Genomic DNA, 500765 nt, shown 5'->3' with positions numbered 1-500765 from the left:
AAAATTGTTCTTATTGGATTGTATACTGATTTTTCTTAATGATCTTTTAAATAAATAAAGTTTTTAAAAAATATATAACCAGCATTTTGGGCCTGAGCCCTTCTTCAACTGACTCATGGGTGGTGCATAAAAGAATCCACATAAGGCACAAATTATAGTCTGGAACATGTCTAAAGATCATGGACACTTCACTTCCAAGCAATTCATTCCAAGTCAGTTAATTTTGCACCATTATTGTTGAGGCATCGTATAAATAGATAGATTCTCTCCAATGATATGCATCAATTTTACATCAAAACTTGAAGAGAAAAATAAATCCCCATGAGAAATCAAGCGAAACATTGCTCAAATAACTTATTTTCAAACTAGAAATTTACAATTTTATAGTTAAATTATATAAAGGCATCTCTTCCTAACAATCTATATGAAAATCTGTCACAACCACAAAGATGGATGGTGAAAATTCAAAATAATGACCCACCACCCTCCCTCTGCCCCTCTCCATCGCCAGTCATGGATTCCTGAAATTATTTTCTCACAAATTACACTTGACAACTAATTTTTCAAAAGGTTTGCTTCCTGAAAACAAAATGAAGATTTTGATTGGCAACTTGGAAAAACATTAAATTAATTTTCATTGAATTTAGCACGTTTTCTCACCGAATGATGCTGACACATCACATTAGATCGACTGACCTAAAAATGTTTGCTGCTAATTTTCGTTTGTACTCAGCTTCGGATGCCTCCCGTGGTAGTGTCCAACAACAGTTGGCCAACATTGATGATTTCCAGTTGCCCTGATTTCCATAGTCACAATGTCCTGGTGAAACCTTTCACCATGTTCGTCACTGCCTGCACCAAGATCAGCAGGGAAGAAGTCCAAGTGTGAATGCAGAAAATGAATTTTCAATGATATGTTACACTTCATGGTTTTGTCTGCCTGAAGCACATTGTCAATCAGCTGGATGTAGTTTGGTGCTCTGTTTAAAAAAAAATTCTCAACAACATCTTTAAATGCCTTCCAAGCATGCCCGGGCCTCAAACAACATTTGATTATCACCTGCAGTGAGTGTATGCCCAGGCCTGCTTGGACTGACCAAAACAGCTTGCTTTGTGGGCAATATACTAGTAGGCAAAATATGACAGGAAATCACCAAAAAAGGTTATTTGATAGGGAAGTTTTAAGATGATTTTTGTGATCAGCAGCTCAAAATCCATAAAAATACACCCAAAAGTGTTCAGGAAGAAAAATCTTCATTGTCCCATGTACCGAGGGGAAATGGCATGCAATTAAGTTTGTGCAGCGATGTCAATGGTCTGATTATATTTTTTTCAATTTATCTGGATTAATTATAGTGTTTGACTTGCAGGGTGCAGGGCATGCTATTTATAATCTACTGTATTCTCTGCATACTGGCCTCTGTACAAATATGATGAAAGAAGTAATCCCACCTCGGTCCAAATGTAACAAAATCAGTAACCAAAGCTCTGGAACAGTCCAACATTCAGTCAGAGAAAGGCTCTTGAAAACTCAAGGATCTACTACATGCTGTTGCAGTTACACATAACACACGGTCATCACAGGTGTTCTTCACGACCTACTGCAGATGATGGGGTCAGAGGGAAGGCATCTACTTTTCACAGGATGGTGATGCCTCACTGACATTGAAATGCCTCAACCATTTCAAAGATTCCGTGATCTTAAAATTATGCAATTCATTCATAGAAAATATTGGCCCAAATGTATTGATAAAATAATAGCGAATGCTGGGACAAACTCTGCAAATTAACCACAATTACCACATTATTAATGATTTGGCGTAAATTACTGAGCAGTTTTCATTCGCAATAGACAGCACGTATTTCTACTCGCTGATGGAATGTTAACAAGAAGCACAAAATCACAGCCTGAACTATAATGACCAAAGGGAAATTAGAATTTATTCCAAACCAAGAGGATGGACAAAATAAACTTGATCAGTCGGGAAAGTGGGCCAAGAGTGGCAAATGGAATTTAACTCTGACAAGTGTGAGGTACTACATTTTAAGTCAATTCAGGGCAACTTGCACAGTAAGTGGCAGGGGCTTAAAGAGTGTTCTAGAACAAGAGACCTCAGCCTACAAATGCATAGTACTATGAAAATGAAGACTCAGATGGACAGGGCTGGGAGCAAGCTTTTCGAACCCTTGTATTCATTTGAGAGAGTATAGTGTACAAAGAATGAGACCTTGTTGTACACTGTGTTAGTGAAACCACACTTAAAGAGTACCATGTGTGGTTTTGGTCACCTAGCTGTAGGATGGAAATCAATAATTTGGAAGGGGTGCAAGGATTCACTAGAATGTTGCCAGGACTGGGGTGCATGAGTTACAGAGTGAAGCTGGATAGTCTAGGTCAAGGTTTTTAAACTGCCCCCCTAAACTCACATTCCACCTTAAGTATTCCCAAAGCCATAGGTGCTCTGTGATTAGTAAGGGATTGCTTAAGGTGGGATGTGGGTGGAAAGAAAATTTAAAAATCATCCCTAATTGACTCGTTATATGCACGGTTTCATAACTCCAAAGGAAATGGGCCAATGACAATTTTTCTCAAGCAAAATATTTCAGTAACATTTGGGTCGAGAGCAGTGACTCTCAACCTTCTCTTCCCAGTCACATACCACTTTAAACAATCCCTTACTAATCACAGAGCACTTATGGCATAGGGATTGCTTAAGGTGGAATGTGAGTTAAGATAAAAAATGAAACATGGGAAAAGTTATACTCTGGAACTATAAAGAATATAATAAAAAAGGTTACTCATGATACAGTATGATTGGTTACACAGGTTATATATCACGCCCCAAAAGTTTTTTAAAAATGGGATCCAACATTATCAGGTAGATGTTTTCGCTGTAAGAAGGAAACGGGAACAACAGTACATGCAATTTGGGCATGTGAGAAAGTGAAAAAGTTTTGGGAAGATCTAAATCAGGTATTAAATAAAATCACAAAAATCAACAGACCAAAAAATCCAGAGATCTTTCTTCTAAGTAATATAAGAAGAACTAGGCCTCAAACTGAATAAAGCACAAAAAAGATTTATTATGATAGCCTTAGCTGTAGCAAAAAAATGTATAATGTCAACTTGGAAATCAGAAGAGAGCTTGAGAGTACAACAATGGTATATAGAAATGAATAAATGTATTCCATTGGAAAATATAACATACAATTTAAAAAATAGTCACATTATTTGAACAAATTTAGGAGCTGTACATGGAACATAACAGAGAGGGCTTGCCTACGACCTCCACCCCCTAAAATGATAAGAAGACAAAACGACTTGATCCAGTGTGTAAAAGTAGATGACACATTTTTCTGGTATATTTTTAATTGTGTGATGACATTGTTTAATGGTTCTACTGTATTGTATATGTTGAATGTTTAATGGGTTGGGAGGGGGGTGGGAAGGGGGGGGGGGAAAGGGGAGAAAATACCACTGTGTATATTTAAGAGGGAAATGTTTGTATGTATTTTGATTGATATGGTTCACAGTGTGGGAAAAAAAAGGTGGAATGTGAATTTAGGGGGCAGTTTGAAAACCACTGCTCTCGGTCTTTATACCCTAGCTTCAAGGGTACTGAGTAATACGAAGGGCTATCAGTTTAGTACACACTTCTGAAATAACAAAGTTGCACGGTTTACCTTTAATTAGATATTATTATTAATGATTAATGATATTCATCTATGTGAAGACACTGATCACGTTAATGATTCCTCACAATAATTATTAACAATAATTTAATAAGGTAGGAAATGGATACGTTTCAACGTGTAACACTTTATTTCTATTAATCTCTGCAACTGTTTCATTTTCAAATGATCATTTTTGCAACATTTCATAGGAAATAATCATGTCCCATTTTTACTAGCCATGAACTCTAACGATTTTTAACAAATCATGAACTATGTACCATGTTTGTACAAGTTATCAATTATGTAAGATTTAACAAAAATAAACTCTTTCAGATTTTTAAATCAATCTTATCACATTGTGTACAAATCACCAAATCTGCCGCATTTTTAACAAAATCATCTGTCACACTTTACAAACACATTTGTCACAACTTTTCAATATTTGAATTTGTTGGAGTCAGTAAAAATAAATAATAAAAGATGGGTAATTTAATATAAAAACTTATCAACTCCAACAGAATTTAACTTTGCTATGGCACTACCATGTTGCCACTGACAACATCTGGTATCTGTTTATTTGTCTGTGAGTGGGAAGCCTGTCATTGCATGCTGCTCACTAGTGTACTGTAATCTGAGGTGTAACTTGACATTGCAACTCTGAGTGCACTTTGCAGATGTGCATCAGTGAGGCATGTTCTGTGTTTGTTTTTGATGAAGTTCATGTCAGAAAAGGCTGATTCACAGAGATAGGTTGAACCAAACAGGCTGGCAACCTTCATTGCTGCTGTTATATACCAAGTTTCCAGACATAGCCGAAATTCTTCTCACCATCGTACTTGCCCCCAGTTGGACATCGGAGAGAGTGGATGTGACATCGGCTCCATTCTTCTCTTCTTTAAACACAGAGTTTAAGATCATCATTATTGTTTCTTTGAAAACCTCCCTGTCTGAAAATGCCTTCTTCTTTATCAAAAAAATGTGTAGCTCTGAATGAGGCTTCGATTGTTTCTCGGGAGTTTTTCCACCAGCCTCGTGAAAAAAGACTGCTGTTTGCCCAAAGCTGCCTTTAAGCCGCGGGCTTTTTCTGCCCATAGTGCGCTGCCTGGTGGGTAGTTAGCAGGGTAGCTTTTGTGACACGTACTGAAGTGTCTCTCCAGATTGTGCTGCTTTGCCGTCGCCCCGCAAATGAGACACACAGTTTTCTTTCACAGTAGTAAAAAGGAACTCTTCCTCCCATTCACTGTGAAAATTATAAGTTTTCTTTCTTTTCTCTGCCATGTTTTCTGGGAGTAGAAACCACATTTAGCTCGTCATCTTCGCAGCGCCCGCTAACTTATTCAGCAAACGCTGAGGGTTGTCATGCGCACAATACTGACCTTTGAACCAGACAAGATCGGAGTTCATGTATATTAAACATTTTTTTTTTAATTTTTAATATACAGGTATTTTCATTTTCAAATCTACATCAATGCAAGTGTAATTCAAAAAGAATAGCAACACAATTAAATAAAATTTTAGGCAGAGCTCATTGGTGACTCCAGCTATTTTTAGAACAGGCCTGCGGACGACTCATGTGGTCCCTGCTGGCGATCAGGTGCTTGCGGGTACCGTGTTGGTGACCCCTGCTTTAGCTAGATTGTGTACATAATTCCTCTTTGGAAATTAATTTAATTGAGTGATTTGGACAGTTCAAAAATGTATCAAGAGTGGCTGATGTTATGCATCTTCTGCTGTGAAAGATGTAGCCTAACTCGAGGCACACCATGAACATAGAATGATAGCATGCCCAATAAGATGCTACATCCCATTTAATAAATGCACAAGATTAAGTCTCAGATCACAGAGCCCACAGACTTAATACTGGAAGCTCTGATGTAGATCAGGAATGAGGATATTAAATAAATCTAAAATCAAAATATGCCTCACCATCTGTCAACACGAGTGAAATGAATTTGACAAATCTCAGGTTTGTTGTTAACCTGGTTTAGGTTCATGATGTGAAATTGAATGTACCTCAGCACCAATGAACAAAGCATGAACACAAAAGCAGTTCTCTAAATTTCCTGAATAATGATTCTAAAGCTTAGTCCGATAAGCATCACGTGGATTAGGGTACAACATGAAAGTAGTATAGATTTACAAAACAAAATGCTTCCCTTTCTTGCTCTTCTTCTTTTTGAATTCCCTGTTTACATAAGCTCTAAACATCAGAGCTTCTCATATATTGCATCTTAAGTGCTCTTCGAACAAGTGAAAACAATGCTGGAGAATCTCAACTGGTCAAAGAGTACACTTTATATTAGCAAAGACAGAGATGCATCATCCATGTTTCAGACTTGACCAGCTGAGTTTCTCCAGCATTATGTTTTTGCTTCAACCATGGTGTCGGCAGACCATCATGCTTTACTTTTGCACTCTGAACAAACTGATTTAGGTTGAAGTTGAGTCAGTCATTCCAGTTAAGCATTGACTATGAAGCACATACACTGTGCCAGTAAAATTCCAAGAAGGCAGTGAGTGCCCTTCCTCAGATCCCACAGATTTTAGGCTTAGATAAGTACCCACTGAACCTGGAGCAGGTTAGACTTGTCAGAGGTCAGTCAGCTGTTGGTACAAATGGGAAGAAACAATTGATAGGAGATGGGAAAGTGGATCTTTTAAATTGGTTTAATCCAACTCGTTTAAATGTATTTAATTGTTTCAGGTGTGTTGTTTTTTTTTCAATGCTTTGCATATTAAAATAAAACCAGCACAAACTAGCGTCATTGGAAGAATGAATCAAGGCCAGGCTGCAAGCTCAAGTGGCTCATTGGTCATTGAAAGATTCAGCACGTCTTTTCTGCAATGGAGTATTCTTCTTCCAAGTGGTCTTCCATGTTTTTCTTTCCACTCATGTACCACCTTAAGTAATCCTTATGCCACAGGAGCTCTGCAATCTGTAAGGGATTGCTTAAGGTGGTATGTGAGTGGGGGAAAAAATGGTTGAGAACCAATTGTTACTGCAATATTTTGCTTGAGAAAAATGGCCTTTGGCCCATTTCCTTTGGCGCTATGAAACTGTGCACATAATGAGTCAATTAGGTACGATTAAAAGTGGGTTTCAAACCTTTTTCTTTCCACCCACATACCACCTCAAGTAATCCTTTACTAATAGGGAATACTTAAGGTGGTATGAGAGTGGAAAGAAAAAGTTTGAAAACCACTGTTCTATCAGGTATAATTTTGATGTTCAAATGATATTTGGATAGGAAGGGTTTTGAAGGATATGGACCAAATGCAGGCAAATGGGACATCCAGAATGCCAACTTGGTCAGCAAGGGCCTGCCCAATGATGTATGACTCTACGATGCATTGGAGAGTTAACTCAGGCATTGTGCTGTCATCTGCTTATGAGGTTCTCTCAAAAAAAATGATCTTCTTTATTCTATTTGGCATCAAGTGACAGAAGATTACACACTCTGAGACTTAAATCCACTCACCAATGTTACAGTCGGTGATCCAATTGGCCCAGGATTTTTCTTCCCGCAATAACATTCCTATTAGGAGTGAATCCAGAGATGCCTCAGAATTTCCAGATGAATTTTCAAATGATTTTAATGTAGATGTGCTGCAAATGAAACTTGTTGCAGCTTTCAAATACCTCTACCTCCACGGCAATTTATAAAATAGCTGCATTGCAAAACCATCTGAAGATTATCATCAGAGATCACACTAAGCAACATCTGGCTGAAATTGCTTAATGAAATTCAAAAATTGTTAATTTGAGCCATCAACTTCTAATCAACATTCAATTATGTGCAAGCAGTCCTTCTGCTAATCACATTTAAGAGATTTCCAGCCCAGTGCTGACTGAGTCACATTATAACAATTACTGCAGAGGCAAATCTCGACTATTTCTCGAAGATCAAATGCTTCTCATTCCCAGACGGGAGGACCAGCCCTTGAGCTATTTGAATTAGCCAAAGCAGTTCTATAACTTGTTTTCTCAACCAACAGTGAATAAAGAGTTCCCAAAATACTAAGAAAGGTGAACAACTAAAAGTAAACCAAAAGAAAGTTTGATCATATTTAATGATATCAGAAAAATTTTTTTAAAGTTTACATCCAATTAAATATTTTGAACTGTTTGGTATGACGTCAGAAATCCTAGAAAATTTCTAGAGATGTGTGGTGTAAAGTGTACTGACCAGCTGCATTACTGTTTGACATAGGAACTCCAATAGCCCTGAGCATAAAGGCCTGCAAAAGGTAGTGGGCCCAGCTCAGAACTTCACAGGCAAAATCCTCCCCACCGTCAAGAACATCTATAGGGAGTGCTATCATCGGAGAGCAATCAGTAAGGATCCACACCATCCAGCTCTGTTCTTGCTGCTGCCATCAGGAAAGAGGTATAGGGGCCACAAGACTCACACCACCGGGTTCAGGAACAGCTGCTCCCCCTCCACCATCGGACTCCTCAACAACAAACTCAATCAGGGACTCGTTTAAGGGCCCTTGCTTTTGCACTTTTAATTCTCTCTGTATTGCACAACTTGCTTTCATTTCTTCATCTGTTTATATTTCTTTATTTGTTTGCATGTGTACTTAAGTGGTAATTCTCCCTCGCCCACAGGAAAAAAAATGTCAGGGTTGTATGTGATGTCATGTATGTACTCTGACAATAAATCTGAAATCCAATGCAAGATAGAAACTGTAGGAATAATTAGCACACAGCAACCTCCCACATGCTGATGACATGGTAATTTATTTCAGTATTGTTAGTGGACAAATGTAGAACCATATAACCGTTTATAGCACGGCAACAGGCATAGATCATGGAACCATACAGCACAGGAACAGGTTCTTGGCCCATATATCTGTGCTGAGCATGATGTCCAAATCAAGCTAAAAACTGCTGCTTGCACCTGATAGATACCCCTTAATTTCCTTCATGTTCACATGTCTATCTAAAAGCCACTTAACTGCTACTATTGTATTGGCTTCCACCATTACTTCGGACAGCCTGTTCCAAGCACCTTTCCTTCTCTGTGTGAAATACTCACCCTGCGTAAACTTCCTCTCCCTCATCTAGAATGTGTGTCCTCTTGTTTGTGATGGTTTTTCCCTGAGGGATAAGATTGTAAATATCCACACTTTCAATACCTCCCATGATTTTATAAATCTCTATCAGATCTTCCCACAGCCTCCTGTACTCTAGAGAAATCAACCCAAGTTAGTCCAATCTTTTGCCATAGCTCATACCCTCTTATCTAGGCAACATCCTGGTAAACCACTTCTGTACCCTTGAGAAAAACTTTCAACATCATTCCTGTAATGCAGTGACCAGATTTCCACACAGTACAGATATACCCCACTTTACGAAACTAGAGTATTCCTATGAAGCCTCTCCTAAGCCGAAGGGGCATAAAGCGAAGACCCATTCACTACTATTGGAGGCTATTTTCATAAAAGCAAACACGATTTTCTTTGTAAAAGAAAATTTTCATAATTCAGGTATTCATAAACCAGGGTATACCTGTATTCCAAGTACAGCCTAAACAAAGTTTTGTGTAACTGCAAAGTAGCTTTTGTGCTCATTGCCTTGCTTAATGAAACCAAACATAACATACACCTTACCACCCTTTCAAATTTGATGGCCACTTCCCATGATCCACAGCTGGATCCACAGATCCCTCAATACTTTTAAGAGCTCTGTATGCTTTCCCCTTACATTTGATCTCCCAAAATGCAACACCTCACATTTATCTGGATTAAACTCCATTTAGCAATTCTCTGCCCATATCTTTAACTGACACTTATCCTATTGAAATCTTTGATAATCTTCTGTGACGCCATCAATCTTGGTATCATATGTAAACTTGCAAAATAACCCACTTACTTTTTCCAAAGTCATTTATGTACATCGCAAGCGGATGCCTGCGGAACACCACTAGTCACTACTCTCCAAACCAAAAACTAGCCTTCCACCCCTACCTCCATCTTCTATGAGCCAGCCAATTTTGTATCTAAACCATCAGCTCACTGTGGATCCCATACATTTGCATGTTCTAAATCAGCCAACTTGTCAAACGCCTCACTAAAGCTCAGGTAGATGTGTGTTGGCCACCAGGAAGAATTGCTTTTGTTTGGAGTATTGCTGTGGAAAGTTTCATACCATCTGAAAGAGCAGAAATCATTTAATATTGAGGCAGTGGTGGAACACTCCCACTAAACTGAACTGAGGGTCTAATATTTGAAGACTGAGAACAGGGGTGGGGGGGCGGGGGGAGGAATGAAATGACTGAAGAGTACACAGAGAAGAGAGCATAGTTTTTTTTTTAATTTAAAAAATTTAGACATACAGCCCAGCTACAGGCGATTTCAGCCCATGAGTCCGTGCTGCCTAATTTACACCCCTTTTTTTGAAACCAGAGCCCCCAGAGAAATCCCACACAGACACGGGAGGAATGTACAAACTCCTTACAGTGTGGGACTCAAACCGTGGGCCAGTCCTGTAAAGACGTTGCGCTAACCGCTACGCCAACTGCGCCACCCAAAGAGGACCCTGAATGAAATTAGTAGTATGAATGAAAATGAAGAACAAAGTTTTTGAGCAAGAATTCATTTAGTTCTTGTAACTGAACATTAACTAAGGGTGATTCCTGCTTAGATTAAAATCCATGTTTAGATTTCAAAATTCAGGAGGTTTTTGTGTGATTCCTAACTTCTCCACACATGGTGCATTTTTACAACATTTCCTGACATAATCTCTGGAATCAGCGATTGCCGGCAACTGAAACTATTTCTGCTGTTTAAAATATTCTGAATATTACATTCACAGTTGATAGTTTGGATACAAAAAAAAGCCAGTCACAATTAAAGCAAATAATGAACAACAAAAAAAAACTGCCCGGCCATGCAAACAAATAAAGAAATGTAAACAGATAAAGAAATGAAAGCAATACAGAGCACAACTACTTTAATCCTGAAAAAACTTATTTTGTGAATGATTTATCTTAGAAAATTATTTCAAAATTCTGTATCAAAACCATATTATATTATTCAATTATTAATATTGCATCAATTGTACTAATGTTGCATAATATACTTGTTACCATCAATCTTGTATATTTACATAAACCTTTGAATTTCAAATGGATGTGTAGTCCTTAAGTTACAAACTTTCAGTTATCGATTTCAAAAGAATTATAGCTGGAAATATGTCTGAATGATTTTTTGGCATCATGAAGGTGTAACCATGGTTATTTCTATAATGGTTCTTGGAATCCAAGTGCAGATACTATCACATAAGATGTCTTTTATATCAACATATTGCATAAAAAAGCATTCCCGAAGATTCAAAATATTTGTTTTACTATTATCTGGCTACAATTGCATTATAAAGAAGCATACATTTTCCAGTAGTTGACATCAAATAACAGTCCTGCCTAGATATGCTATGAACTGTTTGCAAACAAAGCCCCATTTTATCCTTGGGTAGATATTCAAGCTGAAAGAAAGATTTGATCACCCATTTTATGCCATCAACACAAGATCTGCGCCACCTTCAGACCAGGTTCCTGCTCCCAGGACTACAGGCAATTGTGTTTAGGGAATTGGGATTGGTTATTGGAGGGGTGAAGGATGGGTCATAATTAAAAATGACATCTGTAGATGAGGTAAAGGAAGTTAATTTGAGGCAATCACATGGGGGAGGGAGAAAGGACAGAAGACGTTGTCAGCAGTCAGCTGAAAAATCACTCAGCTCAGCCACAAAGAACATTGACATTTTGTTTAGGTCCATGAGAAACATTATTTTGTTAAAAGTCTGGCGTGTCCCGACCCTCAAACAGCTGTTCTTATGAAGGTCACCAGGCAGATATGCCGAATTTACTGGTTGTCAAAATTATAAAGGAATCTACATAAATAATCGGACTCTGTAACAAATCAAAGCACGAACCAGCGTGAAAGTGATTAGTCTGTGAAACGCCCAGCAGAATCACTGGAGTAACATATGAAAAACAGACCATCCTGATAAGGGAATGTCTGGTCTTCAAAACCTATTTCTACTAGAGAGTGGAAGTGAAAATTACTCTCATATCTTTATACTCAAATATTATGTGCATTATTAGGAACCCATCTCAGAATCTCCCACCAGGAACGTTACTTCCCACATTAATTGGAACTCGACCATCAGCAGTTTAATGCTGCTTGCATTAGGCTAAGAAAATCCAATTTCCTTATCATGTGGTATTTTTACAGTTGGGAGGGGTGGATGGTATTCAAAGCAAATCTTGTAGGTAAAAATCAGAACTTTTGATATTAAGCTATGTGTTTTAATATTTTAATTCAAGAGACAAGTCTATTGACAAGGGAATCCACAAATTCAGTGGAAGGTCAGTCAAGAAATTGTTTGTACACATCGATCAAGAATACAAATAATTTGTCAGGCAAAATCTGTTAAAATAATGACTTTTGTTTTCCTTTCATTCACTCCTGGGCAAATGGAATAAAAATAGGATTTATCATATGCATTTTGACACAATGAAAGCTGAGTATTGATCTACAGTCACTCCACAGGAGCATTGTCACTTGTTACTGTCATTGATGTTTCCTAATGCCCAAGACTTTGTTGCATCTATTGGCGCTCTGACACTTTCAGTGGCAATAATACAGCTGTAAAACACAAAATCTGCACACACCGTGGTTGAAGTAAAAACACAATGCTGGAGAAATTCAGAAGGTCAAACAGTGTACTCTGTAGAGCAAAGATAGCCAACATTTCGGGCTTGAGCCCTTCATCAACAAAAAGGGTAAGGGGGAGGGGTGGGGGAGGAGCACTGTCCCAAAGGCAGGAGATAATAGGTGGAGAAGAGAGGGAGAGCCACAGCAGCAAGCAAGGAGAGGAGGGATGGCTCGATGAACAGAGAGGGAAGGGGTGAAGAGCTGAGGGAAAGAAGACGGGGGAGGAGGGTGGGGGGGGGTGAAAGAATGAAGAATCGGTTAGCAGAAACCGGAGAAGTCAATGATAATGGCGTCTGGCTAGAGAGCGTCCAGATGGAAAATCAGGTGTTGCTCCTCGAATTTACGTGTAGTCTGGGTGGGATAATTGACGAGTCCATGGACAGACATGCAGGATGGGAGTGAGGTGCAGAATTGAAATGGCTGGCCACTGAGACAGAGTGAAGATGTTCAGCAAAACTATCTCCCAGTCTGCATCCAGTCTCTTCAATGTTGTGAAGGCCACAAAGGGAGCACGGGATATAATAGATTAATCCCACAGATGCACGTGAAGTGTTGCTTTACTTGAAAGGCCTGTTTGGGGCCCCGAACTGTGGCTCTGCACAAAGCTCTGGAACACCAGAACAGCAAAGATGCATACATCAGGATGCTCTTTATTGACTACAGTCAGCATTCAACTACAACGTCCCCTCAAAATTGTTCAGCAAGCTCCAAACTCCAAATACCCACTGTGCATTTGGCTCATGGATTTCCTCACCTCCAGATCACAATTAGTGAGGATTGTTAAGAACATCTTCTCCGCAATCTCCATCAATGCCAGAGAACCACAGGGATATGTTCTTGGCCCCTTGCTCTACTCACTTTACACCTATGACTGTGTGGCTCAGTACAACAACACCATCTACAAATTCAAGATGAAAACAAGGCAGGGGGTTATATTAAAAGGGTTATGAATCAGCATACAGGAGGGAGATTGAAAACATGGCTGGATGGTGCACCAACAACAAACTCAATGTCACTAAAACAAAAGAGCTGATTATTGACTTCAGGAATAGGAAAAACAGAGGTGCACAACCAGTGATCACTGGAGGATCAGAGATGGCAAGGGTGAGCTAAGTCATTGGAGTCACTATCTAAGAGGATTTTTCCTGTTCCCGACATACTATAGGCAACATGATATCGGAAGACCTAGAAAATTTCGACAGAGATGTGGGGAAAGTGTGTTGACTGGCTGCATCACAGTCAGGGAGGGGGGAATACCAATACCAATGAACATAAGCATCTGTAAAAGGTAGTGGACACAGCCCAGGTCATCACTGGCAAAATGTCCTCCACCACTGAGAACATCCAGAGAACGCTGCCATCAGAGAGCAGCAGCAATCATCAAAGATTCACAGCACTCAACACACGCTGTGTTCTCACTGCTACCATCAGGAAAGAGGTGTAGGTGCAACAAGACTCGCACCACCAAGTTCAGGAACAGATGTTCCCCCGCCACCATCAAACTCCTCAACAACAAATTCTATCAGGGACTCATTTAAGGACTCTTACTTATCCAGTTTATTGATTTTTTTTTCTCTCTGTATTGCACAGTTTGTTTACATTTCTTTAATTGTTTATATATGTATATTTTTTATTTGTTTACTTGTCCACGTTTATTTGCACTACCAGTAAGTGGTGATTCTGCCTCGCCCATAGGAAAAAGTATCTCAAGGTTATATGTGATGTCATGTATGTACTCTGACAATAAATCTGAAATTTTGGATCCTGATCATATTTACGTAGTTTAACTGGAAAATCATCACTCATTTAGGTCACTAGATACAGCTATTCTCACAGAATTCTCTACAACAAAGAAGGAGACCATCGTGCCCCCAAGTCTATGCTAATGCTCAATCCTACTTCCCCACATATTTCGCCATGACCTCTTCTCCTTCAGTTCCATCCCAATTCTCCCATTACCCTTCAATGCCCAAACTAACTTACAGTGGACAAGGGGTATGCCAATCAGCACATTTTTTTGGTATGGGTGGAAACCAGTCCACCTGGGGACAGGCTCACACAGAACAGTCAGAGAGAATGCACAGGAACATCACATTATCAGGAGATCAGGATGAAACCTAAATTACAAGAGTTACGAGGCACCAGCTCTTTCAGGTGCACCACGGTGCCACCTATTGTAGATTTATTCAGGAGTAGTAGAGCAAAACTTTGTGGCCTTCTCCATTTTGTAGAATTTTAATTTGGACTGTTTGAGTTGACACTGCATTGTTCACAGCATAGGATACTGCAAACTCTTGACAGCCAAACTGGTACTTTTGTGTCCAACCACTACTGTAAGTTAAGAAACATTGCGACTAAGCTGAGAACATCAAACCGCAATGACTGGATCATTTAGGTTAGAACTTGGTTACCAGAAAACTTCAAGAATTCTCCTGCTGCTCTGCAAATAGGGGCTTGGCACCTTTCGGCGAGAAATTAGATTTTACTGATGTTTGGTGTGTGATATTTGAAGTGTATTTTGCCCTACCACAATTGTGAGATCCGTTGGCAATCACTAAACTGGTGAAATTTATCTTTAAAATAAAATCCTAGGGTGCGCTAACCTGCCCAAGCTCCAATGCCATCTCTCTGCATTTGTCACAGCTGCTGTATCGTCACTGCCAAACAATCATAGGACACACGTCCACAATTTAGATATACTCTCCGTGGCTGCCAGAGCAATGTTGGAGGGAATAACATGGGGCATAAAGATTATGAATCTCCACTGTGTCTGGCCATACTTACTCCCCTCTGAATCCTGGCACACATTCATTTCAATTTCCTTAAATGATCCTCAGCGACGGTGAGGCTGCATCAAGCAAAGGTCACAGCAGAGATTACTGCAATGACAAACTGCACTAGAGACTAGGACGAAAAGTAAACAATCCCCTGTGCCTGCACTGCAGAGATCAGTACAGTAGGTACAGATAGCCAAGCATCCCATGTTCCAGCAGAACCATTTATACTCACATATAAATTGACTTAGTATGGAATTTGCTCCTTCTTTGAAACTGCAGGTCATAAGTTGCTCATTTTGCACCAGTTTCCAACATCAATAGCACGCATCGCACACTGGCATCATGTGAACGAATGTCACTCAGGAACTTACACCCATGCTAACATGAAATGTGCCCAGAAATGCTTGGCCCAACATCCAAGTGGAAGGGATCTCCACCAGAAAGGGACAGGAGATACTTAAATCTAATTTTATATGCATTTATGCACAAAATTTGCAAAAATTAATCCAATTTATTGGCATTTTACTTGCAATTAGAGAACAGATGGGACTCTGGTGAACAGCCCTTCCACATGAACGTTGACAATGCAGCAATCAATCAATGCTTCACAGACATGTCAATCTGAGGACTGTGGACCCGCTGCCAGCTATCACAAGATCAACATTCTCAAGTTAAAGTCTTCTGGACTGAGTGCTAGATGTTGAAAGGGTAACCCAGTGGTTCTCACCCGTTTTCTTTCCACTCACATACCACTAAGTATTCCCTCTGCCATCGGTGCTCTGTGATTAGTAAGGGATTCCTTAAAGTGGTACGTGGGTGGAAAGAAAAATTTTGAAAACCACTGTTTTAATCGTACCTAATTGATTCGTTATGTGCATGGTTTCGTAACTCCAAATGACAATTTTTCTCAAGCAAAATATTTCAGTAACAATTGGGTCTAGAGCAGTGATTCTCAACCTTCCCTTCCCACTCACATACCACCTTAAACAATCCCTTACCAGTCACAGAGCACTGATGGCGTAGGGATTACTTAAAGTGGCATGTGAATGGAAAGAAAAAGGTTGAGAATCACTGGGGTAACCTTCCTGTCTGATACAGGAATTTGGATTTCTCTCCCTCAAAAACTAAGTCCAGCTAATCGGCTGTCGTTTTAATCTGATGTAACCTTGATATAAATCCAATTTGTTTCAGCAACTAAACAAGCAAAAATGCTGGTGACCCTTGAACCTCACTGGGTAAAGAAATAATGAATTATATTATTTTCCTCCCCATCATAACAGACGGCTGGTCTTGAAGCCTGATAATAATCAGACATTGCATTTTTATCTGATAGAAGGCTGCATTTATTAGCATTTTAACATGCCTTCCCCATTATCAAAGAGAATTTTCTTTCCTATCCAATTCATAGCTCGCCTCGTACTCGCAACGGATGCAGTGCCACTCTATTTTGTGCTTAGTTGAAAAAATAAAACCATTTTCAACACAGACCCCATCTGGTTGAAATCATACAATTTTATTAGCTGACATTACTCTTACAGAATGGGTTAATAAAATTATGATAATATACATCTTAAAAAGGTATAGATGGTGGGGTTTTAGGTATTAGTTTAGGTACACTTCTGCAGTGAACTGGGATTCACTGGTAGTATGTTATGCCGATGGCTGGCTCCACCCCCATCTGCTCACATATAACTTTGGTTTCCCGCCTAAACCCAGAACCCTTCTGAAGACGACTGTGAAACCCTACCCATAGTTATAAGCTAATAAAATCATTTGTTTTCCCTCCAGTCATGAGAGCTTTTAGTCGCACTACAATTTTATTAGCTTATTTCCTAAACGATGGAAGCGCTATTCAAGCCAGGTAGGCTGCTGAGATACCCTCTGTCCCCTGACGCAGCTGAGGAATTCACTTTCTGGCTAGACTGCTTCCAGGCCTACCTGAATGTGATCAGGGATGTCTTACACACTAATGAACTCAGGAGGTCCGCACTCATTCTGAGGGTAGGAACGAAAGTGTATGCAGTCATCAGGGTCTGCTTTAGGTATGACGCTGCTATCAAGGCGTTGAAGACTTGGTGCATGAAGTCACAAAACGAGGTCCTTGCAAGGCACTGATTCGCTCTACTTTGCCAACGGCCAGGAGGGACTTGCTAGATCTGTGAATGCTTGCCAAGTGCAGGTATGAAGTGGCTACGGGCTGCATTCATGAGGAAGAATAGATCCAGGACACTCTAGTGCTGGGGGTCCACTCGAGGTACATGAGGCAGCGACTGCTCAGGTCAGGAAAGAAGGACCTGGCTAGATATGCTGAACTGGCCAAGTTGTTGGAACAGTCCAGACTAGTAATTGACTATAGCCAAACTATTAATAGGTACACACTCCTGGACTCATAACCCCTCCCTTGAATTTTGGAGATGGTAAATGATATTGCACAGTATTGGGTCTATTTGACCATTAACCTGAAAGCTGCTTATCACCAGCTGCCAATCCATTCTGAAGACCGTCCATATATGGCATTTGAGGCTAACGGTCATCTCTATCAATTTTGGTCCTTTTCGGTATCACTATCAGGGTTTCTATCTTCCAAGACAGATGGACAGAACGGTGGATGAGTATGGGTTGAAGGCTACCTTCCCCTACCTCAATAATGCCACCATCTGTGGCCACACCTTGGAAGACCATGATGCCATCCTCCAGACTTTTCTCCACACAGTAAAAGCCCTGAACCTCACTTATAACTCTAGCAAGTGCATGTTCAGGACTAAACATCTGGTTATCCTTAGCTACATGGTGGAGAATGACATAATTGGCCCTGATCCCAATAGGATGTCCCCCTGCAAAAGTTCCCCATTCCCAGGACCACAATGGCTTTGAGGAGATGCCTGAGGTTTTTCTCATATTAAGCCCATTAGATCCCTCAAAATGCTGATAAGATTTGCCCTCTCTTAAAAGTCACTAATTTCCCCCTCTTGGCTGAGGGTACCTCCAGAACCACACTGCGAAAGCCGCCATGCATGCAATGGACAAGAATGTGGAAAGCGATGCTTTAGACATAGCCCTAGCCATTACCCTCAACCAGACAGGCAGGCAGGTTGCATTTTTTTCCCACGGACATTACAAGGCCACAATATCCGGAACCCATTTGTGGAAAAGGAGGCTTAAGCCATTGTAGAAGCCATGAGGCACTGGAGACACTACCTGGCTGGTAGGAAATTTACATTCCTCACTGATCAGCACTTGGTCGCATTCATGTTTAATAATGTCAAGAGGGGGAAAATCAAGAATGACAAGATTGCTAGGTGGAGGATTGAGCTCTCCACCCACAATTATGACATTGCCTATCGGCCAGGAGCCCTTAATGACCCTCCAGATGCCTTATCCAGAGGAAGCTGTGCCTCTGCACACACTGGCCAACTGCAGTCTCTGCATAATGAGCTCTGCCATCCAGGGGTCACCCACATGGCTCATTTTGTCAAGGCACGCAATCTGCCCTACTCCATGGAAGATGTCACGGAAATAACCAGGTCTTGCCAGGTCTGCGTAGAATGCAAGCTGCACTTCTACCGCCCAGCAAAGGTGCATCTGATCAAGTCATCCAGGCCCTTCGAACGGCTCAGTGTCGATTTTAAGGGTTCTCTCCCCTCCACGAATGGGAACACCTTCTTCTTCTCCGTCATTGACGAGTACTCCCACTTCCCGTTCGCCATCCCATGTCCAAACACATCCACTTCATCAGTCATAAAGGACCTAGATTCCATTTTCACCCTGTTTAGGTATCCCAGGTATATTTATAGTGACTGGGGATCACCCTTTATGAGTGACGAGCTACGTCAGTACCTGCTGGCAAGAGGCATCGCGTCCATCAGGACTACTAGCTACAACCCCAGGGGGAACAGGCAGATTGAAAAGGAGAACACCACGGTCTGGAAGGCTGACTAACTGGCGCTGGTCAAAAGGCCTTCCAGACTCAAGCTGGCAGGAAATCCTCCCTACGATGCTCCATTCCATCAGATCGCTACTATGTACCGCAATCAACGCTACTCCTCACAAATTCAGCCTATTCTAAAACCCTGTAGTCAATTACAAGAAGATGTGGCTGGTTAATGTGCTTCTCTGAAAGAGGGGAAAAAGAAAACTTTTTCCTCCAGGTTACCACAAAGAGTTCATCTTTTGTAAAAATCAGGAGGGAGCAAGTTTATTTGGCAAGACACTGAAGTGGCTGGCTGAAGGAGATCAGTTTGTGTGTGTGTCCAACGAACAATGAATATATCTCTCTCTGAAACCAACAAGAACCTTCCTGAGTGGTAACAATTTAAGTTAAAGCACCAGAGCCTGGTGAAGATCACAAATGTTAAATTCTATGCACAGTATGAAAATTGCCTGATACCAGTGAATTTGGGGAAGTGAAAAATGAATGATTGGACAGTAAAACAAAGAACTTTCCTGAACACATACACATTACATACACGTGCACTTAGAATTAGAAGGCAGTTAAGTTAAATACTGAAGAAAATTAAAAACATTTTTGTTGAAGTAACCATTGTTTTGGCGAAGTTCTTTTCTTGCTGGTGTTTGGAGTCCTCTGGGCTTCCAACATTACAAATTTAGGTTTTCTCAGATGCATTTGCAAGTTCAGTGGCACCCTTTATCTTTATAAGATGCAAAGTTCAAAAATTGATCAGCTTAAAACAAAGTCTACATGAGGACACGACCAGATATACAACTTGAGGGATTTGGGCCAGGAGTGGCAGCTCAGAATCAAATGTCACAACATTCGATAGAAGAGTAGCTGTATGAAATTAAAAATAAATCCACAGGCAAGATCAGAAAGTATAATAGCTAGACCAGGTGAAAATACAGAAATGCTGAAGGAACTCAGCAGGTCTCACCGCGTTCATAGGAGGTAAAGATATATGACCGACGTTTCGGGCCCGAGTCCTTCCTCAAGGTATGAGCAAAAAGCAGACAGGCACCTGAATTAAAAGGCAGGGGAAGGAGCGCAAACCAACAGACAAAAGGTGATAATTGGACATGAGTAGGACAGGAGAGGAAAGGTGAGAAAGGGGAGGGGGTGCTCTCACCTTTCCTCTCCTGTCCTATCCCATCACAGCGTTTGCAGACTTTAGCATTCACCTCATTGCCACACCAGGATGCAGATAAACAACACCGCACAGCCAAAGTAATTGAGCAGCTACTAATTTTCTTAATCACGCTGCATTCTGAAATCCGGAAGTGAATTGATATTAATGCAGAAAATGGTTAAAAAAAAACATGGATGTTGGAATAAATATATCAGACTCAATAATGCGATTCATCAAAAAAATCCAATCAACTTGGAACAGTGAAGCAGTTAAGTAACCAACTAAAACCCACAGAGATTGCCTTAAGCACTACATTTTAGTGAATAAGTACTGCATTAATAAGTCCCTAATGACTGATGTTCAACAGTCACAAACATATTGCATTTAAAGATTGGTATCCATCTCCCCTTAAAAAGGATCAATTCTACCACCAAGGAATGGATAATCCTGTTCACATCCATCTACTTATCTTTTTTTTAAAAAAAGCAGGCTGAACAAATACTTGGTGAGGTGAGACTTGCTACAAATCAATGAGATCATTTATAAGAGAGGTCCAAGTAACATACAGAAACACAATTATGGTAGTGTTTTGGTAATGCAATCGAGGCGAGCTAATTTGTTTTGTAACAATACAAATTAAAAACAGATTGCCTTCATTTAAGCAATTGCTTCCTAATATGTCATCAAGTCACCTTTATTTATCATTCATACCATGCTTGCACGGTAAAGACGAGATAGGGTATCTCCAGGACCATGGAGCAGATTTAAATAAATTAGTTAGAAGTGAAACACATTCAAATATTAAGACTTCTACTATATAAGTCCATGGTAACCTTTACACAAATGTTCTGGGAGTTCAGGAGCCTGATGACTTGGGGGGAAAAAAATTGTTGCCCAATCTGGACGTAAGGGCCCGAGTGCTGCAGTACCTCCTACCAGATGGCAGAAGGGAGAACAGTTTACGTGAAGGATGTGTGGAGCCCTTCACAATGTTTATTGTCTTTCGCCTGCATCGGGTGTTGTAAACGTCCTCCAAGGTAAGAAGAGAGACCCCAATGAGCATTTCTGATCATTTTATTTATATTTTGATGGTCACCTACATTTGCAGAATTGCCAAATTATAGAATATTTCAGCACAGAGAAAGATCTTTCAGCCCAATTTGTCCATCATGTTGACCTCTGAACATTAGAAAAATGCAGAAACTATAAATCCTGGTTTCTTGAATGAACAGGGTCAAGAAGGTGACAACCCCATCATTTAATTAGTTAATACCAGGCACACATCTCTCCCCTGGTAGCTCACTACATATAACATCAAAGCCAAACAAACTTCATAGTTGCTTCAAAGTAAAATTAAACAGCTCTGTGTGATTGGAGAGTTACATTCCTCTAACAAAATGAAACTTAACTCAAATGAACCAAAATGTTCTTCATGGTATGGGGACAAAATGAGTTTTCTTGAACTGTTACTATTGACATTCTTTTGATATCGCATAATGCACGCGATGTTTTTTTTTGTTTTGTTTTTTTTTTTGCACCGTTCCCAGAGGCACTGCAATACTGGGTCGATGCGTGGAGTGGACGGAGCAAGCCCCTATTCCATCTCCCTGTTCCAAAAATCAATTTAATATATGGTCCCTAGATAAGGGACATATCAGATATTAAACTGATAAGAACAGATACTACACTTGATCTTAGCCAAAAGGCCGAGAAGTGATATGCACGCGATGTATTTCATGAATATATTTATTCCTGCCTCATTGGCTCACACACACCACCTCAATTTAAAGGGAGTGATAAATGATCTCTCTCAAGTCATTCTCCCTCCCCGTCATCTTAAGCCCACACATGTATGTGGGTTGTTTTAAATGAATATTCTATATGACCATGCACATAATCACATTTATTCATAATAGATTCCAGTACGCCAGCAATCTTGCGTTAACTTCAAATCTTTCTATTTGTAGCCTGTTTTTTAAAAAATTTTTGTAAATACCTCCTAACGCACATCTGAAAAATGCAACAAGTGCAGTCAGACCTCTCCGAATGGTGAATGAAAGGAACCTGGCATCAAACCTGTGACATCCCACTCGTGATAAGACTAACGGGAAGCAGTCCACTGGAACTGCTCGAGGTTTATCTTTCTCCTGCTGTTTTATTTTTCCATTTCACACTTTGTGGAACCTAATTTTCTCACCTTGTACAAAATGTTTTTGAAAACCCCCCCCCCCCCAAAAAAAAACCACTCTCTTGAACTCAGCTGGAATCTTACAGTGGAACATTATCCTGAACTCCAGGTTTGGAGCTGGGATGGAGAAAAAGGCAATTCTTTGTGCAGAAGAGGAAGGCAATACATTCATGACAGTTGAAAATTGGGATATTGAAGTCTGCCATGATCAGAATTCTACAATTCTTACATTCAGAATCATGAAATGGTTACAGCCATTTGCCTTGTAGAGTCCAGGCCATTACTATGTAAGAATTATCTATCTTATCCCAATTCCATGAACTGACCCTATTTTACTGAAAAATCTTTCCTTTTGTATATTTATCTTGGTCTCCTTTGCATGTTTTAATTTGATTTTCTAATTCTTGCAGGGCACACCAAACCCTAGGTCAATAGTTCTCAACCTTTTTCTTTCCACTCACATATCACTTTAAGTATTCCCTATATCAAAAGTGCTCTGTGATTGCTTAAGGTGGGTTGTGAGTGGGAAAGGAAGGTTGAGAATCACTGCTCAAGACCCAATTGTTACTGAAATATTTTGCTTGAGAAAAATTGTCATGGGCCCATTTCCTTTGAAGTTATGAAACCGTACACATAACGAGTCAATGAGGGACGATTAAAACAGTGGTTTTCAGTTTCTTTCCACCCACATACCACCTTAAGCAATCCCTTACTAATCATAGAGGACCTATGGCATAAGGATTACTTAGAGTGGTATGTGAGTGGAAAAAGGTTGAAAACCACTGCCGTAGGTACCTTGTTAAAATATTTTTCCTTTCTAATCATTCTCTGTCCCTTAACTGTCAATTTCTCTGCCAATCAAAATAGAACACACTTCTGTAATCCACTTGAATATGTGCCCTATTACTTGTTTGTTGACATAACAGTATAAAGATAGTGGAATAATTGTTCCTCTATCTACCTTTTACATCTAACTGCAACTTCGCTATCACTGCTACAATAGTTTGGGTCCAAGACGTCATGATATGCATACGCTTTCTCCAATTCTGTGATCAAATGTTTTTGAGATAAGAAGAGTGGAAGCAAGCCTACCTCAACAGCAGATATGACCCAGTGTTCATACTGGAACATAAAAGGCAACCGGTTTCTTTGGATAACAGTTCATAGGAAAGGTTTTGCTTTATACTTGATCTGACTAATTATCTACTGTTTTCAACCTCTGTAAATAGAGTTCACATTCAAATTTATTATCATCTGACTGTACTTGTATTTGTAAATGTTAAACACCCTGAGGCCAGCATGCTTTACAGTTCTTGTACCCGTAGACACAGGGTCAGCAGCCTGCCCAGCTGTGGCTGTGTTAAATCTGGTTTTAAAGACCTATTACAAGCTCACATTTCATTTAGTGGATTTATGCAAGCTGCAACTATTCACAGCTTGTAGCGAGATAGAATGGCACCATTAAGTATTGGCTATATAGAAAGTGATGCTCTGGAAGAAGAATCAAGAACAATGGTTGTTTATTCAGGAAAAACAAATGGTGAGAGATTTATGTGATTATGGGTCATGTGATTGGGGCACTTAAAGAAATAGGATTCAGTTTTGATCAGCCAGCCATCTGATAAACACAGAGGTGAAGTGACTCTGTGTGAAATGACTCTGTGTGAAATGGACAATTCTGCTGATTGTACTGGTCAGAGAAATTATTGAACCACTGTGAACATTATAATGGTCATTTTGATTGACCCATATCGGGACAAAGGAAGCAGGTGAATTACTTCATTGGATCGTGACTATTGTGATGGTCATTTCATCTGACCCATGTTTGAGTTTTGGAAAACTCGTGGAAGTCACACTCTTTGTTTCCCCTATACAAGGAAAAGGGGAGTTGTGACCAACATTCATATGAAAGGACATTTCTCTGGAAGCATCGCGACAAGGATTTGTGAATTTTTGGCTGTCAGATCATTCCCTCTCTCTCCTCCTTTGTGATTGCTTCTGGCATCAGTTTAAAAGTCGGTGTTTCTATAACTGAATTTTGGAATGACTTTCCAGAATTGTGCCTAAGCTGTAATGGTTTGGGTATTCCACACCCACCCACACACACCCACACCCACACCACTCATGTTTTATATTATTCGTAGTTATTAATAAATATATAGATTTTTTTAAATAACACTCTCTTGTTGAATTTCTATTGCTGCTGGTCTGCAACATTGTTGGATCATTAAAAACACTAGCTTCAAATTGAAGGTATTGTTGGGGCATGCCAAGCTACAGGGATTAGTCCCTGTCATGAAGCTTTCTTCAGTGGCCTTGCACACCAATTAGATAAATCCAACATAACCATCTGAGTAATAAAATCCATCAGACAACAATCTGTGATGACAATAGAAAAATGCTGAAGATTTACAGACAACATATGTAGAGATGTTTTCTGTGGTTACAACTTAAGATTTGCATACTTTCTCATTTTCCTGTGTTCTGTTGAAAAATCATATACCCGAAATGTTAACAGCTTTTCTTTCCACTGATGCTGTCTGACCCTTTAGAGTATTTTACACATTTTCGGTTTTTATTTCTGATTTACAGCATCTGAGGGTTTTCTCTGCTTTTAGAATAAAGCACAGGTGAATAACGGTATTTATGGAGATTTGTGAAAAGCAATGATTATTTTCTTAAAACTTAAATGTCTAACAGGAGATTTTATACAAACGTTCAAAGTTTTATAGGTCTTTTGACAGGATAAGTAAAGGGAAATTGAAAGACCAGCAACTAAAGGAATTGTTAATTGCAATAAGTTGTTAAGAGTTTGGAAAATATTGCCTGAAACATATTTCAATGGAAACTTTGAAATTGGATATATCCTTGAAAAGGAAGAATTTGTATGCGAGAGAGAAAGAGTAAGGAAATGGACAAATTAAATAACACTTCTAAAGAGCAAGTTTCAGTGCAACTCGCTAAAAAGACTCATTACAATAACATCATGACCTTAATTTGGTCAAAATGCATCAAGCACGTTGAAAGGGGCATCATCAAACTGGATCGGACACCAAGCCTCATAAGCAAATGAGAGGTCAAAGGAGCAAAAGCTTGGTTAAAGAAATAGCTTTTCATTAGTGCAAAGGAACAGAGTGAAGTAAGGGGACTCGTCAGCTAAAGGTGTGGGCAATAAATGCACAGAAAATAAAAAGGTCAGAATTGAAGGAAAGCCCATATCTCACAGGGATGGGTGGCAAAAGAAGATTGCAGAAAAGGGCAAGGGAAGTCATAGAAGCCTTTTAAAATACATTTTTTTAAAACTAAAGTCCGATAGAGGTAAGTCGATGCAGGGAAGGTGGGATAAAAGGTATTTAGTACAAGTTGGCATTGTGCCTGGAGAGCTCACATTTAATGAAGACAGGAAGACAATCAGGGGTGTGTTGGAATCTAGAGGAAACAAGTTATTGACGGATGATTTCAACAACAACAAAATGAGGGACTGTTATGAAGGTGAAAGCAGACCACCTGGCTCTGCTATAAGGCTCTATTCTCAGTTGAATACGTCACCTTGATTCAGCGTTCCGTTGAACTCTTCCTGAACACTGGCTCATTTACCCACGATAATAACCTTTTTTCAATAGCTTTAACATTTGCAGTATTGGTTCCCCACCAATAAAGGTTAGAAGACTCACCGATCTTTGGTATTGAAGGATTGTCCTTATTCTTGGTTCTGCATCTACTCTTAATGAGCTACTAGAAATAGTCATGCCATTTTTTTTTTTAAGACACACATTATATTGGATTCTGTTGCTTTCTTGACATTGATCTTTCAGTTAACACCATTTCTCTTGAGCTCAATACACAATCCATCTGTTTCACCATTGTCAAAATTAAAGTAAATATAAACAATCCATCCTTTTTATTCTTTCTATTTCAAACTCCACTCATCCAACAATGTTCCCTTTTATCCCCATCTGGCCAAGCAGACAGAAGGAATATGATTGTTGTTTAATGCACGTCTTGATCTCCGCTAACATGTTCAGGTGCCCAAACCTTCTTTCATAGCAATTTTCTAATATCAGTTTAACTCATACATAACTCTTCAATACCGTTTCAGCTTTGTTGTCAAATTAGATCCCCTTGCTGCCAAAAAATTTCTTGCACCATGTTTTTGTTAAGAAAAATATTCTGAAAAAGTAACCAAATGTGTTTTTTTAAGTATTTCGCTCCAGATTCCAGAATTTGTGGGTCTCTTTTTTAGGTATCGTTTATTTCATTGATTACATTGTGTGCACCCAGCCAACAAGGTGTTGAGCATATCTCTTCTCTTTCTTTTCTTTTTCAATCTTTTTATTATTATTATAATTTATAAACACATACAGTTCAAAGAGATATAAAAAATACATAGTAAGTAATGAATTAATACAGAGATATTAAACAATAATATTACAGTATAAAAATATATCATAAAAAAAATTTTTAGATCAGTTTAGGGTGTGAACTATCTCTAAAAAAAAGATATAATTAATAACAATATATGAAAAAAGAGAAAAAAAAACCCCAAAAAAGAAGAAAAAACAAATCTGAATTAAAAAAACTTTAAAAAAAACTTTAAAAAAACCTACAGATATAGCTAAACCACGCCGATCACTCCGATCTCATCTTACAGCCCAATTATCATACATAATCATAGAAAGAAAACAGAGCCAGATCAACTCACCACAAATGAAAATATTGAATAAATGGTCGCCAGGTTAACTCAAACTTAGAAGGGGATTCATAGACAGAGTTTCTAATTTTCTCTAAATTTAAACATAGTATAGTTTGGGTAAACCATTGGAAAACAGTGGGAGGATTAACCTCTTTCCAATTCAATAGTATAGATCTTCTAGCCATTAGTGTAAGAAAAGCAATCATACGATCCGCAGGAAGAGATAAATAAGTCAAATCTATCATAGGTAATCCAAAAATTGCAGTAATTGGATGTGGTTGTAAATCAATATTCAAAACAGTAGATATAATGGAAAAATTTTCCTTCCAATAATTCTGTAAAGAGGGACAGGACCAAAACATATGTGTAAGGGAAGCTATTTCCAATTGACATTTATCACATATAGGATCAATATGAGAATAAAAGCGATGGAGTTTATCTTTAGACATATGAGCTCTATGAACAACTTTAAACTGTATTAGTGAATGTTTTGCACATAGAGAAGAAGAGTTTACCAGTCGCAGAATTTTATTCCAATTTTCATTGGAAATATGAAGGTCGAGTTCTCTTTCCCAATCATTTTTAAACTTTACAAAAGTCCCAGAATTTATTTTTGTAATTATATTATATAATTTAGATATCACACCTTTTGGAGGGAATTTTGAATATAGTATATCCTCTAAAACAGTCGTAGTCTCCCGATTGGGAAAAGAGGGTAAAGTCGAAACTAAGAAACTCCTAATCTGCAAATATCGAAAGAAATGAGATCGAGGTAAATCATATTTCATGGATAATTGTTCAAATGACATGAAAGAGTTATCCAAGAATAAATCCGAAAAGCATGTTATACCTTTAACTTTCCAGAGTAAATAAGCTTGATCAATTAGAGAGGGATGAAAAAGGAAATTTAGTACAATAGGAGTTTCCAAGATAAAATGACTTAGGCCAAAAAATATCCGGAATTGAAACCATATACGTAGTGTATGTTTAGCCATTGGATTATCAATTTGTTTATATAATTTAGTAAGAGTAAAAGGGAGAGCAGCTCCCAAAATAGAGCTAATTGAAAAATTTTGTATCAGTTTAATTTCTAAATTTACCCAATGGGGATTTAGAGATAATTCTGAATAATTCAACCAACACCTTAAGTAACTAATATTAATTGCCCAATAATAAATTCTAAAGTTGGGTAATGCCAACCCTCCCTCTAGTTTAGATTTCTGTAAATATTTTTTCCCCAATCTAGGATTCTTGTTTTGCCAGATATACGAGGACAATTTAGAATCGACCTTATCAAAAAATTGCATTAGGAAAACTTTTATTAAATTGGATACTGGCATATTATCATCCCAAAAGATCCTCTAACTTGATACTGAAGTGATCCAACTCCAAAGAGTTACTTCATATTTGGATAACTTGTCAGTGGAGCTGCAGAACTCAGGCAAAACCTTTCCCAAAGACAAGAGTCACTTTATGGTGGATTAGAAATAATCATTAGTAAGATTCAAAGGTTCCTTCTTTTGAGGCCAAAGTTAAAAGTCCCCATCAATATTCCATTCGCTAACCATTGTTGTGATTTAACTGCACATTTGCACATCTTCATTCTTTTTCCCCTTAGGTTTGGATCCAGAGGAGTTGAAAGCAACCCTCTAGGTACAGAAACTCCAATGAACTCATTGCTGAAGCTTGTCAATTTGTGCTTGCAAGATATTGTAACTGCAATACCCTGTATAGTAAAATCCCTGCTATCTGGCACCTACAGGGATTGCGGATGCCAGATATGCAAATTTTCCAGTTGACTAAGACAAACTCTTGCAAAGAATAATTAATACACCTGCATTAAGAATAAACACTTTAAAAGAGAAAAGGCAGTGAAAAATATAATTTGGAAAAAAAGTATTGTAGTCCTTAATTATGTAAAGTTCACTTTAATCAGTTAATTCCCATAACATAAAATTTAAATTAAAACAGCTTTGCTCTCACCACTACGTAAACTGTGACACCATGATAATTAACCCCACCCCCAAGTTTACAAATAAAGCCTTATTAATATACTTAATATTAATAAGGATAAAGACTCTTACTAGGCAGGGATAGGGAGGCACTTTGAGAGCTGCTCCAGCGGCACTCTTCATCCTCGGCACTGCCATTTTATTCAAACGCAACTTTATGGAAACTTTATTCAAGCACCTGCCGAGGACGTGAGCACGTCGAGGACGCTCTGCTGGCTGAATGTTTACTCCCAAGGGGTTTTGTGCTGTTTCGGAGGTTATTGTTACAATTTTAAACTTATATTTAAATGTTTTTATTTTAATATATTTACTGATTTATTTCCTCAATTTTTTTTGCCATTTGGTTGGGTTGCTGGTTGCTTGAATCCCAGCTATGGGGGATTTTACTGAACAAGACACCTTCTAGTAATAAAAGTACTTTGAAAACCAGTAGTGGGAATCCTTTTTACATACTCACACGAGTTACCTCTAATCCTCTTTCCCTTTCCATTCCTTGGGGTGAGTTATTGACAGGTTTGAATCCCAGCATTACAAACCAGAACAGAATTTAATCCTCAGTAGTAAATTCCCAACAGCTCCTATGGGTTATAACGTATTAGTAGTGGAAGCTTATGTCTTGGAAAGCCTACAATTTTTTTTTTTTTTAAGTTTAACATCTTTTAATCGGTTGTCCCATATTGCAGCAGACACCAGCACCAAACCCTGCAATATTTTATAAATTTGCTCACAAACTTTGCAAAATTCACCTTATTCAGTGACTTTCTTGCTGAAACATACCGTCTGGACATTTCTTTTATTGGTTTTGCTGTTTCAGTTGAATTTTATATTGGCATATTTCTGATTGCACTCCAGTGCCAAACTTCCTTAAAAGGGTAGGAACCACAGCAGTTTCAATCTAGTGCAGGAATACAAAAGTACTTTCCAAACAAGTGCATTAACTCTTTACTAGCTGGGGGTATGGCTTCTTTTTTTAAATCTAGTTATTAATAAGCAGTGAAAAAATGTTTTGTATTGTTTCCATAATAGCAGGTAGTTGGATCAATCAGGTTTTAATGAAACAAACTCTGAGAATATTCCCACATCAAGAAAAGTGAAGAATAAAACTAATGCTGTTTCCAATTGTTTTAACTCATTTTATTTCTAAATCAAGAACTGTAAATAATTAGGTGAAGAGAGAATGTCATGAGCATGGTAAGAAGGGTTCCTATCTCATGGATCTGGGTAGATAAACAAGATGTTGGAGCACATGAAGGTGCAAAAGATAAATACACAAGGAGAAATAAAAGATTATGTTGAACGCTAGCTTGAGTCTCATTACAGTACAACTCCGATTATCCAAAATGGTCAGGTCCGGATACGGTTTTTTTTTGAGAACTGGCCTTTTTTTTAAAAAACAGTCCAGTAGCAACAGCAAATCACTTGTAACAGCGTTTAAACAACAACAAACAACAAGGGAAGGCTTTTTAACCATTAAAATAATGTTTAATTCTCACGGAAAAAAAATGTTGGCCACAGCCGATCACCGACACCTCCCCACTGAGGCCACGACAGTGCTGGGAGCCTGAGGGTCCGGCTCCTGCCCAGGAGCTTGAGGTTTCCGCTGCCGCCACCGGGGTTCAGCTCTGAAAATTTTCAGATAAATCAGGATTTCGGATATCCTGGTTTACCCAAATTTTTTTTAAATTTTCGGATTTCGGAGAATCCGATTTCGAATTATCAGAGTGTACCAAATTTGCTGTTTCTGTGCTTTGCAGTCGAGACTATTCTATGCCATTTATTAAAAAACCTGGATCCTGCTGCAATAAAAGTTAGCTCAAGACAACCATCTTTCAAGTTGGGCATCAATGTGTGCTGCTGTTTGTAGCTGCCTTATTCTGAATGGTATGTAGTGGAACGACATGATCAGCTGTGGGTGCTAAGATACCAAAAATCATTATATGTATTGTTGAAAGGGGTTCACTATATCTGGCATTAATGATACTCAAGGTTTCAGGTACTATCATTCACATTTTTTTTTAAATGCACCATTCCCTCCAATGAAAAACAAAGCCCTTGCAGCGTTTCCAGAAGTTTCTCAGTGGCATATCAGATGCAGTAACCTATGAGGTTAAGACCTTGTGGTTGCATATTGTTGTGTAAACACACGTGAGGATAAAATGAATGGTCACAAAATTGGCTCCAGAGATTGGCTTGGGTGATGAACCAATGTCTATTGACTGCAGTGCCCAAGAGTTGCCAATAGGTTTCAATAATTTTGATGTCCAATCAATGCTACACACATCCACAGAGCCAGTGGCATGAGTGGTGAGCTCGTGTCAAAGCTTATTCTCCCTCATACAGATGACACACATCATGGCTGCAAACAGTTGTGACAGTTGTTCTTGTGTGATATGACTTGAGAAGCATTGAACTTGAGAGAGAAACCATGAAAGAAAGCATGCCCTAAAATTCTCAAGCACTGTTAAATAATGAACAGTGACTTCACATTCATGTTAAAGATCAGTGAATGTGTCTTCAAATGCCCTAGCCCATCATTACAGACCCAATATACACCTCAATTGGCACATTTGTGTCACTCACTCACCTAGAATCACATCCAGTGTTCCTCTACTCCACTCTACCCTCAAACAATGCTGAAGATCTTGCAGCTTACACACAATAACCACACCAGCAACCGTATCAAACAGATTTCACAACACTCACTGACACAAAGACCTTTTTCTTACAGGCCAAATCACTACACAATGAACACAATATGAACGAAATGGAGGAGTAGGTGTACATGATGGCAGAGGCAATGACCAATGTGGACCTAAGTCCATCAAAGGTACCTCCTGCCACCCACTCCTGATTTCAGATAGCACAAACTGGCACCTCTGACCTAGCCATTCATTGTTTCATACAGGCATTTTTTTTTTAAATTTCAGACCAAGGGTCACAACCTGACCAGGAGGATTAAAAAATGTAGTCACTCCATTTTATACTTGCAAGTGCCAGCCGAGATACTGGCATTGTGTATACAGACCATGGCATAGATGTGGGATGTCTATATACAAGGCACCAGGACTGAATGGCTGGCATCAAGGGCCTCTCCTCTGCAGAGGGTGAACTCACACACAGGTTCTACCACAAAGGGCACATGAAGAGTCTTTGATAGGACGAAGTAGAAAAGAATGCTGATACTGAAACACAGGGAGATGTTAGATGCCTTGAAAATTTTGCAACTATGCTTTTCGATGTCTCAAAGCATGAAGGGAATCACAAACAGAATCAGGTTTATTGTCATGAGCATGTACTATCTCTTAAAGATGTCCTTAATGGAGGGAAAACTAATGCCCATGATGGTGCTTGCCAAGTTCACAGCCCTGGTTGCCTTTTCTTGTCCTGTGCGCCTCCATACCAGATAATCATGCAATCAGTTAGAATGCTCTCCATGGTACACCTATAGAAATTGTCAAGCCTTTGGTGACACATCAAATCTCCCGAAGCTCCGAACAAACTATAGAAGTAGGCGAGCCTTCTTCATGATTGCATCAACATGATGGCCCCAGGATAGTTCTTCAGAGATGCTGACATCTAGGAATTTACCCTCTCTACTCCTACCCCCTCGATAAGGAGTGGCTTGTGTTCTCCCAGTTTCCCCTTCCAAATTTCACAATAGGTTCCTTAGTTTTGTTAACATAGAATACAAGGTTATTGTTGTGCACCACTTAACTCGCTGATCTATCTCATTCCTGCATGCTTTCTCATTGCCATCTGTGACAACTGTGGTGTCATCAGAAAATTTGTAGATGGCATTTGAATTGTGCTGAGCTACACAGTGATGGGTGGAGAGAGAGTAGAGCAGTGGATTGTCAGTGAGGAGGAAATGTTGTCGATCATCCAATGAAGAAATCAAGGATCCATTTGCAAAGGAAGATGCAGGTTTTGAAGCTTGCACACCAGCACAGAGGATGATGGTGTTCAAACCGGAGCTGTAATGGATAAAAAGCAGCCCGACATACATGTTGCATTTGTCTGGTTGATCCAGGGCTGAGTTGCGAGCCAGGGAGGTTGCAGCGGTAGGTGAATTGCAGTGGGTCAAGGTCTTTTCTTAGATCCAACACAAACTCTGGTAAATTATACTGATCAGTATGGAGGTTCCAGAATTTTTTTTTTTATAAATTGAACTTCACCAGAGTGATTCCCATTTAGCACCTTAACTCTAAAGGTGAGTGGTTATCCTTGCATCCACCCTCTTCTAGTGATTCCACGTCCCATCTCCAAACTTAAAAATCTTGAACCATTGTTAATTATATTCAGTATTTATATTTGTTGGCTGGGGATCCTCTGTGTGGGTGTTAGCTGATGAGTAATTCTCAGCTTTCCTTGACATAATGTGAAATGCATGTCTTTATGTGTAAGACCCTAATGACTGGTCTCAGGTTTTCATCACCAATTACAGATTCATTAGATTTAATAGACTCTAAACAGTCCCTTCGGTCCAGCATTTTCATTCTGACTAAATTGTCCACTGAAATTAGTCCCAGTTGCTTGCCTGCGGCCCATATCCCTCGAACTTTTCCTACCCATACACCTGTCTAGATGCCTTTTAAATATTAGAATTGTACCCTCCTCTACCACTTCCCCAGGTTGCTCATTCCATATACCCGCCATGCTCTGTGTGAAAAAAGGTGTCCCTCAGGTCCCTTTTCAATCTATCCTATTTCACCTTATGCCTGTGCCCTCTCATTTTAGACCCCCTAAAATCTAACCTTAATGGTTATGCATGTTTAACATAGGAGCAGAGGATGGTCGCTAAACAGTGGATGGTGGAAACTGCAATCTGGTCTGTTCTTAGAACATAAAATTCAAAATCCCATTGGGGATGGAATAAAATGAAAGAAGCCAAGTTTAGATCATCAGGATACAATTTCTTTCCAATATCCTCAAAGTTGGAGGCAGTGAAGGAATTAATGTTACACGGAAGTGAAATACTGCCTTACCAAAGTGAAAACAAAATAAAGAACGCCTTGATCTGATTGCTTTTTGAAGGAAGTTAATTTAAAATTCAGCCCTTTAGGAGATCAAAGCATCATCTTGGATAATAATGATCTTGAGCTTCCAATATAATCCAAAAAAATATATGTCCAGCCACATGCCTCTGAAGCTGATGTGAATTTGAGAGATTTTAGATTGCAGTCATTCAATAAAATAAAATAGAATGGGCTTTCATAAAGGTCAAAAATGGGAACCCCTGGTGCAGTAGTATTGTGATCGAGTAGTGGTCCATCATCTGCTCCTGGTATGAAATGAGGTCCAGATTTCAAAAGAAATCAGTTAAATCAATGTCTGCTGTCTTAAAAGAAATCCTCAGGAAAATAAGCATTCAGCTTTCTTACAATAACACTGTTATGCAAAAAAAATAGGGGATCCTTTGGTCACCAGCTTTTGCAATGTTCAAAGAATTATGAGAGCTTATTGTCACAAATGAGCACAATGTACTGATGTACTGAAATTCTTACCTGCTCCATCCAAACAGATACACGAGATACACAAAGTACAGCATGGTTACCGGTCATTTCGGCCCAAGAGTCCGTGATGCCCAATTTACACCCAATTAACCTAGACCCCCAGTATGTTTCAAAGGGCGGGAGTAAACTGGAGCCCCTGGGGAAAATCCATGCAGACACAGGTAGAACGTACAAACTCCTTACAGACAGCTGGATTCGAACCCCAGTCTGGTCCCGACTATTGGCACTGTAAAGGAATTTTGCTAACCGCTACGCCAACCGTGTCACCCTAAACATTAAATTACCACAATATGCCAACACAGAAAAAGAGATTATAGTTATCAAAGGATAGATAGATAAATTTCACATTGCATTTAGTGTGAGGGGGAAAAAAAGGTGAAATTTCATTTGTGAAACAAATCATTTGGTGGTCTCGGACTAATTTATATTTCTGGTTAGAGGTATACAGTGAGGTTGAAGAGCCTGATAGCAGTTGGAGAAATTTAATTCACATGATTGGATATCTTATAAAAGTGGATCATTAAGAGATAAGGTAACAAGACATGATAGTACGATGGTACTTCCATAAATTTAACCGGTTCAATCCTCATGATTAATTATGATCAATTACACAACACCTACCACTGAGCAGTTAGCAGAAGTAAAAGATTTAGCTGAGAGCTCAGATATTTCTGTACTTCTTTTTCCTCAAAGTAATTCAGGGCCTAATGAGAAAGCACATTATAGCATATTTAAATCCATAGTTCACTTAGGCAAAATAAATGCACAGGCAACATCAGGTCCAGAAGGGACCATTGATGAAGCAAGGCATTGAGTTTGAGATGTGCAGAATTTTGAATGAATGTCTAGATTTTGGATTAGTAGCAATGCAGAATAGGCCAGAGTCCAAAGGTTGACAACAAGCTGCAAAATACAGGAAATCCTAAACCGAACACTTCACATCAGAAGATTGTCATTAAACTTAAGGAAGAAAGCCAGGGAATGAACGAGATTGATTTGGCTGTGACTCTTGTGGCACAAAGAAGATAAACAGGACAAAAGATGAAAAGGTCAAACAATGAAACAAAAAAATGTAAGAGAATTAAAAACACAAGGCCACAAAAATGGCTTTGTATTTCAAAATCCCTTTCAGATGAGATGTATTAAAGTTAAAGCAAGCATGGTGGCAATGGGTTTTCGCTGGACCACATTATAGCATATTTAAATCCATAGTTCACTTAGGCAAAATAAATGCACAGGCAACATCAGGTCCAGAATTACTTTGAGGAAAAAGAAGTACAGAAATATCTGAGCTCTCAGCTAAATCTTTTACTTCTGCTAACTGCTCAGTGGTAGGTGTTGTGTAATTGATCATAATTAATCATGAGGATTGAACCGGTTAAATTTATGGAAGTACCATCGTACTATCATGTCTTGTTACCTTATCTCTTAATGATAATCGGACAACCTATCCTGCACCCACCCACTTCTTAAGTGCCTACACCTCCTCAGGAGGTAAAGGAGGCCAAGATTAGAAGCCCCATCTTGATCACATTTTGCAGGAACACAATTGAGAGTGCCCTGTCTGGCTGCATCATTGCGAGGTCTGGCAGCTGCAAAGCATCAGGAGGTCAATACAGAGGATTGTTAAAAAGGCCGAAAGATCACTGAGGTCTCCATTTCCTCTATTGATTATTTACCAAGTGCATTGCTTTAACAGGGCCCAAAGAATTATTCAGGGCCTCTTCCATCAATCTCACAGTATATTGGACATACGACTATCAGGAAGAAAGTACAGGAGAATCAATCAGGCTGGGAAATCGCTTCTTCCCACAGACTGGGAGATTGATGAAGAGTATTCTGTAACCTTGCGTTAATTATAAATGAAATTAGTAAACATATATATTAAAAAATGTGCTGCCTATTATGTGCACTAGGTCTGGAGAAATTGTTTTGCCTGTATAAATGTAAAGTCAAGTGATAATAAACTTGAACTTGAAGATAAATTGGGAGAGTCAGATTTTAGAGTGTCCTCTCGCACTGTTGGTAATCGATTTGCCACTTTTGGCAAAATGTTCATTGGAGCATAGATCAACTGGCAGGACATTTTCACTTCTACCAGGAATACTTTGCCAAGAGTAAACTCATTGACGCTGCAGACACCAAAGCAAAATTAAACAAATTAAATAACTTTAATAGCTTGACCATGCGTTTCCTGAATGGGGTATTTCTTGATGAAAACCGTTTTGATAAAAATCGGATATTACAGAATCAGGCATGTTCATGATGCCTGTTCCTGCTGACTTTGGGGTTGGAATTGAAAAATTCATGAAATAGATTTGGAATTTGATGTTTTAGTTAACCTCTGTCCCCTTATGTATCAATGGTGCTGAGATGCAGATGATGGAGAAATTCATGGGAATACATATCAGCAATAACCTGTCTTGGTCCAACCACATCAACCTTTCAGCCAAGAAAGCTCACCAAAGAGTCCATTTCCTCCAAACCTTAAGGAAAGTTGACTTTGCCCCCGAAATCTCTTTCCAATTTTTACAGATGCAGTAGAGAAAATTGCATCCTGCCTAGATGTATGGCATAGGAACTGCTTTGCTCAAGACACCGAAAATCTGCAGGCGGTTTGTGAACACATCTCACACAAAACAACCTCCTACCCCCCACCGTCAACTCCGTCCGTACCCCCGCTGACGCAAGAAAGATGCCAATGTCACAACAGATCTATCTCACTCTAGCAACATTCTCTTCTCCTCCCCTTTTTCTGGGCATGAACCTCCAGATTCATGGAATTACTTTCCTGCTGTGATCATACTCTTAACTGGAACTCTAGAACTAAAGGATGACACACTTGCATTAACTATACTATACTCTCCACTTTTTGGTTTCTGTGAAGCAATATCCTGCATTGTTAACTTCCTGTGACACTACAATTTGCACCTTTATGTTGTTATTGCTCTACCCACTGTAGAGCTAGCACTGGCTAGCACACAAAACAAAGCTTTTCACTGTATCTCAGGAAACGTGACAATAAACCAACAAATATATTGCTTTAGATATGTAGCAAGTTGAATCCATTATAATTTTAAATTAATGATCACAGCCTACAAATGGTGACCTCCCCAGAAAAGTACTGTGGGAGAGGTGGGTTGAATGGGAAGGGCAGTTTCATAGGTGATTCCCAGCTTTGATTTTACACTACACATCCCAAAGCACTGTACACAGTGGAATATGTGACCAAACTCACACAATAACCTTCCCTCAGCCCGTTTCCTCATTTAAAAAAAATTCCTCCTCTACACTTCATTCATATGGTTGAAGCAAATATCTGTGCGGTGGTATCACATATGAAGCAGATTGTGGCTTAAAGTGCCCAATGTAAATACAGTCCATGCATCACAGGAGAGATCATATCCAGTGAATACAATGTTGAGGTACCCATGAACCCCTTGAGTTGAGAATCCTTTACATCCCACCATTTATAGTGTTGTTCAAATATCATCCTGGACATGGCACTCATCCAAACATCTGCACTGTAATTTCTTGTCCTTTGTGATTTCATGTCATCCCGGATCATGGGAGGGGCAGGGGGTCACCGTGGAAGCAAATTGAGCACAAATTTTGGGGAACAGGTGATTTAGTGGTTGTGGGAGGGTGTGACAAGGTATCGCAGGTCTGCAAGGGAGAGGGCAGGATTACTGATGAGAGAATAATGCAAGGGAAATAATAAGATATTGGGGCATGGGTGGTTTGGAGCCACATTTGGTGAGAGGTGAGTTGACTGAGCTTTGGAGATGATCAGAGAAAAATATGGATGAATGGAAGATGATCAGGATTGCGGGTGGACAGGATAGAGACCCCCCCAATGACACTGACAGCAAGATGGGTAATCAGATCTATGAAGATCATGGAAGAAGAGGAAAGCTGTAGCATTCCAGCAGTGACCTGGAGAAGCCCAGGCTCCTTTAAGTAACTCCACAGCAGGCATCAATATTCTAGTTAAGACCTGGTGTAGTGGTAAACTGCAGGTTAACTTTAAGGAACTCCACATCACTATCTGATTGGCCTTCTATCGAAGAAGATAAAGCCCAGCCAACATATTTGATGAGTGAGAGTTCTTATGTCCTGTTCCAAATGTATTCCTCAATTAGTAACTGATTGGCCAAACATCTCTTTATAATTCAACAACACGTTTTTTCTAAATTTAATTTAAAGATACAGCATGGTGACAGGCTTTTCCGACCCACAAGCCCATGCAGGCCAATACACCAATTAACCGACAAACCCAAACACCTTTGGAGGGTGGGAAGAAACCCACACAGACATGGGGAGAACATACAACTCCTTACAGATAGCATCAGATTTGAACCCAGGATGCTGGTGTTGTAATAATATTGTGCTAGCCATGTCACGCTGGGTTCTGATATTTATGTCATTTTTGTCAGTTGAATCCATTACAAGGATGGACACAGGAACAATCTAGTTCAGCCTGTAGAGATTTGAAGAAATCTCACATCAGCTCACACAAGGCTCCAAGTGGACCAGCCCCAGCCCATTAGTCACAAGAAATTAACTTGACAGAGGAAAAGAAAGGAACGTTTTTTTTCCATCCAACGAGAATTAAACAAAATGTATTGGGGATGAAGGTTGAAAATCTTCCAAGAATGCATTGAAGCCCCCAGAGATTAAGATGAATTGCCTGGACATGGCTGGAGGCAATCCAAGGTCACTCACATTTCCTTGGTTTTATTAGTTTTTTTTTACATATATATATATATATATATATATATGATGGAGGGGGAATGTTTGATTTAATTACAGTAGTGTTTTCCATTGCGGCTGGGTCTAATAACACCATCATGAATGGGGTGGTTCAGGGATGGAGTGGTTCGAGCAGAGCCTACTTCCGTGCCTACGTTCTGTGAATGTCCCTCACCTAGCCCATTTAGAGGTGGGCAATTGATACACGCTTTGCTAACATCTTCATTAGCCATTTTCAATGGGGTTTCTTTTGTGGCAATGACTTCTTAGGACTCTGCTCAAAGTTCATGGGGCCCTTTCCTGTGAAGGAGTCAAGTTTAATTAGTTTCTTCCATACTTCTCTCCTTCCGACTACATAAAAAACATGAAAAAAAATTATGATTTCAGTTTGTGCACCCTCCCCCCTTTAAATACACTGTGGCCCTGAGGGGAGTGGGGTGCATCCATTAAGTGACAGAAATCCACCTCAGGATGAAATTTAACAATAAGAGCCCTTTGGGAACTATTGAAGGGTGATGGTCAGCGCAGGATTTAAAGTTTATGTGAAAGCGAGGGAGGCAATCAGCTGGAAAAATGGGCTGCAAAATGGCAGATGGAATTTCACGCAGACAAGTGTGAGGTGCTGCACTCTGGAAGGACAAACTAAGGTCGGACATACACAGTAAATGGTAGGGCACTGAGGAGTGCAGCAGAACAGATGTATCTGGGAATACAGATACATAATTCCTCGAAAATAGCATCACAAGTAGGCAGGTTCATAAAGAAAGCTTTTGGCACATTGGCCTTCATAATTCTAAGTATTGAGTATAGTAGTTGGAATGTTATTGGTTAGGCCAAATTTGGGGGATTTGTCAAATTTTGGTCACCTAACTGCAGGAACTATACCAATAAGATTGAAAAAGTGCAGAGATTTATTACAATGTTGTCAGGACTTCAGGAACTGAGTTACAAGGAAATGTTGAACAGGTTAGGAGTGTAGAAGAATAAGTGGAGATTTGATAGAGGTATACAAAATTCTGAGTGGTATAGACGGAATAAATGCAAGTAGGCCTTTTCCACTGAGGGTAGGTGAGATACAAAGCAGAGGGCATGGGTTGAGGGTGAAAGGGAAGATGTTTAGGGGGAATTTCTTCACGCAGACAGTAGTGGGAATGTGGAACAAGCTGCCAGCTGAAGTGGTAAATGCAGGCTCAATTTTAATATTTAAGATTGTGAACGGTATATGGATGGAAGGGCTCTGGACTGGTACTAGATAGAACAATAGTCAAGTACAGAAAAGAAGGGCCTGTTTCTGTGCTGTAATGTTCTATGTCTTGTCTCTGCAACTGGCTGGAAGTTCCTATCTTCAGGGAGAGTGTGATGCTTGAACTCTCAACTGAGAGAAGACCACCAGAATGAAAATGAAGTGGGAAAATTCCAGGATTTATCAGAAAACCGAAGCCAATTCTGGCTCCTCATATGCAAGGTTTCCTGACTGGGGTGAGCCAGAGAGTGTAGCCCAATGACAGGAGCAAATCAGCTTCTGGATGCACAGATACCTGGAAAATATAGCAGTGGTTAAAGAGATGGAAATGGTTGTAGAGCACAGCCAGTCATGGGAAGAGTACGTGACTGGAGCTGGGCATCCTGTTGCTTCTGTTTCACAATAGCACCGTTCATTCATTGGTTAATACTCAAATTTTTTTTCAGACGGACTGTTCAATTGTTACCCTGTTAAATTTTCACATCAAATCAACAACAAAAAAGCCAATCTAAACCAGGCACCACTTCTAATAAATTTTCAATTTCAACTGTTAAGCATTTTACCCAGACAACAGTATCTCAACAGTGCAGACATTACCTAGGAACAGCTGTGCTGAACCTCCCAATCCTCTCCAAAGTGAATCTACTTATAAATCACTAGTCCATTTATTTCCCTTCAGTTTGTGTTTCTTGGACTCTGGAATGTTCTCAACGAAGGTTGCCCAGCGCAATGTCAATGTGGGGTTTTGATTCAAGAATTAGCTCACTCATGCTGAAGAAAAAGATGCCAATGAGGAAAACAAAACACTCGTTCACTTGCTTTCTTCTAGTGGATCCTAACACACCACAATAAATTACCCACTGTGAATCCTCACCAAATCCCTCACAGTGGATTCACACATGCTCAATCATTACTCTCTCACGACAGTGGATTTTCACTCTCAAACTAGATTATCTACTCATTTAAAGAAGATCCTTGTTTATGGATCAATCACTCAAACAGTGAATCTTCATACCTATTATGGATTATCTGATCTCTCACTTCAATGGAGCTACATAGTCACACTACATTAAATGCTCATTCCCACAGGAGACGGTCACACATATTGGATCCCCCCACCCCAATCTCTCACAGAGACTCCGCACCCTGGGTCCCCCCATCTTTCACAGTGACTCCGCACCCTGGGTCCCCCCCCCAATCTCTCACAGCAACTCCACACCCTGGGACCACCCCCAATCTTTCACAGCGATTCCGCATCCTGGGACTACCCGCAGTCTTTCACAGTGACTCCGCACCCTGGGTCCCCCCCCCATCCCTCACAGCGATTCCGCACCCTGGGACTACCCGCAATCTCTCACAGCGACTCCACACCATGGGTCCCCCCCAATCTCACACAGCGACTCCGCACCCTGGGACCACCCCCAATCTCTCACAGCGACTCGGCACCCTGGGTCCCCCCAATATCTCAAAGCGACTCCGCATCCTGGGTCCCCCCAATCTCTCACAGCGACTCCGCAGCCTGGGTACACCCAATCTCTCACAGCGACTCCGCAGCCTGGGTACACCCAATCTCTCACAGCGACTCCGCAGCCTGGGTCCCTCCAATCTCTCACAATGACTCCGCACCCTGGGACCACTCCTAATCTCTCACAGCAACTCCGCACCCTGGGTCCCCCCCCCCATTCTCTCACAGCAACTCCGCACCCTGGGTCCCCCCCCCACAATTCTCTCACAGCGACTCCGCACCCTGGGTCCACCCCTAATCTCTCACAGCGACTCTCCTCCCTGGGTCCCCCCCATTCTCTCACAGCGACTCTGCACCCTGGGTCCCCCCAATCTCTCACAGCGATTCCGCACCCTGGGTCCCCCCAATCTCTCACAGCGATTCCGCACCCTGGGTCCCCCCAATCTCTCACAGCGATTCCGCACCCTGGGTCCCCCCAATATCTCAAAGCGACTCCGCACCCTGGGTTCCCCCCCCCCATTCTCTCACAGCGATTCCGCACCCTGGGTCCCCCCAATATCTCAAAGTGACTCCGCACCCTGGGTCCCCCCCCCATTCTCTCACAGCAACTCCGCACCCTTGGACTCCCCCCAATCTCTCACAGCGATTCCGCACCCTGGGTCCCCCCAATCTCTCACAGCGATTCCGCACCCTGGGTCCCCCCCAATATCTCAAAGCGACTCCGCACCCTGGGTTCCCCCCCCCCCCATTCTCTCACAGCGATTCCGCACCCTGGGTCCCCCCAATATCTCAAAGTGACTCCGCACCCTGGGTACCCCCCCCCCCCCATTCTCTCACAGCAACTCCGCACCCTGGGTCCCCCCAATCTCTTACAGCGATTCCGCACCCTGGTTCCCCCCCCCCATTCTCTCACAGCAACTCCGCACCCTGGGTCCCCCCAATCTCTTACAGCGATTCCGCACCCTGGGTCCCCCCCCCATTCTCTCACAGCGACTCCGCACCCTTGGACTCCCCCCAATCTCTCAAAAGTGAATCTTCGCCTGCCTTACCCATCGCACTTTATTTCGAGTTCCACTCACTCGTTGCCCTTCCGCCCGCCCCCCACCCACTCTCGCTGAATCGTCCCCTTCACCTGTTCAGGAAATGTGCCCCCCGCCCCCGCCCTGGTCTGAGCCTCACACGGCGAGAGGTCCGTGCATGGCCCTCCAGCCTCCCCTGTCTCTTTCATCTTCCTATTTATTCCATTAAGGAGGTCCGGGGGCTCGAATCTGCCCGAACCCCGTGGACACCTGACCTCCAGCCGACTGAGAGGGACACTACCCCCCCCCCCCCCACCAGGGACGGGGCGTGGGGGCAGCAGACGCCCCAGAAAGCGGCAATGGGGGGCAGGCTTACTGTGGACTCTTCTGGTAGAAGGGGAGAGTAACGTGGCTGAGGTCCTGGAGGTCGAAGGCGGTGGGCTCGGCCGAGATGGCCTGCCGCTTCGTCCGGTACTGCTCTTGAAGACCGCCCGGCACTTGGTTCGGGGTCTGCCTGCCGGCGGGTTTGATGACCGACCGGTACTTGTCCAGCTCGGTCTGCAGCCGCTGGATGAGGTCGTCCTTCTGATCCAACTCCAGCTCCAGCTCGTCGATCAAGGCGTCCCGCTGCCTCAGCTCCTCGATCTTCTCCTGCAGGGCGTACTGGAGATCCCGCAGCGTCCCCATCCCAATCCGCCTGGCCAACTTTGCCAAGTCTCCCCTCCCCTCCCCGACTTCGGGCAAACTTTTGAGCCAATCCACCCCCAACTCCCGAGTCGTTGCTGCTTCTGGGCGCCGCGACCATTAAAAAAAAATGTTTAAAGGCCAAGCAAACTTTAGCGGGTGCTCCGGCTCCCTCCGGAAATCCTCCGACTGAAGCCCGTGAAGCCTCCGTGGTCGTTGTTTGCCGTCCAGGCGAAATGCACGAAGCCAAAGCCTGGCGCCTGCCGGTCCTCGCAGGACGTGCAAGCCGACTCTCGGCGCCTTCTGCTCCAGCCTCTCTCTCTCTCTCTCTCCGTTACCTGCCTCCACCTTCCACTTTATTAGAGCCGCTGTAATGCACTTTGGCGAGAAACACGCGCGCACAGAGAGAGAGAGGTGCCGGTGGCTTTCCACGCCGAGGGCAGGGACGCGTCCCGTGCGCTCTGCCGGGACGGTGGAAGGGGGGGGGGGAAGAGAAGGGGCGGGGGGGAAGAGAAGGGGGGGGAGAAAGAGAAGGGGGGGGAGAAAGAGAAGGGGGGGGAGAAGAGAAAGAGGAGGGGGGGAAGAGGAGGGGGGGGGGAAAGAGGAGGGGGGGGAAAGAGGAGGGGGGGGGAAAGAGGAGGGGGGGGGAAAGAGGAGGGGGGGGGAAAGAGGAGGGGGGGGGAAAGAGGAGGGGGGGGGAAAGAGGAGGGGGGGGGAAAGAGGAGGGGGGGGGAAAGAGGAGGGGGGGGAAGAGGAGGGGGGGAAAGAGGAGGGGGGCGGGGAAAGAGGAGGGGGGGGGAAAGAGGAGGGGGGGGGAAGAGGAGGGGGGGGGAAAGAGGAGGGGGGGGGGAAAGAGGAGGGGGGGGGAAGAGGAGGGGGGGGAAAGAGGAGGGGGGGGAAAGAGGAGGGGGGGGGAAGAGGAGGAGGGGAGAGAGGAGGGGGGGAGGCGGTCTACTTGGAGGGATCGCCCAACTCCCAACTCCCAACGGGACAACTTCTCTGGACTCTCGTTATCGGAGTCCGTTCCCATCTCTGCGCCCGGGGCGTTGAAGTTTCAATTGCGCTCTTCGGTTTTTTTTTAAGAGAAAGGACAATCATAACACAAACAAAACTGACCAGGTCTCGCCTCATCTTCGTTTTAAACCCGTTGTCACCGCGTAAAGTTGCAATTTTTTTAATAACGTATGGGAGCTATTTACATGTTAAAAATCGAATTGGGTCATTAAATCTCCTATCGCTGTGAGATTAAAGTTACAATGGATTAAAAATCGATTGCCCGTGATTGATTCCCTTTAAATTCCAAATTCTGCAAGTTGACCTACAAATCCTGCCTTTCGCAAGTTCATTGCGGATAAGGGATACTTTTCATTCCTCGTTTGATACGTGTTTCCATTTCAAAACTCCTCAGGTGGCTTTTGCAATTGTAACTCGGAGTGAGACATGTGCAGCGTCGCATTAAAGGCGCGGTCCCATTCCCGGGGAAGGAGAGACGGGAGTGACATGGTCCTGTTTGAAAATGATTTCACTCTTCGTGAAAGGAGTTCAGTCAGTCCCTGCGGAGCTCAGCCAGTTCCCAGCCAAGAGGCAATGCCGCCGACTCGTGGACAAGCGGTGGAGTGTCTTCAGTTCGAAACCAAGAATTGGCCAATTCTTTAAAGTTTCAGGGAGCTAGCTCCTCAAATTCGATCCTGGCTCTCACTGTCCACGATCTCATCCGAAATAATAACGATCCAATCCACTCTCACTCCAAGACATTAAAGCACACACACACACACACACACACAAAAGCTGCAGATGTTGGGTTCTTGAAAAGTCCAAAAAAATTGCTGGAGGAACTCAGCTGATCAAACAGCATTCATGGGTAGAAATGATCAGTCAATGGTCCGAGTTGAAGCCCTTTATCACAGCTAAGCTGCTTTCAGGTGGCCAGAATACCCCCAACGTAAAGCCGCCTAAACTTCCCGAATGCGGCCCCCACCCCTGAAAGCGGAGAACCCTGACCCGAGGAGCACTTCCCCAACCCTCCTCGGGTAGGTGTATTCTCTGCTTCCGAGCGCTCCCCCGAGGCACCTGAAAGCGGGCGGGACTGCGGCCACGGTCGACAGGAGCTGGCGCTTGCTCGGTGGCGGCTCTCCTCGCTGCGGTCCTTTCAGGTGCCAGGACAGCGCCTTCAGCGCGGCCACCTGAATGTGGCTTCTCGCGCGCACCCGCAGCCGGCTCCGGAGCCGCATTCTCCCGGCTATTCCACCTGAAAGCGGCTTAGGATAAAAAGGTAAAATTACATATTTTATAAATGAAGGGGAAAATAAGCTGGATGAGGGGACAGAGGTGGTAGAACAGAAAGTGTGAGAAGGAGAGAGACAGGTAGAGGGAGAACCCATTAGAAGAGAGTGAAATAAGAATAAAAGAATCAGGTAAGAGATGGAAACTGTGGAGGTAGGGGTTACTTAAAATTAGAAAACTCAATGTCCATGCCAGAGGTTAATGCCGTCCAGGAGGAACATGATGTGTTGTTCCTCAAGTGTATGTTTGGCCTCACCCTGACAATGGATGAGACTGAGGGCAGGCACGACACTTAGGAACTTTTGGGTAGTTGAAGTGGTTGGGGCAGGATGCTCAGCTTCAGATCTATAAATAAAGTGTAGGTGTTTGGTGAAGCAGTACAAGGCCTGATGTCAACTGACAACTCACAGAGTTGTACACCATAAAACAGGCCATTCAGCCCACTGTCAACGTTTACCATCATGCCTATCTCTTCTAATCCCACTTGTATTAATTTCACACCCTTTATGCCTTGCTCATTCAAGATACCACTTATGTGTTGTTATGGTTCCTCATCTTGCCAACCTTGCCCTCACTATTACAGGCATATGCTGGCCTTGAATTTCTTTCTATTCCACTTTGAGAGTTCTTATCTGATGCTACCAAAATTAGCTTTTCCCCAATTCAGCACTTCCATTTGAGGACCAGTCCTTTCTTCTTCCATAACTATCTTGAAACTCAAAGAATTCTAGTCACTGGTTCCAAAGTGCTCCCTCACTGAGACATCAACCATTTGCTCAGGTCATTGCCTGAGAAGAGATCGAGTCTAGCCTCTTATCTACATATTGCTTCGGAAAACACATTTAACCACTTCTATCTCATCTAATCCAATAGTGCTAAGGCAGTCTTGGTCAAAATTAGGCAAGTCAAAATCACCTACTATTACAACTATTTATTCGGACACCTAGCTTTGATTTCCCTACATTCTGTATACACTCCTTTCATCGACTATAGGGGGACTATAGAAAGGGATCATCCCTTTCTATTTCTATGACCTTGCTGAATGTTCCCCTCAGAATATCCTCTGTAAGTACTGCTGTGATGTTCTTCCTCATCAATGGTGCAATCTCTCCTTTTTTACTTCTAGCTCTGTCGTGCTTGAAGCATTGATATCTCAGAACATTGAGCTGCCAGTCTTGTCTATCCCTCACCCATGTTTCAGTAATAACTATAATATTGCAATCCCCTGTGCTAATCAATGCTCCAAATTCATCTGTCTTACCTGTGAGGCTTTTTCCATTAAAGTGAATGCAGTTCAGATGATCCCACCTCCCTGTCAAGCACGCTCATTGATATTTTCTTCAACTTCTTTTTAATTGAGAGATACAGCACAGTAAGTGACCCTTCCAGCCCACACCACTCAAATGAACAATTAATCTTCCAACTCCTTACATCTTTGAAACCCGGAGGAAACCCATGCAGACGTGGGAAGAACCTTACAGACTATGCCGGATTTGTACCGGGTGGCATCACATTAACTGCTACACTAACCATGCCTCGTGGCTAGTGTACCATCTGATACATTACTACTTTGCGTCGCATCCCCTGCCAAACCAGTTTAAACCTTCTTGCACAGCCCCAATACATCTCCCCAAAAGGAGAACGGTCTCCCTTCAGTTTAGATGCAACTTATTCCTCTTCTGCAGGTCTTCTTTGCCCCAGAAAAGATTGCAATAATCTAAGTCGCTAAATCTCCTCTACCTGTACCAGCTCTTCAGACAGGCATTCATTTTCCTTATCCTTCTATTCCTGCTCTCACTATTACATAGCACAAGGAGTATTCCTGAGATTACAACCCTAGAGGCCTTGCTTTTTAAACCTGCCTAACTCCCTCTGTTCACTCTGCAGGGCCTCGTCTCTCTCTCACTACCCATCTTGCTTATAACTCACTCTCTCCTTTCATAATATCCTGTGTCTGCTCAGAGCCATCTTTCATCCTGGCATCAGAAAGGCAACACATTGTCTTGGATTCTCACTTGCAGTCACAGAAATTCCTGTCTGTGCCTCTATCACCTATCATGCTAAGGGAAATTATTGTGAAAGAATGGAAAAATTAGGCCTGTTTTCCTTACAGTATAGGAGGTTGAGAGACGATCTTATTTAAGTCCATTAAAACATGAGGAACATGGTGAATCTTAGATCAAAAGGCATAACTATAAGGTGGGGGGGGGAGGGAAATTTAGTAGGACAAGAGGGGAAATTCTTCACTTCGAGTGGGCACATGGAATGAGTTGACAGACAAAGTGTTGGAGGTAGATAAATTAGCTTCCTTTAAGAAAAACTTGGATAACGACATCAATGAAAGAGAAATAGGCCCAATGAAGGTAAATGGGACTAAAGAGCTGGGCATATTGTTCAGCATGGCCAAACTAGGCTTGTGGCCTGTTTACACACTGTTAGACTATGACTCTATAAACAATTGGTGGAACAGTGAAAAGATTTGTCAAAGGATTCAGCAGGTAAAAAAGATCAGTTGGAAATATTGGCAGATGGTGTTTCTTCTGCAGAAGTGTGAGATGTTGCACTTCAGGAGGTCAAAAGTAAGGAACGTATCCAGTAACTGGCAGAACCCTTCAGAATATTAATGTACTGATGGATCTTGTGGTTCCTGTTCTTTGCTTCCTGAAAAGTGGCAACTTATTTGTATGATGGGTTTTTCTGCCTCTTTTTATCTCAGGCTGTGATTTTATCTATATCTGCGTGATAATTGTCCATCTTTGCTGCCATTGTACCATTGCTGATATAAATTGTCATATTTCCTATGTAATGTTTTGATAAGTATGCTAAACTTAGCAAATTTCAATTCAAAGTTTCTTTGGAGTGAAACACAAAAGTTTGTAGATGCTGCGATTGTAATAGAAGCACAGAAATGCTGGAGGAACCTCAGCAGGATCTATATGAGGTAAAGAGACATTACCGACATTTTGGACCTGAAACGTCAGCTATCCATCTTTACATCCTATTGGAGGTGGTGAGACCTGCTGAGTTTCTCCAGCAATACAGTGTTTCAACTGAATTTTCTTTGGCCATGTCTGAGTTATCCTGACCATCTTGGTTTCTTTCCAAAGTAAGGTTATTCCAAGTCTCTCAATTTTGGAAAGGAGATCTTATGCATTACTGCACTGACAGTTTAACTTGTTTTGAATCACATATCCAATTAATTTCGTTTAGCAAATTATCTTCACTGGTTTTGGCTCCAGCTATTCCTAGGTTTCAGTTACAAGATCTAAGTTTTTTTTTAATTACAATTCAGATTCGTTCACTTCAAGTAAATACCTCTCCACATTTTACCTGTTTAAAGAATTTGCAATTTAAATGCACTCTCCTGTTAAACGATATTTCTGTTGCAATTCAAATGAGCTCCACCTATTGGTGTAGCTATCTCCTGCCCATGAAATGATAACTGTGCAGTTTTATCTGGTTGTCTCTATGGCTTACATACAAAAAAGCAGACGAGCAGTGCCGAAAGATACCACATTGCAGGAAGTCCCATTCTTTGTTTGAGACATTTAAACAAGGTTTTGTCTGCTCTGTCAGGTGGACATAAACAATCTCGTGGTACTATTTCAAAGAAATGTTGGAGATCTGTCCCTGATCCCCCAACATACTCATCCTTCAATGAGTATTTCAGTCTGTGAGAGGTTATTGCGCACAAATTAGCTGCCACATTAATTTCATTTACTTTGGTGACTGGGCTTGAGAATATAGGTTGATGAAGTGCTTTGCGACCTCTCAAATAATATGTGGAAGATAGCAAATCAATTTTTATGCCCATTTGCAAGTCCAGAAAGTATTACCCTCAATAGTCTGTATTTCAATGGACATTGAGAAGTAGGATTAGATCAAGATGATAATGTTACCAAAAATGGAGTAAATCTGTTGATTTGAAGTATGGATAACAAAGAAAGTTATAAAGAGAGAAATAAAAGTTTATAAAGGAAAATAATGAGGGCAATAAAAAGTCTTGAAAGCTTTTCTCGATATGAATAAAGGAGAAATACATGAAATACGCGACCTGTCCTGGACCAACCACGTCAACACAATGGTAAAGAAGGCCCTCTACTTTCTCAGGAACCTGAGGGCATCCTTGGTGCCCCTCAACGACTTCTACAGATGCACCACCAAGTGTATCCTGTCAGGATGCATCACTGTGTAGTATGGGACCTTCTCTCCTCCACCCCCGCCAAAAAAAGAGAACAAGAAACTGCAGAGAATTGTAAACACGGCTTGGACCACACACAAACCTCCCTCCCCACCATCCTCTCCATCTGCATATCGTAATGCCTCAGTAGAGCAAAAACATTCTGAAGAACTCATCCCTCCTCGACCACAGTCTTTTGTGAAGAAGATTCGCAAGTGTCAAATTACGCACCACTAGATTCAAGGACAGTTTCTTTCTACGATCAGACCTCACACTCTTAAAATAAAGTTGCCCTTACTCTGATTGAATTGATCTCCCACTATAATTCGATTCTCTGTGTTGTGTTTTATCCTGATCTACTTGTGTATAGGTTGACTTGCTGGAAAGAACACAAAGAAAAGCCCATAAATGTAACAATGTAAAGAAAATGATGGACAAACATCCACAACATCGGAAATTATAATTATAAAATACTTTGTAGGCATATTGACACTTGGAAATCTCTCCAAGTAATATGGCACTAAGGATCTTGTGAGAATGAGAAAAATAAATGAATTATGAAAAGCAAACATTGATACATCCAAAGCAATACAACCAAGGATTTTTAATATGCACACAGAGACAGCAAATGTTTTTAATTTTCTAAAACCATGGTTCTCAACTTTTTCCTTACCACTTTAAACAATCCCTATGCCATAGGTGCTCTGTGATTAGTAAGTAAGGGATGGCTTAAGGTGGTCTGTGGATGGAAAGAAAAAGGTTGAGAACCACTGTTCTAAAATCTCCTAGATCTTCCACCAATCCTAAGATATTGAATGTTATGCACTCTAAAAAGTAGAGAGAGAGAAGAGAGAACCATGGATCACCTGGCCTGTCATCAGTAAAAGATAAAAATTCAAGATTCACTTCATAACAGGCCATGTTGCAGGTCATAATATAATTTGGTAAAGAACCTGGTTTCATGATAAAGATTTTGATTGATAAGTATTGGAGGTTGGAAGAAATGTGTTTACAGTGATTGTAATGTCTACCACTTCAGAAAGCATTCTGTAAAATATGTCATGCAAGGTTGTAATACAAAATTGGATCCCACAGGAATAGGGTGTGGATTAATTAGCAGACCAAGAATAGGAATACGTGGGTTATTTCTGGATTGGCAGAAACAAGTTCCTCGTCTACTTACAAATTATATTAATGATTTAAGAGAGTGAACAGTGTAATGTATCTAATCATGTAATGATTATTTGGAAACTATGATTTGAAAAGGATCTAAAAGAGTTGCATAATGGTGTGGACGGGTTTACTGAGTGGAAGAATATGATGGATGTGTTATAATCTGGAGGATCGAAAACAAGAAAGGCAGAATTTCCTTTGTAAGGTAACTGAGAAATGAACAATTGACAGGGGCCTGGGTGACCTTTCCAGCTCATCACAAAATGTTAAAATTCAGACACAACAGGAAAAGTGGGAAATAAATAGTATTTTCATCTTTATAATCAAAAAGGTTGGAATGAATGAATAAGCAAGTCTTACTCTGTTTACTTGGTTAGACTGGACCTGATGTATTTATTACAGATTTGATCTCTTTACTTAACAGAAAACATACTTATCTTGGAAATGATGCCACGAAGTTTGATTAGCCTGAGTTTTTCAAAGGGGGGATTGTTCTCTTTAGTATAATGCAATGCAAGGTAATCTTGTGGCAACCTATAACAATTGTTATGATCTTAACAGGGCAGATGGTTAGAGGACAATTACCCTGGGTGGGAAGTCTGGGCGGAGGTTGATGCACTCAGAGCATGCTCAGCCAGGTAGAAATTAAAGGAGTTTAACAATCTGCAGATGCTGGTTGATCGCACAAATGCCCAGAGAAATTCAGCACATCAGCTTTCATGATTTTTTGAAAGCATTTTGTTAATTACAAGATTAAATTCAGTGCATAGTTTTGGGAAACTTATTATTGAGTGAATACAAGTTATTGGGAACCTGCAGCATAATTTCGATGATAGCTATAAAAGATTGAAGTTGTTCATCATTGAAAGAGAGATTTTGGATGCGTTAGTTTACCCTACACCATAGAAAGCCGAGAAAACAGAACTTTAAGGTGAGGTAAATTTCTGTCGGAAGAAGCAAATTGGATTGAATCCATTGATCTGTAAATAAAATAAAGCACTTTTTTTTTAAAAATCACAAAATGAATCATTATCCTTTACGTACAGAGTTTTGAAAATTGTATTCTCAACCAACAAATAATCTTTAGAGAAGAATCCATAATGTAATTGTGAGAGATGGGAAAACTGATCTAAAATTATGAACATGAAGGAAACTAAAATTCATACATCAGTTAATGGCTGTAACCAGTACAAACAGGATGAGCTTGGGAATTAGGATGCAGGAAAGCAGAGTGAGCACGATTAACATAAGAATCTTCTAGTCTTTGTGACAAGATCAATGAGCCACCATAAGAATAAGATAAGGAGCGGTAAGGAACAATAGAATGTAGGAAGTTGAGGTAGTCTGGATAGACAGAAGTGCCAAGTTCTACATATCTAATTAGTTAACCTTACACAGATTTACAAAGTTATACATATTAAATTAGCCAACCCTAGACAGGATGAGCCAACTCTACATACCAAGAGACTGTAGCTCCGAGAATCAGGAAGGTGTGAATAAGGACAATAACATGAAAGGACACCGACAGGATACCCCCTGGTCCTCCAAGTATACTGATACTGCACGTAGGCAGGAAGGATTGCCTCTGCCAAACCCATCCAGGGGGCAGAAGAATGTAAGGGGGAGGGTATTCTGATACTGAAATTTACTGTATAAAAGTTGGGTGAGCCCCAGTGTATGTGTGTAAGGGGAAGCACCCAACTTTGCATTGTTGTTGTAATAAATGTTCTTTGTTCTCAATTTTTGTCTCAAGCAATTTCTTTAAAGGTAATTCTGTTTCTAACATAATTGTTCAAAGAAATTAAGAGCATAAAGAGTTAAAGAAATGGCAGCCCCTCTGGAGCTTATCGTGTGTTATTGCTGACAGCACAAAGGCCCAGTTTACACACTGAAAAACCTTAATCCTGATCTTTCTGCATATTTCTGCAAACTTATAGGATAGGTTGATAGGGTACTTAAGAAGCCTATTGGATGCTAGACTTCATTAATAGGGGGATTGAGTTTAGGAGTAGAGAAGTCATGATTATTCAGTTCTGGTCACCTCATTATAGAAAGGATGTGGAAGCTATGGAGAGTGTACAGAGATTTACCAGGATATTGCCTGGATTGGAAAGCAAGTCTTATGAGGCAAGGTTAGCAGAGCTGGGACTTTTCTCTTTGGAGCGTCGAAAGATGAGAGGAGACTTGATAAAAGAGCATGGATAGCAAACACCAGAGGACATATTTACAAAGTTAAAAGAGGGAAGTTTAGGAGAGACATCAGGGGTAGGTGTGTTTTTTTTTTACTTAGGGAGTTCATGGGTACCTGGAATGCCTGGGGGGTGGTGGAGGCTGAAATATTAGGGGCATTTAAGAGACTCAGGCACATGGATGAAAGAAAAAGAGGATTACAGGGTAGGGTGCGTTTCGTACTTTTGTTAAAGGAATATATGCGTCGGCACAACATAGAGGGCTGAAGGGCCTGTACTGTGCTATAGTGTTCTATGTTACATTCTATTTTCCCATTATCACATTGATTATTCTACAATAGCAAGCAATTAAGCCCTAATCTGACCTGGGGTTATACTTCCAGCCTATAGTGATATGGCATAATGAATGTGGTTACTTCTATCTATCTTCCTGTGCCATCTTAACCTTCCCTCTAACTACCACTGATGTTGATTGCACAAAAGCAATAATCCTGGGCCAAACTTACACTGAAAATAGCCAAAGGTTTTAATATTGTGGAGAAACACATTTGCACCTTTCAAACAAGTATCTTTGAATAGAATGGTGATATGGAAATTACAAAAGAGACAAAAAAATCACCTCATTGTGTTTTTTTTCCACACAGCTAATTCTACATTACCATTCAATCATGTGTTGGTTATGAAGTACTTTGAAACATTCAAAGAAAATGAAAAGGCATTATATAAATGTACTTTTTCTTTTTCAACTTCTTTCATACATTGTTCAGAAAATATCACTCTTCTGCAGAACAAAAGGCAATTCATAATGGGTTTTCTCACTACTGACAAGGTTATAATACACTCTCAGCCTCATGTAAATGCTCATAATTCAGCCTCATATCACAAAGGAAATTAATGGCAACTAATTAACAAACTGATGAGTTAGGTTTTAGTTACTTGTGTATTCTGGGCAGTCAGAAGACTGATATGGCAGGGCATCTGTCAGGCCATTGAGTACAGGAGTTTGGATGTCATGTTACTGGTGTCCAAGACATGGATGAGACCACACTTGAAGTATTGCATGTACGTAGTTCTGGTTGCCTGGCTATAGGAAAAATGTCACTGAGCTCACAAAGGTATAGAAAAAATTCATGAGGACGTCACTGCAACTAGAAGGCTTGAGATACGAGGAGAGACAGGACAGGCTCAGGCCTTCATCCCTGGAGCATAGGAGGCTGAGGGTGACCTTACAGGATTTTATAGAATCGCAGTCTTTCCCCCCCCCCCCCCCCCCCAGAGTAGGGGAGCCTAAAACTTAATGGCATAGGTAAAAGATGGACCTTGAGGGACCACTTTCTCAGACAGACAAGTTGCCTGAGGAAGGCAGATGCAATTATGAAATTTAGACAGGGACCTGGCTAGGAAAGGCTTGGAAGAATATGGACTAAACAATGCAATTGGGACCAGCTCAAGAGTAAAAAGGTGGACCTGGTTAAAGGTGGGCTAAAAGGCCTGTTTTCATGCCATATGACTTAATCTGTTCATTGATACATCACTGGAATGGACATTAGTTAAGGGTGGTAAGTCAGTGAAGAAGACTTGCAAAGTCCAATGCGGATTGTCAGCTCATTTTCCAACTGATAACAGTTTCATTTTAACTGAATTCAAAGGGAATTATTCTGTACTCCCTTACACTAAGAATCCAAGAGTCATTACTATGATGGTAAGGGAAGTATCATCATTTCTTTCCTTTGAAGCAATTTAAGAAAACATTTCCTTCATTGCTTCTTAGAGGATTCTCATAAATGCCCTTCTAATTGTCTCCTCTCCAGTGGTGTACTATTCTGTTTTGTTATGCAAGGGTTCTGAGGGGTGTGCAGCTAAGGCAAGTACTGTAAATAGAGCTGAGGTATCAACCAGCAAGATCTAATGAAGCAGTAGTTTTGAGGAAGAGATTGACATAGGACTGTGCAATGACCAAGTGCCAAGTTCTTCTATTTTCACATCCTAGTTCTCTCATGTCATACCAATATCAACACCAAACTAAACAGAAGCAGTCTTGCATCTCATGCCCAGAAACAGCTTAGGCATCAAAGTTAAAGTTCAGATTTATTGTCAGAGTACATATTCTTTCTTTGGCATGGCTTCGCGGGCAAAGATTTATGGAGGGGTAATGTCCACGTCAGCTGCAGGCACGTTTGTGGCTGACAAGTCCGATGCGGGACAGGCAGACGCGGTTGCAAGGGAAAATTGGTTGGTTGGGGTTGGGTGTTGGGTTTTTCCTCCTTTGTCTTTTGTCAGTGAGGTGGGCTCTGCGGTCTTCTTCAAAGGAGGTTGCTGCCCGCCGAACTGTGAGGCGCCAAGATGCACGGTTTGAGGCGATATCAGCCCACTGGCGGTGGTCAATGGGGCAGGCACCAAGAGATTTCTTTAGGCAGTCCTTGTACCTCTTCTTTGGTGCACCTCTATCACGGTGGCCAGTGGAGAGCTCGCCATATAACACGATCCTGGGAAGGCGATAGTCCTCCATTCTGGAGACGTGACCTACCCAGTGCAGTTGGATCTTCAGCAGCATGGATTCGATGCTGTCGGTCTCTGCCATCTCAAGTACTTCGATGTTGGTGATGAAGTCGCTCCAATGAATGTTGAGGATGGAGCGGAGACAACGCTGGTGGAAGCGTTCTAGGAGCCGTAGGTGATGCCGGTAGAGGACCCATGATTCGGAGCTGAACAGGAGTGTGGGTATGACAACAGCTCTGTTGTCTAATCTTTGTGAGGTTTTTCCAAACTCTTTTGTATAGTCTTCCAAAGTACATATATTACATTACATACAAGCCTAAATTTCTTTTTCCTGTGGGTGAGGCAGAATGACCGCTTATTGGTAGTGCAAACAAAAATGTACTCAATGTACATGCAAACAGATTATGAATGTAAACAAAATGACTGTACAATACAGAGAGAGGAAAAAAAAATCAATAAAGTGCAAAAGGATGAGTCCTGATTGAGTTTGTTATTGAGGAGTCTGATGGTGGACGGGGAGCAGCTGTTCCTGAACCTGGTAATGCGAGTCTTGTGGCACCTATACCCCTTTCCTGATGGTAGCAGCGAGAACAGAGCATGTGCTGGGTGGTGTGGATCCTTGACGATTGCTGCTGCTCTCTGACAGCAGCGTTCCTGGTAGATGTTCTTAATGGTGAGGAGGGCTTTGCCTGTAATGTCCTGGGCTGTGTCCACTACCTTTTGCAGAGCTTTCTGCTCAGGGATATTGGTGTCCCCATACCAGACCATGATGCACACTTTCCACCACGCATCTGTTGAAATTTGCCAGGGTTTTCAATGTCATGCTAAACCCCCACAAACTCCTGAGGAAGTAGATAGGCTAACGTGCTTTCTTTACAATAACGTTTGTGTGTTGGGTCCAGGAAAGATCCCCCAAGATAACGACTCCCAAGTCACAATTGGAGTTAATAGGCAAATTTACATCTGATTAAAAATTGAAAGATATAACTGAAGAACACATAAAATATGTCAAATAAAAATGCATTATGTTTAGAGTAAAATACTATCAATATTGTCAGTCTTGTTCATTGGGACTTTGGCTGAGATGATGTACTTCAGTTATGATTGAAACTTAACATGCTGGATTTGTTTTCCTTGGAATGGGAGAAGGGGTGTGTGTGGGGGAAAAACCTGATAATGGTCAAAACTGTTAGAGTAAACATAATTGAGGGGCCATGTAACCAGAAGAAAAGAGGTTTAAGGAAAGGAGTATGAGGTTTCGGTGAGGTAAAATTCAGATCTGTTTTCACCCAGGAGGGGTTTGGAATACACTACGAAAGAGGCGGAGACTTTTATAGCATTTAAGTATTTAGATGAGCATTTGAATAAGCAAAGGATAGAGGGCTATAGACCAAATGGGGTTTGCATAGATAGGTATGGTAGCATGGGACTCTGGTTCTTGAGTTTTGAAATACTGAAATTAATTAACCAATTAATTAAATTTTGTATCAAGGAAACACTGAATATTTAATTATTTTAGGGAAACTGCAAATAAAAAATAGAATTGTAAGCATATTTGTTCCAGTATATCATTGTATTGACAACAAGCATAAAAAGGAAGATATTGATTAGAGAACATTAATATTTTCCCAAGTATTTAGATGATCATCAGTTTCAAAGCCTGAATTAGTGTAGCTAAGTACAAGCCAATAAGGGAGTGCTCACTTGACAAAAACAAGTTGCTTTTCCCACCCCAAATCCTTTCCTTTGGGAGGGGCATGGGGGGGGGGAATAAGAGGTACTCTTGCATGCAAGGAACAGATTTTATAAAAGCTTTGATTAAAAAGATCCTGTTTTGCGAAAACAAAGCTTTTGATTTACCACAGTCAACAAAGGACCAAAGGAACTGCTCACACCATCAAAGACTCTCAATATTTATTTGTAGAGATGAAATGTTTGTCCTCCACGCTTTTCCAATATGCTTGTTTGTCTGTACGTGTTCTTTCTGTGTGTCTGCATGTTTTGCACCGAGGACCGCAGAACGCTGATTCTTCAGGTTGTACTTGTACAATCAGATGACAATAAACTTGACTTGACAACACAAGACTTTATTCCCTTGAAGTGATTGACATTTTTACTTCAGTTCCCTAAAATAGTTAATTGGCATAGCTATTGGCCGTGAATGTGAAGCCACAACTAAAGACGGATCTACGTCAATGAAGATTTGGTTACAGGGCGGGAAGTGACAAGTCACATTTTATTTATTGAAAATTTTATGTCTAACTGGGGAATTACCCTGTATTCAGAGATGGGCTAGGAGGTGTTTAATGAGGGGGAGTAAATAGATAGCTCGTTTCCACCATTTTCACCAGGGTTCTTGTATTTCTGATGCAAGGAATTGAGGTTTTTAGTTGAATTGTTTATTGTTATGTGTGCCAAGGTACAGTGAAAAACCAGGTAAGTCAACTTTAAATTTAGAGATACAGCACGGTAAGAGGACCTTCTAGTTTACGAGCCCACGCTGTCCAAATATACCCAAGTAATCAATGAACCTACTAAACATGTGCATCTTTGGAGCATGGGAGTAGACCTGAGCATTTGGAGGAATCCCACACAAACACAGAGAGAACAAACACCTTACATACTGTGCCAGATTTGAACCAATCACTGACGCTGTAATTGTGTTGTGCTACACTAACCGCCCTAACAGGTCATGCAAAATAAAGTACTAGTGCAGAGTAAAATGTTATGGAGAAAAGGTTCAACCAAAAACAGTGCAAGTGCAGCATTATTTATAAGTGAGAAGTCCATGTGTGATAGCAGGGAAGAAACTGAATGCTTCCTGAATGCTTTCTCTTCACGTTGAGTGGTCATGGGGCAGTAGTCCTCAGGAGTCAGTAGAAATGTGGCCCTCCTTCAAGGAGTTTTCAAGCGCAGCTTTGAAGCTTTTCCTCTTTCCATGACAGAGCTCAGAACAGACGTCTGCTTCAGGGTTGAAAGCATACATATTCTACTTGGTCATGAACTAAAGTGAAATCTTTTTGGAAACATTTAAGACTTTTATTAAACCAGATCATTGGGAAACAATAGCCATAAGGTCAAAAATTGTTTCTCCTAGGAAATATTGCGGACATAAGACCTAAAATGAGGCTGTCTAAGTACCAATTAGAGTTTCTTCAAGTTGCACTGGCAGTAGCCAGGAAATGTATTGCAGTTACATGGAAGGCTGATTCCCTTCTGAATGTAGCCCAATGGAATGTGGAAATGCATAATTGTTTTCCACTGGAGAAAATGACTTACAATTTAAGAAAGAATACACTTTTGCACGTTTGGAAGCCATATTTGCATAACATAGGGTTGAATATTTAAGGCACTTATTCTGTTCTCGAGTCTTTATGTCCCTGTTCTTTCCCATATTTGAGATCCAGGTAAGAAAAAGAGCTAGACTTTCTGGACTGGATTCCAGATCCTCTTTCTTCATAATTATTTTTTTTAAATTCTCTTCCTCTTTCTCTCTCTTCTATTTTCTATCTTCCTTCTTGGGGACTAATTGGGGGGGGGGGGAGGGGATGGCAATAGGAGAGATGGGGCTAGTTGGAAACATGCACAATCTATATCAACATTATTTTTGTTTGTTGCTTTATTCCATGTATCTGTAATGGTTAATTCTTGATACTTGTTTAACCACAAAAATTAAAATATTTTTTTAAAAAGCATACACATGATGTAGCTGGCTAACACAAGTGCATGGGTGAAAGTGGGTCCGAGTTGTCAGGGACTTTGGCCTGGAGAGGACACTGATGTTGATTCACTTACTTTTCCAGTGAATTTGGAAGACATTGCTGAGGCAGTCAGGCAGTTATATATGATCAAACAAAAGTTACAGGAAAGAAGCCCAAAGGACTATTACAAGTATTTATATTCAGTGAGAGCCTCTTATCTCTCTCACTTCATCTAACTCAATCAGCCAATGGACAGACAGATAAACATACATACGAATTAGAAATATGATGCTTAATCAGGAATAACAACAAGGCAGTAATAATTGAGGGAGTCCGATGAATTTGGATATTATATGAACAGAATTCAGGAGTTATTTATTGTGATTGAGAAACTGAATACTAAATTTTCCTTGCAATATATACTATTCACCTTCAGACCGTGTGCAAGCCTATCTCTCCAGCCCTTCATGTACACGCCCACCATCAAGCACGAATCCACTCTAGTAAAACACAAAAGTGGGCAGACACTGTGATGACTGAAGTAAAAACACAATACTGGACAAACTCAGCTGGTCAAACAGTGTACATTATGTAGCAAAGAAAAGATTCATAATCCTTGAAGGTTAAGGTCCAAGCCCAAAACATTGGTTATATATCTTTATCTTTACTACATAAAGTACACTGATCAGCTGAGTTTCTCCAGCATTGCGTTTTTACTAATGCACTCCAATTCCATTTTGCCTCACATGACAGCATCAACACCGGGGCCAGTTAATCTCCCAACCAGCATACCTTTGGCGTGTAGGTGAAGGAAAAGCTACACTGACATAGGGAGAAGATTCAAACTCTGCACATCAGCCCCCAAGATCAGGATCAAACCCAGATCGCAAGGCTACTGTGCCGTCCCTACAAATTTATCAAGGCAGCATTTAAAAAAAATTATATTTAGACATCCAGCATGGTAACAGGCCATTTCAGCCCACAAGTCCATGCTGCCTAATTTATGCCCCAGCACGTTTTTGAACACCAGTAGGAAACTGGAGAAAACCCATGAAGACACGGGAGAATGTAGAAACTCCTTAGTGACAGCATGGGATTTTAACCCAAATCCGGACCTGATTGTTGGCACTGTACCCGCTACGGCAACCATGTTAGTGGATAAAACTTGACAGGAAGTACTAGGTCAGGAGACAAATTAACTTGTGTTTCAAAAGAGAGAGGGAGATATAAGGAGAGAATTCCTGGGGATGAAGCTGCAGAGGAAAGGAGAATTTCAGGCTTGCTCGCATTAGAGAGAGGCATTATTTTTTTTAAATCCTTTCACCTGACTACCGCAAAGATCCCATCACAGAAGAAAGTAATTCCTTAGAATCTTATCAACTGTCTGATTTCTAGCAATCAAAATCATATCTAGGGAAGGAAAGAGTAAAATATTCTGTGAGAATGAAAACATTCTGTGAGAATTCCTGCAGGCAATCACATAACATAAATGTGGAGCTTTCTGTATACCATTAAGTAAGAAGTAAGATATCTTCACTCCAATTCCAATAATCCTAATTCAATAAATTATCTGAAATAACATCCAAGATTTGGTTGTAAATTGCTTGCCATCTGGTACTACCATAGTAAATAGCCTTGTAATCTCTTGAAAGATAAAATAGAGCAACAGGCCTTGTGGACAGATGTTTTCAACAAAGCACAATCACAAATCAATGCCAAATTTAATTTAATTTAAGACATTCATTGTTCAAACCTCCCCAATATTGGAATCAAATCCACATCTACATGTCAGATGTCACTCAAGCACTCACAAACATTTGATATGGCAGGTATAAACTGGCAGTCACGATACTTAATGGACTGCAGGAACAGAGAGACCTGGAGGATTTATGTGCAGAAATGATTGAAAATGGTAACCATATAACCATTTACGGAGTGAAAACAAGCCATGTTGGCCTTTCGAGTCCACACCAGTTCACTGATTTTGTGCGCCCTCTTCAGGCATTGGTTCCGGTAGATCTTCATTCAATAACGATGGACGAATTCAATACAGGTGGAATCAGTCGTAGAATAGGGTGGGTTGAGAAAGTAATTAAAAAGATATACGAGGTCCTTGAAATTTATGAATCGAGGCATGAAGTACTGGAACAAAGGAGTTATGGGTCATTAAAAAAACCCAATTTGGCTACATCTGGAATATTGCCTTGATCAGAGCTTCACACATTTGGGATGAAGTAAATGCCTTAGGAAGGTGGAAGGCAAGATTCACAAATGAATGCAAGGATGTGGAATATTAATTACAATGAAAGACTGAAGGAACTGAGGATTTTCCATTTGGAACAGATTAGCTTGAAAAGGAATCTGATGGAAGCGTTAAACACCTTGAACCGTCTACAGAAATTATCCTAGATGGTGAGGAAAGAACAAGGTGACTAAGAAAGAAGGTTGACCGAGAGTAACACCAGGGAAAAAAAATTGATTTTTTAAACTCTTGAAGTGTTCAGGATCTCAAATGCACTGTCAGTGGAGACAAATCCAATCATGGCATTCAAAAAGAGAACTGGATGAGTCATTGAAAGGGAAAATAAAAAATAGTTGCCTGGCTCTGAAAAGAGGACAGGGGAGTAGAATTAGGTGAATTGCTCTTTCAAGTGGCTCCATGTAAAGATGGCTACAATTCTTGGCCTTCACATTGCAAGGGATATAATCTAGACAGTCAGACCATGTTTTAGAAAGTCTTCAGGGAGTTCACACATCCTCAAAACATATTGAAACTGAGCAGCTGAGAGCAGAGTTTTGTGAACAAGCATGTGCAGTGTTCTCTTTGGCCATTACGGCCTACAGTGTACTTCATGTGGTATTATCATGGGTATCTGTCCCAGACTAATATGCACCCCTGACTTTATGTAGCAAAAGGCAGATTTCTCTCATTTTCTACAGTAATATATTATACCTCAAAGGACTAAATTAATGTTTCATGAGTTTCATGCCATCAAAAGAAAATAAATGCTCTCTTCCATTAGCTTTTCCAAGATCAATAGTAATATATCTAATCCGGTACTCAAACATATTGTGAAACTGGTTCTAATTTAGGAATTTTTTTAAATTGAAAATACTTTGTCTTATCTAGTGCTATCTCTCAATTATTTTTAATTGACCATCAATAATTGATCAATCTTTCTCCATATGGAAAATCAAAGGTATTGTTTCTTTCGCAAATTTATTTAGGAAGGTTGCTTAATGTCTTTTGAACAGCTGGCAAGTAAATATGACTTACCAAATTCTCATTTTATTAGATATTTAGAAATTTCTTAAGTACCACATTAATGGATTTTTCATTTATATATCCACCAGATTTAGCTGATAATATTTTTCAATTGAATATATGAGACAAGATTTTTAAACTGGTAAATACCTCTTCTATATGTGCCCAACATTCATCAATCCATTTCAAAGTGGTGCATCATGTTCACATGTCCAAAGATAAGATGGCTAGTATTTTTTTCTAATATTAACCGTATTTATGACAGATGCAAATCTGAAATTGCTGCATTGATATATATGTTTTGGTCTTGTTCATCCTTAGAAAACGATTGGAAAGATATTTTTTAATATCTTTTCAACTATACACCAGGTGGAGCGACGACCCCATCCAATAAAACTGCTCTTTTTTGGGGTTACTGAACCAGACATAGGGAGTTTTTCTGTACCTGTTTAATGGGTTGTGGTCTTCTCTACATTGTTGGCTAGAAGAGTTATCCTATTCAAATAGAAAGACTCTTGACCTCCAACAGTGTTTCAATGGTTCTCTTATATTATGTCCTGTTTAAATTGAGAAAAAATTAGATATCATGTATTTATCAGTGAAATTTGAAAGTACATAGTGACCTTTTATGTCTTATTTTCATTTGATGTAAATGTTTCTGATATGATTAGATGTATTTACTCTTCCAGATGATATATAGCCTTACCTTTGTTTTTTGATTTACAGTAGGAACCAAAAATTACAATATATGAAACCCACAAGATAAGCTGCTCAGCTGTTTTTTGTCAGTTTTTTTTAAAGAGTAGGTTAGGTGGGTTTTTTTTAAATACTGTTACTTTTTTCCCCATTTTCACCCATTGCAGTGGAGGGGGATCGAGTTTATATAGTTTGAAGCTTTATATTAATATATAACATATGTGATATTGTATTTTCAGTTTAGTTCCCTTTTCTTCATTTGTATTGTATTTCCTATAAAAACCAATAAAAAATTGGAAAAAAAAAACCAAGTGCAAATATCCTCTGATTCTTTTTAAAACAGTGTCACAACCAGAATAATGGCATCGGATCTGTAGCTAGTGATGGGAATGTCAAAAAATTAGCACAAAGTACAAAAAGAAAATAGTTAGAGAAAGAATCAAATGTATGAATGTCAGTCAGAGATAATCGTGCCCACGTTCTACTGAACAACAGATTTTTTCTGGATTTTTTTGCAGGATGTCAGAGCACTCCTCAAGGTAGCTGAAGGTCTTCTAAAATGAGATGATGCACAATAATATTCATGTCATTTCCTGGTGCCTCTATATTGATAACATTCATCATTGTCCCGTCTTATTCCCACCTGACATTGCCTTAAGCAGGTAAAAGTTATATTGGATCAAACAGTTACTTGCAGATGAGGGGATAGTCACAAGAAATCCCATCTTTATTTTCCATGTTTCATTATATAGAAACAAGTAATCTACCTGATTTTGATGAAAGGGGTAAGAAATAGAAAACATCGCAAAACTCCTTTGAAGGGGCTTTACAAATCAAACCATGGCTGGGCAACCAAAGCTCATGATCTTTCAGAAATTAGCAACTCCATTTAATTAAGGTAAACTAGATCGGTGCAAACATGCGATCATTTCTTAACTAGTTGCAATGAAGTAATTTGCTCAGCAAAGATAAATTGAATGGTTAAAAACTTAGCTACCTGCAGACTCTGACACACTTTGGGTTGCTTGCCAGGAATAGTTAGCAGCATGGAAAAGCTGGCAGTGCGACCCTTACTCGGCTCATTACCCGTATATCCTACACACATGTTGGGAAAGTGACAGCCATCAGATTCAAGGTTCCTTCAATTGGCACAAAATAATGCAGAAAAATGTAACATATGATATGTTATACTTCAACTCTTGTCCGCCATAAGGCAAAGTTTCGCCATGAGTATTACCTGGCACCCCTAACAATAAGAGAAAGAGAAGCAAAAGAGAGTCCCTTCAGAGACACTGAGGGTCTGTAGATTCGCCTCCAGCGCTCCCACAGCCTCTACTGCTGCACAGACCAATGGCAGTCCAAGCTCTACGTCCAAACAAGCAGGAAGCCTTCAGCGCTCGAGGCCCTTCGGGAGCCTTTCATGCCCTCAGCACCCTCTCAGTCGCTCATCGGTTTTACAACCCCACCCCCCCACCCCAAAATTTTACTCTTTCCTCAGGTGAGGACAAGGTAAAATGAGAAAAGGCATAGCACACAGCAGATGAAGCAAAAACTTAATTTCTGGTAGACAAATTGGATTACAAATTGGCACCAGGTATCTGTGCAAAAGGCACATACACTTTCTCTGGATCCGCTTCCAACTAGAAAAATAGTGGAAAGTCTGACACAGAAGGCTCCAATTTCTACTTGTTTATTCAATATAGTTTATTTGTTTGAGTTGTTCTGTGAATAATTCACATTTGGGACGTTAAATTATCTCAGGGTCTTATCCACAGGTAGTAGTAATCCTAGTGGGATATAAAGAGAATATAAAGAGAATAATTACTTACGCAGTTCTGTCATATTTTACTGAAATTTGTGATAGTAGGACATCATATGACTGACATTGGGTAATGTATTTTATTCCCTGCCAGTACAGATCTCAGAGTGACCACTTGAATTTAACCTGATCATTTCTAAATCGTTCAACTTCCCTTGCAAACATATTTCACTCTGTTACAGACATTTTCGTTTTGCTACTTTGTATGGCAGATTTGCAGTGCCCTCTCAAATTCGCAGCTGAACTTTTCATGCGGTGTTCCGCTGCCTCGCCAAACATCATTGGAAGTCAAGGAGTGCTTCCCACACAAGTTTGACGGAAGAAATCTCCTCCTCCCAGCCAGATTCCCAACAACCGCTTATTTTAACTGCCCCCCTGAGACAACCTGAAGCCTTAAACACGTTTCCTGCTCATCTACTGCCAGATCTAATCCAAATATTACAACCATTATGACTTTCTGTGACCATTTTTTTCTTTATTATTACAAGTTTCTACTTCAAGGCATGAGAAACCAGGAAATTACTTTATCCACTGCAATATCAGTCCTCATCCTCAGCTTTAGCACCACAATTTCTTTACGCTCATATCCTTTTTCCTTTTCAATATTCTTATTTAGATTTTTATAAAGGAATACGTACCAAATAAAATGAAGTAAAGCAAACTCACTAGAACACGAAAAAAATTTTCATTATGCAACAATATTAATTCAAAGTAGAAAAAAGGAAAAAAAATTGTATAATCCAAACATCAAACTATCCCAAAGTTGCATGGCTAATATAAAATAAAAATAAAAAGAAATGCAAATCTACGAGTATCAATTACCTTTAAAGGTTATGAAAATAATTTGAACAAGAGCCCCAAAGATTTGATACATTTAAATTTAAAACACTTGTTAAACATCTAGTTTACTCTAAAGTTAAATATGACCTCAAATCATGTAACCATGAGTGGCTGGGTGGCATCTTTCCATCTGATCAAAATAACAATAAGAAATAACAATATGATGTTGAGATGCAGACCTGATCAACCATCCCCAACAAGGCCATTAAAGGATCTGGTGTTAGATTTACATTAATAATTATTGATACGTGCAGGTTCAATGCCTCTGCCTCTTCTCGTTTCACCAGTTCCCCAGATTTCAGCTACTTCCCTGCTCCCCATTATCTATCGGAGTCTCATCTCCTTGATAAAACCCAGTGGCACACCCAGCCCTTCCAAAGTCAGTTCCAACCACATCACCTCCATCCTTGGGTCCTCCCACTGGTTACCAACCCTACTCTGAAACTTCATAGTCTATCCTGCCAATGTCCACACACTCCATTCCTTACCTAGCTCAATTAACAAACCTCCAAGCTACAAAAACTTTTTAAAACCCTTGCCTTCACACTGAAGAGACATTAAGAACCTTCTGTACAATTGGGAGGTCATATATAAGGGTAATGCATACAGATTCTGGCAGGGCTCTGAAGAGCTTTAAGGGATCTGGTGCTCCAGGACCATAGCTCATTGAAAGCAGATAGGGTGGTAAAGAAGGCCTATGGCATGCTTGGCTTCATTGGGTGGGGTATTAAGTACAAAAATAAGGAAGTCATGTTGCATCCACATAAAACTTTGGTCAGGTTGCATTTGGAATACTGTATGTGATTCTGGTCACCCCATTTCAGGAAGGATGTGGAGGCTTTGGAATGTTTAACAAGGTATTGCTGGTTCAGAGGATACAAGTTCTGGGAAGAGATTGGACAAATTTGGGTTGTTTCCTCTAGAGCAGAGTTGGCTCAGAGAAGACCTGATAGAGGTTTATAAAAACATGAAGGCATTGATAGGGTGGACAGTCTGAATCTTTTCCCCAGGGGAAAAGATTCACATACTAAAGGATATCTGTTTAAGGTGTGGTGGGGACATGTTTAAGGGATTTTTCTTTCTTTGGCTTGGCTTCGCGGACGAAGATTTATGGAGGGGGTAAAAAGTCCACGTCAGCTGCAGGCTCGTTTGTGGCTGACAAGTCCGATGCGGGACAGGCAGACATGATTGCAGCGGTTGCAGGGGAAAATTGGTTGGTTGGGGTTGGGTGTTGGGTTTTTCCTCCTTTGCCTTTTGTCAGTGAGGTGGGCTCTGCGGTCTTCTTCAAAGGAGGTTGCTGCCCGCCAAACTGTGAGGCGCCAAGATGCACGGTTTGAGGCGTTATCAGCCCACTGGCGGTGGTCAATGTGGCAGGCAGGCCACAGGGATATTTACAGTACAAATAGGTGCCTGGATGCAAATACAATTGTAGCATTTCAGAGGTTTTCAAATAGACCCAGGAATATGAAGGAGTGAAGGGAAATCCATCAGGTCCAAGCCGCAGAGTTTTTGTTTGATTTTGGCATCATGTTCAGCAGTCACGTGGGCTGAGAGGCCTGTTCCTGTTCTGTTCTAAGTACTCTCCTACTTCGACACTTCCCAGTCTTGACGCACCTTTTACCCTTCACTCTGCAACTTTAACTCATGGTCTATGCCCTCATACTCTGGCCCACTATGAAAATCTAAGCCTTCAACCATCAAGCAAAACGACTCCTCTCCATTTCAAAACCTGCGCGTCCTTTCGCATATTAGGGCTGGTGTAAACGCCTTTTTGTAGTAAATGCCTTTTTGTCATAGATGCGAGATAAATCCATGTATTTCTTTACATTAAGCCTGTCATGATAAGGCCCAAACACTACATTCCAGTGATGGAAACAAATAAGACCTGCTGTTTTAATCATATAATCATATAACCATTCACGGAGCGGAAACAGGCTATGTCGGCCTTTCGAGTCCGCACCGGTCCAATAGAACAATTCCACAAACTCAAACCTCCCGCTCTTTGCCAATAACCCTCCAACAACCCCCTCACCTCCATGTACACATCCAACCTTCTCTGAAATGACAGAAGGGACCGTGCTGCAACTATCTCATTCGGAAGATCATTCCATTCTGCCACCACTCATTGAGTGGAAAAAGCCACCTCTAATATTTCTCCTAAAGTGTTGCCCCTTTACACTTAACTCATGGCCTCTTGTTTCAACCTCCCCTGCCCTCAGGGGAAATGTCATCCTTTTAACTGGAAAATCTCAAATGATGACTATCAGCATATCATGCATTACCTATGGAAAAAGAAATTGCTAATATTTCAGGTCAAAACTCCTTTATACAAACCAGAAAAGTGAGAAAACAAGTTAATAAGAAGTGCGAAGAAAGAAATTTTTTTAAATTTCCACAAACCTCAAATAAAGACTAGAAATTAATTGTCCCAATGGAGACCAAACCACACTTTATTGGTGAGGAAGTGCATTTTATAGTTGTCTGTAAAATTATTGAAAGGTCATTACTAAACATTAACTTCAGCTGTTGTTCCACCAAGCCGTCTATCTGATTTAATGAAATTTAAATATGAAGACACTTCCAGGAACAATTGTATTCTGTTGTTTTTGTAGGAGATTGACACAAATAATATTATCATAATATTTATCCTCCTGTGTTCAGTGTCATCTGCTGGAGTATGTTCAGTTCTTTTAATAATTTATCTTTAAGCAGATGCAGATGAAAAAATTAAAAAAATAAGCTCTGGTAGATTTAAATTCTTGCAGCTGGTACTAGGATGGCCATTAATTTTCCAAGGGAGAGATCGATCCCTGGTGTCTCTTAAATATAAATTTCTTATCAGCACACATTTCAGATCTTTCAAACATTCGTCAACTATGGCATGGTCCATTTTGCACAAAAGCAAGCAGTAAAAATCAATGACTGCAATTTGCTCTTTCTTGGGTGCCAATTTTAAAATTCTCTCCTTTGATTCGAACATCATCAGGTGATCAAGCTTTTAAATAAGTTATTCCAATAAACATTCAAATTACAAGTGACAAAAATCGCCATGATTCATGTTTGTCTCAGAAGCTTCACTTAATCTTGAATTTCTTGAATAAATTCTTATTGAAATAACTTTAAAGTGCTCCAATTCATTTTTCAACTGAAGCAAAATAAGAAGCTTGCCAACATGCATACTTTCTTGAGATCTTGCAATTGATGTGAGTACTATTTCTAGCAATTGTCATTTCTATTCCCTTCTCCAGAATACCCACTCAGTAAAGACTTCTAAAGGTGCGTGGGTTGGCGCAAAATGGGGTGGAGGTGGGGAAGAAGGCCTTGGAGCTGAGGTGACACCTGATATAACATTTGGTGAGAGCCAGATTATTTTTGCAACACCAAAATAATGATTTTCAACAACTTCAATGTTCAGCTACCCTTCCCCTTCCAATTTTCCCCCTGGCTTTATTGCCACAACATAATAAAGTTATTTCTTGGAAATTAGAAACTAGAAACAAAAAGCTTTGGAACAATATCCTTGTTTTCTGCACTATTTTTGTGGCAAATTCATTAAAATTAACACTCTCTTTCTCTCTCTCTCTCTCCATCCCTAATTTCACATGATCCTTCATTAACTCTTTCCTTCTTTTGATTAACACCTAATGTCATTTTAGGGGAAAGGCTAACAACCAATATTAAACATCAGCCCACTGACTTCCAAAGCCTTCTTGACTCCACTTCCTTCAATCCCACTTCCCATAAAGGGTCCATTCTATCATCCAGGTTTCTCAGTTTTTGTCACACCAAGTCTGACAATGTCACTTTACACACTAGTGCTGCTGAGAAGTCTTCCTTTGTCCTTCAGCAGATATCCTGTCCACCCCTGTTGTTAGGGGAATTGTACACCAATGTTGGCAGGGAAATTGACTATGTCGTCCACTTTTCCCCTCATGCCTGCCCCACCACGAAAGATCATTGCTGATCTTCTTTCTTAGTGTCACTTTCCTGCATTACTTCCATATCCTTTGATTTTCGTAACATCTAAACACTTATCAACTTTTATAAATATATAGTGACAGCATCACCAGGACACTTTGGGGCAGTGAATTCCAGGATACACCATCATCTAAATCTAGAAATATTTTCTCATTTCTCTCCTAAATTTCATTTTGAGATGGTGACCCCTGTTCTAGACACTCCAGCCAAAGGATTCATCAACTCTAGATTTGCCCCATCAAAGCTCTTAAGAGTATGCTACAATGAAAAGATTAATTGAGTTTTTAGAAGATATGACCAAGGAGATTGGTGAAGGCATGGTGGTAGACTTTGCATACACAGAGTTTAGAAAGGTCCCGTATGAATAGGTTGGTCTTGTATGGGATCCAGGGAGAGCTGGCCGATTGGATATAGAACTGGTTTGATGGTAGGAGACAGAGGGTGATGGTGAATGGTTGTCACTCAGATTGAGTGGTGTGCTCCAGAGATTGGTATTGGCTCCACTGTTGTTTTCTATCAATATTATGGGTTGGCATGACTAATGAGCTTGTGAATGACACCAAAATTCATGCTACAATAAATATTGGAGAAGGTATTCTCGTATTACAAAAGGATCTCAATCAACTGGGAAAGAGGGCCAGGAATGGCAGATAGAATTTAACTCAGACAAGTGAGAGGTGTTGCAGTTTAGTAGGTTAACCTAGGGCAGATTTACACAGCAATTGGCATGGTAGAACAAAGAGACTTAGTGTTACAGATACATAGGTCCATAAAAGTGGTGTCGCAGGTAGGCAGAGTAATGAAGGAGGCATTTGGCATACTTACTTTCATTGACAAGCGCATTGAGCACAGGAGCAGAGATGTCATGTTACAAATTTATAGGATGTTGGTAAGACTACATTTGGTGTATTGTGTGCAGTTTTGGTCACATAGCCATAGGAAAGGTATTGTCAAACTTAAAAGGCTGAAGATTCATGAGACTAGTGGGAATGAACAAAAAGAGGTGGATAAGTTGGGACTTCTTCCTAGAGTGAAGGCCAAGGAGAGACTGGGGTGGGTGGAAACTATAGAGATTTATAAAGCCAGGAGGAGCACAGATAAGGTAAATATTCATAGGCTTTCCCCCACCCACACAAAATCCCTGCTCTTTTTAAGTGAAGATTAAACAGGCTGTCTGCTGAATCACTCCACATGTAACAAATCACCATTTTTTTTAAATCAATTCACTGAACTCCCTTTATCACACATGCATCCTTCTTTAGGGTGAGGTCTGTTAAACACAATTTTCAAAATGAAGTTACGCCAAAGTTCTATTGAATTGGAACAAAACTCTTTCCATTCTTTTGCTCAAATCCTCTTGCAAAAAAAGGGCAACCTTCCACTTGCATTCCCAGTTGCTTCTTGAACTTGCATAATAAATTTCAAAAATGCATGCGCAAGGACACAGCGAATTATATCAATTCCTCTTCCCACACGTGCTCTCTTCCTTGCTCTCCCCTGCCCCCCGCCCCCTACCCCCCCCCCATCCGGCTATGCATCTTCCTTATCCTCACCTCCTACCCCATCAGTCTTCATACATGATGCTCTGCATTTCTAATATACACTGTGTACTATGTGATGAAATACAGATACTCTCCTTTTCAGCCTTCTATGGAGATTGCTCTTTGCCTCTCTATCAGCCCTGTGCCCTCTGGTTCACTTCCACTTTCCAGGATCCCCATTCTATTTCATCCTTTCCAAGTAAAAGAGACTTATTTTTATTGCTTTAATTTTAGTGGTCTTTACTATTTTTTTTTGTGAAACCCAAAAAGCAGACAGTTGCAATGACTTTACGATACATACTGCGCCTGTCCAGTCTGTAAGGATGACGCTGAATTTCTGGTTATCTGTCACTTAAACTTCCTGTGCATTTCTCACTCTAAACTCTGCTCATAGCCTCTCGCTCTCCAGTGAAACATTAAATAAGAACTTTTCAAGTGACATTACAATTTTTCAGGTGTGACAGTGTGCTCAATTATTTCGGATAAGCATCCTACCCTTCCTAATAACACATCTTTTCCCCTTACTTGTCCAATTACTATCACCTTACAACATTCTATCACTTCTGCCATTGATCCTGCCATAGTGGTGAGACGGTTAGCTTAATAGTTAGAGTTGCGCCAGCAAGCCAGGTTTGAACCTGGCACAGTCTGTAAGGAGTTTGTACAGTCTCCCCGTGTCTGCGTGGGTTTCCTCCGGGTCGTCAAGTTTCCTCTCACCCTTCAAAAAAAACGAATGGGGGTTGTAGGTTAATTAGCTGTAATTGGGTGGCATGGGCTCATGGGCCGGAAAAGCCTGTGACTGTGCTTTAAATTTAAATCTTCCATTTTCTTTCATCCTCCTTCCCTATGCCATAAGACTTGTTTGTTTCTTTCTGACATAACATAGTTGGTCTGAAAGGCAAGTTGGTTTCCGTTCCCAAAGCAAATAAAGTATTTCCAGCGAAATTGTACACAGTGGAAAAACCAGAGGACACCGACAATAAGACAAGAAGGAAAAATGGACTTTTATGCAGCGAGTTACCATGAACTAAGAGATATGAAGTAAAAGAGTAGTGGAAGCATTTGCAATTGTATCAGATTGCAGAGAGGATAAAAGAATATTGGCAGGGCCCTTTGCACAGTGAAATACTGAGATGATGTTTTCCCTCAGAGGAGAGACCAAGACCAGAGGGAAAAGTCTCATAATAAGGAGACCATTGAAAAATGAAATGGAAAAGAACTTTAATTTTCAAAACATTGTAAGTCAATTGGAACTCACTGTACCAAAAAGCTCTACAGCTGGAAAATTTGAACTTGTACTAAGCTGAGATCTTCTTCTTCTTTGGTTTGGCTTCGCGGACGAAGATTTATGGAGGGGGTAAATGTCCACGTCAGCTGCAGGCTCGTTTGTGGCTGACAAGTCTGATGCGGGACAGGCAGACACAGTTGCAGCGGTTGCAGGAGAAAATTGGTTGGTTGGGGTTGGGTGTTGGGTTTTTCCTCCTTTGCCTTTTGTCAGTGAGGTGGGCTCTGCGGTCTTCTTCAAAGGAGGTTGCTGCCCGCCGAACTGTGAGGCGCCAAGATGCACGGTTTGAGGCGATATCAGCCCACTGGCGGTGGTCAATGTGGCAGGCACCAAGAGATTTCTTTAGGCAGTCCTTGTACCTTTTCTTTGGTGCACCTCTGTCACGGTGGCCAGTGGAGAGCTCGCCATATAACACGATCTCGGGAAGGCGATGATCCTCCATTCTGGAGACGTGACCCACCCAGCGCAGCTGGATCTTCAGCAGTGTGGACTCGATGCTGTCGACCTCTGCCATCTCAAGTACTTCGACGTTAGGGATGAAAGCGCTCCAATGAATGTTGAGGATGGAGCGGAGACAACGCTGGTGGAAGCGTTCTAGGAGCCGTAGGTTATGCCGGTAGAGGACCCATGATTCGGAGCCGAACAGGAGTGTGGGTATGACAACGGCTCTGTATACGCTAATCTTTGTGAGGTTTTTCAGTTGGTTGTTTTTCCAGACTCTTTTGTGTCATCTTCCAAAGGCGCTATTTGCCTTGGCGAGTCTGTTGTCTATCTCGTTGTCGATCCTTGCATCTGATGAAATGGTGCAGCCGAGATAGGTAAACTGGTTGACCATTTTGAGTTTTGTGTGCCCGATGGAGATGTGGGGGGGCTGGTAGATGTGGGGGGGGTTGATGGAGGACCTCCGTTTTCTTTAGGCTGACTTCCAGGCCAAACATTTTGGCAGTTTCCGCAAAACAGGACGTCAAGCGCTGAAGAGCTGGCTCTGAATGGGCAACTAAAGCGGCATCGTCTGCAAAGAGTAGTTCACGGACAAGTTTCTCTTGTGTCTTGGTGTGAGCTTGCAGGCGCCTCAGATTGAAGAGACTGCCATCCGTGCGGTACCGGATGTAAACAGCATCTTCATTGTTGAGGGCTTTCATGGCTGAGATAAAGGTACTGTAAAACCCTTGGGTGTCCAATACCAATGGGGATTGTTTGATGCCGTATAAGTGCATATTCCAGTTGCTTGAGACTTACTGCCTAACTAATACGTTTGCATTAAGAATAAACAATTTGAAAGACAATACTGTACTTACACTGAACAATATTCAATTGCATGAATATATAAACCTTAAAGCATTTTACTTTATTTTCAGTCACATTCTTTGAAAGCATTTAATTGTCGCAACACCTGCGGGTTCCTCCCCTCCGTGGAGCCACCCAAAAGATGAACAAAAACATTATAGATCATTAATCCCCTCTCATCCAAGTTTACAGATAAAGCCTTTAACTGGGGCGACTCTTACAAGCAGGGATAAGGAGACACTTTAATTAAATCACCCCAACAGCGAGCGGCATCAACCAGCTCTTCATCCTGCGCAATGCCATTGCTTTTTCCACACAACTTGATTTAAACATCCGCTATGAGCAAAGCACAACCAAGGCACTCACTGGCTGAATATTTGCTCCCATCTTCATCAAAAGTTTATGTGTTACTTCAGGGAACATTTACTTTTACAATTTTAAACTTACTTAATTTTTACTTTATTTTATTTTATTCTTATATATTTTACTTTTTGAAATATATTTTCCTTGATTTTTTTTTGTCGGTTGCTCGAGGCTGCTAGTTGCTTGAATTCCAGATACCAGGGGTTTTACTGAATTATTAATCGAAGAGTACTTGGGACAGGCAGGAAAGTATTCTTAAGGAACGTTGGATCAGCCATGTTTTTCTTGAGTGATGTAGCAGACACAAGGAATCAAACAACCTACCCTGTTCTTCTTTCTTATTCCTGCAGAGCAAAGGAAGCCATTCAAATCAATAAATTTATATGTGAGCTGAAAAAAAATGTTTTGATCTGGATTCCAGCAACTGAAGTCCATTGTGTCTCTTCAAAAGTATGAAAATTAACTTCATCATCAAAAAAAATTCCCAGGTTGTCAATTGCATAAGTTATTTTTTTTTAATTTAGACATGCAGCACAGTAACAGGCCATTTTGACCCACAAGTCCATGCCACCCCCAGTACGTTTTTGAATGGTGAGAGGAAACCGGAGCCCCTGGAGAAAACGCACACAAACATACAAACTCCTTTCAGACAGCGCACGATTCAAACCCTGGCCCGCATCCTATCACTGGCGCTGTAACGGTGTGGCACTAACTGTGCCACCCGTCAAGTTCCATCTATGTCCACAACCTCATTTATCATCACCGAAGCAACTGACTGTGCTTTGGTTAAGGCCGTTGCCTGGTATATGCTCATTTTAATTTATGTCAAGTCAGGGGAGCTTTAAAATTGCATACTCGTGCTTGTTGAAAACTGGCGTGAAAATATTTACTCACATTTGAATTAAGCTTAGGCAGGTTGAGAAAGCGCACAGTTAAAGCTCAAATAACTACGTACGTACAGAATCAGAATTTGTCATGAAAGTATCACAAAATTTGTTGTTTTGCGACAGCATTACATTGCTATAAATTACATTTTTAAAAATAAACCAATTCATGTATAAGGTAGTTTCTGGGCTTCATTGCCATGAAATTTGATGGCAGAAGCTTCTTATGCACTGTTGAGTGTTCAGGACCAATCCCAATTCCACATATCAAACTACAGAATTTTAATTCACCATTCCATTTTGATTTCATTCAGATATATCACTAAGTAGTATGCAGACCCAGCCTGACTACCAGATTAAAATTAAATTGGCCCTCTGGCACTTTAAAGGAATTGTACAGGAAAAAAATATAAAATGTTGTACCAAAGTCATTAATGGTCTTTCTAAAATGATGCAACATTAGGGGTGATAAAAAATATTACTGCATTACCACTCAAATGATTGCAACACAGATTCCTTTCAAAGGATATGCTTACTATCAAATTAATAATCCATTAGAGGAACTTCATGAAATACCATAGTAGGATAAATGGCTGCAATGATATTGCTGTGTATATAAAATCAGTGTACAGGCTGAATTTTTATTGCTTCATCATTTTTACTTGCCACTTTTGGTTTATAAGAAAAGAGCTTTGCAGAATTTGTAAACATAAGTGATCCTTCGGTCTTAACTTCCAGATAACATTTTGTTCATGTTCTACACTTCTGCCCTTGAAAGCTCCTCAAACTAAAGTGGTTTCAAATATCTCCCTTTAGTACTTCCTGACAAGCTCTTCCGATTGAAATCAATAAGCACATGAGTAGCTTAAATAATCTATTTTCTAATTGCTGACCAAGATTGAAAACTCATGTCTAATATGTTCTACCTGCAGTTGCTGTAGAGAAGTGTTAATTAAATGAGAGAGACATTTGAATATCCCTTTAATTGTAACGTTATTTTAAACCTAAAAATACACAAAGTCATAAATGTAATCTTATTTCACTTGATATTAATCAGTGTGCACTATTTTAGAGCAAAGTAGCTTGATGGCTGTGTAGGACAAGCAACAGAGAAGTCTGGACTGATGATCTAGACAGAGAAACAGAGGTAGCGGCAAAAATTTAAATACAATTAGTTAAACAAAAATGTAATGACAGCAAAAACTACCAGTTTGGCATTGCTAGCAGGACAGATTTAGTGAATGAATATCCTATGTGAAAGTAAACTGCTGTCTTAATTTGACCTGACCTTTTCTACATTCCAAAACCTCAACCGTGTCACAAACACATAATTAATGGCCTGGCAAGGCACTCAGTTCAAGGCCGATAAGGGATGGACACAACTGCAAATGATGGAAAAACAGAAATAAAGTTGTGGGTTTGATGCACATTATTTGGTTATTTTCAAGGGTCTGAGGTGTGACAAAATCATTTTGCATTTACCATTAAGTTATACAGGCCTAAATTATTTGCTCATTCAGTTTTGGGTCAATTCAGAGATAATTTTTCAATTTTTGTTCATGTTTAGCACAGTCAGGTATTTTAGGAAAAGTTAGCGCAATGCTGTTACTGTACCAGCAATTGGGACCGGGGTTCAAATCCCGCACTGTCAGTAAGGAGTTTGAATGTTCTCGTCGTGTTTGAATGAGTTATCCCCGGGGACTCTGGTTTCTTACCACCATTCAAAACGTACTGGGGGTTGTAGGTCATTTGGGTGCAAAGAAGCAGCACAGAGCTATGGGCTGAAAGGGCCAGTTGCCATGTTACATTTCTAAATAAAAATATGTATTTAAGAGATATGGCAACATTCAATTTCCATGGTCGCCACCAAATCAAAATCAGAAAACAATAACAAATGCAGACTAGTTACAGGCTTTACTTATTTTAAAATGTCTTCATTTTCTTTCGTATAATTGTAAATACTCTACCATTCAGTTTCTTGCCTCACTTCAAACTAAACAGAACATCCAACAGACAAATGGAATTTGCCAGTTGCCATATGCAGCATTCTTAAAACAAAATTAATAGAAATGTAAATTCTTTGGCCACAGACATAAAGGTGAGAAAAACAATCCAGGTTGGCTTTCTTTTTACTGTTTAGTTGAGCAAAATTGAATAATTCGATTCCTAATGTGCTCACCAAAATTTTGTTTACAGATGCATTGGAGAAGAATAGTAGAACAATTATTACCCTTTTTTTCTGTTTAGTAATTCAACACAAACACATTTTCTCCATTGGATCTGCTTCCTTTGCAGATCATCTGAGATATCCTCCTCTTTCAAAAAACATAGCTTCCCCCTGCCACCATTTGCTCGGCCCTCACATCACGTCCGTTTCCCACGCATCTGCCCTGGCCCTCTCCACCTTTTAATTCAGTGAGGATGGGGTTTCCCCTTGTCCTCGCCTGCTGCTCACTGCCCTCCGCATCCAACATACTATCCTCCCCAACACTTCACTTGTGCATCTGTGGGGGTCATCCACCGCATCTGGTGCTCCCATTGTGGCCTTCTCTATATTGGTGAGACTGGACACAGACCGGCGGATCATTTTGCTCTGTCTGCTGTAATAGAGGGTATCTCCCAGTGGCTAGCCGTTTAAATTCCATACGCCACTCCCGTGCCAGAAAGCCTGTCCATGGCCTCATGCTCTGCCAAGCTTGGCCGCTGGCAAATTAGAGGAGCAGCATGTAATGTTCTGTCTGAGCACTCTTCAAACAGATGGCGTAATCGTCGACTTCCCCCTTGTCTCCCTCTCTTCCCCATCCATCTGTCTCCTTTCCTCCAGCTCTTTACTCCCTTCCCTCTCCATTCAGAGAGCAATTTCCTTCCCCTATCACTTCTCAGCTTTTTTGCTCTTGTACCCATATACACCAATGACCTCTTGTCTGTGCTTCTACCCTGTCCTTCCCCCCCCCCCCCCCACCACCATTTTATTCAGGAGCCTGCCTGCTTTATGAAGGCTCAGGCCCAAAACATTGGTTATGTATCTTTATCTTTGCTATCTAAAGAAAGCTGCATGAATTGCTGAATTTCTCCAGCATTTTTTGTGTAAACTATATACATATTTACAGTGTTAAATGCAACACTACACTTAATACATTAACAGGTTGCTCTGTTCAAGATTGCTCAATTGCAACTCAAGAAGACTTTGACTGACACTTGCTATAGTGTCCTTAGGCTTGTTTGAGTTGCTGTTCACTGAGGCATGTAACCAGGAGAGACCGTGACCAAACAAATACAGTTCATTAAAGGTTATCCACACACAGTTAACAGCCGTGACTGATACAGCAATGCACCAGGCAGTTTTTAAAGGTACAATAATGCTCATAGTTACTACATTTGCTGATGGACTTCCGCTTCTGAGGACATTCGAGATTGCAATGTTTTGGATAGAAGACAACAGGTGATATGAAGCTCTCATGAAAAGATGCAAAATTAATGCCTTTCCTAAATGTCAGGCGTATTTTCATCAATAAATCAAAACAAAAGGCGAAAAAGTGTATGGGAAAGGTGGAAGGGGAACTTAGTATTCTTCTTACTCAAAGCATTGCCCATGAGATTCCATAAGATTACTTACATTGAATGTTTGCACAGTCCCTGAAGTCTGCTAAATGCACCTCAGTGCTGCTTGGTACTCAAAACAAGGTCTGTCCAAGAAGTGATCAGCAAGTGGGAGAAGCCAGTCGCTGATGACAATAATGAACGCAACTCTGTAATGCTACATTACCGTGAGAAGTTCTTGCTTTCCTACATTATACTTGTGCGTGCATGTTAGAGTTAACTTGCTGGACTGCTCACAAAATCAACCTTTCTCACTGGACCAGATAAGATGTGACAATAAACTGGAACTTGATGAATGTTCCTCAATGCAGCAAAACTTCTTAGTTCTGAGCAGATTCAAGACTACAATGTCATTAATTGAAGAACAAATAATACAACACTCTCCAATGTGAAATTAACCTGACCTAAGACTAACTCTTTTAAGTCCACTCTCATCTATTCAAAGCATCCATGTGAGAAGCTAGCTCAAGAATGCCGCTGACCTCCTAGAGCACTCCATCATCGAGATCACAATCCCCTTCCTACTGCCATCTTCAGACGCCTGAAGTCCAGCACCTCCAGGTTCAAGAATAGTTTTTATCCAATAGATATTAGGCTCTTGAACTTTCCTGTATTACTCAGATCTAAAAGATCTTGACTGCTTGACTGAAACTTAAGGGTGGGAGGATACTGGAGCACGTGGAGGACACAAGGAGAATGCACAAACGTCTTACAAACAACCCCAACTAGTTATTGCACTAACCGCAACAATAAATACCGTATCTTTAGATACCATAGTTACCAGGTCTTTTTCTCTCTTGCCTTTGTGGTAATTTAATGTTTTCCTTTTAGTGTTGGTGTACCTTGTGTACCTGTTTGGCTGCAGCACTTTAATGTATCTGTATATTGTACTTATGCATACCAGAGTAAACTCACATTGAACACTGCACATTGAATGCAATATTCTTCTGCAATTTACTTGTCTAACCCCATAATTTCAGTTGTGAAGGAGGACAACGACGGAGTGGAAATTAAAGTTAGAAACTCTGGTGGGTGTGCCGCACTGCTACCCACCATTGCCCTTTTAATTTAAGGGAATTGCTGTAATTCCCAACGCCATTTTGGATTCATTTTTCTTATTTATGGAATCCTTGTTTCCGATCATGCAATGGCCATCTCCAACAATAGTGAGTCTAATCATTTACCACTAGGTCCTTTCAAGCAAGGAAAATGCCCAACTATAAATGCGGAGGTTCTCCACCCTTATGCCTAGAGATTTATCTTTCTGAATGCGCCATGGCTGGTTCTGAGGCGCCAAATCCAACCCTTCTCAGGGAAGGACAATCAGCGAAGTGCGGTGCTCTGCTGCCCCACATGAATGTACGGCCACTGTAAGCAGTTGGTTAGGGGCGGACTGATGATGCCGTTGGCCTGCAACCACTCCCCCCCATTCACTCCTCTCCGTTCATGATTCCCTCAAGGCAGGGGTAGTTGGTGGGAGACGTCAGGGCAGTGGGGGTCAGTGGGAGCTGTCAGGGGGCAGCCGGTGCGGGCTGTGACAGCCTCACCGGGCTGCTTCGGCCCTCGGAGTTGCTCTCTACGGCTCAAAATACAGCAGAGCGATGGCTGTCTTCCCTATCCATAATTCCCCATGCAGCTGAAATTGTTCTGGGAAACAGAGCAGTTCTAGCTGCATGGGGGATTATGGGTAGGGAAGACGGCCATTGCTCTGCCACGTATTTATGATGGGTGACACTATGGCACCAGTCGTCCTGCCTCCAATGGATCAGGAGGGCTCTACAAACATGAATGTGGCACTGGAGCAGCCTTTTTGGGCTTCTCTATGAAAAATAAGTTTTACATTTTCCCTCCGCGCTTGTAGCCGGCCTCCAGGTGGAGGTCTGGCATGAAATGACCTCCTGACATTCAATGGCATCACTGAATCTCCCCTGTCATTAACATCATATAAACTCACATAAATGGCAAGATTACAAGAATTGATCAATTGCTGGGTATTGTATGTTGAGTGACATGACACCTCAATGCCTTTCCATCACATAAGAGGTATAGATCAGGAGCATGATAAAGTCTCATCTATTTGCCATGGATGAATGTAGCTCCAATGATTGTTACTGCATCCACTACCCTAAATATTTATTCCCTCTACTAACAGTGTATGGGAACATCAATGCCTTCAGATTCCCTTACAAATGACACAACATTCTAACTTGAAAAACATTGCTCTTTCATCAAGACCACGAGGTCTAAATCCTGGAACTCACTATTCCAAAGCATTGCAAGTATACTTTCTCCAGAAGTTCAAGAGAGGAGCTCAGCACCATCTTCTCAAATTAGTGATGGGCAATTCACGATGACTTTTTCCCAGCAATGCCAACAACCCAAAGAACATGAATGAAAAGGATTGAAACCTTGGAAAAGCGCATTAAAGCGCAAAGCACCTTGGTCTGTATTTGGATAATTCGGAAGTGTGACATTTAAAAAGATGGTGGGGTGGAACAGGGGATCAAAAATTAGTTGACAAAACAACTGATTCACTTCAAAGTGAAATTGTTATAGGGATGTGGAGGAGTAAAACTAATGATGCGATCTTTGTTGAGCATGGTATTTATATAACTAGGGCACGAGTTAATTTTGTGGAGCTGGCATAGGAGTGGTGGGTCACCTGGCATTTTATCCTGGATTGAAGATGTTAATCTCATTATTATTCAAAGGAACAACAAACAGTTCCTTGTTGGAAAGTTTTAATTTTTTTTAAAAACAATTTTGTCGCTAATGTTCTTTGCTTTTTTTTCCACTCCTATACTGCCAAAAAGCATGTTTACGATTGCTGGAGTTCACCCATATGTTTGCAAATGCATCAAATGGACCAGACTCGAGAGCTTCTCACAGACTGCTCTTTTTTCATGGCCCAACAAACCCATCCCAAACTTGGAAGCCCCCCTTGCAACTTGATAATTAAAACTGGTTGAGCCTATCAAAGGAGACATCAATTCCTGGACAATTCTGTGGGACAATGCCTTCATTTGTATTAACTGCAATTAGAGAATGGGAATACAGGTGGGATATTAGTCACTCCATGTTAAGACTTCCTTTTCATTAAGATAGGAGAGTGGTTAGAATTTTCGGCATCACCTGTATATTTTCACTCCTGAAGTGGTAATTCTTTGATATTAATTATTAGAAGGCTGACAATGCTGTTTTTAAAACTTGCAATACAGTATTAGGTTTAGAGATTCCACTTTTGTACTAAGACTAAGTTCAAGCTTTGCTCGAAGCCTATAATCTAGTATATCATGTACCTTGGCGTGCTGGAAGATCTTTGCAGGTCAGGCAGTGACCGTGGGTAGAAACGGTCAGACAAAATTTGGGGCCAGGGCTCTTTACTCGGACTAGTATCAGGGGTTGATATCAAGAATATGAAGGGGTGGGGTGAGAAGCTGAGAAGGGGCCAAGAGGTGATAGGGTATTGGACAAAAGAGGCAGAGAGACAGGTAGCGAGAGAAATCACTGGGTGAGTAAGACAGGAACAGTGGAACCAGATAAAGTGGGAATTACCTAAAATCAGGAAAAAAAATGTTCACATTATTAGGATTACGGCAGTCCAGGAGGAATATGATGTTACGTTCCTCACGTTTACAGTTGGCCTCACCCTGGCAATGGAGGAGGTGGAGGACAGACATGTCCATGTGGGAATACTCTGAGGAACTGAAATGAGACATCTGGAGATGCTAGAGAACTGGGGGACCAAATGCACAAAGAAAAGTGCTGGGGAAATTTACTGCAGATGGAAAGCAAAATGTCATCAACATTTTGGTCTGGAACCCCTCATCAGGAAGGATGAAGGGCCCAGGCCCCTAAACCCCAACACCCTAGTGCTTTACATGGATGTTGCATGACATGCAGAATTCTAGTAGCACTTTTGAAATGGTTGAGTTCTGTTAATCTAGTAAAGGAGACGGATTCTAAATCTGATCCTTTCAGGTCCAGCCCAGATTCCTGTAACCACAAAAACTGTTCACATTGTGGTTAGGGAACCTACTATGTGAAGATGGTATAGATTTAGCTCTGTTGTGTCTATGATAAAATAGCTTGGTTCAGTTTTTGGTGAGGATAGGGAGATTTTGGGTTCAAAAACCTATGCAGTAAGGGGAGATCAATTGGTGACTTTGTTTATTTGAAGATTGGAGGAAGTGCAGTAAAAAAAAGACATTTGGACTTGGGTGAGATTATTCTTTCACCTGACAATCAGGGTTATAGAACTTGAGTGTTTAGGAAGAAAGGTTTTGGAAGTTTGGATGTGTTGGACAGGAAGAGAGCGGCAAGCTGGCCACTAACTTTTGGAGTTGAGATAAGCTGAGATCTGAGTTCGAGGAACGGGATTGGGGCGATTGGGTATGCCACCTTCGGAAATGTTTAGAAAACTTGGAGAAGGTGATTGGAATACGTGGCTCGGTCAGGACCCAGCAGAAAACTCCGCTTGACCGCTGTCTGCAACCCTCTCTCTCTTTCCGGGAATGGCTATTAATTTCCAATTGTCGCATCAATTATTTAGCACCAGCTTTAACAACACCAGTCGTCTCCGGAAGCCTTGCAAATGTGGCTGAACTCCGACCCAGCCAGACTTAGCAGTTGCAAAGAGGTGCGTCTTCTTCCCTAGTTGTCACGTCGTCCTATCAGCTCTGTCAGGTTGAAGAGGCAACGATGGTCTGTCCTTCCCCCTCCTCCTCCCCGGAGACTGATGCCATTAGCCTGCCTCTCCCTGCTTGAGGCGCTGCATTCCCCCCCCCCCCCCCGGTGATCAGTCAATAATTGTCCTTAAATTGAAAGTGACTTTGTCTGACGCCCCCGCTCTTCTCACTAAAATCATCCCTGGGCTCCCGCTGAGACTTGGCCCGAGTTACAGACTCCCCAGCAACCCGATGATGGGACCACTGCCCCCCACCCCCCCTGTTATCAGTCCAAAGACATGGCTTCAGTTAAATTGAACCAAATGAGGATTTATCAGAAAGATCTCGCCTGACTTGCTCCGAACTGACTGCATATCCCATTCAGCGTCTCCATAGAATGGAAGTTTCAGGTGTCGGCCACACGCCCCTCCAATAACGCCCATTATGGACACAAGGGTCTGGGTAGTAAGAATAATAATAAACTGTTAATGGCATCGGACGGCCGACGAGTTTTGTGGGGCTCACGAATAAACTTGGCCAGAATCTCTGCCACCTCGACAACTGTTCCCCCCTGACAGATGGGGTCGGGGGTGGGGAACACTCAATGTGCCACCGCGGGGAGGGGACGCTCGTTCCTCCGCACACTTCCCGCACCAGCCAGCTTTGGTGCCCACTGACCCACCGTCCGAGCCACGCGATTGTCCTGTCGCGTCTCCGTCCGGGTCGAGGCACGGCGGAGCTCCGAGCCCAGGCATCTCGGCCACGACCGTCGTTCCCCTAAGACCCAGCTCTAAGGCATTCGCCATCGCTTCCCAAGCGGCTTTATTCGCCCGGTGGATGGACGTGGCTGGTCGCCGAGGAAGCTGGCCGGGGGGGGGGGGGGGGGAGCTCACCTTTCAGACTTGGCGTATCTCCTGAAGGATGGGCGTGTGAGGTCCTGAAAGGAGAGGCAGCTTTGCGGCTCGGCTGATATGCCCTGCGCCCTCCTCGTCCGGGGTGCCATCTGGGTGCTGGGCAGCACCGACTGGCATTTGTGCAACTTTCTTCTCAGCTCCTGGATCTCGGTGTCCTTCTCCGCCAGGCGCGACTCCAGCTCCCAAATCCGATCGTCCTTGAGGCTCAGAACCGCGGCGAAATCCTTCTTCAGGTCACTCATTTCTCCCCGTTCTCTGCGGATGGGGATCAATGGCCGGGCACTGCAGAGATTGATATCTATTTTTTTAAAACAAGCTTCAAAACAATTTGTTTTAAACAAACCCGGCCTCAACCTTTCTGAGAAGTTCTGTGTTCTTTGTTGCAGAAGTGATTGCCCCCCCCCCCCCACCCCCCAATGCACTTATGTCCGGGAGGAGCTTTCGTCGGCACCGCTGTGCATGCACTGTGTATCGGTGCTGAGTGCTCGCCCGGAGCTTCTCTTGGGAGCCGGAGATTATGTTTCTTTCAGAAACCAATTAGAGCGCTGTTCGGGCTCCCCCGAGACTCTGAAGCACTCAACACTGTTGTCAGTCATTCATTCGCTAGAGGCCAGAATCATTCTATCGGACTTTTGTATTTAGTCACACCAGTCAGTGAGAGACGTCTCATGTGATGGGCACAAAGTTGTTCCATCCAAGGTGCTTTGGCAGGCAGGAGACACACCCTCTCTCCCCTACCCTGGCCGACGGACAGGCAGCAGCTCCTCGTACCCCACGAAGCCAACGCAGAGACTGAAGTTCAGTCAAACAATGAGCAGTGCCCGGAATGTTGCTCTCTTTCCCTGTCCCTCCGTCTCCTTTCTTCCAGCTCCCCGCCCTAAACTTTGCCCTATCACAAACTCCGTTTTCTTTTCTCTTCTACCCTCCCACCTGTGTCTACCTCCGACGTCTTGCCCCTGTCCCATCCCCACCTCCTCCCAGCCCCCTATCCAGGCTCCTGCATGCTTTCTGCTCACATGGTGGATGCAATGACCGGCTGAGTTTCCCAGACACGTCTGTGGATTGCACTCAACCCCAGCATCTCCAGGAATATTCTACCCTGGTCGAAGCAAAGAGGGGGCGGTCGACCCCGGAGTCTGCCAGCTTTCCATCTGAAAGTAATGACTGGTCTCTCATTCGATCCTCAAACGGGACGTTTTGAAAACCCCGATCAGGTCCCATTTATGCAAGGTTTAGCCAGGAAGAATCCCTTTAATTAAAGCGGTCATCTTCCGATCTGAACACGATCCACGCAAATAATTATGAACTTTGCAAGGGGCTTTAGTGCGTTTTATTTTTATTACTGCCATCTTTCAGGTTACAGTGCTCTCACAAGACCCAGGTCACTCGGTTCCGGGAGATATCTGGTCGGACACTTGCTACTGCCCCTGGCGAGATGACAAACGTGCACCAAGGCACAAAATCCAAATGCCCTGGTCTCAGCCACTGACTGGGTGAAAACCGGTTTCACGGAACATCCCAGGCTCGGATTCGTGTGCCCTCCGCCGAAACCCCGTCGTAAAATCAAGCCCTAGGCGGACTACACGTTTCGTCGAGCAGTTTATAAGATTTCTACTCCCAAAATTCCTTGGAGGAGTCCTTGTACTATGGCTATGTTGTCTATTCCCATATTCCTCATTAAGAAGAGACTGTTGGGTGTATTTTATAAAAGTGCCAGATTTAAAATATGACTTGATTAAGAAAAAAAAATGAACATAGGAAGATTTGGGGGAAAAAGTTGCAATTCTGCATTTACAGATAAGTCAGCGTGAAATGCTCGCGTGGTGCACAAATCTTTGAACGATGCCTGGACCATCCCAGACCCAAGATGACTGTTCACGTGGTCCAGCGCCATCGCGTGGGATATTGCCGCTAGAGCCAAATGCTCCCCGTCCGAAATTCACCGGGAGAATGGTCTCTGCAGAGCTTTCCTGAAAACCATAAATCAGTCTTCCGAGCAAAATATGTAATAGGACAAACAAAAGTGAGCGTTTTCCTTGAACTGGGACACGTATAAAATTCTGGCTTGCTCTGCACAAGATTGGAAGAAGATAGTAAATGGAGCTCAGAACATCAGGCAGACTTCCCTCTCCTCCAAGGACTCCATCCACCTCCTGCTGCCTGGAAAAGGCAGCCATCACACCCTGGCTACCCAACAGAGAGAAAGTGTGAAATCGAGCTCAGAATGTTTCTTCCCTGGAGCCATCGGGCTCCTGGACGAACCCCAAAATGGGATTCTCTCGCTGCCTTGGTTTGTATTAACTGATCTTTTGTTTCATTCGAAGTGCACTCTTTAATTGTGCTTTTGTGTGTGCTATATGGTTTGATGGGGTCGAGTCAAGTCCCCTTTATTTATTGTTCATACCATACTCACAAGACCAAGATGAGATAGCATTTCTCCAGGACCATAGACCATAAGTTAAAATGGAAGTTAAATGTGTTAAAATGTATACAGTATCCACATATGTTCTGGGAATTCAGGAGCCTGATGGCTTGGGGAAAAAGCTGTTCCCCAATCTGAACTGATGGCAGAAGGGTGAACAGTTTACGTGAGGGGTGTGTGGAGACCTTTACAATGTTTATTGCCTTTCACCTGCATCGAGTGTAGATGTCCTTCATGGTAGGAAGAGAGCCCCCAATGATCTTTTCCGCTGACTTCACTATCTTCTGCAGGTCTTGTGGTCCAAGGTGGTGCATCTTCCAAAGCAGGTGGTGATGCCATTGCACAGGATGCTCTCAATACATCCACTATAAAATGTAGTGAGGATGGAGGGTGGAAGTTGAACTTTCCTCAGCCTTCACAGGAAGTACAGGTGCTGCTGGGCTTTCTTGGCTATGCATCTGGTGTTAAGGGACCAGGTGAGGTTGTCCACCAAGTGCACTCCAAGAAATTTGATACTCTTGATGACCTCAATGGTCGAGCCATCAATGATCAGTGGAGCATGGGCCCCCTGAAGTCTATTCCCATATTCCTCATTATGAAGAGACTAATTAGGATGGTGTCTAGGGAGGGGGAGCACATCTGGTGGGGGGGGGGGGTGGCTGCCATGCCCTTTTTGGGCAGCTTGTCCACCTTTGGTCCCCACTTGGTGCTCAGCTCTCATCTGTGGTTCCACGTAGCTGTAGCACGCGCAGCGGCCACACCCCGGTAAACTATCTCGGGAGATGGGCTAAACCAGGTGAGGGTAGCTGACGGGTCTACGACCCTCAGTGAGGTCTGTCCCAGTGTCTGAAGTCTGGCCCTGAAAGATTGAGCAGGAGATTGATTAATGGTCCAACAGTCAAGAAGGCAGGCCCAGCACGACAAGACACTTAGACGTCCTGGTCATCCAATGCAGCAAGTGAGGACTCAGCTTTAATTTGTGCCACTGGATCAAGGTCTCTTGCCGAGAGAGAGACCTTGTTCCACTTAAAACTCCATCATGCACAGGTTTTGCTATTATGAATTAAAGGACAACAATAATATGGCTTTATAAGTGCAAGAGTTGATCTGTTAAATTTCTCTCTAAAGTGATTGAGATGCTCACATTAAAATACGGGAAAATTACACAACCAAATACTAGAGGTTGATGGAATAATGATTTAAAGTTGTGCCTTTACATTGGAAAGGACAAACAGTTTGTCTCAGGTGATAATTTTATTCCAAACTTGTTGCTTGTTGTGGTAAAATGTCTCAATGAACAAATGCATCTTTCTTCCAATTAGTTTTCATGTTTCTCCATTGTAGCAAAAGTCAGCTCAGACACAATAAATTACTCAGCTCCTTTTTGAAAACTTCCACTCACGTTGCTACTTATCCAAACAAATCACAAGCTCCCAGTATACCAAACTAATGATTTAATTTATTTGTGAGCAGAAAGCTTTACTTCGAATGCTGGAGAGCGATGGTCATATTGTGTTGGAGGTCTGTTCAGAGTTTGCATTTCATTAATTCAGGGATTGGGGATGTCACAGCATCACTGACAACAGCATTGTATTTCTGTGGGAACATCGTAGACACAAAATTATTGTCATTTATGCATGGTATTTCCAAGAACGCCTGTGGACTCTTCTGAGACCAGCAGTGGAGTGTAATTGCAGCTGTGCCCTACTAGTTCATCTGAATAACTGACAGGAACTGTGTCTAAATTAATTTAAAGAGCTCTGTTTATTTTTTTTACATTAAAACACTTCTAATGTTTTTACTAGACTAAATATTTGATTTTCTAATGTTTTTGGATATTTCTCAATTTTGGAGACCTGCAGAAATATTTCTTGGTTTAGACAGTTTGGCAGCTGTGTCAGCCATTGGCTTAGTCAGCTGTTGTAAAGTTTTCAGTGCTTTTGTGGGTGAATCTTGTTCTCCCACCTCTAGTCTTTTTCTCCCCATCACAGTTTCCAAAGGTGAACCCCCATTACAACAGTCATTCACCAATGAGGATCAAATTTGTTTACAAAAGCAAATTAGTCTTCTGGCAATTAAACAAATACTTTGCATCTTGTCAGTGCCAGCTACAATAAATTATTTAAACTAATTTATATGATTATGAGAAAAGGAATAAACATAGTCATAGAGAAATATGGCACAGAGTCAGACCTTTGACCCATCAAGTCTATGCCAACCATCAACCACCTGCTTAAAGTAATCCAAATTTATTCCCATTATTTTATTGCCCACTCATTTTCATCAATTTTTTCCAAGTTCTACTGCTCACTTGCAGACTAGGGGCAATTTACATTGGCCAATTAACCTACCAGCCTGCACATTCTTGGGAGAAAGCTCCAGCCATCACAGAGAGAATTGTGTCATCTCCACAGTAAGGGAGATAGAGAATCAAAAGATTCACTGAGGGTCCATTGATTCGCCTCCAGTGCTTCCGCATCCTCTACAGCCGCACAGACCCCTGTCCTATCCATTGTCAACCCGAGCTCCAGATCCAGACCTCCAACGTGATCAGGAAGCCTTCAGCGCACGAGGCCCTTCAGGAACTTTTCTTGCCCTCGGCGTCCTCTCGAATCCTGGTTCTGATAGCTGGTTCCCATGAGCCAGTCTCCAGCAGCCCACAGCCTGTGTGGGCCCTTTATCTGCAAGTTGTCCACAGTTCAGTGTCTGTGGGGTGGGGTGGGGGGGGGGCGGACCTCAGCCATTGATCCCCTTGCAGGTCCCCTGCCATGGTCATCATCCTGTCATGATAACTTATGGCCATTTTACATCAGGGTCTATTCCACTGAGATTAACAGATGGTTTGAGCACAGCTTGACATTGGCAAATTGTGTGCAGGAATTGCCCATTTGCTAAAAGAGGAAATTCCAAGATAACAATTTGGTTTTGCTGCAGAAATATGCGGAGGCCAAATCCGGGGGAATCAGAGTAACTGGACCATCAGGTGACTGTACAAATGAACCTATCTATCACTTGGGGGCTACATCAACAACATGTAAAAAGCATTAGAATCTGAGAAATCTTTTGTCCCATTAGCTGATATTTTTGCTTGTTTTTTCTATTTTCACTCATCCCTCTACTGTTTTTAATCAAGTAGGAAGCAATTGATGACAAGACTCCCAGAATTATCCAATGTTCACATCACTAGAGAGGCTTTGCTAAATATATCCCAAATCTGCTCTCAAAGTAACATTTGCCTTTGGTCAGATTCAGCTACAGCTATAGTTCAATCTCTCCTACATCACATATTCACCATGCGTGGGTTCCTGCTACAGACCCATCTCATCAATACGAAACAAGCCTTATAGTCCACAATGTCCACCCCAAGCATCAAACTTCCAATCGGACTCCAATATCCCTTTTTCATTTTCATCAGATTCCAATCGACTTCACCCAGATTCACCCACACATGAAGGGGAATTTACGGAGAGCAGCTTAACTGCTGACCAACATGTAGGAGCACCTGGATGATCACGTGACCTGCACAGACAGGATTAATCCCAGATCACTGGGTTCATTGTGTGAGCCAACACATCTCCAGATTGTGCCAGGTAAGAATCCTGCTGTGGACCTCTCTCCATGGCACACACCTCTCGTAAGTTTGTTCTCATCCTAGCTTTGGAATAGAGCCTAAAAGAAATTCCCACAAAATTCTGCTGAGCTCTATCAATCAATCCAATGTTTACTTCTTCAGCATCACTCCCCCTCCAACTCCCACCCATCAATACTTCACCAGTTATAAACATGTGAACCATGTTGTATGTGCCACCTCCTTTATAATAGATTCTGGCACTTTCCCCACTAATGATGTTAGATAAATTGATCTGAAGTTCCCTGTCTTCTTTTTTGCAGCCGTAAAATGCAACACATTTCCTACTTTCCAAATTCTTCTTCTTCGACATGAAGAAGAAACTGGTGGAACTCAACAGGTCAGGCACCATCCATGGATAAATATGGTTAGTCAACATTTAGGGTCTGTACCCCATATCGAGGCCTTTAATTGGGTCTATACTAACCATTTCTACACATGGATGCTGCCTGACCTGCTGAGTTCCTCCAGCAATTCTTAGTTTGCTCAAGATTCAGGCATTCATAGTCTTCGTTTGTCTCTTAAGTGAAATGATGTTTGTTTGAAATAGAAGCATGTTTCATTATCCAACTTCAATCAATTTTATTTAATCCCAGAACATGAGAACAAAATGGTGAAGACATTTTTGGATTTGAGACTTACAACATGAGTGGAGATTGGATATGCAGAATTTGGTAATTAGCTATGAGTGGATATGTTGATGACTTTTATATGGTCCAATCTCTCTCCTGTCCCACAATCTCCCCAAGAGAGACACATACACTGGTGACACAGGAGACTGCAGATGATGGAATCTGGAGCTGGAGAGACTCAATAAGGACAGATAGCATCTGTGGAGGAAAGGCGTTAAGTCTGATGCATGGTCTGGAGCTAAAACATTGATAAATCCTTTCCACCCAATGAGTTCCTCGGATAGTTTGTTTTTTCACATACATGGGTGACTTCATTTACTGATCATATATTAAGTCCACCACAATAAATTCACAAGTTAGTGGGCACTTAGTCTATTTTGTCCATTGCACTTTGTATGTCAACTCACATCATACATACATACAGGCATGCAGCATGGTAACAGGCCCTTTTGGCCCATGAGCCCATGCCACCCAATTACCCCCAATTAACTTACAACCTTGGTAAGTTTTTGAAAGGTAGGAGAGAACCGGAGAACCCGGAGGAAATCCACCTAAACATGGGGAGAAGGTACAAACTCTTTTCTCGAGCCATGGTCACTGGTACTATAACAGCATTGCTCTAATCTCTATGCCACCCGTTTTCTCTCCCTTAACCTTGAAAAGGTGTGCCCTTTCAAATGGTTTCTGTTCATTGAGCTCTAGGAAAAAAATGTTGTTCATCTTGGAAATGATATTAAAATTGAAACTGATACTTTTACATAAATGCAGTGTCCCCTTTTTGTTGTGTATGGAAATCTGCACTATCTGGGGTCCAGGTTTGTACAGACAGCGGATGTTTATATTCTTCCTATTGGGTGTGTTCAATGAGGCTCGTAGTTTAAGATTAATGATGAGGACATTACAGTATGTTTACTGATCAGTAATCTGCAGCCTTGCAGGAAATGTAGTATCTGGCACTTGTAATATAAGGAGGGTTTGCAGAGAATGGTGCGTTGGCCTGGAGCCCAGGAATATTAGAAAGATTCTTATCTGGTGAAAGCAAAAGGAATTTAAAGAGAAACCAACGTATTTAGACCCCAGTTATAGCAGGTTTCCCATATTTTTGTGTTCCCACTTGTTTGTCTGGTTTGACACAATTGGCCCAGTGGAGTTGGAGCATTTTGTGGAGGCAATACTAATGGAATCCTTTGAGTACATTAAGGATTTTGATGCAGGTAGTCCAGATCTCAGAACCGTTTTTGAGGCCGGGATTGCAAGATACCCACAAATGCTTGGGAATCACTGGCCCCTGACAACACAAAATGAAGAAGGAGTATAAGCCCTTCGTGACCATGCACTAGGTGCACACAGAGAACCAATATAATTGCCGTAAAGAGAAAGGGCAGGCAATAGGATTTTTGTATAAGATTCAATGTCTTTTGAGTGCAGAAATTTCTTTGTACCTCTGTCCTATATTTGCCAGGGTTCTTGCATCTGTCAACCCATATAATAATTTTATAAGATTTGACGAGATCACCTTTCATTTTTCTAAGCTAAAAGTGTCCTGGATCTGTAAACTTGATTTCACCTTGTACGCCAATCCATCCCCAAAAAGAAGTTGATCTAGTAAGTTTTCTTTTCACTCCCCTTATCACGTTTATTTTTTTTAATGGCATGGAAATCAGGACTGTATACAATATTCTGCATGTGATCTAATCAAGACTGTCTTTTGTAGTTTTCAAATACTTTAGTAATTAGGGCCTTCATACTGTTTGTCTTTGGAAATACTTGTATCTGCAAATAATGCCAGTATGTGTACAAGGACATCCAGACCACCCTGAAAACTCCTCAAACCCTCAAATTAAGATATTCTCTCTTTCTACTTTTCCTACATTTTATTCCATTTGTCATTTCCTTGCCCATTCACTTATCCTATCCATATACTCCAAAGCATCTCCGCACCTCTTCACAACCCACACCGTTGCGAAACTTGAATATGTCGCACTGAGGGCCCTCATCCAAATAACATTGAGATTGTTGAGAGCTGGGTTGCCGGCATCATTATTTTTTCTTGTGGCAGAGTACCCAAATGAAAAAAATACTCTCTGTTTTCTGTCCAACAACAAATCCTCAAACTGTGTCTATGTATTGCCCCAATTACATGTGCTCTAATTTTGTTAATTGGCCTATCTAATGAAGACCTATTGAAGACCTTCTTAAAGTCCATTTGGCCCATAACCCTTGTTTTCCCCGTATGTATTCTGCTTGTAACAACTTCAAAACACTAACAGATTTGTCAAGCATGATTTCCCATTCAAGAATCCATATCGACTTCATCAGTTCTGTTGTTGTATATGCCACCTCCTTTATAATAGATTCTGGCATTTTCCCCACTAATGATGTTAGACAAATTGATCTGAAGTTCCCTGACTTCTTTTTTGCAGCCGTAAAATGCAACACATTTCCTACTTTCCAAATTCTTCTTCTTCGACATGAACTGGGTCATTATCTGCATCAACACCTTCTTCACAACCTAAATATGCTCACTCTTTCCCAAGGCTTTTTAATTACCTATTTCTCATTGCACTAGACTTGATCTAAATTTCTTTGTTCCCTCATGGATTCCTCAACATATAGACATTGATGACTATCTCATATACTCTATTAATTTATCATCCACACCTTTATTGTTAATTTGGATTCCCCATGATACAAATAGGTTAAAGATCTCCCGGATTATTATTGTCACCTTGCAATTTTTCCTTCTAATTTCTTGATTCATAGAACTATCATTAAGCCATTCGTTACCATCACAGCACAAGGCTCTATAAATAACTCCCACCAAAAGCTTTTTTCCCTATTTCTTAGCTTGTGGTTGGTGCAGAAACAGGCCCCTTCAGCCCATTGAATCTGTGCAGACCAGCAAACCATTTGCACTAATCGTACATTAATTGTTATTCTCATCAAAAACGCTCAGATTCTGACACTCACCTATGTACAAGGGACACTTTTGCTGTGGTTAATTAACCTAACGATCTACATGCTTCTGTAAAGCCAGAAGAAACCAGATCACCTGAAGGAAACCACGTGGTCACAGAGAGAACATGCCCTGCCCCTGACTGCAAGAAACTGCAGGCAAGCCATCATGCAAATGAACCTCCCCTTCATTGACTCCATTTATACCTCCCACTGTTTCAGGAAAGTTGCCAACATACTAAAAAATCTATATCCCTTCTCCCTCCTTCATGAGGTACACGAGCTTGAAAATAAGAAAATCAGAAAATAAGAAATAGATGCAGGAGTAGGTGATACGGCCCGTTGAGCCTGTTCCATCATTTAATTAAATCATGGCCGATCTGATGATAAGCTCATCTCCACTTACCTGCCTTTTCCCCATATTCCTTACTTCCCTTACTTACCGTCTTAAATATATTTACTGAGGTCGCCTCCACTGCTTTAATGAGCAGCAAATTCCACAGGTTCCCCAGCCTCTGGGAAAAGCAGTTCCATCTCATCTCTGCTCTAAATTTACCCTGAATCTTGAGGTTATGTCCCCGACTTCTGGTCTCCCCTACCAACCTACCTGCCTCAATCTTATCCATACCTTTCATAATTTTAATATGTTTCTATAAGATCTCCACTCATTCCTCTAAATTCCAGCAAGTACACTCCCAGATGACTCAATCTCTCTCCTCATAGGCAAAACTCTTCATCCCTGGAATCAACCTGGTGAACTTTCTCTGCAGCGCCTTCAAAGGCAGTACCTCCTCCCTCCAGATAAGGTCTCACCAATTGCAGGATAACCTCTTTACTCCTAAATTTAATCCCTCTAGGAATGAATGCCAACATGCCCTTTGCCTTCTTGATAGCCTGTTGCACCTGCAAACCAACCTTTTGTGATTCATGCTCAAACACTCCCAAGTCCTTCTGCACGGTTGCATGCTGCAATTGCTTGTCATTTAAATAATATTCTGATCTTCCATTCTTCCTTCCAAAGTGGGTCACCTCACATTTGCCAACATTGCACTTCATCTGCCAGACCCTTGCCCACTCGCTTAACCTATCTAAATCTCTCTGCAGACTCCCTGAATCCTCTGCACAATTTGCTTTGCCACTCAATTCAGCGTCATCAGCAAACTTAGATACACCTCACTCTATCCCCTCTTCCAGAACATTTCTTTATACTGTGAACAGTTGCAGGCCCAGCACTGATCCCTGTGGCACCCCTTTCACTAACGATTGCCTACCAGAAAAACACCCCTGCACTGTGACTCTCTGCTTTCTATTGGTTAACCAATCCTCTATCCATGCAAATACATCCCCAATTCCATACATACTTACCTTCAATATGTCATTTATCTGGCACGTTATTAAATGCCTTTTGAAAATCCAGGTAAACAACATCGACCTGCTCCCCTCTATCTATCATGCTCATTATATCCTCCTAGAACTTCAGTAAATTGGTCAAACAGGAACTCCCTTTGCTGAAACCACGTCCCTCTGCCTGGTGGATCCATTTCACTCCAGATGTCTCCCTATGTCTTCTTTAATATAGGTCCCAATGGACCTATATCCTTTATTGAATAGTGGCACGATGTTCACCATCTTCCAATCCACTGGGACCTGCCAAGAGTCCAGAGAATTTTGGTCAATTATCAGCAAAGCCTCGACTACAACTTCAGCTATTTCTTTCAGTACTCTGGGATTTATGTATCTTTAAAACCAAGTTTTTTGAGTATGAACTCTTTAGTGATAGCTGTTACATCCATATCCTCACCTCCCATCCCATCCATAGCATCTATCTTTGGTATGTTCAACATGTCCTTCACGTGAATACCGACACAAATAGTTATTCAAAGCCTCAGCCATTTCCTCATTATCCAATATCAATTCTTCCTTCTCATCTTCCAAGGGCCCAAACTTCACTTTAGCCACCCCTTTGTGCTTTATATAATTATAAAAATGTTTACTGTCCATTTTTATATTTTGTGCTAAAATTCCCTTTCTTTATTGCTTGCTTCATGGCTCTTTGTTGCTTCTTAAAGGTTTCCCAATCTACTGGTTTCCCACTGCTCTTGGTGACTTTTAATGTACAAACTTTTAGTTTAATGCCTTCCTTGATCTCCTTAGTTATCCAAGGCTGGCGGTCCCTATCCTTGGTGTCCTTGCTTTTAACTGGAATATATTTTTGTTGGGCACCATGAAAAATATATTTGAAAGCCTTCTACTGTTTGTTACAGAATTATGTTATAATAAATTATTAAGTTATAACATCTTTAGTAAAATATTTTTTGTGGATTTGGAAATGGGAAAAACACACAAAGGCACATCATACATTTGTGTTAATAGATAAGAAGAATCTTCCAGAGATCTAGTGTCTCTTAAATTCAAAGTCATTAGGTTAAAGTGAATTGTACTATTGAATGTCCAGAAACAATAGATGTTTGCTGTGTACACACAGTCATTCTGTTGATTGGTCTGAGCAGACAGCCAAGAAGCATCTTCTGAGAAGTTGAAATTTCAAACAGTCAGGAAAGACACTTAGTCAAACAAGCAGGCATTTGTTTGATGATTTGAATAAACAAGCAGGAAGGTATTTAAAATTTGAAACAAAAACCAGCAGTGATGTCATGTCATGTGATTCAGACACTCCAAAAAGCCATCTTTAACAGTGCATGCATTTCATCTGAAGTCAGAAATGCAGTAGCCTTCGGTGAGGAAGGTACTGTGGTTTTGTATTCTCCTTGTCATGGGAGGTACACAGAATCAGTCGTTTTGAAGTGAAAGAGCCACTTCACTGTCTCTATGTCAAAAGAGGGCAGTTCTCTCGTATCCATTTTTTAAGTGGTCACTTCATGTAACATTTGCCTGGGTTTGTTGAAATCAATGTGTAAAATAAGTTCAGGAACCACCATGCAAGAGAGAGGGACTTGTGAAAAATCATTTGTATGAAGAAACAATTCTCTGAAAACAATTCTACAAGAAGTCATGAGTTTTGAGAACAGTAAAGAATCTGAGTTTCAATATAGAAGATTTCTGAGATTGAACTTTAAAATCATCTCTTCAGAATTAAGCCTAAACTGTAATGGTTTTGGGATTTGCCACATATACACACACATACACAAGCTATTCATAAAAATTATTGTTTTGAAGATACCATCATCTTGGTGAATTTCTATTGCAGCTGGTCTAGGTTGTGACAATGTTGCTCAACTGTTCCTCTACATAGCCTACATTCCCAGTCTACCCTGGCCAACTCCTCCCTCATCCCCTTGTGATTTCCTTTGTTTAGAAACAACACACTTGCTTTAGACTGAACTATTGTACCCTCCATTTTTATGATAAACTCAATCATACTGTGATCACTCTTTCCAAGAAGATCCATAACTATAAGACTGCTCACTTTACTTGTCTTATTGTACCAGATCCAATATAGCATGTTCCCTTATAGGTTCAGCAACCTGCTATTCAAGAAAGTCATCCACTATGCATTCTAGGAAGTCCTCCTCAAGGTTGCCTCAACTAACCTGATTCACCCAATCTATGTGCATGTTAACAACAATCACTGCTGCTCCATCCTTACATGCCCCCGCTATTTCTTGGTTGATTGCTTTGTTTGTGTAATGTTATTATTGGCTGACCAATAGACAACATCCACCAGTGATTTTTTTTTCTTTTACTATTCCTAATCTCTACGCAAATGAACTCCACATTTTGCTCCTCCTCCAGGTCATGAATCAATACCCTCCAAGTTCAAGGGCAGATTCTTTCCTTCTGTAACCAGACTCTTAAATGGACCTCTCATTGATAAAGGTTGATGCCCTTGTACCCAGGCCCAGATTAACCTTTAAGCAAAATAAGCACATGCTTAGGGCCCCAAGAGAAGGGGGCACCAGAGTTTTTCTAGTGCCGGATTTACCATGGTGCAGCTGAAATAGGTCTCCACAAAAAGGACCCCACACAATAAATGAAAAACATACACACATACAGGTTATATTTAATATAGTTGTGGGGTCTGGCCTCGAAGAAAACTGAATTTTTAATCTATTATTTCACATTCAGCACTTATTGAGTCTTTATGTCTTGTCAGCTAGACAATGGAAGGATCAAGGAGGCATCGGTTGGCCTTCATTGAGCCCTGCTTGTACTTTCTTTGTACTTCCCCTTTACACTGCACTTTTTCTTTGTAAAACTTTTTAAAAATAAATTTTAGATGTACTGCATGGTCACAGGCCCTTTTGGCCCATGAGCCTGTGCCGCCCAAATACCTCAATTAACCTACAACTCCATATGTTTTTAAGGGTATGCGAAAACCGGGCATCACACAGGGAATGGGAGAACGTACAATCTCCTTCCAGACAGCGCCAGATTTGACCCCGGATCACTGGTGCTGTAATAGCATTGCACTAACCACAACTCTAAACATGCTACCGTGGCAACTGCATACACTGCACACTTTGACTTACTGTACTCATATACCACTTTGAGCAATCCCTATGCTCTGTGATCAGTAAGAGATTGCTTAAGATGTTATGTGGGTGGGACAAACAAATGCCTGCTTGTTTGACTAAGTGTCTTTCCTGACTGTTTGAAAACCCACTGTTTTAGTCGTCCCTCATTGACTCGTTATGTGGATGGTAATTTTTCTCAAGCAGAATATGTCAGTAACAATTGGGTCTAGAGCAGAGATTCTCAACCTTACTTTCCCACTCACCTACCACCTTAAGCAAACCCTTACTAATCACAGAGCACCAAGGGCCTAGGGGTTACTTAAAGTGGGATGTGAGTGGAAAAAGGTTGAGGACCCCTGGCCTAGATCATGTACTTTTATTCTATTATTGTACTATCTGCTGCACTTAAGTTGCACTTGTCTGGATAACACACAAAACAAAGCTTTTTTCTCTGTAACTAAGGACACATGACAATAAACAATTCAATTCAATTACATCCAAGGTCAATATTGAACCCAGGTCTCTCGCACTTTGAGGCAGCCAATTGCACAACTGACAGTTCTGTGTATTAAATTGAAAGCTGTGAATGCCAGGAAATTCAGGATAAGAATTTTAAAATAGAGACTTTATAGAGCTGAGGTCTGACGCAAGTCATGGAATTTAGAAAATGGAGAAGAGAACAGATATAGGGGGGAAAAAAAGGAAGAATAGATGACATGGTTCCTACATTGATCATACAGAGCTCAACAGATTTTTGGCAGGATGAATCAAGAGTGGAGCATGGATTTTTAGACTCTATATTTAGAGATGGATAATTTTGTCCTGGACAATGTAATGAAAGCTCGTTTGATGGATTCCTGGGAGAAGGCAATTGGCTGAGGAAAAATTGAACATAGTGTAGGTTTATTCTCAGGAGTTTGGGAGTTCTCAATGAAGCTTATAAAATTCCTAAGAGTCCAACAGAGAGATGATGGGATTTATCCCTTGGTGGGGGAGGTGGGGGAGGGAGAGAGCTTCAACTAAGATACCCAGTCTCAGGGTAATAGGTGAGTCATATATCATTGAGTTGTAGACCAATTTATTTACTTAGATGGGGTATGAATCTTTAAATTTAGATATGCAGCACGGTTACAGGCCCTTCAGCCCATGAGCATGTGCCACCCAATTACACGCAATTGGCCTACAACCCCACTACGTTTTGAACGTGGAAGGAAACCAGAGCACCTGGAAGAAAACCACAAAGGCATATGGAGAATGTACAAACTCCTTACGCTGGATTCAAACCCCGGTCACTAGTGCAGAAACAGCATTGCACTAACCACAACACTAATTGTGCCTCTCTAGAATTCTCTACTCCAGAGAATGAAGGTGCTCATGGTTAAGATTAATAGATTTTTGGCCATGAAATGGAGATGTGGCTAAAATTCAGGCCGACTGTTATGTTTTGCATGATGGACAAGGTCTGAGAGGATTAATGACCAATTCCTACAATTTCCTCTGTTCTTAAAGACAAAGTACCCTTGAATGGGTTTTGGGAATGGAGACCGTAACTTGCTATGGGGCTGTTTGCATGAAGAGTCTGGAAATGTAAACACAAGTGACTGACAAGATACTAAATACAATAGCATTAACATTATGGAACCTTCTTTTTCAAGGGTGTTTATATGATACTCAGTGGCTGCAAACCTTGATATATGGTCAGCTTGGGATTTCCTGCCAAGATCTACATAAATGTGACTTCTTCGTTTGTGCAAGGGAAAATTTATTGTTTGGGATAATTGAAGATATGCTCTGCCAGAAGCATTAAAGCCACCGGTCATGCATGAAGACATTTTAACTTTAGTGTATTCCTTGAACAAAACTGTAACTACAATTATTCAACTATTACAAACATGGTCTGTTTCTTATTGACAAATTGACAATTTACATCAATGGGTATGATTAAAAAAAGACCAATCAATTAACTAGTACTCAATATCTATGATTTCTCTCAAGAAAATAATTAAATCGAAAACAACCCTCAGCTGTGTAGACCTTTTGATGAGTACTTTATTAAGTTAGGAGCCCAAACTAAATTTATTTGCTCTCTATTATCCTTGTCAAATATTAACAATGGCAGCAAGGATGTAATTATTACCAATGGGTGGTTGTTCTGGGAAAATGGCCTTTTGTTTCAACCACAGAAAATTTTGTGAAAGTTTACTGCCACTAACGTGTTTGGTTGGGACAGTAATGTACTTCTAGATTAGGACTGTAAACAGCTTCAAACTGAAGATGCTCCTGGGATGTCATTGCTCTTGTGTCCACTGATGGAAGTAACAAATTTTGTTAAAGTTCATTGAGTTTCATAGATGCAAGTTGCAGATTAAGCATTCTGTATGCTCAGTTGGATGTACAGTGATCTCAGGCGTCTCAAATGCACTGTCCCTTTACACAGCATAAGCAGGTCACCATTTGTAATGTGAAACTGCATTTGATTATATCTACCCCTGAATAAATTTCAGATGGACAAACATAATGATGTTAAGAGTCTCTCACTAAGTCATCTAAGTGGTCCTGTAAAGGGATCAGCTATATATTGAAGATTGTTATGAGCAGGGACAAATAATGCCATTTGAACAATTAAAAAATAAATATGGAATTCTTAATAATACAATTTCCTGCTATTTTCAAATTAAGAGCATATTTAAGGGATAACAACAATGTTGTTACCAAATTGTAGTGATTTAGAGACACTGATTCAAAAGGGAAAAGCAAAGAAATTTACTTCAGCAATGTATCTCTTACTTCAAATGAGGACCCCCCGCCCCCAAAACAAGGAGTTCACAAGTCTAAGCAGAAATGGTAATCAGACTTAAATGTAAGAATCAATGAACAAATCAGGTCTGAACTATGTCGGGATAGTATGATTAATACTCCCAATAGAATTCTATAAAACATTTAAAGAGTTACTAATTCCTCCTCTCCTGGAAGTAATGAGCCAGATAGAAGAAACACAAAACATGCCAGATTCATGTAAAACAGCAATAATGACAGTAATACCAAAGACGGGGAAAGATCCACTAATACCAGCATCACATAGACCAATATCTCTTCTTAACTCAAATTATAAGATAATAGCAAAACTATTAGCAAACAGATTGGCCGACTGTGTACCAAAAATAGTAAAACTAAATCAAACTGGATTTATTAAGAAAAGACGAACAACGGACAATGTTTGTAAGTTAATTAACTTAATCCATTCAATACAAGGAAATAAGATGCCAACAGTGGCCATTGCTTGAGATGCAGAGAAAGCCTTTGAAAGGGTAGAACGGAATTATTTATTCAAAGTATTACAGAGGTTCAACCTATCAGAGAAATATATTAATTGGATTAAAGCATTATATAAGGGTCCAATGGTGAAGGTGACAGTAAATAGATATATATTGAACCAATTTAAATTAAGCAGATCAACTAGGCAGGGATGTCCACTATCTCCCTCACTGTTTGCTTTAGCAATAGAACCTTTGACAGAACTGATAAGAACAGAAAATAAAATAAAAGGGATAAAAATAAAAGAGAAGGAATATAAAATCAGTCTATTTACAAATGACATCATAGTATACTTAACAGAACCAGAATTATCAATAAAAGAATTACATAAGAAACTGAAGGAATATGGAGAAATATCGGGGTACAAGATCAACGTAAATAAATGGGAAGTGATGCCAAAGAATAATGCGGATTTCACAAAGTTTAAAAAAGAATCACCATTTAAATGGCAAACACAATCAATCTGCTACCTAGGTATTAGACTAGATAATAATCTAGGCCATCTATACAAATTAAATTATCAGCCATTAATGAAGAAATTACAAGATGACTTAGAACTTTGGAAAGATTAACCACTAACACTGATAGGAATGGTAAATTACATTAAAATAAATATCTTCCCAAGGATACAATACCTATTTCAATCGCTACCAATTCCCTTAACAGAGAAATTCTTCAATGAGCTAAAGAAAATAATAAGGAAATTCTTATGGAAAGGGGGGAAACCGAGGATAGCGCTAGATAAATTAACAGAATGGTACAAACAAGGTGGTTTGCAGCTACCAAACTTTAAGAATTATTATAGAGCAGCACAATTAAGATATCTATCAGATTTTTATCAAACAAGGGAAAAACCAGATTGGACCAGGATAGAGCTAGATAAAATAGGGGAGAAGGTACCAGAACTTATACTTTATAAGTGGGATGAAAACCTGATGCAATATAGAAGTTCACCAGTACTGCACTATCTGCTCAACATTTGGAAGAAGATTCATGTAGAAAGGAAAAAAACAAATTACCAACTACCAAAATTATTATTGACATGAAATCAACTAATCCCTTTCACAATAGATAACCTTTCCTTTAGAGAATGGGAGAGAAAAGGGATTAAAAGAATAGAAAATTGCTTTTTGGGAAATAATTTATTATCATTTGAACAAATGAAGTACAAATATGGAATAACGCACGGTACAATGTTTGCATACCACCAACTGAAAACCTACTTGAAGGACAAACTGGGAAGCAGACTGAAGTTACCAGAAGGAAGCAGCTTTGAATATGTGATTACAGACACAATGATAATTAAAAGATTTATAACAAACATGTACATCAAGCTGCAAGAGAAAGAAAATGATGAAATAAGCTATAAACCCAAACAAAAGTGGGAACAAGATCTAAACATAAAGATAAGAAATGAAATATGGGAAAAGTTATGCTCCAGAACTACGAGAAATATAATAAACACGAGGTTACGCATGATATAATATAATTGGTTACACAGGCTATATATCGCACCCCAAAAGTTAAATAAATGGGACCCAACATTATTAGATAGATATTTTCGCTATAAGAAGGAAATGAGAAAAACAGTACATGCAATTTGGGCACGTGAGAAAGTGAAAAAGTTTTGGGAAGATCTAAATCAGGTATTAAATAACATCACAAAAAAGCAACATACCAAAAAATCCAGAGATCTTTCTTCTATGTAATATAAGAAGTAAAGAATTAGGCCTCAAACTGGATGCAGCGCAAAGAAGATTTATTATGATAGCCTTAGCTGTAGCAAAAAAAAAGTATAATGTCAACTTGGAAATCAGAAGAGAGCTTGAGAGTACAGCAATGGTACATAGAAATGAATAAATGTATTCCATTGGAAAAAAAAACATATAATTTAAAAAATAAAGTTCACATTATTTGAACAAATTTGGGAACCGTACATGGAACACAACAGAGAGGGCCTACCGTGGTCCTCCACCCCCTAAAATGATAGAATGAGAAGAAAACAAAATGAACTGACCCAGTGTGTAAAAGCAGATGACACAATTTTCTTGTTTATTTTCATTGTGTGATGACATTGTTTAATGGGTTTAATGTATCATATATGTTGAACGTTTAATGGGTTTGGAGGGGGGGTGGGAAGGAGGGAGGGAAGGGAAGGGGAAAAGGGGAGAAAATGACACTGTGTATATTCAAGAGGGAAATGTTTTGTGCGTATTTTGGTTAATATGGTTCATAGAGTGAAAAATTTTTAAAAAATTAAAAATTACATTTCTCAGCCCAGAAATTAAGCAAATTAAATCCATATCTTTCAGATCAATGTTCTAGATGTGTTGAGGAGGTAGGAACATTTCTTATATTCAAATTTGTCATGTTCTAATGCAAGACCTTTTTAGGTAGATTTAAGAAAAAAAATTTTAGAGCAAATTATAGGAATTCAATTTCCACAAAATTCAGAATTATATTTACTAGGGAACATTACAGGGATAAGACCCAAATTGAAACCATCCAAATATCAAATAGAATTTGTTAAAATTGTCCTGGCAGTGGCCAAAAAACATGTAGCTGTTGCATGGAAGTTTGATTCACATCTAGGTATAGCACGTTGGGAGGCAGGAATACATAGTTGCATTCCCCTGGAGAAGATTGCCTACAACTTAAGAAATAAGTATGACATATTTTTACAAATTTGGCAACCATATTTACAAAGTTCAGGTGACAATCTTTAGAAAAATTCTTCTCAACCCTTGAGACCAAAGAAAATTAAATAGAATATGAATTTGTGATGCGTGGAGTGTGTCACTTTTCAGCAATCCAATCCATTTTCTTTTCCTATATCTTCTTACCTTTTTCTTGCTTTTCTATACTTTCATTCATTTTTCCTTTCTTTTTCTTTTGGGGGGTGCGGATTGGAGAGACTGGGTTAATACCAGCACGAAGTAAATACTTTTTAGGGTACTTTTGTACATGTATTTTTAACTTTGTAATTGACTCCATGTTTGGCTAAAAAAATTAAATGAAATATTTTTTTAAAAAGCAGGAAGCATTAGTAATTTTTATTAATTCCATATTGAACTAATCAAAGTGAACAAAGATCACTTTTTAATTTTCCCTCTGGCTGTAAATATACTAAGGGATGATCTGTGAAGATCTGAAACAACGAGAGGCAATTATATTTTATTGAAGGTTCAACTCTCCTTGCAAAATAATATGAACCTTTGGAAACAGATACAATTGGCTTCATCTCTTATGCTGTAATGGAGGATTTAGACCAGCTTATGCAAGAAGGGATGCAGTTGCATCAGAAAGCATAATCTAAATTCCACTATGGGGCCCAGGGATGCATATGAATCAGTAGACATTATCCAACTTCCACCATGAGGCCCAGAGATGCAGTTGTCTTTTGTTGGTCGCAGACCATCAGTAGACCTTGAAGATAATTAACTCATTTGTTCAAAGAGATAAGATCTGAAGTAAACAACTTTTGGGTAATATTTACCATGGTCCCACTGCTGAATTTGAGACTCTCCAAGAGGTGGCAACATCTCTCAGCAAGAAGACGAACTTCAAGATTCCAACCAACGTCCCGGTCCGGGGAGGTAGAGAAGCTGCTACCGGCGCCCAGACAACCTACTACAAGTGTGCATTCGTCGCCTCGCTTTGGCAGTTGGGACCAGTCCAGGAATTGATAAGTATAATTGGGAAGGGCTTGCATGTTGTAGTGTGAATTCAGCTTTAGATTTAGTAATAAAGACTTGTATAAACTGAACTGCTCTCGGTGTGTGTGTGTCTATTTTCTTTCGGTAGCTCAAACATTGTGACCAATCTAAAACGAACAAAATGAGAGGTATAAGTTTTTCCAAGACACATGCTATTATCAATTTATTTCTAAAACTCAGAAGAAGTACTTGTCATGGAACTTGCAAGATCAATATATAAGAGTTAATTTAAAATAACTTAAAACTATGGCTCATTATATGCACCTGCCACCTTTGAATGACCATTTCATCTTCTGTTGGCACATTGGCGTTCCACCTCTCACTCTACTCTGTTAAAACCAGTGGTGGGGGAGTTTGAGGAAGATTGGGTTTTTGCTTCAGGTTTTTAATGGTTTAACCTCCGAACTGAGTTACGATCTGGCCAAGTGGAGATGTGATATTTGGACTTCAGCAACTGCAGCGCCATGCTCCTAGTATGACTCTAACCCCATGCCACATTTTGCTCTGGTCTCTAATTATGTTGAGGTTTCTTGGTACACTATTGCAACAAATGTAGCCTTGCTTACATTTTTTTTTAAATTTAGACATAGTCCAGAGTAACAGGTCATTTTAGCCCACGAGTCCATGCTGCCCAATTTACATCCCATTAACCTACACTCCCGGTACATTTTGAATGGTGGGGGGGAAACCGGAACCCCTGGAGAAAATTCATGCAAACGCGGAGAGAACGTAAAAACTCCTTACAGACAGCGCGGGATTCGAACACTGGCCCTCTCCCGATCGCTGATGCTGTAAAGGCAGTCCACTAACCGCCACGCCAACCAGGCCACCCTGCACCTGGGAGTCTTGCTCGATTCAAAGGAACAGATGGAGTCCTTCAGCTCCCCAGGGTGACTGGCATCATGTCGTGCAGTTCAGCATAAAAAGATGTACAGATCCACTGTATGCCCATCTGCGAGGATGTGACTGAGCCGTCCTCTTCCTTAAGGCTTTGGATCACACATCTCCCTCTGTGAAACTTTTCGAAGAAGAATCGTGAGCACATCTCATCCTGCTCCACGGTGCGGACTCTGGATTGGAAGATGATCTTGGAGGACTCTGAGGCAATTAATATGGCTTCCCAGCACCTCTCGGAATTCCTCCCTCACATCCACCCTCTCAACTGCAGAAGGAGGAGTTGCTGTAGGTCAATCTGGATTTGGCTGAGCTCCATCTGCCTCTGTCTTGCTCTCTGAATACCCTTGATGATACAAGAACCTCTCAATATTCCCCTTGGTCGCTTCTCACCAGGTCACTGGGGAGCGAAATAAGGGTTTCCTGGTTCTCCAAGCATTCTTTAGTTCCTCTATGGTTCTATGGGGTTAAGTTCAGCTTTGACATTCCCCTGCCTGTTCTCTGGTCATCCTGTAGATGATAGGAGGCATGAAAGGAGGCAGTGGTCAGAGAAAAACACCAACATGATGTTGTGCCATTTTTACTCTGGGGGGAAAAAAATCTGACTTTCTTCCCTATCTATGCCTCTCATAATTTTATAAATCTATTAAGATTCTCTTTAGCCTCTGAATCTCCAGAGAAAACAATCCATTTTTCCAACCTTCTCTCATATACCATCTAATCTGGGCAGCATCCTTGTAAATCTTTTCTTTATTCTTTCCAAAGCCTCCACATCCTTCCTTGTGATACGGCAACCAGAAATCCACACAATACTCTAACCATAGTTTTACATTACCAAGTTCTGTATCGTTATCATAGCTACAGCACAGGGAAGATAGTACGTAGACAGTAAGAAACATTTCATCATGGCAGAGTTGGCTAAGAGAAATAGACTACAAAACGTGCAGGTTGAAACAAAGACTTAACATGACTGGCATGGTTCAACATTTAGCCATGCAATACAATAGAAGAATTTTGTATCCTGATATGGGAGGTCACATCGCAGTATGGAATAGAAAGATGAGATGGACCACAATTAAGCTCTCCTGCCATCCACTAGAACCATCACCATATGCATTACCTGGACTTGACCTCTTCAACCATGTATGCTGAACATCCATCTCCCAGTCCAAGTATCTGCCCTACAACAAATGAACATTCTAATCAGTACAAATGTTTCTTTTAAAATAGAGTACCCTTTGATCTTGCTCACAGTGATACCCTGCTAGAAAAGTGAAAGCATGTATTTCAGAGTTCAATGTAACACGTTAAACAGTTGCTGAACAGAATTTTCTATGAAGGTGATTTCCTTTCATCTTTGGTCGTTGAACAATGAAATTTTAATTTCATTACTTTTATTGTTATTCCTTTGAATTTACTCTCTACTTAGAAAATAATAATAACTATAAACATTTTTAAGGATAATTTCCTCAGAAAGTGAAACATTCTGACAGAGAAATGGCAAAAGGCACCATCCATATTTCAATGACTCATTTAGTCGAGTGGTTATAATCAAGTTGCCTAAATTGTACTGATAAATATTGCTGGATCGTTATCTCCATTATGTCAAAATTGATATTTCTTACAAGATCCTATTGCTCCCAAAACTAAACTTTGCAAAACACTTGTTTGTGAAAGTAATTACCACCTTTCAAGTGTATTTTGCTTAATTTATTTGGAGCCCTGCAATGCAGCCAACTGAGCAATGAAAAATGCATGACTTTTCATTTATGTTGGCATGACAGACTCATTTCAAACTTACTCAAATGTTAAGTTTGACCAGCTGAATGAAGCATCTCACATGCTCACATTTATCTTCTTGGCTTGTATCTAAATTATTGGTAAGAAATATTTTCAGATGCAATGTTCAATCTGGATGCACTAAATTCCATTTTTATGCTCCTTTGAGACACTTCATTGATTTTTTAAAATGCACCATGATAAAGCAAGCTTTTGCTGCTCCAATAGATATCCTCGAACCATGCAGCAGAGAGGACAAATACTTCAGTACTTGGAGCCGAGCCCTTGGTAATGCCACTTGCACGTTGCCTTTTGTTTTTAACCAGAAAATTGCACTGAATTTATAGACACAACTTTCTAACTTTAATATAAAACTGTGACCATTGAGCTCACAAAAGTTCCCTTTTGAATTCACTGCATTGTTTCCACCAGTACGTGCCAAGCCATTGATCTCATCTTACCTAATGATGACACCAAAATAATAACTGAATCTCATGTCACTGTGGGCAACGCAGTTGCCTGGTCCTCCTGAGAGGTGTCATATAATGATCAGAGCCACCCTCTACTTCCTCAGGAGTTTGCAGACATTTGGTATGATATTGGAAGCCCTGGCAGATGTGTGCCGACCAGCAGTATCGCAGTCTGGTATGGGGACACTAACACCCTGAATGTAAATTAGGCACAGGCCAGAACATTACAGGCAAAACCCTCCCCACTGACAAGAACATCCGCGGGGAACACTGCTGTTGGAGAGCAGCTAATTATCAAGGATCCACATCACCCAGCACACACTCTGTTCTTACTGCTACCATTAGGAAAGAGAGTGGTTGAAACAGAGGGGTGGACACAGGTTCAGGACCAGCTGCTGCCTCTCCACCATTACACCCCTCGACAACAAACTCAATAAGGAACTTATTTAAGGACTCTTACCTTTGCACTTTATTGACTTTTTTCCTCTCTATATTGCATAGTCAATTTATTTATGTGTGTACGATGAGAATAGTTTTGTTGCACTCCTAATAAACGGTAAGTCTGTCTTGCCCGCAGGAGAAAGTATCCCAGGGTTGTATGTAATATCATGTATGTACTCTGACAATAAATCTGAAATTTAAATATCTGTCTCATACATGGCTGATTGGGGCCATTGGTTCCCATTACTTGTGGTGCAATTTGAAGGATTCCACATGTTAACTAACTTACTTATTACAACATGGATGGAGCCATTGAACCCATCAGTTGCAGTCCACAGAATAATCATATTAATATCCTTCCCTCATTGTAGATCGGAACCTTAATCTTTCTTCAATGTGATTAAATTAATCTTCCTTTTCCTCTCTCTACTCTAAGGGATCATTTCCAGTTAGCCTACCCGCTTGTTTTTGGGCTATGGGTGGAAACCAGAGTGCGTGGCAAAAAATCCTTTTCTTGTTTTAGGGAGAACATGTAAATTCTTCACAAACAACACCTGAGGTCTAGGAATGAACCCAGATCCCTGGATTTAAAGGTGCAAGAATCCAGTTGGAGATTAAATCTTGCAGGAAAAATCCATCTCCTCACACTCATTATCCCTGGCTGCTAAGGATCAGAATCAGGTTGATTGTCATGAACACACGTGTCACAAAATTTGTTGTTTTGCAGCAGAATTATTGTACATAAAATACGTGCAAAAATTGCTCTAAATTACATTTCCGTGAATTCCCTACTGAAAAATAAATAATTAAAATAAAAGAAGAGGAAAAAAAAAGTGAGGTGGTGTTTGTTCGTTCAGAAATCTGATGACAAAAGGAAAGAAGCTGTTTTTGTGCTGCTGGGTGTTCGTCTTCAGGCTCCTGTATCTCCTTTCTGATGGTAGTAGTGAGAAGAGGGAGTGGCCTGGGTAGTGATGGTCTTTGATGGTAGAAGCTGCTTTCTTCAGGCATCACTTCTTAAATATTTCCTGTATAGAGCGGACTGGCTGAGTTTACAACCCTTATAGCCTTTTCCTGTCCTGTGCATTGGCACCTCCATATGCAACAGTGATGGTCTCCATGATGCACCTGTCGAAATTTGCAAGTCTTTGGTGATGTACCAAATCTCCTCAAACTCCTAACAAAATGTAGCCGCTAGCGAGCCTTCTCATGATGGCATCAACAGGACGATCCCAGAGATGTTGACACCCAGGAATTTGAAGTTCTTTATCCTCTCCACTGCTGACCCCTTGATGAGAACTGGTTTGTGTTCTCCTGGTTTTCCCTTCTTGGAATCCACAATCAGTTCCTTAGTTTTGCTACTGTTGAATGCGTTTATCTAATTTATCTCACTCCTGCACGCTTCCTCATTGCCATCCGTGATTCTGCCGACAACCGTGGTGTCATCGGCAAATCTGAATTTGTGCCAAGCCACGCAGTCATAGGTAGAGACAGAGCAGTGGGCTAAGCACCCATCCTTGAGGTGCACCTGTTGATGGTTGTCTTCCAACGAGGAAATCAAGGATTCAGTTGCAGAGGCCCAGGTTTTGAAGGTCACTGACCAGTACTTCAGGACTGCTGCTGTTTAAAGCCTGGAGCTGAGTAGAGACAACCAGTGAGGTTGCATCCGCTCTGGAACGATTGTGGTAGTAGATGAATGGCAGATGTCCAGATATTTACTCATGACATTAACCCACACACCAATGACATTCTCCATCCAAAGTCTTTACTCAGTCTGGTGCAGCTAGAGAGGAGCTCTGAAATTGGAAAGACCTGCCAGCTAGCATTACTTCAGGGGATTCTCAACTCAATTCATGGGCAACGTAGCAGTGTAGCTTTCAGAACCGCTGCCTTACAATCCCAACAACTCGGATTCGATCCTGACCTTGGATGCGAAGTGGAGTTTGTGGATTCCAACCCTCATCTTCTGGTCTATCCCAAGGCATCCACACATCTGTCAATATAGTTAAAACCTCCAATGCGCTTGGAAAACCCCACTGTCTTGCACCTATTAAGCTACAACCATTTGCTTAACAGATGTATCAAAATGTCTGGTGTCAACCAGAATGACAATGCTGTTGTTTGACTTGCTAAGGTGTCAATTATAAACCAGTTGATTTGGAGTTGATGGGCTCTTTCTTCTCAAGTTGGGACATCCTATTTCCATCCAATGAATTTATAGCCAGCAGCTCAACAGACAACCTTTTCGTGAGGGTGCAATGGACCAAACTCGGCCAGAATTGATGGAAGTAGTGTTCCTCTGATGTAATGTAAATACAAACTTACCTTTTACTGAGCCCCCACTGTCAACTCACTTCCTGCCTTGTACTCAATGGCAGGGCCAAACATGTTGATAGGGCTTTGTGCAGCAAGATGCTTTCATGTACAACAGCTGACAAGATACAGTAGATGTAAAAAAAATTGACATCTACCATGCCTCAGGCTTAGCTGGCTGTCAAAACTATCCAAACAAAAAAATAATTCCTTAATGTAATAAACATACAAAACAAATTAAAAAACAACTAAACTTATTTAAATGATTTTTAAAAATTTTAAAAACCCACAATATTAGAAACCTACAAACAAGCCACATTGATAAATATTTAACTAAACAAAGAATTTAGAAAATTGTAAATGATCTAAAACTTACTTTGCATCCATGTGGCTGCACATTTCCATTCAAATTAATGGAATCATCGATCCAATGGCAGGTCGAACAAGGATCAAGCTGCGTGGGTATATTCACTAGTCCAAATGGTAAAAGATAGGTCCAGATGAGTCAACATATTGGGGTGGGGGGTAGATTAAAAACTTGGCCAAGTTATGCACCTACAACAGCCGTTGCACTCATTTCACCCTTGTGAAATTATCATTAAATATATATGTTCCATTAGACATTCCTTATTCAAATTGGAATTTAAATATTTCATCAGCTAATGGAATAATGTACCCCCAGATCAGTACACATGAGAGTGGCTGATGCCCATTTAGGTTTGGAAATTGGTACAATGGAAAGGAGGAAGTGTGAAATGAAACAAGTTGATACGGTGATCTTATTCTTTCAGCTAGTGGAATTGCTCTATTGAACCGGTGCGGACTTGAATGGCCGACATGGCCTGTTTCCGCTCCGTGACTAGTTATATGGTTGTATATGATTCTGGAACTCATCATGCTGTTCTAAACAATTATTGAAATTTGGAAATTTTTAACATGCTATATTTTTAACATGCTATTTGGTGAGCTATTCAAATAAATGGAAGTATTAACAGCAAAATATTAAACATTGTTCTGTAATTATATATAAGTACATTTAAATAGATTAGAATGGGGTTCCTCCCGACGATGAGAATTTTGTCCTGCAACGTGTCACTGCGTTGGATTTGTTTCAAAACCATTAAGAGGATTTCAGCCAGGGAAAGGCAAAAGTGCCTATGTTATTTTGGGAAAACATCCATATTTATTAATTTAATGCACAGAGAGAAAAGAGAAAGGGAATAGAATAGGATAGAGAAAATGAAAGACTGAAGCCAAATAAAGAAGGGATGCAAGTAAAGAATGAGTGCACATCATAATAGTCCAAACATTTTAATTTATAAATCTTTATTTTATCTTGGACGAAAGAAAATAGATCTAAGTTACATACATATTGTGGAAAATGTAACTGGATCCAACTTCCCTTTTAAGGCCATTTATATTCTGCAAGATGAATGTCTTTGAGAGCTTTCTTAACTGTAGCATGTAATTATATTCTGAGAGTCCATTTACGGACTCTTTGTCAAAACATATTAGTTCATAGTGCTGACTGTACGATGTTACCCTTGTATTACCATAATATGCTTCAAACAAATGTTGCTACATAATATAAATAAGCAATGTAGTAAATGATCAAAACACACTGCACTGAATATTACATTCTGATGAGCAAAAATCAATTTACTTTCAATTTGAGTGTAAACCATGGCAAAAGAGATGGTTCATTCCTTCAGCGGTTTGTATGTTAAATTAGCAATGCATCATGAAGTAAATGGAAAATCTAAGTCCACTTGTGAAGGCACATTCACGTTCATGTACACACAGACAAGCCTCTCTTGATTTGGGAGGTATACTGGGCCAGTTGGTAGAGCTGTTATCTCACAGCAAACTGGATTCAAACCTAACCTTGATGGTGCCTGTGTGCAGGTTATATGTTCTTGTGATCACACAAGTTTCTTCCAGGTGTTACTGTTTTCACCCACAAACCAAACACCCATGGGTCGGTAGGTTAATTGAACAAGAATAAAATAAGATTTGTGTAAGATTGGTGTAAATGAATACTTGATGCTAAGCATGGACGGGTGACTTTTGAGATTTTAGGGTCAACCTTGAATTAATGGAACAGGAGCTAACTTTTTTACTTTTAGCCAAGATTAGTTAGCTATTTTCTGCTTCTTTAATTCATATAAAATTTTGGGATATATTTTGGAAAAGTGACAAGATAATGGCACAGTGAGGTCAACAAGACAAATAAATCTCAATGAACAACAGCGCCAACAGCCTATCTCCAGAACTAACAAGATTAGAAAGAGGAAGAGGAACTTCAGAGAATGCAAGTTAGTTAAAGTTAGAGAAAAGTATCAGAGGGAAGAAAGAGGCAGGAATAAGATAGAAATTGGTTATGTAAGATAAAAATATAAGAAGAAATTGGATTTCAATGGAGTAAATTGCTCCTTATGTGCCAGCTGGATTCATTGGCGTTGCAGAATTTTTCAAATCCTTAAAACAGGTGCACTGTTAATTGAGTCCAATTTTCTACAGAGACACTTCATGAAAAAATACAGTATATCCCAAAAAAAAGAAACTGTGGCCAATAAAGTGAGGTTCTATTTCTGCAAAGCAAACAGCTAAATGGCATGAATTGACCAATGAATCCCAGAGATTGGGAAGTGATGATACCTGTCAATTTCCTCTGTATTGGCTGGTCAATAAATACATCAGGACTGCCTAATCATGGATTAATGACTCTACCTTTCTGTAAGAGCATACACAAACTTTGACACTGACAAGTGTGTGGTTCTCCAAGTTAAAATAATTTGCAAAAATTATTTAAGTACATTTAATTTAAAAATGTTCATTTTAATTGAACTGTTGTAAAACTGCCAAAAAAAAGAAAATGTTTGCATTGCACAGAAAATCACGATCAACAAAGAGAATAGAATGTGTTATTTTCCATCTGAACTCTGAAGAGATTTGGGCAACTGATACACACTGGTCAACGGAGACTTTGCTTCCTAAACACTTTGGGGTGTATTTTATAGATTTTGGGCTGCTGGTCATGAAAATCGCCTTAAAATATTCTTATCACGTAGTGTTTTTTCAGATATAGCCTATTTTTGTGATTTCCTGTCACAGTCTACTTCAAGCAGACAAAACCATGAAGTGCAATAGGTCATTGAAAATTAATTTTCTGCATTCATGCGTTGACTTTTTCCCTGCTGATCTTGGTGCAGTCAGTGACAAACATGGTGAAAAGTTTCACCAGGACATCGCGATAATGCAAAAGTGGTGTCAGCGCAACTGTAATCCATCAATGCTGACTATCGTTGGACACTGACACGAGAGGGATCCAATGCAGAGTATAAACAAAAATTAGCAGCAAAACATTTTTAAGTCAGTCGAACTAGCTCAATGTGTCAGCATCATATGATTAAACATACTAAATTCAAGAAACATTAATTTAATGTTTCTCCAACTTCCTATGTGCTATAGCAAATCTGAAACTATCTGTGTTCAGCTTGGAGTTGCCTATCATAATCCCCACTTTTTAATCAGGAAGAAAACCTTTTGAAGAACAAATGTTGTCCAGTGTCCATCAATGGCCTTAATTCTTCAATAAAGAAGTGAATTTACTCTTGCCCAAGACTATGTGTTACCCCAGATGTCCATGTATTTCTCCATCATCCCCTGTACATCTCATTAGTGATAAGGCTTGTTTTGTGCTATGAGATGGCCAAAATTATTGCCAAAATATTCTCCTGCAGAAATATTTTTGCATCTGCAAGGAAAAGGGGATAACAGGAAGGAATGAGTTAACTTCAACACAAATGGATGTCAAGCACCAACAAGATGACAAAGTAATCTGCTGTCTGGGCATTCACGGGGATTGCAAGCATTGGTGTCGGTGATGATTCAATAACTCATGGTGACGAGGTATTGTCCTTGCACCACCACAATTGATCTTCATATGAACTCTCTGGTGAGCGATCACTTTGCGTAGAATTAAATATTGATTAATGCCAGCATTTATTGTCAACTCTCAATTGCCCTTGAAACAGTGGTAATGAGTCACCTTCTTGAATTGCCGCTGAATTCTGGTGAAAGTACTGCTAGACAGGGAGTTCCATGAATTTCCTGCAGGTTCAACCAATTTCTTTATCTGCTCAAATATACTTGCAAATGGATTCATCCAAGAATCTTCAGGGAATAGCCTCTTGGTGGGTGCTTTTTGAGAGATACAATGGGATTAAGATCGAATAGAAAAATTCCACTGAGCATGCATTAATCTTGTTTACGTCAAGAAAAAAAAAGATCTAAAGTGCTGACATTGGAATAGGTGAAACCCAGGCCTTCAATTGCCCACTGTGGGATCCAAACTCTGTGAAAAACCCTGTGAATAGTAGACTCCAGGAGATCTGTCCATGCCCCAAGCGCTTTAGTGTGTTAGTTCCTAAGGGAACTAACTGAGAAATCTATTATATGAAAAAGACAGAGAAAATAGACAGTAGAGGTAATATGAGGTAATATTGCATGTTTGTAAATATTCATTGGAAAATGAATTAGTGTGAGAAGGCTGCCAGGCAGTCTTTAAAACTCCTCTGTATGAAAAAGGAGGCGTTAATTTTAAAATGCCAGTCCTATCTAGGCCATTTAGATTAAATCAGTGGGAGGGGAGATAATAGAAACTTTACTTCAAGTAATTTGTAAAGTACCTGGAAAGAGAAGCAGAAATTATCAAAGCAAGGTCATATTTGATAAATAATTAGTTCTTAGAATATATATTGTAATATATCTTTACCCCCTATGAACAATGCGAGACCAGCTGAGTTTCTCCAGCATTTACTGTATGTTTTAACTAAAATTACAGCTTCTGCAGACTTGTGTGGTTCACAAGTATAAAGTCAGGGATTAAGTAAAAGAATGATCTGCATAGCAGCTCAAAAGCTGAGTTAGGTGAACTGGGGAAAAATCACTAAGAGGTTTTCCATGAAGATCCATCCTGAGGCAAGTGTTCTTCAACATTTAATAACTAGCCCAGACCCAGAAATCCAAAATACAATTTCAAAATTTGAGGATTATGAGGGTCAAATTAATATTGAATAGCATTGATTATAAAATTACATCAATAAAAAAATTGAAACAATGGAGGAGCAACAGAACCTAAAAATACCAGGTTCTGGAACAGCTGCTGCCCCTCCACCATCAGATTCCTCAATAACAAAGTAATCAGGGACTATTTAAGGCAGTGGTTCTCAACCTTTTTCTTTCCACTTACATACCACTTTAAGTATTCTCTATGCCAAAGGTGCTCTGTGATTAGTAAGGGATTGCTTAAGGTGGTATGTGGGTGGGAAGAAAAAGTTTGAAAACCATTGTTTTAATTGTACCAAATTGACTCGTTATGTGCACGGTTTCATCACTCCAAAGGAAATGGGCCAATGATAATTTTTCTCAAGCAAAATATTTCAGTAACAATTTTGTCTAGAGCAATGATTCTCACCCTTCCCACCCTCACACCACCTTAATCACAGAGGACTGATGGCATAGGGATTACTTAAAGTGGTATGTGAGCGGAAAGAAAAAGGTTGAAAACTTCTGATTTAAGGACTCTTACTTTTGCATGTTATTGATTTTTTTCCCATCTCTGTATTGCACAGTCTGATAACATTTGTTTCTTTGTTTACACATGTATGTTGTGTCAGTTTGTTTTATTGCACTGCCAAAAATGATAATTCTGCCTCGCCCACAGAAAAAAAGAATTGCAAGGTTGTATGTGATGTCATGCATGTACTCTGACAATAAATAAATCTGAAATACAGAGAGAAAGGAAAATCACAAGTGAAGGTGGCACCAAGAGAGCACATGGTTAGGATTTAAAAACCATACCGAGGAATCCTCACAATATCATTCCATTAAATTTTAATATGTCAATGGGCCGACCTTGCTCTTATTCTTTGAGTCACGTCAAAGAATCAGAAAATTACAGCTCATGGGGAGGACATGAAGGCCATCATGTCTATGCTAACTGTGAAAGAAACAGCCAATTTAATCTCACCTTCTGCCACCAGGTCCAGAGTGCAGCTAGTCTTGGCTTCTCAAGTACGTGCACAAGCACTGGTTTAAAGTGAAGAAGGTTTCTCCCTTCTCACAGTTTGGATAAAAATGTTTTCCTTAATTTGCCTCTAGCCAAATTTATGATTTTTGAACCATCTGCAAAGGGAACTAGATCCTTATATAGGCCCAATGTCACAAGAACAAAATTTGTTACATGGAACATGGCCTGTTTCCACTCCGTAAATGGTTATATGGTTATATGGCTTATGCACCCATGTATTAAGTACTGGTCTTATCAGCACAAATTGGAGAAAACAAATTATTTTTCATGCACCAACTGTAACAATAAATATTTATCTATTTTTCTGTCTTGCATTTGTAGTAATTTATATTTTACCCCATTGTAGTTGGTGTATTTAATGCAATGCACAAATGGGCTGGGGAAACTCAGCAGGTCACATAGGATCCATAGGAATGATTCACTCTCAATCTACACAAAAAGCTATCATTCCACAGTGATTCAAATCTAATTATTCCTTAATTACTAATTAATCCTTTCTTAATGCACATGCATGTTCTAAGACAGGCTAGTTCCTCAGCAGTGTAATTTAGAAAATCACCATTTATTCACTCCTTGAATTTATTTCATTTTTATTTGTTAGATACACAGCCCACGATCCTGTGCCACTCAATTTACACCCAATTAACCTACAACTCCCATGTGTTTTGAAGGGTGGGAGGAAACCTGAGCCGCCAGGGAAACTCCACGCAGACACGGAGACAACGGACGAACTCCTTACAGACAGCGCAGGATTCTAACCTTGGTCCCGATCGTTGGTGCGGTAACAGCGTGGCGCTAACTGCAATGCCAACCATGCTGCCCCACATTGTTTGAATTTCTTTGTCTTGAAAGTTTACATGTAAATTATAGATCCCCAATGATTATTGGATTATGTTGTCCAGTCATGGGAGGATTTACATTTCTGATTTTATGAATGAATTTGATTTGAACTTGGAACTGTGATCTGTTTCCAATCGTGCTGGAAAGCTAAATAAAATGGGAAAGACTCCAAATATGTCTTGGACATTACTTCCACTGGATCATACAGATTTCTTATGACCTTTTCCATAATCCAAAAACAAGATAATTATACATGGGTCTGTTAATTCTGGAATGAATTATGTACAATTTGTCGTTAAAATGGATTTGGTTTTTTAAATGTGATGTAATTAGAGTTAAAACAGAAGAAACTGAGTTCTAATGTATTGTGAAATTTGAATATTTTGAGTTTGGAAAAACTGGTGTTGAAGAAAGTGAAAATTGTGTGAACTCTACTGCTTCACCAACATTATAGAAAAAGTTACTATCCTAACCTAGTTTTAATCTATATATAATCATAGACCCACATTAATATTGCTAAATCTCAACTACCTAGTCTAATGTACTACTCAATTGTATGACCAATCAACCACAATCAGACAGACAATTGTGAATAATAGGCTTTAATCACTTTAAAGTGTCAGCATAGCTTACATGTTGCTGGCCTGGATCCAAGGCCGGTACTGAGGGAGGTGTTTGGGTGCATCAGCCTTTATCTAGAAGGGAAGAGTCAGAGTTTCAAGGGGCGGCCCAGCCCATACATACAGGCTGCTGAGGAAATAGTTTACTATTATATAAATAAAGCACATACCTCCTATCACAAGGGTCAAAGTAGGGGTTCACAGTCCAACTCCATGACTCACAAGTTCTTGGCTGGGTATCAACATGGCTCTTCTAACAGACATTAAAGTCTGAATTTTGCTCTCTGCACAAGGAGACAAATGAAATGAGTCAAGATCGTTTGCCTGCATCTTTTTCAATAAAACCTGCATGAAGATACCCTTCTTTTTCTTTTTAAAGTATTTTATTAATATTTTACAGTATAAACAATTATACAATGTGCTACAAGATTTAAAAAAAAAGATTGTGAATAATCTCATAATAAGGAAATCCAGAGCAAATGAAGTAAAGTTTAAGAACAAAAAATTCTCCAGGAGAAATAAAAAAGGAGAGAAAGAAAAATTTCAAGACACCTTCCTCTAAGTAAGGGTGAAAGTTGACATGTAGGAATCAAGTGACACCAACTTGGAGAGGGGCGGAACAGTGCCAAGGTTCCAGAACAACACAAAACCTTAAGGATTTGATAATAGCCCATAAATGGGCCCCATGTCTTTTTGAACTTAATATTTGAATCCTTGAAAGCAGGTCAAATTTTTTTTTCTAGAGTTAAACAAGACATGATATCTCTTAGTCATTGTGCATGTGTAGGTGGAGTATTATTTTTCCATCTAATCAAAATTGCACGTCTGGCTATCAATGAAGTGAGAGATAAAATTCAGCTTTGAATTGAAGTCAGTAATACGTCAACATCTTGAGGTAATAAGAGCAATTAAAGGGCAAGATTCCAATTTTAACTTAAGAATTACCAAAATCAGAAAAAGTATTTCCTCTTGGAAAATAGGTGCCTCCAAACTCATACATTTATTCTGAGTGATCTCAGGAAAATGTAGGCTGTCCAAAAAGTCTATCATTAAACTATTATCATTATGAAATGCAGTAAAATTCTCTAAAGGTGTCATTTATTTTAGAATCTATACCATCATCCATCTGAATCTTAGTCATTTGTCTCTTAGTAGCCATTCCTTTCAAATGGGTGGCCAAAAGCTTACTGGATTTTTCACCATGAAAGTACAATTGTTCAATGGATTAAGTAGAAAGAAGATCAAATTTAGTCTTAAGTTCAACTCTTTTTTTATATAATTCAATGTTTTTAACTGTAAATCAATTTATTTCATCCAATTGATTAAATCTTATCTTTCCTTATTAGTCTTTATATTTGCTGTATAAGAAATAATTTGCCCTCTCAGATATGCTTTCATAGTGTCTCCGACAATCAAGTTAGAAACCGTTGAAGAAGAATTTGTGTTAAAGAAAAACTTAAGTTGGTCTTCCATAAATTTCAAAAAAAATCATTATCTGAAAGTAAGGTAGAATTAAAATTCCAGTGCCTCTTTATAGAAGGAAAGTCAGGAAAATTCAAAGACAAAATTATTGGAGCATGGTCAGATATTACTATTGCTTGATTGGTCATATGATTTGGTCAATGAAAACATATGATTGTCTATTAAAGAAAAATAATGAATCCAAGAGTAAGTACGATGAACATTAGAAAAATAATGAGTTCAGATGAAAAAATGCCAAACATTTGAAATACTAAAATTTGTCAAAAATAAAGAATGGATTGCAGTAGCAAATTTACTCAGAGTGGTAGGTTTATGGGATGATCCAGAGCTGTATTTAGCCAACAATTAAAATCTCCCCCTTGCAGCTGACGTGGACATTACCCCTCCATAAATCTTCATCCGCGAAGACAAGCCAAAGAAGAAAATCTCCCCCAACACCAGTGAGTAATGACTTAAATCTAGTAGGGCTGAGAAAAATCTAAAAAATTCCAGATCATCAGTGTTAGGGGGATATATATTTGCAAAAACTACCATTTTATTTATATAGTTTACCTGTAAGAATAATATGACCATATTTATATGATAAAGAATTATGATATACAAAAGGAATATTCTGGTTAATTTAAATAGAAGCTCCCCTGAATTTACCATCAGAAGAAGAATCAAAACATTGTCCTTTCCATTTTGACACGAGTCTGGCATTATCACAATTTATGATACGAGTTTCTTGAAGAAAAACAATTTCAGATGCCTGACATGAGCAAACTCTTGTCTGTGTTTAATTTTACTATTTTAAACCTTTAACATTTCAAGAGCTAAGTCTGGTTAGATTAATCATGAGTCTTAATTAACGCTATGAAAAATATCCGGCACCGTCTGTCACCATTCCTCAAGCGGTCACCTTGAATCCATGCACTAGCACAGCATGGGGACAAATCCACCTTGCAAACCCTGCTCATTAGACCAAAAAACCCAATGTCCCCACCCAAACATCCCAGCAGGGAAAGTTGCTAAACAGCAACAAGCTCAAAAAAAAACATTTTAAACCCTTGCACTTCTGGTGAAGTATAACTCCTTACTTTAAAAGGATCATTAATAATTTTTCCGATGAAAAATTATATAAAGAATATAACAGTGAAAATTTAAAACATTTGCAGTAAAGATACAATATGAGTGCATGCTCAATAAATTATTGTGTCCTTCCCACTATCACCAGAAATTAAAAATTACGCTGACACGTTAAATTCATCAAAACTTCTAGACAGCGAGCATTAATAATTAAAGAACCCCAAAAGAATATAAAGATCCACTTATTACTTTTCAAGCTCAATAAAACAAGTATCTAAAATTTATATTTGAATACTATAAGAGTTTCCACACTTAAAATAGACTAAAAACAAAGAACTAAAAGCGTTCGATTTGAAACAAGAAACTCACAGGCAGAAATATCTGACAGTCTGACATCACAAAAGTCCTGCGTGTGCACATTATTTTAATATTGGCCCTATTTTCACATGATCATTTAATAAACTAAGCACACAACCCTATTTTCTCACGGTTGGATAATAAACTACACACACTGTATTACTTGTATTCAAATGAATAACCAAAATAGCTAATTACTCTCAATGTTAATGCAGTAAAATTAGTATATTCCATTTAAACCTTCACTCTCCAAAAGAAACAAGATAAGCTAAAATAAAAAAAATTAAGGAAACACAAAATTATTAAAGCATTTAGCAAACAAAACATTACTCCTTCAATTAATAAAAAGAGAACAGCCAAACTTCCACCACTCAAAACCAAAAATACTTCAGAATGGAAAAAATGTCAGACACCAATTAATAGTTCATATTAGGCTTAGAGCTGAAGAAGCTTCATTCAAAACTTGGTGCACGTCTTCTACGGTTTTCAGAAATTCCTTGTGACCATCTTCAAAAATGATCTGCAGACGAGCTGGATATAACAAGGTGGGTTTGAATCCTTTCTTGTACAGCTCAGTCATGATTTCTTTATATTCTTTTTTGCATATTCATAACTTCAGGGCAGTTGGCTTCAACAAGTCTAATTTGTTGCCCCTGGTAATTCAAATTTCTTCTCTGGTGAGCCCCACGGATTACACGATCCTTTACTTCGTAGTAATGAAACCGGAGGATTACCAAACATGAGCGGTGTCCCAAAGTTGGCTTGGGAGCCAAGGACCAATGTGTTCTGTCAAGCTCAAGCTTAGTAGAAAGGAACTCCCTTCCAAAAATCTCCGTGAGTATATTTGAAAAGTCAGTCCGCTGGCCATTTTACGTGTCCTCTTGTAAGCCCAAGGTCTGTATATTTTGACGCATCCTTCTACTCTCCAGATCAACCACTTTCAAAGCTAACTTGAAGTTGTTAGCAGACATTTCAGAACAAAGAGCTTCCAGATTGTCAACGTGTTCATTCACTGACTCTAGACCCCCCTCCACAACTCCCGAGCGATCGTCAATTGTTGATATTGACTGTAAAATCTTTTCAAGAGCAGGTATGATTTCCCGTTGACGTTGCTGTTATTTCCCGTGTTTGTTTGTTCAACATGTCAGAAATGGAGTCGTCAGTCAAAATGGTTGTTTCTTCCTCCTTTTTATTGTCTTTGCCATTTTTTGCTGTTTTTTTTTGTAGCAGCCATTTCAAAATACAGCAATATTAATTAATGAAGGAGAAAAGTATAAAACTGGTTAAGAATTAAAGGTGCATGAATAGGAACAGTTTCAAAATGAGCTGGAGCACCTAACCACTGCTGTTGTGCCAGCTGGAAGTCCTCCCTTCTGGTGCTTCAAGTATATAATTATGTGCAACTAGCCATATATTCTATTGTATATCTTATCACTTTTGCAGCCAGTTTCTCCATCCGTAATTCCCCGATAAAATGCCATGGCACACCATGTCCTGATTTCAGTTCATCCTCTAATACACCGAGTCCTGGTTTCTTCACTCACTGTAATACATCAGCACCACTCCCAGGTTCCCTTGAAGCTCGTTAGGTTCTGTGGAAATGTTATCATATTACTGTATGGCATAACATCTAAAAGCAAAGAACTAAAAGCGTTCGATTTGAAAGAAGAAACTCACAGGCAGAAATATCTGACGGTCTGACATCACAAAAGACCTGAGCGTAACAGATTACGGGTCATGGGGTTTTTAGTCATTCAAGCCTCTCTCTGTGGGTCACAGTTCCTGGACAACTTTCACAACTTGACCTCCTGCATGTTTTCTATGCCCTGTTAACAACTATGAACTATGAACAACTATGCCAATTAACTGTTATATTTGCAATGTTATCTATGCAATTTAACACCAAAGAATGGAGCTGTTAAATGCAATAGTTGGAATTGGGACAAAAATTGAAGTGTCCAGGAGAATCATTTCATTCGCAACATCTGAAATGAGCAAGTTTGTGAAACTGTGTGACCCACTCCTGCTCCATCCCATAGGATCGTTGTAACTGCAAGCAAGCTGGTGGCAAATCTTCTGAAACGAGGAGTTACTTTGAGTACCATAGAAGCATTCTAAAAATGCTGTGAAAATATTATTGCTTGACTGTTTAGTAACAACATAGTGAGACATCTGGGGAAACATTGTAGAGCGAATAAAAGCTCTCATGACCTGAGGGAGAACAAACACTTTTATTCGCTTATAACTGAGGGTAGGGTCTTACAGTTGTCTTCAAAAGGGTTCTGGGTTTATGTGGGAAACCAGGGTTATATGTGAGCAGTTGGGGGCGGAGCTGGGAGGCAGGGCCAACCATCAGCACAACACCCTACCAGTGAATCCCAGTTCACTGCATTCACCCCTTCCTGTAGAATTTAGGGTGAATGAAGACAGAGAACAAGGGTTCAGAAGAGAAAAAAAAAGTCTAAAAGTATACAGTTTTTACAAATTTACAGATTTAAGCGTTCCAGGGGTCTGGAGATCCTGGTGGAGTGCTTTAGCACTGGGGGGCCTTGGACTAGTTGGGTCTCCTAGTCCCCTTGTGAGGGAGGAGGGGCGGGCTGGGTCACCGGCTCAATGGTGGAGGGGGATGCACTTCCCTCCTGAACTGGTCCCCCGAGGCCCTGACTGGGGGTGGCGAGAAAGAGCTCCATGACTTACAGGACACTTGAGGCAACAGATACTCTGTTCTGGTGGGTGCCAGGACCCTGATGGAGACAGTGTCCTCCCTGCCCTCTGGGTACTCCACATGGACGTATGTGGAATGGGCATGGAGCAGTTTCAGCCTTTCCACCAGGGGGTCAGTTTTAATTCTCCTCACGTGCTTCCTAAGAAGGACTGGACCAGGAGTGGTGAGCCAGGTTGGGAGTGTAGTTCCTGTTGCCAACCTTCTTTCGAAATTGAATAAGAACTCGTGAGGAGTAGTGTTAGTCACGGTACATAGTAGCAACCAGATGGAATAGAGCATCAGAGGGAGGACTTCCTGCCAGCATGAGTCTGGAAGGCCTTTTGACTTCAGGGCCAGTTTGACAGCCTTCCAGACCGTGGTGTTCTCCTTTCTAACCTGCTGATTCCCCTGGGGGTTTTAACTGGTAGCCCTGCTGGATGTGATGCCTCTCACCAGCAGCTCGTCACTCATAAAGGATGAGCCTCAGTCGCTATGTATATAGCTGGGATACCCGAACCGGGCAAAAATGGAATCTAGGGCTTTTATGACTAACAATGTGGACGTGTCTGGACATGGGATGGCGAACGGGAAGTGGAAATACTCATCAGTGATAGAGAGGAAGAAGCTGTTCCCATTCGCGGAGGGGAGAGGTCCCTTAAAATCGACACTGAGTCATTCAAAGGGCCTGGATGACTTGATCAGGTGAGCCTTTGCGGGGTGGCAAGACCTGGTCATTTCCTTGACTTCTTCCATGGAGTAGGGCAAATAATGCATCTTGACAAAATGAGCCATACAGGTAACTCCTGGATGGCAGAGCTCATTATGCGTAGACCGCAGTTGGCCGGTGTGTGCAGAGGCACAGTTTCCTCTGGATAAGGCATCTGGAGGGTCATTAAGGGCTCCTGGTCGATATGCAATGTCATAATTGTAGGTTGAGCTCAATCCTCCACCTAGCAATTTTGTCATTTTTGATTTTGCTTCTATTGACATTATTAAACATGAATGCGACCGAGTGCTGGTCAGTGAGGAGCGTAAATATCCTACCAGCCAGGTAGTGTCTTCATTGCCTCACGGCTTCTACAATGGCTTGAGCCTCCTTTTTCACCGATGGGTTCCAGAGCTCGTGGCCTTGTAATGTCCATGAAAAAATGCAACCAGCCTCCCTGCCTGGTTGAGGGTAGCAGTCAGGGCTACGTCTGAAGTGTCGCTTTCCACTTGGAAAGGCGCATTCTCGTCCACTGCATGTATGATGGCTTTTGCAAAGCGATTTCAGAGGTAGTTATAAGCCATTTATGCTTCAGCCGAATGGGTAAAGTAGTGGCTTTTAAGATAGGACACACCTTATCAGCGTATTGAGGGATCCACTGGGAGCAATAGAGCTCCCCATTCCCAGGCATCTCCTCAAATCTTTGTGGTTCTGGGAATGAGGAGCTCTAACAGGGTGCGCATCCTATCGTGGTGGGGCCAATTATGCCATTCTCCCCACGTAGCCAAGGATAGCCAGACATTTAGTCCTGAAAATGCACTTGCTAGAATTATGTGAGGTTCAGGGCTTTGCTACGTGGAAAAACTCTGGAGGTTGGCATCATGGTCTTCAAGATATAGCCACGTTATCGAGGTTGGGGAAGGTAGCCTTCAACCCATACTCATCCATCATTCTGTCCATCTCAGGGAAGGATAACCTCCGCCATCCCATATGAATGTATAGCCGCTGCAAGCAACTAGTTAGGGACAGGCTGATGACACCTCACTCACCCCTCTCTCTCCAGAATTGATAGAGACGACCATTAGCCTCAAATGCCATGTATGGACGGTCCTCTGAACAGATTAGCAGTTGGTGATAAGCAGCTTTCAGGTCACTGCCCAATATCGTTCACCATGTCCGAAATTTGAAGGAGGGGGTATGCGTCCAAGAGTGTATACTTATGAATAATTTGGCTGTAGTCAATTACTAGCCTGGACTTGCGCTCTCCACAGCCTGGTGCTAAGTTCGATGATACCTTTGTCGAGCAGACGTTGTGTCTCAGACTTTATGAAATCACAATCTGCTGCGCTGCACCTTCTGCTCTTGGTAGCAATAGGTTTGCAGTTAGAGCACAGATTTGGGAAGGGGGGGGTCGATATTCCGTGTGGAGAGGCTGCATGTGGATTCTGATTTTAGAGACCCTCGGTTCCGAACCATTACAGGGGGGAGTGGACTAGAATACTCCAAGGTCGCGCTTTCAAGGTGACACAGGAAGTCCAAACCCAACAGCACCGGAGAACTCAATTTATCAAGTACATACAGGTGTATCTTTCAAAATTCCCCCCTTCAAATGACAAGTGCACTATACAATGTTGTTGAACACTAGTAGAATGGAAATGAGATGCAAGGAATATGCATTAATTGGAAGGATACATCATTAAGTTGTATTCCTGCACATTCCGTGAGTCTATTAAGCTTTCAGTAGAGCCCGAGTCAATCAGGCACTTAGTGGAAGCTCGGTTTATCTTCACAGTCACTGTGGAGCTGCTGAGCTGGTGAGATCTGTCCTGATCTAGAACCATCGAGGCCAGGACTCTGAAGACTCCATACTCCTCACTCGAGTGGCGTCCACCATCCTGGGTTGCCCGTGTGTAAGATGGTGTCGACCTCGTGGCGCGGCAAGATGGCCGCCCTCCTTCCCCTCTGACAATGATGGTGCAGAGTTTGAATTCAAATCGCAGCAGCCTGGCCACTGAGCCTTTTCGCACCATTTCCTCACTGCCACCCTTCATTGGCGCGCAGCACACCAAGTGAGTTCAGGTGAACTCGGGGCAGTCGGCTTGGGGCTTGAATCGGATCCAGGAGCGGTACAGCCCGCAGACTTCCCCTTGCGTACCAAACCCTCGCCCAATCTCCTTTCTTGCCACAGCTGGAACACACTGAGTCTTTAGATGGGCCACGAGATTGGGGATGATGGCTCTTGTCGCAGAAAAAGCTCTCCCTAGCGCAGGAAGCAGCAGCTGTTAGGGCTGGGCTAGTGGGAGCAGCCGGTTCTTGGAAGGGCTCACGTGGGTGAGCGAGCTCGCTGTCTTCGAGGTTGTCATTCTCGAGCTTGGCCTTTTCCAACAATTTGGCCAGTTTAATGTGACTAGCCAGGTCCTTCTTACCCGACCCCCGTGAGCAGTGTCCCAGATGTGTTCTTCCTCATGAACGCAGCCAATAGCCGCTTCATACCTGCACTTCTTGGCAAGCGTCCACAGATCCATCAGGTAGTCATCGATGGTCTTTCCTGGCTGTTGGCGACGTAGAGTGTATCGATGCCTTGCTACGACCTCATTTTGTAACTTCAGGTACTGAGCCTTCAACACCTCAATAGCAGCGTCATATGTAGAGCAGTCCCTGATGTCTGCATACCCTTTCATTCCTACCCTCAAAATGAGTGCGGACCTCCTGAGTTCGTCGGTGTGGAAGACATCTCGGTTCACGTTCAGGTAGGCCTGGAAGCAGTCTCGCCAGTATATGAACTCCTCAGCCACGTCGGGGGACAGAGGGGTCTATCAGCAGCGTACCTGGCTTGAGTAGCGCTTCCATCATTTAGGGAATAAGCTAATAAAATTGTAGAGCGAATAAAAGCTCTTGTGACTGGAGGGAGAACAAACGCTTTTATTAGCTTATAACTGAGGGTAGGGTCTTATAGTGGTCTTCAGAAGGGTTCTGAGTTTAGGTGGGAAACCAGGGTTAGATCTGAGCAGATGGGGGTGGGGCCAGCCATCAGCACACTACCAGTGCATCCCAGTTCACTGCAAATATCTAGAGACAAATTAAAGTAAATTCCCAGTAACTCATTCTGTTACGAGTTCCTAACATGCTTCTCCATGACATTAGGCATGTTCAGTGTGGTATCTGTTTAAAAAAAAACATTTCTTGGTGAACAATTTATATCCTGCAGCCAAGTTCACAACTGGTAATGTAAGCAAGCCAGGAATTTGACTGGCTAAAACACTAAACTATAATTTTACCTTGTAAAAGTCATGTTTCCAATTAGCCATAATTCAAACACTTCAACTTTAAAACTATGTTTTGCTTACTTATTATCTTCTTGCAAAAAGTATTTTTCTACCAGTGTATATGTTCATAAAGAAGGAACAAGTTGCTACATTTGAATTGTTCTGTGGTGTATATTGCAACACAGAGCAGGAAATTACTTCATCGCCGATTTACCAACATAATTAGCACTCACTCAAAGATTTGACCAGTCACTAAGAAGAGACAGAACGGATATAACATCTAGTTGCTTCCATAGGCCATTTCATGGCAGGCCTCTGCCTGGAGGCCGGCTACAAGCCTGCAGGGAAAACATAAAACTTATCTTTCATAGACCAGCCCTAAAAGCATTGCATTTATGTTGAGCGGCACCTCGTAGCGCCCTCCGGTTCCGATGGAGGTGGGGCAACTGGTACATTAGCACCACCCGTCATAAATACACAATGGAGCAATGGCTGTCTTCCCTACCCATAATCCCCCACGCAGCTGGAACTGCTCAGTGTTTCCTCCAACACTTCCAATTGCATGGGGGATTAAGGGTAGGGAAGACAGCCATTGCTCTGCCATGTTTTGAGCCACAGAGAGCAGCCCCAAAAGGTCGAAGCGGATCGGTGAGACTGTTACAGCCCGTACCGTCTGCCCCCTGATGGCCGTCGCTGCCCACACAGATCCCGCCAGCCCCTGCTGCCCTGACGGCTCCCGCCGGCCCCCCACTGCCTTGAGGGGATCATGGAGGGAGAGGGCTGAGTGAGGTGTCATCAGCCTGTCCCTAACTAGTTGCTTGCAGCGGCTATACATTCATATGGGATGGCGGAGGTTATCCTTCCCTGAGAAGGGTTGGATTTGGTGCCTTGGAGCTGGCCACGACGCATTCAGAAGGCTAAGTCTCTAGGCGCAAAGACGGAGAACCTCCGCCTTTACAGTCAGGCATTTTCCTTGCTTGAAAGGGCCTTATAATAAATGGGTGGCCCATTTTGTTAGATTATTGCCTAGATACCGAATATCAAAGTTTATTCTGTACTATTTTAAAATTAAATAGATCAATGCAAATGGTACAGTCAATAAGCACACATCCCTGTAACTACAGTATACATGAAGTGAGGAAACAACAAATAATTTTAAAATCATTCATGATTTCCTAAAGCCTACTGGAGCCATTAATTTAACCTGTAACTGTAACCTTATTAAGTCAGTTCAAATCAGATTCCAGGCTGCACACAAGTGCTGTTCATTGAGTATTTACCCTCATTTTAACAAACAGGACTTTTCCAAGGCAATGTACCATCAAATGATCAGAGGGCCACTTCCAAACACAAACGCTTGAATAAATTATCACGCAGAATGAGTTAAGTCACCACTGAGGCTGTGCCACAGTTTTGAGGAACATTCTCCCAACTCTGCTCAAACAGCAAGCAGTTCATCATTGCTCTTGCTTCCAACACCTCAAACAAAAGGCATTTACACACACCATCTGGAAGTTCTCAGTAGGCTCCAAATATGTACATAAATGTTCAAATCCCAGACAATCCAAAGCCATACACACAAGGTTTTTAAATTTTTGTGATCTTATTTCCCAGCTATAACCTAGTATATTTAGATCAGAATTGCAAGAAGTATTTAAGAATAATGATGTTGTACCCAGCTTCACTTGGTTATTTAAAATTACGTGTGCTACACCTTGGATTGATGTCCACTCACAAGTTAGTCATTCTGCTCCGAGCAGGAAGGTGTCATAATGCTTTTGAAAACTGAGTTGGTGCCACTGATTTGATTTTTGGTACATGCATGTTTATAAGTACCATGTTTTAGAAATATAGCCTCAGCAGAAAATAAATAAACTTTTTAAAGGATGAAACTCTCTCCCCATCTTTTCTGTATTTCAAAGTATACATGGGTATGAGATTCCATCCCCCTCCCACCCCCACCCCCAGGGCAGGTAGAAGAGAAATTTCATTTAAAAAAATGGGGCAAAATCCAAGTCTAACTATTGTTCATCAGGCAAGGAATTAATATGAGAAAATAACACAAAAGAAACAGTAGAAAACTGTGTCAGCCAGCAATTGACATTCAGAGGCAAGGGGAAACAAAAAAGAAAGCCCTTGGCATCTATGTTAATATATCACCAGAAATAAAACTGAGCATCAGCTAAAAACACAAGTAATTAAATAAAATTCCCACACAAAAGGACTGTTTGCAACATATGACTCTCGAATCCAGGGAGGAATATTTTGAGATTACCAGATTTCTATGCTGCAAATGACCTTGGTCTTGAAAATGAACCGCAGTATATCTTAATTCATGTCCTGATCAGAAACCTGCTGAGCGTGGAGAAGCCAGTTACGAAACATTGAAGGAATCGATGGATTTGTTGAAGAAACCGCTTAACCCAAAGCGAGCACAGGGCATGCCAAATCAACGAGGACCCCTACCACCACACATACATCTTTCAGCTATGCCCACTGGGAAAGAGATACAGGAGCGTCAGAGCCAGAACCACCAGGCTGAGCAACAGCTTCTTCCCATGGGGAGTGAGGCATCTAAACGACTGAACAAACTGATTACAAAAACCCTCCGAGATTCTTCTATTTATTAAACAATAGTGTATTTATTTTTATTTACGAACATACATACTGCATATGTATCATTTGTCTGTATGTGTGTTACGTCTGGATGTGTTTGTTTTTTAAAAAGCCTGACAAAATGGTAGTCAACTACATAGTTGATTTCAGAAAATTATAGCAAGACTATATAAATTCAGCAATTCGCACTCACGCATCCCAATGGGAAAATTAACGTGAGGAATCAGTGATTCAAAAGTGATTGTTTCAGAAGGGAACCTGACCTTTGAGAGTGCACTCAAAATTAACCAGGCAATGGAACAGCTAAGTAAAAACATTCAGGACAGACTGCAGATGCTAGAAATCTGGTACAAGATTTGAAGAAGCCAGAGACGTCCTAGTTCACGTGGATTTGTTCAGATTTTAACAAACTGCCTTTTGGAGTTTTGTTTGGACTGGTCATCTTTCAGGGAAAGATGGACAGGTTGGTGCAGAGTCACTGGATAACTGGAGGACATGGTATTCCGGGAGCCGAGAGAGAGAGAGAGAGATGAGTGAAATCTGGCAGAAGTGCTGAGCAAAATGGAAAAGGCAGATCCATGCCTGCTTTTTTTTTTTCCTGTCCTCATTTTTGAAGAAGGGCTGAGGCCTGAAAATTTAGTTATGTTATCTTTGTCACAAAGAATGCTGCATGACCTACAGTGTTTCTCCAGCACTTAAACCCCAGTCATAGCATCTGCTGGCTTTCTTGTGGTCTAAGCTCCATGTCGAAAGAGCTGGCCCACTCAAACAAATATTGCTGGAGTAACAATGGAGGGAGCAACAGAATTAATTTTTCAGGTGGCCCTGAGAGAACGGCGCACATATCTTGTTCAAGTTTATTGTCGCGTGTACCAATGAGAAAGCTTGTTTATAACTGTATAATTGATGCTCCTCTTAGAAGAGCCAGGTGTCCTGTTATTTCTTTGGTGTGTGACATATTTTATAGACAGAGTACTCTTCTGCACCATCACAGAAGGGCACTGTAGATGTCATTGACCCAGAACAGTTAACTCCACTTTTCTTTCCACAGATGCTGCCTGACAAGTGTTCTTCTGCTTTTATTTCATATTCCCAGGATCTGCAGCACTTCATGATGCTGTGCAGGAACCTCTTGAGTGTCCAAGTTGGGTGCGACAAGAATTTATATCACTAAACCAAGTAAGTCCCAGGTTTGATCTTGAGAGATTATTCTAGAATAACTAATGTTCAATGAAATTGATACAGCTGGCCTCAGCATCCTGGATGAGCAAGGAAGAAAGAATATAAACCTGCCAAGGTGCCCATTCCTTCTTGAAATGGGATGACAGGCAGATAAAGCCCACAGCCTGAGGAGTTTGTTGCAATGCCATAGTCGAATATTCTGCTTCCACTGACTAAATGGCGGCAACTTCCTGGCTTCTCCCACACAGCCAAGGTTTTTGAATATTTTAATATGAGATTTCACATCCAAAGTACAGAGGACCTATGGATAGATGTTAAATTTCTCAAAGATACACTACACTTAAAATCACTAATGCCTGAAGGGGGCGCACAAAATCAGTGAACCGGTGCGGACTCGAAAGGCCAACGTGGCCTGTTTCCATTCCATAAATGGTTCTATGGATATATGGTTATGTAAATACTATCCATTGATCTAAGGTACAATCAGCTGAGAATAGGTTGCTAGGGCAGCTTCAAAAATGAGAAATAGGTAAGGAGGAGATCTTAAGTACATGAAGACATTAAGAATCAATATTCATTCAGGATAATAAATCTATAATATTCCATTTGGTGGGTATTGGACATTTAACTGCAGCATTGTGCTACTTATTGCATTTACACCTGTGGCAGCAAAAATGCAACTTAGACCACAAATGAGCTGAGGGTATCTGTCAACTGTAAATCAACACTCCTTGCATATTAGTTTGCCAGTGCAATAATGTTTAGCTTACTTGCAATAACTGGAGTAAAGCCGTCTTCCCAGAACATTAAGACGCACAGGGATCAACAGACGCTGGAATCTGAAGTGAAATATATTCTGCTGGCGGAACTCAGTGGGTTGAGGGCAGCATTAGTGGGAGAAAAAGAACGGCCAGTGTTTTGGGCTGCAGACCTTCATCAAGACTGAAACAGATCGAGGGCAAGAGAGTGAGAGAGAAGTCTATGTCAAGGGTGGGAGGAGCAGGAGAGGGGCCTGTGAATGATTGGTGGAGCGGGATAAAGTGAAGCATGATTGCGTAAAAGTTAAAGCCTTGTGTTTTGGATTCTTAATTAATTTTATGACTATCCCTTTAAGAAAATTTGCTGTTTGTCGTTATTATGACGTTATATGCTGTAATATTTGGGCAAATGGGAAGCTTGCTTTCATTCTTCGAAAAGCCATGGAGGAGGCATAAGCATCAAAATACCTTTCTTTGAATTCATCTTGTTTCATTTTAATTTTGGTTTAACTATTTAAAGAAGAATATCGTTATTATTATACAGTATGCTTTGTTACTCATTGTATGAAAATCTTGGTGTGAGGTTATGCAAAATGTTTATATCAATGAATTAAAGCTACTTACAGCTGCAGCTACAGAGTTTGATTGATTGGATTAATAAGATAGTAATTGGGAATATCGTCACTTACGTTTCTGTGAAGATGACACAGAAATTGGAAAATACGAGAACTTGGAAAGTGTCATCTGCAGAAGGACAGTGGCAGGTTGGCAGATGCCAGACCAAAAGGTGTGGAGGGGGTGGGGGGGGAAGGAAAGAGAGAGAGCGAGAGAATTAAAGGAGATGGGTCAAACCGGGTAGAGTGAGTTTTTGGAAGACAAATGCTGCCAGTACTGGAATCTAATAACAAGAAAAAGTGACAGTAGTAAACCTGGAAGAGGTCAGGGGTGGGTGGGGGGTAGAATTCAGTGGAGAAATGAGGGTGGAACCAAAGGATAGGGGTCATAAGAATGGGTGGGGACCTGGTGGGGAAGCGAGTTGAAAAAGGGGGCTGGGGTCGAGCAAAAAGGATACAGAGGGGACAAAAAGAGGGACCCATTGCCATTAATTAGAAAAGTCTGTTTTCATACCATTGGACTGTAGATTGTCTAGGTGGAATATGAGGTGTTGCTCCTCACCTTGGCAGTGGAGAAGGTTATTGTAAGAGCGAGTCTCAGTCAACCAGAAAATTCACATATTGGACATCTGTGATCTGTGATCCCCATAGGTGCTGGATAATGGTCGAGGGAGGTGGAGAAGCTGCTACGGGCGCCCTGACAACCTACTACAAGTGTGCAGTCGTTGCCTCGCTTCGGCAGTTGGGACCAGTCCAGGCATTGATAAGTATAATTGGGAAGGGCTTGCATATTGTAATGTGAATTCAGCTTTAAAATTAGTAATAAAGCCTTGTATAAACTGAACTGCTCTCTGTGTGTGTGTCTATTTTCTTTCGGTAGCTCAAACACTGAGACCAATCTAAAACGATCAAAATGAGAGGTATAAGTTTACCCAAGACAAAGACAACCTCGAATTTGTGCTCTCTCTCTCTCTCTCTCTCTCTCTTTCTCTCTCTCTCTCTCTCTCTCTCACACACACACACACACACACACACACACACACACACACACACACACACACACACACACACACACACACACACACACACACACACACACACACACACACACACACACACACACAAAGATCTTTTGGCTTCAGTTTACCAAACAAACTAAATTTTGTTTATGATCTTTGCTTCGGTTGAGATCGAAGTTTTGTGAGTCTTATGTGTTTTGTGTGTGTTTTGCGTCTAAGTTTTTCTATGGGCTGGTTGGAAATATAGCTTAGACTTTAATTACATATGTTATATTTAGGCTGGAGAATTTATTAGTTTTACACTGTTATAGAAATTTGCATAGTAACCAAAAATTTGCATTGTTATAAAAGGGGGGATTTTGAATTAAAGTTTGAAGGTGATTTTTTTGGTTAATAAAGTAATTGTTCGTCTTTACCCCTGTGTGATAGGCCTTCTTTGATATGCCTGGTTTGATCTTGTAACAATAGCACTGATTATTTATTTATAATTTGTCATGCTTTTTTGCCACTTTGTGATAAATTGCATTGTGGCATTCTCAGAATTTGATTTGAAAACCGTACTCTCTCCCACCCGAATTGCGCTCTTTCCCCACTCACCTTCCCGCTCACTCGCCCAAGCCGCTCCCTGTGTCAAATGCCCTACCAGCGGGGATGCTGAAATTATGCTGGAGGACAATCCCTGTGCAATCTCTTACCACTTACAGGTGAGGTGAGACCTTAGGCTCATCTATATCTATCTATCCATACATGCACTTCTTTCGTCCTTGGCCCTCTTTCATAGTTTTGTTCATTTCATTTGAAAGAGGTTCATAGGGCATATATCAAGTCTATGGTGTTTGATTCCAACTAGTTCACTTCGCCCCCGGTTAACACACTAAATGTGGTCAAATGGCTGTTTGCCAGGGCCCTGCGATTGCTTTACCAAGTTACTATTGGTGAGGGATGCATTCTCAGGTGCTGGCACCTCACCAGACGCACTCATGCCCAACGTAATGGGCCATTCAAACTGTGACTATTTCTAGAAATGAAGCATTGTTTAGAAAATGTTCTTTTTTCTGAATAAGTTTCATCCTAAAGCAATCTGATAAGAACTCACAAATATTTGATGTCTGCAAAAAAAGTTTTGAAAATAAGCTATCTTCATGGTTGATGCTTAATTTTCTTTTTATTTCTAACATTGCCAACTGAAACATATATGTATTGGTTATATATTCTTTCACAACAGTCAATGTTCTCACAGTGTAATGCATACTTAGAGGATATAATACTGAGTCAATTTATCTACACCACAGGCTCATGACTTGTAGAAAAATATCTGATTCAGTATACATTTCCAGGATTCACTCTTTAAAACTGCTGACATACAATCACCTGAATGGACTTACTGGATTCATAAAGGTCAGAAATGGTCTATTACAGCCACTTCATCCATGCTGATCATGAAGCTTATCTATGCTCATTCTATTTATCTACATTAGACCTGTATCCATCTAAGGATTTCCTATTTCAGTATCTGCCCATTGCAACATTGCAATCGAGTCTGCCTCTACCACCTCCTCTGGTAGCTTACTCCAGATAACCAATATCAACTGTGTGAAACCCTCATCCCTCAGAGCTCCTTTCTCTCCTCTCACTTTAAACCTGTGTCCTTCACTTCAAGCCTCACCCCTGCCCGGTGGAAGAAAAGGACTCTGATTATATGTCCTTTGTTTACTCCTCAAAACTTTAAAAACATCTCTAAGGCTACTCTTCAGCATTTTATGCTTCATTTAGAATAATCCTTATAACTACAGCACCCTATTCCACATTCAACATCCTGGTGATTCTCTTCTGCACTCTCTCTGTTGCTACCATAATCTTCTTCTTGTGTGGCAACCAGAACAACATACATGACTTCAACTGCAGCTAACCAATGTTTTGTATAGCTGTAGCATGACAGAACTTTTATACGCAATGCCTTGTCGATGAAAGTAATCATACCAAATGCCTTCTTCACTACCCTATCCACCTGTGTCATCACTTTCACTGAGCTATGGACCTGCACCCCAGAGTCCCTTAGAACATCAATGTTCTTGAAGTCCTTGCCATTTAATCCATATGCTTTACTAAAATTTGACTTCCCAAAGTGCATAACATAACACCTGTCTGGATTAAATTATGTCTGGCTCTCCTCAGCCCAATTTTCCAGCTGATCTATGTCCTGCTGTATCTTTAGACAACCTTCTTTCCTATCTAAAGCCCCTTTCTCACTGAAAATCCTCCAAGAACATCGGAAAATTTGCAGGGCAAGCTGACCCAGAGAGGCTTTCACACTGCACCATTTTTTGTAGGTAATTCTGCCACTCGGGATTTTAAAGGGGGGGGGGGTACCGCCTCCAGAGATGATGTTACGAGTGAAGCAGTATGTACTCACTGGAAATCATATAGAAGTCTAATCACCCAGTTAGTGATGGAGAACAGATTTGATTGTTTGAATGCTGGCCTTGCAATTCGATGGTTGTATTATAAACCGGGCAAGTCTCGTCAGCACAGTTAGAAACACTGACGGAAGAAGATCACTGTTTCATGGAGCATATGAGGAGAATCAGAGAAGAAGGAGGCAGATAGGCAGAATGAGTTGTGTAGTCATAGAAGTAAATGGAGGCTTATTCTGATATTTTTTGAACCAATTTAAAACTTGACAAATTTCCCGCCATTGTGACGCAGGTGGTGACGTCACTGATCTAGAGTCCTTTCTGGCCTTTGTAGCACTTATTCCTTCTTCCGATTGGTGATCATTATGCAGGAGCGCCGATTCATCGGCTGAGGGGAGATGGCATCAGGAAGTTTTCTTGTGTGGTAGAAAACTGCAAGGGGACTGGAGTCATCCTTGAGGACCCCCAGATCATTCAGACATTCTTGATTAGTTTATTATGCCAATGAGACAGGATAGAGAAGAGGGTTGTGATGAGTGTAGTCTGGCATGTTGCCTATAAGGTAGGATTCTATAAGTATAATGATGTCAGGTTTGACTATTCTGTCAGAAAACTCCAGTCATCCTCCATCAATCCAGCTGTACATAAGGAAACCTTTGCAAAATTCAATAAGAGAATTTCAAAATTCAGTGCCTAATTCGATGTTCAGTGGTCAATCTGGTTTTATCTTTAATCGGTTTTCAGCAACAATGCTGAAGCAAATCGAACACCTAACTGGACTATTTTGTAATGCAGTTAAGAGGTAACCTCCTTGCTGAGAGTCTGAGGCATTAGGAGTTAGATCAGGGAAGGAAAGCACAATCCCCAAAGTAAACTGGTGAAGCAGTTTAATTCAGTCATTGTGTTGATCTTGTAATTTCACTTTAACTATTCATGAAACGTATTAATGCTTTTTTAATTGGTTAATTCATTTGAATTCCACACCCGTCTGGGTGGGATCTGAATTTACAATTCCAGGTGGTTAGCTCGCATGTCTGGATTGCTAATGAGGAAATTTTTAAAAAATAGACTTTATTCACAATAAATCTTTTACAAAAGGAAAGTCTCTTCCCACCCTTTGTTTTGTATCCATATAGTTCCATCATGTTACATGGTTACATCCATCACTAACTGGGCGATTAGACTTCTATATGATTTCCAGTGAGTACGTACTGCTTCACTCACGACATCATCTCTGGAGGCGGTCCCCCCCCTCCCTTTAAAATCTCGAATGGCAGAATGACCTACAAATAATGGTGCAGTGTGAAAACCTCTCTGGGTCAGCTTGCCCTGCAAATTTTCCCATGTCCTTGGAGGATTTGCAGTGAGAAAGGGGCTTTAGATAGCAAAGAAGGTTGTCTAAAGATACAGCAGGACATAGATCAATTAGGGATACCATAATTGTATGCCTATTAGAGATAGCAGAATTGTCATGCATTTCCCATCTGTGTACTGACAAAAAGGAGGAAAAACCCAACACCCAACCCCAACCAACCAATTTTCCCCTGCAACCGCTGCAACCGTGTCTGCCTGTCCCGCGTCGGACTTGTCAGCCACAAACGAGCCTGCAGCTGACGTGGACATTTACCCCCTCCATAAATCTTCGTCCGCGAAGCCAAGCCAAAGAAAGATACTGTAAATCTATACAGTGAGGACCATAAAGACCTCTCAAGCATAGGGAATGTTTCGCTCTTTGTGTTCAGGCAAGGTATAAAGGGGCTCACTGATTTTCTGCTTAAGTTGTTTTATTTACACTAAATTCTTCCAAATGCTCTTCTCAGTATTGGTCGCCAGATCATTTATATTTACAAAATCGCTGTACTGACAATAACCACACCAGCAGTGCGAGTATAAGACAGCTTTAATACACTAATATGTACACTAAGAGGTCTTGTCTCTCTGCAAGACAAACCTGGAAGGCTAGACTAGCTCTGGACTGCTTTATATACAAGGTCACCAGGATGACCCCTGGTGACCTAGTGGTGTAATTACATATCACCACAATCGCCTCAATTTTTTTCCATTTAATTTTGGGGCGACATGGTTGGCGTAACAGTTAGCACAACAGCAATCAGGACTGGAGTTTGAATTCCATGCTATCTGTAAGGAATTCTCCCCATGTCTGCATGGGATTTTCCCAGAGGCTCCAGTTTCTTCCCACTGTTCAAAGCGTACCTGGGGTGGAAATTGGGTGGCACAGACTTGTGGGCCGAAATGGCCTGTTACTGTGCTGTTTGTCTAAATTTAAAAATTTAACAACTGGATATCTTTTAGAACAGCTCAACACAGGAATAGGCCCTTTAGCCCACGTGTCTTTGACTAACATGATGTCCATATTAAACTAAAGTTCTTCTGCTTGCATTTGATAGATATTCCCCATCCTCTTCATATTCAGGAGTCAATCTCAAAGCCTCTTGAATGCTACTATTTTATCTGCTTCCACCATGACTCCTGAATGACTCCTGGCAGACACTGGCAGACACTTCACTCTCTATGGGAAATAAAAATTGCCCCATCCATCTCGCTTAAGCTTCTTCCCCTCATCTTCTCTCGTCTTGTAATGTTTTTGTCCTGAGGCAAGATTCTAAATGTCCACTCTCATGGTTTGAAACACCTCTTTTGGGTTGCTTCTCAGCCTTCTACACTCCAGAGAAAACCATCTGCTTTTCCATTTTAGAACATGAAACATAAAACATGACAGAAGAGTACAGGCCCTTCAGCCCATGATGTTATGCCAACCTATATATGCCTAGCCCCTCCCCAAATGAAATAAACCCTCCCTTCCTCATAGCCCTCTATTTTTCTTTCATCCATGTCTAAGTCTCTTAGATGCCCCTATTGTTTCAGCCTCCTCCACCACCTCTGGCCAAGCATTCCAGGCACACACATCTCTGTATGTAAAAAAACTTACCCTTGATGTCATCCCTAAATTTCCCTCCCTTCATTTTGTACAGATGTCCTCTGGTGTTTGCTGCTCGCACCCTGGGAAAAAGGTGCTGGCTGTCCACCTTATCTATGCCTCTTATAATCTTGTAGACCCCTATTAAATCATCTTACATCCATCTTCACTCCAAAGAGAAAAGCCTGAGCTCTGCTAACCTTGCCTCATAGTCCAATCCAGGCAACACACTGGTAAATCTCTTCTGACCCTCTCCATAACTTCCTCATTCTTCCTGTAATGAGATGACCAGAACTGAACACAAGATTATGGTCTCACCACAGATTTATACAGCTGCATCATTACTTCATGACTCCTGAACTCAATCCCCTGACTAATGAAGCCCAGCATACCATAGGCCTTTTAAATACCCTATCAACCTGCATGGTAACCTTGAGAGATCTATGGATTTGGACCCCAAGGTCTCTGTTCTTCTATACTGTTATTATTCTACCATTAACCATGTACTCTGCCTTCGAGTTTGAACTTCCAAAATTCATCACCTTACACTTATCTAGAATGACTTCATCTGCCAGTTTTCCACCCAACTCTGCATCCTGTCTATGTCATATTGCAACCTATGACACTATCCTCAATACCTCTAACTGTCATATCATCTGTAAACTTACTGTCCCATCACTCTACATCTTTGTCCAGGTCATTTATATATTAAAAAAAATCACAAAGAGCAGGGGTCCCAGAACAGATCCTTGAGGAACAGCACGAGTGACTCTCCTCCAAGCCAGAATACTTTCCGTCCACTATTACTCTCTGCTTTCTACAGATAAGCCAATTCTGAATCCACACAAGGTTCCATGAACCCTATGCCTCATGACTTTCTGAACAAGTCTCCCATGGGAGACCTTGTCAAATGCCTTTCTATAACCCACATACACCACTTTAACCGCCCTACCTTAATCAGTTTATTTTGTATCTTCTCAAAAAATGCAATTAGGCTTGTGAGGCACGACCTTCCCCTCACAAAGCCATGCCGACTATCCCTGCAAAGACTGTAATCCTCTAAATGCTCATAACTCCAGTCCTTAAGAATCCTCTCCAATAGTATTCCCACCACTCTTCTCTGGTCTAGAATTCCCAGGTTTCTCCCTATTTTTTTTTAAATGAAGGGACCACATTTGACATTCTCCAATCCTCTGCCACCTCCCCTGTGACTAGGGAAGACATAAAAGATCACTGCCAATACCCCAGCAATCTCTTCCTTTCCTTCCCCATAGCAACCTGACCATATCCCTTCCAGTCCTGGGACTTATCATCCTAATATTTTTAAGAAGATCCAGTACTTCCTCTTTCTTAATATACAGATAGTCCAGCACATAGGCTTATTCTATTCTGACCTCACCTTGACCAAGGTCCTTTTCTCTGTTGAATGCTGAAGCAAAGTATAAATTTTTCCCTTCTAGCTCTCCTTTCTGAAGTTTCTTACTGGCTATCATATAATTTTCATCAATCCTTCTTGGTTTTTTTTAAACCCCAAAACCTAATCTACAACTATTTTCTCCCAATAACTCGTCCTCTAAACCACGCAGCATTCTGGTGAACATTTTCTGTATCCTTTCCAAAGTCTTCACATCCTTTCTATAATGGAGCAACCAGAATTTCACACAATACTCCAAGTGTGGCCTAACCAAGGTTCCATAGAACTTCAGCATGGCCTCCTTACTAATGTATTCATTGCTCTGCCCAATGAAGCCAAACTTACCAAACACTTTCTACTTCCATGGCCACTTTCAAGGAGTTGTGGACCTGAATCTGTAGATCCCTCTGCACATTAATGATTTTAAGAGTCCTGCTATTTCACTTACAGTTGAACTTCCAAGGTTCAGCACTTCAAACTTGCCTAGATTAAACTCCACCTGCATTTGTCTGCCCATATCTGTAACAGATCTATATGGTATTGTATTTTTAATGGCCCTCTCCACCAAATAAAGAGTCATCTGCAAACTTACAAACCCACCCACTTCCTATTTCATCCAAATCACTTGCATGTATCACAAACAAAGAGCCCCTAGATCCTTATGGCACGCCACTCGTAACAGACCTCCAGTCAGAAAAACACTCTTCCATCGCTATGCTCTGTCTTTTATGAGCCAGCCAGTTCCACGTCCAAACTATCAATTTACCATGCATCTGGGCCTTGTGGATCCACCCACACTGAAGAACCTTGTAAAATTCTGTACTAAAATCCATGTGGACAACATCCACTGCCCTGCCCTCATCATCTACTTTCGTCAGCGCCTCCAAAAATAAATAAATAAATAATTGGTGAGGCATAATCTGCTCCTCATAAAGCCATGTTGGCTGACCCTTGCCAAACCTGAGTAAATCCTATGCTTAAGTATCTTTTCCAGCAGTTGCCCTACCTCTGATATGAGGCTTACTGGCCTAGAATTTCCTGGATTACCTTTATTTCCCTCTTTGCACAAAGGTACAATATTAGCTGCTCTCCATCTATACGTGAGAATGCAAAGATTTTTGTAAAGGGTCCAGCAAACTCTTCACATCCCTCTTTCAATAACCAGGGATATGTACTATTGGACACAGGCAGCCTGTCCACATTAATGCTCCTCAAAAGACCCAAGACCACTTCTTTCTTGATCTCAAAAATGCCCCGATACATGACCATTCTCCACTTGATGCTCCCATGTCCTTTTCCTTGATAAATATCGATGCAGTTTAGTACTTTGCCCACTTGCTCTAGCTGGTATAAAATTCCCTCCTTTGACTGGGACTGATTCCATTCTCACCCTGATCATACTTCAGTTTATAACATCAGAATAATATGCCTTCAGACTTTCTTTCACCCTGTTTGCTAAGGTCATTTCTTGGCCCCTTTTGGCCTTCCTAATCTCCTGCTTGAGCTCTTCACTACATCCTTGGCATTCCTCCAGGGACCTGTCTGATTGTGGTTTCTTAAATCGCACATATGCTTCCTCTTTCATCATTTAAGGTACTCTCCCCATCCCAATTCTTTCTTCACACTGGAATATGCTGGTCCTGGTCTCCAGTAGTCCAGTGAGGCTGTTAGAGCCCTGGCCTTGTAAACTAAGGGCTGAGAGTTCATTCCTTGATGGGACATCATTTCTGTGAGAGGAACTGGAGAAAATGGTGACTCTCTGTCTTCCTTATAGGAGACAAAATTAAAGAATTTTATGCATGTTACATTCTAATGTAGTATTACATGACAATAATGGAACCTTTACCAGTTAGCTGCTCTCTTCTTTCTTCTTAAAATATTTTTATTGTTTAATAGATAAAACCCTATATACATAGTATTCTAGTTGATAGCATTGACCACCAGTGGGCTGATATCGCCTCAAACCGTGCATCTTGGCGCCTCACAGTTCGGCGAGCAGCAACCTCCTTTGAAGAAGACCGCAGAGCCCACCTCACTGACAAAAGGCAAAGGAGGAAAAACCCAACACTCAACCCCAACCAACCAATTTTCCCCTGCAACTGCTGCAATCGTGTCTACCTGTCCCGCATCGGACTTGTCAGCCACAAACGAGCCTGCAGCTGACGTGGACATTTACCCCCTCCATAAATCTTCGTCCGCGAAGCCAAGCCAAAGAAAGAAGAAGCATAGAACAGGTCGCATCATGTACATAACACAGATGAACTATAAATCAGAAATATACCCATGATTATTAGTTTAAATTATTGCCTACAATAAATCCAATCCTTTAATTGTGTTAACAGTTAATTCATTTCTAATATTATGTCAACATTAGTATTGAATATAAATAGATGCTATAATTATAATTCCGTTATATAAGAAAAAATGTATTTTTATCTTAATCGTGAACTACTCTTTGCAGATGATGCCGCTTTAGTTGCCCATTCAGAGCCAGCTCTTCAGCGCTTGACGTCCTGCTTTGCGGAAACTGCCAAAATGTTTGGCCTGGAAGTCAGCCTGAAGAAAACTGAGGTCCTCCATCAGCCAGCTCCCCACCATGACTACCAGCCCCCCCACATCTCCATCGGGCACACAAAACTCAAAACGGTCAACCAGTTTACCTATCTCGGCTGCACCATTTCATCAGATGCAAGGATCGACAATGAGATAGACAACAGACTCGCCAAGGCAAATAGCGCCTTTGGAAGACTACACAAAAGAGTCTGGAAAAACAACCAACTGAAAAACCTCACAAAGATAAGCGTATACAGAGCCGTTGTCATACCCACACTCCTGTTCGGCTCCGAATCATGGGTCCTCTACCGGCACCACCTACGGCTCCTAGAACGCTTCCACCAGCGTTGTCTCCGCTCCATCCTCAACATCCATTGGAGCGCTCACACCCCTAACGTCGAGGTACTCGAGATGGCAGAGGTCGACAGCATCGAGTCCACGCTGCTGAAGATCCAGCTGCGCTGGATGGGTCACGTCTCCAGAATGGAGGACCATCGCCTTCCCAAGATCGTATTATATGGCGAGCTCTCCACTGGCCACCGTGACAGAGGTGCACCAAAGAAAAGGTACAAGGACTGCCTAAAGAAATCTCTTGGTGCCTGCCACATTGACCACCGCCAGTGGGCTGATAACGCCTCAAACCGTGCATCTTGGCGCCTCACAGTTTGGCGGGCAGCAGCCTCCTTTGAAGAAGACCGCAGAGCCCACCTCACTGACAAAAGGCAAAGGAGGAAAAACCCAACACCCAACCCCAACCAACCAATTTTCCCTTGCAACCGCTGCAATCGTGTCTGCCTGTCCCGCATCGGACTGGTCAGCCACAAACGAGCCTGCAGCTGACGTGGACTTTTTACCCCCTCCATAAATCTTCGTCCGCGAAGCCAAGCCAAAGAAAAATAGTAACTCAATTTTAAACCCAATTTTATCTAATAATCTCTACCAAAGAGAAAAAAAAAATAGCAAAGGAAACAACCCCCCCCCCCCATCTAACCCCTCCCTCTAAACAAGGTTAACATATAAATTATGAAGATATAGATATAGATCAAATTACGTCCTTCAGATACCTGATAGGAAATGTTCGGAGCATCCATACACCTTAAATCTTCAATTTATGATAATAATTCATGAATTGGTGGCACACCTTATCAAAACAAAACTTAGCATCTTTATATTGCATCTAATTTTTTTTTCTAGACTTAAACAAGACAAAATATCGCGTAGCCATTGGATATGAGTCAGTGAAGAGTTAGCTTTCCATTTCAATAGAATTGCTTGTCTAGCTATCAGTGAAGTAAAACCTAAGATTTTCTTTTGGGTTGAAGTCAAGGATATATCCTTTTCTTGAGAAAAAAAAACAAATAAAGCAATTCAAGGACATAGCTCTAATTTGAATTTAAAAATCTTTGATAAAGTTTGGAAAATATTTTTCCAAATTTTTTCTAAATTAGGGAACTCCCAGAACATTTGAATCAATTAAGCTTCAATGATTTTACACATCATTGCGGATCAACGTCAGAATAAAAGTGAGATCATTTAATTTTGGACATGTATATTCCATGCCCACCTTTGTAAAGGCCGTGGGGGAAAAGCAGTGGCTGATCTGACTTCCCAGAATGCTGGGTGGCAGAAAAACTCCTTCATGAGTGCTCTGCGTGTGCATCTGGGCATGCAACCCTTTTATCTGCCATATGGAATTCTGAGAGGTCAGGCCCACCATCACTTTTCCCTATGGTATTTATAAATTGTGTGCAATAGCACTACTAACTTTTCCACACTGTTTAAAAATTGTCCCCTAATGCTATTTATTGCTAGCACTTTCCCACAGTCCCTTATAAAGGTTTATATAGGTCAGCACATCAACAACAGGAACTGAAGAGCTCACACTGTGCTGGACATAAAGCTTAATTGTGTTATAATTAGGCATGATTAATTTTGTTCAAATATAAGATCTTGATACATTGATCAGGATTTAGGGCAAGTCCACCATCGCTTGATAGCATCACTGGTAGAAGGTAGGACACTCCTAACCCCAGAGATGGCTCCTTGCAAGTGTGAAAGTGTCCCATTTAAGAGAGATCAAGTGTGAACAGCAAAAATGCCATTTCTATCCCGAGACACTGAACGGCTAATTTAGTGGGATGCAAGTGTAAAAGGGGTTTATGACTCATTCTCAGTTTATCTGTTAATTTAGAAAGGAGAAGGTAAATAGGAGCCTAAAACTGCCAAAATAGAAGATTTTTTTAAAGAAATTCAATTCCATTTCTCACCAAGAAGAGCAGTCCTCTAATTTATCAAAATGTAGATTACATATATTAACCACCCAGAAATAAAATCTAAAATTTGGTAATAATAATTCCTTTTAGTCTTTTGAAGGTGACCCTTATTTATTCAAGGTTGTTTTCTTGGTCATATAAACAAAGAAATAACTGAATCCAATGAATTAAAAAGAAAGATTTAAGAATGAAAATTGGTAAAGCTTGAAAAAGATTCAGAAACTTAGGTAAAATGTTCATTCTAATCAAATTGGTAGGTCCAATCATTGTGTAATGGATTATCTCAATAGTAACACTTTAGTCTGATTCAATAGTACCAAGAAATTTTCTTTAAATAGTTTTTTTTATAACTCCTAGTAGTTGAAATCCCCAGTCTTTTACTATCTTAAAAGGAAAATTAGAATATATAGCTCATTCTCATGCAAATTTAGTTTATATCACAAGAACAGACTGAATCGAGCAAATAAAGCGAATATATTTGGTGGAGAAACTTCAGGATTTGAAATAAAGAGCAAAAAAATCATCCGTGCGTTGGGAAACTTTATGTTCAACTCCATTTCCAGTTATTCCTCTGAAAACTCTGCACTCACGAGACCGACCACTTGGGGTTCCAATACCAAGTCAAAAAGCAAAGGACTTGAGTGACAGCCTTGGTGAGTTCCCCTATAAAGCCTAAAGAGTTTTGATTGTCAGTGAGTTAGAACAAATTGAAGCCGTACTGATGTGAATATAATAATTTAGTCCATTTAACAAAATCTGGACCAAAATTCAATTTTCCTAAAGTAGCAAATAAATATTCCTATTCCACCCTGACAAAGCAGCTCCTTTAACAAGTTCCACATATCATTTGTGGTTTTGCCTGATAACAACTGCTTCTAATTAATTCCCCTTAGTTCCTATCTAATCACGTCATCGTTTGTCCTTCCTTAATTTTGTACCTTTCTACAAGCTTATCCTGTAGAGCTCATCGAAAGAATCAAAGACTTGTTGATCCAAACCAAGGCTTTTATTAGCAAAAGACAGGAGCTCTTCACAGGTGGCCGACCAGTCCGGAATGATCCGACCTGGCTGGGGACACAACCCTTTAAGGCCCAGACAGTAGGCGTGGCTAAGCTCTCAGCCAATCGCTGTAAGCACAGTCTAGATACTGTAACTATATACACTATATACATTGGTGATAGATCTGTACTATCACATATCCTTATTCATAACTGTCTTGACATTTAAGAAATTGTGATCTTTATTCCCAAAATAATCTCCCACTTTTGATCACCCAGCCAGTTTTATTTTCCAGTACGAAGTGTAGTACAAACCCTTTTCTGGTGGACTGTATACATGCGGCTTCAAGGAACAACTCCTGGAGCATTTAACTAATTCTGCTCCTTCCGAGTCTCTGGGTCAAAGGTCAATATTGGGGAAATTGAAGTCTCCCACAACGGCAATGCCTGTTGTATTTGTAACCTTACAGAATATGTATTTAAGCAGCTTGATTTGTATGTAATAAATGCCCCCTACCAGGACTTCCAAGATAGTGTGACTAATTTTAAAAAAAATAGGTGTGCAGCCAAACTACATTGAAAACTATCTAAAATATCTATTATGAAAATTGCATTCAGACTGAAGACAAGGAATTAAAACTTTGTGGGATTGTTCTTCTTAAGACCAAAACTTAACTGGATGCAATATATTAATGTGTTATTCTTTTGCCTACAAATATTTCCATTCAGATTTTATCGAAGGATAAAATATTGCTTGAATATCATGTTTGTATAAAGCAGTTACAATTGTTTATGGTTTACTTAGGCATGAATATCAGCAACATTTACATGGTGTTTAATCTTTACTGTTAAGATATTTGGTTCATGCAGTGTCCCAGGGCCAAATTTTGGACTGAGGTAATCATTCATTGAATTTCATCATCAAAAACCCTGTCTTTGAGAAACCTTTGCCCCACACTCGCTTATCAAAGGTGAACAGCTCGCCATGATTTTCAGTGATTGCGCTGAATACTTGAGACCAGATGAAAGATAATGGAGGAGGACAACAATGTTACCAGGGTTGGAGGGTTACTAGGAGGACTGAGATTGGCTGGAGCCTTTTTTCCCCTGGAACTCTGGTGGCTGAAGGGTGACCTTATCGAGGGATATAAAACCACGAGGGGCATAGATAAGATGAATTGTCAAGAGTATTTTTCCCCAGAGTGGAAGAATATATAACTGCTCATTATAGATTTAAAATGAGAGGGGAAAGACTTATAAGGTCCTGAGGTACACTTTTCTACACAGTCTGGTACTTATGTAGAATGACATGCAAGAGGAAGCAGTCGAAACTGATTCGATTACAATGTTTAAAGGACGTTTTGACAGGTAACATGGATAGGAATGGTTTAAAAGTGTATGAGCCACATTACACTATTTTAGGTTGGCACGGATAAGTTGGGCTTAAAGGCTCACTTCTGTGCTGTAACGCTCTATGACTCTCAGTACATATAAAGACAAAGGAAGAACAAAGATACTTTTGATATATATCAACAGGCTTTTCTATGACAACTTTAAACTTTCACAAGAGTATTATCTAAATATTGGCATTGAAGAAGATAGTAGGATGGGAAGGGGAGGGGAAGCCAGGGTGAGGGAAATGGGGGAAAATGTATTCGAAGAGATAGGGACTTTAGGAGGCCCAAGTTGCCAGTGGTGGGAGGGGAAGGGGCAAATTACAGTTAATAGGATTGAGGAAGCCAATACATTTCTTTCAATGATATTGCAATGATCATTTGAGACAGAAATTGGAGCACCAGAGGAGCACAGAGATTTTGAAAGGCTGGGGATATGTAGGGGGATTGACAAAGCCGAGAAAGATTATGAGAATCTGAAGACAAAGCCTATATTTGATACTGATCTTCCAGCGTTAATTGAAGAGGGTCGGTTACAATTTGGTACGTCACCAAAGACTCTCAAAAGATTTCTACAGGTATACCGCGGAGACCATTCTGTCTGGTCACCGACTGACATGGAGGTACCAATGGACAGGAGAGGAAAAAAGCCCAGAGTATTTTTAACTCAGCCAGTGATATTTTTAAGAAGGTTTTTAAGAATATTTCCAAATGGAGGGACATTCAGAAACATTCAAGGTCATTCTTAGATTTGACAAAGTCTAGGTGAGAGATATCCAGTTAAAAAGATCTTTGTAAGTTGTCAGCAATGTTTTTATGTTTTTCCTTGGGTGGATTTTATTCTGACATGCCCATATATGGCATTACATGAAATAAGATTCAGCTGCTATGCAGGGTTTTACCATTTTAGGAAGTGACAACTTTGGGTTGAATGTTGGCACGAACAGAACAGAAAAATACAAGTTCACACTCGGGTTATACTGATGACAAGCACAGCTCATTGCTGGCAAAAGCTCTCATGGACTTTCCATCAATCCGATTGCCACCATTTATTTTCCTGCAACATCCTCTCTCACAAGTTAATCAACAGTCCTCCCACCAATTCTCCTGCTACTCATCTACCAGAGGATAAACTTACAGTGATCACCTTCCCTAACCACCACATCCTAGGAATATGGATAGAAACCAAAGCTCTAATGGCAGAATCCAAAGTCAGGGTCTTTGCTGTTTTTAATGCAACAAAGATACAACAGGTTCTCCTTCACCAACTCTCATCCACCTAGCAGAACTTGTTCATCCTAAACAACTTTTCTTTTTGGCTTTTTCCCCTCGATGACTCCTCACTTATGGTGCAGACATGGGTACTTGCATGACTGCCTTTTTGTTATCTCTTTAGAACAGTCCTTATTCCAGACCTACCCTTGCCACACTGAAAAGCCATGTTATTGCCATATACACAACCAGTCTCTGGAAGCCAGCTTGCTTATTCACAGTACAGTATATCCTTCTATTCTTTGCAAATTCATATATCTACCTTGGAGCCTCTTAAACACCCCGACTGTATCTCCTTAAACCATTATCCTGGTGGCCTGTCCTCATCACCTACTGTTCACTGTGTAAAAAAATCTGCCCCTCACATCTTCATTTTCCTCCCCCCACCCTCCAGTCACTTTAAATACATGTCCTTTAGTATGTAAAATTTTTGCCCTGGGAAAAAGACTCTGACCGTCCACCCTATCAAGTATGGTTTTTTGTCTGCCGGCATACAACAGCACAATCAAGGAATTTTGCCACTACACGGGCAGTTGAGGCTGATGGCTGCCTCTACCACTTCCTACATGTCCCTTTTGGACCCCAATGGGGTCTCCATCTTCCAGCGGGAGATGGACCACATGGTGGACCATTATAATCTGCAGGCCACCTTCCCATACCTAGATGATGTAACCATCCGTGACTATGACCTGCAATATATCACAATGTAAATCTCCGTAATTTCTTCCAGGCAGTAAAATACCAGAGGACTTAACAACAAGGACAAATGCGTGTCCCGGACGCACAGCTACCCAAACTCAGCTGCGTGGTTGAGAATGGCGTCATTGGCTCCGACCCAGACCCATGCATCCATGGCTGGAGCTACCCCTCCCACACACCATCAAAGCACTGAAGAGATCCCTCAGGTTCTTCTCATATTATGCTCAGTGGGTCCCCAAGTATGCGGACAAGAGTCATCCACTGGTCAAAGCCGCCACATTTCCCCTGCCAGAAGAGGCCCGAGCTGCATTTGACCGTATCAAGGACAACATCACCAAGGCAACAATGCATGCCATAGACAAGTCCACACCGTTCCAAGTGGAAAGCAATCCGTCTGACTCAACCCATCGCCTTTTTTCCCACTCACCCTTTAGGGCACCGAAACTCACACTGCTCTGTTGAGAAGGCAGCCCAGGCCATCATGGAGGTAGAACACATTGAAGCAATACCTCTCCAAAAAAATGATTCACTCTCCTCACAGATCAGCGAGTGGTCACATTCAGGTGTAATAATAAGCAGAGCGGAAAAAAATTAAGAACGTTAAGATCCTCAGGTGGAGAATCAAACTTTCCGCTTACCACTACAGCATCCTTGACCGGCCTGGCAAACAACGAGCCCCCAGACACTCTATCCTGTGGGACCTGTGCCAGTGTCCAAATGGACAGACTGCAGACCCTTCATGATAACCTTTGTCACCCTGGAGTATCTAGGCTTTTCCACAATATCTTCACATACTTTGGGTACCCTGGCTTTGTCCTCAGTGACCAGGGGACCACATTCATGAGCAATGAGCCGCGGCAGTACCTGTTAGACAGGGCATCAGCATGAGCAGGACCATCAGCTATAACCCTAGAGGACACTGGCAAGTGGAAAGGAAGAATCCCATGGTCTGGAAAATCATCCTCCTGGCACAGAGGTCATGGGGTCTCCCCGTCTCCCATTGGCAAGAGGTCCTCCCAGACACACTCCACTCCATCAACACATCTCACAAATGGAGGTTTACTTTCCCTACGAGGTCTGCGTCAGGGACTGCACCCTCCACCTGGCTTACCTCCCCGGACCAGTCCTGCTTTGGAAGCACACCAGGCAATCTAAGACCGATCCACTGGTCAAGAGGTCTGCCTCCTCCATGCTAACCCACCAGTATGCCTACATTGTATTCCCTGATGGGTGAGAGGACATGGTCTTGATCCAGGACTTGGCACCATTGGGAACCCCTCCAATCACCACTGACCACCAACAGACACTTCCCCCTCGCCCCCACTACTACCTTAGGGGTCACTGAGCCTGCAGCTGACCACTCTCCCCGGCTACTGTCGTCACCCATAATGCACCAGCATCACACTCCCTTTACCCCTTCACTTGCACGCCCCCTCGACAAACTGTAACTGGTGATGACAAGCCAATACCACAAGCTGCTCAGGACACTACGGCAGCACCCCAACCATTACTACGTGGTTCACTGTGGCAAAGGAGACACCCTGACAGACTTAATATGTAAAATGTATATATGTATATTTTTCTCGCCCCACAGGACTCTTCTTAAAAAGGAGGGGTGAATGTGGTAAACCACTGTTATGCTATGATTGGCTGCTGCCAGCTGGACACGCCTCCCGAGACCCATCCCACGCATAGCCCTTTGCATGCTCCCCATTCCAATCTGCTTCGATCAGACAATGAGGTTGACGGCTGTTCTAGTGTATAGTTAATAAAAGCCTACCAGTTTCACAACTTCAGTCCTTTGTGACAGCGGGTTTGATGAAGAGGTTGGGATTGGTGTGGTGAGAGGGGAGGGCAGAGCATTTTGAAGGGGTGAAATTAGAATAGGTGAGGGGAGTGGTGAAGTTGAGATGGTTGATGTCTCAGCAGGGGTTGGAAATATAAAGATCTAGAGAAGGTGGAAGGCCAGAGAAGAAGAGGAAGAAAGAAGACTCCTAGTGGAAGAATTGGAGATGATGAAAGAAGAGTTTGCCATTGCAGAGTGCATGGGACTCATTGAGGTGTGGACAAAGGGGAACAAAGGTTAGACCTCTACTGAGGAACATTCCGTCTCTGGGAGGGGAAGGTCGGTAGCATGGGTTAGAATGGGGGCCAGTGGGGTGGAGGGTCAGTAGAATCCAGGGGAGGAAACTGAAGTAATGAAATTTTAAATTGATTGAAATGTTTTACACAAAACATCTTGTGGTTCATAAAATCAGGTACAATTTATAATGCTTCTCTACTATTTGGTTCTCATAGGCTGAAGACTTTTCCACCAAAACACTTCTGATGTTTTGGATTTTATCGGCTTAAGCCGATAAACGGTCCAGACCCGAAATGTTGACTGACCATTTCCACCCACGGATACTGACTGATCTGCAAAGTTCCTCAAGCAATTATTCATCTGCCCACTTTCAAATAAGTCATTGGATACAAACCTAGGAAGTAAAATTCAATGCGTTGCCGTTACTATATTGTGCATTTAATCTGTGAGACCAAAGCCAAATTACTACCCCAGTATATGAAGCTATAATATTATTTTATAATGTCTGTGGCGCTGAATTTTGAACATATTAAATTTAATGTAATCCACTCCTTAAATCAGGGCATTTAAAAAAAATATATCCTGTGTTGAAATTAAAATTGAATGTATTGTAACAAAATACATTTAACAACATTATTTCATATATGGCAGAGGTTCTCAACCTTTTTCTTTCCACTCACATAACCTCCTTAAGAATTCCCTATGCCATAGTTGCTCTTTTATTAGTATGGGTGGAAAGAAAAAAGTTTGAAAACCACCATTTTAATCATACCTAATTGGCACTTATGTGTTTCATAACTCCAAAAGAAATGGGTCAATGACAATTTTTCCCAAACAAAATATTTCAGTTACAATTGAGTCTAGAGCAGTGATTCTCAACCTTTCCTTCCCATTCACATCCCACCTTAAGCAATCACTTACTAATCACAAGGCATTTATGGCATAGGGATTATTTAAAATGATATGTGAGTGGAAAGAAAAAAGGTTGAGAACCACTGACAGGTTCAACTTTATACAGCACTTTTATTAGTCACAGAATTTTTTGTTCTTATGCTGTGGTGTCTTGGGTTGAGCAAATCCCCCCCCCCATTTGACCTTGACTTGTCTTTTCCTGCCCATTATCTTATCACATTAGCTCAAAATCACAACATTACAGTTTTGGTTCAAGACTTGCTGATGTGTGTTATTATACTACCAAGTGGATTCTTCTTTAGTGCTCTAGAGAAAAAGTGATAATCCCATCAGTGTTAATTCACACAGACCAAATGAATAAATGCTGCAGCTGGAGATTATATGTCAGTACAGAAAATATTAACAACTCAATTTGCTCTCTCTGAACTCAAATGATGACTCTTTTACAGCTCAGATGGCAAAGGCTTCAGGTGTAAACAGGCATTTTGAATTTATGAAATTCTGGCACCATCTGACAGAAAATACTTCTTGCAAATGGACCTTGTAAATTTGCAAGATTAATTTCTGGTCATTTAAACAATCAGCCATGAGGACACCAGCCAACCAAGTGCTTCTCCTATTTTTATAAAACTAGATAATGAGAGGGTGTGAGATTGATTTCCCCCCAAGGGTGTGTAACTAATTAACACTTACAATCAATACTGTTGGAACTTGGCAATTTTCAAGTTGAATAAAAATAGAATAGATTGACAGGCTAATCGGTCCAAATTTTAAAAGCTTTCAAATTTAACCCTTTACATTCAAAGGGCTAGAATAAAGTGGATGTGGAGAGGATGTTTCCAGTAGTGGGAGAGTCCACAGAAACAAATGCAAACATACTGTATATATATATATATATATATATATATACACACACACGCCACACCTTTGGGTTTGGAAATTTCTTCTGTCCTTCCTAAAGAATTCTTTCTTGGAGCATGGAAGAGGCAAGGAGATATTGGTATGGATTGAAGATTGGTTAATGGACAGAAAGCAAAAGAGTTATTTTTGAGTTAACATGCTCTGAACTAGTGGAAAGCCATGGTGATTGCAGCAGGGGCCCCACCTGTATCAGTCACATGGAAACAGAGATCAAGTGTAATCTCTCCAAGTTTTGCTGGCTGGCATCATCTGCTGTGATAACATTTTGAAAGTCTAGGTGCAAGTATATAGGACACTGAAATATATTGTGGGAAAATGTGGTCATCCATCACAGGAAGAAAAATACAGTACACTTTTAATGGCTGAGAAGTTTAAAAAGGGACATGGTTCTCCTTGTGCATCAATCACTGAAAGCTGAGAGCAGGTAAGCGAGCACTTAGGAAGACAAACAATACATTGACCTTGGGTACAGCCTTACTTGAAATATATAGTGCCATGGTCACACTGCATCTGGTGGTTTTGCAAGTTTAGTTTCCCTAATATACTTCAAATATACTTGTAAATGAGGGACTCCAATGAAAGTTTACTGGATTGATGCTGGGATGGAGGGTTTGAGATTTCAAAACCCCACAATTTGAAATTGAGATGATGGAGAGGTGATCACATTAAAATTCTTGCTGAGCTGGAGATAATACAGAAACGGCTGGAACTTTCTCTGACTGGGATGTCAGATTCATTTATTTGGATCCCATAGAGTTTCATCAACACCTCTTTATTCTTGTACACAATCCCCTTTGAAACAAATGCCAACATAGCATTTGCCTTCATTACTGCTGATCCATCCTGGCGGTCAACTTTCAGGTTATCCTGCACGAGGAAACCTGCCCCCACCCCACCCCCCCGTCCCTTTGTACTTCTGAGGTTTGAATTTTCTCCCCATCCAAATAATTACCCGACCATTTACTTCCTCAACTAAAATGCACAACTGTACATCTTTCAACGTCATATCTCATCAGCTCCTATGTCTCAAGGTCTTATGAGTTTTGGGCCCCAGATCTTTGAAAGGATGTAGCATTCTGTGTCTAGAATTGAGGGGTTCACTCAGGACTGAGAAGAGGATTTATTTATTCAGAGGAATCTAAATCTTTGATATCTCTATCCAAAACGTCCATAGAGATTCAGTCTCTGATCATTGATTCATAGATTTGTAAATATTACAAGAATTAAGTGATATAAGATTAGTGGAGGATAGTGAACATTGATCATAATTTCCTAAAAATCTAAATGAAGATGGTTTTCATCAAAAATACCTTTCCTAGTTGAGCATATCAAATTTGGATATCATCCCAAATCCACACTCAGTTCCTTCAGATTAAAAGACATATGGACAATTGGTCACAAGGGTGCATTTGGGGCAGCATGGGCTAATTGGCTGAAAGGTCTGTTACTGTACACTACCCCAAAACTAAAAAAGAAATTAAAATTAAAGCACGACCAATTCCATCCTACCCTCCCTCCATGTACTCTTTACTTCCAGAAAAGCCCGTACATTTGTTTCTGGGTGAAATGTCGATTTGCCTTACCCTAGAAATATGCCCTGGGGTCCAACTCAGAATTGAGACACAGACTTTTCATACCTCATCTCTCTCTCTGAGAAAGCTTTTCTGGTCCCCGGCAGGGATTAAGTTCAGATGTAAGGCACTATTTACCAATTTGGTGACTCTAGATTTAAATTTGAGGAATGGTAACATTTCAGGTTACCCATGTCAATTGCACAGTAAATGACAGCATTTTTAAAGAGTTTTAATGATGATCTTGGATGGAAGATGGGCTTTATCTTACATGGAAAAACAAAATTTAAGGTCAGTCAACAGAAGCTTGAACCTTTCCGCAAACATAAATAATTTTGAACTTTGGTCTTTTGAGGGAAAAACACTATCCAAAATAACAATTTATTTTTAAGTTCATAGAAATGCTCACAATTATTTGTCTCTCAAATGTCTCGGATGCATATAATACTCCCAAAGTGAACATTCATTAACAATTTTTCAGCTCTAAAGCATTCAATAACTGGTTTGGAATGTAACTCAACTTCTCATCCAAAGGGTTTTACAGTCAAATATGGAGCACTCCATCAGTGAGTTATAGAATCACAACCACAGAGGCATTGCATCTATATTCACCATCAAGCACCCATCGTTAATGCCTTTCCTCTTATTTTATTCTCCCTACATTGCATCAGGTTACATCTGATTCTACCACTTACCAACACTCGAGAAAATATTTACAGTGGCCAATCAATCTACCAGCTTGCACATTTTTGTTTTTATAGAATGTGGCAGAAACCCGGAACACCCAGAGCATGGAACCTTCACGCAGAGAGCACCAGAAGTTAAGGCAAAGCTCTGTCGCTGGAAAGGTGAGACAGAAGGTCTACTTGGTGCACCATTATCCCTCCCTAAATGCTGCATTCTGCATTTAGATTGGACCTTGAAGAAGACATAGGAATATCAGTTATACCAAGTCAATTGTTAAAATTCAACTCTTCCCAACACAACAATATTTTCCACAAGACAATGTACATCTCCAAAGAAATGAATGTGGGTCCCATTTGCTTAAAGAGAAGGTCATCCCTCTTTCAACTTTGTATTTTACAGCAACAAATGCAAAGATGATCTTTCAAAATTTTCTGCTTAATTTTTATGACAGCAAATTACGAGTTAGGCAATGCAAAACCAAACCACTCTGCAAAATCATTGTATCTAATAAAAGGATTCCAAAGATCAATTTCATTTTGCAATGATACTCTAACATTTGCCATGCAACAAATACAGGAGTGAAAACTGTCCATTGGTTTATAGAATGTGGAACAGAACAGCCCACATGTCTGCACTGAACATGATGCACTATTTAAACTAAAGCTTTGCTGCTTGCACATGGTTCGGACCCCTTTATTCCATGCACATTCATGGGTCTATCTCAAAGACTCTTAAATGCTATTATTGTGTCTGCTTCTACCAGCCCGTTCCAGGCACCTACCACACTCCGTGTAAAAACATGACTTGCATGTCTCCTTTCAAACTACTGCCCCCCCCACTTCGCCCCCCCCCCCCACACCTCCCCTTACCTTAAAACCATGTCCTCTCATATGTGACATCTTTACCCTGGGAGAGGGATTCAGATTGTCTATCTTCACATATTTCAAATGTAAACCTGCTGGTTTAACATTGGTAAGTGATTATTAGATCAAGAATAATTAGTATATAGGATTTGAAACTGCAATGTGCCAAGCCCTAAGACAGTCCATTTTGAAGTTTTTAAGGAATTTTCCTTAGTGGTTCAGCCATTTGCAATAATGTGGGTGGCTGTCATACCAGTCAGTGGAATAGGATTAGTAAAATTGAATCAGACAGGGATCCAGTCAAGCATTTTGAGTTCCTCCTCAATTGCACAATTGCTTGGCTTGGCCACAACATCTTTTAAGGCAAGAAATCAGAAGCCAATCTCTGTCTTCAAGGTATTCAGCAGATGAAGGGGTCACTGAGGTCAGTCTCATTTTCAAAGAAAGGTAGGTTTCCAGGCTTTAGACAAATTCTAGAAGCTGCAGCTGTGGCCAGAGTGGGGGTGGCAGGTGTTTGCAGGTGGAATTCCTATTCCTGTCAGTGTACCATCCAGAAGATTAAAGTTTAGAGTTGGCGGTAGATTCCCAGTCATTCCGTTCTACAGGTAGAATTGTAGTGGTAAAATTATAGGACTGACAGCTTGATGACTGGACTATTGATCAGGCACAATACTGCATGGTAACAGGCCCTTCTGGGCCATGAGCCTAATCCTAATCCTAACTTAGAATGCCCACATATTTTTGAAGGGTGGGAGGAAACCCAGCAAACATGAGGAGAAAGTACAAACTCCTTATGGACAGTGCCACATTCTAACCAATGTCGCTGGCGCTGTAACAGCATTGCATTAACCATGTTGACCGTTCCTAAGGGAACAAAGGGAATTTACATTCAAGCCATTCAATAATCCTACAGTAAGCAACTGCCATCAGTACCATTGGACATGAAACAAATAGACAGTTGTTTTATTCCTTCTGCTTCACTAACATCCATCAGCAAAGTACCTTTCAGTGACTTGCCTATGTGACCCCTGACCTACCAATATGCTTCACTGTGAAATTGCCCAGCAAGTCTTTGTTCAGTTGGGTTTTGTGAGAAATGAACAAGTCCCAGCCTTTCTCATTATATCCATACCAGACAAATATATAAATAATACTCCCTAGTGCTGACAAGGCTGGGTTGACCTTCACAGATGCAGGCATGTGGCCAGCCCCTCCCACCCCATAGTCCCTCACTGTCCTGGATATCTATGTCCGGTTTTATTTTTCAAACTAAGCCTATTCTTCCAGTGCTACGAAATCCAGAAAGTACTATGCAGCTGGATCTAAAGGTTGTCATGGCCGAAGAGTGGTTGTGGGGACGAGCTCCCACTGCTGCACAAATGCTCTTCATGGCGTGTGACTCAAACAACCTCTGACAACCAACTCCTGGCCTTCACGTGCACCGTAGTTCCTTCGGCCAGCAGAGCGGTTCTCACGGACAGAAGAAGGGGCAAAGGCAAGCCTTGAAACCAGTTGCTCCAGACAGATGGGGCTTGTTAACCGCAGATGGTAACTCATCTACGAGAGAGAAATCTCCGATTTCAAACCTCCACTGACTTGTGGCTTTACCTGCTCAGGAGAAAAAGGTTTTAGGAGTAAACCCCAAGGAAATATCACCGAGTCAGAGTCCCAAAGGCGACTGACTGCTGCACCCAGCACCGGCACGGCAACTCCCGACTTGCACCCTGGAGAGGCCACTCCACAGTAGAACCCATCATCGACCATGACCGACCAAGGCCACACATTTTGATACGTGATAGTGTCCTTCACACTAGTGAAAACAAGTTACTGTTGTATGGCAATTCTGGAGGAAGCTAGAGGCAGAGACAGATCCACACCAGCTATGGCAGGGTGTGCAGGCATTACAGCCTATAAAACAAAGTGAACACTATAGATGGCTGCAATGTTTCATTACCCAATGAGCTGAACACCTATGCTGCTTTGAGAAGAACCAAACAATGCATACTAGAATCCCTGAAAAGGCTGAGAACCCTGTAAAATGTCTCTGAGGGCAACATCAGAACATCATTCAAGAGGGTGAACCCTTACAAGGTGTCAGGCCCTAATCGTGTACCTGGCAGGGTACTGAAAATCTGAACCAACTAACTAGCCAGAGTGTTTACATTTTCAACCTCTCATTACCACAGTCAGAGGTTCCCATCAGCTTCAAAAGGGCATCAATCATCCCAGTACCCAAGTGTGAGCTACCTCAATGACTACCATCCAGTAGCACTAACTTCTACTGTGATAAAATGCTTCAAGAGGCAGGTCATGGCCAGAATTAACAAAGATCTGTGCCCGCAGTGATTGTGCCTTATTGTCACAGTCGCTCCACACCACATGCAATATCGTTGGCTCCCCACTCATCACCTTGAAAACAGCAATTCACATATATGGCTGCTCTTCATAGACTATAACACAGCCTTCAACACCATTATTCCCTCAGTGCTGGTCAAGAAGCTACAAACTCTAGGCCTCTGTACTCATCTCTGCAACTAGATCCTTGACTTTCTCATTGGAAGACCATAGTCAGTACGAATTGGAAACAACATCTCCTCCTCACTGATTCTCAACACAGGCACACCCCAAGGATGCGTGCTTAGCCCACTGCTCAATTCATTATACACCCAGGATTGTGTGGTCAGGCACAACTCCAATCTTATCTACAAGTCTGCCGATGACAACACAGTTGTCGGCAGAATCACAAACGGCAATGAGGAAGTGTACAGGAGGGAGATAGATCAGCTCCTTGAATGGTGTAATGACAAAAACGTTGTGCTCAACATCAGCAAAACCAAGGAGATTGTTGTGAACTTCAGGAGGAAGTCAGGGGAACATGACCCAGTCCTAACCGAGGGCTCAGTAGTGGAGAGGGTCAAGCACTTCAAATTCCTGGATGTCAACATCTCAGAGGAACTGTCCTGGAGCCTCCCCATTGATGCAATCTCAAAGGAGGCTGGCTAGTGGCTGTACTTTGTGAGGTGTCTGAGGCGGTTTGGTATGGCACTGAAGACTCGCGTAAACTTCTACAGGTGTACCGTGGAGAGTATTCTGGCTGGTCGCATCACTGCCTGGTATGGAGGTGCCAAACTCTCAGGACAAGAATAAACTCCAGAGGGTTGTTAACTCAGCCTGCAACATCACAGGCACCAGACTTCACTCCATCGAGGACATCTACATGAGGTGGTGTCTTAAAAAAATGCAACCTCTATCCTCAAAGATCCCCACCGCCCAGTCTATGTCCTCTTCACTCTGCTACCATTGGGGAAAAAGGTACAGGAACCTAATGACGAGCACTCAGCGGCACAAGGACAGCTTCTTCCCTGCTGCCATCAGATTCCTGAATAATCAATGAACCCAAGAAACTGCTTTATTTTTAATGCACTATTATTCTTATTATTATTTTATTTTTTATAGTAATGTCGTAAGATGGTTATAATCTATGTTTGCACTGTGACGCTGCCACAAACCACCAAATTTCATGGCTTGTTCTTGACAATAAATCCAGATTCTAATTCTGGAATGAGAATAGAATGCTGGAAGAACTCTCAGATCAGGCAGCCTCTGAAGAAGCAAGATGTGCAAGCTGATGTTTCAGGTCGAGACTCTGCATCAGGACTCAGAGGAATGAGGCTAGATTGCTGGTGTATAGCAGTATGAAGAAATGGTGATATCAAGGCTGAAAAGTGATAAGTGAAACCAGACAAAGAGGAGATGTTGGGAAGATGGGACCAGGAGCAATGTTAAAGGGACATTTTGACAGATTATGGATAGGAAGGTCTCAGAAGGATATTGTTTAAATGGGATTAGCCTAGAATGCCAGTTTGATCTGCTTGGATGAATTGGGCCCAAGGGCCTGTTCTATGGTAATTGACTCTAATGGGGATGGAAGAGCTGAACAAAGAGAGAAGAAAACTAGGTGAACAGGTGTGTGCTGAAGGTGACCTGAAACTGGCAAATGCAGATACAAGAAGAGCAGGGTGAGCTACCTCAATGACTAAAGATCACATCTACAGTAATGAAATGCTTTGGGAGGTTGATCATGGCCAGAATTAGCTCATACCTAAGGCCTGCAATTTGCCTGTCACCCAATTGTTCCACAGTAAATGCAATCTCACTAGCTCTCTACTCAGCCCTAGATCACCAGCAATACTGCCATCTGACTGCTTTTCATTGATTATAGCTCAGCCTTCAACAGGACTGGCCAGCAAGCTTCAAAACCTGGACCTCTGCATCTCCCTCTGCAACCGGATCCTTGACTTCCTCATCAGAACACTCCAGTCAGTGCAGATTGGTCACATCTCCTCCTCACTAACAATCAACATGGGATGCATGCTTAACCCACTGTTCTACAGTCTCTACACACATGACTGTGTGGCCAGGCACAATTCAAATGACATCTATAAATTGGCCCATGACACCACCGTTGTTGACAGAATCACAGACAGCAACAAGAAAGCATACAGGAGTGAGTGACACAGATCAGCTAGTTGAGTGGTGTCACAACAACCACCTTGCATTCACTGGAGTAAATCTAAGGAATTCATTGTGGACTTCAGGAAGAGGAAGCCAGGAGAACACAAACCAATCCTCATTGAGGGGTCAGCAGTGGAAAGGGCAAGAAATTTCAATTTCTTTAGTGTCAACTTATTTGAATACATATACTGGGGCCATCATATCAATACAATCATGAAAAAGGCACGCCAGTGGCTATATTTTGTCAGGAGTTTGAGGAGATTTGGTACATCACCAAACAGTCTTGAAAGTTTCTACAGGTGGACCGTGAAGAGCATTCTGACCAATTGCATCACTGTCTGGTATGGTGTCAATGCACAACACAGGAACAAGCTACATAGGGTTCCATAATCAGCCAGTGCCATCATGGGCATTAGTCTTCATTACCCATTAAGGACATCTTCAAGAGGTGGTGCCTCAAGAAAGCAGCTTCTATCATCAAGGATCTTCACCACGCAGGCCATACCCATTCCTCAATGCTATCATCAGGAAGGAGGTACAGGAGCCTGAAAACACACACTGAACATGACCAAAAATAAATCTTCCTTTCTGTCATCAGATTTCTGAATGGACAATGAATCTGTGGGCATTACCTCATTTTTTTTCTATTTTTTTTCCACTAGACTTTTTTTTTAATCTTCCATTTACTGAATTTTAATTTATATTAATTTTGCACCTTGTTCTGCACAATATTGCTGCCATAAAGCAACAAATTTTGTGACGCACTTTCAAGACAATAAACCTGTTTTGATTCAATGTTATTACCATTGGTCTGTAAGCTACTGAAGTAGATGCTATTCTACCAATTTCCTTTTGGCTTATCCATAGCAAAGGAGAAGGCAGAAAGAATGACATGCAAGGAAGGAGATTTAAAATGACATGCAAATAAATCTGAAGATGGTCATTGCAGATAGAGTCCAGGTTCTCCACAAAATGGTCAACATAAATTGCTGGAGATCACATGGTGAGCACTGAGTGCAGTGGAGCAGCTTAGAAGAGGTGTAGGTGAACATCTATACAACTTGAAATTGCAGCGCTTGGATGGAGGTGAGGGTGGAGGTGAAGGGCAACTCTCACAGTTGTGTTGGGGAAAGTGCTAAGATGGGAAGGTGTGAGGAGGGACTGAGCAGGGCAGGAAGCTGTGAATATAGTAATACCTGCAAAAAAAATGGGTGGTAGGATCGCATTGTTACAGTGGCAGGATAGGTGATTAAAAACCGGTGCATCTCCCTAGAACACTACAGCACAGAAAACAGGCCTTCAACTCCATGCAGAATTATTATTCCACTGGTCCCATTGACCTGCACCCAGTCCGTAACCCTCCAGACCTCTCCCATCCATGTATCTATCCAATTCATTCTTAAAACTTAAGAGTGAGCCCACATTGACCACGTCAGAGCTCATTCCACACTCCCACCACTCTCTGAGTGAAGAAGTTCCCCCAAATATTTCCCTTAAACCTTTCCCCTTTCACCCTAAAGCCACTTCCTCTGACATTTATCTCTCCTAATCCAAGTGGAAAGTGTATATTCTCAGTTCAACACAGGCAGTGGCCTATGAGAATAAGAAAGTTGGGAAATACAAGTTAACATATTTACAATTGACATACATTCAATGATGCATAATGTTGGGCAAATGTATCCAGGGATATTGCAAAATAATGACATTTGACAGCTACTTATGGCCCAAGGGTCTTGACCCATTAAACTGTCAGTACAATAACCAACCTCAACCGGACCACACATCCCACGTCCTAACATTAACAAGTGCAATACACGCAGAAGAACAAAACGGGAAAGAGGTCCTTCCTTATCGCCATGGGTTCCAGATGTCCTCTCCAGCCCCATGGAAAGTATCGTCAGAGAAGAATATTACTCTGTCATGTACCACACTGAATAAGAATCAGAAGATCCCCCTTAAAACCACGCCACATTGGTTTTAAAAAGGACTTCAGGACGCCGGCATTGTGCAAAATGCGGCTCGCTCAGAGGGCAACACTGGTTCTAGCCTGTACAATAACCTAGCAGTTGCTAACCGAATGGAGCAAAGGGCTGCTGCGTGGGGAGATAGGGCGAGTTAAAGTTTAACCTGGTTAAACAGTAGCTCAGCTGAACCTTTGGATTTGCGATAATCACCAAATAATACGGGTGACACGTCGCAAACTCACCATAATCAAGGAGGACTTTTCTGGGCGCTGATCTCTGAAATTGCTCAGGTAAAACACATTCCTACTTCTCGATAATTCGGTGGGGCTGAGAGTTGTTACAAATACGGTGAATTGTTGAGAGGGAGGACTCTTTGTTTGGTGCAGTGAACAGAAGGGAGGCAGGTAGAAGAAGTTAGAAGACTGAAGAAGTTTTATTTGGTTCTTCTTTGGAAAGTTTAGGCAAACTGGGAATGACCAAAAAGAAAAGATATTCTGATCTGGGCTGAGACAACGAATAAGCATTAATTCGTTTGGAAGTGCCGGCAACCAGATTATTTAACACACCGAGGGTCCGCATGGATAGACTCCAACTCAGCCCTCAACACTTAGTTAAACCAACGCCTTCTTAAGAGTTCAACTTGGCTTTTAAAAAAATTGCACATCAGCTGCAGGGGCGATTGTGAAATTTCTTCGCAGGCTACCTTTAAATCTGCTGCACAATGGTCACTGCCACCATATGTTTTCTTAAGATAGAGTGAAAAGATGTCTGAAACCAGCAACAACACAACCAGACCCGAGTTGTCTGGTTCGTTCGGGCAGTGACCGCTTGTCTAGCGAGAGCCCCCTCTCAAGGCTCCTCCGGCTGCTCGCTGACGATCTCCACTTCCCCCCAAGCCGCCCACAACAACCAGTTCACGGCTGTCTGTCATCACGTTTCATCGGGAGGTCGGAGAGAAGCTATTCAATCTGGGCAGATAAGTCAAGGTCCAGAGTACGATGCACGGCCAGTCAGAATCGCTCGCTCTTGTGAGCTGAGGTCTGTTGCATTCCATCTTCCCCCCACCGGCAAGTGCCACCTTTGAGAGGAGTACATGGACAAAAGGCGGGTTGCTCCATCTCTCTTGAACTTGGGTCCAACTTGACTCATGGCCGCAATCAAAAATAAATGTTCCAATACTGATGCACAGAGGACCTTAGGGTATGAAAGAAGACCATTTCACCCAGAACAGTCATAACTGAGATATTTATCCTGGTTAGTGATAGAATATTCTCTAATAAAGCAACCAGCAGCAGGATTAATAACCGCACTCCTCCAGCAACTCTCTTGGCCCTTTCCCACTCATCCTTACCCTCATCACCATATTCACGGCCCTTAACTGTCCTTTCAAGTGAGGAAATGTTTCACTTGCAAATCATGAGGGGTCATTTACTGCATGCAATCCTGCCTCCTCAATATTGGATGGACTGAACACAGATTGGGGGGGGGGGGGGGTGGGGTGGGAAGCTTTGTGTGAATGCCAATGTGGCACAGATCTTTAATTCCTCTTCCTATTCTCATACCGACATGCCTCCAAGGCCACACAGTTAGTGCAATGAGTTTACAGCACCCGCGATTGGGACCGGGGTTCAAATCCCATGCAGTCTGCAAAGACTTTCTACATTCTCCTTGTGTCTGTGTGGGTTTCCCGGTTCTGGTTTCCTCCCACCATTCAAAACATACCGAGGATGTAGGTTAATTGGGTGGCACAGACTCTTGGGCCAAAATGACATGTTACCGTGCTGTATGTTCACATTTTAATTTAACATTTTATGTTCCATCTTGGCAATCTACAACCAGATGGCATCAGTATCAACTTCCCCCCTTTTTTCTCATCTAAATTCCTCTTCCACCACCATTTGCTCTTTGGCCTCATTACTCCTGCTTTCCTTCTTCTTGCTCTCCCCCTGCCCTTTCATCCTGGCCACCACCCACACCTTCCTTCCTCTACCTCACCACCCCCTTCACTTTCTTCCCCCAATCATGAACATCTTCCTCAGCCATTTTCCTCCTCTCTATTCTTCCCCCACTCACCAGCATTCTACCAACCTTGGGCTCCCCTCCCTTCCAACACCACTACACAAACTTTTATTCAAGAATCTACCTACTTCTTGCCATTCCTTATGAAGGGTTTTGGCCTGAAACATTGCCTGTCTAGTCCAGAGGTTCTCAACATTTTTCTTTCCACTGACATACCACTTTAAGTATTCCCTATGCTATCAGTTCTCTGTGATTAGTAAGGGATTGTTTAAGGTGGTATGTGATTGGGAAGGGAAGGTTCAGAATCACTGCTCTAGTCCCAATTGTTACTGAAATATTTTGCTTGAGAAAAATTGTCATTGGCCCATTTCATTTGGAGTTATGAAACCGTGCACATAACGAGTTTTCAAACTTTTTCTTTCCATTCACATACCACCTTAAGCAATCCCTTACTAATCACAGAGCACCTATGGCATAAGGAATACTTAAAGTGGTAGGAGAGTGGGGAAAAAAGGTTGAGAACCACTGGTCTAGTCCCTTCTATGATCCACTCCTTGATCCATTGCGTCCTCCGGCATCTACAGTCTCTTTCGTTTACCTCCCCCTTTGCTCTTTTGTTGATTATTTTATATTAATTGGACATAAATAACACATGGAGACACAATTCACAATTCCCTTACACATGATGTTTCCAGTCTGGGCAGCATTAACTGTGGTACAACTTGCTTGACATGCCACCCTGAGGTGGACATCGTGAAGTGTGAACTCTGGTCAAAGGGACAACTCAAAGATAGTCTGCATTATTTCAAGAGTAGGCGCCTTGGGTTGGACCAGGTGTCATGTATCTGATGTGGGGTAAATATTGAATGAGGAGGGGACATTAAGTTGAGGTCTTGCCCTGGATCTGCAGAAGACCATGTACATCAGTGGTTTTCAAACTTTTTCTTTCCACTCACATACATCCTTAAGTATTCCCTATGCCATGGATGCCCTGTGATTAGTAAGGGATTACTTAAGGTGGTATGTGAGTGGAAAGAAAAAGTTTGAAAACTACCAATGTAGATCAAACACTCAAAAGAAAGGGGAGCCATTCTTTACAGTCTTATGTCACTGGACAACATAAATGAACCCATTCAACCCTTCGAGCCTGTGCCATCTCATAGAAACCCTGCCAATTCTCCCTGCAACACCTCAGCTCCCAGATTCTCCCATTTACTTACAATGTAAGGGCACTTTATGGTGGCCATTTAACCAACCAACCTAATGAGGAAGGACGCTGGAGCACCCAGAGGGATCCCCTGTGGTCACAGAGAGAACGTACAAACTCCAGACAAACTGTACTGGGGGGGAGGAGGGGGGTCAAGATTAAATCAATATTATTGGATTCAATGCTTTTGAAGCCTTGATGAATGTCAGAAATGAAACCAAAAGAACATGTCAGAACCTTATCAATGACCTCACAATGGTCAAGGCCAGTGAGTGCAACTCAAAATACCATGTCCCATCTGCAATCACGCATGATGATGCAGACACTTACCACAGTCCTGATCTCGCTGCTGGATCCCATTGGCTCATCTTCCTTCCCATCCCCCTACACCTCTCCCTCAATTCAGAAATCAAAGTATTGAGTATAGGAGTTGGGATGTTATGGTAAAGTTGTATAAGACATTGGTGAGGCCATATCTGGAGTACAGTTTTGTTACCTAACTACAGGAAAGATTTCAATAAGATAGAAGTGTGCAGAGAAGATTTACTAGGATGTTCACAAGATAGCCCATTGAGTCTGTTCTGCAACTCCACCCTGAGCTAAACCATTCTCACATTTATTTCCAAATTCCAGCCTTTTCCTTATATCCCCTTGATACCCTGACTAATTAGATACCTAACAATCTCCTCCTCAAACTCCCCCAATAATCAGGCTTCCACAGCTGGACATGGCAGCGAATTCCACAAATCTACGAACCTCTGGCTAAAGAAATTTCTCCTCATCTCTATTTTAAATGGGTACCTTCTAATTCTAAGACTGAGCCCTCTCGTCCTGAATTCACCCACCAAGGGAAACATCTTATTCACATCTATTCTATCCAATCCTTTCAGCAATCAAAATGTTTCTATGAGATCCCCTCTCATTCTTCTATACTCCAATGAATACAGTCTAAGAGCCGAAAAACATTCCTCATACATTATCCCATGCATTTCAGGAAATATCCTGGTAAATATTCTCTGTACTCTCTCCAAAATCATTACATCCTCTCTAATAGGCCCAAATGAGGTCTCACCAGTGCCCCATAAAGCCTCATCAACACCTCTTTACTTTTATACACTATTCCTCTTGAAATGAATGGCAACATAGCATTTGCTTTCTTTACTGCAGATCCAACCTAATGGTTAACCTTTAGGTTATCCTGCAAGAGGGCCCCAAAGTCCCTTTGCACTTGTAAATTTTGAATTTTCTCCCCATCCAAATAATAATCTGCCTGCTTATTTCCTCTTCCAAAATGTACAGCCATACATTTCACAACATTGTATCTCATCTACCTTTTCTTTGCCCACTTTCTTAAGCTGTCCAAGTCTCTCTGTAACCTTGTGGTTTCTTCAACACTACTCACCCCTCAACCTATCTTGATGTCATCTGCAAACATATTCACAAAATCATTCAATCCATAATCTAAATTATTAATACACATTGTAAGAAGAACCCATATATTTTTGCGGAGGAGCTAGTGGAGTTGTTCAAGTGAACCGGTACGGACTTGAATGGCCGACATGGCCTGTTTCCGTGCTGTAAACGGTTATATGGTTAAGTGGCTTCAACACTGACCCCTGAGGACCATTAGTAACCAGCAACAAACCAGAACAGGATCCTTTATTCCCATCCTTTGCTTCCTGCCTATCAGCCAATGCTTCACCCAATCTAATATCTTTCCTGTAATTCAATGGGCTCTCATCTTATTAAGCAGCCTCTTGTGTGGCACCTTATTGAAGGTCTTTTGAAAATCCAAATACACAACATCCACAGCCTCTCCCTCTCCCTTTTACCATAAAAAAAAGTTCCAATAGGTTGGTTAGGGAGGATCTTCTCTTCATGAACCCATGCTGACTTGGCCTATCATGTCATGCACCTCAAGTATTTCATAACTTCGTCCTTGAGGATCGAATCCAATAACTTTCCAACTACTGATGTCAGACCAATAAGCCTATAATTTTGTTTTCTCTGCCTCCTTCCTTTCTTACACAGCAGAACCTCATTTGTGACCTTCCAGTCCTCTGGAACCATGCCAGGGTCTATTGATTTCTGGAAAATCAATTCCAATACCCAACATTCCTCAAAACCACCTCCTTCAGAACCCATGAGTGCACCTCATCTGGTCCGGGAGACTCATCCATCTTTAATCCATTTATTTTAAGAAGCACCATCTCTCTAGTAATCTTGTCTGTACTTAATTCTATTCCCCGAGATCTCTGATCATCAGGTATATTTGCTATCATCGTCGTCAGTGAAGTTCCACTGCCATCTCTTTGTTACCCATTATAATTCCTCCGGTATCATTTTCAATCAGTCCTCTATCTACCAGTGTCACTCTTTTACTCTTTAAATTTAAATACTTTTAGTATCCTTTTGTGTGTTATTTGCCAACTTCCTTTCATAATTCATCTTCTCTTTCCTAATGACTTTCTTTGTCTCTTTCTGTAAGTTTTTAAAAGTTTCCCACTCTTCTGTTTTACCACTATTTTTTGCTTCCTTGTGTACCTTCCCTTTTGCTTTTATTTTAGCCTTAACCTCTCTCGATAGCCACATTTGTTCCATTTTTCCATTCACATTTTTCTTGGAATATATCTATCCGGCACTTTCTTTATTTCTTGTAGAGTTATCATTCAATTCCACTCTGCCGTCCCTCCATCTAGCTTACTTTTCCTGTCAACTTGGGACAGTTCCTCTCTCATACCATTGTAATTTCCTTCATTCCACTGAAATATTGACACACCTGATATCAGCTTTTCCTTTTCAAATTTGAAACTGAACTCAATCATTTTATGATCACTACTTCCTAGGGTTCAATTACCTTTAATTCCCTAATCACCTCAGGTTCATTACACATCACCCAATCCAAAACCGCTGATCTCTTGGTGGGTTTATCACAAGCTGTTCCAAAAAGCCATCCCATAGGCATTCCACAAACTCTCTCTCCTGAGATGCAGTATCTTCCTGACTTTCCCAATCCACTTTCATGTTAAAAATCCCCCATAAATATGTTGCCTGGACTTCAGGAACTGTGTTATAGAGAAAAGTTAAACAGGTTAGGACTTTATTCCCTGGAATGCAGAAGAATGAGAGGAGATTTGATAGTGGTATTTAAAATTATGACGGTGATAGACAGGATAAGTGTAAATAGGCTTTTTCCACTGAGGGGAAGTGAGAAACAAACTAGAGGATATGGGTTAAGAGTGAACGGGGAAAAGTTTAGAGGGAACATGTAGCGAGAGATGGGAATGTAGAATGAGCTTTCAGTTGAAGTGGTGAATGCTAGCTCAATTTTAATACTTAAGAAGAATTTGGACAGGTACATGGATGGAAGAGGTATGGAGGGCTAATGGAATGGGTGCAGGTCAGTGGGTCTAGGGCAAAAAAAAAGATTTAGTACAGTCTAGAAGGGCCAAAGGGCCTAACCCTAAGACCCTCTCATCTTCCTGCCCTCTTTCCAGTGCGCTCCCCATCCTTCCTTTCCCCTATGACAACCCCTACCCTCCCCTCCTGACCTCCCTTACCCCCACTTCCCTCCAACTTCCCCTACCCTCCACTCACCTCGTCAGACCTCCCCAACCCTCCACCTGACCCCCTACCTTCCATTTTCACACTATGACCTCACTAACCCTACACCTCCCCCAATACCCTCCACCATACTAATTCCCACTCTTACCCCTGCTTGGTCTTTACCATCACCTCTTAACCTTCCCCTCCCTGAACCCCTTAGTCTTCCATAGAGACCTCACCTTTGTCCTCTATGATGGCAAACTCTTCTTCCATCATCTCCATGCCGACCCAAGACATTAACTCTCCACCCTTAAGCCAAGATCCCTTCTCCCACTTTAAGCCTCTTCCTCCACTTGGACACCTGGTTTTGGCCAAGTGCGCACTCTGGATCTTTTTATTTCCAATTGCCACTGAGACATCAGCCATCTCAACTTCTCCATTCCCCTCTCTTATTTTAATCTCACCTTCTCCCAATGCTCTGCCCTGTGCAACAATGCTCAACACTCTCTCAGCAACCTCACTATCAAATCCGTAGAGAAGGGTGGTGCTGTTGTGGTCTGGGACACTGACCTCTACCTTGCTGAGGCCAGACAACAACTCTCAGACACCTCCTACTTATCCCTTCCACAGGACCCCACCACTGCACATCAAGCCTTTGTCTCCAACACTGTCTCCAACATCCCCTCTGGTCACCTCCCTCTCATGGCCTCCAATTTCATTGTTTCCCATCCAGCACTGTCCAGTTCTATGTTTTGCCCAGGATACATAAACCCAATCATTCAGGCACCCCCATTATTTCTGCTTGCTCTTGCCCTACCAAATTTCTTTTTGGCCCTTGTCCAGTTCCTCCCCAACTACATTCATGATACCTCCCATGCCCTTAATCTCTTCAATGACTTCAGATTCCCTGAAATGGAACCACTTCATTTTTACTATGAATGTCCATTTCCTTTACATCTCCATCCCCCATACAAAAGGTCTCAAAGCACTTTGTTTCTTCTTTGACAAGCAACCCAATCAGTCCCCCTCCACCACCACCCTTCTCCACCTGGCAGAACTTGTTCTAACTCTTAGTAACTTCACTTTTGACTTATCTCACTGCCTTCAAATCAAAGGAGTAGCCATGGGTACCTTCATGTGTCCCCCAGCTATGCCTGCCTGTTTGTGGGCTTTGTGGAGCAATCCATGCTGCAAGCTGACACAATCAAGACCCCTCAACTCTTCCTCTGCTATATTGACGACTACATCAGGGCTGCCTCAGGCACCCATGATGAGCTCATCAATTAATTCACTGCCAACTTCCACCCTGATCTCAAATTCACCTGGTCCATCTTCAATATCATTTTCACTTCTCTTGATCTTTCTGTTCCATTTTGGGGACAAGCTTTCCATGGACATATTTTACAAACCCACAAACTCCACAATTGCCTCTATTACACTACCTCACACCCAGTCCCCTTCAAGGATTCTATTCCCTTCTTAATTTCGCTGTCTTCACCGCATCTGTTCCCAAGATAAGGTTTTCTAGTCCTTTTGAAATGTCCACCTTCCTCCACAAGGGTGGCTTCCCCTCCACCACCATTAACTCAGCACTTACCCATATCTCCTCCATTTCAGACTCATCTGCCCTTGCCCCCTCTTCCCCAGAATTAAACAAATGCAAGATGCCCCTTGTCCTTACCTACCATCCACCAGCCTCCGCATCCAACACATTATCCTTTGTAATTTCCACCATCCTCAACATGATCCCACTGTACTCCATTCTGTAATTATTATATGGTTATATGGTTATACTCCCCTCTCCTCCTCTCTTTGCCTTCTGTAGGGACCGCTCTTTCAGTGACTCCCTCATCCACTCATCCTTCCCCACCACGTCCCCCAGCAGCTTCCCCTGTGGCCGCAGAAAGTGCCACATTACCCTACACCTCTTCCCTCGCCAAAATTTGGGCGCCTAATCAGACCTTTCAAGTGAAGCAACACTTAATTTGTGGATGCGCGGGAGTGATCTTCTGCATCTGGTGTTCCCTTTATGGGCTTCTCTACATTGGAGAGACTGGATGAAGACTGGGAGATCGCTTCACTCAGCACATTCACTCGGTTCGCACCAGTGACAGGGATCTCTTAGTGGCCAACCATTTTAATACTCACATGGGCATTCTCCAGTCAGATGGCATTAACATCGACTTCCCTGGTCTCTGCTAACCTACTCTCCATTCTCTCTTCCTTCCCTTATTCCTTTGTCTACTTTTCCTTAGTTCTCCACCCCCTTCCCTTTCTATTCCCAGAGCCATCCCTTCTCCCCTTGCTTGCTGCTATCCCTCCTTCATTCTTCTATTACCTCCTGCCTTTGGGTCCATGCTCCTCCCCCACAATCATCTTTTTGGATACCTGCCAACATTTTCCCATTCCTTGATGAAGGGCTCAAGCCCAAATCATTGGGTGTGCTACTTTATCTTTGCTATATAAAGTACACCATTTGACTTGCTGAGTTTCTCCAGCATTCTGTTTTTACCTCACTCAATCTTCATGAGTCATTCACTACCAACTCCCATAAAATCAAGACATGCCCATATTTGATTTGCTCCACAATACCCTCACTCTATCTTTGCTGCAAGCCTATCAGGCTTGTATCAAGGGTTGGAGAGCAAGAGTAGTGTACATGACAGCTTGCCATGGGACAATGAAACTCTTAACAAAGAAGAAACACTGGAAGGTTTAGTAGCTTGATGTGAAACACCAAAGACGATGAAGGGTTATAACCCAAAATATCACCAATCTATTTACTCCCATAAATGCTGCTTGATCTGTTGACTTTCCAGCGAATTGCACTTAAAAAAAAAATACCATAAGCACCTAATCTGCCAACTAGCACACAAGAGGTCCAAATTACCAACAATGTTAATAGCCATCAAGATGACATTAAGGGCCTTTCCCTGTTCACAGATTGTGCTTCTAGCTCACACGTGATTAGCCTAACACTATTACAGCGCCAGCGATCGGGACTGGGGTGCAAATCCCACACTGTAAGGAGTTTGTACGTTTTCCCTGTGTCTGCGTGGGCTTCCTCCAGGGGCTCCAGTTTCCTCCCACCAATCGAAACATACCAGCGGTTGTAGGTCATTTGGGTGTAATTGGGAGGCATGGGCTCATGGGCCAAAACAGCCTGTTACCATGCTCATCTCGAAATTTAAATTTAAAACGTGACAGATTTTACCGTCAACATCTTGTTGAAGTGTCAATGTCTCAATTACTCAAATATTTTGGCAGGAAAATTATTTCCTGGGTGGCTGTGGCCCCTCTCAAGAGGTCTCCTACCACTAGTCGTCTTACATTTCTCAGCAGCCTGAATGCTGCCCGCCCAGGCAGGTGTCTACAGATGCACATCTGAGAACAACTGATTTGTTTAGTTTTGATGATAGGGAAAAAAAATCTTTTGTACCTCAATTTTAATTTTGAAATCTTAAATGATTCAGAGATAGCAAACAATTGTAGAGTCATTCCAACCACATAGAAAGCAAACCACCTACTAAACTTGAAATAATATTGACGGAGATATCAGGTAGCCCAGAAAGCTTCAAAGCAGCAATGCAATGATCAGTAGCACATGCTGATCGATTGGCTAAATGCCAAGCATTTTCTCGGCTCAGTTGCCATCATCAATACACCATCTAGTGCAATTTGCCTCTCAAGTTTGTACCTGTGCGGTTTGCTACTCTGGAGTTCCAAAGCATGTGTAATCAGGCCCTCACAACTCCATTTCCTAACAATGTTCTCTAATTATCAATGCAATGACCAATAGAAATAGTTTTCTTGATTTACTTCAAATTGCAGTCATTTTGAACACATTGTTTAAATCCCCCAATACTCTTGGATTCAGTGAAATGAATTTGTTTCACGAGCTTCTTCTCTCTACCCATCCATATTTTAGTAAATCTGTTCTATCTTTATAGACTTAATATTATCACTAAGTACTTAAATTTTTTTAAAATGTAGACATACAGCATGGTATCAGGCCATTTTGCCCCTCGAGTCCATGCTGCCCAATTTACACCTAATTAACCTCCACCCTTTTTGAACACTAGAGGTAACCGGAGCCCTCGGGGAAAACTCACACAGACATGGGGAGAATGTACAGTCAGTGAGTGGAGGATTCAAACCCTGGTCTCGATCGCTAGCGCTGTAAAGGAGTTGTACTCCCACTATATCCACCATGCTGCCCCCCCCCCAAAAAAGGCACCAAAACTTAACCCAATAATGTAATGACAATGTCCCACAGGATCTATATGAGTTAATTGAAATAATGATAATGACAGCCAATATTCATTTTTTGTTTATCGGATTAAGTTAGATGAGAAAAACAAATGTCACCTTGTGCAGATACGGTCATAATCAAAACGTGGCAATAACTTAAATTGCTGATACTAGTCCAAATATATATACTGTGATGGGCATCAGTGAGATCGATCAAAATTCTGGCCAGCAATTTTACTTACTCACCCCCAGCTCATTAAAGCAGGCAAGATCAGTGCAAGCGAAGTGAACAATCAACTCTTCGTAGACCTCTTTTAGTTGTGTTGTAATATGAAAGTTATGTACTCAAGGAGCTCTGAGAAGAGTGTACATGAGTGTAAGGACTGTATGTTACAAACAGTGACATTTAAGCTCTTTACTTAGGGAAATTTTCAATGCAATAATGTAAAGATTTCTGGCCATCTGATGATTTTGACTTAATTTGTGTCATGCAAAAGTGATGCAAAGCAAAGGTCAAATGTAATCGATTAACACAAACTTATGTAAAATTAGTGCTTTCAGGCACATTGCTTGGTGCAAGGCTCCATGACAGATGGCTAAAAGCAGCCATTTCCTAATCTGATCAGCATCTTGTTTAAAGTGAACAAGAGGGCAACATCCAAAATGTTACCTTTTATTAATCTATGCTGTGCTTTCGAAGCTGTTTTGGGCATTGTCTGTTACTTACAGGTACAGTTTATCACCAATAATTGCAGCAATTTCTTGGAAGTTTAACAAAAATCACCACATTTTTATGTAATTTGATTAAATATGTGTTGAATTTGGATTTGATTTCAGTGAGCACCTGTAATTATCCTGATTTATTTTGCTGATAATCAAACACAATGGAATCAAATCAAAAAAACGGGGATGGATTAACCGGAACTCTAAAAGAAGAAAGTTTACGTACATTGATTCAGCGAACAGGATATAGCTTGGTACAGGTAGGAGATTATGGGAATTATTTATTGCAATTAACTTTTTGAAAGAATGCTTTAAAAATTAAGCTTTAAGCTTTAATAGAAGTTTGTAAGTAATTATCAATATGCGAGTCAGTGATATTTTTGACAGCCACTTTGTAATTTCTCAAAAAGTTTTTGTCAGATTACTGCATAAATTATAAATAAAACAATAATCAACAACTGATGGTTTTTTTTGGTGGCTAAATAATTGGGATTTTTACATTGCTTTTAACATTAGTTCATACAAATGTGACTATTAATGTTGAGATTAATTATGTGTCTACCCGAAACAAAATAGATTTGTACATATCTACCTAAAATTATATATTAATGACAGCTGCTGATGTACTTGTTCATATTTTCAAAGTGAGTTCTCCAGCTAAATAAAACACAAGGTTCTTAACTTGGAGATGCCAAACCAATATTTCAATGTATTAGTTATATCAAAGAGTGAGAAACTGTCAATTTTCAAGTTTATTATCATCTCCGGACCACAGTGCACACACACACACACACACACCAAACATATATTCCGTATATTTTGGAATGCAAGTTGACCTTCAGATGTCAGGCACCCATTTTCATGGTCTTATCATATGTCAGGCAGACAAGTCGACCCCTGATTTTTGAGTGCTTTTTGAGGGTTTCAAGACTCAACTTGTATGCCAAAATATTTGATATATAGTGTCTACATACAAATGAAATATTGTTCCTTACATTAAACTGCAACTAGTCTGAAACTCGTGTCTACCTGCTAAAAGATGCAGCCAAGAGATTTTTGTTGTACTGAGCACTGACCAAGATCTAGTAACAATCCACTTCAGAGTCAAAAGTTTTACAGCAAAGAAACAAGCTCTCTGGCCCTGCTTCTCCATGTCAACCATGTTGTCTACCCAAGCGATTCCCATTTGTTTGCATTTTGCCCAAATTCCTCCAAGCCTTTCTTACCTATGTACCTGTCTAAATGTCTTTCAAATGTTACAATTGTCCACATTTCTACCATTTCCTCTGGAAGCTTGTTCCATGTACCCATCACCATGTATGTGAAAAAAGACCCCCTTAGGTCCATTTTAAACCATTACCCTCTCATTTTAAATCTTTTCCCTCTAGTTTTAGATTCCCCTTTGCTGGGGGAAACATTTTCCTTGTTTATGCTCCTCATATTTTATAGATCTTTATCAAGGTTCCCCCCCCCCCTCAGCTTCTTTCCTCCGGGGAAGAAAGGCTCATATTTGTTGCGAGAAAGATTCATGTATTCAAGAAATATGGGCTGTGGGACCTTAAAAAAAAAAGATCTAACAGTAGCCACATTCACATGGGCACTTTATTCCAGTAATTAACTGCCAATTTATTGGTTAATGTGCCAGTGTGAACGCTCGCAAATCGGCATCCAGGTGTTAGATCATGCTGGGGATGGATTGCCTAGGGAGGGTGTTTCATCTGACACCTACATGCCGGTTAGTCCAGTGTGAAAAGGAACTTGGGGTATACTTGGATAAATTAGTGAGGCATTGAGGACATCACCAGTGGAGGATAGACACCCCTCTCCCCTGGGATGCCTGGTGGTGAGTGTGAAAGGATACAGAGAACCGCTAACTCACCCAATGTGAGTGGTAAAAATGGCTTCTTGGACTGGTTCATTGAAGAGCCAATTTACTGGTTAGCTAATGTGAAAAGGGTTAGTGATGGAAACATAAAAGCCATTTGTCCTTCTAACAGTGCAGGTTCTAACTATATATAACTGGTATATGCATCAAATCATGACCCTGTGAGAATTTTCCAAATTTTATTTTGACTTTTTTGTTAATTGCTGAGATCAATTCATCTACAAGGCACCTTACCACTTTTCTGGTGTGCATTCTCTATGTGCTTTGGACAGGAATAAATAATTCAATCCTAGAATCTGTTCCATCACACAGAGAGCTCATGGGTGATCTGGATCTCACTGAAAATCACCCGAGTTGGCTTTGAATCATTTGATGTTCCCACATAACAAAAAATCAGTTATCTGTGTATGAGACTTCAGTGGTCCTCAGGGAAAGCGGTTTCCCACAACACAGAATTCAACACAGTGAGACGTTTCTCAGATTCAATCCTGAGCGATCTAATTCAAAGAGCATGCACACTAGTGTTAGTATAAACACACCCTTGTATGTAAATTATTTTACAGAAATATGCTGACAGAGAGGAAATTTGCATTGTGATCAGGATGTGAATGAAATCAGCTTGGTTGCGTACACATTGGCTGCATGGGTTTCTGAATTCTAATATGCAATTTTACTAGTCCATATTAACAACCGCTAGGTTGAGGTATAAATCAGATTTCCCCTCAATATATCCATGCAGTAATGCAATGTTTTACTGCTATAAGGACAGAACAAAGTGGAAAATTGTTGCAAATTCATTCATTCAATTAAGACCTATTTCTGATTTTCGTTTGCATTAATTTTTGCACTGGCAAATCCCAGCAAAAATATTCTCATCAAAACATTTTTTTTGTTATTCTTTCATGAATGCATGAAATGTGGAAAATTCTATTATAGATTTCTCAGACTATCTTCAGGAAGACTGCTTTAAAGCTCTTGCAAGAGTCATCCAATGAAATTTGCTAGGCACACATTTAATAGATAAGACTTAACTTTTAAGAATTCAAACATGTTTCAAAATGGAATCAAGTTTTATCTTTAAAATTTACATTTAAGGCTAAATTGCCTTGACACATCTGCCTACCAATGGGAACCCAATTTGGAGGCTTGATTATGGTCTTCTTTAGTTAATTTACATTTAGTTATGCAAAAATTGAAATAGTCCGGTCTCACGAATGGTGCATCCCCTCACCCCTGTTCAGAGACCTGTGTGAGGTACTGGGCAGAAGGTCTGCTCTCAACTATTTCCAAAGACCATTGGGAATTGCACTACTCTGTTTTGCCTCAAGGAGCAGATCTGGGTGACAAAATTCAACTCCACGGGTTTATTGAGCACCATGGTGATCAGTCAGTTCCAAACCTTAATCAACATGCCAACATGTTTCTGCTGCAGATCACACCAAATGGTGAGGGCAATACACGCAGCTAAAGTTCATCAGAAGGACATGGAGGAGGGGACTGTGGTGCCAAACAAGTGTAATTCTAGTGGGACTCCAGCTCTCCCACTTTGGAGATCACTGTCCAGCCTGCACCCCTAACTAACGTTGCATAATTTCTAGAGAGGCTTTTAAAGTTGAAAGTCTCGTGATATTGTAAAACTGGAAGTGGAAAAAATGTTGTCCTAACCGCAAGGCATGTTGTAGAGCTCAGGTACACCTAGAAACACTGAACCTGCATGGAGCTGGTTTATGAAACGTCTTGAAGGGTCATTGGACAGGTTATTGGGTTGTAACAGAAGACACATTCACCTGTCGGCTTTCTGTCCATGAGTGGCAAGGGTTATGTGTTAGATGTCATGTGCAATCACTCATGCCCTCAATATTTATATGAAGGGTTTCCAGAGTTGGAGGTATTTGGAATATTCAGCTTCAACTTCCTGCCCACTTCTATAACCAGGATTTGCCAACCCCCACTACAGACTCCTTCTCCCGCTTTAAACCTTCTTCCTCACCCTGGACACTTCATTCTGGCCTGCTCTGGACCTTTATATTTCAAACTGCCACCAAGGTATCAACCATCTCAACTTTACAACTCCCCTCACTTATTCCATTCTCACTCCCTTGGAAAACCTGGCCCTCCACTCTCTTCGTACTAATCCCAACCTCAAACCCACAGAAAAGGGTGGCACTATTGTGGTCTAGTGCACTGACCTCTATCTGGCCGAAGCCAGATGACAATTCTCAGAGACTTCCTCTTACTCCTTCAAGAGGGCCCCAGCAAGACTCATCAAAATACCGCCTCGTGCATTATCTCTGTACACATCATTTCCAGTCATCTCCCTTCCACGACCTCCAACCTCTGTTTCCAAAACCCCCACTGCCTAATTTCACCTCCTACCAAAGATCCACAAACACAATTGCCACAGTAGACCCATTGTTTCCATGTGCTCCTCCCCCACTGAACTAGTATCTACTTACTTCGACTCTGTTTTGTCTCCCCGGTCCACATCCAGAAAGGCGGCTTCCCCTCTACCTCAATCAATTCGGCCCTCACTTGCATATCCTACATTACCCGCACATATGTGATACTTCACATGCTTTCCATCACTTCAACAATTTCCAGTTTCTTGAACAACCACCTCATGTTCACCACGGACATCCAATCCCTATGCACCTCCATCGCCCATACCGAAGGCCTCAAAGCCCTTCATCTCCTCTGGCTGGTGGAACTTATCCTCACCCGCAATCACTTCTCCTTTGACTCCTCCCACTTTCTTCAGCTCAAAGGGGTAACCCTAGATACCAGCATGGGCCCTAGCTACGCCTGCCTTTTTTATGGCTATGCAGAGCAATCCATTCTACAAGCCGACACAGGCAAGGCCCCACAACTCTTCCTCCCCAATATAGATGACTATTTTAGTGCTGTCTTATGCATCCATGGTGAGCTCGTCAACTTTATCCACGTTGCTGCCAACTTCCACCCTGACTTCAAATTCACTTGGTCCATCTCTAGCGATACTCTCCCCTTTCTTGATCTGTCTCCACCTCAGGAGAGGAACTCCCACCAGACATCTTCGACTATATCTCTTCACACCCTATCCCCAGTAAGGATTCTATTTCTTTCTCTCAATTCCTCTATCTCTGTCGCATATGCTCCCAGGACAAAGTCTACCATGCCAGATAATCAGAGATGTCCTGCTTTTTCCAGAAGGCGGCTTCCCCTCTACCTCAATCAATTCGGCCCCCACTTGCATATCCTACATTACCCGCACATCTGCCCTGCTCCTTATCCTCATCTACTACCCTACCAGCCTCTGTATCCAACACATCATCCTCCACCATTTCCACCACCAAACACATCTTCCCTTCCTCTCCCCTCTCCACAGAGACCACCATCCTCTGTGACTCCTTCGTCAACTCCCCATTTCCCCACTTGACATCTTATCCCTGTGATTGCAGGAGGTGCTGAACACGTGCTTACACCTTTTCCCTCCCCACCATTCAGGGTCCCCAATAGTCCATCCTGCGTGTGGCAGCACTTCACTTGTGAATCTGCAGACACCATCTGCTTCTCCCGTTGTGGTCTCCACTGCATCGGAGAGGTGGGACGCAGACTGGAAGATTGCTTGGTTGAGCCCCTCAGCTTGTCCACCACAACACTGGGAATATCCCAGTGGCAACTTATTTCAGTTCCCCTCCCCATTACCCTTTGCCGATATGTCTGTTCATGGACTTGTGCTCCTTCAGATTGAGACCACCTGCAAATCGGAGGAGCACCACCTCACATCCTCCAAACGGATGGCATTAACCACAACTTCTCCAGTGCCCTTTAGCCACCACTCCCCCACCCCAATCTAATCCCATGTCTCCGTTCCTCTGGCTATATCTATCTTGCTTCCCTTTTCCCTCTGTCTCCTTTCCCACAGCTCTGCATTAACAGAGCCACCCTGTTCCCTCTATCAATTCTCACCTTTCCTCGCTCCCGTCTGCCTATCCATATCTAATTAACACATTTAGTCTGTTGATCTGTACTCCCCCCCACACCCCCCGCATACATTCTTCCCTTCTCTCCAGCCTTTTAACTCAGTCGCGTGCCTGCCTGATTTTTACTTGTAAATTGAAGAAGGGCTCAGGCCCAAAATGACAGTAATATGTTTTTAGCACCTATGAGCACTGTTCGACCTGCTGAGATCCCCCAGCATTTCCACAGTTTTAACTATAATCACAGCATCTGCGGACGTGTGTTTTGGAACATCACTCTGGAGGGCGGAGAGAGGGAGGGTCCTCCAGTCAAAGCAAATTTGGATCATTTTATTTTCTTCATGCTAATAGCATGAGGAATTAGAGCAGATTTCAGGGAGGCGCCACTGGTTAATGCCGAGCAGCAATGGCTCACCTCGGTCAATGGTCCAGATGCCTTCATATTTTTCACTCTGCCGCAGTCTGCTGCTTAGTTGAGCCACCACAACAAATTGAGTGTTATTATGTGAGCAGAGCTTTCTATGTCAAATGACTCATTCCGTACCCACAGGGGTGGCATTTTTTAACTGAGGGACATGGTGCCACATTCATTGATATATTGAAATCAAGCCTCTGCTGTCTGCAGTGCATGTTAGCAGTGGCTGGTTGAGTATGCTGTACCACCTCAACATCAAGAGAGGGCAGCCTTTAACCACAGACTAAAGAACCAGAAGCTAACAAAAAAGATGGGAATTAGAGAAAAATCGGTCACAGAGGCCACCAGCGAGTTGGAGGTACAACATCTTGTGTTAATTCTCGACCCTCTCCAACCAGACACCATCAATTTTGACTTTAATTTCTGTTAACGTCCTTCTCCAGTCCCTCTCTTTCCTTCTGTCTCCTTTTCTCCAGCTCCCCATCTCCGATCAGAGAGCTACCATTCTTAGCCACTGCCTTCTCTCCTCCATCACTTTTCAACTTCTTTCTCTTGAACCCTCCCACCAGTATCCACCTGTTAGCCTTTGCCACACCCCTTCCCCCTCTCCATTCTTTCTTCTCCCTCCTTTTTTTAAATTCAGATGTCTACCTGGTTTTCCAGATTCCAGATGAAGGGCCGAGGCCCAAAACTGGATTGCCTTTTAATTCGTAAACAGAGGCAACTCGTGAGGATCCGCAGAAGCACTAACCCACACAAAGCTCATAACTCGCACAACGGCTGTGTGCAGGTGTCCAAGGACCCTTCCACACATGGCAAACTTTAAATTGGTGTAAGTCCCCTTGAAGGCAAAGGATTAGTTCTGTTAGGTCTGCTTTGTTCATGAATGAGTGAGACAAACACCAGGCTGAGTCGAAATCAGGGTTCTTTGTTCTTTATTACCGGATTGTAACACTTGCGACTAACAAAGTTAGTCGGAGAATGCATTCTGCCGTTATCAGCAAAATGGTGATTTTTTATACCCTTGGATACATGCTTAGAACATCATCATATCATTACTTGTCCAATGACTAAAACTGTTGCTATCCTTTCCCTGCTAGCTTCCTGCCTCTCAATCCATCAATGTCTCTCTTAAACTGTTGCTATCCTTTCCCTGCTAGCTTCCTGCCTCTCAATCCATCAATGTCTCTCTTATCTTGTAAGTACAAGGATGCATTCTGTTACTCCTTAGTACTGGGTGACTCCTTCTCCGGTCCCATCTCATGATGTTTTACCTAACAGGAGTACAAGGACACCTCCCCTTCTTGTTACTGCCCTGTACAGGGTAACTCCCTACACATTCCCATCTCATGATGTTTTACCTTACAATTCCTGGACAAGATCAAGGGAACTGGGGGAGTGAGGGGGACATGAAGTCATTTTGAGAAGAAACTAAGTGATGCCAGCCACCCATATTTTGGTTAATCTCTGAGGTATACAGCTACTCAACAGCTCCGCTTGAATCATGGTTGACAGCAAGAAGTTGGAAGCACGGGTTAAGCCCCAGAATATAATCCCCATACCTACATTCAGAGAGCGATCAAACATTCCCTTAATTTCGATCAGGAGCTTATCTTGAGACATGGGATCTTAATAAGATGAGGAAGTTATCATAGGAAACCAGGTATTATTTGCCTCTTCTAACCTCATCCCAAAACACTGTTAATCCACACACCCATGCATCTTTGCACCAGAATCTCCTAATGAGACTCAGTCTTGTGTTGTATTTGATAACATTCCTGTAAGGTTCTTGGGATAAGTTTCTATTTTATGGGAACTCCATGAATGAGAGTTCCAGCTTTTGTAGCAGTTACTATTAAATATACAGTAGCTTCTGGCTAAACCAATCACTTAGAACCAAGCTTTCATACTCTGACAGCTTACAGAGAAAAAAAAATGGTCTCCCGTACACTCTTTATGACAGTTTTAAATATAGGCTCCCCACACTGCAGTCTCCCCGCTCACCCTCTTCAATGAATAATCTCTCTATAAACTATCAAAAGTATTCAAAGTAAAAAAAATATTGGTGAACCTTCCTGTTGCTCCAAATCATGCCTTCTACATTTATAAATTGGGGGACTTTTGTGATAGCATTGAGTCAAATCATGCTTGGGTGTAGTCCACTGCATCTGGATTGGGGTGGAGTGAGATGAAATATGAAAGTCTGCAGATGCAGTGATTATAGTAAAAAATACACAGAAATGCTGGTCAGATCTCAGCCTGTTTTGCAGTGCCCATAGGAGGTAAAGATATATTACTGACGCTCTTTCAAGGTACAAACCAAAAACTGGAAGGCATCTGAATAAAGACTGAAGAATGGCAGGGGGATGGAGTCCAGCAGAGAGAGAGAGAGAGAGAGAGAGAGAGAGAGAGAGAGAGAGAGATTGTTTTGAGGGATGGAGACAGAGAGACTGAGAAAAGGGAGAGTGTAACTAGAGATGGACCAATTGAATTTGAGGTGGTCTGCACTCCACCCTCCTGCTATTCTTCAGCCTTTATTCTGACTCCTTACTGTTTTGCTTATACCATGAAGACAGGCTCAGGCCCGAAAAGTCAATAATATATCTTTCCCTCCAATGGGCACTGCAAGACCACTGAGTTCATTCAGCATTTTTGTGTGTGTTTTATGGTCCACTGCCTTGCCTACCAGCAACAATCTCTTCTGTACATTAAATGCTGGGGCAGGTGATCTTCCCTCATAGAGGAGCATCCTCTATGCTGTCATTGGGAGTCTTTAAGTATACAAGATAGAAACATTTAAAAGCAATTCAAATAGATCAAAATAATTTTTAAAATTGCTTAAGAAATTTTACAAAAATTGAAAAGCTAACAAATAATTACTTACTCACTCACCTAAAGTTTAGAACACAAAAAAGTTTAATTCAATCCGGTGGGATACTAATTATAAAAGTAATTGATGAAATAGTCTTTTCATCCTTCAGTCTTGTCCAATTTATTGCATTAAACAATATTTTAAATACATCCCATGCAATAATTGATGCGGTTGTGCTGAAGACAAATTGAAGCATAACTAATGAACTGACAACCTAGAATGATAAAGGAATATAATGTAGCGGCGGCTACACTCCTAACTGAAGGATCGCACAACCAGACGGGTTGAGTTCAGTGAGCAAAACTGATTTATTGGAGGCTGCCTGGCTGGTCTTATACTCCCAGCCCGGACCTGGCTGAGAACCGTGCTGGGGGCCCCGACGTCACCAGGGTGTCATATGGGTTGCCAAGCGCGGGCTTCTGAGCCCGGTGATGAGGTCAGGAAGAAAACCCCCGACGGCGCCATTTTGGCCAGCTGCCCTGCCGCGTGCATGACAAGCGGGGCCACTTTGCCTGCCTAATGGCGAACCACCACACGGCCCCCCCCCCCCAGAACTGGCACCAATGTCCTTTTTTGCTGGGCGGCCTCGCTTCTTGGGTTGAGCCACAACTATTGGCTCAGTGGGGTCGAGGTGGGCTGACTTTAACCTGTCCACCCTAAACAGTTCTCTCTCACCTCTGATGTCCAGTGTGAAAGTGGATCCTGAACGCTGGACGACTTTGTACGGCCCTTCGTATGGTCTTTGTAGAGGTGCTGTGGATGGGACCTGCCTGATAAAAACGTACTCTGTGGAGTACAGCTCGCTGGGGATGTAAGAGGCCCGTATGCCATGTCTGGGCAGCGGTGGGGATGTGAAGGAGTCCAACTGGGCCAGGAGGCAGGGAAGTAGACCGTACGGTGACTGCTGGGGGTTGTGAGATGCGTTGACAAACTCACCAGGTAGGGCTAGTGGTGCACCGTAGATCAGCTCGGCTGATGACGTCTGTAGATCTTCTTTGGGTGTCAAGCGGATGCCCAGGAACACCCAAGGCAGCTCGTCCACCCAGTCAGGGCCAGTGGGGCTGGCCATAAGTGCCGACTTAAGGTAGCGATGCAATTGCTCGACTAGCCCATTGGCCTGAGGGTGATAGGCCGTGGTATGATGTAGCTCGATCCCCAGCCTGATAGCGAGCTGTGTCCAGAGCGCAGAGGTGAACTGGATGCCCCGATCACTGGTAAAGTGGTTCGGGATGCCGAACCGGGACACCCAACCGTTCAAAAGCGCTCAGGAGCAGGAGTCTGTGGAGGCACCTGGCTTCGGGATTGCCTTGGGCCAACGAGTGTTGTGGTCTACCACTGTGAAAAGGTAACGGTTACCTCGGGAAATGGGTAAAGGTCCGACAACGTCCACATATATGTGGCTGAACCATTCCCGGACGTGTTAGAAATCTTGTACGGGTGCTCTGGTGTGCCTGTGTAACTTGGAAAGCTGGCAATGGATGCAGGTTCTGGCCCAGTCCGCAATCTGCTTCCGTAGCCTGTGCCAGATTAAACATTCTGCTACCATACTGACCATGGACCTGATGGAAGGGTGGGAAAGGTCATGGATATGATGGAAGACTTGCCTATGCCACTGATGGGGAACCACTGGTCACGGGGTGCTGATGGAGACATCGCACTGTGAGGAGTCGGGAGGTCCTAGAACTGCAGGCCCGTGATGACAGTCCTGAAGGCCTGCATCTCCTCATCGGACTTCTGGTCCCGGGCAAGCTGGTCGAAGTCGAGGCCGGGTGTCAGCGCACAAGTGGCTGGTCTTGAGAGTGCATCGGCGACTATATTGACTTACCTTGCCTTGCGCCGAATGTCGGTGGTGAACTCCGACACGAAGGAGAGGTGACGCTGTTGGCAGGCTGACCAGGGATCTCTTGCCATAGCGAGTGCCTGAGTGAAGGGTTTGTGGTCGGTAAAAATGGTGAAAGGCCTCCCCTCCATATAGCGGAAATGACGCACCACCAGTTACATGCCCAGCAACTCATGATCGAAAGCGCTATACTTGTGCTCCGGCGGGTGAAGAAGTCAGCTAAAGAATGCCAGTGGTTTCCACTGTCCATTCACCTGCTGCTCCAGGACGGCACCAATGGCTGTGGCAGAGGCATCGACGGAGAACGCCATAATTCAGGACATTGCATGGGTGGACGAGCAGGGTAGCCTTCGCGAGAGCATCTTTCATGGTTTTAAATGCCCTGCTGGTCTCTGGAGTCCAGGCGAGTGTCTTGTCTTTGGTTGCGATGAGGGCGAAGAGTGGGCGCATGAGGCGTGCAGCACCTGGAATGAAGCGATTATAGAAATTGACCATACCCGCTGTCCTGGGTAAACTTGTACCTCTCACCTTGTTCGTTTTAGATTGGTCACAGTGTTTGAGCTACCGAAAGAAAGTAGACATACCCACCAAGAGCATTTCAGTTTATACAAATGTTTATTACAAATTCAAAAGCTGATTTCAAACTACAATATGCTAGCCCTTCCCAATTATACTTATCAACGCCTGGACTGGTCCCAACTGCCGAAGCGAGGCAACGACTGCACACTTGTAGTAGGTTGTCGGGGTGCTGGTAGCAGCTTCTCCACCTCCCTCAACCGGGATGTTAGCTGGACTCTAGAAGTGCTTCTTCTTGCTGAGAGATGTTGCCACCTCTCGGAGAGTCTCAAACTTCAGCAGCGGGACCATGGCCTATATTACCCAAAAACTGCTTACCCAAGCACCTATTCCCAGCACAGTAAGAAAGATAAGCGAGCAAGCTAGCATGCCTAGGCTTCTATCGAATAATGTAATTTTCAGCTTATCACTTTGAATACAATGGTTTATTTTGCATCAAGGCTAGGCCTCTGACAGCCTATGACCAAAACAAGCAGGAAGATTAAATGTTCTTGGTACACAGATGTCCTTTCGTCAGATAACTGCATCTCTGGCCCCTCGGTGGAATTTAGCTTATGTCTGCTTATTCTAAAAAACAAGCAGGTTCTCAGCCTTGCAGAAACAAAGACTGCAATAGTAAAAAACACGGTTTAAATCTTCCATTACACCGTGAACTCCTGTAGCCCCATGAGGTTGCCTGGACGTGGGAACTCCCTGACTGCAGCAACCTTTGTAGTGGTAGGTGTAGCTCCTTCAGCCGTGATGGTATGGCCTAGGAACTGCATAGACTCTTTCCCGAAATGGCATTTGGTTGGATTGATCATTAGGCCGAAGTCGGCCAGTCGGATGAAGAGGGTGTGCAGGTGAGACGTATGTTATACCTGGTTTCTGCTGGCGACAAGGATGTCGTCCAGGTAAATGAATACGAAATTAAAATCCCTGCCTATTGTGTCCATAAGGCGCTGGAAGGTCTGGGCAGCATTCTTGAGCCCGAATGGCATGTGTAGGAACTCGAACAAGCCAAAGGGGATGATGATGGCCATTTTGGGTATGTCCTCGGGATGCACCGGGATTTGGTGATACCCATGCACCAGGTCGACATTGGAGAATACCCTCACGCCATGCAGGTTGGCCGTAAAGTCCTGGATGTGAGGGATCGGGTAATGGCCAGGTACTGTTGCATTGTTAAGCCATCGATAATCTCCGCAGGGGCGCCAGCCGCCGGAGGCTTTCGGGACCAGGTGGAGTGGTGAGGCCCAAGGCCTGTCAGAGCATCAAATGATCCCCAGCTCCTGCAGATGCGAGAACTCTTCCTTGGCATGGACTGGCGGGCCTTGGGTGGGGATATAATGAAACATCCCATGGCGTGGTGAGGCAGCGGAGAACTGCGGCCTGAGGAGGGACGGGAACTTGTCAGGATACACTGAAACTTGTCCTTGGGTGTGCTGACCGTGGCCATCTGCAGCTGCTCTGTGCAGGAGGCGTCGAGGCAAACAGATTGGAAGGTACGGGCATCTACCAGTTACCTACCTCGAATGTCGACCAGGCCGAGGGAGCCAGTGAGGACCCACTTGATGGTCCTGTACTTATCTTCTGTGGGTGGGTGCTGAACGAGGTGCAATACTCATTTGGCGGTGGCCTGGTCCAGGGCAGTGACCACATAGTAAAACTTGGTCGAATCCGATGAAATCTGGTGAAGGTGAAACTGAGCCTCTGCGTGGCTGAACCAGGTCTCTGGCTCATGAACCCAGAAGTCAGGAAGCTTGATGGCTATAGCATTGATCGAAGGGTCATTCATGTTGGGTTCAAAGACGTTTGAACCTGTCGGGGTCACCAATTGTAGCGGCAGCTACACTGCTAACTGAAGGATTGCACAACCAGACGGGTTGAGTTCAATGAGCAAAACTGATTTATTGCAGGCTGCCTGGCTGGTCTTATTCTCCCAGCCTGGAGCTGGCTGAGAACTGTGTTGGGGGGGGCCCCGACGTCACCAGGGCATCACGTGGGTCACCAAGCGCGGGCTTCTGAGCCCGGTGCCGAGGTTGGGAGGAAACCCCCGACGGCGGCATTTTGGCCGGCTGCCCCGTTGCGTGCATGACCAGTGGGGCTGGATTGCCTGCCTAATGGCGTATGGCCACAATACAGTGATTTCCTTTGACTTATCTCTGGTTACTACCAAAGTGAGCTTGTATTACAGTGATTATCTACTGCCTTTTTTAATTCAATTAAGTTTACAATTATAGTTTTTATATTGCAAGTACCTGTTTGCCTGCAGCAAGAATTTTGGTGCACATGTACACTGTACAATGCATATGACAATAAACTCATTATCGTTAGCAAAGAGAGTTAGATTGGATCAGCAGGTCAGGCAACATCCATTGATAGAAGTGGCCCAGTCAATGTTTCAGGTCAGGACTGGTAATTTTCATGATTGACAACAGGTACAAAAAGGGGAAGTGAATCCAAAGACAAGATCTAACCCATTTTCTATTTCTGATTAGTGGAATGAAACAGCATCAAATGTGCACACACTTTATTCCATCAGTAGTGGAATTTTGGTGAGATGTGTTAATGTCAGTTCTGCTTTTAATTAGTACCTCGGTTGGGTGTGGGGGTGCAGCAGGCTACTAAATAGATTCCAGAGCAATAAACAATCTGCTGGGGGATGTTTTGGGTCGGAGCCCTTCATCAAGACTGTCTTGATGACAGATTCTGACCTAAAATGTTAACCATTCTTTTTCTCCCACTGATGCTGCTCAACCCAATTCAGTTCCTTCAGCAGATTAAATTGAAAAATAATTTAATATTTAAAATCAAGCAAGATTTTAAATGCCAGCAGGGCATTCAGCTTTATTGTTAATAATTTGCAATTAGATATGTAAACTGTGCTTAATATGGTAACACAAAAGCAAACTCAATTGAAAGAAAAAAAAATCACATTGAAGGATGGAAATGACATGAAATTCAGAAAACAACCGCTAATGAACAGGTTCTTTTAACTTGTTCTTTTATTTCCATCCTTTAATTTTATTATATCTGTTTTTAAATGAACATTATTTTAGTTAGCCTCTGGTTGAAAAATGCTCCTGAGCCCACCTTTGGCAGTCAGTCATCTTACTATTGATTGAAATATTCATTAATGGCTATCCCATCTCTCTCTCTCTCATTACAGGAAAATGGGCAAAGGAAATATGGAGGCCCCCCTCCAGGCTGGGAAGGCCTGCCTCCTGAGAGAGGCTGCGAAATTTTCATTGGAAAATTACCACGCGATCTTTACGAAGATGAACTTGTACCAGTTTTGGAAAAAGTAACAATTCATCTCTGATTTTTAAAGAAATCAATACAGATAACAAAAATAGCTTGAAGAACTCCAAACTAGGTTTACTGGTGACAAGCGTGACATGTTCATTCAGGAGTATAAGTCCGTGGAATTGAACTTTGGAAGCCAAGGATAATTGGTGCATGTTGCACCACAGTGCATTTGGCATAGAGGACAAGGGATGAATTTCTATCTCTTGGACAGTAACTGTACATCAGTGACAAATACATAGCTTCCAAGGTTAGATTCAAAACAAGATTAAGACAAGTACTCATTTATTTATGGTTCAGCTGTAGATATTTTAAGATTTTTTACCTTTCCCATTGTTTCCAGCTGTCAGTCTCTCAGGCTTCCACCAACAGTCTTTGAGAGAGCCATTAAGAGCCATTGAGAGTTCCACTTTCCAATTTTGTTATACAAGTCCAATAAAATTTGCTTTGATGTGTGAACTTAGTTGTGCTTCAGATTGCACTTTTGACCGAGGACCACAGTAAACAGAAGGCCGGATTCTTTTAAAATACACCCAACTTTCCAGCTTGTGCTCGGGAAATCTGAACTCAGAAGATTTGGTCATTAAGTACCTTGCTCATTGCTGCCCTTCACTGTTTTGTCGCAATGGGTGACTGATCAAATAAACCACATGTCCCCTGTTCACTCACCTAATACAATATTGGGCAATTGTCCTAACCTTAATGGCAAACAATAATTCCTGCTAAAATTTCGGTCCAATTCCTGCTAAAATTTCGGTCCAATTCCTGCTAAAATTTCGGTCCAATTCCTGCTAAAATTTCGGTCCAATTCCTGCTAAAATTTCAGTCTAATTCCTGCTAAAATTTCGGTCCAATTCCTGCTAAAATTTCGGTCCAATTCCTGCTAAAATTTCGGTCCAATTCCTGCTAAAATTTCGGTCCAATTCCTGCTAAAATTTCGGTCCAATTCCTGCTAAAATTTCGGTCCAATTCCTGCTAAAATTTCGGTCCAATTCCTGCTAAAATTTCAGTCCAATTCCTGCTAAAATTTCAGTCCAATTCCTGCTAAAATTTTGGTCCAATTCCTGCTAAAATTTCAGTCCAATTCCTGCTAAAATTTCAGTCCAATTCCTGCTAAAATTTCGGTCCAATTCCTGCTAAAATTTCTCTTTCTCAAATCTTGACTGCTTCCTCTGAGTAATTTTTACAGCTGCAACCCTCAGTTACTAATGGGTACTTGGAAAGCTCCCAATGTGACCTTGTTTGGAAACCACCTTCATTGCTTCACTTTGATGGAAGAGACCCTTTAGGCAAACACTCCAGGTCTTGACACCCTGTGACCTGGGCTCACAGTAAAGTTTCTTGTGCAATGATTTTTACATATAAATGTTGGACCACAAATTTTACAAAGTCCTGAATTTGAAGTGACAGGCAATATAAAACAGAAGAAAAGGTTTGAGTTCAATCAGCAATTTCTTTCATGTTATCAAACTGTAGAGTAATTATAATGTAATTTATGCAAAGACAATTTTGCAACAAAAAAAATGAATCCCTTTTTAAGGTGGGTAAATTCACTTTGGGCATAAAAGAAGTGGTTGCCCAATCCAATAATATAATTGTTCATTAAAGGTTTTCCATAAATTGAGCATCTATGCCAACCGATCAACAGATGGTAGCTGATCCATTAACTTCCCATATTTATTGCTCTATTATCTTCCATTTGCCATACACAAACTGCCACTTTCTAAGGAATTGACTCCAGCAGATGATAAAATTCAGCTACCAGTGAAATCTTCAGACTGAGAAGATTAACCGATGACAAATTTTCTTTGTACCAACTGGAAGCAGGGAAGTTTTTTTTTAAAACAGGCCAATTCAGCCCTACGAATTCATGCTGCCCAACTTACACCCCATTAACAAACTTCCCAGTGCATTTTTGAAGGGTGGGAGGAAACCAGAGCTCCCAGAGAAATCCCACGCAGACACAGGGAAAACGTACAAACTCCTTACGGACAGCATGGGATTTGAACCCAAGTCTGGTCCCGAACCTGTAAAGACATTGCACTCACCACTACGCCAACCAACCCTTGTGGATGAGGAGATTAAATGGGGTGAAAGTAGCAATGCTTTTGCATGATTTACAGACAATGAAAGTGACCACAGAATTCCCACAAGATGATTTTGGAGTATTTTAGACAATGATATGCACACATTGGCTTTAACGGATATTTGAACTCCATAATAACAGCACTTCCAAAATGTGACTTGGATCCTGGAAAGAAATAACATAATTTTCATGTTGCCAGTACATTCCAATACTCTGCAGCCAACGAAGTTGCTTTGAAGTGTAGGTCACTGTTGTCATGCAGAAAATTTTGCTGCCTTATTTGAAGCCAAATGGAGTAAATGACCAAATAATTTGATTCAGTGATGTTGCAGAATGAGTGCAAGACATAGAAATTTCTCATTTATTTTCTTATTCATTTTTATTGGGTGCAATTTGGTGCCAAGGGCTCATGGGTCAGAAGGGGCCTGTTGTTATTTTGTATATTTAAATTTAAATCTGTCTGAATTAAGGACTAACTTGAGAGCAAATACATTTTTTCTGTTTCTTTCCCCAGATTGGAAAAATATACGAATTACGGATGATGATGGATTTTAATGGCAATAATAGAGGATATGCTTTTGTTCTGTTTACCAGTAGACAGGAAGCCAAGAATGCAATTAAACAGCTTAATAATTTTGAAATAAGGTAGGTTAAGGGCTCGATCTTAAGCTTTAAGAATAAATTGGATAGATACATGGATGGGAGAGGTCTGGAGGGTTATGGAATGGGAACAGGTCAATGGGACTAGTGGAATAGTAGTTGGGACAGACTAGAGGGGCTGAAGGGCCTGTTTTCTGTGCTGCAGCACTCTAGGCTTATCTGGTTCTAATGGCACATCAGATACAAACAGGTGTGGCTTCAAAATCTACCTTGCATTAAAGAGTGATGCAAAGCACACCTGACTGCCCTATGAATAGAAAGACTTTGCAAAATGTGTCATAAAGTAAAAATAAAGCAGATGAACAAATATCACAATACCACTCACTGACAAATGCCCCAAACAATTCACTAACAGCTAAGTCATTAAGTCATTATTTTCTCCCACTATGATATGTCTTTTATTGCCTCAGTTGTACAAATATTAGTTTTTGTTGGCAATTTGCGAGTGGAGCCAATCACTTACAATAAGCCTTAAATGCCAGTCACACGCCAAATGAATATAAACACATCCCTTTGAGTCTAGCAATATTGGCAGATGCTAATCTGCAAGACACATTAGCCCCTTTCACTCTGGCACCTTGAACTATTAATTAACAGCCAATCTACCGGTTAAGGGTTTTGTGTGAAAATGGCACGCAGGCATCAAATGACGTCAGGGATGGACCACCTAGGTAGGTTGTATCATCCCGGGGGTCATCTGACACCTGCGTGCCGATTAGCCCAGTGTGAAAGGGACGTGCACTATCCAGAGACACACTAGTGACGCGTTGATGATGTTTTTTGAGTGCAGGAATATGAAGAAATCAAAAGATTTTTAAAAAGGTATAATCTTTGCCGACCTATATAAACCTTTATAAATTTATAAAGGACCGTGAGAAAGTCTCAGCAGGGCACAGAGAGAGAGAGCATGAGCGATGGCAGACCTGCCCTCCCAGAATTCGTGCAGTAGAGAAACCCAGAGGGCAGGTCTGCCATCGCTCATGCTCTCTCTCTCTGTGCCCTGATGAGACTTTCTCACGGTCCTTTATAAATTTATAAAGGTTTATATAGGTCGGCACAACAATAGGGGTTGAAGGCCTCAGACTGTACTATACATATTGCTTAATTATGTTATAATTAGGCACGATCAATTTAGTTTAATGACAAGATCATAATACATTGATCAAGATTTAGGGCAGGTCCACCTTCACTCGATTCATCACTCAGATGTCACCAGTGGAGGGTAAACACCCCTATCCTTGGGGATGACTTGTGATGAGTGTGAAAGGATACAGAGAACCGGTTAATGGTGGTCCAGTGCGAACGGTAAAAATGGCTTCTTTAACTGGTTCACTGAACTGCAAATTTACTGGCTAGCTAGTGTGTAAAAGGCTTTTGTGAAGCCATGATCTTGTTTAGCAAGAGCAGCCCAGAATTTACATATTCATACCAGAGTGAACAAAGAGAGGCTGGGGGGACTCAGCAGGTCAGGGAGCATCCAGGCAGAGAAATAGCAAGTCAACATTTCAAAACAGCATGTTAATATAATCTGGAAAGTATTGATTGAAAAGGTGATAGAAATCAATTCAGTACTGTAAAACCGATAATCCAGTACCTGATTTTTTCAGAAATAACGTATGGTAAAGCATCTAGTTCACTGATTCGTCCAGAGTGTGAATCAAGGCTCTATAGAGCAAACTAGTGTGGGGCCCGTCCTTGGGTCTGGACTGCAGGCCAGGCAAGCTGAAATTCACCAGTTTCCTTCAAATTCACTGTATTCACTGAGAATAGAGCATCATCCAACAGTCCAGGAGGACAACTAGCCCACCATCACCAAATTGGAGTAGACAAAGAATTGCTGGAGGAACTCAACAGGTCAGACATGGGTGAAAACGGTCGGTCAATGCTTTGGGTCTAAACTCTTGATCAAGCAATTCCATATCTGCTCAAGTTTACAGCATCTGCAACTTTCGTGTTTCCCACCTAATAAGATGTTGAATTCTCAGGGGTTTGCTGTCACAACTTTCATTTATATACACATCTAAAAAGGAAAATTTTGCGGGGCTCTGGAGAACCAAATATGGAATGAAACTAATTGCATTGTTCCTTAAAGTATGTTGGGTTGAATGTCCATGAAACAAGATCCAAAGAAGCTTACTTAGCCGAACAAACGCAAGTTTCCGATTTACCCCACAGAAACGGCCGCCTCTTGGGGGTGTGTGCAAGTGTGGACAATTGTCGCTTGTTTGTTGGTGGGATTCCTAAAACAAAACAGAGGGATGAAATTTCAGCTGAAATGAAGAAGGTTACTGAGGGGGTTGTTGATGTCATCGTTTACCCCAGTGCAGCGGACAAAACCAAAAACAGGGGTTTCGCCTTTGTGGAGTACGATAGTCATCGAGCTGCGGCTATGGCAAGACGGAAATTGTTACCAGGTTTGAAATATTTTATTTCCCCCTTTTTGCATGGAGCAATTGGCAGGTAAAGAATAGTACAATTTAATCAATGTTCTGCTTTGAATGTAGATTTGTATTCTGCGTGGCAGATAATCGTAAGGTTTTACATAGTGAAATAATTAAATTTTAATATTTAGACAAAGAGCACGGTAACAGGCCATTTCAGCCCATGTGTCTGAGCCACCAAATTTGCACCCAATTAACCTTCACCCCCAGTACGTTTCGAGCGGTGGGAGGAAACCGGAGCCCTCAGGGATAACCCCAGTAGACACGAGGAGAATATACAGGCAGCGTGGGATTGGAACCCCCAGCACTGTAAAGGTGACGCAATAACCACTACACCAACCGTGCCACCCCAAAGCTATTATAAAGCTATTTTTTTTAATGTAAAATATTGTTAAAAGCCTGAAAAGATTATTGATGAGTCAAAATGATTGTTTGCCAACACTCTTCCCTGGGATTTATAGGTACATACTGTAGTCTTCAAAGGTAAAGCACACATATCAGGATACATTGCTGAATAGTAACTATGAGGTCAATGGAACAATGCGATCAGGTACCCAGCTGCCAAGGGATGGGGAAACTGCCTTAGAAATGCTTCAATAGTTGCTATCTATACATTGGCAGCAGAAAATGTGCAGCATCTTCTTCACACTACCTCACCACACTTCATTTGCACGATCCTTTAATACCCCACTGCACTTATTTATCTAGTTCAGGCAGATATTCCAAGAGTGGACATAAAAACAGCTGAGCCAGAGATTTAATTGACAGCCCATCCCAAGCCAGATCCAGTTTTGAGTTTTGCTTCAGTGCCAAATCAGTTCCCCTTTGTAAATCATAATGGCTCCGATGGAGCTTAGAATGTGACAGATCATGGTGCAAAACTGGAGAGGGCTTATTCCAAAAATCAAGCCACTTCAAATGCCAGAAAATAGAAGATACAGAAAATTCTTAAGGGCATCATGCTACTGTGCAAATAGTTCCTCAATCAATTGCTTTCAAGGTCCAAGGAGAGCCCCGTTTTCTGGTCGCATGAACCTGATACAGATGCTGTAAATGTACCAGAAAATATTCTGCTTCTGTCTGCCCACCAGGACCAAATGCTAGTCCTTGAAATCTATGGGAAATCATAGAATAATACAGTTCAGGTCTAGCACATATGTGCCGGGTCTTTGAGAAGCTAAGCAATTCATCTCACTGAAGGTCTAATCTTGAAGGAGGGTATACTCATTTCACCAGAGGATCTCCAAGGTGAAGAGTCATGACTTTGTCAATAATAACCAAGAAATGATTGAACCAACAGAACCCTGTAATTGTACACAATTGTTCAGTCCCGAGGGCTCATTTTTCACATAACATGGGGCGTTTTGGAAATGACAGTTAAGTACTTCCTTTTCAATTTAGGAAGGATTCAGTTGTGGGGACATCCAATAGCAGTGGATTGGGCTGAGCCAGAGGTTGAAGTTGATGAAGAAACAATGTCATCAGTCAAAATTTTATATGTACGTAATCTTATGCTTCCAACAAGTGAAGAAACGATTGAAAAAGAATTTAATTGCATCAAACCAGGTAAGGCCAGTGAATGAGAAATATTTTGTCTGATTTTAAAAGTAGAATATTTCTGTCAAATAATAATAACAGTTCAGTTATTTTTATTCAACTCTCACTATATGTTACAAACATTCATTTCTATCCAAAAATGTTTTATAATCATTGCAATATATTCATTGGTGGGATCAATAGAACAAGAATTGATTATTGTTCAGACACTGATTGAAGCAAAAATACAACAGTGGAGAAAGTCAGCAGGTCAAACAGTGTTCTTTACATAGCAAAGTTAAAAAGCCCTTCATCAAGGAATGAGCAAAATGTAGGCAGGTGCCCAAACAAAATGGTGGAGGGCGGGGGAGCACAGTCCCACAGGCAGGAGGTAATAGGAGGATAAGAGTTCACTGACGCATTCAATCTGATTGCTCATTCATCATGGTTGATCTAAATTACCTACTCACCTTAATGGCCATAATAAACAAACCAATATTGTCCTTTGCATTTTAAATGGACTCCTCTGTTTAAGGAAGAGAGGTTCAGGTTTCTATCATCTTTTTCATACAAGGGCACCTAATGATTTGACCCTGAATTATAATGTTCTAATTTTAATGTTACACTCGCGTGTTGGGAGCTCACTCATCAAAGCAAATCTTTTCTCTGAACTGGCTTGATGAAACCTTTGATCATTCTTTCATCTTACCATCAAAACCTAATCCTTTTCGCTGCAGTATCCATCTGCTGATTCTGGATTACATGAATTTGAAAGCAACGGTATATCTCCTGAGATGTCATACACATAACTAAATGCAGCCCTCCAGTTGAATTCTAAATTACGCTCTGTACAATGGAGCATAACTATTGCCCTGTTCTTATCCAGCCCTAGACATTAAAACTTTAATGCTATTGGCTATTTTAATTTTCTCCTCTAAGATTGGTTACATTTTGAATTTATCAGAGTTTTTACCCTCTCCCAGGAGATTACCTGGTTGAAGTTTGGAGTGGGGAAGGGTTAAAGATCATGTAACAGAGCAGGTCCAACTCAATGGACAAGCTGATAACCTTTTGGCCATTCTTTTGGGATAATTGTATTGGTGACTGTAATTATTTCTATGGCTATAGTCTTTAATTACATCATCAATACGAGATTTGAAAATGTGAAGTTTTGATCAAGTATGCATGTCCGAGCATGTTCTGAACTAATTGCAACATGCACATGAATTCTATACTGTATATTTGCCACAAACAACAACATTGGGCATGGGTTTTTTCTACCCAGATCTGGTGTAATTCAATCACAGTTTAGCTGATCATAGCATAAAAGATTGGGGAATTAATTTTTTTTTTTTGCAAATTATATTTATTAATCAAAATAAGTCATACAATAAGAATACAAGTATCCCATATAAACCTCCACCCCCCAACCCTAACCCACCCACCCCTCCCAACCCTCCTCTAAACTACCCCAAAGAAAAGAAAAAGAGATCAACTTACATATCTACCTTCAACTATTGCCATTGTGGGGGGGGGGGGGGTGGGGGGGGAAAGAACCTATTACAAATTCAAACCCATATATCTCGTACACCGGCTCCAAACTTTGACAAAGAAAGGATAATTATTATATAAGTTGTACATTTTTTTTTCCAATTTATACAAGACCTCATTCCTGAATGCCACCGTTGAAAACTCAAATCCGTCTCATTTTACCGAGTAATTGCTGAACATTTACTAGCCACAGCTAATGCCAATCTCAAAAAAGCAATTTTAGACTTATCTAATCTTAATTCTCAACTCAATTTCTTAATATAGCCCAATAAAAATACCGTAGGATCAAGCAAAATTTTAAATTTAAATAAAACTTCTAAAAGTTCCTTAATTCTATTCCAAAAAGTTTTCCCTGTTTCACATAACCAAGTAGAGTGCAAGAAAGAGCTAACTTGCTTATGGCACCTAAAACTAAATCAGAAGAAAAATAAACTTATATTTCCTTAACTTCTCAGGAGTTATATATAACTGGTGAATAAAGTTATAATGAACCAATTCATAGCTTACATTTACAATTTTAGTCGTTCTGTCCTCACCTATAGCCAGATGGGGGAATTAAATGATCAGGAATTTGTTTCGATAGGATTTTAAAATATATGTCAATTGTGTTCTAATATTTTGATTTCAGGCACAGTGGAAAGAGTCAAGAAAATTCGAGATTATGCATTTGTTCACTTTGTAACTCGAGAAGATGCAATTAATGCCATGAATGCAATGAATGGAAAGGTATGGCTGGAATTACTAATAACTAAGACATGCTGTCAATAACAAATTAGAAGACAGCAATGCTCACACATGTTGTCTGTACATTCCCCTCAAGGTACTGGATGGATCTCCAATTGAGGTCACATTGGCCAAGCCCGTGGATAAGGACAGTTATGTGCGTTACACCCGAGGGACAGGGGGCCGAGGGGCAATGCTGCAAGGAGAATATACCTACACTTTAGGACACGTATATGATCCTGCAGCCACCTACCTTGGCGCTCCTGTTTTCTATGCACCCCAAACTTACGCTGCCATTCCCAATTTGCGATTTCCGAATAAAGGACATCTAAGTGGGCGGGGGATGATACGGGCTCCATCCGTGAGAGGTAAATCTTTCAACTCTCCTTTCTGTCAGGAGTTCTAACCCATAACTAGAGTGGGAATCACAAGTACAATGTCAGCATTTCATTCTAAGAATTAGAGCCTGGTTCCTTGATAAGTTGCTCACAGCTTTCGAAAATTGGTGGCAGAAATCCCTTCTTATTTTGACATCGGACAACAAAGTAGAATAAAGAAATACTAACAGAGTGAAAGAACTGATTGGGTTGCACCATTGTCTTGCATTCCTGAGGAAATATTTCTGCCTTTTCAAAAAGAAAAGCAGTGACCCTTTATTTTAGAAGAGGGAGAGACAAATCAAATTGCAGTAAGATATTCAATAAAATGTAATACATAAAATGCTAACCTTGTTGAAGTGGGTTAACAAGGAAAAACTGTTACGCCACAACAGTTAACAATTAAGTCGTTGACTTTCAAGTGTGAAATGTCCCGAAAGACAGGCAGTTGTTGAAATAGCGTGTAGCTGTGCATGTACCATACAAACAGCAGAAGAATGATGAATAAAAGGTACAAATTTGGTGACTATTTTTGTATATGAATCAGACTTTTTGAGGTAAATGATCGTGAAGTGAAAGGGTCCCCATAGGAGAGTGTGATGCGAATCCAGCTCAACCCTATGATAGCAAAGACTTCACTATATACTTAAAGTGGAAGATGAGAGCAAATCAAACTGGCCCCTTTTCCACTTATGAAAGAATTTGTATTTAGGGCCCGGATGAGATAGAAACTTACAACTTTTTTCTCATGCCACTGTTTATTGGTGTACCGAGGCAGTATTAAACCAGATCACTAAAAACTATGGAAATGCAATAGTTTTCCAGTTTTCTACTCGATTGCCAAGTAAGCCTCTGAACTATTTGCACACTAGTTAAAACATTGTTTTGTTGCACTTCCATAAAGGTGCATTTGTCAAATGTAGGAAACAAATATTTAAGAAATGAAAATATGTATACAAATTTGCAAATAATTATGATCAATAATGGCAAAGAAATTTCAATGTAGAAATATCTTAAAATTGCTTCAATGGTGCAGAAAACTGATGGAAATATACTTTATCTTTAATCTATTGATATTATATAAATATAAAATTCATTTGATCATTTCTAATGGGGTGGTTTGGAATTTCTGCTTGCCAGTTAAAAACAATTTGTCTTTAAAATTACCTTTGAGAATATCTTCTGATTTTAAAAGAAAATTCTAACTGTTGAAGCTTGTCTGGTGACTTATCAAGGAACCTGCTTAAGTATGAGATATACATCCTGCAACAGTCCAGTAGTTCTTTGGGTCATTATTTTCAAAGGATATCAATCAAATTGATTCCTCTTCACAGATTCGACATGATACAGGGTCTCCATGAAGAAATTATAGATTATACCAAAATATTTTGAATTGCATCATTTTGCTTTTGAGTGTTTAATGTTCAATAAATAAATAACAAAATTAAATCAAATTTTAATCTATGCATGTTTAAAAGAAATGCTTCACCTTGTACTTTGAAAGATGAGCTGACTGAAAATACACCACCAATTTGTTTGTTACATGGACTTGATGAGCTGTCTACGATAACACCCCCCTGTGGCAGAAGGACATGACTCAAGATCCTCACCCAAGCAACACTTTCCATGTATTAATTAGCAGTTTTAAAGAAACTCACAAAGAGTTCTCCTCATTGTCTATGATCTATGTTTAATCCATACTCATTGATGTACTGTTATAATGCATTAATCAGTGCATGAAAGCCATCTTTCAACAAGTTCGGTGATCAGGATTAGCCTCTTCATTTCAAAACGAGAATCAAGGTGATTTCTGGTGATTCAGTTTGATGCCTTCTTGCATTCCTAGAAATTTACATGAATGTACCTGTAGGGGCTGCAGGAGTTAGAGGGATAGCAGGACGAGGTTATTTGGCTTATACGGGTGTTGGACGTGGTTATGCAGGTTACCACGTGAAAATGGACAAAAGGCAAGAGGAAAAGCTTTATGACCTCTTGCCTGGAATGGAGCTCACACCAACCAATCCAGTGACCCTAAAACCACAAGGAATGAAACATCCATCTCAGGTAAGAGAAGTTATGGGTTGCTCCAAAAGATTTCCAAGCCTTTTGCAAGTTGAGGTTGTGAAACTAAAAGAGTGTTCAAAATTAAATTGTGTTTTAACACAGGTCTTAGAAGATATTTGTCAAAAAAATAGCTGGGGACAGCCTGTTTACCAGCTCCATTCTGCAATCGGACCAGACCAAAGACAACTCTTTGTGTACAAGATTACCATTCCTGCCCTTGCCAATCAGTACACAAACATGTGAGTTCTACAGTTTCATCAGACGTTAAATCTTTTTGCACCTTGGTTTCTCAACATTGAGACCAACTACTTTTTTTAGTTGACCAACCTTGGTGACAAAATGAGGGATACAAACTAAATATGTAGATGGTTTTGAAGTAACGCCATCAACTTAGGCATTTTTATTCACAGCAAGGTCCCACAAACAGCAATGCAATCTGTTTATAGTAATGCTAGAAGAACAAAATCTATCAGTAAAGATATCAAGGAGTGTTCTCTTTTCCTGCTTTGAAACAATATGGTGGAGACACTTTCATTGATGTGCTGTAATTTCCAGGAATGATTCCATCACATGGTGATGGAGATGATAGGGAGGGGATACTGGCAGAGTTACCCAAAGGTAAGGTCGGCAGGGTAAATGGCAAGAAGCATTTTCCCCATGGTAAAGCTGTCTACGACCACAGGGCATAGGTTCAGGAGAGACCAATGGTATTTCTGGGAGATTTGAGAAGGAGGGTGGTTGAAATCCGGAATGCACTGTTGTGATAGTACAGATCTATCACCAATGTACATAGTGTATATAGTTACTGTATCTAGACTGTGCTTACAGCGATTGGCTGAGAGCTAAGCCACACCTATTGTTTGGGCCTTAAAGGGTTGTGTGGCTAGCCAGGTCGGATCATTCCGGACTGGTCGGCCACCTGTGAAGAGCTCCGGTCTTTTGCTAATAAAAGCCTTGGTTTGGATCAACAAGTCTTTGGTTCTTTCGACGAGCTCTACAATTTTATTAGCAAAAAGAATTTTTTTTGAAAGGGATGGAGCGTTTAACTCGGCCAGAAAAACTTGATATCGACCCACAGTCAGCTACAGCCTTCAAAGCCTTTAAGTTCTGGCTGCTGAACTTTGAAAACTTCCTGAGATTCATTCAGGTAGAGGAGGATAACCAGCGTCTAACAGCATTGCTGTCTATGGTGTCCTTGAGAGTCTACGAGAACATCCAGGATGAGACCACTTACACCGCAGCCATAAAGGTACTGAAGGAACTGTATGATCAACCGGTGAACAGAGTTCATGCCCGGCTCATGCTTGCGTCGAGGAAGCAACAGCCCGGCGAGTCCAGCAGGGCATATTTACAAGTATTAAAGGCATTGGGCAAGGACTGTAACTGTGTGGACAAAACTGCTGCCGAGATCACTAGCGACCTCGTCCGGGATGCCTATGTGGCCGGGCTCCGGTCGAACGAAGTGAGGCTGCGTTTGCTCGAGCAAGGGGTAGAAAAACTAGAGGACGTGGCCCGGATTGCAATCACAATGGAGGATGCAGCTTTAAAGTCCACCGAGCTCTCTAGGGACTGGACCCCTCGTTCTGATGTGAGTAGAGTGCCCTTCTACCCTACCCCTGACGGCCTGTCGGCTGCTGCTACCCTGCCCCGTGCGAACACGAAATGTTATTTCTGCGGGAGGGACAAGCACAGCAGATCCCAGTGCCCAGCAAGAAAAGCCAGGTGCCAGAAGTGCCTTAAAAAGGGCCACTTTGCTGCAGTCTGTAGGTCTAAAATGGCCGCCAGCAAACACAGTGCCTCGTGTGAAGCTCAACCGCCACTATCCCATTCAAACTCTTCTTCCCCAGAGCTCTCGTCCAATGAGAGCGAGGGCTCCCCTGCACGGCAACGCCTGACGTCACGGAGACGCCGAACCCGGAAGGGGCAACCCACCGTCGCAACCATGGTGATGGCCTGCCTCTCGCCCCCGTGCGGAACACTTGACACTACCGCCGCTGCTGCCGCCGCCACAGCCACCCCCGGGGCCGACGCTACCGCCGCTGCTGCCGCCGCCACGGACACCCCCGGGGCCGACGCTGCTGCCGCCGCCACGGACACCTCCGGGGCCGACGCTACAGCCGTTGCTGCCGCCGCCACGGACACCCCCGGGGCCGACGCTACCGCCGCCGCAGCCACCCCCGCGGCCAACCAGGTGCTCACCCTAGCGTCCATCGCTGACGACCGCCAGGGCCCGACCGCCGATCGCGAGCAACTACAAACCCCACTACTTACCATTCACCCGCCACAACAGCACTTCCGGGAGGTTCTCCAACCTGCACCTCGAGCGTTGACTACGTCATCCCGTTGCGTGACGTCACCCCGTTGCGTGACGTCATCGCGCAAAACTCGCCTGTCAACTGCTTCAATAACATTAAACCAGCAATGCTCTCATCCCCTCACCAGAGCAATGGAACTGATTAAAGTGCATGGACACTACACCAATTGCTTATTTGACTCTGGGTCAACTGACAGTTTTATCCAGCCAGATGTGGCCCTCCGTTGGGGACTTGACATTATCCCCACTACCCAGAGGATCTCATTAGCGACGAGGTCGCACTCGACTGGGATAAAGGGGTATTGCATCGCCACGCTGGAAGTACAGGGCGTGACGGTCACCCACTTTAAATTATTCGTCCTTCCCCAATTGTGCGCCCCAGTGTTGCTGGGATTAGACTTCCAGTGTCAGTTCCAAACGGTGTCCCTACACTTTGGGGGACCCCACGCCCCCCTCTCGGTCTGCCATCGCCCCACTCCCGAAGCACCCGAGCAACCCGCCCCCGTGCCCCGGGGCCAATCCTGCGGCCTTTCCACACTCCGGATTGCCCCGCCAGCACTCTTCGCAAACCTCACCCCTGGCTGGAAGCCTGTGGCCACCAAAAGTCGGCAATATAGTTACGAAAACAGGCAATTCATTAGGAGTGAGGTGCGTAGATTGCTGGATGAGGGACCACGAGCTATAACCCACGCGGTAATGGCCAGGTCGAGAGGGAGAATGCCACCATATGGAGAGCGGTTACACTGGCTCTCCGGTCTAAAGGTCTCCCCACCTCTCACTGGCAGGAGGTTCTCACTAGTGCCTTACACTCCATCCGCTCCCTCCTATGTACTGCAACAAATGCCACCCCCCACGAAAGGATGTTCCTTTTCCAGAGGAAATCCGAATCGGGAACCACTGTACCGGCATGGCTCACCGTCCCTGGCCCCGTCCTTTTGCGACGCCACGTCCGGCACTCAAAGAACGACCCCTTGGTCGACCGAGTGACTCTACTCCACGCGAACCCACATTACGCATACGTGGAGTTCCCAGACGGGCGGGAGGACACTGTTTCGGTGCAGGACCTAGCTCAGGACGCGGTAGACCCAGCAAACCCCCCAACTCCTTATGCTCCAGGCCCCGTGCCGCAACAGAAGGACCAACAGCACCCCAATGACTCGGGCCACCCTGCCGACAAAACGACTGGGGAATTGAGCGACGGAGCAGTCGCACCCGATGAGCCCGCTGGCGACACCACTCCAGCGACCCCAATCCCGGCACCACGGCGGTCACGCCGGATGGTCAGATCCCCTGACCGCTACAGTCCTTGACCTACCCCTTCCTTTTCATTCTCCCTCGTTTTTGTTTTTTTTTTTCCCAGGGTCAATTCTCCAAGAAGGGGTGAATGTGATAGTACAGATCTATCACCAATGTATATAGTGTATATAGTTACTGTATCTAGACTGTGCTTACAGCGATTGGCTGAGAGCTAAGCCACGCCTATTGTCTGGGTGGGCCTTAAAGGGTTGTGTCCCTAGCCAGGTCGGATCATTCCGGACTGGTCGGCCACCTGTGAAGAGCTCTGGTCTTTTGCTAATAAAAGCCTTGGTTTGGATCAACAAGTCTTTGGTTCTTTCGACGAGCTCTACAACTGTATTCTCACAATTATTCAAAAATATCAAGTCAAAGTACTTGAATCACCAAGACACAGTCTTGGTCTAAATCAGCCACTCTCAACTTTTTCTCAGCTTCTCCCCCCCACCCCTCCCCTGACTCTGCTCAAAGTTTATGGTCTCCCTATCCTGTGAAGCAGTCAGGTTTTAGTTTCTTCCAGACTTCTTTCCTTCCAACTACGTAAAAAACATTTTTTTTAAATTGCGTTGTGCGAGGTGAAAAGAAAACTGGGCTTTCACTTAAATGCGCTGTGGTCCCCATTGAGAATGGCCAGTCTAAATGCTGTTAAATGGGATTGATGTGGATTAGAACTTGATGGTCTGTCGTGACAGAACCAGAATCCAAATCTATTGTCATAAAATTCAGCATTTTTAAGAGGAATCACAGAGCAAACATTCATCTTACAACATTACTGTGAAAAAATTAAAATAGTAGAGCATGAAGAGTGAGGCCGTGTCTCTGGTTCATTGATTATTCAGGAATCTGATGGCAGCAGGGAAGAAGCTGTCCTTGTGCCATTAGGCACTTTCAAGCAGGGAAAACACCGTCTGTAAAGGCAGAGGTTCTTTGCCCTTTGCCCTGCTGGCTACAAGGCACCAATTCCATCCCTTCTCAGGGAAGGATAATCGGAGGAGTGCTGCACTCCACTGCCTGACCTGAATGTACAACCACTGCAAGCGGCTGGTTAGGGGTGGGCTGATGATGCCATCGGCCCGCAACCCATCTTCCCACTCACCCTTCTCCCTCCATGACCCCATCAAGGCAGGGGCAGCAGGTGGGAGCCATCAGGGCAGTGGGACTTGTCAGGGCAGCAAGAGCCTTTGGGTGCATCGGAGTCGGTGGGGGTTGTCAGGGGGCACCCATGTGGGCTGTGACAGCCTCACAGGGCTACTTCAGTCTTCAGGGCCGCTCACCGCGACTCAAAACATAGCATAGCAATGGTTATCTTCCATAGTCATAATCTGGGAACCACAGAGGAGTTCCAGCTGCATGGGGGATTATAGGTAGGGAAGATGGCCATTGCTCTGCTGATGTATTTATGACAGGTGGCGCTTCGGCACCAGTCGCCCCGCTTCCATTGGCTCCCGAGGTCACTACGAGGCACCTCTCGATATGAATGCAACGCTGGAGCAGCCTTTTTGGGCTGCTGTCTGAAAGGTAAGTTTAAGTTTTAGATCTGCTCTTGTAGTCGGCCTCCAGGTGGAGGCCTGACATGAAATGGCTTATTGAGTCTTGACTTTTGGCACCTGTACCTTTTTTCCTGATGGTAGCAGAGTGAAGAGAGCGTGGCCTGGGTGGTGGGGGTCTTTGAGGACAGAGGCTGCTTTTTTAAGACTCCGCCTCAGACAGGGTCAAAGAGCAATGAAGTCATGTGGCTACTATATAAAAATTTGGTTTGACTGCACGGAGCATTATGTGCAGTTCTGGTTGTCCCACTACAGGCGGGAGGTGGAGGGCTTGGAAAGGGTACTGAAGATATTTGCGAGGATGCTGCCTGGATTCGATGGTATGAACTATGGTGGGAGGTTGGACACACTTGGGCTATTTTCTCTGGAGAATTGGTGGCTGAGGGGAGGTCTTTTTGGAAGTTTATAAAATTATGAAGCATGATTCAGATAGAGAGTCAGAATCTTTTCTCCCCAGGGTCAAAATGTCAAATAGTAGAGGGCATACATCAAAGGTGAGAGAGAGAGGGCAACATTTAAAGGAGATGTGTGGGGCAGTTTTTTTATACAGGCACCTGGATCCACTTCCAGGGGTAGTAGTGAGAGAAGATATGAGGTGGTATTTAACAGGGCTTTGGATTGACATATGAATCTGCAGGGAATGGAGATATAGGTATCATGTGAAAGCAGAAGTAACTTGGTATATTTGGAATTGGTATTTGTGCCCACATTGTGGGCTGAAGGACCAGTTTCTGTGCTGTAACGTTTCCTGTTCTCTGACACCACTTGGAAGGTAAGCTCCAGAAAGCAGCAAGCTTATAAAAGGTAACATTCAAGCCATTCTAACAGCATTCAACAAAAATGTGAAGATGTTTTAAGGCATAATCAGAGAGATTTTTTGCTTGGTCAGATCATTATTAAACGTGTGGAAAAATTCTGAAGGGCATTTTCACGCAAAATGAGTAAATACTGAAAATGCTTAGAAAGCCAGGCAGCACTGATGAAAGGAGAAACCATGAACATTCCAAGCCTACAATTCTTGGCAGATTTTCTGATTTCCAGCATCTGATTTTTTTTAAAATTACTTGATTCCCAGTGATAATATAGAGTTGGATATGGAGATATCTGAAAGGGGAGCAAGGGCAGGGGTTGTGGGTGGGGGGGGGGGGGGGGGGTGTGGAAAGAATAGAGGGATATGCTGATGGAGATGTATGTAGTATGGAGATGTATGTGAACACTAATATAACTGGGTTTGTGAGCTGTAAATGTGTGGGGCACACCATTACTTTGGAACTGTTAAATCTTGATATCATAGACTTAATCAAATCAAGCTGTGAAGAACTGCATTGGACAGCATAAGTGCTCACATGAAATGGTTGGACTTGGAAATGAACCTAATATTATTTCTTGTAGCCAACCATTCACACCGCCCAAACTCTGCACTGTTGTAGAAGAAGCCAAAAGTTATGCAGCCGAGCATGTGCTTCAGATCCTAGGTCTTCAGACAGAGGGCACTGAGCTACCAACTGCAGCTTTCACAGGTACGTGAAGGTCTGTACTGACAACTTCTCCTGCCACAAAATCTTTTCAGTGAGTTGGCACCTTCATAAAGAATGATTTATATGCGATCTGCACATTGTTTACAAAACCTGTTGTAGTTTTAAGAGAACCGGGGCCTCGAATGTTGATGCAGTACCATGATGCAATTGTTCAAGTCGCTGCCTTGTTGCTCCAGTGACCACTCAATCGGACTGTGTTGAGTTTCTTGGTTCTCCCCATCTCCTCCAGGTGCCCTGGTCACTTCCCATAGTCCCATAGTCCAAACAATGTGCAGAGTGGTAGGTTCAGTGACCTCTGTAAATGGTGAGTGATAAGAATCTGGGAAGAGTTGATGGGAATGTGAGGGTGTAGGGTTAGTACAAGTAAGTGAAGCTGGTGGTCCAAAGAGCTTGTTTCTGTGCCATCCAATTCAACAGGCAGCAATCAGCTGCATGGTAAAAACAACCAGCAGAGAGGGCACGGTCGATTGAAGCAAGCAGGCGGACCACTGTTGCACACTTCAGATTCCCTTACATAAAGGAAAATACATTGTCCATTCTGGCAGATCTGGATCAAAGGAGAGGGGTCCAGTGATCAGAGGCCTAAGGGAGGCATGGGAGGGAGAGCTCTGTAGATTTGGGCTTTGCAAGAGGCAGGTATTGGGTACATGAATGGCAATGCTGGCGGGACAGAGAACTTATGGTGCCTTGAACAGTAGAAGGGGCTGCTATATATCTGTAAACAGTGGAGAGGAGGGTAATCAGAGGGGATCTTTTAAGTAGCTTTGGAGTAGTTTGGAGATTTGAAATCCGAGTCAAAGAAAAGTCCTTTGAAAACCCATAGACAGTAGGAGTCAGGGTCTTGGAGGGAGGGATAGGGGAGTGGGGTCAGTTCTGAACTTTGGAGCTGAGGAGAGAGACACAACCAGGGGTAGATCGAAGCCTTGAAGGACGGTGCCCATTGATCTGGGCTTGAATGTAGAAATCAGGTTGAGGGCAGAGTAATGAGTGGCCAGCAGGGGGCGCCATATGGGGAGGGTTGATGGGGATCATCGGTGTGTGTGTGTGGATAACAACAGGCAGAATCTAACAAAATATTCAACAGCGATTCACCTGAGTCAGGTTCTTGGAATGGGTTATGATCTCTTCCAGGGGGTCCCCTTTAAGTCAAACTCCTGCAGAGAATGAACACTTTGGAAGATCAGTGGTTCTGAAAATACTCGACACTGATCATTTCCCAGACCAACAAGACCCAATCTTTTGTCAAATTTACACAGAATCATCCCATGACTTTCTTTTTTCATTTTTTATTGGTTTCTATAATAAATTTGGTAACAATGAATAAAAGGGAACTAAACTGAAAATACAATATCCCATATGTACATACATCAAGATAAAACTTCAAGCAGTATAAATTCGGTCCCCCTCCAAGCAGACAGAAAATACATCAAAAATATAATATATAAAAATTCCCACCTAACCTATTCTAATAAAATAAAACTATCCATAAAAAAAAACATCCGAGCAGCTTATCCTGAGGGTTACATACATTTTGTACATACAAAGATTCTATCTCATCTGGAAGAGTGAGTACATCTAATCACATTAAAAACATTTACATCAAATGAAAATAAGACATAAAAGGTCCCCATGTATCTTCAAATTTCACTGATGAATCAAATACGTGATATCTAATTTTTTTCTGAACTTAAACAGGACCTAATATGAGAGAACTGTTGAAACACAGAGTTTTTCCATTTGAATAAGACGGCTCTTCTGGCCAACAGCGTAGAGAAGGCCACAGCCCGTGCGCAGGTGCAGAAAAAACTCTCTATGTCTGGTTTAATAACCCCGCCAAAAGAGCAGTTTCTGGTTTGGGACTCCCATGACTTTCCATGCATGTTGGATGCAGCCAGTGGCGAGAATGAACTGTGTCCAGCAGTGTCCGATCAAATTTCCAGACTCACATGCTTTATCCGAAAAGAGAGACCTTCCACCCCAGAGTCAGGTGTTCTTTTCAGTCAGTCACGAGGCCACAGCTTTTGTGCTCCCGTTAGTGGAGGATTTAATTCCTCGAAAATCAAGCCATTTTCCCATGTGAGTTCAGGTATAGCTCAGCCAGTTACAGAGCAGCCCCTCCTGTGCACTTCCATGCAACAAGTCCCATCAGCCAAGGAAGGACTCTCCTCTTCACCAGCTAGAGCTTGACATGTTCCCAAAGTCTGGAAAAGCCTGATCTAGAGTAGAATCCTTAAAATAACCAAAGGCTTCCTACTTGCAGGTTACTGGCAGAACAAAGTTTTGGCAGCTCAAAGTTTCCACAGGGTACAGGCCCTTCCTCATTGCTGGTCTGATACCAAAGGTGCCAGTCACAATGTTCAGTTGTTACTCACTGTGATGGACACTCTGTTGCTTGAAAATACAGAAACACATTGAGGGGCTGGAGTCAGATGCTGTAACACTAACCAACGAGGTTAATACATCCACCACCCCTCCTCACCCCAATGTCATGGCAGTTCATGCAATGGAAATTCACCCAACAGAATTCACAAATCACTGCCAAAAAAAATTTAAAAAATCGGGCATATGGAATAAAAATTCACCCTTCTGAGATTTATGTGAAAATGTAGATAAGCATTTTTTTCCACTCTCACTTCTTGGTGTATGGGTAGATGACTTGATTTTGCATTACTGAAAGCTGCCATATAGACAGATTTCTCCTTAAAACAAGGGCTGCTTGCAGATCTCTACAGTTAAAGCATATCACAAGGAGTCATCTCAACAAGTGCTGTACCATCAGTTACAATTTGCAGAATAGCTGAAAGCACAGGTTAAAAACTGAGGGCGGGGATTTTCAGACCTTACTGCCCACCACCAAGTGCATGTGCTCAGAAATGTGTTTACTCTTGGGTATAGAAGAGAATTTCCTACCTGGTAGTTAATAATCCAACGGGGAAGTAGTGAAGTAAATATGCAATGTTGGAGAAACTCAGCAAGCAAAGATAAAGAATCATAACCAATTTTTCAGGCTTGAAACCCTTCATCACGAGTAGTGCAAATTGGCTGCTATGAGATAGCAAGGCAACTTCATTATAAATAAAACAAGGAATATAGATACAGGTAACAAAAAAAGGAGGGAAAAGAAACATTAATAGAGAAATAAAGCTTGTATACTCCTAAAGTTTAATTTGCTATCTCAAGCTTGTAACTGGCACTCAAGGTAATGATTGCTTTGCCTCTTCTTTCAGGCAGACCTCTGTGTATGCCTGTCTCCTACTTGGCTTCAACAACTGATCTCCCATTCCCATATTATGCTACAGGATACGCTTTAACTGGCACGGCAGCCAACCTGGCAGCTACACAGCTGAAACAAGCCGTTGCCCTGGGCCAGGACCTAGCCACATATGCAACTTACGACAGTTATCCAGCATTTGCGGTACCTGCTCGCGGGGACACCTATGGAACGTTCTGAAAGGAAAACGAGCACCGACGAACAACATCGCCAACACACTTTAACAGCAGCTGGAGAAATGCCTATTTTAAATTAACAGGCAAATATAGGAACAGATTTATTGAATTATTCAGATTGATTCCAATGACCCAAATATAGGAATAGATTAATAGAATTATTCACATTGATTCCAATGATCAGGAGGATGTGATTTCGATAATAGCTAGAATTTAATTACCATAGATTGTAAGTCTATTCAGCTACTATACAGGTATACCCCGCTTTACAAATACTCATTTACAAAAATTTGCTTTTACGAAGAAAGCAGTGTTTTATTTTATGAAAGGACTTGAATGGGTTTTTGCTTTTACGAAAATAGCCTCCTTTAGTAGTGAATAGGTCTTTGCTTTATGCCATTTCAGCTAACAAAAGGTTTCCTAGGAACGCTCTAGTTTCGTAATGTGGAGTATACCTGTACATATGTATATATACATTAAAGAAGTATCTTAAGTTAAGAGAACTTTTAAAATAAAGCAAAAAAAAAGCTATATAGCCCTTAAATATTTTTATATTTCTCAGGTATAATCTGGCCCTTATGTTTACATTGTACTTCATACTTTTGCCATAGATGCTACTTGGATATGAGAAGAATATTAAAATGTATCATGTGCAACTCTTGACGGTATATGTGGTTAAATAGTATCCAATGTTGGACTCTATATTTACTGATGGAGTTCATGTTTACTAAATTTCAACACATCCTTGAGGTTGCCTTGTGCCAATAATGAACTTCTGCCAAAGTTTAATCTAACTGCAGTGCCAAAATAAAAGTTCTGATATTACCAGATGTCATGGAAAACATTAATATGTCCAAGTACAAAGTCAGTTATAACTTTCAGACATAAATGACAAGGAGAAAACCTTTTTTAAAAAAAATAGCTTAAACATTACAGCTGCTAATATATTGTTATCCAATTAAATTAAAGACTAAGTTGACCTGTCTTCAGTATTTACCATTTCCTTTTCTCTGTTGCTTTGGCTGTTTCTTTCATTTTATAATGGAACAAAACTATGCTCTATTGTGTTTCGAACAGCGTTGATATTGTACTTTGGCTTGGTAAGGTATTCAGCAGGGTGCCAAAGCAGCAAACAGTGATAACAGTATTAAACGATGCCCTTGGAGCGTTCAGAAACTATTTTTGTACCAGATGTCAAAATATCAATGTTTGTACAGAATGTAACATTTTCTCACAGATATTGAAATCACCATTACAGAAAATTACCAATCATTATAGAAACTGTTATCAGAAGAAAATTACTAACTAATAATATATATACATATATAAATTGGCACCACAGAATTATATCAATACTACTTCATCCGTTTAAATATAAGTTATAAAAGGAATATTGTAAAGCCAAAGTGTGTTTCATTGCATTTTAATTTCTTTGTCCAGTTAACAAAGCTTTGTAAAATATGTCTTAATTAATTATCAGTACATGTGACATGCATAATTAAAGATATCTTCAATATTGATGGTGTTTTTGATAACTGTTTTAAATGAAGACATTTTACTTGTTAGGTTACATATTTGGACAGTATCATTTGACATTATTTTCCATCATTCAGTCAGAAGGCTGAGGCCATTTGAGTTCATTTAACAGCCCAATACAAGCCTAGTGTTGTATTTCATACACTGGTTCTCAACTTACTGCTGAGCAACAAAGATAACTTGTTACAACACACTTGGTTCTTCAGTCTGAATGCTTTCAAAAATAAGACAAGAACTGAGGCAGCCAGGAATATGGCATGAATCCTTGCCATTTTGAGGGAATTTGGCATTTCCTCCTTGCAGTGATGGAGGATGAGGTGTGACCAGTGGTGGATTAACTACCACCCAGGCCCTTAGACTGAGCTTTAGTAAGGCTCCCCCTGACCTTGCCCCTCACCCCACCCATCACTGAATAGAATAAAGTGATGTTAAGTTACGTTAAATAACTCTGGGGGTCAATGGGACTATCCAAGGGGTTGAAAAATGCTAGGGGGGGGTCAAAAGGAGGGGGGGGAAAGTGTCGATAAATGCCATGGAGTCAAATGAATATTTGGGGTTGACAGAAGTGTAGAGCCCAAGGTCCCCGCTCCTGCCTGGGGGGGAGTCCAAGATCCCCACTCCTGCCGGGCTCCCCTCCCTTCTGTGCCCCTAGACTTAAGCCTACTCAGCTTAATGGTTAATCTGCCACCTGGTGTGACCTGATAGAGGTGTACAGGATGATGAGAGACACTGATCGTGTCGATGGCCACAGGCTTTTCCCCCAAGGCTGAAATGGCAAACACAAGGGGACATCGTTTTATGGTGCTTGAAAGTAAATACAGGGGGATATAAGTGGCGAGTTTTTTCACACAGAGTGGTGGGCGCATGTGTGCAGACAGCAACCTTTAGCATATCCAATAGGTGGGCATAAAGGAGGCTATAGGATCTGGGGAATCTGTCAATAAATGGAGCAGCCACGGCCAGTCCCGGCTGCAGACCCGAGTTCCACGTCAGAGTACTAAACAGCAATGGGGTTCACCCAGCCTGCCCATCACCGACCCTCACATGCAGCCTCTCCACACTGAGACATAGGGTCACATCACTGGATGTATCCTGGCACAGGAGCACTATGGTAATATTGTAACATATAATGTTATCCTCACCCCTTTTAGCAATGATCACGCTCTGCCCTGGGAACGTATTCCGAACATTATGTGTGCTGCACTCCATGGTGGAAGAGTGCGCGAGCATGTTCTGTGCCACAATTCAAAGGGAGATTCTTTCCTCTCAGCTCCAGCATTGAACCTTTAGCTGCCTTGTCACAGTTGCCCCTAAACCCCTCTGATCATTGAACTCCTTTCAAATGCCACAAACAATCATTCACCCCTTGGGATTTGATTTGCTCACATTATAGATATTGTTGGCAAGACTTATTGCTTGTCCCTGACAGACATCAGACATGAGTAGACTCTTAAGTGCAGTTAAGTCAACACCATTGCATCGACCGGTTAAGGATGGAAGATTTCCTTGACTGAAGAGAATTAAGGAAACATTTTTTTTAACAACAAATCACTAGCTTCATTAGGGATATCAGATATTTAATCCAAATTTATTTCATTGCAAATGCTCCATTCCCAGATATCATAGTGAGATTCAAACGTCTCTGAATCAATTATCCAGTGAAGAGAGCAACAGAGGTAATATTTCAAATCAATGACCTTTCAGTGTTTACGTTATGTTACGTTCTCTGCTTCAATTTTATTGACCCCGGCATATGCCTGACAACCAGCCTCAGTTGACCTGTAACTGAATAGATCAAAGTCATGGCTTCAGTCCCAACACACACACATTTGTCTTCCAGATAATTAGAATAACTACCTTCCCACATCACTCATAGGTTGAAGCAGTTTCCAGTCTTAGTCAATGCCATGCTCAGAATCTGGCATTGGTATCGTATTCAACCGAGTGTCTGTCCACTTTCTCCGTAACCTTAGATCCCACTACACCTTGTTTCTTTTACTGCTCAAATTCAATGTCTTTTCTTAATTTCCAGACTCTTTTATCGTCCTTAGTTATCCTCCTTACCTTTATCCTCCGTAAAGTCAGTCGTTCATGACTTACTTCTGCTCAAAGTGCTGCCCACCCAAAACTCCGCCTGACCTTAGATCATTCAACTTAGATTTTCTTTGTCTCTCTTTAAATCATTGCAACTTCCCCGCACCCCCACCCCCAAACACACCATTTGCTGATTTCTGTCCACTGCCCTTCCAATTCTGGTCTGCTTCTGGAAACCCTCTGCTCCGCTTCTGGAAACTCTCTGCTCCGTCTCCCTTAAGAATCGCCATAAACCTTGATCTTGGCCATGATTAAGATGTTTACAGAAATGTTTTAAATTGTCTTGTTTTGTTCTCTGAAGCATTTTGTGGCATTTTATAATATTATCAGGGTGCATGCAAATGAAAATTGAGAGCTTTCTAAAAAGCAATTGATTTTTATGTAGAATATACAGTCATTGTTCATACGGGGATAAAACAATGCAGAATCAATGTACCACTATGGTTAAATTATGACCATTAATACTAACTTTTTAAATCCTTTAATAGGGAACAGGTCTGAAGCTTTCTGAGTAAAATTCATGCTGAATCCATTCAATCAATTCCAGCTACTTTTTGTGCATGGTTTTTTACTAGTTAAAATTATATTGTCTCAGCGAATTCATCTTTCTAAAATAAATCCCCCATTTTCAGATTTGTCCAACAACCAATACTGAGCAAAATGACCCAAATTTTCCATTTATGATTAAAAATGTCATAATTTATTGATTACAAGAGGTCAAGACACAGGATCTCAGCCTTGGAAATTTCTATTTATTTTCCGATATTTCCAATTTGCAAATCTGAATGATTAATTTGAATTAACTGAAAAATTAATCAAATAAATCCTGTTTCTATATGAAATACATTTGGTCAAATATGTAAGAGTGTACATGGCATGGTTTGGTTATTGATTGACAAAATGAAATGACTTGACAATAATCTAAAATGGTTGTCATGGCTATGTCATTCGTGTAAAAAGTCTACACAAGAGATTGCAGATGCGGGAATCTAGAGAAAAAAAATAAGCTGATGGAGGAGCTTAGCAGGTCAGGCAGCATCCATAGAAGGAAGTGACAGATCCTTTAAGTCCCTGGATACTGCCTGACTGGCTAGGTTGTTTGTTGCTCATGCTTATCAGGTGCTTGCGAGGACAGAAGGATTCAGCTCATGTAAATGGATTGATAGCACCAATCAACAATTTTTTTTCTAAAATGTTTGCTTCGTGAAAAAAAAGGGGATTGTGATAGACAACTTCAAGCTGAACACCAAGATAATTTAGGAAGTTGGAGAAACATTAAATTATTTTTTATTGAATTTACCATGTTTAATGGCATATTGCATTAGTTCAACTGGCCTAAAAAGTGTTTTGCTGCAGATTTTCAGGATCTTATGCCTGTCGTGTCAGTGTCCAACAATAGTTTGTCAGCATTGATGGATTCCAGTTCCCCTGACACCGCTTTTCTATGCCCTGGTGAAATCTTTCACTATGTTTGTCACTGACTGCACCAAGATCAGCAGGGAAGAAGTCCAAGTGCAAATGCAGAAAATTAATTTTCAATGGCATGTTGAATTTCATGGTTTTGTCTGCATGAAGTGGACTTAAAATATGGCACAAAATCACAAAAATAAGTTATATCTTAAAAAACAGTATGTGACAGGAAAGTTTGAAGATGATTTATGTGAGTAGCAGCCCAAAATCCATAAAATACATGCAAAAGTGTTCAGAAAGCAAAATCTTTGTTGTTCAGTGAGTTAATCAGATCAATTTTTTTGCATTCCTTCTTCCATCCAAAAGTAAGGTTAACTTTTCAATGGGCTGCTCAATTGAAATCTCTTCCGTTGGCTATCTTTGAGTACTTAGTTCAGTAAAAACAATGCACAACTTTGAAATGAGCACACAACAAATGTGTTTAAACTCTTCCGGTACGTGCCAATGTTTTAACATCAGTAATTGTCACATAGTCTTGAAATGTGGAGTAATAAAGCTATTTATCAGGAACTCGTGTCTGTAATATTAAAGCTAATCACAACAGCTTTGGGGAATAAATGTAGAAAATAATTATTGAAATTTGGCAATAGTCTCGTTTAGAGGCAAAGAACAAACTTTCTTCTATAATATGATTTAAGCTGATCAAGAAAATAATGATTAAAAATTCTTAATAATTATTTGATGTGAATTAGGTAACCTAGGCCAAATGCAACTAAATGTATTCCATTTACCCACAACCCTGCCCAGAAGTATTATTCATCTAAAATATTCCTTATGAAAAGTTCAATGACTTGTTTCTGTTTGATATAATAGTGTTTTATAACCTGTTCAGTTCTCCTCATTAAAGTGTTTTTGATCTAAACCCACATTATGGAAAAGACCAATATTTTCTCACCATCTGGTGATATATGTGCAATCTTCTACGAATTACGAAATTCACAATTTTGTTGTGATGTTAGTGACCCCAAATATTACTTCTGTCCCAGCAATAATTAACGTGACAATCACTATCTATTTACCCAAGCCGGCAGAATTCTTTTTAAATTAACCGCCTTCCTCCATTACAAACAGGAGTCATGAGAAAAATGTGTTGAAATTTCTGAATTGTGAGACAGAATCGTGACAGTGTGTTTAAGAATTTCAGTTTTTCACCTGAAAGGATGAGGAAGAGCCTTTATAAGGAGTGAAGATTGGCCGGAAAATTTGTAATGTCTTAAAATGGCCAAAATGGTTGATTTGGTATGTCCCAAGCTCCACAGAGTATGGGATGTGCCAGGCTACTGTGATGTTGCTGTGACCTTTCAGCCCTTTGCTCCAGTACAGCCTAAAAACAAAGCAAACACAGTTAGAAAATCCAAACAGATCCTCCTTGTGAGGCAATATCAAACCACTAAAATTCCTTGATCAACATTTACAAGTAGGAGCAGGAGTGGGCCACAGTCCACCTTGAAACTGCTCCATCATTCGATAGGATCAAGGCTGATCTGATTGCTGGCCTCATCTCTCACCCTGATTTCCCCTGTACTCCAAATATCTATTCACCTGGACTTGAACGTATTTCATGGGTTAGCCTCTTGCCATTCACTGTGGAGTGAAATTCTGAGGATTCACAATCCCCTAAGGGAATACGCACTCAAGACTCACCCTAACTTTAAACATCTTGAGTCAATTTCCTTCAAGTTCTAGTTTCTCCTGCCAGGAAAAACAGCCTCCCAGCATCTGCTAGGCTTATTTCTTTCAAAGAGAAAACGTAACATGGTTAATGCACAAACGAAAAACTGAAGGAGGTTGACAGCGACACTGAGAAGTGAAATTCAGAGTGATTAAAGGCTATTTTGATGTCAAAGCCCTTGAGGAAAGGTATGAGAAGCAGGCGACAGGCCAAGGGATCAGACAATGCCATGTCATTGGCTTGATAATGTTCATATGCACCAAAAAGGCAGCTCAACTTTAAACAAATTTGACAAAAATTTTAAAAATAATTAACGTAGTAATTGAATTAAAAAGAGACAATAAATACAAAAAGGATAAGATCTATTGTTTTCATAGTGGAAAAATAGTTACTTAACAACACTGCATTCAATCCTTTTGTGGCATCAGGGCGACCCCTGATTAGTGTAACCAGGGAACATTCGAGAGCCTCATAATTGTTGGTTAGAAACTGTTCTTAACCTTGAGGTGCTGGGGGTTTTTTTTAATGGAACCTTGATTTCCTCATCGGCAGATCCCAGTCAGTTTGGATTAGCCACATCGGCAAAGGATCACCCCCTCTTGGTTCAAGAACAGTTTCATTCTAAAGGTTTTGAGACTCCTGAACCTCCCCTTGCTACACATCAACAAGACTGACCGTTGGCACTGTTTTTGCATGAGGATAACAGTGAATATTTACTCTCTTATTTGATGTATTTATTGTCTTTTTAAAAATTCAATTGTTTACTTTTTTTACAAAGTGCCTGCTTGACTGCAAGTAAAATTTCAGTGCATATGTACAGTTAACAATGTATATGATAATGAACCCATGATCAGAACATAAGAAATAGGAGCAGGGGTCGGCCATCCGGCCCAACCAGCCATCTCCACCATTCGATGAGATCATGGCAGATCTGATGATAGGCTCATCTTCACCCAACTCTCTAATCTTCTGGACCCTGTACCAATTTGGATGTTCCTCAGAGATTACCATCTTTTTGGCTCCGCTTCTTAATTTGGTCCCAAGCTCCTCAAATCCCCTCAGCAGAAAGTCTTTCCTGGTTCTTCCTACGTGGTTGTTACCCACGTGGACCATGACAACTGGATCTTTCCCCTCCCACTGCAAATTCCACTGCAGGTCAGATAAAATGTCCCAAATCTAGAACCAGCCAAGCAACACAGCCTTCTCGATGCACTATCCCTGTGACAGAACACTTTGTCTATTGCCCTAACGATACTATCCCGAATTACCACTACATTCATCTTTTCTTCCCCTCTTGCATGAATTATTCTTCATAAAGCCGTGTTGTCTCCCTCTAATTAAGTGAAATGTTAAATGTGCTCTACAATACCTTTCTTGACAGTCAGTGCAGTACTACGAGGAGTAGCACCATTGTCAATGTTAACTTTCAAATGGAAGATCCCAGCTTTCCACTTGAACGTTTTAGTGACATGACCGTGGGGAGGAGGAGAGGAATTATTTCTGGAAGCCAAACCAGTATCTCTTCTCAATTGAGATCACAAAACAGATGATGTTTGTGGGGAACACCTGTGCTCACAATGACTGCCACATTTGAGCCTTGACTTTACGCTGAGTAGCACTTCAATAGCCGTGGAAGTGTTTTGAGCATCTCAAAGTCAGGGAAGAAATAGAGAAATAAAAGCTTTCTCATTTTTTTTTCACTCTGAGTAGGATGAGTGGCATATTTACTCACATGAGAGTTTTTTTTAGTTGTAAACAAGAGAGTGAATTAAAAAAAAACAAAATAGGTCAGAAAGAAACATTTCCCATGAGAGTAATATTCAACTAAGTTCTGATTGGCCTGACACAAGCTGAGATTGTGGGCTGATTCGGACATTCAAAGAGTCTGACCCTCATTTTACCAAGTAATAGATTTTTACAGCATGAAACAGGGCCTTTGACCCATTGTCTCTGCCAACCAAGTTGTTTACCAAGCTAGTTCCATTTGTACATTTGGGCTTTATCCTTCTAAACCTTTCCCATCCAAGTACCTGTCTAAATCTTTTTTAAATGTTATCATTGTACCTGGCTCTACCACTTCATCAGATGGCTCTTTCCGTTACTTCCCACCCCCTCTGTGAGAAAAGGGCTTTTTAACTCCCTATTAGATCACCTTAAATTTTAGATTCCCCTACCCTGGGAAAACAATTCTGACCAACTACCTCATCTACGACCTTCATGATTTTATAACCCCCTATAAGATCCCCCTTTGTAATTCACGACAGACAATTCTGGCAGACAGTTTTTTGAACATGAATCTTCCCTCCTAAAAAAGAAACCATTATGGGTCTGCAAATATTAAAATGTTCTTAAAGCAGGCGAAAAAGGAAATAATTATTTTTTTCCCATCAACATCAATTGGTAGATATGTCAGATCTCCAGAATTTAATGCAAAGATTCTGAATAATTTACAGAATGTTTTCATCTGAAAGGAATTAACTAGGATAGAGAGGGAAAGTTATTTGATCTGCAGCAGGTTCTTCAGTGGTACAGAGAGATATTGGAATGATTTCATGGTAAACCTTCCACATATTCTCAGTACCCAGGATGACACCCTCCTGAAAGCAACTATGCATGAAACATTTTAAAAATCCTACATTGGTAATCAAGTGTTTTTCAGGTGTCTTCCCTCTTTTTAATCACCTTGACTGTTCTGTGACTTCCAGGACATTCCACATTTTCAAATGACTTTTTCAAAAATTGCTTTTTGACAATTTCTTTTTACTCCTATGTCATAACTTAAGATGGAGTAGAAACTAGTTGGGACTTCAGAGCTCCTGAGTTGGTGCATGGAAGTGGGGAGAAGCATTTTAGAAAATGCTTCAGACGTGGAGCGCTCAAGCAATGAAATCCACCTCCCCCCCCACCCCCCCCCGCTACCAGTGCCGATGCACGTTGATTTAACAAAGGTTGGAGAATCCTTAAACCTAAACTCTGTGTGGTGTGTACCCAACAAAGTTGGCCATGAAGCCACACCTCGGATAATTTCCCATGGGCATGAAAGCTTGATGCAGAATACTGAACTATGATTCAAATGCCTGAATGCCAATCTATTTAACTGACAGATCTGTTGGCAGCTCTTGCAATGCTGCAAGAACCCACTTTGTCAGGGTGTTGCAGCCGAGTGAAGTCCGATCATAATAACAATGTACCTCGTCACATGGTGTGGACTTCCTCGGCCTCCGGAGGTTGCACTGCCGAGTGAGTGATTGATCGCTTGCGACAGTTGTCACACGCTGTGAAAACCACACCCTGTTTTAAGTAACCAATCGATAAGAAGACGCACAAGCAGATTCTTGTGTCCTCGAGTACAAGCCACTGGCAGAGCCAAAATTATTTTTGCTCCAAATAAACTATATTTTTTGAGCTTTTAAGGAAAAGCAGCTAAAATATGAAGTTGGAGTTGATGTAACTGAATGGCTGAAATGAGTTGTGGATTACTTTCCTCAGAGACACACGCCCAAACACATTTTGCTTCAGTTCTTATTTTGAAAATTACAAAGATATGAGCAAAGTGAAATTGAAAGAATCCCTTGACTTAACAAGCTGTGTTTTAAAAAAGTCAGAAGGGCAATTGTCTGGGAACATCTCAGATCATAGAGAGAGGATCAGATATGCAAATAATACTGAGGTGCAAATCTCCCTTCACATTCACAAGAACAAATCTATCCTGTCACTAACACATGCATCACTGATTGTCACTTTGTATCATTTGACAACCTCCTCACAATCAGCTGTACAAAGACCTGCCTGTCCAAAACAAATTTGCATTGAACTGCAGTCAGGATCGATAGAGGAGGGCATTAGGGTAACCATGTGGGGCGTCTGACATGGCAGCCGAAAGCAGCTTTTTATTGCATGGAGAGTCATTAGCATGTGTCAAGCTGGACACTAGTGACGCTTGACGCACGCTAGAGATGCGGGCGGGGGCGGGTCTGAGGGTGACCGATGGCCACGTGCATATCGGGGCACAGCACCTCGCGGGGGGGTCCATGCCCACGGATGCCCCCTCCCCACCTTGGCACCAATCATGACTGGAGTTTCCTTTGCTTGATGCAAAGTCAATGTTAACTTTGTGGAATTTTACATGTCCCTCCCAAGACACTAAACTGATGAATGGCAACGTAAATGAACATTTTTGACAAATAGCCATTCTGATTAAGAACAGGCAAGTTCCCTTGAAAGCTCCAGAAGCTCAAATCTCAATACTGCTGCTGCTTCAGGTTGTCAGCTGTCAGCAGGCTAACTCGTGAGCTGGGAGAAACACACAAATGAGATTTGAAAGATTTGCTTACTTGAAAAATCTACAAAGACCCACACTGACTCATTTAAAGCATAACCCTCAGATGCCTGCTGTTAAAAGAAGCCTGCGATCAATACCAGTTAGAACATCAGAAGCACGGAAAGAACAGCAGAACAAACTGGGAATGGGTAGGCGGAGTTCAAAACGGTCAATATGATATTTTTTTATTGAAGCTTTTAGTGAAGTGATTCACAGGGTTGACATTGAATTAGAGGACATCTACATGAGGCGGTGTCTTAAAAAAAGCAATGCCCTCTTCACTCTGCTACCATTGGGGAGGTGGTACTGAAGCCTAAAGATAAGCACTCAATGGCACAGGCACAGCTTCTTCCCTGCTGCCATCCCATTCTTTGAATGATCAATGAATCAAAGACCCTCCCTTACTTTTTGTGCACTACTGTTTAAATTTTTTAAAATATATTTGTGTTGCATTATTTGAATGCCTTCAATATGGTAATGCCGCAAAACACCAAATTTTGTGACTTGTTAATGACAATAAATTCTAATTCTGAATTAGGATATTTGTTTGGCTGATGGTACTGTATTTGTGGATGAGCAAATAATGAAGTGGGAGTTCACATCTGTGGATAAGCAAGTAGTGAATTAGGATTCCACGCTCATGGGGAGGAATCATGGATTAGGATTTCACACCATGAGTAAGGATCTAAAGATTTGGGATTTCTTCACCGATTGATGAGGAATTTGTCACTTGTGATTCCATACAAGTGGGTGAGGAACAAGAGATTTGGGATTCCACGCACATGAGAGTAAAATCATGGATGAAGATTGCACATGTGTTGCCCGTGATTTGGGACTCAACACTTGTGGGAGATGAACAAGGATATATAAAAGATTAGAGCCTTGCATTTCCACACCCATGGGTGAGGTTCTAGAGACACAGGATTCTATATTCGTGGACTGGGATTACCCTTGTGCTCCAGGAAGATGAGCAATAAAGACCATGATTTTGGAAGGCCTCAGTGACTTCGATGTTTCACTGCAAATGTTCTTCATTTAAAGGTTCATTCATAATCAAGTCAAATCCTTCATCTTTGGACCATCATTGAATTTGCCATTTGAAAACTTTGTCTGCCCTTAATATTCTTTCCCCTCCTTCAAAATCCCCTCACCCTTTGGCCAAAATATTATGTTCTCACATTTTCAGAATTCTCACGATCAAGCCTGCTTTTATTTTCTGGGTATGTAGCCAAATCTTTCCACTATTTAGAGATTTTCTTTCTTTGTCTAAAGGTTTTTGCTTGACAGAAAGTTCATTAATTATGTGGAAAACTTTGGAAAGTGTGTGAAAATATCCGGTTATATTGACAGCGTGGATGCCATCTATAACAAACGCCAAGCTTACCGAGTTTCCCAAGAAGCATCATTATACATGACAATCCAATCGTCAGTCACATTGTCATATTTCTCTACCGTCAGAAACGTTCCACCTGCCTAAAATAGATGCAAGATGACACAGATATTAAAAAAATACTAATGAAAGAGACCAATGTATTTGTCTGACTAAATGAATGTGCTTTGAAATCAATTTGACATTTAAATCTACCTGAGTGTGAAATTCTAATCATTCATGTTCCCATCCCAGATCGTGTTCATTTTCAGTTTGCAACTGATGATTTATCAGCTAACATGTCCAAATGTCCCTTTTATTCCTTCTCTAAATTTACCATGGTAACATGCCCTTCCATCGCACTAGTTAATCCTGCCTGGGTACAAGGGGCAGCTCTAACAATAATTGCCAAAACACACAGCGATTAAAGCTTAAGCCCATCTTCTAGTTGAATGACATACCATGGAAGCCACCGAGTTCCTGGGATTCCCGCTAATAAATGTCACTTCTGCAACATCTCCCTGCAAAGGGGGAAATCACAGTGATGTGTACAATCAGAATTAACTACTGCATGAAAAATGCACAGATTTTACAAAACACCTCAGATAAATCTTGGAATGTAAAGCAAGCATGTTTGAAGCTGGAAATCAAGAGATGTCATCATGGAAATTAGCACAAATTGGCCAGAATTGGGGCTCCATATTTAAGCAGTTTCTTTTTCTACTGTTGTCAGACTTTTAAATGGCTCTCTCACTGGCAAAAAGCTAATACCTTTGCACTGTTTTGGTATCACACATTCAGATACACTACTCCCAAAACAAGTTCAATTGCTGAATCTTGGTACATTCAACAATAAACTTGAATGCTTGTGTACAAGCAAAGCCATATTACAAGTTGTACCTGACCTCCTCCTTAAGCGATATCTCATCTGGCCTCAAAAAGAGCAAAGAGCATGTATATGCCTTACCACAAGTTATATCATTATATAGTGAACTGAATTTAATTGTTCGTTGTCATATGTACGAGATAGTGTTAAACCTGGCTTCCATGTTCTCTGGTAAAATCAAGCTATCCTTGAATACAAAATAAAACTGTAGAATATATTGACTTAGGGAAGACAGTGCAAAGGTGACATGATTTACCAAAGAGGGGTCCATATAAGAGTCTAATGACAGCAGGTTAGAAACGGTCTTTGAATGTGGTGGTGTATGTTACCCAACCCAGGTGAAGTGGGGATGGGGGTGGGGAGGAGAGTGTGACTGGAGTGGGATGGGTCTTTTAAAATGTGGGCTGGTTTCCCGAGGCAGTGGGAAGTGTTGATGAAGTGAAGGTGGGATTGCATGATGCCCTGAGGTGCATTCACAATAGTCGACAGTTTCTTATGGTCTTTTTTTTTATAAATATAAATTTTATTTATTAATTTAGAACCACACAAATAAAGCACATAATAAAAAATAATTAAATTCAAGTACATGAGGTTTATAAAAAGAAGATGATAAAACCTCCCTATATACCACCCCCTCCCCCTTCTATCCCCCGACAAAGAAAGAAAAGAAAGTAAGAAAGGGACAAGAAATCCTTAACAGGGGTACCTGTTACTTAAAAGCTTCTTATATACTGAGTCCTTAAGGAACAAGGGAATGTCAGAGCCTCAATTAAATATTAACACCCATATTTTGTAAATAAGGACTCCATATCTTCCAAAATATTTTTGTCTCTTAAATTATAAATAATTTTCTCGTCGTATTTAAAAAATGTATTTAAATCAAATTATTCCCCATTATTTAAAAAGAATAAGAGATAACGTTTGGAAAGATGGAATACATTACCTATTACTTTAATAAACAGAGTAAATTGTTTTAAGATGAATGTTTTCTTAGAATACAATATCTTTCTCAATCAATTCCTATTCCAATTCCTCAAAAGTATATTTTTTTAATTTTAAAAAAATGTAAAGAATTAAATTCTTGTGTTAGGAAATTTTTCTGGAAAGATGGCAAGAGTTTCATTGGATAAATTAACTTGGAATTATGATTTTCTTGTGGGCTTGGGCAGATCAATTCCTGTACTAAGCTGTGATGCTCTTGGACAGGATAAATTCTATGGGGCACCTGTAAAAATTGGTAAGAAACATTGGGGTCATGCACAATTGTCTTTAGGCTTCTGAGGAAATAGAATTCCTAACCTATGTTCTTCCTGGTAAAACATCTGGCCTTCTAGTCATATCCCTAGGGATTTATTACTTGAGCAAAAATAAGCCCCATTGAGTCTGAGAGAGAGCTTCACAGAAAAGTTTAAGCCCTGTAACACATGCTTTGAACATACTTGGCTAATCCAATCGTCAGTCACATTGTTGCATAATTTATAATTTAACTTAGAGATTCAGCAAGGTGACAGGCCCTTCCAACCCACGAGCCTGCGCTGCTAAATAGACCCATGTGAACCTACTAACCCTGTAAATCTTTGGAATGTGGGAGGAAACGGAGCACCTGGCGAAAAACCATGCAGACATGGGGAGAACATACAAACTCCTTACAGAAATAGTTGTGCTATTTGCTACTCTATCGGTGCCACCCTTAATGGGAAAGGAAATGAGAATGACAATGTTAACTTGGACTGCAGCAGTTGAGGAAGACAGCTTGTCCTCCATGGCCTCAAGGACAACTGGGATGGCCAATAAAAGCTGGTTGGCCCAGTGACATCCAGGTTCCAAAAATTGATTCATTAATAAAAGTATTCATACTGTTGCACAGAATGCTATGACTCACCCTAACCCCTAATGCATGTCTCCGCTGTAATTCAGACATTTTAACATTACAGTAAAAGTCAAAAATTCCAGACTTCTCAGACATTGGGTCAGTCTGGATTTTCAGATTTTTCAGATTCTTGGAGGAATAAAAAAGAGATGAGCAGGTACATTTAGATCATTTATTCATTAGCAATATATATAGCATCCTTTATTTATCAAAATAAGCAGTTTTAAAGAAAGATAAAGTGGTCGCTTGTTGCTTCTGTGCATCTGGGGCACTTACGCATGCAGGCACACAAAATTTTAGAACTTTGAGAGTTTTCAAAAAGTCCAGATTCTCGAGTGGTCCAGATTTCTGGCATCTGGAGTTTGGACTTCTACTGTACAACTATTTGACTTCTATATTTCCTTTTTGAGATAGGGGATCATCCAAGTCATGGTCTAGGCCAGCTTTTCAGGCAACTGCCCCCCTTAATTTTCTTTGACATCCCTCCCAGTTATCCCCATAAAGGTTGTTAGGCCCAAACTCCTCCCTCAGTACCTGCCTAGGAACTGGGCCAGCAACACACAAACTGTGCTGACACTTTAAGGTGATTAAAGCCTATTATTGCAACTCTCTGTCTGATATGGTTGATTGGTCATACAATCTTCTCTCTCATACATGCCCAGTAACTGACAGCAACCTCACCCATCACTTCTCTTACCATTCAGCGCATCAGGGGAAATTTACCACAACCGGTCACGCCTCCAGGTCTTTGGATGTGGGAGAAAATTAGAGTACCCAGAATCATGATTGTGGTCACAATAGAATCTGAAAACTCCACACTGTAGCTGTCAATGTTAAGATCACGTTTCATTGCTGTGAAGGCTCTCTGTCACCTGATACCAGTGAACGTGGAGCGATGGAAGTAATAAATGAACAAAGCACAAGGTTTATTTTGGGCTTGAAATATTGCTATTAAATTGTGGTTGATAATTCAATTAAACTCACAAATAAATCCTTTGTGTTTAAAAAAAACTTGCATTTTGTGTATGTAAAATGGGAGAAAACTTTACACAGGTTTTCAAGCAGTTGCAAAATGCAGTTTCTAGGCTGAATGTCGCATTAAACCATTTTACAGCAGATAAGGACTAAGTTGAAAAGTAGGTTTCAATGCTCAGATCAAATCTCTCCCTTTATTCATAACCTTTAGTTACTTCAATTTATTTATAGCATGTGGGTGTCGGTGTAAATTCAGTGTTTCCAGTATTAAACCTATGACTATATCGCTCGCTACCACAACATGTTTTACAAATGTTCTGATGACACCACGGAAGTGGGTTGTATATAAAGGGGGGCAATGAGTCAGAATACAGGAGGGAGAATGAGAACTTGGCTGAATGGTGCACCAACAACAACCTCACACTCAATGTCACCAAAACCAAGGAGCTGATTCAGACTTTAAGATGGGAAAACCAGAGGTGTACGATCCAGTGATCACTGGGGGATCAGAGGCGGAGAGGGCGAGCAAATTTAAATTCCTGGGAGTCACTGTCTTGGAGGACCTTTCCTGGACCCAACACATTGATATCATTGTGAAGAAAACACGTCATCGCCTCCACTTCCTCAGGAGTTTGTGGAGGTTCGGTATGACATTGGAAAGGTTGGAAAACTTCTACAGATATGTAGTGAAAAGTGTGATGCCATCACAGCTTAGCATAGGGCAACCAATACTTCTGAATGGAAAGCCCTGCAAAAGGTAGGGGACACAGTCCAGTACATCACAGGCCAAACTCTCCCCACCATTGAGATAATCTACGTGAAACGCTGCCATCTGAGAGCATCAGCGATCATCAAGGATTCACACCACCCAGGACTTGCTCTGTTCTCTCTACTGCCATCAGGAAATAGTTGCCACATGACTCATACCACCAGGTTCGGGAACAGATGTTACCCCTCCACCCATCAGATTCCTAAACAAAATACTCAATCAGAGACATATTTAAGGACTTTTACTTTATTTATTACTGAATATTTTCTTCTGCATTTAGTTAGCTTGTTACATTTCTTTCTTTGTTTACAATTCTCTCTAGCATATGTATTTTTCCTTGAGTACAGTTTACACTATCAATATGTAGACATTCTTCCTCGCACAGGAAAAAGTTCAGGGTCGTATGTGATGTTACATTTGTACTCTGAAAAGAAATTTAAACTTGAACTTGAACATTGCCGATCCTAATAAGTTATGAGAAAATAGGGGGTGAGTTACTGGAGTCCTTCTGGTGAATGGAATCCTGAATCAGCTCTTCTCACCCACTTCCCTTCTGCACCAAAGGACCAGACTTCCTGCCAGAGACCTGCCCACTGTGGCTAGTCCTGATATGTCAACCCCTCAATAGTGTCCAAAACGGTATACATGTTATTGAGGAGAATGGCCACAGGTCCTGATAGTCACCCAGCTGCCTGCCTCCTACATCCTGGGAGTGATCACCTCCCTGTGACTCCTGTCTATCACCCCCTCTGCCTCCCAAATGATCCGGAGTTCATCCAGCTCCAGTTCCCTAATGCCATCTGTAAAGAGCAGCAGAAGAAATAATCAGGCTTCCCTGATTTGCCACATCCTACAAAATTCTACATCCTTCTGAACTCTTAAAAAGGCCTTGTCCAGTCTCATGGCAAACCTGGCGTCCCTGGAACCAGTTTAGTGGATCACTTGCTGATTGATGGCTGAAGAAAATGGCATAAAATTCCGTTCAGATTTCCACTTATTGTGGAATAACCCAATTCAACTGAGATAAAGACATGGAACTACCAATTCCATCAAAGACTGTAAAGAAAATTAAGAGAAAGCTTTGAGAAAATGGGGAACCAATAGGATCATATAAAGGACATGAATCTAACAGCCTTGCACTGCTCTGAACAAAATATTATTCAGCATTCCAACCATATTTCCTCGTCAATCTCCTTACAATATGTCACAAAAATAATGCCAAATGTTATGGGTAATATTAAGAATGAATCAATTGATAATTACCCCTAAGCACCATAGGAAAACATACAGGCCAGAAACATGGCTCAGCAGCGTTTGCTTACCGGTTTGTATGATGCTTGTACATCGATAAGTACGTCACCAAATGCTGTATTATTTGGTTTTTTATCGACAGGATTAGGAGGCAGCAGTGAGATCAGCTTCTTGTCTGAAAAGTTGGGTGGTTCAGGCCCCTTAGGCAACTGATCTACTGAATTCTAGGACATTGGAAAATGGGTATTAGTTATCACAGCCTCACTATTAACAAAACTTTTCTAACTGCCCCAATCAACCTACTTTGTCTCACCCTATCTTAGACACTCCATAAACCTCTATTCATCCCTCCACCACCCTCTCTGCCATTAAAAATTAGATTGTTTTCTTTCTTTCCCAGCTTTGACAAAGAGTTTCAGACGTGAAAATGTGAACTATTTCTTTTTTTAGGGGTGGCACTGTTGGCAATGCGGTTAGTGCAGCGCCTTTACAGCGTCAGCGATCGGGGCTGGGGTTTGAATCTCGTGCTGTCTGTGAGGAGTTTGCACTTTCTCCCCGGGTCTGCGTGGGGTTTTCCCTGGGGTCTCCGGTTTCCTCTCACTGTTCGGAATGTTCTGAGGGTGCAGGTTAATTGGATGGCACAGACCTCGTGAGCCGAAGTGGCCCGTTACCACGCTGTATGTCTAAATATTTAGAATTTTTTTCACCACGCTGTCTGATCTGCTGAAGGTTTTGACCATTTTCTATCAATAGGACAGGTGAAGAGCTGCACTTCTGGAAATAACAGTGAATTGAATAAAGTTATGTGATCCTTGCAGCAAAATATCACCCGCAGTCCACGACAACACAATTTAAAAAAACATATTTACTTCTCAAAATTCTCGTAATGTTTTCCCAATCTAGAAACCGGAATTCCTAAAAAGGATTTATACAGCATTAACTCATTGTAAAGTCAATATGGATCTCATTGATGTTCTGTGAATGAGTATCCAGCTTAATGCAAAACCAGGTAGGCTTTGATTGGACAGGATGGATAGCTCTTTTTGGCTGAGATGGTTATTCTGGCTGCAAATTGCTTTTATGTTAGTCAGCTGTGAAGTAAAAAAACAGATTTTTAAAAATGACATTAGCTTGGACTAGGTGTTGGGACGATGCAAAACGGTTATATCTAATGCCCCATACTGAACAAACATCATAGATACAAGGTTGGATTAATTTGCTATTTCACTTCATAATCCTTTCAGAAAAATTAGTTCAAAGCTGGAAAATATCATGTTAAAGTCTAATGGTCCAGTTCTAGCTATTGAAGCTAAATATTATGCGTTTGGAAAATGTCATGCAAGTTTTATTTAGTTTCGTTTTGTGCTTTTTCACTTCATCAAATAGAGCCCAGCTCACTGTAACACAAAACGGATTGTATACAAGGTGTATCAGAATGAATGCTGGCATCTTCAGTCTGGTACCTCACATGCATTAACATATGTAACTGTAATCTCTAACACCGGCTCCAATAATGGTCACGGCTTAAAGCAAATGGAGTCCGTCCCCCCCACCCCCCGTAAGTCAACAACATGGACATAAGGCGCAGCAGATGCAGAAAGGGGAGCAGAAATGGTTCCCAATGTAACTGTGACTGGTAGGCTTGAATTATGAGGAGGTTGGATTGGCTGGAATATTATTCCTTGGAGCATGGAAGGTTAAAGTGGGGATCTAATAGAGATTTATAAAATAATGATGGGTACAGAGAAGATACCTGAATATGTGAATCTAAGACTAGAGGTCATAGATTTAAGGAGAAAAGGGAAAGATTTAAAAGAGATCTCCTCAACACAGAGGATGATAAGTACGTGGAACGAGTTGCCAGAAGAAGGGGTAGAAGTGGAGAAAATTGTCACATTCAAAAGACATTTAGACAGGTGCATGGAAAGAAAAGGTTTAGAGGGATGTAAGCCAAACGCAGGCAAATTGGACAAGTCAGTGCTGTGCTTTGGAACTATGTGCCTCGGTGACAAAAAACAGACTGCTGGAGGAGATCAGCAGGTCAGACAAATATCTGTGGAGGTAGCAGTGCTTGACATTTTGGGTCGAGACCTGCTTCAGGACTGGATATGAAAAGAGACTGAAGCAGGCTTGTTTTAATAACTGACAGGCAGTGACACATCATCACTAGTTTAGCTTAAGCCTTTTAAAATGAAAATCAATATGATTCATCACTGACCTCAGCAATGGCTTTTGCCAGACCTTTAAACATTTGTATGTAAGCTGCAAGTGTGTGAGGGCCATATATTGTTGACGCAGCCTCATAACGTTGTACCTGTTGAAGCAATGGGTATGAATACCTTATATATTTAATTATAATAGTTCAAAAAATAAGCTTTTTGTTTTACTATTCATTCCTAAGTTTCAATGCCCTGTACCCTTCAAATATTAAGCTTCGATCACATGATATAATTTACAGAAGCTGATGACCTCTCTTAGGTGACTCAGGGGTATTTCAGAACCTTTAACAACATATACTGAGGCCAATGGCAGTATCCAGTATTGGCTAGGACTTTTTGCTCCTCACCTCAGAGTCACAAAGCATGGAAAAAGGACCTTCACCTCAATGAGTCTGCACCAAGCATCAGGTTAGCAGCAACATTCATCCTACACACATCCCCCATTGCATTCTCCCAACATTCCCTTCAACTTACCCTGCTCCCCATCCCGAGACTCCACCACTCATCTTTTGTGGTGATACAACCACCAGCCTACTGCAGGGGGCGATCTCTGTACCTGCAGAAAGACCACCTAAGGGCTGACTCCACCTGGCTGGCTGTCAATCAGCTGACCTGAATAGACCACCTAAGGGGCTGACTCCACCTGGCCGGCTGTCAATCAGCAGACCCGAATATAGACCTGAGCCGGCCCCTGTTGAGCCAGTCACGTGGGGAGCCACTAAGGCATGAATTGGTGTTCAGACATTTACTGGAATAAAGCCTGTTGAACAATCTTTCGAGTTTTGTGCTTGCTCACCGCTACCTCAGTGCACCACATCTTTAATCTGGGAGACAATTTACCATGGCCAATTTAACCCTTACATCTTTGGAAGGTAGAAAGAAACCTGACTACCCAGGGGGCATCATCAATTGTGAAAAATGGAGGTGCTTAATTGTTTTACTTTAACTTACAGTTTTTAAGTGTTTCACTAAAATGCAAACTTCACACAAGCAGGACTGAAGGACAGAATTGATCCCAGGTCACTAAAGCAGTGAGGCATCAGTTCAACTACCTTGTCTCAACTGAACTGTACGAGATACACTTCTGCTGGGCAATCAAACTGGACATAAAGGTGTGAAATACAAAAGACTGCAGACGCTGTGATTGTAGTAAAAACACAGAAATGCTGGAGGAACTCAGCAGCTCTTGAAGATGGGGCTCAGGCTGGGTGTGAGGGCGATCTAGCTGCGACATCTGTCACCCCATTGATTGCTAGGGATGATTCAGCTGATCTGGCTGGCTAGGCGGGTGTCACCCTTCCCTCACAGCTCCATGTGCGTCCTTCCCGAAGCTCAGCGCTCGGTCGCAGAGGATGGCCCCCTAGAAGAGGACCGCTCCGCTGGTCTAGGGTATATGACGTAGCTACTCCCCTGCTAGTCTAAACCTCAAAGAAGGGCTCAGGCCCAAAACGTCATTGTGACAGCACAGATTCTATCACCAATGTGTATATGTACAGATGGTAGTGTAGGATGACTGTGATTGGCTGAGAGTGTAGCCACACCTACTGGCAGGTCTTAAAGGATTGCTCCTAGCCAGCCCAGGTCATTCTGGACTGGTCGACCTACTTGTGATATGCTCCAGTCTTTTAGTTAATAAAAGCCTTGATTTGCATCAACAAGTCTTTGGTTCTTTTGATGCACTCTACAGTCAGCTGTACATTTTTACCTCCTATGAGCTTTTTAGGCATTAAGGCACCTGACATCAGATAGGCGCCATTGTATATCTGGGTATATTTAGTTGCCCATTCAGAGCCAGCTCTCCAGCGCTTGACGTCCTGTTTTGTGGAAACTGCCAAAATGTTTGGCCTGGAAGTCAGCCTGAAGAAAACTGAGGTCCTCCATCAGCCAGCTCCCCACCATGACTACCAGCCCCCCCACATCTCCATCGGGCACACAAAATTCAAAACGGTCAACCAGTTTACCTATATCGGCTGCACCATTTCCTCGGATGCAAGGATCGACAACAGACTCGCCAAGGCAAATAGCGCCTTTGGAAGACTACACAAAAGAGTCTGGAAAAATAACCAACTGAAAAACCTCACAAAGATTAGCGTATACAGAGCCGTTGTCATACCCACACTCCTGCTCGGCTCCGAATCATGGGTCCTCTACCGGTATCACCCACGGCTCCTAGAATGCTTCCACCAGTGTTGTCTCCGCTCCATCCTCAACATTAATTGGAGCGACTTCATCTCCAACATCGAAGTACTCGAGATGGCAGAGGCCGACAGCATCGAATCCACGCTGCTGAAGATCCAACTGCACTGGGTAGGTCACGTCTCCAGAATGGAGGACCATCACCTTCCCAAGATCGTGTTATATGGCGAGCTCTCCACTGGCCACCGAGAGGTGCACCAAAGAAGAGGTACAAGGACTGCCTAAAGAAAGCTCTTGGTGCCTGCCACATTGACCACCGCCAGTGGGCTGATGTCGCCTCAAACCGTGCATCTTGGCGCCTCACAGTTCGACGGGCAGCAACCTCCTTTGAAGAAGACCGCAGAGCCCACCTCACTGTCAAAATACAAAGGAGGAAAACCCAACACCCAACCCCAACCAACCAATTTTCCCTTGCAACCACTGCAACCGTGTCTGCCTTTCCCGCATCGGACTTGTCAGCCACAAAGGAGCCTGCAGCTGACGTGGACATTACCCCTCCATAAATCTTCGTCCGCGAAGCCAAGCCAAAGATATCTGGGTGTAATCTCAAGAGCAAGTGAATAAATATCTGCTTCAAAGGGTACAATGCTAATTTTAACTGTGGAAGACAAAGATAGCCACATCCCAGCAATTTACATCAGGAAAGAGGTTGGGAAAACTTAATAGGAGAAAATGTAATTTGAAGAGTGGATGCAAGATATTGGCTAAAGAGATCTTGTCAGGGATACAATGGCTGCCATTTACGCCAAAGAGTCATTTCAGTAAGTCCTTTGTTGAATTATGAAGAGCATTTGTGCAATCTCGTTGTAAAATGGTAATTTATAAAAAGACCCTTTAGTTTGCTGCCACTGATCACAAAACAGGAAGAGCGAGGTCAGCTCACTCAAAGATATTGCCTGCACGTCCTCTCAGACAGGCCTCAAAGTACAATTCCCAGCTACTTTGTGAACCCTGTTGAACCTGCCAGCTTCTGGTTAGACCACCAGATGGAGCACTGTGCTAAAGCAATCCTTCCCGTGGCCTACCCTTGAAATTGAGGGAAGAAACAACAAAGCAGAGGCAAGATACCTTGCGCTCTGCCAAGCCCGCACGCGGCACTAGTCAAGGAATATTCGATCCATTAAATTTCAAAGAGCAAAACTAAAAAGTAGACAAGTGCATTCTGAATATCCTGGATCCTACCAGTGCTCCCCATCCACCTTCCCATTTTTGTTTCAGAGGGGGAGGTGGGGGGGGGAGGGTTGGGGGGGTGGTCATAACCTGGCTTGCTGCCCACATCTGCAATTCAGGAGGGCCAGTCTCCAGGTGATGAGTAAGTATCAGGTGTGGTATTCTGGAGGCCCCAGCCAGAATGCCCAGCAAGAAAATGTCTGACAGTCAAATGAATTTGAAAAGAAAATGTTGCCACAGATTTATTTTTTTTCGCAAACAAAGCTGTTTTTTTTAAAATTAAAAACAGTGAACTTGTGGTGATATGTAATTACACCACTAGGTCAACAGGGGTCATCCCAGTGACCTTGTATATAAAGCAGTCCAAAGTTAGTCTAGCCTTCCAGGTTTGTCTTGCAGAAAGACAAGACCTCTTAGTGTACATATTAGTTTATTAAAGCTTTCTTATACTCGCACTGCTGTTGTGCTTATTGTCAGTACAGAACTAAAAGCATAATCATTTATCAACCCAACAAAACAGTGTTCCCCAGTCCTCAGTGCGCAACACTGTAAACACACATACAGACATGCAAAGCATAGATAAACAAAAATTGTTTATTTTGAAGTGTACAAAAATTTATTTTAAAGTGAAACAAGTGAAAATCGTACATTTCCACCTTATTCAAATGAATACAGATGCCATTCCTACACTCGTCCTCTCCAGCACAATGCGAGGTGTAGGATTTAAAGTCTGTCAAGGCTCTCCCTTAAGTGAACCGTTGCTCCACCACGAGCCTCAGTGTTGGAGCAGAGAGTCAATCTCACTGGCTTCTGACATCCAGCACGCCTCCGAGTTATATCTGTCAAAGTCTGTGCAGGAAAGGCCGAGAGGTGTTGAGGCAAGCACAAATAATGGACACCAGTTCCCTTCCCAACCATTGGCTATCAGCCATAAAAATGGAAGAGAGCAATGGCCGCAAACTGAACAGATAGCGTTATCAGTAAACTGTGTGATTAGTTTCATTCTTAAAACCCCAAAGAGTATACCTTCAGAATCCCTTTCAAAGGGAAACACAATCCACCACCCCCGCTCCCCCCCCCCCTCCCCAGAGATGACAATCACAGACTGGGATTAATACAAAAACGCAGTCTGAACTTCCTTCGCTCTCATGAAAAAAAAGGAAATCGACATGGATCCAAATGCATCTGGAAAATCCAGTGCTTAAGAAGCAACATCTTTAAGTAAACTGTGACACAGTTCCTCAGCAGCAGGGGAACAGGTCTCAGGGAGTCATTATTCCCTCAGAAGAGTTTGAAGACTATTACTCACTCCTATAACATTCCTTCCACAATTCTGCAAGCTCCAACAAATAAAACATAAATAGAAGCAATAATTGGTCACTCAGTCCTTGGTCTATCCTTCAATAAGGGTGGTTAATTTTTAACAATGTCCATTTCGCCAGCCAGCCCCTATTTTCTACAATTCTCTTAATATATGAAAACCTGTTGATCTCAACCTCAAAGATAGTCCAAATAATCACCCATGACCTTCTGTGGTAGCAAATTCAAGAGATTCGCCTCCTACACACTACTGTTTGTTAAATGCCATTGAAATGAATACAGATGCCATTCCTACACTCGTCCTCTCCAGCACAATGCGAGGTGTAGGATTTAAAATCTGTCAAGGCCATTCTTCCTAAAAAAAGGAAGTGACTACAAATCAAGACCATTTCATTAGCTTTAATGTTCTTTGGAGTCCTGGGGTGACAAAAGCATGTTGGAGATGAGAGTCTGCCTTTCACACATTGAACTAAATGCCAGAGCATTTGGTTCTGGCCAAAGACAAGTCATCGGTAAAGATCAGAGCCAGGTTTATGGTTACGAGCATGTGTCATGAAATTTGCTAGTACCAGTCTCTGATCCCACATTTTCTGGGACCAGTGAGGTCTTCACTCCCAAAACAGCAAATCTTGACCAATTAATTTAATTCAAAACTACAGTCAATTTAGGAAAGCTTGAGAGGAAAATAACAATGAGCAAAATTGCAGAATAGCATTGACACCAATTACACTTTGATTAAGCCTATAGTTAAATTGTCCTGTAAAGCATGGGTTTTAATTACCTGGTATTCTTCATTTGTAGTGATGTAATGTGTATAAACATTACACAATCCAGCAATAACAACATCAACATCTTTCAAAGACCCAGTGGATTCAAGTTCCTGGAATGGACAAAATCAAATGTTTGCAATAAGAACCACTTAGCCAACAAATCTTTCCCACAACAAAATGTGCATCTGAAAATTGTATAATCAGTCCCTTTATGCTCAATTTCTGGGATAGGTAACATTGAATATTGTCAGGTAGTATTAAATGGTGTCAAGGAAATTTTTTATTCATTCTGTGGGAAACTTTGGCAAGGTCCGCTTGGAGAAAGGTATTGTTGAGCTGCCATCTTGAACCACTGTTATCCATCTCGTGAAATCTTCTCTGTCAAAGCTGCCAAGGTGGAAGTTTCACTGAAGGAACAGCAACAAGTTTTAAAGTCTGAATGGTGATTGAATTCCACGAGAACAAGCCAACCCATTTGAGAGACATCTGCACCCACCAAAATCAGAATCAGGATCTATTGTCATTAACAAGTCATAAAAGTCGATGTCCAGCAGCATCATAGAGAAAACATTCATATTATAAACCATCTTACAACATTACTAGAAAAAAAATAAAAATAATCGTGCATGAAAAGTAAGGCAGTGTCTTGGTTCATTGATTATTCAGGAATCTGATGGCAAGGGGAAAGAAGCAGTTCTTGCGCCACTTTAGGTTCCTGTACCTTTTCCCTGATAGCCACATTGACCACCGCCAGTGGGCTGATATCGCCTCAAACCATGCATCTTGGCGCCTCACAGTTTGGCGGGCAGCAACCTCCTTTGAAGAAGACCGCAGAGCCCACCTCACTGACAAAAGGCAAAGGAGGAAAAACCCAACACCCAACCCCAACCAACCAATTTTCCCCTGCAGCCGCTGCAACCGTGTCTGCCTGTCCTGCATCGGACTTGTCAGCCACAAATGAGCCTGCAGCTGACGTGGACTTTTACCCCCTCCATAAATCTTCGTCCGCGAAGCCAAGCCAAAGAGAGAGCAGAGTGAAGAGGGCATGGCCTGAATGGTGGGCGTCTTTGAGGATAGAGGCTGCTCTTTTAAGACCCCGTCTCATGTAGATGTCCTCGATGGACATCAAATATTCACTGTGCTGCCATTTGGGCAGTAGGGATTACAGTGCCCATATTTGAATCTGGCATTGTCTGTAAGGAGTTTTTGTGTTCTCCCCGTGATCTCCGTGGGTTTTCCTCGGGTGCTCCGGTTTCCTTCCACCCTCGATAATGTAGGGGGTTCTTGGTTAATTGGGTGTAATTGGGCAGCAGGGTTCTTAAGAACCAGAATCAGTTGCCCAACAACACAGTGGAGGTACCTGCAGCTGAAGGAATACAGTGATTCAAGATCATGGTTCGCACCACCTTCTCAGGGGCGAGCATAGCTAGGCCCTAATTTCCAGCAATACTTTATAAATGATGAACTCCTTTTTAGCAACAAGCAGAACACCAGGCAATATGACATTATATCACTGAAGTATTGGAGAACTATCAGATATGATGTCTTGAAAAGCATTAAATTGTTTACTCAGTTATGTGCAATAACTTGCACAGGTTTTTGAGGAGGAGGGGAATTTCACCCAGTGAGATATCCAATCAAATATCACCAAATTGAAATTGACCACGTTGCACTTTGGAAGACCGTCCTCTGCACAGAATGGCTGTTTCCTCTCCCTCGTTAAACTCATGATTATAACTTTAAAATATTTTAGGACATTCAAGGTTGTAAAATGCGTTATGGAAACCTCTCCTTTTTACAAAGTAATTGATATTTAGCTATGAGAAGAGTTTGAAGGTTTTATGGTTTATTCAGCACTCAAGATTTTAATAGGGCTGTTTCTGGTTGCAATAAAATAAATTTATGGTGTATGAAAGAGTTATTTGAGCTCCAGTGAGCTGTATTTCATAGTACTTACATAGGAGGCTCTACAAAGTTAATACCAGATTCAGGTCTGGGATGGGAGTTGTGGGAGAAGCAATGCAGTCCAGGAAAATCTTCTGCAATGGCCCCAGAGCAACATTGGTCAGGGACCTGGAGATCCGAATATATCTATTGACTTTGGATTAGCAGAAGGCTTGTTACCAAACGGCAGGGAGAAAATGTGGAAACTCCAAGAGAAATAGTGGTTTATACGCAACGACTTTGTGTGATTAGACATATACCCACCCCATTTGATTTCAATTGATATGTTTTTAATAAAAGGTACAGGGCACAAAATGAACTGGGATGCAGAGAAATTGCTTTTCTCAGAGAGTAGTGAATCTGTTTCATTTGCTGCCCAAGGAGGCAGGACAGTATATATATCTAAGAGAGTTAGATAATTTTTTGCATAGTAGGGGAATTAAAGGCAATGGGGGAAAAAGGCAGGTAGGTGGAGCTGGATCTATTGTCCACCATCAAACTTAAATGGGAAAGAAATCAACGTGACTGAAGTCTACTGAGATGAAACAATACTTTCATAATAAATAGCAGATAAATCTGCTTAATAGCCATGGTTTGGATATTAACGGAGTCATGTTTAGAACTTTGTTACATATCCCTTAAATGCAATGGCTGCTTGAAGTCTGTAATTCATACACATCTGAGTGCTGAGTATCTTCTCTGGTGATGCTCTGCCAGGCTTCTACTGCATTAAATCTGGCTTAATGGGCCAGATCATCAGTCACATTGATTTCCTTCCCATTTAGGTTTTGGTAGTGGTAGACAATTTAACTTTGGCAGCTTCACAACAGTGCTTATGTAATTCATTGCTCATCACGAGAGAATGATTACAAGACTATTTGTGTTATCTGTTCTTGGGAAGTCTGGACCATTGCTGTTGTTGAGATGGAGGTCAATTTTCAGTCAAGCAAATGGGCAAGTATAGTGGATAAAGACCACTAGAATTGTCCTTGAAATACAGACAGTATGGCATATGAATCCTAAAGTAAGTCTCATTCATAATATAGACAAGTTTTGACATGGCTTAAAATACTCGAACATTCTTGGCCACTTTTGGAAGCCAAAGTGCTCATCTTCTTCAAGTGGACGCCTTTTGGGGATCGCACCACTCTCTGGTCATTTGCCTGAGCAGTGAACATGTGCAATGACCTTGGACTCCATTGTTTTGTGATTGATGGGGACTCAGGGAGGAAGAGAGAATTCCATTGAGCACAATAAAGGGTGGAATATCAGGAGAGGGGTGGCATTCTGTGGGCTTGTTCAACTATCAACCACAGAATTGTTTCAGCATCGTGCAGGGCCTGAACAAGTCCTCTAGCTGAAATGAGCTCAGGGACAACTGGCCACAAATCAGCCTGAATGCCCTATGAAACAGTTAATCCATCAGCAACCTCATTAAGTGTTAATCTCCTTACAGCACGTCGGAACTAATTCACGTAATTTGGCATAAATAAGCAACTTACACGCTTTACAGTTTCTCTCAGTCTTCTTCCTGACATGGTCCTAGGTGGAGCAAGGTCACAAGGAAAATTTGGAGACTTTAATTGCTTGTTTTTACCAGGAGAATTAAGATTCTTTCCAACAGGCAGCAATCAATCTGGATTACTTCACTCACTTGGCAGCCAACAGTATAATCTGACAACTGCAAAATCAGCAAATGCTACTCGGAGACCATTATCAATTGAAGACATATACAAACACAGTGTAGTAAACCCTGCAAAAGATTATACCTTTTATAAAACAACAAGGACTGGCGTATTGGTTTGTCCCAATGTTAACATTTTGAATTGAAATAATACTAAAATGTCTGGAAGCACAGCTGCAGGAACAGTGAAAAGAGAAACCGAAATAATGAGGAGCGTTCTTATACAAATCCAACTCTTTCCTGCTTCAAACTACAAACAAGGTGGGATTAGGAGGGAAGGGTCAAAGGAAAGAATAAATGAGCAAGGGTTTGATTTGTATAATGGGTGTTTGTGAGGACTCAGTGGGGTAAAGGCCCTGTGTTTTTCCATGACTCAAAGATGGGGTGAAGCCAGGTTGTGGTAGTGATGAGATGTTGAGGAAGCCATCTGCTGGATAGGTTACTGAGGGAAGTTAGGGTGAAGGAGATGACAAAAATTCAGGGACATAAAAGCTGTGAAATAAAGAGCTACAAGAAATGTCTCACAGCTCAGGTGAGTCCAGAAAGAAAAAGTGAGTCAGTATTTCATCTGGTGGACCTACAGCTCAACAGGTCGGATCTGATATAGACAGAGAAAAGAAGCTCCCTGAACTTGAAAAATATCAGTTGTGAATCCAGAAGCTTGTAATATACCTAAAAGATGATGAGATGCTGATCCTCAAGTTCCTGTTAAACCTCATTATAACAGAACAAGGGATCCTGACGGAGGTCAGAGTGGGAGTGGAACTGGGCCGTTATCTACAGTGACTCCATAATGTTTGGGACACTTTTTCCCTAAATTTTCCCCTGTGCTTCACAGTTTTAAATTCTTAATCAAACAATTCACATGTGATTAAAGTGCACACTCCAGGTTTTATTTGTGTACATTTTGGCTTGACCATGTAGAAATTACATAGTCCTCTAATTTCAGGGCAACACAATATTTGGGAAATAGCCATGGTTTGGATATTAATGGAGTCATGTTTAGAACTTTGTTACATATCCCTTAAATGCAATGGCTGCTTGAAGTCTGTAATTCATACACATCTGAGTGCTGAGTATCTTCTCTGGTGATGCTCTGCCAGGCTTCTACTGCAGCCACCTTCAGCTCCTGCTTGTTTTGAGAGTTTGTCCCCTTATGTTTTTTCTTCAGCTCCTCCCTCCACCTTTTTTTTTTATTTAGGCCCCTGCCTGTTTTTTTTTTGCTTATATCTTGATGAAGGGCTCAGGCCCAAAACGCTGGTTACCCTTTAGTTCCTATGCTGAGTTTTTCAAGCACTTCTGAACGCTGTTTTTGGACTGGGTTACAGGCACAAGGGCAAGGTATTGGAATTGTTTATACTATAATGAATTCCCATTGCAAATGAACATTTTGCAGCCTGAAGCAGGCCACAAAATTTGAAGGAAGACTCACGTGAATTCTCCAGGAACAGCTACAATTGCCAAAGTGCCAATGGTGATAATTTGCACATCGACAATATCTGGATGCCAAGGAAGTGGTTTCGTCATCTGCAAAGTGAAGGCATATTACTTAAAAAACAACAGATGTTGAAAGTTATGCTGTTATGGTAAATTTACAGATTGTCAGACAAACAAATCAAACAAAGTCGAGAAGTATTAGAAAATGAAAATATTCCCATGACAAGAATTTATGAAAGTGAGTTAAATAAACAAATCCTCTGGCTTCCCAATGCATAAAAGATGTCCCAAAGATGGGTGGGTGAAGAGAAACATATTCATCTTATATGTTTTATTGGGCATTAAACCCAAGCTTCAACATATCACATCCATGTGAGGTAACTAAATGAAGTCATTGATCTCCACCACTCAACGTTTTTCCAAGAGAGAGACGTAGATGTGAATGAGATAGCTTTTGGGTTTGTTAATGATTGGATGAACTGAACATTTCAAATCAAGTGATTAAATCTTCTTTTGACTGGAGATCTTTAGTGAAGACAAGTATTTGCACCACAAATTATACTCAGTTGGAAATCTGTCAAGGTGGCTACCCCAAACTGAAGAAAAACTTAAAGAACTGATTTCCTCTGCTAATTCTGAACTTGATGTGTGGGCGTAGGGAGTGCAGTGAAGAAATAATGCCTCTTCAAGTACTTTAGGTAAGCTTTCAGAAGCTTCAAGGAAAGCAAAAATAAGGACATAACAGATTCCATAAATGCACTGGACTGATTTTCATCTCCTTTTCAAACTTCAAGACCCTGGGTAAGTGATAAAAGTGCGCAACTCTAGTGGAAATCAGCCTCACTTAAGAGCTCCTGGATGTGGGGCTACACCTCATAATTTACCCAGTATGCAATGGCATGAACATTAGCTGGTATAGGTTTCAAGGACCGAATGGTCTTCTTCTATGTCACATGGAAGTACAGAAAGAGAAATTGGATGCTTCACTGGCATTTTGTAAATGAGGGCAGAGAAGGCGTTATGTGTGTGCTGTCATCGACTCTGCCCAGATCTTGGCATGCTCATGGGAGAAGGAAGACTGGCAAGGGATACATAAAACAAGTCTGCACAATTTCCAGAGAAGCACACTAGCCTTTGGTATATGCCCATGTTATCATTTGTTTTATAAGAGAAAGTAGATTCTGATTTCAGTAATTGAATGTTAACAGCTAAGAATAAAAGAGATTTGACAAATGCTTGAGCAGTGTTACACACTCGTGGGTGTAACTCCCCACAGCCTACCACCCAAGGCTGGATTAAAGCCAACTGATGCCCTAAGCACAGCCCAACAATGGTTTCTCCCTTGACCCTTCCATTGTCTAACTGGCAAGACATCAATGTGCTGAATGTGAAAGAATAGTTTAAAGAATAGTTTTCTTCCAGGCCAGACCCCACAACTATATTAAATAGAAACTGTGTATATGTGTGAGTGTTATATATATGTTTTTTTTTCTCATTTATTGTAGGGGGAGGGTGGTTTGTGTGTCCCTAGTTCAGCTGCATCATGGTAAATCCAGCACTGGAAAAAAAAACTCTTTGGTGTTCCCTTCCCTTGGTGCCCTAAACACGTGCTTATTTTGGTTAATAGTCAATTCAGGCCTGCTACCACCAGAGAGAAATACCTTAAAATACCTAAGATTTTGATAAATCTGTGTTGACTGCATAGATCAAAGATTAAACTTACTTCGCCTGTGTTGAAAAGTATTGGTTTGGGGTGATGGCAGTCCTGGGTTTCGTTGGAGGGTTTTCCCAGCAACATGTCCCGGATAGAATCCCAGAATGGATCCCCTTCAACAGTTCCTGCAGGAACATCATCACATTGCAAAATTCATGGACTGACAGGGAAGTTTTATTTTGCATTTTTAACATGTAGTTCCACAGTTTATTACTTTTTTTTTTCATTGAGGTGATTTTCAAGATTATTTTATTGTCATGTAATGAAACAGAAATGTGATATTACGCAAAATTTCATTTAGCCTATTGTAAGGCAGATAAAGATTCACTATCAGCAGAAATTGCCCAGCACCGCTTAAGACAGAAAGAAAGCAAATGAGAGTCCTCCCAGGATCACTGAATGTCCATGGCTTTGTCTCCAGCGCTCTTGCAGCCTCCATGGCCACATAGCCTTCAGTCCGAATCATCGGCAACCCGAGCTCCAGATTTACACCTCTGTCATGATCAGGAAGCCTTCAGTGCCCTCTCCTATCCTGGCTCCTGAACCTGGTACCCCTCCAGCAGCCCACATCATCAAGTGAGTCCGTTGATCGCAGTCGCCCACAGCCAGCATTTGTTCCTCTCCTCAAGTCACCAAAATCTTGGAGTCTGTATTCTTTTCAGCCTCAGAGCCCCTTGCTGGTGTCATTGGTCCACCACCATGATCACCATCCTGTGGGCATCTCCTTTGCTTCTCCTTCTCAAACAGGAATTGATCTCCCCATTCCTCCACTTCCCCTGTGTCTGCCACCTCTCGCGGCCGCTGCTGACGATCATAGGCGCCGCTGTCTTGGGCCCAGACACCATGGTCGTGGGATTTTAACAGGCCACTTAAAGCCTGTACAGAGCTGACGACAGTTGGACTCCATGAGGTAGCATTGAGACTTCGCTCCCCGCTCTCGATTGGTCTTCAAAAGCAGCAGTGCTGCTGTTACAGAAACTCTGGCAATGCTGAGTGACGGGCAGATTTGAAATCTCGTGTCTTTCATATCGTATCAGACTTACCCTGTGTAAAATTAAAGGCTCCTACTCCATCAGTTGTACCAGCTGCAAAGCTGTACCCAAGGGCAGGTTTACAAGTGCGGCCCTGCAAAAATCAAAAGCTTATGATTAGTATCCACTCTTGTCGGTGGGCCTATGCTCCTTCCCCTGCCCCTTTCCCCACCATTTTATTCAGACACCTCCCTATCTTTTCCCATACCTTGACAAAGGGCTCCGGTCCAAAATGTTGGTTTCATATCTTTGCTACATAAAGAACTTGCTTGGTTTCTCCAGCACTTTTGAGCATTGAACCCATGGTTAGTACGTTTGTCTCAACAGTCACAGGCTTACGGCTTTGAAAAGTATTTAAATACTCACAGGTATGAGGGTAGGATAAGCCACTCCATGCAAACTATCAGTGTAGTTCAGTAAAAATTAGAGTCAAAATGTTCATTGGCTTCAGCCATAGGGATAGGAAGGGAGTGGGAGGTCTGACTCTGACGTAACATACAAGGAGCTTGTTTGCATTTAATTAGACGTATAGTTCTGGAACTATGTAAAGAAAAGCTCAGGAGTCTGACATTATCTAACACCTTGATGTACTTGCCTGATTTAAACTTAAATGCCATTTAAGTTGCCTGACTCCTGGTAAACTATTCTCAAGAATATCCTCTCTCAGTGGATTTTTACTGTCACTTTGTCCGAACCAACTCTATTTCCTTTTAGTTCAAGCTCACGTCTCACCAGTCTGATATTTGACACCAAACATATCATGTAACTTTCAGCCAATGGGGATGAAGCTTGTGTAGCCTTCCTCAAAGTCAAACTATTAGACGCCAATCATTATTCACCCAAACCTGAATCACAGGGAACATCTGTAATGATTTTGGAAAATTAGAGAGGGAATTCTGGAGAAGTCATCTGGATTAATTGAATGGATGCCTGTTGAAATTTCTGACAGCAGTGCCAGGAAAAATAATGCAGAATTTTTTTTTTTCAGTTTCTGGCAGGGAATTAGAATGGGAGGAACAGAATATCTATTGATAACACAAAATGAATAGGATGCAGGGTTGGGTGGGCTCATAACAGTCACTTGCATTTCAGACAATGTTGATGAACTCCAAAAACAGTTCATTTAAAGAGCAACAATGTCTTTTCATCTAAGCAGGGTATCTTTGCCAGAAGTTCGGGGAATGAAGGATAGTTCGACACAAAATAGGTCCTTCAATTCATGTGGTCAGCAGGCTTGAGTGGCAGCATACAGTAAAACCTCTGGTATCGGCACCTATGGGGATTGGTAGATGCCGGATAAGTGTATTGCCCATCTGCACTCATCCCATTGCCCACATTAGGACTGCGTCTTTTTATTACTTGCCTATTTAGTGAACTGCCAAAATACATCTCAAATATTGTAATTGTATCAGATTCCATCACCACCTCCTCTGGCAGCACAATTCAGATATTATTCAGAATTAAAACACATAAGTCTGCAGACACCGCAGTTGAAGTAAAAACACAAAGCTGGAGAATCTCAGCAGGTCAAACAGGGTCCTTACAATAGCAAAGATAAAAATACATAACTGACGTTTCAGGCTGGATCCTTCATGAAAAATGTCAGCAGGTGTCCAATAAAAGGTTTAGGGGGGGAGGGAGGTTTGGCCGCAAAGGCAGGAGGTAATAGATGGAGGAGGAAGGGAGAGAGCAGCAGCAAGCAGGGGAAGGAGGGATGGCTAGGTGAATAGAGAGGGAAGGGGTGGAGAGCAGACAGGGAGAAGGGAAGGGAGGGCAGTTTAGCAGAAACCGGGAAAGTCGATGTTAATGCCAATGGGCTGGAGAGTGCTCCGCTATCAATCAGACTCTGTGCAAAAAAAAACTTCCCCCTTTGGACCCCTCTTTAACTTCACGCCTAAGAATGATGCCCTCTTGTTTTTAATGTACCTACCAGATGTACAGTTAGCATGGGTAATAGATTCTGAATATCTATGCTTGTCATAAACTTATATGGTCACCCCTCAGCATGCTCCGCTCCAGGTAAACAAGCATAGCCTATTCAATCTCTCCCCATAATTGAAGTCCTCCAATCCAAGCAACACACTGGTGAATCCCCTCTGCACTCTTCCCAGCACAATCGTGTCCTTCCTGCACTGTGGTAACCAGAAATGAGCATCGTACTTCAGCTGATTCCTAACCAGTTCTTTGTAAAGTTGTGACACACCATTCGAACTCTTAGTGTGTATTCTGACACATGGTAGAGAAGCATGTCAAATCCCAACTTCACCACCCGATGCACCTCTCCACTTTCAGGGCTCGATGGAGTTGGAGCCCAATGTATCTCTTTTTGTCAACTCGTGCCCTACCCTATGTCCCACTCCTATCTGCACCTGTCAAGATTAAATTCCAGGAGCTGCTTACCCACTAGCTCATATGTGGGATGCAAAGAAAGAGAAATCATGGCACCCACAAGAAGAACAAGCAAATTCTATACACTCAGCACTGGAGATTTATGTAGCAGTGGTTCTATTAGCTGCACCATTGTGTACTTCAATTGTCCTTTAATTCCCATTTATAGTAAACTCTGAGCCATTTAACACCCATTGAGAATGAGGCGGGGTGGAGGGAGCTGCTGTTGGCATAAACATGCAAGTTCAATAAGAATTGCTCAAAATACACATTACCAGATATCAAATATGGTTATGCATTGCATAAACCTTTACGCTTTCTAATTGTATCCCTCTCACATTTCAATTCTATAGTTTAAGGCTGAACAATCAGATGAATGACTATAATCGTATGCACCAAATCTTCACAGAGGCCTGTTGCTGCTTTTAATCAGCCAAACACCACAGAAAGAAAAAGATCGTCTCCATGAGAGGAATGAAGTCTGGTGCTCACCTCATGCGTGGAATTGATTGGGACTGTTACATCCGTCATGTTGACCCACTGATGTGCGAAGTTGACAGGACCTTTGATTTCTCTGGAGGTTGTTCTGAATAACTCCTGAAAATAGACCACATGAAAGAAAAAACAATTTCAAAAATCACATCAGTGACAATCCTTCCTTTTATCTTAGAAAACATGCACTACAATCCAATGTCCAAATATCCAAACATTGCTACTTGTGCATAACTTTTTAAATGATACACTGACCTGCTCACGCTCCTTTAGAGATCTCACAAACTGCAGCACTGCTCATAACTACCGTACATGTTCAGAGAAGTTAGGTTTACAAGTGAGATGGTTTTTATGAAACTGTCTAGATCAGTGGTTTTCAAACTTTTCTTTCCACTCACACACCACCTTAAGTAATCCCTACCCCATCGGTGCTCTGTGATTGCTTAAGGTGGTATGTGAGTGGGGAAAAAAAGGTTGAGAACCACTGCTCTCGACCCAATTGTTACTGAAATATTTTGCTTGAGAAAAATTGTCATTGGCCCATTTCCTTTGGAGTTAGGAAACCGTTAACATAGCGAGTCAATTGGGTATAATTAAAACAGTGGTTTTCAAACTTTTTCTTTCCACTCTCACACCACCTTAAGCAATCCCTTACTAATCAGGCCACCTATGGCGGCCAACCTTTTCATTTTTAATTTAGACATACAGCACAGTAACAGCCCATGAGTACATACTGGGGGTGTAGGTTAATTGGACGATATATGCTCGTGAGCTGAAATGGCCTGTTACTGTGCTGCATGTCTAAATTAAAAATGAAAAGGTTGCCCACCCCTGATAATGGCATAGGGATTACTTAAAGTGGTACGTCAGTGGAAAGAAAAAGTTTGAAAACCCCTGGTTTAGAACATAGAACATCACAGCACAGTACAGACCCTTTGGCCCTCGACGTTGTGCCAACCTATATATTTAAAACAAGGATGGATAGATTTTAACAAAGTAGAGGAATTAAGGGGGGGAAAGGTGAAGCTGATAGGTCACCCTTTGAATGGCAAAGAAGGATTTACAGGCAGGATTGCCTTACTCCTGCTCCTATTTCTTCTATATTCCTATCAATAACAATAATAAAACTTTCCTACTATTTTTCTTTCATCGATGTGCCTGTGTAAGAGTCTCTTAAATGTTTTGATTGCATTATAGTCATCCCATCTTCTGGGATCTTCTAAATCGCTGTTCAAGAGGATAGTTGTCACTGGCATGTTTATAAGGTACATGGATCGTAAGGATTAGAGTGATCTGGACCTAAAGCAAGCAAATGTGATGAGTTCGGCAGACAACTTGGCTGGCATGGAATGGAGGATCTGTTCCTGTGATGTATCAGACTATGTATGACTCACACAACAGTAGCACAAGGGAAGAATCAAACCTTGTTTGTTCCTTTTTTGGCTTCAGAGAAGCATTCGTTCAAACGTAACCAGCCCAAAAGTAAACCCAAACAAGTCAACTGGTTTTAATAAAATTAACTGCTTCAGTCCAAGAAATGTTTTTGTTCCTCCAAATGATTATAGTAGGGATTTTGCACCCCTCATTCAAAGAGTTACACAGCACTAAAACAAGCCCTCCGGTCCTACTTGTTTATGCTGACCAAGCTAGTCCCAGTGTTTTAACCCATGTAAACTCACCTTCGGAGAACCTGGCCTCAGAACCCACCCCCACCTTCCCCTCTCCATCCACAAACAAGTGAAGCTTTGACTTCTGGTCTAATTGATTTCAATCAGTGAAGTTGGTCAGCAACACATTCTCCATGTCCTTACTCAACATTGGCACCTCGTGAGCATATCTACTCAACTCCCCACTATAATCCCTATCCGCTCATGATTTCATGGCTGCTCCAACTCTACCTTTAAGTTTACTGATGATACCACAGTCATGTGCCTGCTATCTAATTGCAACGAACCAGAATAAATACAGGAAGGAGACTGAGTCAAGTGGCCTGGTGCCAATGGAACAAGCTCTCCCACAATGTAAGAATGGTAAAAGTGATCATAAATTTCAGAAGGGGCGGTTAAAGCCCACTCCCCCTATCCACATCAATGATGCTAAAGTGGAGACAGAAGATAGCTTCGAGTGGTTGAGAGCATATATTTTCACTGACCTGACTTGGATCCTTCATGTCAGTGAGATAGTCAAGAAAGCACACCAATGCTTGTACTTTCTTTGAAGGGTTAAAAAGTTCAGTATGTCTCCCGTGTTCCTTAAGGTAAACAACTGAATATATCCTACCTCTATTGATGACAGTGCGGTGAGGGGGTTGTCCTGCCCAAGATTAGAAGAAGGTGCAGAAGGTGATGAATGCAGCTCAGGACATCCCACAAACCTTCTCCACCTCCACCTGCACATCCTGCTGCCAACAAACAGCAGCAAGCATTCCCATTCCCACGTGGGCTGCACCCTCTCCTCCTTTCTCTCACCAAGGAGAAGGTTCAAGAGTACAAAATCACATACCAACGGGTTCAAGGACAGTTTGTTTCTCACAACCACCGTGCTCCTGAATGAACCTCACTGTAGTGTTCCCCTGCTGTGTACCGATGGATCTTTTCACTGAAACACCACACACTGTAATGCACTCTTGCTCTTCTACTTTATACAGCTGTATGCATGTTAAAGTTGACTTGCTAGACTGCTCACTGTACCAGGTATAACATGACGCTAAACTTGAACTCAACCTCTCTAAATGTTATTTACTTTACTTTAGAATTGTCCCAGCCTCTACCTCTCCTCTGGCAGCATGTTCCAAATACTCATCATCTTGTAGGTCTCATTTAAATCTTTCCTATTTCACTCTACATTTAGATTTCCCGAGCATGGGAAAAATGACCTCATCTATACCCCTTGTGATTTTATAAACCTCTACAAGGCCTCTAGAGTGAAGTCCCAGCCTATCCAGCCTTCTTTTATAATTCAAGCCTACCATTCCCTGGAACATTCTCTTCAATCTTTCCTGCATACCTTCCATCCTAATGACATCTTCCCTAGAGAAGAGTGATCAGGACTATGCCCAGCACTCCAAGTGTGGCCTCACCAATGTTGACTAACAACAGAGGGATTGGATTTCTATTACACACAGTGGTTGGTCATAATATCATTGACGTTTACACACCTTTGCCTTATTGTAGATGTTGCGTCCAATTATTGCAGTGCTCTCAAACATATCCCTTCCAGGGCCTGGCGACATGCACATGGAAGACTGTAGAATTATAAGGAACAAGTGTACAAAATTACCAGAAATTATGTATTTTAAAAATTGGTTATCAGATAGGTGTGACTGGAACATAAAGAAATACTCAGTTGTTTACCATCTTATGCACATTATGCAAACACAATGGGGACAGAGAGGGCAAATAAAGCATCCAAAGTTAGCCACTCCCACCACTGATCGACAATAGCCTTCAATGTAGCAAAATACCCCAATGGATTTCATAAGACCATCAGCAAACTTCAACTATGGTGTTTGAAAGAGAACCACCACAGTTCAGCAAGTGGAAGGATGGGGTTTGTCCAAGATCAGCCAAGGGGAACAGTTCTGCATGTTTCCAGGGGTTTCCTGCCAGGAGTGCTTTGAAATAGTCAAGTAAAAAGGTAAGAAGAGGATAGAAGAAGGCTTTAATAACAGCTAAGCAGTGGCAAGGGCAGAATTTGGTGAATGTTGTGACATGGAAATCATTGATTTTGCAAAGGCAGGTCCAAATGTCACCTCAAGGTCAGTTAGGATACCCACTCATTCCAGTGTAAGACCGTTTGTACATGCAAAGCAACTGTACAAGTAAATGCCTTTTTCTTCAAGGATGAAAATTTATTTGATTGGGATAACCCAGGAAGAAACTTATGTTCATTCGCTCGAGCTGAAAGGCAACTATCAAAGAGCCCAGGAGTAAAGCTCTTGGGCAGCAATGTGACTCAGCTGGTGGGAGACGAGACCTGATCCATTTCTTTGCACACACACAGATGCACAGACTTACTCCTCCGATGGGGCAGGTGCTGTCAGGGTTATCACAGCTTTCACCAGTGCTGACGCAGTGAGGGCCCCGAGTATTTGAAGAGACATCCCCCTCATTGGTAGATGCAAATGCGGCCACAAAAGGTCCCTGTCAATGTAAAGATCAGGTAGAGATAATTATTCAGCTGCTGTGGATGAAAGATGCCGATCAAACTGTTAGGTTCCCCAAAGGGAAATGAAAAAAAATCAATAACGGAGGACATAACTTTAAAAACTGAATTATTCATCGACTTACATTAATAACATATACATAATTTATGTTATGCCTATTAATATTTTACAGTTTAGAAGAAGAGATAATTAAATTTGCAAATCACATTAAGGCTGCAGATGTTGAAGTGGGATGGAGCACTGGATTAACCCAGACGCAGCTAAATCCTGTGTGAGATTCCATCAAGTTCTACATTGCACCCCCCTTCCACAATGACCTGTGACATCAATTCATCGGCATCTTTAATATTTGCTTGTACAATTCCACGGATCCTTCCGATCCACTGCGAACAATTATCCCCTTTACTCACAACAAGTGATCTTGTGCCACATTGTTGTAGTTAGCTCCTTGGGGGCTGAAGTCTCAAGCAACAATAGAAAGCCCTGGTGGTAAAGGTCTTTGTGTTTTTTTTTCCCTGTAACCACATACCTTAAGAAGCCAAGATGTTTACCTTTTCTTGACTGTGGCCTTATCCATTGACCGGTTTGGAGTTGCATCATATAATGCAGGCAATCTATTTTAAAATAACTATTTTATTTAACAAATTAATATTGAGCTAATTAAATCTGGCTTGAAGCACAGTATGAATACTTGGTCATAGGGTGAGTGGAATCTAATTTAAGACATTTGCATATCAGCATGTAAAACGAAACTGCTGGAGAAACTCAAGTGGTCACCAGTACTGAGAAAGGAGAGAGAAGACCAGCACTTTTAAAGGGGGAACAGAGGGTGATTTGATCAGTGGGCTAAGGAGGGGTGAAGGATAATGGACAGATGGGACCAGGTGGGGTGGAGTTGGGAGATAGTGATTGGTGGAAGCAGACGAAGAAATAAAAAGGGAAGGCAGATGGAGTCAGGTTGGGGGAGGGGAGGGTGAAGGGATGAATGGGGAGATTCCTGCTGAAGGATAGAGATCAGTGGAACAATGTCAGGGAGGGACGCTGGCGGGACGGGAACAGTGAAGGAAGGGATACAGGAGCTGGGACATCATGTTATAACTGTACAAGACGTCGGGGACACCACACTGAGTATTCTTCATAGATGTGGTTACCAATCTAAAGAAAAGAGATAATTAAGATGGAATGGGTACAGAAAAGATACACAAGAACGTCACTGGGACTGGTGGGCTTTAATTTCAAGGAGAGATTGGGTAAGCTGAGACTTTTCTCTGCAGCATAGAAGGATGAAGGGGAGACTTTTAGGGGTTTATAAAATCTTGCGGGGCTTAGATCAGGTAAATAGTTGATTTCCCACTGTAGGGGGATCTAGAACTAGGGAGGATAGATTTAATGTGAGAGGGAACTATTTATTAGGAACCTGCAAGGTAAATTTTTCTACATACAGTGTTGAAAGAGCTGTGGAATGATAGAGTTGGGGCAATTGTAAAACACTTAGAGTAGTCGGAAAGGAAAGATTTAGAGGAGTTTGAGCTAAATTCAAGCAAGTGGATAGCCAATTAGGTTAATGTGGACACGTTGGGCTGAAAAGCTGGACCCATGCTGTAAAATTTGATGGCATCTCAGACTGTTCAAAAGATTCTTGGTTCTGCCTTGAAGTATCAGTCCAGATGTTATGCTGAAGTCTCAGCACCGGGGCTCTAATCCATAACTTTCAGAATCAAGACTGCAATCTGCCACGGCGGATGGTGCTCCTGTCGGTGATGTTAAGGCTAGAGGAGGGCCTCCATAGGAAGTTTTCCCTCAGGTAACATGTCCAAGTATTGACCCTCTCTTGGGTGTACTGACCTTCCCAGGCAAACAGCCGACATTCTTCTCCTGCTCAAAGAGGTATGAAGCATATCCCATGTTGTCGCTGCTCACCAGATGGTTGGTGTTGTTCATGCTGACTGGGTGAACAGCAAACCAGCTGTAACAAGTCAGAAAGGGAAAAAAAGGTGATGGTTCTAAATGATTCATAAGTTAGTATTCCCTCATTAAAGCCCATTTTAACAACTTTTTAACAGAACTATTGAGAGAGGGTCCTGTCTGCTGCATCATTGCATGGTATAGTAGCAACAAAGCATGAGAAAGTCAAAAGAGACAATCATCAAAAATGTCAAAAAGTCCACTACAGTCCCCCTTTCCTTTACTGACATTTATTGGGAGCATTTGTTTTAAAATAGCACTCAAAGAATTAATGAGGACCATTTCCATCCATCACACAGTATCTTTGACCCACCAAAATAAGAACTGCAAATCTGGGAACAAACTTCTTCCCACAGACAGTTAGAATGATCAACAGTATCCAGCAATCAAGTAAATCATTCAAAAGTATTTAATATACAGTCTTCTTTTCTTTGGCTTGGCTTCGCGGACGAAGATTTATGGAGGGGTAATGTCCACGTCAGCTGCAGGCTTGTTTGTGGCTGACAAGTCTGATGTGGGACAGGCAGACATGGTTGCAGCGGTTGCACGGGAAAATTGGTTGGTTGGGGTTGGGTGTTGGGTTTTTCCTCCTTTGTCTTTTGTCAGTGATTATATATATTTCTTTAAATTATATCTGTACATATTGTGCATTTTGTGTGTGCACCATGGTCCAGATAAACACTGATTTGTGGAGTTGTCTATGTACTTGAACTTGATAGAAATACCCAATTAAGTCTGGACTTTTCCAATTTTTTTTTTCCAAAAATATCAAGAATTCCCTAACCCTGATTGGGAGGAGAGAATGTGGCCATGATGTAAGAGAAACCATTTGAAAGCAAAGCAATAAAATATCCAGAACATCTTTTATACCTGCTCTGAGATGGGAAATAAGCAGTTTTAAACATCCACCGCAAGCTCCCACATTCTGTAACACAGTATTGAGCAGATAACCTGCATGAGTAATGTCAGCCATGAATACTAGCCAGGAATTGAAGTTCACCCCAATGCTCTTCTCTCAAATAAGTACACTGGACTTTTATTTGTGATCATCCTCTCATTTCTAAGAGTGGAAATTGAATCTGCATTCTTCTCACCAAGAAGCAAATGATCTGGTTTATCAATGATAATAATCTGTTTATCTTTTACTTTCAATACATGGAATAACAAATACATTTTAAATGGTATCAGACAAAATGTTGTGCTGTACAGGTAAACATAATCAGTAATTAAATACATAATTGCTGGCTCCTGACTCCATTATTCCTGCAATTATTATTAGTTCTCAGCAGCTTGTGATAAATAGTCAACATTTTAACTTCAGCTCTATTGAAAAGCATCATCTCTTCTCCAGCCACATGGCATTAACATTAGGCTCTTTCAAACTGCCATACCCAATGGGGTTCCCAAGTTAACACCCCAGTTATGCGGCAGATAGAATGAGTGTGACCAGATCAACCCTGTCAGAAACCAACCAGGTCCATGACCTACCTCAGAGGTAGTCAGGGGAACCCAGTGAAACGTACCTTGGTCGTGTCCAAGGGCGATCTGAAAGTGAAAATGGCCGAACCGCTTATTCCAGTGACTTCAACGATTGTGCATGTGCGTCACTGGGCAGCCAGCATCTGAACATCCAGTGGTATTTCCAGTGAGTACGTGACACGTCATTGCGGGGGCAGGATCCCCCTTAAATCGCCGGGTTGGCAATTTAATGGGTCCAACCCCCTGCCATTTGTAAGGTGCTTCCAGGAGGGCTGCCCAGGTGCTGCAGTTTAAAAGAGGCCATTGACTTGACTGGTTTCCATTAAATCTGTTCTCCTTTTCTTCCCCCCCTCCCCCACTTTCAGGTCTGTCTAGATTTTCCACCCATCCTCCTCCCCCTCCTTTCTCCACCTATCACCTCCTGCCTTTGCCACCCCCCTCCCCCCCCCCCATTCTTTTCCTCAGACAGCTGTTTTTTAATTAATTCAGTTTTCTCTGTCTGATATAATGGGCAGTTCCAGCATTCTCCATTTGGTTTTAGATATTAGCAATAGCACTGACCTCCATTTCATGGCATTAGCATGTTCCTTTTCTAGCCTTCTCTCCCTAGTCCATCTCATTAATCCATTTAGTATTTTCTGCTCCATCTCGCCCAAATTGTTTCATGGTTAGTTTCGACGTAAATTAACAGAAGAGTTTGCTTTTTTTTAAAGCACCTTTAGTGAAAGGTCTCCCACAAAATTTGATTGCAAGGTGCATTAACAGAGAGCAGAGGAGATGGCTGACGGATGAGGTCTTTAAGGTGAAGTTTACAAAAGGAGCTCACAGGAGTGTGGGGTTTGATAGCCAAAGACCACCAATTGTTGAGTTTAAATTAAGGCCGTCAAGAGGAGCAGAACTGGGTGGGGGGGGGGGGGGGGGGCGAGGGGTTTGCAAACATTCGAAAGATGTCGAGTTTAGAGAGCAATTTGAAAAGAAGGAGGAGAATTCTAAATGCAAGGTGGACTTGGGGATAATGAGTGAATGGAACTCAGACAAAGGCAGCAGAATTTTGATTGGTACCTTTAGAGATGGTAAAAACCAAACAGTTGTCACTCACAACAAGTCATGGGTGAGAGTTTCGCTCACAGATGAACCGGGGCAGACTGGCAGAATTGGGCTGATACAATAAAGAAGGAGTTGATCAGCCCATACAAACACAAAAATCCAGGAATATTTCTTATAGAATCAGAGTTCTGCAGGCTTTTGGCTTAACTTATCCACTCTGACCAAGATGGTCTTATTTGCTTGCGTTCAACTCCTATTCCTATAAAACTTTTGTGGTGCGCTGAGCAAGCAAGCACAAACTCAGAAAGACTGTACAACAGGCTTTATTCCAGTAAAAGTCTGAACACCAGTTCAAGCCTTGGTGGCTCCCTGTGTGACTGGCTCAGGGGGGGGCCGGCTCAGGTATAAATTCAGGTCGGCTGATTTGACACCCAGCCCCTTAGGTGGTCTATTCAGGTCGGCTGAATGACAGCCAGCCAGGTGGAGTCAACCCCTTAGGTGGTACAGAGATCGCCCTCTGCAGTAGGCTGGTGGTCGTATCACCACAACTTTCCAAACCCATGTATTTGTTTTTTGAGCGTAACTCATTAATGTTTTAAGTAATCTGCACAGCTATTATAAAATATCCAATCATAACTGATCCATTTAAGTCTAACTGCTGATAATTAACTGGAATTTTAAAACGATCCAAGATAAACACTCACTTAATTATTGCACAGAAGGGGTAGAAAAAAACTACTTCACAGTGCCTCAGTCTGATTCAGAATTAGCACTGATTTTAAATGAATTGCTGTCTGGGATAAATTCAGTAATATGTATACTTATGTAAAAGAGTAAATCTTAAATGTCTGCAGGCAGTGTGACTGAAGTAAAAACACAAGCTGGAGAAACTCAGCATTTCAGGCTTGAGCCCTTCATCAAGATATGAACAAAATATTGGCCAACGCTCATATGTCTGATCTGCTGAGTTTCTCCAGCATTGTGTTTTTTCTCTGTACACTTATGTATTACCCATTATAATTTCAAGAGACTTGGTAATGGTCCCTAAAAGTGGGTTACAGGAGTATGACAAAAAAGCCAAATGCTTGCATTTGTTAGGTAAAAAATCTGGGAAGTATGTTGCAGCTGTATATAATTATAGTTTGGAGACATCTGGAGTATGGTTTGCAATTCTGGTTGCCCCACTACAGGTATGGAGGCTTCGGACAGGACACTGGAGAGGTTCAGCGGATGTTACCGAGACCGGAGAGTATTAGCTGTTAGGAGACGTTAGACAATCTGGAACTTTTTTTGCTGGATCAACATAGGCTGACAAGCAGCCTGATAGAAGCGCACAAAATTGTGAGATGTATAGATAGGGTAGAGTCTCCCCCCCCCCCCACCCCCCCTCCGCCGAGTAAAATTTCAAGCACAAGAGAGCAAAGGTTTAAGGCAAGACGGAGAAAGTTTGAAGAAGATTTGTGAAGCAATTTATTTTACTCATAGAGTGATGGGTACCTGGAATGCGTTGCCAAGGAAATGGTAGAGGAAACTACAATAGCATTGTTTATGTGGGATATAGACAAGGCTAAACAGACCACGTGCAAACATATACGATTGTTTAGATTGCCATGCCAGTCAGTATAGACATAGTGGGCCAAATGGCCTGCTCCTGTGCTGTATTGTTCCAGGTTAACTATGTAATTCTTGCAGCCCAATTTGTTTCAGCTTTTGCTATATTAATTTCTGAGCATAACCTGAACCTTCTGTATATTAGTGGATTTATAAATGAGGAGAGCGGCCATTGCAACTCAATCAAGTTGGGTCATGTGACCATCATTCATAATCATCTGTGATCCTAAAGTTTTCTAAGAATAGAACTATGCTTATTTCTGAAGGAAAATACTTTCCTTTTACCCATGTCCACTTTCCCAACTCCATAATCTCCCAATGACATTCGCGCCTACATTCTTGAGACCAAGAGTCCAATATTACACCCCATTCCTCAAGATTCCCCACGGACATGACCTTCACATGCCCGACCCTAACATTAATCAAGACGCTGATCTCTGAAAATTGGCATCAAGGAATCAGGAGCCACATGATTGTCAAACTTTTGAAATCTATGGCAACAGGCCCACGACAGAACAGTCACTGATACACACAGCGCAGATTAAATTCTTGCTTTATTTTTCAAAAACATCCATCAGAAGTCTGCATATCCATCTTATCTGGGCTTTGATCCAAAAACTTTCAAAATAAAAAAAGGGAAATCTGCAATTTGCATTTGTATAATTCCTTTCATTCACTTGGGACATTCCTAAGCACTTCAAACCAATTAATTGCTTTTGAAATGTAATTTCTGTTATTTTATAAGCAAATCTGGTCACAAAGTCTAAAGAGTAAATTAAATCCAAGGCCAGGTAATTCGCTTTGCTGGAGTTTGTGGAGGAATGAACTTTACTCAGGACGCTTGGGAAATGTGTTGCCCTTTACATTGTTCTATGGGATCTTGTACATTCAAAATCACAAGAGCTCAACAAACATCTTATCTGAAAACAAAATTTCCAAGAATGCAGCACTCCTTCAATGACGGGTCACCTGACAATAACTAAACACGGGTCTTGAATTATACTGCTGGGCCAAGCAAAAAAAAAAACCAAACCAATGGTATAATTTCTTATAAGCTAAGCTGCTTAATTTGGTTGACAGGCTGATGCGCTGATTCGGACTATTCAAAGCAAATTAGTGCTGTAATGATCTGAACAACTGACCACAATCAATTAGACTAAGGCAATGCTGTACCTGAGCGCTCCAATGCTGTGTCCATCCAGATCCACCATTTTGAGAAGGACTAATTCTTTGTCTGTATTGGAATTGTACCTATATGAAAAATCATTGTTTAAATATGCAACAATATTTAAATTGGAAATCACGCAATACAAAATTTAAAATCATGTCAGTTTGAGTGCTTCAATGGAAAGAAGACATCCATTTTATTTTCTGCAAATCATTTAAATCATCGAATCCTGAGCTACTCTGGGAAGCAGCAGTGGCAAGAGCGGAATGCTGCTTTAAATGAATGAAACTGTTCATAATCAGTGCAGCTGCATTTGCATAAGACTCCTGAAGGTTAAAGTTAACACCAAGAATGTCAAGAAGGCCTTAAAATCAGAGTGTGGTGCAGCCGGCCAAAATTAGATCGGAAAGCACGGGTCGATAAATTTATTCCTTGTGACATTTCCTCAGTCAAGCAACCCAGATTAAAAGGCACAAATTCCTCAGGGAGCATGTAAATGAAGACAGTTATGAAGATCCTGGAGCAACTTGCCAGAACACTGACTACTACAATGGGATGTAGGTGCCAGAATTTTAATTGAATGGATTCAACACTCATGTTAGGTAAGAATATATTTTGTAGCAGAATGGAGAAGTACACAGTCCTCCAGTATACAGTTCACCGGAAAGCAACTTATTAGTCTAGAGGGGTCTTAAAACAATGGTTACATAATTATGCTATTATTAATCTTTATAATATATTATATTTTAGAGAGGTACTTTGTGGGTTGGGAAAAAGGGAAACACGCACAGACACTTACACACAGAGAAAACCATTTTCTGGAGAGATGTGTCTGCTATGTCCAGCTGTAAACAGAGCAATAAAACTAAAGTTGATTGTTCCATAGAAATACTGAATATGATGAATGTTTACTCACAAAGACATCTGGAGTCAAAGAGAAAACCATTTGCTTCATGAAGTGGTTTCTGAAGAAATGAAACTTCAAAAAGAGCCAGTAGTGATGTCATGCGATTACAACCTTTATTAAAGCATCTTTAATATAATGAACCAGTTCCATCGGAGGTCAGAAATGCAGCAAAATGCTGTAAGAAAGGACTTGCGATTGTGTTGCCAAGGGAGGAACACAGAATCAAAGTGGATTCGGAAGATATGGCTACTTCAACTGTCTCTCTTTGTTAAAAAAGAACTGTGCTACTCTGTGGCCATGGTAATGGACATTTCATCTAAAACCCTTGCCTGGTTTGTGAAATCATCACGGAAATCAAGTTCCGTAATCTCCATGCAAGAGAAGGGAATTGTGCAAAAATCATTCTTATGGGAAACATTTCGCTGAAAGCAACTCTACAAGAATTTGTGAGTTTTGAGAAGTCTGACAACTTGGCACCTCACCTGTTCCATAATTACAACAATTTAAAGATTCTGTGATTTATAAGACTGAACTTTGAAACTGACTTTTCAGAATCATGCCTGAACTGTAATGGTTTGGGATCTGCCACACACACACACACACACACACACACACACACACACACACACACACACACACACATACACACACACACACACATACACACACACACACACACACACACACACATACACACACACACACACACACACACACACACACACACACACACACATTTGCACATAGTGGGGTTAAGTTTAGAGTTAAGTAAGAAATGTTATATTATTAATAGTCACTAATACAAATTATTGTTTTGAAGATACTGTTGACAGTGAATTTCTATTGCTGCTGGTCTAGGTCATAACACATCAATAAAAAAGAAAGGCCCATAGATCACTTCTTTCACAACCAAATACTTCAAATGTAGTTGCTATTTTAATGCAGAAAATCCAGCAGGCAATGTAAGCACAACAAGACTTCACAAATAGGAATGCAAGGGTATAGTGATGACCAAACAAGTAAGAGGCCAGTCCAAATCTCACCATGACAGCTATGAAATAAATCTAAATTCAGAGAAAAATAACATTGACTAGTTTATGTAATGATAACCATGAAAATAATCACCAGAAAAAAACTCATCTGATTTATCCACGTCCTTCAGGAGAAGAAATTTGTGTATGTTATACTGGATCCAGCCATATAGTTGGCTTGTAAATGGCGTCTGGTGGCCACCCAGTGGATCCATTACAGCTACGTTTGAACAAGGAAGCTGGACAGACCACCTTGTTTCAATCTTTACACCAGATTCAGATGTGACAGAGCCCAGCTGATCTTAGAAAGCCCTCTCACAAACAAATGATGACAGGTGGTTGAAAGAGGGAAAGCAGTCCCACTCATCCATACTATCCTGAGAGCAGCTTCCTAACCCACAACCTCTGTGAGGAGATCAAGGCCAGCAGATGCATGGAAACACCATCCACCTGACTGGTTTCTCCTCCCGGTCACATATCATCCTGACCTTGAAGTACATTGCTGGTCCTGCATTGTCACTGGGTGTATAGCCTGGAACTCTTCAGCCAGCAGCACTATGGGAGAACCTTTACTGGGAAGATTGCAGTTAGAGTAATACCAGCACAGAGCCAATGCCTTCAACTCACCGAATGTGTTCAATGTGAAGCCTCACAGTCTTCTCAATTAGGGGTGGGAGACAGGTAATGGAACATTAGGGAGAAGATGCAAAGTCACTCAATCTTGAATGTTTTGAAGCTTTGCAAATTGTTGCATCTCAACTCGTGAGGTAAGTATAGAGTATTCCACTGGTCCACTGGCTTCAATCTTCTTAATGATAGAAAGGCTTAAACAATGGACTGAATTCCTCGCCATAGCTTATCCAACTTTTGAACTTATCTTGAAGACATCATTTCTGTGTCTTGTCTAGTTAGTTTGCTAGAAAATGTTGACAACCCCCTCCCCCACCAAAGCATGGATGGGGAGAGGTGGATAGGGAACATGATGACAGTAATGGTATTGAATTTTAAAGATAGTTGGCAGTCTCTTGTTGGAGATGATTATTACCTGGCATTTTTGCGGCAGAATGGTTACATGACACCAGCCTGAGTGTTAACCAGTTCTTGATGCATTTGGTGACAAACTGCTTGATTTTCTGTGATGTAATAAATGGTGAAGCAGAATGATTAGGATGAATGTGGCTTGAGCAGTGGCACACAGGGAGGGGGTTCAGATTCCTCGAGCTTTTGAACCAATTCTGGGGGAAGTAGGACCAGTACAAAGCAGATCATCTACACCAGGGCATGTCTGGGATTAATCTTCTGGGTTATTGTTTCTAGTGCTGTTGGGAGGGTTTAAACTAATTATGGCAGGCGAAAAGAGATCCAGCAGAAAGACAAAGGAAAGCAATTCCAAGACCAAGGGAAAAGTTAGAAAAGCGAAAAAACGTAGAAAAGCCAAATGCAAAAGGAACAAGCATTACTAGACTCTAAAAGGGCAATGAGTGCAAGAGCATTTTATCTGAATGCCTGTAGTATTCAAAGCAAGGTCAGCAAACTTGTGGCACAAATCAGTATAAAAGGGTTTAATTTGTTGACCATTACAGAAATACATTTTCAAGGTGGAGATTATTTGGACTTAAACATCTAAGAACATCAGATGATTTGGAAGGACTGACAGAAAAGTGAGAAAGGTGGGTTAGCACAGACAGGATGTCAGTGAGAGACAATACAAGATTTAAGGAATAGAATGATGAATTCATCCAGGTCGAGATTTGGGAGTTCTAGAGAGGTCACCAAATAATAACATTACAGGAGCGCAGGGAGAAAGCCAAGAAATGTTTTGATGCATGCCAGAATGGAACAGCAGTTGTCATGTGGGACTTTAACTCACACATAGATTGGACAAATCAAGTTGGTTGAGGCAGTCTTGAGAAGGACTTCATAGAATGCATCCATGATAGCTTTCTTGAACAGTCCTACAAGGGAATGTGCCATTTTGGCACTTGTCCCGTGCAATCAGACAAGTAAAATTAATGAGCTTGTAGTTAGGGATCTTCGAGGAAAGAGTTTTCACAGGGTGATTGAATTTCTCATACAAACAGAGGGAGCAAAAGTTAGATCTAAAACCAATGTATTATGCCTAAAGGATTGTAAGTGTGGGGAAAGCCATCCTTGGATAATTAAAGTCCATTGCCCAGACTTCAGGAACTGAGTTACAGGGAAAGATTAAACAGGCTAGGTCTTTATTCCCTGGAGCATAGAAAAATGAAGGAGATTTGATAGAAGTATTCAAAATTATGAGGGGATAGGCAGAGTAAATGTAGATAGGCTTTTTCCACTGAGGGTAGCTGAGATTAAAAACCAGAGGACTTGGGTTAAGAGTGAAAGAGGAAAAGCTTAGCGGGAACATGAGGGGGAATTTCTTCATACAGAGCGGTGAGGGCGTGGAATGAGCTGCCAGCTGAAGACGTGAATGAGGGCTCAATTTTAACATAAGAGGAATTTGGATAGGTACATGGATGGGAGAGGTAAGAAGGGCTATGGACTGGGTACAGCTCAGTGGGATGAGGCAATATAAAAGGTTTGGCACAGTCTAGAAGGGCCGGAGGCCTGCTTCTGTGCTGTAATGTTCCATGATTCTAAAGAATGGTGGGAAACTGGAAGATTGAGAAAGCTTTAAAAAGAACAAAGAATCACAAAGGAAGCAATTAAGAAAGGGAAGATAGATTATGAAAGTAAACTAGCACAAAATATGAAAGTAGATGTTTTTATACAATTATACAAAGCAGAAAGCAATGCTGAAGTAAACATAGGTCCCTTGGAAAATCAGGAGAAATTAAGATGAGGTAATGTGGAAAAATGCCAGAGGCCTTGATCAAATATTTTGTGTCGGTCTTCACAGTAGAAGATACATCTAAATGCCAAAGAGAGATCTTATGGTTGCGATGGGAAATGAGGCCTCAATACAATTGTTATCACTAAAGAGGTAATCCTGAGTAATCTAGTGTACCTAAATGATCCTGAGATGGACTGAATCCCAGTGTACTGAAAGAAATTATAGCAGATGAATTTTGTGATAATTTACCAACATTTTCTGGATGCAGGATGTCCCAGCGGATTGGAAAATAGCAAATGTCATGCCACTGATTAAAGAAGGACGTCGGCCAAAGGTAAGTAACTACAGACCAGTTAGCTCAATGTCAGTAGTTAGGACAATGTTTGAAACTATCGTTAAGGAAGAAATATTGAGATATCTGGATAGAAATTGTTTCATCAGGCAGACACCACACCAGTTCAAGAAGGGAAGGCTGCTTGACAATTTTATTGGAGTTCTTTAAAGATATAAAGAGTGCATTGGTTAAAGGGGAACAGCTGGATGTTCTGTGCTTGGATTTCCAGAAATTGTTCAATAAGATGCTGCATAAAAGACTCACCCATGAGATATAATGCATGGAATTGGGGACTAGTAAGGCTGAGAGATAAGATAAATGGCTCTTTCTCTGGTTGACAATCAGCCGTGAGTGGAGGACCACGAAGCTCAATGCTGGGTCTGCAACTGTTCATGATATATATTTAGAAGAGGGGACCGACTGTAATGTATCTAAGTTTGCTAAAATTAGTGGTAAAATAAATTGTGTAGAGGATTTGGAGGAGATGCAGAGAGACAGAAGCCCCTTTTCCACCTGCACCCTGTCCCAGGAATTAACTGAGACACTGTCCGAATCATGGCATCAAATGACATCATTTCACGCTGGGGATTAACCATTTCTACCCCTACTCATATCCTCGGCATTTGCTGACATCGGCGTGCTCATAAAACCAGTGGAAAAGGGACGGCAGAAAGTCACCCATTTCCAGTTGAAGGAAGAACACTCTGATCCCCAGGGATGAGTGTGTTCAGTGGAAAAGTAATTAGTGTCCAAATTAAGGGTGGCCCAGTGGTAATGGCACAAATGGCTTCCTATCCCAGGACACTGCACAGCCAATAAACTGGGATGCCAGTGGGGGCTAGAGATAGGTCAAATGAGTGGTCAAGGGTCTGCCAGATGCAATTCAATGTTGGTAAGTATGAGGTTATCCACTTTGGAAGGAAAATAGACATCAGATTATTTAAATGGTGGAAGATTACAGCATGCCTTTGTGCAGAGGGACTTGGGAGTGTTTGTGCTTGAATCACAAAAGATTGGTTTGTAGGTATATAAAGTCATCAAGAAGGTCAATGCAATGTTGACTTTCATCAGTAGAGAGATTTAGTTTAAGAACAGGGAAGATCTGCAGCAACTATATCGGGGACTGGTAAAGCTGTACCTGGATACTGCATGCAGTTCTGGTCGCCTTACTTAAGGAATAATAATACTGGGTTTGAAGGTGAGAAGAGGAGATTCATTCAATTGATTAAAGGTGAGAGGATTAGATTATGAGGAGAAATTGAGTTGTCTGGGACTAAATGCTAAAATTCAGATTGATGAGAGGAGATCTTCTGGAAACTTACAAAGTTATGAAAGGGACAGACAAGATAGAGGCAGGAAAGTAGTTTGCTCTGGTAAGTGAGGCGAGAATGAGAGGAATATAGCCTCAAAATTTAGGAAGTAGATTTAGGTGGAGTTGAGGAGGAACTGTATTTCCCAGGAAGTAGTGAATCTGTGGAATTCTCTGCCCAAAGAAGCAGGGCAGGTTACCTCATTAAATACATTCAAGACACATTTAGAGAGATTTTTGCTGAGTAGGGTTATGGGGGAAAGGCAAGTAGGTGGAGCTGAATCCTTGGCCTGAGCAGCCATGACCTTATCGAATGACGGAGCAGGATTGAACGGTCAGAAGCCCTACTCCTGCCCTTAACATATTGAAAAATTATCAGTCATTGTATCAGAACAGCTTGTTTCAAGTTCTGAAGCAAGGTTACATTGAAAAAAAACAGTAAGTACATCGTTAAATATTATAAACTGTACCTGCTTCAGTGATCTTGGGTGAGGTTACATTAAGAGAAAGCTTCCTTGCCTCATTGAAGTCATGCCAAGGGATACAAAGAGGGCAGATAGGCCATTGGTTTAACATCTGTTCTGAAAATAAAGCTTCAGGCAGTGTAGCACTTCCAATATATGGGGCAAAATCATTTGTTAAAATCTTTGCACCAGAACTCAAGCCCAAACTTTCTTCCTTGGAGGCAAGAATGCAATCTATTTCAAAGCCCGGAGTCCAGGCCACCTTCCAAGGTGGTTCAATTTAACAAGCACAATTATTATTATAATTTTATTCATGAACACGTGGTGGCACAGTTATCATAGCCATGAGTGTAATGACTCCACAGTGCCAGCGACTTGGGTTCTAATCCAACGTTGCCTGGAAGGAGTTTGTACGTTTTTCCTGTGCCCAGGTTTCCTATGGCTGCTCCAGTTTCCTCCCACATTCCAAAGATGTTTGGGGTTGTTGGGTTAATTAGTTACATGGGTATATTTGTGTGGTGTGAGCTCATGGGCTAGACAAGGCTGCTACTGTGGGGTATCTCCAAATTAAAATTACAAATGAACCCCAATATGAATAACCCCTGCAGTTGCTCAGAGCAGAGATTTGATTGCGCGCTTCTGCAATCTGCTGCTTTTCCACTTGTTTTGCTGAAATATATGAATCAACATTGATTCAATTCTTCCATGAAAAGTATTGAGGATGTTTAACTTTAATGATGGGGGTTGAATTTCTGTGGAAATTATTTTAGAAGTGAGAAGCTGTTATGGTCACAAATTTCAGAGCCACCGACAAAGAAATTTGACTCAGATTACAAAAAGTGAGTCACACTCAACCCTTTTCTTTCCACTCACATACCACTTTAAGTAATCCCTATACCATCAATGCTCTGTGATTAGTAAGGGATTACTTAATGTGAGTGGGAAGAGAAGGTTGAGGACCACTGCTCTAGACCCAATTGTTATGGAAATACTTTGCTTGAGAAAAATTGTCATTGGCCCATTTCCTTTGAAGTTAGGAAACCATGCACATAACAAGTCAATTAGATACGATTAAAAACAGGGGTTTTCAAACTTTTTTCTTTCCACCCACGTTCCACCTTAAGCAATCCCTTACTAATCAGAGAGCACCTGTGGCATAGGAAATACTAAAAGAGCTACGTGAATGGAAAGAAAAAGGTTGAGAACCACTGCACTAGATGGAACCAAAATTACATTGAACATTCTGATTGACCCAGAGGAAAACAACTACTGAAGATGGAAAGAAAATCAATTCTATACATTATGATGGAGGCTCAAGGACGCATGGGGCGTGAAACTCATTTGTGCAAGAACATATTTAAAAATATTTTCTATATTAAATTGAAATACACTGAAACATTATCTTCATGTACTTGCAGATGTTATTTTAATGGGTGCATGCATAACCCACAGTTCTCCTGATTCTAATCTAGAGTACAAAGGCCTGTCATTCATTGGCTTGCAATTTCATTTGATACCTGGTTCGTTCTTCTTTAGGGTTTTGCAAGTAAGAGTATGGGCTTCTATTTATATTGCTGTCTTCTACTTCACCCTTGTTCACAAATATTTTCCCAGGTTTCATATTCCTGTGTGCAATATCAATGCTCTATTGAGAAAAGACAGATATAAAACGCATTAACAGAGTGGAATCAAAAAATGCCCTCATTATATTAATTAAATAAATAATAATATTGTGTGCCCCCAACCCCCCACCCCCACCCCGATGTTAATTAGGGCTACAAAGTAAAACACAATTTTTATTTCAGAAGGTAAAAATAAGATCCTCATATAAATTTCATCAGAATTAATTTAAAATGGCAATTTTATTCCATTTTATCTCATTTGAAATGAGCTTCAGATTTAGTAGGAAGAAAATGAAACAAGCTTTCTTCATGAAACTAAAAGAAAGTAACACATTTTTCCATTATCCAGGAGGATTATTTTTCCTCTGAATAGCAAAGGGTGATTTAGCAGAGTCCATTGAAGATATACTTGGCTGCATTCTTCTATGGGCATTAGACATTAAAAAATGCTATCGACTTAAGTAGAATTGACAAAACTTTGACCTCTTGTTTTCAGAGCTAAATGCAAAATATTGCAGTAACTGCATATTGTAGACTGCCTCTGAGAAATCAATCCTCGGAAGTCAATTAAATACATTTTATAGGCAGAGTGGAAGACTCAGCATCAACTAGAGGATGTTTAACTTTAATGATGGGGGTTGAATTTCTGGGGAAATTATTTTAGAAGTGAGAAGCTGTTATGGTCACAAATTTCAGAGCCACCGACAAAGAAATTTGACTCAGATTACAAAAAGTGAGTCACACTCTGGACGGCTCTCGCAGGGTCAAAAAGCAACTACATCCACAGAAACTGTCCAAGGTGACGATGACATGATAGCTGCAGAATATTATCATTCTGAACCATCAGGGAAACGTCAAGGCCATTCAACGCAAATGCACACATTTTGTGCTTTCCGCTTGCCTAGATGTTTGGAAAGGTGCTTCCCCAAGTTTTAGGCACATATTTAAATCTCCTGTGTTTAGTTCTATTTTGAAAATGTTGCCCATTCCAACTTCCAAAATGGCAGTATCTTTATAGATCAAAAAGAGGAGTTAAAACCAGTGGGATTTAATGGCTGATGGAAATGATTCACAAGTATATAGAAATAATTAATGATATAAGGATAAATGAACTGAGAATGATAAATACACACAAAATAAATGTTTCATGGCCTTAGAATGTTCTTCTTAGTCCATGAAATTATTTTAAGTCCAGGCATTATTGTTATATATAGTTTATAAATAGCAAGGCCTCACAAGTATCATCTTAATTGTAAATTAGGGTGACATGGTTAGTGTAATGCTGTTACAGTGCCAGAGGTCGGGACCAGACTTGAATCCAGCGCTGTAAGGGGTTTGTACATCCTCCCAGTGTCTGCATGGGTTTTCCCCAGGGGTTCTGGTTTCCTCCCACTATCATGGGTTGGGCTCAAAGGGCCTGTTACCATGCTGTATGTCTAAATTAAGTAAATAATCTATTCTAGTGATGTCAATTGAAGGAAAACATTGGATCTCAGAGAGCATCCCTATGTTCAACAATGAACCAGTTTTGTGGCATGGATAGCGTGCACCTGGGAGGGCCTTGGAGGACCATAGCTTAACATCTCAATTGAAAGGTGGCACCTCCATCAACTGGAATATTAGCCTAGATTTTGCAGTTCATTTCTCTGGGGTAGAACTTGAACCCATATTTTCTGAGAGTATTACTGCTAAACCCTGAAGGGTCAATGTCCAGTATATAATAGAATATATTGAACTGATTCTTCAGGTTTTCTGGTGAGCATGCTTAAAAATTTAAATGTAAGTGAATTCAATGTTTCAGATGATTGCTTCTGAAGATCTTTCTGACTCGAAGGTTAATTTTTAAGTCCCCTCCCTTGTTAGTTGCTGTGAAAGTATTCTTGTGCATCACCTGTACCTGGAAATACAGCAATTAAATTGAGAGTTTTTTTAAAAGTCTTGTTTCTTCATGGAATTTTTCAATATGCATTTTATCCAACAATTCTGAATTCTCCAAAATTGTTCATTTTCTGCCTACCAGCTGGAAAGTAACAGTTCCATTCTGTCAGAGAGTGAAGAGTGAGTCTACTCCCACTCTATCTCCCCCTCCGAATCAAGCAAGTGGTGTATGTAATACCATTAAGATGCCAACCAAGAACTGAAATCCATTTCCTTTTTGCTAGCCTTTCCTTTTGATTACCCACACTTCCTGCAATCCTTTCCTTGTTGACTAAAAGCAATAGAAAGATTTTAGGACATAATTGGCGAGATGGCATTAAATGTGGCAGACGAAAGGTCATGACAGAGCCTCCCAGTTGCTATTTATCTCACCTATATCTCTAGCAATGGTATGTTACGCAGTTCTTCTCAAGCCTCTTTTGATCCAATTGTATTTTGACATGATTAATTCTTCAGTCCATATTCGTATTTTATCAGCTGTAACCAATCAAGTGTAAACTTTGCTCATTGTTGTTTGCATTAATTATAAGCACAAGGTTATCAGTGATCAAGTCACACCTTTGAGCTGTTGAGCAACAAGTTTATAAAACAAAGCAAAATTAAATGGTTGCTTGAATATATAGAACAATGTCTTCCATTCATTAATAAAATTGCCAAATGGGAGACTGAGTCCTCATAATAGCCTAGTGTGGCCAATCTAGCATGACTAAAAGCCGTTTTGAAATGGGCCTGAGTCTGCAAATTCTTCACAAGACCACATGGGTCCCCACTCTAGGTGCTCTAATTTACTTCCACATCTCAAAGACATGCAACTTGGTTGGCTTACTGACCATTGTAAATTCCTCCTGGTACACATTGCTGGCAGGAGATTTGGCAGGAAGCATACTGTATACGTATGTGAGAAAGAATACGTTACAAGGAAACGTGGGCGAAAGGGACTGGTGGTAATGTTCTGAGAACTGACGTGTGCTGGAATCGCCTCCGTTCACGTTGTGAACAAATAAAACTTAATGAAGGCCAACTCTTCACATATTTATCGTTCATTTGGTGAACTGGCAATTCCACCACCTTTATAAACGATGAAAGATCACAATAAAATCAATAAACCAGCGAATGTCAATATTTCTCATTCCTTCATGATCAACTGACCTTGAGAAAAAGAAAATGGAACAGGGGCAGGCCATTCAGTGTTGAGGCTGTTCCAGTCTCAAGAGAAATTCATTTTCATCTCCATCTTAGATGAGCAATGCCTTTGTCTGAGACTATGTCCCAGTCCTAGTTACCCTCGAAAGAGAAACATTTCCTCTCATTTATCCCATTTCAATAAAATTATGCTTTGTTCTTTTAAATTCCAGTGAGTATAGGAGGCAAATGTAAGGAAAAAGTAGTTTGACAGATGTCAAGGGATTATGGAGGAAAATTCTGAGGGTTAAAATCCCAAATGTAAAAAAAGGACTATAAAAAAAATCCATCTTCAATGGCTATCTTTAGATTAGATCAATGAAAGCTTTCTTAATATCCATTTTAGTCTTTGCAACTGTTCTCAACAAAATTCTAAAATATTGAATATTAATCTTCCTACATTATTGCAGTCTACAAGACATTGAGAGTGTGAGGCAAAGTCTTGGTTGTATTGATCACATTTAGCAAGGTATTACCACAAAAACCGTTTTGCTGCAGTTATTTAGAATTGTCAAATGTTAATTATGAAAAAGAAGTCATAAAGCTTCTTAAATAAAGGTTGCCAAATATTTTCTAAACCTGTCTGGAGTTGGAAAATGACATATGACCAATCAGGAAATATCCAAAATAGCTGCATAGAAAGAAGCCTTTTAGTCACTGTGCCTGTGTCTAGAATCAAGCACCTATCTAACCCCATTTGCCAGCAGTAGGTCCATCGTCATCTCTTTCTTGGCAATTCAGTGCATCTCGACACACATCTCAGATGAAGCTCAATTACCTACCTCCACCCCACTCTCGGGTACATTCAAGTTTCTAGTGCTGGTTGAAAAATATTCCCCCTAAACCTTTTGCCCTTTATCATAAATGTGGAATTTATTTTGGACACCTCCCTTTCTTACCATTAGCTTAATTTTATACATCTTAATAGGTTCTCTTTCAGCCTCCTCCACACCAAAAATAACCCCAAATTCAGCCAATGTCTCTCTTGGTAGCTGAAATATTCTATGACACGCAACCTTCTTTGCCTTCCTCTCCTCTTTCATTGTTTATAAAGCTTTGGAGACTGATAGTTCATTGATAATTGAGTTATAAATTTCAAAAAAAAAATGCTCTAGCTTTCACTAGATGCATTTTATGAGAGAAGAAGCAGCCATTCAGCCTATCATTGTGGGTGCTTGTTCAACTATTACTATCCACTAGCAAATGTGACACATTTGGTGCAGCAGTTAGGGCAAGCAACCCACATTTGAATCCAGCATCGTTGGTAAGGCATTTGTATGTTCTCCCCATGGCCCCATTAGTTTCCTCTGGGTGCTCCTGCTATCTTCCACGTTCCAAACTTGTGCAGAATTTGTAGGCCACACGGGTGCATTTGGGTGGCATGCGCCATGCTGAATCTCTAAACTATAATAAATATGCCAATTAAATTTAGTTAAATTAATGCTTATCATCATACATTATGAGAGTCTTAGAAAACAGTCTAACCTTTATTATGCCATTAATTATGGCATTGATGGATGGTTTGATGTAGCCTTTGCTTGTAATGAGACACAGAGTATACTGAAAATATCCTGCAGGTCCAGAATGGGTGTGGATACTACTCAATACAACATTGTCTTGTCTGTAAAGATTTCCATATTTGCTCTTCAGTCTTTTCAGAACCTAAAAGACTCAATGTCATTAGTCATACAAATAAAAATACCAATGGCAAAACTTATTTGTGACCTTTGTTGAAGGTTAAACAAATGCAAAACATATTGTGGAATATGTTTCTCAGTTCTTTCATTTCTCGGTTTCTGTAATTATCTGTAATAAGGAACAATGAACCATTAAAATGAACCAACAAGATTAGGTCATAAAGAGAATATTTGCAGATAATGAGGACAAAAATAGAAAATGCTGGAAATGCTCAGCTATCAGACAACATTTGCAGGGAGAGAAATAAAGTTGATGTTTCCTGTTGATCATATTTCATGAGAGTTTTCAGCTGGCACAGAAAGGGAGATAGGAGGGAAGGAACAGAATGATAGGCTGGCAGACAGAGGGTGGTGAAGGTTTGTTACTCACAGCTGATCTGTATGGAGGAGAGGCATGTAAAGTGAGATGAATAAGGAGAGAAACAAATGCTGAAACGGTTAGATTCAAAGCACTGCAATGGCTGGAAATCTTAAAATCTACAAGGATGCAAGAAACACCCAGGCACCATCAACGGAGAGAGAATAGCTTTTCAAGTGTTAACCAGTTCTGATGCAAAAAGGAAAGGTCAGCTTATTGCTGAATGGATGTGACATGCTTAATCAGAAGATGAGATGCTGTTATTCCAGCATAAGGTAAAGAGGTCAGGGGGTGTGGAGGGGTGGTGCTCAAGATTTAAAGTGACAGGAAATGAGAAGTTCAGGGTTGGTCTTCTTCACTGAATGGAAGAGTTCTGCAAAGCAGTCACCAAATCGACATCTGTTTTTTTACAAATATGCTTCACCTGGAAGGATTGTCTGGGGGCCCCAGATGCTGTAAAGAGCTAAATGTGATTCTTCTGTGATTGCATAGGACATTTCAAAGAGAGAGTTAAGAACTGGTGAAGATGAAAGAGTGAACTCAGAGGTGCAAAAGGAAGAATCTTTTTGGAATGCTGAAAGGGGTTACAGAGACTAACCTTCAATATTTGGAGGCTATCATGGAAATCTGGGTCTGAGGCAAGGAGATGAGAGCAGAAACGTGGGTGAGACATGGTCGGGAGTCTTGAGATCGATTAACTAAGTGAAACTATGTTTGAGGAAATCGTCTAGGAAATGCTGGGGTGGAGAGTGTCATCATCACTCCAGGTGCAACAGAAGTGGAGAAACCGAATTAAATTCTTACTGAAAGCAAGGTTAGGAGGAGATATTGTTATGATAGCTATAGGAGTTTGAGGGCTTGTAATGAGTTAGCAACTGTCCTCTGAGATGAAGATAGAGATGCCAAGAAAGAAAAGGGAAGCTTTATAGGCGGGCCATGTCAATGTCAGAAAAATGTGGAAAATGATAGCAAAGATAATGACATTTCTAAGTTCTGAAAAAAGGATTAACAGCAATGAAACCAGACAGGGGTTTAGGAAAAAGACTTCTTTAGGATCAAAACACAAGTTCAGCCAAGTCATAAAAACATTACCTAGAACAACTGACTATTTTCCAATGTTACCCGATCTCTTTCACTAAAATAATCCATATATATGTAGATGGAATATCAAATAAACAAAAAATACAGATGAATATGTAAGAAAATTAAGGCAAATGTAGCCTAATGTCAAAACCACAATACAAGCTTTGCACAGAACCCACATGCCATTTGCAAACTGAGATTTGAATAATTTGAGCACAGTTGATGCACGATATGCAGAACCATTTCTCATGGTACATGTCAAGTCACTTGTCTGAGTATTATTGGTACCACGTAGCCCAATACCACCTGCCGCATGGTTGGGTAGTCAGCGACTAAAAGGGGTCCCCCCCCCCCCCCGGTGCAGAGGGTGGCTAGGCACCCTACAGGATGAAAAACAAGATCCGTCAAAGGGCGGGTGAACCCTCTCGAAGGGTCAGCGGCCATCTAGCAAGCACGTCCCATGAGGTGCGGAAATGGCATCCCTTGCCTTGAATCTTGGTCTGGCCATTCACTGCAACAGAACTTCACCCAGCTGTCTTGGACCTCACCATGCTGCTGGATCCAAGAGTGGATGTCGAGAGGGTGGGTTTGGGCCTGTGCAACCCCCTTGCTCATCTAAAATCCATCAATGGACACACTGCTCCTTTCTGAGGAGTGGGGTATAAGGTGTGGACGCTGCTGAGAGCAAGCTCAAAGAGACAAGAGAGGAAAGGCACAGGGAGCCCCTCAACAGAGCTTCTGACTCTGCTGCCCTCCAGGCCTCTCCTGCCAAGTGTGCAGCAAGGGTTAGCCTGTACAGCCACTCCGGGATATCAAACCCCACAAACTGACTGAAAGGAACCATCATCATCCTATGGGATGGATTGCCAGAAGAAGAAGACGACGACGACTCATGGTGAAAGAAACAAAGACCTCTGCACATATAACATGAAAAATGTTGTGCTCGCTTCGAACGATACAGAGAAGATTAGCATGGCCCCTGTGCAAGGATGACACGCAAATTCGTGAAGCGTTCCATATTTTTTATTTTTAAAAAATGAAAAATGTTTTCAGCTTTTTCATCCCACTCTAGCTCCACGTTCACTGTTTTGAACTCACCTGAAATGCAATTGGTACCAAAGATGAAAAATAAGAAAAAAAATGGCAGATGCTAGAAATAACATTAAAAAAATAGAAAATACTTGAGACACTCAGTAGGTCTAGAAATATCAGTGGAGAGAGAAACCAAATTAACACTTCAGGTGGAATGTGAGAAAAAGAGAAAACTAGTTAGTTTTCAATAGCAAAGTAGATGAACAGGGAGAGGTGGAACAAAGGAAATACCTCTAACAGAGATTCAAAGCTCATCGTATTACTTTGTCTATGTTGTCTTGCTTACATGTCCAGCAAGCCAGACCAGAGTGATGGAGAGAGAAAAACTGAGCCAAATCATGCATGGTTGACTGGCAAAAAGAGAAAGAACGAGTGACCTAAAGTTGGAAAGTTTGATATTGAGTTGGAAGGCTCCAACATGCCCAGATTGTTCCTCAAGCATGATGAAGGGTCTTTGACCTGAAACTCAATTCCACAGGTGGTGCCGGACCTGCTTCTATTTCTTTTTTATGATTTCAGATATAGAATAGTGAGAATGTCAACCCACTTATGCTTTTCAATGCAACATAATCATGTGACCAAATACTTTTGGGGGTGGGGGGGAAGGCTGATTGAAAAGAGTGACTAATCATCTCATTCATAGTTTGTCATTTGGGGGAGCTCATCAATTTTGAACAGCTTGGAAACTGAGCGAGCTTGCAGCAAGGTGATGCAGAAGGAGAGAGAAAACCTATCGCAGCAACGGGCTAAAAATCTATTTCTGCCACTCTTCTTGGATTCGCAGAAGTAACACCAGTGAAAAGTGAGTGTATGATTTTGTTTTCCAGAGCAGCCCGTATTGATCCCTGAAAGGATGACTGCTCCGTGTGACAGGGGGAATAAACTTCATGAATGATAGGTTGGCGCCTACCTCTAATCTCAGCTTTTGAGATACCATTCCAATGTCAGCACTGACAAACACAACTCTCTTTGAAGTGCTAGGATCTTCTACAACAAAAGCGCGACTGTAGAGTCGAGTATGGAGTCCTGCAGCAGTCTGTTCTGGATTGGCATATCCCATCTGCATACAAACAAAAATAAGTATTGACCATATACAAAGAATAAGCCAGCATCCATGTGTTTCATTTGATTTAGATAATGAATGGTATTTATAATTACTACTCAATGCAAAATATTATCCAGCTACACAATCTCATTCCTAATGCAATGACTTACAGACATTTTAATCAAGATTGATAAATATTTATTCAATTTTAGATTAAAGAACCTGTAAGAAATAGGAAATAAATTAGATCACTTTGATCCCGCTTTACCATTTAGTAAGATTATGGTTGATGTTCTTCAGCTACCTTCTCAACCTATCACCATCTTCCTTAATTTAACTCAAAAAATTAAACTTAATTCAAAAATGATTAATTTAAGAATCAATTTATATAAGTTTTAACCTTGAAATATACACAGTGATTGATTATCCATCAGCGAAAAATTCTAAAGGTTCAGAATTCCAAATGAAGAAATTGTCTGCCCTTCATTCCAGATTCTCCAAACAGAAGAAAGCCATTCCTGATAACCAAGCTATTGACCCCTTGATGGCTTATGGCTCCAATCTTGCAGAGAAAACATTCCAGTCAAAACATAACTGTTGGAATATCCCTGTATTCTCATGTATTTGTGCGCATAGATCTGTTTTACTTCCAACAGAGTTAGGTTGTAACTGGGTGCCACATGTTAAGAGGCAGAGATCTTCAGTACGGAAACAGGCCCATCAGCCATTCTGGCCAAGATAGTCCCATTTGCCTGTGCTCTGCTCATATCCTCCAAAGCTTCCCTACTATGTACCTGTTTAAATGTCTTTGAAAGTAACAATTGTCCCTGTGTCTACCACTTCCTCTGGTAGTTCATTCAGTTCACCCACCATTCTCTGTGTGATGAAGGTGCCCCTCGTGTCACTTTTAAATTTTTCCTCACTCACCTTAAATCCATGTTCTCTAGTTTTAGATTCATCTACTCTAGTGGTGGTGGGGGGGGGGTAACAACTATGGCTATTTTTCTATATCCACATTCCCTCATGATTTTATAAACCTCCATCAAACTCTTCCATTCCAGGGGATAAAAGATCCCAGCCTAACCTAATAATTCTAGCCTACCAGCCCCTTTTTTTGAAGGTTGGAACACCTTTCATAAAGAATCTCTGCATACATACAGTATTTTTTTTTTTTACTTTCAGTGGTATGTGCAGGTGGACGTAACTCACGTAGGTCATAAGTTGAGGAATGTCTGTACCTTGAGGAAGGCCTCAGGCCCGAAGCATCAGTACTATTTAGTTAACTCCTATGGATGCTGCAAGACCGGCTGAGTTCCTCCACCATTTCTGTGTGTGTTTTACTACAATCACGGCACCAGCAGACTTTTGTGGTTTGCTGTGTTTATTCTCGGGTGCGACAACCATGCAACTTATGTGGGCAGTTAACCTCTTGGCCTCAATGACTGAAACTTCTCCACACATGACAAACTGCTGGAGCAAAAATATGTGTACACCCCTTACATAAATCATTTAAACCACAGGTAGGTCACAAATAAGAAGGTTAGTGTAACATCAGCTTCACTTGGAGGACGAGGATACCTACTCCGGTTCTAGAGCCTTTAGTAAGCTCGACAAAGAATGCCGACGCACTCCACTGACTGACCATTGGTCTCCATGGGTCCTGCTTGCCCTGAAGAATCCCTCAAGCTTTTCCTTGTTCAGCCCTTTAGCAAATGCTGGCTGGAGGAGAACAATCATTTCCAGCCATGATCCCTCTGGCCTCAGAAGAATGCACGTCAAACTCACCTGAATCGTACCCGAGTTTAAAGGATTAAATTATTAAAACAGATTGCATACTCTTGGCCTTGTGTCCTCTACTACTGAGGTATATATAAGAGAGAGGGGTGATCCAACTATGACCTTAAAAATGGGAAAAGGTAAGATTTATATAAAGAAAACATTTCCTCTGAGAGGGAATCCAGAACAAGGGTGGAATGGGTTGCAGGGCAGGGAGATGTGATGCATGGCATTGGAAGTCATAGAAGCACACTGGCTCAAAGAAACAAACACACCAAACAGCTCTGAAAACAACAGATCATACCAAAGGTAGGTTTGCTATTGGCCCAGTGCAATCAGCTCGTCCAGCACCGATCCTGTAATAGCTTGAGGGCACTTCAGCTGATTCTGTATCTGAAACACAAGTCAAGGAGTTTAGAAGAGGCATCATGCACAGTGGACAATAATGTTAGCTGTCATCTCCGAATATCCCATTGTAAAGTATCAGAATGACAATGTTTGGAATATCATTATGGAGGTTGCAAATGTAGGTGACTGGAAGAGAAAATATCCTCTTTGTAAGGAGTTTGTACATTCTCCCCATGTCTGCATGGGATTCAGGAAGTGCCTTGCTGAAGGAAATTGCCCCATCAGGGTTTTCCAGGTGAGAACCACTTTCTTTCAGGTCACCACAAAGTTCCTCTTCTGCTTCCCTTATTTCAAGTGAAACATTGTACAACCACCCATCTCCTCTTGTATGGACCACAAGGGCATTGACCAGGCTGAACTAGGAACTCACAACCTGTCTTCAAAATGGAGTTTTTTTTTCCACAAGATTGCCAGCTGGTCATGTTCCAGTCCCAGCTGCTGAACTCCAGAACTGAATTCTCTCTTTCGCAGAGAAAATCACATGACCCTCTTCGAGCAGCCAACTGCACTCAGACAGACTGTGGCTCCGGACCTAATCTTCTGAGTTCGTTCATCTGTTGCTTTCCAAAACAATAATCCATTACTCCACAGCATGTCCAATTAACACTTACTTGCAAAATCCTTATTGGCATTCTTCAAAGATTTTGCAAAGGCACTCAGAGTCTGGCTTGAGCAGAGCTCTGGCATTTTAAATGAGATCTGTTTTGAAGTGTTTGTATCTGTATGTGTCCGACACTAAAAAACCTGACGTAATTTATCTCCTCTAAAACATATCTATACATAATATAAAATATAACCATCTGTCACATGAGAAACTGGAGCAAACAATGAGAGGCAGGAGAGACTCAGTGGGTCAGAGAGCATTCATGGAGATAAATGGGCCATCAACGTTTCAGGACAGGACCTTCGATTGAGAACATCCGCCTTCAATGAAAGGCTGGAGGAACCCCCCAAGGGCCAGAAAAGAGTAATAGCAGCAAGCGTGGAAGAACCTGCAGCATAGAGAAGTAAGTGGAAGTGCCGCCGAAGGTCTCACCCCATTGGAGTTTACAGGTCCAGAATGTTGCATCTTCAGTAAGGGAGCTCCATCTCCCAAAGTTCTGGTGTGTGTGGCAAACGTTGATTGGCGTCTACCCAATTAACTGCTTCTTTAATTTTGGGGAGGTCACCGTTATCTTAAAGCATGTCATGCAATTTACTGAGTCTTGCCACAATAAAAGCACATTCCTTTCTTGTTTTAATTCCAGTGAGTTCATATTATGCTCTAGAGTCCATGAGAAGTAAGAAATATACGACACTGGCAATGAGAATGGATACCTGCTCTGAGAGGCATCAGTGGAACTGGTATTTGTGTGGCTTAAAAGGAGTAAATTCCGACTGATTAAGTAGCACTTAAAAAGGGCTTAAGGGAAGAGTATAAATTAGGCACATCTGAAAAGATAGAAAATATGACAGAATGCAATGACTTCAAGGCCTATAATTCCCATAGGGCGAAATAGGTGAAGGACAAAAATGCAATTTAAAAAAAGCTGGGTGGGCTCGGACCTTCACACATTGGTTAACCTGATAGCTTTCATATAATGCTGCCGACACCTTGTTTGATAAAGTATTTGTAAAATTAATGTCACATTTTGGTCCAGTATTATCAGAAACATTTCAGAATCACATCATCAGATGCCCGGAGCCAAATTAGTGATTCCAAGGCGACTTTGAGAGACCGAGTACTGCAATTTCATGGATTGTGCCCAAGGTAGATTAGTGCGTAGATTAATTGATTTGCAGATGCAAGTGTTCAATCATGAGGGGAAATGGCCAGAGGAATAGTATATGGAATACAGCCTGGCTGAGGTGCCGCATTTAATTGTCAAACCAAAGCTCCAGAGTTGCGCCAGGCATTGACGAGAATACATTTGGAGTATTGTGTGCAGCTCTGATTGGGGTGTATATCATTGAGCTGGACAAACTGCAGAAAAATGTTGCAAGATGGTCATCTGGACTGGAGGTCTTCATTTACAAGGAGAGGCTGGAACATGTTTCGGTGAGGAATAGAAGACCGAGGGATGATTTATAGAGGTTTTTTAAAAAAATAGATAATCAGGACATAGATAAAGTATTCTCTTTTTCCCCAGGTAGGGCAGTCAAAATTTAAAACCCAGATGGGAAAGGTTTAAGTGTGGTCTAAAGGCCAACTTTGTTCACACAGATGGTGCTAGGTTTATGGAAGGAGCTGTCAGGGGAAGCTGTAGGCATGAGGACAATTATGATGTTGAAGACATTTAAGCCACTACTTGAATAGGACACATTTGGAGGGATATGGACCAAATGCAGGTAAGTGGCACTAGCTCACTGACCATCTGGTCAGCATGGATAACTTGGGCCAGTTTCCGTGCTGTATACCTCTATGCCTCTATGCCATATGTTAAATTTGAAATTGTGAGCAATGAGGGAGGGAGCGTAAATTTTAGTCCATTGGTTTGAAATGGGTTTTTTTCAATGTAAGAAGTATTAGGAATAAGGGAGAGGAACTGAGAACATGTATCAGTACTTGGAATTATGATGTTTTGGCAGTTACAGAGACGTGGATGACGCAAGGACAGGATTGGCTGATGCAGCTACTAAGCTTTAGATGTTTTAAAAGGTTGTGGGGGGGGCGTGAGTAACAGAGAGGTGGAGCACATTTTTGTAGACAGAGTCATGACTCTGTGGAAGTCAATACCTCAGGCGGCTGTGGAAGAGAGGTCATTGGGTGTATTAAGGCAGACTTTAGGCCCTTTCAGATTGGACAACAGTCCAAATGTAAAGGCGGAGAACCTTCACCAAAATGCATAATCACCTACCTCTCTGAACATGTGGAGGTGGTCTCCAAGCCACATAATAGATTCACAGCTGCAGAAAGGGAGGACATGGTGGAGGAATTGTCTACCGAGTCAGTGTAGGTGGAACAGGAAGGGAGTGATCGCGCTATTGGGAATAGGCCCCCCAAATAGCCCTCGAGACACAGAGGAGCAGATACGTAGGCAGATTTTGGAATGGTGCAGAAATTAAAGGGTTGTTGTTATGGGAAACTTCAATTTCCCAAATAAAGACTGGCACCTCCTTATTGCATGAAGGAATAGATGGGGCATAATTTGCCATTCCTAATACAGTATGTGAACAAGCAGACTGGGGGAGAGGCCATGACTACATCTAGTACTGGGTCAAGTGCACACCTCTCAGCGGGCGAGCATTTCAGTGAAAGTGACCACAATTCCTTGACTGTAGGATAGCTATGGAGAAGGATAGGAGTCAACAAAATGGTAAAGTATTTAATTGAGGAAGGGCTAATTATGATGGGATTAGGAAGGAACTGGTGAGAGTAAACTGGGAACAGGGTTCTCGGGGAATAGCAGAAAACTAATGTGGAGGATGTTTAGGGATCACTTACATGAGGTTCTGGATATATTTATCCCACTGAGATGGAAAAGATTGAAGGACAAGCATGGTTGACAAAAGAGGCTGGACAGTTAGATAAGAGGAAGAAGGAAACATACATAAGGTTTAGGAAGCAAACAAATAGGAAGATCTCGTGAGGATTATATGGTGGCCAGGAAGGAATTTAAGAAAAGACTTGGGAGAGCTAGAAGGGAGCAGGAGCAGCCCTTGGCAAGTTGGATCAAGGAAAAACCTAAGGCACGAAGAACAGAAGGATGATGAGAGTAAAGGTAGAGCCACTTAAGGATAAAGGAGGTAACATGTGCCTGGAGGCAGAGGAGGTTGGAACGGTCCTAAATGAATATTTTGTTTCAGTGTTCACCAGAGAGTGGGTTTTGGTCAATGTATAGAACAAGTTTATGTGCTGGGGCACGTTGAGGTTAAGAAAGAAGTACTGAATCTTCTTAAAAATTGATTGATAAGTCCCCGTCCGGATAAGATGTACCCCAGGTTACTACAAGAAGCAAAGAAAGAGATTATTCTGATGTTGCAATGATCTTTAAGTCCTCCCTGAATGCAGTGGAGGTACTGGTGGATTGGAGAACAGCAAAAGTTTGAAAAAGGTAACAGGGATAACCCTGGGAATTATAGACCAGTGAGCCTTGCATCAGGGATGGGCAAACTATTGGACAGGATTCTTAGAGATAGGATTTACAAGCTACTTAGAGAAGTACAGTCATCTCAGGGATAGTCAAACTATTGGACAGGATTCTTAGAGATAGGATTTACAAGCTACTTAGAGAAGTACAGTCATCTCAGGGATAGTCAGCATGGCTTTGTGAGGGGCAGGTCATGTCTCAGAAGCCTAATTGAGTTTTTTGAGGAAGTAACAAAATAAATTGATGAAGGTAGGGCAGAGACGGTATGTGTGGTGTATATGGATTTTAGTAAGGCATTTGACAAGGTCCCCCAGGGTAGACCCATTCAGAAAGTCATGAGGCAAGGATCCATGGAACCTTGGCTGTGTGGATTCAGTATTGTCTTGCCTGTAGAAAGAAAAGAGAAGTTAGATAGAATGCATTCTGCCTAAAGGTCAGTGACGAGTGAAGCTCAGCAGGGATTTGTTCTGGGCCCTCTGCTCTTTGTGATTTTTATAAATGACTTGGATAAAGAAGTAAAGAGATGGGTCAGTAAAGCTACAGATGACACCAAGGTTAGACTTGTTGTGGATAGTGTAGAAGGTTGTCGTAGCTACAATAGGATATAGACAGAATGCAGAATTGGGTGGAAATGTGGTAGATAGTTTTCAATCCAGATGAGTGTGAAGAGACACATTTTGGAAGGTCAAACTTGAAGGTAGAATGTTTAATGGTAGGATTCTTCACAGTGTGGAAAAACAGAGGGACCTTGAGGTTCAAATCTATGGATCTCTCAAGGTTGCAGTGCAGGTTGATAGGGTAGTTAAGAAGGTTTATGTTTTGGTGGACTTTATTAGTTGAGGGATTGAAATTAAGAGATGTGAGGTAATGGTGCAGTGCCACGAAATTTTGGTTAGACCACACTTGAAATATTGTGCTCAGTTCCAGTCACTTCATTGCAGAAAGAATGTAGAAGCTTCGGAGAGGGTGCGGAGGAGATTTATCAGGATGTTGCCTGGATTAGGGAACATGTCTTATGAGGCAAGGTTAACAGAGCTCATTTTTTTCTCTTTGGAACAAAGAAGGATGAGGTGACTTAATAGAGGCCCACAGTATTATGTGAGGCACCTGTTTCCAGGGGTGACAGTAGCAAACACCAGAAAACATCTGTACAAAGTGAAAAGAGGAAAGTATAGGGGTAAATTTTTCTTTTATACAGAGAGTAGTTGATGTCTGGAATGCATTGCCAGTTGGTGGTGGTGGCTGGTACAATAGGGACATTTAAAGATTCTTAGACATGCACATGGATGCAAGTAAAATGGCTGGTCATGGGTGTGAGGTGGGGAAGGTTTAGAATTGCTGAATTGGTTTATATAGGTCGGTGTAACATTATGGGCCAAAGTGCCTTTTCTGTGCTGTTATGTTCTGAGGGGGGTTATGAGAGAATGCTGCAATAAAGCAAGAGCAGTCAAATCTTCATTGGCCCCTGGACTTCAGAATAGACATTAGAAAAATTCTCTTAAAAATTTGAAGTGTCTTTTGGCTAGTTCTGCTTGGCTCGATAAATGCAACGACTGAGGCTGGCTCACTCCAAAGAAAGCAGCCAATCATAGTGCTGACTGTGGAATTGCTGTAAGCTTAAAGCAAATTCCATTGAATCCACAATAAAACTTTTGTCTTAAGTATGCTACACCGCTAGTAAGATGTCCATCTTCCATGGATTGTTGCCGTTCTTAACAGGGGTCAACTAATTGCAATGAAATTGAAGATGTAAGAAGAATGCCCCTTAAGGCAGTGGCAGAACAAGTGATGCATCACATCAAGGTGGCAGAGGAAGGAATGTCACGGGGAGGGTCTGCTTACATTCAGATGCTCAAGTTGGGTTGGGCGGAAACTATTCCAAGACACCTTGGCAAAGACCAAAGGGGAAAGGAGAAGTCTCGAAAAAAAAAGAGAAGCAATAACAAACAGCACAGAAACACAGAAGTGACTTCCACAGCCCTGAAAATGAGCAAGGGATGAATTAAAGATCCAAAATGGACAAGTACACCTGCTAGGATGTCAGTCAAAATGAAACCGGTGAGATACTGCGCGTGTAGTCCTTTGGAAAAAGGAGGCAAGAGTGAACAGGTGAAAGCAGTGTGCAAGGTCTCAAAAGAATAAGAAACCTGCAATGGATTTGAAGCTGTTATTATTTACTAAGTGCCTGTAGTTTCTGAAAGCAACTGGATGGTGTCGACCTAAAATGTCAATTTGCCATATCCCTCAGCAGATGCTGCCGGACCCATTGAGCTCTGCTAACAATTCAATTTTTGCTCCAGATTTCAGTGTCTGCAGGCTCCTGTGAATCACAACTTAAGTTCATGGGTAAATTTCTAATGTATACAAGTTCATAAATTGAACATGTTCACTTATTTCTAACGAACGGTTTATTCTTTCTTTTCTGAAGTACTGTGGTGTTGGTCAATGGCTCGAATACTCTCGTTAATATGTGTAACTGTTACTTGAAGTTTAGTGCGGCTATTATGTCTTTTGGTATATGGTTAGCCAGATTCAAGGACAGTTTATTTCCCTCTTCGGTTATCAGACTTCTGAATGAACCCAAAATAGTAAAGTTATGTGTCTTTACTCTGCACCAACTGATTTTTTTCCCGCCATAACTCTGAACTTTGTACTCTTAGACTGTGACTTGGCTGTTCTACTACATACAAGATGCCTGCTGGTCTACTTCGTCAAGCAACCTCTATCACTGCATTTTCAATGTATTTGATTATAAACTTGAATTTGAACTTAACATAGCAATTTTATATGCAGTATGCTTCAGTTCTGAGCCCACTTCCATGAATATAGTGTATTCCTTGAGCTTAATCCTAGCTGTACCATGAGACAAACTACTCGAGTTAACTCGTGGCCTATTCTAGCATCAATCAGAACTCTGATGCAAAGCAACTGACTGCACTTTAGATGTCAGCTGTGTATCAATTGGAAAGACCCTGATCAGAAAAATGAATATTATAGAGTCCCACATGTCAATTAAGCTATTCCTCCAAAGCATTCAGGGTCCCTGGAGATGTGTGTTGTTTGCTGACATAGAAGGCAGGTAATTTCCAGCTCACAGACCAATCCATTCCCTACTCATTTTCCATATAACCCATAAAACATCTCCCCTGCACTCCCATTGACACCTTCAACATTCTGCATTCACCCACAGGAAAAAGTGATCAACAGTGACCAATCAATCAATCAATCAATCACAGGGAGAATGTGCAAACTCCACAGAGAGCAAAGGTCAGGATTGAACTTGGGCACTTCGGGCAATGAGGCAACAGCTCCACGAGCTGTGTCATTGTGCTGCCTTGAGCAGAGACCTGTCAGATCTCTCAGATGATTGCAAAATGATCTGACAGTATCATTCAATTAAGGCCACAGGATTCCTCCTGGACAATAGTGAGTCCTCCATAAACATTATTAAAAGATTTCAGGCATTTAGCTCATTGTTGCCCATGGGTTCAAACTGTGAGCATTTAAATCATGTTAATTGCTACTATCCTTCAGAAGTACTTCTTTTGCTGAAATAATTCAGGTGATGATGTACACCAGTGAAAGCTTTTCCATCACATCAACTGACGAAGTCCAAAACCAGCAATTCCCAAGAAACTCGGCATACGGAGTTGTTCAAGGGGTGGAACTTTAAATGGACTGCAGATACATATTATTATGAAAGTCTAATATCTTGAAACCTTCATGCTGCTTTTGTCTACCATCTAGTCCATGAGATGGTATCTTAGTGACTACAAAGGTAGTGAAAGGCACTCGTTAGACAAAGGAAATTCAAAACTTCTGTAGTATGTTTCCTATGACAATGGTATGTTCAAAAGGGGCAGAATTTTGTCCTTGAGAGTTTTCCCTTTAAATAGAACTGTGATTGAATAATGTTGGACATATCCATTTAGAATTAGTTGAGTTGAGAAAGTGGGTTTCAATAAGTTGCGTTCTCTATCAGTTCCCTGCCCCCCTCCAATCTGAGGATCCAGGCCCAATGTTTCTTGAAAATTCCCCATGCTAGTAGATGAGGTGACTAACAAAAAGGTGCATGGAATGCTTGCCTTCATTCTTCTGGGCATTGAGTACAAGAATCAGAAAGTCATATTGGAGCTATATAAAACTTTGGTTAGGTCACTCTTGGAAGACTGTGTGCAATTTTGGACATCCTTGAATTAGAGCGAATAAGCTATGAGGACAGGTTGGGCAAACATGGATCGTATGACTGCGTGGCTGGGTACAACAACAGCACCATCCGCAAATTTGCTGACGTTACCACGGTAGTAGGTTGTATAAAAGGGAGTGATAAGTCAGCATAGAGGAAGGAGATTGAAAACTTGGCTGAATGGTGCACCAACAACAACCTCGCACTTGATGTCACCAAAACCAAGGAGCTGATTGCGGACTTTAGGAAGGGAAAACCAGAGGTGTACGATCCAGTGATCATTGGACAATAAGAGGTGGAGAGAGTGTGCAAATTTAAGTTCTTTCGAGTCACTAATGGCATTGTGGGGAAAAAAGCATGCGAGTGCATCTACTTCCTCAGGAGTTTGAGGAGGTTTAGTATGACATCAGAAACCCTGACAAATTTCTACAGAAGTGTGGCGACCAGCTGCATCATGGTCTGGTATCAGGACACCAATACCCTTGACCATAAAGCCCTGCAAAATGTTGTGGACATGGCTTAGGGGATCACAGGCAAAAACCCTCCCCACTATCGAGAACATATTCAGGGAACCCTGTCATCGGAGAGCAGCAGCAATCATCAAGGATCCACGCCACCCAGCACACACTCTGATCTCGCTCCTACCATCAGGAAAGAGGTGTAGGTGCCACAAGACTCGCACCACCAGGTTCAGGAACAGCTCCTGCCCCTCCACCATCAACAACAAACTCAATCAGGGACTCATTTCAGGACTCTGAATTGTGAACTTTATTGATTGTTTTATTCTCTCTGTATTACAGATTATTTACATTTCTTTATTTATTTACGAGTACATTGAGCACAGATTTTTTTTGCAGTACCAGTAAGTGATAATTCTGCCACGGCTGCAGGAAAAACAATGTCATACTTTGACAATAAATCTGAAATCTGTTTTCTCTGAAGCTTTGGAGGCTGAAGTGTGACCTCACAGATGTTTTTAAATTGAGAGAGGCACAGATTGGACACAGACAGAATCATTTTCCTTGGGTGAAAATGTCACATGCTGGAAGACATACATTTAATTGTTTTTAAACAGAGAGGACTGGTACCTGGAATGGGCAGCTGGGGAGGGGGGGGGGGGGTTAGTAGAAGAAGCAAATACAACAGTAGCATTCAAGAGTCTTCTGGATATATACGTGAATATACCAGAAATAGAGGGATGTATATCATATGGTAGCAGCGGAATATAGGCTGCATGTTCAGCACAGATATGATGGGCCGAACAGCCTGTTCCTGTTCTGTGCTCTCTCTCTCAACTCACGTGGAAACCATCTCAACATCCTTGACCAATTAACAAAATTGATCAAATCATACTTGATAAATCAATTGTGAAACACCACGTGGCATTGTTCATACCCAAGAAGCAGTTTGCCCAAGGTTCAGTCCAATATCTCCCAAAAAAATAGATTATTGAGTCAATGATTGATCAGAGGTTGCTTGGGAATTACTTTCCACACATTGACCCTTGTACTATCACTTTGGAACCAAACATTTCTGGAATGATTCAAGTTTAACCAAGAGATATTAAAATGTCACTCTGGTATCTCGCATTTTTGATGACATACTTCACCCAAAGTTTACACTACATCTCAATAGTGAAATATCACACCTGTCACCATCCCACAACCCTTCTTACCAGCCTTTGATCTTGATTTATCTGCAATGAAGAAAACTGCAATGATGGCCACCGTGACTGCCATCAAGAGGACAAACAGAAGAGTGCAACACGCTGCCAAGGATGAAGAACTTTTAGAACCCATTCCGCAGATCCAATCTGATGTGAACTAAAACAAACAGATCCAGTTAAAGTAACTTACACCTCCCACAAGCCTCAATTTGAATCACACCAGCAATGGCCAAGTTGCGACATGGTAAGGGTTGACACCACTGACATGTGACAGACGGGAAATGAATGGAACACATTGGTGTTGCAGAGAAATCATCTATATTCACTGCAAGTTGCTTTGTCGGTTCACAGGATGTAGGCAGTATTGGCTGAAACACATCTATTTGTTGCCACAGGTTTCTCTTAAGGGGTAGGGATATGGTGGAGAACCTACAAAAGTGGCAGCTCTTGTTAGTGTGAAGAATGAAAATTAAACTGCTTGTAGGTATGGGTTTCTTGCGGCCAATTCAGGAAACGTAGCCTATTTATGCTTGAATAAAATAAAACGTGATGGGATTTATTCAAATGATAACTTGAGGATATTTTTCAAATTAAAAATAGATTTTTCACCAGATGCTTCACTCAATAGACTGACAGTGGGGGCTTGGTAATAGGTGGTTTCACACTGATACACTCTCTCCGTACTGGGCACCCCCTACGCCGGGACCTCCCACACCGACGGCCCCTCCCCGTGCCGGGTGACCCCACGCTAAGGGCCCTGCTCTGTTGCAGGTCACCCCACACTGACGGCCCTGCTCCATGCTGGGTGAGTTACTGTATCATTTTGGCTATTCAGTTTGGTCATGCACTGTTAGTCTCTCTACTGAAGTCCCACATCCACTAACAATGTCTGTATTTGGTTGCCCCATGGTTGCAGTTGACATCTGTGCCTCTTTCTGCATGGTTTTCCTTTGGGGTAGTTGCACTCCAAGAGCCTTAGTCTGCTGCCCATTGGTTCTTGCCATACAGGCACATCCCATGCCATTGACAGGATTACTTTGCGCTGGGTGATTGCAGAATCATTCAAAACTGTGTATTGGAGGGTCCCACACCTTCTTATCACTTCATTAAGAGATGACTTGGAATTTAAGTTTAGCTGTTTGAATGGTGTTCTAATTATTGGATTTCATGTATTATGAATGCTACTCCATACAAATTACTCAGGGCTTTGCAATACTCGGATTCAGCATCTTCCTTTCTTGTCACGTGTACAATCACTTTCCCAAACATAAATTTACTTGGTTATCTAAACCAAAGCCTAATAGGGTGCTGTGATTTTGTTCCTCAAACACAAATGGTATCCTTATCAAGTAGTTAAAGCTACAAGTTTGTTATCCTTTGCCTAGTATCAAAGCTCCTTTTTCTTTCAGAGCACATTGACACTTCCATGAACCCAGAATAAATATTCACTTGAAATGCACATCTCAGAATATTATCGATATCACAAAGCTAAATAATGCCATGATCTGGGGGGGAAAACCCCCTTGGTCAAATCTTCAGGCTCTATTAAAATAAATACCAAGGATGGGTCTATTCAGGAAACATTAATGTCTCATGCATAGAAATCATGCAATTCTAGGAATTGACATGCATATGCAAAGGCAAATGCAAAGGAAAATGCTCTTTAATTTTAAAATCATGTTTAGCTGATAACCTTAATGCAAGTTAGAAATCTTAGTGAAGATGGTTAGCTGCCAGTCCAGAACATTGATTAGACTTCAAAAGGATAAATTCTAATCCTGAAAATAGATCAACCATTTATTAAGAAATACAGTAACTGCTCTTTTGACAATAAAGAGTAGCAATAGATGACCTACAATCCATCAGAATCACTTTGAAGATTGGATCAAAGTTTTACCCTACAAGACCACAAGCTTGTAAAAAGCCATCATATTTAATCAATAATCTTACCTTAACCACGGTAAGTTATCCTGAACCTTTACTTCAGCAACGAGAATCTATGGTGTCAATGCTTCAGTGCAATGAGATGTAGTGAATGTTTCCTTAGTGGTGACTGCACATTGCCCTAAAACTGATTAGATAACCTTCAGTAATAACGCCACAATTACAGACCAACAACATCTGGTTTTCAATTATTTGAAGCAATTGAAGATAAAGGGATTGCTTCCAAATTATATTTAAAAAAATCAACTTGAAAAGATCAAATGTACATTGAAACAATGAGTTCCCATTCGAAGTGATTTAATGAAAACAAATAATTAAAGGAATCTTGAACTTGTTTATTTTTAACCATTCAAGTTACCTTAGTTCCTATTCCAGATAGTGAGGCATTATCAGCTTGATAAAGAGAACACATTTAACAATTTTGCTGAGGTCTGTGTTATTATCAAAAGGGTAAAGTCAGTACAACTTGCAAGTTGAACCTGTGTTTAGCTACAGTAAAACTGAGTAAGAATCTTTGCCCCATGCTTGGAATGCTGGCAGTTTATGATCAATTCAGGACAAAGGCAACTGCTGAGGTCAGGATCTCTTCCCCATCCCCTGAGGTCCTTGATAAGATGGTGATGAGCCACATTCTTCAACCTTCTGTAGTTTCCAGAGGAAACTACACACACTGCAGCGTTTGAAGGGAAGTTAGGGACTAAACCTATTGAGAAATTTGCAATTATGGTCTTATCTTGTATCTGTTCCATCTGTGGGTGTTGAAATATACATCCATGAATTGTCCATTAACTATTCAAAGTACATTCTCAAGAGAGTTCTAGAAAGCATTGCAATGGATCACATTTAGAAGGTAAAGACGGTGAAGCCAAAACAGAGATTGGAAAAAGGGCCTAGGTGGTGTCATGTCATTAGCTGATCCATCAGATGCAGATACACTGCTCCGTTGAGGTCACTGATTTTTAATCCATGCACCGATGCTGTGAATGCTAATCTAACAGCAATGAAATTTAAAAAGCAAGTTTGGTTTGTAATACACTTATTGCTTATTTGTATTCTCCTTCCTGCTAAACTGTCCCTCCACCTCCACCCCAACTTTCTGACTGTTACAAACGTACCTGAAGAATCCACTTCTTTTAAAAACTGATATTTGGAAATGGTAGGCTCTCACTTTGAACAAAGAACGAGCTTCAAAAGGACAAATGTAAAGGCAAGGTCCGACTTGTTTGACATGAAAGTAAGTAATCAATTCCATAGATTGAATGCAGTTGAAATAATCCCACATTATTTATCACTGTTAAAGTATATTGATAAATCAAGTCATGGAGGGAAAAAAAACTCTTATCTGTAGTCCATCACATTGTTTGAAGCTTTGTATTGTGAAATAAATTATTCTGATGTAAAGTCCAAAGTCACCTGGTCATGAGTCACATTTTCAGATCTTCACTTATGACTTGGCCAGTATATCACAAAGATATTCCTCACAAGTTCAGTCTACAGATCCATATCGAAAACAAATGATTAAGATATTATCATGATGACTTGCTAGAACTACAGTATTAACAGGAGTAGGCAATCTTTGTGTTTGATCATCCATTTCGTTTATGGCATTGCACAATCAAATCTTAGGACTTCAGATTCTCAGTTAAAGTTTGAGGTAATGAAGCTTATATTTCAACATCAATTAAGTTACCTTCCCATGGAAATGTTATAGGAATGAAAATAAGTAGTTAACTGGAATACTTTGGATATTTTTATACATTTTAATTGGGGTACTTTGCATGACTGTCAGAACCACACCATTTACAAATTGACTGATGATACCACAGTAGTGGGTTGCATAAAAGGGGTGACGATAAGTCAACATACAGGAAGGAGGAAGATTGAAAATTTGACTGAATGGTGTTCTAGCAACTCGCTCAATGTCACCAAACCAAGGAGCTGATTATAGACTTCAGGAGGAAAACCAGAGGTGTATGATCCAGTGATCTTTTGGGGGGGGGGGGGGTAAGAAATCAGAGCTTGGGAGCCATTATCTTGGAAAACATTTCCTGGACTCAACATATTAATATCATCATGAAGTATGAACTTCAGGAGTATGCAGAGATTTGGTCTGACATCGAAAACTAAATTTCTACAGACGTGTAGTGGAAAGTGTGCTGACTGGCTGCATCACGGCATGGTGTGGGGGTGGAAAGCCCTGCTAAAGGTAGTGGGCACAGCCCAGTACAATACAGGCAAAACTCTCCCCACCATCGAAAATGATCTACATGGAACACTGCTGTTGGAGAGCAGCACCGTTCTAGACATACCGTCAAGAAGGTAGTCATACTGATTTGATCTAGTCGGAAATTTGAGATGCATTGCATTTTACCAGTGCATACAGAGATCAAAGTGAAAATAGCTATTCCATTCTCAACCCCAATAAAATTCATTTTAAACTGGTGAGGAAATTGTTTCTTTTGCACCTATTCCAATTATGCATATTTCATGCGATGATCTCCTCTCCACTTCGATGAGAATGTAGATTTCCCTCAGCCTCCTCTGTTGCAGAGAAAAGCCCCAGCCTACTTAGCCCATTTGTAGTTCAAGCCTACCAGTTGCTTTTTCCTAAAGCAGAAAGATCAGAATTGTATTCAATACACCCAGCACTGCCTCCCCTCATCCTTATGTCCCAGATCCTGTACTCATTGACCTAACAGGTGAAGACAAGCATGCCAAATGCCATCTTCACCAACCTGTGTCATGGAACTAATTACCAGTACACACAAGTCGCTCTGTTCTACTTCGCTTTCCAGGGCTCTCTTCTGTTTAATCTACCAAAATACAACTTGTACTTGCCAGAGTTAAATTCCAGGTGCCATCCCTTGGATCACTTTCCAAGTTCATCTAGCTCCTTTTACAACCTTCTGAATTGTCAACTTTTCCACCAATTTGGCGAAAATTACTAACCATACTAACTTTGTTGACATCATCTATATTACTAACCTGAATGTCAAACAGTGGAACTAGCACTGATCCCTGCAGCAAACCACAGGTCACATGTCTCCAATCTAAATTGACAACCCTCCCCTACCACCATCTCATTCCTAACATCAAGCCAATTGTTCAATTGGCTGGTTCACCCTTGACACCCTCTCAACCAGCCCATTATGCTAGCACCTCAAAGGCCTTGCAAAAGACAATGCCTTCCACCCTGCCCTCAATCTTCTTGGTCACCAATCAAATTCGAGACACATGATTTCCCATGCAGAAACCCATGATGGCCATCTCCAATCAGTCTTGTGCTTTTCCAAATGCAAGCACATCCTGTCTCTCAGAATTCCTTCCATAAACCTCCCTGTGAATGACATTAAGTTCACTAGCCTGTGTCCTCATCCTTTCTTCAATAATGGCACAACATTAACTACCATCCAGCTTCCAGGACTTCATCGAAGCCTCACACTGACAAATCTATTTGCTGGGGCTCCTGCAATTTCTTTCCTGGTTACACTGGACCAGGCTCTGGGGATTTATTGACCTTTGGATGTTTGAGGACCTCCAGCACCTCCTTTGCAATGAGAGAACCAGAGTGTAGATTGTGCAAAAATGGTTCAAGCCACACACTGCCCATTTAGAAGTCGACCCAAGATAATTGGAATTCTGAGACATTAAGTATATTTGAGGCTCAGAAATCCATTTAGATTATAGCAAAGAAGAAATTAAATGACTCTATAAGAAAGCAATGTTAACATTAAATCAGATCTATATGAAAGGCAGACTTGGCTCAAATGAATTTGAAATATACTTTTGATTATATTTATGTTCTTATCCAAAAGATTAACAATTCCAAATGTGTAACACTGCTTTGACACTGCACTGGAGTATCAACACAAATCTTTGTGTGCATCTCAGTACAATCTACATCCCTCCCACTCAAAGACACACCTTAGGCTATTTCACGTCAACCTCCACCATGAGGCCGGCTACAGGAGCAGATGGAAAACCAAGAACGTACCTTTCAGACAGCAGCCCTAAAAGGGTGCTCCAGCATCCCAGTCATATCCAGAGGCATCTTCATAGTGCTCTCCAGATCCGATGGAGGCGGGGCAGCTGGTGCCAAAGCGCCACCCATCATAAGTATGCGGCATAGCAATGGCCGTCTTCCTTACCCATAATCCCCAACACAGCTGGAACCACTTTCCCAGAACAGTTCCAGCTGTGTGAGGGATTATGGGTAGGGAAGACCACCATTGCTCTGCCACGTTTTGAGCAGCAGAGAGCGACCCCGAAACAGAAGCACCCAGTGATGTGCCGGAGCGGCTAGTGGGGCTGTCACAGCCTGCACCAGTTGCCCCCTGCTGATTGCCCCTGCTCCAGCAGTCAAGTAATGGGGCTGATGTAGTTATTAGCTCGCCCCTAAACAGCCTGTACATTCAGATTGATTGGCGGAGCACAGTGCTCCGCTGATTATCTCTCCAAGGGGTTGGATTACGCTGCTCGGAGGAGGCCGCCGCACATTCAGAGAGTTAAGTGGTTATGCGTTTTGGCGGAGGTTCTCCGCCTTTACATTTGGACCTTTGCCCTATCTGAAAGGGCCTCTTGTTTGCTACTAGAGCTGATAAAAAGCAAAGAAAGCACAAGAGAGTTGAGAGGGAAGACATTCTCTTTGGATATATTTTCTTCTGTCCTTTTTCCTTAATGAAGCACACTTCAATTAGAAAAATCTCAATAGCAAGCATAAAGTACTGATAAAACCTACAACTCAATATTCTCATTAAATTTTAATAATGTATTTAAAAGCACAACACAAGGAAAAAGCTTACATTTAAAGCTTTTTATTGTTCATCCTTCATAATTGTTTTACAATACAAATATCACCTCGTGTATTCACAAAACTACAGAAAAGAATTTTCTTTCACATAAAATACAGAATGGAGATCATATTTTGCAATAAAAAACTATTTCTCACATTGGCAAGAGTAGACTTCATTTTCACAACTTCTGATTTGGGTGAGATTTAAAGATTACATGCATTATTTGCACAAATATAATAAAATTTATAGAAATAGAGCATCTCTGCAGCTGATTTACCAACAAGTCAGAGGAGCATGAATATTTTGCTAGTATATTAACTTTGTACACAAATTTTACCTTCATTTAATGACTTGATATTTAAGAAAAATGCAAAATCTGTAAAAAGGAAGTCAAAAACCAGTTAGATTTGCTGCCATACTTCCCATTTATATAAAATAATTTACTTGTAATATAGCTAACAGGACATGCCCACAGTTGCCATCTTTTATTTTGCACCTAATATCTCAAAGTATTCAAGACATGGAGTGCAGAAACAATAGCTACAAAATTGAATGCTCACTGTTGAGCTTACATTTTGCAAATCTGCAACAGTTAATTATTAACTCAATACTCAAGGTAACATACATATAGGATTTTGAATTTTCATATAGTATATCTGAGACCATCTACTGACCATACAATCAGGACAAGAAAAGGCACTAGAAAACTATCAGTCAAAATTTCCACCCGGTGCTGATTTCATTCTTGCTATGCGTTTTATGCAGACTTCATCTTAGAACTTGAAAATTCTGTGAAGATTTGATTTGTCTTTTTTTGCACTGCCACGTTCATTTAACATAAATAACAAGAATGATTTTTAGAAAATATTTTTGCACTTAAAAAGTTTCTTTTGCTATATTGGTTCTAAAATACATACGGAACACAATCCTTGTATTCACCAACCATTTTATATAGCTAAAGATTTCCAAGAGAATGGCTTTAAGCCCAGTCTTTGGGGTATAAATTAGTGAAGATAAATTTCTGATTGGAAAAAAAATACAATTTATCCCAGACACCTTTGCAAACATAGGCTAAATAAACACTAGCTGACAGGACAATTGCCACTGATGCAGTTCATATCAAACACATTTACAGTGATTTTGTTTTATTTATGGCAAATATCAGAGACAAACAGACAATTAAACAAAAGATTATACAGTGCATGTCAACCACTTTTGTTCTATAGTCCTTTGGAAAGATCACAGTGCTGACCAGTTAATTGGAACACTTTAGTAAAATGAATGTTGCAAGACATGAATTAGCAGAAAGTTCAAAATGGCATCAGCTCAAAGGGATTTTTCAGCACTTTGCACAGTCTTCTAAATCACCTCATGTTATGTATCAGTCACTAATCTGCTATATTTATTTTTTTTCCCAAAGAACTGTGATGGAGATAATGAAGAAAATGGCAAATGGTATGTAAGAGGTACAATGCCTTGAACGTTGCTTTCCAAAAAACGAAAGAATTTATACCACCACACTTGGGATAGAAAATTAGTCCTGGGGTCTTCTTTTAATACCTTAAAACACAGGAATACAACTGTTAATTAAATGCTTCGCAATGATTTAAGTGATAAGTAGAGCAAGAAAATGAAATAAGGAACTAAAACTTTGGTTTGAGTGAGTCGCCTACTATTTTCTCAATGAGAAGCATTTTGTATCACTACTTCCACATTTTATGCCAGTTAACCAATTTCCCAGTTATTTGCCAGGGATATTCTTTATTACTTGCATGTTATTCCCTTTATTACTAAAGCTGCAAGTTGATCAGTACCATGATGAGCGTATGAAGACAACATTTCAGGGTCCTTGTATGTCAATTGTCAGGTAAAAATTCTATTATGATATTTGAAATGATCTAATCGAAGCACATGTTTGAACTTGTAATGGGGGTGATGCAATATTGCTCACTCCATGCGCTATTTACATTTTCACAAGTTTGGAAAATCAATCCAATATTTTTCAAGTTTGGAAAGTAGTTCCAAATTTGAAAGATCTTTTAAAATAATTTCTGATCCTAATTTCCTTATTTATAAGCTCTCAACTGAAAATAACAAAATAACGTATTACAAGGAATATCATATTTAATTAAATGATCAAAAGATATAGTTGATGGAATGACTAAAATATTTATTTAAATTGCGTATATTTTGTTACAAGAACAAACAATGAAAGTAGGTTTGTTTAATTCAAAAGAAAGGTGGGAACAAGATCTAAACACAATAATAGATTTTGCCAATCCTGTTGATCTACATAAAGAAGTTATGTCTAATACTATCAATGCAAGACATAGATTACTCCATTATAATTTTTCACGTTAATTGTATATCACATCTCAGTAACTGAGGAGATCAAATTTATCAGACGTGGAAAAAAAAATTGGAACTTCTTTCATTCCCCATGGTCTTGTTTGGGTTTCTGTAAGTAAATTTTTGCAATGAATAACTGGAGTGATTTTTCTGTTAAATCCTGAATTCTTGTTAGGAAATTTTGAAAGTGTTACTTCTAAATTATTGTTGTCAGATTCTCAATTAAAATTTGTTAAATTAGTTTTAGTAATAGCAAGGAAATGTATTGGTGTAACATGGAAATCTGATGTTTCATTAACATTAAACAGATGGCAATGCTGAGATTCAAAGTTGTATTTCTTTAGAAAAAATTACTTACAATTTGAGGGGCAAATATTCCTTATCCCTACAAATTTGTAGCCTGTATGCTAGACCTAGGAGGTTAAAATTATTAATCTTTTTTTTTAAATTCTCCTGATCAGTGAAGTTTTCCGTGAAAGAATAACAATTTATAATATTTCTGGTATCCTTGAGTGTCATCTAAAGTAATCCGAATTAATTACTATGCAGTAATGATATTGTGTATTTTAGTTATGGGATTAGATTAGGATTGGGGGAGGGGGGAAGGGAGGGTTTTTTTTTAGAATTTTTAATATTTTTTCAGCATATATTTGTTGACATATTATGGTTACTTGTTTGTTATTATAATCCTATATATGTTGCTTAAATAAAATATTCAAAAAAGTTTGGGAAGTAGTCACCTGTCAATATTTTGCAATATCACAAAAAATTAAATAAAATTCAATACTGAGAAAATGCTGAACAGCTGGTACAAAGTTGGGATCAATGGTTCTTTTTAAGGTTGGCAACCTGTTGCTTCTGGGATACTTCAGAGATCATAACTTGCATCAACTTGGGCAAATGGAAAATGAATGCAAAGTTTACTGATAAAGCTCAGTGGAAAGTGGGACGCGAGGGGATACAGCTTGTAGAAGGACATTACAAGTAGAAGGCGGTGGACTGTTGGTGAATTGAGGTGAGAAACCCCTATAGGCAACCGTGATCAAGGGACTCACACCGGGCTACGGACTGCTGGAGTCCAGTTGAAGGGTACCAGGAATTGGTACCAAGATGCGAGAGGGTGCCTAGGACACTGGAGGTTTTCTGAGTGTGTCAGAGGCGTGTGTCTGGAGCTCGGTTTGCTGCTAGTTTGGACTGAAGGATGTGTGGCTGCAGAGGTTGTAGGAGCACTCAAGGTGAAGTAATGAACATTCAGTGGCCCTGGAGGCTCCCTTTTCTCTTTCTCTGGCTGTAAGAGGCACTGGGCAATTGACGCTGATAGCATGAATTGTCTGCCCGGTGATAAACTAAAGGAAATTTTGTGCAATATCACATTTTTTGTTTTATTACATGACAATAAAATTATCTTGAATTAACAGGCAGCGTGGCAGGTTTGGGAATGCAGGCAAAACTAGTTTATGCATTTCAGTTGAAAGAATAGAACTTTTTTATATAACACTGAGAACACATTTGTGTACAGGAATCAGTACGCCGGTTCAAAAGAGAGTAAACTGCTGCCAGTAAGAACTGGTATAGTGAAAGTGAATGGGGTAAATTTGCCACATAAACTGCTGCCAGTAAGAACTGGTATAGTGAAAGTGAATGGGGTAAATTTGCCACATAAACTGCTGCCAGTAAGAACTGGTATAGTAAAAGTGAATGGGGTAAATTTGCCACATAAACTGCTGCCAGTAAGAACTGGTATAGTGAAAGTGAATGGGGTAAATTTGCCACATAAACTGCTGCCAGTAAGAACTGGTAATAGTGAAAGTGAATGGGGTAAATTTGCCACATAAACTGCTGCCAGTAAGAACTGGTATAGTGAAAGTGAATGGGGTAAATTTGCCACATAAACTGCTGCCAGTAAGAACTGGTAATAGTGAAAGTGAATGGGGTAAATTTGCCACATAAACTGCTGCCAGTAAGAACTGGTAATAGTGAAAGTGAATGGTGTAAATTTGCCACATAAACTGCTTCCAGTAAGAACTGGTAATAGTGAAAGTGAATGGGGTAAATTTGCCACATAAACTGCTGCCAGTAAGAACTGGTAATAGTGAAAGTGAATGGTGTAAATTTGCCACATAAACTGCTTCCAGTAAGAACTGGTAATAGTGAAAGTGAATGGGGTAAATTTGCCACATAAACTGCTGCCAGTAAGAACTGGTAATAGTGAAAGTGAATGGGGTAAATTTGCCACATAAAGTAATGATGGTCTTGCTGAAATTGTACATGACTTTGCAGCGCTGTCCACAGCTTTGATTTCTGCACTCGAGAATCTATATTCTGGCCTTGATATCAACCCAGCTCGATGTACAAGAGTGATTCCTGAGATGAAGTAATGATTTATGAAGCACAACTGAAGCAGCCCTGGAGTTTTAAAGAATGAGATCATTTTCATGAGAAACATTATTTTAAGACAAGAAGCATGAGAGATCTGATGAATATCTCCAGCATTTTCTATCTTTCTTTCAACATCTGTAATTTTGATTTCCCTCCACCCTATTTTTCAACTGTCCTGAGAAAAATTGAAATAAGTGAAATCTGAATCCAGAACTGAAATCTGAATCCAGACTGAATCCAGAACTAGCTGTAATTCCATGTCCACGGTCTCTGAATATTGAATCAGCAAATATTTCCAGGGTGGCACGGTTAGTGTGGCGGTCAGCACAACGCAATTATAGTGCCAGCAACCCAAGTTAGTATTTGGCGCTGTCTGTAAGGAGTTTGTACGTTCTTCCTTTTTCTGCGTGGGTTTCCTCCGGGTACTCAGATTTCCACCCACCCTTCAAAAAAAATGCACGACTGTTGTCGTTAATTGGGTGTAATTGGGCAGCATGGTCTCGTGGGCCAGAAGGACCAATTTAAGATTGCCACACTTCTGGATACCTTGGGAATCCACAGCATATGGTGATTGATCAGAAAAGTGAACCCAAGGTGATGGTTCAGTCATGATTGTACTGAATAGTGAAGCATGTACAGAGGGGCTTATGGTTTACTCTAATTCCTGACAGAGCACAACTGGGCAACAAAAACAAATAACTTCTGTTATACAAATCAACAATTTGGACCTTATGAAACGTTGCTATAATATAATGCAGGGATCTAAAAACATTTTCTTTAATCCAGTTGAAGCTTTAAATCATGCACTTGTTTAACCAGCATACCAGAATCTTGGTTTAAGTTTTTAAGCACATTGGGCAAATAAACTTCCAAACGTAATATCAGAATTAACAGCAGTTCATATCCAAAACCTTGCTTATACTGAAGTAACCAACCTCCAGTTTGCAAGAAGGATATCGTTTTGTGGACTAAAGTTGAAATTACAAGCATGAAGTGTTTATTATAAAGACTGGAGGTGGGGAGAACAATTAATTTGCTAAGACATTGGAGTGCCACAAACAACATCAAGTTAGCATGGAGACTGGGGTAAAACCATATGATAACCCACTGGCTCAAATTGGACTTTCTCTATGATGGCCATCTCAGTGAAATAAAACACTTCTGCAGTTGGAGGAAGGAACATTTCTACTCAGAAAAAGAGATCCATTTCAAAAGGGGAGAGTGGAAAAGAATGCACATTTATTTAATAAAGCAAAACCTTTACTTTTACAGGTTTGTCAGAAACATTTGATAAGGAAAAAGATGAGACAATATCACAGCATGCACATTTAAATAAAAGTAATTAGAAATGCCACTTGCAAGAATGTCACCTTCCTCCAAACAAGACCTTCAAATAAGATGTCAGGACAATCGACTTTAGCTATACATTACAATTCAAGAACCTTGAAGTTTAGAATTCTGGTTAAGGGAGCACGTGAAAGGTAAATGCCATTGTAATTGTGAATCATTCTATTAGATGGTACAGTTACCTACAGGGAGAGCAGGCTCACCTGCTCCTGGATTGGATGTCGCTTTATTCTGGACTCTCCACTGTTATTCACTTCCCTCCAGGTCATACACTCTTCTCTGGCTCACACTCTCCCACTTCCCCTCCATGTGCACAGTGGTAGTAGCATGTGAAAGAGTCAGTACATATTAAAATCCAAACTTCCCACTGCATGACCTAAGGCAACTGATAATGCATGTTTCATGCAAGTCACAGATTTCTGTTTAGTTTATTTACTCATTTAAAGGTTTTCTGGCTACAGCACCTCCAAGTGGCCAACCATTTCAATTCTGTGCTCACATCTATTCATGGCTTTATGTATTGCCCCACCCCGACCACCCACAGATTGGAGGAACCACGCCTTATTTTTCAGATGGGCACCCTCCAGCCACATGGCATGAACATTGACTTTTCTGCTTTCCATTAAACCTGCTTGCCTTTTCTTCCCCCTCCCTGTTCTTCCAGTTCTTTCACCCACATAGCCCTACCATTCCCTCTCCCCCTCATTGCTTCTGTCCCCATCATCTCCTGCCTTTTTACCCTCCCCCCTCTTATCCTTTTGTTCGGATATTTGCCGGCATTTTCTCATACTTTGATGAAGGGCTCAAGCCTGAAACGTCAGTGATGTATCTTTGCCTTTGCAACATGAAGGTCACAGTTTGAGCTTCTCCAGCATTTTGTGTTTTTACTGGCTGCAAAGTTAGTCATGCATGACATTTATTACATTCTCAATTTTAAACCAGGATGTCAATGTCAGGATTATTCCAGTTTACAACGGACAGTTCAAATAAGCAGACCATCCCACAAGCCTATCCCAGAATGAAGATTTGCATAACTTCACTGAGTCAGATTCAAGGTGGTACCAGAATCAGTGTACGCTAACCAGCACAGATGTACATTTTAATCAGAGATATTTGCTTGAAACTTTCAAGACACAAAATTTAATTTAAGTATTTCCAATAAGAAGCTGTCAATATATTGATTCATAAGCAGGAACTTACTTGCTGGTTGGCCATGGTATGGTACCACCAAAAAAGACGTGTAGTGATATAATATGCCACCACTACATCCACAGTGTAGTGGTCATGTGCCAAAAGAATGCAGAAAACCCCAACGATACTGAGAACCCAGCAGGACCAGTGATACCACCACCAATCTTTTGGAGAATCTAAGAGATATAAAACAGAAGTTTGTTGAGTATTGTGGCAGTGGTCTGCAGTGCAAATTGAATACTTTGCAGTTATTCACAGAATTGAAGTTCAACATTAGCAGAGTTTTAAATTTACTGAACACTACATGGCTGTATTTTATGTACAGCACAGAAATGAAAAGATACAGCTCATAACCATTTGTCCTACACCATCTCTTCAAAAAATTTAAAATGTAACTAAAGTAGCTCCAAAAACAGAACTCTCAGAAATCTGCACTGGGCAATGCTATCTTGTTCCTATGAACTTCGAGCTTTTTCACCAAAATTTATTCTTACCTAAAATCCTTTTCCTCCTTGCTTTATAAAACTACAGAAGCGTGTACCAACACTTAATTCTCAATTGTCTTGCAATAAATCCATCTATTTTGATTGGATCTACAGTAGATGTGGTTGATTTGACTTTGTAATTCGTCCCTTTGGTAGCCAAATTTGGAGGAAGAGTTGAAGGACGAGGAGACAAAGAGATCAGAAAAAATAGACAGATTCACTTTCCATCACAATCTCCAAGTCAAAGACTTCTTCCTTGGGTGCTTGGATAAAAGATGTTGAATTCTTGAATTTTAAATGAAAAGGAGCGAACTGAGCCAAAAAATGTTCTTTAATCCTCAACAGATAGTTATTCCATCCATCAATGATCAATACCACCACTCAAAACATAATTTCTGCACAAAAGGGCATCAAAGAAAAAGTGTACATCATGGCTAATGTGATTTATGGTGTGAAAAATAAAAAATTTAAAAAAAAAGATGGAATATTTTACATGATGTTATTCATTAAGACAGACTACACACTTTTGGAGACACTGAATGGCAAGTTTCATTCAGATATATATTTCTGCATTAATCAGAAACAAGCACATTTCCACAAAATGCAAGAAAACAATCTAAATGAGAACATTCCATACAACTTGTAGGATCATCAGAACAGAATCTCAGTCAAAAATATATTTAATGAAGATTTGTTCGTTTGTCATCCAATTGTACCTGTTCTTTGGCTTGGCTTCGCGGACAAAGATTTATGGAGGGGTATGTCCACGTCTGCTGCAGGCTCATTGGTGACTGACAAGTCCGATGCGGGACAGGCAGGCAGGCAGGGTTGCAGCGGTTGCAAGGGAAAATTGGTTGGTTGGGGTTGGGTGTTGGGTTTTTCCTCCTTTGTCTTTTGTCAGTGAGGTGGGCTCTATGGTCTTCTTCAAAGGAGGTTGCTGCCCGCCGAAATGTGAGGCGCCAAGATGCACGGTTGGAGGCGATATCAGCCCACTGGCGGTGGTCAATGTGGCAGGCACCGAGATTTCTTTAAGCAGTCCTTGTACCTTTTCTTTGGTGCACCTCTGTCTCGGTGGCCAGTGGAGAGCTCACCATATAACACGATCTTGGGAAGGCGATGGTCCTCCATTCTGGAGACGTGACCCACCCAGCGCAGTTGGGTCTTCAGCAGCATGAATTCGATGCATGCGAACTCTGCCAGCTCGAGTACTTCGATGTTGGTGATGAAGTCATTCCAATGAATGTTGAGGATGGAGCGGAGACAGCGCTGATGGAAGCGTTCTAGGAGCCGTAGGTAATGCCGGTAGAGAACCCATGATTCAGAGCCGAACAAAAGCGTGGGTATGACAACGGCTCTGTACACGCTGATCTTTGTGTGTTTCTTCAGGTGGTTGTTTTTCCAAACTCTTTTGTGTAGTCTTCCAAAGGTGTTATTTGCCTTGGCGAATCTGTTGTCTATCTCTTTGTCGATCCTTGCATCAGATGAAATGGTGCAGCCGAGGTAGGTAAACTGGTTGACCGTTTTGAGTTCAGTGTGCCTGATGGAGATGTGGGGGCGGCTGGTGGTCATGGTGGGGAGCTGGCTGATGGACCTCAGTTTTCTTCAGGCTGACTTCCAGGCCAAACATTTTGGCAGTTTCTGCAAAACAGGACGTCATGCGCTGGAGAGCTGGCTCTGAATGGGCAACTAAAGCGGCATCGACCTGATGAAACAGTGTCCCCCGGTCCAAACACACGAACAGAAACTATACATATATACAGTACATATGTACACATATTGAAATAAATATTATTAATAGGAGAGCTGTGGAGATTTGGTTTTTGCAGAAATTCAGCAGTATCACTGCCTATGGGAAGTGGTTCTGGCTCAAATACTGTATATTTTTACCAATGGGAGTAGCTGGAAGATGCTATGTGTGGGATGGTATGGGCCCTCCTTAATTTTGCGAGCCCTTTTAAACAAGAATCCAAGGACTGACCTCCAATCTAATGCTCTAGCTAGAGAGTAACTGTACCACAAGTGATGCAATTTGCTAAGACTTTCTCTACGTAGTTCCTGCGGAACGTTGACATTGCCAGTAGCCTTGTCAGCATCAGCCTTCTAAGGAAGTGCAATTGCTGTTGCACCTTTCTGACAAGTGAGGAGATGCTGTGCATCCAAGATAAGTCACTTCTTAAGTGGACTCCACCGCCACCATTGAGCTATTAATGTGTAGTGGAGGGTAGTCGTCTCTGGTCATCCTGAAGTCAGCATTCATCTCCTTTGTCTTGTCCATGTTGAGACTCCAATTGATAGTCTCAACATGGACAAGATTTTCCATCTGCTCTCTGTACTGCAACTCATCGCTGTTGCTGATGAGGCCAATTACTGTTGTGTTATCTGTAAATTTGATGACTCTGTTGGAGCTGGATCTGATGTTGCAGTCACGGGTCAGTGGCATGAACAGAAGTGGACTGAGCACACAGCCCTGAGGTGCACCAGCACTCAGCATGATGGTTTCCGATGCTCTGCTACAGACCCGGACATACTGCAGTCTTTCTGTTAGGAAGTCTAGGATCCAGTTTCAGACAGAGGTGTTGAGCCTCAGCGAGGACAGCTTCTGGGATATGATGGTATTAAATGCTGAGCTGAAGTCAATGAACAGCAGCCTGGCGCATGAGGCATCATTCTCCAGGTGGGACAGGACTGAGTGGAGGGACAAGACAACAGCATCGTTACTGGAATGTTTCCATCTGTATGAGAAATGAAGAGAATCCAGTGGCTCTGGGAGGTGCATGTTGACATATTCTATCACCAGATACTCAAGCATTTCAATTCATGGACATTAGTGCCACTAGGTGAAGGTTGTTGAGGCCTATTACTGTTGTTCTCTTTGGTACCAGGTTGAAGGTAGCTGCCTTGAAACCCATGGGGACAATGGACTGCTGCAATGACGTGTGGAAGATCTCTGCAAGGACCTATGTCAGTTAGTCTTTAGTATTTGACCAGGTATGTGGATTGGTCCCACTGCTTTGTGTGGGTTCACCCTGGATAAGATTATTTTCAGCTCAGCCATAGCTACGTAATGGACCTGCTCTGTAGAGGGACATTGAGCTTCCTTTGGTGTCAGCCTGCTCTTCTTGTTGAACTGTGCATAGATGACGTTTGGTCTGTCCAGAGGGAGGCATCATTGATTTGCAAGGTTGCCTTGTGATCTGTTGTTGTTTTGATAACTTGACATGTGACCCATGTCACTGGTCTCGCACAGTTAACTATGGATCTTTTGTGCATATCCATATTTTGTCTTCCAGATTGCATGGGGGCAATCTTAAGGGCCAACTTATCTCCTGTCCTGAAGCTGCATCTCAAGCTCTGAGAATTGCACAGAGCTCTGCATCCAACCATGGTTTCTGGTTAGTCCTGGTTGTGCAGCATTTGATCTCCACAACACCCTTGATGCATTTGCTAATTAGCCGGTCCACTGAGCTCGTGTACTCCTCGGGTTACATAATCACACATGTGGCCTCCTCCCTGAAGCAGCTCCAGTCATGGTCTGAAACAGCTCCAGTCAGGGTCTCAAAGCAGTCATGCAGCTGTGCTGTTTCCACAACCCCCCCCCCCACCCCATCACCACAACAACCCGCAGCCACCCCCCTTGATCTCCCTGTGAACTGACTTTGTTAATTTTTCCAACTGTCTGTCTGTCAGGGTTAGCAGGACAGATATATGGTCTGCTTTTCTAAGGTGGTCTTGTACACACCAGGCATACTGGTGGTACACTCAATCCAGGGAGTTCTCTCCTCTGGTGGCGAATTTGACATGCTGTTGAAACAGAGGTAGAACAGTTTTAGATTGTCGTTGTTGAAGTCGCCAGCTACAATCATGCAACCGTCGGGAGAAATGTCTGGGCTTCACAGATAGCACCAGAAAGTTCTTTAGTTATTTCACGCTCATTTGCTGAAAGCAGGATTGAAACTTTGGCAATTGGCGTGGCTGTGAAATCCCTGGACAGATAGAAGGGTTCACATTTCATCATCAGGCACTGCATCTCAGGTGAGCAGAAGGTCTTTAGAACAGACATTTCTACACAGGTTCTCAATGATATAAATGTACAGACCCATTCCTCAAGTTTTGCCAGAAGGAGCAGCAGGTCTGTCAGCCCTGAAGGGGATTAGGCCATCTAGTTGGATAGCTGAATCTGGAATGGAGTCCTGAAGCCACACTTCTATAATCAGACTACATCACTACATTAGACCGGCAACATTAAAAAATGTTCCACATTGTCACTGAATGAGATACAGTGCCTCTCATGTTATTACTGCAGTTAGGATTTAAACCTCTTTCAAGCAAATATGTCAGAACAACTTAAATCTACAATTATGCAAAACCATTACGATTTCCCTGCCTCTTGAGTTGAAGGATTTGTGAGGTGCAACCAATCAAAAAGAAATTGGTGTTAAAGTAGTTAAAGTTAAAAGGAAAACTTACATTCTTTGATAAACAAGTAAGTGAGTGTTAACATAACAGTGTGCCCACTGTACAGGTAGTCTCCACACATGGTGTGCGCTCCTGTGATTGACAGCCCACCTCCAGCTATCATCTTCATAATTCTTCTAAACTGTGCTTCCACATCTCCAAAGAGCTGCAAAATGAAAAAGAGAGACATAAAACCATAGAGCACTACAGCACAGAAAAAGCCTTTCAGCCCATCTAGTCCATGCTGAACTATTTTTCTGCCTAGTCCCACCAATTGGCAACCGGACCATAACACTTCACACATTTTGAATCTGAAATAAAGTTACTGAGAGAATGATGAAATCTTAAATATGAAAAAAATGTAAGTAACATCATGAAAAATAGCTGCAGTAGACAAGAATACACATACATACATAAATACACACACAGGCTCTGAAAGCTCTATTGGGGTCTTGTAAACCAGGGGTCACGAGTTAGTTCCTTGCTAGGGCCTTATTTCTGTGAGGGCCAATGGACAAAGTGACGTTTCTCTATCCGCCTTACAGTAGACAAAAGTTAAAGAATTTCACGTTACATTCTAAATGTGGTGTTACGTAACAATAATGGAACCTTTACCTTTTATCTATGTGTTTTACACACACACACACACACACACACACCCAAAATGCCATTGTCTTTTTAAACAGTTTCGACACACTGCTCTGCTGCTATGATCTAAAATATTCAAGTTACTTCCAGAATAATCCAACATCTTTTGTTATCTGCCAACAAGTTGATTGATAATGAGAACTTAATCAGCATATTTTGAAAATTTTCAGAATGAAAGCTTCTGGTTAGCAATTAACGTTCCTGCCAAAAACATTTGAAATTTTTTGGGAACACATTTGAAAACAAGGAAAGTTGTCCAACTTTGTGTTTGAATGTACTTAATACACATTATGCAATTCAATCAGGGTAGATACATTCACATTATAAAAGGAATGCACTTGTTGCAAATGATAATTGACTGATTAATGTAATATACTTAGTTTGTCCAAAAAAATACTGAGGGATGAAAGAGTTCTGGAGATAATCCCTCAAAAAATGTATTTGCAGCTGTAGAGGGGAAAGGGAATCCCAATGTGAAAGAAGTCACACAATGGCAGGATCAGTCTCAGATCTACAACAGTTTTTATTCTGCAAGTTTTGAAACCAAGTTGGTTAAATTTAACATTCTTTGTTTAATTTCTCACCATAAAGTGAATAATAGAACACATTGCAGAAACAGACCCTTCAGCCCACCATGTCTGTGGCAACATGACTCCAATGTAAACCCTAAAACTCTATTCCCTATTTATGAATAATAGAACAGTGTGTGTGTTATCATGTTGTGACAGAATAGAGATACGTTTTTGGGAGATAAATTGGGACAAGGTTTGTTAGTACAAACACTTTAAAACAGATCTTATTTAAAACACTGGGGTTCTGCTAATGCTAGACATGCAAAAGCTTTGGAGTGCCCAAGGGACTTCACTAATGGATTGTTGTTTACAAAAAGGCAACAGATGAAAGAACTTGTCAAAGCTGCCTTTAGTCTGGAGTGGAACTTGCTGTTCTAGGAGGGTCATGTGGTTTTGCAAGCAGAGAGAGTCAAACAGGCTTTCTCTCAGGGAGAGAGAGAGACGGAGATCACTTTTACAGTGTTACAGTCAGCACAGACTGGAATAGGGCAAGCTTGTGGAAAACTCCATTTGGAAGACGGGTTGTGAGTGCTTAGTTCAGCCTGGTCAAACCCCTTTTGGTTCATGCAAGAGGAGAGGACTTGAAATAAGAGAAACAAACAGGAACGCTGTTGTGACTTGAAAGAAAGAGGTTATCACCTGTAAAACCCTGATGGGGCAAGTTTCTTTGGCAAGACACTGAAGAGGCTGATGGAAGTAAATCAGTTGTGGCTATCCTGCAACAACAAATCTCTCTCTGAAAACCGACAAGAACCTTCCTGCGCGGTAACCATTTACCTTTCAAGCACCAAAGCCTGGTGAACTTTATAAATGTTAAATTCTATGCACAGTATAAGAAATACCTGCAACCAATGAACTTGGAGGAATGAGGAGTGAGATTGGACTGTGAATCAAATAACTTTTCTGAACTTACACACATTACATACATGTGCACTTAGAATTAAAAGGAGGTTAAGTTAGGTTAGTTAAATCAATAGTGATAAGTTCAAGTGTGATTCTGTTTTCATGTTTAAAGATCATTAAAAGCAACTAATTTTCTTGATGAATATCTATTGCTGCTGGGTTCTGGGGTCCTCTGGGTTTGTAACAATGTGTACAATGGAATATTTACATTTGTATTTAAACTGCGCTGGAATAAAGAACGTGTAATATTCTTTTGGAATAAAAAAGCATTCATAAAACAAGAATTTGAGCTGTCATAGTAACATGACCCTGAGAGGCACTTAATTGGTTAATATCTCTCAAGAAGGGAACATCATATAGCCTGTATATTATCTTGTTGCCCATCTGATCCTGTGCTAATTATCCCAACTGAAAGTTGCTTTTCCTTCAATGTCCACATACATATGAACCACAGACACAAACTAACTGACTTTGTCTTTTTCATGCACAATTTATTTTGAAATGTGGTTTATATAAATGTTTGACGCTGCTGTAAAACAATGAATTTTCAGGACAATAAATTCTGACTCTAACATATTCAACTGTTGCCTAATTGTCAAAGGCTGCAATCTAATGACACAAGAACAGAATACTGTTATATTACAGAAATAAGTTGTCCTTTCTGCTAATTATGAATGCGCGGAATTGGTTAGCTCTTTTTCACTTTACTGGAAATTAATTATCGAGAACAAAAAAATCCTGTCAATAAACTCAAGAACAGAACGTCTCACAATTACAATCTGTACAAGGCCAACCACATTCACCTGTGTTCTCATTTCTAATCTGACCAGCAGATTAAGCTGACTGCACAATTCCTTTGGCCAAATGTTACGTATTTAATAATTCATTTAAAAAAATCATTTAAATATGCTAGCCAAAGGGCATATTTCCTCCAATATACATGTTTGTGACCAAGTTGGGAAAGAATCTCAGACTGAAAAAAAGATCTACATTAGGGTTAGAGATAATCATTTTCAAAGGAAATGTTAAAACAATAAAAGTTATAAACAAGTCAGGAATAAAATACAAAAATCTGCAGACACCATATTGGAGTAAAAACACAATGCTGGGAAACTCAGCAGGTTAAACCATGGACTTTATATAGCAAAAGATAAAAGGCACCTGTCTACATTTTCTTCATGGTTCAAGCATCTGGCTACATTTTGCTTATGCCCTGATGAAGGGTTCAAGTGTGAAACATTGGTTATGTATTTTTATCTTTGCTCTATAAAGCACATGGTTTGACCTGCTGAGTTTCCCCAGCTTTGTGTTTTTATTATAAACAAATCAAATGCTTTGTTGTCATGAAATGCACATCCCACATGCAGTGTACATAAAATGTCACAGATAGTAAGCTTATTGAAAAACTGGAACTAGCATACGTGTGCCACCTTAATTCCCTATCTAAAGTGGACAAATTTTATTAAATACTGCACTAAATGCTTTTGACCTGTGAAAACTTCTTTTGTTACCTGACCGTTCAAGTGTCACCATCACCTGCTCCTGGCCTGAAAACTGATTCTCTGATCAGTAGAAACTAAAAGACATATTTTCCCCTGTCTGTAACAGATCAGTGTTAAATTAATTCATCAGGTCCTTTTCTAATAATTTGCCAAGAAACAGCTGTGCAAGGCAGAGGATTATTCCAAAAAATGGACTGGAATACTATATTATACTTTTAAATTCTTGAACCCTCATCAAGTACTCCTTAGATGGAATACTTTCCCTTACCACACTCCTGCGTTGAAGGAAACAACTTCAACTCTAATTCATTTGTACTGATGCAGTGGAGTTACTTTGGAAGAACTTTTATACTTGGTTCAAAGAACATTTTTCACAATATGGATTCCATCCTGATATTCTCAGTTTCTGTGATTCTCTTGCAGTTAAGATTCCCCAGACATCCAAAATTCTCAAAGTTGACAGCCAGCTTGTACTACTACTACTGTTCAGAGTGTCAGATAATGACCGCCTCGTTTTATTTCTCCAAGATCCAGAAGAAACTGGCCAACATTCTCCAATCATTAGTCGTAACCACGTTTCATCACCCCATTTTTCTTCTTCTCCTGAACATAACAAATTGTACCCATCGATTTCCCTAACCATCAAACTTTAAAATCAAAATAAAATTATTGAAGCTACCAATATACAATTGATAAATATTGACAATACAATATATGGATGAAACAGTAACACTATCACTTTAAACATTTGGTACCACTAAAAATTGAATCAAATGCTTTGTGAATTAAACTGTTGATGCTTATTAGCATCATGGATTTAATTACAACTGATTATGGCCTAGTTCTTTATCTTCCTCTCGTGATTTCTGGGAATATACATAACCAATACCAAGTATAAACTGGAATTAGCTGAAGCTTTAAAAAAAAAATCAAAGGATGAATTCCTCTACATTTTGAGCTTCAAATGATCACATGCCTACCAAAATATTAAGTGATTTAGGTCACAACTATTTATATATCTGTCATATGAACAAGTAAAAATTAAACCAACCTAGAAATACTTCCTTCAATAAGATTATGAGGTTCAGCTGTGGTTACCCAAAATTAGACACTGTGCCTAATGAATCCTGTCAATCAGCCTTTTCAAATTAGAAAGTTTAAATCCATAATCTTAGAGATGCAGAGTGAAACATGAAAGCCTGCAGATGCCGTGATTGCAGTAAAAACACACCAAAATGCTTGAGGAACTCAGCTGGTCTTTCAGCAAAGATATATTGCTGACATTTTAGGCCTGAGCCCTTCTTCAAGGAATAAGCACATTGAGCCAGAAGCAGGAAATCTCAGAATCCAGACAATCATGACTGGGGGAGGAATCCAGACCAACAGAAGGCGTTAATTGGGTATGATAAGGGGATCTGGATTCATCCCTCAGCCAGCATTGTCTGAATCCTAAGATTTTCTGAGATTTCCTGCTTCTGGCTCATTGGCCCAAAATGTCAGCATCATAGATTTGCTTTTTATGGACGCTGAAAAACCGGCCGAGTTTCTTTAGCATTTTGGTGTGTTTTTACTATCTTAAAAGATACAGCATGGCAACAGGCACTTCCTGCCCAAGAGGCCACATGGAACAAATACACCCATGTGACCAATTAACGTACTTGCCCCATACATATTTGGAACATATGAGGAAACCAGAGCACCTGGATAAAAACCCATGCGGACATGGCGAGAACTGAAATAGCATTGTAGTCAGAATTCCTATTCTGTACAGGTTGTGCTTACTGCTTTGCTAACCATGCCGCGCCAAAGATCCAATTTGAATGTCAATAAATTGAAATTCTTTCCCTTCCTTATTTCATGCAACAATCAAGTGAACAACCAGACTAGTTAGTACAGGAAATGCAATTTTCGAAGTCCTCAAACTCAGAGCTGAGTCTTTTAAGATTTAAAAGTTCAGAATCATAATTTATTGTCGTGAACATGTCACAAAATTCAGTGCAAATGTTGCCATAAATTATGGTGCAAGAAGAAAGGAAAAAGCGAGGTAGTGTCTATGGTTAATTGTTCATTCAGAAATCTGAGGGCAGAAGTTGTCCTTGTACTGCTGGGTGTTCATCTACCTCTTTCCTGATGTCAGCAACATGAAGAGAACATGGCCTGGATAGTGGGGTTCCTTGAGGATAGAGGCTACTTTCTTAAGTTACTGCTTCGATGTCCTTGATGGAGTGAAAACCGGTGCAAGTGATATCGCTGGCCCAGTTAACAACACCCTAGAATTTTTTTTCCTGTCCTATGCATTGGCACCTCCATACCAGACAGTGATGCAACCAGACAAAATGAGACCCATGGTACACCTGCAGAAATTGGAATCTTTGGTGACATACCAAATCTCCTTAAACTTCTCATGAAGTATAACCATTGGTGAACTTTCTTCATGATTGCATTGACACGGAGGCTCCAGAACAGATCCTCAGAGATGATAACGCACAAGAATTTGAAATTCTTTACTCTCTCCACTACTGAGCCCTTGATGAGGGTTTAAACTGCTTCAATGTCAGTTCCATTTTGGGAAAAAAAGCTTTATAAATCATTATACTCCAGATAGGGATATCAGCAAGTACATTCCTGGATGAATTACTTAAGAACAATAAATAACATTCTTTTTTAAAAACAATTGAACATTATACAATCTTTACAATACATGTTTGTTCTACTTTCATAAAGAAATATGCAATGAATTATGCTCTCAGAGACGACCTAAATTTGCACATGATCATATGTGGAAACTTGTCAAAGTTAATATGGCTTATTTTGAGGATGAACAGATTTCAAATGCACATTTTAGCCAGAAATTTTATTTCAAATATGGCAAGTGTTCAGTTGGTGAAAATGTTTCTTTTAATCTCACCTCTCCAATGAACTATTGAATACAATTCTAAACCTTTAGGGTGTTTAGAGTACAATTAAAGAGAAGCACTAACGTGGAAAAACTCACCTTTGGAGAACAGCTGAAGTGCATGCCAGGCACAGGGAGTGTTGTCACATACATTGTAATGCATCTGTATAGATAAAGGGTGCCAACTATGAAGAAGAATCTTCTGCCCACAATGGATCTGATTGGTGTGGGGGGTGGGGGAAGAGTGGAAGGAGATACAAGAGGGTTAAAGGTTAAAATCTTAAATATAATGTAGTTGAAATATAAACCGAATTGTTCAACATTTTTGTCAGCAAAACAAAAACTTGTTTTCAGCCTTTAGATTTTCTCTTTTGGGTGGGCCACTACTCATTTGGAGGCACTACAACCAATTTTCCTCAGCAAATGTTAAATAATTCTGCATTTCAATTGAATGCATTATGTAACTCTGATGTACAGGTGGGTGAGACTTCTTTAAAGAGCAGTTTACATTATCAATGTACCTTAATTGTAGCATGTGTGTAGAAAGAAGCCCGCTGGACTTCTGCTTGGTGTACAAACAGAATAATGAGAGAAACCAGTCATAATAGACTGAACATAAGAATTTCAGCACATACAAAGGGATTACCTGGTTACAGGAATTTGAAAGTCACTACGTTAGGCAGGCAGGATTAAAGTATTTCATTATAACTATTTGCAGGTGAGAAGTACAAGTGTGCAAAATTTGGAAGTGTACTAAAATGGACGTTTTCTGTGAAAATGGCTGATACTGCTTTGAGTACAGAGAAACTTGATAAATATTTGATAGGAGACTGAAGCCATAAGGAATAAGTAGTGACTTAAATATGTATGACCTACAGTGTCAATCTAAAGAGAGAAAGAGAGTTGATCAAAAGTGAATAAGCAAGTTGTAATTCTGTCTTAGACTTGAGCTCACCATTGGAGATGGCCATCAAGGATTCTTTTTTCTTGGCAGTAAAATCAGAAATTGTTCAAATTGACCAAATCAGGCATTAAGAAGCAGGTTCTTGGCACTGTTTTTGCTAGCCTAAGGATTACCACAACCTGTAACAATGCCAATGAATTGGGTATGAATCTGGCGCTGTCTAAAGAGTATGCATGTTCTCACTGTAGGTTTATTCCAGTTTCCTCCCACCCTCCAAAAAAACAAAGGTTATTTGGTACATTTGAGCGGCATAGGTACGTAGGATGGAACGGCCTGTTACTGTATTATATCTATAAATTTAACATTTATTTTCCTAAAATATTTTTGTAGTTCCATTTATAGTTTCTAAATTACAAAACTGCAGTTATATGGTCTTTTCTTGGATAGGATACAAATAAATAATTTCATGCAGAAGAATTTAAAGAATTTCATTATTTTCTATTTTTGTTTATGTGCTATTCAAAAGTGGTCAATATAGAGTTATTCTCTCCAACAAATAGAAATTCAATTAAACTATCCCATCAGAACACAGGATTGCCTTCAAAATGAAAACTATAAGAGAACCAAATACTGGAATCTTGAGCAAACACTGATCGCCCATAGGACCTCAGCATGCAAGGAAGCATTCAGGGGTCAAAGTGATTAGACAACACATCAGGTCGGGATCCTTTATTCTTTTTTTTAATTTTTCACACTAAGAACCATACTGACCAAAATACACACAAACATTTCCCTCTTGAATATACATTTATTGTTGATGACCATTTCTACCCCTGGATGTTGCCTAACCCGAGTTCCTTCAACAACTCATTGCTTACTAAAATGTACATATTTTACTACTACAAAACAGGAGTTTTTTTAATTAGCTAGCATAATAGGTTATCAAAAAGATCTTTTTTAAAAAGAAGCACAAAGGGAACTAAACTGTGTTACACTTGGAGGTTTACACCATTTATTTTACTTACTTGTATTCCATTAGCACCCATTGAGCCAGCCATAACCCCACAAGAATCATGCCATTAATCTCACAGATGGAGAAGGCCCATTCCACCCGGTTAAAATAGTCAAAAAATTTGTCCGGTAGAGGGGGCTGTTCCTCCTTGGGAGGCACACGTTCATGAACAACTGAGATCATCACCGTTGTAAGTAGAAAACAGGAAAGTGCATAAAGGAAAGCCACACCAGTCTTCCACCATTCCAGAGAGGATGGAAGCCACTCCTGTTCTGGCATAGAGATTTGAACCATTTCTTTACGATAACCATTTGCCAATCCAGTCTTTTTGGTTTTATTATGGATGTCATTCTCGCTGTCGGCATTCAAAGAACTCATGTTAAGATGACCATTGGCATGACCATTCTTGTGCACTTCTATGTGATGCTCCATCTTTAGTGTTTCTATTTTTTCTAGCAGCTGCTGGCCATTGTCTGATGCAACAAGAGAAAGGGGTGGTTTATGGAAATCCTCTCGTGACAATTTTAATAAGCCTGGGCCATCAAGTTTATTCTGAAATGCATCAGTATACTCTTGCATCCCATGCTCCGTTAACCAGTCGACCACATCTTTGGATGACCATTCCACCACCTCCTTCATTTCAGTAACAAAAGTTCAGGTGCACTAAAAATGAGTACTAACTGGCAACAGCATCTTCAAGAACAATTTCAGTACCCTTCCCAGGTTAAATAGTTCCTCCCATGGCTTGTTCATGGTCTTCAGCTTGTTAACAATAATCTTCTTCAGGAAACCCGCTTGGCACATAAAGCATATCTGGTGATTTGGTTTGAAGTTGTCTCACAGCTAGCAGATCTTCAAATAGCTTACATTTTTTCAGGTGCAATAAACTTGTTTTGTAAGGTGGCAGGTGAACCTAGCTGGGGAAAGAGGTTGAAGACAACAAAAAAAAGAACATTTTTTAAAAAAATGACAAAAGTAATCAATTGCATTAAATAAAGTTGGAAGACCAATTTTGTGCCTCGACAGGGCTTGTTTCAATTTTTAGAGTACTTGTATGTGAATCAGTGAAGGAAAGTAAACAAGGAAATATACAGTCTTAGAAACAAATTAATTATCCATCAAATCATGCAAAGAAAATTTACTTTGAAATTGCTCAAGTAAAAGAGCAACTATGCTTGCATTCATCCAAATTCTGTTCTAAATTCGATTTGCAAAAGCTATAAACCTAGGCACCATGAAAACACATGAAATGTCTGCATAACCCTCTTTTGCATAATACTACACAAAATGTGATTCACTTTTGCTTACATCATTTTGTTTTAATAAACTATTACCTTTATGTTCTTGCAATTTAGCTATTGAAGAAACTGACCACTACAAAAATGACTTGTACAAAAAAGCTACACTAAAATGTCTCATTTTCACCACAATAAAATTCAGTTTATTTGCATGAATTAATTATTAGTCATTATTAGATTGGTGCAGTGGTTAAACTATCAAATTAGTATCACAATGGATTGGATTAATGATCCACAAAGAAGAGTTCAAATCCCACACCAATAGCTGTGGAATTTTAAGTTAATATTGTGGATTTTAAAAATCTTAGCAATGATGACCACAAAACTACTGATTTTGTTGCAAAAATTGATGTGATTCACCATCCTCTCTCAAGGGAAGAAATCTGACCATATGTAACATACAGCAACACAATTTGTTTGAAATGGTTTAGAAAGTCACATGATTGCATTATGAGCGCTTCATTTAGAAAATAATGTGACTATAGTAGGTATGATTCATAAAACTGCAGATGACATGAAAACTGTTGATAGAAGATAACATTCCAGGTACAGAATGAGTTTAATGAGTGAGTCAGATGGTAGTTAAACCTGAAAATAATGAACTAAGGAATACACATTGAATGGCAGATCTCCACAAGTACAGAGGAACTTGGTGTACATGTTGAAGAAACCTGAAGTCAATGTCACATTCAATGTCACCAAAACCAAGAAGCTTATTGTTGAGTTCAGGAAGGGAAAAATCAGAGGTGTACAATCCAGTGATCACTGAGAGATCAGAGGTAGAGAGGCTGAGCAAATTTTTCTTGGGAGTCACTATCTCTGAGAATCTTTCCTGGACCCAACACACTAATGACAGTTTGAAGAAGATATCTCAATGCCTCTACTTCCTCAGGAGTTTGCAGAGGTTTGGTATAACATTGGAAATCCTGGAAAATTTCTACATCAGTGTGGTGGCCAGCTGCATAACTGTCTAGTATGAAGACACCAATACCCCAGAGTGTAAAGCCTTCCAAAAGGTAGTAGACACAGCTCAGGTCATCACAGGCAAAACATTCCCCACCATCGAGAATATCTATGGGGAACGCATTCATCAAGGATCCACACAACCCAGACCACTGTTCTCATCAGGAAAGAGATACAAGTGCCACAAGGCTCACACCACTAGGTTGGAGAACAGTTGCTACCGCTTCACCAGACTCAACCATAAACTAATTCAGGGACTATTTTAAGGACTCTTCTGCACTACATTTTTTTTTCCTTCTCTGTATTCTCTGTAATGCACAGTTTGTTTACAATTCTTTATTTGTTTATGTGTGAACATTGTGTACAGTTTTTTTGCAGTACCAATAAGTGGTAATTCTGCCTCACCGACAGGAAAAAGAATCTCAGGGTTGTATGTGATGTAATGTATGTTCTGTGACAATAAATCTGAAATCTGAAGAGCACAGCACAGGTTTAGTAGCCAGGCAGGATACTTCAATACTCAGGACATACAATCCCAAGAGGAGGTAATTATGCAAAATATAGATGGCACCAGAGCTGAAGTATAGTGTGCACACCTATGGGAAAGTGTAATGCACTAGGGATAGGAAGTATGGAGAAAAATCACCAGGAGTTTCCATCAGATAATCCATTTCAGCTAAGGGGACAGGATGGGCTGGGTTTGTTTTCTTTAGAGCAGAGAAGAGCGACTGGTGACCTAATTCAGGCCTTTAAAATGATGAAATACAATTTATTTTAAAAATTAATTCACAAGATATAGGCTTCACAAGATGAGACTGCATGAATTTATCCATCACTAAGTGCCCTTGAAAAGCCAACTTCTTGAACCACTGCAGTCCTTGTAGGATGGGAGGGTGGTAAACCCACAATGCTGTTGTGAGGAGACAGCTCCAGGATTTGGATCCAGCAATGGATTACATGAAGCTTTCTCCCTAGCAAATCAGAGAACTTTGGTTTAAGGGTGGAAAATTTAAAGAAAAATGGTTTACCCAGAAGGTAGATAAAATTTGGCAAAGTGTGATGGAGGGTTTTCTATCAACAATTTAGTAGGGCCTATGAAATGTCCTGGCATTTTAAGCCTCAGATGAAATGCTGAAAAATTAGATTATTAAAGGATAGTTACTTGAATTCCTCAGCACAACAGAATGGTAATATGGATAAAACTAGCTGACCTTGTCCTTGCTAACCAAGTCTCTGCAGTCTACAAGCACAATGAAAGAAATGATTGCCGCACACACAGAGGATGCCCCTCATCCTGCTACTTCAATCATCTTTATTGGCAAGAACGCAGAACAAAAAAACTAAAGATATGGTTGATGTCTTCAAGGGGGCCTGGTTGGGTGGGGGGGGGGGGGGGGGGAAGGGAAAGGACCTCGCTTGACCATTGATGTCGCCACAAGTATCAAGTTCCTTGGGGTGCACTTGGCTGAGAACCTCACATGGTCCCTTAACACAAGCTCCATACAGAGGATGTATGGAGAGCATCCTGTACAACTGCATCACCGCCTGGCTTGGAAGCTGTACCACGTCGGACCGCAAGACCTTGCAGAGGATAGTGAAGTCAGCGGAAAAGATCACTGGGGGCTCTCTTCCTACCCTGAAGGACATCTACAGCATTCAATGCAGGCGAAAGGCAATAAACGTTGTGAAGGACTCCACACATCCGTAATGTAAACTATTCTTCCTTCTGCCATCTGGTAGGAGGTATTGTAGTACTCGGGCCCTTAAGTCCAGATTGGGCAATAGTTTTTCTCCCCAAGCTATCAGGCTCCTGAATTCCTAGAACATATGTGCATAGTAAACCATGGACCTATAGTGTACCATTTAAATTTTAATATTTTAATATTAACTTCTATTCCAACATATTTATGTAAATATGCTCATAGTCCTGGAGCATGCTGCGAACAATAAATAAAGGTGACTTGACTTAACAGAACACAATGGGTCATTCATGAAATGCTGTGGTCTATAAGGAATGCATATCACCATATCCCATGGCCTGAAATAACACATTACTAATAACCTCAAGCTGAGCAAATCAACCCTAGCTCAATAAAGAATGCAGTTGAGTATTTCAGAATTAGCACTTGGTACACACCAGAGTTCCAAACCACTGATACTCTTCCTAAAGGACAACATACTTTCAATAAACAAAATGAACATGTAATAGAAAAACTGATGCAATTGACCACCATTGGAACTAAGATCTGCCATATTCAATTATGAATGCTGATGAGCAATTAAGCAGTTAATGAAGGCTGGTGGCTCCAAGAATATTGCTGCCTTCAATAACAGTGGGGCCCAAGATGCAAGAACTGAAGTTTGAGGCACTTACAATCATGTTTAACCATAAGTACCAAGCTGATCCATTTTGGGTTTGCCTTGAGGTTTTTTGTACAAGTAGTCCCCGATTTATGACCGTAATCAGGATCGACAAATTGGTCGCCACTCGGATTGGTTGCCACTCGGGGACCACAGGCTGCCGCTGGAAGAGGAACCATTATATACAGTAATTTTAATACAAAATATGTACTTGTACAGCAATTTTAATAATTTTTTTAAAAATCGGTCATATGTGCAGATGGACATAACTCGAAGTCAAGGACTACTTGTATTCAACCCATTTGCTGAACTACATATGATATCAACAATTGAGGGCACAGGACATTACCAAGGCTTGAGCACTAAACAAAGTTCCAAATGCTGTTCTGAAATGTTCTCTTCAGAACAGCCATGTCTCTAGCCAAAAAGTTGTAGCAGTTACAACATTAGTGCTAAATAATGTAGAGCATTTCCAATATGAACTGTCAACAAAAAAACCATATCCATTTCTATTACTACCCAACCTACTTTCAACATCAGCAACTTAATGGAAGATTGCAAAAAATCCATTTAAGTGCTCCAATAACTTGTTCACTACTTTCCAGCTGAAATTTTGCAGAACTACTAGCTTCATACCCTATCCTAAGCTTTGTCCAAACAATTGCTGAAGAGAGGAAGTAAATGGATTTGCCCCTGATATCACAGCACTATTTGGTTGAGTGAAGCCCTGAAGAGCCTTGATAAAAATGCCACAATGTCTCAATCAATGATAGTTAGACATTACACAAAGGAAAACAATTGGGATCAATTCTACCAGGCCAGGACATCGGAGACCTCAGGCCTACCATCACAGCTGCTTCAAAACCCTTCCTTCTGTCAAAGACTCCACTTTTCATTGATTATTATCAAATTCAGTGGCGTATGTAATTCATCAACACATGAAACTCTCAATGCCTTCAATGGAGCAAGGCACAGAACCAAGAGGAATGGATTGATAAATGTCAAGGGATAAGGGATCCAACATCATGTAATGACTATCTCAAACAAGAGAGAATCTCACCACCTACCCTTTAAATTTAATGAATTACCAATTGCCAAGTCTTTCGCTAGTAACATCCTGTCAAAGACAAGAAACTATATCAAAATCTGTGCATCTTGTGGTGTTTAACTCGCTTCCTGACTCTTCAAAGCCTTTCTATTATTCACATAGCCTCAGGGATATGCCCTTACTGGCATGTTGTACGCAGGCTTTGGCTGGAGCCCAGCAGATGCCGCTCCTTGTATTAATAGGACCACTAATATCCTAAAATCTGTCTGCTTTGCAGCAGGTAAAAAGACATTCCATGTAATAAATTGAATCTTCAGGCTGTTATATTTCCTTGGTTGGTCCCCAGAGGTTTCACTGTGGTAGCAATGTTAAACCACTGTCTACCCCACACAAACAGTCACGGACAATTCATATGAAAATATTAGCAATGCATTGCCACTGGAGCGCCAAAAAAGTATAGATCAATGGTTTTCAAACTTTTTCTTTCTACTCACATACCACCTTAAGTAATCCCTATGCCATAGGTCTTCTGTGATGAGGAAGGGATTACTTAAGGTGGAACGTGAGTGGGAAAACAAAAGTTCGAAAACCACTGCTCAAGACCTAATTGTTACTGAAATATTTTGCTTAAGGAAAATTGTCGTTGTCCCATTTCCTTTGGCGTTACGAAACCGTGCACATAACAGTTCAATTAAGTACAATTAGAAGAGTGGTTTTCAAACTTTTTCTAAAAAGTTTGAAAACCACTGGGGATGCTTGTAGCATGTTCTCTCTCTTCACAGCAACTCAGAACAGAGGGAAGGACAGAGTTCCCAGCAGGCACAATGGGGAGTGCAAAGGTGTGAGCAGGTTTCCAACAGCTGTTTGGAACACATTTTGATGATTAGGAAATACTGAATAATTAACATCAATTAATCTTAACCTTTGTACAACATTTCTGCAATAACTTCAATTTCCTTACGATCCAAAATGTTAGTTCATCTTCAATATACATCAGCAACTCTTGGGGTCAGTTGTCTTGGGGGAAATTTTTTTATCTTTGTCCAATGGAAACCCTAATTTGAAGATTATGATCCCTGGTTCAAGCCACCCACCAAGGAAAAATCTCTGAAGATTTCTATATTTTTCAATGAAACTACCGTGTAAATTTCCTGGATTAAGATTCAATCTGATTAATCTGTCCTTGCACAGTAAACCCACCATCACAAGGATCAATCCTGTGAATCTTTACTACACCTTCTCTATTGCAAGTCTATCCTTCTTTAGCTAGAGCGACTTGTACATATTATTCCAGATGCAATTATACAAGGAATCCTTGAATCATTGAATCCTTTTGCAATAAATACTAACATACAAATATAGCAAACAATTTACAAGGCAAACTGTATCTTAATTTTTGTGTCTGTTTACTCTCAGGGTACATGAGTACCAACACCTTCCATTGCTCACCATTTCAAAGATTTTGTTTTTCTAATTCTCCAACCAAAGTGAATGACCTCACATTTATCCATCTCTCATGTCCTTGCCGACGTGATATATGCTGTGAACAATAGAAAATCCCCGCACTAATTGCCTTGAGTGACATATTTATTTTGTTTTCTGTCAGATAGCCAATTCACTGTCCATTTTCCCCTAACCAGTGTATTACCCCTAATAACAGGTGCCAATTTTAATTATTCATGTGGCCTCTTTGAGGCTTTCTGAAAATTAAAGAGACCATTACAACTGAATTAGCCTCATGAATGTTGCCAAATGAACATCAAAAAAACCTAACAGACTTGCCAATCAAGATTTTTCTTTTGTGAACCCATGTGGACCATGTCCAATCCCATTACTTTCAAGATTCAATTTATTATCATAGTAATAAAACAGTGTCATATTAAATTTATTTTTGCCTGCTGCAAGGCAGGCAGATTCGCCACTGGCATGGATTGCCTAAATGCCTCTTACAGTCAGACTTAGCCCCTTTCACACTTGCAAGTGATCCCAAGAATTAACTGCCATTTGGCCTTTAAAGTGCCAAGTGTAAAATCAGCTCAACGCTGGTGTCAGATGATATCATCTCACGCCGGGGACTGGCGGCCTCAACCCCAATACAATCCCCAGCATCTGCAGATGCTGGCGTTGCAATCGGGCAAGTGTGAAATGGGTAACTGCATCGTGGGATTGAAGTGACCCAAGTTTTTGCGTGACTGCAGGAATGTGAAGGAAGAAAATATTAAAATTAAGGTATCAACTTTGCCATGGGAAAGTCACAGCAGGGGAGAGAGGAAATAAACAGAAATAGCGGACGATTTTTAAACAGCGTGGGAAAGTTGGTAGCACACTATTTATAAAGACCATGGGGAGAAAGCAATGGTGGATCTCACTTCCCAGAATCCTGTGAGGCAGAGAAACCCCTCCATAAATGATCCATTGCTGCAGCCGGTCATACAGCTCTTTCTCTGTCACATCATGGACTTCTGGGAGGCAGGTCCACCATCGCTTTTTCCCCATGGTATTTATAAATTGTACGCAAAGGTACTACCAACTTTCCCACGTTTATAGCGCTATGAATTTTCCTAATGCTAGATAAATTGAGCACTACAGTGGTACCAACTTTCCCACAGTTTAAAAATTGCCCACTATTGCTATTTATTGCTAGCACTTTCCCACAGTTCCTTATAAAGGTTTATATAGGTCAGTACATAACAACAGGAGCTGAAGAGCTCAAACTGTTTTGTACATAAAGTTAATTATATTATAATCATGCATGATTAATTTTGTTCAATTATAAGATCACAATACATTGATCAGGATTTAGGGGAGGTCCACCATCACTCGATGTGCTCTGATGTCACTGGCAGAAGGTAGAAAAGTCCTAACCCCGGGGATGGCAAGTGTGAAAGTGTGAAAGTGTCCCAGTTATGAGTGGTCAAGTGTGAAAAGCCAAACTCCCATTCTTATCCCAGGTCACTGAATAGCCAATTTAGTGGGATGCAAGTGTAAAAGGGGCTAAAGACAGAGAAGCGAAAGAGAGTTCCCCCACCCCCAACAGAGTAAATGAGTGCTCGTAGATTGGCCTCCAGTGTTTCCGCAGACCCTGCAGCCGCACAGAGTCCAGTCCAAACCATTGGCAACCCAAGCTCCAGATCCGAACCTCCGACATGGTCAATAACCCTACAGCAGCCTTGGCATCTCCTGGTACCCTCTGGCCAGTTCAAGCCAGTCCACAACCCAGCGTGAGTGTTCCAACAGCAGTGTCAACCAGCCCACAACTCTCGAGGGTCCTCGCCTCGAGATGCCAGCAGCCCGCCACATGCACTGGTCCCTCAGCCGCAGAGCCCCCTCACTGGTCCACCGCCATGGTCACTGTCCCCAATGGTGATCTCCTCTGCTTCTCCCTCTCAGACTGGGTGGGTAATCTTCCCATCCTTTGGTGCCCGCTCCAGTCCTCCACTTCCCTCATGGCTGCTCCCGATTAATACAAACTGCCATCTTGACCGCAGACCCGTGGTCGCAGAATTTCAAATAAAACTACGCCAGCTCTCTCAATGGGCTATTCAAAGCTGTCAACTGGGTGGCTGGAACCCACAGGAGCGCTGAATCTCAATTCACCATAGGTCCGCACCAGCGCCGCCACTCCAGCAGTGCTGCCATCCTTGAGTTCTGTTGAGATCATGATGCTTTGTTACCATTTAACAGATTACAGCTAATTAGCATTTATGGGATGGCACAGAGATTGGTTCACAATATACACAAGTTATTTTGGAGAAGGGGACCAAGTTGAGTGGGCAGGGGTCTGGAAGATAGAGTACAATGTCAGTAAATTTGAGGTCATGCACTTCGGGCTATAATTTAAATTGCAAAAAACTGCAGCATGCTGTTGGGCAGAGAGACCTGGGCGTAACTGCAGATGCAGCACAAAAAGTTAGTTTTCAGGTACAGTTGCAACCTTCATTTCTCAAGGGATTGAATTTGAAAGCAGGAGATTCTGCTGCAACTGTACAGGGTCCTGGTGAGGTGGAACTGGAGTATTGTGTACCATTCTGGTCTTCTTACTTGAAATAGAATATAATGGCTTTTAAGACGGTGCAGATTGAAAGGGACAGAGAGGAAAGTGATTTCCACTGGCAGGTGAGAGTCGAGCTAGGGGACATGGCATGAAGATTCGGGAGAGCAGAATTAGAATGGAGATGAGGGGGGGAATGAATTCTGTGGAATTCTCTGCCCGAGGAAGCAGTAGAGGCTGCCTCACTGAATGTTTTAACAGAACAGTAGAACACAAAAAATGGTCCTTCAGCCCACTGCTTTGCTGAACATGGATGTCCAAATCAAACAAAAAATTTGGATCTAACAGAAGTCCCTCTACCCCATTCAGATTCATGCATCTAGCAGGGGACTAGCGGGGAATTAAGGGTTACGAGAAAGAAAGCTGGAAAGTGGAGCTGAATCTACAACCAGATCAGCCATGATCAGATTCAATGGCAGAGCAGAATCAATGAGCTAGATGGCCTACTCCTGCAAATACTTGTATTCATTCACATGTCCTCTGCGTGAAAGAAATCAACCCAAACAATCCAATCTGTCCTTGTACCTAACACTTTCCCAAGCAACCTCCTGATGATTTCTTCCACACTTCCCAGCCCCCAAGTGCATCACAACCTTCCTTTAGAATTGCACACAGTGTGAGAAATAAATCTTGCAAAACTCCTTCAAATTACACTAGGGATTCGATAAGGAAAACTGAAGCAGCATGGATGCCCTGAAATTATATATCAAGACCTGTTAGCACACTGTAACTGTATTTTTTAAACATATTATTTAAAACTGAATAATTAAATATTTAAGAGTCATTAATCAAAACTCTCATCTGTATTCTGGATCCACATGAATATTACATTACATATCATTAGGTTCTTGTCTATCTTACGATACTTTTGAGGAAAAGTGATTAGTGGCAGATGGTGCCAAACATTTCTTTGCAAACAATTTAACTTGAAGCTTGTAAAACAAAAAAAATCATCTAATAATTCAGAGACATGTTAAATAATTTTAGATGCCAGTGATTGAACCATTCTTTTTTAAACATCACAGTACAAGGCAACTGCACCACAAACTAGATTTCAGAATTCCACCTGCATCATCACAACAGAAGCCTATTTTGAATTTAGGGTTCTGGACACCTTAATAAAATAAAGTTTTAATTTGGTTTTGTTGAAAGCAGTGTACAATTAATTTATTGCAGAATGATTTACTTGGCTCTATTGAAAGTTTGAATGCCTTTCTTTTGGGCAAAATACATCTTTCATGTTATTTTTTTTAAACTTTATTTATTCGTTCAAGATACAGATAATAAGTAACATATATAACAATAAACTAAACATGAACATTATATTTTATATAACAAAAAGAAAAAAAAAGAAGAACCCCCCCACCCTTCAGCCAACTCTCCTAAGGAGAGCCATGAAAAAAAAGAAAAAAAAATTAAAGAAAAATGAAGCATACATATTAAAATCTAATCAATGTAAATCAAAATGTAAATATTCTGAATATAACAACCACATTAAGAAAAAAATTAAAATTATCTTGCGAAACATGTCATTTTTTCCATTATTAAACAATATTTCATATCATTATGCCACCTATTAATATCAATCATGTTCGTATCCTTCCACGTACTAGCAATACATTTTTTCGCTACAGATAATGCTAAATATACAAAAGCAAGTTGAAATTTATCTAATCCCAAACCTTTCAAAGGTTGCAAACTACCCAATAAAAATACCGTCGGGTCTAAAGGTATTTTAATCTTGTACAAGTATTCTAAAAACAATTGAATTTTCTTCCAAAAAGATTGTATATGTATACATGACCAAACCACATGAAAAAAAGTTCCAACCACGTTACCACATCTAAAACACAGATCTGATTCATGAAAACCATATTTTTTTAGTTTTTCAGGTGTTAAATATAATTGATGTAAAAAGTTATAATTAATTATTACATAACGTGCATTTATCAGTCTAGTTACAGTATCATAACAAATATCTGACCAATCATCCTCGGAAAAAATAAAACCAATCTCCACTTCCCATTTACCTTTAGATTTATCCCAGCCCTTTTTACCCATACCATCCTATAATATTTGATACATAACTGAAATATATCCCTTCTCTGGTACCTTCATAAGAAAAGTCTCAAATTTAGTCATTTCAGGTAAAATCATATCTCTACCAAACACATGCTTTACCAAAGATCGAATTTGATAATAAAGAAACAAAGAATTCTTATCAATACCATAACTGTCCCTCATCTGATCAAAAGATAAAAATTTACCGTCTTTAAAACGATCTCCCAAATTTTCCACACCTTTTAATCTCCAATGTAATAAACTCCGATTGTGTATTGAGAAAGGAATAAGTGGATTATTATACAACGGAGTCAAAGCCGACAATTCACCACTAGAACCTATCAATTTTTTTTCTTTGTCCATAATTTCATTAAATGTTTTAATAATAGGCACATTATGTTGCTGTAACAAATTTACATTCCATCTAAACAAAAATTGATGTATTTCAAATTCATAAATATTTGCCATCTCAATTTTGGCCCAACTAGGGGGCCGTTCCAAATCCAACAATGAACTAATAAATTTAAATTGGGCTGCTTCATAATAATTTTGAAAATGTGGCAACCATAATCCCTCTAGGTCATATTTCCAAGTTAATTTATTCAATGCTACTCTTGAAAATTTACCTCTCCATAAAAACTCCCTAACCATTTTATTCAAATCTCGAAAAAAAATATTGTCAAGTAAATACGGAACAGATTGAAATAAATATTGTACACGCGGAAAGATATTCATCTTAATTGTACTTATTCTACCCAATAAATTAATAGGTAGATCTTTCCATTTAATCAAATCAGTCTTAATTTTTTTCATTAACGGAACATAATTTAATTTATATAAAGATTGATAATGAACATCCACAATTATACCCAAATACTTAATTCGATCTGTCCATTTCAAATTAAGAATATTTTTATAAGCTGAGTAATCTCCTTCACTCACCGGTAATATTTCACTTTTATCCCAATTAACTTTATATCCAGAAAGACGTCCATATTGCATCAAACACTCCTTCAAATGCAAAAGTGATTGAGCTGGATTTGTCAGGTACACCAATACATCATCAGCAAATAAATTAATTTTATATTCCTCATCTAACACTTTCATACCCTGTATCTGTGCATTCTGTCTTATCAACTGAGCCAAAGGTTTGATCACTAACGCAAATAAAGCTGGTGATAAAGGACAACCTTGACGAGTAGATCGGGTCATTTTAAACGGTTCTGAAATCAAATCATTCGTCAGTTCTCTAGCTACCGGTTTACTATATAAAGCCTTAATCCAACCAGTAAAAAAAGGACCAAATTTAAATTTCTCCAAAACTTTGAACAAAAAATTCCACTCAACTCTATCAAACGCTTTTTCAGCATCTAAAGATATCACCATTGGATAGTCTGGAGATTGTCGAAATCTATTAATCAAACTAATCACACATAAAATATTATCCAAGGCATATCTATTCTTTATAAAACCTGTTTGATCCATATGAATCAACTTAGGTAAAAACTTAGCCAATCTATTCGCTAAAATTTTGGCTATAATTTTATAATCTACATTCAACAACGAAATCGGTCTATATGCTTTCAAAGGATCTCTGTCTTTCTTTGGAATTACTGTACTTAAAGCACTAGAACAAGACTCAGGTAATTCTTAATGTTCGCCAACCTGACGTAGTACATCTCCAAACAGTATAGAGAGGTCATCGTAAAAAAAATTATAAAATTTGACCGAAAATCCATCATCATCAGGCAATTTACCGTTCGACATTTCCATCATAGCCATCTTAATTTCCGAGTCAGTAAATGGTGCTTCCAACTCCTGTATATCTACATCCTCTAAGGTCAGTAAGTTCAACTGTGATAAAAAAAGGATCAATCGATCCGTTTCCTTGTTCTCCATCAGATGTATATAACTTATTATAAAATAAACAAAATTCATCATTAATCTCACGAGGTTTATACGTAATAAGCGAATTCCATCTAACAGCATTAATAGTCCTCGAAACCTGTTCTTTCTTTAATTGCCATGCCAATATCTTATGTGCTTTCTCTCCCCATTCATAATATCGTTGTTTAGTCCTGTTAATCATACATTCAAATTGATAAGATTGCAAAGTATTATATTCCAGTTTCAACCTAGACAATTCTATTTTCTGATCTTCTGTAGCGTCTTTCTGAAATTCCTTTTCTAACTCACTAATCGGTTTCTCTAATTTAAGATTCTGATTTAATCGATTCTTTTTCATTTTAGCAGTGTAGCTAATTATTTGTCCTCTTAAATAAGCTTTCATAGCATCCCATACTACAAATTTACTTTGGACAGAATTAGAATTTTCTTTCAAAAAAAGATTAATATGTTCTTTCAAAAAATCAATAAATTCCATATTTTTTAACAAAATTGTATTAAATCTCCAACGATAAGCCACTTGAACTTTTTCAGAAGTGATATAAGTAAAGTATAACAAAGAATGATCTGAAATCACCCTACTTTTATATTCCGCTTTTTGTATTTTCCCCTGTAAATGTGCCGATACTAAAAAAAGTAAATCCTTGAAAACGATTCATGTCTAGCTGAATAAAAAGAGAAATCCTTCTCTGTCGGATTAAGATGTCTCCAAATATCTACTAAGTTGAGATCTTTCATCAACGCTTGAACCTGAACTGCCATTTTAGATTTCTTAACTTTCTTCGGGGACTTATCTAATAATGGTTCCAAAACACAGTTAAAATCACCACCAACTAAAACATTCTCATTAGCCTGACCCAGATATAAAAATGCATCAGAAATAAATGTTTCATCATCTTCATTTGGGGCATAAATATTAAGTAGAGTCCAAAATTCACTAAAAATCTTACAATTCAATTTAAGAATACATCCTGCCTTTTCCTCCATTGATTGTAATTCAAAAGATAAATTCTTATGTATCAAAATTGCTACACCTTTAGCCCTGGAGTTAAATGAAGAAGAATATACATGTCCTACCCAATCCCTTTTCAATTTCATACTTTCTTTGACATTCAGATGTGTTTCTTGTAAAAAAGCGATATCAATTTTCATTTTCTTAATATACACCAAAATACGTTTACGCTTAATCGGACTGTTTAAACCTCGAACATTAAAAGTAGCAAACTTCAACTTTGACATACCTACTAATATAACTAAGAACTAATAATATCAATATATAAAAACTCAGATCAACGTAAATAGGCCCTCCAATAGGAGAAAAAGAAACCACAAATTAAAGTCTAAATAAAATGAAAATTTTAAAAAAAGGGAAATTAAACCCCCCCCCCCCAAAAAAAACTACCAAAAGGTAGTAATCCCTAAACAAAACTTGGGTGTGAATCACCCACCAGTGGATGATGACTAATAGAACATAGAGCAAATCTCTCCCTCCCCAGCCAAACAAAGACTAACAACAAGATATCATAATGACATAAAAAGAAAGTAAAAATAAAAAAGTTCTTCTATTCATCCAAGAGATTCCATTTCAAAAGAAGTTGGACTCTTTCCATTCCCATTTCTTCCATTTCTACCATTTCTTCCATTTCCAGGGCAACCAGATTTTTCTTTAGGAGACAATGGTGGACTACGTCTTTGTCCTCTTACATGTGGCAACGAATCAGCAAAAATCATTGCCTCACGCTCATTCTCAAAAAACCGAGATTGAAAGTCTCCACAGAACACCTTCAACACTCCCGGATAGCGAAACATAGATTTATGGCCTTTACGCCACAAAACTTCTTTAACTGGATTAAATCGACGCCGATGCTGAATAGCCTCTTGACTCAAATCGGGGTAGAAAAAAATTCTACTATTCTGAATCATTAATGGAGCTTGTCATTGTCTCGCATTTTGCACTGCACTGCTAGACGAAGTATTGTCTCTCTGTCTAAATAATTCAAACATCGAATTATCACGGGTCTCGGTGACTGACCAGGCAGAGGTCTTCTTCTTAAGGATCTATGAGCTCTTTCCAATACCAAACCTCCAGAGAAAAATTCTCGCCCCAATATTTGTGGAATCCATTCTGTAAAAAAACGAAGAGGGTCTTGTTCTTCCATACCTTCTGGCAAACCAATAATCTTCACATTATTCCTTCTACTTTGATTCTCCAAATAGTCTACTTTCCTCTCTAACTCCTTACGTTCTCACAATTCTTTAACGGATTTTTCCACCTCCAACACTTTTTCTGTATTAGAAGCCACTTCTTGTTGACATTTCAAAAAATCAGCCTGAAATTTTGAACTGGTGTGTGGTTTATCAGAAGTAACTAATAAAGCAAAATTGAAGAGTTAATAACAGCACATACCAGAGACAACTTTTCTTCCAGTCAAGAACATTTCAAGCAGCACCCACTTAAACTAACATTTCATGAGAATGCCCTGAAAATTAAATTAAAGATCTGAAAAGAGATCATTCATGTATTTGCACCACAAATAAATAAAATTTCAAGCATTTCATAATTGCTTCTTTGCACTGAACAGAGATATCCAAAAAAATACAGTAAAATAAGGAAATTAGAATTAAATTAATTTACATTAAAAAGAGCAATTTCTTAGGCAAGATCTCTGGTTTTGACAGGATAGAAAAGCATGCAAGAGTTACAAATTCGCATTTAAATAAACAAAAAAATTGATTCCAAACCCACACTCCTGTTCGGCTCCGAATCATGGGTCCTCTACCGGCACCACCTACGGCTCCTAGAACGCTTCCACCAGCGTTGTCTCCGCTCCATCCTCAACATCCATTGGAGCGCTCACACCCCTAACGTCGAGGTACTCGAGATGGCAGAGGTCGACAGCATCGAGTCCACGCTGCTGAAGATCCAGCTGCGCTGGATGGGTCACGTCTCCAGAATGGAGGACCATCGCCTTCCCAAGATCGTATTATATGGCGAGCTCTCCACTGGCCACCGTGACAGAGGTGCACCAAAGAAAAGGTACAAGGACTGCCTAAAGAAATCTCTTGGTGCCTGCCACATTGACCACCGCCAGTGGGCTGATAACGCCTCAAACCGTGCATCTTGGCGCCTCACAGTTTGGCGGGCAGCAGCCTCCTTTGAAGAAGACCGCAGAGCCCACCTCACTGACAAAAGGCAAAGGAGGAAAAACCCAACACCCAACCCCAACCAACCAATTTTCCCTTGCAACCGCTGCAATCGTGTCTGCCTGTCCCGCATCGGACTGGTCAGCCACAAACGAGCCTGCAGCTGACGTGGACTTTTTTTACCCCCTCCATAAATCTTCGTCCGCGAAGCCAAGCCAAAGAAAGAAGAAATAAAATTTCAAGCATTTCATAATTGCTTCTTTGCACTGAACAGAGATATCCAAAAAAATACAGTAAAATAAGGAAATTAGAATTAAATTAATTTACATTAAAAAGAGCAATTTCTTAGGCAAGATCTCTGGTTTTGACAGGATAGAAAAGCATGCAAGAGTTACAAATTCACATTTAAATAAACAAAAAAATTGATTCCAAAAATTGCCATCTACTTTGCTTCGGCACCAGGATAAAGGTATCAAGATGCAAATCTTTTGAATATACAACACTTGTAATCTCTAAAGTGATTTGTTGTAGAGTTCTTTAATCTTATAATCTTGTCAAAAGGTTTAGGTGATGCCATAATTATATTCAGGGCTTTTTGTGTGGTTTGGCAATTAGTCAGTCTTTTGACAAGATGTTTGCAGAAGTGTGTAACATTCCTTCTCATGTAACATGGTATACTTATTGTTTTGCGCAATACTTATCTTAAAGCATTTAAAGAGGGTGGAGTAAAAAGATTTAGAGAGGTTTAATATTAAGCTTTTCTGTTCAGTGAAAAAGAAAAGTTCCTTTGAAGCCAGGGTTTGAAAAGTGAGAAAGCACGATGAAATTGTGACCATTGCAATTATGGCAGCTATCAATAAAAAAAACAAGTTTATTTTTAAAATGTTCAAAATATTTTGCTAAAAATAAACTTGGAACTTTTGGGGTGACACGGTTGGTGTAGCAGTTAGCAAAACTCCTTTACAACACCAACAATCAGGACCAGGGTTCAAATCCCACGATGTCTATAAGGAGTTTGTATGTTCTCCCCATGTCTGTGTGGGTTTTCCACAGGGGCTCGGTTTCCTCCTACCATTCAAAACCTACCAGGGATGTAGATTAATTGGGTATAAATTGGGTGGCACAGTCTCGTGGGCCGAAATGGCCTTGTTACCATGCATGTTTAAATTAAAAATTTTAAACTTACTGAAAGACACAAAGAAATCAAACTAGTTAAATATTGCTTTCAAAATAACACCAATATGCAGGAATATATTCTCACATGTTTCTATAGATAAAATAAACTGACCAATTTTAACATGACAGCATTGCTTTATTATTATCACATGAAAATAATTGTTCTTTTCTCCAGCAAAAACAGATGAAAATAATGAATGTTTGAAGTTCTGCTAGATAACAGAACGAAATTTACCCGTTTGTTATTGATTTGTTTAAATGATCAATGCCCAGCTGTGAATTCAGCAACTTGTATTTCACAGAACATGGAACATTACAGCACAGTACAGATCCTTTGGCCCACAAGGTTGTGCTGACCTATTCAACAATCTAAACCTTTCCCAACTCACACCATAACCCTTGATTTTTCTTGCATCCTTGTGCCTCTCTAGAAATCATTTAAATATCCCTATTGCACCAGCCTCCACCATCACCCCCAGCAATGCATTCCAGGCACCAACCACTCTGTGTAAAAGACTTAACTGACATCTCCCCTAAACTTTACTCCACTCGCCTTAAACAGATGTCCTCTGGTATTTGCTATCATCACTCTAGGAAAAATTTACTGATGTCCACCTATCTATTCCCTTTATAATCTTCTATAGTGTTAGAATAATACTTGTATTACAAGTTTATGCATAAAATATATATACTTGTATAATCTGATTTCTTTCTTTTTCCTTTAAGAAAACGTCAGGTTATTGATTCAGGCATCTGACTCAAATAATGAAACCGTTTAAAACCAATTAACTTTTCTATCTTTGGAGCCCTTTGTTGATTCTTTTCCACCAATTTTTGTTGTCATTTGCCTTTATTTCTGGAGGCAATGGTACAAACCCAAAATTTGACTTGTACATTGTGACGCTGTTTTTAAATGATTGGTAATGTGCTTCTGAGCTGTCTTCTTCAACCACAGAATTCAGTCTGGTGAATGAAGTCCTCTGGTGTAGTTCCAGGGTTTAAATGCAGATCTACAACTTGCACGTGGTATAGTAATCATGTCCTTCCCAGGAGAAGTAGCTTTACATTTGGGAACCTCTGTCAATGCAAATAAATTGATGCAGTGCATTTTGCAGATGTCACACACCATAAATTCAGCTTGCCAGTGGTGGAAGCTGTGAGTACAGTATTTAGAATGGAAGTTGGAATGCCTAAAAGTGGAATGTGAGCTGCTTTGTCCCATGTAATATTAATTATCATTCGATAAATTACATTTTGCACTGTCTTTTATTAGTTGGCATTATAAGATTACCCTCAACCGGAAAATTCTTATCTCCAGCATCCATGATCCCTGTAGCAGCCGGATAATGGAGATTTTACTGAATATTGATAACGGTCACATTATCACGCTGTAAAATGCACAAAATCTTTCCAAATCTGCTCCATCTTGGAATTTGCTTCAGCCACACTTTTAAGCTTTTGTTATGATATCAATTATGATGTTAGATTTAGAGAAGAGTCAGGTAGGTTGAGAACAGGATATTAATATCGACCACGGTTAGCGTAGCGATTAGTGCGATGCTGTTACAGCACCAGCAAATTCGAACTCAGCGATGTCTGTGAGGAGTTTGTACATTCTCCCCGTGTCTTCCCCAGGTGCTCCGGTTACCTCTCACCCTTCAAGCATAGAGGCTTGTAGGTCAACTTGAGTGTAATTGGGCAGAAAAGGTTTCAATAGGCAGTATCAGTTTCTACTATGTTGCAAATAAAATCTAAAATCTAAAAATTTAAAATCATCTTTCAATATTCTGCATTATCATCTGATGTGCCTTTGTGAAACATGAAACAACTGTACAATTTTCTCTTTATCTGTTAACTTCCAAAATACAAACACAACAGAAGCAAAGATGAAAACACAAAAGATAAACTTAAATTCTGGCCAATCAAAGGTTGGAGCCCATTTTTGCCTGCATGAAATCTAAGCCATTTTCTTGTACAAGTAGTCCTTGACTTACGACCATAATAAGGATCAGTCGTATCTGGACGCGTGGATACTCAAGTCTTAAAGCAAACTTTTTAATCAAATTAACAGGGATGCAAGGCATGTAAGAGCTAAAATGTGCATTTAACCTTTTAGTTAGCATCCCGGGGTCATAAGCTGGGCGTGGCCAATTTGATTCCTGTGAGGTGGGTTCACGTATTGGAGTCCAGTTGGTGCCACGCAAGAGGTGATGATATTGAATTTGCACCCTTAACTCTTGTACATACACCAACCGAACTCCAATACACGAACCCACTGTGCATGCGTGAGTTGAGGGCACGATTTTATACTTTTTTTTGTTGAAAATTTGGTTGTATGTGTGGGATGGAGGTAATTTGCAAGTCGGGGAGTACCTGTACCTCAAATTTGTTAAGAACTAGAACCTGTTACGGAATCCTCAAAAAAAAGCATGCAATAGATCGATCATCGAATCCGAGCAAAGCTTTGCAGTCCTACCATGTCCACGTTTTTTTGAAGGAGAACATCTAGGATGATCTGGAATGGAAGACCTCGGCCTTTGAGACCCAGGGAACAGAGTCTGAAGGAAGTGCAGTCGAGGTAATTGTGGGAGATGGTGGGTTGATAGAAAATCTTTACAAAAGATTTGTCTCCCAACATAAAGACAGAGAAAGGGAGTGGATGTTGCTCGAGATGGACAGAGTGAATAAAGCTCATCAGGGATGCATGAGACAGCAGCAATGTAGTTGTCAAGAGTCGAGGAGTCTTTATTGTGTAGGCTTGTATCTTGGATTGCTCCACATAGCCAACAAAAAGGGAGGCATAGCTGGGACCCACGCAGGTACGCATGGCTACCTTTGACTTGCAGTAAGTGGAATGTCAAGGGGCAAGTTAATGAAGGCGATAGCAAGTTCTGCCAGGTGGTGATGGTGGAGGGGGGACTGGTTAGGTCTATTGTTGAGAAAGAAAGACTTGTGGTATGGGGGATGGAGGTGTACATTTATTGGATATTCACAGCACTGCAGAAAGTACTACACTTGTGCCTACATCTCCTCCCTTACCACCATTTAGGGCCCCAAACAGTCCTTCCAAGTGAAGCAACACTTCACGTGTGAATCCATGGGGATCATCTACTGAATCCGGTGCTCCCATTGTGAGCTTCTCTACACGAGAGAGAATGGACAAAGACTGGTAGATAATTTTGTTGGGAACCTTCGTTCAAGTCCATAGATCTCCCAGTGACCAACCATTCATTTATACTCCACCACTCTCACTTGTCTTTCCATGGCATCATGCACTGCCAAACTGAGTCCACCTACAAATTGGAGGATCAACACCTAATATTCATCTGGGCACTGGCCAATCAGATGACATCAACTGAGCATCTCCTGTTTCCGTTAGGCCACTACCCTGCATCCATCTCCATCCCTCAGTTTCTTTTCCTCAGACTCTCCACTAATACCTAGTTCCTCCCCATCACTTCAGCTTTTTTCTCTTGTTTCCTCCCATCCATATCCACCTATGACCTCTTGCCTGTGGGCCTCTGCTCCTCCTTCTGCCCCTCTCATCACGATTTTATTCAGGTGCCTGCATTCTTTTTGCTCATACTAGAAATGCTGGCTATGAATCTTTATCTTTGCTACATAAAGAACACTGTGTGACTGAATTTCTCTAGCATTTTTGAATAAACTATGATCACAGCATCTGCAGATTTTCTTGTTCAACAACATATTTACTGATTTTGCCACAACCATTCAGTGGAGCATCAAGGCAACAGAGTGAACCTGGAGTCAATGGACATCAATTACTCTAGTGTTTGGAGTCATGCAGCACACAAAGGAAGTTAGTTGCAGTTTTCAGGGTCTGTTATATTAGCCCTAGAACATCAGGGAATGGTGTATGGCACAATCTTTAGCTGTCTCCAACTTTCATCATCAGAAAACAATGCTTGTTGATAATTACATGAGATAAATTCCATTGACAGTCAATGTCTTCATGCAGAAAAGCTTACTAACGAGTTTTTGAAAGTTGAAGTAACATTTGTAGCACATCTCTCAATTTTGTGCTAGGCAATAACCAGCTTCAACAAGATAAAATCTAAATCACTTACTCATTGCAATGTTAGCATATGAGCATGCCAAAATGCTCGCAATCAATAACCTAGAAAGGCCACCCTTGCTCAGAATGTCATCTCTTCAGAGGCTGTGTACCCTATGGTAAATGAATCATGTCTGACACCCAAAAGCGTTTCCACCAACTGCAGTCAGGACTGTGATAAAACACATCCTTAAATAGTACTGCAGGACAAGCAACTCAAGTAGCTCTTGCACCATCCAAGAAAAAAAGCAATCTGCTGAACGGACACATCATCATCCAGCCTACACAATTCACTCTCTTCATCGATGAACTCACCATCTACAAAATGTAATGCAGTTACTTGCCAAGGTTAATCTGACAGCATTTCCCAAACACACAACCTTCCAGCAAGGACAAAGACACCAGGTGGATGGGTTCATCTGCCTTCCAGTCTGTATATCTTTCTGCCTTGGAAGTTCATTATTGTTGCTTTGCCTAGATCCAGGAACTATGCCCAACCTATATTTAGAGTACTTTAAAAAAAGAGTACATTTGTTCAAGGCAAAATCTTACTATCATGTCTGCAAGGACAATTAGAGATGCACAATAAATGCTGACCTTTCCAGCAGCAATCAGATATGTGCACATGACAAATGGCCCATGGCTTAAAAATGATAGAACATACTTAAACAGAGCAGTTGGTAACTAATTCAATATTTAAACTATTGGTCCCATTTATTGCAAATTATAGCAGAGTTAATTAAAAAAAACTTAATTCACGCGGCTCGTCAAATGTCCTTTATGAACCACTGGAAGGCCTTATTAAATGCATTCTGTAAATTCAGTGGCATATATTTTTTTAAATCTTACAGCTTGAATTGAATTGATGCAAACATTTTAACCGACTAATACATTTCCCCGTATCCAAAACACTTGGGACCAGACATTGGTCGGCTTTTGGTTTTTTTTCGATTATTAGAACGAAGCCAAAAAAACCCAAAACAACACAGTAGCATCAGCCGTCACTAGTTCTCCCAACACCTCCCCACCACTGCCAGTCCCAACTATGGTCCCTGCATCTGCCCAGGAGACCACTCTCCTTGATGTCACGAGGCAAAGGATTCTTCTGATCGCTTGTGGCTGGGACAGTGGCACGCAGTTTATAAACCAAGTACAGTGGAGGGTAAAGAAGAAAACGAAAGAGAGTTTGAGATTAGAAACAACTCGTGCCTCATTCTTGCTCGCATCTAACTCTTATTCATGAGCATTAAATAGATATCTTTAAGTGTGCTCAGTGAAGGCAATCATTCAATTATAATTAAGGAGGAAAGACTGCAGCTCCAAAAATCACATATGAATAGATCACACAAAAAACAAGAGGTCAATACAAATACAAGACAACTACATCATTTATTTGGAGCAAAAAAAGCTAAAAATAGAAATTACTGAAAGAATTCAGGTAAAGCAACATCCATTGAGACAGTCAACATTTCAGGTAACAGGAAAAGTAAATAAGCAAGTTGCAAAAGGGAAAGGAATAGAGAAAGCCTGTTATAAAGTGAAACTCAAAGTTGCAAGGTAACCATTACTTTAAATGCACTTGTACCCCCACAGATTTATATTATGGCACTCTTGGTCAAAGAGTAAGAACGTATCTGATTGTGGGGGCTGAGAGGGTTTATAGACCAAATGCAACCAAATCAGTTTAACTCAGAATACCATACAAGTACAGACTAGCTGACCCAAAGGGTTGTTCTTTGTGGGTATGTATCCCACTGTATTTTAAAAAAGGTATTTGCTCAGGTAAGGGATGGCTGTGCCAGGAATGTAATAGCATCCCACCCATTCAGTGGTGCACGCACAGCATGGTGTCTACAGATTTTCATGCTTTACTCCTGAAATTGACTGACCTGCTGGATGCAATGGAAGTTGTTCTTACCACCATCCTTCAAACCTAAACATTTCTCTATAGTAGTAACCATCACTGAGAAATCTAAGTGCTGAAGATAGTTGCAACATCATACAAAGATGGAGACAGTTTCCATCTAATCCAAGAAAAGGTGATTGAAAGGCACCATGGAATAAGGGCAATCTGTCAAAATACATCCCCAGCAACAGCTTGCTCTCTCACCTTGCCAGTCATTGACCAGTTTATCTGTGCCAAGCTACCATTTCACTTCCCCTAGCTTGCTCAACATCAACCTTCACTGGCACCTGTTCACAGAGCCTCAGAAGCTCACTTCAAACCAAGCAACATGGTGATAAAATCACGTAAACCATTTTGTAGTGTCAGCAGAAGGTCAAGCCTTCAACCAGGCACACAGGCAGCAATAGGGAATTTGAGCGTTCACTCCTAGCACCCAGTGCAGCAAGATCACCAGTCTTACATTAAGGGGATAATTTTTATTCCAATTCATCAGCACACATTTCTGGAAATGCATCCCAAGTACTCAGGGATATATCCCTGCACCAAAAGTTAGAGATAGCTGTAAATGATAGACAAAGGAATAAACTGAAATTGAGATATTCATCAAGGTTTGCAGAGAGAAAGCAGATAACCTAAAAATGTGAATTCAATATTGATTTCTGAGGATTTCAAAATGCCAATTGGAAAATGAACATGCATTGGGCTTTGTGAGCAGTACAGGAGATCCAAAGCTTGTCAAAAGTGGAAGTGGGATGGACAATTACTGACAGCTTAGATCACTCTCACCCTGAATGGAGACATACTACAAAGGATCACGCAGCATGCAGAAGGAGCCACCTTGTGAGTGTCCAATGCAACACATTAAATTGGAAATCAATTGCAGCTTCAATTTTAAAGATTGTCCTTGCATGGTAAGACAGGAAAAGGAAGGTCATCTCCCATAAAGGAAAAGTCCCTTAAGAATACTGATACAGAGGATGGGAAGAGATGTCTGGTGGTAACTCTCTGTCAAGGTGACAAATTACAGAGGTCGAGTTGTTCAACAGAGGAGACAAGGGAACTCAGTGTTGTGAAAGTCAAATGCAAGTAGAAAAGGTTGAGAACCTTATGAATTTCGATCTAAGGGAATCCACCTTGAAGGACAGGTGTGGAAAGCTTCCAAGGCAGATACACAGACAGAGAAACTGGAAAATGCAACTGAAAACATGCTCGCTTCCTCACTTTCAGATGAAGGGCCATTATCCCAAAAAGTCAACTATTCTCTCCACAGATGCTACCTCATCCACTAACACTTCAAGTATTTTTTTCCTTTAATCAAAAAATAGTTTGCTTTCTGTTCCAAAAAGTGTGTTTGACATTATACATCTAGTGCTACAGAAGGTCAGCGAGCCAAGACTGAACAAAATAACCCAAAATGAGAAACTAGATGCAGATTTTAGGAACAAATAGATTCTACCTCAACACAAATTCAGAACATCAATAATGCCAGTTTCTCCAGATAGCAGTTTTTCCAGTCTTTTTTTTAATAGTCTTCAGGTATTATTAAACTATTCTCATTTTGAAAAAAACCTCAAACGGATGGTCTGCCATGTTTATCACTTAAATACCTATCTGACAGAAAAATAGTTAACTCTGGTTAATATTTCTTTTTATTTCTGATTTATACATTTAAGTAAATGCAGCTTGCAGTCTGATTTTTATTTTTCCCTAAAAAAATTGCAATTTACTTTTTCTTAACATCATGATTTGCTGTACAAGAATTCATTGCTTAGTCTGTGACACCTCCTCTGCTATAGGTTCTCCAGGAGATCCCTGATAAACAGGGGGACAGAAAAAGGAGAAACCCATCTCACAGAGAGTAGATCTTTGCAAACAACTGCAAACAATCTTATTCTGATAACAAAAATTGGCAGCCTATTAATTTGTAATAATAGTGCAGAAGAGTAAACAAGAAAATTCACTCCATAATCAAGGAAATCATGGTCATCCTGCACTTTGTCAATTTCCTCACCAATCTCAATGCCCATTAATTCCCTTTGTGTCCAAAGATTTGTTACATTAGGACCTTGAGAGCACCATCAGACAGGGACATGGAAAGGAAAAGGTTTAGAGGGATATGGGCCAAATACAGTCGACTGGGCCTGGATTAGGTAAAAGCTTGATCAGCACAAACTAGTTAGGTGGAATGGCTTGTTTCTATGATGCAAAACCCTTGAATCTTATGATTCAATTATCATGTTGAACATCAAAATTTTTCCTTTTTCCCCGTACTTTAGTTTAGCTACAGTATTTACCTTCTTGAAAATAATCAATGATTTGGCATCAAATGCCTACTTCAGTAGAGAACTATACAGGTTCACCAATCTTCACGGAAAATAATTTTCTTGAATGGACTACCCCAACATCATTTCGCAAAAGAACTACATATCACCACTGCAAACATCTTTCTTGCTTCTAATCGATAAAGAACCACCAACTGGGTCATCTCTCGTTCCTCTGAACACTGAGGTACAAATCTGCTTCATACATGAGTCCTGCCTCCCAATTGCTCTAGTGCATAGCAAGAACCTCTGTCCCAAATTAGATTAAAACTGCACACAATACATAAGATGTGGTCTCAAGGTCCTGTATAATTGCTGCAAATCATCCCTGCTCCTATACTTAGTTTCTCACTGCGAGAGGGGCCAACATGACATTTGCTTTTGTAAGCACTTGTTGCGACTGAGTAACCACTGCCCGCCGGCATGGAAAATTACGAAGGTTCCACATTAATGTCCTAAATAGCTGATCTCTTGTCCAGTGACTGCACTCCTACTCATCTGCCAAGGTGTGGAAACAACCTCTAAGCATTAATCCCTCTTGAGTTGTGAGCAACTCACTGTTCACTTTCTACTAACGGGGATCTTAAATCAAACAGCAGGAATCTATTTACAACTGCACAGTGCTGACAAAGAAAACACAGCAAGTTTATGTAGTGAAAATATTTGAACCTACCAACTTGATGTGTCACTCTTGAAGAGTATTGCAAAACCAGTTGATTAAGGCTGAGGCAAGAAGCATCTGTAAAATAAAGGTGTTCAGTCATTTTCAGTATCTGAACCAAACATATTGCATTACACTAACATATTTTGCAGGAACTTGGACAAGATGGAAAACTAAACTAACCTTGTTTGATGTTCAACAAGGTATAAAAATCTCAGTTTCTGCCCCACCCACTAATTCTTTGATACAGATCAAAGAATACTAGCTAAGCAACCTAGAGAGTGCACAACTAAAATTAGCCATAAAACAATGGATTATTTATTAACTGGGATGGTTAATGGAAAACCAATCCAGATTCGTATCTCTACTAACTCATGCACACAAGTCAGGACATCCGAATTTTTAGATTATTACTTTTTTCTATTTTATAGCACCAGTAAATCTAAATTAGGTTTAGATTTTGCTGTGTAAAAATGGACTGGTGTGCTCTCATACTACAAGAGTGCCCAAAAACAATTCTACAACTATAAAGCATTAGATCTTAAACTCAAGATCTTAATAAAAGACATGATAAAAACAAGTTCTCTCTTTGGCATAAATAGTTCTGACTTTTGCCCTTCACTTGCAATGAAATTAGTTCGGTGCGAGGACCACACTTACACAAAAATGAACAACTGAATTGAAAGGATTGTAATCTATCTGGCCCTGTCTCACCATGCGTCTAATTATCCTGCATTTTCATCAGCACCTTCCTCATCCTCAAATTTGCCCTTATGGCCTCTTCAAGAAAATTACTGACTGAAAAGCAATTACCCTACACTTCCAAGCATAATATTAATGACAAAATGACTTCCATTAGGAATCCAATCAGAATTTTGACAAAGGCGTAACTATGTTTTGAATGCTGCTACTTTTGCCTTTTTTAAGAACTGAAAATCCCCTAACATTAAAAAAGATTCACTTTATCATTTTGTTTTGTGAATGTTTCCCAAGAGCCCTTGAATTAATAGACTGCTGTTCAACCTTTTACAGTGCAAATGCCTTCAATTATCAGTTTGACAGTTTGGGTATCCACATGATATCCAAATGTATTTTTTATAATATGGTCAAATAGAATGAGCACCATGGTACGCAAGGGATAGCCATTCAACACTCTTAGGACCTGCATCCTTGATTTTTTGATACATACAAAGTCTATAGCTTTCCTCAATGCTTCATTCCAACTCACTTTCAATTGGAGTGAATTACCCACCAAAACATTAATGTTGCAACGATAGCTTCAGGCCAATTACTTTACTCACAACTTTCTCAGGCCCGTATGAAATGTAATTAACCTTCCAAACATCCCAGGTCCCTTTATTTAGCCGTTTCTTCATTATAGTTTGACTTGCCCTTACATTACATATGATGTCATTTGCATTTGTTGCTCTGATCACAAGAACACTACTAATTTGATCAATTACCCTTCAAACTCTGCTTTCCCCAGATGAGGCAAGTTTAAATTTAGAAACTGATTGTATTTCCAATCTAACTTGATGTTAAGCATATTCACTGTGTTCTTAAATACTGCATCAAAATCTTAAATATGATGCTTCCACAGAACATCTAAATATCATATTCTTTAAAACTTGCCAGAATTGTCAATTGTCACCACATGAAGATCTGATTCACTGCCTTATCCTCTTTTACTTTATTTTGCCTATTCTAAGAAGTATAATTTCTTTGGCAATTGTCTTATTATACACCTCCAGTCAGAGAATATATACTGTGATGTTCCCGAGATCAGCCCCAGGACCACTGTTTTTCTTGTTGTTTTATTGAATTTCAAATTCACAATATAAAGGCATAGTGAACTACTAAGAAGAATAGCAACAATTTTTAAAAGATAGCAAATGGGTACAGGGGATGGAATGGAGTATAAAATGTAATACTAAAGGTGCATTCACACTTGTGTCCCATTAAATCAGCCGTCCAGTGACCCAGGATAGGACTGGGGGTTTGGCTTTTCACATATGACCACTCCTAACCGGGACACTGAACACTTTCACACTTGCAAGGAGCCATCCCCAGGGTTAGGGCTATTCTACCTTCTACCGGTGACGTATCGAGTGATCGTGGACCTGCCCTAAATCCTCATCAATGTATATGTGAACAAATTTAAATCATGCTTAATTCTAATATAATTAACCCTTATGTTGTGCCAACCTATATAAATCTTTATAAGGAATCATGGGAAATAAACAGTAATAGCAGAAGATTTTTAAATAGCGTGGGAAAGATCGTAACGCTATAGTACACAATTTATAAAGACTGCGGGAAAGTTGGTCGCACTATCGCACACAATACAGAAATACCATAGGAAAGAGATGGCGGAACTGCCCTCCCAGAATTCTGAGCAGCCGAGAAAGGACTGGATGCACAGCTACATGCACAGAGCACCCATGGAGGCATTTCTCTGCTGCACAGTATTCTGGTAAATCAGGTCCACCATCGCTTTCCCCCCACGGTCTTTATAAATTGTGTGCAATAGCGCTACCAACTTTTCCACGCTCTTTAAAAATTGTCCGCTATTTCTATTCATTCTCCACCCTGCTGTGACTTTCCCTCGGCAAAGTTTATACCTTCATTTTAATTTTCTTCCTTTTCGTACCTGCACTCATGCAAAAAACTTGGGTCATTTCAACCTACAATGCAAATGCCCATTCTACGCTTGCCTCATTGCAACACAGATGCTGGGATTGTTCTCGGGGTCGAGGCAGTCTATGCCCGGCATGAGATGATGTCATCCGATGCCGCCGTTGAGACCATTTTCCTTTCACATTGGTCACTTTAAAGGCTGATTGCGTTAATTCCTGGGACCATTTGCAAGTGTGAATGGGGCTTAAGAAACATGAAGCATTGCATTTAGTAGGAAAGGCGAAAACAGTCAATATAAACCATAGGGCACAATTTTAAGTGTGGGTGGTCATGAAAATGAACAGGGTGGGCTGAAAAAGTAATCAATGAAAAGCATAGGGGATTCTGAGCTTTTTATTCTCCAGCGATTTACAAGAAAGGTCACGATGAATATTGGTTTGACCATTACTGGAGAATTGCATCCAAATTTGGCAGCCAAAATGTGTGGCCAAATAATGCTCTAATTGCAACTACAGGTTTGCTAATGACCATCATAGGCCAGATCTAAAACAACAAAGCTGAGTACAGGAAGGTGATGGAGCTTGATGGCATTGTGTCAGGATAATATCACCCTCAATGTCAGTAAAATGAAGGTCCCGGTCACTGACTTCAGAAAGTGGGTCAGGTGCAAACATCAGTGGTGTTGCGATGGAGAATGTGGAGAGCTTCAAGTTCCTAGGAGTAATATCACGAGCCCGTCTTGGTTCGACCACATTAATCTGACAACCAGGAAAACTCAAAGCTATTTTTGAAGAAGCCCAAGGAAAACTGGCTTGTCCCCAAGGTCTCTAATCAATTTTTTTTTCTGTTTATCAATTTGGATGCATCATCACAGCTTGGTTCAGGAACTGCTTCTGCCCAAGACAAGGCAGGCTTATCTGAAATACATTTTGGAATCAAATCCATTTAAAAGAAGTAGCAGGAATTTCAATTTGAGTCCATTTGTGTGGTTATTTATTGATTTTAAAACATTTTTTTAAATTTTTTTTCCTATTTTTCTTTTTTTTAATATTAAAAATAATTTCTTCTTTAATTTATATTAGCCCCCCCGCCCGTTCCAGGACCCAGTGCTGCACTCTGCGCCCGGTACTAAATCGCCTTCTTAAAACACATTTTTGATAGATTCCCCTGTATCTATCAAATATTTGGTTAGGAAACAATCACAGCTAAGAGAATGGAAGGCATGCTACTTTAAGTTCAAGAATATTTTTTGGGCTCTTGAACCTTCCTGTATCTTCCAAGGACAAATTTATTTTGGACCACAAAGATCTGTTCGCATGATTGACACATTTCCCCCCCACCACCACCCCTCTCCCCACACACTAAATGCAACTGTGATGTTATTTACTCTTTTATATCTATAACTTTTTTTGTCTTAAGGTGCATTGTGGTCATTTTTATAATTTATTTTACAGTGTATCTTAGAAACCTCTGACAGGAGCAAGGAAGAATTTCAGTACATCTGTACACAATGTCACCAAAATGTTTGTAACAAGATGAATAAGAGAAATATTTACCTAATAAAATGTAGCTATGCCCAAATGCCTTGAGACTGAAAGGCATTTTTAAATTGAAGTCACAGTAAGTGTCAGGTATATTCATTTAATTGTGTCAAGGAAACAAAATGCATTTGATTCGTGATACTTAAATGCAATTTTTTTGTGATCAAGAGAGTATGGAGAAATAATAAAAAAGAAGCATTGGTCAGGTATTGGTGATCCTAGAATTCAAGTTGCTGAAATCAAATATATCAAATCAAGAGGAGAAAAGGTCATGAGCTTTTCACAAAAAAAAAAATGGCAAGGTTAGCATGGATGCCCTCACATGAACGAACCAAGTACCCAGTTCGAAGACAGACAAAACACTCAAATGCAATAATGAGGAACTCACTGGAAATATTTTTAAAAATAATCCATTTCCAGTGCAGAAAGCATGATAGATAGTCTGACTTTTGGAGGCGACAATGATTCTGCCCAGCTTCATCTTGAAATATGAGGAAAGCAGAGCAACACAGACAGGTTCAATTGAACCTCCCTCCATGTAACCTTGTTTTCCTTCCACTGCCTTTCATCCTCTTAATGCAAGTTCATATCCTTAGTAACAGTGCAAATTTTTCTGCACCAAACTGTGCCCCATCTGAAAATGCTTGTACCACTGTGTTCAAAACTCAAATACAGAAAATAGACTTTTTAATTAAAAATCGACATCAGGCTACTATTCACTGATTACAGTTCACCATTTAATACCATCTGAATTGATGACCAATCTCAGGGATCTGGGAGTCTATTCCTCACTTGCATCTCGATACCCAACTTCCTCATAAGCAGATCTCAATCGCTGCAGATTAGTAACATAATTTCTTTCTGATCAACATCAAAGCTTCATGCTTTGACCTGTCTTCTAGTGCCTCTGCACCCAAATCTGTGAGGCAAAGTTTGGCTGCAACAAAATCTGATTTGCTGATAATACCACTGTTTCTAGCCAAATTTTAGCTAACGACAAGTCAGAATAGAATAGAGATCGAGAATCTAATTACTTGTTGCAATCAGATTCTCAATCAAGTACTGCTTTTCTTTTTGTATTTTTTGCTCTTATATTTTATTTTCCTGGGAAGGTGCAGCAAGCAAGATTTTCATTGCATCCATACTTACTGTATTTGATGGCATATAGGACCCCCCCCCCCCTTTTTCTACCCCCCTCAAAAAAAAATCACCTCAAAAACCACCCCAGGTCCTATACACAAAAGTGACATTTTGGTGCCGCCATTTTGGGCACCAAAATACAAACATAGTGGAGATTTGTATATTATTTGTACTTACTGCCATTTCACCCCCCACCCCCCACCACCCCCCACCCCCCAAACCAGCTCTCATCAATCTTGGCCTTAAACTCATCCTGCCCACAAAACCCAGTACCTTTATCTACATCTCACAGTCTCCCACAAGTTCAGATCACCACCTTTATTCTTTGTCTCAATAGATCCTCCCCCCACCCATGCAAAATACCATCATATCATTAACCCTTATTTCATCTCTAGTCTTTCAATGTGTTGAAGCTTCTAAGTTAGCTGCAGAACAAAACCACAGAGCAAAAACAGCCAACAAAATCCACCAGTACCATTCTCTAGAATTGTGACAAAGTGGGACAGAAACAGTTGCTCTCTCTCCTAATAGGCAAATATGCAACATTCGAACCTGCAAATGTTGACCATATTATTTACATTCACGCACTCCATCTTTATCAATTCAATTATAGCTACAGAATCATCAGAAATGGCATCTCTCGAGAGCATGTGCATTTCCATCTCAACCTCCAAGGATCTATTCTTTCTTCCCTCATGTTCCACATGTGAATGCTGCTCTCAGCAACATCAATATATAGTCTCACTGATGACAATTCAATTTACATCAGACTCTCTAGAGCACACATGTCAAACTCTGGCCCGCGGGCCAAAATAATTATATTAGGCCCGCAAGATCATTTCAAAAATGTATTAGAGGTGGCCCGCTGGCCGCCGCGCCAGTATAGTGCATGCACAGTGATACAACAAATCCCAGAATGCATTGGCGTCAGCCCGCTAATCGCCCCCACCTCCTCTGTTTACGTTGCAGGGTCTCACCGTGGACTCTGGTTTTGGGGCCTGGCCGGTGTCAGGGGAAGCCAAGGCCGCTTCCCAGCGCCCGGAACCGGAGGCCTCAGGCCTGACCTCACCAGGACCGTTGCCCACTCCCCCTCCCTGCCGCAGGCCGATCCGCGACTCACGGTGACGGGGCCGCTGATCCACCAAGATTCCGCCCTGCAGTGAGAACTGATGCCCCCGCACTGTCGTTGTCCAACCCAATCGCCCGCAAACCCCACCCTCCCGCACACAGGCCTGAGTAAGGATTATGAACTTTAATCTCAGGTTAAAACGATCTTCCAATAGTTTCATGTCACAGTGATAAATATATTCCTGGTTAAAAATGGTCCTGCACCTGGATACAAGCTCATTAGGCATAAAACTTGAAAAGTGTGTAAATCAAAGGATATCTGTACCAATGGAAAAAGGGCATGACAAATAACCCTGCTAGAGTTCATGCCCACAATCAGTCACCCATTGGATTGTTTCAGGAATCATGTTATTCTCCCACATTCTCAATACCCCTCAGATTTTACTATTCGACAGCACACTAGCAACATTTGACAAATCCTCTATAGAGAAATATTATTTATTGAAAATTTTTTTTCTCATTTGTTAATGCTTCTGGAAAGAGTTTATCCAAAACTATTATTAAACATTTATTTTAATAAGAAAAAGTTTAACGTTACATATGTTGAAAGAAGAGAAAACATCAGATGTTGTTGAAAATTTTCAATAAATATTTAGTTCGGCCCTCGACTTAGTCCAAGTTTTTAATTTTGGCCCTCCGTGAATTTGAGTTTGACACCCCTGGTCTCGAGTATTAAATTCCTTGAGCCTGAACGGTAGTTCAATAAATTGAGCATTGTTCCATGGCACAATTCCCTGTACCTTCCCTTTCTACCAAATATTCCCAGTTAACAAAATATATTAGTAGAGTTCCAAGTTTCTATCATCTGTGGGTTGGGGAAATGTGGCTCAATTTCCTTCCTTATTTGAATCAGGGCCCCAAAATGCTCATCCTCAAAATTTCACACTCTGTCCACCTGGTGAACCTGGGCAGCTTTAGTAGATCATGCATACATACGAAGGCCACATTTGACAGATGGCCTTTAAAGATTCAAAGAATGCAGGCCATAAAATGAACTTTCCATAAATAATTTGCTAGATTTAATAACTGTATTATCATGCATAACTTTAAACAAACAAAATTCCAAAAATTAACTTCCACAAAAACATTGGAAGCAGTTCTTTAATTTAATCGGCATGCTGCCTCTCAGTTCCTCCTGTGTAGAGTTTCTCTGAGAGTGTAGGCTTCCACTTGATGCTCTGGGTCCCTACCAAAGATCACAAATGCTTCAAAAGGGCATCAATCATCCCTATGCCCAAGAGCAGCAGTGTGAGCTGCCTCAAAGACCAACACCAGTAGCACTAGCTTCTCTGTGATTAAATGTTTTGAGAGGTTGGTCATGGCCAGAATTAACACATACCTAAGCAAAGATCTGGACCCAATGCAATTCGCCTATCGTCACTGTCGCTCCACAGCAAATACAAATCACTGGCTCTCCACTCAGCTCTAGATCACCTCGAAAACAGCAATTTATACATGCAGTTGCTCTTCATCAACTACAGCTCAGCCTTCAATACCATTATTCCTTCAGTGCTGGTCAAGAAGCTATAAACTCTGGATCTCTTTACCCTCCTGTACGATGGGATCCTTGACTTTCTCATTGGAAGACCACAGTCAGTACAAATTGGAAACTTCTCCTCCTCAGATTATCAACACAATGTACTTAGCCCACTGCTCTACTCATTATACACCCATGACTGTATGGTCAAGCACAATTCCAATGCTATCTACAAATTTGCCAATGACACCACAGTTGTCAACAGAATACAAACGGCAATGAGGAAATGGACAGGAGAGAACTAGATCAGCTTGTTGAGTGGTGCCACACCAACAATCTTGTGCTCAACGTTAGTAAAACCAAAGAGATGATTATTGACTCAGGAGGAAGTCAGGGAAAAAGACCCAGTCCTCATCGAGTACTCAGTTGCGGAGAGGATCAAGAAATTCAAATTCCTGGGTGTCAACGTCTCCGAGGATCTGACCTGAAGGCTCTATGTCGATGCAATCACAAAGAATGTTTGCCAGCAGCTATACTTGAGAGATGTTTGAGGAGATTCAGTACATCACCGAAGACTCTCGTAAACTTCTACAGGTGTACCGTGAGAGTATTCTGGCTGGTTGCAACACTGTCTGGTATGAAGGCACCAACTCTCAAGACAAGAAAAAACTCCAGAGGGTTGTTAACTCACCCTGCGACATCACAGGCACCAAACTTCACTCCATCCAGGGTGTTTGCATGAGGCAGTGTCTTAAAAAAGCAACCTCTATCCTCAAAGACCCACCCACCACCCACATCATGCCCTCTTCACTCTGCTACCTTCAGGTCAATGGTATAGGAAAGGTACAGGACCCTAAAGACGAGCACTCAGTGACACAAGGACAGCTTCTTTCCCGGTGCAATCAGATTTCTGAATGATCAATGAACCAAAGACAATGGCTTACTTTCCGTACACTATTGTTTTTCAATATTTATTGTTGTTAATATTTATTGTTGCACTAAAGATGCTGCTGCAGAACACCAAATTTCATGACCATAAATTCTGATGTGTGGGTAGGTAGATTAACTAGCCTCCATGTGAAGGTGACTGGTAGATTTCAGAGAATTGATTGAAACATAGGGAGAAAAAGATGAAGTTAGTGGAGTTAGTTTTGCAAAGGGACTCAACTTGTGGAACAATCTGTTTGTGCAGTGTCACTAATTTTTGTTCCCCATCTCCTCTCCCCCCAACATCCCCCCCCCCCCACCCCCTCTTATACAAAGATATACAAATGTTTGCATGCTTCCTTCTCTAAATTTCTGCAGAGGTCATCAATACATTCTACTGATACATTTTAAATGTAGTGTCCTGTTCAATGTCATTCTCCAGACCTCAATAAAGGTAATACTAATACAGAAAACAAGACTGAGAATACAGGTCGCATCTGTGGGAAGATTACAGCTAACATTTCAGGTTGAAGACCATTTTCAGAATGTACCTGACAAAACTTCACGCAGAAAGTGGTGAGAGTATAGAATGAGCTGCCAGCTGAAATGGTGAATGTAGGCTCAATGTTTACATTTTTTTTAAAATTTGGATAGGTATATGGATGGGAGGAGTATGGTCCAGGTGCAGGTCAATGGACTAGGCAGAATGTGAGTTCAGAGTAAACTAGTTGTGTTGAATGGTCTATTTGGGTGCTGCAATGTTCGATGGTTCTAATTAAATGGAGACTGAAAGATTCAATATATTTCACTCTCAACCTCATGAGAATACCACATCACTACAGAACTTCATAGTGTCCATTTCCATCTGACATACAACCATTAGTTACAAGAAAAACATTACTGATAGTACTTATTTTAAATTGGTTAGATTTTAAATGGGCTGTTAGTTCTACTGTTCAAAATCTTAAGGTTAATTTGCAGTCTCCTTTATAAAAATATCAAATTAACTAAAATGTTATTTTCATAATATAATCAATCTACATTATATAATTAATAATTATATTGCAAATTTAATGCCTTTGCCACATACTGCCGCAACACAATCAAAAGAAAATGTGCACTGGGTACAGTGTATTCAACCTTCAAAGTTAAACTAAATGTTACAATTCTAAAAAATGAACTTTCATTGTTGTAGCAAGTTTGCTGCTCATAATTCATTAAAGAATGTTATTCTAAGTTTTTTAAAAAAACAACCTGCTGGAGGAACTCAGTGGGTCAAGAAAAACATATTGGGTCAGTATGCTTTATCAAGACTATAATTCTATGCTGGTTTTATTCAAGGTTCCTTTTACTGTCATGTAATAACATATTAAAATGTAACATACATGATATACTTTAACTTTTGCCCGTAGCAAGACAGAGTCACCACAGGTATTGCCTGGAGCCTCTTACAGGATCACACAGGGTATTACCTCCAGCGCTTCTGCAGTCTCAGACTCCTGTTCATCAATAGTCCTAGCTCCTGGTCCAAACCTCCGATATGATCTGGAAAGCTTACTTATTAAAAAAAAAGTTTTTATGTCATTAAAAAGTGATTATAATTAACCAGGAAGTTTCGATAGAAATAACAAGATGTTGACATCTCAGTGGATTTGGCCAGTTAAAATTGAAACATTTGCAATCCAAATTAAACCGAATGTTCGTCAGGAAGAAAATGCAGAGGGGAACATTTTATCCAAAAGTTGTCAGCTCAACAATCAAAGTTAACTCAGGAAATAAATTTGGACCTGAAGCACTGGAATGAAGATTGAGGACACGACCAGGATCAAATAGGACCGGTGTCTGCGGACATTTAACAAAACAGAACTAGAGTGTTCAAATGTCACTGGAATCTCAGATCCAGAGAAATTTTGCTTATTTTTCCTGTGCTGCTTAGAAACAAAAAAAGTCCTATATTTCCATAGATAAACAGTGTTCCTACCTGAAGCAATGTACTCGGTTGCAACTTTGTACTATTGGATAAACTTTTCCTTAAGTGCAACTTGAATCAGCAAATGGCAAATCTGAAAGAGTAATAGGATTTTAATTGAAATGAAATGCTCCCAATATTTTTTTTTCAGAGCACTGCACTGAAAACTACAGCACAGAAACAGACCCTTTGGCCTTTTAAGTCTGTACCAAACTATTATTCTGCCTAGTACCACTCACCTGGACCATATCCCTCCCATCTATGTACATGTCCAAATTCTTAAAAGTCAAAACTGAGCCTGTATTTACCAATTCAGCTGGCAGCTTGTGGAGGTTAGATGAACTAAGATCACTTGTTAAAATGTGTTTGCACTTTCTGATTTCTGCAAATCTGTTTCCGACCACCCTTCAAAAATTTCTCACTGCACATTGATACATGTTGAATTTTGAATAAAGAGTTTTGTGATAACATTGATAACATTGATTAATACAATACTTTTTACAAAACTTTATGAAGAACAATTTGAACAGAATTGTTGACTGTTAATGACCATATCAACTGCAGAATGTCCTTACGAGGCAAGAACTGATTAGGATTTGAATGATTATATCAACTACAGAATCTCTTTAAACAAGTTGAAAAACAACTCCTCATAAGGAGTATTTTTAAATAGGTTGAAACTGCTGGAATACAAAAAATATGTAATCACAAGTTAGAATGAATGAAAGAAAATGAAACTCCTTATCCTATGGAACTAAACTGCTTAAGGACAACTAGCCCACATGCTACTGCTGGACTGTGGTTTAACTGACTAATGTGTATAAGTGCTAAGAATATTATAAAAACCTTGGATGTGTAACCATGCTTTGAGTGGACACTCGGATGCACATAGTGTAGGCAATACCCTGTGTGATCCGTCTTGCCATTTCCATCAGGATGCAAGTTGATTAAAACCCCTTTTGGGACTAATTTATTGTTTGTGTCTGTTCAATGAAGCAAACTTTTACATGTGTAAAACTTTTCCATTCTTCAATCATTCTAAAACCTTTAAATACAGTGCTTTAATCTTGCTAATACATAGGAACAGATGTTAAAGAGGAAAATGAAAGCTGACTTGTGCTCTCAATGTGACGGATTACGGCGCCATTGAAGCCACCATTGATTATTTTTGTCTGCAACACATTTTCTTTTTTAAAATTCAATAAACTTCAAGAGTTACTTAATGATTCTATGAGATCACTGCAGCATTTAAAGCTATTTGCACCTTTAACAAATCTAAACACAGTGTTAATCAATAGAAATGTATAATCAGTCCAATTAGATTTAAGCAAAGCAAAGTTCTTGACATTTTAAAAATAAACACTCTTCCTATATTTTAAAACTGCATTAATGACTTGACATTCAAAATCTAACTTGAGTATCACACTACACAAGGTGATGGATATCTGGCTTTCATAAGTGGAACAACAAAATTCAACTTGCAAAACATTGTAGGAATATTGCAGACTCCTGTAATAAATAACAATTTTTAGTCAGTATACATTTCCACCACAAGTTTCCAAACTCTAAATCTTTTCTTCCTTTCCACAGCCTCTGTAATTTCAATTTTCCTTTTGGCTTCACTTGCCTGTCTCTTAATTCATTGCACTCTTTTCTGAACCTCGACTTCTGCGTGTACCTTCAGTAAGAAATAAATACAAAAGCTGCAGCTGCTGGAATCTTAAGCACAGAAAGAATTGCTGGAGGAACTCAACAAGACAGACACAGGTGGAAATAGCTACCTGATCCAGATAAACATAGTTCAGAGACAAAATGCTGCTCTTCCTATATCCTATCAGACACTAAATATGCCAACTTACTGCACATCTTTCAGAATGCAAATGGCTCATAATCCATTAATGCCACCAATACGCACAGTCACTCAAAATGTTTCGTCTTAAATCTGGTCTCATCCTCAACACAAAACTCTTTATTCAAAATTCAACATGTATCAATGTGCAGTGAGAAATTTGGTTTTCCAAGCAGTCCAGCTGGACATCCAATACAAAGCAGGGCAAGGCAGACAAAGTAAAACATTACACATAGCAAAGGCAATTTTATTTCTGTTATTGGAGGCATGCAAGGATAGAACAGCAGTTATTGTGGAGGACTTTAACATGCAAATAGATAGGGTGAATCAGGTTGGTCGAGGCAATCTTGAGGAGAACTTCATAGAATGCATGAGGATAGCTTTCTTGAAAACCAAGTTACTGAACCTAAAAGGGAACATGCTATCTTGGATCTGGTCCTGTGCAATGAGACAGGTAAAATTAGTGATCTTATAGTTAGGGATCTTCTTGGGGAAAAAAAATTATGGTATGACTGAGTTTATCACACAGATGGAAGGTACAATAGTTTGGTCTAAAATTAGTTGGTTATGCCTAAACAAAGGAAACTACAAGAGGATGAAGGAGAAGTTGGCAATGTAGACTGGGAACACAGGCTATATGGAGGGATCGTTGAGGAACAGTGGAAGATTTTCAAAGAGATTTTTCACTGTGCTCAACAAAAGTATATTCCAGTTAAAAGCAAGGACAGTAAGGGTGGGGGAAGCCAGCTTTGGATAACTAAGGAGATCAAGTAAGGAATCAAACTAGAAGCTTGTGTGGTCAAAGTTGCCAAAACCAGTGAGAAACCAGAAGATTGGGAAACCTTTAAGAAGCAACAAAGAACCATGGGGAAAATAATAACGAAAGGGAAGGTAGACTTTGAGATTACCAAAAAATATAAAAATGGACAGTAAAAGTTTTTATAATTATATAAAGCGCAAAGGGGTGGCTAAAGTGAAAGTTAGACCTTTCGAAGATGAGAAGGGAAAATTGATATTGGATAATGAGGAAGTGCCTGAGGCTTCCAATGACTATTTTGTGTCGGTTTTAATGGTGGAGGCCACATCGTACAGGCCAAAGACAGATGCTATGGATGCAATGGGAGGTGAAAACTTGGATGTAATAGCTATCACTAAAGAGGTCATACTCAGAAACTTCGGGGTCTAAAGACAGATAAATCCCCTAATCCTGATGGAATGCATCCCAGGATACCTAAAGAATTGGCAGACATTATAGTCGAGGCTTTGTAATAATTTACCAAAATTCTCTGGACAGGTCCCAGTGAATTGGATGTAGGAAGAAGGCAGAATTCTGTAAACCAGTTAGTTTCACATCTGTCATTTGGAAAATTCTTGAAGCTATCATTAAAGAAGAAATAGCGAGGCATCTGGGGAGAAATGGATCCATCTGGCAGATGCAGCAGGGAGTCAGCAAAGGCAGGTCCTGGTTGATAAATTTTATTAAAGTTCTTTGAGGATATAATGAGCGCGGTAGATGGAATGGAGTTTACCTGGTTTTTCAGAAGGCATTCGATAAGGTGCTGCATAAAAGATTTATGCAAGAAGATAAGGATTCATGGAATTGAGGATGATATATTAATGGATAGAGGAGTGGTTAATCAATAGAAAGCAGGGTTGGGGTGCAGAGGTGTTTTGCTGGTTGGCAATCAGTGGTGAGCAAGGTGCCAAAGGGGTTGGTGCACAGTATATATAAATGATATGAAGAGGGGACAGAATGCAGTGTACCCAAGTTTGCTGGTGACACTAAAATGAGTTGAAAAGCAAATTGTGCAGAGGACATGGAGAATCTACAGAGAGATACAAATAGGATAAGTGAGTGGGCAAGGGTCTGGCAGATGGAGTGCAATGTTGGCAAATGTGAGGTGATCCACTTTAGAAGATCAGATTTAAATAGCAAGGGACTACAGCATGCTGACGTACAGAAGGATTTGGGAGTGCTTGTACATGAATCGCAAAAAGTTGGTTTGCAGGTGCAGTAGCTATCAAGAAGGCAAATGGAATGTTGGCCTTCATTGCTTGAGGGATGGAATTTAAGAACAGGGAGGTTATGCTACAATTGTACAAAGTACTGGTGAGACCATATCTGGAATTCTGCGTGCAGTTCTATTTACCAGGTTGATTCCAGGGATGAAAGATTAGCCTATGAAGAAATATTGAGTCATCTTGAATTGTACTCACTGGAATTTAGAAGAATGAGAGGGGCTCCTACATAAATGTAAAATTATGAAAAGTAGAGACAAGGATGAAGTTGGTAAGTTGTTTCTCTTGGTCGGGGAGACATAGCTTCAAGATTCAGGGAAGAAAGTATAGGATAGTGAATAAGGAAGAACTGCTTTTCCCAGAGAATGGTGTATCTGTGGAATTCGCTGCCCATTGAAGCAGTGAAGGTGACCTCAGTAAATATATTTAAGACAGTTGGATAGATTTATACATCGTAAGGGAATTCAGGGAGATGGGGAAAAAGGTAGGTCGATGGAGTTGAGCGTATCATCAGATCAGCTATGATCACATTGAAGTGCGGAACAGGCTTGACAAGCCGAATTGTCTACTCCTGCTACTCTTACATTAGGTTCATTCAGAGGTCTGATCATGTCAGGAAAGAAGCTGCTGAATTTGGTCATACAGGATCCCACATTAACGAATGTTCTTCATGATAAGAGTGAAGACTGGGGTGGGATGAATCTTCTAATATTTTGGCAGTTTTTCCCAAGACAGCAGAAAGTACAGACAGATTCAATTGAGGGAAGGAAATTTGATGGGTGGCCTGAGCTAGGTTTCTTGCCGTCTGAAGCAGAGCAGTCCCTTACCACACAATGCTGCACCCTAACAAGACCCTTTCAAGACCATATAACAAAACCATATAATTTATCATCTACTTGACTCCATGCTTTAGAATGCCTGTACGTTTTGTTACAAGATAATATCTTGCACATCAAGAATGTTGCAGTACAGTTCTAACAGTTCCTCAAATAAATCTTTTGACTACGTCCAAGAGAGCAAAGCACTTTCTAGTTAGTCATTCTATGAAACATCCCTCACTCTATAAATTAACTAGTGTCAGAACATGTGATTATTCTCCTTTAGCCCTGAATTATAATAAAAAATTGAGGCAAATACTTTTTTGTGAGAACTGGTAAGACATTGAAGCAAAGGGGATAAGAGATGTGGAAAGAGGAGTGGTAAAGTAAAGGTTATTTATCACAAGATCTAACTTCAACTGTTCTGTTAATAGAAATGAGTCAGCAATTCGAAAATGAAAAATTGAGATTTTGGGTAGAAAGGAAGATCAGGAACATTGTGCTAAGGAAACTTTGCTCACAAAAAAAATCAGAAAGCTAACTTGGTCATTCACAATACAAACAGTTAATTAGAACCAAGGATAAGACTCAAAGAAGCTCTGACATTTATCTCTGCCAGTTCCTACAGTTCTCCACACCCTCAAGGAATGCCTTCAACAATTCTGGAAAAAAATGCCTTCTCGGGCTCAAGAATCCATGAATTGTCTATTAAGAAACGCAAATTATTACTTTTATCCTCAAGTGACCACAACACTGGGATTAAAAAAAAGGAAAAGAAAAACACCTTCCCAAAGACAATGGCCGCATGGGCAATAAATGCTGGCCTGCCAATGCCACCCAGGTCACAAGAAAATAAATAAGATTTTCAATTTCAGGAACACCTGTTCACCCCAGTAAAAATGGGATGGTTTTGACAAAGATTTCCAAACACCACCAATTATGTTTGAATTTCACTTTGCCCCAGATCTAAACTTGCAAACTATTCCTCCACAAGATAGTGACAAAAGGAAAGTGCTCAAACTATTCACCCAGCTTCAAGAAGCCCAGAGGTGCTGTGGCTATCCAGGAAGCAGGCCCACAGCTTCACGAACCACCTTCCTTCGGGTGGGCCATGCTTTCCAGAGTCGCCACCACCACTCTCTTCACCCAGTGAGAAGGCCCGCTCGCTCTTTTCCTCAGTGCTTTGAGGGGAGCACTGATCCTCAATGATCAGGCTTTGTTTGACAAGCATGCTTCCCTGAGCCATGGGAGTCTCAGCTCAACAGGCCACTCGCTCACTGCCACCCACACCTCCACCTCATTCAATATGACTGGGGAGCGTGCTCATCAAACAAGGGCTCAGCGTGGAGCCTGATCACCGAAGCCCAGCACTCCCCTCAAAGCAAGTGATCTATTGTCTGCTCCTTGCGACAGTTGGCCTTGGCCTTGCCCGTTGCCCTGGTTTCTCTCCCTTGTATGCCCACGGATCCCGCCGCACCTGTCAATCAAGTGGCGTTTGTATGGTGGGGGAAGTAGCCTGAGCCTTGGTGTGTGGCAGGCAGGAGGACATGTTGCTGCTGTTTTATGTGTGCGAGGTGGCTTCGGCATCTTGGCCAGGCAAGTCTGGAGAGTTTCCATCAAGGTGGGTGAAAAACACTAAAACAATTTTCTCACGCTAAAAAGGGGTTGGGGGGAGCGACCTGTATGCCGGTGGGTCCTATATGCTATCAAATATGGCACTTGCAAAACTCTACAAAAAACAACCAATACAAATTGTTGACTTTCAAACAAATTAAATTTCATTTTTTTTGTAAATTATTATTGCCAGTGAGAAATTCACAAAATTAGCTTTCAGGTATCAGCATTGAAAAAAAATCATATAACTCAAACAATTACTTCAAAAATTACAGTTAGTTTGGAAAACAAACTTGTAGATCAATAAATGGGTCAACCAACTGCTACGAAATACTATTTCAAATCAAGCAGCCAATAAAAATGTCACATTACCACCAATTTAATTAGGTTCTCTTTCAACATCAATCCTCCATGCACCAACTGAAAATGGAAATTTGCCAGTGTTTGATTGTTCCTTGGAAAAAAATACCAGCCAAGTATGATTGATCAGGTCAGAAATGCTCAGCTGGTTCAATTCAGACCAAAATGAAAGCAATAGTATAGCTGAATCATCCCAATAGTGTAAATAGTTCTGTATCTTCCATATGCCACTGCAGCTTTTGGATTATTAATGTCAGAACCTGAAAGAGATCACCAATGCCATCTCCAGGAAAATCTTCCAAATTCACTTAAAGGACAAGCAAACCATATCACTGTCCTTATTCAAGTCAACTGCCTCAATATTGAGGCCTAAGTCACACTGTCAGGCCACATTATTTGCATGCCCAACATAAGACTCCCAAAAATAGATGCTCCATTCACGAGCTCCATCAAGGCAGACAGGAAATTTTAAGAGATACAGCACAGGAAGTCACTTCTGCCCGACAAGCCTGCACCACTCAAATACACTCAGGTAGTCAATTAACCTACAAACCTTGTGCATTTTTCAAATGAGGGAGGAAAACAGAGCAGCCGGAGGATGTGGGAAGAACATACAAACTCCTTAAAGACATCAATAGGCTCAAACTTGGATTGCTGGCACTGTAATAGAGGAAAAGATTCAAGGATGTGCCAAAAGCCACCTCAAGGGTTGGAATACAGTACCATGGATGGCTTGGCCTTATCATGAATTTTAAAGTTTATGGAAAAGGCATCAATGATATCTTTGCAATGGCTAGAGAACAAGCAGAGAAGGCAAAAAAAAGAGAAACCATCAAGAACCTCAGAGCCACGCATTAACACACACAGCAGCCCTGGATAAGCAAAATGATAGATCATGACTCACCATGTCCATTCACCACATTTGCCACCTCCTGCCTCATTTGCAGGTAAGTCTTCAATTCCCTGAGTTGGCTGTATTATGCCACCCAATATCCCTCAATACTAAAGTGGGAGCACATCATCCTCAATCCTAAAAAGCCACCCAAGAAGAAGCCACAATTATTTGGAGAAGAGTGAAACAATCTAACCAACAGATACTGAAATGCCAGCAACCACTCACATTGATTTCTACTGAATTTTTGTTGTTTCGGACCATAAATGTACAGTACTTATAAGGCACTAGGGTGTAAAATAAATCAAATATGAAGTATGCTGTTTCTCCAGCATTGTGTTTTTTTACTACAATCAATGTCCGAGTCTTTCAGGCTTCACTCAAAGTGATCAGCTCCATTTTACTTCTTCCAGTGTTCAAAAAACAATATACATAATGGTGTAGCAGCCCCAGTGGGCTCACCAGTGGACACATGGAGCCGCAGGCCAGACCACTATGCACTCACCTGGGCAATGGACCGCGCACACACGGTACTGCAAGTTGAGTAGCGGCACACTGGTTTGCTATGCCTCTTTCTAGATTGGCGGCAAACACAGTGACGTCACCACCCCCGCTCCGTGGAGCCTGGTCCAGGAGGGATACAAAAGAATGGGAAACTCAAATAAACAGTCTTTAGCTGACTAACCTTGTGCATGTGTATTTATGTAGTAGCTCTACCGGAGTAGCTGCTACAATTGGTGATTCGATTGCAAGATTCAGCCGAAGTTTGAACCTACAGTTGTCATGGGCGCAATGACAACAGGAGCAGCTGCCGCCACAGCTGCAGTTAACGCAGTGGGAGTTCACTTGCCTCCTTTTTAGACCCACCAACCTCGGGTAAGGCTTTATCAGGCTGAAATCCAGTTTTGTCTTTGTGGCATAGCAGCTGAGGACACGAAATTTTGGCACGTCGTCAGGGCATTCGACGCTGCTACAGCAGTTAAAAGTGAGTGAATTTATTGCGCAGCCCCAATACACTAGGTTCTGCCAATTCCTCCTGGACACACTGGAATTGACCAACCACGAGAATGGCATGCAGCTTTGGAACATTGAGGGGCTAGGCGATGGGAATCCATCTGATCTGATGAATGAGATGCTCGCGTTAGCAGACAGTCATTCCCATTGCTTGCTTTTTGAGACTTTTCCTGTCAAAACTCCCGGGTTGTGTCTCAATACCAATAACTAATATTGATTTCCGCCATCCCCTGACATGGCCGAAGAAGCTGACAGACTCTATTCATATGCCAATTCAAGAGTCTGCTCACATACAACCCATATTCACGGCAGATACATCTCCCGTGCCATGTGCACCACCCATGCCCATGGTTCAAAGAAGAAGGAACATACCAACGGGTGCCGAGAATGGTGATTTTACCATTGCTGGTGGGGAAAAAAATGCCCATAGATGCATGCCGCCACGTAGCTACCACAAAAATGGGTCAAGAAATGACAGAGCCAGCTGCCAGTAGTGGCCTCAGCAGCTGGTACAAGTACCTGCCTCCTGTATCTTCAAGATGCCACTAGTAAACACAAGTTTCTCATAGACACAAGCACCAAGGTCAGGCACAGAGGCCTTGCTCTTTAAGCCGCAAACTGGACTTCTATTCCTGGCTTTGGCATGCAACGCATCACGATTAGGACAAGAGGAGCAACATTTCATTGGGATTGTGTTTAGACTTCCACCGCGCAGCCCATTTTGGGTGCAGATTTCTTACGATCCCGTGACTTGCTGGTCGATGTGAAGCAGAGGAAATTAGTTAACGCCACCACTTTCCAAACATACCCATTGATAAGCAGCAAAGGGCGGGTTTCCCAGCTCAGGGTGCATAAAGACACCTTTGCTGCCCTGCTCAACAAATTTCCTGGTGTGCTCTCTCTTAATTTCAATACTTCCAAAACAGCCCATGGTATGTCCCATGATATCAACACCTTTGATCCGCCAATTTACACCAGGGCTTGTCATCTCCCACCAGATAAACTGCAGCAGGCAATGGTAGAATTTACTGCCATGGAGGAATTAGGTATCATTCGGCGTTCCAACAGTCCTTGGGCATCGCCATTACACATGGTACCCAAGTACACCAGTGGATGGAGACCCTGCGGCGATTATCGCAGGCTCAATAATATAACTACACTTGACAGATACCTCCATTCCTCATATACAAGATTTCACTGCCCATCTGCACAATTCTCGTGTTTTCTCCAAAGTCGATCTCGTCAAAGGATATAATCAAATCCAACTCTACACGGATGACATTCCCAAAACATTACTCCTTTCGGACTGTTTGAATTCCTTAGGATGCCGTTGGATCAAAGAATGCCACTCAAACATTCCGGCGGCTTATGGATGCTTTGAGCAGGGATTTAGAATTTGCTTACAAATTCTTAGATGACATCCTCATCGCCAGTCAGAATGAGCAAGATCACCACCTGCACTTACGCCACCTGTTCCAATGGCTGGATGAATTCTGACTTAACATGAACCCTAGCATATACCAGTTTGGCAAGTCAACCAATGATTTCCTGGGGCACAAGATCACAGCCAAATTGTCTTTCCCTTATCAGGCAAAGTGGACGCAGTCCATGCCTTTCCGAAGCCTGCCATGGTTAAGGGACTGCAGAAGTTCTTGGGCTTAATAAATTTCTATCACCGCTTCATTCTAGCAGCCACTGACATTTTTCAACTCCTGTTTCAGCTCCTCACCACAAAGCACAAGGAAGTTACTTGGACCACAGAAGCAAAGTTTGCGTTCACAACTGCCAAAGACGCTCTGGCCAACGCAGCAATGCTCGTGCCTCCGAATCTCATTACTGCCCTGGCACTCATCGCTGACGCCTCAGATACAGCGGTGGATGCAGTTCTTGAACAGTATGTCAATAGCCATTGCCAACCCCTGGTTTTCTTTAGCCGCCACCTGCGGCCATCTGAAATGAAATACAGCACATTTGAATGTGAGCTGTTAGCATTGTATCTAGCCACACGACACTTCCGAAAAGTTGTGGAGGGTCACCATTTCAATACTTTTACAGATCATAAGTCGCTCACTTTTCCCTTCAGCAAAATATCGGACCCATTGTCGGCCAGTTAGCAATGCCACTTGTCTGATTTCACAGCCAAATCTGATTTCACAACAGATGTCTTGGGGAAAAACAATCTGGTCACTGATGTGTTATCCAGACCAACAGTGAATTATACCCAGGGTGGCATTGATATCTCTGACTTGGCCAGTGCACAGGCCGTGGTTCCTGATGTTCAGGTGTACTGTACGGCCATTACAAACCTGGACATACAGTGGGTGGCACCACAACTAGGTGGCCCAATTCTGGTTTGTGACTTTTCTTTGGGCTACCCTAGACCAATGATTCCAGTGTCTTGGAGGCAACATCTTTTTGACCAAGTTCACAACTCATCTCATCCCTCCATCAGAGTGACCGTCAAGCCCATGACAACTAAGTATGTAGGGCATGAACTTCAGAAAGATGTTGCGCAGTGGGCCCAGACGTGTACTCCCGCCAGACTTCAAAAATTCAGCAACACACCAAGGTGCCTCTCCAAGCTTTCCCAGTGTTACGCCAGCATTTTGAACATGTGCCTATAGACCTGGTTGGACCATTCCCACTATCTCAGAACATGAGATACATCCTGATGGTCATAAACTGATTCATGTGCTGGCCAGAGGCTATCCCACAACACTGAGACATGAGCCAGAGTGTTCATTGCCAATTGGATCTTGAGATTTGGAGTTCCCACACACATCACTTCAGACCACGGAATGCAATTCACCTCTGCATAATGGACTGCCCTCGAGCACTTTTGTGGCACACAACTGCATCACACTACAGTGTACCACACGCAGTTGAACAGTCTTGTGGAACGTTTCCACCAACAACTCAAATCCGCACTCAAAGCCCGACTCACCGGACCCAATTGGATTGATGCCAGTTTCCTGAGTAAATACTGATGCAAAAAATTTCTTAAATATCTCCCCCATTTCTTAAGGCTCCACACATAGTTGACCACTCTTATCCTCTAGGGGGACCAATTTTGTCCCTTTTACTCATACAGAGGATTTGAAGCCTCATCGACATCAAGGCTACTCCAAAAGTTGGTAGTGCAAATAAAGATACATTGACAAGCAGTTAAAAATCTCTCCAGAGCTGCTGAAAATGGTAGTCAATGGGCAAGGATGAGGAGAAAGAATTCCACCTGGCCACCAAGTGAGTGAATGGCATCTCGGGGGTAAGCCCAGGATGCTGGGATTCACTGCTGAAACTTCCAGAGGTGTCATGAGTCTATCAGTGAAACACAGAGAAAGGAGTGCACCCACTTGATAACCAGAAGATGCCGCCACTCATTTGGCTACCCTGCAGTCGAGGCAGCAAGTCTCAGGAGTGCAATAAGGGATATTAACATCTATTTCTACATAACATACCTTAATATACTTACAGAAACCCTTTGGGTTTACCATCATATTATCTGACAGAGCAGTTGGATAACCATGTTGAGGAACTTTGGGGGGCCAACCGATGTGCTCTAGTATTTGCCAAAGCCCTTTCCTGCTCACGGTGTCGAAGGCTTTGGTGAGGTCAATAAAGGTGATGTCGAGTCCTTTGTTTTGTTCTCTTCACTTTTCTTGGAGCTGTCTGAGGGCAAAGACCATGTCAGTAGTTCCTCTGTTTGCGCGAAAGCCGCACTGTGATTCTGGGAGAATATTCTCGGCGACACTAGGTATTATTCTATTTAGGAGAATCCTAGCGAAGGTTTTGCCTGCAATGGAGAGCAGCGTGATTCCCCTGTAGTTTGAGCAGTCAGATTTCTCGCCTTTGTTTTTGTACAGGGTGATGATGATGGCATCTCGAAGATCCTGAGACAGTTTTCCTTGGTCCCAACAAAGCTTGAAAAACTCATGCAGTTTGACATGCAGAGACACAAGAGAAACTTGTCCGTGAACTACTCTTTGCAGACGATGCCGCTTTAGTTGCCCATTCAGAGCCAGCTCTTCAGCACTTGACGTCCTGTTTTGCGGAAACTGCCAAAATGTTTGGCCTGGAAGTCAGCCTGAAGAAAACGGAGGTCCTCCATCAGCCAGCTCCCCACCATGACTACCAGCCCCCCCCACATCTCCATCGGGCACACAAAACTCAAAACGGTCTACCAGTTTACCTATCTCGGCTGCACCATTTCATCAGATGCAAGGATCGACAACGAGATAGACAACAGACTCGCCAAGGCAAATAGTGCCTTTGGAAGACTACACAAAAGAGTCTGGAAAAACAACCAACTGAAAAACCTCACAAAGATAAGCGTATACAGAGCCGTTGTCATACCCACACTCCTGTTCGGCTCCGAATCATGGGTCCTCTACCAGCATCACCTACGGCTCCTAGAACGCTTCCACCAGCGTTGTCTCCGCTCCATCCTCAACATTTATTGGAGCGCCTTCATCCCTCGCATCGAAGTAATCGAGATGGCAGAGGCCGACAGCATCGAGTCCACGCTGCTGAAGATCCAGCTGCGCTGGGTGGGTCACGACTCCAGAATGGAGGACCATCGCCTTCCCAAGATCGTGTTATATGGCGAGCTCTCCACTGGCCACCGTGACAGAGGTGCACCAAAGAAGAGGTACAAGGACTGCCTAAAGAAATCTCTTGGTGCCTGCCACATTGACCACCGCCAGTGGGCTGATATCGCCTCAAACCGTGCATCTTGGCGCCTCGCAGTTCGGCGGGCAGCAACCTCCTTTGAAGAAGACCGCAGAGCCCACCTCACTGACAAAAGGCAAAGGAGGAAAAACCCAACACCCAACCCCAACCAACCAATTTTCCCCTGCAACCGCTGCAACCGTGTCTGCCTGTCCCGCATCGGACTTGTCAGCCACAATCGAGCCTGCAGCTGACGTGGACATTTACCCCCTCCATAAATCTTCGTCCGCGAAGCCAAGCCAAAGAAAGAAGATCTGACAGAGCAACCTCATGCGTTTTTTGGATATTTTCTTGCCATTTTTGTACTCCAAGTACCTCATAAGCTCCTTATTGCCAATATTTGCTATGCATCTCCCTCTTTTTTCTTAACCAGATCACCAAGATCCCTTGAAAACCAGGGATCACTATGACTTGTAATTTTTCCTTTTATCCTAACATGCAAACTTTGCACTCTCAAAATTTTGCCCTTGAAGGCCAGCCACTTTCCTTGTGCACCCTTGCCATAAAACAACATATCCTAATCCACTCCTCCCAAATCCTCTGATTTCCACAAAATTTGCCTTCCTCCAATTTAAAATCTCAACATGAAGACCAGACTTATCCTTTTCCATAAATAACTTGAATCTAATAACATTATGAAGGCCGATTCAACACTTATCGTTGTCTGCATCAAGCCACAGATAATTTTAATATTTTTTTTAATTTAATTGGCGCCTTACACATTGTTTAATTTCAATACCATGATGATTTCTGGTCCAGGAAAAACCAAAGCAATTTTCACCTCAGTCTGGAATAAATGAGCTACCCAAAACAAAAATAGATGTCCAAAATAGATCAAGTATTAAACATCACGAGAGTATTCTCTTGTGTAGTGTTTTACTTTATGGGGCCACAACCAAAGTACTTTTTAAAAAAAGAAAAACAATTCAGACACAATAGAAAGTCCAAACACAAATTATGGCCAATTTTTATAGATCTCAGACTCCTCCTGAAACACTTCCTTGCAGAACTACTTTGAAATTGAATCACTGTGGAGTCACTGCTCTTGAAAGGTTGCAACTAATTTATACAAGGAAATCTTGCATAAGCAATTAGATAAATAACTAGATAACCCATTTAGGATCTTGGCTGAGATGATTAATCAGAGCACCAGGAGAATTTACCTTTTTCAGATTGTGCCTTTGGATCACATGCATTCTCTGAAAGGGCTTTATTTTATTATCACATTCAAAAATTCAGAGTGCTGCATTTGAAGTCAGACTACATCAACTTCAAGAAGAGATAAAAACACAGAGGCTTGATTTGCCAGTCCCAACAATAACTTGCATTTTAAAGTACCAAGACATGCCAAGTTTCATTGCATTTTTTAAAAAATTGGCATCAAAACAATTAAAGAGCTCATTTGACAGATAACCAAATTCATGGTCAAAGAGCTAGTCATAGTTGGAAGAGGCGAAGTTACGGACAAGCTCAAGGATGAAATGCTAGAGCTCTGGATCATGGCTGCTGATAGCAATGCTGGCAAATGGAGGGATTACATTTCAGAATTCAAGAGGCCAGAATTGGAACAAAATCAAATTTTCAAGGATTATTGGGTGTGAGGTTGCAAAACAGTAAAAAAGGGGAAGGCCAGAGTTCAAAAAAATTATCAAAAATCATGGGGTCATACAATTATAGATTGAATATTTATAACAGTCTATTTATTTCTAGTCTAAAAAAAACTCACCTTCCAACACTTGATCCAAGGCCCTGCAAGTTATATTGCTTCTTATGCCTCCACAAACATTTTTGATGGAGCAAGGGTTTCTTACTCTGCTACTCACTCAGGTCAAGCTCCAGACCCTTAGCACTACCCGAATGAAATAATGGTTCTCATGTCATGCCATTCCTTCAAATAACCCAAAAGAAAATGGAAATGAGTCCTCTTTTAAATGATATACAACCAATGAGATCAGCCCTCAAGTCTCCCAATTTCAAGAAAGCAAACCCTGCCTTATCCACATTACCTCATAGATAAAATTTTCGAGTTCTGGTAAGTCCATTACCTATTTTTAAGATCTATCCTGTGTTCTTGTCCCTGAACCTTGTGTCTGTGAACTCTTCCAAAGTGACATCCAACTCAGCACCTCTCCCCTCTAATTCTCATCTTTCTCATGTCTGATTTTAATTGTTCTTCCATTGTTGATTATGTCTTCAGCTGCTACAACTATTGACATTCCCTCGAGAGCATCTGCTCCAAATGATCTCCTTTTTAAGGCAATGCTTAAAATCTAATTGCTGTGATTTTTTTTTGTGTGTGTGTATGTATGCTTCAAATCAAAGCAATACTCTAAGGAGCTTTGGAATTCTTTTCTGTGTTAAGGTTTCAGGTTTTTAAAATGTCATGAGGGTTTAAATTCTGGCAACAGTGTTACTTTAGGTAGTCATGTCACTGAGAAAAGTTCATGTATTGTAAGAGATGATGGAGTTGTATAAATTGTATTTTTTCACAGTAACTACACACTGTTTAATTGTGCAGTAATTTCTGCATAAAAGATTATGAATTAGAAATGGTTTGTAACTCCTTTTTGTACCTGTGTTCTATTGCGATTAAATTGGTGTATAAATACTTCGGAAAAGCAAGACCTGGCCATTAATATTTGCAAAACAAATAAAACTCAGAATGGCCTTTTTTTTAAATCTTTGATGGAGTATGTGTTTCAAGAAGGTAGATTTAAAAACCAATGGATATCTATTAGTCTGGGATGAAATCAGTTTTATTACTCTGTCCTTGAGACAGTGTAAAAAACCAACAAAATACATTCTATAAAACACATTGAAATATAGCAAAAGAGCATGCCTGAATGTCCAAATAAACCAGCCATCTCTACATTAAAAACCATGTAAGAAAACACAATGAACATTTTATTAGCAAACAATACAACATCTTTCAATGGTACATGCCATTACAGCCCAAGTTACTCAGGACTATTAACTAGTGTGATATCTTTTGCTTTCATGGGTAGTTCCTCAGGACTAGGATGACCTTGTTCCACGATGGTGTGAATGGCGGGATAAATAAAGCTGCTGCTTTACTGCTCCAGTGACCTGGGTTTGTCCTGACTTCCAGTGAGGTTTGCGAGGAGTATACATGTCCTGTGACTACACACATTTCTTCCTTGTCCTCCATTTTCAGAATCTGAATCTATTGGCATGAACAAATCATGGATTTTGTTGTGTTGCTGCAGCATACATTCATATAAACCACCTTACAAAAATAAAAATTGTGCACAAAACGTTGATCTGATGGCAGCAGGAAAGAAGCAGTCCTTGTGCCACTGAGTGCTTGTCTTCAGGATCCCAAACCTTTTTCACTGATGGAAGCAGAGTGAAGAGAGCATAGCTTGGGGGTCCTTGAGGATATCAGCATCTTTGAACTAGGAGGCTGCAGATGCTGCAATCTGGAGCAACAAATAATCTGCTGCAAGGTGATGAAGGGTTCTGGCCTGAAACTGACCATTCTTTTTCTTCCACCTGCTGAATTCTCAAGTAGATTATTTGTAGCTGTGAATGATGCTGGACAATTAAACAATTAGCCAGCAGGTGCCTCCTCAGACATTTCCATCGTTAAAGATGGTGGGACCCAACATGTGAATGTTAAAAAAGCAGTGTTTCCCTTGTGCTCCCTCAATTAAGGATGCCAGTCTCCAGCTAATCTGATTGTGCATGATACTGGACAAACTGCTGGAGCACAGCAAAGGCAATGTGATCAGATAACCTTGGTACTGAAGATCTGTGCTCTGGTACTAGCTGCACCTCCAGCTAAGTTGTCACAGTATAATTATAGCACTGGAGCATGTGTAAAATTGTCCAGCAATATCCTGTATATCAAAAGCAGTGCAAATCTGATCTAGCTAAATCCAGCTTAATCAATCTACTGTCAACCATTAGCAACATGATGCAAGTAGTCAACAGCTATTGAGCAAACTATCTCCAATAATAACCTACTCACCAAAACTACTCACCGGTTTGGGTTTTGCAAGGATAACTAGGTTCCAGTCATTGCAGAGTTTGAGAGTCAATATATACAATCTTTGGCATCTGGATTGAATTTGAGTGCAGCATTAAGGCATCCTGGTGAAATGAAGTTGATAGACATCAGAAAGAAAGTACTAAATGGTTGGAGTTCTACAACACATAACAAAAGATAGTTGTGGATGTCACTAGCAATCACTTGTTTTGTCAATAATTTTCCATTGTAAAGTTATCAAGTGCTTGTGATTGAGTTGTTTATTTCCATTTGCCTGGATTAGAGCAGCTCCAATAATATTCAAGAAGCTCAACCCCATCCAGGAAAACATATCCTGCTTGGTTGGCATCTAATCAACTGCTCTGAGCCTTCATTCCTATCAGTATGCTGTGACTGCATGTGTATCAACTGCAAAATGGCCTGTGGTTATTTGTCCAGACCACTCTTGACAGTACTTTCCAAATTTGCAATCTTCACCTTAGGGAAGCACATGGCTAGTAAGTGCATAGGATCATCAGGATTTGCACATACGACTTCGTCTCATACCATCTTGACTTGTAAATACATTACTAGTTCTTCAGTGCCATTGGAGAACCTTCATCTAGTAGTAGAGTTTTAGTTTGATTTGGAAAGTCTGTTCAGCACAGACATGTGGGCCAAAGGGACTGATTCTGTGCTACATTGTTTCATGTAAAAGATAGGTTGTTCAAGAATGTGGCTAATAACCTTGAAGGCATTTAAGGATGGGCAATAAATGCGAGATTGCCAGCAATTACAGATTTTTCTACACCCTGCCAAAAAGACATGTTGTGGGAGAAGCATCTTGTTAATTAATTATTAGATGTTAATTTTTTGATAATGACTAACTAGTTCACTTGTTTGAAGGAATTGTGGCTTCACATGGATTGAAACAAAATGCCACACATAAGGAGGTTTTGAATAGTCTACTACTTGCTGGCTAGAGTAGTATTAATGCATATTCATTTGAGTTCCTGTAACTTCGGCTATTACAGCTGAAGGATATTGCTTCACAGTGAACCAGGAAAACGAGACGTGTAAACAGAATAAACTAAAATTGAAATTTGATTTTGCAATTTTAGTGCTATTGTTTAAGCTATTGGAAGCTTGTGTTTACCTTGGTTTCTTTCTCAATTAACATGCAAAATAACTTTTAAGTAAGTTTTTATTTTACATTCTCATTTTTATTGGACTACACACATTCAAAGAGCCACTAAAGCAATCACAGCTGCTTTCTTTTAGTAAATTTTGATGGGCGCGCTCTTTAAGAAAACACATGATTGTCGAGAGTCAGGACTGTGTCGTATTAAAAAGCAAAATCGGATTAGCTTAAACAAATCTAAGCCATTTAAGCAGGAGTTGGTTATTAATGTTGCTGTTTCCATTGGAGATGGTTTTGCCATTTGAACTGAATAAATGATATTTCTGTATTATTGAAACATAAAAAGCAGAGTAAATGGAAATTCTTAAGGGATGAGACTTTGTACAATGGAAAAGATATTCTGTTGAGCTCTGCTGCACGTTCAGTAGGGAAGAGAAAATGTGTGAAATGCTCCCAGCACCTTCATGGGGTTAATTTTGAGATAGTTCAGGTGGTTTCACTCATCTTGTGAGTCACCACTTAACTGTTTTATGGCTGAATTGCAACTTGGATAATGTATTGGACTATAGATATTCATATATCAAATACACTTTTAGTGGTTGGAAGGGCTGAGGATTGGATTGATCAGTGAAAAATAATCATAGTTTCTCAGCCTGGAAGCAGGCCCACAGGTCCAGCTTGTCCATGTTGAACAACATGTCATCCTGCTTTAGTCCCACTTATCCAGGTTAGGCACATTCCCCTTGAATCCTAGATTCTTCGACTCTTATAGGCAGGCGCTCGTTATTCACCTTGCCCATGGCCCTCATGATTTTATGAACCTCGGTAAGATTTTATAAATCTCCTCTCTACCTCCAACACGTGAATGAAAACAGGTCCCAATCTCTCGCAGTAACTTCCCATAATCCTAGCAACAACTTCATAAGCCTCTTCTGAAGTTTTATAATAAGCCAACTTTTATAATATCCTTCCTCTTTCTTGGCAATCTTTCTTAAGACAGTGCTTCTTGTAGATGTCCTGGATGGTGTGAAGTCTGGTGCCTTTGATGTTCCAGGCCGAGTTAACAACCCCTGGAGTTTTTTCTCGTTCTGAACATTGGCACCTCCATACAACAGTGATTTAACCAGCCAGAATGCTCTCCACAGTCCTGTTGAGTTTTTGAGAATCATAAATCTCCTCAAATTCCTCACAAATTATAACCGCTGGCAACCCTCCTTCAGGATTACATCAACATGGAGTCTCCAGGACAGATTCTCAGTGATGTTGACACCCAGGAATTTGAAGTTCTTGATCCTCTCCACTACTGAGCCCTTGATGAGGACTGGATTGTGTTCTCCTCACTTCCTCCTGAGGTCCACAATCATCTCCTTGGTTTTGTTAACTTTGACTACAAGGTTGTTGGTGTGACACCACTCATCAAGCTGATCTATCTTCCTCTTGTATGCCTCCTTATTGCAGTTTGTAATTCTGCCTTCAACTGTGGTGTAATTGGCAAATTTGTAGGTAGTATTGGAACTATGGCTGGCCACACAATCATGAGTGCCTCGGGAGTGTGCCTGTGTTGTCAGTGAGGAGACCCTTTCAGGTGGACCCTCCGCCTTGAGGCTGGCAACAGGAGCGAATTTAAAACTACAAACGCACCTTTCAGGTGGTAGCCCTAAAAGTCTGCTGCAGTGTTAACTGGTCCACCTGAAAGGGCCTATTCATATCCAGAGGCGTCTCCAGATCTGATAGAGTGGGGGTGACAGGTGCCACAGTGCCACCCGTCATAAATGTGCAGCATATGCAGCTCTGTGTTTCCCACAACGGTTCCAGCTGCGTGGGGTATTGTGGGTAGGGAAGATCGCCATTGCTAGGCCGTGTTTTGAGCCGCAGAGTGCGGCCCCGGTGCAGGAGTGGCCAGTCGGGCTGTCACAGCCCACACTGGCTGCTCCCCGCACCAACAGCCCATGCCAGCCATCCCTGATGTAGTCATCAGCCCCCCCCAGTGCGCATTCAGGTGCCATTCATAGCGCCACGCTATGCTGATTATCCCTCCCAGAGGAGGGCTGGTGATTCGGTTTGGCTGAATTCAGGTGTGTCTTTAGCCACAGGGGCGGGGGAGATTTTGTGGCTGTACAAGGGGGTATTCAGACCACCTGAAAGGGCCTATTTGTTCCAATTCATACTGACTGTGGTCTTCCAATGAGTAAGTTAAGGATCCAGTTGCAGAGAGAGGTTCAGAAGACCAGGGTATGGAGCTTGTTGACCAGCACTAAGGGAATAATGGTGTTGAAAACTGAACTGTAATTAATGAGTTGTTATTTTTGAGGTGATCCAGAGCTGAGTGGAGAGCCAGTGATATTTCATTTGTTGTGGAGCAATTGTGACAATAAGCAACTTGCAGTGGGTCCAGATCTCTGCTTAGGTACCTGTTAATTCTAGCGACGACCAACCTCGCAAACCATTTCATCACAGTAGATGTTAATGCTACTGCACGATAGTCATTGAGGCAGCTCACGCTGCTCCTCTTGGACACCATGACGATTGATGCCCTTTTGAAGCAGGTGGGAACCTTTGACTACAGCAATGAGAGGTTGAAAGTGTCCATGGACATGATGTTCCAGCCTCAGAGACAGATATCACAGATTCCTCAGCCTTTGCAGGGATTCTCATAGGCACTGTTGGGTTCTCCTTCTCAAAGTGCGAATAGAAGGTGATCAGCTCATCGGGTAGTCAGGCATCTATGGTATTCACCCTTGCTTTGTAGGCTGTCATGGCCTGCACTCCCTGCCATAGCTGATGCCTATCAGGATCAATCTCTAGCTTCCTCTGGAATTGCCACTTTTTTTCCCTCCCATATGCCAAAGACATGCAAATTGGCACATTTGCATCGATGAGCAATAGAATCTAGAGAATGAATGTGAAAGTGGGGAAATAAAATGAGATTAATCCAGGGTATAAGTTTATAGACCCCTAATGGTCAATATGTATCCAGTGGAGTGGTGGGGGAAGAATGCAAATTTCTGTTTCGTATAACTATGACAATTAAATTCTGCAGATTGCAGTAACTGATGAGGGTAATGGAAGTCCTGCACTCTGCCACAAGGAAGACATGCCATAGGAGCAGGCAGATCATTTAGCAGGTGGTGCACATCTTCTGCATTATATGCTGTGCTCCTGCAAGCTCTTAACAAATCTTCCCTAATTTTGTGTGGTCGTGAACTAGATATCCCACCAGGATCTGAATCTTTGTCTACCTGCTAACATCTCAAGGAAGCATTTATTTCAGGAGTCTGGTGTAAGATTATGCAGCTGATAATGGGCTGTTCATTGAAGCCGATTGACTTCAATACTGGAGATCCTGACATAGGAGGAGAGTAGGCTGATGTCATTTGTTTTATCCTGCCAATGGGTTCAAAAGATTTTGGATAGACCACATTGGATCTCTGCATTGGTTTCAGATGCCTGGTAGTAACTGGCTTTTGTTTTAGAAACAATACGAAGGGCAGGGATTAGACAGTTGACCACAAGCTTAGTGTCAGGTTTGAAACCCCAAACTCCAAACACTTTTGCTTAAACTGCCAAAGTTCATACTGGTCAACTGAATGACGTGGCTCCCAATCTTTGGAAAGCAATCAATATTTTCCAGTTGACTGAGCATTTCTACCCATGGATGCTGCCTGTCCAGAGTTCCTCCAGCAATTCACTCTTTTGTAACAATATTAATATTTGGGGAAATTTTATAAGATTTAGAGTAGGAAACATACATTCACATATTTTAAAACATCTTCTTTGAAATACTGAAGTTCTCTGGACAATGTAAGCACCTTTCACAAGTAGTTGTTAATTGAATGGAGGTCATATAATGCTTGACCATTGTCTTGCCGGGAGTCATGCTGCCTATCAGTGCCCTTTCTACAAAGTGCTCACAGAAAGGTCACTCCTGGATTGTTTACCTAAGCTAACAACAGATGGGAGCAGAAGAACTCCTGTTGCTTTGCTCAGGAAGGTGGGGGTTTTGCAAGTCATGAGTCACATGCTCTTTTTGGATTTTAGGTTAGAAAAGAGAGTGAGTTGAATTAACAGCTGTCAGTCAGTCAGTGTGTGGGACACTGACAAGTAACAGAAAGTGCAATCCAGGGAAAACTGTTTGAAACTGATGAAAGCAAGTTCCAGAGCAGTAGATAGCTGGAAGTGCTATCTGTCTGATGTTTCTCTTAAAATAGAGGAAGAAACTCTGTGGTAGCTTGAAGAAAAAGGTTACCATCTAGAAGACTCCAATGGGGCAAGTTTCATCAACAAGACCCTGAGGTGACTAGTGGAGTACCTCAGTTGTGGAAATCCTGGAGCAAACCTTACAAGAACCTTCCTGAGCAGTAAACATTTATCTTTCAAGCACCAAGCCTGGTGAACTTTATACATGTTAAATTCTGAGCACAATATGGTGATTGCCTGCAACCAGAAAACTTGGAAGGAGAAGTGAGATTGAACTGTGAACCAAAGAACTTTTCTTGAATTTACACACACATTACATACACGTGCACTTAGAATTAGAAGGGGGCAATTTGGGTTAGTATATAGTATAGTATAAGAATTGAGTTAAGTTAAAGTTTGATTCTATTTTCATGTTTGAAGTTGATTAAAAATAACTTTTGTTTTGAAAGTCACTTGTCTTGGTGAATGTCTATTGCTCCTGGGTTTTGGGGTCCTTTGGGCTCGTAACACTTGGCTCAACATTTTCCAGAGTTATATCATCCATTATTTCCAGAGGTCAGCATTGAACAGAGGTCAGCCAGGGCCTTTTTTATTTGCCAAAGTTACATACAAAAGATTAGGCCTTGTATTTAAGTATTTTCAGTCAAAATACAGTCCCATTCTCTCATATGTTTAAGTGAAAAAAACAAGACTATGGCTTTCAGCTCTGCTTCCAAGAATATGCACCTATGCAACCATCAGCTACTCATTGCAACTCAATGAGTGAAGTTAGCAAATACAAGTTACGATATAGGAGATATTACACAACTGATCATGGCGATATAATATCCATACACAATAATATCCAACTAAAGTCACAAATTCAGTTGTTTCAGTGCAATTAGCATAACATTTGAAGGCCCTTCATTTTTTACAGAAGTTAAATTGTATCCGGCCTCAAGGAAATTGCTAACTGTTGCACTTTTATTACTTTTTGACATCTGTACTTCACAATTTCGAAGTTACTTGTCCTATATTCTAACTGAATACTAGTCTCTTTTGACCACTGCTAGCTACTCTCTAAAATTCCAAGAGTCAATATAATACAAGAGAATTATTTATCCACAAAGCTTCCCAAATGAAAACAGCAAATGGTCAACACATATTGACCATAAAGGCACAGCAAAAAAAGAGCTCATACCATACTTGTGGCTCAACCACTTTTCAATAAATGTGAAAATCCCTCTCACATTCTGCTCTTATTCAGGAACTTCCTTCATTTTAAATATTTCAGTTATTAAATTTTTAAATATCACTGCATCTAGACTGATACAAATGTTGGCGTTGAGGAAAAAGACTGGGCAATGAAATGGCAGATGGAGTACAGTGACGAGAAGTGGATGATCATGCACTTTGGTGGAAGGGATAAAAGCAGACTATTTTGTAAATAAGCAACAAGCTCAGAAAATCAAAGTCACATACGAGTCCTCGTGCAAGACTCCCTAAAGGTCAACTTGCATGTAGAGTCAGGTGCAAGAAAGACAAATGGAATGCTAGCATCCATTTCAAGCAGGGATGAGGCTTTAGAATGCATTTTGACAGACCACACTTTGAATATTGTGAGCAGTTTTGGGCTCCAAATTGAAGGAAGGATTTGTTGGCATAGGAGAGGGTCCAGAGGAGGCTTAGAAGGATGATTCCTGGAGTGAAAGGATTTCACATGAAGGTTTTGGAGTTTAGAAGAATGAGGGATGGGGTGGAATCTCATTGAAACCTATCAAATATTGAAAGGCCTGCAGAGTGTGGATGAGAAGACAATATTTCATATGATGGGGTAGTCTGAGGCCAGATGGCACAGCATCATAACACAAAAAACATCCCTTTAGACAGAGATGAGAATGAATTTTCTTTTTACTCGGGGGTGGTGCGTTTGTGGAATTTGTTGCCACCAACAGCTGTGGAAGCCAACTCATTAAGGATAAGGCATAATTGGATAAGTTCTTGATCAGGAACGAAATCAAGTATTACGGGGCGAAAGAAAGAGGATGGAGTTGAAAAGTACAGTAAATCAGACATGATGGAAAGATGGAGGCAAAGTCGATGGGCTAAATAACCTAATTCTGCTCCTTTATCTTATGAACTGAAAGCAAATTCATAGGCAACAAGCTGCACACTGATTTACTTAAATCGTATGATATGAAAGTGATTTTAGCCCATTCCTCAGTGAATAGTCTGAGATTACACAGACAGCAACTTTGTCAAGTGACCGTGGTGCACCCACACAAAATACACATTTTTTCCAACAAGATCACATTCTGGACGAGCAGATTACAATTTTCATCACGCCCCCCCTCCCCCCTGCACAGACGCCTCCACACCCGGTTCTGATTTAACTCCTACAGTTTTGCAGCCCCACTCCAGCTTTAAGCAATGGGCAAGCATTTTGCCTTCTTGGTGAAATCACTAAGATTTATGGTTGCAAAGAAAACCAAAATTAAAGGAAAGTGAGGATTGAACCAAGTTGAGAAACTTGGCCCGGACTTTTGCTGCTGTCCGGCTGCACTCGGAGCTTTCTCCCGCTTCGGCCATCGCACACTGTGATCAACCCCCCCCCCCACCCTCCCTTCTGGCTCAGTGTCACACCCTAGCCCAGTCTCACGATCAAATCCACCCTCGCTTCCCACACCCCCTCCCCGGGGCCGGGGTCATGCCCCCTCCCTCCCAGCCCATACCCCCCTCCCTCCCAGCCCATACCCCCCTCCCTCCCAGCCCATACCCCCCTCCCTCCCAGCCCATACCCCCCTCCCTCCCAGCCCATACCCCCCTCCCTCCCAGCCCATACCCCCCTCCCTCCCAGCCCATACCCCCCTCCCTCCCAGCCCATACCCCCCTCCCTCCCAGCCCATACCCCCCTGCCTCCCAGCCCATACCCCCCTCCCTCCCAGCCCATACCCCCCTCCCTCCCAGCCCATACCCCCCTCCCTCCCAGCCCATACCCCTCTCCCTCCCCAAGATCCTCCCCCCTCCCCAAGATCCTCCCCCCTCCCCAAGATCCTCCCCCCTCCCCAAGATCCTCCCCCCTCCCCAAGATCCTCCCCCCTCCCCAAGATCCTCCCCCTCCCCAAGATCCTCCCCCCTCCCCAAGATCCTCCCCCCTCCCCAAGATCCTCCCCAACCCCCCCTCCCCGGGATCCCCCCCAACCCCCCCCTCCCCGGGATCCCCCCCAACCCCCCCTCCCCGGGATCCCCCCCAACCCCCCCCTCCCCGGGATCCCCCCCAACCCCCCCCTCCCCGGGATCCCCCCAACCCCCCCTCCCCGGGATCCCCCCAACCCCCCCTCCCCGGGATCCCCCCCCAACCCCCCCTCCCCGGGATCCCCCCCAACCCCGCACATTCCGATAGTTCCAGCGGGGGCGGCGCCGCACTGGCTGAAGGGGGGAGGGGGGGGTGTTGAAGTGGAGGCGACTGGAAACTTTTACCGCCGTGGCACAGTCCGAGCCTCCTGGACAAGGGACCGGCGTCCTCGCCCAGCCCTCCCTCCCTCCCTCCCTCCCCCCCACCCCCCCACCCCAGGGCCCCGGACCCTGACCCTGACCGTTAGTGTATGACGGACGCGAGTTGGGTGGGAAGGAGACGGTGTGAACGACCCCCCCCCCCCTCCTCTCCAGTCACCGTCCTCGCATCTCCCCCGTGTTGCGCAGCCTCCGTGGCCGGGAAACACGTCCTGTTAATCGTGGCCCAGGCTCCGGCCCCGCGAGAGCGGCGCTGCCACCGTGTCCGGTTCGCCGTAACGCGAGGAGTTTGTGGGGGGTCCCGCTCGCCGTCACTCACCCGCCGCTGGTGGAACGTGGTGTCGGTCGCGAACGTTCCACGGGTCGGGTCCGCGCGTGTGTGAGCGCGCGCGCGCGCCTTTCGCTCGCGGCCCTTCCGTCCGCGCGCGCGCGCCGCACCAACCCCCCCCCCCCCTCCTCTCTGACTGAAGAGATTTCCTCTTGCCCACAATCCACCGTTGGTCGGCGGCGAGGTAGGCGGGCGAGGAGGAGGTGGGGGTTCTGACCGCACGGCTCAAGGGGGGGCGAGGGCGACGGCGAGCTCTGTGTCCCCACGGTTGCCAGCCTTCGGCGCAAGGAGGCACCGAGGGCCGGTTGGTTGAGGGATGTGCGTCCTCCCCCAGCGCGTTCCCTGCACACGGCGAAGAGCAGCATCTGGAGCCGCTGAGTCCAGCGCGCGCCTGGCGGCGGCGGCTGCACCTAAGGGCGGGCGGGCGGGGGGGGTCATGTCGGTGGCCGCTCCTGCTTTGGAGACAGGTGGGGTGGAATCGTGGCACGTGCACCAGCTGCTGCTCACGCTTGGGTCATGCGTGGAACGGGCGCCCGGTGTCTCCTTCCCCGGGGACCCTCGCACCCCACGTCCCCGGCTCCCAGATTCACGAGTAACACACGAAAATCTGCAGACACCTGCAAATGCTGCTTGGTGCAAAAGATGCAACGTTTCAGGCTTGAGCCCTTCACCTTTGGGAGTTCTGTGGGATCCCCTCTGTAATCCTGCTCCTCCCCATGCCTCAAGCCACATGTACATTGGATGAGCGAAGTTGCAACCCCTCTTGGCCTGTCTAAAGAGGCATTCTGGTTGCATTCTGGTTGCATTTTAGCCCTACCCTCTATCTTTGGCCACCCAGTGAGGAAGGGAGATGTCCTGGTCGCCTTGCTCCTGGGCCTAGCCGAACTGCCCACTTGTGGCACATGGAAGCCAGTGGCTCAGGGCTCCCCCAGCAATGAAGTGCTGGACATCCTCTGGGGGCTGGGGGACGTTCGCGCCTGGGCGTCTTTGGAAAAGGAGTACGCTCTGTCCACGGGAGCCATGGAGGGGTTTTGGCAGCACTGGGCACTATGGGATGCCAATGACAGGGATGGGATGTGTCCGTCATCCTTGACAGGGATGGCAATATTTTAATATAACTGGATAGTTGTCTTGTGGTTTGTATATAGTAATTGTTGGGTGACTCCAGTATATTTGTGCAATGACGTACATGAGAAATAAAGTTTTTTTTTTAAAAAGGGCTCAAGCCCAAAACATTGTTTATGTATCTTTATCTTTGCTCTATAAAATACACTGTTTGATCTGCAGATTTTTTTCAGCATTTTGTCTGAACTCCCAGATCAGATTCACTGAGCAAGTCTGCCTGGTGTGTTGGGTAAAATGGAGCATTTTGGAACAACCAAAATGCCAGCCGATTTAGAAGAGCATTTTTGTTAAATATCAAAATAAACAATATTCACAATAAAATTATTTATGTCTATATATGACCGAGGGAAAAAAATGCTGTATAGTTTCAAAAAAAAAGAAAATATATGTAAATATAAAAAAATACGCTTGGTCGTATATCCACCAGTCCTAACTGCTGCGTGAGTGTGATAGTGACTGTCGGACGATATCCCAGCATTGTACACATCACAGCATCTCTCTGTGTTGCCATTCAGTAAGCATGCATTATTCAAGTTAATCTAATAAATTTTCGTGCTGGACTAAACTATTATTGTATTCAACCCCAAAGAATGCTGTACAGGTATGTGACTTCGACATACCGTGCTAACGTACTTGCGTCCATTTCGAGATCCAACCAGTCGGTAAGAACGGAACTCTGACGTATATCAGGGTATTAAATATAGAGTGCAAGATCTTTTCATATTAATAGTGTCATATTCATTTGTACATTCTGTTAATGTACATTGTAGTGTTAACCATTTTTTGCACCATTGACACTAATTTGCCCATCCCCAGGGTTATTCCACCTTCAGTACTCCAGTACCGCCCATCTTTAGAATTGTTATTTATGATTGATGCAGAAACCCCATCAAACAACAGGTTTGAGGGACTTCTCTGCCAATCTCAGATAACAACTCTGAAGATAGGCAGTACTGCTCATTGATTGCCAAAGAAAACTTCAAGCTCATTCCCTGTTGTACTCCTAAGTGGCTATGGCTGACTACAGATGTATAGTAATGATACATTAACTGACATGACCGACTCCAGGAACATGTGACTTGAGAGGGAGCAAGCGTTAACAGTTGACACACACTTATGTACACCAGTGAAACCCACCAGGTTACCAGCAATTAATCTGGAATATGAATGCAATAGTACAGTGATAAAAACATAGCAAACAAGTTTTCAGAACTAGTGTTTGGTGGAAAGGGTATTACAGCATTTAATTCACACTAACATTGAAAGGTCCTGGTAGTTAGCCCTTTAAGTGTAGACAGAGTCCTCCAGAATCCTTGCTAGATTTTGATCTTTCTTCAGTAGAAGTAAAATTTAATGGGTTCAATTTTCTACTGTGATGAAATGCTTTGTGAGGTTGATCATGGCCAGAATGAACTCATACCTAAGTAAAGACCAGTCCCACTGCAATTTACCTATTGCCACAATTGCTCGGCAACAGATGGCATTCCGCTTAGCCCTGGATCACCGAGACAATAGCAGCACGTACATCAGGCTGTTTTTTCATTGATGACAGTTCAGCTTTCAACGCCATCACATCCTCAGTACTGGTCAGCAATCTTCAAAGCCTGGGCCTCTGCACCTCCCTCTACACCTGGATCCTTGATTTGCTTATTGGAAGACCATAGTCAGAACAAAGCAAAAACAGCATCTCCTCACTGACAGTCAGAAGAGAACCATCTAAAGGAATTATGCTTGGCCGACTGCTCTACTCGCTCTACCCCTATGACTGTGAGTGGCTAGGCACAATTGAAATGCCATCTTCAAACTTACCAATGATGATTGTCGACAGAATCAGAGGAATGGCCATGAGGAAGCATTGATAGATTGATAGCTAGATCAGCTGTTTGAGTGGTGTCGCACAGCAACCTTGCACTCAATCTTATCAAAACAAAGGAACTGATTGTGGACTTCAGGAGGGAAAAAATCAGAACACAACCCCACGATGGGGTTAAGAGCTTCAAATTCGTGGGTGTCAACATCTGAAGATTTATCTTGTGGCTTCCATGTCGATCCAGTCATGATGAAAGTTCATCAGTGGCTATACTTCATGAGGAGTATGAAATTTGGTATGTCATCAGAGAGTCCTGCAAATTTCTACACATCTTGTGTGTTCTGCTACAATGCGTTTAATAAAAAGTTTTAAGAGTTTCCCCATGCTAAATATTAAGCTAGTTCTCTTGTAAATAGTGTGTAATGTTATATAGCCAACTGGGATATGGCTGACAGTCCACATTCAAAAGAAAGAAATACAAGTAGGGAGATAGCAGACAAAAATGGCCAGGTTCAAATAGAAGGAAAGAATAACCTATCTAAACCATAGTGGAGAACCTCCAGTGGCAATCCATTTTCCCACTACATGGAACGCTGCCATTGTCAAGCAGCAGCAATCATCAAGGATCCTCACCACCTAGCACAGGCTCAGTTCTCATTGCTACCATCAGGAAAGAGGTCTAGGTGCCACAAGACTCACACCCCCCAGGTTCAGGAACAGCTGCTACCCTTCCACCATCAGACTCCTCAACAATAAACTCAATCAGGGGCTCATTTAAGGACTTTTTATTTGTACATTTTATTGATTTTTTTTGGCTTCTCTGTATTGCATAGTTTACATTTCTTTTTGTTTACATGTGTATGTTTTCTAATTTTTTTTGCACAACCAATAAGTTAGAATTCTGCCTCAGTTGCAGGAAAAAAGAATCTCAGGATTGTAAGTGATGACATGTATGTATTCTGTCAAGAAATCTGAATCTGAATTTCGATTCTTGCTCCATTCCCATGCCGACAAGTCTGTCCATGGTCTCATGAACTCCGAGACTGAGACCACCCATAAATTGGAAGGAACACACCTCATATTCCTTCTGGGCACCCAACCATATAGGATTAACATTGATTTCTCTGGCTTCTGTTAGCCCCTCCCCCATCTCTCCCCTTCCCCCACCCCTATTTAGCTGTCTCTTTCTCTCTTCCCCTTTTATTTGTCTCCTTTCCTCCATTTCTGCATTCACAAAGCCATTCCCAACCCTGATCAATTCTCACCTTTCCTGTCCTATCCATGTCCAATTATTACCTTTTCTCAGTTGGCCTGTGCTCGTCTCCCTTCCCTTTCTTCTCTTCTACCTCAACCTTTTTATTCAGGCACCTGCCTGTTTTTTTTTGCTCATATCTTGAAGAAAGACTCAGCCCTGAAACATCTGTTATCCATCTTTGCCTCCTATAGATACTATGAGAACTGATGTTCCTCCAGCATTTTTGTGTTTTTACTACCATCTCAACATCTGCAAACTTTTATGTTTCAAGCTATCTAAAAGTGGTGACTTTGATAATGAGTCCTGTCAGCTAGGTGAAAAATGAGTTGTTGTTACTTGAGCTTGCATCATTTTAACAGTGCCATATGATGGGGAACTTCCTTTACAATTTCCACCAGTTCCAAGAAGATTCTACCACCCAACATAAATTATTCTCCTCTCCTCCTTCAGCATCTCAAAGGAATCGCTCCCTTCATGATTTCCTATTTCCTTCTTCTAGTTCCCACCCACCCCCATTCCCTGTCATATGGAATTTTCACATGCAATTGGGTCAATGCCTGTCTTTTCACCCCTTCTTGCCTAAACAATCTTTCCAGTCAGCCAGAAATTCACTTGTAATTCTTCCAATATTATATTTTACATTCAGGGTTCACAATCTGGCCTTCTCTACATTGAAGAAACCAATGTGGAGCCACCAGCACTCGGCTCCAATAATTTAATCCAGTACCACTTCTCTGTAGATTGTAATTTTCATGGATTCCTGATTTGCTGTTATTTCTCCTGTTACTTTCCTATTTCTTTTCATGAACACTGATGTAAAATATCTGGTTAATTCATCTTTGTTTTCCATTATCAATTCCCCAGAGGCAGTTTCTTTGGAACAAATGCTCACTTTGTTCGTGTGTTTCTAGTTTATGTACCCCTGCAAATCTATTTCTGGATAACCTCATCAAATAGAATAATTTTCATTCATTAGTAATTTTTATTCATTCTTCATGATTGTATCTTTTGCCCTGCCTTTGTACAATTATATGTTTATCCTTTATTAAGATGCTACTTTTTCTTAGACGAGGAAGGGAGCAGAGCTGTGCAGCTAGTAGAGTCACTGCCTCACCGCACCAGAGACTCAGATTAATCCTTGATCTTGGGTGCTATTTACTTGGAGTTTCCATATTATACCTCTTGCCATTGGGTTTCCTCCAGTCTTGTGCTTTCCACACACATCCCAAAGAGGTGCAGGTTGGTAGGTTAACAGGTTGTCCCTAGTAATTAGTGCAGTGAGAGGTGGAATCAGTAAGGGAGTTAAAGTGAATGGGGAGGTGTACTACAAGTGTACCATGGAGAGCATTCTGTCTGGTTCCATCACTGTCTGGTATGGAGGTACCAACACTCAGGACAAGAAAACACTCCAAAGGGTTATTAACTTGGCCAGCGACACCACGGTGGTTAGTCTTCACTCCATCAATGACATCTACAAGAGATGGTGTCTTAAGAAAGCAACCTCTATCCTCAAGGACTCCCACCACCCAGTCCATGCCCTCTTCACTTTACTAGCATCAAGAAAAAGCTACAGGAGCCTGAAGACAAGCACCCAGCGGCGCAAGGACACCTTCCCCTCTGCTATCAGATTCCTGAATGATCAATGAACTACAGAGACAACTTTACTTTGTCTTTTTCTTGCGCTATTTTTATTTATTTTACAAGATGGTTTATAGAAATGTTTGCAATGCAACGCTGCTGAAAAATAACAAATTTTGTGACAGGTTCATGACAATAAATTCTGATTCTGAATAAAAAATGGGATTAAAGTAGGATTAGTGTTAAATGGGTGACTGATGGCTGGTGCAGACTTAATAGACCAAAGAGCCTGTTTCCGTGATATATTTATGACCCTACCAGGTGATAGGCCACCTCTTGGTATTTCCTATTGTTCTTTGCCTATAATCCATATTTTGAAGTGCTTGCCACTAAATGTCCAATGGCTTAACTTGTGGATTGTTACCTGCACTTTTTGCATTTTCCCCAAATTTCCTGTTCCACAGCATTTCATGTTTGCTTTCTATTAACATACATGTGTACTTAAACCAGAATTAGTCTGTAAGTTCAAGCAAGTTTAGTCTTGTCTTGTTGATGTTCATATTAAAGAGCAGCAGATCAACTGACTGAGGTCAAAGAAAAAGAGATGATTTGACATAGATTTTGTCAACAGGTGTTGAGCTCAAAATGCACAATTAACTCACCCCGAGCACATTGATTGAAAGCATCAAGACAATTTCAGCTCATTATAATTATTTTTATGTGAAATCAGCATTAACTGCGTTGTTGACTAGCTGACTACACCAACATACGGCTCAATATAATTTCTTGTGAACAGCAATTAAAATTATTCTCCATTCCTGAATTGCTTAAAACTAATCAAAAGGGAAGTGAAATGTGACTGCAAGAAATGTTTATATCTTTTTAATCATTCTGTTTTTTTGGGAGATGGATGTCCCTTCAGTCTTTATTACCATTCTGTAACTGTCCTGGAGAAGGTGCTGATAAGCCATTTTGCTGAACCGCTTCTGGCACTTCCTGTACTATCAGGGATGGAATTCTAGTACCTGGATGATGAAAGTGCTGGCATCATACAAGAATCTGAGGCAAAGCAGGGCTGTACAGATTTAGACCATAAGAACATGACATTGGAGCAGAAATAGGCTATTCAGCCCATCGAGTCTGTCCTGTCATTTAATCAAGAACTGATCCATTTCCCCACTCACCCACACTGCCCGGCTTTTTCTCGATATCCTGGCTAATCAAAAACCTATCACTATCTTAAATATATCCAGTGACCTGGCATCTGCAACCACGTGACAACGAATTTCACAGATTTACCACCCTCTGGTTGAAGAAATTCCTCTGTGTCTCTGTTCTAAGCAGACACCCTTCAATCCTGAAGTTGTGCCCTCTTGTCCTAGTCTCTACCACATTGGGTAACAACCTTTTTACATCTACTCTGTCCACACTTTTCAACATTCAAAATGTTTCAGTGAGATCCCCTTCATTCTCCGAAGTTCCAATTAATACAAGCTAAGTGCTATTAAACACTCCTCGTATGGTAATCTTTTCATTCCCAGAATCATCCAGTGAACTTTCTTTGAATCCTCTCCTACTTCTGCACATCTTTTTTTAAATGAAGAACCCAAAACTGCTCACAATATTTCTAGTGAGGCCTCACCAGTATCTTACAAAACTTCAACATCACACCCCTACTCTTATATTCTATTCCTCTGAATATGCCTTCACCATCATCTCAACATGCAAGTTTACCTTCAGGGTATCCTGCAAGAGGGCTCCTAGGTCCCTTTGGATATGGGAATTTTCAAATTTCTCCCCATTTAAAAAATAGTCTGCCCAATGATTTTTCTACCCAAGTGCATGATCGTACACTTACCGACATTATATTTCATTTGCCACTTCTCTGCCCATTCTAGTCTGTCTAAGATCATCTACAGCCTTTGTTTCATCTACACTACCAGCTCCTCCACCTACATACCTTTTTAAAAAGGTACACTGGAGGCTTTGGTAGAGTTTAGAGAAATTAGGCTGGATAACATAAATGCTGGGTAATTATTAAATTCAGAAATTCTGTGTAATGGGCAGTGTTGCTTTGTTAAATGGGAGGTCTAAAAGTGGTGACTCAGGTGGTCAGGGTGGCAGATATTAAGCACAAAAGTTGGGAACTCTGTACAAGGCATTGGTGAAACCACACTTGACTCAGTTCACCAGCCTAATAACGATTAAATTGCAAAAGATTTCCACTTGGATGTTGCCAGGATAGGTGGTAGCGAGAGGCTTTTCAGACTGCGTCTTTATTTTTGAGAGTTTCGAAGGCTGAGGGTGATCGTAGTAAATCATGAGTGGCATGGATTAAGTGAATGCCTTATCCCCAGTATTGACTGTTCTTGGTAAGAGCTTGAGGTCAGGGGGAGAAATTCACCCAGAAATTAGTTTGTATCTAGAACAAGCTGCCAGAGGAAATCATCAGAGCAGGTGCAATTATGACATTCAAAAGGCATTTGGACAGATAGATGAATAAAAAGATTTTAGTATATGAACAGTAAATGGGTCTACCACTGAAAGCCATCTTGTTGAGCCAAAAAGCCTCTTCCACGCTGTATGACTCTATGAGGAGATAACCAAGTGTGTCAACAAATGTATAATTGACAGTCTATGTGCCAGCAGTAAGGTCTTTAACAAGGTCCAAGAGCCCATGGAATCCAGTGCAACATAGCAAAGTGGTCCCAAAATCAGCTTGATGATAGGAGATAATGATAGGTTTATGATTGGAACCCTGTACCATGGGGATCAGTGCTAATCATTCTCATGGTCACCTGCACAGCACTGGCAATGTTGTCCATTCCTTTCATTAAAATTGTTTTTGTGACATTTTTCATTAAGGATTTCTTTGTGCAAGATGCCTGCTCTTTAATAATTTACTTTGCTGAGGTTCAGATTCAATTACTGCTCCCTGAACTGCAAAGAGTCCAGAGTCAACTGAAGCAATGTTTTCCTCTGCTCATTAATTTAGAAATACTGTGTATCAGTGCCCAAAGTCTACAGAACACAGTTTGCACAGAAACCTTGAAGTCCGTGAAGGATACTTCACCACACTAGTGAATGTTTGCAATATCAATCAACAATAAGAAAGACCAAAAAATTGAAGAATCATTCAAATAGGCAACAACTAACCTGACAACTAACCAAAGCTTCTTTGTCTTTTTTTAAATGACTCTCATTCTGATGTCCACCACATTTTCAGTTCTGAGAGGTTAAAAGGCACTAGCGTTTATTGAATTTTAAGATGACACAATGATTAATATAATGATCTGCCTTCTCTAATAATTTCCAGAACACATGACTGCATGCACATCCTAAAGCTCGTCAGCTGGCAGCCTTCTAAACATTAGCAAGTGCATCAGGTACTGTTGGTTCAGAATGCACCTAGGGCATTCAGAACAGAGCATCACTGAACCCAATTTCACAAACATTTTTCTGGCGTCTGTATTAATGCAAATATGACAGAGCAGACCATGCCAGTTTTACAACCATTTTGCACAGACAAGAAAGAATAAATGAGTAGATAAATAGTTGCATGTCTGGTTAGAGCACAGGCTGATGCAATTCTGTTACCAGCATCTGGTGATCATCTTCAAAATAGCATTTGTAGGGAATTAAAGGCATATGGGTAAGTACTGCCACAAACAATTTCATTAAAAAGAAAATCTAAACCTAGAAATTGTATAGGTTAGAGCCCACTTTAAATGTGCAATTTTTGCAAGGAAGTGTTTCTTTCTCTTTGACATCATACTGGTATAAAGTTGGACCAGATTTCCACACGTTATTCATATCAGCATGGCAGATGTTTCTTGGATGTCAGATGTGCAGCTAAAGATGTTACTGTTTGCAATCTGCATATTTCCACCTTTATCAACATAAATTAGAACTTTAGGATGTAACCTACAGTTGTCATTTAACAATCATAGTACAAGCTTTTTTAGAAAATCACATTTATGTTTGTGCAAAGGGTTTCACATTTATTGTTAGATTACATACGTGACATCACATATAACCCTGAGATTCTTCTTTCCTGCAGGTGTGGCAGAATTACCACTGATTGGTAGTGCAAAAAAAACTATGCAGTATAAACATGTAAACAAACAAAGATCTGTAAACAGGTAATGAATGTAAATAAACTGACTGCAACACAGAGAATAAAAAAATAAAATCAATAAGGTGCAGAAGTAAGAGTCCTTAGGTGAGTCCCTGATTGAGTTTGTTATTGAGGAGTTTGATGGTAGAGGGGTAGCAGCTGTTCCTGAACCTGGTGGGCAACTCTTGTGGCACCTAGACCTCTTTCCTGATGACAGCAGTGAGAACAGAGCATGTGCTGGGTGGTGTGGATCTTTGATAATTGCTGCTGCCCTCCAACAGCAATGTTCCATGTAGATGTACTCATAGTGGGGAAGGTTTTGCCTGTGTCCACTACATTTGAGGGCTTTACACTTAAGGATATTGGTGTTCCCATACCAGGCCGTGTTCCAGCCAGTCAGCACAATTTTCACTACATCTCTGTAGAAATTTGCCAGTGTTTCTGGTATCATACCATATGTATCAGAACATACAGTATCATACGCAAACTCCTGAGGAAGTAGAGGCACTGACGTGGTTTCTTCACGATGCCATTGGTGTGTTGGGTCCAGGAAAGATCCTCAGAGATAGTGACTCCCAAGAACTTAAATTTGCTCACTCTCTCCACCTCTGATCCCCTAATGATCATGGATTGTATACCTCTGGTTTTTTTTTTCCTGAAGTTAACAATCAGGTCCTTCGTTTTGGTGACATTGAGTGCAAGGTTGTTATTGGTGCACCATTCAACCAAGTTTTCAATCTCCCTCCTGTAGGCTGACTCATTCCCTACCTTTATACAACCCACTACCGTGGTATTGTCAGCAAATTTGTAGTTGGTTTTATTATTGTACCGAGCCACACAGTCATAGATATAAAGTGAGTAGAGCAGAGTGCTAAGAACATGGCCATGTGATGCTCCGGTACTGATGGAGATTGTGGGAGAAGATGTTCTTACCAATCTTCACTGATTGTGGTCTGGAGGTGAGGAAATCTATGATCCAATTACACAGTGAGGTGTTAATTCCAAGGTCTTAGAGTTTACTGATTAGTTTTGAGAGGATGGTAGTGTTAAATGCTGACTGTAGTCAATAAAGAGCATCCTGATGTATGCATCTGTGCTGTCCATGTGTTCCAGGGCTTTGTGTGGAGCCAGTGAGATGGCATCTGCCATAGACCTGTTACTACACAAGACGAACTGGAATGGATTCATGTCACTGCTCAGATAGGAGCTGATCTGCTTCATCACCAACCTTTTTAAACACTTCATGAATGTTGATGTCAGTCCTATTGGTTGACAGTCATAAAGACAGGTTACTACACCCTTCTTGGGCATCGACATGATTGATACCTGCTTGAAGCAGGTGGGGTGCTGGAGTGAGATATTGAAGATATCTGTGAACACCTTGGTAAATTGGTCAGCACAGATTTTTATTACTCAGTCAAGTACTCTATCCAGGTCGGATGCTTTCCTCGGATTCACTCCTGAAGGCAGCAGGTATGTCATCCTCAGATACAAACGGGATGTGGGGGTGTGGAGGGGTGGTTCTTCACTTTTACTGTCATCAAATCAGGCGTAGAAGACATCAAGTTCCTCTTGGAGAGAAGCTTTGCCGTCTACTGCTTCACTGGATTTGGTTTGTAGCAGGTTATGGCATTTAGGCCCTACCACAGCTGTCGGGTGACCCTTGTTTCCATTTTCATCTGGAATCTCTTTGGAAGCCTTTGCTGAGCAATTTTAGAAATGACTTCCTACTGCTCAAGCATCTTCCAAAGAGCTGCTAAGTGTAACAAGATGTGCTTTCTTCAGTATTTAGCTGCCGATGTACTGATTCATCAGCACATAATAAATGGGAGCAGGAGTAGACCATTGGTCTGTTGAGCCTGTCCCACCATTCAATAAGGTTATGGTTGATCTGGCCATAGACTCAGCTCCACTTTCCTGCCTTTTCTTCATTTCTCTACAATCCAAAAATCTATTTAATTGTGTGTTAAAATATATTTAATAAGGCAGCCTCTAATGTTTCTTTGGACAGAGAATTCCAAAGATTCACTATTTTCCGGGAATAGCAGTTCCTCCTCAGCTCCATCTCAATCTATTCTCCCAAATCCACTAGTTCTCTTCTCACCTAACAGAGGAAATACCTTTCCTGCCTCTGTCTTATCTATTCTAGTAATTATACAGTAATTGTGGCTCAGTACAACAACAACATTATTATATACAAGTTTGGTGACAATACCACTGGAGTGGGCAGTAGAAAAGGGGATGACGAGTCAGTATGCAGAAGAGATTGAAAACTTGGCTGAATGGTGTACTAACAACAGCATCTCACTCAATGTCATGAAGACCAAGGAGTTGATTGTAGACTTTAGGAAAGGAAAACCAGATGTAGACGATCCAGTAATTATTGGGGCATCAGAGGTGGAGAGGGTGAGCAACTTTTAATTCCTGGGGTGGGGGGAACTGTCTCAGAGAATCTGTCTTAGACCCATCATAATAATGCCATTGTGAAGAAAGCATGTCATCGCCTCTACTTCCTCAGGAGTTTGCAGAGGTTTGATCAGAAACCTTGGCGAACTTCTACAGATGTGTAGTGGAAGGAATGCTGACCAGCTGCATAATGGCCTGGTATGGGGGCACCAATAGCTCAGAGCAAATCATCCTACTACAATAGGTAGAGGACTCAACCCAGTACATCACAGGCAAAACTCTCCCCAACATTGAGAACATTTGCATGGAATGTTGCCATCGGAGAGAAGCAGCAATTATCAAGTGTGCATACTTTTTTCTCGCTGCTGATATCAAGAAGGAGGTTTACATGCCGCTAGGTTCCAGAATGTTGCTGTTCCTCAGCTATCAGAACAGCAGATGCATTCAGAGACTGCTTTAAGGACTTTGCTCATTATTTATTACTGAATATTTGTACTTAAATATTTGTGCATTTTGTTTACAGTTCTTTCTTTCCATACAGCCTACAGTTACCAGTAATTAGAAATTCTGCTGGGCTCACAGGAAAAAAGAATCTCAGGGTTTAAAATGATGTACTCTGACAATAAATTTGAACTTTGAAATTCAATGGTTGCACCTATGGAGACACTTCCGTTTTGGCAGAAATCCATCATTGCAACACAAAATTTTCAGGAAATCTTAAGGCATGAAACAGAGACCATGTCCACAAACCCTTTGGAGATTCTCCTCTGAACTAATTTCTCTTGACACAAGCTTAAAGAACATTCAGATTTTCTAAGGCTTTCACTGCAGAGAAATGTGAAATGCTTCAAGAAAACTTTTGGTTGCAGTCTCTTGCAAGAAATGTACTCTTCCTATGGGAGTTAAGGTCACCTTGGTTGTCAAACTCCTCACAATATGTTATTTCCAAGTAGCCAGAGTGTCTTACAACTTGTTGCTTCTCAACATCACCTCTGAGTTGTCACTCAGTTAGAGATGTGAGTTCACTTCCTATAATCTCAGAGCATCTGGATATTCCAGCATTGTTGCATTGCTTGAACTCAGACCGCCATTGACTGTACGTCTGCAGCAACCACATTCCCCATTAATAATACAGTCTTTGTCCTCAGCATTAAAAGTTTACATTCCTTCCATGTTCAGGGAGATGTGAATCATCAGAAGGTATTTCTAACAGCGAATGCTATGTTTTCATAAAAATCACATGACTCCTCCATCCTCTGAGACACCACCCTCTCAGATTAGTCAGTGGGAGTGACCCTGACAACCAAGATTACATTTTATTGCTGACTCCATTTCAAAGACCTACCATAACTGCTGAGTCCCTGCAATATATTCTCAGTGGGTGCTGGGAATTGATTGTGGTAACTGCATGCTGTATAATTTAGCAATCTCATCCAGTGAAAAAGGAAAAAAAAGCTGCCTTCAATTCATCCAGAAAAGAAGGAAGTGTGTCAGTTCATTACTGAACTATGTTGGTATTAATGATGGCAATGTGTCACTTTGTTTGCATTTGAAGCTACAATTTAGCAGACCTGATGAAAAAAAGAACTCCTTAACTCTGGGTTACTTATTGCCTCTCCAGACACTATCTCCCTCCTTCATTCTACTGGAACATTCCCCCAGCAGCTCCCTGATACACTTTATCAATAACTCCAAAGACAGTGAGTGAGAAACGATAGGCTTTAATACACTTTAGATTGTAGCTGACCCGATTCTATGTGCTCGAATGAAGGACAAAGGGAGGAAGGTTTACCTTTATGGCCGGGTCACAATGGGAGGAGTTACTAGGGAGTGAGTCATCAGTGGGTGGGCCAGTCAAACATACAGATCACCACATTCATCCCCTCTTTTAAAACAAAAACCCCTACGGGTTAAAATTCTAGAGGCTCAGCCGATCGGATGGTCTCTGCCTCTGTGACCTGCTCATTTCTGCCAGTGGTGTGTGTACTGGTCGGTTTCATTGCTGGTCGTGTGTCCTGAGGCTGGGGAGGGAAGGGAGTCTCTTTAGAAGGTGGGGCTTGGTTGTATGCGGGGGCAGTCCTGGTGGTCGGAGCAGCTAGAAGGAGGTCCAGGGCGGGTGGCATTGGGGCCTAGAGTGTGTTGCTAACCTGCACTGGGTACCTGAGGGGGACAATGGGGGTGTAGGTAGAATCTGGGTTGAATAGAGTAGGAAGTGGGTAGGGGTCTCCGGCATGCGTAAGGTCCCATATAGGGACTGTGCCCTCATGGTCATCGGGGTACACTACGTAGGCATACTGAGGGTTGGCGTGCAGGAGCTGCACCTCTTCGATCTCTTATGATCTCTTGCGTGTTTTCGCAGTGGGACTGGTCCTGGAGATGCGAGCCAATGTGGTTCCAGTCACTGACATCCTCGGGAAGGAAAACATGCATTCATGTGGGGTCATGTTGGTAGCAGTGCATAGGATGGATCGGATGGCATGGAGTGCTTCCAGCAGGAATTCCTGCCAATGAGACACTGCCAACCTTTTTACTTAAGGGCCAGGAGGACTGCCTTCCACATGGTGGCATTTTCTCTCTCTCTACCTGGCCGTTCCTCCTGGGGTTGTAGCTCGTGGTCCTACTAGTGACTACAGCTGTCACAGTTCATCGCTCATGAAAGAGGACCCCCGATCACTGTGGATATAATTTGGGTACCCAAAAAGTAAATATGCTGTGGAGTGCCTTGATCACAATGGGTGAGGTCATGTCGGGATAGGAGATGGTGAAAGAGAACCTGGAGAACTCATTGATGATGTTGACGAAATAGACATTCTTGTTGGACAAGGGCAGGGGCCCCTTGAAATCGATACTGAGTCGTTCAAAGGGGCATGTGGCTTTGATGAGGTGCGACTTGTCAGGCCAGAAGAACTCTGGTTTACATTCCGCGCAGATCTGACAGTGTCTGGTCAGATGGAGTACGGGAGGTTCCGAGCTTTTATGAAGTGGAACAATCTCATTACTCTGGGGTGGCAGAGGTCATCATGGAGGAACTGGAGGTGGCCGGGATGCCTGCTGGCGTATATCCCCCGGGATAGGGCATTGGGGGGGGGGGGGGTTGGGGAGGGTCGATGAGCTTCCCTGGCTGGTATAGGATATCGTAATTATAGGTGGAGAGCTCAATTCTCCATCTCAAGATTTTATCGTTTTTTAATTTTACTCTGCAATTTGGTCCTGAACATAAAGGCCACAGCTCATTAGTCCGTTAGCAGGGTAAATCTTTTCCTGGCTAGGTAATGATGCCAATGGCGTATTGCCTCAACGATCACCAGTGCCTCCATCTTGACAGAGGAGTGCCATGTGTCAGGGCCGAGAAGGGTGCGGGGAAAAAATGTCACAGGCCTGCTCCCTTGGTTGAGTGTGAAGTCATCGCTTTCCACCTGGAATGGGGCGGATTTGTCCACAGCATGCATCGTGGCTTTGGCAATGTCTCCTTTGATCTTGGCAAATGCAGCCCAGGCTTCTGCCACTAAGGGGAAGGTTGTGGATCCTACTGGGGGGTAGGCTTTATCGGCATAGTTGGGGACCCATTGGGTGTAATAGAAAAAAGAACCCTAGGCACCTTTTTAGTGCTTTGAGGTTGTACAGGATTGGGAGCTCCATAAGGGGATGCATGCAGTCGGGATCGAGGGCAATGACACCATGTGCCATGACGCATCCGTGGAAGGCCAGGTGAGTTGTGTTAAACGCACACTTGTCTTTATTGTAGGGATTTAGCAGTGTGGAGGGATTTCGCAAGGTTCGTGTCATGGTCCTGCTGGTTGTGGCCGCAGATGATGACATTGTCTAGGTAGGGGAATGTGGCCGTCACTTTGTGTTTGTCCACCATCCAAGCCATTTCCCTTTGGAACAGACACACCATTAGTGACTCCGAAGGGTACCAGGAGGAAATGGAAGATCCTGCCATCTGCTTCAAATGCACTATACTGGCAGTCTCCTGGGCAAAGGGGGAGTTGGTGGTCCACCAACTTCAAATTGATGGTGGAAAAAACCCTATACTGGGTGATCTTATTGACCACGTCAGCGATCCAGAGGAGGGGGTAAGCATCCAGCTGCATTAAGCGGTTGATCATCTGACTGTAGTCGATCACCATACAGGGTTTACTCTCGCCACTGACTACCATGACTTAGGCTCTCTGTGAGCTGGAACTGTAGGCTATGACCCCCTCTGCCAGGAGTCGCTGCACCTTGGACATTATATATCTCCTGTCCTCAGCGCAGTAGTGCTTGTTGTTTGTCGCAATAGGCTTGCAGACCGGGGTCAGGTTCTCAAATAATGATGGAGGGGGTATGCGGAGGGTGGAGAGGCCATAGGCTATGGTTGCCTGCCATTTGGGGGAATCCTGGGATTGTATACCATTATGGGCAGTTATGTTCCTCCGAATGCAATCATCACACTCCTGAACTGGCTTTGGAATTCACGACCCAGGAGAATCAGCATGCAGAGCTGTGACATTACAAGTAAATGAAAGTTATTATAACGTTCGCCCACCCCCCCCTCCCCCGCTAACAATACAATACCCTCGGATCTCAGCAGATTGGTCTCTTGTGGCCATTAAGATCGTGCAGCTCATTGGTCTAACAAAGAGAAAGAGTTTATTGGTAGTATTCGGATGGATGAAGCTCTCTGTGCTCCCACTGTCAAACAGGCAGTTAGTTCTTTTCCCATTTACCTCAATCAACATCATCGAGTGGGCAATTGGGTGAGGGTTGCCTTGGTTCAGTATGACAGATGCCAGAACTGGATCATTGTCACTGTCAGTTGGAGTTGGGGGGAAGGCCGATCGGTAAGAATGGCAGCCTCCATGTTGACCATGCAGTTGTACTGGGCGAGGAGAAGGAAGAAACCAGAAGTGATGTCGCCCAGGAGAAGAAGAAGGTGGAAGTGACATCATCCAGGAAGATGAAAGTGATGGCAACACTCCCAGGTTGCGTACACAGTCGAGCCATTCGGGACCAGAAGTGACACTGATGTCGATGGCCCATCCCCAGGGGTGCACACAGCACTGCTCGATCGGTAGGGTTTGGACTTACAAACTCGCTGATAATGTCCTATCTTTCTGCACGCCAAGCAGGTCGCTTCCTTCACCGGGCAGAATCAATAGGGGTGCTTCAGCTGGCCGCAGAAGTAGCACTTTGGGTGCTCAATCATGGCAGTGGTAAGGTTGGAGCCTCCTTCCACAGAGGCAGTCTGTGATGCCAAATCCCAAAATGGCAGCGCCCGCAGAGGACTTTCTTTTACCAGAAGTGATCGACTCAGCATTGTATTGGGCTGCATTTAGTGTCTTAGCAAGCTGGAGGATCTCTTCATAGCAGTGGTGGACGGATGTAGTTGGACCTCACCCCAGACATGTAGGCATCCCAAATCAACTCCTCCACACACTGGTCTGCAGAGACCGGGGTCGAAATATTACCCCTGCAGTCTCTTCCCAGGTTGAACAGGGCTCAAAAGAATTCGTTCATAGACTCACTTGGCAGCTGTTTCCTCGAGGCCAGGTGGTATCGTGAGTAAACTTCATTTACCCGGGCGGCGCTGGTAGAGGTTCAGTCATTGCAGCTGGGTAGCTTGTACAGCTTCTGATCACCTGGTACGCTCAGCGGCTGACTCTTGCTTGCAGGACCTTGAGCCTCTTATCATCCAAGTCCATAAGGTCCACTGTGACTTCCAGAAAGTTCAAGAAGCACTCGATCTACTGCTCATACTGTTCAGCAGCTCCAGGCATTGTGGATTGATTTGCTCAAATAAAGGATGGGGAGGAAGGTGGACCTTTATGACCAGGTCACAAGAGGAGGAGTTGCTAGGGAGTAAGTCATAATGGACGGGCCAGCTATCCATACACATATCCATACAAATCACCACACTTCCCTCATCTCCAGGGACATGAGGCACAGTTGGAAAAACAGGAGGATTATGGAGTGAGATCGTGAGACTACATTGGTGAGACTGGATGCAGACTGGGAGTTCATTTTTCACTTTCTGTTGCAATATCAGGGTCCTCCTAGTGGCCCACCACCTTAATTCCACACACTATTCTCACACCTATCCATGGCCTGATACACTACCAAACCGAGGCTATCCATAAATAGGAGAAACAACACCTTGTATTCCCTCTGGCACACTCCAAGCATTAATATAGACCTTCAATTTCCATTAAACCCCCCCCCCCCTGTCTTTCTCTTTCCTTCTCCTAATTTCCGCCAGCTTACCACCCCTTCCCTTTCCTATCAGAGAATTGCCCATCCCTCCATCACCTCAGCTTTTTCTCTTCCACCTGTATCCACCTTATCTGTGATCCCTCAGCTTTTTCTCTTCCACCTGTATCCACCTTATCTGTGATTCCGTGCTACATCCCTTGCACTTTCCTCCCTAATCTCCTCTTCTCCCCAACTCTATTTCTATACCCCACCCTCCAGACTTTCCTCCACCTTTTCATTTAGGGGACTTTCGCTCACAACGACGAAGGATTCAAGCACAAAACATTGGTTATCCTTTACTTCCAAAAGATGTGGCATGACCTGCTGAGTTTATCCAGCACATTTGTGCATTGCACAGGATCATAGAGGTGACAAGGGGGAAATTCCAGTACCAAGATTCATCTGGCAGCAGGGAAGAAACACCTCCAACAAAGAAAAGGCCACATTGTCAGAAAATTAGGGAGGATCAGTTACTGTATATTTCGGCAAATAAGACGAACCTTGAAGTGCCCAAAAACACATACACAAATGGAAGGGGTCATCTTACAGGCCAGATACAAAAATTCTACTCAAAATACTACTCGTTTGGTTCCACAACCCATTCAGACCCCAACCTACAACAGATTTTTAAGCTACCGGTATATTAGAAAGAATTTTTTTTATTGTTTAAAAAAAGCACATCTAAAATCCTTCAAAAATCCCTATCACGATCATCGTCTGAGGCAAAGAACTCAGCAAGCACATCCGGAGTCTCACTATTTATACTATCATCACAAGGTCCCAGACTGAATCTGATGAGTATATGCTCTGCTTTTATTTCTTGTGACTAGGTAGCAATCGTGCCTCTGTTTGAATACCCATTCTGCAATGTGATTTTTCAACCTGGCCAATTAATAATTCCTCTTCTCATCGAACATTGTTTCCTTGGTACTTTCTTAAAACATCTTCATTCTTTCTCCACTCTCCTACAATCTTCTCAGGTATGTCAAATGTCCTTGTGACAGCACAGCTGGTCGATTCTTTGGCCACTTCAATGACTTTCAACTTCAAACTTGCCTCATACTTTCTTCGTTTTGCTGGAGGCTCCATGACAACACCCACCTTCTGACCACACCCAACAACTCAGTCAGCGTGACTGAAGGGGTAGGGGGTCATCTTATGCACCCAATATATTATAAAGCATGAAATTCAGGCTGAAATTGGGGGACCGTCTTAAATGAAGGTCCTCGTACACCAAAATATACAGTGGGTGATTGGAGAGTAGGGTCTATGCATTACAAAGACAGAGCAATTAAATAAAAATTATGGCCACACCAAATTCTGAACTGTTATGTCTTTGATTCTCTGATATGGTTTTAGTGCAAATGTTGTTGTTAAAATAGAAACATAACAGGTGTTGTTGATGTTGGCATAGTAACATATGGGATATTGCTGAAAAATATAAGGATAATTATCATGCAATATTTATTATGCTTTATACATGCTTAAAATTTGTGAGCTACACATTTTGAGAAGATTTCACCTCAGGCCTTTGCCACGACAATGTGCATAACTACCAGTGCCCATCATAGAGGGCCCCCTGACACTTAATAGCATGGAATAATGGAAAAATCAGGATGTTCTAGCTCTAAAATAACTGCTCCTGCTGTCATCTTGTGTTTTAATGAGAAAATGAACAACAGATACAGATAAAGAACTCCTGCTTCCACCAGACAGTTGAGTACGATTACAATGCACTAGATTTCACAATATATAATGATTCCTTACTTCACCGAAACCTGATGACCTCCCTGGAAGAGATAAGAGAACAATGGAACACCCAAGGCGCTGTAGTGGGGGAGGGGAGGGAATAAATGTTGTAAAATTCCTCTCCAAACTTCCTGGCCACTGAAATAAGGACTGGCCTGAGTTATCCACATTCTGTAGAAGGATTCCTGCACCACCCAGAGATGTACCAAAATCTCACTTGAAGGAATTCAGTGAGCCTGTATTCTCAGCAAGAGATAAAAGCTGGGATAACAACCTTTAGCTGACATCAAGTTACAGTTTCCGAAGGGGCTTGGATTTGGAGGAAAAATAATTTGCAGGGAATGCAACTGTCATACAGTTGGGGGAAATGTGTCTCTGTATCACAGTACTTCAAAGATATGGATGTCCTGAACTTCAAATCGTGACCCAGGTATTATGGTAATTTCATTTATACAATTGTTGTTGGTGTATCTTACATATTTCACCATTTCATCTGATGCAAGGATCGACACCGAGATAGACAACAGACTCGCCTTTGGAAGACTACACAAAAGAGTCTGGAAAAACAACCACCTGAAGAAACACACAAAGATCAGCATGTACAGAGCCATTGTCATACCCACGCTCCTGTTTGGCTCCGAATCATGGGTCCTCTACCGGCATCACCTATGTCTCCTAGAACGCTTCCATCAGCGCTGTCTCTGCTCCATCCTCAACATTCATTGGAGTGACTTCATCACCAACATCGAAGTACTCGAGCTGGCAGAGTCCGCAAGCATCGAATCCACACTGCTGAAGACCCAACTGCGCTGGGTGGGTCACGTCTCCAGAATGGAGGACCATCGCCTTCCCAAGATCGTGTTCTATGGCGAGCTCTCTACTGGCCACCGAGACAGAGGTGCACCAAAGAAGAGGTACAAGGACTGTTTAAAGAAATCACTTGATGCCTGCCACATTGACCACCGCCAGTGGGCTGATATCGCCTCCAACCGCGCATCTTGGCGCCTCACAATTCGGCGGACAGCAACCTCCTTTGAAGAAGACCGCAGAGCCCACCTCACTGACAAAAGACAAAGGAGGAAAAACCCAACACCCAACCCCAACCCACCAATTTTCCCTTGCAACTGCAGCAACTGTGCCTGCCTGTCCCGCATCGGACTTGTCAGTCACCAACGAGCCTGCAGCAGACGTAGACATACCCCTCCATAAGTCTTCGTCCACGAAGCCAAGCCAAAGAAAGAAATCTTACATATTTGTGTGGCTGCAATAAAACAAGAATTTCGGTGCATCTGTTTATTGTACTTATGTACAGTGTAGGACAATAGAATTTCATACTACAGTACATCATATCATTTTCTGACTTACTAGAACAAACTGTCCCCCTTTGAAATCTCAATTTGATCTCTTATAATAGCGCTGAAGTACAAATTTGTTTAGCCTGTTTCGGTTACCACAGGATTCCTTGAGTAGAGGGTCATCTGCTGCACACTTTCCAACATTTCGATATCCAGTCAGTTGTCCCATGAATGCAGCTGTTCGAATTACCTCTCTCTTTTTCACTTCTTTGAAGCTTTGCTCTGCATTCTCACAAGTTATGGCTGTCTGGCAATCTTGAACTTAATCACCAAAAATATCCAGATCTGTTTTGACTAAGGATCCACAACTTGGAATATTAACTCTGTTTCCTTTCCACTTGCTGCCTGACCCACTGAGTGTTTCTGGCATTTCTAGTTTTCCAATGAATTCAGGAATGTGGAAGTGGCAAAAACTGGAGGGATGTGAACATTGTAGAGGCTCATGGCAGCAATAAAGAGTGTGTAGGAAGGGTCAAAAACTGTGGAGGGATCAAAATGTAAGGATGAGAATTATAAATTGAGGCATTGTTTAACCAGCAGTAAATGTAGATCAGTGGTTATTTAACATTTTCTCCACAACTTAACAATTAATTTAAAAATATATTTATGATTACCGGAATTGACTGCACTATTCCAATGCTACCTTTTGTTCTGTACAGTGGTCACTGTCAACATTTATTATCTATCCATCTTTTGTATTTTAATTATCTCTAATTTAATTTAATGCCTACTATTGTAATTTTTATAATTTGCAAAATACCTTTTCAGCTGGTAGCTGGCAAGAATTTTGATGCCTATGTACATTGTACAATTTTTAGGACAATAAATTGATTATTATCATTAATATTTTTATTATATTCTAAGTAACTCCTTCAATCATCTTTCTTATTGCTGACTGATGATTTCAAGCTCTACCATGATACTTCCTTTAAAGATAAGCCTACTGCCTGTTGAGCTCGTCGAAAGAATCAAAGACTTGTTGATCCAAACCAAGGCTTTTATTAGCAAAAGACAGGAGCTCTTCACAGGTGGCCGACCAGTCCGGAATGATCCGACCTGGCTGGGGACACAACCCTTTAAGGCCCAGACAGTAGGCGTGGCTAAGCTCTCAGCCAATCGCTGTAATCATAGTCTAGATACTGTAACTATATACACTATATACATTGATAATAGATCTGTACTATCACATTGGCAAACCAAATAATGCAGGAAGTTATAAAAATTCAGAGATGGATGTTAAGCAGCATATTTTCCACTTCCATTTCAAATGGATTTGCATATGGCCAGGATCTATTTTCCAGCTCTCAGTGCTGCAGAAGACAATTTCCTAATGTATTCATTTAAAATCACTCTTTAACAATATAATTCAATAGTATAATTTAAGAACATAATTAACAATATATGCATCTAATAATTTTATAATAACAATTGAGAATCTGCCTCATTAAAAGTTTTACAATATAGTTTCTGTCTCTGACCAATTATTATATATGTGGCATGGAGTTATATGACAAACCCTTCCATCCAAACATCGAACACCATTCACGCTAATCGTATTTTATTTTCCTTACATTTCTATCAATTCCCCCAAACTCTCTTCTTTCTTTGGCTTGGCTTCGCGGACGAAGATTTATGGAGGGGGTAAAATGTCCACGTCAGCTGCAGGCTCGATTGTGGCTGACAAATCCGATGCGGGACAGGCAGACACGGTTGCAGCGGTTGCAGGGGAAAATCGGTTGGTTGGGGTTGGGTGTTGGGTTTTTCCTCCTTTGTCTTTTGTCAATGAGGTGGGCTCTGCGGTCGTCTTCAAAGGAGGTTGCTGCCCGCCGAACTGTGAGGCACCAAGATGCACGGTTTGAGGCGATATCAGCCCACTGGCGGTGGTCAATGTGGCAGGCATCAAGAGATTTCTTTAGGCAGTCCTTGTACCTCTTCTTTGGTGCACCTCTGTCACGGTGGCCAGTGGAGAGCTCGCCATATAACACGATCTTGGGAAGGCGATGGTCCTCCATTCTGGAGAACTGACCCACCCAGCGCAGCTGGATCTTCAGCAGCGTGGACTCGATGCTGTCGGCCTCTGCCATCTCGAATACTTCGATGTTAGGGATGAAGGCGCTCCAATGAATGTTGAGGATGGAATGGAGACAACGCTGGTGGAAGCGTTCTAGGAGCCGTAGGTGATGCTGGTAGAGGACCCATGATTCGGAGCCGAACAGGAGTGTGGGTTTGACAACGGCTCTGTATACGCTTATTTTTGTGAGGTTTTTCAGTTGGTTGTTTTTCCAGACTCTTTTGTGTAGTCTTCCAAAGGCGCTATTTGCCTTGGCGAGTCTGTTGTGTATCTCGTTGTCGATCCTTGCATCTGATGAAATGGTGCATCCGAGATAGGTAAACTGGTTGACCGTTTTGAGTTTTGTGTGCCCGATGGAGATGTCGGGGGGCTGGTAGTCATGGTGAGGAGCTGGCTGATGGAGGACCTTCGTTTTCTTCAGGCTGACTTTCAGGCCAAACATTTTAGCAGTTTCCGCAAAACAGGACGTCAAGCGCTGAAGAGCTGGCTCTGAATGGGCAACTAAAGCGGCATCGTCTGCAAAGAGTAGTTCACGGACAAGTTGCTCTTGTGTCTTGATGTGAGCTTGCAGGCGCCTCAGATTGAAGAGACTGCCATCCGTGCGGTACCGGATGTAAACAGCGTCTTCATTGTAGAGGTCTTTCATGGCTTGGTTCAGCATCATGCTGAAGAAGATTGAAAAGAGGGTTGGTGCGAGAACACAGCCTTGCTTCACGCCATTGTTAATGGAGAAGGGTTCAGAGAGCTCATTGCTGTATCTGACCCGACCTTGTTGGTTTTCGTGCAGTTGGATAATACTAGAAATACTAGAGCGCATCGGATGCCCCCCAAAGTTCCTCAACATGGTTATCCAACTGCACGAAAACCCAAACTCTCCTACTACACAAACTCTACTACACACAAAGATACAAGGAGAATAGAGCACCTGAAGGAAACCCACATTTTATCAGGGCCAACCTTCTCAAGTGGCACATGGTCAGGATTGAACCTGAGTCTCTCAAACAGTGAGACAGCAACTCTGCTAACTGTGCCATTGTGCATCCAAGGCTACTCAAGTTCAACCTAGGATAATAGTCAAGGGACGGAGAGAATCTATTGCTAGGAATGCAGTTTGTAGTAGAAATCAAGGCAATAGTTTTTGTTTTCCTGTTTATAGGAAGCAAACTAATTCACCTCAGTTCTTTGTTTTTTTGGCATTTTGAGTTGATTCTCCACTAGAAGATGTATATTTTCTCACACTATCCTATCAAATTTCAAATGCCATTAATGGTATTGTTGAATCTAACATTATTCATGATTGTCTTTTCATAAGTTTGTTCATAGGGACTGCTTTGTCAGAAAAGGCATCTAGTATTTAAATGATATGAACAAGTCAAGCTCTACTTTTCTACAAGGGGTTGCAGAATTTATGCCTCAAGAATCACATGGTAAAAACAATTAATCTTAAATAGTGATAAATCATATGCATTGCGAATTAGAACCTTGATATTAGAATTTAACTTCCTAATACATTATAGTGGATTTTAATTCATTATAATTAAGGAACTTGGTCCAACAGCCCAGAGCAACATGTGGAAGTTTGGCCCTCATTTTAAGTACTCCTTGACAAGCATGTTCCAGAGAAATAACACAGATCAAAGTGATTTTTAAAACTTTTTTTAAAATGTTTTTTTTTTTTCGTTTCAGAGATGCAGGGTTTTATGCTGGTTGATAGGTTAGTCCTTGTAAAATCTGCTCAAGTACAACTTTAATGGGAAAAAGTTGACTGGACAGATTATTTGAAGGAATGCTTTTATCCCAAGCACACTGGCAAAGGTTTATACTGTAACGGTGTGAGCAGTGAAAGAAACACAGACACCACGTTGAGGGTCGTTAACGACTGATTTTATTCAAATTCAGCACGCCCCCTTTAAAGGCAGCATGAGCTCAGTCACCTGGTGCATTGTAACGTCATAATCGCTGCCCAGAGTTCGCACTGGAAGAGATGCTGGAGTCAGAGAAACCTCTGACGACGCCATTTCCACATGGCTGCCCCGCCATGTGGCACCATAGACCATCTCCGCTGCTGAAGCCTGCAGCTCCTCCTTGTGTGCGGACCTAATCCCGAGAAGGACCCAGGGTAGTTCGTCCACCCAGTCTGGACCGGAGAACCTGGCCATAAGCGATGCCTTCAGGTGCCTGTGGAACCTCTCCTCCAACCCGTTGGACTGCGGGTGGTATGCTGTGGTGTGATGGAGCTTTACCCCCCCCAGGAGCTTCGCCATCTGAGTCCACAGGGCAGACATGAACTGCGCCGCTTTGTTGCTCCAAAATGAGTCCTGGCGCACGTCTCCACAGAGGCCTCCTTAATCAGGATGGCTTCTGGCCACCTTGTGGCCCGATCCACCACTGTGAGGGGTAACGAGCCTCCTTGGACATCGGCAGGGGCCCAATGACATCAACGTGGATGTGTTGGAATCTGCAAACCGCTGGGTTGAAGTTCTGGATGGGGGGGTCACGTGTGTTGCTGGACCTTGGAGGTCTGGCACATGGTACAGTTCCTGACCAGTTCCGCCACCTCCTTCTTTAGCCCGTGCCATATAAAGTGCTCCGCGATCTCCACACAGTTGTTTTCACTGCTGAGTGAGCGAGGTCGTGAATCAGACTGAAGACCTTCGCTCTCCAGTGTGGTAGGACGACCGGGTGCGGCATGCCTGTTGAGATGACACAGAGCAATGTGTCCACCTCCTCTGACCACAATAAAGTCTTTTCTTTGGTGGCCATGAGCGCGAACAATGGATGCATGGTGGGCGAGGCTCCGGGGATGAAACGATGGTAAAAGTTCACCATCCCCGCGAACTCTTGGAGGCCTTTCAGGGTGGAGGGTTTGGGGAATCGTTGAACAGCTGCTACCTTTTCTGGCGCTGGCGTGACCCCAGCCGCCAAAATGGTGTGCCCCAGGAACTGGAGGGTCTCTGATGGTATCCCCGCACAAGGTCCACTTTGGAGAAGACCCATGCGCCATGGAGATTGGCGGAGAAATCTTGTATGTGGGGCACCGGGTACCTGTTGGCGGTGGTTGCGTCGTTCAACCGACAGTGGTCCCCGCATGGTCTCCAGCCCCTGGACGATTTCAGGACCATTTGGAGTGGCGATGCCCAGGTGCTGTCTGAGCGCCGGATGATTCCCAGTTCCTGGAGCCTGTAGAACTCCTCCTTTGCCTGCTGGAGCTTCTCGGGCGGCAGCCGTCTGAGTTTAGCGTGCAGTGGGGGGCCCTGTGTGGCAATGTGGTGGAAGACCCCATGCTGGGCGGCATTGAACCATGGCTCTAAGATAGAGGGGAATTTGTGGAGGATCTCATCGAACTCTTCCCTGGCGACGGCTACGGTGGCGATTTTCGGACTGCGGCTTCTGCTGTGTCCAGTTGGGTGGAGTGGAACTTTCGGGCGTTGACCAGCCTTTTGCCCTTCATGTCAACCAGTAGGCCGTGAGCTTGAGGAAGTCGGCCCCTAATAGCGCGGTGCCCACAGAGGCTAAGATGAACCTCCAGTGGAACTTCTCCTTCCCGATCTGGATCTGTGTCCTGCGGGTGCCGTACGTCCTGATGGTGGAGCCATTGGCCGCCCGCAGGGTGCGAGTCTCTAATACTGTGGTGGGGAAGGATGCTGAGCTCAGCCCCTGTGTCCACCAGGAATCGGCGGCCGGTGGATCTGTCCATCACATGAAGGAGGCTGTTTGTGTGGCCTGCCATCGCAGCCATCAACAGCAGCTGGCCTGGTCGTTTCCCTGAAACCCACAGGGCTGGCGTCACTTACGGGCTTGTGCTCCCCAACGCTGGTGGTAGAAACACCAGGTCGGCTGGCTCTCCTCTGGCTTGGTCTTGGGAGCAGCTTGCGGTCGGCTGGCTCCTAGTCGTGCCAACTGGTTGAGGGCTGCCTCATTCTCCCTCTTCATGAGGCAGAGGGCATCCGCACGAGCTGCTTCTCTCCTCGTGTTCGAGAAGTCTTCATCTGTGAGAGCAGCTGGATGTCCTCCGGCATTTGTTCCAGGAATATCTGATGGAAGAGAAAACAAGGCTTGTGGTCTTCCGCCAGGGCCGATGGACTACGATCCCCAAACCCATCTAGGTGAAGGAGCCTGGAAGCTCGTTGCTGGGGAGTTAGCCCAAAAGTTCCAAGCAGCCGGTCTTTGAGGGTGGTGTACTTGCCCGTAGCCGTGGGGTGATGAATGGTGTCGTCCACCCTCGCTGCCATATCTTTGTCCAGAGAGCTCACGACATGATAGAACATCGTGGCATCTAATGAGATGTTGCCAAGTTGAAATTGTGCTTCCGCCTGCCTGAACCACGTTCTCGGTCGGTGGGTCCAAAAGGAGGGAAGCTTGATGGAGACAGCATTAACCTCTGCTGAATCCATGGTGTTTTGAGTCCAGAAAAACATCTGGGCTCTTTGGGATCATCACTGTGGTGGAAGAAACACAGCCACCACGTTGAGGGTCTTTAATTCAAATTCAGCGCGCCCCTTTAAAGGCAGCATGAGCTCAGTCACGTGGTGTATTGTGACGTCATAATCACTGCCCAGGGTGCGCACTGGAGGGGATGCTGGAGTTGGAGAGAAACCTCTGATGACGCCATTTCCCCATGGCTGCCCCACCACGTGGCGATACAAGCGGGGCCGGTTCGCCATGAGGATGTGCGCCGCCACAATACCTTTTTTTAAAAAGGTGTAAAGAGTTGTGAAACAGTGCAAGTAAAACTTCTGTCTGTTGTCAGATATTGAATGAACACTTTATTCCAATATTCTTCTGTTCTTTGTGTCCCTGCAGGCTTTGGACTGTTTAAATCAAGTCAATTAATGTTTTAATTTTTCTATGAAAGTAGCAAATAACAAGAAAAATATGCTATGGAAGGAACTAGAAAATATAATTAAAAACAAGCTGATAGATAGAAGTGGGAAACTACAGATGGTTTTGCTGCTATCTACCACAGAATTCTTTCAAAATAACAATTAAATAGCATTCGAACTGTAGGTCAGTGAGTTTAACGTCAGTTATGAGTAACTGTGACCGCAGGACCACACCTCCTCCTTCTTCAAACAACGTGACTTTCTCTTTACCACCATCAACTTGATCCTAACCCACATATCCTCCATTACCCACACATCTGCCCTGGTGCCCTTCACCCTCTCGAACAACAAGGACAGATTCCTCTTGTCCTCACTTACCACCCCACCAGCCTCCTCATCCAACACATCCTCCTCCTCCTCCATTTCCACCACCTACTTTGTGATCCAAACACTAGGCACATATTCCCCTCTCCTCCCCTCTCTGCCTTCAGCAGGGACCAGTCCCTCTGTAACTCCCTTGTCCACTCCTCCTTTCCCACCAATTGCCCCCAAGGGACTTGGCCCAGTGACCGCAGGAGATACACCACTTGTGCCCACACCTCCTCCTTCACCACCATTCAAAGTCCAAAACAGTCCTTCCAAATGAAGCAACATTTCACATGTGAATCTGAAGAGGTTGACTACTGCATCCGGTGCTTCAGCTGTGATCTTCTCAATATCAGAGAGACTGGATGAAGATGCAATAGTGTGGATCTCCTAATGGCCACCTATTTCAATTCCCCATCCATTCCCTTGCTGACATGTCCGTTTATGGTCTCATATTCTGCCAGACTGAGACCACCCGCAAATTGGAGGAACAACACCTCATCTTCCATCTAGTTACCCTCCATCCAGATGGCATTAATATCGACTTCTCTCTGCTTTCGTTAACCCCCCACTTCTTCCCCTCCTCCCCTCCCCCATTTCCTTCCCCAGCTCTATTTCTCTCTCTTTTTGCTATCTTTCACACAGACACAATCAATTTGTTATTCTGTTTTTTGCTCAGGCCCGAAATGTCAGCAATATATCCTTATCTCCTATAGATACTGCAATACCGGCCGAGTTACTCCAGCACAATGGTGTATCTAGGTAAAACAGTGTCTATGGCAAGTACTGAAATTGTGCCCACCCCCACACCCTGTTAAAAAAATCATGAATAAAGTGCCAGTTGGGCGATTTCCATGCACAATTGGGCTAGTTTTGAAGATCAGCCGTGGTAAATTTCCAGAAGGAATGGGGATGTCGTGCTACCAGCAGGAGCAGAGATTTCCATCAGAAAGCAAAATGTGACAGTGTCATTAAGGAACTTCAGACTGTCACCCATACCTCAAAGTTCTTTTGTTAGATTGAGATTCTTTGTGGGCTTGGAATTCACGAGCTCAATATTGGGCGGGTGAGGTGAGGACTGTGGCACCCCCTTTCAAGTGGCACCCAGGGCATGTGCCCTGGCTGCCATACCCTAGATATGCCTATGCTCCAGCATTTTGATGTATCATTGGTGGAGGGATGTTGCTCTGTGGCCTGTGTGATGCCACTGGGGTCAGCACCAAATCCATTTTTGTTTCCCATCTATATTATCGATGATAATGACAAGATAGCAAGGTTAGTCAATTTGTGAATGACATTAAAATTAGTGGGATAACAGAAGGTGAAGAAGATGATCCAAGATTAAAACAGGATCAGGAAGAACTCAGAAAGTGGGTCAAAGAATGCTAGATGGGCTTAACTCAGACAAGTCCGAGGTGTTAAACGTTGCTCGGCTAAATTAGGACAGGACTTTCATGGTGAATGGTTGGACCATGGAGGATGTTGCAGAATAAAGAGATTTACAGTGCCCTCCGTAATGTTTGGGTCAAATACACAATTTTTCTCTTTCATTTGCCCCTATGCTCGTTTTAAATTTGTTATCAAACAATTCACGTGATTAAAGTGCACATTCAGATTTTATGAAAGGTTATTTATATACATTATGGTTTTACCATGTAATAATTACAGCACTTTTTATATATAGTCCGCCATTTCAGGGCACCTTAATATTTGGGACATTTTGCTTCACAGGTGTTTGTCAGTTCTCAGGAATGTTTAGTTGCATCATTGGGTGCAAGTATAAGAGAGCTTGGTTTGCTTTGAAGCACTTGATCACCTTTGTAGTCTGTAATTGCCATTTTTCAACATAAGGACTAGAGATGCGCTAATGAAAGTCAAAGAAGCCATTAGGAGGCTGAAAAACAAGAATAAAACAATAAGAGAGATCACCCAAATTTTAGGATAACCAAAATCAACTGTTTGGAACATCGTTAAGAAAAAAAAATACTGGTGAGCTCAATAATCACAAAGGAACTGGTAGACCAAAGAATACTCATCATAATGAAGAAAAATCCCTAGACATTTGTCCCCCCAATCAGAAACACTCTACAGGAGGCAGGTGTGGTGTGCCACTGTCTACTGACGCAGAAGACTTCGTGAACAGATAAACAGAGGCTACTGAGCAAGATGGCTACCACTAGTTAGCCACAGAAAAAGGATGGCCAGATTACAGTTTGCCAAAAAAGTATTTAAAAGAGCCTGCAGAATTCTGGATAAAGGTCTTGTGGACAGATGAAGTGAGAGTGCATCAGAGTGATGTCAAGAGCAATGTGTGGACATGTAAAAGAACTGCCCAAGATCAAAATCATACCACTTCATCTGTGAAGCACGGCAGTGGGGGCATGTCTGGCTGCCACAGGTACTGGCACACTGATCTTTATTGATGATGTAACTGCTGATGGCCGTAGCAAAATGAGTTCTGACGCGTATAGAAACATCGTATCTGCTCAAGCTTGAGCAAACGCCTCCAAACTCTTTGGACGGCGCTTCGCCCTACAGCACGACAGTGATCCCGAACATACTGCTAAAGCAACAAAGGAGTTTTTCAAAGCTAAAAGCTGGAAAATTCTTGAATGACCAAGTCCGTCACCCGATCTAAATCTAATTGAGCATGCTTTCTGTATGCTGAAGAGAAAACTTCATGAATCATGATGAATGATTCACAGACTTCAAGCAGCCATTGCATGCAAGGGATATGCAACAAAGTACTAAATATGACTGACCTAAATATACTAAATATACAGACCATTGCTATTTCGCAAATATTATGGTGTCCTGAAATGAGGGGACTAGGTATAAAAAGTGCTGTAATTTCTACAAAATATACACAAATGCTCTTGAATAAAATCTGGAAGGTGCACTTTAATCACATGTGAATTGTTTGATTACAAATTTAAAACTGTGGCGCTCGGGCAAATAAAGGGAAGAAAATTGTGTCTTTGTCCCAAACATTATGGAGGGCAGTGTAGGTTTACTTGTACATAGTTTATTACGAGCTTTCATTTTAGTTAAATAGGAGTATCATTCTAAGGGATAGTATAGACAAGAGGGACTAAATGGTCACAGTTACCATTTAACATTTCACACAAGCACCACAACAAGTCACAGCCCAGTGATTATTTGATACATTGGAAGAACTGAGGGAAGGCTTGTCACAGTTTGTTCCACAATTCGATACATTTGCAGAAATTGCAATTTTTCAAGGGAGAACCATTCTGACTGCTGAAGAGAAAGCAACTTTTGAAATTTGGAGCAAAGCATGTTTTGTGAATGACTGGGCCTTTTCGGTGGATTGACCTGTGCCAGGAGGGTCTTTTGGGAAGCAAAATGCTTCATTTTGATTGTGACAAACAGAGAAGGTTATTTTGAGAGACTGCTTCATTTTAAGTGTGGCTAGCAGTGAAGGTACTTGAGGAGACCGGTGCTAGGGTCTTGGAAACTTCGTGGAGGCCACCCAGTTCGAGTCTTCCTTACAAAAGGACCAGGAGTGTTGTGACCACAGCTCGTGTGGATGGACATTTCTTCAAAGGCATTGCAAGAAGAATTTGTGAATCTGTAGCAGCCGCAACTCCCGTCTTCCCATCAGTTCAACATTAATTCTGGGCATCACATTTCAAAGGCCTACACTTCAACATTGAATTTAAAAGACTGAACTTTGAAGTAACTTTCGAGACTTTGGCCTAGTTTAAGTGTTAGAAATAAAATTAGTGTTTTAAAATTAAACACTGTCTGCTTCATTGTCTATTGCAGCTTGTAACACTCAGTTCCATAGAAGTGGTGATACAGGTGGGCAGGGTAGTGAAGAAAATGTTTGATACACTTGCCTTCATAGATCACGGCATTGAGTAAAGGGCAGGGTCATCATGATATTGCTAATGCCACATTTATTGTGAACAGTTCCAGTTATCCAGCAATCGGAAAGATATCACTAAGTTGGAAAGGGTGGAGAAAAGATTAAATAGAATACTACCATGACTGGTAGGCATGAATTATAAGGAATCTTTTCTCCCTGGAGCACTGGAATACAAGCAGAGACCTTACGGAAATCATGAGGGGCATAGATAAAGTAAATAATATTGGTGTTTTACCTCAGAACAGGTTAATCTAAAAGTTATAATGGAGAAGAGACCTGAAGGGCACCTTCACACATAGAATGGGGAGCCTACAGAATAAGTTCTCAGAAGAAATGGTAGAGGCAGGCACAATTGGAACATTCGAAAGATGTTTAAACAGATACATAGAGAGAAAAGATTTAGAGGGATATTAGCGGAACACAGGAAAATGGGGATAGTTTGGTCTGCATGGACATTGGGGCGAAGGTCCTGTTTCCATGCTGTAGAACTCTCTGACTAAATACAACAGTTTTAGAGTATTTTCCAATGTAATTGACACTAAGCTTCACAAGTACCATTTCTATGCATACTGAATTTTACTGTAATGTGACTTCAGATAAAAACATTACGGAGCAATCCTGAACAAAATTGTTCAAGAGTAAAGTGGAACCCAATTAGCTAAAGCCAAATTACTATTTTGTTTGTAATGAATTCTTTGAAAAGTAAATTATAATTCATTGCAAATAAATAATGAAGCAAAACAAAATGGTAAAACTCTGCAGTTCTTGATATTTTGAAAGTGTAAAGAGTTAAAGAGGAAGTTGAAACTGAATCCAAACTGCTAGTTTATTCTAAGTCAAAACAACTAAACTGATATTGCAATAAAATAGGATTTTTTTTCTTAAAGTTTTGCCTGTTATACACAAGGCTAACTCAATGTTAAAATTTAACTGGCAGATGCGTCCATTAATTTTTTTTCTCTCTGCTATAAAGCGAGTCTGTGGATGGCTACATGAATATGCTCACAACTGTTGGATTGATTACAGTTTGATACACTTCAAGTCACTTTTTCAACAGGGTCAATGAGTATCTCCAGACAAATGTCAATCCCTGGCAGTCAAAGTAGAGCATATTGTTTGCTTCCACTGAAGCTTCTACAGGGCTATTTCATTTGAGTTTATCAATTAAGGAATCTAATTTCCAATGTCACATTTGAAACAAACAATTTGAAATGTGACTGCCACCAAGAGATATTGCCAGAATCCATTGTTTACAAAGCTATTAGTCTGCTCACATTCTGTTTATTAAAGATAATCTTCAATGGAGTTGCATCAACAGAAAAAGCACCCATTATACAAGTGTCAGGTTTGAACCCATTCATTGCTTCTGTTCCTGTCCCACTACATATGTCTGTCAGCAAGGGTTATCTGTAGTCAAAATCCAACACTTCAGAAACAGGCCTACAGACCAACTTGTCAATTCTGAACATCATGCTGTGAGAGATGGGAAAACTGATCTAAAATTATGAACATGAAGGAAACTAAAATTCATACATCAGTTAATGGCTGTAACCAGTACAAACAGGATGAGCTTGGGAATTAGGATGCAGGAAAGCAGAGTCAGCACGATTAACATAAGAATCTTCTAGTCTTTGTGACAAGATCAATGAGCCACCATAAGAATAAGATAAGGAGCGGTAAGGAACAATAGAATGTAGGAAGTTGAGGTAGTCTGGATAGACAGAAGTGCCAAGTTCTACATATCTAATTAGTTAACCTTACACAGATTTACAAAGTTATACATATTAAATTAGCCAACCCTAGACAGGATGAGCCAACTCTACATACCAAGAGACTGTAGCTCCGAGAATCAGGAAGGTGTGAATAAGGACAATAACATGAAGGGACACCGACAGGATACCCCCTGGTCCTCCAAGTATACTGAAACTGCACGTAGGCAGGAAAGATTGCCTCTGCCAAATCCATCCAGGGGGCAGAAGAATGTAAGGGGGAGGGTATTCTGATACTGAAATTTACTGTATAAAAGTTGGGTAAGCCCCAGTATGTGTGTGTATTCCCAGGGTAAGGGGAAGCACCCAACTTTGCATTGTTGTTGTAATAAATGTTCTTTGTTCTCAATTTTTGTCTCGAGCAATTTCTTTAAAGGTAATTCTGTTTCTAACAAAGCCCTCTTGCTTTTGTCCCATTATATTTATCCAGTGCTCATTTCAATGAACTTAAGCCGAAAGGTGACTAATTTACTTCCCATGAAGGCCATTCAGCCCATGTCAACTCCCAGCAGAACAATCCCATTAGTCCTTTTGCCTCACTTCCAAGTTCCCTACTGTTATATAGTTGAACTATTTGGTAACTGCGTAAGAATACACCCTTCTCATTGTAATTACTGTCGTGCACCACTGTGGGAGATCATTTATATATTTCTCTGGACAGGGGAGTGAGGCTTTGACTTACTTAATAGCTGGGAGCTTACATTGGTCAAGAAAAATGATCCAGAGATATAACATGATGACAGCAGTATAAGGACATAAGAATAAAGCCATAAAATTGATTGTAAGTCACTGAAATAGGAAGTAGAAAAAAAACATACTGGAAAAAAATGTCTGGAGCAACAGTTCACCCAATGATGGACGGGGAGGCTGAAGACATTGTTGAATCGTTTAAAAAGTTTCAACAGAAGTGCAATTTATCATTCAAAAGCTATCTCAAAATGCAACAGCAGAGGAGAAAGTCAGTTACATAATTCTCTGGACAGGGAAGTGAAACCTTGACTTATTTAATAGCTGGGAAATTGCAGAGGTGGAGAAAAAAGATCCAGAGTCATAAGGCCGACAGTGTTGTACCCCCATGAGGTGATACAACCACCAGCCTACTGCAGGGGGGGGGTCTCTGTACCTGCGGGAAGACCACCTCAGGAGCTGACTCCACCTGGCCGGCTGAATATCTGAATATAAACCTGAGCCGGCCCCTCCTGAGCCAGTCACATGGGGAGCCACTAGGGCTTGAACTGGTGTTCAGACTTTTACTGGAATAAAATCTGTTGTAGTCTTTTGAGTTTTGTGCTGTTTCCTCAGTGCACCACAAACCCACAAATTCCCTTTTGAATCTTCTGCAACTTACCTACACCAAAGCATGACTGACAATTAACAAACAGCACATCTTAGAGGTGAATGAATAAATAAAAGTGTAGGTGTGCTGACTCGGGGAAATCGGTCAAGTGCAGAAATGAGAGTCTTTGAATAGGTTTCTGATTGGGTGTGTTGTTGGGGAGACTGATGGTGGAGGGGTGGCAGCTGTTCCTGGGCCTGGTGGTGTGACTCTTGTGGCAGCTGTTCCTCTTTCCTGATGGCTGCAGTGGGGGCAGAGTGTATGCTGGGTGACGTAAATGCTTGATGGTTGCTTCTGCTCTCCGGCAGCAGGGTTCCCTGTGGATGTTCTTGGTGGTGATGAGGTTTTTTTCCTGGGCTGTGTCCACTGTCTTTTGCAGGACTTTCTGCTCAGGGGGGGGGGGGGGGGGGTTGGTGTCCCCATGATGGGCCGTGGTGCACTTTCCACCACACATCTGTGGAAGTTTGCCAGGGTTTCCAATGTGATACCAGGCCTCTGCAAGGTCCTGAGTGTTAAAAACAGAAGTACCTTCACAGAAATTGCTCGAGACAAAAATTGAGAACAAAGAACATTTATTATACAACAATGCAAAGTTGGGTGCTTCCCCTTACCCTGGGAATACACACATACACTGGGGCTCACCCAACTTTTATACAGTTTATTTCACTATAGAAGTACCCTCCCCCTTACATTCTACTGCCTCCTGGATGAGTTTGGCATTAGGCAATCCTGTCTGCCGACGTGCTGTTTCTGTGAACTTGGAGGACCAGGGGGTATCCTGTAGGTGTCCCATCATGTCATTGTCCTTATTCACACCTTCCTGACTCCCAGGGCTGACTAACTTCTTACATGCAGAACTTGCTAATTCTGTCTAAGGCTAGAAGACCCTTATCTTATAACTTTAACTTCCTACATTCTATTATCTATTATCTATCCTTATCTTATTCATACTGGTGAACTTGCTGATTCTGTCTAAAAGGCTAGAAGACCCTTATCTTATTCAGACTAACATTCTAATATCTATTCTTATCCTATATTCATACTGGCTTTCTTCTTTGGCTTGGCTTCGCGGACGAAGATTTATGGAGGGGGTAAAAGTCCACGTCAGCTGCAGGCTCGTTTGTGGCTGACAAGTCCGATGCGGGACAGGCAGACACAGTTGCAGCGGCTACAGGGGAAAATTGGTTGGTTGGGGTTGGGTGTTGGGTTTTTCCTCCTTTGCCTTTTGTCAGTGAGGTGGGCTCTGCGGTCTTCTTCAAAGGAGGTTGCTGCCCGCCAAACTGTGAGGCGCCAAGATGCACGGTTTGAGGCGATATCAGCCCACTGGCGGTGGTCAATGTGGCAGGCACCAAGAGATTTCTTTAGGCAGTCCTTGTACCTTTTCTTTGGTGCACCTCTGTCACAGTGGCCAGTGGAGAGCTCGCCATATAACATGATCTTGGGAAGGCGATGGTCCTCCATTCTGGAGACGTGACCCACCCAGCGCAGCTGGATCTTCAGCAGCGTGGACTCGATGCTGTCGACCTCTGCCATCTTGAGTACTTCGACGTTAGGGATGAAAGCGCTCCAATGGATGTTGAGGATGGAGCGGAGACAACGCTGGTGAAAGCGTTCTAGGAGCCGTAGGTGATGCCGGTAGAGGACCCATGATTCGGAGCCGAACAGGAGTGTGGGTATGACAACGGCTCTGTATACGCTTATCTTTGTGAGGTTTTTCAGTTGGTTGTTTTTCCAGACTCTTTTGTGTAGTCTTCCAAAGGCGCTATTTGCCTTGGCGAGTCTGTTGTCTATCTCATTGTCGATCCTTGCATCTGATGAAATGGTGCAGCCGAGATAGGTAAACTGGTTGACCGTTTTGAGTTTTGTGTGCCCGATGGAGATGTGGGGGGGCTGGTAGTCATGGTGGGGAGCTGGCTGATGGAGGACCTCAGTTTTCTTCAGGCCAAACATTTTGGCAGTTTCCGCAAAGCAGGACGTCAAGCGCTGAAGAGCTGGCTCTGAATGGGCAACTAATGGGCTTTATTCATTACACATGTATCTCTACTAGTTTCCTCATCTTCATATTTTTATATCAGTGTTACTCATCTCTCACATGAGGAAGTAGCGGTGCTGACGTGCTTCCTTCATGATGCTATATGTATGTTGGGTCCAGGAAATATCTGCTGAGATAGTGACTTCCAAGAACTTATATTTCCTCACCCTCTCCACTTCTGATCCCGCATTGATCACTGGATCGTACACCTTCTGGTTTTCCCTTCCTGAAATCAAGAATTAGTTCGTTGGAATAGATAATTGGCACAACTGACTATGGATAATTTAGGCTACTCTTCATATTTACATTTGGGATTTGGGTATTATTGGCAGAGCCAGTATTTATTGGCCAGTCCTGATTATTCAGCACTTGCTTGAACTGTTGCAATCCTTAGACCACTTGATGAAGGAATCAGGAATTTAGCATTCATATCTGCTGTCAGTGCTCACGGTGAGTTAGCACGGTATGAAGATGACACAGGATATTGGAGAGGGCGGGGGCGGAGAGAGAGAGAGAAGCCGATTTTATGTCGGGCCTGGAGGCCGGCTACAAGACTGGATCCAAAACTTAAAACTTACCTTTCAGACAGCAGCCCAAAAAGGCTGCTCCAACGTTGCATTCATATAGAGAGGTGCCTCGTGGCATACCAATGGCTGTCTTCCCTACCCATAATTCCCCATGCGGCTGTAACTGTTTTGGGAACCACAGAACCACAGAGCAGTTCCAGCTGCTTGGGGGATTATGGGTAGAGAAGACAGCCATTGCTCTGCCGTGTGTTGAGTCGCAGAGAGCGGCCTGGTGAGGCTGTCACAACCTGCACCGGCTGCCCCCCTGACGGCTCCTGCTGGCCCCCGCTGCCCCGCCAGCCCCCGCTGATGGCTTCTGCTGCCCTACTGACCCTTGCCCGCCATCCCAGCCTTCAGGGGGTCATGGAGGGAGAGGAGTGAGTGGGGAGATGGGTCGTGTTGGAATATAGGGGTTAATTCATCATAGAAAATATGTAGAATATATGCTTATGTACTATTCATTTTGTACCACCGCCAGTGGGCTGATAACGCCTCAAACCGTGCATCTTGGCGCCTCACAGTTTGGCGGGCAGCAGCCTCCTTTGAAGAAGACCGCAGAGCCCATCTCACTGACAAAAGGCAAAGGAGGAAAAACCCAACACCCAACCCCAACCAACCAATTTTCCCTTGCAACCGCTGCAATCATGTCTGCCTGTCCCGCATCGGACTGGTCAGCCACAAACGAGCCTGCAGCTGACGTGGACTTTTTACCCCCTCCATAAATCTTCGTCCGCGAAGCCAAGCCAAAGATTCATTTTGTATACAAATCCAGGACTATGTAACAATTTAATATTTATCTCATGGTGAAGGGAAAGAGTAATGTAAGTAAGGGGCAGCCACAGTATGTAGCAAAGTTGGCTGATTACAGTAGGTTTAGAATTGCCTGCTCCCCAAATACAAAAGAGAGGATATGTATGAAACAATTTAGAAGGAATGTTAAGGCAAAGGAGGTGTTGATGAGCACAGGAGAAGATGGTCAGACAAGAACAAAAAGAATCCTGACAGAGACTGTCAGAAACAAAGAGAATGGAAACTAACTCAGTAAGAAGGCTAAGACAGAAGGAGGTGTTGAATAGAACAGAAGAACATGGCCAGGTGAGAATAAAGAAATAATTAGAAATATCTGGGGTATGAATTGATTTCTGATCAAAACAACAGGATATTCTGGCCTTGAGGATTAAGATGGGAGCTCTACACCCCAGATACCTGCAGAGCAGGAAATGACTTGTGATAAATCTTATGCAAGAAATCTAGCTTTCTTTAAGCCAACTTTTGTTCTGTATGATAAGGTTGAGCTGTATAAACTGTAGAGACTGGACAGTAGAAGTCAGTCTTGGGGAATAGCTCACTGTGCAGGTGACCTATGAACGAACGACTGACCCAGAGCTCTGTTAAGCTTTATTCTTGTGCTGTATAATAAACTGATTGTTGAACCGAATACCTTCTCCTATCACTTCATTCAACGAGCACGCTGGACTCAGACGACACATAGACTAAATTGAGGGTAGGGTAAAGCCAGAGTCCGACAGTCGTAGGCTGACAGCATCATCAGCCCACCCCTAACCAGCTGCTTGCAGTGGCTGTACATTCAGGACAGGTAGCAGAGCACATTGAGAAAGGTACATTTTGAGGCGTAAGGGCGAAGAACCTCTGGCTTTCCAGGTGGGTGTTTTCTCTGCTTGAAAGTGCTGAGGGAGAGAGAAAACAGCTACAAAAAGTCTTCTTGAAAACATGGCACGAGACACACGCCCTCCCACCCCACCCACCCTTTTTATTCAGCTGTCTGTGGTGATACCACTGTGATGCTGTTATGCCATTGGCACTGTATCTCTGTGTATGACTGGCCTGCCTCTTCCCTGTAACTCCTCCCCCTGGAATTCCCCAATAAAGGTAATTACACCAGAGTCCCTCTCTCAGTACAAATCCTGGAATTGGGCCAGCAACAGGAGGATGTGACAAGTCGTATGGTAATAAAAGCCCATCGTAAAGTAACTCTAGTCTTTCAGCATTACTGATAGAATATCAGTTTATTACCATAAAGTCTTTGACCACAATGACAAGTTGCTGAGGCCGGACAAGCTAGATACTAATCCACAATCACCCAAAGCCCCAGACCGATTTAAGCTCTGAGTTTTAACGACATTCTGCACGCCACTGCTCAAGTCGTGTTTCCTGATTACAACAAACTACGCCTGCTTTGATCGTGGGTCAGCCACCACGCCAACACGATCATCAGGGGCTGCATGATGTACGAAGAGGCCATGAACGAGCTTCAAAGCCAGTACAAGCCCAGGACGAACTCGGTCTATGCCAGATATCACCTGGCCACGCGCAAGCAATAACCCGGTGAGCATGAACTCGGGCGAGTCTGCAGCAGCAAGGACATTACTCCTGGTGTACACAAATGAACTCGTTGGGGACGCCTGTGTAGCAGGCATCCAATCAGCCCCCGAGCAACAGCACTGCATGTGCACCATGGAGGCCACCATCTCACCAGCCCGGGACACGGACACCATCTTACTGTTCTGAATCAGACTTTTATGTTTAATAATAAGCAATGGGGTAAAATCAAAAATGATAAGATTTTGAGGTGGAGAATGGAACTCTCTACCTATAACTATGACATCTTGTACCAGCCTGGGAAGTTCAACAAGCCTTCAGATCCCCTGTCCAGCAGGACATATGCCAGCGCATAGTCCAATCAGCTCAAGGCCCTCCATGATGACTTCTGCCACTCAGGGATCACCAGGCTTTTTCACTTAATCAAAGCCAAACACGTTCCCTATTCCATCGACGACATCAGGATGCTGACCAGAAAGTTCCAGGTCTGTGTTGAGTGCAAGCCATACTTCCACAAACCCAATAAGTCACCTGAGCAAGGCCACCTGCTCATTTGAATGCCTGAGCATGAATTTCAAGGGGCCCTGCCCTCCTCCAACAGAAATCTGTATTTACTCAGTGCGTTGATGAGTACTCCTGATTCCCCTTTGCCATCCCTTGCCAGGACATGACCACGGCCACAGTCATAAAGGCAACTGCGCACCATCTTTACCCTAGTCAGGTTCCTGAACAACATCCACAGTGATCGGGGTCCTCTTTTATGAGTGACGAGCTGTGTCAGTACTTTCTGGCATGGGGCATCGCCACCAGTAGAACCTCTAGATATAACCCCGAGGGGAACCAGCGAGGGGCTCAGCAGCTGAAGGTGTCTTGCGGTTGAGGGACCTGCACAGACTATGGGCTTCTGGATTTTGGCTATGGGAGCCAGGTATTGGAACCAGGGTTCCAGAAGGTGCTGAGGGCAAGAAGGACTCCTGAAGAGCCTCAGCCACTGAAGGCTTCCAGATTGTGTCGGAGGTTTGGATCTGGAGCTCGGGTCGCCAATGTATTGAACAGGAGTTTGTGCGGCCGCAGAGGCTGGGGGAGAGCCACAGCCACTCAGTGACTCTGAAGGGACTCTCCTTTGTTTCTCTTTCTCTCATACTGCAAGGGGCGCCAGGAGGAATCTTTATCTGCCTTACAGCAGACAGAAGGCAATTTTGTGTAATATTACATGTTCTGTACTATTTCACGATAATAAAGGAACATTGATTTTGACCTACTATTCAACAGTCAGATGGATGCATATCTCATAGCTGGGTTTTTTTTTCTGATGCAGCTACATCACTGTAACCTGCTTTACAAGATTGAACTTGTTAGGTAGACTGCTTCCAGCCTCAAAACCTTTCCTTCACTCTTCTTTATACCTCCCCCTTTTCCTCTTATCCCTGAATCTGGTTTAATCTTCATTACTCTCTTCTCTTCCATCCATTCCCCCCTCTCCTTCTCTCCACTTTGTTTGCCTCTTTCCTCTTGATCTTGCCTTTCCTTGTACCTCTTCTCCATTTGACTCTTCCTTACACCGAGGCTACCTGCAACAACTTGTTCATACCACTGCAGGTAATCCAGCATCCTTGATCATCTCTTATTTATATCTTCATCACAACATAAATTTATGATGACATAGCATAACTGTTTGCCAGTTAATGCATTCAGAACAGACGCTCATGTTCCATAAAGGTATATGGACAATGGGTTCCAATTTAGTTGCTGCCTGACATTTTTTTCCTCATCAGTCTCCCTCCCAACAGATAATCTTGCACCAGACCTCGTCCCAGCAGAATGCAAGATGGAAGTTTGATATTTCCACTGAATTGACAGACACCCCTCACTCGTTCAGCCACAGAATGAAGGATCTATGTGGCCGAGAGCCATACTGTAAGAACTGGGAATGTACAAACTCACATATCCAAGGAAGGGGACTCTTAGAATCAGACAACCTTGAACATGGATCCTGAGAAAAAATACACTGGAATATAATACTTACAGCTTGAACTCCAATTTCAAACATATCAATTATACTGTCTGTGCTGAGAAATATCATCCTGTGCACATTACACAAGAATGTCAGGGCAGGGCAGGAAGAGATGACAAATGATGAAACAAAGTGAAGGAGAAGTTGGAGCCTCGTGTGGAATTATTTGTGTTTGCGAGAAAGTTTTCAGTTCAGGATAATCAGGATCATTCCTGATGAAAAGCCACAGGCCTGACCTGTGTTCATCTTGGACATTATTGCTTTTGAACCAAACAAATATTACTCATCAGGGGATGGGGAGGGGAAAATCAAGCAGAGAATAATGAAATAGTCCCCTAGTTGTACTTGTACTTATGGGTCCAAATGTCCCAAGTAAGTAGTGGATGTGACCACTGCTTGAAATGAGCTCTCCCTCCAAGTCAGGGGAGGGGAGTTATTTCACTGCGCAGAGTAAATGGCCCTATCATTTTATTTGCCCTGACACCTAAGTTTGACGTTAATGAAATAACACAATCCCCATCACCCCCACCCCGCAACCCAGCCCCTCTCACTTCCCCCAGACCACTGTTCACCCCAGAAATGCTATGGAAGACATTATGGCATCACCAGCATTTACAATGAACAGTTATTTGCAATGCTATTACAGCTACCAAGGTTCAAATCCGGCACTTGTCTGTGAGGAGTTTGTTCATTCTCCCCCTGTCTGCGTGGGTTTCCTCCGGGTGCTCCAGTTTCCTCCAAAATGTACGGGGTTTTCGGTTGATCGTGTCCTACTTGTGTCGTATAAATGTTACTTCTCACCTATCAGCCCAGACCTAGATATTGTCCTGCATAATGCAATAAATCAGCATTGTTTACTTGCAACAGATCCTCCCAATGCAGGATCCCTTACTATCATCCAGGAAGGAAGTATTCCTAGGAAGAAGATGAGTGAAGGATGAAGCTGGCAGTGAATTAATTGCACTGATCATGGCCACAGAATCCTAGCTAAGCAACCAGAGACCTAAAACGCAATTGAGGGATATGGGCCTTATTCAGGAAAATGGGATGAGCATGGGCTGGCATCACAGTTGGCATGAATTCTATGAAGGTTCAATCCAGGGGCATTATATTTTGAAATTCACCCTCAGGTCACATGCCTTACAAGTGCTGGGGAAAATAATTAAACTGTATCTCGTTAATATCCTTATAAACTTTAGCTTCTCTTCTCAACCAATACTGACTTAGATGGTTTATAAATATTTTTATCTAAGTGAAAACACAATGCTGGGGAAACTCAGCAGGTCAGTGTCCTTTATATAGCAAATGTAAAGATACATAACAGACATTTTGGGCTTGAGCCCTTCATCAAGGGCCCATACCTTAAAGAACTGGAGCTGGATGATTCGGGAGCCAGAGAAGGTGACAGACTGGAGCTTCAGGGAGAAAGTCACTCTCAAAAGTCAGGAGGCAAGTAGCTGGGTTATTGTTAGGAAAGGGAAAGGGAATTGGCGGTCAATGCAGAGCACCCCTGTGGCTGTTCCCCCTCAACAATATTTTGGATACTGTTTTAGGGGAGGTGGGGGGAGTTGTCATGGTCACGTCTCTGGTACAGAGTCTGGGCCTTCGACTCAGAAGGGAAAGGGGAGGAGAGCTATATTGAATGGGGATTTACTAATTTATGAGACCACAACATTCTCAAGTGGGAAGGTGAGCAGCTAGATGTCATGGTCAGTATTGGTACCAAAGACATACTGTAGATAGGAGTAAGGATGAGGTCCTGAAGGTGGAATACAGGGAGTTAGGAAAGAAGCTGAAAAGTAGGAGCTCAAATTTCGGGATTGCTGCCTGTGCCAAGCGCCAGTGAGGATAGGAATAGGAAGTCATGGCAGATGAATGAGTGGCTGAAGAGTGGGAGCAGGGGACATAGTCTCAGATTTGCGGATCATTGGGATCTCATCCGGGGAAGGTCTGACCTGTACAAAAAGGACGGGCTGTATCTGAAGTGGAAAAGGACCAAAATCCTGGTGGGCAGGTTTGTTAGAACTGATGGGGAAGGTTTAAACTAGTTTGGCAGGGGGATGGGAACCAGAATGTGTGTGCAGAGAATAGGGCAGAAGGTGAAGAAAGGCAGGGGAGGAAGCATAGTTAGTGAGAGGGTTTGAAATGTGTCTATTTTAATGCAAGGAGTATTAGGAAGAGATGACTTCGAGCATGGTCATTACAGAGACTTGGCTGGCGGAAGGACGGGATAGGCTGATGCAGGTAATGGTGTTTTTAAAGGAATAGGATGGGAGGTAAGAGGGGGAGGAGTAGCCTTACTGGTCAGGGAGGATGGAAGACAGAAATAGGAAGGGAGAAATCACTGGAAGTAGTCTATAGGACCCCAAATAGCCCTTGAACAGATAAGTAGGCAGTTTTTGGAGGGAGAGGAGCATTTCAATGAGAGTGACAACTCCCTGACCTTTAGCATAGCTATGGATAAGGATAAAAGCAGATAAAATGGGCAAGTGTTCAATTAGGGAAGGAATAATTACGATGGGATGAGGCAGGAAATAGAGTAAATTGGGAACAGATATTCATGGGAGAAAGCACAGAAATAATGTGGAATATGTTGAGGGACTACTTGGGCTGGGTTCAGGATAGGTTTGTTCCACTAAAACAGGGAAAGTATGGTAGGAAGAGGGAACCGTGATTGACAAAACAGGTGAGGCACTGCCTGGTATGGAGGCACCAACTCTCAGGAGAAGAAAAAAGGGTGGTTAACTCTGCCTGTGACATCCCAGGCACCAGATTTCACTCCACCCAGGGCATCTACATGAGGCAGTGTCTTAATAAAGCAGCCTCTATACTCAAACACCCCACCACCACCCAAGCCATGCCCTCTTCACTCTGCTACCATCAGCAAAAAAAGGTACAGGAGCCTAAAGACGAGCACTCAGTGGCCACAAGGATAGCTTCTTCCCCGAATAATCAATGAACCAAAGACATTGCCTTACTTTTTGTGCACTATTTTGTTTTTTTTATTTATTGTTCTAAAAGTGTTGTATATAAATGTTTGGACTTCGACGCTGCTGCAAAATACTGAATTTCATGATTGTTCGTGACAATAAATTCTGATTCTGAGAAGGAAGCAGGAAACAGGAAGGGCTCATGACGTTGGAAGGGTTTAATATTTTTTGGTAGGAATATATTGGTCGGCTGTAAAAGTTCATTGTCATGTGCCTAAGAACGATGCATAGATGCAACAAAACTCATTCTTGCTGCAGCTTCCCAGGTACTTGAAGGCGCACATCATCTACAACATGGAAAGGAAATCAGAGAAACCCATCCATGGGAGAATGAGCAAACATTATATATTCAATACAGGATCAAACACAAGTCATTGGGCCTGTAGGGCAGCATCATTAACTGACTTAGCCATCATCATTGATTGTATTCAAGATTTGATATGTACAATATATTGCCTGTTTATTTCCCCTGTCAAGCCAGCAATAATTGTGCTATTTATTGGTTGAGTGCCCCAGCAAGTGGCCAGCCATTGCAAATGGCTAAAGCTATTGTGCATTGCACAAGGCTGATGTGCAACTATAAAAGGGGAGGTGCATTGTGCCTGGAAATTAATTTGAAAAACAAATAAAACTGCAGATACAGCTAGGTGACCTGAAGTGCACATAATACTCCACCAACATTACGTACAGTTGCGAACTCTTGTAACTTTGGCAGCTACACACCATAAAGCATTTCTGAAGAAGAAATAACTCTCATGAGGTAGTTTATTTTTAGGGAAATAGAGTCACGCAGCATGGATATAAGCCCTTTGATCCAAATTGCCATTGCTGAGCAAAATATCAAACTGTGGCGGCGCACATCGTCATGGCGAACTGGCTCCACTTGTATCGCCACGACGCAGGGCAGCCATGGGGAAATGGCATCATCGGATGTTTCTCTCTGACTCCAGCATCCCCTCCAGTGCGCGCCCTGGGCAGCGATTATGACATCACAATGCACCAGGTGACTGAGCTCCTGCTGCCCTTAAAGGGACGTGCTGAATCTGAATAAAAACAGTCATTAACGACCCTCAACGTGGTGGCTGTGTTTCTCTCTCTCTTTCTCTCTTTCTCTCTCTCTCTCTCTCTCTCTCTCTCTCTCTCTCTGCTCACATCACCACAGTGGTGACCCCGACGAGCCCAGACGAATTTCTGAACTCCTGAACACCATGGATTCAGCAGAGCTCAACGTTGTCTCCATCAAGCTTCCCCCCTTTTGGACCCACCGACCGAGAACGTGGTTCGGGCAGGCGGAAGCACAGTTTCAACTCCGCAACATCTCCACAGACGCCACGATGTTTTACCACATCATGAGCGCTCTGGACCAAGATACAGCGGAGAGGATGGACGATGTCATCCACCACCACCCGGCTGTGTGCAAGTACACCGCCCTTAAAAACATGCTGCTGGGAACCTTTGGGCTCACCCCCCAGCAACAGGCTTCCAAATTCCTACACCTTGGAGACCATAGTCCTTTGGCGCTGATGGACGAGATGCTGGCCCTGGCGGAAGACCACAAGCCTTGTTTTCTCTTCTGCCAAATATTCCCAGAGCTGCACCTTAAGGATGAGGACTTCGCAGACCTGAGAAAGGCAGAAGCCCATGTGGACGCCCTCTGGCTCATGAAGAGGGAGAACGAGGCAGCCTCAACTTGATGGCATGTCTGGGATCTAGCCGACCGCCGCCGGCCCCCCAGACCAAGCTAGAGGAGGGCCATTCGCCCTGGTGCTTCTACCTCCAGCACTGGGGAGCACAAGCCCGTAAGTGCCGCCAGCCATGCAGGTTTCAGGGCAACGACCAGGCCAGCCGCCATTAATGGCTGTGATGGCTGGCTGCACAAACGGACAGGTCCACCAGCCACCGATTCCTGGTGGACACGGGCCGAGCTGAGCGTCCTCCCCCACCCCCACCCCCCCCCCCACTGCATTAGAGACTCACACCCGATCATGCGGTTCAACCCTGTGGGGGGCCAACGGCTCCACCATCAGGACCTACGGCACCCGCAGGGCACAGATCCTGATAGGGATAGAGAAGTTCCACTGGAGGTTCGTCCTAGCCTCCATGGGTACTGCGCTGTTGGGGATCGACTTCCTGAGGGCTCACGGTCTCCTGGTCGACATGAAGGACAAGAGGCTGATCAACGCCTGAACGTTCCACTCCCCACAACCGGACACAGCAGATGCCTGCATGCCCGAAATTGCCACTGTAGCCACCGCCAGAGATGAATTAGCCGACATCCTCTGCGAGTTACCCACCATCCTAGAGCCACGTTTCAATGCTGATGTGCCCATCATGGGGTCTTCCACCACATCACTACTCAAGGCCCCCCCGCTGCCAGATGGCTGCCACCTGAGAAGCTCCAGCAAGCAAAGGAGGAGTTCTCCAAACTTCAAGAACTCGGAATCGTACGGCGCTCGGATAGCGCCTGGGCATCACTACTCCATATGTTCCCGAAATCATCTGGGGGCTGGAAAACATGCGGGGACTACCAGCGGTTGAACAACGCAACCACCCCCGACAGGTACCCGGTGCCCCACATACAGGGTTTCTCCATCAACCTCCACGGTGCACGAATCTTTTCCAAGATGGACCTCATGCAGGGATTCCATCAAATTCCGGTGCACCCAGACGACGAGGGTAAAACGGCCATTATCACCCCTTTCGGCCTCTTCGAATCCTTGCGTATGCCTTTCGGCCTAAAGAACGCAGCCCAAATGTTCCAGCGCTTCATGGACGCGGTAGGGAGTGATTTGGATCTTGTGTTTGTTTACCTGGATGATAATCTCATTGCCAGTTGCAGCCGCGTTGAACACAAGGCCCACCTCCGCACCCTCTTTACTCGCTTGGCGGATTTCAGCCACATGGTCAAAGTGGCCAAATGCCAGTTTAGCAATGAGGCCTTTCAGTTCTTGGGGCACACCATATCAGTGGCCGGGGCCGCACCAGCGCCGGAGAAGGTGGCGGCCATCCAACGTTTCCCCAAACCCCCCACCCTAAAAGGCCTTCAGGAGTTTGTGGTGATGGTGAACCTTTACCATCATTTCATCCCAAAAGATGCTCGCACCATGCGCCCATTGTTTGCACTAATGGCCACCAAAGAAGAGACTATCCTGGCCGGAAGAGGCGAATAAGGCTTTCGTCACGACGAAGAAGACCCTAGCGAATGCGACACTACTAGTGCACCCACACCCGGAGGTGTATACGGTGCTCTCTGTGGATACCTCAGCTACGGCAGTGAGGGGGGCATCCTGGAACAGTGGCTTGATGGACACTGGTGCCCACTGGCCTTTTTCAGCAAGCAGCTGAGCCCACCAGAACTCAAATATAGCGCCTTCGACTGCAAACTCCTGGCGCTGTACTTGGCCATCCACCACTTTCGCTACTTCCTCGAGGGCAGGCCGTTCACAGTCTTCATGGATCACAAGCCCTTCACCCAGGCACTGGCGATAGCCAAGGATCGTGGTCCACCAGACAACAGCACCACCTCTCGTACATGTTGGACTTCATGATTGACATCTGACACAGGGCTGGTAAGGACAACGTGGTGGTGGGTGCACACTCACGACCCGCAATCAACATTCTCGCCCCCAGCCTAGATTATTCTCAACTGGCCTAGGCCCAGAGGAACAATGCGGAGATGCAAGCCTTGCGGGCCACCATCTCAGGCCTCAAACTCGAAGACGTCCACCATCTCAGGCCTCAAACTCGAAGACGTTCAGTTGCCCAGCAGCCCGGACACACTGCTCTGCGATGTGTCAACAGGTATGCTACATCCGGTAGTCCCTCCGTACTGGAGAGCAAGGGTCTTCAGTTTAGTCCACGACCTCGCTCACCCAGCAGTGAAAACGATGGTGCGTATGGTCACAGAGCGGTTCGTGTGGCATGGGCTCAAGAGAGAGGTGGTGGAACTCACCAGGGGGAACTGCACCAGATGCCAGACCTCCAAGGTCCACCGACACATGCAGGCTCCCTTACAGAACACATCTACATCGATATCATTACATCCCTGCCGATGTCAATGGAGGCTCGTTACCTCCTCATAGTGGTCGACCGTGCCACAAAATGGCCAGAGACTACCCCGATCAAGGAAGCCTCTGCGGAGACGTGCGCCAGGACTCTGGTCAACCAGTGGATCGCCCGATTCGGAGTCCCAGCGACAGTGACAGTGACAGGGGCATACAGTTCACGTCCGCCCTGTGGAACCCAGATGGCAAAACCCCTGGGGGTGAAGCTCCACCACACCACGGCATACCACCCGTAGTCCAACGGGTTGGTGGAGAGGTTCCACAGGCACCTGAAGGCATCACTCATGACCAGGCTCTCTGGACCAGACTGGGTGGATGACCTACCCTGGGTCCTCCTCGGGATTAGGACGGCACCCAAGGAGGACCTACAAGCCTCGGCGGCGGAGATGGTGTACGGCACACCGCTTTCCCTACTGGATGAGTTTTTCGGCTCAGACCCCGACACCGTGGCCACTGACGCAAACCTGCTGGCGGACCTCCACAGGAGACTGGGCTCCCAGGCTCCCCCACCCCCAACATGCCACGGCAACTAGCCAATCTACCTCCCCAAAGAACTCAATTCGGCTCAGTTAGTTTTTGTGTGAAGGTGGCTGCAGGGCGCACCGCTGCATCGACCATATGAGGGGCCATACAAAGACTGGAGGAACCTTCACCCTAGACGTTGGGGGGAGGGAGGAACTTTTTATGGTGGACCGCCTGAAGGCGGCCCATCTGAACATCACAGCCGGTGCAGACGGCCGCGCCCAAGCACCGGGACCGGCCGCCAAAGCGAAAGGATGTGTCGCCGGTTCTGGAACGGGGGGTTGTGTGGTGGAGCACATCCTCATGGCGAACCGGCCCCACTTGTATCGCCACGTGGCAGGGCAGCCATGGGGAAATGGCGACGTCAGAGGTTTCTCTCTGACTCCAGCATCCCTCCCAGCATGCACCCTGGACAGCGATCATGATGTCACAATGCACCAGGTGACTGAGCTCATGCTGCCCTTAAAGGGACGTGCTGAATATGAATAAAAACTTGTTAACGACCCACAACGTGGTGGTTGTGTTTCTTCCACTTCTCACACCGTCACAAAACCATACTAGTCCTACTTTTTTTTTTAAAAGACATACAGCACAATAACCGTCCGTGCCGCTCAATTTAAACCCAATTAACCTACATCCCTAGTACGTTTTAAATGGTAGGAGGAAACCGGAACCCCAGGAGAAAACCCACGCAGACATGGGGAGAACGTAAAAATCCTTACAGATAGCATGGGATTCGAACCCCAGTCCCGATCGTTGGCGCTGTAAAGGCATTGCTCTAACCGCTACACCAACCAGGCCGTCCCTTGCCTGTTTTTAGCCTATATCCCTCTAAACCTATCTTATTGATGTATCCATCCATATTTTCCTTAAATGATACCTGTCTCAACCACCTCCTCCGGCAATCCTGTCCATAAACTCACCAACTTTCTTTGTAAAAAGGTGACACCTCACATTCTTCTCTTTAATCCTATGTCCCCGGTTATTGATTCCCCTCCTCTGGTCAAAATACTCTGTGCGTTCACCTAATCTATTTTTCTCATTATTTTGTGTACCTCTAAAGATCCCCCTCATTCTCCTGCACACCAAAGGGGTTTTTAAGCACAAGAACCGTGTAATCGCCAGCTCACGTTTCATGCAGAGGACAGAAAAGGCAGACTGCGCGGTCCTTTTATGCAGGGAGATTCCCAAGCCGGCTTCCGGAGGTGGGGTCTGTAGTGCAGCCGCGCTAACCGCCACCGTGATGTGGAACTTGTGCGCTGGGGAGTGAAAGCGCCCTAGATGCAATAATGGTGACTGAGAAGCAGGTACGAGCGCTAGTGGAGTCTTAGAACTCAGATCTTCTGCGCATCCTAATCTTTTTTGCAGGGTGCTATAAAATTTGCTCCACCTCTGACACTTGCACCCTTGGTGGAGGGAACCTGGATCGCGTTGGACCAGCCAATCCACCTTTATGCAGGTCTTTGCAATTCACTAAATTTCACATTAAAAGGGTTTCACATTAACTTACAATGGTTTGTAAGTTAACATTAACAGGATACTTTCCATAGTCTAAAGAGAAGGAAATTTTGTGGGCATCTCACCTGAGAAAAACAATTTATTGTGATTGAAATTAATTTTTAAACCAGGCCATCTTATTACAGATACTTCATAATGGGTGCTGACAGCTAGTGGAAACTGTCATCGAGTTATCTAGATGAGGAAAGGTGCTGCAAAGAATACATGAAGTGCAGATGTAAATCGGAATCCAGTTTTCAACAGTCATTGCTGCATGGAACAAAGCATCAACATCATCCGTGTGATTCCCCAAATTTTTAACTGACACCAGAGGCGGTCCACATCAACCCAGAGTCACCTTTCAGAATGTGATTGTTTAGCTGCTTTCCTTTTGCTCCTAAAATGCCCCATGGCCCCCCACGTGGCCTAACAGGGGGCCATGGGTATCCGGCGGAGCTGAAGAAGTTGTTCAAATTGATAGAAGTTACCACTTTCATCCTTTAATTTTCCCATATCATGCTTGGGTTCCCTTTGTAATGATGTCATTTGTATTCTTCTTTGGCTTGGCTTCGCGGACGAAGATTTCTTTCTTTCTTTGGCTTGGCTTCGCGGACGAAGATTTTTTGGAGGGGGTACATGTCCACGTCAGCTGCAGGCTTGTTGGTGGCTGACAAGTCCGATGCGGGACAGGCAGACACGGTTGCAGGGGAAAATTGGTGGGTTGGGGTTTTCCTCCTTTGCCTTTTGCCAGTGAGGCGGGCTCTGCGGTCTTCTTCGAAGGAGGTCGCTGCCCGCCAAATTGTGAGGTGCCAAGATGCACGGTTTGAGCGATATCAGCCCACTGGCGGTGGTCAATGTGGCAGGCACCAAGAGATTTCTTTAGGCAGTCCTTGTACCTCTTCTTTGGTGCACCTCTATCATGGTGGCCAGTGGAGAGCTCGCCATATAACACGATCTTGGGAAGGCGATGGTCCTCCATTCTGGAGACGTGACCCGCCCAGCGCAGCTGGATCTTCAGCAGCGTGGACTCGATGCTGTCGGCCTCTGCCATCTCGAGTACTTCGACGTTAGGGATGAAGGCGCTCCGGTGAATGTTGAGGATGGAGCGGAGACGACGCTGGTGGAAGCGTTCTAGGAGCCGTAGGTGATGCCGGTAGAGGACCCATGATTCGGAGCCGAACAGGAGTGTGGGTATGACAACGGCTCTGTATACGCTTATCTTTATTAAACACTAATAAACAGCATCACGGGAAGTAAATGCACAGGACAATCACAAAACATAAATTGGTTTTTTGGCTTTCCATTGTACTTAAAATAAGTTCAGATTTAGATCCAAACACAGAGATCTCATATTTTGCAAAATTATATATTACTCATTTTCTATTCACTAATCTGTCACGTCTCCAGAATGGAGGACCATCGCCTTCCCAAGATCGTGTTATATGGCGAGCTCTCCACTGGCCACTGTGACAGAGGTGCACCAAAGAAGAGGTACGAGGACTGCTTAAAGAAATCTCCTGGTGCCTGCCACATTGACCACCGCCAGTGGGCTGATCTCGCCTCCAACCGTGCATCTTGGCGCCTCACAGTTTGGTGAGTAGCAACCTCCTTTGAAGAAGACCACAGAGCCCACCTCACTGACAAAAGACAAAGGATGAAAAACCCAACCCCAACCAACCAATTTTCCCTTGCAACCATTGCAACTGTGCCTGCCTGTCCCGCATCGGACTTGTCAGTCACCAACGAGCCTGCAGCAGACGTGGACATACCCCTCCATAAATCTTCATCCGCAAAGCCAAGCCAAAGAAAGAAAAAAAAAGAATCTGAAATATACCATCTTGTTATGCAATGAATCATATTTGGCTTGTAACATACTGAAATTGAATAAAGTAAAACATGTCCATGGTTTCAAGCACAGCCAAACCAAGGCCACCATAAATTGGCCATCATATTTGGCTTGTAACATACTGAAATTGAATAAAGTAAAACATGTCCATGGTTTCAAGCACAGCCAAACCAAGGCCACCATAAATTGGAGGAACAACACTTAATTTTCCATCTGGGCACTCTTTGAAACGGATGGCATCAACATCGACTGTTCTGGTTTCTACTAGACCACGCCCCGTTCTCCCTCTCTTCCCCGTTGCTCTGTCTCTCCACCCCTTCCCTCTCCATTCACAGTGCCACCCCCTCCCCCTATTTGCTGTGGTGCCCTCCCTCCCTTATCCACCTATTACTTCTTGCCAGTGCTCCTCCCCTACCCTCCCTCCCCCCCACCCACTGTTTTGTTCTGCAGCCTAACATTTTGAGCCCTTGATGAAGGGCTCAATCCCAAAATGTTGGTTATGTATCTTTTTCTTTGTTCTATAAAGTACGCTGTTTGACGTGCTGAGTTTCTCCAGCCTCGTGATTTTACTGACATTGAACCCCTAAGTTCCTGCAGAAATTCATTGTTTATGGTTTATTTATGCAACCCTTTGGGTTTAGATGGCTCAGCAGCTTTGCACCTCCAAGACTTAAAATTAGTTAATTAGAAATACAAACCTATACGTAGTTCTTGATATATAAGTGAACATCATTTGTCAAATGGCATTAAATTCTTTAACTTTTCCTTTGCAAACTACAGAACACTAGCCTTGTGTTTTGGGTTATAGAGCCAAAGTCATATAGAACAAAACCATGCCATTGACCTACCCTATCTATGACATTCAAATACCCATCTGTCCCAAACCTACCTACCAGCTCTTTGTCCATTTTCTTCTTTTCAAGTAGTCATCCAGGTAGTTTTTAAATGTTGTGAAAGCACCCATCTCTACCAAGTCCTTTGGCAGTGCATTCTAATTTTTTCCTCAGATCCTCTCTAATCCTCCTAATGCTTACCTTAATATAAGCAGTGGTCTAATCAATGTTATATAAAGTTGGACCAAGACCAAGCACTTATACTCTAAGTCCTAGTTAGTGAACATAAACATAATGTTCACCTTCTGCACCACCTGATTGCCTGGCCGGCCAACCTTGGGATCTTTGGATTTGTGACCCAAGATTGCTCTGTTCCTCTGTCCTCCCTTGGCCCTACTATTTATGGTGTATGTCATACTCTTACTAGTCCTTGCAAAATACATCAGTATTAAATTCCATCTGCTATTGCTCTCCTCAACTTCCCGATTGATCACCATCATTCTGTAACCTAAGACTATCCTCCTTGGCATTATTTGCCTTTTGGGTACTGGCTAAATTACTCTTCTTGGCATAATCTCCAAGCCACTAACAGCAAATTGGATTAATGTAGATGAGCAAAAATGTCAGCATGAAGAAGATGGGCCAAAGAACGCATTCCATTGAGGGATTGTGCTATGCTAACTGTCACTAGTCATGTTCTGATGGGAGAAAATTCCATTCAACAAGGTCCAGGTCCCGATAATTTCACACTAATTTTAGAACAATAATCTGAAAACCAGCCCCCTGAGAACAAAAATAATCATGGTTCCAGATGAGTTAATTACTGCTAAGATTTGGCAACTATGTTCATCTTCAAACCTTCCAGATATTGAGTTAGTTAGGGTTCAAATATACTGGAAGATTTTCAATGGTATTAAATTACTAAGGATCTGAAATTGCAAAGGATCTGTATTCAATTTAACACAAATCATTCTGTATATTTTTAAAAACCTATTTTCAAACAAAAATAAAATTATTACTTTTTTCATATTTTATTGCAATTAATCCACACTAGTGCATTAATCAAACTTTACAAAATTTTCAAATACTGCAGGATTGTGTTGCTACATGGCAATGTACAAATTAGTAGGATCAAATCTGGGTGATGTTTGTACCAGAATTACCAACTGTATGAAATTTAGATCTATACTCTCCTGGGTTCTGGCTGAAGTGAGTAATCTGTGACCTGATACCTTCAAAGGTATCTCTGATACCTTCAAATAGATGTAGACATTGTTTGATCTGCCTGTGACCTTCTGGGAAAATAATATCCTTTGACAGAAATGGCTCATAATGAACCTGCATTGCTCATTTTAGCCTCCCTAATGGGAAGGGTGATGTGAAACGGATTTTGGGTTGCCTCTAAAGTGCAAACACTGCAGTGTCAAGCCTGCAGAACATAAATGTGCTGGAGAAACTCAGCATCCGTAGAAAGTGAAGGGTGTAGTGAACTGGGATTCACTCAAGGTGTGCTGTACTGATGACTGGTCCCGCCTCCCGGGGCCAGTGTACAACCCTGGTTTCCCGCCTCAACCCAGAACCCCTCTGAAGCCTGTTCATAGACCCTAGATGTGTTGTAAGCTAATAAAAGCATTAGTTCTCCCTCCAGTCGAGAGTATGAGCTTCTATCTACGCTACAAAGGATTACCAATGTTTCGGGCCCAGAGTCAAAGCTGGTATGTAAATAAACCATTAGATGTTTAATCTGTCTTCATAAACACTTAAAGTTCAGAGATGGAAGTTAATTAAACTATTACCGTATCTATAGCTTACACTGGTATAATTCTGTCAATATCTCTATATTTTCAAAATCTGTCCTGGAGCCTCCACTTCGATGCAATTACAAAGAAGGCTTGCCAGCAGCTATACTTTGTGAGGTGTCTGAGGAGATTTGGTACATCACTGAAGATTCTCGTAGAGGAGTCACGTGATGGAGTAGTGGCCGGACGGTGAACTCCAGCCCTCTCCAGAAAAGTCGGGAAAAACGAGAGAAAATACAAAGGCACAGAAATACAAGTTAAAGAAAAGTGAATATAAAGGTGGAAAGAAGATGGAGACAAAAGGAGAAAAATCAAAATCAACGGAAAGAAGAGAGGAAGAGAAGACAACGGAGGAAAAAGGTGAAGGCCTTACCTGTCCGAAGAGGCCCGCTGTGGAGAGAAGACCCCATTACCTCAGGTCGGTAGAAAGAGAACTACAACAATGGCTCACAGAGCCGAGTAAAAGTGCGCAACCGCGCATGCGCGACTCCTCGCGCATGCGCGATGCGCATACAAAAAAACACACCGACGGGAGGGGGGACCAGCTGGGGAGTCGATCTCCACAGCCGGCAACGACAGCTGCAGAACACCTGCAGCAAGAAGACACCACAGAAGACAATGGAAACAAGAAAGAAGAGGAGGAAAGGGCAGCAAAGAAACAACAGATGGTCAACCTAGAGGAAGAAGAAGAGGAAGAGGAAGAGTACAGGGAAATAGAAGAAGAAAAGATAGGCAAGGTAAAGGAGGTACTTGCTCTTGTTAGAGGATACATGGAGTCATTTAAAGAATGGCAAACACAGGAATTCAATGATTTAAGAAGAAGAATAAACAACACAGAAAAGAAAATAAATAAAATGGATATGACCTTAACAGAAATGGGGAAAAAAATGGACAAGATGGAAGAACGGGCAATAGCAGCAGAAATGGAGGTAGAAGACTTAAAAAAGAAATTGGAGGAATCTAATAAAAAAACTAAAGAGACACAAGAATTACTAGCCCAAAAAATAGATATAATGGAAAATTATAACAGAAGAAATAACATAAAGATAGTGGGCCTTAAGGAAGATGTAGAAGGCAAGAATATGAGGGAGTTTATAAAAGAATGGATCCCTAAGGCCCTAGGATGTCCAGAACTACAGCAAGAAATGGAAATAGAAAGGGCACATAGAGCATTGGCCCCTAAACCACAACCACAACAAAAACCAAGATCTATTGTAGTAAAATTCCTAAGATATACTACAAGAGAAAAGGTGCTGGAGAAGACAATGGAAAAAGTAAGAGAGGGCAACAAACCACTGGAGTATAAAGGGCAAAAAATCTTCATTTATCCAGATATAAGCTTTGAACTCCTAAAGAAGAGAAAAGAGTTCAATGCAGCAAAAGCGATTTTATGGAAGAAAGGATATAAATTTACACTGAAGCATCCTGCGGTATTGAAAATATTTATTCCAGGACAACAAAACAGACTATTCTCGGATCCAGAAGAAGCACGAAAATTTGCAGAACAATTACAAAAATAGACTGAGGGATGAAGACGGGTAATGAGAGCAAAAATTATCACGATTGATATGTATGTGGGTAAAGACAAAAATAGACTGAGGGATGAAGACGGGTAAGGAGGGTAAAAATGACCACGATTGATATGTATGCGGGTAAAGAGGTATAAGAGTGAATAGAGACAACGGGCATATGTGAAAGTATCTGTAATTAGAGGAAAACATAGAAAGTATAGACAAGAATTAATAAGGGAAGGTAATGGAATAGAGAGAATAAGGAGGGAACTAAAAGAGTGACCTTTGTGACATATAAAAAACGAAATCTTTTCTGGGGGGGGCTGGGTGGGGGGAAAAGAGCGGTCACTGCAAAATCAGTTGACGCTTGCGAGTGGATTCGCAAATCCAAATGGAGAGGGGAGATGTGGTTGTCCGACAAGGGATAAAGGGCAACTCAGGAGGGGAAGGGGAGATTGGGGATAAAGAAGATAGAAATAGGAGAATAAGGAAAATGTTGGATGTTGTAGGAATGTTGTCTGGTAAAGAGTTGAAAATAAGAAAACAGAAATGGAAAAGGAGGAAAGGTAATGATGGAAAAACGGAAAGAGAAGATAAACAAAATATAAAATGGCTACGCTGAACTATATGACTCTAAATATTAATGGAATACATAACCAAATTAAAAGGAAGAAACTACTAAATTTACTGAAAAAGGAAAAAATAGATATAGCATTTGTCCAAGAAACACATTTAACTGAATTGGAGCACAAGAAATTAAAGAGAGATTGGGTAGGACATGTAACAGCAGCATCGTATAATTCAAAAGCAAGAGGAGTGGCTATATTAATTAGCAAAAATGTGCCATTTAAAATAGAAGAGGAAATAATAGATCCAGCAGGGAGATATGTTATGATAAAATGTCAGATATATTCAGAGCTTTGGAATCTACTTAATATATATTCACCTAACGAAGAAGATCAAAAGTTTATGCAAGATATCTTTTTGAAGGTAGCTAATACGCAAGGGAACATACTAATAGGAGGGGATTTCAATCTGAATTTGGATCCAAATATGGATAAAACGGGGAAAAAAATTAACAGGAAGAACAAAGTAACCAAATTTATAATTAAATCAATGCAAGAAATGAAACTTGTGGACATATGGAGGAAACAAAACCCAAAAGAAAAGGAATACTCATACTACTCGACTAGACATAAAACATACTCAAGGATAGACCTATTCCTGTTATCAGCCCACATACAAGGGAGAGTTAGGAAAACGGAATATAAAGCTAGACTATTATCGGACCACTCACCCCTGTTATTGGCAATAGAGCTAGAAGACATCCCTCCAAGAATGTATAGATGGAGATTAAACCCCATGCTACTTAAAAGACAGGATTTTAGAGAATTTATTGAAAAACAATTAAAAATGTACTTTGAAGTAAATACGGAATCAGTGGAAGATAAGTTTATACTATGGGACGCAATGAAAGCATTCATTAGAGGGCAAATAATAAGTTATGCAACCAAGATGAAGAAGGACTATAATCAGGAAACAGAGCAGTTGGAAAGGGAAATAATAAACATAGAAAAAAAATTAGCAATAAAGGAAGATACAACCAAAAGAAGAGAATTGGCGGATAAAAAAATAAAATATGAAACATTACAAACATATAAGGTGGAGAAGAATATAATGAAGACAAAACAGAAATATTATGAACTAGGGGAAAAAACACACAAAATCCTAGCATGGCAGCTTAAGACAGAGCAAACTAAGAAAACGGTATTGGCAACAAGGAAAAAAGACAAACAAATTACATATAATCCAAAAGAAATTAAGGAAAACTTCAGAGAATTCTATGAACAATTATACCGAACCGAAAACGAAGGGAAAGAAGGGAAAATAGATGAATTTTTGACTAAAATTGAACTACCAAAACTACAAATAGAGGAACAAAATAAATTAACAGAACCATTTGGAACAGTAGAAATACAAGAGATAATAAAAAATTTACCAAATAATAAGACACCAGGAGAGGATGGACTCCCAATAGAATTCTACAAAACATTTAAAGACCTAATAATACCGCCCCTCCTGGATGTAATCAACCAGATTGATGAGACACAAAACTTACCAGATTCATGTAAAACAGCAATAATTACAGTGATACTAAAACAAGGGAAAGATCCACTCTCACCAGCGTCATATAGACCAATATCTTTGCTAAACACAGATTATAAGATAATAGCTAAACTATTAGCGAACAGATTAGCAGAACAGGTACCGAAAATGGTAAATTTAGACCAAACTGGATTTATCAAAAAAAGACGCACAACAGACAATATTTGTAAATTTATTAACTTAATTCATGCAGTAGAAGGAAATAAAGCACCGGCAGTAGCAGTTGCTTTAGACGCAGAGAAGGCCTTCGACAGAGTAGAATGGAATTACTTGTTCAAAGTATTGCAAAAATTCAGTTTACCGGAGAAGTATATTAATTGGATTAAAGCATTATATAAGGGACCGTTAGCGAAAGTGACAGTAAATGGACATGTATCAAAGCAATTTAACTTAAGCAGGTCAACGCGGCAGGGATGCCCACTATCACCATTATTGTTTGCGCTAGCTATAGAACCACTAGCAGAATCGATAAGAAGAGATAATAATATAAAAGGAATAAAAATAAAAGACAGGGAATATAAAATCAGTCTGTTTGCGGATGATGTGATAGTGTACTTAACAGAACCAGAACTATCAATAAAAGAACTGAAGATTCTCGTAAACTTCTACAGGTGAACCATGGAGAGCATTCTGGTTGGTTGCATCACTGCCTGGTATGGAGGCGCCAACTCTCAGGACAAGAATAAACTCCAGAGGATTGTTAACTTGGCCTGCGACATCACAGGCACCAGGCTTCACTCCATCGAAGACATCCACATGGGGTGGTGACTTAATAAATAACCTCTATCCTCAAAGCCCCCCGCCCCCCCCCCCCCAACCACCACCCAGGCCATTCCCTCTTCTCTCTGCTACCATCGGGGAAAAAGGAGCCTAAAGACGAGCACAAGGACAGCTTCTTCCCCGCTGCCATCAGATTCCTGAATAATCAATGAATCAAAGACACTGCCTTACTTTTTGTGCACCATTATTTTATTTTTTATATTAATGTCATAAGATGGTTATAATAGAATGTTTGCTCTATGACGCTGCCGTAAAATACCAAATTTTATGACTTGTTCAGGACAATAAATTCTGATTCTGATTTTGACCTGTTACTGTATTCTTGGTATTATTTTCATTTGGCACTTAGACAGTACTTGACCCCAGTTTAAAAAAAATAATTAAAATGTATTGCCACAACAATGAAAACTGCTGACTATTTAGAGGATTGCGGACCATATTTGCTATTTTTAATGGTCCTGTTCAGCAGAATGAGATCCCTCTCTCTCCACTGCCTTTTTAAATCTTTTAAAATGTAATTTTGTGAACAATGATCAAGGGAAATCTTCCCTGTGCTGCAATTTCACAAATTTCTTCCAAAATTTCCAAGCACGTCACAGACAGCAGTAACTAGATTCCAAGGTTAAAGCAAGTGTCTGCCTGCCCCTTTGATTCACCTTCATCCAATAATTACATGATTTGAGAGACCTACTTGAACAGGTGGTAGAAGCACTGCTTCACAGCTCCACTGCCCTGGATTCAATCTTAACCACCAGTGCTGCCTGTGTAGAGTTTGCATGTTTTCCCCATGCCTATACAGTATGTGTTTCTTAGTGTGTTGATGAGTGTAGAATCGGGTGGGGGGGGGGCATGTGGGAAGGAAAAAACAGGATCAGTATATTTGTGTGTTCGATGATCCATACAAGGATTGGAGGGCCTATTTCTATGCTGTATAGTTCTATGTCTCAAATGACAATTGTTTATCACTCTAATTTAATTTTGTTGTTACATTCTTCATGCTTTCTCTGCCTTCTTATTTCACTGTTCACAGCATTTGTTTATGCTAGTCTAATTACTGAAGAGGTCAGTGTCTTGTTTTGCATCAGGCTGGAAAGAGGGATTATTTTTTTCTGAAATCTTGCCTTTTTAATGCTCTGAGTGTTTTGTAATCGTCCTGCTGTTATTTTTCAGGGAGTTGCTATTTATGTGCATGCTTTGCATTCATTTCTCTGTTTGCTATTGCAAAACTTAATGTCAGTTGCCCTTAATCATGTAAAAACAATGATCTGTTCAAATCGGTAAGAGCCTTATCTTAATGCCATTAAGACAAGTGTATACATAATTTCCCTCAGAATCAGTTTATCACATTCCAGGTGGGGATTGCATTGTAGAAAATGGTCTGTATTGTGACTTTCCATCATGTTGCTTTATTGTTAGCTGCATGGAAATATGCATCTCAACAGACTACTATTACTGTAGTGTACTTTGTGTCTTGAAGTCATTGCCTTGATCCCATCTTCATTCTTGGCAGGTGTCTGAAGACTGTGTTCACAACAGTCTTGTCATGATTCCACTGAAGAATGCCTTGTTTTTATCTCTGGGATCTCTTTTTTTTGCATCAAATCAGTTCTGATGTGTTCTGATGGAGAAGCCAGATATCTCTCTGCACATGCTAATTATGATCAACATCAGGGCAAACCAGCCACCATGAAGACTCTGCACCTCCCATCATTTGGAAGGGGATTGGTTACCTGAAAGCGGCTAACTGAGTAGTGCTGCGGTTCTCAACCTTTTTCTTTCTTTCTGCTCACATACCACTCTAAGTATTCCTTCTGCCATCAGTGCTCTGTGATTAATAAGGGATTGCTTAAGGTGTATGTGAGTGGAATTAAAAAGTTTGAAAACCACTGTTTTAATTGTACCTAATTGACTCGTTATGTGCATGGTTTCATAACTCCAAAGGAAATGGGCCAATGACAATTTTTCTCAAGCAAAATATTTCAGTAACAATTGGCATAGGGATTACTTAAAGTGATATCTGAGTGGAAAGAAAATGGCTGAGAATCACTGGAATAGCGTGTAACAAAAACAGAAAATGCTGGAAGTTCTCAGCAGGCCAGGAAGTGTCTATGGTAAGAGAAATAACATTGTCATCTTCAATCAAATACTCTGTCAACTATGGAAAATTAGAAAACAAGTTAGCATCAAGTCGCAGATTAGGTTAGACAGGACTAGAGAGGACAAAGGAATCATTTCTGTTACGGTAAGGCAAGGTTGGCATTGGGGATAAGTTGGGGATAAGATCATCATTAGACATCAACATATCTCACAGCAACAGGCCCTACCGGCCTATACTTATGTTTTGAAAGGTAGGAAATTGGAGCACCTAGAGGAAACCCACGCAGATACGGAGAGAACGTGCAAACCCCTTACAGACACTGTTCGGAGAGAAAATGGAAAAAAGCTTTAAATGAGATGGTGACAGGCTGGATACACAAAGGAATGTAAAAGATGCAAAATACAGAGCTGTAGGAGCTATTTCAGGTTTGCTGATAGAGAACAAGACAAAACTTAAGAGTAGAACTGCTAATTCCTGATACCCTGAGGGAAAAACAATCTATCGATATTTATGATGATTGTAAAAGATGCAATTTCTCCAAATGGAAGAGAGGGTTGTTCCTCAAGCTTATTTTAGGCCTTGTTATGACAGATTGGTCAAAGTGGGAGAAGAATTGAAAATTAAAGTGGAGGCAACAGGTAGCTCCAGGCCTTTCCTGCACACTGAATGCAGATGATTCACAATGCACTTGCCCAATCCATATTTGGTTTCTCCTTCATAGAGGAGACCCCACAATGAACAGAAAATGCAGTATATTGACATGCAATTATATCACTGCTTCACATGGAAAGACATGGATTTCTCAGTGTTGGTATAGGAAGAACTAAAAGAAAGGTTCCTGGGAAAGTGGTGTTGCATGGAGGCCCAAAGACAACAGCCCTTTAAACTGCTGAATGGGGTGGGGGGGGGAGTTGAAGAAATGTTTATGAATGATTTCAAGCTGAAGCTGGTGGAAATTGTAAAGGATGGCACGGTAAATGCATAGGCTGGTCAACTGGATGCAGATGGCCAGGGCAACTCAGTCCTTGCTCTCTCCAGGAGGAGAGGTAAGAGAAAAGATGTGGAGAAAAGGCAACATTCAACTAAGAGCACTGAATTTTAATTAGAGACCCACAGATATACAGCACAAAAGCAGGCGTTCCAGCCCATCACATCCATACTGACCACTTTGCCTATCTACTCTAATCCCATTTGCCAGCAATGGGACCATTTCTTCTATGCCTTGCCTATTTGGGTGTCTGTCTAAATGCTTCTTAAACATCATAATAGTATCTGGAATGAACTTCCAGATATCAACATCTCTCAGTGTTACATACATTCTTCGCATCCCCTTTAAAACCCTTCCTTTCACCTTAGCAGGATGCCCCTTTGTTTTTGATCCCCCACCCAGTGCTCGTGACGAGTGTGGGTGCAAGTGTAGCATTTCCTATGGCCACAGAGCTAGGCACCAAGGCTGTGATTAGTGGAAGGAGGGATTTAGTTGGTTCGTTGAAAATGTCCATGGAGAATTTGTCTACTGAGATGAAGAGAGAGAGGGAGAGATCGAGAAAGGGGAGAGTGTTGTCAGAAATGAACCAAGTGAATTTGAGGTTGGGGTGAAATTTAGCAGCAAAGTGGATAAAGTTGATGAGCTCATCATGGATGCAGGAGGCAGCACCAATGTAGTCATCAAAGTGGCAGAGAAAGAGTTGAGGAGCCTTGCCTGTGCAGGCTTGTAGCATGGATTGCTCCATGTAGCCAACAAAAAAGCAGGCATAGCTGGGGCCCATGTAGGTACCCATCTGCTACCTCTTTGACTTAGAGAAAGTGGGATGAGTTAAAGGAGACGTTATTGAAGGCGAGGACAAGTTCTGCCAGCAAGAGGAAGGTGGCAGTGGAAGTGTCATGGAAATAGATAAGGAAGGACTGGACCAGGGAGGGAAAAATGGAATGGAGCCAAGATGATGCTAGTTCAGAGTGGCAGGTGCACACAGAAATAATGGGTCTATTGGCCCAATTGGGGTTGTGGAACTTGGGTAGGAGGTAGAACTAAACAGTATAAGTTGGGAAACAATGAGGTTGGAGGCTGAGGGAATGACCAGAAATTATGAAGTCAAAAATTGTATGCGAGATGGTGACTTGATGTAGAGATCTGTGTGCCAGACCATAACTGCACCCCCCCACCTTGTCTGTGGGTTTCATAGTGGGGAGAGGGTGGAGGGCAAAGCATTCTGAGGAGGTGAGATTCAAATAAGTGAGAGTGAAGTTAAGATGTTTGAATTCTTGGCAGCAGTTGGAAATATAAAGGTCCAAAGCAGGAAGAAGGCAGGAAGGTGTCCAATGAAGGACAAGGTGTCCATGGAAGAACAAGGATCAAGGTGGGAGTAAGGGTCTGCAGTAGAAGGTGAATAATCCTGGTGGAAGAAGTGGGCATGGAGACAAAAATGTCGGAAGAAGAGTTTGGTGGTGTAGTGTGCACAAAACTAGTTGAGGTGTGGGGAAGTGGGATGAAGGTGAGGCCTCTTCTTAGGACAAAGCATTCCATCTCCAAGAGGGGAAGGTCAGAGGGAATAGTAAAAACCATGTAGGGGTCAAAGTGGAGTGGCAGGTGTAGCGGGAGGAGAGTGAGACATCAGAGGAGAAGGTGGAGGGTTGGGGGAATCCGGGTTGAAGTGGAGGGCTGGGGAGTTCAGAAGGTGGAGAGTAGTTGGGTATGGGGGGGGGGGGGGAAAAGAGTAGGAGTTGGGGAAATTAGTGGGTCAGAGGGCTAAGGGATAGGAAGAAAGGAGTAGATGGGTGTGAGTAAGGAGAGGTGTGAGGGGATAGGTAGGGATAAGGAGTGGTGTTGGGGAGATGAGGCCGTGGTATCCTGCAGCAGAGGTATCCACGGTTTCAGCTTTGAGGAGCCTGAGGTTGATTGTAAAGTATGTTTATTCAATGAGTTCTCAACCTCCAACAAAGTCCATTACATTGGTGCTTTGTAATTATGGCATTCAGAGGTTGAACAGTGTATTTGTGTTCTTACTCCAGAGTTCTTCAAAGAACTATCTCTGATTTTTCTATCTTACAAACAGGGGAGCTGTTGGTCAAATGATGCAATCCCTAAAAAAGTGACAATTATTTATAACCAGTATTACATTTGCTACAGTGTTTCCTTCTTTATTTAAGAAAGCAACTTTAGTTCAAAATTTTACAAACATATCTATAAATTCTTCTCCAGTTGTTTCTTAAGTGAAAAAATAGTGCGTAAGAAAGTTTGGTCAACATTGCTTTATCTGGTCCGAGTTGTTTGCAAACACATATGGCTTAATTCCATGTAGCTTCATCATGAATAATGGTTTTTTTTTTAAATGGCAAAAAAAAAGCATTTTAATCTTTTCATTGTAAGAATTGAAGATTCCCCAACCTACTGTAACATGGTTATATGGTTATAATAAAAGTCTCCAATAAAAACCAGACCGTAACTGACCTGCCATTTGTCAGCAGTGACCATTTCAACAAGCATGAGACTTGGCTTTTGATCTGCACTCAGTTTTGCTTCACTGCCTTTTCTTCTTGCTTCCTGTTCAACCTTGCACCTCAGGCTTGTTGCAATTAATCATGAAATCAACAAGCTCATCAATAGTCACTTAACATCCTGAACAGTTGTATCACTTTTAGTGGCATTTCTGAGATAACATTTATAGAACTGTCTTCATAACATGAGAGCAGAAGCTGCAAGGTTCCTGGTCTTATTACAGTGCTCTGGTGTTCTTCCAGGAGATTCCAGTTCTTCCAAGCCCTGAACTTTGCTTTGAGGAGTATAAGGCTGGGTGAGATTTCTTTTTATACGAGGTAGCCATTGCAAACTAGCTACCGTGTTGAAGTGGCAGAGCGAGGGCTTGGAACAATGCCAACATTATCACAGACATGCATGATCTTAGCATATATTATGGGTGCATGTGCTCACATCTATTTCCCTGCATCAGGTGTGCTATGTTCTCACACACTACAGAAGAATGATCATACAGCAGTTCAAATTCCCCCCCCCCCACACATATTCACTTCTGCCCTCCCTTAATTCCACCTCATTAACCCTCATTTTCTCCCAATCACCCTTCCAAGTACCCTTGTGTGCTCATATGCAAAAGGCATTCGAACAACATGATAATAATTAATTATCTCCAACCAATCATCGTGCTACTCAAAACTATCTATTAAATGTGTGGTATCCATTCCTTTAGGGCTTTGTTGCCTTTGGAGATGGTGAAGGTTTCAATTTTTCGTTTAAATTCCAACCTTTCTTTCCCTGGGAATAATTTGTATTGGATTTACCCACTTTAATTTCGATATCTTTCTCAGTCCCTGCACTGTTAATTTTACAATCTTTCAAACTGATTGAGCTCTGCCCTTACCCTGCTCACTGTGTCCAATTGTCCACATTACACTCCACCCGCTCACCGTGTCCACATTACACTCCACCCGCTCACCGTGTCCACATTACACTCCACCCGCTCACCGTGTCCACATTACACTCCACCCGCTCACCGTGTCCACATTACACTCCACCCGCTCACCGTGTCCACATTACACTCCACCCGCTCACCGTGTCCACATTACACTCCATCCGCTCACCGTATCCCATTCACCACATTACACTCCATCTGCTCACCGTATCCCATTCGCCACATTACACTCCATCTGCTCACTGTGTCCAATTCTCCACATTACAATTATTTACTTTTCATCAAACTAATGATAATAATGAGTTTATTGTCATATCCATTGTACAATGTACATATGCACCAATATACACAATTGCTGCAGCTGAGCAGTATCTGTAAACAGAACTACATTTGTAAAGTTAATTAAATTGTAATAAGAAAATAAATGCATAAGATGGATAATAAATATCGGGAGCAGCTCAGGATTCATGTAAAAATCTGACAGCTCTTGGAAAGAAACCACTCTTAAACCTAAAGGAACTGGTTTTTCAGACTTCTGGATGAAGGTAGCAGTGAGAAGAGGCTGTGACCAGGGTGATGGGAGGGCATTATGCTATTGACTGCCTTAAGGAAATGCATCACATAGATATCTGTGATGGATGAGGAGTCAGACCATGTGATGGACCTGGCTATGTTTGCCACCTTCTGCATCCCTGGCACTTGCATTTCCCAACCAAACTGAAAGTATATTTTCCACAGTGCACCTGCAATATAAACCATCCAAGGGCATGGCAAATCTTCTCAGTGCTTTGAAAGTCGAGGCATTGGTGTGCCTTCTTCATGGTCGCCTCGATGTGTTGGCTCCAGATAAGGTCTCTGAAATATGGACGAGGGAATTTGAAGGTACTCACGCTCCCCACTTCCTTTCCTGATATGTGGTCCCTTAGCCTCTCCTTCCTGAAATCAAGATCCTTGGGTCTTGGTGATGCTGAGAGCAAGATTATTGTTTTGGCACCTCCCAGCTGGGTGCTCAATCTCCATCCTGCATCTGACTCATCATTTCCAGTTCTGATACGAGTTGGAACTGAACTTCTTCTGTGCATTAATAGTTTTACAGGGAATAGAGTAGAGGACTAAGCTCGCAGCCTTGGGGTGTTCCTGTGTTGATGGTTAGCATGGAAGAGGTGACATTGCCAATCTGCACTGATTAAGCATAATCTTGCCATAAATTTTTCGTTTCACCTCGACTTTAATAATGGAAGGCAACATTTTGCCAACAACTGCCAGGCTATCCAATGCATCATTCCCTTTCCTTCACACCATTTCAGCAGTAAACACATCAATGATGCAAAGGGTGAGGACTCAGCATAAAGGAGAGAGATTGAAAATTTGGCTGAATTCTGTTGTAACATCAACCCATCACTTAATGTCACTAAAGCTTTCTGAAAAGGAAAGGAAAACCTGAGGTATATGAACCAGTGATCCTCTGGAGAACAGAGGTGAAGTGAGTGAGCAAATTTAAATTCCTGGGTGTCACTATCTTGGAGGACCTTTTTCTGGACCCAATATACTGAAATTGTTAAGAAAGCGCTACAGCACCTCTACTTCCTCTGAAGTTTGAGGAGGTTCAGAATGTCATCAGAAACCTTGGCAAACCTCTACAGATGTGCTGTCCAGCTGCATTGCAGCCTGGTATGAGGGTACCAACACCTCCGAGTGAAAAGCCTTGAACACAGCTCAGTACATTACAGGCAAAATTCACCCCACGTCGAGAACATCCGCATGGAATGCTGTCATTAGAGAGCACCATCAATCATTAAGGATCCACACCATCCAGGACATGCTCTGTTCTCTCGACTGCCATCTGGAAAGAGGTACAGATGCCACCAGACTCATACCTCCAGGGCAGGAATAGTTGTTACCTCTCAACCCTCCTGAACAGCAGACTCAAACTCATTTAAGGACTTACTTTACTCATTATTTATTACTTTAAAAAAAAAAGTGTTGGCAAAGTCAACATTTCCTTCTTTTTGGCCCACAGGTAAAAAGAATCTCAAGGTTGCATTCAATGTCTTGATCTAGACAATAGGAGCTGGAGTAGGCCATTTGGCCCGTCAGGCCAGCACCGCCATTTTAGATCATGGCTGATCATTACCATCAGTACTCTCTCCCTATACTCACTCCAATGATACTTTAACAGAGGGACTTGATTAGGTGACAGTGCTTTGGTTATATTCTTTTCTTTGGCTTGGCTTCGCGGACGAAGATTTATGGAGGGGGTAAATGACCACGTCAGCTGCAGGCTCGTTTGTGGCTGACAAGTCCGATGTGGGACAGGCAGACACGGTTGCAGCGGTTGCAGGGGAAAATTGGTGGGTTGGGGTTGGGTGTTGGGTTTTTCCTCCTTTGTCTTTTGTCAATGAGGTGGGCTCTGCGGTCTTCTTCAAAGGAGGTTGCTGGCCGCCGGACTGTGAGGCGCCAAGATGCACGGTTTGAGGCGATATCAGCCCACTGGCAGTGGTCAATGTGGCAGGCACCAAGAGATTTCTTTAGGCAGTCCTTGTACCTCTTCTTTGGTGCACCTCTGTCACGGTGGCCAGTGGAGAGCTCGCCATATAACATGATCTTGGGAAGGCGATGGTCCTCCATTCTGGAGACATGACCCACCCAGCGCAGCTGGATCTTCAGCAGCATGGACTCGATGCTGTCGGCCTCTGCCATCTCGAGTACTTCGATGTTAGGGATGAAGTCGCTCCAATGAATGTTGAGGATGGAGCGGAGACAACGCTGGTGGAAGCGTTCTAGGAGCCGTAGGTGATGCCGGTAGAGGACCCATGATTCGGAGCCGAACAGGAGTGTGGATATGACAACGGCTCTGTATACGCTAATCTTTGTGAGGTTTTTCAGTTGGTTGTTTTTCCAGACTCTTTTGTGTAGTCTTCCAAAGGCGCTATTTGCCTTGGAGAGTCTGTTGTCTATCTCGTTGTCGATCCTTGCATCTGATGAAATGGTGCAGCCGAGATAGGTAAACTGGTTGACCGTTTTGAGTTTTGTGTGCCCGATGGAGATATGGGGGGGCTGGTAGTCATGGTGGGGAGCTGGCTGATGGAGGTAAATGGTTTACAGAGCTTCTGCACAGGTGTTTAATTTAGCCAAGCCTCCATTACACATGGGAGCTGGGGAATGCAGAATGCAATGGAGAGTGCAGCTTGTGGAGAGAAGAGAAAGCTTTTCCAGCAGTCATTGATAGCAAAGAAAGGAAAGAATGCGTAATCCAAACCCCCAAGAGGTAAGTAACTTTCTTCAATGTTGTATCACTTTCACGTCCCAGATGAAGAAGGTACTTTTTGTCATTAATGTGATGGCCAACTTGCCCGCAACAAACAGTAACTTGATGTTAAATAACCATAAAATTTATTTAACCACAGTTTGAGAGAAATTAAATTTTCATCAGAACATCTCTGTACTTTGAATAATTCAACTGAACATTATCCATTCATCTGATTTACCATCTACTGGGTGTTACCCTGGACTGATTCAAAGATAGGAGTACAGCTCATCATTACTGACACCTGAGCGCAAGTTTAACTTTTCTATCAACACTATTTCTCTTCAGTAATCATTACTATCTGTGTTTACCATGCGACACTCAGCTGGCTGGAAAGTGCAAAAGCTAGCTGAAAATATGAGATAAGCATCTTTTATGTATCTTCTATTATCACATTGAATCAAATAAGAAGTGATGGTGTTAATACACAAAAGTGCCAGAGAAATTCAACAGATCGAGAAGCATTCATGTGAAGTGACAGGTGACCAATTTTGGAAAATTTCCCACATTTCAGGCTGCATTTTTAAAAATAAAAGTTTGGAACGGGAATGAGTCGCTCATTCCCATTCCAAAATTTTTCCAGCGGCAACTCTAGACATTTTTGTGGACTGCAGGTGATCCGCAACAGTGGGCATAAATGAATAGGACCACGTCGATGCTGTGATGTTGTATCTCACCTTGACTCGAGTATTTTAGTGAAAACGTCCTTCCCGTTTGAACGGCCACGACGGAGGGAGAGTGTGAAAATTATCAACGGGAAATTTTCACCACGGGGGGCTGTGTTAAAAAAAGACATTTTGAGCTGGAGTTCTTCCTCAGGAATCTGGACAAAGGTAGGTGGCTGAATAAGGAGGTGTGGGGGAGGGGGAGAAGAGGAGAGGCAGGAAGAGGAGAACAGACAAGCAGGTAAGAGGTAATAGGTGAATACAGATGGGAGGGTAGAAGAGAAAGAAGTTGAAAAGTGATTGGAAAGGGTAGCCCTCAAAGGGAAGGGGCTGGGGAACTGGAGGAAAGGAGGGCGCGAGACACACACACACAGGGAGACGGGGAGAGGGAGGGGGAGGGGGAGGGGGAGAGGGAGAGGGAGAGAGACCCACACACAGGGAGGGAGAGGGAGAGAGACCCACACACAGGGAGGGAGAGGGAGAGAGAGACCCACACACAGGGAGAGAGAGGGAGAGAGAGACCCACACACAGGGAGAGAGAGAGAGAGACGCACACACAGGGAGAGAGAGAGAGAGAGAGACCCACACACAGGGAGAGAGAGAGAGAGACCCACACATAGGGAGAGAGAGAGAGACACCCATACACAGGGAGAGAGAGAGAGAGAGAGACCCATACACAGGGAGAGAGAGAGAGAGAGAGACCCACACACAGGGAGAGAGAGAGAGAGAGAGACCCACACACAGGGAGAGAGAGAGAGAGAGAGACCCACACACAGGGAGGGAGAGAGAGAAAGAGACCCACACACAGGGAGAGAGAGAGAGAGAGAGAGAGAGAGAGACCCACACACAGGGAGAGAGAGAGAGAGAGAGAGAGAGAGAGAGACCCACACACAGGGAGAGAGAGAGAGAGAGAGAGAGAGAGAGACCCACACACAGGGAGAGAGAGAGAGAGAGAGAGACCCACACACAGGGAGAGAGAGAGAGAGAGAGAGAGAGAGACCCACACACAGGGAGAGAGAGAGAGAGAGAGAGACCCACACACAGGGAGAGAGAGAGAGGAGAGACCCATACACAGGGAGAGAGAGAGAGAGACCCATACACAGGGAGAGAGAGAGAGAAAGAGAGACCCACACACAGGGAGAGAGAGAGAGAGAGAGACCCACACACAGGGAGAGAGAGAGAGAGAGAGAGACCCACACACAGGGAGAGAGAGAGAGAGACCCCCACACAGGGGGAGAGAGAGAGAGAGACCCACACACAGGGAGAGAGAGAGAGACCCACACACAGGGAGAGAGAGAGAGAGACCCACACACAGGGAGAGAGAGAGAGAGAGACCCACACACAGGGAGAGAGAGAGAGAGAGACCCACACACAGGGAGAGAGAGAGAGAGAGACCCACACACAGGGAGAGAGAGAGAGAGAGACCCACACACAGGGAGAGAGAGAGAGAGACCCACACACAGGGAGAGAGAGAGGGAGAGACCCACACACAGGGAGAGAGAGAGAGAGACCCACACACAGGGAGAGAGAGAGAGAGACCCACACACAGGGAGAGAGAGAGAGACCCACACACAGGGAGAGAGAGAGAGAGACCCACACACAGGGGGAGAGAGAGAGAGAGACCCACACACAGGGAGAGAGAGAGAGAGACCCAGACACAGGGAGAGAGAGAGAGAGACCCACACACAGGGAGAGAGAGAGAGAGAGAGACCCACACACAGGGAGAGAGAGAGAGACCCACACACAGGGAGAGAGAGAGAGAGACCCACACACAGGGAGAGAGAGAGAGAGAGAGACCCACACACAGGGAGAGAGAGAGAGAGACCCACACACAGGGAGAGAGAGAGAGAGACCACACACAGGGAGAGAGAGAGAGAGACCCACACACAGGGAGAGAGAGAGAGAGAGACCCACACACAGGGAGAGAGAGAGAGAGACCCACACACAGGGAGAGAGAGAGAGAGTGAGACCCACACACAGGGAGAGAGAGACCCACACACAGGGCGAGAGAGAGACCCACACACAGGGAGAGAGAGAGAGAGAGAGAGAGACCCACACACAGGGAGAGAGAGAGAGAGACCCACACACAGGGAGAGAGAGAGAGAGACCCACACCTGGGGGAGAGAGAGAGACCCACACACAGGAGAGAGAGAGACCCACACACAGGGAGAGAGAGAGACCCACACACAGGGAGAGAGAGAGACCCACACACAGGGAGAGAGAGAGAGACCCACACACAGGGAGAGAGAGAGAGACCCACACACAGGAGAGAGAGAGACCCACACACAGGGAGAGAGAGAGACCCACACACAGGGAGAGAGACACACCCACACACAGGGAGAGAGAGAGACCCACACACAGGGAGAGAGACACACCCACACACAGGGAGAGAGACACACCCACACACAGGGAGAGAGACACACCCACACACAGGGAGAGACACACCCACAGGGAGACAGATGTTCAGGGTGGGGGGGGGGGGGGGGTTTATAATGGAAATTTTATGTTGCTATTAATGCCATCTGGTGGAGACTTCCAAGACAGAATACAAGGTGTTTATTCAATTGGCAGGTGGCCTCAAATTAGCACTGCATGAGGCCATGTTAGTGTGGCAATGGGTGTGGAATTCATATGGTTGCCCACTGTGATGGTTTTCACCTAAATGACCTCCCAGTTTACATCCAGTTTTCCCCGAGGTAGAGGAGGCCACATCAGGTGCACCAGATGCAGAAAATTGTCCCTGCGGATTCAGGTGAGGTGTTGCTTTGCTCAGAAGGACTGCTTCAGGCCCCACATAGTGACGGAGGAGGAACAAGAGCAAGTGCAACAGTTCTTGCCAGCACCAAGGGGGTGATTAATGAGTGGCTGGAGGATACATGGAAGAAGTAATGGTTTTGTTCAGATTTGGGCAATCCAAGTTGATGGTCATGTGATCTCGTTGAATGATGTAACAACAACCTCGCGCTCATCATCATCAGCAAAACTGAGGAGATGATTGTGGACGTCAGGAGGAAGACCGAGGAACACGACCCCCGTCCTCATCGAGGGCTCAGTAGAGGAGAGGGTCAAGAACTTCAAATTCCTGGTGTCAACATCTGAGGATCTGTCCTGGAGCCTCCATGTTGATGCAATCACAAAGAAGGCCCGCCAGCGGCTATACTTTGAGAGGTCTCTGAGGAAACTATGTCACGGAAAACACTCAAACTTCTACAGGTGGACCGTGGAGAGCATTCTGGCTGATTGCATCACTGCCTGGTATGGAGGCACCAACGTACAGGAGAGGAATAAACCTCAGAGGGTTGTTAAATCATCCTGCGACATCACAGGCACCAGACTTCACTCCACTGAGGACATCTACACGAGGCGGTGTCTTAATAAAGCAACCTCTATCCTCAAAGAGGCCATGCCCTCTTCGCCACTGGGGAAAAGGTACAGGATCCTAAAGTCAAGCACTGAACAGCACAAGGGCCAGCTTTCCCCCCCCCCCCCCCCCCCCCCCCCCCCCCCCCCCCCGGCTACCATCAGATTCCTGAATAATCAATGAACCAAAGACACTGCCTTACTTTTCATTCACTGTTATTTATAGTAAATGTAAGATGGTTAAATATGAATGTTTGTGCTACGAAGCTGCCACAAAGCACCAAATTTCATGAATTGTTCATGACAATAAATTCAGATTTAGATCTACATATACCACCTGAGGAAACTGCCCATCTCTGGTCCATAGTGCATGCACACAGACACACAGTACACCCTACATACAAATGACAAGTACATGGAGCCATCCAAAATAATATTCATAAAGTGATTTATGGGCTTCTTGGCTTTTTAAGCAGTCTCACTGCTTGCAGTCAGAAGCTGGCAGTCTTGGTTTGTATGCTCCTGTCCCCTCTTCCTTGAAGGTAGTGTCTCAAAGATACTGCAGGCTGGATGGCAGGTCGTCCTCAATGATTCTCTGAGCCCTCTTTAAGCACCGATCCCTGCAGATTATAGGGGAGAACCCAGTGATCTTCTCAGCAGTTTAATCACCCTCCATACTGATGCTTTGCAGCTACTCTACAAAGACCTCAACAATGAAGACGCTGTTTACATCCAGTACCGCACGGCAGTCTCTTCAATCTGAGGCGCCTGCAAGCTCACACCAAAACATAAGAGCAACTTGTCCCTGAACTACTCTTTGCAAACAATGCGCTTTAGTTGCCCATTCAGAGCCAGCTCTCCAGCGCATGACGTCCTGTTTTGCAGAAACTGCCAAAACATTTGGCCTGGAAGTCAGTCTGAAGAAAACTGAGGTCCTCCATCAGCCAGTTCCCCACCATGACTACCAGTCCCCCCACATCTCCATCGGGCACACAAAACTCAAAACAGACTACCAGTTTACCTACCTTGGCTGCACCATTTCATCTGATGCAAGGATCGACAACGAGATAGACAACAGACTCGCCAAGGCAAATAGCGCTTTTGGAAGACTACACAAAAGAGTCTGGAAAAACAACCACCTGAAGAAACACACAAAGATCAGCGTGTACAGAGCCATTGTCACACCCATGCTCCTGTTCGGCTCCGAATCATGGGTCCTCTACGGTATCATCTACAGTTCCTAGAACGCTTCCCATCAGCGCTGTCTCTGCTCCATCCTCAGCATTCATTGGAGTGACTTCATCACCAACATCAAAGTACTCGAGCTGGCAGAGTCCGCAAGCTGGGTGGGTCACGTCTCCAGAATGGAGGACCATTGCCTTCCCAAGATTATGTTATATGGCGAGCTCTCCACTGGCCACCGAGACAGAGGTGCACCAAAGAAGAGGTACAACGACTGCTTAAAGAAATCTCTTGGTGCCTGTCACATTGACCACCGCCAGTGGGCTGATATCACCTCCAACCATGCATCTTGGCGCCTCACAGTTCGGTGGGCAGCAACCTCCTTTGAAGAAGACCGCAGAGCCCACCTCACTGACAAAAAACAAAGGAGGAAAACCCGACATCCAACCCCAACCAACCAATTTTCCATTTCAACTGCTGCAACCGTGCCTGTCTGTCCCGCATCGGACTTGTCAGTCACCAACGAGCCTGCAGCAGACGTGGACATACCCCTCCATAAATCTTCGTCCGCGAAGCCAAGCCAAAGAAAGAAAACGATGATGCTACCAGCCTGGACACACTCTATTGTGCTCCTGCGGAATGTCAATAGGATAGTGGCCAGTAGCCTGGCCCTCCTCAACTTCCTTCAGAAGTGTAGGAGCTGTTTTGCTTTCCTAATGAATAAGGAAGTGTTGTGGGTCCAGGATAGGTAGTCCTTTAAATGGACACCAAGGAGGTTTGTTCTCTTCACTCTCTCTATGACAGAGCCATTGATGATGTAGTGGGGAGTGGTCCTTCATCCTCCAGGTCCACAATCATCTCCTTTGTCTTGTCCATGTTGAGACTCAGCTTGTTGCTCTTGCTCCACTGTTCAAGAGTTTCAACTTGCTCTCGGTCAGCCTACTCACCATTGTTGCCTTAATCAGCTGACTACCATAAACTCTAGGATTCTTTCAGAGCCGAGCCTGGCAGTGAGTTGGCAGCGTGAACAGTAAAGGGCTGAGCACGCAGTTCTGAAGTACACCAGTGCTCAGTGTGATGTGGCTTGAGGTTTTCATGCCAACTCAGAAAGACCATGGTCTTTTAATCTAGAAGTCCAGGATCTATATATTTGTACCCAGTAATGAACAAACATGCAAGAGAATAAGAGTTAGACAAGTGCTCATGACAGATAAGAAGTGACTGGCTTTCAAGGCCATTTGTTCAATTTACAATCACCCGTCTAGCATCTGCATCCTGTTTAAGATAGGTTATCTGTTAACAGCAGATTGGCACTTCTTCCTACTGGTCTAATGCAGACATTGTATAATTAATTCACCCTTTTGATGATTCATCTCCTCCTCACACAAGGATCCCCTGAAAAAGTTGGTGGTCAGTCTTGAACCAATGAAGGGTCTTCAGAACACCACAATAAAGCGTATCATTGTCTCTTTCTCTCTCTCCTTAAAGAGTCCATCGCCTGAATCCTTGGATTTTCAACGGAAGGCCTTAGGCTAAGGCCAAGCTGTGAGTCAGTTAGTTCAAAAATGATGGCAAGAGAGCAAGGCTGCAGAAACATACCTGAGGTATTACCATCATGAAGGTTAAAAAAAACATAGCTGTGGATATACTTTGAAAAAAATCAAAGCCTGCACATGCTGAAAAGCTGAAATGAACACAAAAATCTGCTGAAAATACTCAGCTGGTTTGGCACATCAGTACAAAGAGAAAAAAGAATTAATGTTTCAGGTGAAAGGTATCTGACTGGAAACATCAACTCTGTTTCTTTTACCTGCCATGTTTCCACAATGTTTTATTTATACATTTTATTTTGATTTTTTTTTCCAAAAAATTATATAGTAACATTTTAAATATACAATATATTAAACTTTATCTCACAAACACAGCAAACAAAAACAAAAAGTCCCTCCCTCCCTCCTCTACATACAGATCCATTCACCATCAGAGCTTGCACACATTTTAAGTATATAGAGTACAGTTGGGTAAAACTACATTTTTGTGTACACACAAGTTACTTTTATACCTTTCGCTTTGTTCCTTTTTATTACTGTATCCGGGCCCCCATGTAGTCCAGGTATGGCTGCCAGTCCTTTACAAAAATGTTGTATTTGTTCTTTAAGTTGTTCAATGGTTCCTTTTATTGTTATGTGATAATCCATTAAAATGTAATATACATGATATACCAACTTTTGTCTGCTGTAAGGCAAACAAAGAGTTGCCACGAGCATTGCCTGGTTCCCTGAACAATAGGAGAAAGAGAAGCAAAAGTGGGTCCCTTCAGAGACACAGAGGGTCCATAGATTTGCCTCAGGTGTTCCGGCAGCCAAGAAATAGGCTTTAGTTCAAACCATCGGGTAGACCAAGCTCCAGATCCAAACCTCTGATACGATCAGGAAGGCCTTCAGCACCCAAGGCCCTTTGTGAGCCCTTCTTGCCCTCAGCACGCTCCTGAATCCCAGTACCAATACCTGGTTCCCATGAGCTGGTCATTAGTAGCTTGTGTGAGTCCTTTGGAAGAGGGGGGGGGAAGTGGGGGGGGGGGAGAGGGGGGGGGAGAGGGGGGGGGGGGGAGAGGGGGGAGGGGAGAGGGGGGGGAGAGGGGGGGGGAGGGGGAGGGGGGGGGGGAGGGGGGAGGGGGGGAAGGGGGTGGGGAGGAGGGAGGAGGGGAAGGGGGGAGGGGGGGAAGAAGAAGGAGTTGTTCTTCCTCTTTCTGGGGCTCTTCACCGGTTCCTCTGTTCACCTGGGATCTGCAATTCCTCGTGGCCACTGCTGCCAGCAAAGGCATTGCCACCTTGGATGCAGACTCTGAGGTTGCAGGATTCAGGGCATTGTTTCCCCCAAGGAAGGCCACCTGACTATTTTTCCCTCAACTTCATGGCAGCTTTTTCTGCAACTGTCCTGTGAAAATCATGAAGTCTTTATATAGTGACTCATTTCTCCACAGCCTTACTGCCAATGACGTGATAGATACGACCCTTTCATGCATTGCATGGTGGACCATGCATGTGTCCTATTTTAGTGCAAAACATTGCCAAAGCCAATTTATTTCATTTGGAAGATCCAAGGGATATTAGTGCTATTGAAGTACATTTGCACATCAGAAAGGGGTAAAATGCAATTACGAGGAAATGATACTTGTAAAATCCAGGGACTATCCAAGTAATGAGAGAACTAATGAATGAGTGTTTGATGGCTCTGTATTTGCTGGAGTTTAGAAGGATGAGGGCATCCTCGATGAAATATATAAAAATTGCGGTGCTGCTGAAGTTCATGTAACGACAGCATAGCTGCTGGTGCAGACCTGGAGAGAGCAGGGATCAGAGACACAGCGCTCTTGTGGGGTCCAAATTCCCAGTCCGGCTGTCATCTCCAGGCTTTGAATGGCCCGTTAAAGGAGCCAACTGTAGTTTTATTTAAAATCCCGCAACCATGGGGACTGCGCCAAAGATGGTAGCAGCCACGAGAGGTTTGCAGATTCCAGTGTAGTGGAGGATTGGCACAGGGGCACCTCTGAAAAGGTGAAGCAGAGGAGCAACTTGCAGGATGGTGACCACGGTGGCAGACCAGTGAGGGGTTCTGCGGCTGAAGGACCCACACAGGTGGCAGTCCTGACTAGAGGCAAGGAGCCCACGTATCCTGAGGGTTGCTGGAGACTGGCTCAGAACTGGCTGAAGGAATACCAGGTATCAGAACCGGGATACGAGAGGGTGCCGAGGGCGCTGCAGAGTTCCTAATGGTATTGGAGGTTTGAATCTGGAGCTTGGGGTTTAGACTGCACTGTGTGGCTGCAGGAGTGCTGGAAGTAAATCCACAGACACTTCTGTTAGTCTGGGGGGGGAATCTCTTTTGCTTCTCTTTCTGTCTGTAAGAGGCATGTCAGGCAATTACTGCCGATGGCGAATCAGTTTGCCTTACAAACAGACAAAAGCAATTTTGTGCAATATGACGCTTTTATTTACGTAACAGTAAATTGAATCTTTTTTTAAAAAATTTTTTATTTTCACACCATAAAATCACATTAGCCATGATACACACTTTTTCTTTTTCACACATATACAGTGACTTTTTCTCCCCCCCCCCTCCCTCCTCCCAAGCCACCCCCCCACCCCCCCTCTCATCCATTTTAGGTATACTATCTAGGTTGCATTAAGCCAGTCAGACAATGTTGTCATTCCAACAAAAATACACCAGAAATTCTACTGAGTCCATTCTTTTCTTTCCTTCTCCTTCCATCAACTTAGGTAATGATTGTCCCCGGTAGGTTTTCGCTATTGTATTTAATGTAAGGCTCCCATATTTGTTCGAATATGTCAATATTATTTCTTAAACTATATGTAATTTTTTCTAATGGAATACATTTATTCATTTACAGTAAATTGAATCTTGAAACTAACTGAAAATTGAAAGGCCTGGATAGAGTGGACATGTCTGTAAAGAACAGTTGAGGATCAGAAGGCATAGCCTCAGAATAAAGGACAATCCCTTTGGAACAGAGATGCAGAATAGATTTCTTCAGCCAGAACGTGGTGAATTTGTGGCCACCAATGGCTCTGGAGGCCAAATCATTGGGTGGATAGGTCCTTGATTAATACAGGTTACAAGGAGAAAGCAGGAAAATGGGGTAGAGAGGGAAAAATGTCAGCGATGATTTGATGGGCCAAATGGCCTAATTGTGCTCCTACACTTATAGTCTAAAATGATTGTCCAAAAAAATTTGACTGCAACCTAGGATCTTGGCAAGAACCCTTCAGCAGTGATCATAGATCAGAGGGTGGATGTGGCACAGGAGGTGAGAGTTACTTCTTTCGATCTTTGCTGAAATTGACCACTATCAAGTCACTGAAAATGATTTTTCCTGAGAAAACCTCCAGACACGTGTTCAAGCTGATGCAGTTAATGCTTTGGAGATATGGCAGGAAGAAGGAGGTTTTCCTGAATGGTGTGGAAAAAAAAAGAAAAAAAAACAGGTCTCAAAGAAATTTCATCGATTTCTCTTTCCCCAAAACTCCGAAAGAGGAATCAATTTGTGGAACCTCTTCTCCCACCTGGCTGCAACTTGAGAAATCAAAACTGCTGGAGACAACACCTTAATGGATTAATACGACTCCCTTTATGTGAAGATGGGTAGAGATTCAAAGCGCTGAGAAGGGATATGGAAGAAAAGCATGCAGTCCAGGAGCATCTTCCCAACCCCCTGCACCAGCCAAATGAAATACAGATACCATCAAATTGTGGTCTGTGTTTTAATGTAGGGAACATAGCAGCCAGTCCATGCCCCATTCTCACAAATGACAATATGGATGTGACCAGAGCATCTGTTTCTGGCTGATGTTGGCTTTAAGACAATTGTTGGATGCAGGTTACTGGGGAGAACTCCCTCAAATAAAGCCCATTGTGATGAAAGCGGAACTGGAATCAATAAACAGTACTCTGGCATCGGGGTGTCCTTGTTTGCCAGGTGGCGAGTACAGGAGCTGAGCGCAGGGGCAGGGACCTGGTTAGGCAGCATGCAAACTGGAATGGCTGGCAGGCTGAAGTGAACATGAAAACAGATTACACCACCGTTTTCACTCTACAGAGCTGGATACGCCGACATTTCTTGCATATCTTGTTAACAGGAATTTGAAGATTTCAACAAAGCACAGTTCATCCTTATTACTATCAGTTCCTCTTAATAAAATTCTTCACTAAAATGCCCCGTTTCAATTCCAAGCAAAGATTTGTACTAACATTGCTTATTTTGTCATCTGCTTTGTGGAAGGAGGAACTAAAGCTGGTTCTTAAACAATATAAAACACTGAACTCTGAACACGTTATTCAGTAACAGATCAAAGTACTCACTTTTAGCCCCCAGCATGCCGTTAACATGTCTGCCCTTTAAAACACTTTATGCTCTCTCTTGCCAGCAGTCAGTTAATCCAATTTGCCGTTGCATCACTCCATTGATTGACAATAGTGCAGAATAAAAGTTATTAAGACACTGTCAGTTCTCCAGATGCCACTGCCTCGCCTGCTTACCTCACATCTTCAGACTGTGGGATGGCCAATGAGGTTTGATGCTTTGCTTTGCTGATCTGCATTAGGAGCTGTCAGCTTGTCTGGGACAGATGAGAATGGAACGGAGCATTGCACGATGGTGAAAGGGCAATCCAGAAGAGTGGAAGAACCGGTTTCTTCTGCTGCCGCACAAAAGCGGCAAGTTCAATATCAGTGACTCGAGCAGAAGACAGATCAATGCGATTAGAAAGAAGTCAGATGGATTTCCAAAGGAATGGGAGACTTTACAAGTTAGTGAGTCAGTCAATCAGTCAGTGGATGATGAAGAACCTTCCACATCCTGAAAACATTTGCAAAATGCATTGCAGCCAAATGATCACATTTACAAGTCATGGCTCACAGACTTGGCACAAGACTCCTGGACACATACTCTGCCATGGAAGGAGATAACCAGAGAAAAAGATCCAAGGATGTGCTGGAAGCTTCCTAGACAATGTGCACCATCTGCACTAACCCCTGGTAGCCTCTGGCTCATAACCACTCATGTTGATGTTCACCGCACCATTGGCGATGGGATTGAGAACCTCAAGGACAAGCATCGGGGCCTTCAGAAGCCCACATGAGCTGCGGCCATCGGCCATCTCCTGCTCCACCTGCGCAAAGTCTACAGTCCCCAGGTTGGTCTCATTAGCCACCTTCGAACCCGTAAAAGCAGTGGAAGCAAGTAGAGTTCAATCTTGAACGACAGCCTGATTAGACGAGATGGTTGAAATTATAATGTGGAGGCAGAACACCAAGGTTCCAAAAAATAACAAATTAATAAATTGCCATTTATTATAATTGCATAGAAAATGACCAATGTTTTAATGTTTATACCACACACACACAAGCCTTTTGTCATTAATAGTCTGTTCTGATTTTTCTACTTCATACTTGTTCTTTCCCCCCTCAAAGTTCCTAACATCCCTCAAATACATGACTAGTATCAGTTTCCATCATTCTATGCAGCGGCAGATTCCAAATTCTCACCACATTTCGTGTGAAGAAATGCACTCTATGCTTTTCTTAACTGACATGTTTGTTGCTATATTCATTACCCTTTCATCTCAAGTTTTCCAGAAATAGATTTTTCTTCCTCAATCCAGAAGAAGCACTTCAAATTTTGTATTAATGAATTTCATCTGCCATTCATCTGACAATCTGTATTTGTTTCCTTCAAGATAATGCATTGGCCAGGAACACTAATTATTCCTCAAAGAGTTCCAAGAGGCTATTGACATCACGAGTAGAATGATTTAATACTTGATCAAAATTTGCTGAGTGTTAAACAGTTATCTTTAGATTGCCTTTTCAAAGTCCTGGTGCAGGGCCTCTGGGCTTCAGAAGCTAAAAGTAAACCATACTGACAGCTCCAATGTAGAAAGTACAAACAAGTTGATTTGAATTTTAGCCCTGAACAAGAAATGGCAGTTGGAGGAAAATGGATGATAAATTATGAACGATGACATTGTATACTTTGGTGTACAAGTTGAGTCTTGAAATGTTCAAAAAGCACTCAAACATTAGGGGGGTCGACATATGCCAGATACAAAAATGAGACTTTAAATTCAACTAAAAAACCACTCGACGTAAATTCACCTTACAAGGTGCCCCTGGAAGCACTTCCCCAGTGTTGGGCACCGCCATAACCCACCCAGACATTCTACATTTGTAGAGCCCGGGGTCCCCGCTCCTGCCCAGGAGCCAACACATAGCCACGGTTCCTGCAGAGCACACTTGGGCAGCAAGGCGATTTCTTCGATGCGGATGGCACTGCACCCAATGTTGAGAATAGAGTCTCCAACTCTGGCTGCAGCCGACGCTGAAGACTCGGACCCAGCTCCATTTGGCATCTTCTCAGCCAGAAGCAAATTCAAACAAAGGTTTTCTTTTCTTTAAACTTGCTTGCTTAATTTACAAATCTGTTACTTGCCAATTATAACAAAGTTTGGGTTTGGTTGTTCCTGAGAGGCCCAGACACCAGTCTCCGACACGTTCTTTGCAGAAAATTTGGTGGGGGTTGACTTTCACGCCCAGTAAATAATAAAACCACAAAAATGAGGCTGAAATGGGAACCAGACTTATCTGAAGGTCGACTTGTATGCCAAAATTTATGGTAGCTTGCGGCATCATAGATTGAATAACAGATTTGTTTTTCATGGAGAGAGATGGGAAACAGTAAACTGTGGCAGAAGTTAGAGATGAAAACACAGAAATGCTGAAAGACAGTTTTTAAATCATGAAATTAAAGTGACCATTCATGAAATCCTTAAGAAAAATTGCATTGAATTAAATATGTCAATTTGTAACTGCGTTTTCATTTTTCTGCTAAACCAATAAATGCTTTGTCCCACAAAATTTGCTTGTTCCATTATTAGGAAATTTTAGTGGTGGGGGGTGGGGTTAAATGCATTTTTTTAAAAAAAATAGATTAGCATCTTTTCTGGCATCTGATGGGGGGGGGGGGTGGTAGAAAAGAGAGGTTGATGACTGAAAAAACCCTCACTTGTATTTGTTAAAAAGGTTGTAATAACCATGCAACCATAGATTAATGAATTTTATTTTTATATGTAGGAACTCCTGGCTGCATCTAATGTATGCAATCTCACCCATAATTTTTAAGCTAGTTTCAAAGCAGGAAAGTTTGTTACAGAAATGCAAACACTTTCAGAAATTATGATACAGGGTAGCAACTGGTTAATTCAAGCAAACCAGCCTTTGGAAAAAAAACTGTATATATTCAACATCCCTGCAGTAATCAAGCTGATGCACTGTCTTGAAGAACACAGCTGCTCAATCACAACAGGTTATAACTTGAGATTTGGTTAGGAAACTTACATGGCAAGATCATATATTGGCATATGAAATATTTTGTCAAATAACCTAACGTGCATTGACTTTAAAGCCATTGAAACTAGCCATTGGATGTGGGATAACTACACAAGGAAAGACAATAAATAGGGTAAATGTTCCTGTTAATCGGCTCAGACAGCTCTCAGGAATGAAACCCTTATGTAATCCAAGACTGCCTTTGCTTCTTTAGGGATCAAAGAGCATGGGAGTTAAGCAGTGGAGTTGAAACAATGAATGGTGAAATATGCAGGAGCAACTGAATGATCTATTCCTATTGTTCTTGCAATCAAGGGGTTGTACGGGTGGGGTGATTAAGCAGGGGCCAGAGGGGCCAAGGGCAGGTGTGGATAAGGAGGATATGAGGGTGAGGGCCAAGTTGATTACGGTAAAGGAGAAGCCCCTCTGCACCCACACAAGGACAGGATTCCTATTGTCCTCATTATTACATTGGTAATAAATCTTTACCTCCTGCGAGATCTGCTGATTTCCTCCAGCCTTTGTGTTTTTAGTGCTAAAAGTAGCATTGAGGTAATAAAGACCCACCCCACGTCTCCACATTCAGCAAATCAACCTCTTCCATTTCTAACACCTACTACCATGATATCTCTCTCTCTTTTCCATGACTCCCTCAACAATTGCCCTCCTGCATCCACCCAGAGGATGTACTCCACTTGCACCCACACCTCCTCTCTCACTGCCATTTGGGACCCCAAACAGTCCTACCAAATGAAACAACATTTCACTTGTGAAACTGCAGGGGTCATGTACTGCATCCAGTGCTCCTATTGTGCTCTCCTCAACATTGGAGAAACTGGACACAGACAGAGATTGGTTTGTTGAGCACCTCAGCTTTATCCATGGCAATAGCATGGATCTCTCAGTCACTACTGAATTCCCCATCCTAAGTCCATCCATGATCTCATGCACTCCCAGACTGAGACCATTTGCAAATTGGAGGATCACCACCACATTCTCCAACGGAAAAGCATTCTATTGACTTCTCCGGTCCCCCCACCCCAACATTTCCTAACCTCAATCTCTCTCTCCCCTCAGTATCCTTTCAGAGCCAAAAACTGTCCCCTCCCCAATCAGTTCTCATCTTCCTCTTTATCATTTCCAATTATCTTTTGTCTGAAACTCTGTACACCTTCCCCTCCCACTCTTCCCTTTCCACCAGGCTTTTAATATAGGCTCCTGTCTGCTTTTAGCTCATACCTTGAGGAAGGGCTCAGGCCCAAAACATTGGTAATAAATCTTTACCTCCTGCGAGATCTGCTGATTTCCTCCAGCCTTTGTGTTTTTAGTGTTAAAAGTAGCATTGAGGTAATAAAGACCCAGTAATGATCTCTGGAATGAAGGATCATTCAGGAAAGGGAACATCTTTTTGTTATGTCCTTGTGTTTGAGAGGCTATACAGATGGTCACTCGTCCTTTTCCTTCTTGTGTACAAAGCCTGTTCCAGGGGCTTGACAACTGAACCAAGGTTGACAAGCGAGTGTGACTGGATCTAAACCTCGTCAGAAGTTCCTTCTTTCGATTGAGTTACCAAATAGGATCTGTCTGCTTTTTCAGTGGATACAAAAAAAAATCAGACAGTGTATTCTGAAGAAAGGACAAAGGCATTTCTCCTCCCCTCCTGTTGTAAGTGAGGAAACAGGTTTGGTGGGTCTCCAAGGAACATAGTAGTAAAGGATTTTATTTACTGAAGGTGAACATGGGAAAATGGCAACAGATACAGCGTGCACACACAAACGCACACAAGCACCTGTGGAAAAATAGTAGCAGCAATGAAACAACTTGCACAATTTATTAGTGATCATGGGAAGAAGTAGGTAATTGATAAGACACACACAGGCAATTGATAACGAGTGTGGGAACAAAGTACACACACATTTCTTTCTTTGGCTTGGCTTCACGGATGAAAATTTATGGAGGGGTAATGTCCACGTCAGCTGCAGGCTCGTTTGTGGCTGACAAGTCCGATGCGGGATAGGCAGACACGGTTGCAGTGGTTGCAAGGAAAAATTGGTTGGTTGGTTGGTTGGGTGTTGGGTTTTTCCTCCTTTGTCTTTTGTCAGTGAAGTGGCCTCTGCGGTCTTCTTCAAAGGAGGTTGTTGCCCGCGGAACTGTGAGGTGCCAAGATGCATGATTTAAGGCGATTATCAGCCCACTGGCAGTGGTCAATGTGGCAGGCACCAAGAGATTTCTTTAAGCAGTCCTTGTACCTCTTCTTTGGTGCACCTCTGTCACGGTGGCCAGTGGAGAGCTCGCCATAGAACACGATCTTGGGAAGGCGATGGTCCACCATTCTGGAGACGTGACCTACCCAGCGCAGTTTGATCTTCAGCAACGTGGATTTGATGCTGTCGGCCTCTGCCAGCTCGAGTACTTCGATGTTGGAGATGAAGTCGCTCCAATGAATTTTGAGGATGGAGCGGAGAAAACGCTGGTAGAAGCGTTCTAGGAGGCGTAGGTGATGCCGGTAGAGGACCCATGATTCGGAGCCAAACAGGAGTGTGGGTATGACAACGGCTCTGTATACGCTAATCTTTGTAAGGTTTTTCAGTTGGTTGTTTTTCTGGATTCTTTTGTGTAGTCTTCCAAAGGCATTATTTGCCTTGGCGAGTCTGTTGTGTATCTCATTGTCGATCCTTGCATCCGATGAAATGGTGCAGCCGAGATAGGTAAACTGGTTGACCGTTTTGAGTTTTGTGTGCCCAATGGAGATGTGGGGGGGGGCTAGTAGTCATGGTGGGGAGCTGGCTGATGGAGGACCTCAGTTTTCTTCAGACTGACTTCCAGGCCAAACATTTTGGCAGTTTCCGCAAAACACACATACAACCAAGGAAAAAGTCAATATGACACCTGCCACCCATGACTCTGTGCAGGCATGGCTCAATGCTATTTAGAGACTATAATCAATGCTCCCGTCCCTATGTAGTGCACAGCTCACCAACAGTTTCCCCTACTTCGATGCACAATTCTCCACCTGGAATGAAGCAAGGTGGCCTCTCAAAGATGACCAAGAGACAAAGGACATTTGGCACCTTTATAGTACTAGAGGACAAAGTGACAGGGGAAACTTTAACTCAGTGCCAGCTGATTGCAAAGCCAATGCCCTCCCCGGGCCGCGCCGCCCTCCCCGGGCCGCGCCGCCCTCCCCGGGCCGCGCCGCCCTCCCCGGGCCGCGCCGCCCTCCCCGGGCCGCGCCGCCCTCCCCGGGCCGCGCCGCCCTCCCCGGGCCGCGCCGCCCTCCCCGGGCCGCGCCGCCCTCCCCGGGCCGCGCCGCCCTCCCCGGGCCGCGCCGCCCTCCCCGGGCCGCGCCGCCCTCCCCGGGCCGCGCCGCCCTCCCCGGGCCGCGCCGCCCTCCCCGGGCCGCGCCGCCCTCCCCGGGCCGCGCCGCCCTCCCCGGGCCGCGCCGCCCTCCCCGGGCCGCGCCGCCCTCCCCGGGCCGCGCCGCCCTCCCCGGGCCGCGCCGCCCTCCCCGGGCCGCGCCGCCCTCCCCGGGCCGCGCCGCCCTCCCCGGGCCGCGCCGCCCTCCCCGGGCCGCGCCGCCCTCCCCGGGCCGCGCCGCCCTCCCCGGGCCGCGCCGCCCTCCCCGGGCCGCGCCGCCCTCCCCGGGCCGCGCCGCCCTCCCCGGGCCGCGCCGCCCTCCCCGGGCCGCGCCGCCCTCCCCGGGCCGCGCCGCCCTCCCCGGGCCGCGCCGCCCTCCTTCCCAATACGCCACCCCATAACCCCCACAATAAGGTACAATGAATGTAATCACACACTCTTCTTGTATATGTGTATGACTATAGCTCCAAGAACATTCACAAAAGCTTACAGATTTGAGAACAAATCTGCCTACTTGATCTGATTGTAATTCACTTCATGCTCACAATCCCAGAATGTTTGTTGTAAAGCTTTGTTAAGCTGCCTTCACAACACTATTGGTCTGAAAGCTCTCAGCCATTATTTATTTTGTTTAATTCTGCCTACAGTACAGATAATTAATTATACTGCACAGCCATGTCTTTATCATGTGGCCATCTCTACTGCTGTAAATTGAAAACAGCTTTCCACTATTTCCAACATGAAAATTATGCTTTTCCTTACTGCATCTCACTTCTGATAAAACTTCTGAAACTACATTTTGTTTTGAAGTTAATAACAATCACTTCGAGCCAAAAAATTGGGAAATCTTACCTTCATGATTCAGCTGTTGTTGGGAAACTGAAAACATACTTGCTGATTACACGAGACAAGATTCAGTGGTATTTCCTAGTCCATGGATATCGCAATCTTGCATACTCTTCTTTTTCTTTGGCTTGGCTTCGCGGATGAAGATTTATGGAGGGAGTAAAAGTCCACGTCAGCTGCAGGCTCGTTTGTGGCTGACAAGTCCGATGCGGGACAGGCAGACACGGTTGCAGCGGCTGCAGGGGAAAATTGGTTGGTTGGGGTTGGGTGTTGGGTTTTCCCTCCTTTGCTTTTTGTCAGTGAGGTGGGCTCTGCGGTCTTCTTCAAAGGAGGTTGCTGCCCGCCAAACTGTGAGGCGCCAAGATGCACGGTTTGAGGCGAGATCAGCCCACTGGCGGTGGTCAATGTGGCAGGCACCAAGAGATTTCTTTAGGCAGTCCTTGTACATTTTCTTTGGTGCACCTCTGTCACGGTGGCCAGTGGAGAGCTCGCCATATAACACGATCTTGGGAAGGCGATAGTCCTCCATTCTGGAGACGTGACCCATCCAGCGCAGCTGGATCTTCAGCAGCGTGGACTCGATGCTGTCGACCTCTGCCATCTCGAGTACTTCGACGTTAGGGATGAAAGCGCTCCAATGGATGTTGAGGATGGAGCGGAGACAACGCTGGTGGAAGCGTTCTAGGAGCCATAGGTGGTGCCGGTAGAGGACCCATGATTCGGAGCCGAACAGGAGTGTGGGTATGACAACGGCTCTGTATACGCTTATCTTTGTGAGGTTTTTCAGTTGGTTGTTTTTCCAGACTCTTTTGTGTAGTCTTCCAAAGACGCTATTTGCCTTGGCGAGTCTGTTGTCTATCTCATTGTCGATTCTTGCATCTGATGAAATGGTGCAGCCGAGATAGGTAAACTGGTTGACCGTTTTGAGTTTTGTGTGCCCGATGGAGATGTGGGGGGGCTGGTAGTCATGGTGGGGAGCTGGCTGATGGAGGACCTCAGTTTTCTTCAGGCTGACTTCCAGGCCAAACATTTTGGAAGTTTCCGCAAAGCAGGACGTCAAGCGCTGAAGAGCTGGCTCTGAATGGGCAACTAAAGCGGTATCGTCTGCAAAGAGTAGTTCACAGACAAGTTTCTCTTGTGTCTTGGTGTCTTGCATACTGTAGCACAATAAATAACCTCACAGACACAAAGCACATGGTCAAAAGCATTAACGTCCTGAAATATCCAGCACATAACTACATACTTCTAGCCCAGACCCAAGGCTAGAAATGAGGGAGGAGGCTGGGCCTCTCAGCCCTTATTGGGAAACTACAGAGAGAAGTTACCAGTTCAGAGGCAGGCCAGCCTGATCAGTCCATTGAAGTCCCCACCTGCACTACTGTGTTCCAGCACACATACAAAATCAAATTGTGTGCACTTAGTAACTTTGACTGATTTCACACATTAATTAAACCACAAACAAATTTATCACAGGTTCCACAAAATACCCTTAAATTTGCAATGGCAAAACAGAACATTCAAAAAGACAATTCACTCACCAATAATCCCTCCTATTTCTGACTACTCTAATTCCAAATTTATGATTGTATTGGGAAGGGGTGTGACTGTCATGTGACAGCATTGCCCCTGACCTAGTTGGAGGATGCACCAGCTGCCAATCAAGGTTTGGTTCCACCCCACCCATTGGTGCACACCTTTCTGTTGGCTCCTTGTAAATTACCTGGACTGCATTCTCCAGCCTGCTTGTACTTGGCCTTGGGCCATTGGCTGTTGTAATTAGATTAACCCTCCTGCCACTGAGCTATTGGCCCCCAGTAAATTATGTAGCTTGTCCCTCCATCACTATAAAGGTGCCATGTGCCAGCTTGGGACCACCCTGCTTCGCTCCAGGCCTAGAAATGTGTTGGAGAAACTGTTGGTAAGATGTTCATTTTTTAAAGGGTTGGGGGTGACCCTTGTAGCACAGAGCCATTCAAGGGGTCGTGGGGCATCATAGTGAGTTTTTTTTTCCCTGATCATTGTATGTACTAGCTCATTGTGAGTGTGTGAGGTTTGCCGAACATATTGACCCTGTTGTCCCATTTCTATCCCTGAAATGAATGTGTGCTTTGTACCTCCACTTTGGTCTGGTTCTTCACCTGTGGGACCCGCACAAACCCGAACAACAGTGATAGATTAGGCTTGTTATGATCTGGTGGTTTTTATATTTACTTTGCTAAAGACAATGTATTTTTCTGTGACAATAAACAATTTGCTGAAGCACTGGATTTTCTGGAACACATTTTAGCTAGAACAGCTTTCCTGTGAGACACATCCTCACCTACACGATAATCTTCCACTGTACTATTTTAACAAGATATTTCTTGAAGCCCATCCTTTCCAGCATAGAACGAGTGACCTCCAATTTCCACACTTCCCAATCCATCCATCAGATGGAATTGACACTTGGGCTTATTAGCAGAAGCGGCATCACAAATGATGCTATAATTGAGACTTGGATATCTATGTTGCAAATTAAGATTGCAGCAATCATGGCCATGTTGAACTATATCCTTTCCAATAAATAAAAAAAAGTCCACTGGAGGATTCAGGCTTGGCTTTATAAAGTTGAGCTCTGTTGGGCACTACCAAGTTGCCCAAATAATCACAAAGACTGAGGGGAATGATAGGCTTTATTACACCTAAGACTTGCTGGCCCAGGCCCAAGCTAGGTAGGGAAGTGTAGGGAAGGAAGAGGTGATTTGACCTTTATGGCCTGGGTCACAGGGAAGGAGTCTAGGAGAGGATGTCATCAGGAGGGCGGGCCATTCTGTGCCTGTACTGGCTAGTACATACAATAAACCATATCAATACAAGCTCATTGCTAATTTAGATCATTCTATCTTCACTCGGCTTGAACCTTGATATTCCAGAAACCCTAGCATTGCTGAGGTGCCACATTGAGAGTGGTAATAATCTGTGAAACGACATCAGTGTTGTTTCCTCAAAATAGCTTATCATCTTTACTCACCAGTGCCCTGGGAAAGGTGCAGTCTGAAGCTGAACCACTCCCTGTGGTCAGACCCAAAGTAATCAGCAGCTTTCTAAACTGCAGATAATTAGTTGGGGAGGGGGGGGGGGAAATATCATAAGATAAAACAGACTCTGGAAATCTGAAAGAAAAAACTCAATAAATCATGGAGCACATGTGAAAAGATAAAGTTATTATTGTCGGTCGAGGAGCCCTTGTGCGGATAATTCGGCAGCTGTTATGGCAGCTCCACCTGGAAGTAGAAGAAGCAAGTTTCTCTGAAAGACAGAGAATAAAAGTTTTAAAAAACCCGTGATTAATTGATATTTGAATGCCCTTGTCATGATTACATGAAAAATTAATTTGAAATGTTCATTTGGTTGCATTTTGCATTCACAAGTTGTTGTCTAGTCAGCCCCGTGAATGCTAAGCAATTGAGTGAAGATCGATGGAAACTCTGGGGATTTTTTTTGTCCTTTTTATAAATGACGTGTGAGCATTCGCTAACATGGATTTATTATTCCAGTTTATTTTCATCTGACTTTACTTATACAACTTGATGAAACGTGTTTCTCTGGACCATGGCACATAAAAATCACGTATATACAGAAAGGTATAATTTAAATAAATAAAAAAATAGATGTATGTGTATCAATATAGTGTATATAGGGATGATTCACTCTGTTACAGGAGGGAAGAAGCAATTTTGCAGCTTGGCAGACCTGATTTTGATGCTTCTGTATCTCCTTCTTGATGACAGTGGGTCAAAGATACTGAGTGCTGGATGGAAACCGTGCTCTGTAATTCTTTCAGCCCTATTTCACCAATGCTCCCAGTAACTATTATCAATAGTGGAAAGGGAGACTCCAATGATCTTCTTGGCCATTTTGATGATATTCTGAATTGACTTTGTGCATCTATATTTTCCCCTGAGAAGGTAGGGAAGATCGCTTCTTGATTTGTTTTGGTGAAGACTTTCCAATTGATCTTTAAGTTAGAGTTCCATCCCTTGAACTAATTATCGATAGGGACCTAAAATTATGTTTCCATACGTTTGACCAATCTTGTAGAGTTTTTCAAGGAGGTTACCAGGAAAGTTGATGAAGGCATGTGGATATTGTCTACATGGACTTAAGGCCTTTGACAAGGTTACATGTGGGAGGTTAATAAGGAAGGTTCAGACATTCGATATTCATGGTGAGATAGAAAACTGGATATGACATTGGCTGTATGGGAGAAGCCAGAGAGTGGTGGTGGATGATTACTTTTCAGACTGGAGGGCTGTGATTAGTGGTGTATCTCAGGGATTGGTACTGGGATCATTGTTCTTTGTCATCTATATCAATGATCTGGATAATAATGTTGAAAACTGGATCAGCAATTTTGCAGATGACAAAAAGATTAAAGGCACTATGGACAGTGAAGAAGGATTTCAAATCTTGCTAAGGAATCTGATTCAACTGGAAAAATGGGCTAGAAAATAGAAGATGGAATTTAATACAGCCAAGTATGAGGTGTTACATTTTGGAAGGACAAAGCAAGAAAGGACATTCATGGAAAATGGTAGGGCACTGCGGGATGTGGTGGAACAGAGGGATCTAGGGATGCAGATACCAAATTCCCTTATGATGGTGTCACAGATAGACAGGGTTATAAAAAGCTTTTGGCATATTGGCCTTCATAAATCAAAGTATTGAGTAGAGGAGTTGGAATGTTATGGTAAAGTTGCACAGTATAAGACACTGATGAGGCCAACTTTGGAATATTGTGTGCAATTTTGGTCACCTAACTACAGGAAAGATATCAATAAGATTGCAAGTGTGCAAGAGGATTTAGTACTTCAGAAACTGAATTATAGGAAAAGGTTAAACAGGTTAGGACTTTATTCCCTGGAGTGCAGAAGAAGGAGGGGAGATTTGATAGAACTATACAAAATTATGAGGGGTGTGGACAGAGTAAATGCAAGTAGGTATTTTCCACTGAGGTTAGGTGAGATGGAAACCAGAGGACATGAGTTAAGGGGAAAATTTTAGGGGGAACTTCTTCACACAGAGTGCTGGGAGTAAGGAATGAGCTTCCTGCTGAAGTGATGAGTGCTAGCTCAAATTTCACATTTAAGGAAAATTTGGACATAAATGGGAGGGATATGGAGGGCTAGGACTGAGTGCAGTTTAGTGGGAAAAGGCAGAATAATAATTCGGCACAGGCAAGAAGGGCCAAATTTTCTAGCAGAGAATAAAGGTGACCACTGCTTTATGAAGGCATATGGTTGCATTCCTTGAAAACCATCTCGATCACAATTTTCCATCAGTGTTTGTGTCGAGAAATATAAATTTAAAAGAAATTAATTTTCTGGTTTATTTTATAATGATTAACATTTATTTATATTTGTTCACATAAATTTTGTGAGTGTGAATTTTTATTCTGCATATCAGTTTTTATTTGGTAGTGATTAGTAAATTTTGTAATAGTGAATTTCTATTGACCAGATGTTCTATGAACACCTGAGGCACTCAAATGGACTTGTGGCTCTCCTTCACTCATAACCTCCATTACTGCCTGTGCAGAGTTTTCCGCTTCCTCCCATATCTTAAAACATGCAGGTTGGAGAGTCAACACCAGGCAGTGCAGAGGTTAGATTACTCCATTCCTCCACCTCCACTCCCCTCATCCTGGCAGCGACTGGGAAAAGGGTGTGGAGGGTGGAATGAGGAAGAGCGGAGCCTACTGGCCTCACCCTGCCACAGGGGGCAGCTTTGCATCAGGTCACTTCCTGCCTCGTGCGCTGAGCTGTGGATGCTGCAATGGTGCAGGTATCTGTAGAGACCAGTAGCAGCAGCCGCCGTCGACCCAGCTCTACCTTCCCCCTTAATTCCCCGACAATGCAAAATCTATCTTGCCTGAACTTAAATAAAATTTAAGGAGCCAACCTCCACTGCTTCCTTGGGCAGAGGTTTCCACAGAACATTAGTCAGGATTTAAAAAATATTTGGTATGTATATGTGTACTGTTTGATTCCTGAAACTAATACAAATTAGCAGTTTAAAAATTATTTGCATGAATAAATATTAATACATACAAGTATTTCTTAATATTTATATTTGTTACAAAATATGCAAGAGGAAAAATTTCTTTTTTTTCCATGTCTTGCAGCTCAAACCTTTGAAGTTTATCATATCTGGCTCTTGCGTTAAGGAAGTTTGGTCACCCCTGGATTGGTCCATCCTGTCCAAGCTGAACGTCAAGTACCCATATATACTTAAACCATTGACCAGCATTGGTTTGTAGACTTTCTTTCTCTTTTTTTTTTCTTTGGCTTGGCTTCGCGGACGAAGATTTATGGAGGGGGTAAAAGTCCACGTCAGCTGCAGGCTCGTTTGTGGCTGACAAGTCCGATGCGGGACAGGCAGACACGGTTGCAGGGGAAAATTGGTTGGTTGGGGTTGGGTGTTGGGTTTTTCCTCCTTTGCCTTTTGTCAGTGAGACTTTAACACCATGGAAATTCAATTGCTATCCTTGTATTTTTAAACAATGTGGCTGTCTTCACCACCTCCTACTTTGGGTTAAAATGTTCTCCTCAGATCCTTTCTAATCCTCTTATCCTTCACCTTCAGCCTATGCCCTCTTTTTTTAAAGTTATCTCTATAATGGGAAAATTTCACTATCCACCTATCGAAGCCTCTCCTAATTTTGTGTCACTTTCTTGGATCTCCCCTCAACTTCCTCCATTGCAAGAATGTGGCACAGTTGGCATGGCATTTAGCGTAACACCTTTACAGCGCCAGCGATTGGGACCGGACCTCGGGTCAAATCCCATGCTGTCCGTAATGAGTTTGTACACTCTCCCCATTGTCTGCGAGGGTATTCTCTGGGGGCTCTGGTTTCCTCCCACCCTTCCAAAATGTACCAGGGTGTAAATTGGGCAGCATGGACTCGAAGGGCTGAATTGGCTTGTTACAGCGCTGTATGTCTAAATTTTTTTTTAAATAAACCCTCCTCCTGACTTAAATATTTTATTCCAGTCAAAATCCAGAAAAAATACCCTGACTGTCTGCAATACCTGCATGTATTTCCTGTGGTGTGGTGACCAGAACTGCACACAATATACTTGGCTGTGGCCTATCCAAAGCTATGTAAAGTTGTACTACAGTACAACTCCAATTATTCAAAATCAGATTCTCCAAAATCCTCATTTATCCAATTTTTAAATAAAATTTCAGATAAATGAAGATATCTGAAACAAATCAGAAACCCTTATGTATCCAGAATTTTTTTTGGAGCTGAACTGACCTCACAGGTTGAAACAAAATTAAACCGACATGAAATTAGAATGGTGATTGTCTTTGTTTCAGGTAACTCCCTCCTCTCTCTCTTTCTATTACTTCTTTACCTTTCCCAATTGACTTCTTTCTCCATCTCAAACTGCATGCCACAAGCAGTTTTGGAAGAATCCCGTGTCCAGCGTCAAGGAGAGCAGACTCCTGGGCTGGAGCGGGACCTCAGGCTCAGTGGCATTCCCTCCCTCCTTCCTCTCCCAGTGTGCATGTGCGGTAGGCTGAGGGGAGGTTTCAGAGTCGGGACTCAGGCATCAGGAGCTCTGGGGAGATAGGAGCCTGCTGACTCACCAGTGAGTGTTCCACTGACTTGGGAAACCTCCCCGGGCATCAGCAGCAGGAGTGGGGATCAATGGCAGTGGTTGGGGGGTCTCGGTGATTGGCAACAGCGGTTGGGACATGTCGGGGATCGGGGTGGCCAGCATTTTTTTGGTCAGAATTAAACATTAACTTTGTTGTCTGTTGTTGTTTAAACATTGATGCAAGTGATTTGCTGTTGCTATTGGACTGTTTTTAAAAAATGAACAGTTCTTTGAAAAAAAACATTTATCCGACATTGGCCTGGTCCCGACTATTTCGGATAATCGGAGTTGTACTGTATAACCCTGTGTTCTTGCATCATGTATGAATGTCACCATCCTATTTGCCTTCTGCACCATTTTATCTACGTAAAGATGCTGCCACCTTTAGGGATCTAAAGAGTCATACACCTTGGTCTGAAAACAATCTGCTTAAGGAGCTGAGGGTCAGACAGCATCTATGGAGGGAAATGAACAGCAATGCTTCAATCTAAAGTCTGTCCTCTCAGCCCTTGATCAGGGTGTTGACCCCGAATATTCGATATTTTGGGTCAAAACCTTGCTTTTGGACTAATCACACAGGGTTTTGATTGAAACATCGAACTGTTCCTTTTTTCCATGGATGTTGCCTGGCCTGGTGATCTCCTCCAGTAGTTTGTTTTTCTGTTCTTGATTCCACCGTCTATACCATTATACACCCTGTATACCTCAATACTGCTTCTGGCCATATTATTCAAGGTGTATTCTTAACCTTTATTAGAGGTCTCAAAATGTATGATGATTACTCCAAGGCAAATATTTCCTTACTTATGTAGGGAGATGAGACCTGCAGGACAATGATCGAAGTGTGTGGTCTTAGAGGATTCTGTATCAATTTCAGTAAGACATCTTTACACCTTTACTCAAACCTATCAGCCAACAAATCATTTGTCTTCTTAATTGCTTGTTGTCAGTGCCCATCAATTTTCAGTGATCTATTTGGGAACAAAGCAGCCAAGCCTCCAAATTTTTAAATTTTTTAAAATGTAAATTTACGCATACACATGGCAACAGGCGCACAAGCCCCTGCAGCCAATAACCCCCAATTAATCGACAACCCCTGGTACGTTTCGAACGATGGGAGGAAACTGGAGCCCCTGGGGAAAACCCACGCAGACACGGGGAGAAAGTACAAACTCCTGACAGACAGCGTGGGATTCGATCCCCGGGCCTGATCGTTGGTGCCATAACAGTGCAGCGACAACCGTGCCACCCAACATTACCTCCTGTCAATCACACACACATTAAAATACTGTACTCTGCTTTTCATTATTTTTAATTCAAGTTTTTTTGAATCAGAATTTATTGTCATGTTCTAGTTGTTTTGCAGCAGTACCACAGTGCAAACAATAGAGCAAAAAAAGTCAAAGTGAGGCCATATCTTTGGTTCATTGATCATTCAGGAATCCGATGGCAGTGGGGAAGAAGCTGTCCTTCTGCTGCTGAGTGCTCGTCTGTAGGCTCCTATACCTTTTCCCTGATGGTAGCAAAGCCTGGGGGGCGGGGGGGGGGGGTGTGTTCTTTGAGGATAGAGACTCCTTTATTAAGACACCACATTTTTCCATAAAATATTTCATCTACCATGTGCTTCTCCAGCTATTTAAACCGACACAAATCAAGCTTCCCCTCTACCACCCTCACCTGCAGTTCATCCTTTTTCCGCACATCTGCCCTGGCCCCCTCTGGCCGAGATGCCACAGAACAGGATTCCCGTGTCCTGATCTACCACCCCACCAGCATCCATATCCAAGATATTATCCTCCTCAATTTCCGTAAACTACAATGCGATCTCTCCTCCCCTCTCCGCCTTCAATAGGGACCACTCCCTCTGTCATACCCTTGTCCACTCATTCTTCCCTACAGATCATCCCCTTGGTACTACCCGTCACTTCTCAGCTTTTTTTCTTGTGCCCTCCCACCCATATCCACCTGCGACCTCTTGCTTGTGGTCCTCCACCTGTCCCTCCCCCACCATTTTATTCAGATGGTTGTCTGCTTTTTGTTTATCCCTTGATGAAGGACTCAGGCCCAAAATGTTAGTATGTATATTTATCTTTGCTACATAAAGAATGCTGCATGACTTGCTGAGTTTCTCCAGCACTTTTGTGTAAACTACAATCACAACATTTACAGATTTTCTTATTTAAGTCACTCCCTCTTGGTTTCCCCAGTATAAACCAGTCCTACACTGAATCCCGGGTGTTGCTGGGCAATCAGAGCTACATCCCAGTATAAACACAAAAACTCAACAGGTCAGTGTACTTAATAAAGATATGTTTTAGGCTTGAGTCCTTCATCAAGAATTGTAGGTAGGCACCCAAAAATCATAATGAGGTGGGGGGGAGGGTGAATGACAGGGGGAGGAGAACAGTCCCACAGGCCAGAGGTACTGGTAAATAGGTAGATAAGAGAGAGGGCACACCAGCAAACAGGGGAGGGGATTAAGGCTCTGGGAAAGGAGAGGGAAGGAGCTGGAGAAAAGAATACAGAGGGATGAGGGAGAACAGGGAGTAGGTTAGCAGAAACCGGAGAACTCTATGAAAATGCCATCCATTTGGAGAGTGCCCTAACGGAAAATTAGGTGTTGCTTCTCCAAATTACAGGTGGGCTTGGCTTGACAGTACATAAGCCATAAACTGACAGGTCACCAGGGGGATGGGTGGGGGGCAGAAATGAAAAGGTTGGCCACTGGGAGATCCCTGTCATTTTGATGTGGACAGAGCGAAGTTGCTCAGCGATCTCCCAGTCTGTGTCTGACCTGGGTAAACTTGTACCTCTCACTTTGTTTGTTTTAGATTGGTCACAGTGTTTGAGCTACCGAAAGAAAACAGAGACATATGCCAAGAGCACTTCAGTTTATACAAATCTTTATTACAAAATCTTAAGCTGATTTCAAACTACAATATGCAAGCCCTTCCCAATTATACTTATCAATGCCTGGACTGGTCCCAACTGCTGAAGTGAGGCAACGACCACACACTTGTAGTTGGTAGTCGGGGTGCTGGTAGCAGCTTCTCCACCTCCCCCGACCGGGATGTTGGTTGGACTCTACGTTCTTCTTCTTGCTGAGAGATATTTCCACCCCTCAGAGAGTCTGAAACTTCAGCAGCAGGACCATGGCTTACATTACCCAAAAATTGCTTAATCAAGCACCTATTCCCTGCACAAAAAAAAGATAACCGAGCACCCCTAGGCTTCTATCAAATACCACAACTTTCTAGCTTATCACATTGAATACAATGGTTTACTTAGTTTCAAGGTCTCTCCTGACAGTCTGCGACCAACAATCCCATCAATCTCAAACAGCAACCGGCTAACAAGCAGGAAGATTAAATGTTCTTGGTACCAGATGTCTTTTTGTCAGATAACTGCATCTTTGGGCCCCATGGTGGAATTTAGCTTGTGTCTGCTTATTCTAACATTATTCTCAAAGTAGGTTACTGATACTCAGCCTTGCATAAGCAAAAGCATGGTCTAAATCCTCCATTACATTCCACCCCTTGGTCGCAGTCTGTCACTTACAAGACCTAACAAGCATTCGAGTACAGAAGGAGCGAAAAAGAGAAACCAAAACTACAATGATCACAAAAATAAGCAATAATGCGAGCAACTAACGGAGAATAGTGTGGCCCAATCCCCCAAATGTACCAGTTAACCATGAAAAAGGATTCCAACCAAGGGTCAAACTACCCTTGTGGGCCACAATACTTAGATGCTGAAGCTCACGAACAGATTTTGAAACATGCTTAACAATATCAGATATATTAGTTGGTACATTGGGCCCCACGGGCAACTCCCTCGGAACGTCCTCGACATTACAAATCCAATTGCTGGCATCAAAGCAGCTGTTAAACCAGATCATCAGGAGTGCAAGACGGAGGACCTGGAACAAAGAAGCCTGACATATGTCACTCACGATGCCGTAAGCATTCAGTATTTAAAGAAATGAAACCATCCTATCCCTCAATAGCTACCCACCGAGTGTTACCCTGGGCAGGTGTCACTATTTCCCCTTTTACAGGAGGGCCACTACCTGGTGGTGCCACCCATACTTTTTGTCCAACATTCTCTAGCTCGGGAATGGAGGGCAATGACTGTTTTTCCTCTGGAATAGGCTGTAGTTCAGAAGCGTGAAGAAGTTGGTGGAAAGGTGTACCTCCCTTTAAAGGGCGATGATTCAAATTGTCGACTGCCTGCTGCAGCACATGGCACCACCCCTTCAGGGTCCCCAGTGGTGTTAATAAACGAATTTGTTCCTTCAGTAAGCCGTTCATTCGTTCAACTAACCTGGCAGCCTGCGGGTAATAAGGAATATGGTGGACCCATAAGATACTGTTGTCAGTTGCCCAATCACAGATTGCCTTCCCGGAGAAATGCGAGCCATTATCAGACTGAATCTCCTCTGGTACATCATAGCGAGAAATTAAATGGTTTAGTCCTTGGATAGTGCTAGCTTGGTCAGCTGTCTTGGTGGGAAAAGCAAAAACCAGGCCCGAAAAGGTGTCAACCATTACTAGGACATAACGTTTACCCACACAGTCTGGCATGGGGCCGATGTAATCAATTTGCTAGACCACAGCTGAGCGAGTTCCCTGTCTTATTCGGCCATGCGGACCATTAGGAATGGTGCAGAACTTCACAAGCTGGCATGGTAGGCATGTACGCACGACCATGCGGACATCATCCTGATGGACGGGTAAGGCATGTGTATGGGCCTACATAGCTGATCCCTTCTCCCCCAAATCGCCACTCTCTTCATGTGCCCATCGAGCCAGGGGGACGGTATCAGCATGGCTGAGAGTGGCAAGCTGATCTGCTACTGCATTATGTTGTGCCATGTTCGTCGTCACATTGGTATGGGTGTCAACGTGATATACGGTTATCTCACAATGGTGGGAAGCATCCCACAACAGCTGCCACAACTGTTTGCCCCATACTGGGCGGTCATGTATCAGCCAGTCGTTCTTTTGCCAATCAGGCATCCAAAACACTAGTCCATTAGCCACAGCCCAGGAATTGGTAAACAAGCGAAGAGGGTGATCATGGGGGTCTAGTGGTAAAGTGACCACCTTCAACTCAGCATACTGGCTGGAGCCACCATCTCCCTCCTCTGATAAGTGAGTTCCCGACCTGGGATGGTAAGCCACTGCCTTCCACTTCTGTTTTCCTTGCACCCACTGGCTGCTACCATCAGTAACCAGGCGTGCTCTTGTTCTGCTGGAGTGAGCGAATCATATGGTTTACCCTACTGAACTGGTGAAGGGCGTAGGGGAGGGGGCAAGGCGGGTTCAACGTCCTCATGACAAGACAGAAGATCAGCCACTGTTCGTGTATGCTGCCTACCCCTTCAGGCCCTCTGGTCGCGCGACTCTGAATATACCACTTCCATTTAATAATAGAAGACTGCTCAGCCCGCCTGATCTTTAGGTTAGCATCATTAGCCAGGACCCAGTTCATTATTGAAAGTGCAGGTCTCAACTGAACATTTGCATCACCTGTCATTCTTTCTGTCTCCAACAGGGTCCAGTAACAAGCCAGTAACTGTTGTTCAAAAGCAGAATAATGAGTGGTAGTAGGACTCGGCGGTCCTCTTGTTTCTGCAGAGGCTCCAGGAGGCCACATGATCAGTAACGGAGACCTGTAGTTCGTAGGGAGTATTTTGGATGCAGGGAGAAATGGGCAGGGTCTGAAGAATAGCCTGCTTGGCAGACTGGAATGCCCTTTCCTGATCGTTACCCCATAAAAAGTCTGTTTTCTTTCAGGTAACCTTATATAGAGGACATAAAAGCAATGCCAAGTGTGGAATATGGCGCCGCCAGTATCCCAATAACCCTAGGAAATGCTTTTTACTAGTAGGAGTGGCCAAGACTGCGATCTTATTGCGAACTTTATCAGGAACCACCTGTTCTCCAGCATGCCACTGAATTCCAAGGAAAATAACTGTCTGGGACGGGCCCTGCACCTTGGTGGGGTTAATGGCCCACCCTCTTTGCATCAGGGTATCTTGGACACTCTCCATACCTTCCTGTATCATCTCTTTTGTGGCCCCTTGGATCATCATATCATCAATATAATGGTGTCTCCGCCTCCAAATCACGGACAATTAGGCTGTGGCAAATAGTGGGAGAGTGTACATAGCCCTGAGGGAGGTGGGTGAAGGTATATTGGTGCCCCTTCCAGGTAAAGGTAAACTGATCCTGTGAGACCTCAGCTATAAGAATACTGAAGAAGGCTATAGCAAGATCAATGACAGCATACTATGCTCCCAAGTTCCCAGTAGCAATGTTTTCAATAAGGGTAACAATGTTCGGAACTGACCAAGTAAGTGGTTGGGCATGTTTGTTCAAAAAATGATAATCAATTGTCATTCTCCAGGAGCCATCCGGCTTCTGGACTGGCCCAATAGGGCTATTAAAGGGCAACATTGCGGGCCTCACTACCCCTTCTTCTTGCAAAGCATCGATGGTGGCAGTAATCTTGCCCCCAGGGAGGCGATATTATGGAATGCATACTGGTTTCGGGGGGGGGGGGGGTGGCACCATCATAGGATCCCACTTAGCCCGACCCACCACTAGTCTTTTTGTAATAGTCCGAATTCCAAATGCAAATCCCACTTGGCTAGTATTAAGGGCCGTACCGGCCAACATATTGATATCCAGGGTACACTCGTCAGTGGCAGCCACCAGGGCATGTAACCATACAGGGGAAGGGCCATCACCCACCGTGGCACAGACTTTTATTTCCTTCGCCAGGGTGATCGCTCCTCCCTTCCATTCTCTGTTTGAAATGTCAGTCCAGTCCAGAGGTCGGGGTTACCAGGAATCACCGAGTGCTCCGCACCAGTATCGACCAAGGCCAAATATTGGCGGTCATTACCCCATCCCAATGGATTGTTAATGGTATGTAGGGCTGTGGGTCCCCGTATATCCACCATATCTCAATGGAGTAGACAAGGGAATCCCGTCCGCATCCTCATGCCTTAGTAGGGTTCGAGGGCTTCCAGGACCACATGCTATTATTATCCATAAGAGCCTTTTTAACCAATTGTTGTATCTCATCATGGGTAACTGGAGCAAGAGAAGCTGGCTTAATAGGAGCAGCAGTGGGAGCAGAAGGCACAGCTGGGCCAGGAGGACTCAACAGCTGGAGATGATGTTCCCCTGCCTTCCTCTTATAAAGGGCATAAATGACTGCAGTAGGTTTCCCATCAATATCACTTTTAGGTACGCCTAACTTTAACAAGGTTAGAAAAAGGTCCTTTCTTGTCGGTCCATTATTAGCAGTAGCCCCTCTCCTTTTATCCTGCTTGTCTGATTTAACCTGAGTTGTACGTGAGTGGATTTTACCTCGCAACTCTAATTCTCAAAACCCAGATAAGGCGTGCGCCGCCTCAGACACAGGGTGCCCAATTAGTGGACTAGTTATGGACAGAACCAGTCCCCGTATAATGGGTTGGGTGGAATGAACCAATTGGGTATGCATTCCGGCTGTGAACATCTCTTTGTCAGGGCTCCCCCCATGTACCCACCGCCTCAAACGCCCTGCATACAAGGCAGAGACCAGAGCCTGTTGACAAATTGCTGCTATACCCTCCTCTGGGGTGCCCCAGTTGTTCTGCAAATGTAAATCCCAATCTACTGGTGACAGGTATACTCGTAACAGGGCATCCCCTAGAGTGGCAGGTAAGTAATCCACTCCTCTCCATCTACCACATAGCTCAGCAGTGACCCAGATATCAGTTGTCAACGTTCCTAATCCCAACAATTCCTCAGGGGTTAAATATACATTACCCCCTCCTTGTTCCCAAACACGCAGGAGCCAAGCCACCAGAGTTTCTCCCGTCTTTTGCCTAAATCGATCTCCAATGGTGGCCAGCTCTTTTATAGAGAAGTCGTGTGTTGTTGACTGCTCCCAACCCCTGTTCCTACTTTGGCCCACAGGGCCCTCTACCTAGTGGACGGAAGGAGGCTGAGGCCATCCCGTAGAGGGAGGGCATTGAGCATAAGCAGGGGTTCAGGTACCTTCCCCTGGGTCTGCTTGAGAGGCTGGGGCATCTATCCCTTCAATGTCTACCATTACATCACACCCCTTTCCGTCTCTATCTGTTTGGAAAGTCCACTGCCTTACAGGGTGGGCATGAACAGCGGGTGGAGAAGGGAGTAAGCCAGGCACATGCCGAGGGGTATCTACATTATTACCATTGTCATCATTCCAGATATTCCTGTCCCAATCATCAGGATCAGGATCGTCACCATTCCTTATCATGGCATGAATATGATGTGGATTGGGTTCTACCCCTTGCCTTTCTTTATCTGCACAAAGCTGGTGCCGAAGTTTAATATTATGGCAGATCGTTTGGACATGCTTATCCTCCCATTCTTTGGCTCGGTCCTGACTGGTGTGAACAATCTCACTCATCATGGAACAGCGTTGTCGCATGGCTTCTATCTCCTCCTCTAGTTGCTCTCTCTTGTGCTGGGATTCTACTTCTCGTTGAACTAATTCTGCTTCACGCTGAACGGCGCAGTGCAAGGCTGTGGCCAGCAGCCAAAAACTGTCCGTCAGTGTCCCCTTTTTATCAGGAAATTTACTCTCTCGAAGGAGAGTGGCAACCCGCTCTCCCACCGGTGCACTTGATGGATCTAACCTCTCATCCCAACTAATGGGTGGTCCCAACAAAGACATGCCAAACCCATCGTCTTTGGAAGTCCATCCCAGAATCAAGAACTGCTCAGGGCTCACCTCTTTCTTTTGGGGAAACATCTCGAGACCAATCCTGCTGACTACGCCAATTGTCCTGGGTAAACTTCTACCTCTCACTTTGTTCATTTTAGATTGGTCACAATGTTTGAGCTACCGAAAGAAAACAGAGACACATGCCAAGAGCACTTCAATTTATACAAATCTTTATTACAAAATCTTAAGCTGATTTCAAACTACAATATGCAAGCCCTTCCCAATTATACTTATCAATGCTGGACTAGTCCCAACTGCCAAAGCGAGGCAACGACTGCACACTTGTAGTAGGTTGTCAGAGCGCCAGTAGCAGCTTCTCCACCTCTCCCGACCGGGACGTTGGTTGGACTCTACAAGTTCTTCTTCTTGCTGAGAGATGTTTCCACCCTTCAAGAGAGTCTGAAACTTCAGCAGCGGGACCATGGCTTATATTACCTAAAAATTGCTTACCCAAGCACCTATTCCCTGTGCAAAAGAAAAGAGATAACCGAACACGCCTAGGCTTCTATCAAATACCACAACTTTCTAGCTTATCACGTTGAATACAATGGTTTACTTAGCTTCAAGATCTCGCCTGACAGTCTACGACCAACAATTCCATCAATCTCAAACAGCAACCGGCTAACAAGCAGGAAGATTAAATGTTCTTGGTACCAGATATCTTTTTGTCAGATAACTGCATCTTTAGCTTCTGTCTGCTTATTCCTACATTATTCTCAAAGTAGGTTACTGATACTCAGCCTTGCATAAGCAAAAGCATGGTTTAAATCCTCCATTACAGTGTCCAATGTGGGTAAGGCAACAGTGGGAGCACTGGATGCAGTACATGACTCCCACAGATTCACAAGTGCAGTGTTGCTTCATTTGGAAGGACTGTTAGGGACTCTGAACAGGGGTGAGGGTGGAAGGTATGGGCGCAAGTGTGGCATTTCCTGCAGCCGTAAAGGGGTGATTAATGGACAAGGGAGTCATGGATGACAGAAGGCAGAGAGGGGAGAAGAGGGGAAGATGTGAATGGTGTAGGTGATGGAAATTATGGAGGATGTGTTGGATCCGAGATTGGTAGGGTGGTAACTGAGGATGAGGGGAATCTGCTTTTTGTTGCATCTCTGGACAGAGGGGGCCAGGGCAGATGGGTGGGAAATGGAAAAGATATGGGTATGGGCTGAGTTGATGGTGGAGGAGGGAAAGCCACACTTTTGGAAGTTGGAGGACATTCCAGATCATAGGATGGAGATCACAAGGAATTGAAAGAAAGGAATAGAATCCTTGCAGGGGATTGGGTGTGAAGGTAGTTGTGGGAGTTGGTAGGTTTGTAAAAAATGTCTGTAAAAAGCTTGTCTCAGGGGATGGAGACAAGAGCGATCAAAATAAAGGGAGAATATTGCCAGAGAAGGGCCAAGTGAATTTGAAGTCAAGATTAAAGATAGCAGCAAAGTGAATAAAGTTGATATACTCAACATAAATAAAAGAAACTGACTGTACAATACAAAGGAAAATAATCAATTAAGTGAAAAAGTACAAGTCCGTAAATTACTTCCTCTTTGAGTTTGTTGTTGAAGAGTCTGATGGTGGAGGGGTGGCAGCTGTTCCTGAACCTGGTGGGGCGAGTCTTGTGGCACCAATCCCTCTTTCCTGATGGTAGCAGCGAGAACAGTGTGTGTGCTGGGTGATGTGGTTCTTTGAGGGTTGCTGCTGCCCTTCGACAACAGTGTTCCCTATGGTGGGTCGGGTTTTACCTGTGATATTCTGGGCTGTGTGAACTACCTTTTGCAGGGCTTTTCACTCAGGATATTGGTGTCCCCATACCAGACCCTGATGCAGCCGGTCAGCACACTTTCTACCACACATCTGTGGAAATTTGCCAGTGTTTCCAATGTCATATTACCTCTGCAAACTCCTGAGGAAGTAGAGGCTTGTTCTTGGCCTGGAGATTTACTCATTTTAATACGATCTAACAACTGCTAACACCTTTTTATTTTTCATATACCTGAGGTTATCTTTAGCTACCTCCCTCCCTTCCCATTCCTGCTTATCCTATTCAACAGTAAACACATTCACAAAGTATTAATTTAAGACATTGCCCATCTTCACTGGACTCTTTTGAGATCCCATCCTGACTCTTAAGTGGACCTACTCTTTCCCTAGTGGCCTTTTTGTTTTGTTTATAAAATCTTTTTGGATTCTCCCTTACACTCTCTGCCAAAGCTATGTCATAACCTCTTTTAGGCCTCCCTCCTTCTTCACTCTGCTCCTACATTCCCAATACTCTTCAAGGAATTCCCTTGAACCTGTCTGCATTAATCTGATCTGTGCCTCTATATTTGTTGTTAACCAGGGTTCCTTTTCCATTCCATTCTTGTTCTTTACCCTACTGGGAACATGTTCATTTGAACCTTCCTTACAGCTATCTTAAAAGCTTCCCATTTGGCAGTCATGGTTTTACTCTCCATCTAGTCAACTAATGCTTACTCCTTTATCATCTTGGTGACCAATTTCCTTTGTGCCCTTTAAAATGGCTGTTTCCTCTTTAAAAAATTATTATTGTACAGTACATGTGCAAAAAGTGAAACAAACAGGTATTGGGGCATTACTCTCTAACTCTGATAATCCAGCACCCATTGGAATTTGGTTTTACTGGTTTAGTAGATTTTCTAGATGATTGGATGTTCCTCTTCTCCTAGCATAAACCTTTATTTAATCTTTAAAACAAAAAATTAGCCAGTAGCATGATAAAAGTTGTTTAAAAGACCTCCGCTGTGATCAGAAACCAAACTATACTCCTGACAATTTTTTAAAAACCTGCACATTCGGGAAATCTGAAATTAAAAAAATGCTGGGAATATTTAGCAGGTCAGGCTACATCTATCACTGCCCCCAGAATGCATCCTGACCTGTTGACAATGGCCAACATTTTCAGATTTTTGCTCCACATTTATGATCCTTGGTGATCTGGATCCCAACCTTGGATGTAACTGCATTCTGGACTTCCCACTCTGGATCACACCTTAGTCACATTCAAGACCAGAGAGTGAGCTGCGTACAAGATGTGTTCTCCAAACTATGACCCATACTACCTGGTAGATTTAGCACTAGAACCTGGTGTCCATTTACACATCAGGTTAAGACAGGAAAGCTCAATGAACATGGCTGATGACTCTTCCAATTCCCAGCAAAATGAAAAGAAAAAACGAGTTGCTGGAACAACACAGCAGACCAGACAGCATCTGGAGGAAAATGGGCAGTTTAAGTTTTGTGTGAAGATCCTTCATCTGGATTTGAGTCCGAAGATATAAAGAATCTTGACTTGAAATAGGTATTATCCATTCCCCACAGATACTATCCATCCCGCGGGGCTCCTCCCCTCCAGCAGGCCGGGGCGTCCAACCCCCGGGGCGGGCTCCTCCCCTCCAGCAGGACGGGGCGTCCAACCCCCGGGGCGGGCTCCTCCCCTCCAGCAAGACGGGGCGTCCAACCCCCGGGGCGGGCTCCTCCCCTCCAGCAGGACGGGGCGTCCAACCCCCAGGGCGGGCTCCTCCCCTCCAGCAGGACGGGGCGTCCATCCCGCGGGGCTCCTCCCCTCCAGCAGGACGGGGCGTCCAACCCCCGGGGCGGGCTCCTCCCCTCCAGCAGGACGGGGCGTCCATCCCGCAGGGCTCCTCCCTTCCAGCAGGACGGGGCGTCCAACCCCCGGGGCGGGCTCCTCCCCTCCAGCAGGACGGGGCGTCCAACCCCCGGGGCGGGCTCCTCCCCTCCAGCAGGACGGGGCGTCCAACCCCCGGGGCGGGCTCCTCCCCTCCAGCAGGACGGGGCGTCCAACCCCCGGGGCGGGCTCCTCCCCTCCAAGCAGGACGGGGCGTCCAACCCCCGGGGCGGGCTCCTCCCCTCCAGCAGGACGGGGCGTCCAACCCCCGGGTCGGGCTCCTCCCCTCCAGTAGGACGGGGCGTCCAAACCCCGGGGCGGGCTCCTCCCCTCCAGCAGGACGGGGCGTCCAACCCCCGGGGCGGGCTCCTCCCCTCCAGCAGGACGGGGCGTCCAACCCCTGGGGCGGGCTCCTCCCCTCCAGCAGGACGGGGCGTCCAACCCCCGGGGCGGGCTCCTCCCCTCCAGCAGGACGGGGCGTTCATCCCGCGGGGCTCCTCCCCTCCAGCAAGACGGGGCGTCCAACCCCCGGGGCGGGCTCCTCCCCTCCAGCAGGACGGGGCGTCCAACCCCCGGGGCGGGCTCCTCCCCTCCAGCAGGACGGGGCGTCCAACCCCCGGGGCGGGCTCCTCCCCTCCAGCAGGACGGGGCGTCCATCCCGCGGGGCTCCTCCCCTCCAGCAGGACGGGGCGTCCAACCCCCGGGGCGGGCTCCTCCCCTCCAGCAGGACGGGGCGTCCATCCCCCGGGGCGGGCTCCTCCCCTCCAGCAGGACGGGGCGTCCAACCCCCGGGGCGGGCTCCTCCCCTCCAGCAGGACGGGGCGTCCAACACCCGGGGCGGGCTCCTCCCCTCCAGCAGGACGGGGCGTCCATCCCGCAGGGCTCCTCCCTTCCAGCAGGACGGGGTGTCCAACCCCCGGGGCGGGCTCCTCCCCTCCAGCAGGACGGGGCGTCCAACCCCCGGGGCGGGCTCCTCCCCTCCAGCAGGACGGGGCGTCCAACCCCCGGGGCGGGCTCCTCCCCTCCAGCAGGACGGGGCGTCCAACCCCCGGGGCGGGCTCCTCCCCTCCAAGCAGGACGGGGCGTCCAACCCCCGGGGCGGGCTCCTCCCCTCCAGCAGGACGGGGCATCCAACCCCCGGGGCGGGCTCCTCCCGTCCAGTAGGACGGGGCGTCCAACCCCCGGGGCGGGCTCCTCCCCTCCAGCAGGACGGTGCGTCCAACCCCCGGGGCGGGCTCCTCCCCTCCAGCAGGACGGGGCGTCCAACCCCTGGGGCGGGCTCCTCCCCTCCAGCAGGACGGGGCGTCCAACCCCCGGGGCGGGCTCCTCCCCTCCAGCAGGACGGGGCGTTCATCCCGCGGGGCTCCTCCCCTCCAGCAAGACGGGGCGTCCAACCCCCGGGGCGGGCTCCTCCCCTCCAGCAGGACGGGGCATCCAACCCCCGGGGCGGGCTCCTCCCCTCCAGCAGGACGGGGCGTCCAACACCCGGGGCGGGCTCCTCCCCTCCAGCAGGACGGGGCGTCCATCCCGCGGGGCTCCTCCCCTCCAGCAGGACGGGGCGTCCAACCCCCGGGGCGTGCTCCTCCCCTCCAGCAGGACGGGGCGTCCAACCCCCGGGGCGTCCAACCCCCGGGGCGGGCTCCTCCCCTCCAGCAGGACGGGGCGTCCAACCCCCGGGGCGGGCTCCTCCCCTCCAGCAGGACGGGGCGTCCAACCCCCGGGGCGGGCTCCTCCCCTCCAGCAGGACGGGGCGTCCATCCCCCGGGGCGGGCTCCTCCCCTCCAGCAGGACGGGGCGTCCATCCCCCGGGGCGGGCTCCTCCCCTCCAGCAGGACGGGGCGTCCAACCCCCGGGGCGGGCTCCTCCCCTCCAGCAGGACGGGGCGTCCAACCCCCGGGGTGGGCTCCTCCCCTCCAGCAGGACGGGGCGTCCAACCCCCGGGGCGGGCTCCTCCCCTCCAGCAGGACGGGGCGTCCTACCCCCGGGGCGGGCTCCTCCCCTCCAGCAAGACGGGGCGTCCAACCCCCGGGGCGGGCTCCTCCCCTCCAGCAGGACGGGGCGTCCAACCCCCGGGGCGGGCTCCTCCCCTCCAGCAGGACGGGGCGTCCAACCCCCGGGGCGGGCTCCTCCCCTCCAGCAGGACGGGGCGTCCAACCCCCGGGGCAGGCTCCTCCCCTCCAGCAGGACGGGGCATCCATCCCGCGGGGCTCCTCCCCTCCAGCAGGACGGGGCGTCCAACCCCCGGGGCGGGCTCCTCCCCTCCAGCAGGACGGGGCGTCCAACCCCCGGGGCGGGCTCCTCCCCTCCAGCAGGACGGGGCGTCCAACCCCCGGGGCGGGCTCCTCCCCTCCAGCAGGACGGGGCGTCCAACCCCCGGGGCGGGCTCCTCCCCTCCAGCAGGACGGGGCGTCCAACCCCCGGGGCGGACTCCTCCCCTCCAGCAGGACGGGGCGTCCAACCCCCGGGGCGGGCTCCTCCCCTCCAGCAGGACGGGGCGTCCAACCCCCGGGGCGGGCTCCTCCCCTCCAGCAGGACGGGACGTCCAACCCCCGGGGCGGGCTCCTCCCCTCCAGCAGGACGGGGCGTCCATCCCGCGGGGCTCCTCCCCTCCAGCAGGACGGGGCATCCAACCCCCGGGGCGGACTCCTCCCCTCCAGCAGGACGGGGCGTCCAACCCCCGGGGCGGGCTCCTCCCCTCCAGCAGGATGGGGCGTCCAACCCCCGGGGCGGGCTCCTCCCCTCCAGCAGGACGGGGCGTCCATCCCCCGGGGCGGGCTCCTCCCCTCCAGCAGGACGGGGCGTCCAACCCCCGGGGCGGGCTCCTCCCCTCCAGCAGGACGGGGCGTCCAACCCCCGGGGCGGGCTCCTCCCCTCCAGCAGGACGGGGCATCCAACCCCCGGGGCGGGCTCCTCCCCTCCAGCAGGACGGGGCGTCCAACCCCCGGGGCGTGCTCCTCCCCTCCAGCAGGACGGGGCGTCCAACCCCCGGGGCGTCCAACCCCCGGGGCGGGCTCCTCCCCTCCAGCAGGACGGGGCGTCCAACCCCCGGGGCGGGCTCCTCCCCTCCAGCAGGACGGGGCGTCCAACCCCCGGGGCGGGCTCCTCCCCTCCAGCAGGACGGGGCGTCCAACCCCCGGGGCGGGCTCCTCCCCTCCAGCAGGACGGGGCGTCCAACCCCCGGGGCGGGCTCCTCCCCTCCAAGCAGGACGGGGCGTCCAACCCCCGGGGCGGGCTCCTCCCCTCCAGCAGGACGGGGCATCCAACCCCCGGGGCGGGCTCCTCCCGTCCAGTAGGACGGGGCGTCCAACCCCCGGGGCGGGCTCCTCCCCTCCAGCAGGACGGGGCGTCCAACCCCCGGGGCGGGCTCCTCCCCTCCAGCAGGACGGGGCGTCCAAGCCTGGGGCGGGCTCCTCCCCTCCAGCAGGACGGGGCTTCCAACCCCCGGGGCGGGCTCCTCCCCTCCAGCAGGACGGGGCGTTCATCCCGCGGGGCTCCTCCCCTCCAGCAAGACGGGGCGTCCAACCCCCGGGGCGGGCTCCTCCCCTCCAGCAGGACGGGGCATCCAACCCCCGGGGCGGGCTCCTCCCCTCCAGCAGGACGGGGCGTCCAACCCCCGGGGCGGGCTCCTCCCCTCCAGCAGGACGGGGCGTCCATCCCGCGGGGCTCCTCCCCTCCAGCAGGACGGGGCGTCCAACCCCCGGGGCGTGCTCCTCCCCTCCAGCAGGACGGGGCGTCCAACCCCCGGGGCGTCCAACCCCCGGGGCGGGCTCCTCCCCTCCAGCAGGACGGGGCGTCCAACCCCCGGGGCGGGCTCCTCCGCTCCAGCAAGACGGGGCGTCCAACCCCCGGGGCGGGCTCCTCCCCTCCAGCAGGACGGGGCGTCCAACCCCCGGGGCGGGCTCCTCCCCTCCAGCAGGACGGGGCGTCCAACCCCCGGGGCGGGCTCCTCCCCTCCAGCAGGACGGGGCGTCCAACCCCCGGGGCGGGCTCCTCCCCTCCAGCAGGACGGGGCGTCCATCCCCCGGGGCGGGCTCCTCCCCTCCAGCAGGACGGGGCGTCCATCCCCCGGGGCGGGCTCCTCCCCTCCAGCAGGACGGGGCGTCCAACCCCCGGGGCGGGCTCCTCCCCTCCAGCAGGACGGGGCGTCCAACCCCCGGGGCGGGCTCCACCCCTCCAGCAGGACGGGGCGTCCAACCCCCGGGGCGGGCTCCTCCCCTCCAGCAGGACGGGGCGTCCAACCCCCGGGGCGGGCTCCTCCCCTCCAGCAAGACGGGGCGTCCAACCCCCGGGGCGGGCTCCTCCCCTCCAGCAGGACGGGGCGTCCAACCCCCGGGGCGGGCTCCTCCCCTCCAGCAGGACGGGGCGTCCAACCCCCGGGGCGGGCTCCTCCCCTCCAGCAGGATGGGGCGTCCAACCCCCGGGGCAGGCTCCTCCCCTCCAGCAGTACGGGGCGTCCATCCCGCGGGGCTCCTCCCCTCCAGCAGGACGGGGCGTCCAACCCCCGGGGCGGGCTCCTCCCCTCCAGCAGGACGGGGCGTCCAACCCCCGGGGCGGGCTCCTCCCCTCCAGCAGGACGGGGCGTCCAACCCCCGGGGCGGGCTCCTCCCCTCCAGCAGGACGGGGCGTCCAACCCCCGGGGCGGGCTCCTCCCCTCCAGCAGGACGGGGCGTCCAACCCCCGGGGCGGGCTCCTCCCCTCCAGCAGGACGGGGCGTCCAACCCCCGGGGCGGGCTCCTCCCCTCCAGCAGGACGGGGCGTCCAACCCCCGGGGCGGGCTCCTCCCCTCCAGCAGGACGGGGCGTCCAACCCCCGGGGCGGGCTCCTCCCCTCCAGCAGGACGGGGCGTCCAACCCCCGGGGCGGGCTCCTCCCCTCCAGCAGGACGGGGCGTCCATCCCGCGGGGCTCCTCCCCTCCAGCAGGACGGGGCGTCCAACCCCCGGGGCGGACTCCTCCCCTCCAGCAGGACGGGGCGTCCAACCCCCGGGGCGGGCTCCTCCCCTCCAGCAGGACGGGGCGTCCAACCCCCGGGGCGGGCTCCTCCCCTCCAGCAGGACGGGGCGTCCATCCCCCGGGGCGGGCTCCTCCCCTCCAGCAGGACGGGGCGTCCAACCCCCGGGGCGGGCTCCTCCCCTCCAGCAGGACGGGGCGTCCAACCCCCGGGGCGGGCTCCTCCCCTCCAGCAGGACGGGGCGTCCAACCCCCGGGGCGGGCTCCTCCCCTCCAGCAGGACGGGGCGTCCAACCCCCGGGGCGGGCTCCTCCCCTCCAGCAGGACGGGGCGTCCAACCCCCGGGGCGGGCTCCTCCCCTCCAGCAGGACGGGGCGTCCATCCCGCGGGGCTCCTCCCCTCCAGCAGGACGGGGCGTCCAACCCCCGGGGCGTGCTCCTCCCCTCCAGCAGGACGGGGCGTCCAACCCCCGGGGCGTCCAACCCCCGGGGCGGGCTCCTCCCCTCCAGCAGGACGGGGCGTCCAACCCCCGGGGCGGGCTCCTCCCCTCCAGCAGGACGGGGCGTCCAACCCCCGGGGCGGGCTCCTCCCCTCCAGCAGGACGGGGCGTCCAACCCCCGGGGCGGGCTCCTCCCCTCCAGCAGGACGGGGCGTCCAACCCCCGGGGCGGGCTCCTCCCCTCCAGCAGGACGGGGCGTCCAAACCCCGGGGCGGGCTCCTCCCCTCCAGCAGGACGGGGCGTCCAACCCCCGGGGCGGGCTCCTCCCCTCCAGCAGGACGGGGCGTCCAACCCCCGGGGCGGGCTCCTCCCCTCCAGCAGGACGGGGCGTCCAACCCCCGGGGCGGGCTCCTCCCCTCCAGCAGGACGGGGCGTCCAACCCCCGGGGCGGGCTCCTCCCCTCCAGCAGGACGGGGCGTCCAACCCCCGGGGCGGGCTCCTCCCCTCCAGCAGGACGGGGCGTCCAACCCCCGGGGCGGGCTCCTCCCCTCCAGCAGGACGGGGCGTCCAACCCCCGGGGCGGGCTCCTCCCCTCCAGCAGGACGGGGCGTCCAACCCCCGGGGCGGGCTCCTCCCCTCCAGCAGGACGGGGCGTCCAACCCCCGGGGCGGGCTCCTCCCCTCCAGCAGGACGGGGCGTCCAACCCCCGGGGCGGGCTCCTCCCCTCCAGCAGGACGGGGCGTCCAACCCCCGGGGCGTCCAACCCCCGGGGCGGGCTCCTCCCCTCCAGCAGGACGGGGCGTCCAACCCCCGGGGCGGGCTCCTCCCCTCCAGCAGGACGGGGCGTCCAACCCCCGGGGCGGGCTCCTCCCCTCCAGCAGGACGGGGCGTCCAACCCCCGGGGCGGGCTCCTCCCCTCCAGCAGGACGGGGCGTCCAACCCCCGGGGCGGGCTCCTCCCCTCCAGCAGGACGGGGCGTCCAACCCCCGGGGCGGGCTCCTCCCCTCCAGCAGGACGGGGCGTCCATCCCCCGGGGCGGGCTCCTCCCCTCCAGCAGGACGGGGCGTCCATCACCCGGGGCGGGCTCCTCCCCTCCAGCAGGACGGGGCGTCCAACCCCCGGGGCGGGCTCCTCCCCTCCAGCAGGACGGGGCGTCCAACCCCCGGGGTGGGCTCCTCCCCTCCAGCAGGACGGGGCGTCCAACCCCCGGGGCGGGCTCCTCCCCTCCAGCAGGACGGGGCGTCCAACCCCCGGGGCGGGCTCCTCCCCTCCAGCAAGACGGGGCGTCCAACCCCCGGGGCGGGCTCCTCCCCTCCAGCAGGACGGGGCGTCCAACCCCCGGGGCGGGCTCCTCCCCTCCAGCAGGACGGGGCGTCCAACCCCCGGGGCGGGCTCCTCCCCTCCAGCAGGATGGGGCGTCCAACCCCCGGGGCAGGCTCCTCCCCTCCAGCAGGACGGGGCGTCCATCCCGCGGGGCTCCTCCCCTCCAGCAGGACGGGGCGTCCAACCCCCGGGGCGGGCTCCTCCCCTCCAGCAGGACGGGGCGTCCAACCCCCGGGGCGGGCTCCTCCCCTCCAGCAGGACGGGGCGTCCAACCCCCGGGGCGGGCTCCTCCCCTCCAGCAGGACGGGGCGTCCAACCCCCGGGGCGGGCTCCTCCCCTCCAGCAGGACGGGGCGTCCAACCCCCGGGGCGGGCTCCTCCCCTCCAGCAGGACGGGGCGTCCAACCCCCGGGGCGGGCTCCTCCCCTCCAGCAGGACGGGGCGTCCAACCCCCGGGGCGGGCTCCTCCCCTCCAGCAGGACGGGGCGTCCAACCCCCGGGGCGGGCTCCTCCCCTCCAGCAGGACGGGGCGTCCAACCCCCGGGGCGGGCTCCTCCCCTCCAGCAGGACGGGGCGTCCAACCCCCGGGGCGGGCTCCTCCCCTCCAGCAGGACGGGGCGTCCATCCCGCGGGGCTCCTCCCCTCCAGCAGGACGGGGCGTCCAACCCCCGGGGCGGACTCCTCCCCTCCAGCAGGACGGGGCGTCCAACCCCCGGGGCGGGCTCCTCCCCTCCAGCAGGACGGGGCGTCCAACCCCCGGGGCGGGCTCCTCCCCTCCAGCAGGACGGGGCGTCCATCCCCCGGGGCGGGCTCCTCCCCTCCAGCAGGACGGGGCGTCCAACCCCCGGGGCGGGCTCCTCCCCTCCAGCAGGACGGGGCGTCCAACCCCCGGGGCGGGCTCCTCCCCTCCAGCAGGACGGGGCGTCCAACCCCCGGGGCGGGCTCCTCCCCTCCAGCAGGACGGGGCGTCCAACCCCCGGGGCGGGCTCCTCCCCTCCAGCAGGACGGGGCGTCCAACCCCCGGGGCGGGCTCCTCCCCTCCAGCAGGACGGGGCGTCCATCCCGCGGGGCTCCTCCCCTCCAGCAGGACGGGGCGTCCAACCCCCGGGGCGTGCTCCTCCCCTCCAGCAGGACGGGGCGTCCAACCCCCGGGGCGTCCAACCCCCGGGGCGGGCTCCTCCCCTCCAGCAGGACGGGGCGTCCAACCCCCGGGGCGGGCTCCTCCCCTCCAGCAGGACGGGGCGTCCAACCCCCGGGGCGGGCTCCTCCCCTCCAGCAGGACGGGGCGTCCAACCCCCGGGGCGGGCTCCTCCCCTCCAGCAGGACGGGGCGTCCAACCCCCGGGGCGGGCTCCTCCCCTCTAGCAAGACGGGGCGTCCAACCCCCGGGGCGGGCTCCTCCCCTCCAGCAGGACGGGGCGTCCAACCCCCGGGGCGGGCTCCTCCCCTCCAGCAGGACGGGGCGTCCAACCCCCGGGGCGGGCTCCTCCCCTCCAGCAGGACGGGGCGTCCAACCCCCGGGGCGGGCTCCTCCCCTCCAGCAGGACGGGGCGTCCAACCCCCGGGGCGGGCTCCTCCCCTCCAGCAGGACGGGGCGTCCAACCCCCGGGGCGGGCTCCTCCCCTCCAGCAGGACGGGGTGTCCAACCCCCGGGGCGGGCTCCTCCCCTCCAGCAGGACGGGGCGTCCAACCCCCGGGGCGGGCTCCTCCCATCCAGCAGGACGGGGCGTCCAACCCCCGGGGCGGGCTCCTCCCCTCCAGCAGGACGGGGCGTCCAACCCCCGGGGCGGGCTCCTCCCCTCCAGCAGGACGGGGCGTCCAACCCCCGGGGCGGGCTCCTCCCCTCCAGCAGGACGGGGCGTCCATCCCCCGGGGCGGGCTCCTCCCCTCCAGCAGGACGGGGCGTCCAACCCCCGGGTCGGGCTCCTCCCCTCCAGCAGGACGGGGCGTCCAACCCCCGGGGCGGGCTCCTCCCCTCCAGCAGGACGGGGCGTCCAACCCCCGGGGCGGGCTCCTCCCCTCCAGCAGGACGGGGCGTCCAACCCCCGGGGCGGGCTCCTCCCCTCCAGCAGGACGGGGCGTCCAACCCCCGGGGCGGGCTCCTCCCCTCCAGCAGGACGGGGCGTCCAACCCCCGGGGCGGGCTCCTCCCCTCCAGCAGGACGGGGCGTCCATCCCCCGGGGCGGGCTCCTCCCCTCCAGCAGGACGGGGCGTCCAACCCCCGGGGCGGGCTCCTCCCCTCCAGCAGGACGGGGCGTCCAACCCCCGGGGCGGGCTCCTCCCCTCCAGCAGGACGGGGCGTCCAACCCCCGGGGCGGGCTCCTCCCCTCCAGCAGGACGGGGCGTCCATCCCCCGGGGCGGGCTCCTCCCCTCCAGCAGGACGGGGCGTCCAACCCCCGGGGCGGGCTCCTCCCCTCCAGCAGGACGGGGCGTCCAACCCCCGGGGCGGGCTCCTCCCCTCCAGCAGGACGGGGCGTCCAACCCCCGGGGCGGGCTCCTCCCCTCCAGCAGGACGGGGCGTCCAACCCCCGGGGCGGGCTCCTCCCCTCCAGCAGGACGGGGCGTCCAACCCCCGGGGCGGGCTCCTCCCCTCCAGCAGGACGGGGCGTCCAACCCCCGGGGCGTGCTCCTCCCCTCCATCAGGACGGGGCGTCCATCCCCCGGGGCGGGCTCCTCCCCTCCAGCAGGACGGGGCGTCCAACCCCCGGGGCGGGCTCCTCCCCTCCAGCAGGACGGGGCGTCCAACCCCCGGGGCGGGCTCCTCCCCTCCAGCAGGACGGGGCGTCCAACCCCCGGGGCGGGCTCCTCCCCTCCAGCAGGACGGGGCGTCCAACCCCCGGGGCGGGCTCCTCCCCTCCAGCAGGACGGGGCGTCCAACCCCCGGGGCGGGCTCCTCCCCTCCATCAGGACGGGGCGTCCATCCCCCGGGGCGGGCTCCTCCCCTCCAGCAGGACGGGGCGCCCAACCCCCGGGGCGGGATCCTCCCCTCCAGCAGGACGGGGCGTCCAACCCCCGGGGCGGGCTCCTCCCCTCCAGCAGGACGGGGCGTCCAACCCCCGGGGCGGGCTCCTCCCCTCCAGCAGGACGGGGCATCCAACCCCCGGGGCGGGCTCCTCCCATCCAGTAGGACGGGGCGTCCAACCCCCGGGGCGGGCTCCTCCCCTCCAGCAGGACGGTGCGTCCAACCCCCGGGGCGGGCTCCTCCCCTTTAGCAGGACGGGGCGTCCAATCCCTGGGGCGGGCTCCTCCCCTCCAGCAGGACGGGGCGTCCAACCCCCGGGGCGGGCTCCTCCCCTCCAGCAGGACGGGGCGTTCATCCCGCGGGGCTCCTCCCCTCCAGCAAGACGGGGCGTCCAACCCCCGGGGCGGGCTCCTCCCCTCCAGCAGGACGGGGCATCCAACCCCCGGGGCGGGCTCCTCCC

General features: G+C 42.7%; 4 protein-coding genes and 2 non-coding genes across 29 annotated transcripts in view; 2 read left to right on the top strand and 4 right to left on the bottom strand.

The window, feature by feature from the left end:
• LOC138744465 (cGMP-dependent protein kinase 1-like) overlaps nt 1-44220 on the bottom strand; it is a 592254-nt gene extending 548034 nt beyond the window's left edge. For all 3 annotated transcript variants that reach the window (XM_069900680.1, XM_069900681.1, XM_069900682.1), the window contains exon 1: nt 43519-44220. In XM_069900680.1, coding sequence (XP_069756781.1) covers nt 43519-43829 — 311 coding nt within the window. In that variant the 5' untranslated portion in view covers nt 43830-44220. The remainder of the gene's footprint in view (nt 1-43518) is intronic.
• LOC138745115 (U2 spliceosomal RNA) lies at nt 21785-21975 on the bottom strand. The gene has a single exon (XR_011346043.1). It is a non-coding gene; the product is annotated as a U2 spliceosomal RNA (small nuclear RNA).
• A 120809-nt stretch (nt 44221-165029) lies between the features above and the next one.
• Nucleotides 165030-214502, top strand: a1cf (apobec1 complementation factor). Of its 5 annotated transcripts, none has more exons than XM_069900677.1 (12): nt 165030-165114; nt 176685-176830; nt 191269-191403; nt 194006-194136; nt 196327-196565; nt 197994-198158; nt 200308-200405; nt 200500-200770; nt 202722-202843; nt 202946-203082; nt 209390-209517; nt 212763-214502. In XM_069900677.1, the coding sequence occupies exons 2-12, from the start codon at nt 176732-176734 to the stop codon at nt 212984-212986; spliced, it is 1749 nt and encodes a 582-aa protein (XP_069756778.1). In that variant the 5' UTR covers nt 165030-165114; nt 176685-176731; the 3' UTR covers nt 212987-214502. The 5 variants fall into 5 exon arrangements, with proteins under 5 accessions (XP_069756778.1, XP_069756776.1, XP_069756777.1 ...); XM_069900675.1 differs by having other exon boundaries at nt 202650-202843; XM_069900676.1 differs by having other exon boundaries at nt 202626-202843; nt 212835-214502.
• Nucleotides 214397-292011, bottom strand: asah2 (N-acylsphingosine amidohydrolase 2). 2 transcript variants are annotated; one of them, XM_069900672.1, is made up of 21 exons: nt 291929-292011; nt 289988-290135; nt 279953-280041; nt 277738-277887; nt 274083-274259; nt 269373-269500; nt 261001-261078; nt 255571-255691; nt 253577-253702; nt 252718-252804; nt 249561-249665; nt 246693-246774; nt 245659-245774; nt 243931-244025; nt 242317-242356; nt 238882-238980; nt 233414-233509; nt 231267-231419; nt 225906-225965; nt 225460-225548; nt 214397-219406 (listed from the first exon to the last, which is right to left on the bottom strand). In XM_069900672.1, the coding sequence occupies exons 2-21, from the start codon at nt 290109-290111 to the stop codon at nt 219223-219225; spliced, it is 2199 nt and encodes a 732-aa protein (XP_069756773.1). In that variant the 5' UTR covers nt 290112-290135; nt 291929-292011; the 3' UTR covers nt 214397-219222. The 2 variants fall into 2 exon arrangements, with proteins under 2 accessions (XP_069756773.1, XP_069756774.1); XM_069900673.1 differs by lacking the exon at nt 291929-292011 and having other exon boundaries at nt 289988-290323.
• Nucleotides 276655-276759, top strand: LOC138745133 (U6 spliceosomal RNA). Its single transcript, XR_011346061.1, has one exon. It is a non-coding gene; the product is annotated as a U6 spliceosomal RNA (small nuclear RNA).
• Nucleotides 292012-296720: 4709 nt separating the features above from the next.
• On the bottom strand, nt 296721-463495 carry LOC138744460 (phosphatidylcholine:ceramide cholinephosphotransferase 1-like). Of its 17 annotated transcripts, none has more exons than XM_069900655.1 (11): nt 381579-381922; nt 372446-372554; nt 370168-370329; nt 355160-355241; nt 354651-354735; nt 344341-344406; nt 317372-318275; nt 315542-315659; nt 308934-309087; nt 303991-304157; nt 296721-298275 (listed from the first exon to the last, which is right to left on the bottom strand). In XM_069900655.1, exons 7-11 carry the CDS (start codon nt 317995-317997, stop codon nt 298090-298092), a joined length of 1251 nt encoding a protein of 416 aa, XP_069756756.1. In that variant the 5' UTR covers nt 317998-318275; nt 344341-344406; nt 354651-354735; nt 355160-355241; nt 370168-370329; nt 372446-372554; nt 381579-381922; the 3' UTR covers nt 296721-298089. The 17 variants fall into 17 exon arrangements, with proteins under 17 accessions (XP_069756756.1, XP_069756758.1, XP_069756766.1 ...); XM_069900657.1 differs by lacking the exon at nt 370168-370329 and adding an exon at nt 321994-322143; XM_069900665.1 differs by lacking the exon at nt 370168-370329 and adding an exon at nt 321994-322143 and having other exon boundaries at nt 317372-318271.
• Between the last annotated feature and the right edge of the window lie 37270 nt (nt 463496-500765).

The sequence above is a fragment of the Narcine bancroftii genome, chromosome 10 (genome assembly GCF_036971445.1).
Source record: "Narcine bancroftii isolate sNarBan1 chromosome 10, sNarBan1.hap1, whole genome shotgun sequence".
Lineage (NCBI taxonomy): Eukaryota > Metazoa > Chordata > Chondrichthyes > Torpediniformes > Narcinidae > Narcine > Narcine bancroftii.
Note: the sequence above shows the minus strand (reverse complement) of the source record. Positions and strands in the feature narration are given on the sequence as shown.

What these genes read in the sequence shown, in the direction of transcription:
- a1cf (XM_069900674.1), top strand. Translation starts at nt 176,732, where the DNA reads ATGGAATCAAATCAAAAAAACGGGGATGGATTAACCGGAACTCTAAAA. An exon ending in TTGTACCAGTTTTGGAAAAA is followed by an intron (nt 191,404 to 194,005) that starts GTAACAATTCAT and finishes TTCTTTCCCCAG; the next exon opens with ATTGGAAAAATATACGAATT. An exon ending in GCCAATCAGTACACAAACAT is followed by an intron (nt 203,083 to 209,389) that starts GTGAGTTCTACA and finishes TATTTCTTGTAG; the next exon opens with CCAACCATTCACACCGCCCA.
- asah2 (XM_069900672.1), bottom strand. Translation starts at nt 290,111, where the DNA reads ATGGGTTCTAAAAGTTCTTCATCCTTGGCAGCGTGTTGCACTCTTCTG. An exon ending in CTCAAAAGCTGAGATTAGAG is followed by an intron (nt 274,260 to 277,737) that starts GTAGGCGCCAAC and finishes TGAGTCTTTTAG; the next exon opens with GTTCTGAAAAGACTGAAGAG. An exon ending in TCGGCTGTTTGCCTGGGAAG is followed by an intron (nt 253,703 to 255,570) that starts GTCAGTACACCC and finishes TTACATTGACAG; the next exon opens with GGACCTTTTGTGGCCGCATT.
- LOC138744460 (XM_069900661.1), bottom strand. Translation starts at nt 317,997, where the DNA reads ATGAAGGAGGTGGTGGAATGGTCATCCAAAGATGTGGTCGACTGGTTA. An exon ending in ACTTCAGCTGTTCTCCAAAG is followed by an intron (nt 309,088 to 315,541) that starts GTGAGTTTTTCC and finishes TTCATTTTGCAG; the next exon opens with CTCTTTGGAGATGTGGAAGC. An exon ending in TTACTTGTTTATCAAAGAAT is followed by an intron (nt 304,158 to 308,933) that starts GTAAGTTTTCCT and finishes TATATCTCTTAG; the next exon opens with ATTCTCCAAAAGATTGGTGG.